General features: G+C 59.0%; 1 protein-coding gene and 1 long non-coding RNA gene across 3 annotated transcripts; one reads left to right on the plus strand and one right to left on the minus strand.

The window, feature by feature from the left end:
* Positions 1-22,830: 22,830 nt before the first annotated feature.
* SORCS2 (sortilin related VPS10 domain containing receptor 2) lies at positions 22,831-483,988 on the plus strand. Of its 2 annotated transcripts, none has more exons than XM_019453778.2 (27): positions 22,831-23,406; positions 210,895-210,962; positions 307,824-307,923; positions 399,224-399,388; positions 411,242-411,315; positions 415,362-415,426; positions 419,551-419,669; positions 423,005-423,094; positions 430,550-430,729; positions 433,833-433,979; positions 441,115-441,217; positions 445,036-445,112; positions 450,416-450,507; positions 451,400-451,507; positions 456,158-456,278; positions 457,235-457,368; positions 458,102-458,230; positions 460,810-460,981; positions 466,240-466,426; positions 466,732-466,865; positions 467,788-467,911; positions 469,138-469,250; positions 470,228-470,353; positions 472,930-473,029; positions 473,642-473,744; positions 478,661-478,806; positions 481,534-483,988. In XM_019453778.2, the coding sequence occupies exons 1-27, from the start codon at positions 22,912-22,914 to the stop codon at positions 481,596-481,598; spliced, it is 3,537 nt and encodes a 1,178-aa protein (XP_019309323.2). In that variant the 5' UTR covers positions 22,831-22,911; the 3' UTR covers positions 481,599-483,988. The 2 variants fall into 2 exon arrangements, with proteins under 2 accessions (XP_019309323.2, XP_019309324.2); XM_019453779.2 differs by having other exon boundaries at positions 22,832-23,406; positions 478,661-478,764.
* Positions 366,722-367,503, minus strand: LOC109269718 (uncharacterized). The gene is made up of 2 exons (XR_002081233.2): positions 367,295-367,503; positions 366,722-367,139 (listed from the first exon to the last, which is right to left on the minus strand). It is a non-coding gene; the product is annotated as an uncharacterized LOC109269718 (long non-coding RNA).
* Positions 483,989-488,725: the final 4,737 nt, after the last annotated feature.

Here is a 488,725-nt window from a genome sequence, read left to right on the forward strand (position 1 = left end):
TCTTTTTTCTTTTTTAAGTTTATTTATTTATTTTCAGAGGGGGGGGGGGGGAGAGAGAGAGGCAGAGAGGGGGACAGAGAGAATCCCAAGCAGACTCGGGGCTGTCGGTGCAGAGCCCGTGCAGGGCCCGAACCCACAAACTGTGAGTTCATGACCTGAGCCAAAACTGAGAGTCAGATGCTCAACTGACTGAGCCACCCAGGCACCCCTAACTTAATCGCCTCTTGAAAGACCCTACCTGCAAACACAGTCACATTCTGCGATATTGAGGGTGAGGGCTTGAACATGTGAATTTGGGGGGGGGCACAACTCAGCCCATAAACTCTTTAAGTTGTAGTTCATGCAGCCGTAAAAGGACAGTTAGAATGCCATCGGTGTCCTAAGGGGTGTCCCAAGGACCGCGTGCAATCCTTTAACTTCTGAGCGTCCAAGAAAGGGCATCTTCTGAGTGTGCAGACCAGATGCATTTGCCACTCTCCGACCCCTTCTCTGCCCTTCCCCACCCTGCTCCGGCCCCGGAGGGCTGACCTCTGTGGACCTGCTCCCCCAGGCTGGCCTCAGACTTGCTGCCGGGCTCAGCCAGTGGGAGGTGCCCGCAGGAGACTGGAGGGTGGCCGAGAGAGGCCAGGGTACTTCTCCTTCACTCTTCCCTGCCTGGCCTTGGTTCTGGAAGGGGCTGTGCCCTCCTCTTTGGGTCACAGATCCTGTCCGGGGGCCCCTCCCTCAGCTGTGAAGTCCGTTTCCTGCTTTTGACCCTGGAGGACAACACCTTCTGTTGTATGTTCCTCAGACACAGCCCAGGCTTGTGCAATAGCCCTTTCCTCGAAGCCCATTGTTCCCCTCTGAGTAAGGCTCCCATGCACCTCGTGGATCCTTCTCGAATGCCCGTGATTCTGGAATGCCCCTATGCCCAGCTTAGAGAGGAGGTATTTAGGGAACGTTCCCTGAATCGAATTCGTGATTTTCAAAGAGCCCAAAGCCCTTGGACTAAAGCATTTTAAAAATGCAAAGTTATATGATTATTCATATATTATTCATCCAGGGAGTCTTGGAATTTCTGTAGGCATAAGCTGCCTGGCTTTCTGGGGCCTGGTTGGTTTTCCGTAATGAAAGCGAATGCCCTTTCGTGTCCCGGCCTGAGGTTTCTTTCCCTGGGTTTTCTGTATCACCGCACTGAATGAGGAGGGCGGGGCAGAAGCTGCCAGAGGATAAGGAGGCCGAGAAGCCCAGGGGAAGGCGGTGAGTCCAGGTGTGACCCCCCCAGGGGGTTGCGGTGGGGGTGAGCGTGGTGACCCCTTGGAGAGGAGAGGCACCAGCTCGTAATTCAAACGGGAAAGGCACAGAACCCCCCGCCAATCCACCTGCAGAGTGGCCCCCCGCGTATGCTTTCCAAAGGGGCAATAGGGCCAGGGCCCCCTCTGTCTCAAGGCCCCACAGTGACCCCCTTTGCCTGGGGAATAAGGTCTGAGGCCTTCAGATCCGTGTCCCGGCTCAGCCCTCCAGCTCACCGCCTCCGTGCTCCTCGCCTGCCCACCGTGCGGCAGGCCCCTCCCCGAGTTATTTGTGGCTTGCACCCTCGCCCAGGCTGTGCTCTCCGCCCGGGATGCTGTCGCCTGCAGTCGAAAGCCTCTCAAGATGAAGAAGAATGTCCGGGGTGAAAACGAAGACAAGCTGACTCCTTTGTGAATGACCGGGAGCTTCTGCAGGGAAGGCGCTGGTCCCAGAACAACGGGAGACGCCCGGCTCTTTCTGGCTGTGGGCCCACCGCCCTCTTCCCACTGACCCGGTGGCCCCCACAGTGGTCCTGGGTGGGAATCTCTGGCTTTAAGTCAAGCAGACGTGGGGCCCAGTCCCGGCCCTGCCCCTTGCTAGCCGTGGGGCTCTGGGCAGTCCCTCAGTCTATTCATCTGGGAAATGGGGAAAGGATGCTCGTCGCACAAGGCTGAAGGAGGTGACTCATGGAAAGAGCTGGCCCGCGGGTGGGCCACAGGACTCACTCCAGAAACGGCCCTGGCTGTGATTTTAGGGCTGGTGTTCAGGGCTGGGGCTCCGCTGGGATACCTGTGTTGAGGCGGGTCTGGGGTGGGACCTGTTGCACAGAGTTGTGATGGTAGGGTTCTTGGACTGGAGGCCGGGCTGCGAGCGAATGACCACCTGGCATGAATTTCCGGCTCCTCGGGCCTCCCCAGATTCGGGGACAGTCTGTCGCCAGAGCCTGTGATGGGGCTGGGCTTGCGGGTGGCGAGCAGGGAGCCCCACGCTGAGTCTGTTCTGTGCTGGGTGCCCGGACACGGCGGCGTAGCCTCCGCCCCTGACAGCTTGCCATCCAGTGGCGGAAGCTGATGTGCTCACGGACAGTGACAACATGGAGTGAGGGGGGCCCGTGGGAGGACGGGGATCGCCACCCTCCTGAGGATGTGGGTGGTCAGGGCAGGCTCCTTGGAGGAGGTGACGGTGAACCAGCTTCAACTGAACAGCGGAGTGGGAAGGAGGTGGCAGGGCAGAGGGGCCCGGGAGCGTAGACTGAGTCACCTACAGACTCGGGCAGGTGGTGCGGAGTGCCGGGAGAAGGGCGGCGGGAACCTCGGGCACCTTGGTGGAAGTGGCCCCGGGGGGTGGGGGGGGGGGCCGAGGCTGAGGCCGCGGTGTCACCGCAGGCCCCCGAAGCCATCCCTCCAGGCTGAGCAAAGCCCACACTCAAACTTGAAAGAAGGGGGGTGTCAGCTGGGGACACCATAACGAAGCAACACAGACAGCGGCGTGGGGGGGGGGGGCGGGTGTGGATTAAAGAGCAGAGCTTCAGGCTGGGAAGTCCCAGGTCACCGGGTCACAGCTGCAGGGGCCTAGGAGCGTTCTTCGTCCTGGCTTTGCAGGCAGCCGCCTCCTTGCTGTGACCTCACGCGGCAGAGACAGGAGCATGCTCTCTTAGAGGGTGCAGATCCCGTCCTGGGGGCCCCCTCTCATGACCTCAGGACCCCATCACTTCCTAAAGGCCCCGCCTCCAAAGACCACCACACTGGCGGGTAGGGCTTCCGCATTTGAACTTGGGGAGACGGAACCCAGTTCCTGACAGAGGGAAAGACCTGACTCCCGGCCCCTTTCTCTCTTCTCAGGGCACCGCGAACCCCACTGTCTCGTGTGTTTGAAATCTGCTGATTTTACCAAACGTGATCAGACGCTGGGGAACGACTCCTGTCCCCGCCCAACCCTCCTCTCCCCCCCTTCGCCCCCCCCACCCCGTCACCCTGCTGGCCTCCAGCCCAGTTAAGGGGAATGTCCACCGCAGAAGGCCCAGTGCTTCAGAGAGGATAAAACACCCTCTAAATGCACATTATTGTTATTTTTATTACAGGCATCAGAGCAAAACCACCAGTTTAAAAGAGCTAATTTAGTTAGGTCAGGCATAAGTGCTACTCGAGTTGAAAACTCATTCTCCTTTGCGGTATTTTCTTTTGGGTATAAATCAAGAGAAGGGCTCTAAAAATATTTTTAGTACGAGTGGCGTTCAATCATCTGGTCAGTCACCTCTCAGCATACTTACCGACGGGGACCTCCGTGTGATTCCCCCGACGGGCCTGCCCACAGGCCCGCCTTCCTCCCTCCACTCAAACCGTATCTGATTTCACCGGTTCCAAAAGGGAGCGGAGAACCCCACGACTGTGCAGCGCGGGGGAGGGGCTCCACTGCAGACCCACGCTGTGTGGACCTGGGGAGAGCTCTCCTGGTTACGTGGGGTGGGGGGGCTCCCGTGGGGTGGGGGGACTCCCCTCTCCACTCGCCTGTGCCTCCCCAGAACGGCCCTCCCTCCCCCCCACCCCACCCCCCAGTGGACACACAACCCAAGTCCTCGTGTGAAAGTTAAATATTCCCGGGAGGCCAAACGCCGTGTACCAGGACTGGCACACGGGCCACTCGGCCGCTGGCCCCGCCTGAGCCCGGGGTGGACGTTCCTAATCCATCAGGCTCGGCACCCGCTAAGCCTGCTCTCCGGCGGGGGGCCCAGGCAGACGCCCCCACGACCAGAGTCAGCCCGTGGGTGGGGACCGGCAGCCACCCCCACCTGAACCCCCGGTGGGGAAGAAGACCAGGACCAGGGAGAGGAAGGTGATGGATGTAACCCACGACGTGTACAAAATTAAATAAACTGTGGCAAAATGCACATCACGTCAAAATTGCCACCTTAACCGGTTTTAAGCTTCCAGTTCAGTAGCATTAAGTACATTTACGTCGTGCAACTGTCACCCCGCTCATCTCCAGATCTCTTTTCGTCTTGCAGAACGGCAGCCCTGTCCCCATGAAATAGCCATCGCCCCATTCCCCCCGCTCCCCAGCCCAGCCCCCGGCATCGGCCCCTCGACTTTCTGTGTCTGAGTTTGACAACTCTGGACTCCTCGTGTCCCTGGACTCGTGGGGTTTGGCTGCCTTTTGTGCCTGGCTTATTTCACCGAGCACCGTGTCCTCCGGGTCCGGCCATGTCCTAGTGTGGTCAGAATTTCTGTCCTTTTTTTTTTTTCCTAAATTTTTGTTTGTTTATTTTTGAGACAGAGAGAGAGAGACAGAGCGTGAGCAGGCGAGGGGCAGAGAGAGAGTGAGACACAGAATCTGAAACAGGCTCCAGGCTCTGAGCTGTCAGCACAGAGCCCGACGCGGGGCTCGAACTCACGGACCGCGAGATCGTGACCTGAGCCGAAGTCGGACGCTTAACCGACTCAGCCACCCGGGCACCCCAGAATTTCTGTCCTTTTCAAGACAGAGTAGTATTCCATCGTGTGGAATTTCCACATTTCGCTTGTCCGTCCGTCCCTCGATGGCCGCTCGGTCCGTTATGCTTCTGCACTTCAGCTGTGCTCCCTGAAGAGCCCCCCACGTCGCACTCAGTCCCACAACAGCCTATTGGGTGGGTGTCAGGAGTAACAGTACTTGGGTTTTGAGGCCATTGAGCGGTCCGGGATCCAGAAATGCACGATTCCGGACTTGCCAAGCCCTCTCCTCCTCTCGGGGCTCCTGAGGGCGCCATACCCACTTTATTGCCGTGGCATGGATGCCCAGCACTGGGATGTGGGGCTCTTGTCAACGCTGGGGTATTGCCTGCACCTCAGAGTCTACGCCCCTGTGGGTCCTTCTTACTCTCGAGTCCAAGTCTTGGGGAAAATGGATCTGGGGAAACCAAGTCACAGGCCATTTGCCCACGCACCGCCTGGACAGCACAAGCCACAGGCAGATTTGCACGGCTTTTGATGTCCCGGGCTCACCTGTCCACGTGGCCCAGTCGCCTGCCTGTACCCTGACTAACTGGTGGCTAAGAAGGGGCTGGAGAGAGGTGAGTTTCCCCTCCACAGTGGGCACCGCAGGGAGTGTGAGACCCATCGTTGAGACACTGGGATAGAGGTTCTGAGATGTTCAGTGCCTCCTTCAAAGCCGCCTGGCGAAGAAGAGATTGGTCAGCGTTCGAATCTTTCTGTTCTGAGCGTGGACAGCTGTCCCTGACGCAGAGCTGCGGGGGGGGGCGGGAGGGTGGCCGGAGGAGGGAGGGAGGGAGTCCTGGCAGAGGGGACCGGGCTCCAGGAAGTTAGGGGAGAGCAAGGAGCGAGGGGTGGCCGGGTGGGGAGGTGAAGGTGGCTGTGTATTACCAGGCGTGGCCACACGGGAGGGAGACAGGAGGCCCGAGAGAGAGACTCGAGGTCGAAAGCAGAGGTCAGAGATAGATGGGAAACGGGTTCCCTGCCAGAGCTCTCAGAAGGGCCTCCCCGCCAGCCCCTCGGTCTGGACTTCTGGCCCCTACAAGTGAGAGAGAATGTTCTACGCCTCTGGTTTGTGGGGCTTTGTGGTGCGGCCCTGGGATCTAGGGCAGCTGACCATGTACACTGTGGTCCCTCACCACTGCCGTCCTGTCTGAATGCGGGGCCCCCGTCACTTGTCAGGCGCGTGTTGGCTGGTGACCCTCTGATGGCGGGACTCTTCCCGAGTCCGGCAAGCATGAGGTAGACAGAGAGCGGGGGAAGCCGTCCCTCCCGGCAAAGGGGCAGAGTTTCTTGACATTTAGCAGGTGGAACCATCGAGGCCTGAGGGGCCTGACAAGATGCCGGGGAGGAACAGGGAATTGGCAAGGTGAGCACAAGGCAGGCTCCCCAAGAGGTGATCAGACGAGGTGCAGAAAGGACCCACCGTGGTGGTTCTATCGTATTAGCCAGGGTTTCTGCCCCCGCAGCAAGAAAGAGCGCGTTCCCCTCCCAAAGCCCCCTTGTGTCACCACTGTTTCCAAGTCCTTTCCCACCCTGTCCCCACTACTTTCCAGGACCTTTGGCTTCTGGATTGAATCCCAGGGGACTGACTCATTCTCCTTGAGAGCCTCTTGCTCTAAACATGGCGAGACACTTGCCATGAAGAAGGGCAGAGAGAGTCCGCAGATCGCTGGGGCGACCTCAGAGTTTCTAGAAAAGATGAAACCAGTCCTCGCTGGGACAGCTCTGAGCGCGTCAGGGAGGGGCTCCGGATGACGAATCCGACAGGCAAGGGGGTCTGGACTCCACCACGCCTCTGGTTTATCTGGAAGGGGCCAGCCCTGTGCTGGTGCAGTAAATGGGGTGTGGACGCTGGGTGAGTTTTCTGTGGCTGCCATTTCAAGTGACCACAAGCCGGGTGGCTTAGAGAAACAGGAAGTTATGGAGGCCAGGAGCCCAAGATCAGGGGCTGGCTCCTTCCGGAGGCTCTGAAGGGGCAACGTGTCCGGGCGTCTCTCCCAGCTTCTGGGGGTTTCTGGCAATGCGTGGTTTTCCGCGAAGTGGGCACTCTTACCGCCGTGCCCATCTTAGCGACGAGGACACTGAGGCTCCAGGACGTTGAGTGTGGTTCAGAGCACATGTTGACTTTTCCGGAAACCATCACCTTTTTCTTCCCCAGAGTGGCCGTGCCACCGGACGTTCCCACAGCGGTGTGGGCAGTTCTGGCTCTTTGTCCCTTCCATCTGTCCTTTGTTGTGGACACTTGAGTGGGCCCATAGCAGTCTGTCACTGTGGCTCTGATTTGCATCTCCCCGGTGACCAAAGGTGTTGCACAGCCTTTCACGCGCTCGATGGCCACTTGTCCACCTTCTTTTGGTGGAAGGTCTGGTTCAATCCTTTGGCCCATTTTTTAATTGCTCTTTTCTACCCCAGTCTTTCTCTTTTTTTTTTAAGAAAAAGTTTTAAATGTTTATTTATTTATTGAAAGAGAGAGAGAGAGAGAGAGAGAGAGAGAGAGAGAGAGAGAATCCCAACAGGCTCCATGCTACCAGCATAGACCCCCATGCAGGGCTCAAACTCACGAACTGTGAGATTATCACCTGAGCAGAAATCAAGAGTCAGTCCCTTAACTGACTAAGCCACCCAGGGGCCCTCCAACTCTTCTTCTTAACTTTTAAGAGTTGTTTATATATTCTGATCTCTTTCCTTCACCCCATTGAATTGTCTTGGTGCCTCGTCAACAACCAATTACCCTTGACCGTAAGACTTTGTTTCTGGACTTTTCATTCTGTTCCATTGGCCTATACGTCTGTCTTTCCATGAAGGCCTCACCATCTGGATTACTGAAGCTTAGCCGTAAGTCGAGATCGGGTGGTGTATGTCTTCCAACTTTGTTCTTCTTTTAAAACGTTGTTTTGGCAATTCTGGGTCTTTGGCGTTTCCGTATAAAATTCAGGATCCGCTGGCAAATTTCTACAAAAAAGCCCGATGAGATTTTGGTAAGGATCGCATTCACCTTGTAGATCGATTTGTGGAGAAGGGTCACCTTGACAGTATTGCGTCTTGCAATCCACAAACAGGGAATGTTCCTGCATTCATTTACATCATCTTTAATTTCCTGTGGCCACGTTGGTAGACTTCAGTGTAGGTCTTGTACCTCTTCTGTTAAATTTCTTTTTTTTCATTAAAAAAATTTTAAGGTTTATTTTTGAGAGAGAGAGAGACAGAGTACAAGCTGGGGAGGGACAGAGAGACAGGGAGACACGGAATCGAAGCAGGCTCCAGGCTCCGAGCCGTCAGCACAGACAGAGCCCGATGCGAGGCTCAGTCTCTGTGAACCGTGAGGTTATGACCTGAGCCGAAGTTGGACGCTCAACCAACTGAGCCACCCAGGCGCCCCTGGTAAATTGATTTCTAAGCGTTTTACTCTTTCCAATGCTATTGTGAATGGAATTATGATCTTAATGTCATTTTTAGATTTTTGTTGCTAGTATATAGAAATATAATTGATTTTTCGTATATTGATCTTACATCGTGCAGCCCTGCTAAACTTGTTTACCAGTTCCAATAGTGTTTTTGAGCATCTCTGGGGATTTTCTACGTAAAGGATCGTGCCATCTGTGACTAAACATAGTCTGATGTCTTCATTTTGAATTTTATTTTAACGTTTATTTTTCAGAGAGAGCACCAACGAGCGAGGGGCAGAGAGAGAGACACCCGAAGCGGCTCCAGGCTCCAGGCTGTCAGCACAGAGCCTGATGTGGGGCTGGAACCCACGAACTGTGAGATTATGACCTGAGCCACGATGCTAGGAATGCTAGGATTTCTAGGAATGTCTCGGTATTCCTTTACAATCTTAAAGTTGCGGATGATTGGTGATGATGCTGCCTTTTTCATGCTTGATTTCAGTAATTTCTGTTTCTCTGGTGCTTTTTCTGTCTAGCTAAAAGCTTGTCAAATTACTTTTTTAAAGAACCAGCTTTTTGGTTTCATCGATTTCCGCTGTTGCTTTTCTGTCTTCTATCTCGCTAACGTGTGGGCTCATCTTTCTTATTTGCTTTCTTCAGCTTGCTTTGGGCTTAGTGTACTCTTCCTCTTCTGGCTTCTTTGGTTGGAAGCACAGATTATTCAAGACCATTCTTTTTTCTGACTTAGGCGTTCGAAGTTCTCAGCTTCCCGCTAAGCGCTGTGGCAGCTGCATGACACGCGTTTTCATACGTGGTGGGGACTCTCATCTGCTTTGAAATATTCTCTAGTTCTCTTGTGATTTCTTCTTGACCCCTTGAGTGACTTACAAGCGTGTGGCACGACTTTAAAATATTTTGGGTTTTCACAGGTCTTTCTGTGGTTACTATCTAATTGAATTCCGTCGTGGTCAGAGATCGTGCTGTTTGTGAATTCAGTCTTTCTACATTTATCGAGGCTCGTTTTATGGCCTGGCCCACGCCGTGTCCTGGAGAGTGGTCCACACGTGCTTGGAAGGAAGGCATGTCCCGAAATCACCAGGTCCCTTACCCCGTGTGGTCAGTAATGTCCTCCCGTCTCCTGCATCTTTGGGGATTTGAAAAAATCACCAGTCTTGTTCTAGAAGTCGTCAGGAGTGGCGTGTCTACGGCTTCTGATGCTGTTGTTGAATTGTCCAGTTCTCCTTTTAATTCTGTTGGTTTTTGCTTTTCTTGTGTTTTGGCTCTGTTATGAGGAGTGTGTGCGTTTGTAAGTTTTATATTTGCCCCATGTGTTGACGCCCTTATCATTGGGCAATGGTCCTCTTTGCCTCTGGGAATAGTTCCTGTCTTAACACTTGCTTCGTTTGATACCAAGGTGGTTTCTCCTGGCTCTCCCATGGCGATCGTTTTCGCAGGGTGTCCTTTGTTCCATGCTGTTACTTCCAACCTGCTCGCGTCTCTGAATCGGAGATTTGTCTCTTGTAGATGGTGTGTTTTCACATCTTACTTGCCCCGTCTGCCCATTTCTTCCTTTTGATCCGAGTGCTTAGACTATTCACATTTAATGACAAGTTGAATTAGATAAATTACTTTACCTTAATTAAATTAAAACTTCGTTTACGGGATATTGGCATTTTCCATTGTACTGTTTTCCCCATGTCTCCTGAATTTTTACTGTTGTTTTGTCTGGTCCTTCTGTTCCCTTTTACTGCTTTCCTTTGTGTTAATAAATGTTTTTAGTGGCCCCTTGTAATCCCCCCTTTTTAAAAGACGTATACTGGGAATTATTTTCTTAGTGGTTATTCTAGGGACTGCAAAAATGCATTTTCGCTTATTTAAATCCACCTCAGATTACCACTAGCTTCCTTTGTTGGGGGGGAGGGGCAGAGGGAAAAGAGAGAGAAGGAAAGAGAGAGAGAGAGAGAGAGAATCTTGAGAATCTCAAGCAGGCTCCGTGCTCGGCGCAGAGCCCGAGGTGGGGCTCGATCTCAAGACTGTGAGATCATGACCCGAGCCAAAATCAAGAGTTGGATGCTTAACCAACTGAGCCACCCAGGTGCCCCTTGACTGCTTATGTCTTTTGGAGAATTGAAAATATAAGGAAAATGTATTTATAGAGTATTTTATTATTTTTTTTTTTATTAAAAAATTTTTTTTTAACGTTTATTTATTTTTGAGACAGAGACAAAGCATGAACGGGGGAGGGTCAGAGAGAAGGAGACACAGAATTTGAAACAGGCTCCAGGCTCTGAGCTGTCAGCACAGAGCCCGACGCGGGGCTCGAACTCACGGACCGTGAGATCATGACCTGAGCCGAAGTCGGCGGCTTAACGGACTGAGCCACCCAGGCGCCCCTAGAGTATTTTATATTAACGCTCATAGTTACCATTTCTGCTTTATTTCTTCTTGTGGGTTTAAGTTGTCGTCTGGTGCCAGTTGCTTTCAGCCTAATGGAGTTCCTTTAGTATTTCTCACAAGACAGGTTTGCTATCGATAAATTATCAATCTTTGTTTATCTGGGAATGTCTTTATTTCACCTTCAGTTTTGGAGGATAGTTTTGCTGGATATAGAGTTTTTAATTTGCCGTTTTTATCCATTTAGCACTTCGAACATGTCATTCCACTACCTTCTGGTTTGTTTTTTTCCTGATGAAAAGCTACCTGTTAATATGTTGCTCCTTGGTACACGAAGAGTTGGTTTTCTCTGGCTTCTTTCATGATTTCCTCTTTGTCTTTCTATGGTTTGATTATGATGTTTGTAGGCGTATATCTCTTTGTATTTAACCTACTTGGGACTTTTTGAGTTTCTTGGATATTTAGGTTAAAGATTTTCATCGATCTGGAAACATTTTGGCCAAAGTTTTTTTTTGCTTTTTTTAAATATATATTCATTTTTGAGAGACAGAGTGTGAGTGGGGGAGGGGCAGAGAGAGAGGGAGACACAGAATCGGAAGCAGGCTCCGGGCTCCGAGCTGTCAGCACAGAGCCCAAAGTGGGGCTGGAACTCACGGACCATGAGATCATGAGCTGAGCCGAAGTCGGACGCTTAACCGACTGAGCCACCCAGGCGCCCCTCAAGTTTTTTATTTAGCCCCTTTCTATCTCTCTTTCAGGACTCACATCACGCATATCGTGTTTGATGTTATTCTTCACACCTTTGAGGCTCTGTTCATTTTTGTTCAATCATTTTTTTTCTCTCTGTTCTTGATATTGGATAATTTACATTACTCTGTCTTCAAGTTCATGGATTCTTCTGCCATGTCAAGTCTGCAACTGAGCCTCTCCAGGGAACTTTCCTCATGATTGCATTCTTTAACTCCAGACTTTCCATTTGATACATTATTTCTTTTCCATTTTTGTTGATTTATTATTGTCATACTTTCCTTTAATTCTTTGACTATACATATACATATATATACACTATATATATATCAGCTGCTTTGAAGTCTTTCACTATCAAGTCCAACTTCTAGGGATCTCTGGAGACTGAAGACTGCTCTTTTTTTGTCCTTGACTCTAGGTAATATTCTCCTGTTTCTTTGCATTTCTCACTTTTTCTGGTTGTTAAAAACTGGACATTTTAGGGGCGCCTGAGTAGTTCATTCGGTTAAGCGTCTGACTTCGTCTTGGGTCACGATCTCACACTTCGTGAGTTTGAGCCCCTTGTTGGGCTCTCTGCTGTCAGTACAGAACCCGCTTCAGATCCTGTGTCCTCCTCTCTCTTTTCCCCTTCCCCTCTTGAGGTCTCTCTCTTGAAAATAAATAAAAAATAAATAAACCTTTTTTATTTTTATTTTTTTAATTTTTTTTAACGTTTATTTATTTTTGAGACAGAGAGAGACAGAGCATGAACAGGGGAGGGGCAGAGAGAGACGGAGACACAGAATCCGAAACAGGCTCCAGGCTCTGAGCTGTCAGCACAGAGCTTGACGTGGGGCTCGAACCCACGGACCGTGAGATCATGACCTGAGCTGGAGTCGGAAGCTCAACCGACTGAGCCCCCCAGGTGCCCCTGTTGTTGTTGTTTTTAAATTTATAACCTTTGAACCCGTGTCTGCCTCACTTAGAGATCGGCCAGTATTTGATCAGAAGTATCCTCAAACACCATGAGTTAGTAAACCTTCTATCCTCGATCAAAGACCTTTGTGTGGGCAGAGGAGCACGTTCAAAATCTAGGCATTTTCAGGTCTGCCTGGCTTTTGCTTTTCACTGGGCTGTTCATACTTCCTTTGTCCACACACGTGGCCTTAGGGTCAGTCAGAAGTCTGTGGCTGGCTTGGGCCCTTCCCAGGGGCACACAGCCTCAGCCATTCTGTACGGCCTCCGGGCCAGTCGTTTCCACTGTCGCTGCTGGTAGGCGTGGATGCCACCCATTGCTCCAAACTGAGCGAGTCCCTTTACCCCTGGCACTGCAGCTGCTGTGCCCATGGCCACCCCTCCCCGCAGAGCCTTGGCCTTCCCAGCTGGGAGGGTGCTAAGGGACGAGCCTGGGGCCTGCGTGGTGCAGACGCTCATGGTTCCTACCTGAAGTGCAGCAGTCTTCAAGGACGGACACTGCTTCAAGGATGGACACTGCTTAGATGGTTGCCTGTTCTTGGATGATTTCCAGCATGTGGAAATGGCTGTTTTCGTCAAATTGCGCGGTTTTATAATTGACTTTTGGGAGGAGCATTTGCCAACCTCTTCACCTGGCTACAAGTCGAAGTTCTGCCTCCCTGGAGTGCACTTGTGACTGGAAATGTGGGGCAGAGCTGAGGGTGGTCAGAGGGCAGGGTCGGAGGTAGGGGAGAAGTCGCCGTGAGGATGTGAAGGTTGGTTGGGATGGACGAGATTCATTTAGCCGAGGAGGAAAATGGCGGTGCCCATGGGGAAAGGGATTTTCCCAAGTTCTTGAAGCTCAGTCAGTGGAAAGCTGACACTGGAACCTGGCCCTCCTGACTCCCAACTCAGTGCTCTTTCCCTCCTGCCAAATTGCTTCAGTGGTTGTCATTTAGAAGTCTGAATCCCTAGGAGTTTTCAATGTGACAGATCCATCCATCTCCCTCCCTCCCTCCCTCCCTCCCTCCCTCCCTCCTTTCCTTCCTTCCTTCCTTCCTTCCTTCCTTCCTTCCTTCCTTCCGCCCTTCCTTCCTTCTGCCCTTCCTTTGGTCCATGCATCCATCCATTCATCTATCATCCATCCATCTTCCTTCCTTCCTTCCTTCCTTCCTTCCTTCCTTCCTTCCTTCTTTCTGTCCTTCCTTTGGTCCATCCATCTATCCATCCATCCATCATCCATCCATCCATCATCCATCCATTTTCCTTCCTTCCTTCCTTCCTTCCTTCCTTCCTTCCTTCCTTCCTTCATTCCTTCTTTCCTTCCTTTGGTCCATCCATCCCTCCTCCCATCCATCCATCATCCATCCATTCATCCATCATCCATCTATCTTCCTTCCTTGCTTCCTTCCTTCCTTCCTTCCTTCCTTCCATTCTTCTGTCCTTCCTTTGGTCCATCCATCCATCCATCCATCCTCTTCCTTCCTTCCTTTCTCCCTCCCTCCCTCCCTCCATCCTTCCCTCCCTTCCATCCATCCATCCATCCGTCCAATATTTATTAAGTGCTTACTGTGTGCCCAGCACTGTGCTGTGCTGTGAGGATAAGTAGAGAACAAGAACTGACATGACCCCAGTGTCACGATCCTCATAGTCTCAGAGTGGCGGCACTAGCCTCAGGAAAGGACCTTGCAAGATCCATTTTGAAGAAATATCCCACACTTCTCTGTTAGTCTTAATTAAGGCAGTTCCCCTTTCCAGGGAAAACAATGAGTTTTAATTAACTTCCAAGCTGAAACCCTTCAAACCGTGATTTCAACCAAGTATAATTTGTGGAAAATTTTTATTTATGGAAAAGTTTTAAGTGTGTAAAGCATTTAAATAAAAAAAATCAATTGTCATATTCAATAGTTTGGTAGCAAAAAATTTCATTTCTGGAATGAATCTCAAAGGCAAGCTTACTGTGAGTTCTCTTTCAAAATATTTAGTGAAGTGGATGGCTCTAAAAACAACTCCTCTAGACGAATGTATGACCCTGAAGCCCTTGGCCTGACACAGAGGGAATGTGGCGGAATGTGGTGGAAACAGCACGGCTTAAGACCCTTGCCAGCTGCTTGCGGCTGCCTGTGTGATTCCAAGGAGCCATATGGGAACTGAAAAATTCAGGAAAGAATCTGGATGCTTTGTCCACACAACAAATAATTGGATATTTGGAAATGAGATTTTGGGCTGTATCTTGAGTCTTCCTCTGGGAATTCCTAAATACAACCCCAGAGGGATTCATGGAATTTTTAAAATCTCGTCTTTCTCTCGTCCTCCTCTATTTTTTCCCCTTGGGTGATCTCATTCGATAGTCATGTCCAAATCTTGTCTCCAGCCCTGATCCTCTCCCAGGCACCATTTCCAAAGGCCTCTAGAGCCTTCCTGCCAGCGTGCCAGTGATGAGGAGGGCTCACCAAATGTCCCTGGGCTCCTGCGTTTGCCAGCCTCCCTACAGGAAGTTCAGGCCATGAACCCGGGCTCTGGCCGATGGGATGTGAGTGATAGTGGGGTGACCTCCAGGTCCGACCCCAGGAAATGTTCTGTGTGTTCTCCGGCTCTCTCTTCTGCCACAGGGACCTTGCAGGCTAGAGGTTCCAGAGGGCGGAGATAGAAGTCGGAAAGGAGGCGCCTGACCTGCATCAGACTTTGTGAATGAATGCAGTGCCCCTTTCTTGGGTTTCCCCACCGAGATTCGGGGTTCGTTTATCACGGCAGCCCAGCCTAGCCTCGCTTGGCTGATAGTTCCAGGATGTTCCACAGGCACCCTGGAGACAACGTGTCCAGAGTTGAGCAGCCATCTTCCAATTTGTTCCCTAACTATGGAGTGACATCAATGTTCTCCCAGACGCCTCTGAGTCTCTTTGGATTCCGTGTGTCGCCTCGCACGGGAGGGGCCCGCCTGCGTTTCCTCCTCCCCACCGCGTCTGCTCACAACCTGCCGTCTCTCACCTGGTCCCACACCATGACCTCCGCTGGCCCGGTCTCTCTCCCGAGCTCCGGCTCTCAGGAGCTGCCAGCATCGCCATTCTGAAACACAAATCTGATCATGCCGTTCCTTCTCTTCAAAGCCCTGGAAGGGTCTCTGTCACCTTGGAAGAAGGCACCAGCCTGGCTTCCCCCCCAAGTCTTATAGTCCGTCCTGCATGGCCAGGCCGCTTGTCCCTCCCCGTGTGCACCGTGCACCTTGGTCTTTTGTCCCTTGCAGATGCTGCAGTCTGTTTTACTTCGTCTGGGTCCCAGCTCGTCATTGAACACCCGCCCAAATGTATTTTTCTCTTCGCCAGCACCTCAGGCAGAAATTCTCCCTTCTTCCTTCCGCCGTCCTCAGCACATCATTCCAGAGTAGCCTGTGTTCTTGGGTGTTATGCAGGCAAAGCGGGAGGGAAGGACCGCAGGGTCAAAAAGTTGGGGGGGAGGGAAACGGAATTAGTCAAAACCGAACGTTGTTAAATGCAAATGGCACGTGACTCTGAGAGGCGTGACCAGCCACACATCGCAAACGGCACGTGAGCATCTGGGGGGCACCTCGTGGGGCTCACGTCCTGGGGAAGTTGTCATGTTATCTATGCCCTCGCGTCACAGATGGGGAGACTGAGGCCCAGAGCACGCAGCTGGCGGGTGGCCAGGCTGACGGTGGAAGAACAGGACTGCAGGCGGTGGGGGTGTGTGCTTGCGGGGGGCGGGGGGGCTGGGCAGCTGGCAGAGGACCGCGCCTCCCGTCAGGCCACCTGCCTGCCAGCGCCTGCTGCTCCCGGCCCTTGCCCTGCGAATGCAGACACACTGCGCCCCGGGGTGGGGGCACTTGGGGGACTGGGAGGGTCTTCCCTAGGGATAGTCCACACTGCGCCCCAGCCAGGGCACTTGGGGGCCTGGGGGGGGACTTCACCAGGGACAGTCCACACTGCGCCCCGGCTGGAGGACACTTGGGGGACTGGGAGGGACTTCACGGGGGACGGTCCATACTGCGCCCTGGCCGGGGGGCACTTGGGGGACTGGGAGCATCTTCCCTAGGGAGGGTCCACGCTGTGCCCTGGCCAGAGCACTTGGGGGACTGGGGGGGACTTCCCCAGGGACGGCCATGGACCATCACCGCATCGATGGGTGAGGCGTGGTCATGCAGATGGACCTCCTGTGGGTTGTCTGTCACTGTCCCACGTGAAGACCTTCTTCCTGCAACAAGAGAAGAAAATAGCCACCGCCGTCCAGATGCTCTTCTGAGCGTCCTACAGACACTCCTTCACCTGCACGACAACCTGTTCACAGGTGCCACGGCCGTTCTCAGTGACCCCGAGGAGACTGAGGCTCAGAGTGAAAGCAGTGACTTCTGCAGCGACCCGCAGGGCCGGGACCGGAGTTCAGGCCCCGGCCTCGCTCGCGGCCACCACCGTGAGCTCCTCTCGCCCCACCAAGCACTCACCACACTCTGGCGGGTGCTTTCCAGCACCGCCTCTGAGGCGGGCACTGTTGACGGCCCTGCAGCCGCTTCTGAAACGTGACCAGCAGCGCCCTGTGCTGGAGATCGCCACTCTCTAGCTGTGCGCTCCAGGGCAGTTCACTTAGCCTCTCTGGGCCTCAGATGCCTTGCTTGTAAAGTCGGGATAACGGTGCCCCCAAAACACTGGGCGCATGGGAGGCCCCTCGTATGGTGCGTGTGGGGGACAGGGGGCGGCAAGGGCCAATCTGAGAAGTGGGCCCCCAGAGCGGCTGCAAGCCTCCTTCCCTTCCTTTTGTCCCTTCCCGCATTTCCTGGCCTCCTACTGGGCCCGGGCCTGTGCACTTGGCTTCAGGGGAAAGACTCCTGGCCTCTGCCCTCTTTCCCAGCTCCTAGGAATCCCAAGGGTGCTTTCTGGCTGGTTGTGCGTTTCCTCCGCAGGCCAGCCCTCCTCTCCTCTACCCTGCCCGCCAGAATGACCACAGTGGGCTCTTGCCCCTACAGACTGATGGGGAAACCCCTCTTCCCTGGGCGCCCGGGGGCCACTTTCTGGGGCCTTCCCTGGTGCCTGTTAGATGATGAGGTACCGTCCCGCTATGGGGAGCTGAGGGCGTACTTTTAAGCCACACTGCAACCCAGTAAGCAGGGGTGGCCCCTGCACTGGTCGGAGCTGGTCGCCGCCCCACTCTCCGTCCCCATGGTGCTTTATGCATTCACACGGAGAGCTGGGGAGCAGTGCGGCTCGGGGCCAGCCCCACGCCTGTGCCTGCGTGCCACGTGCCCTCTGGGAGCCTCGGTCTCACTGGATGTCAGTGGACTTGATAATCGTCCCAGCCCCATCCCGGCTCCACAGGGTTGGGGGGATCCGTGCACGTGGAGGCCAAGGAGGAGGGGCCCGGCAGACAGGACGGCGCCCCAGGCCTCCCCCACTCATGTGGGGCGTGGGGAAACACAGGTTCTTTAGTCACATGCCTGGGGTCACGGCCCGCCCCCACCCCTTGCTGCTTGTGGAAGCCTGGTGCTCAGCAAACACTTGATCAACGGAAGAAGGAGACACGCCTGTCGCACTGCGGTATCTATGCGTCTATGAGAAAGAGGAGCCCGGATGGCTGGAAACGGTTGTCACCCTGGTCTCTGCCGGGCTCTGGCCTCCTGCTTGCTTGGCTTCTCACACACCAGGGGTTTGGCTGGCCCACAGCGGTGGCGCCCCTGGGCAAAGAGATCCCTGCCTCCACCAAGAGGCACCCACAACCACCACCCCAGCTGCCCAAAGAACTGCCAGCTCACCCCCCGCCGCCCCCGCCCCCGTCTCCCTTCTCTGTTGGGATTGGAGCAGCCAGATCCCTGTCTCCCTGTGGGGCCTTTCCTTCCTTCTCCATCTGGACTCGTTTCCCTTCAATCTCCGGGTCAGACTTCTGTTCCTGGCCTGAGTTAAAGTCCCGTCCAGGCGTCCTTGACAACTTGATAATGGGATGGCTGTGCTCGATCTTTCTCCTGAAAGCCCTCACCTCAACCCCTTGTCATTTGCTGAAAGTCATTAGGAGACGTTTCTGCAAGGCACCGCAGCTCCCCCCAAATGTGGCTGCTCCCCTCCCCACCCCCCAACTCCCCACCCTGCGGCTTATTTCTGCCCCCCTGCCCCTGGCAGCTCCCCCCTCCACCTGGAAGCCCTCCCTTCCTCACCTGGCATCTTCCCCCCACCCCTGCAGCTTCCTCTCCTCACCTGGCAGCTTCCCCCCTCCCCGCCCAAGCAGGTGCAGACTTCTTAGTTTTGCTGGAGGCCAGGCCAGGGGCGGCTGGGACCACAGCGCAGGGGAGGGGCTCCCCTCTGTAGAACCTGGCACCCCAACAGCCTGTCTCCTCAGTCTCCTTCCTGCTGGGTCCCCAAGTGTCCCCAAGAGCATTGCTCACGGGTTCTTGGACCGTCTCTGAAAAGGCCCGTGCGGGTAGTTGCCCAAGCTGAGCTCTGTCGCATTTATAAAGATAAATTAAAATACTATCACTAGAGACCTTCAATAATTAAAAAAAAAAACCTGAGCCTTTTAATGAGTAAGTGGTCTGATTGAAACTTGGAGAGAAGTCTTTCTGGTCCTTTTTGAAGGGGACACATTGCAATGGCGGGAGGAATCAGTCTGGATCTTGAAGCTGAAGGGTTTGGACGGGGGCTCAGTGGGGCCCCCACTCACCTCTCAGGAAAAGCACCGTCTAGTGGGTCCAGCCATGTGCCAGGCATCTGGCGTCTGTTTTTTCATGAATCCTCTACCCACTCAGGTCAAGAGATCGTTGGCGTTTGTCTAAAGTTCCCCCAGGTGATTCCCACGTGGAGCCCAGGCCTTGAACCGCTGGGTCAGCACGGTGGCTCTCAAACTTGGGGGACGTGTCAGAACCAGCAGGGGACACATTAGAACACAGATCCCTCGGCCCCATCCCAGTTTCCGGTTCGGTGGGTCTGGGGTGGGGCCTGGGAATCGGCATCTGTAACCGGTTCCCAGTAATGCTGACGCGGCTGGTCCTGGGATGACACAGAGAACCAGGGGGTCGGGGTCGTGCTGGTGAGGCAACTACAGAAACAGAGAGGTGAGGCGTGCCACTTAGGACACCCCACTGGCACATGGGGACGTGGGCCTTGGAACCCTTCGGATAGATTGCTGAACCCCAGGTCGGGGAGAAGGGAACGCCCTCTATGTAGGCGCTATATAGGTACTAGGTAGACAGGAGGTTCAACGAGATCTTTCTTCTAGAACAATGCCCTGCCAGAGTAGGCCCAACAGCTTATAGTCTTGATTATGTTTGTTCCTGTTTCGTGAAGGATCGGTTGAAGACCAGCCTTCTTCCCTCGGCCCCCGGCGGCTCTTCCCCTTCCCGAGGGGGCCAAGCGGCCGTCTCTGAGGCACCCGCCTCCCCCCTCCCAGGAGCAGGGGCCGGGTGTGACCGGGTCCGGAGCCCAGTGCCCCGCGCGGAGCTGGGAACCAGGAGGCGGTGAGGGAGATGGCGAGGGCTGCTTCCCCGTCTCAGGACGTCTCAGGGTCTCAGGGTGTCTGGGTGTCTCAGGGTGACACGCGGTGCTTCCGTCGCCCTTCACGCCCACGCCGGCTGAGCGCACGTCCACCGCGGTGGCGCCGCAGACGCTGTCCCCGCCGTCTCCTGAGACTTCTCCCCGTCGGGATGTCAGACAGGGTGCCTGACTACAACCTGCCGCCCTTCCTTGCCGCCCGTCCCCATGTCTTTCTCCTGCACCGAAGCCCCCGGGGTCCCCGAGTGGGTCACTAACGAGGGTGAGCACAGGTCGAGCAGGTGCTGGGCGCGGGCTTTCCTCCATCCCCCGCAAGTCCCCTGCCGCCTTCCCCGGGCCCGGCCACCAAGGCCTCTCTGGACTCTGGACAGAGGCCTCCTAGGGAGCTAGCTTCCTGTACTGTCCTCACGGGGGGGACAGATGGCTCTGAAATGTCTCTGGTCTTACTCCCCTGCTTAAAAGCCCCCAGCGACTTGGTACCAGTCTGCGAATACAAATCAAGCCGGCTGCCTTCCTCCCTGAGCCTGGGCGGTGGCTCTCATGCTCCGCCCTGCCCCCCAGCTCTTCCCACCTTGCTGTGGTTGGCTCCTTCTCCGCTCAAAGTTCCCCGGCCCCTTAGTGACCCCTTCATCTCCGTGTGCTGACTGCCGCATTTTCTCCTGGGTACTTACTACTGTCTGAAAAGAACTTTCCGCGTTGGGACAGGGGCTCCTCACCAGCGCAGAGGTACTTGTCTGTCTCCGCCATCACTGTGTCCCCGTGTCCAGCAGTGTGCGTGAGCTGCGTGACCTTGGGGATTCCCACGTCTCTGAGCTTTGGATTCGGAGAAGGGGTGAATCAGTCCCGCTCTTTTGAAAGCGTTGCAGCCTTATCGGGGCAGAGTCAACCAGACGACTGTTCTGGAAAAAGCACCGGGGAGGCATCCGCCAGCCTGCCTGCATTTCAGGCCTGGGGCCTCCCCCCCACTTCCTCGAGGACTTTAACCAAGTCACCAATAACGTGGGCCTCAGTTTGAGCCCGGGTGGTGGTGCTGATGTGCCCCTGGCCGAGAGGCTTCGTCTGTGCCTACAAGTGGTTAATGTACCCGTGAACCTGGCACGCAGACCACAAGTTACGCGGGATGGGGGAAGGAAGGCTGCCCTGGGGCCAGAAAGCCGGGGCTGGAGTCTGGAGCCTGACACGCTCTGGCTTGGTGAACTTGGCAGTCACTGCCTGGAGTCTATTTCCTCAGCTGTGGAAAGGGGACCATCATACGTGCCCCACAGCCTGCTTCTGGGAATTATATACAATTACCTGCAATGTCGCCCCTTGTCCCCGAGAGCAGGTTCCTCCCCTTCCCCCACCCCCGCCCCGTCTTCTTCCCCAGGATGCACTGGGTCCCTGGGAAAGTGTCCAGCATGGAGTAGGTGCTGTCATTTGTCACAGTCAACTTTTCTTGGGGACAATGCTTAGGGGCTCTTCTACTAAAACAAGCAGACAGACAAGGGGAGAAGCTCAGAGCCTGTGCGGCCCCCGCCTTCACATTACGGCTGGGGAGGGGAGTGGAGACCAGGGTGTCGGGAAGGGCTCCCCGGGAACCGGCTAACCCGGGACACCACCCACCTCTTTTCTTGACTCCCGGCCACCGTCCGCAGCGTGCTTTGTTTGTAAGCCTCTTCCTAGGCCCCTGTTTGCCTGTCTCGCCTCCCTCAGCCCTGCACCGACCCCTTCTGCTCTTCCCTGCTCCCTGTGCGAGACCACATGTTCCCACAGCCGATGGCTCCTGCTTCCCGTCCCCACCCGGGGCCTGAGCCTGAGATTTAGAATCTGTCAGGTTGGGAATTTACACCATGGAGGGGAGGGCGAGGGCACATTCCAAGGGGGGAGACTTCTTAGACATCTGGCCCCCCCACCCCCAGCCTGGGCACAGACAGCGTGAGCCCCTGGGACGCTATCCGTTACTGGCTAGGACTTCCGCCTGGGGGGAAGACAGCAGAAGACAGTGCTGAGGGCTGCTGCTCTTGGAGGCTGGAGGGAACCTGCACCCCCTCTCTCTTCCCCAGGTGTTTGAGGCTTTGCTCCCCTGCCCCGTTAGGCTCCCTCTCTGTCTCCCTCGCTGTCTGTCTCTCCCCCGCTCTGGACCAAACAGACGCGCCTGGGAGGCGAGTGCGACAGAGACCCCTGAGGATTTTTCCCTGACGCAGAGGCCTCTGGGGGAGGGGTGGAGGCAGGCTGGCCCCTGGCCCCGCAGAGGCTGCAAAGCGGGCCTCGCCTCAGAGACTCTCCGGCACCCGGACTCCATATTTTCCTGAGGCCAAGTTGTATGTAGCACGTGGAGCGTACTCGAGGTGGGTACTCAGTCTGTCTACAGCAGCCCATGATCTTGGGCGGCGACTTCCTGTGTGCTGAGCCTCAGTTTCCCCACTCTTCGCTTCCGCCCGGCAGGCTCTGCCCTGGATGGGACCTCGCACCCCCCCACGCCCCCTCTAAGTGCTTCCACACCCCGGTGTCTGTCCTCATGTTCGGGGCTGCCCCCTTGGTGGCTCCTGGGCTTGGAGCACGGCCTTGCCCTGCCAGGATGTCCCAAAGCCTAAGGCACAGGCGTGGCTGCCCAGGAGTAGGTTGTGTCCCGGCGGCCACAGGGCCTTTGCAGTGCCTAGAAAGTCCCCTAGCTTCTGTCTACACTGTCGCCTCTTTAGAGGCCCCCGCAGAACACCGCACCACTTCCGCTCTGTCCTCGTTGTGGCTCTCTGTGACTTGGTCTGTCAAGGTGTTGGCACGGGTGAGGTCTGTCTCCCTCCGCGGACCACCGGCTCCAGGGCCTGGCGCCTGGCTGTTGTTCACCCCTGTGCCCCCCGGGGCCTGGAACCGTGGCTGGCCCAGAGTAGGCGCTCAGTAAGTTCAGGAAGGAAGGGAGGGAGGAAGGAAAGAGGGCAGAGAGGAGGGAAGGCGCAGGGAAGGGCCGAGGAAGGGAGGAAAGGGCTCTGGGGCTCGGCGCTCCCGGGACCTCTGCCCAGGCCCTTGAGCGGTTGGCGCTCGCTCGGCCGGCGCGGGGTCGGCCGGCAGGTGGCGGTGCGCCCTCGGCTGCGCGGGCGGCGGCGGAGCCGCGAGTCCCCTCCTCCCGCCGGCTCCCTCCCCTCGCCGGCTCCTTTCTCTGCGCTCTCGCTCGCGCTCCCCGGCGCCCTCCCGCTCTCCCGGCCGCGGTCTCCCTCGCCCGCGCCGCCCCGCCGCCGCCCCTCGGCGACCATGGCGCACCGGGGGTCCCCGCGCGCCCCGAAGGGCCCCGGCCCCGCTGCCCGAGCCCCGAGCCCCGGGGCCCCGCCGCCGCCGCCGCCGCCGCCGCCGCCGCCGCGTTCGCCGCGCTCGCGGCCGCTCCTGCTGCTGCTGCTGCTGCTGGCCGCCTGCGGGGCGGCGGGGCGCTCCCCCGAGCCCGGGCGCCTGGGTCCCCGCGCGGTGCTGACCCGGGCGCCGCCGAGCCCGCCCGCGGGGCGCGCGCCGCCGGGCGGCGGCGAGGACCGGCAGGCGCGCGGCGCGGAGCCCGGCGCCCCGGGGCTCGGTCCAGCGCCCGGTCCCGGCGAGGACGGCGCCCCCGCGGCGGGCCAGGGGCGCCGGGCGCGGGCGGCGCCCGTGGCCGGAGCGGCTTCTCGGGCGCAGGTCTCGCTCATCAGCACATCGTTCGTGCTCAAGGGGGACGCGACGCACAACCAGGCGATGGTGCACTGGACGGGCGAGAACAGCAGCGTAAGTGACCTCCGCGCGCCCCCCGCGGCCCCTGCCCCGGCCACCTCGGGGCCGCACTTCCGGACGGCCCCGGGGTCACCCCGGGCGTTCTTGGCGACTTGGGGACGCGAGTCACCTCCGCGGCGGCGCCCCTACTGGACTCTGGCCACCGGTTCCTTGGGGGGAGAGAGGTCCCCAGATAATGTGAGCGCCCCGCCTGACAGATTTCCAGGACCCGAGCCACCTCGGAGGCGCCCCTAGTAGCTTCCGGAGCCCAGGTTACGCGGGAGGGGGTGTCTCCGGAGGCTTCGGGGCGCTGGTCACCCCGGTCCTTTAGGACCACCTTAACTCGGTGTTGCGCCTCGACCGCTCTGACTCCACCCGGTCTGCTCAGCGTTGCGTTCTGGGATTTTGGCTGCGGGACCCTCTCCGCCCTGGTCTGTCCGGGACTTCGCTCGTGGTCTGTCCCGGAGCTCGCTCCAGGGGCTCCAGGGTTTCCCCGGTTAGCTCGGCGTCTGATTCTGGGACGGACGCCCTCCCCACCCCCTCCCCCCGCTCCGGATTCCACTAACGTGACCGGGGCTACATCTGGAAGCGCAGGGATCTGCGTACCCACGGAGTTGGGCGCCGCGCCGCGCTCGCCACCCGCGCCCGCAAACTCCCTGGCCTCCCTCCACCTTCCCTGCCGCTCTGGAAGTTGGGCTCCCCCGGCCTCGCCACATCTCTTAGGGTCCTCGGCGCCTACTTCCTCCAGCGCAGCGCTGTGGTTCCTACTCCTCCGGACCGCGGCCGGTCCTTGTTTTGTGTGTGTGTGTGTGTGTGTGTGTGTGTGTGTGTGTGTCGCCTGCGGGGGTGTGGGGATGCCCTCCTGTTCCTCCCTGCGGGCTGCCTTGGCCTCGCTTTTACCCTGGGCAGATGACCAATGGTCACGCATGGGTCACCTCCCAGCAGCCCTACTTGATCATCTCCAGTTTCGGAAGCGTGCAGGGAGGTGGCAGCTGTTGGCGGGGGAGGGGGGTGGCAACTGGTTGTGCGTGGGGTAGAGATGGGACTCCGCTGACTCCCCTCCATCGCTGTTCGCTCTGGTCGCCCCCAGTGGCTACCCCTCTCCAGCTCCTCTCCTTGACCGCTGCTGCTCTCCCAAGTTCTGGGGAGGCAGCTTTGGGCCAGGGCCCCTGCATGCTTTAGGAGTGGAGGGGTGGGGATCTGTGTGCTTCCCTACCCAGGAAGGGGGTGTATCAAGGGCTGGGGGCACTTCGACCCCCTGCTTTGCTGCACAGGCGAAGACACCTGGTCTCTAGGCTTGGGTCCTTTCTGCCACCTCCAATCAGACTAGAAGCTTTGGGGGGTGGTGGGGTGGGGGGGTGAGCTACTCTCTGGACACCAGCAGGGGGCGCTCAGGGTGCCGACTGAGTGGGGGTGGGGGGCAGGTGCTCCCCAGGAGGCCTTCCCTGTCTGAATCTTGACAGAGGGGTCACTGGTGAACAAACTTTGTCCCCTGTGCTGTATGCTGTAACTTAGGGACTGGCCACGAACCAACAGCACAAGGAGGGAGTGAGCGTCTAAGGTCATCCCGTGGAGCCAGACTCTCCCAGCCAAGCCCCCCACCCCGCCTGCTGAGGTGGTCGAACAAGCTGCCTGTTCCGTCCCTTGGTCATTTTCGCTTCATGGGGTGGGGGAGGGGGGGGTGGAAGAAGGGGGAGAGGGGCACTGAGAGGTGGAGACCAGCCTTCAAAGTGGGACCAGCACCCAGCCCACCCATGCCATCCGGACTGTAGAGCCAGAGGGCTCTTCCTTGGAGGGAGCGAGGAGGGAGCTTGGGTCAGTGGGGCTGCGGCACTGGGGCGGGGCTGGGGGGGGGCATCAGAGGAGCCCCCCCCGGGTTTGCTCCCTGCGGACAGTGGCTGAGTTGAGTGACTGCTTTGCAACTGCGTGGCTCGTATCCTGGCGGCTGGCAGGAGAATTCCTGGAGAGGGGACTTGGGATGGGGGGGGGGATCTGGCTTCTCTTTGGTGGGGGACAGGAGGTCCAGAACCAGACAGGAGCTTCGAAGGGTGCATCTCTCCTCTGGCCCCCTGGAAAGGGAAGGGCAGGGATAGATAGCGTGCAGAAAGCAGGGCAGAGCCTGGCACTCAGTGGACACTTCAGAGGCGGAAGCCAGAAGTATCTTATTCTGTCGAGTGTTGTTGACTGTGGGGTAGAGAGAGAAGGCGCTGGAATGTTGACCCAGGCATTTGGCACAAGTACCTTCTCACTCCTGCTTCGCGTCTCCCGCGCACCCATCCTCTGGAATAGGACGTTGAGGCAGACTGAGTTCTCCCCGAAAAAGCAGATCATCTTCTGGCTTGGGGGACGGGTGACGCCTTAAGAGTTTCGCCTTGTCTGGGGAGTGCTCAGGAGGGGAGTGAAGCTGCCTCCGGTACTAAATGAAGACGTTTTTCTAATTGTTCCTTTCTCAGCGCTCAGTGCACGCTGCACGCGTGGCCTTGTCTTCTGGGCGCACGAGGGTCTGGGGAACGTGCTCTGCTGGCAGCTGTGGGGCCAAAGGTTTTAGCCGGGATGCCGTGCTTGGTTTTAGCTCTGCTTGAAGGCTCCACCTTTTAGGGCTACGGGAGGGAAGACACTAACTTGAGGCCAATTTGCTGAGTGGAGCCTTTCAAAACATTTTATTTCACTTCATTTGTCCGCGTGGTGAGACCCAAGCAAGTGCATTTTGCAGATGTGGCCCACCTGAGCAGAGAACGTGTTTTCAAAATTAAAAAAAAAAAAAACAAACAAACCACAGAAACGCATTTGCTGAGAGGGCGAGACTTTTGGAAATAGTGTTTTAGAGCATCTGCAAGAAGGAGTCACAGGATGCAAGAGACCAGCCCTCGGTCGCTGAGCACTGGGAACATGTGTGCGTTTTCCTTCCCACGGCCTGATTTCTTCCTGCTCCCATGGAGATAGATAGGGAAGCAGACTTGCTTGGGAGTTCAAACACTGCCTTTCTGTCTGTTGAGCTGCAGAAACAAACTGTTATGTGTGAAATTAATCTTTCCTTGAAACCACTGGGCATCACCTTTGAGGGATCCAGGATGGGCTTTGCACACATGCTTCCGGGTGTCGCTTCCCTGGAGCTGCCCTCAGAGGCGGAGGTGCGATTTGAAGGTGCAAATCGCGTGCTTACGTTGCTTATTTTAAGCCTGGCTCACCTGCGTGCCTTCCCTCACTGCCCTTGAACTTCCGCTTTGATGCATTAATTCCCTTGAACGTGAGCTTCCTGCAACCAGATCTGGGTTGTTCAGGGGTGTCACGTTTACGAGCCCATCAGCAACTCCCTCCCTCCCCTTCCGTCCCCCTCTCGTTTTTCCACATTTGCTCCATGCTGCGTCTACAGGGCTGGGGATGTCGAGGGGAGTCGTGTGCAAAGGTAATTCTGAACCCATTATCCACCTTCTCTGTTCCAGAGTCTTGAGGAACCTGGTATATGTGTGTATTTGACACCCCGAGAGCCAGGGCTCCAAATCAGACAAATGGAGCTTTCGGGGGCGTGAATTGGGCCGTGACAACTTGCCAGATGTCAAGTTCCTTGAGGGCAGGTGTGTTACATGCTAGGGTTCCCGTATCAAAGCACCACAGACCGGGCGGCTTAAATGACCGAAGTGTATCTCCTCACAGACTGGGAGGCTGGGAGGCTGGGAGGCTGGGATCCAGGCGTGGACAGGTTGGCCTCCTCTCAGGTCTCCCTCCGGGGCATGTAGATGGCCCTCTTCTCCCTGTGTCCTCACATGGCTGTCCCTCTGTGTCTGTGTCCTGATCTCCTCTTCTTATAAGGACCCCGGTCAGGTTGGACTAGGGCCTGCCCTAGGGACCTCATTTTAACTTGATTTTAACCTTTTTAAAGACCCTGTCTGCAAATGCTGTTATATTCAGAGGTATTGGGGGTCAGGACTTTTCTCATATGCATTTTTTGGAAGGGACACAGTTCAGCTCATAGCAGCAGGGAAGGGGCCCCCCTCACCTTTCATTCTCTGACCTTAATGCAGTGGAGCTCAGAGTGGTACAGTGGGAGAGAAGGGCGGGACATCAAAGCTAGACTATAAGGGACGAGTACCATCTTCCCTGGTGGGGAAATCAGGGGAGGCTGCATGGAGGAGGTGGTGTCAGAGCGGGCCTAAAGAATGAGTAGGGGAAGCACAGGGGAGATGGAGAAGAACCTTCCAGCGGGGAGGAACAGCGTGGGCAAGCTCTGGGAGGTGGGAATTTAAAGGTGTGCGTGTGTTGTGAGGAGAGACCGTGAATGCGTTGTGCGGGGAGACAAAGCAGAGGGAAGAAGTTTGGAAAAACAAAGTCGACGTCCGCTCCTAGTGGACCGGACCATGAGGCTGGAGAGCCCAACGTGGCAGGGCGGGGTGGTGGTTTTTGCTTTGTAAGGTTAACAGCTTTTGTTTAGAAAGGCCGAAAAGATTGTATGCTAATTGGAACAGCTAGGCTGTACAAGAGATGACTTGAAAATTCCCTTTTGATATCCCCCAAGAGCTGGATTCTACCATATACGCTTTGTTCTGTCTACAGAGCTCTGACCTCAGACGGAATCAGGCAGAATTATGGCTCAGCCTCCCTCCCATCGTGGCTGGGCTGCAGACAAGAGCCCGGCCCTCCGGGCAGACAAGCCGGTTGCCGGTGGCGGTGCCCAGGGAAGGTCGAAGCTGTGGGTGATCCAAGTTCCCTCCACAGGGTGCCCCCCACTCCTGCCTTCTCTCCTCTCGGGCGTCCGCGTGCTTTCCTTGTGTAGAGACGGGGCCGGTCCGGTTCATCACGCAGACGGCGGTGGCGATCGACGTGCAGGCCTCAGAGCTGCCGGCCTGGGTTTGTAGCTGGCCAGATCCTTCCTGGCTCGGAGACCTTGGGCAGACCGGCTGCCCTGGGCCTCGCCGTCTTGGGGCTGGGGTGTGAAGGCTCGCGGCCTGCCGTGCAGGTGGGTAATCCCCGCGCTGTTTGCACAAGAGCCAGGCCCCCAGCAGGCGCTCAGGAAACGAGGTCAGGGTCCCGTCTGGGTTTCCGCAGCCTGCCGATGGGGCTGCTGAGGGGCCTCGGAGGTGAGGCCTCTGGAGGGAGGCTCTCCGAGGAGGCCGCTGCGATACTGAGGCCTGGGCCGGACCCCGGAGGGGCGGTGGGAGAGAACTGCCCGTGAGAGAGGTTTCCAGCTGGGGACGGACGGGACATGGGTGCCCCCTGCTCCGTTGACGTCCCGGCTCCTGGCCGGCCTCCGGCGCACAGACACCATAAAGGCCTCCTCGTGCAGCACTTGTGGTTCTTGGACGAACGGGTCCAAGTCCCGAGACAAAGCTGACGTGTAGCCTCGTATCCGATGGCTGTGGTTTCGTGCTGACGGCTCCATTGCGTTCTTGGAGGTGAGTTTGGTGGCCCCAGGGCACAGGGTCTTACGGTCGAGTCTGCTGAACGTTCCATGTGATGCTTTGGAATTGCAGGCCACCACAGTGCGGGCCTCCCGGCGTTTCGGGGTGGAGACTGGATTGGAGAGAGGGTTCTGGCTCACGGGGGAGCTGGGCTGTGGCTGGTCAGCGTGTCGATGGTGGGCATCTGCCCTGATGAAGTACTTCTCTGTCGTGGCAGCCATCACCAAGGGTGACCAGCGGCCACCTAGGGAGAGGCCGAGGCAGACCGAGGTCAAGGGACACGGTGACCCGTGCTGAATGCCTGTCACGTTTGCTGTCAGGATGAGAGCTGTACAAACCCGTCAGGGACCGTGGGCCTGGTGTCTGGGCTGAGAACAAGGAGAGAGGGAGGGAAGCCTGTGTTAGGACAGGTGACGGTAAACCGAGATATAGGCACGGGGTAAGCAGAGTCTATGCATCCGTAGGGAGACACCCGCCCTTTGCCCGGGGTGGCCCAGGGGGACCTAGGGTCTTCTGCCTTCTTGCTGTGTGGGGAGAGACCCCATGAGTTTGAGAGCCCCAGGTGAAAAGAGGCTTCATATTAGCCCTTAAATCAGCTGCTTTCTCTAGACAGTTACGGGATACAGTGAGGGGCAAGGTCAAACACGGCCCCCTGTCCTGGTGAGATGTCTGGTCTGGATGGGAATTCATCGCAGGGCATCCTGGCGCCGTGAAAACCTGCTCTGAGGAGGTCAGGGAGGACTTCCTGGAGGAGGTGGTAGTGAGGTGGCTCTGAAGGACCAGCAGAGTCACTGTCACCTGGGCTGAGGTGGAGAGTGAGAGGGTGGGAATACGGAGGCCCAAGGAGAGGCACGGGGGCCTGAGAAGCCCGGAACACTAGGACGCAGAGAGGACATCCGTCAGTCAAGCAGCCTGGCTTGAAGGCAGAAAAACAGCCCCATTAATAAAGTTCCCGAACCCGGTGCACAAATCCACTCGTACTTTAATAAAGTGGCTATTTAATTTGTAGTTGCGCGAGGGTTCCCGAGAGTATTTTAAAGAGGTCGTAAATTAACTCCCCCCTTCCGCACGTCCCTTCAGAGAAGCACACCGCCCGGCGCGCAGGCCTTGTGAAGGGCTGCTGTTGCTTTTAATTTTTATTTATTATATTTGTCGGAGGCAGGCTGAGACCCCGGAGGACGTCGCCAGGGAGCGCGGGGTTGGAGCGGTTGGAAGACGGGCTTGGGTAATATCGAACACCCCCGTGCCTCCTTCCATCTCGGAGGACCCTGACGAAGAGATTGAAAATGGCCTCGTGTTTGGGGGCGCCCTCTCTTTCCCTCTTCAGCCTCCAAAGACCTCGCTATTTATAGATTCCTACCAACGGCTTATTTCAGCCACCCCCCCGCCCAGCGCCCGGCGATCGTGTGGGTGCTTCGAGGAGCACACAGGGACGCTGACGACCCGAGACGCCCGGCTGCCCACTGTTCCTGCTGCCTTCCCCGTGTTCAGAAGCCCCGGGGAACAGGGGAGCCCGGTTCCTGAGGCCGGGCCGGCCCGGTTGGCCGGGTTGGCCACTGCGTTTGAGGGGTTGAAGGCTTATGCGCAGAACCGTTCGCAGCCCGCTCTTGCTGTGGGAATCTGTGAAAGCTGGGGTTCCGTGCATAGAAGCCATCTGGCGTACCCCCAAGTATGACATGCTGCCTTGCACGCTGACACTTTCCCGGACCCGTGGGCCGCCCGGTCCCAGCGCCGCGGAAGTGGATGGGGGGGAGGTTGGGGTTGCCCTGTGCTGGCTGGTCCCCGGCAGGTGGGCACAGGTGCACGCGGGCCCTGACCTGCTCTGGCTTCTGCAGGGGACTCTGAGGCTTGTGTTCAACCTCTGATACGCGCCCGCAGAGGGCGGCAGCAAAGTCTTTTTTTTTTTTTTTTTTAATTTTTTTTTAAACGTTTATTTATTTTTGAGAGAAAGAGAGCGCGAGGGGGAGAGGGACAGAGCAAGAGGGACACACAGAATCGGAAGCAGGCTCCAGGCTCTGAGCTGTCGGTACAGAGCCCGACGTGGGGCTCGAACTCATGAATCGTGAGGTCCTGACCTGAGCTGAAGTCGGACGCTCAACCGATGCAGCCACCCAGGCGCCCCATGCAGCAAAGTCTTTTTAACCGAAGCCGTGTGGCTCGGGGCCACGCCACACAACGTGGCTTGTGCCCATCATTTTTATCCTGATTAAGTTCCGTTTGCGGTCTTAAAAAATTAATACAGGTACTTGAATGTGAGCTTTCACAGGAGGACCGAAGGAAAAAGGAAAAGTCAGATGATGCTCTTGGGAGGTAGAAAAGTTCCATCTCATTTTGCATTTCTGTAGCAGTCGGTTACTGTATTTGCACAGAAAATTACAATCTTTTAATTAGTTTCTTCTCACACCACCTCGAAGATCTTAAAATAACACCCCTCTCCTTCCTCAGTAATTTTCTTGCAAACGCAGATAATTTCCCGCAATGTTGAGCTCGCCTTGTCTTCGACAGGGCACGTCTCTCGCACGGTGCCATTTCCTGATGCTCGGAGATAAATTAAGTTCAAATTAAAGTAAGAAAAGAGCCAGGCCGAGTGTGGCTGCTCCTATTCAGATCAATTTTAATTCAGAAAGGGTTCTTTATGAGGCTTCTGCGCCGTGGATCTATTTTCCGAAGCGTCAAGACGCGGAGATAGTTATCTCGGCGGCCTGGGCCGGGAGCCGGCGTTCGTGGGCTGGGGGCAGCTGGAAGCTCCTCCTTTCTGATGTCACTTGATCTCGTAAAAACAATTCCTCGTCATTTACAGAGCGCTCCTGACGAGTAATAATGAAAGTTAATAAGCTCGGTCCCCATTTATTACGCCCGTTACCGTACCGGATGCCTCGCAGGCGTTACCCCTGGAAACGGTCCCGCAAGGTCCACACGGTGACGACGTTCACTCTACGGGTAAGAAACGTGAGGTTCACGGCAGCGTGGGTTGTCCGAAGCCACAGGGCTGACATGGGGTCCTCGTTGGGATTTGACTTCTTTTACTCTTAAGCCTGAGTGTTTTTTAATGTACAGCAAGAAGTGTTTTCCTTTGTCTTTTATTGCTAGTTTGGAATTGTGATGAATACAAGCAACGTAAAATCCATCCAACTCCGGAACTTGTCCGTCAAATGCAAACTCTGTCCCGTTGTTACACACTACGTCCCAGGGGCTCCTGGGTGGCTCAGTCGGTTAAGCATCCGCCTTCGGCTCAGGTTACGATCTCAGGTCCGTGAGTTCGAGCCCCGCGTCGGGCTCTGTGCTGACGGCTCGGAGCCTGGCGCCTGCTTCGGGTTCTGTGTCTCCCTCTCTCTCTGCCCCTCCCCCACTCGCACTCTGCCTCCCTCTCTCAAAAATAAGTAAACATTAAAAAAAATTAAACACGAACTCCCCGTGTCCCCTGCCCCCCAGCCCTGGCTCCCATCCACCATTCTCCTTTCTGTCTCTATGAGTTTGACTTCTCTGGGGACCTCGTGTAAGTGGAATTATACGTAAGGCTCCTTTTGTGACGGGCTTATTTCACTGAGCACAGTGTCCTTGAGGTTCGTCCGCGTGGTAGCAGGTGTCAGAATGCCTTTCCTTTTTAAGGCTGAGTAATGTTCTGTTGTCTGGATGGACCATGTCTTCTTTACTGACCCGTCCGTCCACGGACACTTGAGATGTTCCTCTCGTGGCTGTTGTGGATCCTGCCGCTGTGAACATGGGTGAACAGATACCTGCTTGCACTTCCTTTGGGCGTGTGTCCGGAAGCAGGATTGCTGAGTCATGTGGGAATCCCATGTTGATTTTCCGGTTGAGCCTGAGGTCTCGGCTACCGCAGAAATTGCTCTCGCGTCTGCCTTGAGTTTGGCCGGCTTGCCAGTTAGTGGCAGGGTCGCAGTCCCCAAAGAAATCCACCGCCCGTGGTTTTGCAGGAGAAATACCGACAGCGTCAGAGGCGACCCCGCGTGGAGAGAGGACCCGGCGGTGAGACGGTGTGAGGGCACGCCTTTTGTTTCTGTTTCCTTCCGATAATCCCGGGTTCTGCCGGTGACCCAAGGGAGGGGTGGTTGCTCAGAGCCCGGGAAACCCAGGTCTGCCCGAGTTGCCAAGTCAGAAGGAGGCTGGTTGGTCTGATGCCCGGCCGAGGGTGGGAGAGAGGCCGTCCGGGGAGACGCGGGGCAGGGGCGGCCGCATTTCCTCCGGCTGGCAGCGTGTGCATTTCAAGTTCAAGCTCGTTTCCCTTCCTCCCTGCTTTTAGGGGCTTTTCCCTATTGACTGCCTCATTGACCAGTTAAGTAATTCAATTTTGCCTCTGTAAAAAATAAAGCACTCCATAAAAAATCTCATGTTTTTCTCATTTTATTCCTGTCAATACCACTTAACCCCATCCAGGCTTATTTTCTCATTTATCCTTTGACCGTCGAATGGGGCCTCTGGGTGTTTGAATCCCGTAACACTTCTTCCTCTGTGATTCGAGGTGCAACCCCCCCCCCCAGACGCACCCTGAGAGGTCTCCTGGCCCCAGGGACCGTCCCAACCCGCCATGGGGGTTCCTAGCTCTCTCTGTGCCGTGGGCTCGCCCACCCCAAGTCCAGAGAAGCCCATGGAACTTTGTCAGGATGTCGTTTTTTATAATGAGCGTAAGAGAAAACATACGGGACTAAAAGGAAACCGATTCTGTGGCAATAGAGTTATCAAAATACTGAAACGAAATACTTTACTGACACATCGACAGGAGCCAGCGGAAGGCAGAGACTCGTATGCGTGTAGAAATAACGGTAATGCGAGGTGGGACGTGGCCCGTGGGAAGAGAGGGGACAGACGGACCCCACGGGCGTGATTTCTCTTCCCTGTCGCCCCCACACCTCAGCCCCTGCTCCCCGTGCACTGTGTCCCCTAGGCTCCCCTCCTTGGCCCCGCAGGCCTCCCAGTGGGGGCTTTCGTCTGCCTGATCTCTGCTGTCCCCCAGAGCCTGGTGCCTAGTAGGTGCTCAGTAGGCAGTAAGTAGGTGTTCAGTAAGAGGTGTGCCTACATTTCCCTGGACGCCCGCTCAAGTGCAGCACAGCAAAGCCTAGCAGTATTCGTGCAACATGCGGGTAGGATAGGAGGTGGCCGTTGGTCCTGAAGGGCTGCAGAGCTTCCAGCCCCACCTCCCTGTCCGCTGGGGGTCTGGGAAGGCCCAGAGCATTGCCCCCCTGTCGCTTGCACGGCCGGAGAATGACCGAGCGAGCCCTCCCTGTCCAGCCTGCTCTTTGAAGCAACTGCAGAGCGGGGAGGGTCATGTTGGTTCCCCGGAGAGATGGAGAGATCTCCTGCCAGAGACCAGAGCCATCCAGAAGCTTCTGACTCGTGGTGGTGGCTGTGCGGCCAGGCCACAGCACCGCCACCGCTCTGGCCTTTGCCCTTTGCCCTTCGACCGGGAGTCAGAGCACTCAGCGGTGAGAAAACACCTGTTCCAAAATGAAGCTGGGGCTCTTCGATAGCTCGCCCGTTTCCAGCCTCATTTCACTTACAGGAGACACCTACCCCCCTCCCCCCTCCCCCCCTCCCCCCTGCCCCCGCCCCCACCCCCGCCCCCGCCCCGAGATGGCTTGCTGAGCTTTCAGACAAAGACAGACCACTGGGTGGGCTGAGCACTGCCACCAGCGAGGCCGTCCCAGAGGGGTGGCACCGGCTCGTGAGGAAGCGTCCTTCTCAGGGTCCCGCAGGGTCTGGTCATCTGCCGGCAGCCCCATGCCCAGCGGCCCCTCAGGGTGGCCTCCTGGAGGAGTGGCCTCTGTCCACGTCACCCTCCTTCTGCATCGTGGCTCACCTTCAAGAAGGTGCCGTCTTTGGGGGCCGACTGGGGTGCCATCAACCCCACCCTTACGATGGGGCCTGGGCCGGGGAGGAGGGTCCGCCGGCCTCTCTGGGCCTCGGTGTCCTTGTCCCCACAGGGGCTGCCGGGAGCCGCCCCTGCCCTGGGGCGCAGGAGGAGAGCCGGAGTGCAGGCTGGAGGGCCACGTCCCCACGCCTGGTCCCGTGGCCCCGGAGCCCACTGAGCCGCCAGCTCCCCAGCCGGCAGCCTGCGGGGGTTTGCGCGGCTTCGATTCCCTGGACGGGGAGTACAGCACAGCAAAGCCCAGCGGTGTTCACGCTACACTCGGCTCCGAGCATCTGCGCAGCAGATGAGAGAGTATTTCTTGACGACGGCCGGTTTTTCACCAGTTTCGTGATGTGAATTATTGCCTGGAATGCTCGCCTCTTCAGATCAAGGCTTCCTGTCCATCCCGCCCCGGGCGGCCAGAGGCCTGGGCGGCACAAGGAAATCCGAAACCCGCTGGTCTAGCTGAAGGGAGCCTCGGGCCCCCTTCCCTAAGATGCCTTTGCCTCCCGTCCCCGTCCTGGCCGGCCCTGGACAGTCCCCAGCATCCTCTGGGGCACAGCCGAAGCCAGAAGGAGGAGCCCCGGACACCGAGGCGGCCTTGTCCCTGTCTGCCTGGCCCGGCCGCCTCTCTCCTCTGGGGTGTGGAGAAGGGGGATCTGCCACAGTCTGGTGCTGGCCACCTTGGCCTCTGAGCTGAGGGGGAAGGGGGTGCCGGGGGCCGTCCGCGCCGCGTGTTGAGAAGGAAGCAAATTGCCCTCAGCACTCCAGGCCATAGGAGAGTCCTGCCTTCTGGGACATTTGCAGATGGCCTCTCAGGGAGTTAGGGTCAGGGCAGGGCCTTGGCAGGCCGGGGCTGGAGGCACGGCTGGTCTTCTGCCTTCTCCCCCCTTCTCTCCCCTGCAGACACATTTTCTGGGCCCCCTCCCCGTGTGCCAGGCTTTGTTCTAGGCTTACAGGACCAGAGAAGCAGAAACCCCCTGCCCAGCCTGGCTCTCAGCCTCACAGGGGCACACGGGCAAGGATGCCAGCCATGGGAATATGGCGGCTGGGGGAGGGCGGCTGGGGGGAGCGGTGCAGTGGCTCCGGGGATGGGTGCACTCACATCCTGTGAGTACCCAGAGGCCCCCACCCCGGGATAAGGCTCTCTAGCCGTTGCCATGTGCCCGCCCACCCTGCTCACTTTGCACCCAGGCTGCCACTCTCCTGACCCAGCCGTCAGAGGCTGGCCGCTGGCCTCCAGGCTCGCTGGCCTCCCGGCACGCTGCCCAGGCTGGGTGAGGCACCTGTCACTTGCCAGGGGCAGGAGCCCCACCTGTTGAGAGCCTGTGGCTCTCACAGGGCCCTCGAGTGCGTTATTCCTCCTGAGTCCCCGCGGCCCAAGAGGTTTGTCATCTCTGCGTCCTTCTGGGGCCCAGCAAGACCCGGGGGCTGGGCTTGATCTCAAGCCAGCATCCTTGGAAGTTTTGTGGGGATGAATCACCTCGTCCCCCTGCTCATCGGCGGCCTCTCTCTAGTCCCATAGATGAGCTTGCGGCCAAGCCCCGGGCTGGGGTCTTGTGAGCACGGGGAGGCTCTGAGAGGCTGGGCGGCTGTGTGGACCCACCTGCCCTGCCTGCCCAGGCTTGGGAAGGGCAGGGTGGGGGTGGGCCTACCTGCCCCCACCCCCCGCCTTCCCTCCAACTCCGACGGCCTGGCCCCCACCTGCCCCATGGCCCCCACCTGCCCGAACACACTCAGGCCCTCTTCAGGCCATGGCCCTCCCCTGGGGTGTCCCCTCCGCCCTGCTGCCTCCTGGCCGAGTGACCCCGGCCGGCTGCTCACCTCACGGAATTTTGTCTTTCTCATCCTTAAGCGGTGATGAGGCTGTCCCTGACCTTGTTGTGGGCAGAGGGTCAGCACACGGAAAGGGCTGGGCTGGGTGCTGTCACCGACTTCTGCTCAGGGTGCCCCTCCTCACCCCTGCCACACTGCCCCATCCTTCAGGGACACGTTCCCTCACCCTGCACCTCACTGGCCTCCTTCTCCAGGGCTTCTAACCCCTTCCCAGCTCCGGGCTTGGCTGGGCCACCCTGGGGTGTTGTCTGGGGTGCAGGGGGTGTCTGCTGAGCCTGGGCAGAGCAGCGGGCCAGAGGCCGCCCTAGAGAGAGTGGGGTCAGCTGTGAGCCCGGCTCGCGGGGCTGAGACAGGCCCCGGGCTCGGCCCAGGTCGGCTGTATGTTTGGAGCCGTGGAGCCCCCCGAGAGTGGTGGCCGAGCCTCACCCCCGGCTGGCATGTGAGCACGGATGCGTGAGTTTGGGATCATTTCCAGTCTGGGATTCGCTGGATTCCTAAGCTCACCGCGATGCCAAAGCCGGCAGACTTTGTTTCCAGCGTGAGGGGAGGAAGGCAGAGTGCCAGGACGACCCCCCGCTCGTCTCCGAATCTGAGAGTTTTACTGACACCCGTGGGGCTCGGCCTGAATTTGTACTTCCCGTACAGGGCGTTTGGGAGAGCGGTTTTGGAATGGTTGATTCGCTGCTTCAACAGCAAGGAACTGAGAGCCTGTCCAGGCGGTACCTGTGCCAGGTGGGTGGGGTGAGGTGGCCGAACGAAGCCTGGTCTCTGCCCAGAGAGGGGGACAGATGACGACCTGGGGACACAGCCTGGTCCCTGCCCAGTGAGGGGGACAGATGATGACCCGGGGACACAGCCTGGTCCCTGCCCAGTGAGGGGGACAGATGATGACCCGGGGACACAGCCTGGTCCCTTCCCACAGAGGGGGACAGATGACCTGGGGACACGGCATAGTCCCTGCCCAGAGAAGGGGACAGATGATGACCTGGGGACACAGCCTGGTCCCTGCCCAGTGAGGGGGACAGATGATGACCCGGGGCCACAGCCTGGTCCCTGCCCACAGAGGGGGACAGATGACCTGGGGACACAGCATAGTCCCTGCCCAGAGAAGGGGACAGATGATGACCCAGGGCCATAGCCTGGCCCCTTCCCACAGAGGGGGACAGATGACCTGGGGACACAGCATAGTCCCTGCCCAGAGAAGGGGACAGATGATGACCCGGGGACACAGCCTGGTCCCTGCCCAGTGAGGGGGACAGATGATGATCCGGGGACACAGCCTGGTCCCTTCCCACAGAGGGGGACAGATGACCTGGGGACACAGCATAGTCCCTGCCCAGAGAAGGGGACAGATGACGACCTGGGGACACAGTCTGGTCCCTGCCCAGTGAGGGGGACAGATGATGACCTGGGGACACAGCCTGGTCCCTGCCCAGTGAGGGGGACAGATGATGACCCGGGGACACAGCCTGGTCCCTTCCCACAGAGGGGGACAGATGACCTGGGGACACAGCATAGTCCCTGCCCAGAGAAGGGGACAGATGACAACCTGGGGACAACAGCTTGGTCCCTGCCCAGTGAGGGGGACAGATGACGACCCGGGGACACAGCCTGGTTCCTGCCCAATGAGGGGGACAGATGATGACCCGGGGACACAGCCTGGTCCCTTCCCACAGAGGGGGACAGATGACCTGGGGACACAGCATAGTCCCTGCCCAGAGAAGGGGACAGATGACGACCTGGGGACACAGCCTGGTCCCTGCCCAGTGAGGGGGACAGATGATGACCCGGGGCCACAGCCTGGTCCCTGCCCAGTGAGAGGGACAGATGACCTGGGGACACAGTCCCTGTTCAGTGAGGGGGGCAGATGGTGAGCTGGGGACACAGGGCAGGAACGGGTGGGAGGGATGCATGGTGAGGGGGTCCCTAAGTGGGGAGGGGGAAGCAAGGGCACGTGTGAGTCGGTGGTGAGGGAGGGTGTCCTGGAGGAGGTGGCATTTCCCCGGAGGTCTGTTGGGGTACTGCAGGGCTGCGTGTGGCAGGGGGTGCTCGGGGAGAGCTCCCCAGCTGGCCCGTCTTCCTGGGTGCTTATCCAGTGACTTCTCCGTAGCCGGGGACTCCTGTCCTGCTCTGGACCTCGAAGGGGTGCCCGGGAAGGTGGCTCTAGTGCTCGGGGCTGCCTGTCCTCTCCTAGGCGAGTCCCCCTGTTAGACGGGGGGACACGGTGCCTGCCTCGTCATACTGTCACGGCTCTGTGTTGAGACACTTCGAGCAAACGCTGGTCGCCAGGCCTGGCACCCAGGGCCCGTCTATTCCAGGAAGGGGGCCCTAGGACCCGCCGCCTGCTGACCACGTCGGCATTTTGGGGCACCGGGTGGGGGGGTGTGGTCAGCCCTCTGCCAACACCTCGGTGCCCGCAGGACTCTCCTGGGAGCTCCTGTCTCTCCCGCAGGCCCGGAAGTTTGCAGCAGGGCTGAGTCGGGGCCGCAGACTCACCTGTGCGGGAAATTTCTCGGGTCTGCGTTTTTTTTTCTCCAGCGAGTAAATTCTGGGTTGCCTCGTACTGCACGGAGCAAACCTTTCCTCCGAGTCTCCCCACCTGGAGAAATCTTGGAGAGCTTCCCAGAGGTGGCAGTGGGGAAAGGAGAGGAGGGAGGGAGGGCATCTGGGTGGCTTGGGAATGGGAGGAAGAGCCTAGAAGCCTGTAGGCGCTGCCAGGTCAGTCACTTCCCCAGGCTGTTGTGGCGCCTACTTAAAGGCGTGGATCTGTGGGTCGTCGTCGTCTTGAAAGTCCCACCCACCGGGCCATTGAGAAGGAGGCGGTGCGACGGGGTGGAGGGGCGAGGTGAGTGGCTAAGACTCTGTTGGCTAATCCTGAGTCCCTTCCTTGCACCTGGAAGAAAGGATAATGGCACGTCTCTTTCATGGTTCAAGTGGATGGTGAAGGGCGTCTGTTTCCGCATAATTCTGTCAAGCACGTTCCCGGTCTTCTGTGTGCGGAGGCCTGAATCTCCATGGCTTCCCCGCCTGGAGGTCCTGTCCCCGCCTCCCCCCTACCTCCGAGGAGGAGGTCGAAGGCAGAGCGGGGGGTCGGGGGGGGGGGCAGGGTGCGGGGACCCAGGGGCGACAGCGTTCAGGTCTTTGCCTGCTACCCCTTGGCCGCCCAGGGGCTTCTTCTCTTCCTGGCCCCTGCTGGGACGGACCGTCCACACCACGTGGTCCCCCCTGACTGTTCCGGCCGACTGGTCAGAACTTCCCGCTTAGCTTTCAGTTTCTGTGAGTGTTCGTGTTCCTGCTTCCGGTCTTTCCCCGTGGCTCCCATGATGCTGTGCACGGAAGGGCGTGTGTTAGGCAGGATTCTTGATTCCAAGTCCTAGTAACCTGACTCCAAGAAGCTTAAGTGAAAAAGGAGACTCGTAGGCTCACGGGAAGCCCAGGGTGCTGACTTCTGGCTCCAGGGGCCCTAACGCCCACACCAGGCACGGTTCCTCCGTCTCCGGGTCTGCCTCTGGGCTCTGCTTCCCCGTGTGGTCGCCTCCTTCTCCGACAGCCCACTCGGGTCGTGGCTCTGTGGGAGACCGAGGCTGCCGGCGCTTACCGGGGCCCTCGTGCCCGCCCTGCACCCCTCACCCCGGCCAGAGGGCTGAAATGCTGAGTGCCAGGCCCAGACCCCGAGCCCAACCCTCGACCCACACAGCCTGAGACTCAGGGGGCGCAGTTCTGGGTGGGACCCTACAGAGGGCAGGTGGGGAAGCTCTGGAAGGGGCCGAGCTGCAGCCTTGGGTCTCGACTGGCTTTGTCGGCAGAGGGCCCTCCTCCCACCTCGGGAGAACACCCGGCGTCGTGAATGATGTCCCCAGCCCCCAAAGCCGGGACTCCTAGAGGGGTCTGTTCTGGGCAGTGCGATGTCCACCGGAAAAGGTGACAGAGCTGTCTCCGTTCACATGGGCAAGGCTGAGACAGCCTCCCTCACCTCGCTTTTTATGGTTTACTGTCTGCTGAAGCCCCAAGCCTGGCCGGCCAAGGCCGCTGAGCCCTGCCTGGGGCCATGTCCACTCCACAGAGCTCATGAGTGAAAGAGGCCCCCCACTGCCTCTGACCCGTGGCCTGTGACAATCCTGTGTGGGATGCGTCATCGGGCACAATGCCCGCCCCGTGGATTCACTGTGGCGAGGCCGGTGGCCGGAGCTTTGCGGTGACAGGTCGTGGGGTGAGATGCCAGGGGAGGTGGACATCACCCAGCAGAGGCCTTAGAGCCCTGGACCCGAGCCACAGGACGGCCTGAGCAGGGCTGGAGGCGGCCGCGCCTGATGGTGACGTGGGCTGAACGCAGTCAGGGAAATGGGGTCCGAACAGCACGGTTGTCCTGGCCTGGGGACAGAGGCTCCAGTGGTCTTGTCCGTTAGCGGTGATCTCCGTCTTTCAGGGCCTTTGGGTGTGCCACCAGAGTCTCATCCCAGAGGAGTCAAGAGCCACTGAGTGAAATCACCTAATGCGGGTGTTGAGAGGAATCTTCGAGCCTGGCGGCCCCATTTTGCAGATGGATCAACCGAGGCCTGGGGAGGTTGAGCAGTTGGAACAGACTCCAGAGCTGTGAGCGGCAGAGCGGGGTCTGCGTACTCTCAGGCCTGCGCCCTTTCCGGATGGAGACCCCCGAGAGCCTGGGGCCTCTGACCCTGGGAAAGGCTGTGTGACGCCCGAGCCAGCCCTGGCTGTGATCTCAGGAGTTGGGGTGGCTGGCGCGGGCTTCTGGGGCTCTTATTTCACATTCCTACCCAAGCTGGGAAGTTCCGTCTAGGGAGCGAGCCGGGGGCCGCCCGCGCTCCTGTTCCCTCTTGGGAGTTGGCTGCCTGTCTTTGTTTTGGGGTCTCCAGCCCTGGGTGTCTGGAAGCAGCCGCAGGGGAAGGTGAGTCACAGATGGTCTCCTCTGGTCTTCGGAGAAGGGAGCCAGCCCCTGCTCACGGCTCCTCTGCCAAGAAGACAGCTGTCGGGTGGAAAGGCTCTTGTGTGGACTCATTCATTCATTCGTTCACGTGGGCACCTACTGTGAGCGGAATCTTGCCGAGGAGGAGTCCTGGGATAGACTCGCAGGGTCTCAGCATTTCCAGGGTGCTTGGGATCCCTCCAGGGATGGGAGGCTCACCCCTTGCTGAGACAGCACATTCCAGGGTGTCTGGTCGCTGCTGAGAGTGGCTGAGGTCAGCACCGCGCTGGGGTCGCAGTAAGAAGACGATGCTGCCCCAGGCGGAGCGGGTTGTCTGGCGGATGTGAGGACGGCTGCCTTTGCTGCTTGGGTTTCTGGGCTGCGAGTCTGTTCTGCTCCGAGAGTGGGGAGGGGTGAGGTCCTGCTGAGGGGCCAGGCTTTGCCTGCACTTGATGGCAGACAGTGGAAAGCAGGGGTGAGGGAGGCTTCGGCCACGCAGGGGAAACCACCCCGCCCAGGACGGGTCTGTCTGGCGGCTGGTGGTGGGTCGGGGACAGAGGGCCGGGGTCTATGGCTGGGGCCCTTTGCTCAAGGCCATGTCTCTTGTGGCTGCTGTATTCTCTGAACACAGGTGTATTCTCTTATGGTTCTCGGGGTCACAAGTCCAAGGTCAGTGTCACCGGGCTGCAGGTAGGGTGTCAGCAGGGCTGGTTCCTTCTGGAGGCTCCACGCGGGGAGGGGATCTGATCCCTTGGGTTTCTCAGCTTCTGGAGGTGCCCACACTCCTTGGCTGGTGGCCTCTTCCTTGCGTCCCATGGCCTCTGCTCTGTGGTCAAATCTCCATGACTCTGACTGTGTCTGGTGTTCTTTGGTGCATGGCCACCCTCTCTCCCCCCGCACTGAGCTCTGCTTCGGTCACACGGCCCTCCGGGTCACACCTCCTTCTGCCTCCCTCTCATAGGACCTGGAATTCTACAGGCCCATCCCGATCATCCAGGACAACCTCCCAACGCAAGGTTCTCAGCAGCACCTGCCAAGTCCCTTGTAAGATAACATGTGCACAGTTTCTGGGTTCAGGGGCATCTTTTGGGGCTGGTGTTAGCTGCCACTGCCCTCCTCTCCCATGGGCCTCCCCTGGCCCTTATGCGGCAGACCTGGCCAGCTGTTCTCAGGTCCCCCCCTCCCCGTCCGTCTCTGGCTTTTGCACCTGGAACCGTCTCTACCTGGCCTGGAACCTCCCAGCGCGGCCTCCTAACCGCGGGCCTCCCCTGCTTTGGCCCCACCATGATGTGCATGATATTCTGCCCTTCATCATCTTCCCAGGACACCCGCCCTGGGGCCCAGAGGACCCCGCAGCCTTGCTCACACCGTGGCCCTCAGGTACAGCGAGTGTCTGTGAACGTCTGTGGAACAGACGGGTGAATGGAGGCGTCTATACTTGAGTCGCACATAAATGAGGGGAAAGCTCTTTTTCAAGCACATCTAACCAGGTTGCCTGATGCTGGGCCTCTGGGCCCATCCTTCTGTCTGTAGACCCGTTTGGGGGGTGCCATGCGGCTGAGTCTGCGTGCTTTTACTTAAGACAAAGGTTTTTATTTCACTTGGAGGCAAAGTTTGGCCGACTTCGAACGATACGAAATCAGTAAATGTCTACTGAGCAGGTGCAAATGGAAGGTGGCTCCCCAGGGTGGGGAGGGGAGGGGAGGGGGAGGGGAGGGGAGGGGAGCTCTGCACACCCCTGAGAAAATGGCCCAGGGCCTGTGGCTTCTGCTCACAGGTGACCTGTTACTTAGTTGTGCATGTGCACGTGTGACAGCATAAATGAACGAGAAGGAAGAGTGCCCAACAGTTGTATCCTGTGCAAGGAAAGAAGCCATGAGGGAGGGTTGTTGTTGTTGGGGGGGGGGCTTCTGCCTGCAGGAGCCTGAAGGACGTAGGCAGGGCTCACAGGGGATGCGGGGGGGGCGGGGGGCCAGGCTTTTCGATGGTCACAGGTTTTACGATGGTGAGGCTTGAGGGATTTGGGGAGGGCTGAGGGCCCTGCAGAGGGGACAGCTAAGCTGAGCTGGGGTCGTGGTGAACAGGGTCCCCGGCCTGCCCGTCCCGCTGGTTAGCTGAGTGATGTCGGGCGGACCGTGGCATCTCTTGGAGGCCTGGCCTCCCCACCTGCACGTGTGCGAATGGCGGGCACGGCCGAGCCCCTGGGCCCCCAGGAGGGCCCCCCAGGAGCAGAAGTCATCTTTGCAGGTTTGTGAGCCGTACGACTTGGCTGAGGCAGGAGGTCGGATTAAACAATTAAGGAAATCTGAACAAGGAGATCCCCGGCTTCTAACGGTGCCTGGCGGGTTCACCTCCCGTTCGGCCCTGCCTCGCCTCCTATTTGCACTCCGTAAATGGATTCTAATAGCTTTCTTCTCCTCCCTCCCTGCAAGAATGGCCTTGGTAGCCAGAAAGGAAATTAGTTTCAGGGCGAAGCCTATTTTTACCGTGGTGGAGCCCAAACTGTTAATTACCTAGAAATCACATGAGGATTTTTAGCCTGAAAAAGTTTTTTTCCTTGGGTTCAACTTTTCGTGGATATTAATTATAGACATCGGTTTCAGCCCACTGAAATAATTCCTCTCTCAAGAGATTGAAGACTTTTAAAATGCTGTCCCTTGTTAAACATAACGCGTATTCTTTCTACTATTTTGCTGCTCGGTGCGTGGGATGGAAATATGAGATTGGGGAATTTAAAAACGATTTCATACCTTGTCCGTATTTAACTAAAGGTTGATTCCAGACTCTGTGTGTGTTTCCAAATCTCTGAACCCAGCGGGGACACGATGGTAAAGGTCGAGAAGGCAACCCTTTAATCGTGTGAATATTAATCCTGATAGAAATGTCACGGCTCCTCTCTGATGCAGAATGCGTCTGCCCGTGTTTGAGTCCGTGAAACGCCATCTGGGGCCTCGCAGTGCACGTGGGGAGACACGTCCCAGGCAGGCCGAGACGCTGGTGTCCCTTCAGATCGATGTTCTGGAAATACCTACTCGGTGTCTACGTTCCGGCCGTTAAGACTTCGCACAAGCAGCACCCCCACCCCCCGCCACCGCCATTCCAGAGTGGGCCACGGGCCACAGGCCAAGCCACACAACCTCCAAAAAGCCCTTCCCAAGCCCAGCCCTTCCCGGGAAGGGACTGGAAGGGACTGATTTCGGCAAGGGGTGGGCTGCTGTCCGGCTCAGGAGGAGAGGGCCCAGCGGAGCCCCCCCCAGTCTGGGGCGTCCCTGTGGAGACACTCGAGTCATGTGCTCCTATGGCCTTCCCGGAGCCCGGACGCTGCTCTGTTTTCGGGCTCCTTCCCAAGCGCACGTTTGGATGCTGTGGGAAGTGATTTAGGGGGTGGGTTGGCGTGAAATTTCCGACAAATCGTTTCAGCACACTGCACATTTAATTTCTTTTATGTTTCCAAGTTGCTGTAGAAAGTAAATGATTAATTAAGCAGCACCCACACAGTTTTTTTTTAAAAAAAGGAATGATTTTTCAAAACGGAGTAATGCCCCAGTGATTTGTCAGACAGAGAGAGAGAGAGAGAGAGAGAGGAAGGGAGAGAGAAGAAGGCTTTAATAAGCAGAATGCTGTTCAATAAATCATAATTACTTACGTGGGCAAATGCGTCAGCTCGATGGGGGCGCCCACTTATGTGTCTGATCACACTTTTTCTTTCACGCCGCAGAGCTGGGTGCACCCCTGGGGTCGACCAGATGTCTGCAGGCCCTTATGGGCACATATTACCACCTTTTTGGTTTCCTCTGAGCTGCTGAACTGATATCCTTCAAGAATTACGCCCAGACTTTGTGTATCTCAGACCCTCCTGGGGGAGCTTGGTAGGAAGGCAGGCTGGAACCTACCTCGGGTGTCCTGGGTGGGGGTTAGCGGGGTGGGCCTGGCATTACTGCCTTCATGGAGCGTATACTTTAGCAGGAGAGAGGGACACAACGCCTGAAAAAAACAGCTAAGTCAATTCAGACAGTGCTAAGTGCTACGGAGAACCTCAAACAAGGAATGACCTACAGGTGATGGGGGTTGGGGGCAGGTCAGGGATGCTTGAGCAAATTGCCAGGCAAGACCTCGGGGAGGCATTGCGGGTCTGAGCCGGGAATGAGTGTGACACGTGTGCGGGACAGAAGGGAGGGCAGTGCCACGTGACCCAGCCACGTCCCTCCTGCGATGTGCGCACCCCAGGGAAAGGAATACCTCTGTCCCCCCACACCCTTGCACGCCCCGATGTCTGTGGCAGCGTTATTCGTAATTTCCCAAAGTGCAGCAACCCCGATGCCTGATCAGCCAGTGAATGGAGAAGCAGCACGGCTCACGTCCACACAGAGGAATACTGTTGGGTCATAAAAAGGAAGGAGTCGCTCACACACGCCGCCACATGGATGGGCGTTGAGACCGTGGCGCTCACGGAGAGCCAGACACAAAGACCGTGTGTGTTCTGATTCAGGACGGAACCCATGCTCGTTTTTGACCTTGCAAGAAGAAAGGTCTAAGAAAAAAGAAAACCACCGTTACCAATAACCCCCTATTTCGGAGGTAAGCGTCTAGCCTTCTGGCCATTCCCTTCCCGTGTTGCTTCTGCGTGAGGACGAGAACCGTGCTTTGGAGTTCGGGGCTCTCGGTGCAACTAACATTAAGTGGCAAGCGTTGTCCTACGTCGGTGAAAGTCCTTTAAGATTTAGAGGTGACTGGGGGCGTCTGGGTGGCTCAGTTGGTTGCACGTCCGATTTCGGCTCAGGTCGTGATCTCACGGTTCGTGAGTTCGAGCCCCGCGTCGGGCTCTGTGCTGACGGCTCAGAGCCTGGAGCCCGTTTCAGAGCCTCTGCCTCAGCCCCCACTCTCTGCCCCTGCCCGCTTGCTCTCTCTGTCTCTGCCTCTGTCTCTCTCAAAAATAAACATTAAAGAAAGAAACTAGGGGTGACTGTACCATCATTTACCATTTTCCAATCGTACCCCTGGAAGGATGCTCATTTTTTACTATAAATGATTACATTTTCACGCATTAACCAAATCGGTGCCCTCTGATGTAACTCTGTCCGTGTATCTGATGGTTTTCTAGGACAAATTTGCTGAGAGGGAGCCACCAGGTCAAAAGTCAGGAACCTCCAACATACTAGTTATGTGGATGTCTTCCAGAAAGATCCACCGTGCACCCCAGAACCACAGCATGCCTAGCGTGTGATTAAGTGATAAGTACAGGCATTACGTGGGCCCTTCCCAGGAAGGGCTGGGCTTGGAAGGTCTTTCTGGAGGATGTGTGCGTGGCCCGCGGCCCGCTCTGGAATGCTGGCGGGGGGGGGGGGGGGGGGCGGATCGTGCAAAGTCCCAGTGGCTGGAAAGCAGGCAGACGCTTTGTCTGGGGGAGGTGGGGGGAGCTGAGTGGTCCCCCCAGGGGATGGGCGGAGCGGGGAACCTCACAGGGGCACGGCCTGCAGACTCCTGCCTCTGGCTCCTGGGGCCTCGATCTGCACGGCTTCCGGGTGTGGGTGAAGCTGTTGGGGCTGTGGCCTGCGTGTGTTAGAGGCCATCCTGCAGGGAACGAAGCCCGGAGAGGCTTCTGTGATCTCACAGCGGCTGTGGTGGCCTTCCTCCTGCCCGCATCCTTGCCAGGGTTTTGCTGAAAGGTTAAAACAGAAATGCAGGAGTCTCTGCTTAACTAAGGCTGTTATTGCTTGCCCAGCTGAGCCTTCACGCTGTTTTGTCTGGTGTTTGGAAGCTTTCTGAGTGTCGTGGTCAGCGGGGCCACGGGGCTGACTCAGGAGCGACTTGGACTTCAGGGGCCGGGGTTCCAGGCCCCCCCGCCTCCCCCTAAACAGGCACAGGCTCGGGCAGGCGTCGTCATGCCAGTGTCCTGGGGCGACCGTGGTTCCGTGGGACCCGAGGCTTCCCCTGGGTGGGCCCCTGGTTTCCGTGGACAACTCAACTCGGTTTGGCAGCAGGGAAGAGGCGGGCGGGAGCGCGGGACCCCTGCTCCCGCCCCCCGTAGCTGCGTGCCTGCCCGTGGGGGAGCAGGGACGCGGTGGCCGCCTGGCAGGCGGGCTGGGCTGCCGGGTGTGAGACTCCGGGTGTGGCCTCTGGTGGGACGGGCCCTTCGACCCCGGGCTGCGGCTCGAAAGGCTTGTTACAGCGAAGGTTTAGCTGATCCTCCCTGGAGGGTCTTTGGGCAGGGAGGAGAGGATCCCACCAGAGGGGGGCCGGAAAGCGGGGTGTCCGCAGGTGGAGGGACGTGGGGCGTCCCGAGGCGGAGCGGGGTTCTCCTCGTCCACCCCCAGCACACAAGCACCCAGCGCTTTGTGGCCGCAGGCCTGGGCTAGGGCTCCACGAACTCATTGGGTCCCGAGGCAGGTATACTGTTCTCACCCAGTTTGCAGATGGAAGAGCCGAGGCACAGAGAGGTTAAGTAACTTGCAGCAGGCCACACAGCTCGGTGGCCAGCCCCGGAATTTGACCGCGGCCACCTCACTCTGGAGTCACGTTCTTTTTTTCTTAATTAATTTTTTTAATGATTTTTTAAAAGTAGAATTTATCGCCCAGTTAGCTGACATAGAGTATGCAGTGTGCCCTTGGCCTCGAGAGTAGATTCCCATGACTCATCACTTACATACACCACCCAGTGGTCATCCCAAGTGCCCTCCTCGACGCCCATCACCCATTTTCTCCTCCCCGCCTCCGCCATCAGCCCCCCCCCGTCCGTTCTCCGCATTTACGAGTCCATGGGACTCAGTTCTTAAGCCGCATGTGTGGCGGGGAACTTCCCCGGGCCTCTGCTTTCTCATCTGTTCAATGGGATTACTGATGCCTGCGAGCACAGAGTGGGAACCCGAGGGCTGTTTGATCTCGTTATTCATCGTTTCAGCAGATTAGGACAGCCGTGCAAAGAGAGTGTGGATGCCGCAGGAGGTGGGACCCCCTGGGCTGGTGGGGAGGGCTGGGAGGGGGTTGGGGGGGCCCAGGTACCGCCAGCAGGAAGCTGATTCAGCCCCACCTGCTGGGAGGCCGGAAGTTCCTGCGAAGCCAGGCTGTGGCCAGATGGTTCCTCACCTTGAACCCTGGGGGTTCAGCCCCAGGGGCGGCCCCGGGAGCCTGGCTGGGAAGGCGGGTCTGCCGATGTCTAATCTCCTCTACATCTGCCTCCTTGAGCCTCGAGCGTGAAGGCAAGTGCACCATTAAGGCCGCAAACAGGAACACGCAATCAGCTTTACTATTTTGTGGTGAGTGGGGTGGGGTGTGAGGAGGGAAGCTGGCCTGAGAATCCTTACTTTCTGGTCTTTGGCTTTGATCCATTTCCCCCCGCTCACACTTGGTGATTGATCGTGGTGGTCCTGGCTGGGGGAGGCAGACGGGTGAAATCGGGGCGGGGGGACTGGGGATCGTCCCCTCCACCCCCACTTCCCCTTCAGGACGGTCCTGAGGCTCCGATCCCGTCCCGCAACCTGAGGGGGCCAGATGGGCAGATCCCAGGGCCCTGAGCTTCTTTACGTGTTGATTTCATCAGTGGCATCTGTATCTCGGGCAAGACGTTTGATCTCTTTGCTTTGAGGTTTCCTCTGAATGATGGTAAGGAGACCAGTCTTCCCTCCACCTTATGGGGAATGGTGTTTGAGTGCTACATTCCTTAAAATGATTCAAAGAGAAGGAGGCAGGGAGAGAAGGAGAATATGATCCAATTGTACGAAATACGTTGGCAGACTCTTGTTTATCCTCTGAAACCCTACTAAAATTATTGCCTCCTCCGTGAAGCCTTTCCTGATTGCCCCAGCCAGAGTTGCTCATACTGACTGCTCACACTGGTGCTTTGCTGCAGACACATTTTCATCACGGGTCGGCCCCACCCACCTGCGTCTAGCCTGTCAGGCTTGGGGACGCTGGACGGTGGGACCCAGGTGTCTTCATTTTCGTGTGCCCCACACCTGACGCTGCTCTCAGCCCAGAATGGGCCGTGACCACGGTCTGCTGAATTGGAAGGAGACAGGGTGTATGTTGCATTGTCTCCTTGAACCTCTTTCTGCTTGTTCTTGGATGTGGCCCGGCCAGCATGGGAGTCATCTGGGGTCGGGGGAGGGACCTTGCATGTGCTGGGTCTGGTCCCGGGAGGGGGCAGAGACGGGGCGCACCGCCATCTGTGGTGGTCCAGGACAGTGGGGCTTCTCCCGTGTTCCTTGCCCGTGGGCCTGTCCCAGCCCCTCCAGGCACGGTGGCCTCAGCGTTGGGAACACAGCCTTAGGGGTCTCGCCGGGTCATTCATACCAACAATCCGTCAGAAGCCTGTCCAGATTTAAGGGGAGGGGACCTAGGCCATCTAGCGGGATGATTTGGGGCCGTGTTTGAAAATCTCCACGGTGAGGGTCGCCGGGGGTGACTCAGCGGGTTAAGCGTCCCGACTTCAGCTCAGGTCGTGATGTTACAGCTCGTGAGTTCGAGCCCCGCGTCGGGCTCTGTGCTGATGGTAGGAGCCTGCTTGGGATTCTCTCTCTCCCTGCCTCTCTGCTCCTTCCTCTCTCTCTCAAAATACACCATAAAAATAAATATTAAAAAATTAAAATAAAAACTCCACTTGGTTCTCGATTTCTCTAGAAAACCTCACTTTTGGAGGTGTCTTGACAGGCAAGTGGGCCACTGGAGAGCAGGGGGGGTAGAGGACACTGTCACCCCCTGCAGACGTGCTGTGGCTGGGTGCCCCTCTTGGCGGTATGGCCGCAGGTGTGGGACTTCCCGGTAGCTCCCCCCGCCACCCCTCCCCCCCCCCGCTGCTCCTGCCCCTGTCACTTTCTTCTCTGTCCCGACTCTTTTCCCGGGGCCTCTGCAGCTGACAGAACCCCGCCCGTGTCCCCATGCAGAGGGCCTTAACTACCCTTTTGTCGCCGTGGGCTCTTGTCTCGTCTTCCAGAACCTGCTGGTGCAGGGATTTGCCCAAGCTCCTGGAGGGACCCATGGACTCTGTGGGTAGGGTGAGTGGGGAGGGTGTGATAGCTTCATTTTCTCTTTTTCTGGGGCCCCAGTCCTGCAGGGAAACAGGGTGACAGGGGGCATTGGAGACAGCCAGGAGGGGGAGAGGAGGGGTGATGTTTATTAGTTTGCTGGGGCAGCTGTAACCCAGTGCCACTGTCTGGGGCCTTCCACCCGCCATGCATTCCCTCCTGGGCCTGGAGGACGGAAGTCTGGGATCCCGGTGTGGGCAGAGGCCTCCTTCTGTGGTGCGTAGATGGCTGTCTTCTCCCCGTGTCCTCACGTGGTCATCCCTGTGTGTGTCCGTGTCCTCTTGCTATGGGACACCGGTCAGATCGGATAAGGACCCACATGTGTGACCTCATGTACCTTAATTACCACTTTAAAGGCCCCGTCTCCAAATACAGTCATGTTCTGAGGGGCTGGGGGTCAGGGCTCCAACACGTGAATTTAGGGGGGACACGCTTAGCCACCAGCTGGGTGCAGGTGCTGTGGGGAGCCCCTGACTCGGAGCCCAGTGGCAGCCCAGAACCAGCTCAGACTCTCTATCATGTACTGGTTCTGTAACTGGGGCCCGTGGCTTGCACTTTCCCTTCTCTCATCTTTAGGGTGGGGTGACAGTCCCCACTGCACAGGGCTGTCACCAGAGTTCTCGACATTGAAAACACTGCCCTGCTTAGTGCCAGGGGTCATGACGACCACCAGAACAAGGGAGGGTCCTGTGGCCCCTGCACACACTCAGCAGGCTGCTAGTTCCCCTCGTGGACACTGCTGGTCAGGTCAGGGCTGGAACGACCCGCGCCTGCAGTCCAGGCTGCCTGCCCTTGGCCCCTGAGTGGGCTCTGAGGTGAGGCCTGCCCCTCGCTGTGGCCTTGTCCGTGACAGAGCTCCTTAGGCCCTGTGGCTCCCATAGTTTTGTCCCTTTTGACTTCTAGACCCGTGCTGGCTCTGCCTGTAGGATGCCCCTTCTGCTTTCTGGGCATCGGGGGTGTTTTGTGCTGCTCAGAGCCTCTCCTCCCAGGATGGCCCTGTTTTCTTGCACTGCTTTCTTTCTCCAGAATATGTTCTCCTTCTCCTTATTCTCACACAGCAAAATCCTTCCCACCCTGCAGTGCCTGACTCCCTAAAGATTTCCCTGACACCTGGCTGAAGTGATGTGTTAGCTGCCCCTCCTCCCCCCCCCAGCCCCCGTCTTGGAACCAGAAGGGCCTCAAGGTATCCACCCTCTTACCCAAGTGGCTCTAGAGCCTTTCTAGAAAGACAGCTGCCATCTTGTTAGACTTGGCCTTTCTGGGGCGCCTGGGTGGCTCAGTCGGTAGAGCATCTGTCTGACTCTTGATTTCAGCCCAGGTCATGATCCCAGGGTCGTGGGATTGAGCCCCATGTCAGGCTCTATGCTGAACATGGAGCCTGTCTGGGACTCTCTCTCTCTCTTTCCCTCTGCTCCTCCTCCCTGTTCTCTCTCTCTTTCTAAAAAAAAGAAAAGCAAAAAAGAATTGGCCTTTCTTCCCAGAGAAGGTCCCTGGTGAGGAAGGTCACCACCTCCCAGCATTGATGTCTGTAAGTTCCTTTTCTCATAACTTGCTCAGAGTTCCTCCTGTCATAATCCAAACCAAGCCTTACTTGGCTCATCTTCAGGGCACAGAGGGCAGCTGGTCACTCGAGGGCTGAGAAATGTACTAAGAGCTTCTGCGAAGGCTGCAAGCATTAAATTTACATGATGTTCTCATGCTCAAGTGTGTGATGACTTAGGGCAGGAACATGTCATCATGCTCGTGTAGGAAGGAAACAGACACCTGCTTCATTTGTCTAGTCCTCTATCCACCTACCTACCTGTCCTCCCTCCCTCCATCTATCCAACATCTATCCATCTGTCCATCCATCACTCCATCCACCCACCCATCCATCTATCTATCCACCCACCCACCGTCCATCCATCCATCCATCCATCCATCCATCCACTCATCCATCCATCCACCCACCCACCCATCTATCATCCATGCATCCTCTATCCAAAATCCATCCATCCATCCATCCATCCACTCATCCATCCATCCATCCATCCATCATTCATCCATCCATCCTCTATCCACAATCCATCCATCCTTCCATCCACCCATCCATCCCTCCATCCACCCACCCATCCATCTATCTATCCGACCACCATCCATCCATTCATCCCTCCATCCATCACCCCTCCATGTACCCATCCACCCACCCACTCATCCATCCATCCACTCACCCATCCACTCATCCACCCACCCATCCATCATCCATCCATTCATCCTCTATTCAACATCTATCCATGCATTCATCCAATATCGGTCCATCTAACCATTTGTCCTTCTGTCCATCCATCATCCACCTGTTTATCGATCCATCTATCCATCCCTCTGTCATTCATCCATCCATTCATGCATCCATCCATCTATTGTCCTATCTGTCCATCTGTTCTCATGTTCCTTCATTCATACATCCACCCACTTCTCTGTTCACTCAGGAAACATTTATGGAACCCCTGTACTGTATTGTGCACTGGGGATATCCAGGTGCCCAGGACGGCCTAATGAAGGAGAGAGGCCCAAAGTGACCATGCAGGTAGTGAATCATCTTGCAAAAGTGGCCAGCCAGCATCTGGAGGGACACAGAAGACGGAGAGCTTCATTCCCTCTAGTGGGAGAGGATCTGAAGGCTTCATAGTGGAGGTGGCCTTTCCACCTTCAGGGTGGGCATGACTCCCATAGTCTGGGTCGTCAGCAGAGAAGGTGCTGCAGGCCGAGGGCACGGCATGGGCGACGTGTGGTGCCCTGGGGATGGGGAGAGACCCAGGCAGGCGGAGCGTGGGCACGCAGGGCTCTTGGGGTGGGGCGTGATGCCGGAGAGGGGCTTGGACTGGATCACGGGCAGCCGAGGCACGTGGGGCTGGTTTTATGCAGCCCCACTATTCACAGGGTCTGGCTCAGCCAGCTCTGTTAGACATGAGGACGTTTGGCCCTTCCGGACCCTGACCAGACCCCGGGATTGGCAGGCGGCTTACATCTGGGAAGCCGTGATTCGGGCGGCCTTTGGAGGGGGCGGCGGGAGGGATCACCGTCCCGCCCGGCCCCGGAGCACAGTGCGGAGAGGGGTGTCCCGGCGGAGGCTGCGGAGGTCCGAGCCAGCGCGCTGCCCGTTCCGGGTGAGATCCTCTGCGGGTGCCGTCCAGGCCCCCTGGGGCCCTGCGGCCTGGCGCCCTGGCCCCCGAGAGCCCTGCTCAGTGAGCCGGGCGTGGCGTGCCGGCTTCATTATGTCACTCCCCGCGGCAGCCCGGGATGGAGGATTTTTTCTTTTCATCATCTCTACAGCCCCCCGGGGTTCTGGTCCCGAGCTCTTAATTTGCTTCCCTGCCAAGCCTCGTGGTCCGTGACCTTTAGACTCCCGCTCAGCTCCGACATTTCAATCCGAGCCCTCGGCGGCTGGGGCTTTGCATAATGGGGGTGGGGGGCCCTGCCCACGCCAGCTGCTGCCATTTCGGTGGCAGGCCCCACGCCGAGCCGAAGCCGGCCCTTCCTTCATCCTGCCGGGGGGTCGCTGCGGGCCCCCCCCCCCATCTGTAGGCAGGGACTCAGCTCAATCCCACTTAATGGAGGACTGTCAGCACCAGTGGGGGTGGGGGCTGGGCGTCGGGGGCAGGCCCGGGCAAGGCTGTCAACGTCTCTGCCCCTGGGGAGCGTTGGGTCCCACGGGGACACGGCTGTGTGGCCATGGCAGGACCCGGTGGGGGCGGAGGGGGGGGGGTTGCTGCGGCGGTAAGCGCCAGGTCGGTTCATCCGCGCGACGACGCCGTGGGATCGGCACTACCGTTGTGGTCAGCTGTGTGCGCGTGGGGAAACCGAGGTCCTGGGGGGGTAGATCTCGCCCGAGGCTCCCCGTCCGGAGAGCAGCAAGGCTGGGATCTGATCCCTGGCGGAGATGAACAGGCCAGAGATAGGTGTGGTCCCAGCCCCCCCGCCCCCCGAGGTGAGGGGAGACTCCCCCGGCGCCCTCAGGAGACGGTGCACCCCAGGCAGCAGGAACAGCACGGAGAAGGTCTGGAATGTGCCGGAACGGGGAGCGGTCGGCCTGGAGAGCTGGAGGGAGGGGCCCAGAGAAGACTCCGGTGCTGTGAACCCAGGGTGGGGTGCATGGGAGCCCCTCATCGGGAAGACGAGAGGTGTGCTTGGGTAACCAGGCCCCCGAGGGCTCAGCTTCCGAGGAGGGCGGCGGTGAGCCCTTGGCCGAGCCCCCAGACCATCGGGTCCATGCTGGCTGCTCGAGTGGCTGTTGTGAGGCCAGGTGCTGGTTGGGGGCAGGCAGGGAGAGACTGTGCCCCTTGGGGTCCGTCAGGGCCATATTCGTGAGCGCTCAGCGGGCAGAGCCCCTTGGATTTGCTGCCAAGGTGAGAGACCCCCTCCTGTCCGGATCCCGAGGGCAGATTCTCAAGGCAGGTGGGCCCCGAGCCGTCGTGTGGCCCTGCCGGGGGTTGACGCGGGAGCCCCTGTGACACATCTCCTGTGAGTGTTGCCAAGCCCCGAAAGAGCAGGCACCGTTCCAGGCGCTGTAGCGGTAAAGCAGGGGCCGAAATACGTGGAATCCCTTCTCCCGACATCCTAGTGGAGAAGAGGCTTGCCGTACTCGCACAGATGGGCGAACGTCCCTGTGCACGTTCAGCCACATCCACCTGTGGGACTCTGTGCAGTGGGTGGGGAAGGAGGGAGTGTCTGGAGACGGAGGTGGCTGACACTTTAGGGCAGTGGCCAGAGGACAGAGGTGGCTCTTGAGAAGCCCTGTGAGGGAATCGGGGGACCGAGCCACGTGAGCATCTGGGGCCCAGCAGCCCAGGCAGGAAGCAAGGGCAAAGGCCCTGAGGCAGGAGTGTGTCAGTGTGGGCAAGGCCCAGCAGAGTCTGTTGGTAGGAGAGGAGGCCGGGAGGCGGTGGGGTGGAGGGCCAGAAGTGGGCGAGGGGGCATCCGTGTCCTCAGCTGGCCACCGGAGGCGTGTTTCACGTGGTCTCACGTTCCCCCGGAGTGAGAGGCAGCGGTGTTTTCTGTGTTTTCTAGCCGGAGTCCCCAGGTCTGGGGACAATGGGCCGGTTCCCCTGGGGCGAGCCGGCCGGGCTCTGGTTCTGCCGTCGGCGGCTGTCCCCTCGGTCGTGGTGGCTATTTTTAGTCATTGGTGCAGGCGTGGGAGGAGTTGGGGCCTCGAGTCCAGCCGAGAACGGAAACAGAATGTGAAGTTTCTGACAGGCGGCAGGTAACGTGGGCCGTTTTCATTTTCTTCTGTAGGAAATCCAACGTTAACAACATTGATCGCAATAAAAATAGATGGTCTTTTCAGAATCCGGTGAAAGCTTGTCATCCAGGGGTTCCTGCTTAAAACAGTTTTTATCTTGGTATCGGAGAAAGTCCGCGTCCTTCCGCTGGCTTTCCGGCCACGTGTACAGAACTCTCCTTCAGAAGGGACACCGCCTCTCTTTTCTTTTTTTTTAAATGTTTTTATGGTTTATTTATTTTGAGAGAGAGTGAGTGGAGGAGGGGCAGAGAGGGAGAGAGAGAGGGAGAGGGAGAATCCCAAGCAGGCTCTACACTGTCCGTGCAGAGCCAGCCCCGCACTGGTCTTGAACTCACGAACCGTGAGATCGCGGCCTGAGCTGAAACTGACAGTCGGATGCTCCACTGACCGAGCCACCCTAGAAGGGGGCATCTGCTGACCCTCAGGCATCAGCAGCGACCCTGGTCATCCTCAGAGAGGACCCCACCCATGTCTGTCTCAACAGGGTTGCCTCATGGGAGCAGCTGGTGTGAACCCCACCCCCCCCACCCCGCGTCCGACTCTGGCATTTTGATAATTGTCTCTTTTACGTATTCAATGATTTATTCAGCCTTTGGTTTCAGCACCGGCTCCACGTCCTGGAGACTTCAGTCCTGTGTCTCGTTCTCTCCGAGCCTCTGTTGTCCCGTCTGTAAAGTGGGGATGGGAACGCCTGGCCGGGGGCTGCTGCCTGCTGAGCACCCTGTCTCTCTCTTGCCAGCTCCTCCGAAAGAGCATCGTTTCCGAAAGAAAATGCACGTCACGTTCTAGATGACAGACATTCAACGAGTTCACATCAGATCCCGCGTTAAGAAAGCTCTTTGGCACCCGAAGAGCGCTGGGTCCGAGGGAGGGGGCTTTGTCCCCTTATTCCTCTATGTGCTGCCTTGTGAACGTTTCGTAGAGCTGTGTTTCGCTCAGATTCGTGCCACGATCCATCTGAAATGTGATTTTTTTTTTTTTTTGGTCTCTTTTACTTCTAAATTAGAGGACAAACAAGTAAAAGAGCAGGACGCCAGAACGTTCAGAAGTTTTAAGGATGCCAATGGATCGCGGACTGAGGGTGTCGTTGAATGTCTGTCATCTAGAACGTGACGTGCATTTTCTTTCGGAAACGATGCTCTTTCGGAGGAGCTGGCAAGAGAGAGACAGGGTGCGTTTTAACTCGTGGTGGGAGCGAGGAGGCTATGTTTGCAGAGGCAGAAGGAAATGACTGTAATATGACTTTCAATGAGCCAGATGCGCTCAAAAGAATAAACAACGATTTTATCAATTTTGGAAGCTGGTGCTTGAGGAAAAAATCCAGATTTAATTAGAGGAGGCCATGGCGGTAGAAGGGGGCTTTGCGAGGGGTCTGAAGGGGACGCCTGGGTACCACAGAAGGCTTTAGGTGTTACCAGTGCTGTTTTTTGCTGCAGATAAGACCATATCCGGCCTGAGTCCATCCTGTTTAAAAACGTAGGTCTGGGGGCGCCTGGGTGGCTCTGCCGGTTAGGTGTCGACTTCAGCTCAGGCCACACTCTCACGGTTCGTGGGTTTGAGCCCCGTGCTGGGCTCTGTGCTGACAGCTCAGAGCCTGGATTCTGCTTCAAATTCTGTGTCCGCCCCTCTCTCTCATGCTCGTGCTCTGTCTCTGTCTCTCTCTCTCTGAAAAATAAATAAACATTAAAAAATTAAAACAGCGTAGGTCTGTGGCCTGTGCCGCTGTTAGATTCCTCAGGCCCTTGGGTAGGGAGATGGCTGGGCTTGGAGAGGCGTCAGGTCAGAAGCCCTTCTACTGGGCACTGAGGGGCGCTGTCGGCACGGAACAGCTTGGCCGCTCTTGGGAGTGAGGGGGACTGTGTGTGCGTGGGGGTGGGCGTGAGCACGCACAGGGGTGGGGGTGGCGGAAGCTGGGCCTGGAACGGTCTCCGGGAGGAGCGCGCATTGTCGCGTTTGTGTGAAGGAGCGTGGGATCACGAGTGTGGGGTCTGCGTTCGAATCCAGCTCCTCCTCTGCTGGAGACCAGCTTGGTGCTCGCCTCTCCCCTGGCCCTGGGTGCACCGCCTCCCTGGGTTGCAGCCGAGCACCCCACGTCCGTCCTGGCTGTGTGGCCGCGTTTCCTTCTCCCCCCCCCGCACAGGCTCTCGCTGCGTATCCCGGGAGGCACCTGCCACGGCAGCTCCTGGTTCTTGGAACCTCACACACACATCGCCGTGTTGGGCTCACCGCGGGGCCGGGACACAATTCTCTGCCTTCGTCTGGAGGATTCTTTTTGACATCCTCTCTACTTTGGCGGCCCTTTCCCTTGCTTATCGGAGAGTCTCTTGACCTCCCGTCCCTCCTTTCCTCCTTCCCACTCTGGCCTCTACTGTCCGGGGTGGGGGGGGGGGGCATTTCTTCGTGCTCCACTTGCTGTGGTCAGTGAAGGGGACCCTACTCATCGTCACCTCAGGGCCCAGCATGGACACCCTGGTAGTTCCCGGGCCGCTCAGGGCACGGAGGCCAGTGACACGGGACCGGGGCAGGGCTGTGGCCTCCAGATGCCCCGGCCTCCTTTTCGCGGCAGGAGCCCTCCACCCATCACGGGCTGCCCCCTGGTGACTGGCATAGACCAGCACTTCTCCTTCTGTGTCTCTCCTGATTGTTTTCCCGGAGGGCTTCGGTTTCTCATTTTGAATCTTCCTGACCTCCGTGCCCTTCTCCAAATACGAGTCGGCCGCAGGCTGCTGTCCCCCTGCGGGATGTCCTTAGTGACTTTCTTGGTCGTAGCTTCTGACTCCGAGCGTGGGATCTGGTTCAGGGACTTAAAGGGGACAAATTTGGCCATATGCAGGGCCGTCCAGGAGCAGGACCCGGCCTGACCCATCTGTGGGCAAGACCTGAACTTGGTACCAGGTTGCGCCCTCTGCGTGCCCCGTCCTTCCTGTGAAGTAGAAAGCAGAGGTTCTGGATGAGGAATCCTCAAAAGACCGCTTTGGCCTTTTGGATGTTAGCAAAGGGAATAAAAAAGAAAAGAAGCAGCTCTTTGATTTCTTTGTCTTTGAAGGTAAAAGCCTAAGAATTTGTCAGAGATGGTTAACGGCCCGATGCTCCCTTAATCCGCCTCGTTGGACTGCTTTGGGAAGACAGACGCTCTTTCTTGGGTCATTGGGCCCAAGGGCCGCCATATTGGTTGCCTCACCTGTGGGCAGGATGCACGTCGAGAAAGGAGCCTGGTCTCCTCGCTGTGGGAGTGGGTTCTGACTTTAGCTCCAGCCCCTCCAGGGTGTGGGGCCTGGACAGGTGGGCCGTGACAAGGATCCCAGTGCCGTAGGGTTGTTGCGGGCAGTGCAGGAGGGGGACGTCACGGTGAGCTCGAGGTAAAGCCAAGAGCAAAGCACTGGGTGTGCAGACTGAGTGTATTTAGGTATGTCCATGCATTGTCGTTCTTGGCGGGACGGTAGGCTTCTGGGTCCCTGGCCCTGGGCCCTGGGCCCCAGCACTGGGGCCCCAACAGCAGCACTAACACTTCACCTGCTCTGGAGGGGCCGTTCCTTCTAATCGGGTTTTACTTCTGCAAAAATGTTTTACCAGCAAATTACCGTGAGGAGCCCTGCCTGGGGATTCATAATTTGTTTCATGCCCAACGCGACGCCATCCAGGGTATCAGCTGCAATGAAAGATATACTCTAATTTGCTGGGGAGCACAGAGGCTGGAGTGATGGTAATTAGAAGCGATTATCTGCTCCTGATTCTGCCAGATCACTGCTCCCTTCCTGGTTCTCGAGGTCAGAGCGGAGCGGCGGTCGGAAGCACCGAGCCCTGCCCTCGCTCTGTCCTGCTGCTTTTTCTGGGGCTGGACCACGGTGCGTGACGAAGGCCCTGCCCTTTGAAGCGGCCTTCCCTTCTCAGCCTGGGTCCTGTTAGAATCCTGAAGCCATGACTGATAGACTTCTCCTGCCGAGGCAGGGAGGATGGTCAGGATAGTGACCGTGTGCGGCCCTGTGGACAGTGGCCGGCAGACTGACCTCGGTTGGGGTCGCCGGGTAAAATACAGGATGCTTGGCGAAATGTTAATGTCAAGTAAACAACGAATGCTTTTTTATAATCTAAGTGTGGCCCAGGTAACACTTAGGATATACTTATACATCACTCTTGATATAACACTTGGGATATACTTATACTAAAGATTATCTGCTGTGTATTTGAACTTCACATTCAAGTGTTGCCTGGGACATACTTCTTCCGAGAGACGATCCGAGTCATCTGTTGTTTATCTGAAATCCAACAGTGGGTCTGTGGTCTCATTTGCTAAGTCTGTAGCCTGGGACCGTGGCTCCTTGTATAACGGCCCCACGTCTCCTCTCTCCTTTGATGTGATGGGGGCGACAGTTCTGGCTGTGTTTACTACTTACTGTGGCTGGAACCAGTGGGGCAGAGTGACCCCTCATGGGCCTCTAAGTGCCCACCCTTGCCGTCCCTTGCCCTTTGCTCGTCAGCCTCAAAGATCATTCTAGAGGTCCTGCCGTGAGGCAGGTGGGGGGGCCCGTGGGAGCTTGGCTGGTGGGCCGAGAGCACCCACTTTTGTAAGGTTCTAGCTTCTCCCCTCTGTCCAGGCCTTGCCGTTCTCCATGTCCCCCCGGGACCCTGGTCGGCACTGTGGAGAAGGTACCAGACAGTGGCCGGGGAGGCAGGCTCAGGATGTCGTCTGGTCTACCGCGAACTCTCTGAGTGGTCCTGGGCCAGGCCACGTTCACACTCACTTTCCTCACCTTGACATGGGAGCGAGGGGCTGGGCCCTGTACCGGTCACGCTCTCGGTGTTGCAGTCAACACACGTTTTGCGAGCCTGTGTTGTACATCAGACACCGTGACGGCTCTGGGACCACGGCGGTGACCACCCAGACACCTCCTTCCCTGCCTTTGCTGGCGTGAGAGGTCTGATCAGAGGAGGCGATTTGCCAGAGAGTCTGAAAGTCACAGCCCTTGGTGCTGCCTCCTACTGTTTCCTCACTTGCTCTGGCTTTATTTTGTCCTCTGTTCGTCACTGGGATGCACCCGTCTGAATGCTCCAGGGCGCCTTGCCTAGAGTGCCGTGAGGGGCGGAGAGGTGGATGGAGGTCTTTCTGAGTGTGTGGGCCACATCGGTTATTTTGGGATGCTCACCCTTGGCTGTTTGGTCCTTCAGTTGACAGAAGCCAAGCATCTTCTCCGTGCCAGGTGACGGGCACGCAAACATGGCCAGAGACTCTCCGGCTGTAGCCCAGTGCAGCTTAACAGCAGAGGCACGAGGGGAGGACTGCCACTTCGGTCAATGAGGAGGTTACCTATTGGGGATGTCTCTCTCGGTGGCTATATCTCCTGCTGGGCTTTAGCCTCCTAGACCCGCCTGGCCGCCATATTGGTTCAGCCAGGCTCTCCGCCCACCCTCTATGGGGAGCCAGACCCGCCTGGCCGCCATATTGGTTCAGCTAGGCTCTCCGCCCACCCTCTATGGGGAGCCAGACCCGCTTGGCCGCCATATTGGTTCAGCTAGGCTCTCTGCCCACCCTCTATGGGGAGCCAGAGTCAGGCTTGTCCTTGCAGAAGTGGCTGAATGAGGGCTGTCTGGATGCTCTGCTCTGGAACCTTGGAGGCTCCATTGCCTTCTGAATCAACCCCTGAATCTTCAGCTCATCGTGCATTGTCCTGACCCGCTGGCCCCGGTCTGGCTTTCCTCTCCACCCCAGCCAGCCAATTGGGCTTCCCCATCCTTTGCTGTCTCTCCCGGGATGAATTTCGCCCCCTCCACCCTGATTTCTAAAGCCTCCTCCTACTTCAAGACCCAGTGCAAATGTCTACTCTTGTGAAAGGCTTTCCCTGGCCACCCAGACGCAATGCCTCCCCCTCCCCACACCAGATGCCACTTGTTTTTTCCCCCCAGAATGTCAGGTGACACTTGGTGGACCTGGTCCCAGACTTAGCTGTGAATGTGTCTGTGTGCCCAGCCGATTGTCACCCCCACATCCCGGTGCCTGGAAAGTATTGGCCGGATGGGATGCTCCCAGGGAGCCCAGGAGCAGGTGGGCTGCAGTCCATGCTGGTGGTTCTGGAGGGCTGTCTCTGGGGTTCCCAACCTTGAATTTGGAGCTCTGGGCATGCTCCCTAGGGATTTTCTCTCATGTGGGAGGGGGCCTGGAATCAGCCTGCCAGGCACCCCCCCCCCCCCCCGACTTGCTCACCCTCCTGCACAAGTTCTGGAGAATTGCACTCTTGGCCATCACATAGAATGTTCTGATCTCACCAGCACTCAGGCTGCTCCCTGAGCTGTAGAAATTGGCAGAAGCCAGATTTTGGATGTAGGTCTTGGATTTGGGCGAAGGTGGGGGCAGGAGGAAGGAAACCCCAGCCGTCCTCCCCACTTGCTAGGTCTACCTGGGGGAGTAGGGTCCAGAGAAAGGGTCTCCGAGACCATCCCCCTCCGTCCCCCCCCCCCCCCCCCGAGGTTTGGTGGCTCCCTAGGATGACTCACGGGCCTGGGCACGTAGTCCTGTTCTGGATTTACTGCAGGGAAGGCCACAACGCAAAGGGAAGAGGTGCGTGGGGTGGAGTCTGGAGAAAGGCAGCTGTGGGTTCCCAGGGTCATCTCCTGGAGTGGCCACATCTGGTTATAACACCGCGTGAAATGCCCCCCAGGAAAGCCCACTGAGACTTGGTGTCCCAGGCATTTGCTGGGGGCTGGCCACGTGGGTCCCTTCTGCCCGGAACTTTCCAAAACTTCAGACTCCCAGGAGGAAGGTGGGTGCCAGCACAGAGCACACTGTCTGCGCACAGAGCTGAGGCCCCGTGAGCCGCTCTTATCAGTTCGGGTGGTGGGAACCCTCTGGACATCCAAGTTCACAGATGCCATCTGGCAGGGGGGGCCTCAGTAAGGACAGCGGGAAGCCTGCTGCGTTCGCACCCCCCAGAGTAGCAGGCCCAGGCCTCCCACATGCTCCCCCCTCTTCTGACTCACTCCCCTTTCACGGGCGCACAGGAAGCGGACTGTGTGATGATGGGCTTCTGGGGGCTGGGGTGGACCCGGTGGGCCGGGAGGAAAACACTCATCTTTCTTCGGGGTTGATTCGTCACCTCCCTGCCCTGCTGGCTCACCTCTGGCCTCTCTGCCTCTATCCCTGACCGGCTCCTGCCTTTCCCGCACAGAACAGAAGGGAGGGTTCCCGTTTTCGAAGCACCTGGGAAGAGGGCGGCTGTGCCAGGAATGAGGGACGCCGTCCTCCCACCTCCTCCCCCCACATCGCCCCCACCCCGGGCACCTGGCCTCCCCCACCTCCCGCCAGCTCCCCGCCGGAGCCCGCGAGGCCCCAGCTTGGCTGAAACCCCAGCACCGCCGCAGAGGAGCAAGTCTGGGGGGAATGAGTGTTTTTCTAAGCCCAGGCGCTAACCCACACCGTGATTCATCTCCAAGATCATTCTCGAGATGCGTGCGTGAAGACTGGACGCGGCCGCCTGGTCCCTCCCTGCCGCCGGCCCGTCTGCCTCAACACCACGCTGTTCCTCTCGGGGCTGCTGACATTCCACACTTGGCACGCCGTCCTGGCCGTTCTCCCCTGCCCCCGGCGGGCCGCCTGCTGCTGCATGTTGAGCGCAGGGTGCCCGGCAGGCCTCCCAAGGCCCTTTTCAGGCCCCTGCGTTCTCGGAGCGGGGGAGAAAGGCATGACGCAGGCCTCGGCACCGTATCCCTGGTTCTGAGCACCCAGGGCCCCAGCGAGCCCCCCGCCCGGGACTGTGGGCCCCGGGAAGGCCCGCCCACTCCCGCTCGGCCCCCTCCAAACCCTTGCTGAGACAATTAGGGGAGATCCTTGTTAGGCAATTAGGAGATGCACTCGCAGCCCAAACGGGCCCCTCCGGCCGATTTTGTTCTGCCGAGCGGAAGGTTTCCGGAATGTTGGTGGGGGAACCCGTGTGCCTTAATATGCAAGTCAGCAGGCCCGGGGACACACCGAGCCCAGCCAGTGAGAAGTGGCTCCTTCTTGGCCAACTGGGTGGGAAGTGGGGGAGGGGAGGAGGCAGCCGCGGGAGCCCAAGATGGCTATTGCCCTGGGCCCCAGGGAACTCAGGCTCCAGCCGGTGTGGACAGGGATGCAGGGGGGCCCCGGAGCATGCAAAGAGGTGTGGACGGTGGGAATCAGGGCAGGAGGCTGGACCTGACCCCCTCCCTCTGGAATTCTGCAGGAGCCTGGAATCACGTCTCTTCTGGCCCCTTAGGACGCGGTAATAAGCATACTAAGGGGGCCTGGCGCTCCTCCAGCACCCGATCGGGGACTGAGGTGAGATTTTGGGTGTAGAGCCATCACGATCTCTGTCTGATTTCGTTTCCCTCTGAAATAACTCAGGCTTTGGACTCAGAAAGACCTGGATTCAGCTGGGGCTCTCCCCCCGTGCGGGGCCTCGGTTTACCCCCCCGAGCCTCTGTTTCTCCATCTGGAAAGCGGGAACGGTGTCAGCAGCTCCCCTCAGTTGTGGTGAGGGTTTCGCACGCGCGCAGCGTGCCTGAGCGCCTGGCTGCAAGCAGCGGGGGCCGCTGTTGTGGTGGTGATGGGCGGTATCCCCCCCGACGCCGTGCCCAGAGCAGGTGGGACGCAAGTGCTCGGAGGTGCCGGGCTGGCCTGAGCGGCTGACCCTGTGCTGGGTGGCGACGGATGTCCTAGCCAGGGCGGGGGGAGGGGGCCCGGGTCAGGACCCCTCGACTTTACAGATGCGGAAACGGATGCTCGGAGACAGCGAGTCCCCTGTCACGGTCGGTCACAGCGGCTCCCGGTGCCGAGGGCTAAGGGAGGTGATGCTCGCGGTGGGGCTGGCGGCGTTCGGCACCCAGAGCGTGCGCCCGGCAGGTAGTCGATAAACAATGAGCCGACTGTTAGTAGTGGTTATTGCCACCGCGGCTGTGTGACAGCGTCCCGCTTTCGCTGTCGCGGATGATGTGTACAGAGCCGCTTAGTTCAGATCCCCGAAAGGCACTTACTCGGAGGCCGCACAGACTTTCCCATCCGAAACTGGGCGAAGGGTGGCCCAGAATGTTCTCTTCTTGCCTTTCGGAAACCATTCGCAACCCCTGTCGGTTCAACAGGAACCAGCGGCCTGTGTGTGGCCTGCACGTGGGCTCCAGCATTTTCCGGGCACAGGAGGGTGTGGGATAGCGGTCTCACGGGTGGGAGGGTCCGGGCGCCAGCCTGTGGGGTCGAGAGAGGCCTGGGAGCTGTGTGGAGGCCAGAGGACCGGCTCTGAGCCAGGCAGCCGTGTGGGGGCGCATGGAAGGTGCCGGGGAGGAGGCCCCGGGGCCCCGGGGCCAGGCCTGGGGCTGGGATTCTGCTTGGAAGCGACCCATCTTTGAGATGGGGAATCCCTTAGGGCCCCCTAGGAGCTCAGGGAATTTTGGGGTGACCTCACCGTCTGCCTGCAGCCCACAGCCCCTGTGGGCTCCCAAGCCCTCCTTTCTGAGGGTGTCCTCAAATCCCAGAGAGTGGTGAGCCCCCGGCTTCCTGCGATGGCGTCTCCCATGGATGTTTTCCTTCAGTTGCCATGGAGGACGCATCCAAAGACCACTGGGTTACACATTTGGCAGCAAAAAAAGATGAGGCTCAGGCTTTCTCTGCCTCTGGGGGAGCCCTGGAGCTTGGTGGGCCGAGCGATCCGAGGCGGGTGGCCTGGAGAGGGTGCTGTCTCTGGAGGGCGTCCAGTCTGCTCTAGAAATCCGCGACTCATTCTGGAAGTCGGGGGGCCGGAGCAGTGCCCACTGAGCTCCCCGGCACAAGGCCCAACCATATATGGAACCTGTTACAGGGACCTGGGAGACTATAATCGAGGAGGATAATGAGTTCAAGAGACTCTGATGTGTTTTTGAGAGGACCAGTGGGGTAGCAGGAAGTGGACCAGACGCCTCTGCATCATGGGCTGGTCGGCCTAGCCCTGAGTCCCTGATGCCCGGCAGGGGCTGGTCAGCCTGGTCCTGAGTCCCTGATGCCCGGCAGGGGCTGGTCAGCCTGGCCCCAAGTCCCTGATGCCCGGCATGGGGCTGGTCAGCCTGGTCCGAGTCCCTGATGCCCGGCATGGGCTGGTCAGCCTGGCCCCGAATCCCTGGTGCCTGGCATGGGCTGGTCAGCCTGGCCCCGAGTCCCTGGTGCCCGGCATGGGCTGGTCAGCCTGGCCCCGAGTCCCCGGTGCCCGGCAGGGGCTGGTCAGCCTGGCCCTGAGTCCCTGATGCCCGGCATGGGCTGGTCAGCCTGGCCCCGAGTCCCTGGTGCCCAGCATGGGGCTGGTCAGCCTGGTCCCGAGTCCCTGATGCCCGGCATGGGCTGGTCAGCCTGGCCCCGAGTCCCTGATGCCCGGCATGGGCTGGTCAGCCTGGCCCCGAGTCCCTGGTGCCCGGCATGGGCTGGTCAGCCTGGCCCCGAGTCCCCGGTGCCCGGCAGGGGCTGGTCAGCCTGGCCCCGAGTCCCCGGTGCCCGGCATGGGCTGGTCAGCCTGGCCTCGAGTCCCCGATGCCCAGCAAGGGCTGGTCAGCCTGGCCCCGAGTCCCTGGTGCCCGGCATGGGCTGGTCAGCCTGGTCCCGAGTCCCTGATGCCCACCAGGGCTGGGGAAGATGCTGAGCAAAGGCTCAGAGCCCAGCCTTGACCTCAGGCCCTGCTGTTCCCTCCCAGGTGTAGTTGAGCCTCTTGGCCTTGACCAAGACCAAGGACCTCCCTGAGACATTCCTGGCAAGCCACTGGGGGCTCAAAGGGGTGCGGGGGGCTTCAAGTTCCTCATTATAAACCCACTCTTTTTTTTAACAAGGACTTTGGAAAGTCACCTGGGAAACGTGCTCTGATTCCCACTTGTAAGCTCAGCACAGGCCCGTAAACATTGACGTAACATCTCATCTAGTCCTCGGGCTGCTCCGGGAGAAGAGATGCCCCCCACTTACCGACGGAGAGGCTGAGACGCTAAGAGGTGAGGCCCCAAGTCAGGGTCACACAGTCCAGATTACATGGACGTCAGGAAGGGCTGGGGCAACCACAGAGGCCTTCCTGAGATCCCGAGGTGCACGGTACAAAGACCCTGCTCTGCTGGGACATGCGTCCCGGTGCGGTATTACCACAAACACCAGAGGGTCAGAGGACGCTTACCTGGTACTTTCCTCTGTGCCAAGTGCGAATCTAGGAACAACAGAAGCATGGGCTCATTTATTATCATAGCAGCTTAAATCAACAGGAACTGGTACTGTGCCCATTTTACAGATGTGGAAACCGAGGCCCACTTGCTTAAACTTGCAAATGGTAAGTGGTAGAGCCAGGACTTGAACTCAGGACATGATCAGGGCGTCTTCCCTGGCCTGGAAGATGTGTAGAGGATACAGAGGGACCTCCCTATCCCCTGAGCGATAAGTGCAAAGTGAAACCACCCAGCAGCACATTAGGGAGAAAGGCGCTTCGGCCAGCTGCAGTGGCCCTGTGGCCTCCTGGTTCCCCGGCTCCTGAAGGACTGGAGCCCTCGCCCATGAGATGCTGGCAGGGGCCAGGCGGGTGATGAGACTCAGTGATGGGCTCGAGAGGAGGGGAGGGGCCAAACTGGACAGAACAGGCCCTGCCTGAAGATTTTAAACCCAAATGTAACACGTTAAGACCTTGTATTGGCCAAACATAAGCCAGCGGTGGGTCCAATTTGGCCTGTGGGCCCCAGTTTGTGACCTCTGACTACTGGGGAGACCCGTGTCCCTGGGCGACCCCCCCCCCCCCCAGGGCCCTGGGCCTGTTAAAGGCAGGACACTGAGGCCCAGTTTGGCCACAGTCAGCCTTGCTTCCGGTCTGCCCCCAGGGATCCTCAGTATCAGGGTTCCAGAAGAGTCCAGCGATGCCACAGAGAGAGAGGCCACCCTCAGGGTCCGAGAGACCAGGGTTCGAGTCCTGCTGCATCTGGGACTCCCGCTTTGTCCGGCAGAGGGGGTGACGGCCACAGTGGATGGTGCGTGTGCGTGCTCTGAGAAGTGCAGTGTTCTGCCTTCGTGCTGTGTGACCCGGGAGGTGGACGCACCTCCCGACGGCCGGCGGGCAGGCACCTGCCCAGAGGGGCCGGGTGGCGGCGTCCCTGTCCCGTGTCACGGAGGAGGGAGGCGAGCCCTGATGGAGTTAGGGGACTCCCCTAGAGGTGGTGTTAAGCCGAGGCCCAGGGCGCCGACCCCAGCCTGACTTTTCTAGACGCGGGCTGGGAGGCTCCAGCGGGCGGATGGAACGTGGACCTCGGACCTCGCGGCCGACACGCACGTTACCTCCTGCCTGGCTCTGTCAGTCAGGGTTTGTGCCGAATCCCTGGGGTCGACAACGACTCCCCGAAACTCCAGTTTTAGGGTTCCACACCGTGTAGTCTGAGTCCTGGGCGAATCCAGATAGCAGCCACAGCCGTGCGGAAAATGCCGAGATAACGTGCCGGAAGGTTCCGCAGCCAGAGTCCCCGGTGCCCCAGCACACGCACGCACCGGGATCTGTGTTCCAGGCTCCTGGCCACATCAGTTCAGGAAATCCCCACCCCTTCCTGTCCTCTCACCTGCATTCTTGTGTCCAGTCCCTAGATTTCAGGGTCCAGTGGTCAGAGGTCACGGGTAGCACCCTGCTCTTTTCTGCTCCTCTCTGCTCCTCTAAGTACTTCTGGGTCCCTCTGGGGTGTCATTAGAAAGTGAGTCCGCGGGCTCCATCAGTGGCCTGATGCCAAGGTGTTGGTGCCTGGGGACAGGGCTGTGCACACGCGGGCCAGGGGTCCTCAGGGCAGGGGGGGCACCCTGCCTCCCTCTGAGAGATGTGGTGCCACCCCGTGCCTCCAGCGTGGGCGTGTGGGGCTTGCACACTGAGCGCCCCCAAGGCCACCACAGTGGGCATCTGGCATTCCTTCCACCTCCTACCCCACCGTCCCCGCAGGCAGGACCCCCCACCCCCCCAGGCTCTGCCCTCTTGCTCCAGGGAGCCTGCTCTGGTCGCCCCCGTCCCTGCCTTCTCCACGGGACGCGGAGCCACGTAGCCGGCGCCCAGGACGCGTGTGCCGAGCAAACCCTGGCAAGAACCTTGCTCCGAAAGCCGGGGATGTCCGGCGAGGGGGGCGGCGTGCCCGCCCCGCCCCCAGTTCGGTTCGCACTTCTCTTGAAGGCGCCGGGCCAGCGGGGTTCAGCCGTGGGGGGCTGTGTGGCCTGGACGTGGAAGCATGAAGGCTTCCTCCTGCCGGTCTCTCCCCACGGAGCCCGCGGTGGCTGAGTAAGAATTACGCTCCGTAAGCAGACTTCTCCGTCTCCAGTGCTTTTTGCGTTTACGGGGAGCTTTAATGTTTCTGGGTAATGAAATCCATGATCTGATTTTCAGTGGAATACTTAGGAAAGAAAATTATGGTAATGAATAAACAATGCGGTATTTGCACCGCGACGATCCTTTAAAATGCGATGAGAACCATTCCACCCACGAAGCCCTGGGGTTGTTTGGCCGGCCCTAAACGGCGGCGTAGAAAGGAACGAGGAAGCCAGTTTGTTAGTCTTCATGGAGATGCTTCCTATCTGTTTTCCGTGGGGGATTTGGGGCGTGAGCAGAGAGAGTGTCGGGGGCCGGCGAGGCCGCCGTCTCTCTGTGCGGACAGACAAGTCAAGGCCCGGAGGCCCGGGCTCCAGGTCCGGGCCGAGGACTGGCCTTGCCCCCTACGGCCGGCCAGGGGTCACAGCCAGCGTTCCTCCTCTGCTGGGCCTCGGGGTCCTCATCTTAAACTTGGAGGTGCCCGTGATGTCAGCGGGGACCCCCCCCCCGGACTGCCGAGGGGTCGAGGACGGCGGCCTGAGAGAGTGCCTCGTATGCGCTGTTGACGGCTCTTATTCTCGGAACTAGAACCTGCCTATTCCAGGGGGACGCGATTGCATCCTGTATCCACGGGCCCCCACCCCAGTCACCCAAAAAGTGAACTGCTCAGTCCCTGTGCCACATGAAGAGGCCTCGTAAGGAAGGGGGAGCCCGTGCAGGGGTGTCGGGAGACCTGGCTACTGAGCCCCAGCTTCCGTGTAGTTGGGGGCCACGGGCTCGGGGAGAGGCGCCCCCAGGCCCGGGCTCCAACGCCAGCTCTCTGTCAGTGGCTGCAGGGTCCTGAGCCTCCCCGAGCCCAGGAGGCTGTGTGTAAGTGGGGGCGACGCTGGGACCGCACCGGCCGCGGTAGGGCTGGACGGGAGGCAGTGCGTGGAAGAGTCTCTGCCGGTTGGGGAGCACCCCACACGGTCCGTTGAGCTTGCAGCCCGAGCCTCATCCGGGTGACATACAGGCCAGTGGGGCTCTGCAGACTTCACAGTCCCAGCAGCAGATGTTGTGGCCCAGCTGTGGGACTTTGTGCAAGTTACCTGACCCCTCTGGGCCTTCAGTTCCACGCCCGTGCAAAAGGGGTGACCTTTCCTCAGCGATTTCGCGTGACAATGAAAGACGGCACTCCAGGGTGCCAGGCAGGCAGGTGGCATCTCGTAAGTGGTGGCCACGATCAGCGTCGCTAGCTGTGTGGCCCCGGGCGGACACCTGGCTTGTCCCGTCCTGTTTTCTCATCTAGCAGAGGACAGGACTCGACCAGTTGACTTTCAGAGGCCCCCGCCCTTTATTTAATTTGATTCCTCTTTCCGGGCAGATAATTCTTCCGTGATATTTATAACATTCGAAGCCTTACGCTTCAGTCAGAGTTTGGCCAAACCACCTCGTCCCCTGCAGAGACGGCGGAAGTGACAGGGATGGAGAGTCTCCCTGGCGGCCAGCGTCAGGCCAGGCCGTGGAGTGGCGGGGTTGGGAGGGGGAGGCCCTGAGGGCCGCGTCTCCACCGGGGGCTGGAGGCTTGACGGCCCCTCTTCCCCGACTTCTTGGGTCCCTTGGGTTTTGCTGGCAGTCGCGTTGGGAGCGGGGTGTGGGAGGAGGGGGTTTATTAGGATATTGCCGCAGCGACGAGCGGTCCGAGGCTTAGGGGCTTGAAGCTTAGAGCATCGCTCACGGACGTGCGGGTTCCCGCTTGCCTGCAGTCAGAGGGTGCTGGGGCCGGAGTCGTCCCAAGGCTCGGCTGGGCTGGACGTCGGGGACGATGGCTTCTCGCCTCCCGGGCCGGACCGGCTGGACGGGCGTGGGGCTGACCGGTGCCTCGCCCTCTGCGTGCGGTGCGAGCTCCCTCCCCGCACGGCGGTCTCAAGGGCAAGCGTTCTAGAACACCAACAGTGGAAGCCGCCGGCCTTCTGAGACCTGGACCAGACGCCAGCACGGGGTCACGTCCGCCGTGCCCCCTGGTCAGAGAAGTCACAGACCGGCCCGGGTTCAGAGGAGGGCACAGAACTGCCGCCTCTTGACGGGAGGGACGTGAGTCCGTGGTCATCCCTGATACCCTTCAGCCAGCGTTTGTGAAAGCTGACCGTGTCCCAGAGGCTCCTGCAAGGGCTCTTCAGCTCCTCGAAGCCTCAAGGGATCCTGGGAGACAGGTGCTGCTACGTTCCCATTTTACGGGTGAGGAGGTGAAGGTGGGGAGGGGAAGTGTCTTGCTCAGGGCCTCGCAGGGAGCGGGTGGGGGGATCCGGATTCGAACCCAGGACCCCCTTCCCGCTGCAGTGAGATGCGTGTAAACGACAACAGCAAGATTCTGGAGCCTTCAGATCCCTCCTCTCCGGTAAGAGCTGCATTAATCACCTGACAGGTCTCCTGCACGTCCCCGAGCAGGGCCCCCGTGCGCAGGGCGGCCCTCGGCAGGCTCAGGCAAGAACGCGTCTTATATAAGAAAGGGGGTGAAGGTCTGTTCTAACCCAGCAATTATCCCATCACCTGGGCCTCCCTGACTTTGAAGGTTTCTTTTCTGTAGGCTGCTCCATCCGTAATTAAAAAAACCCCACAGATCCTCTTTAATGGGAACCACGCTGGTTCTTCTGGTGTCGTTTCAAGGAAGCCGGCTGATTCCAGAGACATTTTGTTGTGAGTGTTAATGAAAACAACACGCATTTTTGCGGGTTTCCATAGAGACTTCCCAAGATTTATGTCCCCGAGACATATCTTTGGAACCCGTGGAATAATTATCTTCCAAATGTCCCCTGATATTTTGCAGGTGTCCCCGGCCGGGAGGCAGATGTTGGGGATATTTGTGTATGAAATACAGACAGAATGGAAGCAGCCGGCCCGAGGTCTTTCATGTATTTGAGGGGTGTGTGGTGTCAGGGCATATACAGAGGCAAGGCCAAGAAACATCTGGGCACGGTGTCGTCGCATCCGTAGTTGGGCTGTTTCGAAGTTGACGTCTGTCTGGCAAGAACACGGTTTCCTTTTGCTCGGCCTCCTAATAAGAGAAGTTCAGGCTTTCCCCGAGGGCAAAAAGAACGGGGCCTTTTAATGTGGACTTGTTGCCCGAACCGGCATGGCACCGGGGCAGGCTGGCTGCTTGGCTGAGAGCCGGCCGCCGCAGGTGGTGCGGAATACTGGTGAGGAGGCTGGAGCAGGGTCGCACAGGGTCCTTGTTCCTGCTCGGTCACCGAAAGGCTAAGTGACGGGGGGGGGGGGGAGACAGAGCTCTTTACGCCCCAGTTTCTTCATTTGTGAAATGGGTACATTAGGGGAATATCCTATCATTTTCAGATGACAGAAGTCCAGTTGGAACTAGCATAAGAAAAAAAAAGGTACGTGTGATTTTATACGATGGAAGATTACAGGGATAGAACTCCAGCTTCAGGCGTGGCTTGATCCAGGGGCTCAAACAATGTGTTCTGAACTCTGTCCTTTTCTCTTGCTCTGTCTCTGGGCTCTGCTAAGTGCAGGAATTTGTTCTGTGAAGAGTCATCCTAAAATTTTCCTAGGGAATTGAATCAACTAGTGTTGTTGTTGTTGTTGTTGTTGTTGTTTTTATTTTTATTTTTATTTAAAAAAAATTTTTTTTAACGTTTATTTATTTTTGGGACAGAGAGAGACAGAGCATGAACGGGGGAGGGGCAGAAAGAGAGGGAGACACAGAATCGGAAACAGGCTCCAGGCTCTGAGCCATCAGCCCAGAGCCCGACGTGGGGCTCGAACTCACGGACCGCGAGATCGTGACCTGAGCCGAAGTCGGACGCTTAACCGACTGAGCCACCCAGGCGCCCCGTTGTTGTTTTTTTTTTAAAGAAGCGTGCACACCTATATTAACAGCATAGAGGGTGGGTTGGGGGACAAGGACTTTGCCTTGTCCAGTTGCTGGTGTATAGAAGGCCTCCCCTGAGTCATAACGTGCTGTTCGCAGGACCAGGGGTGAGCACGAGACCGTGGGGAAGAAAGTTGTGGACCAAGACGACCAGCAGGCTGAGCCTGACTCTGGCATGTTCACAATTTCTACGACTCCGGGGGGGAGTCCTCCCTTGCCTCAGCCTCAGTGTTTTCTTCTGTAACTGAGCAGAAGAGTATCTGTTCTCCACACCTGAGTAGAACAGTGTCTCTTGGTGCCTGGGTAGGTAGGTGTGAGCATCTGAAGAATCACGGGCTGGCGTCTGCAGTGTGGCAGGTGCTCCCGCAGTGGACCACTGTCCCTGACCTTTGTGTCCTTGGCGGCTCTCTTGGGCCCTTCGGCATCATTTTCCAGCTGCCTCTTGTTCGGCTGATTGGAATTCGGTTCAGCCCCTTGCTGTGAGAATCGTTGTCCGGTGATGGTTTAACTGGTGAGGAGTGTATTTGTCCCACACCAGGAGATGTCGGGGGTGGGGGGTGGGCAGCCAGTGCTGGTGTGACATCTTCTGGCCCAGGCTCCTTCTGCCTTCCTGCTCTGCTGTCCTCGATGTGTGGCGTCATCCTTCATTTGCAAGGTGGCTGCCATACCGCCAGACATCACATCTGTATTCCAGGTAGGAAGGAGGGGATCGAGAGGTGAGGAACAAAAGGGAGCCTTCAGAGAGCCTAGTGGTTTTTTTGTTTTTGTTTTTTTTTTTTGAAGCTATCCGAGAATCCCCACCAAGGACTTTTGCCTATGTCTCACTGGTCAGAACTGGCTCACCAGAAATGACCACCTCTCGAGCCACGGAGTCTGGGAAGATGGGTATTTCGGCTGAGCACATTGCTTCCCAGCACAGGATCGGGTTAGACTGGCAAGGAGGTCGGGGAGAGTGGGTACTGAGTAGCCCACATTCTGGGGGCAGAGAATGTGTTTATCAAACCTGTTCTGCAGGCCAGGTGCTGCCTAAGCGTATCATGCTGATCTTCCCGCCGGTGTGGACGGAAAAGGGGCAGGAGAGGCCTCGGGTCACCCCCACAACCTCTCCTGCCCCCACAACACTGTCCTGGGCAGTGCACCCCCCTTCCCTGACTCGAGACTGCCTTTCGGAGCTGAGACCCTTGCCCCTGTGGAGGGTGTGGGCACTGGGGCCGCAGGGAGGGCCAGCCGGCTGGCGTCGATGGGCCCCTGGCAGGTGGAAGTCTCTGTGGTAGGCCCTACAGGGATGTGGCCGTGATGCCCCTCACGTCGTGAGACATTTGGGCCTCAGTTTCCCATGTGTGCAACGGGAAAGGTTTGGGGGGCGGGTGTGCAGATTAGCCTGTTGCCAAGCCTCCGAGGCCCCCGAGGCCGTGCGTGCCCGGGCTCCGGGCCTGGGCTCCGGTCGTGAGCCCGGTATAAGCCCCCCCTAAGCCTGAACGCATCCGGGAAGGTCCCCCCTGGCTGCTTCCGCAGCCAGCCGCTGATGAGGAGGGCAAGGACCGGGTGGGGGGCACGCGCCCCCTGGGGACCCGTTTCCCTGAGCTGACAGACGGCACGGCCAGCCTGGTTCTCGAGCACGGCGGGGCCTGTGAGGCCGAGAACGTTGTCCCCCTCACTGTTGTCTGTGACCCAGCTGGTGGCCGGGTGGCGGAGCGGAACCGGGGGCAGGCGCAGGGCGAGCCTTCCTCGCCGGGGGCCCCCAAGTTCCCTTGAGGATTCCCTCTCGAGGTTCTGCACACAGTGTCGGGGCCCAGGGGCGCGGCGAGGCCCAGCGGTGAGCTTTAGGAACCCAGGCCTGCAGAGCACCTGGTGTGATGGGCTGTTCGTGTCCCGACCCGCCACCCGTCCGAGGTCACAACTTGTCAGTGTCCCGGAGTTCTTGAGAAAACAGCACCGATAATTGGGCCGGTGACCAAACATACACCCAGAAGAATACACTTGTCGTAATTGTTTCCGGTGGTGAAACTGACCCCCCAGGGGATACGCTCTGATGCAGCCCGGAGGTGGGGGGGGGGGGCTCTCTGTGCGGGGAACACGCCTGGGGCGCTGCTGGTCCTCGGCAGCTGGGACAGCTTTGTTCTTTTAGGTAAAATTGTGTTTCTGTGCGTGTCAGAGTGTGTGAGAGTGTGCGTGAGTGAGTTGAATGTGTACCCCGAGCCCTGCAAGCAGAGGGTTCCTTGGGATGAGAATCCCGCCAGCTGCTCTTTGTCAAACGGGATCCTTGCTCACGCACGTGTGGGGGTTGTGTCCTGTGGCCCCTTTGAGATATTCAGGGTCCACTGGCCACTAAAGGCCCTGAGAAGTCCTGTAAAGAAACTGCTTATTTCAACTGAACGCTCTGTCTCCTGTGAGGGCAGGACCCTTCCTGTCACCCCTGGTCCATCCTCGTGGAACCGTGCTGAGAAGTGCTGTCACGGTACCTGCTCGGGTCTGCGGGTATTTGCTGACACCCCCCTCCCCCCCCCCCCCCCCCCCCCCCAGTGCCCGGAACCATGTCTGGTCCTGGAAAGGCACAACCAGGGCCGCACAGAGCCCTTGGGCCCTGGCGAGCTGCTGCTGGGGTCTGGCAGAGTGGAGGGGTGCGGGGCCTCGAGCCCCATCACGGGGCCTCCTCTGTTTTGGGATGGAGGTGGGGAGGGAGCGGGAAAGCTTGCCAGGCCGTGGTTCTCAAAGTGGGGTTGGCATCACCTGGGAATGTGCTGTGAATTCGTTTGAGAGGTGCTGGGCCTGTTTGAGAACCGCTCTGGGGGAGGTGGGGGTGGGTCAGGTGGGGCGGCTGGGGGTGGGGGTTTGGGGGGGGGGGCCAGGTGAGGCCTGAGGCCACAGGTCCGGAGGGACAAGGGCCTTCCAGGCAGAGGGCACTGCTCGGCAAAGGCCCTGAGGTAGGAAACGGTGGGCAAAGGATCTGGGAGACAGGAGGCACGCTGGAAGGCCTGGGGGGCAGGGCGGGGACCAAGGGCGCTGTGGCTCGGGGTGCAGGCACCTGTGGAAGCACGCCCCACTGGGTCTGGGTCAGGAGGGCATTCGTCACCCCCCCTTCCTTTGGAAAATAGTCCTCCCTTGGGGGAGCTTTTTCACTGAACAAGTATTGCTTTTAGAATGAAAACACCAATAAAATTGATTTTTACTTTTGAAAAAGCAAACTCCAGGGCTCTAAATATTTCCCTCAGTGTCTCTGTTGCCAGAAACCCCTCTTTCTCTGTCAGCTCCCATGTTCGTGAAGTGCAGAGACCGCACAGCATGCCGGCCGGACCGGGACACTTCTGAGAAAGGACGGGGTGCGGGGGGTGGGGGATTCATGATCGCACCGACGACAGGCACAAACGGGGGTCCCTGCAGGAACGGATGGCTCTGCTCCCACTAAACCCCAACTAGATAAGTCTTCTAAGCTTCATGATAGACACGAACCGCCAGCCAGCCTGCTGCTTCCAGGGGGGCAACCCAAAGTAGTTATACGGCATTTCAGTCTGCAATTTTGGAGACAGCGGAACGGAAAATCCCCCCCAGCAGATCCTGGGCCATTTTTATCCGTTTCCCAGATGGAGCCTCGATAGGGGGTGGCTGGGCCCACTTTCGCGCCAGCATTCGGGCCGAAGATCCCAGTGTGGGCCCCCTGTGCTGCCTGCACTCAGCCAGCTGGGCTCAGACCCCTGTGGCTGGGTTTTTTCCGAGCCCCAGAGGCACCTGGAAGACTGAGGGGGTCCTGACTCTAATTAAGCATTCAAACAGCAAAGCCCACGACCTTCCTGCTCTGTGAGCTTTCCCCAGCTACTCTCATTGCCCCCCCCCCCCCCAAATCCTACTGCCTGCCCCGGGGGACCCTGCCTACAGGCGAGCCGCAGACGTGTGGGCCTTGGGCGGCGGAGGGACTGCTCTGGGGGTGAGGGCCCTGGGGCTCCATCCCGAACCTGTGGCCCTGTGTGCTGCCCCCTGGAACTGGTACGTTCCATTGGCACAGGCAGTGGCCCTGGGCTGTCCAGTCCTCCCCAGCGGTCTGGAGCACGTTCCAGAGCTGGCCGGACGAGCTACGGAGGGGAGGACCCTTTGCCTGCAGGAGCTCCGGACCTTGGGGCTCGCAAAGACCACCTTTCCTGAATTCCTTTATTCCCTGGATGTGTGCTGAGCCCCCACTGAGCGCTGGAGGCTGAGGAAACCGGGGGAAGCAGGAGCGAGTTGCCATTTGGTGGGGACTCGGGGTGAGGACACCACCAGCTCCCTCCCAGATGACGTGACAGGTGCCACAGCAGGGCGTGGACAGGGGGGCAGGGACAGTTGGGGTCAGAGGGCATGGACAGTGCTGGGCTATGGCTGAGGGCCATGATGTCCAACTTCTTTCTTTTTTAATGTTTATTATTGAGAGAGAGAGAGAGAGAGAGAGAATGCGAGTAGGGGAGGGACACACACACACACACACACACACACACAGAATCCCCAGCAGGCTCCAAGCTGTCAGCACAGAGCCCAACATGGGGCTCGAACTCACGAACCACAACATTGTGACCTGAGCCGAAGTCAGATGCTCAACCGACTGAGCCTCCCAGGTGCCCCGGGGTCCGATTTCTTCCCCAGGTGGCTCAGCCGCTGTGCGTTGTTCTGTCCTCGTCAGGAGTGACTCGGGGTCACTGGTGTGGGCGCGGTGGGTTGATACTCGGTCAAGCTGGTCATCCTGAGGGACTCAGCTCATAAACACCCAGACCAGGGACGAGGCAAACCTACATAGGAGAATCCCCAGTGATGTATGTAGACGCTTCTCCTTGTCCAAGGAGGGGGGTCCCCAGTCGTCCCCAGTCGTCAGGTGGGTGCCTGACCTCTCCACTAAGAGCGCAGTGCGGACGGCAGGGAGGGGGCCTTGTGGTGGGGAAGCCCGGCAAACCCGGCCGTGGCCGGGGGGTCAAGGTCAGCATCCCAGTGACGGCGGGTGCCCTTGACGGGACGCGAGGAGAGGGCACTCCACCACCCCGGTCTTCCTCCCGGGGACCCGCGATCCCCGTGTAAGCACGGGAGACGATCAGACGAGTCCCGGCCGAGGGACCTCGCACACAACCCCTGGCCGGGACTCCTCGCAGAAATAGTCACAACATGGCAAGTCTGAGAAACCGTCCCAGCCCCGAGGAGCCGGGAGACGGGCGGACAAAATGTCATGTGATGTCCTGGGCGGGCTCCTGGGCAGGGAGGGGACATTAGGGGAAGTCGTGGAGATCAAACCAAGTGTGGGCTTTCGTGAATATTAAGGTGTCTGTCTTGCTTTATTAGTGGTGATGAATACACCCTGGGGTGTAAGATGTTAATGGGACACTGGGGTGGGGTGTATGGGAATTTCCCAGCTGTCTTTGCAACGTTCCTGTGAATTTAAAACTGTGCTAACATAAACGGTTTGTATAAGGCAAGACACCCAGATCAATCCCTTCCATGCTTGGTCCGAGGGCAAAGCCAAGCCCCCTCCACATCAGAGTCCCTCACATCCCCACCAGAGAACTCCCCCCCACCCCCCCCACCCCCCCCACCCCCCCCCGGCCAAAGGATGGCCGCACGATTCGAACTTGGCCTTTGAGAATGGAAATGTAGTCCTGGCAGATGTCCCCTCCCTATCTCTTTCCTCTGTTCCCCCTTCCTCCTCCTTCTCTCTCCCTCCTCCTCTCCCCTTCTTCCTCTCTCTCCCTTTCCTCCTCTGTCCCTCCTCCATTCCTCTCCCCCTCTCCCTTCTTCCCTTCCCCCTTCTCTTTTCTTCCTCTTCCGTCCTTCCTCCTCTCCCCCCTCCTCCCTCCTCCCCTTCCCCTTCTCTCTCCCCCCTCCTCCCTCCCTCCCCCTCCTCCTCTTCCTTCCCTTCTCTCTCCCTCCTCTCTCCTCTCCTCCTTCTCTCCCTCCCCTTCCTCCTCTCCTCCTCTTTCCCTCCTCTCCCCCTCCTCCTCTCCCCCTCCCTCCCCCTCCTTCTCTTCCTCCCCTTCTCTCTCCCTCCTCCCTCTTCTCCCACTCCTCCCTCCCTTCCTCCCCACCTCCTCTTCCTCCCCTTCTCTCTCCCTCCTCTCTCCTCTCTTCCTCCTTCTCTCCCCCTCCCCCTTTCCCCCTCCCCCTCTCCTCCTCTTCTCTCCTTCTCCCCCTCCTCCTCTCCATCCCCCTCTCCCTTCCCCTCTCCCTCTCCCTTCCCCTCCTCCTCTCCCCCTCCTCCCTGCCTTTCCCTCTGTCCCCCAGAAGACAGACACACGTCCCCCTTCCACCTACATCAGGGAGGGGGTTCTCGATCGCGGGTGGTTTTCGGCCATTGCGCGGGGTGGAGTGCTTCTGGCATCCAGTGTGCGGAGGCCAGGGGTGCCCCTGAATATCTGACCGTGCCCCCCCACAACAAGGAACTCTCCACGTCGAAATGTGAGTAGCGCGAAAGCTGAGGATTGTTGCTCTAGAAGCATATGCCACGCTGGCGGACGCCTGGTCCTGGCTGGGAACCGCCAGCAATGGCATCTTCCTAGCAGACTTCTTTCTGCCTCGCTTGGGATTACAAGAGGCTGGGGGGCAAGATACTGTTGATGGCTAACACCCCTTGATAATGTGGGCCAGGCCTTATGGCAAACAGACTCGCTTCGTCCTCGCACCATCTCAGTGGGGGCAGGTGCCATCATATATGCCCGTGGGCACAGATGGGGGAAACCGAGGCACAGAGAGGCTAAGTAACTTGCCTCAAGTCACACAGCGAGCAAGTGGCCGAGCTGAGTTTTGAACCCCATCTGGTTCCGAGGCCATGTTATGTCCAGGGGGCCAGTCGGCCCTCCGTGTGGTGGGCACCGGGGCCTCCGGGTCGGGCAGCTGCTTCCTCCCAGGGCTCTGCACCTGCAGCTGGGCAGGGGAATCAGGAAGAGCCCTGCCTGTGCTGCGTCCTCACCTAGGGGATCCTGGTCAGCCTCGCTTGGTGCTAGTCCCTGACGGGTGCCCACACGTCACCCTGCCACTCAGCATTCCCTGGCAGAGCGTGGGCACCCGCCCCGGCCACTCATTCTGGCGTTCCGCACACCTGGGTGTCGTGGGTGCCACGGAGACAGCTGGGTCTGTCACCCGTCTCACGGTGTCGCCATTAATTTATGGCTCTGGGGCGTTTGCTGGTGATTTGAGAAGTTCGGTGGGAATTTCTCAGTCCTTCTGGAACAGAGCGGGTTTTGGTATTCTAGCATCTGGGGCCTGTGGGGCGGAGTGGGGCTGGGTATTACGAAATGTGCACATCATTGGCCGCGGTCCTTCCAGGCCTGGGGGCCCGGCAGGCGGCCAGAGGACAAGAGAGGTGCGTTCATGTAAAGGAGTGAGCTCCCTGTTCCCTCACACATGGCAGTAGCCTAGCCCATGGACGGATCCGGAGGTCAGGCCCGCGTGCCCCGGGCCTGGAGTCCCCACCAGCAGGAACCTTGAGTGAAAGAGCGGGGAGGCAGCTGGGTGGCTCAGCACTGTCCAGAGAGCGGCCCTTTGAGTCAGGGAGGCCTGTGTTGGTGTCCTGCCCTCACTGACAGTGAGGGAGTGTGTCCTCGGACAAGTCTCTTAGCCCCCTGCCCCTCCCCCCATCCCAATCTTCGGGTCTGTCACCTGCCCCAGGAGGTGATAATAAGGGCTGGATACGCTGGGGGCTCCTGGGAGGTTTTGGTCATCTCTGCTTTATGTGAGTCACTGTCCCTGCCTGCCCACCCCGGACCCTCTGGCCCTCCTCCGCCCTGCTCCATGCCCTGGAGGGGGCTACGCTTGCTTTCCTGGGCCCCCGCTTCTGGCCCGCGGAGCAGGGAGAAGATGGGGCATTGGTCCTGCGCTGCCCGTCCCTGGAGCCCTCTTGCCCCTGGTGCCCCGCCCAGGCCCGTCCGTCCTCCAGGCTGATCCCTTGGTCCCTGGGAGGTGCTCCAGGAGCCTCGGGGCATCTGAGGAGGCGTTCGTATGCGTCCCTGTCCCACCACTTCTGGAGTGCTCCCGGCGGTCCTCTCCTGCAGTCTTCATGCCCCCTTGGGCTTTATAGTCTCTTCCCCATTTTGCAGACGGGGACCCACGACTCAGGAACAGCCAGCTTCTGAATCATTGAGGATGGGGCAGAGATTTGCTCCCGGGTGGAGATGACTCCCAAACCTGCGTGGTCACCGTTGTGCTACCCAGCCTGTCGGGTGGGACAAGGGTTTCCCTGAGGGCCCGGCTGGGGCTGATGGGGGTTGAGGGGTGTTTGGAGGAAAAGCAGAAGACCCCCATCTGTGCTCATTGCTGCTGCCTCCTAGCCCCCTCCCGCCCCTCCCCAAGAGTTGGGGAGAGGGGTCACCTCTCTGGTTGCCCCAGGACCTCCCAGCTGGCCGCCCCACGGCAGCTTGGCTTTCTTCCTCTGTACGGCTGCTCTGGGAGGGCTGTGTGAGCTCTGTCACACACGGGTCATGGAGGTGCCTCCCTCCGTCCCGGCCCTCCTCTCTGAGGCTCCAGGCCCCACTTCCCAGAGTTATAAGGAACCGATTGCCTTGACTGATCCGTCAGTGGACTGACTGATGGGCTGGTGTAGCAGTCACTCAGCAAACCTTCCACTTGCACCCTGAGGGCTGACAGGTGGAGTTCTACCTCTCTGGGTCCCGAGGTCCACTTCTGTGAAAAGGATCAGAGATCCTGCCCCTGGGGTGAGGGTGGAAGGAGCAAGGGTAGGAAACTATGTCACCCATGCCTGCTTGACTTTCACCACTGTGTCCCAGCCCAGCGGGTTTTCCGCAGGTGTTTGTGGAATGAGTGGATGGGTGGGTGGATGGATGGATGGATGGGTGGGTGGATAGATAGATGGATGGGTGGATAGATGGGTGGATGGATGGGTGGGTGGTTGGATGGATGGATGGGTAGATGGATGGGTGGGTGGGTGGGTGGATGGATGGATGGGTGGATGGATGAATGGGTGGGTGGATGGATGGATGGGTGGATGGATGAATGGGTGGGTAGATAGATGGATGGATGGGTGGATGGATGAATGGGTGGGTGGATGGATGGATGGGTGGATGGATGAATGGGTGGGTAGATAGATGGATGGGTGGGTGGATGGATGAATGGATGGATGGATGAGTAGGTAGATGGATGGATGAGTGGGTGGATAGATCGATGGAGGGGTAGATGGATGGGTGGATGGATGGTGGATGGATGGATGGTGGATGGATGGATGAGTGGGTGATGGATGGATGTGTGGGTGGGTAGATGGATGTATAGATGGATGGATGGGTAGGTGGATAGATCTATAGAGAGGTAGATGGATGGGTGGACAGACGGATGGATAGAAGGGTGGGTGGACAGATGGATGGATGGATGGATGGATGGACGGATGGATGGATCGGTGAGTGGGTGGATGGATGGATAAGTGGGTGGCTGGGTGCTAGGCTGATGACCACCCAGAATGCTCATGGGCTGTTCTAGAGGCAATGCACCAATATGGCAACCCCAAACCAGACAGAAAAGCACTCTGACCCCGAAGAGAGGTACGGAGAGGGAGAATCAGGAGGGTTTAGGGGAGGTCACTCCCGCTCAGAGGGAGGAGACAGGGTGGTGGAGAGAGTGGGGCCAGGCAGAGGAGGTGGCATTTCAGCAGGGCCTTGAAGCCTTGACGTGTGTGGAACTGCCCTTCCTGCCGAGGCGATGACAGAGCAAGTGTGGGGTGGGGGTTGGGGGAAGTGACAGGTGGCTTGGTTTGGCCGTGGTGTGTGCAGTGGACAGGTGGCTAGAGCAGGAACTGGGGCTGTGCAAGGTTGGAGCAGAGCAGGGCACTAGACCAGGTGACATCTGCGAGCCTGTGCCTGGCTGGGCTCCCGTGTCCGGGCATGCAGTGGGAATAGGGGCACCGGGTGTCAGGCCCCAGAGTCCCTGTGTATTAGGACAGGCTGCTCACCTGGCAAAAAGCTCAAGGTGTAACAGACCTTGCCCCAGAATTCCTTTTGCGTCTCCTCAACCGGGCCGTGGGCTTCTCACCTCTGCCCTTGACACGGCCTCCAGGAAGCCTCCCTGGGTCAGGCCCCACCTGTGCGCTTCCACAGCCCCTGTCTCTCTGCCTCCCTCCCCCATCCCAGCCCCGCTCACAGCGGGGTCACTGTGAGTGTGGTCACTGCCCCTGAGCTTGTCCGGCACCCCTCACACCAGGAATGCCAGGGAGGAGGCCGTGGGGTTGGCAGTGTCCCGGCCAGGCCGGCCCTGACGGGGCTCCCTTGCTTGATCCAGAGCACGACCTTCGCAACGGAGGAGCCCTGGGCTGACTGTTCATTTCTGTGCCCTTTCGAGGGTTTACCAGGATTTATGAGCGTGGGCACTTCCCACCCTCCGGAGAGGCTGGCCTCACGTGTGATGTCCCCCAACCCCGAGCTCACGTCAGCCGTGTGCTGCCCAGACGTGCCCCCAGGGCCCGGGAGGGCCTCCTGGCTTGGCCCTGCCATTGGTGCCTTCCTCCTCGGAGAGCTCGCGTTGTGCTTGGAATCGGCCAGCGCTGACCGCTCGCCCGGCATTGGTTGTGGCCCACGCAGAAAGGAGAGGCCATCAAGAGGTGGGTCCCTGGTGATTTCCAGCTCCAGCCATATTCCCTAAGCCGAGATCCGGGGAGCAGTGGGTCTGGAGTCTCCTAACCGGTGGTGTTCCGGGTTGGGGAAGGGAAGAGGAGAGGCTGGAGGGGTGTCTCGTAGCTTCAGCTTGCCTGGCAGCATTGAAAGGCTCTGACAAGTCCTGTAGTAAAGAAACTGATTAACAGAGTGTTCCCAAACTTATTTGGTCATGGAACTCTGCTTTTGTTCGTGTGTTTACCTTGGGGCACCTATTAACATCTGTCAGCACCGTATTTGGGTAAAGGCAACTTCCAGAAGAGCGGCCTAACGTCCCTTCATTGCCCATGGCCCTCCCCATGGCACCGTGACAGGTGCTGGGACCAGCTGGGGGTTCTCTTACATTCCGTCACCTTATAATTTCACATAATTGGCAAATGTGACCCGCTGTGTTGTCTAACATTACATTTTCAAGGCGGGCATTTGGTCCGGCCCTTGAAGGCCGTGGGTGCTGGCATTTCCCACGCAGACGACTTCAAGTGGAATTTGGAGGTTCCTAAGACGGGAGGAGCTGAGTCCCAGCGCAGCTCGGACGGGGCTCTGTGGGGGCCGTGATGTACCACACCTCGCTCTGGCCCAGGCAGACCGTGTGCTTCATCCGTAAATGCGCCACGTGTCCGCCACGGCCGCCACAGCCAAGGCGCGAGATTATATTTATTGAATGCAAATCGCGCCAGAAAAATTTATTTCCCTGTCTTGCTGTTCTCCCTCCTTTCCCCACATCCCAGATTCATGAAACATATGGACGTTCTCTTTAAACAATCCCTCAAAAGCTCTGACTTGCAAATTACTTCCTTGAGTGATCAGCTGTATATATTCTGCATTTAATAAATTCAGCTATTAAGGAAGGAGCCATTGATTATTCAATTACAGCGGATCAGGAATCAGACTCCTCAGCAAACTGCCCGAGACGCTGGGTTGGGAAATCATGAAGGGAAGAAAACACCCATTGAACCTGCCTTTATAGCAGCCTTCCCGGTGGTGACAGACAGAGCAGAGGCCGTGTCCGAGCCAGCGTCCCCCGCGGACGCGGCCCTGCGCCAGTCCTGACATCGTAACGAAATTGATGAACCAGCCAACCAAGGTCCTTTTCATTTGATTTGTGTGGCTTGAAGGATTTGCATTATGTATGAGAGGCAATTTGCATTCCAGTCCAGGAAAAAAAAACCCACAAACAATATTGATAAATACATTTTATGTGTATACAAAATAGATGCGAGCGAGAGATATAGGTGTCCCGGGAGTGGAGGTGTGTGTGAGGGAATTAGCTTTATAAAAATGGTGTTAATGCAGCGGGAAGGTGGTATCGAAGAGCCCCGGGAGAGATGTGGGATCAGACCATACCTTCCCCTCTGCACCCAGCCCGTCTGTGTCCTGCATTCGGGGCGCAGCTCCGGGCCGCCTCCTCCAAGAAGCACTCTTCCTTTTGAGACCTCTGTTCATCTTTGCCAAGAGTGAAAGATGCTGACACTTCTTCCTCCCTCCCTCCATCCTTCCTTCCCCCCCTCCCTCCCTCCCTCCTTTCCTTCCCTCCCTCCCTCCTTTCCTCCTTCCTTCCTTCCTTCCTTCCTTCCTTCCTTCCTTCCTTCCTTCCCTCTTTTCCTTTCTTCCTCTCTCCTTCCTTCCTTCCTTCCTTCCTTCCTTCCTTCCTTCCTTCCCTCCTTTCCTTTCTTCCTCTCTCCCTCCCTCCGTCCCTCTAGGGCTGGATGAAGGGCCTCATGGTCAAGATGCCCCTGGATGTGGATACAGGACGTTCGCAGAGCCTGTCCGGCCTCGTCCTTTCTCGTTCGCACTGCTGACCAGGGATGCCAGGGGGGCGGCAGGCACTTCCTTCGTGTACTTGTGTGCTCATTCATTCCTGAGGACCCGGGATGTGGCAGGCCGCATGTAGGCTCCTTGGGGAAGCCGGGTCATGGGGGAGGCCGGGGTAAAGGGGCTCGGTGGAGGCTGTCGGACCTGGAGGAGGGCCAGTGAGCCCTCTGCCCAGAAGGGAGGTGCTGGGCATGACCTTCAAGACCACACTGCTTTGCGAGTAGGTGGAAAGATGGGGGACGCTCTGGCTCCCCGTGCTGCCCGTGCCCTGAGGCTCCCCGGTGCCCAGATCGATGCCCTTCTGCCCATCTGGGAAGTGAGGGGCTTGGATGAGTGGCCCCCGCCATGTGCCGGTCCAGGGGCGTGGGTGTGAGAGTTTGCAGGTGGGGGGTGTACGAGCCCCTGGGACTGTCCCCTGTCCCCCTCTGTCTTCACCTCTGGTCCTTGGCTGTGTCTTGTGCTGACACCTGCACAGATGGCTTCCTGGGAAGTGGGCACACTGTGTGTTTACAGAGGGCGCGGGGGCACAGTTCTCGTGTGACACGCTTGGTCCAGGGTGTTGATCTCCTCCCGTGTCGGAAGGGTGGCTGGAGGCTCCCGGCACGCGGACATCCGGGGTGGGGAGCAGGCTGGGGGCAGGGGCAGTAGGACCCCTTCCCCGCACGGCAAGCTGGCCTCGGGAGGCTGGCCGCTTTCTGCAACTTTCTTCCCTTCAGCGCCCCCGGGGTGCGGCCCGCCAGGCCCTGTTGCCTGCTGGGACAAGAGGCCCCGGGACCACAGGGGGAGCCCGACCTCCTGGCGCTGGCCACTCCGGGGTCCGCTTCCGTCTTGCTCTCCCACGCCAGGGTCCCGCCTGATTCGCCCCTTCCTCAGATGCTCAGCCTGCTGTGGCTCTCTGCAGCATCCCTGCCCCTGGGTCCCTGTCCCCGCCCCTGGGGCTCCCGCAACAAATGCCAACGCAGGGCCGAGCACGGTGGACGTTCACTATCAGGCTGGAGCCCGGAGAGGGAACCAGGGGTGGCGGGGGTGCGTGCTCCCTCTGATGCTGCAGGGGAGGGTCCTCCTTGCCTCCCCCAGCTCCTGGCGCTCAGGCACTCTGGGCTTGTGGCCGCACTGCCCTAACCAGTGCCTCCGACTCTGTGTGACCTTCCTCAGTCTTCTCCTCTGTGCGTCTCTTATGAGGACATTGTTCTGGATCTGGTGGGGGTGGGGTCCAGCCGGGGCATCCAGGGTGACCTCACCTTGAGACGCTTAATCATTTCTGCAGGCGCTCTTTGCAAATGAGGCGACCTTGCAGGGTCTGGGTACTAGGACTTTTGTTGTTTTGGGGGCCACTCACTCATCTGGGGGCCTCGCTGCCTCCCCTGGGGGTGGGGCTGGTTCTACTCTATCTTTGCACTTCCCCAGTTCAGCCCAGGACGGGGGCCCAGGCTGCTGTCGTGGAAACAGAGCCCTCCTTACCCTCGCCCCCACTCCCTGCCACACGGCCTGGTGCGGGGGACCCAGCCTGTGTGTCACTCCTTTGCCGGAACCAGGGGGGGCCGGGGCGGAGGAGGAGCTGGGGGCCTGGCCTTGGGGGGGGCTGGCTCTCGGTTCCTCAGTGGGAGTCGGGGAGGGCTCTGGGCCCCTCGGCCGAAGCGTCTGAGGGCCTTCCTGTCCGAGGTCTGGCTTCGATTCTGGGACCAGCTGTGAATGAACCGGGAGACAGAGGCATCCCTCCTCCTACCCCGTCCTTCTTACAAGAACCCTTTGTCCCCCACCCTGGCCGCCCTGTGCTCTGAGCTGTCTCAGTATCCTCGCACATCCTCCCCTGGGGTGCGTCTAGAGATGACGCGGAAACACGATTCCTGCTCCGAACGTGAGGCCCTCCGTCTTCTCTCCTTCGGCGGCAGCCCGACTGCGGGCCTTCTCTCATTCGCTCCGTTAACACTCAGATGCCGCCTCCCCCAGGAGGCCTCCCCTGATGGCCCCGGGGGCCCTGGGAACACCCCCTCCCGCCCTGTGCGTGGGGTCTCAGTGAGGCCCTGGCCTGTGCCTCGGCTCGTGCCCTACCGTCTCGCTGGAGCCAGGCTGCCCGTCCCCGAGTCCCAGCTTGACGGCTTGTGGTGGGGGCATCAGCCCAGGTCGTGACGTGCCCCCCGCCCCCGCCCCGAGCCTCCGTTCCCTCCTGCAGACACTGTGGCCAGCTGGGAGGCAGAGGCGTGGCAGGCCCGTCCATGCAGGGAGAGCTGGTGAGCGAGGGCGGGGGTCCTGCAGCCCCCATGAAGCACCAAGCGATTTCTTAACCCGTGGGTGACAGGAGGGCCGGAACAAGTACCTCCCTCCTAATTGTTTTTTTTAAAATGTTTATTTGTTTTGAGAGAGAGAGAGAGAGAGGATCCCAAGCAGGCTCCATGCTGCCAGCACAGAGCGTGACGTGGGGCTCGGTCTCATGAACCGTGAGATCGTGACCTGAGCTGAAATCAGGAGTCGGATGCCCAATGGGCTGAGCCACCCAGACGCACCCTCCCCCTCCCCGCCCTGCCCGGAACCCTTTAAATTTCCTTATTCTTCCGGTATTATTTCTCGGGGAGGAGGCTTTACCTTGTTCCAATAGATAGCTTCTGTTTGCCTGTCGGTCACACCCCTCCCGCACCGCCGTCGGGCATTGGAGTCAGGCGTTCCCGTCAGTGGCAACAGCATCTCTGGGGGCCCGTGTCAGGCACCCCCTTGCTGCCCATCCGTGAGGCCGTGCGGCCCATGAGGCCCCCTGCTGTCCTTGGGGTCTCCCTGATGGCATGCGCCTGGTGACCTGGCTGCCAGGGAAGGACGCTGAAGGAGCATGAAGGAGGGGCCAGCCCAGTCTGGGTGTTGGGGAAGAATCAAGGAGGACTTCCGGGAGGAGGTGATGCTGGGGCTGTATGTTAAAACCTGTGCAGCAGGTAGCAAGCCGGTGGGCATCCCAGAGAGGCGGGGGGGGGGGGTCAGTCAGCGTGAGGAAGGGCCTGTAGGAGACCACAGCCTGGGGTGTGGGGGTGGGAGGTCATTGCTGAGATGAAGGCCAGCTGGGGAAGAGAGGCGGAAGAGGCTGGTAGCTCTGGGTAGTTAGGATGCGGGGGGGGGGGGGGGGGGGGGGGTGGGGGCGTCAGTGAGCTGGAGGGAAGGAAGAGGTGGCAGGACTGACTCTGGGGCTCCAGGAGGGGCGAGTGCAGTGCCAGGGGGACGAGGAGGCCTGGCCTGGCAGGAGGCTGGGAGTGGGTGGAGGGGAGGTGGGGGTGTGGCCAGGTGGGCGGTCAGGTCCAGAAGCTCCGGCAGACGATTCGGCATCGGCCTCTGCTAGGCCCTGGGCAGGCCCGGTGAGAGCCCCCAAGCCCACTGGCCCCGTGGAGCTGGGCAAAGCCCGGGTGATACCAGGGTGCTGGCAGCATCGTTCTCTGAAGAAGATCCTCAGTCGGTGACACAGACAAGTAGCCGGTAGCACTGGGAGATTTGGGGATTCTGCAAGGGGCCTGGAGTCCCTTGGGTGTGTGTGTGGGGGGGGGGGGGGGCGGGGAGTAGCTGCCCAGTGTTGACAAGGGCCCGTGGCACGCCAGCCTGCTGGGCATTGTAGGTTGGAGGGTGGCCCCTCCGGTGAGATGGGTCCACACTAACCCCTGGTACCTACGAACGTGAGCTTCTTTGGAAAGAGGGTCTTTGCAGAAGTGCTGAGTTAAGGGTTTCGGGATGAGGTCCTCCTGGATTTAGAGGGGCCCCGAATCCCGTGGCCGGTGTTCTCACGTGAGGTAGGAGGGAGATCTGGGACACCGACCCGCAGAGGGGGAAGGCCAGGTGAGGGTGAGCAGAGACGGGAGGGGTGCGTCCAGATGCCAAGAAACACCAGGGTGGCCGGGAGCCCCCAGAAGCGGACAGGGGCCTGGAACGGAGCCTCCCTCAGAGCCTCCAGAAGGACCCAGCCCTGCCCACACCTGGATTTCAGCCCCATGATACTGATTTCAGACTTCCGGCCTCCAGATCTGTGAGGAAAAGCAATGTTGTTCTAAGCCACCCAGTTTGTAGTAATTTGTATGGCAGCCACAGGAAACTAATATAGTGTGGATTTTATTTACAAAAGTTTTTTTTATGCTTATTTATTGTCGAGAGAGAGAAAGAGCACGTGAGCAAAGAAGGGGCAGAGAGAGAGAGGGAGACGCAGAATCCGAAGCAGGCTCTGAGCTGTCAGCACAGAGCCCGATGCGGGACTGGAACCCATGAACAATGAGGTCACGATCGGAGCCGAAGTCGGACGCTCAGCGGACTGAGCCACCCAGGAGCCCCTGTAATGTGGATTTTAAATCTCGGTCTCACCCAGGGACATCTGTGGTGCTCAGGGTTCCACCTGCAAATGGCGAGGCAGGCTGCGCGGGTGCTGGAGAGCACTGGCGTGGGCGGGAGCTCAACGAACCCACCCTCTTCCAGAAATAACCCCGGCTCCTGGCGCGTTCACCTCGAGGTGAGCTGAGCGGGTTCACTCCAGACTCCCGCGGGGAGGATGATGAGAAGCTACCTGTCCAGGCCCTCCGTCCTCACCGCGTGAGGCCACAGGACTACCGTGAGGGCCTGGCGTCCCGTCCTTCCTCCCTGCGGCTGGAGCTCGGTGGTCCTACCCCCTGTACTCGCAGCCCACCCCCCCCCCCCCCCAGCCTTGCGAAGTCGGATGTTTTCAGAGTCACATCCAGGGACTAATTCTCGCTGCTCAGAGAACTGAGAACGGCTCAGAACGCTTAGCCTAAAATTACCATGTGCCTTTCCACTAAAAAAAGATGCTTCGGAGATGTGGCAGTCCCCCTGAAAGCCGCTGTCGCGGAGGTGAAGACAGCAGAGAGTTCGTTTTCCTTTCGTGAAGCGTGGCTCTAGACGTCGGACGGGTAGGAGGAAACCTCAGGACTGAAAGGACATCAAGACTGTGCTGCGGGTTAGAGCCACGTACCCCGCCGGGGCCTGAAGGGCGTGCTTGGAGACCCGGCCCCTCGGCACCGACGCTCCCAGCTCGGCTGGCCTTTCTGGGGGCACGGGGACCAAGGCCTGTTCACAGTAATGATATCCTCTCCGGCATCCATTCATTCATTCATTCATTCATTCATGCCTGTGCCCCACACGGTGCTACGCACGGGGCAGGCACATGGGAGAGTTAAGCAGCGTTCTTGCCGAGGGAACTTGGCGTTTTGCACGACGACCACAAGCCAAACCCCTGCAGAGAGGGAAGGGTCTGGGTGGGCGAGGATGCAGAGGGGGGCCAGGGAGGGCGATGGGCTCCGCGTGTTTGCTGAGGAGTCGTGACCTTCCCTAGAGGCGACGGGAGGTCTCTGGGGAGTCGAGCACGCGGGACACCTGTGTGGCACGCATGCGTGAGCAGGTGCGTGCCTGGGGACACGTGGAGGGGGCTGGGGGAGGGCGGGCGCCTTGATGATTTACCAGCGCACCTCCCCTCCCTTTTGTTAACCGTGAAGCCCCATTTCTTGTCGCCAGGGCGAGTCCACTCTAAAGGACTCTGCGCGTCACCGTGAGATAATATTGAAAGCCTGCGGGTGAGTAGGTCTGGAAGGGGAGAGGCAGGGACGCCAGCGGTAAAAGGAGGTGTGGTCTTCGCCTTGCTGTTCGTAACAATTTCAGACCCGGTATTTCCCCCCCCAGAAACTCTCTTAGGTGTGTTCCACGTGGCCTCATCATTTGTTCACCACTAAGGAATGTCATTGATTTTAAGCCATACTCCAATTTCGAAGATGTTAGAACATTGAAAAAAAAAAAAAATCACAGGTCTTAGAATCAGTGAGCTATGGTGATAATGGGATGGGCAGATTTATGCGATAGCGTGCCAGTTTCTTTTCGTAAATGCAGTCAAATCTCCGTTCTGGAGAACCAAAGCAAACAGGCCGGGACGTGCCGTAAATCACTCAGCGTGTGTGCAAGCAGGCGTCTTCCTCCGGCGAAACCTCCCGGCGCATTCCAGACAGCCGTCCTGGGAAGCGTCTCCCGGGGAGGAGCTGGGCAGCCCCCCAGTGGGAAGTGGGGCTCGGGGGTTTTCCGGGGCACGGGCAGTCGAGGATGCAGCGATACCACCCGCGGCCAAGCAGCCTGTAACAGTCGCGGGCAGATCCTGTGCCTCGGGGCGTAAGCGTGACCGAACCCCCGTGGAGGCGGGAAGGAATGTTTGCTCAGTAGATGCCTGCAGAAGTTTCCAGAGCCATGAGGTTCCGCCTTCCTCTGCGGGCCCAGGCTCTCCGGGGTTGCAGAGTGCAGGGGTGGAGGGGCGCCACGCGGAGCAGAGCCGCGGGGGGAGGGGGGAGGCAGCGGGCTCCCATCCGGGGGGTGCGGGACGAGCCGCGTTCCTGGCGTGCCTCGATGGCTTTTAGGAGCCGAGCTTTCGGGGGTGGAGAGGGGACAGGTTTCAAGCAGCGTCTGGGTAGCAGCTCCTCACGTCCTCCCCCAGCATCCCTTCGGGGCATTTAGGAAGACACACACCAGACGGAGACACGCGAGGCCGGAAACAAAGAGGAATCGACGACGTTGCCGGGTCGGAGCTGTGGCCTGTCCGTGAAAGGCCGGCAGGTGGATGGAGGGAGGAAGAATCGGGGCCCTCGGTCTGCTGCAGGCAGGGAGCCCAACTCCTTTTCTGCCCTGCCCTCCCCTCCCCTGCCTCAGCGACCCACATGGAGACCCAGCTGAGCCCCCCGTCCCTGCCCACTTTCCCCCATGTGGGTTTGGTTCCCCCAGAAACACCCCCGAGACAAGGATCGGAACGTGTGTCGCTTGTTTTCGGGAATGAGAATCTTGAGGAGGGCCGCATCCGCGGTGCGCACTGCCAGGCTGGGCCCTGTGGGCGCCTGGGGCTCGGTCCCTCTGGGGACCCCGGGGGGGGGGGGCAGCGTGGGACGCGCCTCTGAGACTCCAGTGTGTCCAGTAAGCAGCCTGCAGCGGGTGGGGTGATGCTGGGGGGCACCAGCGGGACGCCTTGTGCTCAGCCCCGTGTCTCGGCCTCTCTACCGAGAGGCGAGCCAAGGCTCCGGTACTGACCCTCACACTCTGCTGACGCCTTGGTGACCTGACAGGGCAGTCGGGTCCCCACCTGGCCTCCTGGCCTCTCCCCTTCCCCGCCTGTGAAATGGGAAGACTAAACGCGGTGTTGACCCTGACCGTGCTCTGTGGAGAGGAGAGGGCTTCCCGTAAATGGCGGGGTCAGCAGAGACCCCTCCCTCCCCCCACCCCTGCAGGGTCCTGCAGGGAAGAGCCAGGACCGCATGCGTGGTAGAGGGGCAAAGCCAGGGGCTCTGAGAAACTCAGAAGCCGCCCGGCGAGACCCCGGGGCTGGGGGTGGTGGAGTCCTCCCGCTAAACTGTGCTCTCTGGCACCTGGCTGAGAGTAAGGCTGCCCCTGGTTCATTCAGGTTTGCTTCAGGGGCCGGACAGGCCGCGGGTGGCCATGCGTCAAAGGGCTGACAACGTGCACATCTTGGGACAGGCCCCAGCTCTGTCACTGGAAAGCTGTCGGGCTTTGGGCACGGCCCCAGCCGTTCTGAACCTCGGTGCCCTGCCTGCGGAGGGAGCCTGGGCACAGAGGCTCCTTCCCAGGCTGTTTGGGAAGGTAGGACGCGTTGAGTGCCCCCGGGCGCTCGGTCACAAGTGGGCTCGGTGCCTGGGGAGGGGAGCAGAGGGAGCGCCCCGTCTACGCTGCCTGGCCAACCACGGACCGCTCCCAGGCAGCGCAGAGCCCCCCGCCCTCACACCCCACGTTTTCACGTCCTGCACCCCAAGCTTCCGACAAAAGTCACTCTTCCTCTGCTGCCCCTTGACATTCTTCCCTCCGCGACCTTCCGCCCCCCTCCCCTCCCTTCCTGGCGCCCACTTTCTGCCCAGTCGGCCTTCTTTGTTTTTTTTTTTTTTTAAATATTTTTAAAATCATTTCTAATGTTCATTTATTTCTGAGAGAGGGAGAGACAGAGTGCCAGCAGGGGAGGGGCAGGGAGAGAGGGAGACACAGAATCAGAAGCGGGCTCCAGGCCCTGAGCTGTTAGCACAGAGCCCGACGAGGGGCTCGAACTCACACACAATGAGATGGTGACCTGAGCTGAAGTCTTTCTTTTCTCTTCCCCTTCCTTCCTTCCTTCCTTCCTTCCTTCCTTCCTTCCTTCCTTCCTTCCTTCCTTCCTTCCTTTTCTTTCTTTCTTTCTTCTTTCTTTCTTTCTTTCTTTCTTTCTTTCTTTCTTTCTCTTCCCTCCCTCCTTTCTTTTGTTCTTTTCTTTTTTCTTCTTTTCTTTTTCTTTCTCTTTGTTCCTTCCCTTCCTCCTTTTCTTTCTTTGTTTCTTTGTTTCTTTCTTTCTTTCTCTTTCTTTCTTTCTTTCTTCCTCTTCCCTCCCTTTCTTTCTTTCGTTCTTTCTTTTCTTTTTTCTTCTTTTCTTTTTCTTTCTCTTTGTTCCTTCCCTTCCTCCTTTTCTTTCTTTGTTTCTTTGTTTCTTTGTTTCTTTGTTTCTTTCTTTCTTTCTCTTCCCTCCCTCCTTTCTTTCTTTCCTTTTTTCTTCTTTTCTTTTTCTTTCTCTTTCTCTTTTTTCCTTCCCTTCCTCCTTTTCTTTATTTCTTTGTTTCTTTGTTTCTTTCTTTGTTTCTTTTTCTTTCTTCCTTCCTTCCTTCCTTCCTTCCTTCCTTCCTCTTCCCTCCCTCCTTTCTTTCTTTTCTTTTCTCTTCTTTTTCTTTCTTTCCTTTTCTTTCTTCCTTCTCCCCTACTTTTCTTTCTTTCTTTCTTTCCCTCTTTCTTTCTTCCTTTTTCTTTCTTTCTTTCTTTTTTTCTGTCTCTTTGTTTCTTTCTTTCTTTCTCTTCCCTCCCTCCTTTCTTTCTTTATTTCTTTTCTTTTTTCTTCCTCTTTCTTCCTTCCCTCCCTTTCTTTCTTTCTTTCTTTCTTTCTTTCTTTCTTTCTTTCTTGTCTCTTCCTTCCCTCCTTTCTTTCTTCCCTTCTTTTTTCTTTTCTTTCTTTCTTTCTTTCCTCCTTTCTTTCTTTCTTTTTCTTCCCTCCCTCCTTTGTTTCTTTCTTTCTTTGCTTCTTTCTTTCTTTTCTTTTCTCTTCTTTTTCTTTCTTCCTTCCCTCCCTCCTTTTCTTTCTTTTTTCTTTCTTCCTCTTTCTTTCTTTCTTTCTTTCTTTCTTTCTTTCTTTCTTTCTTTCTTTCTCTTCCCTCCCTCATTTCTTTCTTTTCTTTTTTCTTCTTTTCTTTTTCTTTCTCTTTCTTCCTTCCCTCCGTCCTTTTCTTTCTTTGTTTCTTTGTTTCTTTCTTTGTTTCTTTGTTTGTTTCTTTCTTTCTCTTTCTCTTCCCTCCCTCCTTTCTTTCATTCTTTCTTTTCTTTATTCTTCTTTTCTTTTTCTTTCTCTTTCTTCCTTCCCTTCCTCCTTCCCTTCCTCCTTTCTTTCTTTCTTTCTTTCTTTCTTTCTTTCTTTCTTACTTTCTTTCTTTCTCTTTCTTCATTCCTTCCTTCCTTTCTTTCTTTTTTTTCTCTTCCTATGATTTTTGATGAGAGTTTTTCCAAAATGTGTCCTGCGATTTTCTGGGAGTCACAGGGGCATCTTTGTTGGCTGCCAAGTTGTCCTGCCATCCCTCATCTGTAATGGGGGGATCAGGGGCTCAGTCTGTGGGCCGTGGTGAGCATTAGGGGGGCAGTGGAGCCTGGCGTCCAGCAGGTGCCCTGGAAACAGATCACCGCGGATAGGATGCTCGTGTTTCTCTGTGGCTCAGGTCCTCGTGAAGGAGGCTGGGAACGTCACGACGACGGATTCTGCAGATGGGTCGGATCGAAGGGCACTTTCAGGTCAAATGAATCCAAACAGAGCCGAGCAGTGAGTTCATCAGCAGTCGTGTACCGAACAGCTAGCTTGTGTTAGGCTCGCTGGTGGGGTCACCCGGCTCTGCTCTGCGAGGCTGTCGGGGTGACTGGCCTGGGTGGAGAGGCTCCTTTATGGATGTTCTGGAAGCCTCGATTGCTGAACTTACTGGTGTTGTGAGCAAAGTGTGGATCAATGGGCTCCGAGTGAGCGGCCGAAGAGGTTCTCCCGTGATGCAGGGGCGTCGGCTTTGGTGTGGATGTGGTGGCATCTCCACGACATACAGGGGGCTTCTCCTGTCCGGTCTCGTTTATTCACTCGCTCGTCAGACTTGCATCGGGCACCCCAATACAAGAACGCAAGAGCCAGAGCACCCGCACAGGTGCACAAAGCACGGTTTGGAGAGCGCGAGGTCAGGCGAGGGTGCGTTCGCTCTTCCCACGTGACGGAGGGAGTTTCTGCCGTGAACCGAGCATGTGCTGAGCAGCGACTCCTCCAGCTGCTGTCACGCCCCAGAGGCAGGCCCCACTGTGCCGGGCCGGGGGAGAACTTTCCGGAGTGCGGCTGAGACGTCCTAGGGCACGGGAACGTCTGCCGCTGCCATCCCTGGCTTCGAGGTGCAGAAGGGTGGAAGGCTCTGGAACACGGAAGGCCCGGGCCCTCTCGTGCTGCCTGGCCGGTGGACGCGGGCGAGGGTGAGCCCTTAGCTCCGCTCGGTGCCAAGAGTCTTTGCGACCCCCGGAAGGGGGTGTACGTTCTGTCACTCTCCGTCCCCCGAACTGGTCGCGTCTGACTCCGTCTTCCTCCAAGCCGTCTGCTGCGCGCCAGCCCCTTCGCCCTGACGTGGACGAGGCCTCTGCGTCTGGGGAGGCCTTCTTTCCTGGAGACACATCGGGACTCAGACGGGCCTGGTCCTCACCCACAGAACTTGCTCTGCACCCACGTGGCTTCCTCAAACCCCTTCCCTGCTTGGAACCTCCGAGCCCCCTGACTGCCGGATGGAGTCCGGGCTCCTGGATGTGGCTGAGAAGGTGCCCCAAAGGCTGGTCTCGCCGTCCACGTCCCCTCGGGACTTTCTCTCCGGCACCACCGGCGGAGAGGAGCTTCCGTCCGCGGTGTGCCGGACATCGTCGTAAGCGTCGATGTGTGTGGATGCGTTTAATTTTTAGAGCAGCCCGGAGGGGAAACTGAGGCACAGAGAGGTGAAATATCCTTCCACAGGCCACCCCACTGGCGAGCGGTGGGACCGGGCTTGGAAGGGAAGCCCCGCGTCTCTGTGTCCCACGGCCACTGGGCTGCATTTGCCCAGACTGGAGCGGCCACCGCCCAGCACCCGCTTTGGGCCTTTAAACACCTCATTTGTGCTAACGGCTTCTGCCCAGACCCGGCTCAGCTGGCGTCTCTTTGTGGAAGTTGTCTCTGTCCCCCGAGGCCTGGCCGTGTGTGGGGTGGGCAGGGGTGGGTCAGTGGTCGGTGTGTGGGCCGGGGGAGACCTTCCTTTGCTGCCCAAAGCTCAGCTCTGATTTGGCTGCCCTGAGAAAGGAGACGGGACAGGAGACTCGGGGAAGGAGAGGCAGAGAAGGTGGTGAGGGTGGGGGGGGGGGCTACACTTGCTCGTACATGCAGACGTTCTGTGCCGGAGGAGAAGCTTTAGAGCCAGAGGTTTCCGTGTCCTGGTACTTATGTGGGCACAGCCCTGCCTGGCGGATAGACACATTCTAAACAAAGAAGGCGAGGAAAATAGTCCCCAAAGGTGACCAGGAGCCCCAGGAGCGCGTGGAGCTTTAGGGACCTGAAATGCCCTTTGGGCTTTGGAATTTCTGGGGTGCACCGAGCCCTCATGATCTGCCCACGGAAATTTGATTTGCTTGCAGGTTGGGGGAGAGGTGGTGAGATTGAATCTGCAGGAGTCTGTGTTCCAGACTCTGCTCCCTCCAGCTCCCGGCTCAGAGCTTCTGGAAAGAAAACTGTCCCCTCGCCACTCCCCACAGGCAGCCTGCTGACCACCCCGGGTGCTGGGCCTGGCCTGCTGGCCGCTCTCTGATGCCCTCGGCCTCCTGGGGCCGGTGAATCAATCCTGTCCTGAAGGAGCCTGTTCTCTGAGATTCCTCTCTCCGGAGAGGTTTGTTCTTTGATCTACGGGGCTCTCTGGAAGAGTCTGGGGGGCCTGAGCACCCACCCAGCCCCGAGAGTCTAGCACCGCCCCTATTTTGGGGATGAGGACACTGAGGCCAGGAGACTGATTTAAACTGCTTTGCCCAAGGTCACCAGGAAGCAAGTGTTAAGGGCAGGACATGACTGCAGGCAGCCATTGTGCCCCACCGCACCCGCAGGGCCCCATAGCTGCTCTAGAAACTTCCATGAACTTATGGAGCACTTTAGGAGTCTGCCTTCACGCCCTAGGTCGTTTTCATTCGCACTGGGGCCTCTGGGAGGGTCACAGAGACCCTCAGTCAGGGTCGTTCAGCTTGAAGGTGGCAGGTGGCCTTGTCCGGCTCACGGCCCCGCTCTGTCCCCTGCAGACTTAGGGCCCTCACGCTCCTTGGCCCCCCGGCAGAGGCACCAGCTACCCACACGGTGGCTCGGACTAGCGTCTCGGTGGGGATCGCGGCCGGCCTGGCTCCTGAAGAGGTGCAGACGTGCCATCCTCTGGGCCGGGCTGCAGCTGCACGGCCCGTCCTGGGAAGCTCGCCACCGGGGTGGTTCGGTCCCCTGCAGGGTGTGCGGAAGAGGTGGGGCCGGCTCCCGCCGGGCGCTCTGGGCGGGCAGCCTGGCCAGGCCTCTCCCGGGTGCGCGGCGCCTTCCCCCGCACCCCGGCTGCCTCCGCAGCAGCCCTCCCTCCCCGAGCAGCCCGGAGTCTAAGTGCTTTGCCAATACCGGTGTTTATCTGGTTGGGAATTAATTCCCTGAGCACGACGGGGTCTTCATAATCACAAACTTCTCAGGCAGCACGCTGGCTTTGCTTCTATTTTTAGAGAGAGAGGGGGGTGGCCGCTCGCCAGGAAGGCGATTTCCAAGGGGCGCCAGCCACCCAGGGTCCGCCGGGCCCTCCCTTCCCGCGGGCCGCGTCCGTCTGCTGGATAATGTTTTCAGCAGGGCAAGGTCTGGCTTGATGTTCGAGGTTCCCGGATACATCTGTGTCGTGGATTCACCGCCACCCCCCCGCCACCCCCTTCCACGGGCAGCATCGGTGGCCCGGCGGGCAGGCCGCGTTCGCGTTCCCGGGGCAGCTGTCCTCACCGGGGACGGACGAGAGCACACAGATCAGTCTGGCGTTTGCTCTGCCTCCAAAGTCTCCCTCTTTTCAAACAAAATAGATCAGTCGGGATGCCGCCACGGAGAAAGGACAGCCCTCTGGCTGGCTGACGTGCAAGGGGCTCTAACAGGAATTGCCTGCTCTCAAGAACCACGGAAAGGCTTGAACAGCAGGCTGAAGCTTGGGTTTCCAAGGTGAAGGTTCTAGAACACGCCCCCCCCCCCCCTCCCCCCAGTTGGCTGCGAGCAAGCCGAGGCCTGGGCCACATCCCTCAGTCCACGGTCGGTCCATTCGGCCACTACCCGGAATGGATCGAACACAGTTCGCTGGCTTAATCTCCAAACTCACTTCACCCGAGTGGCTCCGTCCCAAACCAAGGCAGCCAGTTCAAGGGCACCGTCCCCTGCATCGTCAAGGGGCGAGGAGGCAATCGGCTCCGTACGGCACGGGAGGCGTGGGTGTTAGCTGTCCAGCCCCGCATCACAGGGAGACGCACGGAAGGGAGGGCAGAAGGGATGTTGAGGGAGCCCGTGTCTGTGGATACGGACAAAGAGAGTGTTCTGTGCTCTGAAAACCCTGTTGTGGTAACATCTGTATTTATGGTTAATGTAGAAACTCAACATAAAGCTTTGGTTTAAAAGTCTATTTCTGGGTGGCTCAGCTGGTTAAGCAACTGACTTTGACTCAGGTCACGATCTCATCGGCTCAGGTCATGATCTCGTGGTTCATGGGTTCGAGACCTGAGTCGGGCTCCGTGCTGACCTGCTTCCGATTCTGTGTCTCCCTCTCTCTGCTCCTCCCCTGCTCGTGCTCTGTCTCTGTCTCTCAAAAAATAAATAAATGTTAAAAAAAATTTTTTTTCTTAAATCTATTTCTGAGTCCCTGTCCCCACCCGATTAGTACGCCGTGTTGCGTTTTTGTAACCTTCAGCTCGAGGGTTTAATCACCGTGGTGACGTCTGCACGCCCGGATGTCCTTAACCTACACACAGCTCAGTCCTTTCTTTCTGAAAACTGGCTGGACTCAGGTCTGCTGCAGCCGCTGGCACCTTTGCAGCATTTATGTGCTGTGAGGTTGTGGGTCTGGAATTCAGGCTCTTGCCTCCGTGTTGGGGGTGTCTCACTTTCCCTAGGGGTGCAGGTGTCAAACCTCAGTTAAAGGGCGAAGACGGTGTGCTGGCCACGCCTTCCGCTGCAGTGTAATCGCGGGCACCTACAGGAGAATAGGAACTTGCTGTGCACGGGGACATTTTCTAATTTCTGTGCCCCTTTAGGAAGAGGGAGTGTGACACTGGGCTCTCAAGTAGTGAAAACACATCCTTCAAAATGACTGGTCTCTGGAAGTGAGCACGGGGGACTGGACCAGAGCGGCTTTTGGAAAATTCCAGGGTTCTGGAACTGTGGTTGGCATTCCCAGAGTTAATCTCAAAGAGTGACATCTTTCTTTTTTTTTTTTTAAGTTTATTTATTTTGAGAGAGAGAGAGAGAGAGAGAGAGAGAGAGTGTGTGTGTGCGTGCACGCACATGAGCAGGGGAGGGGCAGAGAGAGAGAGAGAGGAGAGAGAGAATCCCAAGCAGGCTCCATGCTGTCAGTACAGAGCCTGATGCGGGGCTTTAACCTGTGAACCGTGAGATCATGACCTGAGCTGAGATCAAGAGTCAAATACTTAACCAACTGAGCCACCCAGGGGCACCAGAAAGAGTGACTTTATTCTCTTATTATTTATTTATTATTATTTTTAATGTCCAATTATTTTTGAGAGAGAGAGACAGAGACAGAGACAGAGACAGAGCGAGACAGAGCATGAACGGGGGATGGGCAGAGAGGGAGACACAGAATCCGAAGCGGGCTCCAGGTTCCGAGCTGTCAGCACAGAGCCCGACGCGGGGCTCGAACCCACGGACCGTGAGATCGTGACCTGAGCCGAAGTCCAGAGTGTGTGTGTGTGTGTGTGTGTGTGTGTGGAAACTGCTGGCCATTCTGGGAGGGCCAGTGTTGGGTGTGATGGTGGGACCTGCCTGGATGGGGCAGTGCGTGTGGAAGCATCTTGGAGCGTGTTGGGGGCACAGGGGCCATGATCCAGTCCCACCTGATTCAGTTACCAGCTGGATGCCTCGGCGTCCCCTTCTGGAACACGCAGAGATGACAGGTGCCCGCTGCCCGCCATTGTGGGAGGAGTGAATGATTTAGCCCAAATACAGCGCTCAGCCCGGCACCTGGTGCGTGCACTGGGCGTCGTAAATTCATTAACCTCTAAATAGTCCAGGCCCTTTTCTCCCACGTGTCAAAGAGCCCCGTGCAAGAGCCTAATTAGTTCAGCGTTAGTGGAACCGCCTGCCCCCCGGGCCCGTGCGGAATGTCTCCGAAGTCCCCACACGGCCCTGAAAAGGAGACACGCGGCGACAGCCAGCGGAGAGTGACCGGCCGCCGTCGGAGCCCCACGCGCCGCCCAGAACTCTTCCTGCTTGTGCGTCAGGCTGACGGGATCGGAGCGTGGGGGGTCCCTCTCCTGCCAGCCGGGGCCCTGCTCCTGAGCAGGACTGCTGTTTTGGTGGCAAAGCATTATGTCTTCGGGGGGGGGGGGGGCGTGCCAGCCTGTCTCTGCTGGTCAGCCGAGTGCCGGGGACATGTTTGCAAACCTCTCTGATTGCTCTGTGGCTCCTTGTTTGGCGTTCGGGCATCGCTGATCTCGAAGGTCTGAACCCGCCAGCTGCTCCCCCACCGCGGGAAGCGTCGTCCCTCCCTCCTGCCTTGTCCCTCTTCCCCTCGGCCTCCTGGCTGCCCGTGGGTCTGGTTGTCTTGCTCTCCTTCTAGAGCAAATAAGCACCCCCTCCCTGCCACCGACACGCGGGCTTGTTTCACGCCTGGAGAATTCGGAGCCCCCGCCAAGCCACCTGCACGGGCGGGCCAGTGGCCGGGCCTCGGCGATGGTGACGGCAGCAGCGGGTCCCTGGCAGGTTATTCTGCTGGGAAGGATCCTGTGGGCTCCTCTGCCCTCTGCCCGCTCGTCCAGCTCTGCCGGCCTCCGTCCTCCAGCATGCTAATCGGGAGGACTCAGGTGGGGGTGCTGTCTGCTCCTGGGGGTGGGGACTTGGTTCCTTCTTACTCCCTTACCTCCCAGAAGTCAAGGCAGAGGAGCCCCATCCTGGGGGACCCGAGACTTGGAGGCCGGCACCTGCTGCAGGCTGCATGGAACCTTCTAGAACCCCAGGCCCTGATGGCGCCTCCTTGCTCGGTACAGGGACAGCTGGCCGTGCCCAGGAGCTCCTGTCGGGAGGGGAACCCTCCTTTGCTCCACACTCGTTCTCATCGGAGTCTGGTCTCACTGCTCAGTCCCCCACATCATTCAGCACCCTCTTGCCCGGCCACCTTCATGGCTCCGTGCCCGGGCCGGGCGGACGGCCCACAGATGGAGGGCGATGTTGCAGACGGGGCCATGAGATCACCGAAGGTTGCTACCGCATCCATCTCTGGCCTGGGAGGCCTCTGGCTGCCAGTGCATGTTTAAATGTCAACGTAGAGTTATTCAAGCCCTTTCTAGAGGGCTTAGAGCTTTGCCAGCACTATGGACACGTATATGAAACAGAGTCTCCCCCTCCACCCCTTTAAAAAGTAGATCCTACTCCAGGGTGCACCTGGGGGGCTCAGTCGGTTAAGCCTCCACCTTCGGCTCAGGTCACGATCTCGCGTTTCATGAGTTCGAGCCCCGCGTCGGGCGCTGTGCTGACAGCTCGGAGCCTGGAGCCCGCTTCGGATGCTGTGTCTCCCTCTCCCTCTGCCGCTCCCCTGCTTGCTGTCTCTGTCTCTCCGAAAAATAAATGAAAATGAAAAAAAAAAAAAAAAGTAGATCCCGCTGTGGTATTTGGGGGAAAATATACAAGTTTGGACGCATAAGCCCATGTAATACCTTGTTAATTCTGAATGCTAAGAGCTCGGTCTACTGTTTTGCTTAATGAGGATGTGGCTTTGCGTAACAGGGATCACCGAGGCAGCCGGAGTCTGTGAATCTGTTCTCAGCTCCCCCGCTAATTACGAGGCGAGCCCGGGCACGAGCTGGCGGTTAAGAGCAGCGGTGCCCATCCGGGCGCGGTGCCGGTGACGTCGGTGGCCTCAGGCCCCCCGGTCGGAGGTGTTTTGGTCCCCGGTAGACAGATGAGGAAACCAGGCAGAGAGGGAGAAAACACCATCACTGGCAGGCTCGTCCCGCAGCAGGTGGCGGTCTGGGGTCACACCCAGGTGGGTGTGCGCTGAGTGATCGATGAGACAAGGTCCTCGCACCTCTGGACTTCGTGGTCTGGAGGGGGAGATGGTAACGGGCGAGAACACGTGTGATATGACGTAAGGCAGCTGTGGGTCATAAGGAGTCTGAGCACAGATGCTCGATGAGCGGCTTGGGGAGGAAGGCAGTGGAGACGCCTCTGTTCTGGGTTAGCCGTAGAGGGGAGTGGAGAGTGGCCATTAGCTGGAAGGGGCAGGACAGTATGGCTGGCACCGATTTCTCACTGAATGGCCTTGGGGGCAAGCTCGACGTGTCATTTCATCTCGCGGTGGGGAGGGAGGGACAGGTTTTGACACAGAGCTGGAAGGACTGAATGCAGAATCTGAGGTCCCGAGAGCGCCACGCCTCGTGAGCTCACGCAGCGTGTTCGTGGCAGCGATGGTTTTCGAACCCAGGTCTTCTGGTCCCCGGCTGTGTTGGCTGAGGGGGCTGCTGTGACCCATCACCCCGAACTCGGTGGCTTAAAACAACAAAAGTGGATTCTCCCACAGACTGGAGGCCAGGGTCCAAAATCAAGGTGTGGGCAGGGCCGCCTTCCTTCCGGAGGCTTCCAGGGAGGGTGCTTCTGCCCTCTTCCAGCACCTGGCGCTCCCGGGCCCGTGGCCACCTTTTCCATGTGCCCTCTGTCCCCTCCGCTGTGTCTCTTACGAGATCCTTGTTGTCGGGTTTAGGGCCCACCTGGATGATCCAGGATAATCTCACCTCGACATCCTTAACATCTAACATCCAAGACGTTAAAAAAAAAATTTTTTTTTAATGTTTATTTTTGACAGGGAGAGACAGATGGACAGAGTGTGAGCAGGGGAGGGGCAGAGAGAGAGGGAGACGCAGAATCCCAAGCGGGTTCCAGGCTCCGAGCTGTCAGCACACAGCCTGACTTGGGGCTCGAACCCACGAACCGCAAGATCATGACCTGAACTGAAGTCGGACGCTCAACCGACTGAGCCCCCCAGGAGCCCGAACACGAAAGATGTTGTGTCCAAATACGGTCATGCTGCAGGGCCTGGTGTTTGATGCGGACGTCTCTTTCGGGGGCCACCACTCGGCCACCACACCATCGCACCAGCTCACACACCCTGCAGGGGCTCCACGGAGGGCCTGGCGGGGGGAGGGAGCCGTCCCTCCCTTTCTGGTGCTTTCTGTGTGCTTTGCAGCCAACACTCCGGGTCCTGACAGCCGGCCAAGTGGGGGGAGGGGTGAAGCGCCTGCCGGTTGGTGGAGGTAGGGGTGGGGCTGGGGGTGAGGGAGTATCACCCGGGGCCCTCCGTCCCTCCTTCCTCCTGGGAGGCCAGGCCTCCAGCAGACCCTTCCGGACTCAAATCCCTTTTTCGTTTGGTCTGGCTCAGGGCTGCCGAGTCCCAAGGGGACTGGGAGCATGTGGGCCACTGGCTGTTAAAGCGAAGCTGAGAACAAATTAAAGATTCTCCCGCTGAGGTGGTGAATTGCTCAGACGTGCAGCACAGCCCCGATTTAGGAGCGTGGGGGCTGTGGGTGGCACTTCCAGGACCCAGGGCTGGGGGTCCCGGTGCTGGGACAGGCCCCACGGGGAGCCAGCTGCCCCCCCCTCCCCCCACCGTCCCCACCCATCCTCCTGGCACCCCTCCTGGGTGGGTTTTACCGTCCTTCCATCCTCCGGCCCCTCCCCCACCAGGTGAGCTCGTAAACAGTCTCCCGATGTGACCGGCTGGGCCACTCAGACCCTCAGTCTTGTCTGTGGAGTGGGCCAGCATCCCCCTGCCTCCCGGCGGTGGGGAGGCAGGGGGACTCCGCAGGAGAGAGCAGGCCCGTGTGTGCAGCGGAAACAGCCTGTGCCAGAGGCCGGGCACAAGGGGGGGCAGCCCACCCCCTCGGGCCCGGCCAGCAAGGGGGGCCCAGCGGAGGAAGGGGCTGCCGGAGAAAAGATTCATCCTGGAGAACAACCCGAGAGGCCTGACGTTTGGGCTGTGCCGTCTGCCTTTCGTCCCGAGGGCCTGCGCGTCTGGGCTGGACCAAGGGTGGCAGGCGGGCCTGGCCTGGAGCTGGGTCAGGTGCCAGGGCCGGACGGGGGCGTGGCCGCCTGTTGGTCCCAGGCCAGCCCCGCGTTTGACTGGTGGAGGACTCGGGCCCCGAGAGGGGCTCACTCACCGGTGCACAGCTCCCAGACTTGGGACTCATACTCAGTCTCTTGCCTTCGGCCTGGCACACACCCACGGGCCTCAGCTGACCAGAGCAGAGCAGGCCTGGGCAGGGCAGGTGATCATTTAGGCGGGCTGGGAGGGGCCTCGGGTCCCAGGCCGCAGACGCTTGGGTGTTGCTTTTTAGGCTTCTGGAGCCATGCAAGGCTGTGAGGGCAGAATATTCTGGACGAGCTTGGGGAGGTGAACTTGGAGGCTGGGAGCAGGTCCACTGAGGAAAGCCTGGTCCATTGGGGTGCAGGGAGAGGAGTTTGGGGCCTCCGGAGGAGGCGAGCCCTTCTTGCTGGAGGCAGCTGTGGCTCAGCCCGAGAGCCACCTCTTCTGGGAAGCCTTCCCTTCTGTCCTCTGGGTCCTCGGCTGCCTGTGCTGCCGTGCTGGGTCTCAGCGTGGACTTCACCTGCACACATTTCCTGGCTGGAAGATGGTGATTGGGGGTGGGGGGGGGGGTGGGGGCACACTGTCCACGGACAGGTGGGGAGACATGAGCCTTTCCTCCTTCAGGAGAAAACAGTGGTACAGGAGCCCCAAATTCACGTCCACTTGGCATTTAGCTCATGCAGACTGCTTTCTGCCAGCCTCTGGAGAGAACGTCAGATTTTGCAGGTGTAGAGTTCATGCGATAGATTATTTGTCCTTTTTTTTTTTATTTTTTTAAGAAAGACAGTACAATATACTAGTATTGACTGTCTTTAATTTGACACTTGACTGAGAGGGGGAAAAAAGCAGCTTCTTAGGAATTCGGGAGTATCGATCCCGTGTTGCAGGAAGAGGTCGGTATGCGGTCTTCCTGTCTTCAGGAATAAAACAGCGAAGGACACAGTAGATTTATTTACGGGGGTTTTCGCTTTGACGGTGAGGCCGCCTCTTCTGCTGTGTTTGAGACCGGTTTTGGAGGCAGGGGTTTAAACTGGCTGTGGGAAAGCCCGACCAGATCCCCCTCCTGAGCCTTTCCTGGCGGCTTTGTTCAGCTGCTCTGGACGTGGAGAGGAGGAGAGGAGGCTGGGGGCTCGCTGACCCAGCGCAGGGAGGCGGGGGGCCTTTATAAAAACCAATTCATGCCGTTCGGCTCCACCTGATGATTTCAGACAGCGGTCCCTGGGGTTCTGATGTGGTGCTTAAAAATTCACAAGAGCAGTAGATTAATTAACGAGTTAATCCGCGGAAAAGCTCGATGAATCAGCCGGCATCGTCGCCCACGTTCCCCAGATGAGCACCTGAAGGGAGAGGCCACTGGGCCGTGAGAACTTGAACCTTCTGCCTCCAGCCCCGGGAGGCGCCCCCTCCACGGCGAGCGGGAGGGGGGGGGGGTCTGCCCTCATTGCCCCTCACTGTGGCCCCTCCCTGGAGAGACTCCTTTTGTTCTGGAGACATCGGGGGCAGAGGAGGTGAGGGGCCGTCCTGTTCGGCTGGGGCTGCTGTGACAGAACATCACACACCGGGTGGCTTACAATACGGACGCGCGCTTCTGACAGCGAGGGGGCGGGAAGTCCAAGATCAAGGTGCCAGCAGAGGGTCTTCCTGACCCGCAGACACTTTTCCGTGTGGTCTCATGGCAGACAGAGATCTCGCTTCTTATAAAGGTCCAGCCCTACTGGTCCAGCCCCCCGGCCCCCGCACTGACTTCTCTCAACCTTAATAGCTTTGTACAGTCACATTGGGGGTTAGGGCTTCCACACGTGAATTTTGGGGAGATACACAGTTCAGTCTGTCGCAGAGTTGTTGTCAGCATGGACCCTTCTTGCTGAAGGCAGCTGCTGCCCAGCCCAAGGGTCGCCTCCTCCAGGAAGCTTTCCCTTTTCCCCTCGGGTTCCAGGGAGCCCTGTGCTGCCCTGAGTAATGGACAATTAGACTTTTGCCCTCTGGGCTCGGCACTAAGGTTAGACTTTATGGAGGGGCTAACAATGGGAAAACACCATCCATCCAGTGTGGGAGACAAACCAGCGTCTTCCACCCAGGGAACCAGATGCGGTTTGGGGAGTATTTCTGGAGATTTGGGGCGGTTTCAGGATCAGCAATCCAACTGACCTGATTCTGCAATGCTCTGGACACCCGTGAGGTTCCGTCCGTTCTGGTCTTTGCTGATGCGGGCCTCTGCCTGGAACACACATCCTCTCGTCTCTTTGGCCTGCTTCCCCTTGGGATTTGGCCTGGTGTTTCCTCCTCCAGGAAGCCTTCCAAGTGTGCAGCTTGCAGCCCATCTAGCTGTCTTCGGTGCCCTGCAGACGAGGCCTGGCCCTCCTCCCCGCTGTTGTTCAGTGCCTACCGCTGAGAGGGTGCTCGGTAAATATTTGTTGAGAACGAAGTGTGCCCCCCACACCTGGAACAGTGCCGGATGCCTAGTGGGCACTCAATACATGTTTGATGAATTGAATTCATTGAAGTCAGCAACGCAGATCAGCAGCAGCTGCCAAAAAGACTGAGCCGCAGTTAATAAAGCCCTCCCAGACCTGGGACATTAGTAAAATATCACGATTTATGTAAAGCTTTTCATTATAACTCTGCGGGGAGTTTCCTCCAGCATTAGCATTTTTCAGAGTCTGTTATCAGCAGCACTTCAAGGATAAAAGCTGTGAGCTGCAGAAGGCAGGTGCGGAGAACAAACACAGGCTATTTGTACGTCCCGAATAGAGATGGAAATCGGGGCACGGCCTGTCCTGCCCAGATGCGGGGCCTGCTGTGCTCCCCCCTGCAAAGGGCTTAAGTTACCGTATTCCTCACCCTGACTGCGACGGGGAAGGGACAAGAGCCCTCTTCCAGTTGCTGGGAAAGCAGCCTTTGGAGTGGGCGGCTGGGCTCCTGGGAGCGTAGCGGGGGGGGAGGGCAGCGCACAGGGGTGGGGGAGAGCTGGGCAGCTGATGGCCGACCCCGGGGGGGCGGGCCGGTCGACGCCGTGGTGGCCCAGCATGGTGACCCGGGTCGTCTGGATTTGGTGGGAATTACCGGGGAGCCCAGCTGTCCCGGGGAGTGAGATTAGCACGACCACAGACCTGCAGACCCAGGGCGTGAGCTGGAACACTTACCCCCTCCCCAGAATGCCCCCCTCCCGTGACTGAACACTTAGGAAAATGTCTATAGTTTCCTGCCGTCGTGATAACCGTAGCTGCTCGCTGTGGAAAAGCCGTGAGGTCCGGCCTCAGGGAGAAGCAGGTGGCCGTCCTCTGGGCCCAATACGAGGCCACCGCCGTGGACACCTTGGCCTTTCCCTCCCTTCCAGGCCTTTCCGGTTTGGGGGTGTGGGATGGGGCGTGTCACATTCTGCTGACAAAGGACTTTTGGCCAGGCTGGAGCGGTCCCGCCCCGATTGCTCGTTCCCGGCGTGGCGCGGGGCTCGCGGCGACAGCCCTCGATGTGCGAATGCTGGCGTCTCCGGGCCACAAGCTGTGCCAGCGTCGCGGACAGCGCGGGGAGGCTCTGCTGTCTCCAACCTGGATCCTACTCCCGACCGTATCGTCCGTTCCCCCACCCAGATGGCGGGGCAAGGCTGGCCAGGCATACCGCGGGACTAGCCTCTCTGAGCCTCAGTTTCCCCACGCGTGCGGCAGAGGTCATAGTGTCTGCGTGGCAAAGCTGTTGTGAGGACACGGATGCTAGCTGCCGTCACAAACACGCCTCGCTGTGTCGAGACAGCGACCACGCACGTGGCTGTCGGGGGGGGTGGGGAGTGACCGTGACCTCTCCCGTCGTGCGCTCTGCTGCCTCGCGGCCGTCACCTCAGCCGTTTGGACGGGAGGGAAGGAGCCCCTGTCCCAGGAGCCCCTGTCCCCAGGTGTCCCACTCTCACCTGGGGCGCTCAGGGCTGCGGGCTGTCACCTGACCCTGCCAGGGCTCGCACGCCCCCCGTCACCGCCTGCGTGGCTCGTTTCTCACCGCCGGGATTTCTTCCGGCCTCTTCTCCACACCGGCCGGCAGAGTCCTCCCTTCATTTCCTCCGATCTGTGTGACCTCTGACCCCCCTTCCTGTTCTCCTGTCTCTGGGGGGCAGAGGGGCCAGGGCCGGAGAGCAAGACTCAGTTTCCTCACTGTGCGAGGGGGCGTCGAGCAGCACTCACCCCGTGGGTCAGTGGGCTCTCCTCACTAGGACTTCTCCGTGGCTGCCTGCTTGGCCGGCCCCCCTGTGCCCACTTCCTGGGGCCGCAGGCTCCTGGGGGCAGGATGTGTCCTCCTGGGACCACTGAGGTCCCCGAGTGCTGTGCGTGTGCCGACTTGTTAGCATCACTGACAGCTGGGAGGCCCGGAAGGGTCTGCTGGCTCCGACACCCATTGCCCAGATGGGGAAGTTGAGGCCCGGAAGGGAGAAGGATGTGCTGAGAACCACGGTGACTCGGTGGGAGGATGGAGACCTGAGCCCAGGTCTGTGGCCCCCCAGCCTGTGTTCCTTCCATGTTCCATGCATGTCTGTGTGTGTGAGCATGTCTCCCTGAGGGAAAGTCGAGGCCTGCTCTGAGCCCGGCGGTGCCGAGGAGATGATAAGGAAGGTGTAGCCTGCTTGGCAGGGGACACTGGCATTAAGGATCTAATTTCATGCTTAGTGACTTAATTATACCAACAGTGAGCCCTGCTCACTGTTACTGGGAGAGCAGTACTGGGAGGTACCGGTACTGGGAGAGCATTTCACCTGCCGGCCGAGGACAGCCTCTCTGAGCCCAGGTCCCAGGGCCGGACAGGAGACGGCCCATTGAAGGTTGGAGGAGTGTTCCAGACAGACGGGCAGCATGTGCAAAGGTCCTGAGGTGCGAGCGAGCATGGCTGTTGAAGGCAGAGGCTCTGGAACACATAGCAGGGCATATGCCCAGACGGGGCAGGAGAAGGGACAGGCAGAGCACGAGGCCCCCATAGCCGGTGAGAGGGTTTTGAGCGGAAACAGAGGAAGACAGGAGAGGGCGTATGATCAGCCTTGCTTCTCATAAGACCCCCCCTGGCTGCCAGATGCAGGACCGGTAAATTGGAACCTGAGAGGGGGCTAGAGCCCTGTGCGTGAGGCGGCCGCTACTGTCCGGCCAGTGCTGGGGCTGGGGCCAGGCTGGGGGCCCGGGGTTGGGGGACATGTGGGCGGGGCAGAGAATCCCTGGGACCGACGAAGGAGGAGGCTTCCAGAGCAACTCCTGTTTCTGGCTGAATGCCGGGTACGTAGTGGCGCCCTTCCTGGGAGAGAAACGCCGGGTGGGGTCGAGGGCCTGGGATCCTAGGGACCCAGGCCAGCATCTCTCCTGGGGGGCCGTGGAGGCTCCCCCATGTGAGCGAGCGTGCTCGGTGAGCTGAGCCCAGGACCCGCGTCCCCAACCCCGTCACACGCCCTTGCACGTGACTCTCCCCAGAGCCCAGAGAATTCTGCGTTGAGTTCCGACTTTATAGTCTCGCTCGGGAGCCGCTGCTCGGGGAGGAAGGCCACGCGGGTTTTCGGAGGCCTCGTGCCCAGAGGGGGCCAGGCCACCTGACCTTACATGCTTCCGCAGGGCCGAGGGAAGGGGCGGGAGGCGGGAGGGGGGCAGCGCTCGCCACTTTGCCTGTGGTCGGTCACACCAGCACCTGGGAGCCCGGGGCCAAGAAGAATCCAGAGGGCCAGATATGAGGCCTCGGCGACAGGCAGGCTCACTGGGCCTGGCAGGGGCCCATGTGTCTCCCGGATGTGCAGAAGCGTCAGTCCACGGTCCTCCGTACTTCCTCTGTTAACATCCCCAGCAGCCAGTGAAAGGAGAGGCCTGAGGGCCGCTAGCCGTGACGGGAGGTGTTTGGGATGTCGGTGACATGTGTCTGTTGCCAGCTGAGTCCTCAGGGCTGCCTGGGCTTGTTGGGGCGGGGGGCAGACGGGGGTCCTGGGTGGGTGGTCTCCCGTTCTTCCTGGAGAAGGGGTCCTGTTGCCGTCGAGGAAGACGAGGTTGGTGAAGGGCCCGTGCCCGGCCGTGAAGTTTGGCAACGTGCTGAATTATTATTATTTTTTTTCCAGAAGACACTTATTAATTAAAAAAGAAAAACTAAAGTGTGCTCATTGGAAAATACAGAAGAGCAGAAAGCAGGATTGCCATGGTCAGGGCAGGGGATAATCCCTGTCTGGGGATCTTTGGTGAATTTCCCTTAGGTCTTTCTTCTGCTTAGGAGTCTGTGACCTTGAAAAGGGTGGGTGAGATTCTCCTGACCACACGCAGTTGTGTCTGGATGTATTTCTTACGTAGTGTTTCGTCACACACATTTTCATGTTCTCCCACAGCCCTCAGACATACTGGTTTTTTGTTTTTTGTTTTTTAATTTTAGGGAGAGGGGACGGGAGAGAGAGAGCATACGTGAGTAGGGGAGAGGGGCAGAGAGAGGGGGGAGAGAGAATCCCAAGCAGGCTCCACACTCAGCACAGAGCCCGACTCAGAGCTCGATCCCACGACCCTGGGATCACGACCTGAGCCGAAATCAAGAGTCGGATGCTCAGCCAACTGAGCCGCCCAGGTGTCCCTGGTACATGCTTTTTTTTTTTTTTTTTAAATATTTATTTTTGAGAGAGACAGAGACAGAATGCGAGTGGGTTAGGGGCAGAGAGAGAGAGGGACACACAGAATCAGAAGCAGGCTCCGGGCTCTGAGCTGTCAGCACAGAGCCCAACGCGGGGCTCGAACTCACAGACCGTGAGACCGTGGCCTGAGCCGAAGCCGGACGTTCAACCGACTGAGCCCCCCAGGGGCCCCTACATGCTCTTTTTAATAGTGGCCTAAACTGCCACCGAGCAGATGTTCCAAAATTTATTCCACTGCTCCTTTGCAGTTGGTTATTTTCAGTTCTTCATGAGCTGTTTTTGGAGTTTAGGATTCTTCCCTTAGGAGGGAGCCTCTCATCAAGGGGGTGAACATGTTTTTGGGTCTGTGCAACGCTGACCTCTTGCTTTCGGGGTCTCTGCTGGGGTAACAGGTGCCTCACGTGAGCGGTCGGAAGGGGTTCCACGGCGGTGTGGGTCAGCGAGTGGTGCTCCCGAAGGCCGCCCGCGATTGCTTTCTTTGGCGGAGAAGGACGGGCAGGGCACCCCTGCGCTGGCTCGTCTCCAACAGGTGTCTCCCACGGAGTGCCGTGGGTACTTTCTGGTCAGGTCTCACGGGGCTGAGCCTTCTCCAGGAGGTCACATGTGGCACAGCCCGGCCCACTGGGACCTTTACTTCCTTCCAAAGGCGTTCTGCGTATCTTCATTATTCCTGCTAATTTACCATTTTGTTTTTGTTCATGCTTTCTGGAACTCTCCAGGGCCCTGGTGCAGAGTTCTGCCTTCCCATCAGGCTCGTCAGGCCCGAGCCAAATGCACGCGGCGGTTGAGGGAGGTTCGCTGGGGTTAATTTAAATTTTCACCAACCGAGAAGTTCTGAGCGTGACACACAGGGACGTCAGCGCGTCACTGGTACGTGACAGCTAAGATCCCGTGCAGCGGGGGCGGGGGGGGGGGGGGGGCTGGTCTGGATGCCAGCACATGAGCCAAGGACTGAGGGGGCAGCTGTGGGGTGGGGGTTTCTTGCAGAGGCTGCGGTCTCTGTGGATGTGGGGCAGTGACAAGTCCAAGAACTGGCCTGGGGTGTCCCCTGGGGCGTCAGGACAGGGGCTGGGAGGCGAAGGGGTGGAGGGTCTTTCCATCCCAGAGCTGGGAGGGGGGTTAGGACCAGAGTTTGACAGCCCTGAATGCCAGGTCGGGGGGTGGGATTTTGTCCTCTGGGTGCCAGAGAGCCGTCCACGGTTTCTGGGCAGAGGGGTCTCGGAAGTCACCTGCGGGTGTCAAAGGCCATCTGGCCTGATTGAATTTCATTCCTCAGACGCTCATTAAAAAAAAAAAAAAAATCAACCGTCACCCTGTTTTCTCTGTTACTTATCCTCTAAAATCACTTGGATTCTTTGGGCTTTCTGGCTGCCTGGACTCTGGACGAGTGAAGTTGTTTTGGCTTTTGATCGTGAGCCGCCCGGGAGGGACCACGCTGCTTGCGCAGAAGCCTGGGCAGGGCGGGGCACTGGGTCTCCCACCCCCCAGCCCCCCAGGTCGGAGACCCCGGATGTACCACCGAGGCTCTGGGGGGCGGGGGGGCGGATGAAGACCTGCGGATCATCAGCTTGGCCTCGGACAGCGCGCAGGGAGCGGCTTTGCTGGTGGCCCGTCCGCCACCCTCGGCCAGCGTGGGGTGGGGGTGGGGGTGGGGGGCTCCTGCTTGCTCCCCCCTCCTCTCTCTCCTTTCCCCTCCTGCTGCTTCCTCCACGTCCAACCCCTCCTCCTCCTCCTCCTCCTCCTCCTCCTCCTCCGGGTCCTCGCCTCTCTCTCCCCCTCCCCCCCGTGCCCCTCCCCCTCTCCCCCTCCCCTCCTGCTCTGCCTCCCCCTCCCCCCCCCCCCCCCCCCCCCCCCCCCCGCCCCCTTCCCCTCCGGAGACTCCATTATGGCCACCCACACAATGAGGCGATTGTGAAGGCAGCCCCAGTGCAGCTCAGGAACATGGCGGAGGCCTGATTTCCATGAATAATCAGACTCCCAGCCAGGTCCGCTGCGGGCGGCAACCTGAGCCGGGGCGGCTGGCCGGGCGGTTGACTCTGGGGCTTTGTCTGAGGATGAATAGCCCCTGGCTGGGCGCCACGTCGCCTTGGCAGTGGGGGTGGGGCGGTCGGGGGCCAGAGGCCCAGCCGCGGGGGGCGGTGGGTGGCCCTTGGCGGGCATCTGTGGGTGTCCTCGAGTCAGGGGCTGCGGGCTCTGGCCATGCGCACGGGGACACCCGGAGAGCAGCCGTGTTACCTGCCTCCGGACGGGACGCTGCGGTCGCCCTGGTTTATTATTGTGGCTGTGGGACGTGGCACCCCCTTCCCCCCATTCAGATGAACACTACCCGGGACGGAGCCTCAGTTTCCTCGCCTGTCAAATGGGCCTCCTCGCGCCTCCCCAACTGGGTTGTGGTGGGACAGGCTGGGATGACGGTACAGGGTGCCCAGCACACAGCGGGTGCTGTGTCAGGACCAAGGCCAAGATGACCCGCCCTCTGTGGCCAGCACAGTTCCCAGCTTGCAAATGGAGAAATGAGTCCCGGGGTGGGGGTCCCTGAGGTCGGTCTGAGCCCCAGGGGGATGGCACCTGCGGGGGAATTGGAACCCAGCACCCAGCCCTGCGGCTGCAGCGACACCTGCTGGCTGACCCCGTTGCCCGGCCTTCCGGGGGCGGGGTGTTCCCTCCCATGTGCCCCCATCCCCCTGGCCCCCCCCCCCCCACGGGGAAAGCCCTGCCCACCCCCTGCTCTCAGGGTCTGTAGGGGCCAGCAGCCTCTGTTCTCCTGGGGCAGACACTATTTCTGTCTCTCGATGGTGTCAGTGGGGAGCCTGTGGGCAGGGAGCACAGTGCGTTAGTGGGGATTTATGAGCCATGATCGGGCTCCCCGGTAGCCTCTTCTTCAAAGACCCTGAGGTGGGAGACCCTGGAACCCAGAGCGGCCCCCTCTCCGCACTGAGGAGTGTGGACCTTGGGCAGATGACTGAATTTCTCTGAGTCTCAGTTTGCCCACCTGTCAAATGGGAATCAGTATCACAGCCACTTGACTGTGGGAGGGGTGGACGAGTTAGTATCTATAAACACTAGGCCAGGGCAGGCCCCCTCCTGCAGGCCAGTGCGGAAAACAGCTAACTTTCTAGAAGGACAGCCTTCTGTGTGCCCGTGGTGGCCTTGGTAGCCCGTCTGTCAGAGACAGGCTTTCGCCTCTCGGCCCCCGCTGGGTAAGTCCACATGCCTGGCCTCGCGGCCCCGGTGCCCGGGACCAGCTGGGTGGCCACTCCCTAGCCAGACGTCTGTGTCTTCGACCTCTGGATTCATTCACAGGTGCAGATGACCATCCAGGGTGCCCCTGCTCCACTCTTTTCTGCTGGCCTCCCCTGCTCTGGTCAGCTGGTCTGCTGCCCTGGGGGGGCCGTCTCCACCTCCTTGGATGCCTGTGTGGGCCCCCCCTCTGGGCTTCTGGAGTTTCTCATACATGCATCCTGGAGGGCGGAGGCCCTGAGCCGCCAGGCATCCCCAGTGCCTGTCATGCTGAGTGCCATGTGGCACCCACCGGCCGTGAGAGCCATCGGGGAATGGCCCCCCAAGCCGGGCTGGAAGCAGAAGCCAGGCCGTCCTCGGCCCCTGTCCTGTCATCAGGCTGCAGCCCAGCTCCCTGCATGAATGGCACTTTTGTGTTTGCCCTGCCGGGCCAGCCCCTCCCCGGGATCTGCCGGGTGGGAACCCTGGCTCCAGAATGTTCAGCCTGGCCCTGCGCCTGCTGCCCCCCTCGGCCCCCAACCAGCGGCCCTGGGGCCCCCCCGGGCAGGTCACTGCCTCGGGCTGGGTGTTGGGTGGGAATCCTATTACATGGTTCAAGGTCTCTTCCTCCCTGGCGTTCACAGGCATTTTCCTAGGCCCATGTCTGAGGCTCCCGGAAGGTTAGGCTCTGTGGTGAGGCCCAGTGACGGAAGAGACACCGTGGAAGGGGAGTGGACATATCCAGCGTGACCGTAAGAGCACAGCCCGCCCCAGACTTAGGCCCAGGCTGAGGACCCCTAATGCTACTTGGGGGCCCTGCCCTAGCCCCACACTTCAGAGGACCCAGCTCTGGCTTTCCTTCGCCCATGGCCTGCCTTGAGGCCCAGAGAGTCTGTGGGCCCAAGGGAATGAACCCCCCCCCCGGAGCTGGCGCCCTACAGCCCACCACCCCCCCCCAACCCAGGCCACATTCTGGATACTGGGACCCTGTAATTCTGTGCCCAGATGTCTTGAGCTTGCTTCCTGGGCCTGAGGAATCTCCTCTCCTGGTCTGCCCTCCCACAGAGAGCCGTATGGCCGGCGTGTGCCCCCCCGAAGCTGGAGGGCTGGCAACCGGAGGGGAATGGACCTTGGATGAGCACAGCGGCACCCACACACGCATGCGTGCAGGGGCTCTCGGGGGCCAGGATGGGCCTGTGCCAGGAAGGGGCAGTTTGGGGACATTCCAAATTCAAGCCCTGGGCTCGGCCCGTGCTGGCGGAGACTTTAGGGGGGGCCCCGGCAGGGATGAGCCAGGAAGGGTGGAGGGGGTGTTCACGGGAGGCAAGAGGGTTAGGCTGGTCTCTTTCGGGGTCTCCATCTGGCTTCTTGGGTGATGCCTTGCTTGAAATTGTGGGCGATGACACAGATTTTTCTGGGGAGGCCGGCCAGAGCCTTCCCCGGGTTCCTGATGGATCAGTGGCCTGGCCAGGAGGCCACCCTGGCAGTTGTGGAGCTGGGTTCTTAGTGGCGGGTATTTCTCAGGGCCATCGGTGGCCACGAAGGCCGTAGGTCACTCGGTCCCGCGGTGGACGGCGACGGCCGGGGTTGATCTCCAGCCTCGGCGTCCGCACTGCCCGTATCACAGACAAGGAGGAAGGGGGAGGGAGGCCAGCTCACTGGAGCGACAGGGAACAGGGGCCATGTCGTCATTAACCACAGATGCAGCTGGGGCCAGATGCAAAGCTTTGTGAGCTGGAGATGCCCAGGCCCTGACCCTGGCCTCCCCACGCCGTTCGGACCCGTGCCCTGCATCCGGAGCCCTGCTGTGGAGACTCCGGAGGAACCAGTCTGGATCCAGTTGCTGAAGCCTGCCTCTCTTCACGCAGTTTATCCGCCTCTGGGAAGGGCCTCGTGGGAAGACTGTCGAAAGTGGCCCACGCCGCAGGGTGGTGCAGTTGTGGGATCAGAGTGGCGTCAGCGGGAGACCTCACAAGAGGGGCACCCTGGCCCCCGCCGGCCCCTCCGGGCCCCCCCGGCTCCCCGGCCGGGCACATATGGTGGTGAGGCGTGCAGGGGAGGTGGGCAGACGAGAGAAGAGAGAGGGGGAATCAGCAGGGCCGTGGGAATTCACTCTCTGGCGGTTTGCGAAGTGGGCGGCCTGGCCCAGGGTTGGGGGGCTGCTGGGAGGCTGGTGAGCGGGGGCCAGGCTGTGCCCTAATGAGGCATCGTGGCTGCTAACCAGGCGTGGCCTGCAGAACGGCAGCCGGGGGGCCCCGGGCCCCAATCAGCTGGGTGCTGCTGTCTCCCCTTGAGCCGGCTCTCCCTCTCTGCAATGCTAAGTGCCTCTTGGTATGGATTGAGCGGCCCGAATAAATCTCTCTGAGACCATCTGGTCTGGAGCATCAAAGAACAGCTGGAGATAACTTTTTTCCCTTCTTTTTAAAACAGGGCAAAAGCACCCACACGTCTGTCTATGAAGTGAGCGCATGTTAGATCCTGGAGAATTTTCTACCCGGTTGATTTTTTGTTTTTTTTTCTTCTTAAAGGTATAAGGGAAGGGAACTGAGAGTCTTGGTTCTGAAAGGCTGTGCCTTCTCCTGGCTGTCTTAGCATCTGAGGCCAGGAGGGACAGGATGCGTGGGCCAGGCTCCCACCCCTCCCTGCAGCACTCGCGTCCTCCCCCGGCCCATTTCTGCAGCCCGGAGCTCCAGGCACACGCATCTCTGAGCTCTCCAGGGTCCCGTCCCGCTGTCCAGCCAGGTGCACAAGCCAGAGTGCTGGCGTTGACCTCGACTTGTCCTCCTCCCAGAGTCCCCAGACACCAGCCCTGCCTGACTTGGCCGCCCTCTGAGCTGGAAGGGAAGGGGTCCGACGGAACTGGCCGTTCTCGCTGGGGCTGAGAAGACAGCTAGAAGCTGGCAGAATCAGGACAAGATAGATCCACGTGCCCTCCACTGGGCCCGTGGACTGAGACCCGGGAGGGGCGCTGCCCTGCCCTTCGAGCCACTGATAAGCTGGTCGAGTAGCAGCTGAGTGGACTCTTGTGGTGAGTGGACAGTGAGGGCGTAGTCACTGCCCGGAGAGCTTCCTGGAGGAGGGGGCCCAGGAGTGGGAGCCCTGGAGGGAGGACAGGGTCCTCCTCAAGGAATATGGCAGGAAGCCTTCTGGGTGGAAAGTGGGGGCGCCTTTCCTGGGGACCCAGCAGAGTCTGAGAGCTGGGGGCTAGGATTTACAGCATGGGGAGAGAGAAAGGGGTTTCTGTGAGTCTGCTGCCCCCGGGCATGGAGAGAAGGGCTTCCTCGCTTCCTTCCTGTCTCTTAGCGTCACTTTCCCTTAAACCCTGCTGAGATCCTCCTGGAAGTGAGGCCCCCGCCTCTGACTCCTGAGAACGAAGTCATTTCCGTGGCAGCGTCTCAGTGCCGACGCGGGCCCTGTTCTAGCTGCTGCACCCATGTTAACTCTGACCTCTTGAGTGGGTGCTGGCACCACGCCTGTTGAGGGGTGAGGACCCGGGGCACAAAGAAGGGAGCTAACTTGCCAGCCTTTGAATCCAGGTGGGCCAGCATCCATGCCCGAGGGGACCCTCCCTGGCCCACCCCCTGCCAGCTTCCTTGCTGCCTCCCGCACGGACCTGGCATGCGGCCTCCACCCACTCACGGGGAAGAGCCTCGCACTGGTCCCTCTGGCCACCACCCCCCCCCCCCCCGTCACACCTCTTCCGCCCCCCGGCGTGGCTTCCGCAAGATCTCATTGCCTGAACCCGCTGTGCTCCTGTGTGCCTCAGTGCCTTTGCACAAGTGGCTCCCTCTGTCCAGATGTCCTTCTCAGGCAACATGCTCCCCACCTCCCCGGTGGAGCCGGCCCCTCCTCTCTCTGCAGGACTCATTTTGGCATCGCCTTCCTGGGGAACCTTCCCTGGCTGGTGCCACCCTGGCTGGTATGGTCCCTCTGCTTTTCCCTCTGCCCAGCCCCGTGTCCTTCTGTCTCAGGGGCAGGCATGGTCTGGTTCGCCTCTGGGCATAGCCCAGAGCTGGGCATCCCCTGTCCTCTTGCTCACCTCATTCATTCATCCCACAGATGTTTGTTTAGCACCGACTCCGTGGTGGGCATGGAAAATACAGCAGGGGTCAGAACGGAGAGACCGGGCCCTAGCGGAGCTCAGAGTCCGGTGGGGAGTCAGGGAGCAAGTGCCAAGTACACATCTTCGGTCCACACTCGCGGGGCGTGAGCACTGCCCCCTGCAGAGACAGGACTACTGAGAATCCTGCGTGAACTCGTGAATGAGTGAACTCGTGAAGGGGCCTTGGCTCAGTATCACTCCGCATTCTCGTTCTCCGTAGCTGGTCTTTAGCTTCGAGAGGCCTGGGTCTGGGACTTGGGGGGCTATGCTGTCACCTGAGATGCCGGGGCTGGCGGGAGCCCCCTCAGCCGCCTCCACTGCCCATTCTGAGCGTTGGGGGCCTCACAGCCCCAGAGGAGAGCGTGTTTCCTGAAACCACCGTAATCAGGGGAAGATACGCGGTTCTTAGCTGGGCTGGTCTCCCAGATGGTTTGTCACCGTGCACGTGTTTCGGGATCGTGTTCTCGCTGATCTGGAAGGATGTGGTTAACGCCTAGGATCGTTTTTCCTGCCGACTCTTTCTCGGACAAACCCAGTAGACAGCTCCGTGTAGGTGGCTGTGAGACCTGTCCTCTCCTTCCATCACTGCCCCCTCCCCCTCCCCTGCGGTGGCTTCTGTGACCCATTTCAGACAGCGGGTGGGCAGGCCAACCATGTACGCCTGCGGCCCATCTTTCGCGGCTCAGCACTTAATGACACGGTTTTGTTTACTGTTTCTTGCCTCTGGTCTCATCTCCATGGCACCACTGCAGGTAACGTCCCGTATGCCCAGTATTTATGGGGCAGGCTTACGAGGATGCGTCTGGGGGCCAGTCATGGTCTCACTACCCCCTTTCCCTGCCTCCTCTCCTATTACAGCTCACTCCAGCACACAGACCTCCTTGCCTACCACGCCCCTACCCCAGGGCCTTTGCACTTACCATTTCACAAAATGTCTGCTCTCTACCACCCCCTCCCGGCTGTGCACCGCTGTCACTTCTCAGCAAGGTTCCCCTGACCATCTTACTTAAAATTGCAACCCAGGCCCACCCCACACGCTCTCCGCGCCTACTTGGTTTTATTTTTCTCCAGGCCATTTACCAAAGTAGGTTATGTATTCTAGCTACTTATTTGTTTACTGCCGGCCTCCCTGAGTCAGTGTAAGCAAGCTCGTTTGCCCTTTTTATCCCCAGCTTCTAGAACAGTATCTGGCACGTAGTAGGCAATCAATAAATATGCATTGTGTGTGTGACTGTATGTGTGCGTGTCTGCTTGTATCCTTTTAAACACTAGAATCAGGATGTTGAATAGCATTTTATTGTGCCAGTAAACATAAGAATATCATCTGACGAGCACGTCAGAGGTTCCCCAATCGTGCCTTAATAGGTTAGGTTTGTGAGCCCCTCCCCCACCCCACCAAGCAGCGACTTCCCCTTTAGGCCTGTGGTCCAGGGTCTCTGAGAGCCTGGGGCGCCAGGTCCATGATGGAATGTTAATGTCGCGGACGGCAGGCAGGCAGGCACTCCGGGCTGCTTCTGCATGTGGGCAAAACAGAGCTCAGACAGGGTAATAAAAAGCAAATCTAATTTGATGTTTCAGAATTAGTGCCCCCGGAGGACCTTTTCAAAAAAAAGGAGCAGGCACGGGGTCAGGGGGAAGACGGTCACAGTCCCCAGGGACACACAATATCCCAATCGATGAGGCGTTCCCAACTTCATTAAGTACCTTACGGCACCTTTTTAATTGTGTCGGGAACTCGGGCTTCAGGGAGTCATTAATAGGTCGTATCTGTCGGCGATGAGGACGCCTCGTAGGGGCACTTCTTTCGTGTGGCTTCCGGTTCCGTCTCGTCCAAGAGGAAGGCCACATCTCCCCACGTGTCTTCCGTGGCCTCACTTCCTCTGCACGGCTTCCCGGTTCTTGAAATGCGGTAGGCGTGAATTGGTGACCAGAATGCGAGCGGATTCTGTGGGCCACTTCTCCTCTTTATCTGTTGTTGGTTTTTTTATTTTTTATTTTTACTTATGTTTGAGAGAGGACGAGGGAGACACAGAATCGGAAGCAGGCTCCAGGCTGTGAGCTGTCAGCACAGAGCCCGACGCGGGGCTCGAACTCACGGACCGCGAGATCATGACCCGAGCCGGAGTTGGACGCTCAGCCGACTGAGCCCCCCAGGGGCCCATTTTGTTTTGTTTTGTTTGTTTTGTTTTAAATCTAAGCTGGGGTAATCTCCACTGCCAAGTTTAACGAGACTTTATTAAGGAAGAGTTCAACTCCGTGTCTGGGGTGGCCCCAGTGCCCTACAAACTCTTCCGGGAACCGAGGGTCTCTTGTCCTGATGTCTGAGTATCTGTTCAGCCCGTGAGTCTCCCGCCACCTGCTCTGTTTCCTCTGGCCGTGGACGGACGGGGCCCACGCGAAGATAGGGCTCGGCCATCGTGTGCTGAGTCACGGATGAAGGAAAGCCCCGTCTCAGACCAGCCAGAGTGCTGGGCACAGACCTCAGACAGGCCTCTGTCCGGCTGCCGCGGAGCTTAGCATCTAGGCGGGTGACGGTGGCGTTTGCTGTGTTTGCTCAGAGTGTCCTGAGGGGAGGAGGCCAGAGGCAGGAGGGCGAGGGAGGGCCCTGCAGCTGGGCCGGTCCTGCCCCCGCCTGGGTTCACGGGTGCCCTCAGGACTCTAGGAGGTCGTTGTGGTTGTCAGGCTCAGTTTACGGATGGAAAACCAATGATCAGTTTCTTTTCCAAGGCTTCAATCAATCAATCAATCAATCAATCCCCATATACGTATTAGGCACCTACTGTATGCCAGGCATGGTCCCCGGGCTGGAGATAGATTGCGGCCAAGAGCGGGACACCCCAGCTTGACTTCCTTTCCTGTTAGGAGCCCGGCAGGTCCCGCTGTCCACCTTCCCTCTGCTCCCTCCTGCATCGGCTCACAAGCAGCTACTTGGGACCTGTTTCGGGGGCCCCGGGTGGGAGAACGGGCGGAGAAGGGGTGGGAGATGGGTGGGTGGCCGGGTGGCCTTCCTCTCTCCCATCCAGCCAGCGTGCTGGTTGAGCAGACCCGTCTCGGGCTGGCTTGCAACATGGCGTCACTGCTGCCCTCCGGGACGGTGGAATTGGTGACACAGCGGGAGCGTCCCGTGCAGGCCGGTCCCCTCTCGGCCTGCTTGTCTTCTTCCAAGAGCCTGGCCTTGGGCAGCGTAGAGAGTGTGAGCCTGGGAGGAAGCAGGGACAGGGGTAAGGGCAGGGCAGGGCAGGACACGGCCTGGATGCAGGGGACAGCCCTCAGCAGAGGACTCCAGCTGCAAAACCCACAGGACCTCTGCTTAAAGGAGAAGCACGGTGAAGCAGAATGTTACAAACTTCTGCAGTCAGAACGCAGCTTCCTGCCGGGGCCCTGGGGCTCCTGCCCCTGGGGGTGCTCCTGGCCGGGATCAGGGCGCCCCGCGGGGGCAGCAGGCAGGTGCTCCTTTACTCACAATAACCCACTCCTCTTTCTTGGTCCCATTCCCACTTTGATCTTTTTTTTCCGCTCAGCACACCCTTCTGATGGAATACAGTCCTGCTCAGGAGGGATGCTTGGCCAGTTCTGAAAATAGACACGGGGCCAGTCTTCACACGCGGGGCTCAGCTGCCTGGGGCTCTGGCTTCCTGCTTCCTGCTTCCCTTCCTGTGGTCCCTGCAGTCACACAGCAGGGGGTGGACCAGGAGGAGGGCTGCAATTTGTTAGGGAAAGCGGTCACTGCGCCCCGCGCCTCAGGGACTTAGCAGGAGACAGCTCCCTTCCTGTTCCTGTGAATGGCTGGTGTTCCGTGGCTTCCGCACGTGGTTCGGGGCCCCAGGTGCCACCTACCCGCAGGTCCTGGGGTCCTTCTCACTGCCATGTGGTGGATGCCGGAAGTGAGGTGTGCAGAAGCGTGCAAAGGCGTCCATGGGCTGAGCCCTTCCGGAGCAGGTGGCCCGGTGGTGAGGCGACCCTGAGGGAGAGTGCTGGAAGCAGGGGAAGGGGAGAGGAGGGCAGGAAGGGTGGCCTCAGGGAGTAGGGATGTGCTATGACCGCTGTGTTCATTTCTGGAGATGATATGGTTGGAGCCAGGCAGGTTCACAACAGAAGGGCCTGATGGGGGCATCTGTCACTGTCATTTCGGAACACTCAAGGAGGGGCGCTTGGGTGACTCAGTGGGTTGAGCATCTGACTCTTAATTTTGGCCCAAGTCATGAGCCCGGGGTTGTGGGATCGAGCCCCGTGTCGAGCTCCACTCTGAACGTGGAACCTGCTTAAGATTCTTTCTCTCCCTCTCCCCCTTACCCCACTCTGTAAAATTGAAAAAAAAAAGGGGGGGGGGGCGGCTGGGTGGCTCAGTCAGTTAAGAGTCTGACTTCAGCTCAGGTCATGATCTTGTGGTTCGTGGGTTCGAGCCCCACGTCGGGCTCTGTGCTGACAGCTCAGAAGCTGGAGCCTGCTTCAGATTCTGTGTCTTCCTCTCTCTCTGCCCCTCCCCTGCTTGTGCTCGCTTGTGCTCTCTCTCTCAAAAATAAACATTAAAAAAAAAAAATTAAGGAACTTTCCAAGGACTGAGGCTCCCAGCCCTCAGGAGGGGGCTCCCAGGGGCTGGGGGCTGTGTGTGAGTCACCTTGAGTTCCCAAAGGCTCGTGCTGGGGAAGGTGGCTAAGACATGTTCTGTGCTGGCCTGGGCCAGGCCGGGGTCATTCCTGCAGGGGGTCTCTGCTTGGTGTAATATGTCCTGCTGCTCGGAGGCCCGCTGGTGGCCCTGACCCTTGAGGGCTGAGGGCACGCCGGCAAGCAGCAAGTGCCCACGGGCAGGAGAACTTGTAGGGGACCCTGGAGGTGGCGGGGGGCCTGGGCTGGGGGACCTGCCGGCACAGGAGTCAGACCTTTGACACAGAAGGGGAGGTGTCCTCAGCCTGCACCTCCTGGGAGATCAGAGCTGTTTCGGTGCCTGGGAGAATGTGAAGCTTCACACCGTCCACTGGCTCTCTTGAGGCCCAGTTCTTGGGGGACCTCCTGTGTTTGGGGGGTTTGGAGGCGGGTGAGGCTCCGTGCCTGAGCCCAGATGCCCAGGAAGGGGCAGAGAGGCCAGGCCTGGCCAAGTCCCAGGCCGTGTCAACCCTGCAGCCCCCTTCCCTCCTCTCCCCTGCCCTCCCCAAACCACTTTCAGAGCCAGACAAAGGCAGCCCTGTGCCCGAGAAGGACACTCGCAGGCCCCGCCTGGGAGGGGATTCCGGAAGATTCCATGCATGACTCTTCTCCTTCACTTCTAGGCAGCCTGGACGTTGTTTTTTGTTTTGTTTTGTTTTTTTTTTTGTTTTTTTCCGTAACTAATTCATCCAGAAAAGAAGAAGGCAGCTACTTGGATGTGCACAACTGCCTGTCCATTCTCCCAGACGACTCCTGTGCTAAGCCCAGGGGGCAGTGCTGTCTTGTGTGACAGATGCCGAATCGGAGGCCTGGGGGCCAAGGGCCTGCCCCGGCCCCGCCGGGCTGAGCCTGTCTGGGCCTCGCACCGCCGGGCTTTCCCCTCCTCTTTCCCCCAGCGCCGGCTGTCCCTGTTTGCGCGTCTTCCTTGGAGGGAGCGGCCGAGGGAGGGTGCTGACAGCTGTTCTGGAAACCGCAGGCGAGGAGAACGGCGTCAGCGGGGGGCCGCAGGGGCAGGGGGAAGTGTGCACCGTGTGGGCGTGCCCGCGTGTGCACCACGTACTGGGGAGAGGGCTGTGCCTTTTTTCTTTATCCACGGCCATCTCCGGGTCCCCTCTGGCCCCTCTGGTCATGCAGCTGGTGCAGTTAGGGTTCAAGCAAGTCGGGGGGTCCGGGTCCCCTCTGGTCTCTCTCACGCACCTCCGCTCAGGCCTCTTCCTGGACTCTGGCCCTGCCTGCCCGCCTGCTCGGAGTCCTCAGGGGCTCAGTGCTCCCCACCCCAGGTTAGAGGCGAGCACTGGGGACCCCCCCGGCCCCACCTCACCTCTCCCCTTCTCTGTGCCGGCCTCAGGCTCTGTCTGGGTGTTTCCCCTGCGGTCAGCAATTCCTGCTCATTTCTAGGGGGCACCACGGGCAGCTGGGGGCCCTTCTGCCCCACACACGTGGGGTTCGCGAGGCCGAGCCCCGTGCGCCTGCGGGTGTGGAAGCCAAAGCCAGGGGCGGGCCTGGGCTCTCTGCATGCTGTGCACCAGGCTGACCCTCGTGGGAGCCCACTGTGTTCTTGGGTTGCCAGCACGACGTCAGTCTAGCCTGTTCCCTGGGACACTGGTGAGTTGCGGCCCCTGGTGAAGCCTCCCTCGCTCTACCGCCCTCCTCCGCCTGACCCCCGCACGCTGGATTGTGCGTGTCTGGGTCGAGCACCCTGCCAGCCCGGGGGGCCCTTGATGGCATGGATCGCCGTCGCCCGGTAGGGTCTAGAGCACCGTGTGTGTGCGCTTTGGTGCACGGCCACGGCCTGCCTCGGACTGTGGGTGCTTATCTCCTGCGTGCGAACGTGGAAGCAGTCCCAGAGAGGTCAAGTGACTTGTCTCAGGTCACACAGCAAACTGGAGGCGTGTGGGTGATGGACTTCAGGGCTCATTTCCTAGCAACAGGGGACTTGGATTCAGGGTGCTTTCTGTGCACCTGAATGCCACACGGCAGCTTCGACCCTCCTGGCAGCCACAGGTCCGGCATCTTCCTGGTACGATGCTCTGGACGGAAGCCAGCTTGGACTTCACACTGACTCCAGGGAGCGGAGACGTGGGGCTCTTTTTCTGAAGCATTTGAAACCGGGGCGTGAACCGAGTCTCCCGCATGGGCACGTGGCCTCGGCCTGCTGCTAAGTGACTTTGAGATATTTACGTCTTTCTAAAGTTTCTCTGGGATGGGGCTGCAAGGCAATAGGAATTATTCTGTCCACTCACCGGTTACGATGCGCCTTCTCTCCTCTGGGCTCTGGGCTGGGCTCCCGGGGAGGCAGAGAACCAGCCGCTTGCGTGGCTCCATGGAGGGGAGAGGGGCGGAGGCTGGGAGAGATTACCCGCGAGCGCTGCCTGGGTCCACGGCTTGCTGGGCGCCAGGCAGGCAGCTGTGGTGCTGCCTTATGTCCTCTGTGGAGCGGCCCTGCAAGCCGGGGATGTCCCCTCCCGAGGGCAGAGGAGGGACCGGCGCTCTGGGGCGGTGGCTGAGTTGACCAAGATCACAGAACTAAGAAATGGTGGGATTCGAATTCAGAACGTATGGATTTTCCACCCTATGAAGCTGGGAAGGCTCCTTAGAGAAGGTGGAGGGAGTGGGGATTTGGGGAACTCAGGGCTGGGGAGAATGGCATTGGAGGAGCAGGGGGCCACAGGGGTGACAGCGGGAGGCCAGGGGCCAGAGGGATGGGGGGGGTGGGGGGGTGGGGGGGGGAGGGCATGCACAGCTAACAGCTCTCCGGCCCCGCCCCTGGCCGGCCTCAGCTTAGCAGTGTGCCTGGAGTGTCACATTTAATCTCCACGACTCACGGGAGTCGGTGCTGTCTCATCCCCATCTTAGAGACGAGGAAACTGAGTCACAGAGAGGTGAAATCAGTCGTCCGAGGTCACAGACTAAGCGACGGACTGAGCTTTGAACCTGGCCTCCTGGAGGAGGTGGGGGTCTGCTTGGCTGAGGCAGGGGCCCTGGCCCCCTTCTAGGGCCGGGTTCCTGTTCCTGCTGCCAGGACATGTGGCAGGTCCCGGGGGAAGGCACTCCCTTCCAGGCCTTCGCTGCCCATCACCGACAGACGACACGTGGGTCCTGAGGCTTGCAGTTCCCTGAGGGGACTTCAGGGGCCACCGACACTGGGTTCGAATTTCAGTTTAGTGGTTTGAGTAAATGCTAATGAACACATATGCGCACGGGCTGCCTGGTTTGTGTGGGGACCGCGTAAGCGCTCCTCCCTGCTGCCATTGGGGTGCGGGTCTGAGCCCCTGTGAATGTGTTGCTCTGCAAAGAGAGTGGAGATTCCAGGCCTGTGTGGGGCTCTCGGAGCGGCTTCCCCCCCGGAGCAGGATTTCTCCCAAATATGGAGGCAGCCCTGGGGCGGGGGTGCTGCAGGCGGGCTCAGAGATGCACGTGCGTTGGGGCAACCATCTCGGTTGGCTTGAAAAACGGAATTTACTCCGTAAACTTGCATGCCAACCAGGCACAGCTTCTGCCCGATCTTGCAAGTTAGCTTTTGCAAAAGGTTTCATTCTAGGAGTGGTTTGGGAACCATCGGACTAGGACCCTGGTTGGACTGGAGCGGAGTCTGATTCCAGAAACGCAGAGATGTGGCCCGTGGGACCCCTGGACCTCCTGCAAGTTCACACCAGGTCAGGGGCAGAGGGGGCAGACACAGCCGGTGGGGGGGAGGGCCGGGGGAGGGCTCCTCCACGGCCTCGACCTTTGACATGAGTTTGCCCTGCCTGATCTGGGAAGATCTCAGGCTGCAAAGACGGACTTTTAACGGGAGGCTTGGCAACGTACAGAGAGAGGTGAACCGTTCCTCTGAATCTTTAATGCTGGGCAGTGTATCCTTCAGTAAACTGCTCAGCACGAGCTGGGGCCACACGCCAGCCTTAGGCCGCTGGAAACAGGCTTTATTGAGGTATAACTGACTTGCCATTAATTGTACATATTTAAAGGGTACCGTCTGCTAAGTTTTGACCGACGTGAGTCCCCGAGAAACCGTCACCAGAAGGGAGAGCACACTTATCCCCCCACTCCTTCCTGTGTCCCCTTGAGGCCCCTTCCCCCCCAGCCCCCCACACGCTGCCCAGGTGGTCGCGGCTGTTGTCACTGTAGAGCCGAGATTTTCCTTGACTTTTATGGAAGTGACATCGCACAGCATGTTCTCTGTCGTCTGCACTCTTACCCGGCAGAGGGTGTTGAGATGAACCCGTGTTGTCACGTGTCGATCAACAGTTTGGTCCTTTAAACATTTTTCAATGTTTATTTTTAAGAGAGAGAGAGAGAGGAGAGAACGAGCGGGGATGGGGCAGAGAGAGAGGGAGACACAGAATCCGAAGCAGGCTCCAGGCTCCGAGCCGTCGGCACAGAGCCTGACGTGGGGCTCGAACCCACGAACCGGGAGATCGTGACCCGAGCCAAAGTCGGACGCTTAACCGACGGAGCCCCCCAGGCGCCCCTCATGTTTGACTTTTGAAAACACGGCCAGACTGTACCTTTTGACACTTTCACCAACAGTGAAAACAAATCCCGCTCCCTGCTCCTCGCCAGCACTTGGTGTGGTCTGTCTCTTTAATTCTAGCCGTTTGGACAGGTGTGTGTTGGTACCTCACAGTGGTTTGGGTTTGCGTTTCTCTGGTGACCCCTGACGTCCCACATCTCTTTATGCTGATTTGCTGTCTCTAAATCTGTCTTCTTTGGGGAAGTGTCTATTAGAATCCTTTGTCCATTTTTTTTAAGTCGTTGCTTTTGTGATTGTTATTGGGTTGTGGGAGCTCTTTATATATGCAGGACCATACTCGTTTTTATGATTTGCACGTGTTTTCTCCTGGTCTGCCGCCTGCCGTTTGATTCTCTTCAGCGTCTTTTGAGGAGGAGAAGGATTTAATTCTGATGGGGTGCAATTTGTCAGTTTTCTCTTTTATGCGTTGTACTTTTTGGTGGCATAGCTAAGAAATCCTGTCCTCACGCTCCCATTCTGAACAGTACTCCGTGGGTTACCTGACAAATTCCCACTCTGGCCTGTGGACTTGGGGCCCACACCACCTGAGCTGGGGTGCCCACGAGGATTTTCCCTGGGATGTGTAAGGATGACCCCTCAAACACCCTTCGCCCTTCTCTCCTCTGGTCCCTAAGTCCTTTCTTCTCCTGCCTCCTTCTTTTCACTTCTGTGCTTGCCTCAGCTGTTAGCAAGACCCTGGCTTTCTTTCTTGGGTGTTAAGGTCCCCAGCATGGGGGGCCACCATGCCTGGAGCTCGTGCTCTCGTCTGTGCTATGATGGAGGGTGTTTGTGGAGAGGGTTATGAGGAGAGGGTCCCCATCTGTCAAGAAGCCCCTCCCCTGCCCGTCACTGCTGCAGCCCTTGGCCTGGTGGATGGGGTGCACCCAAGAAGAACTTGCTGGAATTGGGCTTACGTGTCTGGGGTAAAGGGGCTCCCGAATTTACCCCAAAGCCCTGTATCTGTTTGAGGGACTCCGGGGGGCTACGGAAGGGCCGGCCAGAGGCCTCGGCTTGGATCCCACGTGACCCCACGGAGCTGGCCCGGCTGTGGTGGTGAGGTGCACCTCGAGAATGACAGATTGAGCTGCTTCCTCCCCAGCCGGGTGCCTCCCCTCCAGATGTTCCGGAAAGTTCCAGATGCCCTGGGCGGACGTGGATGCCACCGAGAGGCGCCAGCTCTCCGTCTGAGCCTGTACGACCTCCGGAAAGGCAGCCTTTGGAGCTGAGCTCTGGGAGGGAACAGACGGAAAATCTTTGTGGGGAGTTCGTCAAGCATGACTGAAATGAGCTCAGCGGCCACGGAGATGCTTCTGTTTTCCACACGAGCAGTCCAAAACTGGAGCAGGGCTGTCTCTGCCCCCCTTGCCGGGAAGTGAAGGCATAGCGTTTGTGCAGGGGCTCAAGGCGTAGGGGGAGAGGCAGCACGGGTTTGGAGTCGGCCTGAATGGGGGTGAACGGCGTTCCCCCCAGATTCGTGTCCACCTGGAACCTGTGTATGTGACCTCATTTAGAAATAGGGCCTCCTAGACGTAATCTAGTTAATAGGAGGTCATGCTGGTCAGGGTGGCCCTAATCCAGTGATGGTGTCCTTCCACAAAAGAGGGGGATTTGGACACAGACACAGGGTAGAGGCCACACGAGGACGGAGGAAGAGGGAGGACTGGCCGCCAGCCCGGGGACACCCAGAGCCCCAGGAGCTGGAAGAGGTGGGAAGGAGCCCGTCCCCGCGAACACCTTGATCTGGGACTTCTGGCCTCCAGACTGGGAGAGAAGAAGTTTCAGTTGCTGTAAGCCCACAGTTCGCGGTGTTCGGGCCCGAGAGCTGCGGGAAAGGGATACAGTGCCTGAAGCCAGGCTTGCGACAGCCGCTTCTTGGCTGCACATGCCCCAGCCAGGTGGCTTTACGTTTCTGAGCCACAGTTTCCAGAAACTGAGATCACGATATGAAGACCGTGCAGATACTCTAAGGATCACATGAGCTAACACAGGCAGGGCATGGAGTGGGTGCTCAGCCCACGCAGGGTGCCCCCTGCGTCTGTGGGGGTGACGACTGTCCCACTGAACAGTTATCTGTGGAACAGACACCCTCCTGGGCACCAGGCACTCTGGGCTGCCTGGAGGCCCCACGGGGCAGAGTCAGAGCCCCTGCTTGGCTATCGGCCTCAGTCCGAAGCCCCTGGCCTCCTGAGCTGGCCCCTCTGCAGGTCAGAAGCCCCTTTTCTGTAAGGCGAAGTGTGTTCAGTGTCATCGGCATCATGAGACCCCCAGCACCCGTGGACGGTCCCCAGTGTCCAGGCCTCTGGGCTGAACCATGGTCACGGTCGGCTGAGCAGTCGGTGCCCGGCACAGCTGGGCCCGGGGGCTGCCGACCAGGCCTCGTCAACGGGATGCGCGGCTGGGCGGAGGCAACCGGGGCTCCAGGGGCCTTGGGGCCACCTCCCAGGGAGCTGTGGTGGCCAGGCCACTCTATTTGTGGATCCCTGCCGAGCACAGGGCCTGGACTGTGGGAGGACAGGACGGTCAATTTCCCGAAAGCAAAAGAGCTTCGTTGGTGACGGATTAAATTTCCAGTGCACCCATCCAGCACCAGTGTGTGGAAAGACAGTGGGGTATAAAGGTGACAGATTCAGATAAATATAGCAGGGGGGCACGATCTGGGTCGCCCGTGCCGAGACATCATTCATTCAGGTGTTAGAAGGATCTTCGGGCACCTCCTGTGTGCCAGGCCCGGGGGTACAAAGACGGAGAAGACACAGCCATTCTTTTTGTCTTTTTAAACATGAAATTTATTGTCAGATTGGTTTCCATACAACACCCAGTGCTCATCCCAACAGGTGCCTCAATGCCCGTCACCCACTTTCCCCTCCCCCCCACCCCCCATCAACCCTCAGTTTATTCTCAGTTTTTAAGAGTCTCTTATGGTTTGCCTCCCTCCCTCTCTTTTTTTTTTTTCCTTCCCCTCCCCCACGGTCTTCTGTTCAGTTTCTCAGGATCCACACAAGAGTGAAAACATATGGTGTCAAGACAGTCATTCTTCAGGGAGGAAACAGGCCCTGTAGTGGGAGGTACAGACGCCAGGCTGCCTGGTTAGTGTTGCCCGAGGGGTGTGTCGGGGGAAGCAGACAGAAGAGCGGACGCCCTGGGTGCACCTGCTGGGGAGGGTGGGGAGAGGGGCTCCTAGGCCGGGGGGACAGTGAGGTTAAGACAGAGAGGAAAGGGAAGGAGGTGAGGGGTGAAGACAGACCAAAAGACCGCTGTGGCCCAAGCCCCGGGTCACGGAAGGGCAGCAGACAGAACCGGCCTGGACTTGGCCTCTCTTCTGGAAACACGCGTGCTCTTCTCGTCCGTTTGTTTGGAGCAGCCTCACCACCGTCTTTGCCGCCGCTAGTCTCCCCTGACGTTCTCGCCGTCCTGCAACAACGTTGCCAAGGTGGGAAGGTGGGTCTGAGATGTCACTCCTTTGCTCCAAAGCCTTCAGTGGCTTCCCAGAGTCTGGGGTGTCCCTCCTGAGCCCCTGAGCTCCCCAGAAGTTGCCCCCGTGCCGTTCCCTTAGCCCTGATCCCCTTGTCTTCCTCTTCTAGCCGGCAAACCCCAGCAGGTGTTTCCCACCGGGGTCCAGCAGTGTCTTCTCCGTGGGATGTCCTCCCCCCACCTAGCTGGGTCCTCCCTGCGTCCCCAGGGATGAGTCCACACAGCTCTCCACACACAAATCACTGAGGCCAGCTGTGGGTCTCTGACTTGTCACCGGCCCCCCCCCCCCAAATTCACGTTTGATGAATCTTGGTGAATGACGCCCTAGCCCCCACCGCGATGGCATGAAAAGGCAGGGCCTCCAGGAGGCGCTCAGGTCATGAGGGTGGAACCCCGCGAACGGGATTAGCGCCCTCGTACAAGAGGCCCCAGAGAGCCCACACCCCGCCACTGCGGGAGGAGGCAGCCGGAGGAGGGCCACCCACGAGGAATCAGACCCTCACTGGATGCTGAATCTGCCGGCTCCTTGATGGTGGACTTTGCCTCCGGGACTGTGAGACACAAGTGCTTGTAGTGTGAGCCCCAGTGGTGGCGTTTCTGCAGAGATGGCTCCACTGGACTAGGACACCCCCTTGAGAGCAGGACGGCAGCGTCCTCACCTCCTCCGGAGCCCACCCAGCATGCACTCAATGAAGGAAGGAGCGACATTTGGGAGACACATGGGTAGCAGCTGGGGTTTTATCCAGGAAGATTCCAGAATCTAATGTGGAAGCCAGAAACCTCAGAGCCCCCATCCTTCCCCGGTGAGGCTGGCCCTCTTGTGTCACAGTGACTTTTTTTTTCTTTCTTTCTTTCTCTCTCTCTCTCTCTTTTTTTTTTTTGCCTGGAGTCGGATAGATGCCTTCATACAGCCACTGCGGGGTGATGGGCTGACGGCTGCTGAGCCAGCCTGTGGGGTGAGGGGAGGCACCAGGCATGTCCCCTCCCTCCAGCATCCCTGGAGAATTGTGGATTTTCTTCATGCATCTTGACTGATCGTTAAGAAATATTAAGTGGAGAGCGGGGTCCCCAGGATCTTGTAAATGGACTTTGTGCCACACAGGGGCAGGTGCGAAGGCCAAGTGTGTGGGCTCCTGCCCCGGTCTTACCATTACCCTTTGTCTCCTTATTCCTCTCCTGCCCCTGATGTAGAAGGTCAGGGCTTCCAGCCAGCTGCCTGGGCTCGATCCCGGTCTCTGCCGACCCCTGGCTGTGTGACCCTGGGCGGGTCAATCTTCCCATCTGTGACCACGACCAGATAGTTTCCGGGGTTACTGAGATCACGCGTGCCGGGCGTCTGGTATGCAGTGGGTGCTGAAGACATACTTGTTTCTATTTTCCTTCACGTTACCACATTCTGGGCTCTGGCCAAAGGGTCATGCAGCATGAACTGAGTCAGTGAAGGCAGGAAGTACTGACTGCCCGCCTGCTCAGGGTCGGGCCGGTGCTGGTGCTGCGGCCGGAGAGGGGGGACATGCTGGCTCTTGACCTGCAGGAGCTCGTGGTCTGGGGAGGGAGCCAGATGCAGTGGGTGAATCCAAGGTGGCACATCGATTGCCTCTCTCCCACCCGGTCACTTTGCTCGTGCCCTCCTTCCTTCCAGGAGGACCCTTCCCTAGCTGTCCCATTCACAGGTCAGTCCAAATGCTGCCTTTCCTTCTTTCCATGGAGCCTTTCCTTCTCTACAGTGGAAGGGACTCTCTCTCACTTCTGAAGGCCCTTCCCCTCCTTTAGACCCACAGCTGCTTCTGTCCTCTGCTCTGGTCATTCATGTTCACAGCTTCTGTACTCGACAACTTACTGCAGGCTTTGTGTCTTCACCTCACTGTCTTCCCCAGCACTGAGGAGGGGTGGAGGGGTCCTGTCCATCCATTCATTCATCTGTCCATCTTCCCATCTATCCATCACTTCATCCTTCCTTCCACCCATCCTTCCATCTACTCATCCATCCACCCATCTGCCCATCCATCCATCCATCTGCCCATCCCCTACCCACCCATCCATCCATCCATCCATCCGCCCATCCCCTACCCACCCATCCATCCATCCATCCATCCGCCCATCCCCTACCCACCCATCTATCCATAACTTTATCCATCCTTCCTTCCACCCATCCTTCCATCTACTCATCCATCCACCCATCTGCCCATCCATCCATCCATCCATCTGCCCATCCCCTACCCACCCATCCATCCGTCCATCCATCCGCCCATCCCCTACCCACCCATCTATCCATAACTTTATCCATCCTTCCTTCCACCCATCCTTCCATCTACTCATCCATCCACCCATCTGCCCATCCATCCATCCATCCATCTGCCCATCCCCTACCCACCCATCCATCCATCCATCCATCCGCCCATCCCCTACCCACTCATCTATCCATAACTTTATCCATCCTTGTTTCCATCCATTCTTCCATCATCCACCCATCTGTCCATCCAGCCATCATCTATCCTTCTACTCTTTCATCCATCCTTCCTTCCATCAGTCATCCTTCCATCCCTCCGTCCTCCCTTCCTCCTTTCCTTCATTCTTGCACCCACCGAAACAATAAATATGTATCGAGTATCTCCAGTGTTAAGCATGTGAAAAAGACACAGAAGTGTTCGTTGGGTCGGCTCTTGTTGCTTGCTGAGCACCTACTCTATGCCGGTGTAGCTGCAGCCCTGAGCACACCATGCCTGGGGTAAATGTGCGACTATAAACTAATGGCTTAGGACCGTGCCTAGTAACTGCCCTGGAAGGATTGGCCTGACTGGTTCTTGCAACGTGACCCTGGACAAGGTGTCCAACCTTCCTAAGTTTTTACATGGATCAAATGAGATCAGGAATACAAAGTGCTTAGCTTACAAAATGTTAACTCTTGTATTTAGCTATCGAGGATGACGGGGTGAATTATGGGAGAGCACAGAATATTCTGTTCGTACAAGAAATAAATGGGAACCAAGAGGCAGTGCTCTTGTAGGGTTTCCAGCCATTCATTCCAAACACGTTAGTGGAAGTCCCATCGCCTCCGTGGGGGGGGGGATCACAGCTGAGTAAGAGAGGCACCCACCTCCTGCAGTAGAGGGGCAGGACCCCAGAGGCCCCTGAGCGTCCCCTCCCACCACCTGCCAGACTCCTGAGGCTTTGGATGAGGGCATTTGGATAGCTCAGGCTTGCTTTTTCATCACCAGAACCGACGCCCCCCGAAGTACACAGACTTCCACGAGCCCTTCAGGAGAGCCCCCAGGAGTCGGGAGGTTGCACGGAGACCCCTTGTCACTCTCCCCACGCAGCCACCGATTCACAGACCCTTAGGGCCACCAGAGCAAAGCTTCGGGGATCCCCAGTGCCCTGTGGGAAGCAATGTTTACAGATCGACTTGCTCATTCGACAAATATCAACGCACTTACTATGTGCCTGGCCCGGTGCTGGGGACCGGGGACCCGGAAATGACAGCCGCTTGGGGCAGTCGTAACGTACAGCGTGCCCGGTGCGTGGGGGCTGGAGGAGGGGCCTCTGAAGTGAGGTCACAGGGATGAGTGAGGAGTTGGCGGGGGCCGGGCTGGCACAGCACACGGGTCTCACGCTTGGGGGTGCGGAGAGCGGAACGCTGGGAATGCTGGCTGGGCGAGCTCACACAGCTGGTGTCTGCGCAGGCGCAGGCCCTGGTCCCCGCCTGGGTGGGGCTGGCGCGGGGGGCGTGGCCGCAGCGCGTCCACACAGGCCCGTTCCTCTGCCCCAGCCGGGTTGTCACTTCTTCCTCGGGGGCACGGCAGCGTCCCTGCGGCCCCCTCTGCGTCAGCCCTCATCTTCCCCTGCGCGGGGTGCCTCTTTGGGGCTGTCTCCCAGACACACGGTAGGGGCGGTGCATGATCACCCCCGTTTTCCAGGGCCGAGGGTTAGGACTTCCGGGAAGGCAGGGGTGGGGGGCGGGGGGCTCAACTCTCCTGTTTGTCTTAAGCCTGCTGGAAGGTAGTGTCTTGCAGGTTCCCCGGGTGCCGTGTTGTGAGGGCGAGGCGGGGCTCTCAGAAGTCGTGGGACCACCCACGCCACCCACCCGCCACGGTTCAGCCGATTAAACGGATGTACAGAAACTCGGGGCATATACGGGCTGAGTGGTGACCCCCCCAGACCATTTGTGGGAGCCCTGAGCCCAGTTCCTCCCAATGTGGTCTTATGTGACCATCAGGTCTTCACGGAGGTCATTAAGATAACATGAAGCCGTTTGGGTGGCCCTGATCCAGTCTGGCCGGCGTCCGTAGGAGAGGAGGAGAGCAGGACACACACAGGCGGCGTGGGGACACAGGGAGGGGGCAAACGTCTTCAAGCCAAGCAGGGAGGCCTGAGGGAACCAGCTCCCCGCTCACACCTGGGTCTTGGGCTTTGGGACCCCAGAGTCAGGAGACAGTCCACGTCTGTTGTTGAAGCCCCGGGTCTGTGACACTTTGTTGTAGCATCGGGGCCCCTCCAGGCCAGGCTCTCACGTGACTCCTGGGCCAGAACAGCAGTTTACCTGTGACCAAAGTGGGACCTGGCAGGGGCAGCTCCCTAACTCTGCCCCGGCCTGTCTTCTAGGATCTTTAGCATGGTTCTCTCCTTTCTCCACGGGAGAAACCGAGGCTCAGAAAGGTTGAGTCACTTGCCCAAGGCTACCCAGCCAGTGAGCAGGGGAGCCTAGACTGGAGCCCACTGTCCCAGGCTCCAGCCTGCCGCCCGCCACCCCACGCCCACTCCTGAGTCCACGATGGCCTGGACGATCAGGCTGGACACTGCCGGGAGGGCGGGACCTCCTTTGGGTGGGTCTGGAGCCTTTCCTCCCCTTCTCATGTGCCATCATGAGAACGTGGGTAAGGAGAGGGAGGGCCCTGGCACCTGGTTGGAGCCCGGACGGTGCAGGTGGGCGCTCCCTGAGTGCAGGAGAGCCGTCTCGGCTTCAGGACAGCTTCTGGTGCCCTGTAAATGCCATAGATGGATTCACACGCCTTTGCCTCGTGGAGGGTGGAGGCCCCGGGGGCCTGGCGGAGATGGGGTTCTCCGCCACACCTGATCTGCCCACCGACCCAGAACGAGCTGTCTGGCTGGCATCAGCCTGGCGGGAGCCTCTCCTCCTGGCCCGGCGGGGAGGGGCCGTTATTTCTAAGTTTGCAAGCACGCAAGACTGCACGCGGCTCGCCTGTCTGGGGTAATTGACTCCGGAGGTGCTACTGCTCAGGATGAAAGGTCATGGCCATCTAGCATGACTCGCGCCGTCCTGCGGCTTCTCTCCTGTCTCAGCCCTTACGGGAAATTAACCCTCGTGTCCCTGTCGCAGTCTTCAATGTTTTAGGGCCTTGGGCGTCAAGTATTTGGAATTTTTGTGTCTGCACAAAGCTCGGAAGCCCAGGTTGGCATAAATGCCCAATCAGTGAATCCAAATACAGAAGTTGGAAGACCAGCCATTTATTCAGCAAGTATGTGTGGGACGCCTGCTACGTGCCAGACTCTGCTCGGCTCTGGGCACGCAGCGGGCGGTTAATCGGGAAAACCCAGCCCTCCCGGAGCTGATATTCTGGGAGTGGGGAGGCAGGCAGTCAGCAGACAAGCATCATAAATATACAGTTTGTTGCATAAGTGCCTAAGAGGGAGACTCTGGAAGGAGTGGGGTGGACAGGCAGGGCAGGGCATGAGGGCAGGTGGGGACAGGAAGTGGATGGCCAGGCAGTGGGTCATGAGCCTAGGGGTCAGGAAGGCGTTCAGGTAGTTTTGTGTGCTAACGCTCTTCCTTCCTACCCCCTTCACTCTGCAGGCAGCTCCCCACGTTGCACACAGGACAGAACATCCCCGAGATGGCCTGCCATGCATGCTGGGTCCCCAGCTGGAGTGGCAGAGGCAGGATTCAAACCCAGATCTCTGGGGCCCTGTCCAGCTCCCTTTCTCTTGTCCCAGAGCTGCCAGGAGCTGGGATGGGGAGCATCTCCCACAAGCACATTGTGTCAGACCTGGCTCTGGTCTCACGGGCAGGCCGACTCTCCCTCCATGGCCTGCCTCCCAAGGCTCTGACCCCAGGGGTGGGGGCGGGTTTCATGGTGTAGTCCTTGCTTGGGGTTTAAGGTTTCTAGGGTTCTGAGCATGTACGTAGGAGCCCGGTGGTCTTGGTGAAGGCAGCACAGAGCCCTATGTCAGGATTTTGGAGCCCGGGGTTCACTTTCTGCTCCCACGGTTGGCCCACTGGGTGTGAAGGGTAAGGTCACCTCGCACCCACCATGCTGCCCCCTCCCTTCCTTGGTCTTATTTGTGGAGCTGGGTGTCGGCCAGGAGAGAAGGTGCTGGTTGAGCTGGCCTTGAAGTGTACATAAAAGGGGAGAAGGCTGGTGGGGTGGCATGCTGAGTGGAAGAAAGTTTTGACGAAGGCTCGGGGGCAGGAACAATGGATACGGGTTCAGAGCCGTGTCCAGACTGGTGTGAAGGATACGGGAGGACAGAGGCTGGTGCCAGGCTAGATTTGATAGCAGCAGGAACCATAACCACATTCACTGAGCACCTACTATGTGCCACACACTGGCTGTTCATTTTGGTTATACAGTTTTGTGTTTGTTTTTTGTTTTTGGGTCCTTAGGCGATCCTGACAGTAGGTGCTGTCTACATGTTACAGATAGGGAAACTGAGGCTAAGGGAGGTAGGTCACTGAGGGCCATCCGGCCACCCAGTATGCGGCTGAGATTCTGTACTGTCGTCATCTGGTCCCAAGGTGCTGGTGCTAAATGGGGCTGTTTGGTGTATGGCCTTCAATGGGAGCAAGGCATTGCTGGTGCTGGAGGCTCAGTGGGGAAGCCCAGCCTGCCCTCAGGGGCTCACAGACCCCACATTTCAGGGTCTAGGGCTTGGCCTTGGCTCCTCTGAATGCACGCTGGGGAGTCAGACATGCCTGGAAGGACCTAGTTCTCCCTCTGACTGCCAGGTCGGCTCCGACAACTCCTCTTGTCTTTTCAGTGCCTGGTTCGGTCTATAAAATGTTGATGGAATCTTCCCTTTAGGCTGCGAGGAGACAAGATGAGCCATTAGTTCAGTAACTGGTGCGTAATTGGTACTTACTCAGTGGGTGTGATTATTAAACTGTTTCTTACAGAGCCCCTCATCCATGGCCTGACTGTTCTTTTTTCCCTCCAGGTTTATTCAGATAGAATTTACATTCCGTACAGGGAACCCTTTGAGGTGTGCAGTGCTATGAATTTCAACACACATCTGGTCATAGCACCACTGCCATCAGGACCTAGAATAATCTATGGTCCCCCAAATTCCCTCGTGTCCCCTTGGCAGCCAGCCTTCTTCGTTCCTGCAGCCCCTGACAACGACTGGTTTTGTCTCTATACTGCTGCCTCTTCCAGAAGGCCTTGTAAGTGACTACACGATTATAGGTATGATGACAGTCTGTAACCTTTCGAGTCTGGCTTTTCTCACTTAGCACAAAGCACTTGAAATTTATCCGCATTGTAGCTCTTATCGGTTGTTTGTTTTGTGGCTGGGTGGTGTTCCATTGTGTGGGTGGACCACGGTCTGCGCTTTCTCATACACCGTCTGGGTTATGTTGTTGTTCTTTTCAATGTGTCTTGTAATTTTTGATTGATTACTAGACATTGTGTGAAGCCTGGCGGTAAATAGTATTACGCCTGGAAACAGGCTGTCCTCTTTTATCAGGCTGCTAGTGTGGAGTGTTTAGTCCTCCTATGAATTGAGCTGGGTTTGGGTTTTATTGTTGGAAGATCAAATTAGACCCCTGACTTGTCTTACCTGGCTCACATGGCATTTTCCAGCATTGAAAAGGCATGAAGTTTAATATAAAAATCTGCATTCTAGCTTCTTTTGAAAAATCAAACTTTTGGTAACCCTGGTCTTATGTTGCCACCTTCCAGCATTCATCTTGCAGGACTAGTGGCTACCCTGCCTCCAGTTGGCAGGGGGGAGGGGGTATTCTCTCCACTTGGCTGCAGGCCCCGTACTCCCTAAAGCTTCACCCCTACCGTGCTTCTCCTTAACGTTATCTTCCTGGTTCTTACAGATGGTTGACTTTGTGGAGTCAGATACTGAGTGATCTGTTCTTAAAATGATAGGGAAATATGAGGTGCCTGGGTGGCTCAGTCGGTTGAGTGTCCGACTTCGGCTCAGGTCATGATCTCACAGTTTGTGAGTTCGAGCCCCCCGTCGGGCTCTGTGCTGACAGCTCAGAGCCTGGATCCTGCTTCGGATTCTGTGTCTCCCTCTCTGTCTGCTCCTTCCCCACTTGCACTCTCTCTCTCTCTCTCTCTCTCTCTCACACACACACACACACACACACACACACACACACACACACTCTTCTCCCCAAAACAAACAAACATTAAAAAAATAGGGAAATATATGTGTTACTTCAAAGAGGATTTCTACCCCCAATGGTTAAAACTGGAGATTTTTAGGAAACTCCCTCCAGGGAGCACTCCTTTCCATACTAGTGGTGGCTAGAGGAAGATCTCACCTTTCGTGATTCTTCTTGGGCTTGTGTGGTATGTAGCACAGGGGCTCCTGTGCCCTGTGCCATCCAGAGCTGTGGTTTTAGGGGTGGACGCTGGACCCCCCTAGAAGAGAGAGCTTTTTACTGATGCCTGGAAACAATGAACACGGAGAAGCCCAGCTTTTTCACCTCCACCTGGGGCGTGTGATATCACCTGCTGGGAAGATTCCCATTTGACAGTTTATTTAGAGGACGCGGCTTTCCGAGTCTGCTGCCAGATGGCCGGGGCGGTGGCTGACGCTCGCCAGACGGCTACTCACCAGGGATTTAGAAACGCAAACACATCTGCACGTTTGGATGAGCCGCTGTTTCCGGATGGAAGGGCAGGGCCTCGTGACTCTTTGATGATGTTGGCCAGAGTTACCCTGAGCACCGTGGAGATGGGGCCCCTGTGTCACCGTCACGTGCCCACAGAAGGCTGGAGAAGGTCGGGTTGGGATGGCCAGCATGAGCACCCCATCCCGGGTGGCGCTGACGTCCCCTAGCTCAGTTTACCTAATCACTTAAAGAAAGTGCCTGGTACGTAGCGTTCTTGCATAATGGTGAACAAAGCAAAGTCCTGTGTTCACGGGGCCGACACTGCAACACGGGAAGGGGACAATAAAGAAGTAGATAAGTCTGTCAACCGGGTAATTTCAGACGGCCGCAAGTGCCCCAGAGCGGGAGGACCAGAGCCAGGAGGTACAGGGGAAGAACATTCCAGGCCAGGCAGGGGGAACGTGTCTGTCCAGGGCCAGGGTGAGCCCGAACGTGAGGAGGGTTCTATGGGGTCTCGTGTGGGAGTGGTGAAAATTGACGGACGTTTCACACGGCCGCCCTTTTGACCTTTATTTGCTCTCGGTGAAAATGACAAAGCAGTTGGGGCCCCTTGGCCCCTTCCTCGTGAGTTTCCCCCAAGAAACAGGACGTTTCCTCCCTGAGCCGTGGGGCACGAAGTGTCTATGCCATCAGACAGGCCGGGCGCCGAGCGGGCTGTGCGGTGCGGAGGGGGCGGGATCCGATGGCCAGGGCCCTGCGACCTGACACTTGTCCTCACGGGCAGAGACAGATATGAGTGCACAGGCTTAGGAGCGGGAGCAGAGGGGACAGTGAGGGTGGAGGGGGTACTGGGCACTGGCGGGCCGCAGGGCAGCCCAGGAGGGGGACGCGGGGAGCAGAGAAGGTGCTGGGCCCTGCGGAGGGTGAGGCCGTACAGGGGGCTTTGCGAGGCGAGCCCGCGAGGCTGGGCCTTTTATAACTGGCCACAACGGGGAGGAACTCTGACCGCATCGTTTGTCTGCCTAAAGCGTGGCTCTCTGTTGCTTACGGAATAAAGCCCGTGTTCGGTGGAGCGGCCCGGCCCGGCCAGCCCTCTGCCGCTCCCTGTCGTGCCGTCCCTGTGCCCCATCACACCCTCCTGCCCTTGGCCCCGGCTCACGCTGTTCCCTGTGGATGAGACGTGTTCCCTTCCCTCCCTCTTTCTGCCCAGCTGCTCCCGACTCCGTGCGGCCCTGCCCCTGCCCCTGCCCCTGCCCTCCTCACTCTCTCGGTCTGTGTCTGTGATGTGCCAGGCTCCCCACTGCGCCCTGGGCTTCTCTGGGGAAGAAGGCCCGTGTCCGGTTCACCTCAAGCTTTGCCAGGGTGCGGAGCTGTGCCCACGAGGCCCCCCGCTGCACAAACGTCGCCGAATGACTAATGTGCGGAAGAAGCTGGAAATGCAGGAGGGGCAGGGGTGCCCCGAGAGAGGCAGTGACTCCCCCCTGCTGCTTGTCCAGCCCCTCAAAAGTCACAGGGGCTCCCCACGTCCTCCACCGAGCATGGAACCTTGCAGACCATCTGGATTCAGACGCGGGAGGTGCCGTTCTGACTTTCAAATAAGGTATGGAAAGGAGGGGCTGGAATCCCGGAACCCAGGGTGCCCTCTGCAGAGAGCACCCCGGGCTTGGAGAGGGTTGGCCAGCTGCAGCCTGGTGCCTGCCTCCCACCCCCACTCCACCCTAAGGCCAAGGGTTTAGCTGCTCCTGAAATCTTCCATATCCTTGAGGAGCCCCCTCCTTTTTTTTTTTTTCATAATGTTCTGGTATTTCTAGTTCCCATAACTGTGCATTTGCCAGGCATTGTAACAGGTAGGAAAAGTCTATAAATTTTGCATTATTACACAGTTGTCACTTAGCAGTGATGTCGAATGTTGTTTGCATGTTCGTAACTGCCTCGTTCCACAAATGGCTTTAGGGGATTTAAAGTATGTATTTTTATACTTAACTAAAATAACTAATCGTTGAGGGAATTAATATGAAGGGCACTTCATGGTAAGAAGAGAATAAAGCTACATGTAAGATGACCATCCTAGCAGCCAAAGTGAAAAGGGAAACTGGATTAGGTACAACAGTCCTGGGCCCAGAGATGAATCAAGGTGGCAGTTCAAGGGAGTCACAGATTTCTTTAGGTGCAGGGACTGAGTGAAATGTAGCCTGTGGGCCTCCTGAAGGCAGCTTGGTACAGAATTGCACTGCTGGCCTAAGGGATTAAGATATAGTCCTTGACTTTGAGGAGGCTGGGTCAGATTCCCACCTGCGTGGCCCTGCAGCTGATGGCAGGTGAGCTGGGCTGAGTGTCGGGGAGGCCCGGCGGGTCTGGGGGCAGCTGCTTGTAGGGGTGGCCGTGCCCAGCTCCACGGAAGAGAAACAGGGCTGGTAAGAGCTCAGTGTCGGGTTGAGGGGCCGGATGGCGTCCCGGTAGCCGTGAGAAGGCGTGTTGCCAGTGTCCCTCCTGGTGTCCATCCCGGTCTGCTTCTTCCAGGTTCGTGTTCTCTCTGAGTTCCATTCTGGTGTCACCATCTCAAAGATAGGAGCACAGCCCTGTTCTCATGGGAGCCCGGGGGGCAATGTTTCTAAAGCTCGAGGAGACGGGAAAGCGTCTTGTAGCCTAGGTTGTTGTTGGAAGGGCTGCACTCTTGACATAGGTATACACCACAACCCTGTGTGTGTGTGGGGGGGGGGGGGACAGGGACCGACCCTGTGTGCCACGTGCTCTGCCGAGGTCCCGTCATCTCAGGCTCACCCCCTCCTGGTGTGCAGTATCTCCCGCAGGAATCTCCTGTTTTATGGACATGTACCCCGAGCTCAGAGAGGTGGGCACCCGGACCCCACAGCCAGCTGGTGGCGGGGCTGGGATTCAAACCCAGGCAGTCTGGCTCTAAAGCCCATTCTCTTTCCACTAAGCCAGGCTGCCTCGGCAGAGTCCCCGGCAAGATGGCTTTGGGTTTTGCTCCGCTCCCTCTCCCACCCGGGTGTCTCTGCAGTGATGGCCTATCACGTGGGTGGTCGGGGTGAAGCAGGTGGCTGCGGGGAGCTGAGGCAGGGCTGCAGAGCGGGGAGGGATTCAGAAGTACTGGGGCCTCATGGGGGGGCGGTGAGAAGGGCTGAAAACCCCTCCCACAGGCATATGGCAGGAGCCCCCAGGCTCCGGTGTTGGGGGGGGGGGTGCTGGCGGGGTGGGGACGGGAGGGCTGACGGCCTCCGCCACCAGCCCGCCCAGCTGTCAGGCGAGGATGTCCGCTCAGAGCCGCAGGGCAAGCCCGTGACAAGTGGGATCTCGAATCCTCTCTCCTCCCTCCCCCCTCCCTCTGCGAGCCCTCCGGGTGGGGCTGGCGTTGGCTGCACTTACACAGGAGCAGGCCCAGGGTGGGGACCGGGCAGGGGCCCTCCTACCTGGGCCCCTCCCTCAGTCGGGGGCCAGTAGAGGCACTGGGTGGGGAGGGGTGTGGGGCGGGGGTGAGATGGGGGTAGCAGGCCCTTCACGTGTGGCTGCAGCACCTACTAGCGGGCAGCCCATTTCGCCTCCACGGGCCTCAGTGTGTCCAGCTGTAAAATGGGACTTGTGGCTGGTCCTCGCGAGGTTTAAATGAGATGATGTGGGCGAAGACCTCCTGGTGGTACCCGGCGCCCAGGAAGTGAAAGAACAGACGAATGAGTGAATGAATCAGCGAGCGAGCGAGAGCACGAACGAAAGGAAGAGAGCAGGCAGGAGGGAATTGCTGGAGGAAGAAGGCTGGTTATCCGTATCTCGGAGAGGAGACATCCAGGGGATCCTGGTGGCCTCACAAATCTGTAGGACTCCCAAGGGGCCTCTGCCGGGCGCCCCGAAAGTGGAGGTGGGGCTGGGGGACAGCTGCATTGAGCAAGGATTTCAGCCTTCACTGTATGGCTGTGGGCCAGGCTTTCCTGCAGAGGGTGTGCTCCCCGTCCCTGGGGGCGTGCAGACAGTTCTGGAAGGCCACTTGGCAGGGCTTTTTCAGGCACCTTCCTCCTCCGGTTGGGGGACCAGACGGTCATAGATGGTGTGACTGCGGAGTTCCCTCCCAGCCTGAACTCTGGGCTTCCCCCCAGGCCTCCCCTGCTCCTCTGGTACAGAGATGTGGATGGGCCACTCATCATTTTGCAAGCAGCCACTGAGCAGCTACTGCCTGACAGGTGCTACCTTCAGAGGGCTTACCGTGGGGGTGGGGGGGGAGGGGGAGGCCGGAGCCCCTGAGTAGAGGGCGTGAGAGTGACAGGGAGTGCTTCTCAGAGGGGGTGTTCTTTGACAGCCAAGTGGATTTCATGGGATGGGGAAGCAGGGAAGGGTGTTCTGGATAGAGGGCTCAGCACTGGCAGAGGCTCAGAGGCAGGTGATGACGGGCTGTTCTGGAGCTTTTGGAGCAGAGTTTGAATCATAAGATGAACAGTGGGGGCTGGAAGGCCCAGGAATGTCAGGGTCAGGTTAGGAGGACGTAAGACAAGGGGCTCTTGTCCTGCAGGCCGTGGCGTCCGTCACAGGGGTCTTGAGCAGGGGGGTATCGGGGTCAGTTCCACAGAATGCTTCTTGAGCAGACCCTGGGCAGAGACACCCCCCCCCCCCGTCTCAGCTTCCTCACTTGCCGTGGGGACATCGGGGGACCCCGTTGTCATGAGGCTGCAGGCCCAGAGTTGATGGCCCTTGATTTTCCTTCCCCTCCCCAGGCCTGAGTGTGAAACACCACTGCCCAAATGGCTGCATAGACCGACCCTGTGCAGCCTTTTCTGTCAGGCTGAACCCCAGCGTCTTTGTCCAGGTCCGTTTGGAGCTGCGGTCAGCCCCCTGAGGGGCACCGAGGCTCAGAGGGGCCCTCCCGGCCCAGCCCTACGGGCCCCGGCTCTGACACACGTGCAGGTGGATGTGGATGATGTCGACACTCTGCCTCTGGTGAAGGGGGTAGTGGGGGGCTGAGGAACGGGGTGCAGGCGCCTTGCCGGGCCCTGGGGCTCCCGGAACTTTGTGTCCAGCACTCGAGGCTTCAGAGTCAGGTGCCCACAGTCGCTCCTGTGTCCCTGTCCCTTTGGTCACCACTGCCCCTTCCCTGGGTCTGAGTGAGGTGTCAGACCTTTGCCAGACACGACTGGCCCCAGGTTGAGAGTCTATATGCTCTGAGTGGCCGGGTTTGGGGCTCCCAGGGCACACGTTCGGCCCCAAACACAGACTCACGCTTCTTAGCACACGGCATCCGCCTTCTGGACCCGGGGGTCCAGCTACATAGTGCGTGTGAGCTTGTGACCTCTGGAGCTGAAAGCTGGACGGGAACCCTGGGGCCATCATCCCGTCCCCTCCACTTGGGCTTTACAAGTAAAGACACTGAGGCACATGCAGGAAAAAGAGGGAGGCCCCCGAATGCATGCTGTCTCTTCTATTCCTAGAAACCCTGGAGGGAGGGATTGTTCTCCCAGTCCACGGGGGAGGGGACTGGGGTCCAGGGCCCCTCGGCTGTGGGGACCCCTGGCCGTCACCCTCCGCGCCCCTCTGCCTGAGCCCAGCCCCACTCATTTTTCTCCACCAGGCGCTTCTCAGCGCTTCGCTGTTGTGGCTGCACAGGAGCCAGAAGCCTGCAGTGGTGACAGTCTGCTGTCCCTGTCACCCTCCAAGCTCAGGACGGGAGGGGGGCTGAAGTGCCGTCCCACTAGGCCTGGCCAGAGGCCAGCCGTGTTTCCGCGGGCCCAGTGTCCGGCTGCAGGAAGTGCTGTCCACGGAGGTAGAGGGGCAGGGCGCTGGGGGGCAGGGAGGGGCTGGCGCGGGGCCAGCACCCCCTCGCTCTGAAGGGCCCCATTGATAGGTGGGTGGCGGGCAGTCAGGATGCGGTGGCCTTCCTGCTGTCCCCCGGCCCCCGTGGTCCAGGGGCCTGCGGGCCTCCGCGCTGCCCGCAGCTGCTTGGCAAGGGTTCCGTCACCACGACATGGGGCCAGCAGTCCCCTGTCCCTGTTCTGACCTGGCCCACTGGAGAGCTGGCGGGCCTGCGGGGTTTCCTAGGGCTGTGTCTCCAGGCGCCACGGCCGGGCGCTTACGCCAGCACAATTCCTTCTTCCGCAGGTGCAGAGGCCGGAAGTCGGGGGCGCAGGTGTTCTAGCCTGGGTTCCCTCTGCGGCTCTGGGAGAGAACCTGCCTTGTCTCCGCGCTTCCGGTGGTTCCTGGCCACGCTCGGTGTGCGTTGTCTTGTGACTTCATCAAGGCTTTCTTCCCGGCGTGTCCCTGTGCCCAAACCCCCTCTCCTTCCTTTTCCGAGATGCCTGTCATTGGATGAGGGGCCCCCCAAATCCGTGGGGCCTCATCGTACCTCGATTACACGTACAAAGCCCCTTTTTCCAAATAAGGGCACGTTCTGAGGTTCTGGGTGCACAGGAGTCGTGGGGGATGCTGGTCAGCTGACTCCAGGTAGCACCCCTCATCAGCACCCTGGCCCGGGCCCAGCTGCTCCTGTGGCCCCCGGATCGTCTCCTCCACATCTCTGTCCGTGCATTCCTCCTGGGGTGCCCTCTCTCCCAGGTTGGCCCCTCACGACCCTTCCTGCCCTTCAAGGCTCGGCCTCAATGTGGCTTTCTCCACGAAGCCTCCTTCCTTTCCCAGGCACCCCGAGGGCCCTGCCCATTGGGCTTGTCTCCCTCTGGCTCCTTCTTCTCTCCATCCTCAGAGGTGGGGCGTCCACTCTGTGCCGGGCATCAGGGTAGGCTTTTGACATAGGCTCACCACCGAATCCTCTTGGCCACCCTAGGAGGCAGGTGTGTGATCATTCCCATTCTACAGATGAAGAGACCGAGGCTCTGAGAGGTTAAATTGCTTTCCCCGTGGGGTCGAGGCTTGGATTCATTTGGGTCCCTTCAGTGAGTGATCCTCCTGGGCTGACAAGGACTGGTCCTGGGCAAGAGTCTGGATTTGGCTTTTTTGAGCACCTTATGCGCTCTGCATTAGGGACCTAGCAGGACCTAGAGGTACTTCCCATCTCTGTGGGCCCTTCCAGCCTGAGAATGAGCGTTCTGTGTCCAGCAGCCCTGCTCACCAGGCACACCGGTCAGCTCAGGGCAGGGCCCCAGGTGGCCCCACATGGACCACCCTGGGCCAACAGCGGTGGTCAGCTGGGGCGTGTTCTCCCCAAGTCAGAGGCTTGGAACTCTTCTGGGCTTGTGTCCCGGCTCTGGGAAGGAACTGGGCACTCCTTCCAAGGCTTGTGGCTCAGAGCCCTTCCGGGCAGGGGCACCACGTCAAACGCTGCCACTGAATAGAGGTTTTGAGAGACCCACAGAAGTCCTCCGTGGGCAGGGCCTGGGTTCTGAGGGCAGTCTGTCTACCTGTCCATGCAGGGAGAGTGGAGTTAACACTCGGCTTAGCTGGGAGACCCGCTTGGGCCCGCAGCTTGTGGGAGCCCCGGCGGCTTTAGGCAGAGCCAGATGTTGAAAGGAAAGTGCTCGGGCCGCGGAGGACAGCTCCCTCCGGCTCCGTGAGCCTTGGGAGGGACCCTCAGTATCTGCACTGCCGATCACACATGCAGCTGAGGGGGTCACCCGAGTCCCTGGACCCAGGACCCCTGCCCTGAACAGCAGCCATCGGGGCTCAGCCTGTGGGAGAGCCCAGTTCACACCAGGCCTGCTTTAGCGAAAACCTTCCAGCCAATTCTCCTGCCAAACTCGTTTCTGGAGAGGAGCGTGACGTTTCCTGTTTCTGCTCTAACAAAGGGCCGAGAGGGTAGTGGCTGAAAACAGCACGAATCTGTTCTCCTGCGGTTAGTTCTGGAGGCCGGAGTCTGACATGAGTCTAACGGGTCTGGACCCGAGTGGTTGCAGGACTGGCTCCTTCTTTCCTGGCCTTTTCCAGCTTCTGGAGTGTCTGTGTTCCTTTGCTCCTGAACCTGCTTCCTGTCACACGTGCTGTCCCCCCGCGCCCCCACTCCCCTGCCCTCCGTACACAAACCTCCCTCTGCCTGACGTTGTTGGGACACCTGTGGCTGGCTCAGCGCCCACCTGATAACCCCGGACAGCCCCCCTCCCCCACGGCAAGATGCTCCCCCCGAGGCCGTCCGCACACTTTGCTTTTGCGACATTAAGGCTACACGTTGGCACTTTGGGGGTTGATGTGGCTATCTTTTGGGGGACACGAGTCAGCTGACCACAAGGAGCCTCTTGGCCATTTCCAGGTCGGGGCGGCTGTACGGGCGTCCGTGTTCTCCCCCGGGGGACAGGACGTGGGTTAGCCCTTTCCACTTGGTGTGGCGCACCCCCCTCCCCCCTCTGAATTTAGAAATTTGGAAATAGAACGTAGAATTTGGATACGAAGAGAGGCCGCCGACCGCCTTCTGTGCGCCACACCGCCTGGGGCCTCCCCCCTGCCCTGAGACAGATTTCACGTTGACCATATTATGGAGGAACTGAGACTCAGAAGGAAGGAAGGTTCCAGAGGCCTCCTGGCAAGTCCCTGGCATGCTGGGGTGCTTGCCCAGACCCTCCCAAGGTTCTCCCGCCACGTTTATGCCAAGGCCCAAGAGACTCCGTGCTTACTGTGGTCCAGCAGGGGCAGGGGGAGGGCAGGAGGAGGCCAGGGGAGGAGGGGGCCCCTCACCCCCCCGGGAGCGCTCTGGGTTCCCTTCTCCTTGTTCTGGAAACTGCCGGGGGTCAGCGTGGGACTCGTGTGACACGAGCCCTATCACGCTCTCTGGGCCTTGGGTTCGAAGGTTCTCCGGGCAGGACAGGAGTGGGCCGGGGTCTTATTCTTCGAGGCCCAGGGATGGAGGGGTGGTGCTGGGTCCTGGCTGCTCAGAGCTGCAGTTAGGAATGTCCCCTGGGTCCCAGGCTGCCCGTTGGCATCTGCAGTGTGTGCCTTTGTGAAGCTGGGGAGTGACAGGATCCACAGGAGAGGGAGGTGGGGGCTGGGGCTCTTGAGAGACCCTGGTAGAGGCCACCGTCCAAACCCAGGTGGGAGGACGGGGCTTGGGAGCAAGTCCAGGATTGGTTTAAAAATCAAGCAGGGCGTGGGAGGGGAGGGCCCACCTTTAAGATCCTCTGAAGCAGCGCTTTGCAGATCTTGATACGCCCACGGCCCCCTGGGACCTTGTTAAAATGCAGGGTCTGATTTAGTGGACCCTGGTGAAGTCAAGACTATTCCTAACAAGCTCCCAGGAGACCAGCGAAGCGGACCAATGAGCTCTGTGAGGGGAAGGCAGAGGGGTCAAGGGCGTGCGTCCTTCACTTCACTGGAGTGAACCTCCAGACCCCTGCTGGGCGGGTGTCAGGAGCCCCGTGTGACAGATGGGGACACTGAGGCTCCAGGAGGGGAATGATTGGGCAAGATCTCACAGGAAGGGTGGGGGCTGGGACGCAGACCCGTCTCCAGCATCCACCCTGCCACCGGGCCGTCCTGAGGGTCACTGCTGCCCCAGGTGGACAGCCAGTCTCCTTCCTGGGGAGGGGGAGCTGGGGGGATGTGGCCTCCTTGTGAACGAACATGCACAGGCTAATCATGGCTCAGAAGGAGAGAGAGGCGAGCTCGTGCTTAATGAGCACCTACTAGGCTCCAGGCACCTGTTTTGCCCCATCCATCCTTGTTACGGGGACAGCACCTTTCTCTGGCTCCGTCAGTACTCGGCACACAGCAGGTTCTCAGGAAAGACCTGTCATGCTGATCTGGGGGGCATCTCGCAGCCAGGCCCCGGGTGACCAGAGTGCCCGCTGGACGTGGCCCCAGCCCTGGCGACTCGGTCCGGACGTTTCAGCAGCTCCCCACGAAGCAGCACCTTATGGGCGCCCGCCGGCCCCCGCGACGGTGTCTGTTTTCCGAGTGGAATGCTGTTGTCCACGCGGAGAGGGTCACGGCCAGCTGTCTCGCTCAACCTGCCTCCGCCTGGACTCAAGCGGGGCGCCGAGGAGCCTCGAGAAGCTGGCTTCCCACCTGCCCTCTGGCCCGGGCCTGGGAGGCGCAATCTGTGATCCAGTAGTGGAACGTGGCTTTGGGCCCCTCGAGGGCAGACTGCCACCCACAAAAGGTCTAGACAGACAGTGGGGAGAGCCCGCTGGGAGGAAGGATTGAAAGCTCAGCCCACTTGTGGGGCCCGAGCGGAGGGAGGCAGGTGGAGGAGTCGTACCGGGGGTGGGGCTGGCACCGCTAGGGCAACACGCGGTCACAGACACGGCCCCTCCCCCTCCTGGTTGCCCGCGGACTCAGAACTTCTGCCCCCTGGGCTGGAGCGACTGGAATATCGGAGTCCCCCTCCCCTTTCTGCTTGTCCTTCTGACCCCCAAGGAGATCACCCAGCCTGCGAGCTGCCCGCGGGCCCCTCTCCAGTTACCCGTTCGGTTGCTGAAGGTGTTAAATGAGTTCCTGTTGTGCGACACCCGCTCTCCTGAGTTGCCAGGCCTCCAAAAGCAGGCTGGTGCCCCAGCCCAGGGTGGGACGTCCTCCTCTGCGCCGTTGTGGGGGCCGCTGGGACCCGTGTCTGGGTGGGAGGCTCTCCCGGGACTGGCACGTGGTAGGGGCTGAGCCTGGAGACCTCTTGCTCTGGCCTCTGCGTTCAACATGGGGACACTGAGGCTCAGAGGGGGGCCGGGGCCCCACGGGCCCCCACCCTGCCCGGGGACGGACCAGGCCCCTGACCGTGTGCCCACGCTTTCCTGAGACCCGGATTCAGTCCTCCCTCCCGCCTCAGCCCGCGTCCTGCGGCCCAGGCTTCCCCACAGATGGCTCCGTGCCCGCTATTTCGGACCATCTGAAAGCAATAAGGAAGCAGCTTATGGATGAAATGCCTTCAACATGAAGTTGTGTCTTGCGGTCAGTGTTTCTTGCTGTCAAAACATTTCTCCTTGCTGCGCTGGGCTGGGGGAAGGGCCGAGGAGACCCCGTTTCCCCACTAGACACTCACAGAGGGGCCAGCTCCACACCTCAGGAGGGGACACGGCAGGACTGATCCTTGCTTCCCTGTCCCCCATATCTCTGCCCCTTTGCTCTGGCCTCCACACAGCCAGGAGCGTCCTAAAACCACAGGTGACGGGACATGGTCCAGCTCCAGCACCTTCTGTGGCTCCCTACTATCTTTGGACTGAGGTTTGAGACCCGCCCCCCCCCCCCCCCATTACCTTATTCCTATCACTCCCCACCCCTAGAGCCTGACCAGGCCGAGGCATCCAGGGCACAAAATTTAAGCAGGTCCTCACTTGGATGGCTCCTGAGAGTGAAGCTGTCCTTAAATGTTGTGTCCAAGCTGTCTTGCTCTCCACGTACCAGACCCAGCCCTGCTCCCCCGACAACCCTGTGGCAGCCACTCGGGGTTCCGCTCATGCTCAGCCTTGCTCTGCGCTGTATGCTGGCTCCTTCACCTGGAACCCCTTCCTTCCCTTTCCCTTGGCCAACTGTGACTCCTGCTCCTAATTCACCAGATTCCACCAGACTCTCATCACACTCTGACTTCCTTGTTTGGTGTCTGTCAAATGCTCAAGGCTGTGAGATCCGTGAGGGCCTGGGATGTCGTGTTTGTTGTGTCCTTGGGCCTAGCACAGGGCTTGGCACACAGTTCGTGTTCAAGAAACATTTGTTGATGAATGGATAGGTATGTGGTGGATGGAAGGATGGGTGGGTTCATGGATGGATGGGTGGTTGGGTGAGTGGATGGGTGGATGGATGGATGGATGGATGAATGACAGATGGGTGGGTGAATGGATGGGTGGATGGATGGATGGATGGATGGGTCGATGAGTGGGGTGGGTGAATGGGTGGTGAGTGGGTGGATGACGGATGGATGGATGGATGGAAGGATGGGTCAGTGAATGGATGGGTGGGTGGTGAATGGGTGGGTGGGTGGATGGATGGATGGGTCAATGAGTGGGGTGGATGAATGGGTGGTGAGTGGGTGGATGACGGATGGATGGATAGATGGATGGATGGATGGATGGATGGATGAGTGGATGGGTGTATGTATGTATGTATGTATGTATGTATGGTTGGGTGAATGGATGGGTTGGTGGTGAATGGATGGGTAGATGGATGGATGGATGGATGGGTCAATGAGTGGGGTGGGTGAATGGGTGGTGAGTGGGTGGATGACGGATGGATGGATAGATGAATGGATGGATGAGTGGATGGGTGTATGTATGTATGTATGGTTGGGTGAATGGATGGGTGGATGGATGGATGGGTGGATGAATGACAGATGGGTGGGTGAATGGATGGGTGGATGGATGGATGGAAGGATGGGTCAGTGAATGGATGGGTGGGTGGTGAATGGATGGGTGGATGGATGGATGGATGGGTCGATGAGTGGGGTGGGTGAATGGGTGGTGAGTGGGTGGGTGATGGATGGATGGATAGATGAATGGATGGATGATTGGATGGGTGTATGTATGTATGTATGGTTGGGTGAATGGATGGGTGGGTGGTGAATGGATGGGTGGATGGATGGATGGGTGGATGAATGACAGATGGGTGGGTGAATGGATGGGTGGATGGATGGATGGATGGGTCGATGGATGGATGGGTCGATGAGTGGGGTGGGTGAATGGGTGGTGAGTGGGTGGATGACGGATGTGATGGAGTGGGTGGATGGATAGATGAATGGATGGTGAGTGGATGGGTGTATGTATGTATGTATTGTTGGGTGAATGGATGGGTGGGTGGTGAATGGATGGGTGGATGGATGGATGGATGGATGAATGACAGATGGGTGGGTGAATGGATGGGTGGATGGATGGATGGATGGGTTGATGAGTAGGGTGGGTGAATGGGTGGTGAGTGGGTGGATGACGGATGGATGGATGGATGGATGGATGGAAGGATGGGTCAGTGAATGGATGGGTGGGTGGTGAATGGGTGGGTGGATGGATGGATGGATGGGTCAATGAGTGGGGTGGGTGAATGGGTGGTGAGTGGGTGGATGACGGATGGATGGATGGATGGATGGGTGTATGTATGTATGGTTGGGTGAATGGATGGGTGGATGGATGGATGGGTGGATGAATGACAGATGGGTGGGTGAATGGATGGGTGGATGGATGGATGGAAGGATGGGTCAGTGAATGGATGGGTGGGTGGTGAATGGATGGGTGGATGGATGGATGGGTTGATGAGTAGGGTGGGTGAATGGGTGGTGAGTGGATGGATGACAGATGGATGGATGGATGGAAGGATGGGTCGGTGAATGGATGGAAAGAAGAAGGATGGATGGATGGGCGGGTGGATGGATGGATGGTAGATGGGTGAGTGGGTGGCAGTCTCATGGCTGAACCTTTATTTGGGGGTAATCTGAAGCCCTCAGCAGATGCACAGGAGTCCTGGGCTCAGCCAGGACCTTGGGGATTTTTGCAGGAGGGCCACGTGGCCTAGGGCCACAGTAAGGGGTTCAGAGCTGAGATATGCCCAAGGCCCTGGGGACACAGAGTGGAGTTGGACGTGTGCCTGCCATCTTGGAGTTCACCGTCTGTTGCGGGAGACGAGGCAGGGACAGACCCACTATGATCGGGCAGCCATGGTGGCACAGACAGAGCGCCCCGGGGCACACGGCGGGAGGGACTTGTTCTTCAGGGTGCTCCGAGGAAGGCTTCACGGAAGAGGTGACGTTTGAGCAGGCTTTGTAGGATGAGTGGGCTTTGGCCGGTGCGGCTGGCGGGGCTGGGAATTCCTGGCAGAGAGAATAACATGGGTCAGAGCATCAGGCATTTTCGGGGAACAGAGAGAAGTGCTCTGTGGCTGGAGGCTAGGAGCGGGGGGTGCTGGGCGAGGGAAGTAAGGCTCAGGAGGTAGCCTGAGGTGCAATCTGCCAGGCCAGGGGCTTTGCACGTGATGGGGCGGCAGCGGGAGCCTCGTGGAGGGTTTTCCACGGAAAGGCACCCACGCCTCTTGGGCTCTGATCCTGCAGCACCCCGCCTGGGGCTGGCAGGAGGTGCCAAGGTCGGGTCCAAGTTCCTGCTCGAAATTCCAAAATTCCTGGAAATTCTTGTGCAGGCCCCCCTCCCCCGCATCTCCGTGCTCTGGAGTTCTGCCCCCGGAAGTCCCAACAGTCGTCTTTGTACGGATCTCCACTTAGCGTGGGAGAGAAAAAGAAAGAAACGTGTTTTTATTCTGCACCTTCCCTGGGGAGGGACGGGAATTTAAGGAGGGGGATGCTTTGATAACCTAAACGTTTTGTAGAAAACCAGAGCACGTGAGGGAAATTCCTCCTCCAGGCCCGCTCAGACCCCAACCTGCCCAGAGCTGCCCTCCCTGGGCCTCCCGGGGCCTCCCTCCTGTTCTCACATGTCTGTCGTCTTCCGCACATGGGAGGCTGGCGGTTCTGGACAGCAACTGTGTCTTTCCCCTGAGGCGGGCAGAGGCGGAGTTTCCAGAACTGTCGATCAGCGACCATCCGCCTGAGCACAGCAGTCCCTGTGGCTCCTTAGTCCTGCCTGGACTCTGGGCTGAGGCAGGGGGGTTCCCAGCAGGGTGGGCGTGGGCGGAGCGTCTTGTCTGCTGCCAGGGGGGTGCCGGGTCTGGGGTAGGGGCTCAGGATGAGGGAGGGGGTGGGGGTGGGGCCCTGGCGGCCTCGGGGACCTGGCTCGCGTCTCAGCTCTGCCCCCTGCTGGCCGGGCTGGCGGTGCGCCTGGCTGCCTCATTTGTAAGGCAGGGCCTGTGAGGCTCGGGTAACTGGTGAGGTGAGTTTCCCACGGGGCTGGGCGGTGGGTCCACGTTTCAGCCCCAGGTCTCAGAGGGGTGACAGTCGTCTGCTCGTGTCCCAATCTGTGCTGTAATCTCGGAGTGGACAGCAAGCCTCTGAAGCTCAAAAGTCCTCCAGGTCTGAAGAGGATGCCGCTCACCCTCCCCGCCCCCCCTCCCCCCTGCCCAGGAAGAGACTACAACAGCTTGAGACCCCACCCTGCTTTTTGTGAATTCCCTGCTCTGTTGACAGAAGAGAGGTGACAGTGCACCCTGCAGGGAGTTCAGTGACCCTCACTGGCACTGACGCGGTGGGGGGGGTTCTCCCCCGGGGGTTAAGCCCGCCTCCCAGTACCTGCTGTTCTCCCACCGAAGGATCCCCTCATTCTTGCGGTCCATCAGCCTAGGGTGGGAATGGGTTGCAGGGCCTTGTCCCGGGCTGGGAAGATCCAGACCAGCAGGTGGATAAAGGGCTCTTGTCCCCGAGGTTGGGGTTTCTCGGCTGTGGCACTTCCTCCTGGATCTTTGGGGAAGGCCAAGAGCAGCTCCAGCCAGCCATGCCCCAGGGCCGTTCCGAAACCCGAGGTGTGTGGCAAGTTCCAGAGCTCCGCGGAACTTTGCACTTTGGGCTCAGGGTTGAGCTGGCCGAGCCAGAAAAGGCATGGGGTTGGGGACAGAAGGCCCTGGACACTGGACTCATTGCCAGGCTCCCCTGAACCCCGTGTTTCCCTTTGAGAAACGGGAATCATCGCTCTTAACGACGTAGCACAGTAACGAGGATTTATTGAGATGATATGTGTCAGGGGGCTGGGCATACAGTAGGAGTGTGATAAGTACTCATGGCTAAGAAGAGGGGACTGGTTTAGTCTGACCAGATACAGTTCTACATATTGGAGCCCGTGTCAGGCCTTCCCTCCCAGCCTGAAGACATCCCACCTTAGAGTCTCAGGGCGCTGGGGACAGAGGGACTTTAGAGCTAATGAACTCATTCACTCCTGCATTCATTCACTCATGAGAATGTATTAAATGTGTGCTCTGTGCTGGACCTGTGGGAAGGGCCGGCCACACCATCCGGGAGGATAATTGGTGGTCTGAACCGAGTTGGGAGGGGGTGTTCTAGGCAGCAGGAATTGCCAGTGCAAAGGCCCTGTGGCAGGAGGGAACCTGGCTCTTTGGAGGACTCAGCAGGAGGTCAGGCAGCTGGCCAGTGGGGATGGGGCTTTGGAGACAGCGACGGGGCCAGCTTTGCACCCTGGCTGCGACGTGGAGGATGGAACTCTGTGTCTCCACGGCGAGCACGCCCAGTCCCGGCCAAGCCTGGCAGGCTTTCTGCCAAGGTGGGAAAGCAGATAGAGGATGAGGGATGCCGGTGCCGTCAGCCAGCACGTGTGCTGACGTCCACGTCCCCGAGCAGGGTCTGTGGCCGCCTGTGAGCTGGCCTCGCAGCCTCCCCCCCCGTCCTCCCCTCCGGTCACCCTGGGCTCCTCTGCGTGTCCAGAGCAGCCGTATCTGCATTTGTGCTAATGCCGCTCCCCTGCCGGAAACACCTTTCCTTCCCCTATAAGGTCAGGGTTCACTTCCTGAGCCCACTGCCCACTTGTGGGATCATGTTTTTGGGGTCCCTGCAGGTGTCCTGCCGCTGTCTGTGCCTTCCCATCACCTTGTAATTGGGTCCCTGCTGGGTTTTGAGTCACTAGCTATAGCACAGGGCCTGGCACGTGGCAGGGACACTGTATGTGTAGAAGGAAGGAAGGAAGGAAGGAAGGAAGGAAGGAAGGAAGGAAGGATGGAAGGAAGGGAGGAAGGAAGGAAAGGAGGAAGGAAGGAAGGAAGGAAGAGGAAGGAAGGAAGGAAGGAAGGAAGGAAGGAAGAGGAAGGAAAGAAGGAAGGAAGGAAAGACAGAAAGAAGGAAGAAAGGAAGGGAGGAAGGAAGGAAGGAAGGAAAGAAAGAAAGAAGGAAGGAAGGAAGGAAGGAAAGAAGGAAGGAAGGAAAGAAGGAAGGAAGGAAGGAAAGAAGGCAGGAAGGAAAGAAAGAAGGCAGGAAGGAAAGAAGGAAGGGAGGAAGGAAGGAAAGAAAGAAGGAAGGAAGGAAGGAAAGAAGAAGGGAAGGAAGGAAGGAAAGAAGGAGGGAAGGAAGGAAGGAAGGAAGGAAAGAAGGAAGGAAGGAAAGAAGGAAGGAAGGAAAGAAGGAAGGAAGGAAAGAAAGAAGGCAGGAAGGAAGGAAAGAAGAAAGGAAGGAAGGAAAGAAGGAGGGAAGGAAGGAAGGAAAGGAGGAAGGGAGGGAGGAAGGGAGGAAGGAAGGAAGGAAGAAAGGAAAAAAGGAAGGAAGGAAAGAAGGAAGGAAGGAAGGAGGGAAGGAAAGAAGGAAGGAAGGAGGGAAGGAAAGAAGGAAGGAAGGGCCCGCTGGGCTGTCTAACCTGTGCTCCACAGAACTCACGGACTAAGGTTGTCTGTTCCAAGTCTGTCTGTACTGGTGGGGAAACTGAGGCCAGGTCACCTGCAGGAGCCAGGTGGGGCCAGATGGGAGGCTCTGGAGCTCCTGGTCCCCGCCCCCCCCCCTCCCCCCCGCAGTCCCCCTCCCTCAGTTAGCACATAAAATGTTAATGACCTCATTTATTCTTTAAAAATTAATTTTGAAATATTGTATGTGCCGCCTCCATCACAGTTGGAAGCCATTTAATTAATCCCGAGTGGCAGGACGCCAGCCGGCTGCTGTAATTGGTCACCACTCCTCTGGCCCGCTCGGCCCGTCTGGGGCCGCTTCTCCGGGCCGGGAAGGCTCCTGTGAGCAGAACGAGAAGCGGGGGGGGGCACCCCCTCCGAAGCCGTGTGGCTCGTGCGGGACCCCGCAGCCGGTACCGCGCTGGGAGCTGTGTGTGTCCACCGTAAACGCGCCCGGTCCCGGCCAAGCCCGGCGGGCTTTCTGCAGGGTGGGGTCCGCCAGGGGCACCTGCCGCCCCCCCCCCCCCCCCCCCGGCCAGCCCCTCGTCCCGTCTGGAAGTTCATGGAGCGGCACGTTTACCTTTGGTGAATTGGATGCGTCGGGCACGGCCCTGGGGGGCTTCGGTCACTTGCTGCGGCCTGGATGTGGGCCGCGGGCCGCGTGGGGCCGGGGGCTGGAGGCGGGTTCCAGCCACTGGGGAGCAAACCCAGCCCCCCTGCTCACGCCCGCGCCGCCTGGTCTCTGCGGATGTCCTCTCCGAGAAGCGGCATCCCGTGGGTGGGGAGGCGTCGGGGAAGCTGTCACGTGACCCAGGAACGCCGACCGACCCTGGACCAGAGCGTGGCCGGAGTGTGTCCGTGTAACAAAGCACCACAGATGGGGCGGTTCACACAACAGACAGCCGCCGCCTCATGGGTCTGGAGGCAGAAGCCCAAGGTCAGTGTCTCGGCAGGGCTGGTTCCCTCTGGGGCTGTGAGGGCGGACCTGTCACCGGCCTGTCCCCGAGCGGCAACCTTGGTGTCCCTTGGCTCGTAGAGGCGTCACACCATCTCTGCCCCCGTCTGCACCTGGCGTTGCCCTGCGTGTTTGTCTCCAAGGTCCCCCCGTTCACGAGGACGCCAGTTACGTTGGCCTCACTTGAACCTGATTAACCTTGGTAAGACCTCGTCTCACATTCTGTGGGACCAGGGGCTGGGGGTCTGATAGGAGACCTGTTAGGATTTCACTCCTATTTGTCGGGGGGACACAGCGGAACCCCTAACGGGGAGAAATCGAGAACGAGCTCAGACATCTCCATTTGCAAGTCTGGGGGTTGGGAAGTCTTGAGGTGAACATCTCCCAAAGCCCAGGGGTCTAGAGCAGAGCGTCTCAGGGAGGCCCCACCCCGAGCCGAGGCCGAGCACCAGCCAGTGATCACCGGGCTCTGTGCCTGCTTCTCACCGCGACTTGCCAGAGAGGGAGGGTTATGCCCGTTCTCCAGAGAACACAGTCTGCATTCCAACCCGGCCGTCAGTGTGGACGGCAGTGGGTAACAAGATGGGGGGCGGGGAAGCAGGGCAGGGCCACGGAGCAGTGGCTGGAGACAGACCAGGGTGGCCAGGAGAGGACAGGAGGCGCCCCGTGTGCGAGGCCAGCACAGGGCCGGGGGACCCACTGGGCTGCCTGCTGGGCTGGCCACTTACCAAGGGCCCTTTGCACAGGCCCTGGGTGCCATGCCGGGCCTGCCGGGCCTGTGAGACGGGTTTCCGTACGTTCCCTGGACAAATGTGGAAACTAAGGCTGGGGCAAGCCGGTCTGCAATGCCCAAGGCCTCCTCGTTGGCGAGAGCGCAAGCCGGCCTCCGACCCAGCCCCGCACGGCACGGCCTCCCGTGCGGTGTGACGGTGCGGCCCGGCGTCCGCGCAGCTGGGGGAGGCTGGGCTGCGGTTGAGGGCGTTTGTGTGGGACCGAGCGCTTCTCAGGAGGCAAGATGGGCAGACAGGGACGGTCGCCGAGCCGGGCGGAGCTTCGGTGTCTCCTGGGGTTGGTGACAGAACCCGGATTGCGGTGCATCTGCACAGAAACATACGGGCTTCCTCCTCGGGACGTGTCTCCTACGTGGCTTTCGTGAATCTGCTCGGTCTCACCGGGGGCCTCCTTGTGTGCTGCTGGGCCCGAAGGCAAACTCTTTCCGAAGAAACGGGTCTGACTCTTCTCCTGCGGCCTTGTTCTCGGGCACGTGGCACCTTTCCCTCCAGCGCTGTGGGTGCGAACTCCCCGAGCCTGTCCATCCAACTCGGAGCCAGTAGGGGGGCCAGAAGCCAGACGAGAAAAGGTGACTGTGGCGATCGACAGGACACGTGTGGTCCCGGGCATCCAGCCATATACCCCCTTCCCGTCCGGAGCTCGGGGCCAGTGGAGAACTAGGACACAGGAGGCAAACAGGACATCAGCTGACGGCTTTATGATTGGTGAAGGTGATTGGGACGATGTGGTTTGAGGTCGGCGGCCGAGAGGAGTTGGTCCTCCCTCACTCCCGAACCCTGTCCCCCGCGGAGCTGGCCAATCGCTACCTTCATCCCTACGGTATGGTCAGAGCAGCTGGAACAAACCTTGCCTGCAGTCCATAGCCATGAACAACAAAGGAACTGGGAGGAGCGAGGAGGGAGTTTCCCACTTCTCAGAAAGGGAAGTAATGCGCAGCTCGGGAGGCTGGCCTTGTCGACTGTTGGGTTGAGTCCCTGGCTCCTGGCCCTGTGTGCGGCCCGTGCAAAGGAAATGTTCGCTGGATGGAGACACGTCAGCGGCATGGCGTTGACCCCTGGGAACGTTTGTGGGAAGCCGGTGAATTCTTCCACATAGACTGCTTTGTTCTGGCCTCTGGACCTTTGCACAGGTGGTCCTTCTCCTGGAGTGTCCTTCCCCCTCTCTGTGTACGAGGCACCTCCTCCAGGAAGTCTTCCTGATCCTGCAGATTAGAAGTGACTCTCCCTGCCCTGAACTCCCACAGCATTTTGCCCTTCTTCTCATGGTGGCTATTTGTGGACCTGTTTTGTCTTTCCAGCTGGGTTCCGAGCTTCCTGGAGGTAGAGTTCATTTTTCTGCCCACTTGACCATTCTGCAAGAGGGCCTGGCATACAGCTGGTGCTCAGTATATGCATGCTGGTTGAATGGATGGCCATTCTCTGACGTTGGAGCAACAGGGCTCGATCGTGAGCCAGCCCTGTTCCCTGCGCTCCCGGAGAGGGCCAAGCGCTTCCCACGCACGACGCGGTTAACCTTACTGCGCCGCACTTCACATAAAGTACGGTTGACCGTTTTGAAGGGGACGATTCGGTGGCATTTGGTGCGTTCACAGTGTTGGGCAACCACTACCTGTCTCTAGTTCCAAAACATTCCCATCTCCCCAGAAGGAAACCTGTACTCATTAAGCAACCACTCCCCGATCCCCCTTGCTGTGGATTGAATTGTGTCCTCCCCACCCCCCAAATCCCTGCGTTGAAGCCCTAACCGCCAGCGGAAGGGTATTTGGGGGGTGGGGCCTTTGGCAATGGTGAGGTTTGGATGAGGTCTTTGGGTGGGACCCCCATGATGGCATCAGTGCCCTCATCAGAAGAGGAAAGAGACACCAGAGCCCTTCGTCCCAGAGCCCAACAACCACGGGGCAGCTGTCTCCAGAATCAGCCCGTTCTGGGCATTTCATGTGCGTGGGGTCCTACGTGTGTCCGTCTGTGCCCGGCCTTTCCTTGGCCTCGTGTGTTCGGGGGTCACCCTGTTGTGCGTGTCCGTGCGTCCTGCCTCGCCCTGGCGGAGTCCCCTTCCGCTGCGCGGACAGAGAGCACGAGGTTTATCCGTTCATCTGTTGATGGACATTTGGGTTGTTCCCGCCTTTCGGCACCTGTGGTGGAGGTTTTTTCGTTAAACGAACTCGGAGGGGTTTGGTGGCTTGTCCCAGGTCAGCAGCTGAGCTGGGGCCGGTCTCCTCTGTGTGACTGCGGGCAGCGTCATCCACTGGGGGCTCTCAGGCCTGGTCATCAGCGGGCTCGCTGGCCTTTGTTGGCTCCTGCTGTATACCCACCCCGCCCCGGGCATGATGGGGCATGTGGCTTCTGCCCTCGGGTGTTGGGTCCCGTGGAGGGTGAAGCCCCAAGGAGGGGAGGGGGACACACTGGCCGGAGGGGTGGGTGCTGGAAGTCTTTGGGAAAGTACTGCCCTCCCTCTCGCGGGGGTGGCTGGGGGTCCGCGCAACCGTGAGGAAGCTTCCCACGCTCCTCACGCGGAGGGCACGTCTTTCGCCGCCAGCCTCCCTGATGACTCTTGGGGAAGGAGCGTGCTGGGTTCACGGTCTGTAAGGCGGGCGCGTGCGTCCTTCACGTTTGGAGCTGGGCCCAGCAGGCCTGACGGGGAGCCTGTGTGGGGGGCGTCCCCGGTCACACGCACGATGGCTCAGCCTCCCCGAAAGTGAGAGGCCGGCCCAGCTCTTCCCAGGTGAGCCTGGGACCCAGGGCGGGCCTGGGAGCGGCGGCGACGTGTGTCGGTGCGGCTTCTGACCCCGCGAAGCTCAGCGAGGCTCCGGGGACAAGTCTTCGGCCAGGGCGAAGGTCCCCACCCCTCCCACGTGGCCTCAGGACAGAAGCCCAGAGCCCACTGGCTCCAACACCACCCCTCTCTTTGGAAGGAGCTGCTTTCAGGGCTGGAAAGTCATTTTCAAACTGAGAAACAAAGGATCCACGGAGGGGTCTCCTGGGTGTCCTGGCCCCTCTGACACGGGCCCCCCGGCTCGGGTCTGGGCAGCCGAACCCCGAGAGCAGCTGGGTAGAGATTCCCCGCACGGCCCAACTGTGAGGGGCAGGGCCTGGGCCGGCAGTGTGGCCGTGCAGGGAAAACGGCCAGAAGGTGCTGAGCGGCCTAGGGACATCTGCTCAGACTACCAGTCCTGCTGGCGGGCGCCTGGCCTCCCCTGGTCCTCACACAGGCTCTCTCAGTGTCCCTGCACATGGTCCCCAAGCAGCGGGAGCGGGGGTGAGATTCCCTTCTGTGGGGCCTGCAAGGACCTGAGCTGGGGCAGAGCTGGGATCCTGGGGCTCAGGAGGGACAGGGAAGGAAAGGGCAAGGAGGTCTCCATCCAGCTGGTCTGGAGGGGCTCCTCTGTCCATGGATTGTGTGCCCGGCCAGCCTTGTGCTGGGAGCAGAGGGCTCACTGCTCTCATGGGGCCGATGGCAGGCCGACGCCCTGGGCCGCTCTCTCCTGTCCCACTGTCCGTGGAAGGCTTCCTCGGGGTCGTGGACCGAGGGGCTTCTCCCTCGCCACAGGCCCCTCCCATCCCTGTTCCATGCCCCTAAGCATCTTCCACTGATTTTTAATACTTTCTCAGGCTTGGGCACGGGCAGGGCCACCCCAGGTGGGCCAAAGCACTGTGACCCAAAGCTTTTGCTCTAGGTGACCCGACCTCGAGGGACTACTTCCTGATCCCCTGTCGGGGCTGCCCATGGGGTGCAGATGGGGCCCTGAGCTCTGGGGGCCCCACGTTTGCTTTCATCGTTGCTGCTGCCGCCGCCTTGACTTTCTCACCCTTTTTGAACCAGGAGCCCTGATTCATTTTGCGTTTGGCCTCACACATCCTGTAGCCGGCCCTTGATCCATCCAGCGGGGAGGAGCGACTTCCGTTTCTTCTATCGTCCTCCAGCAAACGAGAGTTGAGAGGCAGTGTGGGGGGGCCCATGTAGAGGGGCCACCTTTCGGCCACGAGGTGCCCCGCTTCCCACAGGGGAAGGCGGGGCCTGCTCCCTTGGGATTCCTGAGCCGAGCACCCAGGGCGGGCCGTGCGAGACTATTCTCGGCCCCCCTTGCCCAGACGCCTCCCTTCGGGGTTTCTGAGGCCAGGGTAACGAAGCGTGCCCCGTAGAGTCTCCCGAACACTCGTCTGCCTTGAAGAATGGTCCGAGCGGGGTAATTGGCCGCTGACGTGGGCAGTAATTGTGATGGTCGTTAACCCTCAGAGCTGTGAGCAGGGAGACCCCTGCTAATTTGGTATCTCCGGTTGTAAATTGCAGTCGCCAAGGCGGAGAGAAGAGGCAGTTACCTTGAAGCCACGGGCACCTGCTTCCTGGGTGCCTGCCAAGGTCTCTGCTCAGCTCGGGGCGGATGCCAAGGACAAGTGTGCGAAAGGGAAGGTGGGCCTGGGGACAGAATGCTGTCCTCCGAGGCCCTTCCGGCCACATGCCCGTGCCCTTAGGACACCGTGACACTGAAGCTGAGGAAGCCCAAAGTGGGACCCGGGCTCACGCAGCTAATACGACAGTGCCAGGCGTGGACCGTGTCTGATGGTTCCATTGCAGACATGCTCAGGTGTGATAGGAGCTTAGCGGACTGGCTGACGGCGGCCCCGAGGGATCCAGGAGACCCACGGCTCCTGAGTGAGGGGCGGGCCGGCGGATGCCGCAGGAGGGCACTTTGGGACTTTGCAGCAGGGTGCAGAGGGACTTTGTGCTCAGCTGAGTGACGCTAGACAAAGCAGGTGCCACGTCTCAGCCTTAGCCTCTGCCTATGTCAGGTAGACGTGGTGGTCCCAACAGCGGGCAGGGGTAATGCCACACGGCCTGCATAGCCCTGTGTCTGGCAGATGAAGGGTGTCGGTGAGGGTTTCCTTCTCGACTCCTTGCTTCTTCTGCACGAGGACTTGACCTGCATAAGTGACGGGCGGCAAAGCACAGTGATTGAGGGCTCAGGTTCCAGTGTCAAAGCCCAGCGCGGCCATTTCCATCTGGGTGACCCTAGGTACGTTTCTTAAGCTGACTGCCTCAATTTCCCCATCTGGAAAATAGGGCTGATACCTGTAGTACTTGTCTCATCAGGGCATCTGGAGGATTCCGTGAGCTGACACACAGCGTGGAGTAAGTATCCAGTGAGGGCTGCTCTCCGCTTACAAAGCACCTGCCTTATCACACCCGTGTCCCACAAGGGGTAGACAGGTCTCCCTGGGGGGATGCTGAGGTTTCCAGGTTCAGTGGAAGGCCCAAGGCCCACAGCAGGGAGGTGGCCGTGCCAGGATCCTCTTAGTGGCCCTCCATAGCGTATATGGGCATGATGTGTCTTTCCCAGGTGGTGATGGATGTAGCAAGGCCCCAGGACAGACACCCGCAGTGTTCATTTCCCTGGGCCTGTGAGTAGAGTGTTGGGGGCGGCGCGGTTTGGACGTGGGGTCCTGACACCCCCTGCCCTGCCCTGTCCACGCACATAAAGACGGCTGCTCTGGTCTACGGTCGTGTGGATTTCACCACACGCCTGGGATCTGAGGTCTCAGGGGGCCCCCCGTGCTGAGTCCTAAGTCATCGGGTCCTCAGAGCAGATGTTGAGCATCCTCCAGGAGACACAGGATGAGGAGAGCCACAGGCCCACCCCCCCCGGGGAGGGGGGTTGCTTATCCCGTGGAACATTCTAGAAATGGAGGAAAACTGAGCAACCTGCTCAGCATCTCTGGGCTTTTACCACACAGTAGCTGGAAGGAGGAGGGTCAGCATGCTATTCTGGGGCAGCAGGCAAGGAGATGTTGGCCGAGACAGGTGCTCCTTGCCCCTCAATGGGCAGGAGGTGGGGGGACGTGTGAAGTGAGGGCAGAAATGTGCCTTTGAATAGCGAGTTTTCCAGACCAGGTCGCAGGTAAGGAGGAGGCACCACGCTGTATGGGAAGTTGGGTGAACAGGTTTGGGTTTGGAAATGAGGCCAAAATGGCCAAGCTAACAAACCCCCTTCCACATACGCCTGGATCTCCCCCCCGCCACCCCAACATCCTGACTCATCATTTATCCTCATGAACTGATTCAGGATTCCTATCATGAGATGCCCAGTGGAATTGGAGGGGGGGCAGGATTCTGGGGCAGGGGTTGGAGGGTTTGGAAGCTGTGCCTTCCAGCTCTGGGGCCACCCAGACCCCCCAACCCCCTGACACTGGACACTGTGGGAGGCGGACAGCATGCGGCCCCCCTTCTCAGGGCCCTCCAAGCGACTCTCAGCTCGTGGGGACCTGGGGAGGTCCCGCTTGCTCTCCTTCGTGTCTCTGGCAGGGAGAGTGTGCTGTGCCCTGTGACTTGCCTTCGGGGATTTGAATGGATTTGGTGGGGATGGGCGGGGATTTTGTCCTGTGATAAAAATGTCACTCATACCATGTGGGAGCTTGATTTTCAGGGGAAAATCTTGTCCCAAAGAGCAGAGTCTGTGGTATTTATTTCTGCTTGGCGTCTGTTTTGAAAACTTCACGACGTGTGGTGCAGGAAAGATTGAGTCGTGGGGCACTCGTGAGACCCATAGAAAGTCTAGAGAGCGTAGATCGGATATGACGTCAGGACAGCAGAGCCTTAACATACTCTCTGTTATGTTTGTTGGAAGGCACTGACTGAGCTTTGCCAGTGATCCCGTCAGTTTACGGCAGCCCCCAGTGACCGATGGCGATGTGGGGGTCTCCCTGCTGTCCCTCCAGTGCTGTCCAGGATGATTTGATGGAACACCTGGGTGCTGCTCCAGCAGTGCTGTATGGCCTTAGCAAGTCCAAGTCTCAGGGTCCCCTCTGTGAGATGTGATGACCCTGAAAACCTCTGACCATGGTGTTTGTTTTCTGCTTAAAACCTTCAAGTGGTAGCTTGTTGCTCTACACGTGGAGCCCCAGCACACTGGCAGAGCATAAGATCGTTGGTGACCCTCACGCAGCGGCAGAATCAACATTCCCCCGGCCCCATGCCCGAATTTCTGGAGTGCCTCCTTATCCCCATCCTCTTGTCCCTGGGCTTTCACTGTGGTTGGTCCCTCTGCCCGGAATACTTTCTTTCTCCTTCTTCCTTCAGCTCTGTCCTGCTATCTTTTTCTTGGCCAACTCTTTCTCTTTGTTCAAGGCCAGTCTAGCTAAAGGTTTATCATTTCTTTTTCTCAAAGAACCACTTTCTGATTTAATTGATTTTTCTCTATTGTTTTTCTGGCCTCTATTTTATTTATTTCTGCTCTGATCCTTATTATTTCCTTCCTTCGAGTTACTTTGGGTTTGATATGCTCTTCTTTTTCTAGCTTCTTGAGGTGGGGCTTAGATGATTTTAGGTTTTCCTTCCTTTCTAATAAAAGCATTTAGAGCTATAAATTTCTCTCTTCCACTGCATTAGCTGCATCCCATATATTATGATATGTTGTGTTTCCTTTTCATTCAGTTCATGTCCCTTTCTGATTTCCCTTGTGATTTCTTTCTTTGATCCATAGGTTATTTAGAAATGCACTATTTTTCAAATATTTGAGAATTTTCCAAATGTCTCTCTGTTGTGATCTCTAAGTTAGTTCTGTTGTGGAACATATTTTGTATGATTTCAACCCTATTATACTTGTTGAGACTTATTTTAAAGCCTAGCATGTGATCTATCCTGGAGAATGTTCCTTGTGCCCTGAAAAACAATGTGTTTTCTGTTGCTGTTAGGTGGAGGGCTCTATCAATGTCAGTTAGGTCAAGTTGGTTGATAATGCCACTCAGGTCATCTGTGTCCTTAACTGATCTTCTGTATAGTTTTTCCAACCCTTATTGAGAGTGGGACATTGAAATCTCCCAACTGTAATTGTTGAATTGTCTTTTCTACTCAATTTTGTCAGTTTTGCTTTATGTATTTTGGGGCTGTGTTGTTAGGTGCATATACGTTTGTGCCTGTTATATCTTCCAGAAGGATTGACTCTCCTTCTCTTCCCTCAGCCTCACTTCAATGTCCCTTCTCCAGGGAGGTCTTCCCAGATCTCAGATGGCATTAGTTTCCCTTGTCATGGGTTCCTGTGACTTCTTGTATTTTTCCCATCATAACATTTATCAAACTAGATTATAACTGCTTGAAAGTTCTATAAGAACAGGGATCATGTCAAACCTACTCAGCTCATCACACCCAGCACCTAACACAGAGCTTGCACAGAGTAGTAGGTGCTCTGCAAATATTTGTTGGCTGAATGAATAAGATCCTGTGAGGAATATTAGATTAATATTGCATGTCATGCAGCACTGTCTTTACGTATAAACATTGGGAAAAAATTTAGTGACTGTGGACAGCAATGACCCAGCCCAGCTAGGTGCTGCATAAATGCTTCTTGAATAGAATTGAGTTAGGATAAGACTTTGACCTGAGGGAAATGTCCTGACAGCTCCTCCACGTCTCTCCCTGTTTGGGACCACTCAAGATCACCTGTCTGACGTGGGGCATGTGCCCCAATTTCCCCCACTCTTTGGATTTGATTCGGAATTGGCTTATCTGTTGGTGTTGTCCATCCGATTCTTCACATGTGGTGTCCTTGGCAACCCTGGATCCATTTCTGGTGGATTTCCCTTGTGCCAGACCTCGTGCCAGCTCTTGGGGATGGGATTGCGAATACGAATAAAAAGCACCTACTATGTGCCGGGCATTCTACTGGACCATCTGTATACCTGTTTCAAACTCACGACAATCCAGTGAGGTTCCCAAACCCCTTTGCAGATGAGGAACTCAGGGCCCAGGGAGGTTCAGCATTTTGCCCAAGGCCGCACAGTACATTAGAGCAGAGCTGAAAAGTTCATCTGAGTGGTTCCAAATCCCATGTTTATTTCCACCCCTCCCTTTTCCTCTGAGAGATGAGGAATGTCTCTTGGACTCTGTGGGTATTTGTGGACACTTTCCTCCCAGATCAAAGCGCCATGTGTTTAAACCACAGCATCTAAAATGGAGAAGGAAAAATTATGCAGTAACTACACTTTAAGGCAAATTAACCTTGATAAGATCTTTCATGTCATGTATTAGACGATTTTCCCTTAGTAATGCATTAAAACTGTCAAACCTGATATGATCGCACAATTAATGAGATTACACACGATGTAAATTTCAATTCATTATTACAGTGTCTGTGCTAATAGGCTTGCGATCAACACCCGGAAACCATGCTAGTTCAAAAGGACAACTTTTTGTGAATCCTGTGAAATGAACAGGCAGAGGCAGCCACAGACCCGACAACTGACATGCGGATGGTTTCTGCAGCTGGCTAACGATTTACTCAGATTAAGCCGCGGAGATGGAGTTCATTGACTCTAGAGTCCTTTGTACGGGGCCAAGGAGCCCGAGTTGCTGGCGCGAATTGAGCCACCGTGTGGACGCCTTCCCGGTGCTCCTGGGGGCTTCCTGGGCAAATTACTCACCCTTAAGTGCCCGTCCTCCAGGCACCTCATTCTTCCAGGGCCGCTGGCTTTCTCGCAGGCATCGGGAAGCTGGACTTCATTCAGAGAAAGCAAATTGTGGGAGGAAGCCTTCCGTGAACGTGAGGAATAATAACAGCAACTCGTATTTCCTGCGTTCCTGTGACACGTCAGGCACTGTTACTAGATGCCCGTCATGCGTTCATTTATTCAGCTCTCCCGACAGCCTGGCTTCCGCCACCAACCCCCACTTTGCAGGAGGGGATGCTGAGGTTTCCAGATGCTGGGCAACTGGGCCAACGCCACACGGGCTAGCGGGGGTCGGATTTCAGTCCCCTGTTTTTACCGGTTGTCTCCTCTGCCTTTTTGCCTCGAGAAGGGGAGCTCTCATCCTACGAGGGGCCTCACGTTGTGGGAAAACCCATTTGGGGTCTCCTTGGTTCTAGACGGACGACGGGGAGACACTGCCTCCCTTACGCGCAGGACTCCAAAGGGGGAGCCCGGTTTCTTGGATGCTGCCTCACGTGCCAGGTCCCCAGCCGGGTGCTGGAAACACAGTCCATGCCGGGCCCTCGTCGCAAGCTTTCCGGGTGGCGGGGGCGCGAGGAGGCTGAGGCCAGGGTCGGGGCAGCTGGGCGGAGATGCTGGGATCTGGGATCCAGCCTGCTCCCTCTAATGCTCTGATGCTCCCACCGTGCTGAGAGCCACCCTGCCCCGGCGACAGTGCCTCGGCATTTACCCTTTTAACGCCTCCGATGGGGCCTCTGCAAACCCACAGCGAGTCCCTCTGCTCTCCCCACACGCATTTTATAAACACCCCATCATTTCCTTGGATGCCCTGGCGGCGTCTCCCGCGTCCGTCCCTCCTTGCCTCGTGAGCATGTCCTCTGCCCTTGCTTCGTCCGGGGCTCTGGGCTGGGCTCGGGGGCTGTGGCCTCGCTGGGGAGGGGAGGGGAGGGAGGGCAGCGAAGACTGTGGATGTGCAGGACTGAGGTGTGGAGGGTGTGGTAGCGACGGGACAGGAGCAGACCCTGCGGGTCCAGGAGGGGCCTGGCCGGGGGGCAGGCCAGGCTTCATGATGCCGGAGGAGGGAGCTGGCCCCTGAGTGGACAGCAGGGTTCTGAGTCGAGGCGTCGGGCTTCCTGGGGACAGCAGCTGGTTCCCTGTGGCTGGGCGAGGCCGGGGACTGATTCCATCGACCTGGTGGCAGGAGGACGTAGCAGAGGAGCATTCAGGTGGGATTCAGAAGGCAGGCTCTTGTCCCAGCTGAATAGGCCCCAGACCGACCAGATGGACGTGAGGGTCACTCCAAGGGCGGCTCCTGAAACACGTCTGCATGTGGGTCCGGCCTTTGGGTGGCGTTCCCCGGTGGTCCTCGTACGTGGGCCGCGGCTGGCAGGTTGGACTTGCCCTGGTGGTTCCTTCAACCCCCTGAGCGAGCGTCGCTCTGAGGTCCGCAGCAGTGCGCTGCCTGGATGTGTGGACGCTGACCTCCTGCTCCCCGGCGTGCCCCGTCCTGGGACAACTTCAGTCCCCCCTGCGGGGCCTGGGACTCGACTCTACATTGGGCCCCGACCGGCACCAAGAAATATTAAAAAAACGGGGTGGTGAGCGCCTGAACCAGGAACGGTGCCTCGTACTGGCGAAAGTGCAAGGAGAAGGGTCTTTTCCTGCCGCGTCGTAGACCGACAGGGTCTGTCTTGTTGTAAGAAGTGCACTTGCTCTGCGACTGAAGAATCCCATTCCGAGGGAATTTCCCGGAAGCCAGCGGATCATCCGCAGCCCGGAAGACACCTCCTTGAAGGTGTTGGGGCTGTGTTGTTTACAGGGCAGCCATTAGGGGACACGCCTGCCCCACGGGGCTGTTGCCGGGCCAACCAGGTGACTTCTCATTACCATCGAGATTCAGTAATTTAAAGCGATCAACTTGAAGAAGTTGATCTTTACAGCTTCTGTCCCTTGTGCCGCTCTGAATGCCAGGGCCCACGGACGCACATTTCCCTTGCCGTGGTGTCTGGGGTGTGGCCGGGAGCACTGACGGGGGCACTGGGGGCAGCGGCTCTGGGGCCACTGTGATCAGAGTGTGTGTGTCCAAGGCATTGACAAGTCGGGGTGCTGTCTCACTGAGCTCACGGTCGCCTGTGGCCTGCTCAGCACGTGACCCGGCAATCAGCCGGGCGTCCTGGGTTATCATCGGGTCAGTCATGCCCGCTGTGGGCTGCTGTCCCCATCCCCTCGCCCTTGCCCGCCTCCCCCCCACACACACACACGCACACGGCCGGCACCTTCCCCCTCCCCGCTTCCTTTCGTCTCTGTGCTGTCCGCCCTCCATCATGTGTGCGGCTCTGTTTCCTCCGTCCTTCCTGTCCATCTGTCTGTCTCCCTCCTCATTCTCTCTCTCTTCTTTCCTTTGGCCTCCAGCTTATCTTGTTAAGTGGGTCCTAGACAATAGTTCTCTCGGCCAGGCCCTTGCTGAGTGAGCTTCTGTGGGGCCACAGAAGAAGGGACAGTTCACACTCCTCTGTGGTGTCACAGAGTTCCCTGGGCATCCTTCTACCTGCTCACCTTCCGTCTGTCTTCTCTCCTTTCCTCTCTCCCACCCCCCCATCCACCCATCACCCCCCCCCCCACTCATACCCCCATCCATCCATCCAGGCATCCACTCTCCCACCCAGGCACCCACCCACCCAGCCACCCACCCAGCCACACGCCGAGCGTTTACTGAGCCTGCCCCGTGCGAGGTGCTGGGTGCACAGTGATGGACAAGTCAGGTGACGTCGGTTGCTCCTTCTTCTTGGCTGTTTGAACTCTCTGAACTGTGAAATGTTTTGCGCAGCTCTGTCTCCCTCACCAGGCTCTGAATGCTCCCGGGGCCTGGGCTGGGTCCTGTTTACGTCTTTGTCCCCAGAACGGGGCACAGAAGCTCCAGGCGTAGCGCAGGGCTTGGACGGATGCTAGTTTGTTTGAAGGAACGAAGCAATGATCTGGTCCAGCTGCTCGGTTTTGCAAGTGGGGACGTGAATGTGGGATGTCGTGGGCCTTCACCGGGGCCTCAGAGCAGGTTTCGGGTGGGGCCGGGGCTCACCCTAGCCCCCCGAGCCCGATTCTGGTGCTTTCTCTGCACGCCGCTGTCTCTTGTATTGTGAGCTGGGGAGGGGGTGTGCTGGGAGGACCGTTTGCTTGGGCCTAGTCTCGGGGGAGAAAGCCAGGGGGCTGGGCTGCCCGCAGGTGTCTGGCGGGCTCTGGTGGGGGGAGGGTGGTGAGCAGGAGGCTGCGTGAGCATTCGTGAGGCTGGGACAGGTGAGCCCCCAGGACTCAACACCTGCCCCAGCCCGAGTGTCGGGAAGGCCAGCCTGAGGGATCTGTCGACAGGGCCGGGACGGACAGCCTCGCGGGCCACGGATTCTGCATGTTTCGCAGATAGAACTTCGGTGAAGTGCCAGCCTTTGTCATCCGGGGGTAGGCACAGGGCTGATCACCCTGTAGGCTGAACCTTGTAACCATGGTTCCCAGGTGGCTTCCAACCACCTGGGCAGAGGCAGGGACAGAATCCCCGTGTGACGTCCTTTTCCAGATTGGGAGACTGAGGCTCGGGGAGGCAGGGTCTCTGGCTCCAACGCGTGTGTCGAAAGCTGTGCCTCTCTGATTCTTGAGTTCTTTACCGGCTCCTGTGGAGCGACGGCTCCTGGGATGAGAGCCCTCGTCAGCAGTGGGGTGCAGGGGGCGGGGCCACCGTGCTAGGTGGGAGCGGGGAGCGAGGGGCCCAGAGGGTGGTGGCCAAGGTGGTCATCTGGGTCATTGGAGCAGGGAAGTTCCCGCAGGTGCATTGGAGGGGGGGTGTGGGGGAGTGCCCGGGGTGACCGCCAGCTCATGGCGTCTCATGGCAGGTGCTGGCCACACAGGGGCCGGGACTCAAGGGGGCTGCCTGGGTTTCCCCAGAGGGAGCTCTGCCCGTAGTGTGATCCGAGGAGGGCCGGGTAAATCCACCCGGAGCCGCGGGTGTAGATGCCTGCGCTCAGGATCCGGAGGGGCCTGGAGGGGAGCGTGTGCCTTGGGTTCTGTCATGACCGTTGTTGTCCCGCACGAGACCCTGCCCAGTAAATCATGCAGGGTTCTGGTGCTGGCTCCTCTCCAGGATCCCTGTCTGGGTGCCACCCTGAGACTTCCTCACTCTGACCCGATCGTGCTATGGGCCCTGCGGGCTGGCTGGGGGCTGCGGGCAGGAAGTGGGCTTACTGTTTGCTCTGCTTTGGGCAGTTAAAGTCCGGCCCCCTCTGTCGTTTTAACAGAACTTTGGGTAATGAATTTTTTTTATTAGCACAGAGGCCCAGTGGCTGGTGAGGTTCTTCTTGGGGAGGCCTAGCGATTTCAAAGATCCGTCTCGAAAACCCAGAGAAGCCGATCACAGTGGTGCGGAAGCACCCGCTCTCCCTGCTGTGCACACGGGTCTTACTGGAACCGTGGCCCTCTCCGTCCACTTCTAGAATGTACGGCTTCGAGCCTCCAGCTGAAAACACGGTTCCAGGCACTGGCTTTGCGTCCCATTAGTGGCATGAGTTGAGGCCCCTTGTTCTGTTTTACTCTCTGCATAGGCCCTGCCCTGTGACACTGCGATGACCTCGGGCCAAGCCCTGATCCTGCACGGCCTGTCCTGTGTCCAGAGCTCCTCAGGCACCAGAGGACAAAAGCTTGCCTGCCTCCTAGCCCAGGCTGCAGTGGGCAGACAGGACAGGGCCGGACAGCAGAGCGAGAGAGCTCAGCCGCCCCCGGGGCGAGGGGAGGCGGCCAGAGGCCACACGCGTGTCTTGATTGGAGGGCAAACCTTAGCCATCTCGCCCGTGATAAAGCAAGACCTGATTTCTATTCACGTAGCCTCCGCAGGGGCACCGGGGGCATTTTTACAAACGGAGCAGGGAGGAAACAGGCACCGATCAAATAAGAAAGTGGGCCTAACATGGGTTGAGAATGGAGTGAGCTGGTGGGTGAAGGACCTCGGTACGGGGGCGGGGGGGGGCAGACACGGCTGGGCAGCCAGGGTGGGGGCGGGGCGGGTCCTCACACAGCCGGCTGCACCGGGGGCCGGCCTGGGAAATCTCAGCTCCAGAGGAGGCGGAGACGGGATTTGACCTCGTGAGTTGGCCCGGCACCGATCCGCTCTGTTCCGATCCGCTCTGTTCATGTGATCGGGCTGGTTTCGGGCACATCTTTGATTTCGTACGATGTGATGCGGCTTTTATCGATGCTCTGCTTACCCAAACCTCATCTTGTGTTTCCAAACAATATCAAGTGATTAGAAAAACACAAACACAACCCACACTTTACTGACAACGCTCAATCTGTTCTGTTTATCGGTCCAGCTAACGATGTTTTTATTTGTTGGTGTAATTCTGGAATTGGGAAGGGACCCTGGGCTCATTTGGAGAAACCAGGAGCCAGCCCCACAAGGCCCTCCTCGCTCCCCCCCCTCCTCTCCAGACCCATCTTCCAGTGAAGCCCTTCGTGCCCCTCTGGCTTGTGGTGTCCCCAGCCCTCCCTCGGCCTCAGGACGCATCCCTCGGGCTGAGAGCAGCCTCGGAACATCTTTGGACAAATACCTCTGCTCCACAATCCGTGTCAGCCCGAGGAGGTTCACTGCTATAACAAAAATGCCACCCAACTTCATGACTCAGCACTATAAATGCTTATTTTTTTGCTCATGCGGCAGCCAAACTAGGTGGTTCTGGAGGTGGGGCTGTGGGCTGTGACCTGGGGGCCCCGGGCTCCCGTGCCTTGTGGCCCTGCCCTTTCCCCTGGCCGTGGGGTCCTTCATTTCCCCTGCGTGGGTGGGAAGGGGGGAGCACAGGCGTGTGGAGGTTTGAAACGAGGGAGCGAAGCATCAAAGGGATAGCAGCTATGAGACCAGGGCCGTGCCCTCGTGCATGGAGCACTTCATGGAGCACGTCAGGGCTCAACTTCACTCCAAGGGGGTTGGAAATGTGGTCTTGTTGTCAGTCCGGGGGAAAAGGAAATGGCCTGTGGTGAATACCTTGTATTTCTTTGCTGCCAGCCAGTTCTTGCCTGGTGAAGGCGGGGGGTGGATCAAGAAATCCCGGGGTTTGGGGGCTCCCTGCAAACCTGTGGCCCTTGGGGCTGCTCACCCACCAGGGAGCCCTCCTTTTCTCGGCTCTATTTTCCCCCGTGGCTTATCACCATCTGACACAGGACATACTGCTTCTTTATTTGGTTTGTTTTCTTTCAGGCCCCGTTCGCAGTCGGCTCCAGCTGCTCTAACAAAATATCACACAGACCTGGGGCTTAGGCAACAGACATTGATTTCTTGCAGTTCTGGAGGCGGGAGGGCTGAAAGGAGACCGTAGGGATGGAGAAAGCAAGCGGGGGAGGAACGGAGAGACAGGTAGAGAGAGGGAATCCCAAGCAGGCTCCCTCCCGTCAGCGCAGAGCCCGATGTGGGGCTCGAACTCACAAACCGTGAGATGGGGACCTGAGCCCGATGTGGGGCTCAAACTCACAAACCGCGAGATCAGGACCTGAGCCGAAAACCAAGAGTTGGATGTTTAACCGGCTGAGCCACCCGGGCGCCCCTCCCTTCCTCTTCTTAGAAGGACACGAATCCCATCATGGGGGCCCCGCCTTCATGACCTCATCCCCCCGCCCCCCAGAGGCCCCACCTCCTGCGCTCTCACATTGTAGGTTAGGGCTTCAAGATAGGAATTTTAGGGGGACACAAACATCTGGTCCGTGGCAGCCCCTTCTCTGCACCCTGTAATGAAAAATCCACAAGGGGCGGGATCGCGTGGTTCAGAGCTACGTTGTCGGGGCCTGATGTGGCTCCTGTCGCATAGTGGTCCCTCGCGAATATTTGCTGAATAAATGAATGAACCCGTGAAAGGACAATCCCAGCATTTCCGAAGGTGCCTCCGGTCTCGTCCTGCTGATTGGCCCAGGTTCATTTACCCCAGGATCTGGCTGGAGCCGCGGCTGGTGCAGAGGTCACTGCCGAGCGCCCTCTGTCCGCGACCTCGCGCGTTCGCCTGTGAGCACCGCGTGGGTGCTCCCGGCCGGCCGTGTGTCTCTGCCTGCCTGCCTGCCCCTGGGACTCCTTGAGCACCCCTGGGAAGGCGCCCCCTCAAACCTGCTTCAGGGCTCATCCTTTGCTGTTTTCTTTGAAGAACCTGATTAAAAACGGTAAAATATGACTGTATTGGCATGACTATCGGTTCCTAATCCCAGCTGTGAAAATGTGGATTGTCTGGGGAGGGGAGAGAGCAGATAACAGACTCACACATCCCGGAAGCTTGTCTCAAACTTGGGCTGAGAGCTGTTGGCTGTGAGGGCCCTGGGCTGGTATTAGAGCCAGCTGGCTCCAGCCGCGCCCTGGGGGTGGGACACTGGCTGAGGACTGAGTTTGAGGAGGTGCTAATTACACACCTAAGGTGCTAATAATCTCTAATCTCAACAGTGCTAATTGAGCGATAATTTCGTCCCCTGCAAGGTGACTTAGCCGTTCAGAGATTGCGTGAGACAGCACGGCTCTGTTGGGGGAAAATGGAAATAAAAATTCTTTCTTGGTTCGGGAGGAGGGGTTTAATTTTGGCTTTTGGCTCTGGCCACTCAGCTCCAGGCCCGGCTGGGGGACGGGGCGGATTCCTCTTTGAAATCCCAGCCCCTGTGGGCCCTCTCCCGGGCACACGCTTCCTTTGTGGGTGGGGTGGGGGGCTCTGTGTTCACTGCTTTCTGCAAGCAGCGGCTTCAGGTGAAGACTAGCCAGCGGCATGCGGTTCCTCCGGTTGGGGATCATTTCCAGGCGGGCCTCTTGGGATTCTGTGCACTTACACACAAGCCTCCTTCTGTGCGAGGGAGCCCTGTGGCCCAGTGTGAGCTCACGTTCCCAAGGACGGGCGTGAGCAGGCTCGGGTTCCCTGGGCAGGTCAGAGAGAAGATACAACATGTACACTGACTGGTGTGCGATGTGTTCTCTTAGGAAGGGCCCCCCAGAGACGAAGTTTTCTTTAATGCTTATTATTTTGAGAGAGAGAGAGAGAGAGAGAGAGAGAGAGAGAGTATGAGCGGGGGAGGGGCAGCGAGAGAGGGAGACACAGAATCCAAAGCGGGTTCCAGGCTCCGAGCTGTCAGCACAGAGCCCGATGCGGGGCTCAAACCCACGAACCGTGAGATCATGGCCTGAGCCGACGTCGGTTGCTCGACCGACTGAGCCCCCCAGGAGCCCCGAAAGCACTTTTGCACCCGCTCCCATCGCCCCCTGTGCAGTGACGCTATGGCCACATGAAGTCACATTCTGAGGTTCACGGGAGGAGGTCAGGACTTCCACATGGGTTTCGACCCATCACAGTCACCAACATTTAAAAAGTGCCGGATACTCTTGGACCCTCGTGAAATCCTGGAAGTCCCAGCCACGCCGGGCACCATCACAGACCCATGCGATGCATCCCCGTCGGTGACCTCTGGGCACCGGCTGAAGACGCACAGGGTCTGGGGTCCGACAGATCTGGGTTCAGATCCTAGCCAACCCACGTCACAGCCGGCTGACCTCCAGCACGTCACAGAACCTTCTGGAGGCTCCTTGCTGCATCCCTGGAGGTCCCATACCCCTCACCCGTGGGGGTGGGGTCACAGGAGCTGGCGCTGGGGGCGCATGGAGGTCGTGTGCGCAACGTTGTGTCACTGATGACAACAGCCCCGTGCCCCTGGCTGGGCATGGAGAACTGGGGAGCCAGGCTCAGGCTCAGTGCATCCCATGGAAAAGGTCCCTTTTGCAAATGCACATGTTGGAGCCTCCCCGCCCCGCCCCCCCCGAGATATTTTATCTGACAGTTGCTGGCACCACAAACGCCAGGCTCTGCAATGCCAGGTAATTTATTTTTAGGAAAAACCGCTCAGGAAGTATGCTCAGGAACGCCGCTGTTTGTTTAATTGGCTTTGTGTACACGCAGGGGCCACGGATCTAAAAATACCCGGGCTGAGCCCCTCGTCTATGCTCCCGCATCCGAAGGACCCATCGAGCTTCTAAAGCCCTGGGCTGGAGATCCCAACAGCTGCCGGAAAATGCATTCCGTCGTTGACCTTTGCCGGCTGCTGTTAGAGCATCGTTCTGTGCGAGTGAATTTATTTTTCCACTGAATGTATTCCATTTGATGGCTGCAGGCATTAATGTAGCTGGGATTAAAATCAGGTCAACAGCACTGAGAATAAATAGCACTTTAACCTGAAGAATACAGATAGGCTGCAGAGGGACCAGCCTCGGCCGAGAGGCAGCTCTTCGGAGGTCAAGGTGGTGTCCCCAAGGGACAGCACTGTAGGAGACGATGGAGGACAGGCAGGGAGGGTCTGCTGATGTCGATAGCGCTGGGGAAGGAGCCAGAACAAGCACAACCACAGCCGAGCACGAGCAACGGTAGCTGTCGTCCTGAGAGCTACGGCGGCCGGCGTACGACGACGACCGCGGGCGTGATTTTGTAACTAATGCCCCAGGAGGTGGTTAGTTATCTTTTCAATATTCTTACCACTGGATATTGAATACCACTGACCTGCCTCCTGTTTGCTTGGCAGAATACAGAGCATTATTTTCTCTGCATCGTCATGTGATTTCCACTTTGCAGATGAGGGAACAGGCTCAGAGAGGTGAGGTGACCTGGCCCGAGTTTCACAGCAGGACAGCAGCGGGAGAAGGATTCGAGGCCTTTCTCCCGGGTGGTCCTGTGCCCCGCGCCCCCCGCCCCCCCGTGAGGCTGTCCATCCCAGGGTGGCTCCCCCTCCTCCCTGCAGAGACACCTGCGTCCTTCCCCCCAGGACCGCGTGCAGGCTTGCTGGCCTTGGCCGCCCCTCCCTGGCTGCTTTCATCCTCCCCCTCCCCTGCACCCTCCCCCCCACACACCTGCACAGGGCAAGCCCAGCCCCCAAGGGTCCCCAGGTGCGGTCCCACCAGGCCTATTCCCTTCCTTCCGGATGCCCCAGGGACTGGCCTCTCAGACTGGCTGATGACTGACCGGTTCTCACATCCACGACAAGGCCGTGACATCGTGCCTTGGCCCTTGGCTGGCGTGGGGACCGGTCCGTAGCATCGTGTAGAGCTATAGCTCCAGCCTGCCTGCAGGGGAGGAGCCCCCGAGGGCCCTCTGATGGCGGGCACAGGCCCTCTGCATCCTCCCGAGACCCGACGGACGGCCCATGGGGACAGCGTGGCGGGGCCTGTGACATGAAGAGCTGTCCCACACCCAGAGGGCCGCATGTCTCCAGTGGGTGTGGGCCACCATGTAGGAGAGACTCAGCAGTCTCTGGTTGCTCAGGGGACCACGTGCAGGGAGGGACTCCTGCAGGGGCGCCATTGGGTGGAAGGTGTCAGACAGTGGGACACCGAGATGTATCACGCCTGACGTGTCCAGCAACACTAGAGGCAAAGCTTCTCCAGGCTCGATATGTTAGGGCTGGGGGCAGCCGCCCTGGGTGGCCGTCAGGACTGGACCAGACCGTGCTGTCTGAAACCTCACAGCAAGCCCGTGTCTCATGAACCATTTGTGGGTCAGAAAAATAGCTAACAGAGAAGAGATTAAAAATCTTCCAGGGCCAAGGGACGCCTGGGGGGCTCAGTCGGTTAATTGTCTGATTCTTGGTTTTGGTTCAGGTCATGATCTCACGGTTCGTGGGTCTGAGCCCCATGCTCAGCTCTGCGCTGATAGTGTGGAGCCTGCTTGGGGTTCTCTCTCTCTCTCTCTCTCTCTCTCTCTCTTCCCCTCCCCAGCTCTCTTTCTCTCTCTCAAAATAGATAAATAAACATTAAGAAGATTCCAGGGCCTAGAATACGCCAGTCTCTGTCCTAGGTGATTTTGCTGTCTCCTTGTGAAGTTGGGGAATTTGAGGCTCAGAGACGTTAAGTGGTTTCCCCAAGGTCACCCAGCTACTAAGCGATGGACGGATGAGTGAGCCAGTGAACTAGGGGACGGAGCTGGGGTGAGAGCTCAGGCGTGTGTGGCTTCAGCCGCCCCGCCTGCTGAGTCACTTACACCGTGTTCGTTTGGGGTCCTGCCTCGGACCGCGGAGTGGCAGATACAGGGTCCTCTGGGCCACGTGGCCAGGAATCCACAGTGAATACTTGGTTTCATGGATTTTTCTGGAACGCTCGTGTTGTGCAAGGTGCCCCACGGCAGACAAAGATGCAGAGACGTGAAGACAGATCTGTGCCTCTGTGGCCACGGCTCAGGCCGCGAGCAGGTTCTGTGGATGTGGTTCCAAGGGCATCTGATGCCACGGACCCTGACGGCCGCTCAGCCCGTGGTCCCCTGACTCGCTTCAGAGGGCATGGTATATTCTTGGAGCCGTATTGGCGCCCACTGATTATCTCTTGAACAGCTCCAGAGCTCTGTTATTATTTTTGTTCTTTCTGGATTCAGATGTTTCCTCTTTGTTTTAAGAAACGGGGACAGACGTTTACCCCTCTCCGGGCTTTAGCGGCCCCCCAAACTCCCCGGAAGGGTGTGACCTAGCCCCTAAAACCAGCCAGAACCAGTAAGACGCCCCAGAGCACTTGATTTGGGACCGAGAGCCCCAAGACTCAGTTTCCCCGTCTGTGACGCGGGTCCAACATCACCTACCTCGGGGTGGACGGGGGAGCCTTCCGTGAGCCTGGGCAAGTGGCGGCTTACAGATGCGCGTCTCTCTCTTCCTGACGTGGCTCACCGTGGCTCCTCTATCTGTCATGGCATCGGGGTGCGTCCTGTGTCCTCCTGACTCCTTGCTTCCTGCCCCCTCTTCTGCTGGAAGGCCTTGGTGCCAGGCCGACCGAGTTGGGGCACCAGGGGGCCCTGCTTGTTCCTTGTCCTCTCAGGGGCCCTTCTTCTTGCCCTCCGGGATGTTAGACATCCTCTAGCTTGGAGACAGTGCACAGATCGTGGCCCCGTCCCGGTTTCTGTTTTCGCGTCCCCTCTCGGGTGGTCCCAGCCGGGCGATCCCTGCACGCCTTGCAGCCCGGAGCTCTCGGGAAGGCCTCCTCCCTTCCTCCTTCGAGATTTTGTCGGACCCTTCAAGGGGCCCCAGCCTGTCCCGCTCTGCCCCCCACGTTGGCCGTCAGCGGCCCCCTTATTTTAGTGGACGCCGTACGTAACGTGCAGGTGAGCTCGTGGTGCCTGATGGCGCCACGTGGATGCCACGCGGATTCGAGAAACGACGACGGCCCGCGCGTTTCCTCACGGGGGTGCTGTCAACGCCATGACTTTGCCAACGGGCCCGCGACTCTGATGGCCGCTTCCTGTGGCCTCTTGCCAAGAAGCGGGAGGCAGGGCGGTGGGGTCTGATCTGGACTGAGCGGCCTCGCCCGCCGACGGCCGTCGCCCAAATTAGCAGCGCCTCCTCGGGCGCACGGTGGCAGCCGGGCCGGGCGCAGCCGTGGGCAGAGCCAGGATCGCGGCCCGACGGTCGTCGCCGCTCAGCCCGCCCGCCTCTCTCATTACGATCCCGGGGAGCCAGTGATTATGAATAACATTTGTTTATAAAGGAAAAAATAGAAGCTGCTTGCCTCGTTCGGAAACAAGAGGAGAGGCCCCCGCGTGGAGGCGGGGGGTGATGGGGGGCCGGGGGGGCCGGGCCGCTGCAGGCAGCTGTGGGGCTCGTGTTAAACTGACCTTCCCACGATGGCTGGGGAAGAAAAGAGGAGCAGGGTGAATGCTAACGACTGCAGACTTTGGTTTGATGCTCCTGCCAACACAGACTCCAGCAACAGCCCCCCCACCACGCCCCCGGCACCCAGAGGTGCTCCCAGAGGGGCAGGCAGGAGCACCGCCGGCCGGAGGGAAGGGCAGGGAAGGGGGAGTCGAGTCTCCACGGGAGCCGCCGGTGGCTGGGGGTGGGTGTGCGTCAGGGCCCTTTGTTGGGGGCACCTGAGTGGGTGGCGGTCCGGCCGGGGACATCCGCTGCCCTCATGGGTTCCTTCGTGGGAGCGGTGGTCAGCGGCCTTTGAGATGGTGTTGAGGCCCAGCCCCACGTCTCCAAAAAGGATCCCAGACGGAGCCCTGAGGTAGGAAACGGACGAGCAGCGTCCCTTTGGTTGGCGGGTGCTGAGAGACGCTGCCCCCGCCACGGCCCGCCCACCCAGGCGCGCGTTGCTCGGTGCGGAGCCCCTGGCCTCCCCGGGCGGTGACGGGAAACCCCTGAGCGCCCACTACTGACCTGCAGCCGGCCCTCGCTGATGGTAACGGACGGCACGGGTGCTCTTTCTTCAGGGTCCCCCAGGAGAGAGGACCCGTCACCTTCTGTGCCCAGTGTCAGGTACATTCACGGCCGCCCCCGAGTCGGCCTCGCTTGGCAGGGACCAGAGGTGCCGATGCCCGGTCTGCCCCACCCCTGCTCGGAGCTGCCGGCCCGCCGTGGCCTCTGTAGGTACAAGAAGTGGGCTCTGTCCCTTGTCCTGATGACGCTCGTCATCACAGCCACACACGGCTGTGCGGGGGGCAGGTGCAGAGGGATGGGCCTGGGGGGGCTGCTCTGAGCGTCCCTGTACCCCGTCCTCCTGGGCGTCTTCTGTCCCCTGATGTGGAAGGAAAGGCGGGAGCCTTCCTTGTGTTCTTTCTCTCCTTCACGTCCTCCCCTCCCCTCTTCTCCCCTCCCCTCGCCTTCCCCTCCTCTCCCCTCCCCTCTTCTCCCTCCCCTTCCTCCCCTCCATCCCCTCCCCTCCCTTTCCTACTCTCCCCTCCTCTTCCTTCCCTTTCCCACTCTTCCCCTCCCCTCCTCTCCTTCCCTCCTCTTCCCCCCTCTTCTTCCCCTCCCCCCTCACCATTCCCTCCCCTCCTTTACCTCCCCTCCCTCCCCTCTCCTCTCCCTTCCCTCCCCTCCCCTCCTCTTCCTCCCCTCCCTTCCTCTGTCTCCTCTCCCTCCTGTCTCCTCTCCCTCCCTCCTTCCTCTCCTTCCCTTCCCCTCCCTCCCTCCCCTCTCCTCCTCTCCTCTCCCTCCCCTCCCCCTCCTCTCCCTCTCTCCCCTTCCCCCTCCTCTTCCTCCCCACCCTCCTCTTCTTCCTTTCTTCCCCTCCCCTCCCCTCCCTCCCTCCCCTCTCCTCCTCTCCTCTCCCTCCCCTCCCCCTCCTCTCCCTCTCTCCCCTTCTCCCTCCTCTTCCTCCCCACCCTCCTCTTCTTCCTTTCCTCCCCTCCCCTCCCCTCCCTTCCTCCCTCCCCTCCCTGTCTCTGAGACCAGGTCCATGCCCCTTACCCAGGCATCCGCACGGGTTGCCACCATGAATGGGCTGTGTTTCTTGCCCACCTCCTTGGAGAAGGCCAGCTCCTCGGGGGCAGGGAGCTATTTGTTTCCTGCTGTGTCCCCAACACCATCCTCGGGATTTTGTTCTTGGATGAAAACATTGCTTTACTCCTTCATTTCTTCTCCCAGCATTTACTGGCCACGGTTGGGCAGCCACTCAGCTGACGAAACCATGGCCCAGGCCATTGGGAGATGAGGGGAGGACCTAGCTTGAGTTCGTGGGCAGGTCAGTGGCAGGGCCTGACCCGGCTAGAGGGACTTGAGTCACAGAGGCAGTCTTTCAGGGACGGGTGTGACTTGTGCCTCGAGATTCCTAAACCGGCCGCCCCAGAAGCAGGTACCAGCCCTTTCCTAGCAGCAGCAGGTGTGAGGAGGGCCCCAGGGTCTCCGTGGGGTACAGGCTCCCCATGGGGGACCGTGTGGCACTACCTAGCAACGACACTACCACCTCAGGCCGCATTAACAGAAGTATAGGGTCCACGCAACGGAGGTGATAGTCTGTCGTGCTTTGCAGCGGCCCAGCTGCACCTTGAATACTGTTCAGGTGAGGTCACACTTTAAGAGGGGCGTCCATAATCCTCAGTATGTCCAGAGCACCGTGGCCAGAATGCAGAAGTGGCAGATCGACCGTCAAGCACAGCGCTGTGGTGCAGAGCGATGGACTCTGACAGGCTTGAGTGTCTGCTCTGCCACTTGCTAGCTGTGCGACCTCGTACAAGTTCCTGAACGTCTCTGAGCCTCAAGTCCCTCCTCTGGGAGGTGGGAGCACCTGTGCTGCCTGGTTGTCGGGAGCATTAAATACTGACCTTTGTTGGGGCGTCTGTCCCAGTGACAGCGGACAGGGTGTGTGTCCTCGGAGCTGGCCCAGCTCCCCGTGGCTCAGGCAGAGCAGCTGTGAGCCACCAGCCCGGGGTCCCCCGCAGCTCTGACACTCACTAGGAAATTGCTCATTAAGGGGCCCTGAGAGCCCGCATTGAATTCACGCGGTTTATTTTTACATAAATTTGGGGGAGTGGGAAAACAAAAAGAGACGATTTGAAAAGAGCATTCTCCAGGCATAATGCAGGCTTTGGCAGGGGCCCAAACCTGACCCCAAATCCCAGCTCCAGGGTGCAAGCCGCTCAGAGACGCCCCCCACCCCCCCCCCCCCCCCCCCACCTGCCGCCTGCCCACAAAGCCCTGGCTGGATGTTCAGCTCTGCTCTGAATGGCTGAGCCGCCTTTGGCCCTAAATCCTGCTCTCTGGGCTGCACGAAGGCTTTAGGACTTGGAGAGCGGCTTAAATACCACCGGAGCCCTCTTTCTACAAAGGGCTTGTGCGCTGGAGCCCTGGCCCTGCCCACCCCGATTCCGTGTCCCCTGCCCCACGTCGGGGGGGGGGAGGGGGCCCTTTCCACAAGCTGGGGCCGAGCTTTCAGGCTCACCTCCGGGGCTCGGTCCCGCTCGCACCCCCGGGTGCAGCCCCTGGGAAGGCGGCCCCCTCTCGAGGACCCCCTGGTTCCTGATGGGCCAAGCCATGTCCCCCAGGTGGTTTGAAACACGTGACTCTGGTCTCCTGGAGGCAGCTTGGGAGGGTGAAACTGGCCGAGTGCATGACGAAATGCAGTCCTTAGGTAAGTGCCCACCGCGAGCTGTGTGTCCCGAGTCTGCGTCCATCGGTTCACAGATGGGGAAACTGAGGCACAGAGCGCACAGCGTTTGTTTACTGAACCAAGAGGCTTGACAAGGAGGAGGCGGGGTCTGCCTCCAACGCCTTTCTAGATGTTCTGGGGATGGAGAGCTCGGGTAGAGTGACAGGGACCCGAAAGTTGGGCTCAGTGGGGGGCTTTGAGAGACAGGGGCCCCCCCGTGCTTCTCTTCCTCAGCCCCTGGGCTGCCTGCCCTCTGCCCCCAGGTCTGGTTTGCTTTGCGGTTTCTGCCCCCAAGGAACAGATCTGTCCTTGTGGCTCTTAGCAGCTCACCTGCAGCCTCCGGCCGACGTGCGCGCCCAGGGCAGCCCCCAGCTCCTCACACACGTCAGCGTTCACACACTTTGCGGGCATTTGCACATGCTGTTCCCGGATAGGAGTCCGGCACTGTCGCCCCCTTCCCGTGTTTCTGGCCCCTCCGCTCTGGAAGGCAAGGAGGCACGGGAGCTGTGTGACCTTGGGTAAGTTAACCCCCCTCTCTGAACCTCAGTTTCCTCATCTGTGAAGTTGGGCTAATCGTGGCAATACCGGTAACCCGCAGAAGCGCTGGGGTCACGTGAGGAGAGCCTCAGCTCGCCCGGCGTGAGCAGCGGCAGCCCAGATGTTCTGCTCACGTGGGAAGTGTCTTGTCCCCGGCCTGTGCCAGTTCCCAGGACGTTCAGGTGGGACCTCCTTTCCGATCATCCCCTCAACCCCCGGGAAAGGGCCGGGGAACACGTTGGCCACGAGGGGCCCGGCTTCTAATCCCGGAGCTGGGCTGGGAGCCCCTGACCGCCAGACAGAGCTGTGTTCACAGCACCTGAAGGGCCCGGAAACGCTCAGGATTTCGGCAGGGTTTTTCCTTGTGTTTCGATGTCCGAGCCTGGGCAGAGCAGGAGGGGTGTTGGGCCCCTGAGTTACCTGCCCTGTGTGTGCAGGCTGGCACTGTGTGAGGAGGAGAAGGCAGAGGACAGGCCCGTCCATCCGGGACCTTTGTCGTGAGGATTCTCGACACTTAATTGTAACAAAGCTGAGAATACAATGAACAACTCCAGTGGAACTATTTAAAATTAGGGTCCTTGGCAGTTTGGCTGACAAATGTATTATTGAAAAATTACACATTGGGGCGCCTGGGTGGCTCAGTCGGTTAAGCATCTGACTTCAGGTCAGGTCATGATCTCATGGTTCATGGGTTCGAGCCCTGTGTCCAGCTCTATGCTGACAGCTTGGAGCCTGGAGCTGCTTCCGATTCTGTGTCTCCCTCTCTCTCTGCCCCTCCCCTGCTCGCACTCTGTCTCTCTCTCTCTCTCTCTCTCTCTCAAAAATAAATGAACGTTGAAAAATAAAAAAAAAAAAAAAAAAAGAAAAATTACACATCAACACTAGCAAACGTTTCCAATAGGCAGTCGCATGGCTGTGGCCCTTCTGGCTGAAACCCTCGGGTTGTGCCTTTTCTGCCCTGGGCTCTTCACGCAGGTGAGTCCCTGCCTGGCACTCACTGGCCTGTCACTTTCCTGCTTATCGTCTTGTGCTTTGTTCTTTCTTCCGGGCCCACCTGCGGGGCACGGACCACCCCCCCCAACCCCCCCGGAGGGCACGGACCCCACCGTGTCTCCTAAGCAGCTTCGGCCGTTGCTTCGAGCCTCCAGGAACCTGTACTGGACGCTGGTCGGACCCCACAGGCCTCCCCTGGCCTCCTGGCACAGATACGATCCTGTCTTTCTTCCTCCTGGCTCTGCGGGCTCCTGGAGGGCAGGGACCAGGTTTCTCCAGCACAAGTAGGAGCTGGGTGTTTGCTTGTGCAGACTCAGGGCACGGGGGCTATTTGTCTGGGGGGCCACAGTGCCCCCTCGGACTCTTCATTGCATTTCTAGGGAGGTTTGCAGAGGGTTCCCACATGCATACCAACCGCAGATTCTGAGGGTGCAGGGGCCCCCATCCCGGGTTTGGAGAGGCCGTCTGTTCCCACCCGGAATCTGAGGCCGTGCAGGTCCCATCCCAGCGGGCCACCTGTGTCCTCCCCAGTGCTCCCCAGTGTCCTCCTTGAGAACCTCAGGACACTTCCCTGGTTTCCATGGCGATGTCAGTTTCCCATTCTGACTGCTCTTCAGAGGGATTATAAATTCATTATTTCATACTTAGGTCTTGCACTCTGCCTTCTGCTTCCTGATTCCGGAGTCTTGATAGGACTCGATTCATTTATGATCTGATGGGGAAGAAATGAATCGAGTTGGTGCCTGGTTATTTCCTTCTCCCGGGGCCGAGGATTGCCGTGCTCAGAGAGGAGCCGGCGCCCCCTGAGAGGCCGGCGTCGGTGACCTGGAATTCCCGTGGTGCCTCACGGGCTCTGCAGCTGTAGATTTGAGTCACCTGTGGATGAACGGAGCCGCTCGGACGATCACCTGCCCACAGACACCCCCCTCCGCCGGGGCCATGGGAAGTGCATGGGTGCCGTCAGCTTGCTGTGGGTCCTCGTCCCGGCCCGTCAGTCGGTAGCTGCCCGTCAGTGTCTGAGCCTCCGTTTCCTCATCTTTCAAATAAGTCTACTTTGCAGAGCTTCAGAGAAGGCTGGCGGCTGAGCAGGAGAGCCCAGCACAGGGATGGACGTAAAAGCACGTTACGTATGACAGCTGCTGAGTGAGCCGTCACCCGTCTTTCTTTTAAGAAGCCATCCTGCGCCCTAGCCGGCGGGGGTGGGGGGAGGTTCCCCACCTTGGCCGTTGCTGACTTTTTGGACCAGATCGTTCTGCTGTTGTCACCTTGTGGGGGCCAGCCGGTGCACCGCAGGGCGTTTACCAGCCCCTGGACCTCTTCCCGCTAGATGCCGGGTAGTGGCGATCAAAAAACAATCCCCAGACGTTGCCAGATGCCTCCTGTTTGAGAACCGCTGCCACCCCCGGCCTCTGGGGCCCGCCCGGGAGAATGTCTGCGCCGTATCCGCCCCCGGTGCCCTTCTGGCTTCTCCTGTTGATTTTCCGTCCTGCGTTCCTGCCACACGTGCCTCTCGGTGACAATCGGTGCGTGCTGTCATTTCCCCAGGGAAGAGGAAGGTCGGCGCGCTGTCCTTGTGTGGATGCGCGTTTACGTTTCTCTTGAACGGATGCCTGGGAGTGGGATACGCTGGGTCTTATGATAGTGGAAGTTCCGCTTTTGAGCAAAATGGCATCCCTCCCGCGAAGGCGCCAGGCTCCCGGTGGTTCCACGTCCTTGCCAACACTTGGGATTGTCAGCTTTAAAATTTTAGCCGTTCACATAAGAGGGTGGCCGTGTCTCTTTGCGATTTAATTTGCATTTCCCTAAAAACTAACGACATCGAGCATCTTTTCATGTGTTTCTTTGCCGTCCATATCTTCTCTTTGGTAAAGTGAATGTTCAACGTTTTTGGCTATTTTTTATTGCCTCGTTTCTCTTTGTATTATCAAGTTGCTGGAGCCCTTTTTTTAAAAAAAATTTTTTTTTAACATTTATTTATTTTTGAGACAGAGAGAGACAGAGCATGAACGAGGGAGGGGCAGAGAGAGAGGGAGACACAGAATTGGAAACAGGCTCCAGGCTCCGACCCGTCAGCCCAGAGCCCGACGTGGGGCTCGAACTCACGGACCGCGAGATCGTGACCTGAGCTGAAGTCGGACGCCTAACCGACTGAGCCACCCAGGCGCCCCTCTGGAGCCCTTTTTATGGGCCGGATTCAAATTCTTTGTGGGACGTGTAATTTGCAAACATTTTCTTCTAGTCCATGATTTGCCTTTTCCATTTATTACCAGGGTCATTCGGGTGTAAGTTGTTAATATTTGTGAAGTCCATTTTATCTATCTAGGTATCTATCCATCTATCTATCTATATTTTTAGGGTCTGTTCTTTTATGTCTTATCTAAGAATCTTTGGCCAAAAGTCACAGAGATTTTGTTTTCCGTTTTATTCAAGAACTGTTATAGATTTAGGGTTTGCATTTAGGTCCGGGATCCATTTTGAGCTGACTTTTGTCTATGGTGTGAGGTAAGGGTTGAGGTTTGTTTTGTTTTTTGTGTCTTTGCAAATGTCCTATTGGTTTAGCACCATTTGTCGAAAACACCATAACGATTCGTTTTCAAGGAGCAGAAAGAGGTCAGGGGGAGTTTCTGGGGAGAAGGCTGGGGTTGGAGTTGGCTCATTAAGACGGGTGGTGGGAGAGAGCGGGCGGGGAGAGAGCAGAGGATAGTGAGCTCTCACCGGCTCCAGGTCTGAATGCGGCAGGCTCGTGGCGCCCAGATCCTTGCATTGCAATACCAACCGGTTGCCATGTAGGCAGTAGCAGTGGGGTGCCTCCCAGAGCCCCGGGCGTGGGTTTCCAGACGAAGCGGCTTGACCCGCCCGCTTTCTACTGCTGTCTTCACACCATCCGGCCAAACTCCCTTCTGCCCCTGCAGAGCCCAGGGCCCACTGAGGCCACGGCCGCCATCTTGGTGGCTGTCAAGGGCCGAGGCCCCTCTACTCACTGAGAAGCCCACGCATTTGCAGGAAGTACTCGGAGGTGGCCCCTGTAGCTCAGTGACACGTCCCCGATGGGGACACAGGCTGAAGTCCTGCGGTGTCACCCCGACTCTGCAGCCACTTTGCGCCCCTGCCTGCAACTCTGCCTGGGTGACAGTACACAAGGGTGGGGAAAGGGCTTGAACTGGGAAAACCCACCCAGGGCTCACCTTTACGGCGAGGACTCCTGTGTTCGCCTGGGATTTTGTGGCCGATCAGTTGACAAATCCCCAGTCTGGACTGGGAACGGGGTGGTCCTCAAAAAGACACGTCTGGCTAAATGCACCCGTCCTTAGGGCTCCCGGAATAGTGATGAGGAAAGGGAATGTGCTGGGTAATTTGTGGAGCGTGAGAGGAGTCGGGGCCCACGAGGCTGCCTTGTCCAGCTCGGGCTTCCATGAATCCCCTGCAACACCCCAACCAGCTCATCCCCCGCTGCTTGCTCACCCCTAGTGACGGGGAGCTCACTACTGTGATTAAGGGGAAACTCAGCTTCAGATGGAATGTCTGTGCCTTTTCTAACTCCCGAGTCAAGTGTGGGATGCAGACTTATCAAATAAGCGTATAGGGCATATATATCAGTGTCTTCCTAAGGTGATAAATGGAAAATTCCAGGAGCACCAAGGCCAGTTCTGTGAGCTATTATCCTGGGGTGTGAAAACCGTCACGTTCTTACCTCCTACGTGGGGCCTTGCGCCCTCATGGAACCGTCAGGAGGGCACTGCCGAGGGGTTTCCCAAGCGGGGGCTTGGCCGGGCCGGCCAGCGGGAATCCTTGCCTCAAACGTGTCCTGTTGTTATGACCTGTAATGGTGAGCATGAGTGGGAGGCCCGCCCCCGCGACCTGGGTTTGCCGGGAGGAGCGTCTCTGTTCAGGCCGGGCCGCGCAGAACCAGACCAGGCCAGCCTCGTGGGGCTGGGAACAGTGGCCAGACCAGAAGCGAGAACAAAACCCACACACCAGGTAGCTTGTGCCATGCCGTAATGGACCCCCACCCGCCCAAGAACCCTCAGGAATAACGGCGAGAATCACAGGGTGTCTGCAGGGGGTTGGGCAGGAACAAACGTGTCTGGTTCGTGTCGCTAGACCTGGCCCTTCCGCTGTCTCGTGCAAGCCCGTCTCCCATCTTTGTCCGCCAATCAACTGTGCACGAGTTACGGGACTTCCCTGAGCCTCGGCTGGAGGATGTAACTGTCCCTAATCACAGGCTTGTTCTGGAGATCAAACCAGGCGAATGCTTCTAACTTAGAAAGTTCTGGATCAGCGCTGGGATGTAAACACCTAAGCCGGGTGATTACGAGATGCAGCACAAGAAGACACGGGGCACGTAGTAGGAGTGCGGTCGAGGACGGCTAGCTGAGTGTCTGCACGCCTTAAAGCCCATCTGGACGGAGCTCTGACTGCGTGCAGCTGGAACACACATGACCTCTTTTGTCGTAGAATTTCCCCCCGAGCTTGTAAACATAAAACATTCGTGTTACAGAAAACTCAACCAGCGTGCCGAAGAGGAAAGAAAACAGCCTGTACGGCCTGTTTTTACATTCAGACAGTTTCTGTCTGGTTGGTTTCCTGCACACGTGTCTGTGTGTCTGTGATCTGTCCGTGTCTGTGCGGGTTCATACGTGCACATGTGTGTATACACTTTTTCACAGTTACAACAGAAGAGTCGACGGGAACCATTCAAGTTAGTGTGTCAGGTATCTGCTGCTTTACCCGTGGGATGCTGGCCCGACCCCGGGCCGGGGTACGAGTGTGGGCGTGACTCATGGTTGTTGGCCTCAAAAACTCTGTACTCTCGGGGCGCCTGGGTGGCTCAGCCGGTTGAGCGTCCGACTTCGGCTCAGGTCATGATCTCGCGGTCCGTGGGTTCGAGCCCCGCGTCGGGCTCTGTGCTGACAAGCTCGGAGCCCGGAGCCTGCTTCGGATTCTGCGTCTCCCTCTCTCGCTGCGCCTCCCCCGCTCATGCTCTGTCTCTCTCTCTCTCTCTCAGAAATAAACACTAAAAAATTGAAAAAAAAAAAAAACCTCTGTGGTCTCATGGAAGAAATAAATACACGTAGATTTTCAGTGTCATCTGGGGGGAGGACCTGCTGTATGTAGAATTTCAAATGTTTTTTTCATGTAATACTGTGTCGTGAGTATTTTCCCAGATCATCGTTTGTCTTCCCCCCCCCAGTGCTTTGTGTTTCCTGATTGACGTAGATGGTTTCGCTACAGTTTATGCAAACATTCGCCCAACAGGCATCGCTTTCCCGGCTTGTTATTAGAAGTAAACAGCGCCGAGATGAGCTCTGAAGGTTGACAAGCAGATGTGTTAGCCCAGCCCCAGAACCGGGGACAGAGACGTGGGGGGGGAGGGTGACAGGTCAGGCCATCTGCCAAGGGTCTGATTCTGGAGGAAAGGGGGACGGCTGTGGTCTCAGCTGGATCTGGACAGGCGTTGATCACGCCGGCGTCCCATCTGAAAGCCGGGGCCACGTCGTGATGCGTGTTGAAACAGTTCTGCCAAATTTGCTCCATCATTAACTTTCAATCGCTGTTAATTTTGGACAGCGCTCTTAATTCACGTTTTTTGTCTTTGTCACGTTGATAGAGACGGGGCTGTTTTCAGCCTGACGCGACGGCCGCGGGGCGCTCCTTCACCCAGGACGGCAGGATGCCCTCCGCCACAGCTGGTAATGAAATGCCAAGTGTGTGATTGGGCTAAATTGGCGAGGGGAGTTTACATGTGGAGCCGGCGTTGACAGGTCTGTTTCAGAGCAAGTTGCTCCGGTGAAGGGAGCATCCTGTCTGATGTACTGAGGGTGCAGTTCAGCCATCTGCTTGGGTACCAGCAAAAATCACTCCCATCCTGGTCCTTTGGAGCGACTCGCTCCTTTGGAGCGACTTCACCCTGGGGAGAGCTTCCGTACGGAGATTTCAAAAACGGAGATCTTGTTATTTTGTCTCCAGGAATCCAACCCTCCCGCCATCTCCTTCTCTCCAACGAGGGACAGATGGGCCCCCGTTTTCAGGATGAAGGATAGATACATTTTTTCTCCTCTGCTTTAAGCTATGATTTCTTAGGCCAGCATGAAATATTCGGGGCAGTCAGGGTCATGTTTATTTATTACAGGTGTATTTGCATCAAATACAAATGCGCAAAGATGGGGACTCTTCGTGGCCATGAAAGTGGAACCAATTTGGTTGATGAGAGTAACCTTGAAGAAAACTAGCCCCTCTGTTAAAATTTACGCAGGCACTTCCCTCCCGGCCAATGTTTGTCATTGCAGGGCTCCGCTGGGATAATTTAAAGCACCTTATGGGGTGCCCCCCTCCCTACCGCCAGGAGAACACCTGTGTGCCAGGCTTTGCCCATGTCATTGCCAAGTTGCTGTCGGTCCCACGGCCCACTCAGATGGTCCCTGGCGGCTGGCAATTAACCCGGGTCTGTCTGACCCAAGCGCGGGCTTGTTCTGTGACGATCTCAGAGGATGGGTCGTATATCTCGTCTTGCCCCGTTGTTCACCATGGATACAGATGAATTCTTGTTTTTTTTTTCTAATGTCGATTTATTTATTTTGAGGTGGGGGAGGGGCAGAGAGAGGGAGACAGAGAGTCCCATGCAGGCTCTGTGCTGTCAGTGAGGAGCCAGACACGGGGCTCGATCCCATGAACCATGAGATGATGAGCCAAAATCAAGAGTTGGGCACTCCACTGACCGAGCCAGCCGGCTGCCCCTGCTTCTTGGGATCTTTAACTGCCTTTGGGTGAGACAGGCAGCAAAGGGGAGCCTCTTGGCCGACCCCCCCGCAATTCTCCAGCAGCGCACACAGCCTGTCTTTGACCTGGTGCAATCGGTGTGTGAGGCACACACATTTAAACAGAAGAATTCTCTTGCCCCCTGGACCCCGGCCGAGGATGCCACCCCTGGACCCCGTGCCTGGAGGCGGGTGGGGGCCGAGGATGCCAGGTTGGAGGAGGAGATCCAAGAACGGGCAGCTTTCCACATGGACTAGCTGTAAAAATAAGGATTCTTCCAGAAATTGCCCATGGGCTACGGTTTACCCCTTGCTTTACTGGTTTGGACAAGGTCAGCGGGAGCTGGGTGACGTGACCTTGGGCGGGGGAAGGGCCGTCAGCTTGCTGCTGAGTCTGCAGGGTGGCCACGGGGGGCAACACAGGCTGTGTGGTCCCACCAGGCAGAGCTGGGACGGACTCAGGGAGCCAGGGTCGGCTACACACGCGGGGGGCTTTGGAAGGTGAGGCTGAACCCCCCAGACCCTGAGGCCTTTTGGACTCTTTCTAAGCAGCCGTGAGGGACTCCTGGGAATATGTCGCTTTGTCAGATTCACAAGAAGATCTCCAGGAAGTCCCCCCCCTCCCCCCCCCGATGGTGGTGTGGTTGGAAAACACGGTGACGGCAGCCGCAGAAATCTGCTTTTTAGAAATCGCCAAATGTTATTTTTAAAGCGCCTTTCTGAAAGTGCTTCATTCAGACGTTCACAGCACGGCTGTGATGACTGGCCTCTTTCCGGGCCGGGTCCCGCCGCCCGCCGGGGACAGGCACACCTGTCACAGGTCCCCAAAGATGGCTCCCAATGGCCACTTCCAGAAGAGGCGCCAGCCTCCGAGAATGCTCAGGGAAGCGGTTTCTGGAGATGTCGCCGGGAGAACCCCCTCCAGGGCACAGTCTTCCCAAGGCGGCCGCAGTCACGGCTGCTTCTGTGTCGGAAAGCCCAGATCAGGGCCTGCGGAGGCCACGGTCACCGATCTCAAAGATGACTTAACACTTGCCTGGGATCCAGGGCTTAACCCAAGCCCCACGTAAGCCTGGCTCTATTTGAGGACAATTGCTGCCCATGTATATGGATCTTGGCTGTGAGCCCCGTGGCTTTTTGGCTTTATAGAAATAGCATCCACAGGGAGGGGCTGGGCTTTCGTCGTCGGCTGGGTTTTGTACAGAAGCTGGAGTTGCCGAGACCTCTCGACAATCCCACTGATGCTTCTGATCGTGTTGGAGTTGCATTTGTGAGGTAGTGAGCTCCCTGTCACTGGATTCCTGGGTTGTTGTTGGGGGGTGGGAAGGAAGCTGAGGTGGGGTGTTCTGCATTCAGAGCAGCTGGATGTTTTCCAAAGTGTGGCACTTCTGCTCCTAGGGAGGGGCCAGGACAGGAGCGGCCAGTGACCGTAGGGGCCCGGAGGGGCCAGGACAGGAGCGGCCGGTGACCCCAGGGGCCCGGAGGGGCCAGGACAGGAGCGGCCGGTGACCCCAGGGGCCCCGAGGGGCCAGGACAGGAGCGGCCGGTGACCCCAGGGGCCCCGAGGGGCCAGGACAGGAGCGGCCGGTGACCCCAGGGGCCCGGAGGGCTGCCGATGTTGTTTCCATCTTCTTCCACGCTGACAATAAGGACAGCAGCCTGACCGGTGGTGAGCATGCCTCTGACATGCTCTGTGGGTCCCTTTAACAAAGCGAGGGCAGGCCCCAGGCCCTCGGCTCACCGGTCTTAGGCAGACCGCGTGTGTGCGGCAGGAGAGAATGAACTGCTTTCCTCCTGCTGCCCCTCGTGCGACTTCGGGGTAAGTGATGCCCGCTTTCCGTTTGTGGAAACCATGCGAAGTTTCCTGTTTAAGTAAAGGAAGCGAATTGATTTAGGAAAACAGTATCGTAGCCTCTTGATGGGCGATTCTGGCGCAGATGCTGCAGTGGGGCCCAGAGCGATGGACGCCGCGTTTCTCGAGCTGTTTGGCTGCTGGCCTGACAGTGGTTCCTGGCCCTGTTTGGACAGGATGACCGTGGACCTGGGAGCCCTGCGGAGAGGGTCTGACACGGGTCTTCTGGACAGACACACGGAGCGCCCGGCTGGGACATGAGTCCCCAGGCGAGCAGGCTGTGCCCAAGGCTGCGTGGCGTCGGAGGCCAGCCTTTCCTAGGAGGTGACATCGAGGGCTCCCCCATGGCAGCTGCACTTAAAAGAGCCCTTCTGCAGAAAGCCCTTTCTCAAAGCCACCCTGCTTCCTCTCCCCCTCCTCCCCCTCCCTCTCCTCCCCCTCCCCCCCTCCCCCCCTCCCCTCCTCCCCCTCCCCTCCTCCCCTCTTCCCTCTCTTCCCCCTCCCCCCTCTCCTCCCCCTCCCCTCCTCCCCCCTCCTCCTTCTCTCCCTCTTCCACTTCCTCCCCCCCTCTCCTCCCCCTCCCCCCTCTTCTCCCCCTCTCCTCCTCCCTCTCCTCCCTCTCCTCCCTCTCCTCCTCCTCCCCCCTCCTCCTTCTCTCCCTCCTTTCTCCCTCCTCCTCCTCCTCTCTTCCTCCTCCTCTTCCCCTTTCCCCTTCTCTCCCCCCTCCCCCCTCTCCTCTCCTCTCTCCTCCTCCCCCCTCCTCCCCCCTCCTTCCCCCTCCTCCTCCCTCCTCTCCTCCTCCCCCCTTCTCCTCCTCCCCCCTTCTCCTCCTCCCCCTCCCCTCTTTCTTCCCCTCCCTCTTCTCCCCCTCCCCCTCCTCTCCTTCTCTCCTTCTTCCACTTCCTCCCCCTCCCCTCCCCCTCCTCCCCCTTCCCCTCCCCCTCCCCCCTCTCCTCCCCCTCTCCTCCTCCCTCTCCTCCCTCTCCTCCTCCTCCCCCCTCCTCCTTCTCTCCCTCCTTTCTCCCTCCTCCTCCTCCTCTCTTTCTCTTCCTCTTCCCCTTTCCCCTTCTCTCCCCCCTCCCCCCCTCCTCTCCTACCCCTCTTCCTCTCCCTTCTCCTCTCCTCTCTCCTCCTCCCCCCTCCTTCCCCCTCCTCCGCCCTCCTCTCCTCCTCCCCCCTTCTCCTCCCCCTCCCCTCTTTCTTCCCCTCCCTCTTCTCCCCCCCTCCTCTCCTTCTCTCCTTCTTCCACTTCCTCCCCCTCCTCCCCCTTCCCCTCCCCCTCCCCTCCCTCTCCTCCCCCTCCCCTCCTCCTCCCCTTGCCTCTCCTCCCCCTCCCTCCCCTCCCCTCCTCCTCCCCCTCCCTTACCCTTCCCCCTCCCCTCCCCACCTCCTCCCCCGCCCTTTCCCCTCCCCCTCCTCCCCCTCCCCTCCTCCTCCCCCTCCCCCTGCCTCTCCTCCCTCTCTCCCTCTCCTCCCCCTCCCCTCCTCCCCCTCCTCCTCCTTCTCTCCCTCTTCCACTTCCTCCCCCTCCCTCTCCTCCTCCCCCTCCCCCTCCCTCTCCTCCTCCCCCCTCTCCTCCTCCCTCTTCTTCTCATCCTCCTTCCTCTGTCCCAGAACAGCAGACACATCTACTTCCAAGCCTCCCCGGATGTCCCTTGGGAGGGTCAGGGTCATTCCTGCCCTCCTCTGCAGTGACAGCCTGACTCCAGTGCACAAATTCTGGCCTGTGGCCTGAGGACCTCCTGTGCACGAGGTGCTGGGGAGGCGGGTGCCCAGCCCTCGTGTTCCAGGGAGCTTGGGCGCCGAGGAGACAGACCCCGACTGTGAGTCATCGGAGGAGGCAAGATGCGACGTGGTCGGCGGTGATGATGGGGACGGGCCCCCTCCGCCGCACCAGCCCCTCCCCACGGCAGACACGTGGGTGCCAGGCCCCCAGCTGGCCCTGGAGGGGTCTCTGGGGGGAAAGCAGCAGGTGGATGAGGAGTCAGGGTTACAGGGAAGAACGTGGCCCCAGCTAGGGGTCGCCGAGTCATGGGGAGGGGCTGATGTAGGAGGGGCTCTGAGTCCTCCGGGGGCCCCCGGGGGCAGGCGGTGTCACTCGTGGGGTCGGGGGAGGAATTTCAGGGCAAGGAGTGGGGTGAGCCGGGTAGGGGGGTGGGGGGTGGGGGGTGGGGGCCGAGGTCCCCAGGTCTTGACGGCCAGTGAGGGCGCCTGGTGGGGCAGGAGACACCGTGGTGCTGGTGCCTGGGGGTGGGCTTATGCTCCTCACACGTCTGAAGTTGTAAAGTCAGTTCCCAAGCGCCGTCTCCGTCCTGAATCCAGGTTGAATGGCCTAGAGAGGCCCAGAGACCGGACCCCTCTGGAGAGGACCCAAGCCTGGCAGTCCCACCGGGATGAGCTTGACCTGCATCTCCCCCTGCCCTGCCGGGGGAATGGGAACGGCTTATTGGCCCCACAGACCGGTTGGGGCCCAGGCTGGTCTGTAAACCCTGAGGTGGGGTGGAAAAGTCTGCCAATGTGCCTATACGTTTGCGGGTTTCCTGGGATTCTTCACAGGGTCTGCACCAGGGGACGTGTCAGGGTGCCGGGTGCGGGAGGGGTATCGTGATCCATCTGCGTGGGAGAACGGCGGGTAAGGGGGGACTTGGGGGGCCAGGCCGCAGGTCAGGCGAGCAGGGGCGAGCACGGCCGGTCTGAGGGAGGGGAGGAGGCGGGCTGGTGGGGAGGCCGCGAGGCCGCGTCTCCTGCAGACTCAGGGCTCCGTGCCAGGGCCCCCGGGACGTGTAGGCACCCGCAAAAATGTTTTAATTTCCTTTAAAGTCAGAAGAAGAAAAGGCAAGTTTTTAGGTCAAGGAAACGTTTTGATATAGAATACGGATCCATTCTTCTTTATACCAACGCAGCCATAAAATATAACTGTTAATATTTTTTTATGGAGGAAGTGGCCCATGAAATGCCGAAGCGCCTCAGGCCCCCACAAGCCATTTTGCACCCCAGATGGCTGAGAGGGGCGGGCTCCAGAAACAGGGACCGGGTTTCCTTGCCGGTCTCTCCCACCAGCTTTCTCGGGGAGATAAATTAGTCTTTGCAGAGCTCAGATGGGCCCCAAGTGGCCGCTCTCCAAGCTGGTAACTGGCCCAGCAGGCCCCCTGCTTTCCTGAGACAGGCCTTTGGGGGCGACCGGCCTCCCTGCTCCCCTTAAAGCCAAGCGGCATTTTGGGGGGGCTGCTGTGGCCCAGATCTCGGCGTTCCCAGGCGGATGAGGTCAAGGGCTCCCCTCCTACCCCCCACTTCCTTTGTTCCAGGCACCTCTGTTCTGACGTGACCGCATCATTTCCAAGGAGAAATTCTTGGAAGGATCGAACATATGGTTCTCCGGCTGGGGACTGGCGGGGAGGAGGGGCCGAGCGTTGGAGCCCTGCCTGGGGAGGGATTTCTGTTTTAAAACCAGGACCAGCAGTTTCCGCCCACCTCCAGAGACACCCCGGGCACTTTCTATGTTGAGAGAAGATGTACCAACATCGCCGCGTTTCCGATGACATTTTATCGCCACAAACAGTCCGCCAGGTAGAAACGCAAGAGCGTTGTTTCCGAACGGCAACGGCAGAAGTGAGCGAACGAACGAACGATACGAACGAATGAGTGCCTAAGAACCTTGTCATTTTATCAGTCGTTTTCTCTACAGCGACCTAGAAGGGAGCGATAGGGGAGATTAAAATCCAATCGGGTTGTTAGAAATAGAGAGTAAATAGTATTTTCAAAGGACGGCGGGCTGGGAAAGTGTACCAAGACCCATCTATTAACATACACATCATCCTTAAATGGCTTAGATGTAAAATGCCACTTTCCACCGATCAGCAACGTTCTCCATTTATTTTCTGCTGACTGATTTTGATTTATAGGGGCCCTTTCGAAGCTTACGTCTCAACTCCTTTTTTTAAACATTAGGTTTGGTGCCTGTGCGAGGTGCCTGATGGATGGGGGCGCTGGGCTGTCACTTGTCTGAGTTGGCACAGCCAGGGCGGGACCCAGTGCTTTCTGAGGCAGCGGCCCCGCTGCCCCTGGGGGCCTCCCCATCCCTCCTTCCATCTGGGCGGCAGAAGGGCACCTAACTGTGGAGTCAGGTGGACCCCCGGTGGAGACCCCAGCCCTACCAGTTCCCGGCTGTGTCACCTCGGGCAGGCTGAGCCTCGGTGTCCTCATCTGGAGAATGGGCACGTGCCTGTCTTAGCACCTCACAGCTCTGGAGACTGGAAGTCCTGGAGTGAGGTGCCACAGGCTGGCTCCCTGTGAGGGAGAATGGTCCCCTCAATGGCCTCTGAGGCCGCATTCACAGGTACCAGGGGTTCGGGCTTCAGCCCCTTTTGGGGAGCTGCGATTTGACCCACGGCAAAGACGAAGACAGGCGGTGTCCCCGTGGAGGCAGAGCGGAGGAGAGCGGCGGGGTCGGGAGCCCGAGGGGTGGACTCTGAGGTGCTCCCGGAAGCCGGCTTGGCCGTGTAGCAGGGCGGGGACCGGGGAGGACATCTCAGGCAGAATCTGCCCCAGGCCTCTTGCCCGGCTTCTGGCAGTCCTCGGCGTTCATGGACTCGGAGACACGTGACCCGGTCTCGTCTCCATCTTCCTTTGGCCCCCTCCCCCTGTACCACCCTCTCCTCACTGTGGGGACACTTGTCACTGGGTGTAGGACCGCTCCAGGATGAGCTCAGCTTGAGGTTTAATTTCATCTTCAAAGGCGCCTTTCCCAAATAAGGTCACATTCATTCTGAGGTTCCAGGTGGACCAACTTTGGGGGACAGCATTCACCTCACCACATCCAGGGGCTGTGGGGACCCGAGGGGGGCACCAGCCTTCACCGGAGGCGGGCAGAGGGTTCCGGAAGTCTCCCCAGACAGGCGTGCCTGAGGCGAATCCCTCTAGGAGGGAGGATGTGCCCGATGAGAGGAGGACGGGGGAGGCCAATGGTGTCCCGGGAACAGCAAGCTGCAGTGCGAGTGGAGGGACAGCGGGGTCAAGGGGTGCAGAGTGGGCGGGGCCTTTCCAAGGTGCGCGGCTGTCCATCATGCCCGATCGAGCCCCGCGTCCACATATGTGTCTGCTCCTTCCTTCTCCGAACCCTGCCCGCTCCTGGGAGTCGGTCAGTGTGTGCCGTGATTCCGAGTCCTTATGAATAAGTCACTTGGCTGGACGAAGGCTCTCGGAGGAGTGGTGACATACGGCCAGGCCGAGGGCTCAAATTAGAACCGCAGAGCATCCCGGGCCAAGCAGGATGGATGGTCGGTCGCAGCGAGCGCACAGCAGGGGAGGGGTGCCGCAGACTGGCCCCGGGGCGGGACCCGCCAAGGCCAAGGACAGCCCACCGGCTTTGAGTATGCCGGCTGTCTGCCGGCTGTGAGGGGAGGCGGCCGTGGGCACCTCTGGAGGCCAGAGCCGGGGCGGGGGTCTGGCTCCCGGGATGCAGCCCCACGCTGTGTCGTACTAAACTGGGGTGCACAGGGTGAAGGTCTTTCTGCGCCCCCCCCCCCAACCCCGGCCAGTTCCCTGAGGCACACCGGCCCTGCCACATCTGAGCTCCGTGACCTGAGGCAGATAACTCCCTCCGTGTGCCTCCGCGTTCCTCATCTGCAAAATGGGGATGGGATGGCTCAGGGACCAGGGCTGTTGGGAGGCTTACACGACACAATGTCTGGAAGGCTCGTGGCGCAGGCCCAGGACAGAGTGACGCACGGTGCTCCTGCCCCGGCCTGTGGATTCTGGGGGCCAGGACTTGGCCTCAAAGCCACACCTGCCAGGGGAGGCCGAGGCCAGCTGGGCGAAGGGATGGGGCTTTGGCGACATGCCTCTGTGGACGTCTCTAGCTCAGCTGCTCTGGGCACCAATTGTCCCACCAGCGTGCACACCACAGGAACCAAGAGAATGCCCCCGACCCATCTGGGGACACCGCACCTTACTGGCCGGCCTCTCCCAGGGAGAAAGGGCCGTGGCCCCTAGGGGGGCAGGGTCACGGGTTCAAGGCTGTGGTTCTCGTGAGATGTTCCTTCTTACTTCCCACGACCTCTTTGGGTTCTTACATCCCAGCCCATTTCTGGTCCCCACGACCTGGGGACACCCGGGCAGGGCCTCCTGTCACATGGGGGGGGGGGCTCCAGGGCCATGGCGGTCCCGGCAGAACAGCCCGATGGGGGTCACGGCTCTGTGGGAGAAAGGGGTCCTACTAGGGCCCGGGGGGACCCGGAGCGTGACACGGCATCACTCAGGGCGGCCAGGCCTGTTTGTCTCCAGCCAACGGCCTCAGCCTGGCCGTCACCCGAGTCGTGGAGGAGGGACAGGACAGTCATTTGTCAGGCCCTCCTCAGCGTCAGGCAGGGTGCCAGGCCCTTTGAGCACATTAGCATAGTTTATGATCCTTGCCTCTCGGGGATGTGCGGCCGTTATCCGCCGGCGTTGCAGACAAGGAGGTGACGCTAGCCCAAGGGGGGGGGACGTCACACGGTGTGTGGGGGTTCACACTCACGCTGAGCCAGCTCCAAGGTCGTGCGCCTTCCCCTGCCATTCTGGGGCCTCGTTCTGGTGCTGGGCCCAGGGGCGCAGCGGGTGGTGAGGGGAAGGGGCCCGGCCCCAAAGTCGTAACGCGTGAGCTCATGCCTGCTGCAGGGAAAGTGTGTGTAATCAGATGCTGGCAGCTTAGCCCGGGGAAATCCTGGAAGGCTTTCTGGAGGAGGTGGCATCTAGGCTGACCCGGTAAGGAGGACCCCCGAGGGGTGGACAGGTGCGTCTGGGGTCCTGAGTCCGTAGGTTGAACAAGCTTCTCGGGACACGGGTACCCACAGCGGCATCTCACCTAGGCGGCCTCCCACCGCGTTTCTCACGTGCGTGTCTCATGAGCGCTCCCAAACCGCGACCCTAACCCTGAGCGGCGCGCTCACCACGGACCCATCGAACTCGTGTCCTCTCCAGCCCTGGAAGCCTGCGTCATCAATCCCTGCGTCATCGATGAGGAAACCGAGGCGCCCAGAGATTAAGCCGACTGGCTGCACAGCTCATGTGCCGCAGAGCCGAGATTCAGACAAGGCCCTCCAGACTCCCGGCACATAGTCGTCCCTCGCGAAGTCCTCCAGGCTCTGTGGAGGGGCCTGGGGAGGGGGGCCGGGGCGCCGCACCAGGAGGAGGGGTCTGGCAAGCGGCGGGAGCCAGGCTCTGTGCCCTGCACAAGACGCTGATGGGGGAAATGCCTCATGCTAGCAGCAAATTTGACACGGACTTGCTTGGCCCACTTGGGCGTGAGAACCTTCCAGGAGCTCCCGGGGCCTGTGGGGAATCCCGCCAGCTTAGAGAATGACGGAGGCTCCTCTAGTCCATAGCGGAGAGGGGGTGAGGCTCCCGGGTGGGTGGCAGGAGTGAATGAGGCTGGGCCGCCGGCCTGCCCTTCGTGTCTGCAGGATGGCACCGGGACGGACCAAGGCCTGGCCCTTGGAGGGCCCGCACCTGCCACGTGGCTTTCTGAGCCCAGCAGGTTTCCTCCCCCTCCCCCGGGGGGTCTCTGTCAGAGAGACGCAGGATTCCTCTCCCAGGTAGATAAATGCAGAATCAGTTCCTTAACTGGAATAGATTTCTTTGTAGAGGAGGCCTCTTGGGCAAAGGTGCCCACAGCTGAGCCCCGCTGCCCTCCCGGGGGGCCGGGGAAGTGGGGTGTGGACCAGCCGCCGCCTGCTGCTTGAAGGGAAGGCCGGCATTGTGGGTCCGCGGGGAGTCCCCTCCTCTTTGGTTCAGGGGTGCTGACCCCTCCCTTTGGTTCACACGAAGTGACACGGGGCTGCCCTGCGCGTGGCTCCTTCTACCGAGCGCGCCGCGCCCTCTGCGGCTCGCCAGGCCTCTCGAGTCCAGCCGTGTGGTGTTCCCGAGGGTGGCTGGGCTGCAGGCTGTGTATGCGGCCTGTTGCCGGACGAGCTGGTTAATTTCCGGTCTCGGGCTGTTACCGCGTCGCAGGACAGAACTTGGGGCATCCATCACCCCGTACACACAAGGACGTCGATAGACTAGCTCCCCAGGAGTGGGAAGGCCAGGCCAAGGGGTCGGCGGGCTGTGGTTTTGTCACTGGTCATGCGTTAGCTTCACCGAGGGTGTGTCCTTTATGCCGCCACCGGCCGCGTGTCCCGGGTCCTGGAAACAGGCTCCTTTGTGAGCCAGCTCTGCCTACCCCGGACTGGCATCCTTCCAAATGCAGGTGGAGACTGACCCCAGGGCCCATCGTGGCTTGTCTGGTGGGAGGTCTCCATCCTGAAGATGTGACCCCAGGGTCATCCCTGCTGTTGGCTGCGATCTCTCCCGTAGGACAGATGAGGACACTGGGGCTCAGGGCCCGAGACTCAAGGCCCGCAGGCCTCACGCCAAGGCCAGCCAGCAAGCTGCCATCTCACAGACGTGCCCTGGCCAGGCCGCCCCGGGGGCCTCCAGGAGGGACTCTGCCAGCACCGATTTGCATGGGAGGGAGGTCATCCCGATGTCCCTCACCCTGTCTCACTGCTGGCTGTAAATTGGCCTCCTTGTCCAGCGTGGGATGTTTGCGTGACTGACGAGCCTGTGCTGAGAGTCACGACCTCTCGGTAGGACCAGATCACGGACCTCATTCCGTTAAAATTTCTTTAAATGTTTATTTCTGAGGGAGAGAGAGAGACAGAGAGAGACAGAGCACGAGCAGGGGAGGGGCAGAGAGAGACACAGAATCCGAAGCAGGCTCCAGGCTCTGAGCTGTCGGCACAGAGCCCGATGCGGGGCCTGAACTCACGGACGGCGAGATCATGACCTGAGCTGAAGTTGGTGCTCAACCGACTGAGCCCCCCCAGGAGCCCCATCCTCATTCCATTTAAGTAGGCTGTGCCCTGTCCCTCTGGACCCAGGGGGGCGTCCCCTGAGAACAGGTGCAGCCACAGAGCTCTTTTCCTTGCAGAGGACAAACTGGTCAAGTTCCCAAGTCCCTGTGACTGTTCGGGTGGTTTTTCTTTTCAGTAATGGAATAGAAGTGATCCCCCCCCCCCCCCCCACCAGTGACTTTGGTAATCAGCCCCTTCCCCTGGCACGGGGACTTTTCCCTCGCTTTTTTAGACGAGCGAGCGGAGATTCCAGGGAACAGAGGGTTCGCCCAAGCAGGGGGCGTGACCACCCTCAGGGCTGGTGAGTCCGCAGCCGGGAGGCCTCTCCTGCTGGGGCCTCTCTGAGAATCTTGTCCCTATTGGACGGGGATGTAAGCTGTGTGGCTGGACCGGCCCCCACAAGGGCACACTCAGGAGGGTGCCTTGGCACACAGCTCAGGACAGGAGCGTCCCTTGGCGTGTGTGGGTGTATGTCCCAGCCTCTCCTGAGGTTGTACGCGAAGATCCCTGCATAGCCTTCTACCCTTTCTGCGTGTGAACACGCGTTCCTAGACCGTGAAACACGCCTTCGTGGTTCTCTCTGGAGCATCCTGGAGGCCTGCGTGCAGGGGGAATGCCATCATCTGGTGGGATCAGGGGACAGCGGTGCCTGTGGCTGCTGGGACCCTGGCGGCTTCCTCTCTGTGGACCCTCACGCCTGCCGTATGGAGCAAAACAGACTGTTCGTTGGATGAATACTTGAAGTCACCACAAAACATCTTACCCTCTGCCTTCTTTCCCGACCTCCCTTTTCTCTAACACTTGAGGCCTCGTTTGTTCTCTGTGTTCCCACATCGAAGGGCTAGCTGTCTGCTGTTGCAGCCATTGTTTTGTCTCTTGGTTCCTCAGTTTGTTCATCTGTGTGATGGGCACAGTTGGCACATGCCGAGAGGCCCTGACCTCCTTCCTGGCCTCAGCATCTCTCCCGCCAGGAGGCAGTGCGTCGTGGTGCAGAGAGCCGGGAGTGGCATTCTGCAGGTGCCCCCGGTCTGGAGCCTTCCTCTCTCTGGGCCTCAGTCCTCGGTGGGCTTCTAAACCCACGTGTTCTGGTGTTGTGCGATGATACAATGTTGTACACGTTCCCGCGTCAACTTTTGCACCTGTGAAAGTGGACAGGTGGGGTGGGAACGGGGAGAGCCACACCAGGAGTCGTTCCTGGCTTTTTGGAGCCAGTTAGCCACCGATTCATTCACTGGGAAGTTATTTATCAGACTGTCACTATGTGCTGGCACTTGGCTAGGCTCGGGAGAAGGTGCTGATAGAGGTGGCCTTGGTTCCTGCCCTCCTGGAGCCCACAGCCTCTGGGGAAGGTTTCGGGGGGGGGGTGGCTTTAGGAATGAGCAGAAGGGAGGCAGAGCAGAGGGGCGGGAGGAAGGCAGAGGTGCAGGAACCAGCATGTACAAAGGCCCTGGGGTGACTGAAATTCACGGTGGTGAGTGTGTGCCTGAGGGTGGAGTGTGTTTGTTGTTGGTTAACAGCTGCATGAGGATGGAGAGAATGGGGCCCTCTTGCGTGCTAGAAGGAAATTCAGCTTCTGATGGGGGTGAGCGGATAGGGACCCGGGGATCCGCCAGTGCGGTTTCTGAAACGTCGACGTTAAAAACACGGATTCTGAGTCAGCAGGTCTGGGGTGGGGCCTCACCCAGGTTCTGCGTTTCCAGGGACTCGTGCGAAGTGTGCACGGCTGATCCCAGGCCCCACTGTGAGCAGCGAGAACCTCGACTCACCGTGCCATGGGCCGGCCCTGTCCCGACTGGCCTGGGGGACATCAGTGGGCAGGGGCACCTTCTGGGGCCTCGCAGGCCTGACCCTCACGGGCCACCTCTGCATTTTTCCCTTTTTCTGATGGGAAGTTCATTTCTGAGTTGGCAGCTGGTGCTGAATTCTTGCTGCTGTGTGTGTGTGTGTGTGTGTGTGTGTGTGTGTGCGCGCGCGCGCGCGATTGATTGACTCCTGAATTGTGCTGCGTATTTGTTATTTTTTGGGGATTATCCTTGAGCCTTTGGAAGGCACACAGATATAAGGCTGCTTCAAAATCCTTTCCCACTGGCTCCTTGAAAGGCTTGGGACCTCCAGCCGGAGGTGATCTGCGTGCTTCTGGTCCCGAGATGCCCGTGGGAGGTGACAGTGCTGAGCGCCGTGGGTTCTGGGTGCGGGGAGGGTTCCGCGAAACCCACGCGGGCCGGGCGGCAGTTCAGGAGGCTCCCCAGTCCGCGGGCCACCCTCGGGAAGGGCTCGTGTCTGTGCTCGTCACTGCACTGCCCGTGGGGCCCGGCTGCGTGCCGACCGCGGGAAGAGGCCTAGCGTTCTGCGGGTCCCTCCAGGGCGTCCTGTCGGCCCCACTATTGTGACTCACACCCCAGGAAACAGAAAGAGCTGACCTAGAAACGTGCCAGTGGCCGCTCAGGGAGAGAGGGCCTCGCCCCCGGGCCTCTGTGCTCTGATTTCAGGCATAGGCTCGCGTGGATGGGCATCGCCCCCTCCCCCGGCAGCCTTGTGGGGTCATACCCCAATCCGCTCCATTTCACAGAGGAGGAGACAGAGGCTCAGAGGGCCGGGGTCGTCCCGATGCCGCCACACCCTCCTCGTTTGGTTTCATTCCATCCGAGAAGCGTGCCAGCCGTGCGGGGGCACCTGATGAAAGACGATGTGAACGGCGCGGCGAGCACATTTGCAGCTGGCGGTGTTCGTTTTGGTGCTGCGGGCCTCCGTGCGCCCTGGGCGCCGAGACCTCCCCGAGCCAGCCTCGGCCACAGTGGCGGACCCCTGATGCCACTTCAGGGTCCTCGGCTGGTGGCTCCAACCGCAGGGCTGTTTCCACAAGCCCCTCTCGGGAGCTTTGAGGTACAGACCCAGCGCCTCATTTCTAAGTGGATTTTGTAGGCTCACTGGGGGACAGAAGGGCATGTCGGGCGTCCTGGGGGCAGAGACTCACTATCTGGGTCTTGAATTGGCTTGTGGCCTGGGCAGGAGGCAGGCTGCTCGGGGCCCGGGTGGGGGCTCCACTGCCCACGTGAGGGTCTCTGCACGGACTGAGTGTGGACGTCACAGTTTCTTTTCCTTCCTGGGGACAGAGCCCTCGGCTGCCCCTCAGTGGAGGAGCAGGCTGGTGAGGCCACCGCTCCCGTCCCTGGAATAGTGCCCGGGGCCAGTGGGAGCTGGCCCTGGGCCCTGGCTGGGGATCTCTGGGGACCAGGCCTATCCCTGCTGGACCCCCCTTCCCTTCTCTGAATCTGTTTCTCCATTTCTGAAGGCAGGCATTGGAAGCTGTCCCAGGTTCCCATGGGTTCCGGCATTAAATCTGCTGCCTCCTTCTAGCCCCCACCTTGGCCTGGCTTCCTGTCTCCCTGACTCGGGAGACGGGGATCATCATCTCGGTGGAACTGGGGGTCAGGCAGATACTCTCTTTCCAGCACCTCGAGGGGCTGGAGGGGGATTCAAACTTGGGGACGTCAGAGGGGTGGGCATCTGCCTCAGGCCCAGCTCCGCTGTTCACGGGGTCCAATGCGTAGCGAAAACACGCCCCTCGTTGAAACTTCTTTAAGAATTTCAAGGCAGTGACAGCACAGCATGAAACCAAGCGCAGGTCTTTCTGAATGGGGGGCCCTGGGGGGCTGCTTGGGTCGCACGACATCCCACTGGCCCTGGCTGCCCAGTTGGGGCCACCTCGTGGGCACCGTCACTGGGACGGGGGCGGGCTCACCCCACCGGGGGTCCCGAGCTTGTCCCTTGAGGGTTGGATGGCTGTCGCTGGGGGCCTCCAGAACGGGCCATGTTCTGCACCCTTGGGTGGCGTTTCCTGGGTCAGGAGAGGGTGGCCAGGCAGTGGGCTCGGGAGGGAACCCTAGGCAGCAGGGACTTGTGGGCGGTGACAGTGGCCCGAAGGACCGATTCGGTGTCCTCTCCGGATCTGCTTCTGGGAAGGAGTATTTATTCATTTACTCTCTGACTTGTTCCTTCATTCACTCAACAAATACTGTGAGCTTTCGTTCTGTGCTGAGTCCTGGGAGTTCAGGGTGGAGCCAAGTGGACCACGTCCCTTCCGTGGTGGAACCTACAGCCAGCAGCGTCGAGGACAGGCAGGTCTGGGAAGCCCAGAGAGCTTGGCTTCTCTCAGCGGGGTCACGGCTGGCTAGACCTGGGTGACAGTGTATCTGGAGAGTCAGGGGGAAGCCCGCCTACCTCCAGGGCCGGGGGGGCCAGGAGTGAAAAGAGGAGACACAGGGTGACCTAGGACCTGCGGGGTCTGTCCTTCTTTGGGCAGGGGTGGCTCTCAATCCTCGTCGGGGCATTTCTGACTGTCCGGAAGGAGTCGTGCGGGCGGGGGGGCTCCGGCAACCTCGGGGCGGGAGGAGACCGTTGGCGAAGGCTGGGACGCAGAAGCCCCAGTGCCCTTCCAGATTCGTCTCCCGCCCAGATCAATGGTTCCTGGCATATTTCATTTCCAAAGCTGTTAGCTGGGACCCCCCAGAAGGGCGTGCCATACTTTTCAGTTCTTTGAAATGACTTTCAAAAAGTAATGAAAACGTGGGGCCCTTGTTCAAGCACGTGTGAGAATCGCGGGACAGTATCAGGAGAGCGGACGGTGCAGACCCAACCTCAGCCCGGCGGTTCAGAACCTGCTGGGGTGCTGGGTGCTGTATGCTTTCCCGCAGCGTTTAAGCTCGCTCTGTTTTCTTTTTTTTCCTTTTTGATTAAATTTTTTAATGTTTGTTTATTTTTGAGAGAAAGAGAGAGAGAGAGAGAGAGTGTGAGCAGGGGAGGGGCAGAGAGAGAGGGAGACACAGAATCGGAAGCAGGTTCCAAGCTCTGAGCGGTCAGCACAGAGCCAGACGCGGGGCTCGAACTCGTGAACCGTGAGATCATGACCTGAGCTGAGGTCGGATGCTTAACCAACTGAGCCACCTGGGTCTCCCTTTTTTTTCCTTTTTTAAAAGTTTATTTGTTTATTTTGAGAGAGAGAAAGAGAATCCCAAGCACTGTCAGTGCAGAGCCTGACGTGGGGCTCGAACCACAAACCCGTGAGATCATGACCTGAGCAGAAATCAAGAGTAGGACACCCAATCGACCGAGCCACCCGGGCACCCCTAGGCTCTCTCTGTTTCAGTTCCTTCGCCTGCAGGTGGGGATAATGACAGGAGCTGCACGTGGGTCCCGGGCGTAAAGAGGGTCGATGTGCACGAGCCGAGTCAACCCGCTGCCCAGGGGACAAGCGGATGCCAGCGAGTGTGGGCCAGAGCGTGGCTGCTGGCTCTGGCACCCTCACCCCCACGGAGGGAGCTGGGGGTCTCCTCCTCGTTGTAGGGCGGGGGGCTGAGGTCCACCGGGGCTCAGAGGGGCTGACCCCAAAGCAGAGGCCGCCTTCCGCTGCCCGCCGCAGAGAGAGGGGTGCCTGCCGGGCTCCCCCAGGGCTGACCCCTCTTGGGTGGCTCCTTGTCTCAGCGCCGGGCAAGGATGGCCCCCAGCCCTGGCCTCCGGAGCCCAAACGTCCCGTGGGTTAAGGTGGTGCCAGCAGAAAGATTCTGTCCGTCGCACGAAGGGTAGACGGTGTGTGCTCTTGATGGCAGAGGGGGGCCAGAGCAGGGGAGGAGACCCTCACCCAGGGCCCTCGCCTCCCCTGGCTTCATTGCCTTAGTCGTGTTAGACAGCAGGTGCCATGCCCAGTGCTGGGACATAAAACGAGACACAGTCCCCTCCCCCGAAGGGCTCATCGTCCAATGTTCGAAAGAGACCCCGTGAGCCGTGCTGGAGGGGAGAGCGCAGGGTCTGGGAGGGTGTGGGGGGCACTGAACCAGAGGAGGGGTCTGGGAGACACCCAAGGTGTCAGGAGTGGGGGCGGGAAGAAGGTCGCAGCATGAGGAACAGCTCGTGCAGAGGTCCGGTGGGGCTGGCGCTCAGAACGAAGGGGGTGGGTGTGAGTGGAGACACCCATCCAGGAGGGGTCCGAACGCCGTGCTGGGGGGTGAGCTCCCCACCCTCCGAGGTGTGTGGGCAGAGCTCAGCTAGCTGGGGCTTGATGAGGATGTTGGCTTAAGGATTTCACCCTGGATGGGCTGGATGAAGCAGACTTTGAGGTCCCTTCCAGCTGTCACGCTCTGGCTCCTCGAAATCCCCTCCGGGAGCAGCGAGGCTATAAAATATAAATCAATAGGTTAAAAATACGCTTGTCTCCTGCTTGTCCAGGCCCTGTCACTCTGCCCGCCTCCCCGGGTCTTCAGAGGATTCCCGCTCGTCTCCGGCAGCCCGAGCGCCTGGCAGGGGAGGGTGGCTTTGTTCCTGAGCGAGAGGCGGGGCCGTCGCGCCCCCGCTGCCGAGGCCTCCGGTCTTCGTTTGATCATTGCTGCCTCCAGAATGCGCGCCGTCCCGTCCCGGCTGGCACCCCCTCCTCGTATCTTCCCTGCTTTCATCGTCGGGCAGGGGAAGCTCAGCCAGACGGTGTCTGGGGCAGCCGCGTCCCCAACACAGAGGAGGCCGTGCGGGGCGGGAAGGAACCAAACCCGGAGCCGGCCAGTGTGGTGACCCCAGATTAACCGGGCTAACGGCTCTGCTGGGAGCCAGTGTGTGGGGGGGTGTCCCCGGGGTCCCCCCCCCGGTTCCCATGGCAACCGGGAGCAGCTAATAGAGACTGGCAGCGAGCGAAATGAAAGGTGATGTGTGGGAAAATGCACTGGCCAGCGAAGTTGCTGGGGACAGGGCGCTTTTCCCGCCAGGCAGGCCAATCCTCACTTCCTTTCTGTGGTGGTCCACCCGTCCGTGCGTCTGGAGGAAATTTCGGGTGCTTCTGAGCACGTTTATTTTTGTTATTACCTAACAGTTCCCTTTTCTGCACGGGGCTGAGGGGACACGGTCTCGTCGGGGGGGGCCCCACGTGCGTGATGACAGTTGAGGGGCCGTGAAGCAGCGTGTGCCCCGTCGATGATGTGCCGGCCGCCTGCCGCCTCGGCCGCCCTCGTGCGCCTTCCCCAGCCCTCTGCTGGTTCCAGCATCATCCAGCCAGCACTGGCAGGAGAGGGGCAGAGGCCCCAGCTTCCGGGGCCTGCCCGTGTGTTGGGGCGGCCCCAGCAGGCGTTCTCAAAGGCCCTGGTGGGGACGAGGCCCCATCTCCTGAAGCCTTGTCAAACGCGTCCTCTGCCCGGCACTCTGGGACACTAGCTCGGCTGACCCTCTGACCATGGTTTGAGATTGTCTGGGGCCGAGTTTGAAGTTTTCCCGCTGAGGGGCGCCTGGGTGGCTCAGTCGGTTAGGCATCTGACTTCGGCTCAGGTCACGATCTCCCGGCTTGTGGGTTCGGGCCCTGTGCCTGCTTCGGATTCTGTGTCTTCTCTCTCTCTGCCCCTCCTCCACTTATGCCCCATCTCTCTCTCCCCGTCTCAAAAAGCAACAAACACTAAAACAATTTTTAAGAATTTTTCCTGCTGAGTGCCAGCTACCTGGTGGCCCTGGCAGGATGGGGATGGTCCCCAAGTCACTCTGAGGACGGAGGGAGGTTGGGAGGTTTCAGGGCGGACACCGGCCTCGTGTGCAGGGTGGCTGGGGCCTCCCGGGGAAGCCGACAGAAAGACCCGGGCCCCTGATGTGTACTGGGTCAGGGAACGTCCCCACATCCCTCTTTCAGAACCTCGAAACTGGCTGATTTCTGCCTTTGTCTTTCTGTTGCCACCACAGGTGATCTTGATCCTGACGAAGTATTACCACGCCGACATGGGGAAGGTTCTGGAAAGTTCTCTGTGGCGGTAAGTCAAGCCGAGGGCGGGCCTCTCTCCTTGTGCACCTGCACTACTCCCGAGACTGAGGGCTGAGATCCAGACGCCCAGCTGGAGCAGCCCTGTGAGTTGGCGGCCTCGCAACTTCTCTTCGGCTACAAAATGCACGTAGGACACGGTGGAAAGCGACGGCAGGTTTCGGCAGTGGGCACAAACAGCCCCGGAGAAAAGACGGCCCTTTAGAAAGCTCCTTCGCTCTCTTTTCTTTCGGGTTCTCCTCTCCCCCTCCCCCTCCCCCTGCCTTTCTTCCTCCCCGAGGAAGAGGGTCTGCATTTTGAATTCAGGTCAGTGCACACATTCCCTCCGCTCACGCCCTGAACTTCAGACGAGGCTCCTGGAGTCCACCGAGAATGCCGATTATCCTCATTGTACAGACGTTTTTCTTTCTTCCTGGCTCAGCCGACGAGCTTGGTAAATAAATAACCCAGTGGCGACGGGGGATATCTCTTTCTGTGTGAGATGTGAATTCAGTCCAAGAACATTAAGCGGCCCCTTTGATGTTTTAAACGAGGTGGGAGAGAAGGAGGTTTTGGAGAAATCATTTCGGTTACTATCATCTTCAATATTTACACCTGCTCACCCAGGGAGGGGGAAGGGAGGCTCCCGGGCGGCTGGGGCCGTCGTCTCAAAAGCTGTCCTCGGGCCACGATTGTGTTTCCTCCTCGCGCTGCTCGCCACTCCCACGTTCCCTGGGTGTGTTGGACCGGTTTGTTTTTCAAGGTGTGTTTCTCAAGTACCAATTAATTCATTCTTTCTATTTGAAATCCGTAAAAAAAAACACCTCTGCCCGCTCATCAGGACTCCTGTATGTGTGCAGCCCCCTTGAGTTGATTTATTTTTGGCTTTTGGCTTTGCTTCTGGGGCAGAGGCTTGATGATTCATTCTGTTGGTTCTTGTTGGGGGATTTCCGTGATGCTCTGGGAAGGTGTTGAAATGGTACCTCCAGCTGGGTCCTTTCCTTCTTGTATAAGGAATGGGGGCGTCTTGGGGCAGCCGGGTTGGTCACCGGCGGTGCTGATGGGACCAAGCCTGGGGTGCAAGCAAACCACTCGTACTGCTCTGCGTTTTTCTTACCCCTCCAGCCAGAGAGCCTTTCCTAGCCGGCTCCTCCCGGCCGTGGATTCGCGGGTTCACCCTGCAGACCGCCCCCCCCCCCCGCCCAGCCCGCCCCCCAGTCCTTCTGTCGGCCTCAGGGAGAGGGGTCAGCATCCTACAAAGAGGACAGCTGGTTTCCTGCCACGCTCCCCCTCGTCATTTCGTCTTGTGCCTTGAAGCAGCTCACCCCCGAGGAGAGGTCCGAGGCTTGCTTTCAAAAGTCCCGCTCAGTGTGGCGGGGAGGCAGCTCGGCATTTGGGATGAGAGTGGACCATGGCGTGAGCGCTAAAGCTTCCGCCACCTCTCACTGTGGCCCTCTGAGGGTTTCAGGGCGAGGCCCTGGGACGGGCTGGCCCATGGAGGGCGTTGTCTCTTGCTAGGTGGATGGTCCAAGGAGGTCCCCCCGGGGCTGCAGAGTGAACAGGGGCACTTGGCTCTTCTCTTGCCTTGAATTCTGGGCAGCATCCCATAGTAGCCACCTCGCTGGCCCCAAATGCCGCACACCAGCCGCGTCCTGACAGGCGGGCAGGCTCTCCCTGCACGGGCCGCACTCGCTGACCATCCGGAATGCCCGGTTTCCCTCGCTCCCTCCAGCATCTCCGTGGGCTGCGCTCGGAAACGGGAGGTCATAAATGTTGCTGGAACAGTCCTTCCCGGTGCCATCTGTGCCCACAGGACAGAGCTGTGGGGTATACGTAGGGCTTGCTGCCCACCCTTATGGGGGACACGGTGGGGACGGGTGGATCTGGGTCACCCCGTGGCACGGGGGCCGGGAATTTTTGCTGAAGGGCTCCAGACTCCCAATTCTTCAGACGTGGCTACAGCAGCCGAGAGGGAGGCCAACCACCCACCTCAGGGCTGCTCCAGCGGGGGGGCTCTGTCCGCTCTGTCTCCGCCTGGGAGAGCATGAGGGCCCGGCGAGGTGACACGAAAGGTCCCCAGAACGGTACACGGTCTCGATTTAGTTTTTCTCCGAAGCAGATCAACAGACCAATTCTCCATGTTCTTTCTCATCACTGTCTCTGCGCAGGCATTTCCTCTCCTTTATTAAAAATACACGCAAAGGCGTTCGTCATGTCAGGAAGGATCACCCCTGCCCCACCCATTACTTCCGGCGTGGAGCCATTATATCCTCTGTGTATCTTTCTCTCGCGGACGTATTTATATAGTCAGACGTGGAAGAAAGTTCTGCGTTCTCCTTTCTTCACGCATCTGTTTCCAGTTTCTCGAGGTTGGACCGCGTCCGCGTCAGCGCTTCCTGTGGCCGCGGACTAGCCCTTGGTAGGTTCGTTCTGACACGGGGCCACGCTGCTGCTGTAAAAAAAATATAGGCGTGTGGTTGTCCTTCGCCTTCTGCTCTCTGGGCAGAAGCCCGGGGGGTAACGACCGAGCCGGAGAGTGAGCGGATGGCCGGCCGGCCCACTGCAGGCCCCCGAGCGGGCGGCACTCTGGCCCGCACCGTCTAGGCCCCAGCGGCCGCTCCCGTTTGAGTCCCTTTGGTTCCCGGGGAGCGTGAGCAGCGTCTGTGTTCGACTGCCAATCACGTTTTCCTCGTGCGAGCATTTTCAGCCCACGTCCCCTCTATCTTGGCACTCGCGTGAGTGTCTTTAGAAGTGGAAAGGTTGCCACTGGTCTTGCGTGGGGATGCCACCCCGCCTCCGTCTGCTGGTCAAGGCCCACGTGGATGGGGGCTGACAGAGCCCTGCGGATTAGCGACTCACTCGGTGGGCGCGCCCTGAGCCTCCCCAGGGTTCTCCTGTGCGGTCCCCGTGAATCCATTTTTAAGGACAGGTATGGTATTTACATTCTGGAAATGGCTCTCTGAAATGTGAACCGAGTGCATTTTCAATTGTCCTGCATTTCAGGGGCCCCCTGTCACCCCGTCCGGTCTTCAGGGTGGGGCCGTGCCCTCCACTCTGGGGAAGGGGCACCGGGAGGGAGCGAGGCTGCCCCCCACCCTCCAGAGAGCCTCCAGTTGGCTTCAGAGCCGGTCCTGTGCGGGCACCTCCCATCCTGGGTTCCCAGGGCTGATGGCAACAGGAGGAACACACTCACCCAGACCAGCCTGCCTGACGCTTGCCCGATGTCCAGTCTGTGCGAATGTCCTGGGGCTGCTGGAACGAAGGACAAAAAGTAGGGACTTTAAAGGAACAGGAATTTGCTCTCTCATGGCCCTGGGGGCTAGAGTCTGAGATCAAGGTGTGGGTGGGGCCGGGCTCCCCCAGGATCCTTCACGCCTCTTCCAGCTCCTGGGGTGGGGGTGGGGGGACATGCCAGTCCCTGCCCCCAGCTTTGGCTTCAGACGGCCTGTTCTTTGTGTGTCCACCCTGTGTGTGTGCCTTATGAGGACACTTATTGTTGCATTCAGGGCCCACCCAGGTGATCCGGGGTGATCTCATCCCTGGAGCTCTGACTTAGTGACATCCACAACCACCCCTTTTCCAAGTAAGGCCGTGCACAGACTCTGGAGGTAGGTCGTGGACACATCTGCTTGGCTGTGTCGTTCAGCTCACTGCACGGTCCTCACCCCTGGGCTGCACTGCCCGGATCTGACTTCCTAAATGGCTCTTGCCCCTGTCGCCCCCTCTCCATCCTCACCTGTGTTCCCTTGCTGCCTCTTCATCCATGGTGGGGTCCTGTAGCCCCTTCCCAGCTCCTCCCCAGCTGCCCCTCACCGCCCCTCCAAGCCTCGCCCCTGCAAGGCCCCAGGGATTTGAGATGCACACACGCCCACAGTCTTGCCCTACTCCCTTGTCCCCTGGTGGCCTCCCAAGACTGATACCTGTGCATCCTTCCCTCCTTGTCCAGGTGTAGGGGTGGGGGATCCAGTGGGCAGAGCCAGAGGCTGTGGGGGCAAGTATAGAAGAGCGTGGGCACGCACGGTCCCTCTGAGAGTTGATGTGAGACTTGTATCTACCCCACGGGGGGGCCATAGCGGTTGCGAGGTAAAGATAAAGAGCGTTTGGAATTAAGATGGACAAGATCTGTAAATGCTCCTGTGCCCCCACACCCTGCCTGCAGGAGGATGTCGCCTGGTTCTTCCCCTGGTTCAGGGCTGTCCCTCCAGGTTCCCAGGGGCAACCCTTCAGGGGGTTCCCAGGACACTGCGTTATCCATTGGAAAATTGAGACCACTCCCAGGCAAAGGGACGAACGGGCACCCCTGATACAGATCGGAGGCAAAGTCCCCAGCTGGTGCTGCCCAGGCCCCCGCGGCCTGGAGCTGGGGACCCTCAACTGTCTGCTTGATCGGCCCCGTTCCCCACAGGAAGCCTTTGAGACACTGTTCTCCTAGGTGCCCCTCCGCCCACGACTGTATTTCTGTTGAAGTTCAATGTGACCTGCGCCTTGTACATAAAAACTAAGATCCTTCGCACCCTTCGAGAACCAGTGTTTGCCCCTTGAGGGCAATTTTGTCCCTGGTTGAGAATCCACATCCTGAAGAAGAGCCTCGGCCTGTGCCCGACCTGGGCCCGCATGTGGCCTGGTCTGGGCTACGGCAGGCGCGGCTCCGGTGTCCAGCCTGGGCTGGGTCTTGGGAGGCCCATTTGGTGTCACCACCGCTGAATCCCAAACGGCCGGTGAGGCTCGGCTGCCTCACAAACGCCGTCAGGAAGGTAACTGCAAGCCATCGAGGTTTGAGCCACATGCAAATAGTAGAAAGTGGGTCCTCGGTGGGAGGAGGTATGTAAGGGTCCCTTGGAAATCTCTTCAAAACTACTGCCACTCGGGCCATGCCTTGGAAGATGCAGACTCAGTGTGGAGACCCTCCCCCCCAGGAGCCCCCCCCAGGTGAGAGCAGACCCAGGAGGGGTCTTTCCAGCATCGCCTTTCTGGCTTCAACGGTCACTCGGGTCTCCCGGTCTGCATTTCTAACAGGTGGCCACATGCTGCCATCGGGGCTGGTCCAGAGACCACACTTGGAGGAGCCAGGGGGTCGGCTGCTTAGAGTGAGGCTCAGCTTCCTGCTGTGGCTTCCCCAGGGACCTGGATAAAAGCCACGGCACCGGGTCCTACCCCACTCCGCAGCCCAGCCCCTCTTGCCGCTCAGTATCCAGCCGGCCTGCTGCCTGAGCCTCCACCATGCCCAGCTTGGTCCCTGTAAGGGGGCTGTGCCTGTTGGGGCTGCCTGCCTGGAATGCGCTCGGCATTGACCCTCAGGTACTGGCCCCTGTGGACACTTAGTCTCAGTATAAACCTCTTTTCTTCAAAGAGGCCACCCCACCTCTCAGTGTAAGTAGCCCCCAGGCATTCTTTATTGTATCTCTCCTTGAGTGTGGGAGTTCTTTGGTATGGTTTATCCCCCTTTGCCCCACCCAGAACATGCACTTATTGGGGATGGAGACCAGTCAGGTCCACCTTGGTGATCACTGGATGCCCAGAACCCATCACAGATCTGCCACAGGCTGGACATTGGATGGATGTATGTATGGATGGATGGGTGGACACATGGATGGATGGATGGACACAAGATGGACGGATGGATGGATGGACACATGATGGATGGATGGATGGACACATGATGGGTGGATGGATGGATAGATGGGCACATGATGGACGGATGGATGGACACATGATGGATGGATGGATGGGCACATGATGGGTGGATGGATGGATGGACACATGATGGGTGGATGGATGGATGGACACATGGATGGATGGATGGACACAAGATGGACGGATGGATGGATGGACACATGATGGATGGATGGACACATGGATGATGGATGGGTGGACACATGATGGGTGGATGGATGGATAGATGGGCACATGATGGACGGATGGATGGACACATGATGGATGGATGGATGGATGGACACATGGATGGATGGATGGACACATGGATGATGGATGGGTGGACACATGATGGGTGGATGGATGGATGGACACATGATGGGTGGATGGATGGATGGACACATGATGGGTGGATGGATGGATAGATGGACACATGATGGATGGATGGATGGACACATGGATGGATGGATGGGTGGACACATGATGGGTGGATGGATGGATAGATGGACACATGATGGATGGATGGATGGACACATGGATGGATGGATGGATACATGATGGACGGATGGATGGACACATGATGGATGGATGGGTGGACACATCATGGGTGGATGGATGGATAGATGGACACATGATGGATGGATGGATGGACACATGATGGGTGGATGGATGGACACATGATGGATGGATGGATGGATGGATGGACACATGGATGGATGATGGATGGGTGGACACATGATGGGTGGATGGATGGACACATGATGGGAGGATGGATGGATGGACACATGATGGGTGGATGGATGGACACGTGATGGGAGGATGGATGGATGGACACATGATGGGTGGATGGATGGACACATGATGGGTGGATGGATGGATAGATGGACACATGATGGATGGATGGATGGACACATGGATGGATGGATGGATGGACACATGGATGGATGGATGGATACATGATGGACGGATGGATGGACACATGGATGGATGGATGGATACATGATGAACGGATGGATGGACACATGATGGATGGATGGATGGATGGACACATGGATGGATGGATGGATGGACACATGATGGGTGGATGGATGGATAGATGGACACATGGATGGATGGATGGACACATGGATGGATGGATGGGTGGACACATGATGGGTGGATGGATGGATGGACACATGGATGGATGGATGGATGGACACATGATGGGTGGATGGATGGACACATGATGGGTGGATGGATGGACACATGGATGGATGGATAGATGGACACATGATGGATGGATGGATGGACACATGATGGGTGGATGGATGGATGGACACATGGATGGATGATGGATGGGTGGACACATGATGGGTGGATGGATGGATGGATGGACACATGATGGGTGGATGGATGGATGGACACATGGATGGATGGATGGGTGGACACATGATGGGGTGGATGGATGGACACATGATGGCTGGTTGGATGGATGGATGGACACATGACGGATGGACGGGTGGATGGATGGATGGCGACATGGTTCTTAGGAGATGCTCACGTGACCTAGAAAACCCTTTACACCTATGAGGCCGTCCTAGGGGATGGGGTGGGGGACAGGAACACAGAGTTGGCTCTGATGCTGTCAAGTGGAGCACGAGGGGACTGGGGGCATCCCCACGCTGGGGAGAAAGTGGACCTCGGCCCACCTTTCCCCACCCCACCTCTCTGCTGGGACTGCCTGCATCCTCCCACTGAGCATGGCAGCCTCAGTCCTGTAGCCCACTTGACGTCGTGCCTGTGCCATCACTGAGCCGGTATGAGAGCCACACCAGCCCTACCTTTCCCCTGGCACATATGACCTTGGGCAGGACCTTCCACAGGGGAAACCTCGGGAATACTGGGGGTGGGCGTGGGTCTCAGGTCTTCTCCCAGAGTGCCTTGCTGGCATCCCCTCCCTTTTGTGGGGTGATTCTCTTCCTCCTATCTTGAATTTAATCATGAAATCTTTAATGTATACATGAATTGTAGAACGTATTGGGTACCGTGTGTCAGAGACAGTCTAATCTAGTGCTCACCAAATAATCCAAGCGTTTCCTTCCTTCCCTAGCCTCCCTTGTAGTTATTTTGGGGTCATCTGATTAAGTTTGGGGGCCAGTGGCTGGTGAGCCACTGAAATTTAGGGCTTTAGCTGTTATCATAACAGAGCCTAGGGTAGCCCAAGACCAATTCCCTGGCTGTAATAGATGTTAATTTTTTCCTGTCTGGGATTTCTCCTCTTCAAGAAATGTCCTGTTACAGGGGCGCCTGGGTGGTTCCGTCGGTTAAGCGTCCGACTTCGGCTCAGGTCATGATCTCACAGTTTGTGAGTTTGAGCCCCGCGTCGGGCTCTGTGCTGATGGCTCAGAGCCTGGAGCCTGCTTCCGATTCTGTGTCTCCCTCTCTCTCTGCCCCTCCCCTGCTCATGCTCTCCCTCTCTCTCTCTCTGTCTCTCTCAAAAATGAATAAACATTTAAAAAATTTTTTTAAAAATGGGTAGAAGTGGAGTCATTTCATCTTCTGTAATTTGATTTGTGCTCCCACCTCGGTTTTGGTGATTTCTGCACGTGGCACGTATCATCTGGTTGACTTATGTGTCCCCTGTCGTGGGAGCACGAGGAGTTTTATCCCCTGCATTTTGTGATTCCCACCAGGGCTGCAGCGAGCGCCCACACGTGAGTCTCCAGCTTCCTTCTTCTCTCCCTGTTGCCAGCCTGTCTGCGGAGTGACGCCCGCGTCTCTGAGTTGTCAGACTTCGTATGTCTGTACTCGAGCAGATGTGAGAGTGGAGCCCCCTCTTGTTTTATTTCGCAGTTCTGTGGATTCCTCGTGAGGTCGAACATACTTTCCTTTGTTTGTTGACTATTCACGTTTCCTCCCCTGGGATTTACCTGCCTGTGTCTTCTATCTCATTCTTTTGGGTTGCTCGACTTTTTCTTAAACGCTGCCTCTCCACTGCCAATAGCCCAGGTCCTCTCGAGGACCCTCGATTTTAAGATGCGCGTCCTCTGAGTGCGTCTTCGGCTCCCGCCTGGTGCTGTTCGTTCTTTCCCAACAGCTTCTAAGAGTGTTTCCTCTTAATAATGTTTCTCTTTGCCATGTTATTTTGTGTGCAAGTCTTAAAAGGGTACTTCTGTGGGATGGTGTATTAGTCAGCTATGGTGACAATCATGCTGTGGAATGAGTCACCCCAAACTCGGTGATGTGTACCATGCACTTATGCTCACACCCCCTGGGTTGACTGGTCTGGCTTCCTTGGACGGGGCATGAGGCTGGAGAGCGTGGCCTGGGCCACCTGCATTTGTTCTGGAACCCAAGCTGAGGGGGCAGAGGCCATCGGGCCGGGTTCTTCCCAGGCACCACCCTGCGGCTCAAGAACCAAGCCAACCCCACAAGCACACTTAAAGCTTCTGCTTCCGTCACGTTTGCTTGAGTTCCGTTGACCAAAGCAACTCGCGGGGTCCAACCCGACACCAACAGGGGACGGGAGAGGAGCAAAGTCAGGGTTTGCTGATTGACAGTTGGAAGTGTCACACAGGTCGTACGTGTTTCCAGAAAATACATGTTTTGTGGTCATAGAAGTCTGGTGAACATTCCGAGGTTGAAAATCACCCGCGTTTCTTTGCAGTAGGACTTTGGGAGTCCCTGCCATGCCAACTCACATCACACATCTCCCCGAAAAGCTTGCGTGGCATTTCTCTATCTCCTCTGAGCCCGTGATCTTTTGTTTTGATTTTATGTAAATGTTATCTCATTTTAAATTAAAATTAAGTTAGTTTTCATTTTATTTCCCTTCTACGTTTTAATATTTACATATTCTCTTATTTTTGTTCTGCTGAGCATTTCTCGGGATGGGTTTTCCTTGGAACAAACCTTGGGAAACTCTGCTTTATAGAGTTTGTATTCTGGGAGAGCTGGTATTTGAGATTTTCAGATCACTTCTGTACCCATCATGTTACTGTGTTATTTCCACCATTCTATTTAAAATCAGATTTGACTCCGTGGCCCTCTGGCGTCTCCCTCTCCATTTTTAATGCACAGACTTTTCACGTTCTGTGTTGTGAATGCAGGGCCTCAGGAGTTTGAGCAGTGAACCCCAGCCACCCAAGGACCTCTTGACATGCACTGGTACAAAGCATCATCAAGGTCCTTCCCTGCAGAGGTGGATAATGGCCAGGCCTGGGGACGTCCACGTGGCTCCACCGTCCCAGGGTCGGGTGGACAGAGACTGTGTGCAGTGCGCTTCCTGAGCTGACGGCGGCCCCCTGGGGCCCTGAGTGTCAGGGCCAACAAAGACCAGCTGCGCTGATAGTCCTTCTAGGTGGGTGGTGCCGAGGGCTTATAGCCACGGTCTGCAGTGGGAAAATTATAAAGAGAGGAAGTGCTTTGCCCCTTGGCGGCCTGGAAAGAGTGGGGATTTTAGAGAGACCGTCTTAGACATCGATGGGCTTTACCTGTAGGCTAATCGCGGGCCAGAGCTCTGTGTGGTCTGTGTCCCTGCAGAGATCATGCTCTGAGTTCGGGGGCCGAGACGTCCCTGCCTCGCATCCTCTCCTGTGTAATCCGAGCAGAAGATTGTGGCCGTGCCGACGTCCCAGGCTGTTCTGATGAGGACGGCAGCTAATCCCTGTGGACGCTTGGCACTTGGTGGGTGCCAGGCCTGCTTCCTTCCTCCCCGGGGGACTTTCCGTCCCTCCCTGGCCGGCCTCTCTCCGTGTGTGCTCCACGTGTGTGCTCCGTGTGTGGAGGTCTGAGTTTGATTTAATCAAGACCCAGAGCAGATAGGGATCAAGACAGGCGCTGACTTGATTTGAATCAACAGTTTGATGAGGTCAGCTCTTAGGCCTCGAGGTGCCTGTAAAATACTCTGGAATAAGATCTGGGTGGCTGAAAGGTCAAGCACTTTTGAGGCAATCCCTCAGTGTCCCCAGCCCCCAAGCGTCTTCTCCCTCCCTCTGCCCTCACTCAGGTCCTGGCTCCCCTGTCCCACACACCCTGAGGACACCTCCCAGCTGGTGGTGACTGTCTTCTCTGCCTGTGGCACATCCCTCCTCCTTCCCTGGCCTGCCTTAGGCTCTTCCCTTGCTTCCTCCCTCTCTTCCCACCATCTGTCCCTCACCATCCATCCCCTTCTTTTTGTCTATCCTCCATCCATTAATCTATCCATCCCCTGCATATCCACTCCCTCCCCCCAAACTCCCAACACCCATCCGTCCATCCATCCCCCCATGTATCTATCTCTTGTCTACCCACCAACCCCCCAACACCCACCCATCCATCCTTCCTTCCATCTACCCATCTATCCATCCATCCATCCACCCATCCATCCATCTATCCATCCACCCATCTATCACCCACCAATCCCTCTCTCCATCCATCCACCATCCATCCACCATCCACCCACCCATCCATCCATCCATCCATCCGTCTATCCATCCATCCACCATCCATCCATCCATTCATCCATCCACCCTTCCATCCATCACCCATCCATCACCCATCCATCACCCATCCATCCACCATCCATCCATCCATCCATCCATCCTGTACCCCCCATGTATCCATCCCATGTCTACTAATCCCCTGTCCTCACATCCAACCATCCAGGCTCTGGGTTTGAGTAAGGCATGGTCAATGACCCCCAAGTCTCACAGTGGAGTGAAGGGACCAGACAGGCAAACACCTGGGGTCGTGGTGTGTAATCTGCACTGTGATGAAGCTGAGAGAACCGGGGAAGCGTGAGACGCCCACACTCAGGTGAGCGGAGGGAGTTGGTGGTCAAGGAGGACTTTCTGGAGAAGGATCCCGTCCTCGGGCACCACCATGGTGTCCCTTTTCTCCCAGGACGGCTCTCCCTACAAGGTGCCTCCCGTGTTGGCGAGGCCACTGAGTTCTCACGTATGGTCCTCCTCCCCATCCCCCTGAGTGCTATCACTCCTGCACAACGCCTACCAGCAGTCCCTCTGCAACCAGAGGCTGCGTTGGGGAAACACAGAGGTGGCCTTTGGCAGGCGACAGGAACATTCTGGTCTTTTCCAGACTAGTCTGGCTTCCTGGGTGGGGCCTGCCCTGGCCTCAGGGCATCCCTGGCCTCCCATCCCGGCTCACCCACACAGCTCTTGTTCCCCTGCTTTCCTCCCTCCCTTCCTCTCCTGTATCCCACTCCTCTGACTCCATTCCTGCCGGCTGGAGAGGCCAGGGAAAAAGCAGATGTGAGAGAAAGAACCCAGGTCCCCAGCTTCTTTGGGAAGGCCCTGCAGCGACTGCCCCCGGCAGAGGATTTGTTCTGAGTGGGGCTCTCCCAGCAGAAGTGACGGAGGGCCAGGCCGCGTAAGCCACCCTGCACGTTAGTACAAGCCCACAGCGCGGCTTCCGGTCCCTGTGACCCTCTCAGGTGTGATTTTGAGAAATGGGGGGACAGGTGCTCAGTGGGGAAGGACAGCCTGTGAATTTTGGGTCCTGATCTGATTCCTCGGGTCTGCATTTAGCCAAGGGCCGTCTCTTTGGCCCTCAGGACACTTGCGGATTCTCCCTTTAGAGCCCCCTCTGCCCCCATTGCCGCCCCGCCTGGCCTCCCTGGGGGCAGCCCCCCTCAAGGCCTCCGCCCTGCTTCCCCGGCCCTGTCCCTCTGTGCTCAGGTGTCCCATCCCGGCTAGGCCAGGTGCCTCCGCTGGGCTCTCCCAGACCCTCTCCCGCAGCCTGCTGCCCACCTCCTCTTGGGATCAGGGCTCCTGTGTCCCCCTTTGCCGGGCAGAAACTCTGGCACAGACACAGGCCCCGGGGGGTCACTGAGCAAGATCACCGCCCACGGAGCTCTGCTCGTGGGTTCCGTGGCAGCCGCTTCACGTTCCCTCAAACAGGAGGCCGTGTGATGCCACCATCTTGATGAAGATGTTGCTAAATTCCTCCCCAGAAAATTCTCGCTAAAAAAAAAAAAATCGTATTTAAAAAAAATTATAATATGTGATTCTCATAGAAACTTTGGAAGTTCTAAAATAGGTGAGGCATAAAATCCATCCCCTGTCCACCCACCTTATGAGATCATGGCTGTTAACGTTCGAGATGAGGGTTCTCACTAGTCTTGTCCAGATGCAAATACGTACGTGTTCTATACATTTGAGATCCCACTTTAATATTATGTATTAAACATTTCCCTATGCTCCTGCATATTTTCAAAACTGCTGTTCTTAGTAGCAGCATAATAAACTCTCAGCTGAAGGAGGTACCATTTATTTAACCAAATCCTCGTTTTCAGACCTCTGTGTCGTTTCCGGTTGCCCCAAAGGTACAGATGTGAAGCAGGCTGCCGTGACAGGCCTTGTCTGTGTGTTATTCCCGCATCTCTGGTGACGTCCGTGGGATCAGTTCTTAAGGTCAGGCCTCCTTTCGTGCATGTAGGACTACAGGGGGTCGGGACCTCGACGCCCGTTTGAGCGTGTGCTGGTTTGTCTCTGAGGCCGTCCTACTGGGACAGGGGAGAGACCAAAGTGCCGTGGAGGCAAGAGGAAATGACAGAAACATCAGGAGGGCCGCCTGCTGTCCCGGCGCGAATGCTCCTGCAGGTGAGGCAAGTCACAAGGTGCACTGTTGTCCTCCAGACCCCCACGCGTGGGCGGAGGCCTCTGACCTTGACCACCCCCAGCCCCGACACTTCCCGGGTGCTTCTCGAGGCCCTGCAACAGTGCCAGGCACTGTTCTAGGCCTCAAGCACTCGGAGTGAATGGGACACAGACATCGGCTGTCCGGGACCTCACCGACCACGGCGTGTGAAAGCGCTGTGAGGCGTGGCTGAGCCTCAGGGGATGTGGGCTTGTGGGACATGCTGAGGCCTTGGGAAAGGGTTCTGAAGGATGAATAGGAGCTCACCATGCTGCAAAGGGAAGGTGAAGGGGGTGGGAAGGAGGGTAGTAGGGATGGCAGGGAACGATGTAGAGGCTGGGAAATGCCCAGGGCGGGGCAGAGCCCCCCAGTCAGTGGCTGAGGCTGGTGCACAGCATACATCCATCGTCTTTCGCTGCTGCAACAAAGTATCATAAACGTAGCGGCTTTAAACAACACAGATTTATTGCCATAGAGTTCTGGAGGGCGGAGGTCCGATATGGGTCCCGCTGGCTAAAATCAAGCATTCGCTTCCTGAGACTTTAGGGGAGAATGTTTATCCTGGGCTTTTGCGGCCTCTAGAGGCCACCGGCGTGCCTTGGCTCGCGGCCCCTCCTCTGTCCTCACTGCCGGCAGCATAGCCTCTCTCTGGCCCGTCTTTTGTTTTGCCGTCCCTTTCCCTGACCGTAGCCTGGACGGGGGTCCCACGTTTTAAGGAGCCATGTAATTAGATGGGGTTCGCTGGGAGAATCCGAGACGATGTCCCCGTCCCGAAGCTCTCGATTAGTCACATCAGCACAGTCGGTTTTGCCGGTAAAGTAGTGTTTGCTCAAGCTCTGGGCTCTGGGATCCGGGCGTGTCTGGGGGGTCCATTATTCTACTGCCCACACAGGACACCAGGGATGGTGGCCCTCAGATTTTCTCGGTGTCTCTGCTCAGTTGAAAGCCTGACTGGGGCATCCTGGTGAACGTAAGATAGTAAGACACATTTCCCCATAATTAAATTCTGGAAACGTTTCTCGAGCATCCTCTTTGTACCAGCACTTTGCCAGGTCTTAGGCTGGCCACGAACGAGACACCAGCCTTGTTAGGGAGGAAACGACCGACGGGGGAACCAACATCTGCTGAGGAAGCCACAGGAGAGGGCAGCTGGGCGTTTCAGAGGAGGTGATATCTGAGCTGGGCTTTGAAGGCTGAATAGGAGTTTTCTAGGCAGACAGGCGGGAAAGGCATTCTAGACAGGGGAAACATTACCTGCAGAAACACAGAGGCGTGAACCAGCCTGGTGGGGGGAATCCCAAGATGTTAGGAGTGGCTAACCTGTGGGGGTGTTCGGAGGACTGTGGGAGACTAGGTTGGTGAGCCCAGTGAGGTTGAACCGAGGAGCCCTGTGTGCCTGACCAAGAGGCTCCGATTCTGTCCTCTAGGCAGTGGGGAGCTGTGCATGGGGTTGTGGATTAGATCGAGCTCATGGCTGCAGAATTGGCGGGGACGGTGGGAAGGCAATCACGTGGTTTGGGGAGGCCAGCTGGCAGAGTGGAAAATGCAGAAGGAGAAGTTGTATGTGACAGGACCTTGGCACCCCAAAGCCTCATCCCTCCGTGCCCTCCAGGACCCCGTTGAGGGCAGAGTCCCAGCTCCTGGGAGGGACGGAGTCTCACACGGCCACAGAGCGTTCCATTCTTTCCCCCACTCGGATCCTATGCTCCTTCCCCCTCCCCCCTGCCTTTCCCTGTGGTCTATAGAAGAACACAGATGGACCCCCTGCCCTTTGCATTAAAATCACGCTCTGTCCTGGAGATTTATTGCATTTTAATAAAACTCCCTGAGTGGGAAACATATGAGAAAACTATCTTTGTTTTCTATTATGTAATAAACCTCGCTCGAATGTGCTTTGAAGGATGGAGTCATAAACCCGTTTACGGGGCGAACAGCATCCAGGGAATGTGCTGGGGGCCGCGTGGCATCCAGGGGGTTCTCCGCTTCTGCTGTTGATTAGCCGGTGCCAGGGACACTCAGTCCATTTCTCTGAGCCCTGTTTTCCTCACCCACAAGGAAGGAGCTGCAGGATAGAGCACAATTCTCTTCCTAAAGTTTGCTGAGCTCCGAAGACGTAGCTGTTTCCATTTTGCCACGCACGTTACTTTGTTGGGAGGTAGGCACTAATGTTTGTTATATTTGGGAGAATTATGGGCACCCTAATTCTGGATGTCCCAGCTCTGCCATTCATGAACAACCCTAGGCCAGTCACTCGCCATGTCTGAACCGGTCTGCCCATCTATAAAATGGGTCTGTTTCCTCCCAGAGCTGTGCTGAGGAGGGTGGCCGTTACTGGAGCAGGGGAGGGGGGGGAGGAGCGCCTTGCTGCAGTCCTAGAGGATTCAGAGAGGGGAGGACGTCTTCTGGTTCAATGGGGAGTGAGCCGGAGGAGGGCGGCCCCTGAGCCAGACTGGGGTGACAGGGGATCAGCAGAGGTGCCCCAGGGCAGGTGGGAGAGGACGAAGGGAGCAGCCTCTGAAGGGCTCTGGTGCTCAGCACATCTTCAGCCGATACTGCAGGAACGTGCAGGGATAAGCATGTGGATGATGGAAAGGACCCTGGAAGAAGCTGGTGTCACATAATCGGACATGAGTTGGTGCCGTCGGCCGGAACCCTGGTCACTCTGAAACATTGTCACTCCTCCCTGCTGTCCCCTCCCTCCTGTCCCCTGCCTCCTTCCCTCTCTTCAATCAAGTTTTTCTGAGCACTTAGCACATCCTGGATATGCCCCTCGGCTCTGGGGACTCAGTGGAATGAGAGAGATACGACCTCTGCTCTCACGGGGCTCCTGTCCTGGCGGGGAGGCAGACCAGGGCCAGGTGATGCCATAAGGCGACACAGGAGCTGTCCCCAAGAAGGAAGTGTCTGAGAGTGCTCAGGGAGGGAGCAAAGCTGAGTGAGGGGTTAGCCCCGGCCTTCCTGGAGGAAGTGGCATATGCATCATGATTGAGTGTTCAGGGTGAACCCACGTTGATGAGCAGGGGGAGTGTTTCAGACAGAGTGGTGATCCATGCCAAGCCCCGAAAAGGGGAGAGAGTGGGGAGAATTTGAGAAGTGGGACTGGGGGGACACTGAGTGCAGGGTAGGGCGTGGAGGGAGGCAGGGAGGTGGAGGCCCGTAGGCCATTATCTCCATTCTATCAGGAACCTTCTAAAACGGAGGTCATGTCTCAAAGAAGTCTAGCTTAGAAATTTGGGGAGCTGGAAACCATACCCTCTACAGGATGAACCAATGAAGGAACAGGGGTGGTGTATATCAGTTAGCTTTCACTGTGTAACAAACATCCCCAACATCAGTGGCTTCAAACGACACCCATTCGTTTAGTTTACGATTCTGTGGCTCAATGATACGGGCTGGACTCAGATGGGCTCCTCTGTTCTTGGCTGCACTCACTCGTGTGTCTGTAGTTAGCGGCTGGTTCTAGGTGACTTGCTTCTGGGGCTTGGCTGGCTGTCCTGGAGGCCGCTTGTCTGTCAATCTGCAGCAGGCTAGCCCTGGCTTGCACGCATGGAAGCAGGACAGAGATTTGCGAAAGAGTGGACATACACAGGCCTGGGAATCGCAGAACATCACTTCTGCACATTCTGTGGCCCAAAGGAAGTCACGAGACCAGCCTCCATGCAGGGGTGAGGGAAGTCACTCTGCCTCTTGATGGGGGGGCCTTTGCAAAGAGGCGTGGCTACAGGGAGGGGGCCACTGTGGCCATTTTTGGCAACAGGGGGCTCAGTCTGGAGCAGAGGAGGTTGAGGGAGGGCTTGAAGGCTGTTTGCAGACTGCCAGGCGCCGCCCTAGGGCTCAGGAAGGAGGCGACGCTGCAGGGTCCGGACCTAGGATCTCTCCGGGACTCCACAGGGAGGGCCTTCCCACGGTGGGGTCCCTCGTGGGGACTCCGCGGCCACAGACACCGGGGTAGCTGCAAAGACCGTGTGGGCCTTGCTGGGGAGGCGGAGCGAGGGCCCCGGCGCTAGACAGGACGGTGTGGCTTTTGAAGACGCAGCGGTGGCTGTTGGGAGGGGGCGGCTTCGGGGGGACTCAGGGGCCGTGTGGCCCTCGGCCTCTTCTCAGGCCCTGTCAGTAGCAGCCGCCAGCCCGAGCCCATGTGGCGTGAGCGATGGCGCTGAGCCACCCGCCATCCGCCGCAGGAGGAGCCGGCAGCCGTCGGGGGCTCGGGCTGGTGGTCACCTTCGCTCCTGTTAGGTTCCGCTCTTGTCCTCGTGCACGGAGCCCCGGGTCGCGTTCCCGGTTCTTTTGTGCGGCTTGTGGACCCTGCGTCCTTCCCCTGCCTCCATGGTAGGTATTTGAATTCACAATTCTGCCTGGGACCCCGTGCAGGCTGCTGGCTGAGGGTGCATGGTGGGCGGGGGGGGGTGGGGGATGGGGGCTGGGCTCTGCTGTGTCAGAGGGAGCGGCCCCTGTCGCCACCCCGCCCTGTGGTGCCACATCACGCACGTCCCCAAAGACCCCCCCAGCTCCCTCGTCACTTCTTGTCTTCTCCTAAAGACAGCATGACAGGTGGCTGAGAGCACAGGCTTTTCAGAGCCATGAGGAGCCCTCCCTGGCTCCGTCTTATTAGCTGTGTGGCTCCGGGAAAGTCACTCCCCCTCTCTGAGCTCAGGTTATTACCCTCGGCATCTGTCAGATGGGGATAACGGTGTTGCCGGGTGGGAGGAAGTATACAACCCGCACCTGGCTTACCGGAAGCGTCAGGGAATGGGACCGCATCACCGTCACCACCCTTCTCAGGCAGCACAGCTGCCCTCGGGGCCGGCACTGGGGGCTGGGGTCACTGAATTTGGTCTGACGCCCTTTGTGCAGCAAGTGTGGTCTCTAGGCCACACGCCAGCGCCTTTCTCCACCGGGCACCGGGGACAGCTGAGTGACTGTGCCACGGGCCTGGCCCTGGAGGGGCCGGGGGCTCTGTCACCATCTCCTGTCCCCACCCGGGTGACGGTCGGTGCTGCCATTGCCCCTACCTGGATGCCACGCCAGACTCCGATTCGCCAGGGGTCAGCTCAGCACCTCGTCCTCAGCCACCATCCTGACGACCTGGTGTCGTGCAACCCCGCCCATGAGATGTAATTTTCCCCGTGCTACTTTCTCTGCGTCGCATTTTTCCTAACCTCTCGCGATGTCCATGCATCGTTTGTAATGCTGTTATTTTAATCAAGTTTTCCTTCCCAAGCCTCGGTACCGTTTCTTCATTTGGGGTGTGTCTGTGCACCCCACTAGGCACGGGCCGGAAGGATCGTGTCCTCGTCTGGGGACTCGTTCTGGCCCCAAGGCCTAGAACGGTGCCTGGCACACAGGAGGTCTGCCCGTGGAGTTGGGGGCAGAGGCTGGACATTCTGTCTGGCTGGTCTGTGAGCTGCTCCGGGGCTGGGGTGGGGGTGGGGGGGACAGGTCCGTTTCCTGCCTGGGACCAGTGCCCAGTCTTCAGGCAGGGTCATGGCTAGGGAGACCCAAGCTGCCTTCTCAGGGGCGTGAGGCTTTCTTTAGCGTCTTAGATTCTGGGGCTTTAGGGACGGTGGTGTGCTGGCAAACGGTAACAGCCGGCACCTCAAGAGAATCTCCCGAATGTGTAGTTCTTACCAATGTCCGTGGTGTAAATTCTCCCACGGTGGCCAGCTTCAAGCTAGAGAGGAGTTTGGAGGACGTGTGCATCATGGGCTCTAGCTAGCCGGTAGGAGCCGGCGTGAGCTGGTGTGCACCTGCGTGAGCCAGTGGGAGCAGGTCTGACCTCGTGAACGAGCGTGAGCTTGTGTGAGCTGGTGACAGCCCATCGTGGTTCAGGAAGATTCCCAAGCCCTCCAGGCTTCTGGAACTGGGGTCTGGGACCAGCTGGCTGAGAGGATGCTCCCAGCCAAGCAGAGCGGTCTGGAGGTCGCCAGCTTTTCCCGGCGTGAAGACGCGCCACGCGCTGGGCACGGGTGGCCGCTGGTCCCCTGCCCCTCACTTTCTTCCTGGCCATTTGCGAGGAGGAGATGGTGGGGCCTGAGGTGTCAGAGAGCCCTCTGTTCCTCTTCCAAGCACTAGGCGATGGTCACAGCCCCCTTCGCGAACCCTCTGAAGCAGGAGCACGGGGCGGAAGCCCGGAGAGCCCGGGAGATACAGGCCCGAGCACTGGGGACATCTGATGTGCCTGCTCTCCTGGCCGCACTGTCTCTGCCCAGTGTGGACGCTGAGCTTTGCCTCTTGGCTGCGAACTCCGGGTCGACGCAGCCCTCCGAGTCAGGTGGGTCCTGGGAGGCTCGGAAAGATGCTCGAGCCTTGTCCAGAGTGGCCCGGCATGTTGGTGGCACCCCCTCGTGGTGGCAGGAATTTGTCCCTGCAGGGCTGGCTTTTCCCAGGGGTGCTCAGCAGGACCAGGACGAGGGACCACTGCTTTGCGGTCACTATGGGGCAGGGGGCCACGGGAGGGGCTTTGAGCCTACAGGTCCTGGCAGGTCTGCTCGGCACCCCGTCACACAGCAGGCCTCCACTTGCCCTGGGAAGGTCACCCGGCCGGGCCGGAGGGTGTGGGAGCCAGCCCTGAAGTCGGGGTAGGGGGACCTCAGACCCCCCGGTGGCCGCTCTAACCACCTCCTGCTGGGCCAGGCTCTCCGTCCTGGGAGCCGCCAGGGGCACCGGACCCCTCCTGGGTGCGGGGTCAGCGGGAGGGTGGGACAGACCCTGGTGGGCTGAGCTGGGGGAGCCTGGGGGCCGCGTGGGCAGGTGGAGGTGGAGGCCTCCTCGGGCCGGATTCCGGAGGCCGTGCGCGACCGTCTCCCGCTCCCTGCACGTTCCCGGGTGTGGGATTCTTCCACACTGAAGTTGCCCGCAGCCGCACGGTGACGCGAGAGCCTCGTGTTTCCAGTTCAGTGGATGCCCCCAAGCCCTGTCCCTTGCCGGCCGTGGAGTCCCACAGGACAGGCCCCAGTGGCCATTTGCTGCCACAAAACGTGCAGGAAAGCCCCTTGCCGGAGGCGCTGGTGACATTTAAATGAGAAGCCGGCCCAACGCACCCTCCACTTTCTGCTGGTGGTTTAGTCACCGATCCCTCCCAGGGACTAAGATGGGGACTGTCCCACTGCATTGGGAGCTGAATGCAGAGGGAGTCCAGTGCCCCCCGGGCTTGGGGGAGGAGACAGGAGGCCTGCAGAGATCACGTGCTGGGAGCCTGCCGTCAGGCCTAACCTCCGGGCGTGCTTTGTTTGGCCAGAGGGGACTTGAGGGTGGTGTTCCTGAGCTGCCAGCATCGACGAATTTTGGGATCTCCCAGCAGCAACCTGGGGTTCTGAGCCTGGGAGAAAGGAGGGGGCAGGGAGGCAGAGGGCTGTGATGTCCCAGGGCCACCGTGCTGGCCAGTGGGAGGGCCCAGGTTCCATCGTTGTGCACGACCCCCGGACCCTGGGTTGTTGGCACTGGGCCCCCATCTAGCCCAGCCTCTTCTGGTTACGGAGGGAAACAGGTGCACGGGAGAGGCGGTCCAGTGCTGCAGTCGAGCCTGGGGCCCCCGCCTCCAGAGGCAGGCCCCTGGCTCTTCCCCCGCGGGACTCGGGAGCAGCAAGCATGCTTTTGTCCTGCTGCACCTTGCTACCCATCACGGGTCCTTCCGGAAGCATCACACGTCGGATTCTCCCATGGCTGCTGCGTTCGGCTGCGACCCGACGGGACAGTCAGGGAGCTGGAGTTGTGTGCCAGGGCCTGTGTTTGTCTTGGGAAGAAATCCCTGTGCCGGGGGCCTGCTCCACCCGAGACAACTTTCCCACAGTCAGCGACCACATACTTGGATCCTGGGGCTGGCTGGTGGCCCCGAGCCAGGCGGAGAAGCCCTGGTGGCTACGCTGGCCCGCCCAGCCGGGGGTGTGCGTCCAGCTCTGGAAGCAGCCTTCCCGGCACACAGCGCTCAGCCGAGGGCGGCTCTTGGGGGCCCGTCATTAAGCACCACGGTTTCAAAGGCTGTAGATGGCACTTTTGGAGGGAAAACTCAGCGCTGCTTCAGACAGAGGGGGGAAGATGCCCTCTCTCCCTTTCTTTCTTCCCCACCACCCCCCGTGCCCGTGCCTATCAGACTCCCCCAGTGAGCCTCCTCACTGGGTTGGACGAAGCAGGCGGGTGCTTATGGGGGATCGGCCAGTTGGCTCTTTTTGGCCACTCTGGTGAACTCGGGCTCTCAAGGGCTCCCTCTGGGTGGTGGGCCTTGGGCCAAGTTTCCAGGGTTCTCTGAGCTACAGGAAGCTGCAGGTGGTCAGCGGAGGGAGGGGGTTGGTGTTCTCCAATCGATAGGATAACACAGGTATTCTGCACTTGAATGTGCCTAGCACAGGGGCAAGCTCCGACATGGTTACTACGCTTGATCCTTGGACAGATCCCACGGGAGGAGGGACCTTTATTATCCCCGTTATATGCAAGGGGAACCGAGACTCAGAGTTATTAAGTAACTTACCCAGGATCACACAGCTGTGAGTGGCAAAGCCTGATTCAAGTGGACCTGTGTGCAAAGCCTATGCTTTCGGATCTCCTACATGGTTCCCAAGACTCTGTTCCAGAAAGGTCCCATCGTGTGGAGTCCGGCTTGGCCCCTGTTAGTAACAGTGGGGGTCTTGATGGATCTGGGGTGTTTCAGAGCAATGGGGTGATGAGGGCCGCCTTCCGGGGGGGCATGGAAGCCGGGCCGTGCAGACAAGGAGGCCGCAGTGGTGGCAGCAGGTGGGAAGGGGCCGTTTCTGGGCCTGATGTGATGGGTTCAATGATTAGCTGACCCTGGCTGCCTCCAGGACAGCTCCTCTGTGCTAGAGCCTGGGTTTGGGGACTTCTGGATGTCCCGAGGGGAATTCTGGCACCGCTTGAGTCTCGAGGGTGGTGATAGCTGGTTGTATCGGTGTGGGGTGCACACAGCACTGTCTCGGGGGCCTCTTGCTGAGGGAAGAGCGAAGCCTTATACAGGGCGGGCTCAGGCCCCTGCACGTCTCTGAATGATCGAACGTGGCTGGCCGCTTCCCCCCGCCCCGACCCGTTGTACTGCAGCCAGACCCTAAGTGTAATCTAAGCTGGGGCTCAGGGCTTCAGGCAAGACGCTGTCCCCGTCTGGGCCGCAGAGGTCTGGCACGTCCTGAGCCTGCTGGGCTGGGCGTCTCCTGCCTCCCTTCCTCACCAGTGTTTGATGCCCGGCTGGGAGTGAAGCAGAAAGAACCATCCTGGCCCTCTGGCCCCCAGGATGCGCCTGCCTCTGCGGGGTCAGGATGGGCCAGAGTGCCTGAGTGGGGACAGCAGTGGGGTGAGGGGGGTCCCAGCTCCTGGGACGTGCCTGTGACTCAGGAGCGGGCGTGATTCTGCCTTGGACGGCTGACCGCCATGGTGGGGAAGGGTCCAGAGGCACCTGCCCGGGCTCTGCTTGCCTGGCTGTTTGGGGACGCGGCAGATGCCTTGCACACCCAGGCCCAGGCCAGCCGTGAGCTGTGGGTGCTCAGACGCAGCCCATCGGGCCGTGGCTTTGCCCAGGCCAGGAGGCTCCTCGTTTGCACACCATGCCAGGGAAGGCAGTTGGAATGAAGCAGATCCAATTTGCTTTCGTTTATGGAGGAACGGAGGGTCCATATTTTATACCTGGGAGGTCTGGCCACCTCCACTCCGCCGAGCCAGCGGCTCCCCGATGCCCTCCCCTCTCCGCAGCCTCGTGGCCAGGGGCCCCTGCCACTCTCCCAGGGCCTCGGTTCCGGCAGCCAGCCAGCGCACCTGGCCCAGCTTCCCGATCTGAAAGGCACTTGGGGAGGGAAGCACTGGGAAACAGCAGCAGAGTGGTTAAGACGCTCACCCAGGGAAAGCTGGTTAATCAGCCACATCAGACCGAGAAATCACAGTGCGTCTTAAGAGGAAGATTCGCAAAAATGAAGCAGAGCCGTGGAAACGTACTTTAAGAGGCAGGCTTGAAACGCAGAAAGAGAGAAGTCGAAAGGGAGAGGACTTTTAAAGGCCCCTCACTGATGGTGTGCATACTGAGCTGTCCCCTCCACACGAGGTCTTGAACCCTGTTGAGGACCCCAGGAGGTAGGGATCATCCTGTTTAGAATGGAGAAAATGAGGCAGAGGCCACGGAGCAGTGGAGTCAGGGCCTGAGCTCTGGCCTCTTGGGTGCAGGAGGTGAGAAGGTCAGGAGCACAGGCCCTGGGACCCGCTCCTGCCTGCCCTGGACTCCTGGTCCATTGCCTGCCAGCTGTGTGACCTTGGGCCGATTACTGAACCTCTCTGGCCTCTGTTTGTACCTCTAGGAAATGGAATAATAACGATCCCTGCCTCATGGTGGTCATGGTGGGTAAGGAGTGATGCCAAGCAGAGCTCTTGGGACAGTGCCTGATGGGGTGGGTAGAAAGTGGCCACTGTCCTTGTTGCCGGGGCATGCTGTACTCAGGTGTGGTGGGGAGGCTTTTCTTGGCTTCCTTCCCAGAATAAGGGAGCTTATTTGAATTTCACGCTTGGAGGTGAAAGAGAAAGGGAAGAAGGAAAGACTGGACCGTGTGGGCCTCTCACGCGCCTTCTCTGGGCCCACGCCGCACGTGTTCCCGCTAAGGGGAGGTGGCTGTCCGCTGTCACTGCTCTTCTGCATTTTCCAGGAGAGCCCCCAAATTGTAGGAATTACGTCTTTGCAAAAGAGGGGGCACCCCGGGTGTATTGACATCTGCTTCAAAGCGTCTGCCCGTATATCGCTTCTGTGCTGAGTCTCAAATGGGAAGCATCCAAACCCGTTTCTTCCCCCAAACCCTTCTCGCCCCAGCTGGGATGGGAAAGCCTGAGGGTCACCATCTGTAGGTGTCCCTCTAACTTACGGTGACATCTGGAGGGGCACCCAGCACCCACCGGCAGGGGCATGGGTGTCCACCCGGGGCAGTCCCCGGGGAAGCCTTCTCGCACGTCCCAGCAGACCAGAGGCGGGTGGTGCCCAGTGTTCTTGGGGTGGGGCACTTGGCAACACAGGCATACCTCATTTTGTGCAGTTTGCAAATGCTGCACCAGGCTAAGCATGCCTGTCTCCCTAGGGCGATGGCTAGGGCTCCAGTGTGGCCTCTTGGAAAAGAGAACCCACTCAGGTCGCTGCAAACCCAGGTCTGGACGCTCCTCTTGTTCCAGGGGATTCATCTGAAGGTGCCTGCTGGGCCTCGCCCAGCCGGGCCTCGTATGAAACACACACACGCGTGTGTCCCACAAATGTTCGAACACCTGCTGCGCGCCAGCCCCGTGCCAGGCCCCGGACATAGCAGGGACCGTGTCCCATCGCTGTCCCCAGGGGGCTCGTGGTACCAGGGAGGCCCCAGTGACAACGCAGCGGGAGAAGAAACCACAGCAGGCTCCCGGATCATACTGAGAGCATCAGGGAGGGCTTCCCGTGGGAGGGGACCTCTGGGTGAGGCCAGAAGGAGGGCAGGAGTTACAGCAGCTCGTGGACCGGGACTTCCACGAGAATGAAAACACAGCAAACAGCATTTGGAGAATGCTTTGGGTTTATTCAAGACTTGCACAGCTAGATTCCTCTGGGGCCCCCTGAGCTGGGCTTGGCTGGTCCCAGCAGACCGATGGGGCTCTGCGGGGGAAGAGGCTCATGGACATCTCCTGGAATTGTCTTAATGCCCCCAGGAGGCAGGTGTGGTCACCCTTATTGTACAGATGAAAAAGCTGAGGCTCTGGCCGACGAGCTGCGGCACGACCCCCGGCAGCCGCACCACACCCCTGCGCTATCACACTTTGCTCTCATTAGGACAAGGCTTCCCCTCTGCCTGTTAGCAGGGTGGCTGAGAGTCTGGGGTGCAGGGAGAAGGTCCTTGCAGCGGGCAGAGGCCTCGGGAGGACTGAAGCCCGGCCACCTCTCGGAGATGCGGTCGAAGCCCAGCCTCCTCCCCAGGGAGGTTACAGACACTCTTCACGTGCATCCTTGCGGCCACCCCTGGGGACCCCAGGTCGAGAAACCCTGGCCTGTGAGTGATGGGGACTGTAGATGGCACCAGTCCCCTGCGCCCAATATGTCCGACAAGAGGCACAGGCCCCTGCCCGTGATGGCCGGCTCTTTGTCCTCGCCCCTGCTCACTGCACCCAGGACCCCACCTGGTTCGCAGCTGGGGTGCTCACCAGTGAGGCGGGAGGGGCACCAGAGGCCACTGCCATCGGCAGGCGCCAACATCGAGGGATCCAGACACCCAGGCTCAGCACGCTTGTCTTCCTGGCAGCAATGTCGCGGTGACGGAGGCCGGGCCGGCGGGCTGGGGTAGGGTAGCACACACGGAGACACCGGCGAGGGCAAAGCCACCCGGTGTGGTTAAGACCTAGCTCTGCGGGGTCAGAATCTCAGTTCTGCTCCTTCCCAGCCAGAGCCTCGGTTTTCCCGTCTGCGAAATGGGGGTGGGGGCAGCGCCCACCTCGCAGGGTCCCTGTGCGCCGCAAGGAGATAGGGCCCCCCCCCCCCCGGTGAGCTCTAGAGGGCACGGACCCCCGCGGGTCACGGTTGTGTGGCCACACCCCACGGGGCGACACATCAGGGCTGATGCCTGGCTCTTGCCCCAGACGCTCAGGCCCGCGGCCCACTGGTCAGGGCCCGGAAGCTAGGTCTTAGTGGTGTGGCAGGCACAAAACATCCCGCACGGGGTCCCAGGGTCCATCGTGTCCGTGAGGCTGTTGCCAAGCAGTGGCTTGCACTCGGTGACAACGTTCCAGGAAGTGTCCCCGGGGAGATCAGAGGCCGGATATCACAGCAGCTCCCGAAGACGGACAGGACGCTGTCTGCGGTCCCACGGGTCTTCCGGCTGCCTCGGGGAACGAGCCCTGTCCACGTCAGCCACGCGAGCCGGTGGCTGGGTCCCTTCAGCCCGTCCCAGAAGGCTGTCCTCCCACAGATCTGCGACGGCGTGGCCAGTGTCAGTGTTTGGTCAGTGGGGGAGAGGAACTGGAGGATGTAGTTTTTGCAGAGATGGGCCCTGGGGACCCTCGGGGACTCGCATGCTCCTCTGGGGCCACCTCTGCCAAGCTGGACAGGGTGGACCCGGCAGTGCCCGCCCAGGAGCCCGGTGACCAGACGGATGCTGCCCTGGCATAGGGGCCCATGGGAATCGGCAGAGGCCAGAAGCCGAGGGGCCGCCCCTTTGGAGACGCTGTCCTCAGAGGGTGGCGGCTGGGTGGCCGGGGGCTCCAGCCGTGGCTGGCAGTGGGTAAGTGCGCTATGCAGGTGTCTGGGGCCCCGCGCAGATGCTCCCGAGCCGTGGGCACCCACCAGCCTTGCCTGTGGCTGCGGACTTCTAGCTGGAAAGCCCCTCACGGGTCCTGTGCCCCAAAGCCGGGACCTCCGTCTCCCCCCAAAGCCGGGACCTCCGTCTCCGAGGCATGGAATTCAGCCCGTCGCTGGCATCAGCTCCCGCCTCCAGGCGCAGGGGGCGGGGCAGGGACTTGGCGGTGGGCTTGCTCTGGACGGTTCTCAGGCAGCGCTCCACGGCCCCGCACCTCCAGGCGAGCGTGCACAGGCGTCTTGAGTCGGCTTCAGGGCCAGCCTGTCTTTGGCCTGATTTCCACCCACTCACCACCCCTGCTGGGTCCTCCCCGGGCTGGGTGGGCCAGGGGCCCCTCGCGTGGCACCCTCAGATGTTGGGGCTCGGAGCGCGAGAGGGGAGCAGTCTGTGCCCCCGGGACTGGAGCAGCCTCAGTGGGGGGTGCGGAAAGGGCTCTAGACGCTGGGCTCTGTCTGGGGCTGGACTTCGCCCGCAAAGGTGGGGCTGGGCGTGTGGGTGCCCCTGTCTACACGGCCGGGGGTGGGCGGGTGTCGGTTATCGCAACCCGCTTCTTGTGTACCTTCTCTTCATTTGAGGCATCACCTAATGCTAGCAGAGCGCACCCCCCGCCGCCCCAGTCCTAGGGGCACGGGGCTGGGGAACAGAAGGCCTTGCCGGAGGTGTGAACGGCCTGTCACAGCCGAGCCCCGGCTCGTCCCCACGTTGCCACCTTGCTCTCCTTCCACGAACGTCGCACTTCCCGGAGGCCTAGAACATTCTCCTCGTCTTTGCACGCCTAGGGCTAATGAAATAGCGAATTTGTTGTTGTTGTTTTAAGTATTCAGAAGCCTTTTGTTTGGACTTACTAATTTGTACATTGTCGTTGAAACAGTTTGCGTATTTAGTAAAAGGCACAAATTTCAAGTGTTCGGTGCGGTGAAGATCCGCAAAGCCGTCAGTGCCCAGACCCCTTCCCAGCTGCCGTCGGTGCACCTTCCGGTCACCCGTGCCCCGCCCGGAGCCCCTACCCGCCGATTTTGCGTCTGGCTTCTTTGCTGCCCTGCTGCGTCTGACATCCGTCCCCACTGCTCTGTGGACTTGTGGGTCGCTGTCCCATTTCCTTGCAGGATTCCATCGGGTGAATACACAAGTTCTTTATCCGTTCTGCCCTCCATGGACGTTTGCATCATGTCCGGTTTGGGGCCCGCAGGGACAGACATTACTCTGCAGACGCAGACGCCCCCCCCCCACGCCCCCCCCCCCCCCCCCCCCATCTCTGCTGGGTTTATCGAGGAGCAGGACTTTACAGGGTCAGCGTGCAGATGTCGCATAGGTACCGACTGTTTGCCAGAGTGGTCGTTTCAGTCCCCACAGCCCTCGGCAACATTTGAGTTCTGGTTGCCTCGCATGTCTTGGTGGGGGTGGGGGGGGGTGGGGGAGAGGAGTAATGTTTTCTTTTGATATAATGTTAAACTTAGGGTTGCAAAAATAGTGCAGGGAGCCCCCTCTGCCCTTTCCACTTAGAAGCCTGTGCGTGTTTGCTTCTTGGTCCCCTCTGCTCTCCTCTGTCTGTCCGTCCACCCGCACACTCAATACTTACAGATGGTTTTTTGCTAGCGGGTTGGGAGTACGTTGGCAACATTGTGTCCCTTTCCACCGAGTTTCCTGAGGACAAGCACGCAGTCTGGGCTAATCACAGCGCGTGTGTCTACATCAAGAACTTCAGCCATCCTGCAGCTCCAGCCCGCAGCCTGTGTTTCAACTTCACGGCAGCCCCAGGCTGCTCTGGGTCCAGATCCCACTTCCCAGACCCGGCTCCGGTCCAGTCCGGGACACGCTGTAGGCACACAGCTCCCCCCACCGCCTTCCTCAGTCTGTTGTTGACAGTGGAGTGCGGGCGCATGTTCTCACCCTGCGTCGGCCTGGGGTTGCTCGTACTGACATTTGTGGAGTGGTTTCGGCAGGAATATCACTGGGGAGCCCTGTGTCCCCAGTGCCTCTATCAGGAGGCGTGGGGCGGGCCAGCCCAGTGTTCCCGGTCTCGGTGACTTTCTGGCAGACCCCGGCAAAGTGGCTGTCTCCTGTGATTAGTAAATAATCTGTAGAAAGGTACTTTGAGAACAGGTAAATGTTCTGATGTCATCAAGTGGTAACCGATTCCTTGGAGCATCTGCTGAGGGCTGGCCCACCCTCTTCTTTCTGAACGTGTCGGTGGGCATTCTTCAGTGGAAAAGAGCTTTTCCTTCCCTCCCTCCCTCTCTCTTCTCCCTTTCTCCCTTTCTTTCATGAATGTGGGCTCAGGAGTCGTTTTTATTTTATCTACCGGGTCGTAATACACTACCGTGTGTCAGTTGTTTTCGTGCCTGAGTTACTCCGGATGTAATCGGCAGGAGCCCCTGTGAGCTGGCCTCGTGTCTCTTGGACCTGTGCCCGTCCCTCCTGGAACACGTCCATGCTTTCTGGTACAGGATTGGTTCCAGGCTCCTCCTCTGTGTCCCTCGAACCAGCCCTGGGTCAGCCTGCTCTCCAAGGGGAATGGTGCTTAGAAACAAAGCCCAGACCCGAGATGTGTCTGTTGTTACCGTGCTGTCATGACTTCTGCACCATCTTGGTGAGGCAGCACAGGGAAAACCTTATCTCTTAACATTTACAAAAAATTGTTTTTGGAGAGAATGCGAGTGGGGGAGGGGGCAGAGGGAGAAAGAGAGACTCTTAAGCGGGCTTCACGTTGGAGCTCAATCCCACAACCCTGGATCATGACCTGAGCCGAATCAAGAGTCAGACACTCAACCGACTGAGCCCCCAGGCGCCCCAAACCTTACCTCTTACTGACAGGGGGAAAGGAAGCAGGAGGGAGGAGAAGGATGTATACATATGGACACAGAGAAGCAGATGTTCACAGATATAGAAGCAAACACGTATATATGTATACACACATATGTGGGTGTCATAGTCCGACATCCATCCATCCCCGTCTTTGTAAGAGTCAGTTGGTGCTGATGCTTCCAACATGTTGGAGTGCCGTCAGATATCTCCCCTTTCCGTATTTATGACTCTCCTGCTCGACAGGGAGGAGCCTAGCTTCCGTTATCCTAGATGTATTTACTCATTTGCTCAGCCCCAAAATACGAAAGGAGTAGTTTCAGAAATGCTGACTCGTACCACTGTGAAAAGCAAAACCCGCCGACTAGACTTCTGTCTTTGTGTATATTTCTCTTGATTCTACTGGGATAAAATTTACACATGCGCAATACACACATTTTAGGTGCAGTTCAGTGGATGTTGGCAAATACGCCCACCGTGTACACCACGCCCCATGATGATGCGGAACATCCCCGAACTTCTTCCTAATTTTGCTCTTCACCCAGAGCAGACGCCTTTCGGAGTGTCTTTGCCATAGCCTCAGGTCACCTGTTTTGAACCTGATGTGACGGGGACCCAGCCGCCTGCTTTCACGCACCCGTGTGAGATCTGTCCCTGCTCTCTCTGTAGCTGTCCTGTGCCGTCCCTGCTGGGCCGTGTTCCATTGTGCGACTGTCCCACGATCCATCTTTCCCCTGTGGGCTGGCAATGGACAGTTTGCACTTTGGTGTTGTTCAGATATCACTGCTCTGTCCATTCTGGCGACGTCGTAGGGTGGACAGCATGTGTGTTTTTGTGGGTGGGCAGCTGGGGGAGGGATTGCTGGGGCATGGACCCTGACCCTAACTCTGAACCTAGCTCTGACCTTGACCCTACTCTGACACTGACCCTGACTATGACCCTGACCCTAGCTCTGACCCTAGCTCTGACCGTGACCCTACTCTGACAATGACCCTGACTGTGACCCTGACCCTAGCTCTGACCGTGACCCTGACCCTACCTCTGACCCTGATGCTAGCTCTGACTCTGACCCTGACACACCTCTGACCCTGACCCTAGTTAAGACCCTACCTATGACCCTGACCCTAGCTCTGACCCTGACCCACCTCTGACCCTGACCCTAGCTCTGACCCTAGCTCTGACCCTGACCCTAGCTCTGACTCTGACCCTGACCCTACCTCTGACCTACCCTACCTCTGACCCTGACCCCAACTCTGACCCTAGCTCTGACTGTGACCCTAACTCTGACCCTGACCCTGACTATGACCCTGACCCACCTCTGACCAGACCCTAGCTCTGACCCTACCTCTGACCCTGACCTTAGCTCTGACCCTCCCTCTGACCCTGACCCTACCTCTGACCCTACCCTACCTCTGACCCTGACCCTAACTCTGACCCTAGCTCTGACTGTGACCCTAACTCTGACCCTGACCCTGACTATGACACTGACCCTCCCTCTGACCCTGACCCTAACTCTGACCCTACCCTAGCTCTGACTGTGACCCTAGCTCTGACCCTGACCCTAACTCTGACCCTAGCTCTGACTGTGACCCTAACTCTGACCCTGACCCTACCTCTGACCCTGACCCTACCTCTGACCCTGACCCTAGCTCTGACTCTGACCCTGACCCTACCTCTGACCCTACCCTACCTCTGACCCTGACCCTAACTCTGACCCTAGCTCTGACTGTGACCCTAACTCTGACCCTGACCCTGACTATGACCCTGACCCTCCCTCTGACCCTGACCCTAACTCTGACCCTACCCTAGCTCTGACTGTGACCCTAGCTCTGACCCTGACCCTAACTCTGACCCTAGCTCTGACTGTGACCCTAACTCTGACCCTGACCCTACCTCTGACCCTGACCCTACCTCTGACCCTGACCCTAGCTCTGACTCTGACCCTGACCCTACCTCTGACCCTACCCTACCTCTGACCCTGACCCTAACTCTGACCCTAGCTCTGACTGTGACCCTAACTCTGACCCTGACCCTGACTATGACCCTGACCCTACCTCTGACCCTACCCTAGCTCTGACCCTGACCCTAGCTCTGACTCTGACCCTGACCCTAACTCTGACCCTGACCTAGCTCTGTTCCTAGCTCTGACCCTGACCCTGACCCTGACCCTTCCACAGTGTTCATGCCTGACATTCCCTCAGCCCTACTCCTGGGGCTGCCTCTTTCTCCTCTCTGTCCTTCTTCTGGGTGATGCTCCTGTCGCCTGCCCAGGACCCATCGGAGTCGCCTGGCTGTGTTGGATTCACCCAGCTGCTCATTTCACACCTATTTTTGTGGTCCCTGCTGTGAGCTGGGCTCAGCAGGGAAGAAGACAGACAAGGAGTGGGTGTTTTGTTACAGACCGTGAATGAGTAAATACCAAGTCACCATTCTAATGCCAGGGGAAGATGAGTCTGTGGAGTGAGAGAAGGCAGGCTAAGGCCTACCTCGGGGTGGGGAGGGGGCGCTCGGGCAGCTGAGAGAACTGCATGCCCCTCTGGGAAGGTGACGTGAGAGCCCTTGGATAAAGTGGGTGCCCGGGGGGGAGCACAGGGCAGCACAGCAGGGGTAAAGGTCCTGTGGTGAGAGTGTCCCGCCATCCGTGCAGCGGTGAGGCCAGGGAGGTGGGAGCCCCTCGAGGGTGTGCGGCTGAATAGCCTTCTTGAGCCACAGGGACCCTCAGAGGAGCTGTTGCTGCTTCTGTGAAGGTGGGTGCTGGCTTTTCCCAAGTAGAGTCGCTGTGTGGTCTGAGAGAGAGAGAGAGAGAGAGAGAGAGAGAGGCAGAGAGGGAACCCCGGGGAGGTGCCTGGGTGGGGCAGCCTGAGGTGGGCCAGGACTTCCTTGGGGGAGTCCCCCCACCCCCAGCCTGCCGGGGAGCCCCGGGGCTGAACCCGGCCGCGGCCAGGCCTGGGGCCTGCAGCACAGAGGCCCGGTGTGCTCGTCAGAGCCGCCCGTGAGTGGAGGCGGCCAGGGAATGTAGGCCTGAAAACACGGCAATCAGAGCGAGCATCTGGGGTCCTCCGGGCTCTGCAGCGGGGGGGTGGTGGCAGGCCAGGACACAGACCCGGCTCCTGCCACCTGCCAGAAGGACGATGGTCAAAAAGCTGTGATTGTGGAACTATTTAAACTGGGGGACAGTGCAACTGATCCCTAGACACCCTGGGAGATTAGACCGAGGTTGTCGTTTGGCATATGCGTTCGCGATTTTTGAAAGAAGCGAACTGTTACAGATACAGCGGAGGCACCTCCTGCACCCTCCCCGCCCCGCCCCTCCCTGCCATGCTGTCGGTCCTCACACTGACGAATCCCATTCTCCCCCGTGTTCGCGTGGTCTCGGCACGTCTGTCTGTGTCCACAAACCGTGGACTTTTATTTATTTTTAAAGATTTTTTTTAATGTTTATTTTTGAGAGAGAGAGAGAGAGAGTGGGGGGAGGGGGCAGGGGGAGAGGCAGACACAGGATCGGAAGCGGGCTCCAGGCTCTGAGCCGTCAGCACAGAACCCGACGCGGGGCTCAAACTCACGAACCACGAGATCATGACCTGAGCCGAAGGCGGATGCTTAACCGACTGAGCCACCCAGGCGCCCCTCGTGTGCTTTAAATCTACGCGAACGGTGCCGCGAAGGCACTCTTCCCCGCTGTGTTGTGTTTATGGAGTGAATCCCTAGTGACAGGTGCGACTCCACTGTACGAATGACCCACAGTGCCGGAGGGGCACTTTGTGTCCTGCCCCCCCCACCTTTTTGCTATTATAGCCTGTCCCACAGCCTACGTCCCTGTGACGTCGCCCGGTGCTCGCGGTCCAGTGAACGGGTGTGCCTCTGGCGAGCCCCCCGCCTCCCCCCGGAGTCGGAACAGCGGCTGGGATCTGGGACTATGTCCCGAGTCACTAGGTGTGGCCAGCGTGTGCCCCAGGGCCCCGAGCCAGCCAGGCACGCACAGGAGCGGACTTCGAGTTCGCGTGCTCGAAGGGAGGTTTCGCCTGCCTGCCTTCCGCCCGTGCCTCCCTCCCCTCCTGCCCTCCTCCCCTCCCTCCTTCCCCCTCCCAGGCACCTTTGCAGTAGCACAGGGTGGAATCCGAGCCCACTGGGCACACGCACGTGCTGGCAATGCCACCTACTTGTGGGTGACCTGGGGTGAGTCACTGCCCGGCGCTGTGCCTGATCCCTGCCTGTAAGATGGGTGATGATTCCCAGCTGGCAGGGGTCCTGCGGCCCGGAGTTTGGCTCCAGGGGTGACGCGTGAGGCACGGGGTTCGGCGAGTGCTCCGTGCCGTCATTTCTTCACACGTTGAATCTATTCCTGGAGCCGCTGGTGGTCACGGGGGCGGGCTCTGTGCTGGGCCTGCTGGAGCCTCCCCGACATCCTCCTCCTCCTCCTCCTCCTCCTCCTCCTCCTCCTCCTCCTCCTCCACGTCCCCTTCCTCAGCTGGCCCCGTGGTCAGGCTTCGTGGGGGTGACTCTGGGTCGCCTCCTGCGGTCTTTGGCCTGGGAAAATCGCTCCAGTTTTCCAGGAATCCAGCGGCCTCCTCCCACGGGCCTTCGCCAGCCAGACGTCCCCCCACACCCGGGGGTCTCCACGGGAGCCACCCCCTCTCCCCCAGGAGTCAGTTGGTTGGAAAGGAACCTGGGGCCGGGCACAAGGGATGGGCAGGAGCTGGGGAAACGTCTGGAAATTCTTGATCCTTAACACTAGTAAATAAATACCGTTCACTTTCCCCCTCCCCCTTTAAATAGCCCAAAGAATGGGGCTCACGGGACACAGGGTGGGTACATTTTCCGTTCGTGGTGTTGCAGGGTCTCTAGTGACGGATGTGGACAGAGCCCGCAGTGTGTGTGAGATCTGGGCTTCGGCTCCTGTGACGTCAGGCCTCTCTCCCCCTCCCCGGGCCTCAGTTTCCTCATGTGTGTCTGGGGGGATTTGATGGGAGGGTCTTCTCTGACTCAGGAGGAAAGTCTTCCTGGAGATACTGGGTCCCCCAGTGACACATGAGCGGATGTCACCCTCTGCCCACGGCTGAGGCGGGGCCCGCCGGTGTGGTGCAGGCAGACATGGTCCCTGTGGTTTCTCTCCCTCCCAAGGTCATCAGCCACCGCGTACGTGAGTGATGAGTGATCGGGGGGAGTCAGCGTGGGTGTGAGTGACCAAAGTGTCCTGCCGCTCAGACCCGGGTCTTCAGCAGAAGGGGGGGGCCCGGCCCGGCAGCCGGGGAGGCCCCCCGCAAACCAGCTGGGAGCCTTGACGTCCAGCCACTGCCTGCGCTGGCCTCAGTTTCCCTCCGAGGCATAGGGGAGTAGTTGCCAGGTCTCGTCCCCTCTACCTCTGGCAGGTGTCCACAGGGCATGCTGTGTGCTGGCCCAGGGCAGGGTGTTGGGAACCCCCAGCTTGCAGTCCTGCCTGTCTCCCACCCTGAGCGCAAGCCGGTGAGGGCACCCAGCCCCCAGCACCCCCGGCACCCTCCACGGGTGGCTTAGGGCTGCGGGCACACAGATTGGCACGCGCTCCGAGGTCTGGACGGGTGAAAGGCACTCGAGGCCGCTGGTGGGCGTGGGCCGGGTTAGGAGGGGTCTGGAGTGGCATCGCAGAGAGCCGGGGTCTTTGTCTCCGGGGCAGTGAGGGCCGTGGGAGGCGCTGGGAGCAGGGGTGTGCGGGCCGGCCTTGTGGGTCCCGGAGCCCAGGCTGCACAGGCAGTGAGTGAGGCCCAGCAGGGACCCCAGATGGTGGTGAGGCCCCAGCGCAGGCCATGGAGATAGGGAGGCAGCACACAGCACCTTGGGCTGTGGGCGGCCTGGGCGTGTGCACTCTGCCTGTCACGGGAGGGCCTGTCTGTCACCCGGCCCCCCGAAGGCCCTGCTGGGGGTACGGAGTCTGGGTGGGGTGTACTTGTGCCTGCGGCAGCCAGAGAGATGGAAATGGAACAGAGAGCGTGAGAGAGAGAGAGGACAGAATTGGGGGCCCCCTAAGAGCCCCGTGCTTGTGAGTCCCCCCCACGGAGCAGGCGAGGGCCCCCGCCGGTCCTGGCAGCCCTCACCCCGTGTGGCCTCCAGAGAACCCCGAGCCCTTAGACCTTCTGCCTCTCCGGCTGGACAGGGGGGTGGCTGGGAGAAAACAGACTTCTCCCCTAGTGTCCACGTGGGCACCGGCACGGCTGGCCTCATGGCACGTCCGCCGAGCAAAGCCGTGATCCCGCCTCACAGGCGAGGCCGCCAGATCTGGAGCCAGCGTGCCTCCGGGCTTGGGGTTATTTACCTCTCGGTCGACGGGGGGCGCTGACCACCCTCTCTGCTCCTGCCCTCCTCTCTGAACAAGCCGGTGGGCTTGGGTCAAGGTCCTGCGTCCCTCTGTGCCTCGCTTCGGTCTTCTGTAAATGGGCCCTCGGAACTGCTCTCCCAGGGCCGGGGTCAGGTCGGCCAGCCTGGCCGGTTTCGATTTTGTGTTTGGCTTAAACCAGTTCTTCTCATGGTCACGGTTGTCAGGGTCCTAGGAATTGGGACACGGGGGTGTTTTCCCAGGAGTGCAGGCTCCCAAGGGGCAGCAACGGGTCGGCACTGAGGTGCACGAAACTTAAAAGGACCCGCCCCCCCCGCCCCCCCGCCCCGTGCATAAAAAGCTTGCCAGAGCTGGGGGCATCTTGCCCTCTTGCCAGGGCCCCCACTTGGATACCTAGGTGGCCTTATCTGCAGATAGGCCGTCAGTCTGGGTTTCCCCTCTGCCCAGGCCCCTGACTCCTCCCTCAGATTGGTATGCATGGCCCCCCCTTTTACTCTCCCCAAGGAGCCAGCAGCATGACAGCAAGGACTGAAGGGTGGGGACATTAACCAGAGGTGGACCCATTCTTCCCCAGAGGCCTGAGAACATTCCAGGCCTGGAGGTGGGGGTAGAGGCAGGGCATCAGGGAGGGAAGAGTCCCAGGTCCCAGAGATACCCAAGTGGGGGAGCGCAGATGGTGTGGGGGCCGTTGGGGGTCCCTCCCTCCTTAGGAGAGAAGAGGTTCACCAGGCAGCAGTGAGAAGGCCCTGCCACCAAATGCTGTGTGACCTCCCGTAGGTGACTCAGCCTCTCTGAGCCTCCCATCCCTCAAGTTGGAGGAGCCTGTGGAGGGAGCTGCTTGCAAGGCACTGCCCGCTCTGACACTGTGCTCCACTGTCCTCCTCCTCTCCTCTCCCGCAGGGACCGTGGTGCCAGCATAGAGCCCCCCCCTCCCCTCCCTTCCCCTCCGTCTCCTGCTCGACTCTGACCCTTGCACCCACCCCTCCTCCCCTGCATCGTGGCCTCGGCCTAGCCGAGACCCTGGGACACCGCAGCGCCTTCCTCCCGGCGGACAAGGAAGGGGGCCTCTGAAGTGCTTGGGTGAGCGCCTACCTGGTCCTTCTCAGTTGACCCCAGGACTTTAGTTTTGGGGTTCCCTCCCGCATCTTTTCCACACCCAGCACCGCTGAGCCTCGGCTCCTGCGTTGCCTCCCTCCGGAAGGTTCTTCCGCGCCCCCCTCCTCTCTGCCTGTCAAGGGCTAAAATGTGTTTCCTGGCTCGGCCCAAACAGGGGCCCCGACCCGTGCGGTTTCTGACCCCATCGCTGAACCCCTGCCGGCTGCTTGTGCACGTGCTGGACCCCTGAACCGCACACTGAGGTCCTCGAGGGCAGGGGCAATGCCATGGCCGTCTCTTTATTCCCAGTGCCTACCGGGTGGATTCCCTGCTCTGTGCCTCAGTTTCCACTGCTGCAAAATGGGCGAACTGCAGGACCCATCTCATAGGATTGCCTGAGAGGCGGCTGGCACGTGTCTGGGCTTGGACACCTAACTGTCAGGTGCTAATTCCCTGCGGCTGCCGTAACAGCACATGGGCCGCGTGGCACGGATGCCGATTGTCCCACATTCAGGAGGCTGGGGGTCCAAGACCAAGGTGTCGGCAGGATGCGTGCCTTCAGAGGCCTCTCTCCTTGGCATGTGGACGGCTGTCCTTCCCCGTGTCCCTCTGTGTCCCTCTGTGTGTGTCTGTGTGCCAGTCTCTTCTTAGAAGGACACGGGTCACAGTGGATCGGGGCCCCCAGCCACCTCATTCACCTGTAGTTACAAGCACATGTGAGGTGCTGGGGTTGAGGCTTCAGCATCTGGATCTCGGGGGAACACAGTTCGGCCCGTAACAGGTGCTCACTGATACCGGTGAGGTGAACGAACGAACGAACGAATGAACGGACGAATGAATGGCGTCAGGCAAATGAGGCGCTTCCTTTCCGCTCAGCACACGCCTTCGGGGTCCTAGGAGGTGCTCTGAAGCCTTCAGTGCTGCTGAGAGCGGGTTCACACGCTCCACTTCTGTGGAACCTTCCAGTATATACGCGCTCTCCTATCCGTCTCCGGTTTGCGCCCCCTGCCGTCTTTGATGAGAACCACGCCCTTGGGAGCCCGCCGTGCGATTCCGGGGGCTTTTCTCAGAGCCTTCCCCCGAACCAGGCTCCTTTGGAAGTGAGCCTCTTCTCCTGTCCTTCCGATGCTCGTTGATTCATTCAACAAACATCTGCGGTGGGTGTGCTGTGTGCCTGCACTGTGCTGGGCCTCAGAAACAAGTAAGATACACGGTTATCATGCCCATTTCACAGAAGGGGAAGCTGAGGCTCAGAGAGGCTCCCTCGCTTGTGCAGGAAGGTGGAAGGAAAGGGCTCTCTCGGCTGAGCCTGCCCTCTGTCCTCCCTTCCACCCGCCCGGGCGGGGGGAGGGGGTGTGCCCTCCCCGGGGCTCCCACAGCTGGGTGGGTGGTGCCACCAGTCTGGATCCTACTTGTTTTGGGGGGCCTGCCTTCCCCCTCACCCGGTGGGTCCAATAAGTCTCGGGCCCCCAGATGGGGTGAGGCACAGCCCGAGCGCTCTAGGGTACTCAGTGCACCGAGTTCTCCTCTGCGGGGACGCCCCTGGCAGCAAGAGCAGATCCCAGGCCGCGCCCGGCAGCCGTGAAGCCCCCATGCGCACGCCTGAGGCCCCGACATTTGGGCGCCAGCCCCATCTTGGGGGCTCCCCGCTGGTGGGAAAGCGGCCTGAGTGTGCGGCATGGAGTAACCCATAACGGGGGTGACATGATAGCCTTTTCCCCTTTGGCTTGACCAAGCGCCGTTGGCCCCGGCACCCAGAGCCCCTTTGCGGCAGCCTGGACAGCTCGGGCCACGCTTCCGCGTCGCTGGGGACAACTGCCACTTTGTCCGCGTTGGCTGCGGAGCCGCGAAGTCGAGATTGGGCAAGATGAGCGTCTGCAGGTGGGAGTTTGGCGGGAAATGTAAGAGGACTCGGCTGGATGTTCAGATCTGGGGAGTCACCCGATGTGTCCCCCGGTCGTGGCCCAGCCTGGTGAGGCATTTTGACATCTGCGGCCGCGACCCGAGGGCTGGGTGCGCATTTGGCGCACACGCGGAATCTGTTATTCGAATTCTTTATGGCACCGCATTTGAGAAAAGGCGCCGCGTGTCTGTTAGGGGTTTTGTCCCCCACCCCCTCCACTTTTCCACATTCTTCTCCCTTTGCGCCACCTCCCGCAGAGGGTGTCAGAAACGCCCAGGCTGAAGGCCCCGCTGCGGTTTGCCGGAATTTTCCTCCAGATGCCCTGTCTGAGATGTTGAAAGAAAAGAGGGCAGGTGCGGTCAGGCCTGAGGAAGCGGTTCCCTCAGGGGTGCGGCCCTCTCCCCACATCAACTTATTCCCCATTCCCTGGTCCTCCCTGAAGGCGGTCGTTCTCCGCCTTTGTTCCCAACTGAGGCAGGGCTCGCTCGGTGTCTGCAGGAAGGACCCCAGCCCGAGAACCACAGCCTGCCCCGCGCCCCTCTTCTCTGCCCCGCACCTGACCCTCTCCTCCCCACGGGGCCTCGCCCACCAGCCACGGTGGCCGGCCTGGCCTGGCCACACCAACGCTTGTCCGCTCGCCAGTGAGGAAGTGTGTGTTGACTCGTGCTCTGGGCGGCAGGTAGAAACCCGGGCTCAAAACAGCGTGAGAGGGTGTGCACCGTAGCTCTAATGTTTCCGCACCGGAGGTCACGTTGACCACCCGTTGGTGGGAGGGCAGACCCGGTAATGAGATGCCGCTGCTCAGTCTCTTCTGGGGCCCACGGTCCTCCCCCCGCGACAGAGTCAAAGTTGCCGGCCTCTGACCCCTGCTCACCTGCCCAAGCTCCCACGACCCCAGACGTGCCCCACGGAGCCCCACCCAGACCTGTGCCTGGATCTGCATGGTGGCCAGACCCTCCGGGGATTCCGGACCCCTCACGGCGTGGTCCTGGGGCCCCTCCTCACCTGCCCCGGCCTGGCAACCCTGTCCTCACCCCTGCTGGTCAGCCCTGGCCGGGTTGTGCATCCGGTCCCACAGTTTGCCCTTCCGAGTCCCCTCCGATTGCCACCCAGGCGTCTCTGGAAGCTTCCCTGATGGATGGCCACCCGCTCGCGCAGGGGTCACCCTTCTCAAGCCCCCTGCACTTGCTCTGCTGGCCGGGCGGTTGTCCCCCTGCTCCGGGGGGCTCCGTGACAGCAAGACCGTTATGCTCCAGCCGGGAGCTGAGTGACCACAGCAAATGCGCCGTGATGATAATGCCCAGCGTTCGGGAGCGCTTCCTACCTGCTGGGCCCTGGGCTGGCCCCTGATGCCCAAGCTCTCATCCGGTCCCCTCGACCCCCCTGCTGTTAGAGCCGCATCTGCCGGCTGAGGGATGTGCTCAAGGCCACGGCCCTGGTAATCCGCAGAGGGGAAACCCACCCTCGGAGACCCTGACTGGGTCCCAGGCACTTCACCATGGCCCGCTGAGCCAGCCGCGTGCCCAGGTGCCCTGACAAAGCACCTCTGCTCTCTCATCGTGGCTTTTCGCTGTCTGGTGTTCGGAGATCCGGGTCTGAGTGTGGCAAGGCGTTGGAGCGTCCCAGCCTGGGGGGAGCCCGCTGCTTGTCTGCACGGTGGCGGTGGCCTGGGAAGGGGTGACCAGACCACCGCAGGTCCTGAGTTCACGGAGGCCACGCCAGGCCCCCAAGACAAGGAGGCGATGTCCCCACTGCTCCGTTTCCTGCCCTTCCTGCTTGGGCCCGGGGACCAGTAATCCTGAGAGTTCACTGGGGGCTTAGAAGTTTCTTCCAGTGTATTTGATCTCTGTTCCTCGCCCCCCTTCCTTGGGAGTCGGGCACAGGTGTCACTGTGTGACCTCTGCGGGAGGCACCGCATTGGTCAGTGCGGACCCTGGGCTTCAGATCAGACATCTGGGTTCAAACACGGCCTCAGCTGTGCACGAGCCAAGGATTTCCCGCTCGGGTCTGGACCGCGGTTTCTTCTGGCTGAGCACAGGGACCGTCGCTGCACCGGAGTGCATTGTGGACTCGTGGGTGGGGGTGTGTGGAGGTCCCTGGAGGTTGGGGACAGTGTGTTCCCTGGTCGGCACTGCAACAGGCTCTCTGCTTCTCCTCACACGGCAGTCCTTACTCCGAGGGGCTTACACCCCGTCGTAAGCCATGTGGGATTGTAACCCATCCTTACACCCTCCCGTCGTGTGGGCGAGGACGCTGAGTAGGGGGTGTGGTCAGTGACATCTGAGTCCAGGGGGAGCAACAGCCAGCAGAGGGGGGCTCGAGGGAGCCGTGGGCTGGCTTCGGTTGGCCCGTCCCAGGGTCCCCCTTCTCCCTCAGCCTTCCATTTGCCCTGCCCGGGAGGAAGGAGGGGCTGGAGTAAGCCTGGGGGACGGAGGCCCATGACCATCTGTCCTCCGTGTTCCTGAGCCTCTCGTGGGTGTCCAGTTGGGGGAGGGGGTGGTTGCCTCCTGGCCCCTCGGGATGAGCGAGGGTCACCTGCGTGTTCTGTCCACACTGTGAAGTGCAGAGAAGTCAGTGGCCTGGCCCCCACCCGCCCCTGCCGGGTGGGACACCGTTACCTTTCCCCTCGTGAGACCGCCTCATTGTCTCCCCACTGAACGGTGCCCTAGACTCTTCTAGACTTTTCCTGTGGGCGTCGGGCCGGAGGCGTGAGCTGTACCTCCCTGTGGTTGCCATCTGCACCTCCTTGATCGTGAGAGATGTCGAGCGCGTTTTCACCTGTCCCTTGGCCATCTGTATGTTCTCTTCGGGGAGATGTCTATTCAAGTCTTTGGCCCAGTTTTGGACGGAGCGTTTTTGTTATTCTGTTGCTGGGGCACCACACTTCATAGTTTATGAAAGGCCATCTGTATCGTCAGCTTCTCTGTGCGGGAGACAGGGGTGGGGGCTCTGGTCCCCCGTGCACAGGTGAGGGCAGCGAGCGGGGACGAAGCACCCGGCTTGGGGTCACGCATCTGGGTAAGTGGCGGGGGCCCTGAGCCCGGTGCGCCTTCCTCACACGCGCCGCGCCTGGGCTCGCCCTGCCCCGCCGAGTGGGAGCCGACAGGGGTTGGCCCTGTGTCCTCTTTCGGAGGGAGGGGACGTCACCCGGCACAGAAGGCTGAGGGGCGAGCAGGTCAGGGGTTTACCTGGTCCTTGCAGGTTGGCTGGCTGGACTGCCACCAGCAACAGATGCGGCTTCATTTACCCAGGGGTCCCACGTGCACAGGAGACCAGCTAAAAAGAGGAGCACGCTCACGCTCTGGAAACGTTTGTGTCGGTGGGCTCGAAATCGTGGCCCCTGCCTTCCAGGTGCTCGTGGCCCCACCGTAGCGGCCGCACCCACTGTCAGCACGTGAGCGGCTGTGGTCTGTCTCCGGAGTGGCCTTCTCCAGGGGCGGAGCTCAGACCTCAGGACCAGTTCCGGGTCTGGCACAGAGAAGGTGTAAATGAAAGCCCGGAGGCCTACTGGGGGTGGTGCCCACTCTGCGTGGCTCACAGAAGGTACCCGGTGAGGAGCTGCGGGCTGCTTGTGCGGATGCTCCCTGGGGGCTGGGCCGTCTTGTAACTTCTCTTCTTATGACAGTCCTACCAGGGCCGGTTCGTGGTCCTTCTCCTCACTGTACAGGCGAGGAAACGGGGTCCCCGACAGTGTGTCACCCAGGGAGCGTGGGGCAGAGGCGGGGCGCCGGGCGGGTGAGCCTGGCCCCGAAGCCCAGCTCTGGCCACCAGGCTGGGGAGCCTTCCTGAATGGAGAGTGGAGGAATGAATGGGGCCTCTGTTGCATTGAGTCCCACGTTCATGGTGCTGGCTTGTCATCTGTTCACAAAGAGGAAACGGGGCCCTGATGTCAAGAGACGTGGTTTTGAATCCTACACATAGTCGGGCTGTTTGGCTCGGGCGGGGGCGGGGAGGGGCGCCGTTCCCTTGGCTTCCCTGGCGCTCAGCTCGACCAAGTTCGCAAAGGGGGTTTTAAAAGAAGACACCAGCGCATAGTGGGTGCTTCACAAATGTTTCCTTCCCGGAGTGGAGGCGTGTTTATCTGTTCCATCACCCTGGATGGCGGGTGGGGGGGGGGGGGGAGGCTGGCTGGAGGGCCTCTGGGGACAAAGTGGCTCCTCATGAAAGGCCTTGCTTGCTGTTCTCTACGTCCCATTAAAACAACAGACACTGGAGGGTGGCGAAGCAGTTTGTTGTTGAACTCTGGGAAAAAAACCAGATGAGTGATTTGTGCCGATTGGATTTGGAAATCGTGGGGAGGAGAGTTGAGCCGATCTGGGGCGACGGTGGCGGGGTGCTCGCGCCCTGCGCTGGAGCACAGAGCAGCGCATACAAATGGCCCGATTAACTTTGCAGCGGGAGCCCTTCCCAGCGTGCGGTACGGATGCGCGGCAGGCTGGCCTGAAGCCGGTTTCCCGGTCGTCACCCTGGGAGCCTCGGCGTGGAGGCCGGTGATTTCAAACGGGCAACACGGAGCGCCCACGCGGGCCGGCCCTGGGTACGGAACCGAGGAGCGGCGAGAGTGGCTCATCCACTCGGCTTTGGGAAGCAACTGTGAGCCACGGTATTCATTCCTTCAATCACTCGCTGCGGAAGCATGCGTCGGGCCTCTACTCTGGGCCAGGGGTGGGCGGATGGCTGGGGATGCGACAGCCCGACGATCGGAGGGGCCAGAGACCCACACAGCTGCACTGTCCTGCGAAAGCCTCGTGTGGGGATCCGGCTCGCGGAAGCTGCCCAACCAAGCGGTGGGCCGCTAAGGGGCTGGGGTGCGGGGGTGGGGGGCGGAGTCAGAGAAGGGTCCCTGGGCGTGGGACAGGTGGGTGCTTTCATACTCGTCCTTGAAGGATGCATAGACGTTCACTGGTGGGGAGGGCACCTGAGTGGCTTAGTCGGTTAAGCATCTGACTCTTGGTTTCCGCTCAAGTCAGGATCTCCCGGCTCGTGGGTTCGAGCCCCACATAAAGCTCTGAGCTAACAGTGTGGAGCCTGCTTAGGATTCTCTCTCAATCGCGCTCTCTGCCCCTCTCCCACCTACCCTCTCTCTCTTTCAAAATAAATAAGTAAAACTTAAAAAGTCCACTGGGGGAAAGGGCAGTAGGACAGGGCACAGCCCGAGCTCAGGGGCACCCTGAGGGGCTGTGTCCTTTTCAGGGAAACGGATGCAGCACGTGGGCACAGAGTCGGCCGGACGGGTTAGGGGGGAGAAAGAAGTCGAAGGCAGCTGTGAGAGGCCTCGAATGCCGCGCTGACTAGCTCTGGCAGGTGCCGAAGGCAAGGGGAGCCGTGGAAGGGATTTACGCAGAGGAGCGCCACGGTCAAATGTATCATCTAGGGAGGCATGTGGTACATCGGGAAGGGATAATTTTGGGGTCGGTGTTTGTACCCATTCAGCAGTGGTGGGGGCGGGACCGGGGGACCCCCACTCTGGGAACCCCAAGAAACATGTACTGTGACCGTTCCCATTGAGATCAGTGAGACGTGAGACACCAGCCGAGAGCCCAGCCTAAATTTCCTCTGTGCTCGGACTTTCCGGAGCCCCAGCACTGTCAGATGTGTGTGGGGCCACACCCCAGGAGCGGGGTCTGCCCCAGAGGGAGGAGGGGGGCCCAAGGAACGTGAACGGGGAAGGGGACAGGTTGGCAGCTGGGCCCCCCCCGTCTAAAGGCTGCTGGGCCTGGCTGGCTCCCTTCCACTTCGGGCTGAGGTCCAGGAGCCCTCCGGGGCTTGGCCCTGGGCTCTGGGGGTCCTGGCCAGGTTACTTAACCTCACACTAAAGGGACAAGCAGTTCCCCCTCGCAGGACTTTGGAAGGTGAAATGAGGCTAGTTACTAACTTTTGCAGGGAGGCCAAGCATCCCTGTGCTGAAGTCAGGGGGAGAGAACGGGTCGTCCGTGGAGCCCGGGGGTAGGGGAGTGGCGGGCGGCCGGCGAGTCAGAGGCCCTTCTGCTCAGCAGACATTTAGCCCCCAAGAGTCCCCGAGGCATAAATATTTAATCTGAGTGGATACGATTTTCCTTTGCGCTGCTAACACTCTTTTTCTTTTTAATTTAGCAGAACGCTACAACTCCTGGAGGTTTCTCTACAATGTAAAGTGTGCCGCATTCTGGCTTGATTCAGGAGCCCCGCGGGGCCCGGGGGTCACCTTGGAGGGGGAGGCGGGGACAGGATCCGCAGCGTGGCCGGGGTGAGGCCTCTTCTCATTTCTGCTGATTTTGTTGTTTACGGGGACCCGTCTGCCATCTCCACGGGGTTGTGTTAGAGACATGCCTTCACTACTTTTGCCGTTGTTCTTTTCCCTCCCTTATGAACACACACAGTCATTCTAGAAAATGTAGAAAAAAGGGAATAATCCCACTCGCAGGGCTCCATGCCTTCTTCTGAGCAAGGCACTTTTAAGCAGGATTGAGGTATACTTTCTGTAGACGGAAGCAGCAATCGGGTCAGGTAGAAAACTTATGTATTCAGTGGTCTCAGGTCCACATCACGGGAACCGTGGAAGGAAGGTTCTAGAATCGCTGCCATTTTGCAGATGGGGAGACTGAGGTGACACACCCACCACCCATTTCCAGACGCTGAATGGTGTGGGTAAGATCCCCCTGGCCGTCGGGGGGGTGACAGCTTGGAGGGGTGAGGGTAGCAGCGAAGGGTTTTGCAGGAGGCCGTTACCATAGATCACGATGAGCTCCGCGAGGCCTGGATGGGGACCAGGGGACGGGAGGCGGGGGAGATTCGTGACCTGTTTAGGAGGCAGAACCAGGGGGTGACCAACCCGTTAGCTATGGGGTGAGGGAGGAGGAGACTCCAGGGGAACTTCCGGTTCCAGGTCTGGGTGATTCTTGACCCGTGGCCCGGGGTCGGGGCTGTGCTGCGGGGTCCTGGGAGGGCAGACACGGCTGCCCGATCTCTGTGTGCAGTGTGCCGGGACAGGTGTCTGGCGGGGAAGGACACAGGGGCCTCTCCCTTTTGAGGTTCACGAGGCTTGTGTGTGAGCGCGTCAGTGGCTCCCGGCAGGCGCGTGGGACGGTGTCTGGAGGGCTGGTGCGGAGGCGTGGCTTACTCCGCCCCCACGTGGAGGCCCCGCCCCTGGCCCCCCGGGCTCCTGTCCCGCCGCCTGGCGGCTGTAGGTCTCCCGGCCACAGCAGGTCACACGAAGTCCTCAGTGTCTGGGAGGCGGTCTGGGCATCGACCGGGCCTCTGAGCTGCTGTTAGAAGCCGCCAAACGTGGCCAAGCGACGTGTCACGTCATCCACGGCCCCCTGCATCGCCACCTTTGTCCACACGAGCCCCGGCCGGGGATGGTGGAATTTTCCCCGAGGCCTCCAGTCGGATGAGGTCTCCTTTCTCTCTCGGGACCCTGGGTAAGGAGACCATGGTACCCTGGCTGCTGCGACCCTGGAGGATGGCCATCCTTCTGCCTTCCTGGGCAACTCCTCACCCTTGGTGCTCAAGCCCAGGGGCCCCCATCACTAGAGAGGGCGACAGGTTGTCTGAGGGGCTGGCTCTTCCCTCCTGGCTGTCCTCTGACATGTAGGAGTTTGGGTCTAGACATTGTGTCTACCTTCCCCTTCCTATTAAAAGCACCAAGTCTAATGACAGGCAGACTTGCATTGGAATCTCCATGTCACCATCTGGTGGCTGTGTGGTCTTGGGCACGTTGTTTAACCTCTCTGAGCTACAATGTGCTCTTTGGCAAATAAGGAAAGTAAACTTCAGTTCTCTAAAGGGGAGCAGAGATCAGTAACACTCATAAAGCTCTTAGCACAGAGTTTGATCGTGAATGTCAGACGTGGCAATGATGTTGATGGTGATGACAACGAAGGTCATAGAAGGACTGAAAATACAGAGACAGAGATCATATGATTAATCTCCTGGACAACTATTATTTCTCCAAGAAATTCGGTGCTCTGAGAGCCCATGGGTGGCTTGGTGGAGACCCTGATTCTAAGCTGTGTGGTTCTTTTTTCTTCCTTTGTGCTCCCTGGATGACTGAGAGCGGGAGGTGACAGATCGGAACCTCCAAACAGAGCCTTGTTTATCCAGAAAGATCGTGCCCTGACAATACCTATTGAATCTGTCTCTCTCTTCCAACCACTAAGTGCTTCCAGGTCTCTACTGGACTGGTCCCCAGTCCTGGTGGCTCATGGGTCTCCTGGGGTGCTGTGAAAATCATGAGCTGGGACCCCATGCCCAGAGACTCTGATTAAATTGGATTACAGTGGGGCCCCTGTGTCTATTTAAAAGCTCCCCGGGCAACTCCAATCTGCAGCCAAGGCTGAGAACCCTGCAAGTGAGTTCATTCTTTCTCATTACAGGGCTGTTTAAAAACAATCTCCCACCTGGCATCTCATGGGAAAGTGAGATGAGTGGCACAGTCAGAATCTGTCATCAGAAAGAGGGAGGCAGCTATTCTCAGACACTGGGTTCTCCCATCCGGCCATATTGAAAAGAAGAAAGAGGAGGTCAGAGGTCACAAAGGAGGGAGAGAAGTGTGCTGAAGTCATGGGACCAGGGAGTCTAGTCTTGCCAGGCAGGTTCATGGTCAGGGAAGAAACATTCCTTCTGCCCCTTGAGCCTTAGCTCCTCTTTTCCCCCAATGAGTGAATGGGGCTCAGATTAGCTAAGACACCTTCTCAGGGTCACACAGCAAGTTACTGTATCTATCCATCGACCTGTGCACTCATCCATCCACCCATCCACCATCTATTCTCCTTCCCCTATCCATCCATCCTTTCCTTCATCTATCCCCCCACCTACCCACCCCCCCCATCCACCCACTTTCCATCCCAGCCTTGTTATAGGAGAAGAAAACAAAGAAGAAAAGGTCTAGTATGGGTAGAAGACACCTGTATTCTAGCCCCCTTAGGGCATCCTACTTGTTGGCACTTGTGCCCTATCCTGGCCCCTGGACTGGGTGCTGTTGGGGCTTAAGGGGAGTCTAAAGGCATAGACCTTAAGGGGCTTATAGCTGTGGCCGGGAAAGGGCAGACATCAGTTGATGGGCATAGAGTGGTTGTGACCAGGGCTGCCAGTTAGATGCAGAACAGGAGGCATCCAGGCAGGGAGCCAGGGCAGAGAGTGAGGCCAGGAGCACACAGCCTGTGGGAGAGCAGCTCGCCAGTCAGGGCTGTGTGGCTCTGGGCAGGAGCTCAACCTCTCTGGGCCATCGTGAGGCTGCAGAAGATCCGTCGCGGGGGAATTCAGAGCCGATGTGATTATTGTAGGCCCTGATTAAATGGCAGTTGAATATTTTTAAGCCATTCTGCCCGTGTGGGTCTCAGAGGTCACCACTGGGAGGCAACATTTGAGTTCAGTCTTGATAGGTTTGCAGGAAGGGGATCCCGGGTGGAAGGAACAGCGTGAGCGTGAGTGAGAAGGCAGGAGCACTGGGGGCCGTCCTGAGTCCTGAGAACAGTGAGAACAGGAGGGCAGGTGGGGTGAGCCTGGACAGGCACATTGGCCCTCTGTGGGGTGGGGGGCTGGCTGCTGGGGGAGGTTGGCTGTGCCCTGGGGCCGAGGGGAGCCATAGGCTGCTTCAGAAGAGCGATCCTGGGAGCTGTGGTCATGGTCTGGAGACTATGATCGGGGACCCCCAGGGGAGCCTGAGGCTGGGGAGGAGCCATGGAAGGACTGTCAGGACCGGGCACGTGGGCACAAAGCCCCCGCCCGTGGACCTCATGTGCCCTGTGGGAGACAGACAAGCCGATATGCCAAGAGGGACTGAAGGCTGATCCAGGTGGCCCCTGCTTTGTTCCCAGAGCCCACGACAGAGCGCGGCCCATCCTGGGGTCTCGGAAAACACGTAGCGTGTGAAGACATGCGATGTCAGAAGGAGGAGTGCTAGGAAGCGGGTGGCGGAAGCCAGGGGTCACCAAGGTGCTGTTGGAGGCGGTGCGGGGAGCCCTCTTCCCGGAGGCACCTCATGAGCCGAGCCCTACTGAGGGCGGATGCCGGGCCCGGAGGGAGCAAAGGGGAGAGACTTCCAGGCAGAAAAACAGCTGCGGCAAAGGCTGGAGACCTGGGGGCATCATTTTGTGGCCCCCGGCTGGGGCCCCCAGGGCAGATGAGCCCAGAAGAGAAAGGCCCGCCTCCGTGGCGAGTCCGATCGGCCTCCTTTTCCGCCCCCCCCCCCCCACTCACGCCCTGCACCTGCTGGTTGTCTTGGGGATTCACAGAACAAGTGCAGGTTCTCCAGAGCAATCCAGCACCTTCTCCCTTCATGAGGAGAGAGCCTCTGTGCTCCCCTGTGAGTATCTTTCCGATGAAACCCCCCCACACTGTCGGGGCTCCATTACAAATTCATAAGTAACACCTTCGGGCCCACGGCTGCCGTCTGGGCCCCAGTGTGTTGTGAATGGCGCTTGTGAATGACGGGAGGTGGGCTGGCTCCTGGGGAGGCTCGCTGGCTGCGTGCACCCCACCATCACACAGCAAGCTGGCTGGGAACCGCGGGCAGGGACAGACGGACAGGGTCCCCTCCGCTGCATTCGGCTCCCGGCAGAAGGCTGTCCCGGAGAGGTGGGCGTGTGTGGACCAGGCAGGTCCTTGGTGCCAGTCACCTGGGTTGCAGCCCATCCTTCCTCTGGGTCTAGAGACGCGTCTTGCTTCTCGGGTGACGTTTGTGAACTGAGCCATTCCGCGTGCCCAGGCAGGATGGCCCCTGATGGGTGGCCTTTGCTGACGTTGCTTAAGCTGGGCCAGGGCCAGGTGATCACAGCTCCGTCCCGCCCTGAGCCTGGAGCCTCGAGGCTGGGGCATCCGTTCAAGGGTCCTTGTCCCCTAGTATCTTCGAAGTGTGGCTTCCTCATCTGTGGAGCTGGGGTGGGTGTGGGTGGCTGTGACACCAGCGTGTAGCCTGGGCACACAGGGATGCTCCGGAAGCTTGCCCTCCGCCCCGGGGGCCGCCCTGTGCTGGCTGCTGCAGGCACAGAGACAGACTCATGGGTGGCGCTGGGACAGAGGGAAGGGCCCGGGGCTGGTGGCGAGACCTCCCTCGCCTGCTGGGTGGGGGAAGGTTCAGGGAGGGCGCTGGGAGGTGGTGGTGGTGGCCGGGTTGGAATTTGCTGGGTGGGGAAGGGGAGAGGAGCAGGGGGACCGAGCTCAGTGGTCTCCCCATCCTGAGGGGGAGGAGGGGCCGTGGAGCCTCCAGAGAGCCCACAACTGGCTGGGGGAGAGGCAGCATGAGGCAGGCCAGATGGAGAAAGATCTAGAACGTGGATGCCGAGCTCAGTTGCTTGTTGGTTGTCCTCCAGGAGGGGCCTGTGAGGAAGGCTGAGGGGAGGGGCAGAGATGCTGTCCCCCCCCCGTCCCTACCCCCCCTCCCCCCCACCACACACACACACAGCTCCTTCTTGCACACCACATTCGACAGAAGGACACCGAGCCCAGCCTGGATGCCGGGCGCTGCATGGAGAGGGTGCGGCCTCATTGCCCTGTCGGCCCCATTAAGAAGGCCTCCCTGGGGCGCCTTGGGTGGCTCAGTAGGTTGAGCACCCGACTTCGGCTCAGGTCATGATCTCACCGTTCGTGAGTTCAGGCCCCGCGTCGGGCTCTGTGCCGACAGCTCGGAGCCTGGAGCCTGCTTGGGATTCTGTGTCTCCCTCTCTCTGCTCCTTCCCTGCTCACATGCTGTCTCTCTCTCAAAAATAAATAAAGATTAAAATCTTAAAAACAAAAGAAGGCCTCTCTGACTAGTCGTGGGGACGGGGCTTCCTCAGGCCTCCAGTTGACATCCCGCCAGGAGGCTCCCACACTCTGGAACCTGACTGAAGGGGGTGGGGCGGGGAGATGAACTGAAGCAAACTTCATCAGCTCAGACTGTGAACAGGAACCCACACCCGAGTGGGGCCAGAGTGTTAACGAGAAAAACTATCCTCGAGACCAGTGTTGTCCGTTCTGTATTTTGCTTCGTCGGTTCCTTTCGCAGAACTGGCCCGAGCCCCTGGCGTGTGTGGCTTTGTAAGCCGGACGCGGCAGAATTTGCTAGACTGAGACCTTGAGGCTCACGATGCTGGCCGGCCTTTGTTCTGGACTTTGATTATTCTTCGATATCAAAGTATCAAAAAGAGGAACGTCGTTAGGAGCGCGAGTGCTACTGAGTAAACGTGGAAACGGCTCTCAGAACAAACGTCCTGCCCGTAAAACATCAGCACGTAGGCGTGCGCTAACTGGAACGCGAGGGAAGGGTCAGCAGTCTACAGCCTGGGGTGACGTTCACGTGCTGGAGGTGCCGAGATGCAAGGGGAACTGTGTCCCCAAGCAGCCCAGAGGCCAGTGGGGTGACTGACAAAGAGAAAGGGACCATATGTCCAATGCAGGACGGATATGTCAGGGAGGTACGTGGCGGGGAGAGCTTGCCTCAGCCTGGGATAGCTCCAGAAAACGGCCAACCCACGGGGTCAGGTGGGACTAGAGTGACAGGTGCTCCAGGCAGAGGCAGCAGCAGATGCAAAGCTTTAGGGGATGCCATGGAACTTTCTAGAAGCTTGGTAGGTGGAAATCGTAGCGTCACAGGATAGGAAACCCAATGGGATGAGGCTGGAAACCCAAGATAGGATCAGGCCACAAAGGGCCCTAAATGCCCACACACATGCTCACACACATACCTGCCCCCTGCGTAGACGGTGGGGCTGAGGTTCAGGGTGTGGCCCAGGCCTTTGGAAAATAGCTTGGCCATAACCCTTCTCATGCCGCTCGGACAGAAAGTCAGGCAAGGGCCCGACATCTGAAATCCCTCATCGGAACGACGCTCTGGATCCTTGGGCCTGGGAACCACCACTGTCCTGGTGTCCTTGTCCCTCCCTGATCCTGGTGTTTGCCTGTCATCTGTGTTCCTTACTGGAAGCACAGGTCTTTGTCAAAGAGCCCGCTCTGAAAGTCTGTCTTAGATCTGAGTCAGGGGAATACACTGCTGAGCTCTCTTGGTGCCCCCAAATTCCCTAAGATGCCACGAAAATGTCCCTTTTTAGCCACCCAGAACCCAGGGACATAGCTGGGGCTCCGACACCCCGGCCCTGAGGCCTTGCCACTATCAGTGACCGTGACAGAGTAGAAACGACCCTCAGGGTCCCCTCCGGGCCCTGGGCAGGGGTTTCAGCTGGCCGGGTCTGAGGCACGACTCGTATTTGGGTACAAGTCTCGGGTGTGGGTACGAGATGCGGCCTCAGGATGAGACGGCTCTGGAGCTCGGAGAGAGCCCAAGGCCTTCAGAGTGAGGCTCCCTGGGACCCGTGTCCCTCTTTCTGGGCTGTGAGAGCCCCATCCCCAGCCACACAGTTTTTCATACCGCGTAGTGAGGGTGCGGTGAGTGGGATTAGCAAACAGAAAGAAACGGTTACACACTCAGGGATGCTGGGCGCCTGGTGGCTCCGTCGATCAAGCGTCTGACTCTTGATTCCAGGTCGGGTCATGATCTCGCAGTTCACGGGCTTGGGCCCCACGTCTGGCTCTGTGCTGACAGTGCGGAACCTGCCTGGGATTCCCTCTCTCCCTCTCTCTGCCCCTCCCCTGCTTGCTCTCGCTCTCCCTCTCTCTCTCTCAAAATAAATAAAAGTAAACTTTTCAAGACAACAACAAACGCCCTCAGGAATGGCTTCCTCTTGGTGCCTGCGCCCCCTCCCTCGGTTCCGTTTGACTTACTCCCCCTCCTTGAAGTGTGTGTTGAAACGTCCCCTCTCGGGGGGGCCTTCCGGGTCCCCCTCTTCATCCCAGCCCCCGCTGCCTCAGGGCCCATAACCCTTAGGCCTTTCTTCTCCGTGGCACCGGCCGCCTTCTGAACCCTGGAGTCTCGTCGTGTCCGATGCGCATCACCCGTCTCTCCCGGTGAGAGCACAGGGCCGGGCCCCCGGCAGGCCGCCGTCGGGGCCTCTCCGTGCATGGGGGTGTCCGGGTCTGTCCCGGTCACCGCTGCACCCCAGCGCTTTGCTCGGGGCTTCCCGATTGTGGGTGCCTGATAAGTGTGTGGTTAATGAACGGGAGTGCCCTCGTGGAGCACGTGGGCTCCGTGGGCCCCGCTCCCCACGATCGCGGGATAGGGGACGGAACGGGCGCGAGGCACGTGCCAGGGGAGGCACAAGGCAGCGGCAGCCCCATCCCACGTCCAACCCAGATGCTCCCCAGCTGGGACACCAAGCTCTGAGGCCATGTGCATGGCCGGTGTCTTCTCTTCTCATCAGCTGAAGCAGGGCGATGACCCATTTGGCAGGAGGGTATGCTGACAGAATGGGACGGCGTGTGACCAGTGCCGACGCTGGGGCCTAGCAGGGTGGCATTCAGAAACGCGTGGCCGTTGTCACGCTTGTGATTCCACTGGTGATCCAGCCGTGGGGAAGGCACTGACCGTGCCAGTGTGGCTGGCTTCCCACCTGCCCCTGGATCAGAAGACCAACTCGCGGCCCCGGAGGCTCGGGCTGACCCTCTGAGCCTTTGTCAGGTCGGGCATTCGGATCGTGAGCGGCCAAAGTCCCCTGCCCCCGCTGGACCCCAGTTCCCATGTTCCGTTAATGGAGGCATTGTTGTTTCTGGGTAGACAGGTGCTTCGTGGGGCTCTTTGGAAGAAGAACTGAAAAGACAGAGGCCCCAGTGGTGGGGTGAGAGGTGCTAATGTCCTGGGGGGCTGCTCCAGCTTCTGCTTCCTGTCCCTTTTCTCTGCCATCCAGGGGGCCCACCGCCCTCCCCCGTGAACAGCCCCTAAGATGCTTTTCTGTGTGTTCCTGCCCGAGGAAATCCTGTGAGCCAAGCCTGAGCCCCACAGCCCCAGCCTCTTTACCCCCCACGCCCCCACATGAACTTCCCTAAGGACGTCTGTGGCAGGAAAAGCACACCCTGGAACTAAGACCACAGCCCTCGTTGACCTGCACACAGTTCATTCACACAGGGCTCTTCGTTGCAGGGGGGCCTCCCCCCCATGCCCCCGGGGGCCTCACAGCATGGCAGGGGAGCTGAGGGCACAAGCATGGCCACCAGCAGGGGTGCGCTCTGTCCTGGGAGGGAGCAGGTGGGGCGGTGGGTGGGGTTCTGTGAGTGGTGCCTTGAGGGACCCTAGGGGGAGGTCAGGAAGGGCTGGGGCAGCAGGGAAGGTCTGCTGGGAGATCTGGGGGTCATCAGAGTCAGGGGCAGAGGGGAGGTCTGGAGGGCCCGGGGCTGGGGGCCTGGGAGAGGCAGCCCGTCATCCCAGCCTGCATGGTCACGACCTGCCCACGAGCTCGCTGGAGAGGCATTCTGACTCCAGGTTTCAATATTTGGAAGTTAACTTTGGGCCACAGCTCAGGGGATTTTCTGCAACCTTAGGGAGGGTCCTTCTGAGCCCCAGTAGTTGGGTAATTGCTGTGGGGACACTTAAGCCTTTGTGGGAGAGTAGGGTGGAGGCCTTGCGGGGAGACCCAGGGAGTATTAGAGGCCGTCCAAAAAAAGAAGGGTCTGCGTGATAAAGACAGCGTGTCAGCCACAGGCCACAGGTGACAGGTGTCATTCAGCCACACGAGAGAGGGGTCTCGTTGGATTCCTCCTGTGTCCCCTTCCTCAGTCGCCAGCCGCCATTCAGACCTCCTTCCCTGCTAAGAATGCACTTTGCTTGTTGTACTGGGGTGAATGACCAGCATCCCCCCAGATTCACACCCACACAACATCTCTGAAATGGGACCGTATTTGCAAATGGGTGTCTACAGATGTAATTCAGATGAGGTGGGCTCCACTCCAGCGACCCTTGTCCTTGTTAAGAGGAGGAGGGTCACAGAGGGGACGGAGAGGAAGAGGCCAGGTGACAATGCAGGCGGATTGGACCCATGAGTCTACAAACCAGGGAGCACCCAGAAGCTGGAAGAGGTGGCAAGGACCCCCCCCTGGACCCCTCCCCTGGACCCTACCTGGACGCCCCCTGGACCCTCCTCCCTGGACCCTCCTCCCTGGGCCCTCCCTGGACCCTCCTCCCTGGACCCTCCTCCCTGGGCCCTCCCTGGACCCTCCTCCCTGGACCCTCCTCCCTGGGCCCTACCTGGACCCTCCTCCCTGGACCCTCCTCCCTGGACCCTCCCTGGACACTCCTCCCTGGACCCTCCTCCCTGGGCCCTCCTCCCTGGGCCCTCCCTGGACACTCCTCCCTGGAAACTCCTCCCTGGACCCTCCCTGGGCCCCCTGACCTGGACCCCCCCCCCCCCAGACCCTCCCCTGGACACTCCTTGGACCCTCCTCCCTGAACCCTCCTCCCTGGACCCTCCTCCCTGGACCCTCCTTGGACCCTCCACGGACCCTCCTCCCTGATTCCTCTCTGGGCCCCCAACCTGGACCCCCCTGGACCCTCCCCAGACCCTCCCCTGAACCTTCCTCCCTGGACCCTCCCTGGGCCCCCCGACCTGGACCCCCCCCCCCAGACCCTCCCCTGGACACTCCTTGGACCCTCCTCCCTGAACCCTCCTCCCTGGACCCTCCTTGGACCCTCCTTGGACCCTCCTCGGACCCTCCCCGGACCCTCCTCCCTGGACCCTCCTTGGACCCTCCACGGACCCTCCTCCCTGGATCCTCCTTGGACCCTCCCTGGACCCTCCTCCCTGGACCCTCCCCTGGATCCTCCCTGGGCCCCCTGACCTAGACCACCCCCCAGACCCTCCCTGGACCCTCCTTGGACCCTCCTCCCTGAACCCTCCTCCCTGGACCCCCCTGGACCCTCCCCGGACCCTCCCCTGAACCCTCCTCCCTGGACGCTCCTTGGACCCTCCCTGGACCCTCCCCTGGATCCTCCCTGGGCCCCCTGACATAGACCACCCCCCCGACCCTCCCCTGGACCCTCCCTGGACCCTCCTCTCTGAACCCTCCTCCCTGGACCCTCCACTTCTGGAAACTCAGCCTCCTCCTGCGGTGGGCCAGTGAGCCAAGACCGTCCCCCGGTGCCAGGCCCCCGATCCAGGTGTGAGGGCGGACAGTGAGGCTGTGGGACAGTGACACCCGCTCCCCATCGGCCCCCACAACCCCGTCATTGTCGGGAAGCCATGGCGTTGGCCCGCTGAGAATTTGCACAGTGCACCTTCGTGGGCGCTGGGACGGGGCCGCCTGCAAGTGGCTTATAGGGTCACAGGGTCGCAGGGTCACAGTCACGTCATGTGGTGAGCGCCGTACCACCCTCCTGGCAGTCCAGCCGGCACCCTGCCTCTGTGAGGGCGTCTCAGACATGGGTCGGCTTGCTTGGAACCCAGTGTTTGATATCCTTGGGGACTGGGTCTGATCTGCATCACGTCGAGTAAAAGACACCCATCGCCTTGGCCGTGTAAGCCTATCACACGGTGCCTGGGCAGGGGGGGTTAGTGGAGGGGCAGCTGGTAAACTACCACCAGGGGTGAAGCAGATTCGGGGGGAGGGGGGCGGTGGGCAGGGAGGTGCCCCCCAAACCAGTGCTCCGCCCTGGGCACAGACCTTCCCGGGAAAGGTGTGCCGGACCCAGGCTGTGGGCTTTGGGCCTTGCCTTCTCTTCCTCCCCCGGCTGCTTTCCCGGAGTCCTGGGGGTTGGCGGCTGAGGCAGTGATTATATTAGCTAATTCAGAGCCAGCCCGGGGATAACAAAACACAGTTATCCGTGTGGGCAGGAGCACACAGAGTAATTTCATTTAGTTCAGACGACACTTTTGGGGCTCCCCCCACATTCCAGGGCCTCTGAGGCCTGGAAACCCTGACACGGACAAGAGACTTACCCTCTGCTCCCCAGGGGTCCACAGCCTACTGAGGGGATGTTGAGAAATCATGCAGTGTCGCTGTGCTTGATGGTAAGATGTAGGACAGATGGAATAACAATGGCTATTGTCTGGGCTCACGTGCTAGGGAGCCTCAGAGAGAGCCGCGTGGAGGAAGCGACATTTGAGAAGGGTTTTGGAGGATGTGTAGGAGTTCTCCGGGCCAACACAGAAGCTACGGTCTTTGGAGACAGGAGCCAAAACGTGGGCAAGGACGAGGAGTCTAGGAATATGGGGCCAGTGGGTGTTGACGCTGTCGGTCTGTTGTTTGGGTAGGAGCTGAGGCCTGAAAGTCAGGTTCAGGTCATGTTAGGAGAGACCTGCATTCCAGGCTAGGGAGCTGGAGTTGATCCTGGTGTGGAGGGAGAGTGTTCGAGCTGGGAGCACAGGGGTGGTCAGGTGGGCAGCCCCAGCTGGCGGGGTGGAAGGGTGTGGGCATCAGGGGCTCAGGGAGGGGGCAGCGGTTCAGCTAAGGGGCACTGAGATCTGGGCCAAGGAGGGGAGGGTGTGAGAGAGAGCCCTGGGCTCGTGGGTGCTCATCCCTGCGGAGCGAGGGGGGAAGGAGCCCCGAGTGGCCTTGCCTGTCCTGGCACGGGGGCCCAGGGGAGGGACCACGTGGAATCACGTGACAAGCAGGACGGACGCCTAGAATGCCGAGGACCGGGGGTCGGGAGGCAGGCAGACCCACCCCCGCCCTGAGGTCCTGGCCACACCAGAATGACGCCTTCCCGACCCGCACCCCTCCCGTCTCTCTCTCCTGCGCGCGGCTGGGAAGCGTTGGGGAGCACGCAGAGCCCAGTGTGAATCACGCAGCCGGGCTGGTGTCCTAGTTTGCAACTCTGCAGGTTTCAACACGGGAGCTGCCACAGGTTGGCTGAAGCAAGATGAGGTTCGTTATGGGACGTCAGGCGTGCTCCTGAACCCCAAGAGTGGAAAGTCCTGCGGGGCGAGCTTGGGTCCCTGGGCTGGACCTGTCTCCCCTCTCCCCCTCGCCCCCCTCTCCCCCTCCCTGTGGGCACAGACTCCTCTGAGAGGCCTGCCTGACACCTGCGTGCACGCCCACGGTGTTTCCTGGCGCTCAGCACCCCCACCCCTCCACAGGCTGCCTCCGGGCCTCGGTCTCCAGGGATCCACGCGACTTTGGAGCGCCTGCGTCGGCCCCGTCCAGGGCCGGGAGGCTGCCCCCTCTGCTTCTCCGTCACAGTGGCACTGGGGCTGGGCTTCAGCTCTGCCACTTCACCCTCTGTCCCTCCCGGCCCAGCCAGAAGCCCCCGCCGACTTGAGCCCTGTGTCCCCGGCCTGGGGCTGCCCTAAACGTTAGCACAAACTGGGGGGCTTAAAACAGCTCATTCCGTGTGTCCCAGTCTGGAGGCCAGAAGTCAGAAATCGAGGGGTTTCAGGCCACGCCCCCTCCTGAGGCCCCAGCAGGGCTCCTTCCTGGTTTCTTGCAGCTTCCGGGGCCCCAGGCGCCCCTGGCCTTGCTCCCCTGGCCCTCTGTCGCTGCTCTGCCGTCGCACGGCCTTCTCCCCGTGTCTGCCAGTGTCCCCTCTTTTGTCTCTTACAAGGACAATTGTCTCGGGATCCGAGGCCCACGGACGATGCGGGATGCTCTTGTCCACAGATGCTTCACTTCCGTCTGCCAAGACCTTTTCCCCAGATAGTTTGCACTCGTAGGTTCCCGGGATTCGGATGTGGACACGCCCTTCAGAGGGTCACTATGTAACCCGCTACAAACCCCAAAGGAAGGGGCTGGGTGGCAGGTACCCGGCACACCCCAGTCTCCCGCTTCCCCGAGGGCCCGCCTGGAGGGCACAAACCCCTCCGTGAGCCCGGCCGTGCCCCACCCCTGGTCCCCGCACCACCTCTCCCTGCAGCAGCCGCAGAAGCTTCTCTGGAGAACAGCTTGAGGCTCTCTCTTCGTGGCCGGCCTCTCCCCTGTGTTCCGGTGCTCGCTCAGTCACCAGAAAGACCTTCAGCTGTGGGCCCAGCTGTCCCCACCTCACGGGGGAAGGGGCGGGGCCTCGCCGGGACCCACAGCGGGGAGCCACAGGGCACAGTCTGGAGCCTGGGACCCCTGCCCGTCCCCACCGCCCCCCAGTCCAGGCTGCCCTGAGAATCCCCTCCAGCATCAGCGCCCGAGTGGTGCTTGTTGGATACGCTCTAAATTTTGCACGGAGAACTATGGAAACGAAGCTGTTAACGTTCTCTCTCGTTGCCTGTGCTGGGAACACCAAGCTGTAGTCAGCCGGCCGCTGGGCTGCCCGCTGCCGGGGATTACCGGCCCGCTGGCACACTGCGTGCTAATGCAGGCTTCCTCTGGACTCCCACGGCGAGCAGGACCGGTGCCCGGGGCCACCTGGGAGGGGGCTCAGCACCACCCCCAGGCGTGCACGTGGCCTGGCCATCCGCCTCTTTGTGTCTCTTTCTCTCAATTAAGCCCCAGCAGCTACAGCACCGGGGTTGGGCCGTGGGCTCTCCGCACCTTAATTAGGGGTCATAGCGAAAGGTATTATTTCCCAGGCTTGCCGCGATTCTATTAAAATTTCTCTTTGTAGACATCAGGCACAGCCCGATTCCAGCCAGGGACAAAGGAGAAAGAAATCCAGGGCAGGGCGGCTCTCTCATCAGCAAGCGGAGTGCTTCCTTCCCGTGGCTGCCTCTGGTGGTTTAGCGCAAGGACAGTCCGCGGGTCTGGCATTTAAGATGATTCAGATCTTCCGGTTCTTGGACTCTGTGTTCTGAGATCAAGACGGTCCCCGCAGCCCACGGTGTGGTGATTGGCCACCGACGCAGGAGGGGCCGGGGGGGCCGTGTGTGGGCCGGCCGCCCTCTGCAGCTGAGAGTCCGGTTTGCCGTCCCCCAGGGAGTGTCTGCGGTCCCCAGAGCTCACCAGGACCCTCAGTGGTACCACAGCTCTGTGGTCTTTGAGAGGGCTCCCACCGCTGGCAAAGGCAGGGATCCGAAGTGGGTCATGGGGTCCTGAGTGGGGCCCGCGGCCAGCTTCGGCCTCATAGTTTGAGGAATCGGGCCAGAAGAAGGAGCAGGTGTCCTCCTGGGTCCTGCTTTGTGCCCCGCCCTGCCCCCTATGGTGTAGAAGCCCCCCACCCCCCCCCCCCCACCTGCATGGACCCCCAGCCCTACTCAGGTTACATTCCTTGCCCCCTGGAGACCCTCCACCCAGTGTTCCCAGAAACCCCTTCCTCTACACAGCACTTTGCCAGACTTCCCGGCCCCGGTCCCCACGGGTGAGCCCCTGCGACTCACCAGGACAGGAACGGCTCCTTCCTTTACAGATGAGGAAACCGAGGCTCGGCTCACCTAGTCGACTCCACTGGCCCCCCCCTTCCGTGACCCTGGGGTGGGGGTGGGGGGCGCTTTCCCAGGGTCGCCTCATTAACATAACAAAAGACACTTCAGGGATTTCTGGGGATTTTGGAGCTCTGTGCCAGAAATGGGACAAAACCCAAATGTCCATCCTTTTTTAACATAAATCACAGTATCACATTCGTTTATAAAGCTGCTTCATAAATGAGCACAGAATTCGATGCCGAAAGCTTCCTGTGCGGATCAGCCCGCCTTGTGTCCCCTGATGCGGCTCCTTTCAGTGCTCCTACACTTTTTACTGGTCCCTTCAGCAACCGTCTCGGGCACCCTGGCTGCCATCCGGGGCTGGGGGCACCTCCGGGGACTGACGGTCCAGCTGGAGACACGGATGCGAACCAGATAAGCGCAGACAGTGAGAGGGAGCCCCCGCCTCCTGAAACGTTGGAGCCGGGAGCGCTTTTTCTGGATCCCTCTCTGTTCCTGACTCTCTCCCGCAGCTGTCGGGGAGGGCGGCCCGGGCGGGTTGCCCGGGGTCACCTCTGAGCGCCTCCCTGAATTCCCTGCGCCCTCTCTCACGCTGCCACCCTCCATGGACTTCGTGACTTCTGCCTGCGGAATCCCAACTGCCTTCTCGAAACCACTAACTGCTCCCCGCCTCGCCTCCAGGGGGCTTGGCAGGCGAGCATTGCTGCTGTCCAGGCAGTGTTATGGGTTTGAAATGTCTCAAAAGTGTGTTGAATCCTTTCTCAAAACAGCACCTTCCCCTTGGTGATAAATAATCCACACAATGTGTCGCTGGCCTCCTGGATCACAGAGATGTCCTGTGGTTGATGCTGGTGTTTTATTTTTATTTTTTAACTTCTTTTCTTTTCTTTAGTTTTTTATTGTTTATCTATTTTGAGAAGATATATAGAGGAAGCAGGGGAGGGCAGAGAGAGAGGGAGAGAGAATCCCAAGCAGGCTCTGTGCTGTCAGTGTGCAGAACCTGACTCGGGGCTTGAACCCACGAACCCTAAGATCGTGACCTGAGACTAAGTCAAGGGTTGGATGTTTAAATGACTAGGCCACCCAGATGCCCCGATGTTGGTGCTTTAGATGATCCCCAGCCGGTATTCCAGGCCAACAAGGTGATAGGAAGTGTGTTATTTCAGGTTTGAAAATGTCGTCTGTGTATGAAAATCTAGGTCTCTGAATTAAAAATAAATGCACAGAATTTGGGGGAACCCTCCATTCCTTTCTTTTTATGTTTATTTTTTGAGAGAGAGAGAGAGCGAGGGAGGGGTAGAGAGAGAGGGAGACAGAATCCAAAGCAGGCTCCAGGCTCCGAGCTGTCAACACAGAGCCTGATGCGGGGCTCGAACTAACCAACTGCGATGTGAGATGGTGACCTGAGCCCAAGTCAGATGCTTAACCCACTGAGCCCCCCCCCCCAGCGCCCGTGACCCCTCCATTTCCGATGTCCCAGACATAAGTGTTCTGGAAAACACAAATGCCTGCTCAAACCCCAGTCAAGCACCTTCTTCATCGGGCAAACGCTTGTGAGTTAATGGTTCCTGTTTTCGGGGTGCTCGGGAAGGGGTTCTGGGGCTCTGGGAAGGGCCGGCCGCTGGGTGAGTCGACGGCACAGGCAGTGTTGTGAGGGGTTTCAAGTGGAGGGGAGGGGTGAGCTGTGGCCGGGAAGGGCTGCCCTCCAGCAGTGAACTCTGCGGGAAGATCCGGGGGCCTCCACACTGGGTTATTGATTTTCCTTCTGGGCTCTTCTCTTCGTGGACTCTTTGCCTCCTGACTGCGTGGGGACCCAGACTCTGCTCGGGGCCGGGTGGGGCCCCAAGAATGCGTCCCTCTGGTCAGCATGGCAGAGCCAGCCCCGTGTAGGCATGAGGCTTCTCTCAGCTCTCCTTGTGGGACCGGCAGAGCCCAGGGCTGCCCCCCAAGGGGGCCACGGAGCTCGCTCACAGGAACACTCCCCACGTTGGGCTTTTAAACGGGCTGTGTTGGTGGCTCAGGATCGCCACGGTTGGGGGGACCAGCCTCAGAGGCCACGGCAGCTGGGAGAACCCGGCTCGGAGCCTGGCTTCCTTCCGTACCCAGTGCGCCCCGCCTCGGTCAGGGGATCCAGTGACATGGGGACAGGTTGCTGGCCTTGTTCTCACCAGCGTCCCCACTGCCCATCCTGCCTCTTCAGTCCATCCTGACCATGCTGCTGTTCTGACCCGGAACGCTCTCACTGGTTTCCCTTGGCCCTCCTGGGGGTATAAACCAGATCCTTCCCTGCAAGCTCGCTAGCCATTTCCTTCCTCTCTCCCCCCCAATTCTGAGTTCTCCCCACTCTGAACCTCCTTGAAATCCTCTGAGCACACGGCACTTGCCTTCCCTTCCAGGCTTTGGCACATGCTGTTCCCTGCATCCTCTTACTTGAGTAACTTGTACTCATGCTCCAGTCTTCTGTGTAGATACTGCATTCCCCAGAGGCTCTCTGTGGCCCCGGGGGGCCCTGAAGCTGCGTTGGGGTGGGGCACCCTCACCTCTGCTCTCATGGCAGTTCTGCACGGGGTCACAGAGCTTCCTGCACTGTGGCCATCCCCAGGTCCCTAAGCGAGCACGCCCCACCCCCACCCCGAGGGCAGGTGCCACAGCTATACTTCTCACGCTGGCATCCCAGATACCACAGCACAGGGCATGGCATACAGCAGGTGCTCATTGCATGCTCGCCGGCTGGATAATGCAGAGGGACCACCCTGATTAAGATCCATCTGCGTTGGACTCTTCCCGATGCTGTGTGACCGTGGGCACATCGCACCCTCTCTGAGCCTCCATGCTCACATCTGTAAAAGGAGGGGGATGACAGTAAGAGCTGGTGTCTGTTAAACATTTATTAAGCCCGCAGGCCGCATGCTCCCTCCTCTGAGCCCTTCTACACAGCACACATCAGCTCTCACAACCCCCGTTTCAGGCGACCCTATTGCCATTATCCTGTTTGCCCGTGAGGGCGGGGTGACCTGGGGAGGCAGGGCTGGCTCGGGGTTCCCGAAGGTCAGGGGCAGCTCCTTCGTGGTGGGCAGGCCCAGAGCGGGGACCGCCCAGGACTTCTGAGCGTGGCGCTCCGGGCCACCTATGGCGAGCGTGGGGTCCCCTGCCTCCCTTAGCCTTCCGGCCTCCGTGGAAACAGCTGCACGTGGCAGGGAATCGGGCTGTCAGAGGGGGGCCCGGGGGGGGGGGCCCCGGGCCCTGCTTTCTGCTAGCCCTGCCCCGGGTGCCTCTGGGTGTGTAAAACCGTAACTCCTGAGTCCTTCCTTGCCTCTAACCCAGGGAGGCTGGTCCCTCCCAAGTACGCCTGAAGGAAATGGCCGAAAAAGTACCTGGAAGGTTCTCCAGCTGGAAGATAAAGAGGTGAGACAGGATAAAGCTCTGATAAGGTGGCCTGATGAACCCCTCCCTGCACTCCAGGCCTGAGGTGGGGCCCTGAGCTGCACTTGGGGGGTGTCGTGTGCTCCCGGAGAGAGCCTTCCCAGGCAGGTGGGTGGGGCGCACACGGACAGTGTTTGGGGAGTGGACACAAGCACAGAAGACGTTACTGCCCCGTCGGGTGAGTCTGGCCAAGCAGCTTCTTTAAAAAAAAAACTTTTTTTTTTTATCCTTTTCATAGTGACACATGCCCCTTGTGTGCAATTTAAATAGTACCCTCCAAAAAGCGTAACGTGCACTCCCACGTGTTTACCTCCGGTCCCCACCAACATGCGTACGTCTGTGTCCCCATGCACAGGTGTGCGCACGAGTTATTTCTGTAGCTGGGATCCTCTGCCATCCAGCTGGACTTTCGAATCCTTTTTCTTTAGTGGCTCTGCTTTCCGTGCGATGACAGGCCTCCCCGACCCCACTCGGAGCGGCCCGTCCCGTGAACCTGCCCAGCTAGTTCCCCGTCCCGATGTTTCACATTGGGGTTGTTTCCATTTTCTTGCTCCTTTCGACTATCCTACGGTGAGCCCTTCGTGTCAGCGGCTGTCAGAACGACACAGACCGGAAGGTAAAGCGACGGGCAGTTCTTTACTCACTGTTCTGGGGGCTGGACGTCCAAGGTCAGGGTGCCGTCCAAGGTCACGGTGCCGTCCGGTGGGTTCTGGTGAGGGCCCTCCTCCTGGCTTGCAGACGGCCACCCCCTGGCCGTGCGCTCACGTGGCCAAGAGAGGGGAAGGGGAAGCAAGCTTTCCGGTGTCTCTTCATGTAAGGCCACCGATGCCAGTGAGGGGTCCCACCCTCGTGCTCTCCTCTAACCCTATCACCTCCCAAAGGCCCCACCTCCTAACCTTCAGTCACCCCGGGGGTCAGGGTTATAGCGTGCGAACTTGAGGGGACACAAGTGTTCGGTGCATAGCAATGGACAGCTTCGCACCATGGGCCTCGCTGTTCTTTTCGGGACGGTTTCCTTAGGCTGCATCTATCTGAGTGCACTGGCCACTGAAGGGACCTACTTCGGCAGCACGGCGTGGAGGCCTTGGGCCCGGGGCTCTGGGGTCCAGCTCATCCCCTTTCATGTTGAGGTGAAGGCCAACTGTGCTTTGCGGGTGCCGCTGAATGCAGCCCGGGTCCCCGGGTTTGGGTTTGCTCAGAGGCAGGTAGAGGAGAGCAGTGGTTAATACAGGGTTTGCTGCTGGGCTCCTGGGCTGTGCCGGGCTGGGCTGGGCTGGGCAGGAAGGGGTGAGGAAAGAGACAGAGCCAGACCCATTGGTCTTGAAATGGAGGCTGGCGTGGGCTCTTGCATCGGAAGCCCAGCCTCAGCACCATGACCTTGCTTGCCCCGGATGAGGCTCTGGACCAGGCAGAGCCTGCTGGGACTCTCCTCAGACTTGCTTCGATCCAGGCCCCAAAGCTTCTCGGGACCAGCTTCGAGTAGAGAGCAACGATATGACCCCATGTCTCACTTCTGCGAGACTCAGTTTTGTCATCTCTAAAATGGGCGCTTTGGCAGCTCTCCCACTTTCTCTGGGCCTCAGTTTCCTCATCCGTTAAATGGGAACAGCCACCCTCACCCAGACGGCTGTTGTGAGGTCCAGGGTTCTGAACTGGGCGCTGCCCCGATTTGCTGGGCTGCCCCGGGGAAAGCGTCCAGGCCAGGAGCGGCCCTGAGCACTGGCCACGAGCTCTCCTGTGGGGCCCCTCGTGGTGAGACAAGAGGCCAGGCTTAGTTCTGGAGAATCTGGGAGCCTAGGTGGGTGGCCGTCCGCGGGTGGGGGGTGGGGGTGGTGGGGAACTGACCCAGAGCACCTGACCTTGCAGAGCGCCGTGGACCCGTGTAACCTCGTGCTCAGCCAGGACAAGAGCCGGGCTAGGGCCTACGTTAAAGAAGGGTCAGTGGGGGTGGGGCTTGAGGTGGGAGAGAGGAGCCACGGGGGCTGGTTGGTGCCCTTCTGGCTCAGGGCTTTGCGACTTTCTGGGCACCTTCTTGTTCACCGCGCGTTTCATGTCTGTCCTTTTCTGTGTCCTTAGCACCTGCCTGGGCCCGGCCGCACCAGGTGTCGGGGACATTGCGTGAGTGAGGGAGGAAACAGGGACCCGCGGATGGAGGGAGGCGTCAGGTGCGGCCACAGAGGGAGCGGGCCCAGACTCCGAGGGGCTTGTGGGGTATGGTCAGAGCCGAAGTCCCAGAGTGAGTGGACAGGGGAGGGAATTTGGAGCTTTCCGGAGAGTGTTCTGGAAGGTTCCTCTGGTGCCTTTCCGTTGTCATTGCAGGAAGAGAAGGGGGGGCAGAAGCAACGGGGTCCACTTTGTGCTGACATCGCTACTCCTCCGTGTATGCTCACGTCACGGAACACTCCAGGGTGCTGCCGAGAATGTCCACCCTGTTGCTCGGATGAAGGACCTGAAGAGAAGGAGACAAGGGCCTGGGCTGCCGGGGAGCAGGGGAGGGAGGGTCCCCACCTGGGTCTGACTCCAAGGCCTCTTCCCATCACACCACCCGACCCCCAGGCACTGGAACTTTCTGGAAAGCTCCTGGGGCCCTCAACCCCTTCCCTGAACCCCCCACTCAGGGCAACGAGCCAGTGATACTCTGCATGGAAGCTGTAAAATTAGCAACTTGAATTCAGTTGTCAGGAAATCGGTTGAGGGCAAAATGTGTTTTCAGGGGATTAGTTTTCTCATAAACCAGCATGATAAAAATAAAGAAAAAGGCCAAGTTGTGGGGCGCAAGGACGTTTTCTAAATTTGTAACAGGGATCCATTATTCATGGGCCACGTTTGAAGAGGCCGCAGCTCCAGAAGGGAGCGAGGCGTGAGTGGAAGGGGCCACAGGGGAGCCGCACCTGCTGACCAGGGGTGGGGACACAGCTCAGCTCCATTGGGGGGGGCCGGAGCTACCTCTCCACACTACGCCAGGCTCTACAGTATGGTTTGTATGATGCCTGCCCACAGTAGGAGGGCAAAATTACAGTGTGGTTTGTACGACGGCTGCACACAGTAGGAGGGCAAAATTACAGTGTGGTTTGTACGACGGCTGCACACAGTAGGAGGGCAAAATTACAGTGTGGTTTGTACGGCATCTGCACACAGCAGGAGGGCAAAATGAAACCGGGCTGGGGTGCTTATCGTCCTATGTGGGACCTGGTTTACTCTAAACAGCAATGCTGTGAGTGGATATTGGCCATTCTGCAGAAGAAGACACTGAGGGTCAGAGTGGTGAAGAGAGATAGGAGGGCTGTATGGCTGGTTTCAGTGGCAGAGGCCTCGGGCTTGAGGGCCCCACACCCCACTGTCTTCCCCCTCCCCCACCGTCTCCACCTGTGCCCTTTTCCTTTGGTCTGTGGGTACGTTAAGGAATGGAGATAAGGCAATGAAGGAAGGCCCGCTGTGTGCCTCGCACCAGGCCCGAGCCCTTCCCACGGCCCTCTGGGGTAGCTATTACTGTCAGACGAGGAGACAGAGGCTCACCAGGCTCCGACCTTTGCCCGGGCAACGCCCCGAGTGAAGGACAAGGCCGTCCTGTGTCCTCAGCAGCTCCGACCCCTCGGAGACCCATCGCCTGGCTGGGTCCCAGCCAAGGGTCGTAAAAGTCCTAGCTCCAAAGAACCCCGTAGCTGGGATTTCTCCACTGGTGGTGATCATCGTCTCTGCCATATGTGAGCACCTGCTCTGTGCTGGGCCCTCACTGGGGAGCTTCCTTGACCCCCCTGCACAGATGGGGAAACTGAGGAAGCGACTTGCCCAGGTCATGGCCTAGTGGGGCAGCCGGGTCCAAGACCCCATCCCACGTTCTTCCCGGAAAATGTATTGCTGTGAAATGCAGAAACGAGGGCCGCCAGGGACTTTGCGAAAAGGGCAGGTGAGTGTGCAGGGGAGGGGCAGTTTTAAGGAGGGATTTTCCGCTGGGCTTCATCTTCCGTGGTTCCACCCGGCTGCGGTTCGGGCCCCTCTGTCCCCACTTCAGATGGCTGCACTTCCGCTGGGTGGGGGCAGGTGCATGTGTCTGGGGTCACGGACGTGGAGGCCGGGGGCTCCCTGCCAGCTCTCCCATGCCGACCAGGTGTCCTGTCCCCTGCCGGGCTCTGTGAGTCAGTGCCGCGGACGTGCTTGTGCTTCCTGATGAAATTGGGGGCCACGGAGCAGCGGTCCCACCCCTCCCCTGCCAGCAGACGGAGCTGCGGGGGACCTGCCTCTCTTCCCACCTAACGGTGGCCGGTGGCCGGGACGGAGCCTTGCCCCCAGGGGACCCGGGCCTGAGGGGGGCGGTGGTGCACAGAGCGCCGGCTGCCCGGCTGGTTTCTGAGCCTCCTTCCCTCGTCTCGAAAAGGAGGAGAGTGGCCTCCACGGTCACCGTGGGCAGGAAATGCCGTAACGTGGACAGAGTGTGGTGTCTGGGACGCAGCGGGGCCTGAGTTCACATTGCGCTCCCCGCCTTGATCAACCCAGAGCAGCCGCAGGAGCTGGGAGCGGGGACGCGCTCAGACCCCGGGCCTTGCCCTGCGGCATCCCTGGAGTACAGCATGGCAACCTGGGTGCCGGGGTGAGGCCTGAGAGGCCTCCCTGCCCCAGCCTCCGGGGGCGCTGTGTCACCTCAGGGACCCCGCAGGGCCGAGCCCCTTGGACGCAGCCCTGACTCCTCCTGACCACTCTTGCCCGCACCCCACCTCCCTGCTTTTCTGCAGAGGCCTCCTGGGATCACCTTGCAAGGAAGCTTCCCACTCCCTCCTCGTCCGCTTCTGGGGACCCCGCCTCGGACTGGTGGGAGGCACGTCCGGGGGATCCCTAGGAAGGAAGGACATCCGGGCCACGCGGGGGTCCTTGCTTGTCTCAGTAGGTAACTCAGGAAAGACCCAGGTGATGGGGGGCAGCGATGGAGAAGAGGGGGGAGGACCCCACCACCTCCCACGTACCACTAAGGGCCTCTGTTGAGGCTGGGGCAGAAGTGACCTGGGGCAGCCTGGGCGGAAGGAAACCCTACAGCAAACCCTCAGGGCCCATCTGGCCCCACTCGTGCCGTTGGCCTGGGGCTTTGGTCTTGCCCTGAACTCGGTCAGCTTAGTCTAGAGCCCACCCTCTTCCCCGTGCACTCAGCAGGGAGCCCCGCCTCCTCCAGGAGACCGTGGGGGTCCTTCCCTCCGGACCACCCACTGCTCCAGACTTCGCAGGTGCCACCTGGTCTCACGCAGTGTCCCCACCAGGGTTCCCGCAGCCTGACCCTGACGCCTCACAGGCCCGACACGGCACGGGGCACCTTTGCCGGGCTCCGTCCTGATTCCTTAGTTACTGTTCCCCTTCATCGTCCTGGTCTTAGTCTTTCCTGGGGGATAAAAGGAGCAACGCCTCCGCGACGACGTGATGGTCATTTGTGACCATCTGGTTCCCTCCAAGCTGGTAGCCCTGTCTGCTGAAGGAGGCGACGCTGAGAGCACCCAGGGAGCGAGGTTTGCAGGCGGCATGCTGCGTGGTGAAGGCACCGGGCTGGCCCTGGTGGCCAGGCTGAAAATGAGCCGCTTTGCTGCCCCAAGAACACACCCAGGGCAGGAGCGTTCTCCACACCCACCTAGAGTGGGGGACAAAGACCCTTCTTACAACATCCCGGTGCCTGGAGACGGAAGGAATCGGGAAGCGTATCTTCCCTTCTTCCTCTCTCTTAACATACGTCCCGACAAGGGAGAGCCTCCCCTGCTAAGACACAATTAAGTTTCTCAAATTAATTATGCACCTGACAGCAGGGTTAGTGATTTTCTTAATTTCCACTGTAATTACACTGTGGGAACAGTCACCCCTGATCTCCCTGGAAGGAGGCGTGGGCCCCAGCAGTGAGCACGGTGCCTGAGGAGCCTGAAATCAGATTCCCAGTTGTGGACCCAAGACGGATGTGTGGCCCAAGTCACTGAGCATGTCCTCGCTCCGTCCCTCGTGGTCCCATCTCACAGGCAGAGCCATCAGAAGTGAGGGGACGGCCTCTAGGCGGTCTCTGGCCCTTGAGCTCTGCGTGTCCATCAAAACACACGATGTGTGTGCAGCTCGAACCAGGGGGTCTTACCAGGGAAAAAGTTTTGGGAGGCCGAAGCCAGGCCTTGCGGGGCTCGGCAACGGTACCCAATGCCTCTGTCTGGGATCGACTTCTCCCAGGTGGGGACCAGGATTCCGTGGTCGCAGTGGGCCCCGTGGGGGCTGATCGCTCTGAACCCTGGGCTGCGACCTGTGTTCTCAGAGGGATAGTTTGTGTGGGTGCGAAGGAAGGCCATCACAAGGCGGGGACGGGGATATTCAGGAGCGTGACCAGAAAGGCCGCGGCTGTTTATTACAAGGACCCATCCTGCTGCTGTCCTTTCCCGGCCCCCACGGTCACCTCGCCCCTCCCAACGACTGCCACCTACCTACAGCCTGTCTCTCCTCTGGCCCGTGACCGCTTCAGGACCAGGAGTCCTTGTGACGCACCGAGAGCGGAGGCCGCGTGCCCAAGGCCACGGGGCTGGGAGAGGCACAGCTGGAATCGAAAGTGGGGTCCTGTTCTCTCGGGCTCCGTATGACCTTTGCACTCAGCCACCGCTGGCAGGAGACAGCGGCCGGCCTTTCCCTCCGAGGCGTGCCCGTGGATACGCTTCCCTGAGGCCTCAGCAGCTGGGGGAGAAAAGAATATTGTAAGACCACGAGGGGGTCGGTGACCCGTGGCAAGTGTGACCTATTTCGATGCCGCCTCGTTGTTTGGAAGAATCTGGCGGCTCCTTCGCCTCTCAGAGCCTTTACTGGGCAGGCACCGCCCTCTTCCCCGGTTCACAGCCCAGCCGAAGGGGTCCAGGCACCAGTGCATCCTGTCCTTTGGATCACAGGCCCGCGTCTCCGTAGGAGCCCGGGCTCTTCAGAGGGGCTGGGAGATCAAAAGTAACAGCAAAATAGTATGTATGACATGTGGTGTGTGTGTCATGTTTTCAGAAGCCCCAGTAGGAAGGTTATTAATTCGTAGAGGGAAAATCCAAACGCAGAATGGGAAAAAACACTGCCCATTCGGGTTACCACCCGTATTGGTGGCCGTGGGGTTCCTGGCCGTTTACACAGAGTGGCAAGACCATCTATGTAGAAATGAGGTGATAGGGTTTTTTTGTACAAAATTTATTATCTCCTGGAAATATCAAATCAGCGGGAACCTGACTCAAATCTAGTCAGTGCAGGTACCTCAGCCCAACCACATGCGGGAGAGATGGACATAGAGGCGGTCGAGGGCAGGGGTAGGTGGGGGCGGGGGGACATGGAGACGGCGGGGGAGGCAGGGGTACGGTGGGGGCGGGGGACGTGGAGACGGGGGGGGGGGGGGGGGAAGAGGGCAGGGGTACGGTGGGGGCGGGGGGACATGGAGACGGCGGGGGAGGCAGGGGTACGGTGGGGGTGGGGGGACGTGAGACGAAGGGGGGGGAGAGGGCAGGGGTACGGTGGGGGCGGGGGGACGTGGAGATGTGGGGGGAGGCAGGGGTACGGGGGGGGGGTGGGGGGAGCCGGGGGGGGGGCAGGGGGAGCGGGGGGGAGGGCGGGGGGAACGGGGGGGGGGGTGCAGGGGTACAATGGGGGCAGGAGGGCGCAGTGGGGGTGGAGGGACCTGTGAGGGTGGGGTAGCAGTACGGTGGGGGCAGGGGTACATGGAGACGGTAGGGGGCAGGAGTACAGTGGGAGTGGGGAGGGCAGGGGTATGGTGGGGGCAGGGGTACATGGAGACGGTGGGGGAGGCAGGGGTACGGTGGGGGCGGGGGGACGTGGAGACGGGGGGGGGGAAGAGGGCAGGGGTACGGTGGGGGCGGGGGGACGTAGAGACGAGGGGGGGGAAGAGGGCAGGGGTACGGTGGGGGCGGGGGGATGTGGAGACAGAGGGGGGGAAGAGGGCAGGGGTACGGTGGGGGCGGGGGGACGTGCAGACGGGGCGGGGGGGAAGAAGGCAGGGGTACGGTGGGGGCGGGGGGACATGGAGACGGGGAGGGGGGAAGAGGGCAGGGGTACGGTGGGGGCGGGGGCGTAGTGGGGGGGCAGGGGTATGGTGGGGGCGGGGGGACATGGAGACGGGGGGGGGCGGAGGCAGGGGCACAGGGGGGCGGGGGGAGCGGGGGGGGGGAGGGCGGGGGGAGCGGGGGGGGGGTGCAGGGGTACAATGGGGGCAGGAGGACGCAGTGGGGGTGGAGGGAGCTGTGGGGGTGGGGTAGCAGTACGGTGGGGGCGGGGGGACATGGAGACGGTAGGGGGCAGGAGTACAGTGGGAGTGGGGGGGGCAGGGGTATGGTGGGGGCGGGGGGGACATGGAGAAAGCCGGGGGAGGCGGGGGGGGGCGTATGATGGGGGCAGGGGGACATGGCGGCGGCTGCGGGCGGGTGCAGTGCGGGGTGCGTGACACATAGATGCACCTGTCCCTGCCTGAACCTTGGCAGGTGGCGGCAGGCGCAGACTGAGTTACAGGGACAGACGGAGGCGGACGAGCACTGCGGACGCAGGCACCGTGGGGGAGGGACGTGGGGGTGGAGGGAGGTACAGATACAGATAGAAAAGACCTGTGTTCCGTGGTGGCGACCCCAGGCCCAGCCCAGGCCCAGAATGGATGTTCACATGCGGTGCCTGGGACTCTCCCTGGCTCCCGGATCCCCCGTTGCAGTGTTTCTCTTTTTAAACTTCTCTGAGAACCACGGGCTGGAGGCATCGGAAGGAGGTGGTTCCGAGGCCCCTGGCGCCTTCTGGGGCCCTGAAGAGAAAGACCTCCCTTTGCCAGCCGTCCCCCGTCTGACTCTGCCGGGGGGACCTGTCCCCAGGCCGGGCAGCAGGAGGACTTGGGGATATGCTGCGTCTCTACCTCTGGCCTCGAAGCCTCCAGGCCGCACCCCGGGCCCTGCTAGGTGGTCTCACTGCTCTGCAGGCGCAGGGGTGAGGGTGGGCGGCATTCCAGTGCACCTGTCAGGGCACAGCCTAAGGTCGGCCTGCGGCTCAGCCACCAGGAGGGGGCTGGCAATGCCACGTGGGGGCTCCTGGCTCCTGCTTGAGGCGCTTTCTATCTGCACGTGCCATTGAAACGCGTGCTCGGGCATTCGTCCTTGAACATGACTCAAACCCACATACCTTTGCTGGAAGGACCTAGACCGTTTTCAGGCGGACTTGGCACTCGGCTCAGCGCTTCTCCAGCCCCCCGACCTTGCTGGGGCGCAGAGCAGAAGGCGCGGAGATGTGTTCGGTGTCTGCTGGGTGATGCCCGGCTCCTTTGATGGTATCCGTTCCAGAACCCTTCTGTACCCTTCGTTTTATAAACTGGGAAGCCAGACTCGGGGTGGGGGGTCAGAAACTGCTGGCATCATTCAGTTAATAAGTGGCCCTGTTGGGATTTGAGCCCACGTCCACCTGACCGCTGGCCCCGGGGCTGGCGACCTGGGCCCTGCACTCCGCAGGGGTCAGTGCTTGCCCAACGATGTCCCATTAACCATCTTGAGACCCTGAGTAAGTTCCGAACAAGGGGTCGGCATTTTCGTTTTGCCCTGGGCCCCGAACCCATGATGTTTCTGTCACGATTTGCCACCTCCTTACTCTGGTCTGGCTAAGACCCGACTGCCAGGGGCTGTGAGAGACCAGTGCTGAGAAGGGATGCACAGGGGCCGTCTGGTGGCCGTGGCAGTGCCTCCCATAGATCTACTGTGCACAGCTCCTTCTAGAAGTGGACAAATTCCACCCCAGAGACCATCAAAGGACTGAACTCCCAGGCCCTCCCCTGTAAAGCCGAGTAAATCAGGTTCAAAAAGATGGAAATCTGGAATGAAGGAAGGCACCAGAATCAGACTGTGAGTCCCACGGCAGAAACAGGATGAATCAAATGTGCTGAGAAAGGCTAATACCGTGGAATCTTTGAGGCGAGGGATTGATGGTCAGGTTTCCTTTCGTTGTGATCTACCCAATTTAAAGATAAGGCATGACAGCCCCCGTGGGAAGTGCTACTTTATTTTAAAAGGGTGTTGACGTGGCCTGTAGGTGATCCAATGTGTCACCAGGGGGTGGTCCTCAAGGGAAAAAGGAGGTGAGACCTGTCATGTGTCTCTCACCTGTTGGGTGCCAGGCACTGGGCCGCCTGGGGCCTGTCTGCTGAAGGTCTCGCTGAGTTGTCTCATCAGCCCCAAGAGACGGGCCTTGCCATCCCCATGTGCCCATGAGGTCAGCTGGGTCCACCCGGCACAGGAAGGGCCCTGCTGGACCCCGGCCTAGCCTCTTTGTTTCAGGAGGTCCCCCTCTGTGGATCAGACCCCGTAGGCACCCCTGGCCTAGACCCTCCCCTGCCACCTGGGGCTGGTCCCCGAAGTCAGCCCCTGGCCCCAGTGGACTCCCGGGCCTGCTGATGTCCTCTCACATCTGTCACCTGGGCTCACCTAGTGCCAGAGTCAACCTCCATGGACCGTGGGACACCCCGACTCCGCTGAGCCTCTATTTCCCCATCTGTGAAATAGGGAGAATGGCCCCTCACTCGCATGTTTGTGGTGAGGGTGCCGGGCGAAGTCAACGGCTGTGCGGCGGCCTGCTCTCCAGGCAAGCATTCACCGGGGCTGGAGAGGCTTCTGGAAGCCAGCAGGGCGGTGGGACAGCCCAGGCTCTGCACTGCCGATGGCCACTGCCCAAATGCCGGGAAACAGCGTGTGGGAAATGGAGGCCTAAATATGGCACCAGTGGGGGCTGTTGCCTTTGGTAGGCACGCGGCATCCAGTTCCATACGGCATGGTTGTATTGGTCCCACTGGGGGAGAATTAGCTCCTGCTCCCAACGGTGGTGGATTTGTGTTTCTCTGCTTAGAAGTTTCCAGTAGCTGCAGACAGAATTGCCTTCTCTATATCCATCCATCCATCCATCCATCCATCCATCCATCCATCATCCTCATGCATCAGCTAATGCTACTGAGGCCTTACTCCATTATGGCAAGATGAACAGTGGGAGGAATCCGGGATCTGGCTGTGTGGCCCCGGGCTGGTCGTTTGTCCTCCTTGAGCCACCCTGCTTCTGTCTCTCAAGGGGGAGTCCTTATTTCTGACCTCGTTGGGGTTCTTGGGAGGCATGAATTACATTTATAAATTGTGCGAAGTGTGCATTGAGTAGGAGCCCGGTAAACTTTGCCTGAGACTTGATGTGGTCAGGGAGGGCTTCCTGGAGGCAGCAGAGCCTGAAACAGACCTTAGCCGGATAAATAGACGCTCATTCCCCAACGCACAGTTACAAACCAAACACAGGAAACAGAGCAGTCTAGGTAAGTGTTGTAAACCTCAGACTGTATTGACCTACATGTGTAAAGAGTTGAGGAATATTTTCTCCAAGAGTAGTTAGTTTTTACTGGATTCGTCGAGCCAGTGAATGAACCAGCATCTAATAGTCAAAAGAACGCCCGTGGGGACACTGGGGTGGCTCAGTCAGTTAAGCGTCCGACTCGATTTCGGGTCAGGTCACGAGGTGACACCGAGCCCCGTGTTGGGCTCTGTGTTGATAGCATGGAGCCTGCTTGGGATTCTCTCTGTTCCCCTCTCTGTTCCCTCTCTCTCTTCCCTCCCTGTTCCCCCACCCCCAGCTCTCTTCTCTTTCAAAGTAAACAAATGAACTTTTAAAAAAAGAAAGAATCCCCCATAGTAATTGGCACGAGGTCCCGACTGCTAGAATGAAGTGTGTTTTTCTGAGCATTTTTGCTTTAATCAAGGTTTGTGGCATTTCGGAGCCAACGGTGATTGAACCGGAGACTTAGATGCTTTACTGTATAAAAATGAAGGGGGATTAAAATTCTCTTAAACTTCTGTAAGGAGAGCTGCTCAGGAATAGGGAAATTTTCTGAAAATAGAAAAAAGGAATCAAAGGAAATTTGTTTAGAAACGCTTAAAACTTACCGCGACGCTGCTGTCCTCGGAAATAGTCCTGTCAATGAGGCGGCGGGCGCCCTGGAGTTAGACCCCAGCCGACACACCCACGCGCACAGAGATCACACAATTAACAGCGAGAAAGTGGGGAAAAGAAGCCGTTGGCCGATCACTTGGTACTTTCGGTGGAAAACAGAAAGGTTACGCCCTGTCTTTGGTGCGGGACCGGGGGAGAATATGACATCGGGTCTCTGGGCTGAAGCCTTGTGCCAAAATAAATGTTAGGTATGTCGAGGAAATAGAAGTGAATGAAACCCAAATATAGTAAGAAAAGTCGGGAGGATGTACACAGTCATTTCAGCCAGACAGGAAACCCAGAATTTGGAAGAGAAAGCGTAGACACATTTGACGTATGAAACATAACTGCGCGTAAGGCGAAAACGCTATAAGCCAAAACCAACAGATAGAAGGGACTGACGAGGAACGCCACACGTCTGACGAAGGCAGGATTAATACGCAGTAACTGTCGCCGGTGTGTTTCTGGAAAGCTCTTGTACGTTGGGGGCAGCAGGATGTGAAAAGCTGGGGAGGTGGGTGGGTGTTCCCAGAAGAGCAGAGCCCTGTACCTGTGAACAGGTGAGAAGATGCTCAGCCCCCGAGGACCCAGGACAGAGAGAGCCCCGGGAAAGGGAGCAGGTGCGGCTGGAGGAGGGCCAGCTGGCCTGTCCCCCGAGGGAAGTGGACACGGAACCTTCTCGGCCCTCGCTGCTGGCTCCCCCGCGGCAGGATTCAGGGTTCCACCCACGGGATGTTTTACAGCCTGATTGTGACCACAACAAGCCGGGCAACTGGGGGCAAAGCGGATGCCTGTAGACAGGGCACCTTGGGCACGTGAACCCACACCAGGGACGCTTGGGCAGTGGCGAGAGGGACGCCGTCTGTCAACCTGGAGCGGTTTCCATGTCGTATTATTTTAAAAATTCAATTTATTTGAACAAAATGAAACAAGATAAAACAGTTCACCCATTTCTCCTACACCCTCAGCCTTGGGTTACCTCCCTCCCTTCCTCATTCCCTTTCTCCCTCCCTCCCTCCCTCCCTCTTTCCTTCCCTCCTTCCCTCACTCCCTTCCTCCTTCCCTTTCTCCCTCCCTCCTTCCCTCACTCCCTTTCCTCCTCCCTCCATTTCCTCCTCCCTCCCTTCCTTCCTTCCTCCCTCCCTCCTTCCCTCCCTCCTTCCCTCCCTCCTTCCCTCCCTCCCTTCCTCCTTCTCTTTCTCCCTCCCTCCCTTCCTCCTTCTCTTTCTCCCTCCCTCCCTCCCTTCCTCCCTCCCTCCTTCCTTCCTCCCTCCTTCCCTCCCTCCCTTCCTCCCTCCTTCCCTCCCTCCCTTCCTCCTTCCCTCCCTCCCTTTCTCCCTCCTTTCTTCCCTCCCTCCATTCCTTCCTTCCTCCCTCCCTCCCTCCTTCCCTCCCACCCTTCTTCCTTCCCTTTCTCCCTCCCTCCATCCCTCCCTCCTTCCTTCCTTTTTTCCTTCCTTCCTTCCTTCCTTCCTTCCTTCCTTCCTTCCTTCCTTCCTCCTTCCTTCCTTCTTCCCTCCTCCCTCCATCCCTCTCTCCTTCCTTCCTTTGTCTTTCCTTCCTTCCTTCCTTCCTTCCTTCCTCCCTCCCTCTTTCCTTCCTTCCTCCTTCCTTGCTCCCTCCCTCTCTCCCTCCCTCCCTTCCTTCCCTCCCTCCCTTCCTTCCCTCCCTCCCTCCTTCCTCCTTCCTTCCCTCCTTCTTCCTCCCTCCCTCCCTCCCTCCCTCCTTCCTTCCTTCCTTTTGGTGTCATGTTCAAAACAATCATTGCCAAGAATATGTCAAGGAGCCTACCGACCATGTTTTCTGTCAGGAGTTTTATGGTGTCAGGTGTTACATTCAAGTCTTTAATTGATTTTTAGTTGGCTTTTTGCATGGTGTGAGAGTGGTCCGGTTTTATAACAGCCTGTGGCTGTCCGGTTTTCCCTGCACCATGGATCAAAGAGACTGTCCTCTCCCCAGTGTATATTCCTGCCTCCTTGGTTGTAAACTGACTGACCATACATGCATGGGCTTATTCCTGGGCTCATTCTGTTCCATGGACCGATGTGTCTGTTTTTGTGCTGATGCCATATTGTTTTAATTAGTGTAGCTTTGTAATATAGATCAAAATCAGGGAGCGTGATGCCTCCGGCTTTGTTCTTTGTCAAGTTCGCTTTGGCTATGCGGGGTCTTTTGTGTTTGCTCACAAATTTTAAGACTGTTTGTTCTATTTCCGTGAAGTGTGTCATTGGAATGTGGCTAGGGATTGCATTGAATCCATAGATTGCTTTGGGTAACATGGACATTTCAACAATATTAATTCTTCCAGGCAGTCAGCATGGAATCTCTTTCCATGCATTTGTGTCTTCCTCAATTTGTTTATTAATGTCTTGCAGTTTTTAATACACAGGTCTTTCCATCTCGTTGGTTAAATTTATTCCTACCCATTTTCTTCTTTTGGACACAATTGTAAATGGGATTATTTTCTTAATTTCTTTGATAGTTCCTTATAAGTGATAGAAACGCAACAGATTTTTGGGTGTCAATTTCATATCCTCCTGCAGCTTTACTGAATTCTTTTATTGGTTTTAACAGGTTTTTTTTTGATGCAGTATTTAGGGTTTTCTATATATATCATGTTCTCTGTGGACAGCAAAAGGTTTATTTCTTCTTTTCCAACCTGGATGCCTTTTATTTGTTTATCTGGCCTAATTGCTATGGCTACGATTTCTAATAATACTAAGTTGAAAAACAGTGTTGAGACTGGGCATTCTTGTCTTGTCCCTGATCTTAGAGGAAAAGCTTTCAGCGTTTCACCACGGGGGATGGTGTTAGCTGTGGGCTTGTCCTGTGTGGCCTTTGTTACGTTGAGGAACCTTCCTTCTACACCCACTTTGTTGAGATACATTGGATTAAGTGAGAAAAGCAAGATGGAGGGTAAGAAATAATACCTTGCTTAATATGAAACAAAACAAACCAACAGGAAAAATAAGACTACTGTGCAGAGGTCTCTGTGTGTGTGTGCGTGTACGTGAGCTCAGAGAACAGTCTGAAGGCATTCTCGCTGCGATGTCTGGTTGGGGGTGGGTTGTCTGGATGTGGATGGAGGGAAGCTTTGGAGGTCAGGAGGGGCGACTGAATTTTGTGAAACTTGTAGAAAGGGAGCAGGGAGGGGGAGGGAGGGGCGCATAAGGGGAGTCACCATCGCCCCTCACCGACGCGCCTACAAGAGTGAGAACGTCAGGGCGGTGGGATTTCACACTCTTTACGCTTCCTTTGCTGTATATGTACCCGTCGCTCGGGTTTCTCCGGCACACAAGTGTGATTTATATAATAAAACAACAAAGCTATTTTCATTGCATGAAAAAATGGGCTGTCCTGTGCAGCTGAGTTCTGAGGAGAGGCCCAAAGGATTGAATTTAAACCCAATACTGATTAAAAAAAAAAGGACAGAGAACATTGTAGAAAGAAGACAACATTGACAAGGAAGAAAGGGCTGACATCAGTTGGGCTGGCGAGAAGTGAGTCATTGGGAAGCTGTGTCCTGGGGAAGAGACTCGTGTGGGCGGTAAAGGACCCAGGGGCTGCGGTGAGCACACTGAACCCGTACGATAACACGTTGTTGGTCACTGCTCTTGTCTTTGGAGACAACAGATGTCAAAGCCCAGCCAGGAAGTCAGCACGGCGCAGCGATGGGTGAGGCCGAGGGGCCCTCCCAGGCACCCTGATCCCAGGGATGAGGACTTCAGGGCCTCACTGCCACCTCTAGAGCCAAGGGGTGAAGGGATTGGTGGCTTTCCTGCAGCTCGGGGTCCAGGCCCCCCAGCAGGAGCCGGGGTCGGGGTGGGCCTGCTGGATAGGAGCTGGAGCCTGGGAGACGACTCGGTTTCTGGAGACAGGACAGGAAGCAGAAGGGAGAGGGAGAAGTACCCCGGCTTCTCCCCCACCCTCTCTCTCTCTCTCTCTCTCTCTCTCCCTCCTCCAGCCCCCACGGAGCCTGCCACAGCAGAGCCCAGCAGGACATCGGATGGCCTGGGACAGGCGGCCTGTGGGGTCCGGCTCCCATGGCTCAGAGCAGAGTAGGGGGCAGGGGACGGGTGTGGGGGGGGGGGTGGGGGCGGGAGACTGGCTGGCAGGGCAGGGAAAACATTTTCAAGTGCATTCTTACTGCACAATCGGGAGGACCTTGAGAGACCCTGAGGGCTTCCTGCCGTACCCATTTCCCAGGTGGGAAGAGGGAAACTACAAAGACCTGGGGTGACGGACAGTTGGGTGGCTAGGTTAAGTGTCCGACTTCAGCTCAGGTCAGGATCTCACGGATCGTGGGTTCGAGCCCCGCGTCGGGCTCTGTGCTGACGGCTGGGAGCCCGGAGCCTGCTTCGGATTCTGTGTCTCCCTCTGTCTCTGTCCCTCCCCCGCTCACGCTCGGTCTCTCACTGTCTGTCAAAAGGAAATAAATGTTGACAAAAATTAAAACAAATTTATATTAAAAAAAAAAGACCTGGGGTGAGCCCCAGGAAGAAGGGGGGGTTGGGGAGGCCTGGTCGAGGACCGGCATCGTGGGGAGGCCAGGGAAGCCACGCCTGCCTTCCTGACGGTGGCCCCACTGGGCGCCAGAGAGAAAGTTCTACGTGGTTCTATGCGGTCCTGTGCGGCTCCTTGCCTGATGGGTGTGGCCCAGGGGACAGGCTTTGTCCCAGGAAGAGGGCCCAGCCCTGGGAGCCGAGCTGCCCTCCCGAACCACCGCTTCGGGGACTGTGAAATCACGGCTCTCTCTAAATGTTCCTTTCTTTCTTTCTTTTTTTTTTTTTTAATTGCCATGACTAGCATAATCCCAGTTTATCTTCTCTCTCACCCTTGACGGTGAATTTAATTTAATAGGCTGTGGCAGTGCTGCCTGTGATCTTTAAATGCGGTGTTTATTTGCCTTATTAGCGTGGGCACGCGGTTTGAAGCGAGCGCACAGATGTCTCGCAATGTGGGGCTTCCGCCAGCGGCTGGATGGCTTCGCGGCCTTGCCGTGGCCACAGCCCCAGACTGAGACGGATGTGGACAAAAGGGCCTTCTGTTCCCCTGCAGCCACAGTGTGGGAATGTCAGGGGAGCCTGAACTGATGGAAGGAGGCCGAGGCCGTCCCTACTGAACGTTCCCGAGTCCCGTCTGGGAGGGTCCTGCTTGAGGCCCCGAGACAGGACAGCTGCCCCTGCCCTCCCCAGCTGTCAGCAGCTCGTGAGTGTGTGCGGCATCCTCCTGCTGCCTTCTCCCAGGAAGGCCCCTGGCCCTGCCAGTCACCAAGTTGGCCAGACCGGCTGAAGTGGAGAGCTGAGCTTCCTAGCTTCATGATAACGGTCCGATTCCAGATCGCTGGAAGCCAGTAGCCCTGAGCGGGGAAGCTGGGGAGGAGCCGCGTTCTGTTCTATAAACATCCTGCCCAGGAAAGGCAGCTTGGGTGTCCTACCTCAGGGCCTTTGCATGTGCTGTTCTTGTTTCTGGACACCCACATGGACTGACTCCCCAGTGTGTTTCAGTCTCTGTTCAAATGTCACCTCACTGGGAGAGCATCCTGACCGCTCTGCCTGAAATAGCAGCGTCCCTGCCCCCACCCCCATTTTGCTCTTTATTCTGTGATTCATTGCACTCCCTGACAATATACGTTTCTTCTACTCATTTATCATCTGACTGTCCCTCCACGGCATCAGCTCCCTGGATCAGGAGCCCTGGCATCTGGTTACCCACCAGGAAGGGGCGAAGCCAGAACCAGGTCCCCTCCTTTCCCTGTGGCCCAGGACGGATGGCCACACCCTGTCCCCAGAACTTTCTATCATGGGTCATCTACTCTTGAGATGATCTCAGGAGAAAGGGAATGGGGAAGGTGGGAGGGGGTGGATGAAGGACAGTTTAGCTCACACAGAAAATCAGACACGTGGAGAGAGACAGACGGACCCAAGAGAGACCGTTCAGAGCTGCCACTGGACGGACTCTCAGAGACTTAGGTGAAGAAAGGACACGCGCACAGACACCAACACAGAAAGGGACAGAGACAGAATTAGAGGTGCATAAAGAGAGCCGGAGGTCCGCGCCCAGAGGGACAGAGGGTAACCGTGGCTGCAGGCGCCCACAGAGGCCTGCCGGTGCCCCCGGGGGCTGGGCCAAAGCCCGAACGGCCCGTTTCTTCGTGTTGTTGCAAAGTTGAGCCCTCCTTCATTCCGTCCGGAACTCCGGCGTTAGCTGTCGGCCGCACCCCCGGATGCCCAGACGCAGAAAATCCAGACAAGTTTGGCTTGGCCCGGTTCCAGCTGAGAATCTGTCCTCAGGAAGAATACCCCTCAGTGGGGAGGGAAACGGATGCTGACATCACCCTGGGGCCCGAACGGTTCACGTTCACCATTAGCAGGTCCTTGCAAGGTGGCGGTTGTTGTGGGAACACACACAGGGTCCTCCCGTGGAGGATTCGTTTACATGCTTCCTGTGAAGGACAGCACGGTGACATCCTGGTGTTTTTAAAAATAGAAGTTGAGTCACATTCTGGAATCAACCCAGTAGCGGGCCCTGGGATCCAGGAGACGTGATGGCAGGCACCGGCAGGGCAGTTGAGAGGGCGTCCGAAAGGCTCAGTCAGTCACTCATCAAACGTCCCCTGTGCTCCCGGTGCTGGAGCCTCCCCGAAGCATCACTGTTACCCCATCTCAGCGCCCAGCCCGGGGCCAGACACAGAGCAGGTGCCCAGGAATGTGCGACATATGGGTTGGACGGAAAGAAGGAAGAATGGATGGACGGATGGATGGACAGACGGGTGGGCGGTGGACAGAAATAGGGTTGGATGGATGGATGGACAGAGACTCGTCGAGGGAAGTGGGTGGGAAGGGCCCCTAGAGGCCTGGGGGGAGGGGTCAACCAGAACCAAGCCCAGAATACCACAAGGTGCCCCTCACTGGTCTAGAGTGGGGATCCACAGGATCGGACCCCACCTTTGCCGGTATCTTCGTACCTGCCCCCCTGGCTTTCCAAGGGCAGGACCTCCCCTCCCCCTCCCCCATCCCCGCCGCGCCCCCCTCAGGCCCGTGGTCGCTGGCCTCTTCCTCGCTCCCACGGAGGAGAAGACCCCGTCCTCTACCGACGGGCACTCACGCGGGTGTGGCTGTCCTTCTGGGAGCCCCACTGGAAGTGTGGGACCCCACATCTCTGCAAGGCCAGAACCCCGGCTTGGGGGTGGAGTCGTTTTTCCAACACGGGAGCTGTCCCACCGAGGGCTCTCCGGCCCCTGCAGGGGCTGCAGGCGAGGCGAGGCGAGGCGAGGCGAGGCGAGAGGGTGTGGGAGAGTCCCCTGGCACCGCCCCTGGGCCCAGAAGCCACGCCGAGGACCAGAACCAGGCTTCCCGTGCAGACAGACCGGGGAGGTCGCGGGCTGTGGGATCTATAGACCTGGGCCCACCTGCCCCTTCACCTCCTTGCTGGGCGCTTCTCAGCAAGTCACTGGACCTCTCTGAGCCTTGGCTTCCCAGTGTCTGATATGGGATCCTGTTTTCCCGGTGGGGAGCACAAGTTGGAAAAATAGGACCCGTGCTAGAGGCCGTAGTTACGTGACTTGTAAAAATGCTTCTGCCGCAGACGTGGGGGAGCCCGGTCGCAGCCACCAGGCCAGCGACCGGCAGGACCCCCCGCCCCCACTGGGATGGCGGAACCGCCCCCAGGAGGGGGAACACGGCTTCACGTGGCCGGGAGTTCGGGGAGCCAGGACACGTGCGTCCCCGGGGCCGGTTCGAGGCAGGAACCGGCAGCACTGTGTGCCTGGGACGCTGTGACCCAGGGGAGGGGGAGGCAGGCCCTGCCTGTGGGATGGGGACCGCCACACGCTCCCGAGGAGAGGATCGCGGCAGCGCCCCCAGCCCGCCTCCCCCGGCCCCTCGGACCTGCGGTGGGAGCAGTCCGTTCTGCGAGCCCACTAACTGGTGTGCCGCCTCGGGGACACATGACTGTCCCCTGCTTAAAGGCATCTCGTCACTATTTAGCCCTCTAACGGGAGTCTTGAGCATTGGAGAGTATATCCTGCCAACTTCCACTTGCTTCGGTTTTCCCGCCCGGAGAGCAAGGTGCACGAAGTTATTGCGGGGAGCCCGTGGGGTGCAGGCAGGGCGACGGCCCGAACCCAGAGACCGCATCAGGAAGGTGGGGCTGCGGGCGGCGCCTTGCCACGTGTTTGCTGTTGTCGGTGCCGTTGCAGAAACGGTTTGGGCCTCGCTGGGTCATTTCGTGACCAGACTTTCACCGACTGTCTGCTTGGGCGGGGGGCACAAGGGTGGGGGCCGCGTCTTGCCGCGTCCACGGTGCTGCAGGGGTTGGGGCACAGCCCAGGGTGCTGCACAGGGCGTGGGGAGGGGAGGACTTTCAGAAGGCACAGGGCACAAGGGGGCTTTCCTTAGGAAACTTGACCCTGGCCCTCACCTGGCACAGAAGTGCAGGGGAGTTGCCAGAGGTGGGGTCTTCAGGGCGGGGAGCTCCCTTCAGGGGTGCAGCTCCCCTCTTCCCAGGAGCTGATGTTCTCGATGGGAAGCCACACGGTAAATTGACAAAATACGTGTACGACATCAGGGAGCACTGATGCTGCGGCTGGAAGTCAGGCTAAGGGGCAGAGAGCTAGGCGTGGGTGGCCCAGGACGCCCTCCTCGGCGATGGATATTTGAACAGAGCCTGGGATGCAGTGGGGAGTCAGTCCCTGTCTGCATCTGGGAAGGAGAACAGCACGTGCAAAGGCCCAGAGACGGGCTCCACGCGCAGGCCACATTGCCTGGGCCACCAGGACAGTGCTGAGCTCTTCAAGCAATGACACGTGACGACACCTAGGAAGTACTGACAAGCAGGGGAGCTCGGGTGCCAGGGCTTTTACGGAGGTTGGCCATGTAGCCCCGTGGCCGTCTCCAGCCCCTCCAGAAGTAAAGCCATACTGCCTGACCCAAGACCCCGACCGTAATCAGATCGTTAGCACGCGCTGGCTGGCTGGCCGGAGGCCTCGGGCTGGCAAAGCCACCCTTCCCAGGCGGGACCTTCCAGGGGCCAGTCAAGGGCCTAACGTTTCTCCGGAGGGTGCGGACAACCCAGACCCACTGGGCCAACCTCGCACAGCCACCGAGCCCCTTCGGCTTCGCGGAGGGGAAGGAGGAGGGAGGCGGTCGGGGCGCTCCGGGCCAGACGCCGTGCTGGGATGCTCACTCGTGTCTGTCATTTCGGTTAGCGCTTGGATGACCCTGGGTGGGAGGCGTGTCCCCACTGTACAGAAGGGACAGCTGAGGTCTAGAAGGCGAGCGAGCAGCTCAAGGTCAAGCCACGGGTGGTTTCAGCCTGTAACCATGCCCCCTCCACCTGACCAGGCGGCAGACTTGGAATAATGCTGTAGGCGTGGGGGCGTCTCGTAGGAGGTGGGCTGGGCACAGCTGTGGCCCTCGTTGGGGCTTGCCGCCCGCTTGGCCTAGAAGGGGCTCTGGAGGGGGCCGGAGAGCTCCCCGGGGGTCCGCCGCGGACCCTCGGAGAGCCAAGGCCTCGGCCCCCGGCCCGCTCTCTCCTGGGGGCGCCTGGTGCGGTGGGCTGGCGGGGTTGACCAGGTGGCCACGGAGCTGCCTCCGCCGTAAGCTGGAAGAAGGGGTGTGGCTGTCCGTCTGTCCTGCCGGCTCCCCATGGGTACAGACAGACGCGGCTGCTGCTGCAAAGGGCCCGCATCCTGTAGGCGTGAGCCTTTATGTACCGTTTTCAGTCTCCTGATGAGTTTCCAAGACGTCTTCGGCATTTGCATGGTATGAGGGGTTTGGTTCCGTTTCATTTTCTAGGTTGGAGGAGGGAGAAGGGGTCGTGACCTCTGCCCTCCAGCGGGCTGCCTGGGACAGTCTGGAGTCTCCCGGACAGAAAAGCTCTGCTCGGGGCCAGGAGATCTCAGTCAAAGTGGCTCCCTGGGCCCTTCGGCCGCTGTGTGACTTTGAGGAAGTGACTGCCCTTCTCTGGGCCGGTGTCCTTTTCATGGCAGAGGTGGGGGTGGGGGGGGTGGGGGGGGTTGCCGAGAGGCCTCAGGGCCCGCTTGGCTCCCACAGTGAGGTCAAGTGCCGAGAGCCCGCGTAGGGCCAGCAGCGTGTGGGTGAGGCCTGGGTGGTTGGTTGGTCCGTGCACTCACTCGGCCGCATTCACTGGCCCCTGCTTCACGCAGGCCTCGGGCGAGGGGCTGGCCGGAGAGCGGGTCGGACAGTGCTGGCCTCTGCGGGGCTCTCAGGGGCGTCATGGGAAGTCCATCACGGTGGGGGCAGGTGTCCCCGGCAGCCGTCGGCGTGCGGACGAGGAGACCGCGTGGCGGGGCGGGAGGCCGGCAGGCGACGTACACCTTCACCTCTTGAGGCTCTGCCCTGAGTTCACCTTGGCTCTCTTCCCAGCCCTGCCTCCCCCCTGTGCGGACAGCGGGCTGACACACCCCTCCCCGTGTGCCGTCCTCGGCCTTCCCCCTGGTCCGCTGCTGTCGGGGACTCTGCGTTCATCCCGAGGGTGTGGGGACCCAGTGGGGGTCGCCCGGAGGGAGACTCGCGTCGTTTGGGGGGGAGACGAAACTCGCTCCGGTTGGAGAACGGGGGCCTCTGGCCAGCACCCTCCGCAGGCGTGATCAGCTGGAGAACACGGCTGATGTGGGCCCGGAGAGCTTCCTGCCGGCTGGGAGGCCCGTCCCCGGGTGCACGTGACGCTGCCAGGCCCCCCCCAGGAGCCCCAGAATGTGGAAGAGGCTGCTTCCGGAAGGGACGGGAGACGCCCCTCCCTAGCCCTTGCCCTCGAGGAGACAATTCCCGATTCACAGGAAGCGTCGGTCTTCTCCAGCGGGTCCCGGCTCCCCCTGAGCCCTGCTCGCTGCTGGAGTTGCGAGTTGGAGATGCCTCTCTCGTCTTGCACCACCCTTGGCTGCTGGCGAGGACTGGGGGCCGCGTGGGGTGGCACAGAGCTCACGGGCTGGGGGCTGGGCCAGGCTCTGCGGCCACACTCAGCTCCTCTGTTCCTTCCGTGCTCTACGTCTCGTCTCCTCCTCGTCCTTACCTCGTGGGGGTGTTACCGGCCCTTCCTTACCTCGTGGGGGTGCTACCCGCCCTTCCTTACCTCGTGGGGTGCTACCCGCCCTTCCTTACCGCGTGGGGGTGCTACCCGCCCTTTCTTACCTCGTAGGTGTGCTACCCGCCCTTCCTCACCTCGTAGGGGTGCTACCTGCCCTTCCTTACCTCGTGGGGGTGCTACCCGCCCTTCCTCACCTCGTAGGGGTGCTACCTGCCCTTCCTTACCTCATGGGGGTGCTACCCGCCCTTCCTTACCGCATGGGGGTGCTACCCACCCTTCCTTACCGCGTGGGGGTGCTACCCGCCCTTCCTTACCGTGTGGGGGTGCTACCCGCCCTTCCTTACCGCGTGGGGGTGCTACCCGCCCTTCCTCACCTCGTAGGGGTGCTACCCACCCTCCCGTACCTCGTAGGTGTGCTACCCGCCCTTCCTTACCGCGTGGGGGTGCTACCCGCCCTTCCTCACCTCGTAGGGGTGCTACCTGCCCTTCCTTACCTCGTGGGGGTGCTACCCACCCTTCCTTACTGCATGGGGGTGCTACCCGCCCTTCCTTACCGCGTGGGGGTGCTACCCGCCCTTCCTCACCTCGTAGGGGTGCTACCTGCCCTTCCTTACCTCGTACGGGTGCTACCCGCCCTTCCTTACCTCGTGGGGGTGCTACCCACCCTTCCTTACCTCGTACGGGTGCTACCCGCCCTTCCTTACCTCGTGGGGGTGCTACCCAGCCTTCCTTACCTCGTAGGGGTGCTACCCGCCCTTCCTTACCTCGTGGGGGTGCTACCCAGCCTTCCTTACCTCGTAGGGGTGCTACCCGCCCTTCCTCACCTCGTAGGGGTGCTACCTGCCCTTCCTTACCTCGTGGGGGTGCTACCCGCCCTTCCTCACCTCGTAGGGGTGCTACCTGCCCTTCCTTACCTCATGGGGGTGCTACCCGCCCTTCCTTACCGCATGGGGGTGCTACCCGCCCTTCCTTACCGCGTGGGGGTGCTACCCGCCCTTCCTTACCGTGTGGGGGTGCTACCCGCCCTTCCTTACCACGTGGGGGTGCTACCCGCCCTTCCTCACCTCGTAGGGGTGCTACCCACCCTCCCGTACCTCGTAGGTGTGCTACCCGCCCTTCCTTACCGCGTGGGGGTGCTACCCGCCCTTCCTCACCTCGTAGGGGTGCTACCTGCCCTTCCTTACCTCGTGGGGGTGCTACCCGCCCTTCCTTACTGCATGGGGGTGCTACCCGCCCTTCCTTACCACGTGGGGGTGCTACCCGCCCTTCCTCACCTCGTAGGGGTGCTACCTGCCCTTCCTTACCTCGTACGGGTGCTACCCGCCCTTCCTTACCTCGTGGGGGTGCTACCCACCCTTCCTTACCTCGTACGGGTGCTACCCGCCCTTCCTTACCTCGTGGGGGTGCTACCCAGCCTTCCTTACCTCGTAGGGGTGCTACCCGCCCTTCCTTACCTCGTGGGGGTGCTACCCATCCTTCCTCGTACAGGTGCTACCCACCCTTCCTCACCTCGTGGGGGTGCTACCCACCCTTCCTTACCATGTAGGGGTGCTACCCGCCCTTCCTTACCTTGTAGGGGTGCTACCCATCCTTCCTTACCTTGTAGGGGTGTTGGGAGGACTGTAAAGTGAGCTGTTATGTGCAAAGCATTTGGTTCTCATGGGGCTTGACATGTGGGGGAATGATGAGTTATTGTCACCATTGCTATTATCTCATCTGATAACACAGACAACTTCAGTCTCACATAGAGACGGATTGTCCGAGGTCCAAAATCGGACAAGGGTGGAGGCCCAGAGAGGGGTCTTCAGGGACCCAGTCTGGAAACGGATGTCTGTTGGCCCCTGGGTTCAGCTATTCAGTTTTGCCATCGAATCAGCCTTCGTTTACATTCCAGGAACTTTTTGCCATGAAAATTTGTTTTTCACCCCGATATCCCCAGTTTCACGACTTACAAAACTCCTTGGCGTTCACTGAAATGGAGAGTGTTGTGTCTATTTCTTACTTCATTTCTGTACTTTGTATTAAAATATTCCTCGTAGCATTCAGAAATGGAATTTGCTTCCAGATCGCCCGGATCTCATCCGCTAATGCTTAATGTGTCATTCAGGCTGCCTGTGGCACACACTGGGTGTACTCACCAGTCATTCAAAAACTCAATGTAGAGGCGTCAGATTCTATAATCGGATGGGTTGGCATAGAAAAGTGTTGTCATTCTGTGCCAGGACCCCCTAAGAATAAGTGAGGACCCTCATTTTTAAGATATTGAGCCGTATGATGTTCTCAGATCCAAAAACACATTTTTTAAGAGCCACAGAAGCTCAGAACTTCACAGAGGAGCCCCGCTCTTGGGATGTAACCCTGGGGAACAATCCAGCAGAGGTTAAAGTAATGAAGATGTTGTTTATGAAGGGCGGAAGGGCTGGGGACGGCAGTACACGGGGAACAAGTGCATTTCCAAAGTGCACAGCACAGGGCATCACTCAGTGCTTGTAGAAATGCCTAACGTAGGTTCAGGCTAATGAAAGACCCATCGGCAATGCCACGTGGCCTGGATGGAAATGCCACACGGCCAACAGAAATGCCAACCATCTCGTGCTAAAATCAGGACGGATGTCGTGTGCATGCTGAAATTGAGATACTATAAATATAATCACACGTGGACAAGGGCTGGACGGGCATGGAGGGATGAAGGGGCCCAGTCGATGGTTGAAGCAGAATCTTCTTTTCTTTTTTTGTGTGTTTATTTATTTTTGAGAGAGAAAGAGAGAGAGAGAGAAAACACGAGGGAGCGGAGGTGCAACAGAGAGAGGGAGACACAGAATGTGAAGCAGGCTCCAGGCTCCGAGCGGTCAGCACAGAGCCCGACACTGGGCTCGAACCCACCAACCGTAAGATCGTTTCCTGAGCCGAAGTCGGATGCTTAACCGATGGAGCCACCCAGGCGCCCCAGATTGTCCTCTTATCTTTAAATGATTCCAAGAAGAGTGGAGGATGTGTGGGCCTATCAAGAAGGAAATGTTACTGTAAGTGGATTGGTGAACTTCTGGAATTTTCCAAAGGGTACACTCAGGTCAGAAGGGTAGCCTAACCTGGCCCAGCCCCAGAGCCAAGCCCGGACCTCTGACGTAGCAGCTCGCGCAAGCCCCGCCGTGCTGGGGCTTTCTCACCGCGGCCCCACCGCCCCTGTTCCAGGACAAGGCGGCTGCTGGCTGGACGGCTCCTCGGGGCCACATTGTCTGTTCTGTAGCAACGTCTTTCCATGGTGTTGTGCGTCTTATTCTGTTTGGGTGTTTTCTGTCTGAAATGACAGTTTTGGACCTCAGAGGGGCTTGGCCCGCTCCCAAATCTGCCGGTTCCCTGGGGGAGTGCATGCATCAGTGTGCTTCACCCTGGGCACTGGCAGGAAGGGCTGCTTGGGCAGGGCTGCTCCTGGCCAGTGACTACCCTGTCCCGTTCATACGAGGTGCTCGTGTGGCAGTTCCGACAAAATGCACAGCGACCCACGCTGCCCACCTCCCCCAGCCCCTGCACACGCCCACCAGGTCATGACTATCGGACCGTCACCTCCCCCCGGGCATAAACCCAGCCAGGCCCCTCCAGTGCCCCACCGGAAACAACCTTCTCAATTAACCCTGAAGACGCGGCGATGTCCTGTCTGGTCCGCGAGCCACACCTGGGGTCAGCTACAGCGGTGGCCTCTGCCTGCACCTGTGACACTTCCGGGCAATTGACACCTCCCATCCCTGCACCTGCAGCCACGGACGGCCCCGCCTTCTCCCAGCCTGCGGCCTGGGCTAGGCCGGCTCGCTCACCCGCCTCGGCCTTCGGACATGTGCCCAGCTGAGGGCTTGCAGAACGGCTGCAAAAGCAGGAATGTGTGCCGGGTGAGCCCCGCCTGTGGGACACGTCCAGGGACACGGGCCTCATTTAGCCCGATGGCCATAACCCACTTCTAAAGAGTGCCCCCTCCTCCGCTGGGAAAAGAGCTATTGCAAAGGTCCCGCCTTGTGCCGCGTTAAAACCTCCAGAAATAGGGGCGCCTGGGTGGCTCAGGCGGTTAAGTGTCTGACTGTTGATGTCGGCTCAGATCATATCACAGTTTGTGGGTTCAAGTCTCACATCAGGCTCTGTGCTGGTGGCACAGAGCCTGCTTTTGGGACTCTCTCTCTCTCTCTCTCTGTTTCTGTCCTTCCCCCACTCATGCTCTCTCTCTCTCTCTGAAAATAAATAAACTTTAAAAGGAAAAAAAACCCTCCAGAAATAAAGCCAGGCAGACCCATGGTGTCCCCTATGTCCCCTTCCTTTCTACAGAGCAGGAAGGAGGTACAAGGTGTGGGCGTCATTTAGAGCTCGAGTCACATAGAGCCTGTAGCTTTGTCCTCTCTGAGCCCCGGCGGATGACTTCACCTCTTGGTATCTCATGTTTCTCGTTTGCACACCGAGAGCCACTGGCTGGGATGTGATTAGATGAGCTGAGCCCCCGAGTGTCTTCACCCTGGGGGCGCAGGTGGCCCATCCTGGATGGGGACTGCAGAGCGTTATTGGTGCTTCCCCTGGACTCCGCTGTGTGAGGCTGTGGGCCTCGGCCACGCTGTCACCTCTGCTCCTTCCTCGCCTCTGCACGGAGCACCCAGCTCCCCCAGCCGGCGCTCGGGGCCGACGGCCAGCCCCCACTCCCCCTTATCGGGTGCCTCTTCCTCCTCCTTCCCCTTTCAGATTCTCTGAGAGGCCTCCCGGACCCCACAGGCACACTTACAGGCTTCTGTGAGAGCACACACACATACCTCCTCAGAGCTCCGTGCAGGCTTCTGGCACCTTCTCTGGCTCCATGGGATCTGTTAGCCCCTTTGCCGCAGGTCTGTGAGGAGGTCCTGAGGGGGACGGCATGCGGGAGGATGGGCCCGGCCCGCGGGGCAGTGCCTGGGGACCCAGTGCTGTGGCATCATTTCGAGGTCTGAGCGGCTGGTACAGAGCATCTCCTGGAGGCACGGCCAGCTGCCCAAGATCCCTGCCCGTCCGCTTCTGTGCACCGTGCCCAGCACAGAGCTTGCACGTAATAGGTGCGTGGGAGACGTTTGTCGAAAGGACCTCGTGAACTGAGGGCGTTCACTCACATCAGGATTTTTAAGGATAACGCAGGGACTCACTGGAAAGGATGGGTCCCCTTTATGGCGTGACGAACAGCGGTGGCCAGGAGCCAGCTTGAGCAGAAGCGTTGCGCGAGCTGTCCCGCGGGGTCATCGGCTCCCGGGCCCTGCACCAACTCCCATCCCTGAGGTGTTGGTAGAGCGGCGGGGGCAGCGTCTGGGAGCGGGCCTTGCCCGGCCCAGCTTCATTCCGGAAAGATCCGCCGGCGAACGTCACAACCCCTGCCGCCTGTGGGCACACGGCATCCTCGGTGCCGCGGCAGGCGGCTGGGAACCACGAGGGGACGCGCTGGTTGGGGGACAAGCTTGGAGGACAGGCTCGGAGAGGCGGGCTCTGGCCCCATGCGGCCATGGGACCCTGCTCGCTGTGAGTTCAGACGCAGAGAATCTCAAGCCCCCTCCTGCCCGCCTCCCTCTTGGCCGGCTGGGAATACGGCCCGGGCTGATGCACAGCGGGCTCGAGTTAATGCTGCTGTGAAAACCCGCGGGCAACAGAGGTGCAGCTTCCTGGGTGGGACGGGCTGCGGTCCGTGTCCAACTGCCCGCATGTTGGAGAGCGTTGGCCGCCAGGCTCTGCAAGGGAAATGGAGTCAGAAGGTCCAGCCGCGTGGAGTGGGTTCCGTGCCCCGTGAACACCTCCAGGGACATCACTCAGTGGACAGCCTGGGTTTCCTGTAGTTACTGTGTGGTTAAGTGCTAAGCGATCCTTTCATACTCTCTGAGCCTCGGTTTTCCCATCTGTAAAATGGGAAGGCATGCTCCCGTTCGAATGGTCTTCCTGTGTCAGTTGAGTCCGTGTGTCCGCCCAGAACCTGGCATCCAGTGCGTGTTGAGCGTGTGGTTTCACTGGACGCCCCCTCCCCCAGGCCCTTCTGTCAGAGGGGCCCTGCTCTTCAGATCCCACCAGCGGCCATGGCGAACAAGGGTGCTCCCCGCCCTACCATGCTGTGCTCCCCCTGGGGCCAGGGCTGTTTTCTTCCTCAGCTCACCCCCCTAGCAGGGCCCCGCCTCCCCAGTTCACATGCAGAATCTCGAGCCACATCCTGGATTTTTCCTGGATGACTTGACCAGCCCTGGAAGTGCCCCCCTTATTGCCATGATTCTCTTCCGCTGATCCTGTGTCCGTGTATGAGACCCGGCAGCAAATCGAAGCCCGCCAGGGGTCCCGTGAGCTGTCAGTGCCGAGAACCAGACCGGCCCCTGGGTGCAGCCGGCTCAGAGTCCGTTCCTTCCCTTCGCCCAGTCACAGACGCCGTGCACAGCCGGAATCCGACCAAAGCTCAGAACCGCTTCAGCTGCGAGATCGTACCCCTGACGCCCAGGGGGAGAGCCCGTGAAGGACGCCTCTGCACCCCTATAAGACTCTGGACACGTCCCTTTCCTAGCTGGGCCTCAGTTTCCCCAGGTATAAAGTGCAGATGGTAATTCTGACCGTCTGGACCGGCGACAGGGGTCTTCTCGGGATGCCCTGCCACCTGACCGGTGCAGAACGAGAGCCAGTCCCCAGCACCCGTGCAGCTCCAGCAACATAGGCCCGCTAGGGGGGGTGGGGAGCCGGCATACAGGGAACCCCGGAGCGGCCGACCGGGCAGAGCATCCGCTGCTGGGATCCACGTGAAGCAAGTTTTTACATCAGAGCAACTTAACCCAGCGACCAGCAGCGGCCCTGCCCTCCCTGCATGGCCAGCGTTTCCGGGCAGATCAAGGCCTGGCCCCCGGACACTCTTTCTTCCTTACAAGGGAGACGCTCCAGGTTGGCGCCCCGGAGCCCTCGAACGCCGAACCACACATTAGCAGCGCGTCCTGCTTGATGGGAACGTGGAGGCAGGAGAGGATGTCTGCGCTCTCACGACGGCGACTGGCGGGCATTGGGGTGCGCCTGCGCAAATCAGCCGTCAGCACGTACGCACAGCATCGTGGTCATTAGAGAACACAGCTGGGTCCACACACAAGTGCACCCTCCACCAGGGGGAGGTCCGCAGGGACCCCACGGCCATGACCCTGAGCCTGCCTCCAGCTCGCCTTCCTCACCTCTCTCATCTCACGCAGGTGTCTCTGCCACTGTGTCATCAGCCCGTTACAGACCCGCATCGGTCATTCAAAGATAAAGAAACCGCCTCTCACGGAGACCAGGCCTCGCCCAAGGCCGTGCCCCTGCAGGGGCCCCCGCCACGAAGGCGGGCCCCACCTTTCGCACCTGCCGTGGCCTTCCGGGGGGAGACGGGTGGGAGACAGGGGCTCGTCTGCACCACGGGGAGGGGTGGGAGCCGAACATACGTCCCTGCCAATGAAATAATTATAGAGGATGAAAATGGCTCAATTAAATTATTTTTTAAAAAGTGACTATGTACAAACACTCAGCAATTAAGCAGCCGATTTGCAAAGAGCGACTTTCCAACCGCGCCTGCTTGCCTGCCCTGTTCTGTCTGCCCGGTTTCACAGCCTGGGTTTTTATTTTTAATTTGAATAAATGCAGATGGGAATAATCAGGCTCCGCATTCCCAGATGCTCTTGAGGAGGACTTGGAGGGGGTGGGGGTGCGGAGTGCGGAGGAAGGTCACCCTGGGGGCGGGCCTGGCACGGAGGGGTTCAGGGGTCGTGGGGGCAGCTGAGAAAAGGGCCCGTGGGGGTGGAGCCACTGAGGGCCGGTGCCCGTGCTGGGACGTGATCACATCTAATCCCCACGTTTCCCTGGGAAACCCTTGCTGCCCAGAGAAGGCAACCTGCTCACCAGAGGTCACACGGCCTCCAGCTCTGACACCAGAGCACCTCCACAGGAATCCAGTAAGCATTTATTGAGCACTAGCTGTATGCCTGGGGGTGTGGATTCTTGGATGACCCTGGTGACCGCTGTCCTCACTGACCGTGTAATCTGCACCGACTTCAGGAGGAGGCCACATTAGGTTCACAGTTGGTCAGAGGTCCCAGCTTCTGGCCTGCCCCCACTGACCAGCTGGGCACTGAGACAAGTCATCTTCTATTTCCCAGACTTACCCACGGCAATGAATTCCCTTCTCTCCCCCTGCGTACGTGGGGGCCTGGCAAGAGACAGGCCCCGTGCACAGTAGGAGAGCTGGGGTCCGATGTGGGCCAGACGCTGCTCAGGCTGTCTCCTGCTGGCCTCGGCTGTGTGTCTGTGTGTCCGTGTGTCCAAATTCCCCTCTTCTTATGACACCAACCCTTGGATCTGGACCCGCCCTCCTCCAGTTTGACCTCAACATAATTACATCTGCAAAGGCCTGGTTTGCAAATCAGGTCGCATTCACAGATTCTGGGGGGACGTGAATTTTGGGGGGACATTACTCAGCCGGCTACAAATGGCTTTCCCCCAGCCAGGCGCAAAGCACTCTCTTCCTTCCTGCCTGCCTCTGCCCCAAATCACCGTGTCCGAGGGGCCTTCCCTGCCCCTCTGAGACCGCAGTCCCACTGACCCCCCATTCCCGCCCGGATCACACCGGCTGCTGCTATGTTTCCTGTTTAGCACCCCCTCCCCTTGCCGCACTAGACCCCCTCCCCCCGCAGCCCACACCGGCAGGTGCCCTGGGGCTAGCAGGGGTCAGCAGGCTCCTGTGACCTGGGTGGGGACGGGGAGGAGTCTGGATCCCGGGGAGGCAGCTGGGCGGAGGCAGGTGTGTGTCGGGGATGGAGGGAAGGGGTGGGTGGATGGCAAGGTTTCTGGGAGGCAGAACCAATGGGCAGGTCTTAGACCCAGCTTGCTGGGAGGAGAGCAGAGGGGTCATGAGGCTCAGAGGCTTCCATGAATCCAGCTTGGAAACACGGCGTTTGGTTTCTGTGGAGACTGGCATTTCCTGGGTCTCTGGATCAATCCTCTGCTACTGGGGCCCTGGCTCCCTGCTTCCCAAAGCAAAGCAATTCTCTGATTTTTTGAGAGTAAGTGCATCTCTGATCACCCCTCCAGCAGGGCCTCCCCGGGGAGGCCAAGGGCAGGGAGGGGCTCAGCCGATCCTCTCCTGGCTGCCCCTTGGAGGGGACTGGCCCCCACCAGCCTCCCCTGGGAGTCAGGAGGCAGCGATTGCTCTCTGCCCTGGTCTGGGAAGGACCTTGTGACCCTGAGGCCTGTGCGCCTCCAGCTCACAGCCGGGCCTGCTTCACAATCACAGCACGTTTTTTTGTTTTGTTTTTTGTTTTAACATTTATTTATTTCTGAGAGACAGAGAGCAGGCAGGGGAGGGGCAGAAAGAGAGGGAGACCCAGAATCCCAAGCAGGCTTCAGGCCCTGAGCTGTCAGCACAGAACCCGACACGGGGCTCGAACTCACAGACCGCGAGATCATGACCTGAGCTGAAGTCGGATGCTCAACCGACTGAGCCCCCCCAGGCGCCCCCCCCGCCAGCACGTTTTAATGGGGTTTCAGGGTCACGGAGATTTTAAGCTTCGACATGGAATCAATTCCACATCCTGATGTGTCAGTTGCTTCCAAGCAACAGATGTGAAATTGTCCTGGTGACCTCTCCCCGTCTCTCCGCGGTGGGGAGCCACATTCTCCCCTGCACCTGTCACTCCACAGATAGGACAGTGGGCGCACAGGCGAGGAGGGCCCGGCCCGCGGTTGAGCTGGTCCCCCGCGTGGAGCCAGTGGTGGTTCTGGTGCTCGCCGGCCGGTGCAGGGCTTGGCTTGGGGCCTGGTTTCCAGCAGCTCCCGGAGCCCGGGCACCGCCTGCTGTCACCCACAGTCTCCGGGCTGTGTGGTCAGTGGGGGTGGCGGTGGGGAGAGGGTGTGGCTCCCCGGAGGAGCCCGGGGTGCAAAGAGGGAAACGGAGGAGCAGACGGGCTCCTGTGAGGCCTCAGCACACGGCGAGGAACGTTCCGCAGAGCCAACAGGAAGCCAGCTGTGAGTGGCACAGGCCAGCCTGCACATCCTGAGTCGGCCACCTGTCAGCCAAGTGACTTCAGGCGGGAACTGACCCACTCTGAGCCTCCTCCTCGTCCTGGGGGCATCTGCAAGACAGACACAGTGACCTAGTCTTGTTTGTTTTAAGTTTATTTATTTTGAGAGAGACAGAGACAGAGCAAGTCGGGGAGGGGCAGAGAGCGAGGGAGAGAGAATCTGTTAGCGCACGGCCCGACGCGGACCTCGGATTCACGAACTGTGAGGTCAGGACCTGAGCCGAAACCAACGGTTGGACACTCAACCGACAGAGCCACCCAGGCGCCCCCACAGTGACCTAGTCTTTAAGGGTTTTCGAGGGATCAAAAGGACAGAAGGACCCAGAGCTGTCGGGCACGTGAGGGGCCCTTCGGGGAGACACGCGTGTAGCAAGCGGGCTAAGATAGACTTAGGGTCGGGGCAGATCACTGCGGAAGTCCAAGGAGGAGGTGTCCCGTGGGGAGTCTGGCTGGCATTCACCGACTCCCCGCCCAGCTCCCAGACCTGAGCGCGTGCTCGGCGACCCTGCGGGAGCCCAGTCTCCTCCCTTGTCACCTGCGGCATCCTGCTCCGGGGGAGGGGTTGTCTTGGGGCGCTGCGCCCACGCGGGCTGGATAAACCTGCAGCTGGAGGGACACCTCGCTGACACCTGTCTGTCGTCCTGTCCCCCCAGGTCCTCGGACTTCGGGACGTCCTACACCAAGCTCACCCTGCAGCCCGGTGTCACCACGGTCATCGACAACTTCTACATTTGCCCCACGAACAAGAGAAAGGTAAGAGGACACCGGGACGGCTGCCCGGTCGGCACAGCCGGGCTCCCGGCCACCGCGTGCGACGGGACCGCCTCTCCCACGACACCCTTTCCGGTTCCTCGGTGATCCATTCGGACGGCTGTGTCTAAAGGGCCAGCTGGGACTTGGCAGAAAGGCTTGGGCACCTGTGTGGATGTGTCTGCCTTCTCCCTGCTCTGCAGACAGCGTCCGTCCGGGGGTGGTGGGCCCTGGGGAGCCGGGAAAGAATCTCTCCGTGGTGTGGGGTCGTCGGAAGGCAGTGGTGAGCAGTCCCCCTCCTCTGCCGGTTGTTTGGTTTATTTGGTTTTGACTGGGCTCCGGTCTGTCATCTGAGATGCACTTTCTGGTTTTCTTGGTCTGAGAGTGTCTCCTGCCCGCCCCCCGCCCGGCTGTGGAACGGGGACACCCCGCCAGGTTCTGTGACAGGACCCATTTGCACACCTGTGCCTGCTTTGTGGCCACGTCAGGGCCCCAGAACGAGGTCGGAGGACGCTCCGGGGCAGAGAGGCCCTATGTGCTTGACCGCTTCCCAAGAAGCAGCTGAGTGTCACTGAAAGGGACTCAGTTGGACAGACGGGGCTCCTCACGGGAAAGGGGAATCGTGACAGCGGGGATTAGAACCCAGAGCCCCGTGGTTGTTCAGCGTGAGGCTGACCCATGGGCGCTGACGGTTGCTCTGGTGACTTTCAAGGAGAGGTCAGAGCAGCACAGAGCCCGGGAAATCCTCTGTCACCAGCCAGGAGGGTCCTAGGTACCCAGGAAGGTGCCAGGGCCGGCCCGCGGGCGGTGCCCGCCTTTGGAAATGAAAAGAGCAGAAGCAGTGAGGGAAGGCCGGAGCTGGGTTTCTGAGGCCATGAGGTCAGGGAGGCCTTTACGGGGAGGCCGGGCAGGACAGCTCTGCTCCTGCACAAGGCAGCCTGGGACATGGCTCCTCAGAGCCTCAATTTCCTGGCCCGTAAAGGGGGTGGACGGGAAGGTTAGCGAGATGACTCACGTAGCAGTGGACGTACAGTGAGGGGGCTTCTGGGTTGGGCAGGGCCTTCGGGGCAGGCCGGAGGTGACACGGGCTCGTGGAGCACTGGTCAGTGCTCTGATCGGGCGAGACTTCTCTGCAGGCAGCACAGGGACAGGGAAGCAGCAGGGGGACGGCTGTGTCTTTAACACAGACAAGACCCCCTGGCTGCACGGGTCGTCTGAGGATTTGCATGTTTAGCCTGGAAATGCCGGTGGGGGTGGAAGGTAGGGTCTGGGGGTGGGCGGGCTGTGGTGGCCCAGGGGCTCAGCCGACATTACCCACGTGGAATGAATGCCACAGCCAGCAGCAGGTCCCCCTGAATGAATGATGCCCACAGCTGCCCTGCACCTGCACCTCCCCACTGCACCTGCTCTGGGCCTGCGTGTGAGGAGCCCGGGCTCCTCCCTGGGCTTGCTCTCATCACCCTGCGTTTGCAGGGGAGCCTGGGGGATGGTGCCTGGGCTGGACTCAGTCCAGCTCTGCCACATCCCCCAGTGAGGGGACCTCAGGGAGGGCTGAGCCCAGGTGTCTCGGCTGTGAATGGAGGCAGCAATCGAGGAGATATCTGACTGTTCGCAATTGCCACCGTGGGGGGGAGGGGCTGCACAATGGCTCCCAAAGGTGTCCCCTCCCCGGGGCTGTGACTGTCACCTTACATGGCAAAAGAGACTTCACAGATGTGGTTAAGGATTTTGAGAGGTTGTCCCGATTCTCCTGGTGGGAGAATGTAATCACAGGGCCCGCATCAGAGTCAGAGAAGATATGGGGACACAGGCAGAGGCTGGGGCTAGAGCAGGGGCACCTTCTCTTCTAGAGAGGCCGGAAAAGGCCGGGAAAGCCTTCTCCCCCTGGAGCCTCCAGACAGGAGCACAGCCAGGTGACAGCTGGGTTTTGCCTTTTCTCCCTCCGAACTGTGAGGGGATAAATTTCTGTTGTTTTAAGCTGCTCAGTTGTGGTAACTTGTTACGGCACCATAGGGACTCACACAGGGTCGTTTTGAGGGTGGACTGGAGGGGGGGCCGGGGCGTCACCCTGCCCCCCACATCCACTCTGGATGGAATCAGCCTCCCCAGCCCCCTTCGCGTGGCCCCCAAGGGAAGCCCATGCCCCCCGCCTTCGAAAGCATGGACCCTGCTTCCTGCTGGACCTCGGACAGAGAAGCCAAATCGAGGTCCAGGCTTACAGAGTGCTCCGGCCTCTGTCCCCGCTCTGATACCTGTAGACATACCCCACATACCTCAGGACTGAGCTGACCCCCACTGTGGCCAGGCTGAAGGGGCTGACGGGCCCACTGAGGCATGCACTAGCTGCTTCAAAAGACCCCGAGACCCACGGGACGGGCGTCCGCCTTGGAGGCGGGCAGGGACAGCAGAGAGGGCTGGGCAGGAGGGCGGCCTGGGGGTCGGTCGGCTCCTCTCCTTCTCCTGCTGGAGAGTCGCGGCTGGGCCCGCCCACAGCCCACCAGCCCCAGGACCTTGCCCAAGTTCTGAACCGCCTGGTTCCCCGGTTTCTCCTCGGCGGAATGGGGGTAAAAGCAGTGTCTACACAGTATGGTTGATGGGATGAAATGAGGTGCTGTTTGCCAAGTGCTCAGAACAGGGCTTGGCTTAAGCAAAGTCCACACAAGCGTCCCAGGACCATTGTTCCTTAGTAAGTCTCTTACCAACCACCTGAGACTGTGAGGGTAGGAGCTGGTTCTGGGGTGACGGATACTCCCATGGGGTGGCAGTGGTCAGCTGTGTCTATCAGGGAGCAAGGCCTGGCCTGGGGGGTGAGGGCCCTGTCGGTGTCTGTGATAGGTGTCAGGAGAGGGGCACTGCTTTCTCAGGCTTGCCCACACCTCTTTGCATGGAGGGAACAAGGCAGCCCGAGTCTCCGGGTCTAGAAAATGAAATGTCAGGGTGTCTGGGTGGCTCAGTCTGTTGGGCGTCCGACTTGGGCTCAGGTCACGATCTCGTGGTTCGTGGGTTCGAGGCCCGCGTCGGGCTCTGTGCTGACCGCTCGGAGCCTGGAGCCTGCTTCGGATTCTGTGTCTCCCTCTCTCTCTGCCCCTCCCCTGCTCATCCTCTGTCTCTCTCTGTCTCAAAAATAAATAAAACATTAAAAAAAAATTTAGAAAATGAAATGCCAGGGGGCGCCTGGGTGGCTCAGTCTGTTAAGCATCCGACTTCGGCTCAGGTCATGATCTCATGGTTCATGGGTTCGAGCCCTGAGTTATGCTGACAGTGCAGAGCCTGTGTCAGATGCTCTGTACCCCCCCCACCCCCCGCCGCACCTCCCCTCTGCTCACTCTCTCCTTCAAAATAAATAAACATTTAAAAACGATGAAATGCCAGCGTCTCTGCCTGAAGAGGTGGGACTGGCACTGGGTGGGGCCGGGGACAGATCCCGCTCTCTGGGAGGGCACGACCCACTGGAGGCTCCAGGTGACCGTGGGTCTGGGAGGCAGGGAGCCAGGGGCCCGTGCTCTGGGCCACAGGCAGTTATTTCCACTGTCCCTGCCTCAGTTTCCTCATCTGTCAAGTAGGCTCGTAACAGGGGAACGAGGATTACATGAGTCGATACATACGAACGACTTAGATCGGGGCCTGGGACACGGTGGTGCTGTGTCCCCAGAGCCGCCCCTGCAGGAGAGGGCCCTCCGTGGGGCTCAGTTTGACTTGCGTTTGAATATGTGAGAAGCGGAAAAGCCACAGTCACGGCTACAGCAGAAACTGATGTGAGGTCATACCAGGAAGGAGTGGGGAGGCGAGGGTTCCCGGCAAAGGTAGAGGGAAAGATGGGGAGGGCCTCGGGCTGGTCTTCAGGCTTCCGAAGGAGACTCGTAGGGAACCGAGGGCAGCCTGTACAGGCCGCTTTGTGGACACCGTATTTTATTCACCTCAATCCCAAGTAGGCACAGCCCTGAACACTCAGCCGTATCAGGAGATGTGGATGCGGGGGTCGGGCCTCGGGCTGGGGCGGTGCCCTTCCTGGAAAGAGATTTCTCCTGCGTATAAAGCAAACTTCCTTCTGTCTCTGCATTACTCGTCCCTTCATTCGTGGCTTCTTGATTCTGCGGCCACACCTGGGTGATCACTCCCGGTGCGCCGGGCCCTGGGCCAGAACCAGATGTCGGCCACACCCGTTTATGTGTGGGGAGGGGGGCACGACTTGGGGCTTCACATCGTCACCTCCACTATCCCGACGAGAAAATGGGCTCGGGGAGGCTGGGAGACTCATCCAAGTTCATCCTGCCGGCAGGCGGCAGAGTATTCCCCTTTCACTGATGCAACGAAGGTACCGAGTGTCTCTCTGTGCCCGGGTCGTCTAGACGCTCTGGGACGCTCGGTCGTACCCTGAGCTCCCCAGGCACCCTGCAGGATGTTCTGGACTCCTGTGCCCTCCTCCCAGGGGGAGAATGGCAGCTGGGGAAGGAGACCCCGTCTCCGCTTGGTTCATCCGGTGCCTCAGCTGGGATCCCAAGCTCCCTCCCGACACCAGCGCCCATCCACTCGACAGATGTGGGTCGAGGCCCTACTGTGCGCCAGGCCATGCGCTCGCTACCGGGGAGAGAGGACCTTTTGTCCTTCCCATCTTGTAGGCAACAAATCCACATTACATGCCTACTGTGCGCTGGGGGCCCCTTGCTGGACACGGGGGGTGCAGAGGTGAACTGGACAGACAACACTAACCTTCTAGAACCTTGAGGGTCTAGTAGACGGCTGAGGCACAACCTCTCATGCTGTGTTTTGTTGGGAGGAACAGAAAGGGGGCTAAAGTCAGCCTCCCGCGGAGAGAGGATTTGTCCTCCAGTGAGTCTGGTCTGGGAGAAAGTCTGGCCCTTCTTTGTAGGGCCTCCTGCCTCTCCTGTTAGGGTAATGGATAGACTTTGCAGGAAGATGTGAATACTATTAGGAGTGCATTTAGCAACAATTACAGGCCAAGCGGCACTTTATAGCTTCTTAAGAGACCACTTTGCAACCTGTCTCACAAAATAAATTCCCTTTTAGTTTTGTCTTGCCTGCAGTAAAACCAGAGCTCCCTGGCCTTGCTGCCCACGGGTAGGACCTTGTACCACTGTCACGGCAATGACCTGAGGCTCTGCACCCCCCACCCAGTCCACAAACATCCCCTGTGGGCCTTCCCTACTGTCTGCAATCCCCACCTTAGTTCTGGATAGCTGTGTATTTCTAACTTGGCCACAGAACACCACGGCCGTGGGCCGAAGATATCAAGACATGGCCTGTGGGAGCTGGTTGGGGCGTGGGATTGCTTTCAAGTGTCGTGGCTTATATTAAAGATTCACCTGAATGTTCATTGTATTCCATGATACATGAGCGTTGGTTTGAAAACTGAAATGACACACATGCCCACTTTCCATGAAAAGCCTTTGTCGACCTGATGACCCAGGACAATGCTCCCAGGTGAAGCACCAGGACCCCTGACCCAGCCACCACCATGTGCCCCCGTCCCCACTGGGCACACGGTCTCTGATTTGAGAAGCGAGTATTGATCCCCATCAGTAAGTACATCTGTGTGTCCGACCTGCTCCCTCACCTGAGACGTTTCGAGGGACGGCCATGTGCCAAGATTTCAATCAGGATAGAAAAATGGAGCAAAACAAAATCTTGTTGTCAAGAAGCTCGAGTGTCTCAGAGTGGAAGCAATCCACTCGGTGGGGGCAGTGCTGGTGGTGATAAAGAACACCGAGTTCCGAGGAGCCTCACGGGTCAGCTTTGGTTTAAGGAGCTTCACGTGTGTTCTCTTGAATCTTTGCGACAGCTCAGCCAGGGAAGGATCTGTGCAGGGAGGCCAGGGCCAGACAGGTCCGAGGTCCCCCATACCTGCCACCCAGCAGGGGGGACCCGACTCAGGATTTGCCCCCAGACCCAGGCGACCCTTTCTACTTTCCACAGCCCAAGCCACCTCTGAGCCCCTGCGTATGGAACAGCCAGTCCTCGGGGCCAACAAGGTGGCCCTCCAGTGGGAGGGAAACGTAAGGGAGGGGGCGCGGGCCTGGGAGCCGAGTCCAACCCTGGATGCCCTTCAGCCAAGGCTCTCTGGACTCAGAGCTCTCACCAGGAAAGACAGGGCCACCTGCCTCTGGCCCTTGTGCCCCACTTGGTGCACCTGCGTGCTGTGGCCGAGGTGAGGCCCAGTCTCCTACAGCCTGTGCCTTGTCTGCTTCCTCGGGCAGTCACAGTGTGTGAAAGGACAAAAGTCACCCCTTGTCTCTGGGGGTCTTTTCTGGTGTACCTGTACCGGTCAGCCTTTCTTGCTTCCGTCTCAGATTTGGCTCCAGGAGCTCTCTTGCTGCCTCTGTCTCCCTCTCTGCCTCTGTCCTCCACTCAGCTCCCCCGCCTGCTACCCTGTCAACCTACCAGGTCTCTAGCCCTGAGCCCCAACCAGTGTGGAGGCCCCGCCCTCTAGAGTAGAGGCCCCGCCCCTCCCTGAAGTGGAGGCCCCGCCCCTCTCTGGAGTGGAGGCCCCGCCCCTCCCTGGTGTGGAGGCCCGCCCCTCTCTGGAGTGGAGGCCCCGCCCCTCCCTGGTGTGGAGGCCCGCCCCTCCCTGGAGTGGAGGCCCCGCCCCTCCCTGGAGTGGAGGCCCCGCCCCTCCCTGGTGTGGAGTCCCACCCCTCTCTAGAGTGGAGGTCCTGCCCCTCCCTGGAGTGGAGGCCCCGCCTCTCTCTGGAGTGGAGGCCCCGCCCCTCCCTGGTGTGGAGACCCCGCCACTCCCAGGTGTGGAAGCCCCTCCCTGATGTGGAAGTCCTGCCACCACTCCCTCCACTACTGACCTCTTGGCCCACACCTGCCTTGTTTCCTCATTTGGGGCCTTCTAGAGGGAGCTGAGGTTAGCCCAGGTCCCATGGACATGGCCACTGCAAACCCTCTTCGATGCTCAGAAAGCACCTTGGCCAGTGACCTCTGGCCAATCAGGTGCAGGTTGGAGAGCAGCGGCCCCACATCAGTCTTGCTGCGGGGTCCCCGGATGCCGTGTCCAGGGTCTGGGGAAGCCCGGAATCTGTTTCCATGTTTGAAAGTGTTCCCAGCAGCCAGGGGTTATTGTTTGTTTGTTTTGGCCAGCCAGCTGCCTGTTCCCAGGCCCCAGCGGTGTGGAAGAATGTCAGGAGAGAGGGGCCGGGCACAGAGTGGGGAGACCCAGGCTGTGACGGGTTAGGATCCCAGTATCCCCCCCCACCGCCCACCTCTCTGAGGTGTGACACAGGATTTTAACATTGACCACCTCATGCAGCCGGGTTGGGGGGGTGAGGTGAGATGACGTGTGACTCAGCCTGGCCCGCGTGTTGGCATTAGAGAGCCCCTGCCCCGCTGGTCCAGGGCCAACGCCTGTGACATACAGGACACAGTGCCTGGCCCACAACTGGGACCCTGAAAGGACCCAATCTGCCCATTGGGCTCCTCTCCCTGGATGTGCCACGGGGCGTAGACCCATTCTTTGTGTGAATCTGACACCTGTGGGGTATCATCAGGTGAGAGATGGTGAGTCCGAGCCTGGGTGGGCAGAGATATGGTGGCAGGGGGCAGGGACAGGGTCAGAAGACCTTTTGTGGGTAGCTGGTGCCCCCAGCCTTCTGGTATGAGCGGCGCGTGGGTGGGGTGCCATTGCCTGGGATGAGGGGCCCTGGGGAGGTGGCTGACCTGGGGGGTGGGGCGTGAAGGGCCCGGGATGGGACACCCCATGTACCCCACCCTGGGGAGACACCCAGGAGTCCCCCGGTGTGGCCACGAGGCAGTGGTCAGGGCTGGCAGGACAGGAGAGCCCTGTGTTCCTGAGATTCCCTGGGGTGGGCTCTCAGAAGGCACTCCCCCACAGCCTGGGACGGGCCTCCCTGTCCTCCTTCCCATTCTGGAGCTCTGGGTCAGCCTCGGCTCGCAAGAGGAGGCAGATGGGGCAGGGTATTGATCCCCAGTGTCCCCAGCTCTCTTAGAATGAAGCCGGGGCCCCTGGAACACCTCTGCTGTCCCTAGGCCTCACCCCTCCCTTGGCTCAGCACTCAGGGTGGGCCTGACCCTCTGTTACTCGCGAGGCGCGGGAGCCCCTGCCTGGCGGGAAGATCGGCCAGACAGCGGAGCCCTGCCAGGGACTGGGAGGCGGGCACGGGGCTAAATGGGCCTTTTTCCCCCAATCACCGATGCTCTCCATTCCCCGTGAGAACCAGGCATCCTCTCCTGTCCAGAAGAAAAATGGCTCAATTGGGCCTATTGATGTACGGAGGCTTTTGTCTCAGAAATGGAGTGGATCCTGTGACAGTTCGGCTAATGCGTGGCAAATGACTCTCTCTTACAGCCCATAGCTCGTTGCGGGAGAGGGGAGACAGAGGGGGCTAGCTTCGCAGAAAGCTGGTCTCCTGGGCCTCGGGCCTGGGGAACTGAGCGACGCAGAGGGCGAGAGACCCTGTCCTTTGAAGACAGTGTGCAGACCACACCCCAGAGATCACAGCCGGGAGCCAGGGTGTTGCCTCACATGCAGAGGGGCCTGTGCAGACGTGTGTGGAGAACGTGGACCCCAGAGCTGTCCCTGAGCACTCGGTGGGCCCGGCGTAGCCACAGCGGTCTTGTAAGAGGGAGGCGGGAGGAGTGGGGGGCGTGGGTGGGAGAGGGAGGGAGGAAGGCCGGAAGATACCCCGCTGCCGGCTGTGCCCGTGGAAGGCGCCGGGGGCCGGGGAGGCAGGTGGCCTCGAGACGAAACCACAAGGGACGGATTGTCCCCCAGAACCTTCAGCCCGGCCAGCACCTTGACTGTAGCTCAGTGAGACTGATTTTGGACTCAGACCTCGGAACTAGGAGAAGAGGCAAGCGCGCTGTTTTTTGCCCCCACGGCCAGAAAAACACAGGGGGTGCAGGGCTTCTCTGGCGAACGGAGGGGGCTCTGCGGTGTCCGAGTCTGGACAGAGGACAGTGGGGCGGGCGTGTGCTGGCCGCAGCCGGGTGCCACAGGTGTCCTGGTCCCACAGGTGAGCTGCCTGTGGCTCAGAGACGTGATGTAGCTCCCAGGGTCTGGGTGGTGCAGGAGGCGCGGCCGGGCTGGGCCCCCAGGCAGACGAGGGTTTCTACCCACCCTGCTGCCCTAGCTCTTTGGAGGGTTCGGAGAAAACACGGTGAGACTCAGGGAGGCCCCCGAAACTCCTTTGTATGTATATTTTTAGCATTGGTTTATGCCCGAACTCTGGCGGTTGTATTCTTTAATTTAAAAAGGTGCTGGGGTGCCTGGGTGGCTCAGTTGGTTAAGCATCCAACTCTCGAGTTTGGCTCAGGTCGCGATCCTGGAGTCGTGGGATCAAGCCCTGTGTCGGGCTCCACCATGAGTGTGGAACCTGCTTAAGAGTCTCTCTCCCTCTGCCCCCTCCCCCACACATGTACACACTCTCTCTCTCTCTCTCTCAAATTAAAAACAATAAATAAAAAAGGTGCTGGCCGTGCCCTGTCCTTCCCTCCCATACAAATACCCTGGCATCCAGGAATTTGGCAAGTCCTATGGCTCATCCAAGGGGCATGGCCGTACCAGGAGAAATCGTCAGATACCAGGGAGGCCACAAGTCAAGGGACCGTGTTGTCTCCTGTACTCACCTGGGTCAGTGGGGAGGCTGGACAGGCCCACCCTTGTGTCTCAGGCAGATCATGAACTTGCCCTTGTGAAGGCAGGAATCTTGATGGGTAGTTGCAACGGGACTGTCCGCCCAGGGGGATTGGATATTGTGTAAGAGGGAAATAAAGGGGGGGTGGGTGCTGACTGACTGCGCACCCATCACCACACGGGGAAGCAAAACGTCCACGTGTCCGAGCGCCTTTGTCCATCTGTCGACGGGACAGCGGGGGTGGTGGTGAATCAGAGACAGGTTTGGGAGGTCCAGGGGTCCTAGTTCAAACCCAGCTCTCCGGTTTACTAGCCGGCGTGTCCCTGAGCCTGTGGTGTGACCTCTCTGGGCCTTTTGCTCCCCTCTGTGAACCGTGGCGGATGGTAGGAGGCTTGGGTGCTCGGGGGCTGTGTTGGTGCTCACGCACTGCGGTGGGCTGAATAGCGCGGGGCCTCCGTGTCCTGAGCCCCGGAACCTGTGCGTGTTACCAGCACAGATGGGAGGAAGTTAGGGATCCTGAGATGGAGAGCTTCTCCTGGGCTATCCCGTGTGATCCCAGGGCTCCTTAAAAGAGGGAGGTGGGAGGGTCCGAGGGAGAGAAAAGTCGAAGTTGTTGCACCGCCCGCTCTGGAGACAGAGGAGGGGCCACCAGCCAAGGAAGGCAGGCACCTCTAGGAGCTGGAAAACACAGGGGACAGATTCTCCCCTGGAGCTTCTGGAAGGAACCAGCCCAGCCTACACTTTGATTTTAGACTCGTGAGATTCATTGCAGACTCCGACGTCCAGGACTGCAAGATAGCAGTCCTGGATTTTGGTTTGATTTTTTTGTTTTTTAATTTTTTTTAATGTTTATTTTTGAGAGAGAGAGAGAATGAGAGTGAACAGGGGAGGGGCAGAGAGAGAGGGAGACACAGAATCCGAAACAGGCTCCAGGCCTGGAAGTGCCCCAGCACTTCTGAGACTTCAGGGCACCGTGGTGGGGAGAGGGACCTTGCAGCAGGGTCCCAGCCAATGTCACCACCCCCCCCCCCCCCCCGCCGCTTCTCCCGAGGAGGCTTTGAGGGTCTGCAGAGAAGCAAAGACCACAGACCTGAGACCCCCCCCCCCCAACCCCAGAGTTGGGGCGTTGATGAACCATCAGGAGGTCTGAGCCTTTGCTACCCTCCCTGCTGCTCAGAGTCTCTGGGCGCCTCCTTTTTTCATTCATTCGTTCACTCATTCATTCATTCGTTTTTCTGGCCGCTTCCTTTTGCAGCCTGGCGGGGCCCGTGTGCCTGCCTGGCGGACCACGAGAAGTCTGGCCTGCGCCTCCTAGGCTGCAGGCGGTCCTCGCTTGTCCAGGCCGAGGTGCTGGTGCCACAAGAGGCCCGGCCGGGGCCACCCGGTGGGGACGCGGCTGCAGGCTGGGTGTCAGCCTGTTGTTTCCACCCAGGACCACAAGCCCGCGTGCCGCCCCTCTTCTGCGTGGAGCATCTTCTAGTAAGTTGTGGTTCTTGGGTTGCCCTAACAGATGACTACCGGCAACGTGGCCTCTCTTTCCGGCCACTTGGTTCCTGGAAGTTGTGGTCACCCCCACTGATTGCTTTCTGCCTGCCTTGCCAAGAAACCCTGGACGAGCGCCCAAGAAATGTGATTGCCGTTCTTAAGGGAAAGTGGCTCGGATATCGCTGCTCTGGGTCATTGGGCACAGACTCGTGCTCTCCCCACCCTTCTTTGTAATAAGTTGGGGTTCTCTGGCCGGATCTCCACGGGGCCTGTCCCTCCTGGCTGGTTTGGCAGGTGCACAGAAGCCCCCCTCTGGTGTGGCATTCACCCCTTGGTGCTAGCCATAGAAATAAGACCCTTGGAGGGTCCTGCCATCACAAGGCTCCAAGTCCAGAAGGGGAGACAGACGAGAAGAACCGGGTGGTCCTGACACAGGGATGTCACACGTGCTGGGCCCGCGGGGTGGCGGCACGCAGAGAGGCCCCTGCCCACGGAACACGGTGGCAAGGAGCCCTCCGAGTGGGGACAGCGCCCACAGGTGGTGTCTCAGGCCTCACGACCCGGCTGGGTGGGCTTGCCCTCGTGACCTCAGTGTCAGGTGTGGCTTCCCAGCCCCCTCGCCCAGCCCTTCGCCTTCTGTCCGGGGGGCGGTGAACGCAGGCAGCCTGGAAGCCGAGCTTTTCATCCGATGACTTTTATGTCATTTTCAAAAAACTGATGGGCGCCTCCTGGCCGGGTCCCGGTTTGCAAAAGGAGGCTGTGATTAGGGATGTGAATAAATTGTAATACACAGATAATACCGGCATGTAATTACCTGGGTATAAGAGAATAATTACACGGGTAATTATGCTCTGTAATTGTGAGAGTTGCCCGCTTCACAACCCGTGCCGTTCCTAACGGTGACAGGCGCGGCCCATAAACAGATACCTAAGGACAGGGCCACGATCCGAATTCTAATTGTCATGTAATTAGAGAGCAATTAAATAGTTATTTGTCCCATAGAAATCAGCCATTCCGTGTCCTCCACAGTCCTGCCACACTTTTAATAAAACGTGGCCATCTCCCTCACTAGGAAGGGCGTAAACACCTTCTCTCCCCGAGAGCGAGGGCCCACTTGAGAGGGGGCTGGTGGCGCCCTGAGGGTCCTCTGCAGCTTTGCCTCTTGGGTTTCTGACCTCAGAGTTGACCCGGTTTTCCGTGCCATTGCTTGGAAGATGAAGATTCCCAGGACGGTGTCTCTGGGCCACGGGGGCACCGGCATTTTTCCGGAGCCACAGGCGGTTCCTGTGCTGGGACCCAGACAGCGAGGGCCGCGGGGCAGGGCTCCCCTGTGGGACCCGTCGGTGTCAGCCCCTGCCCCCAAGGCTCCCAGGATTCCCTGTGACAACGGAGCAAAGATAAGCTGCCAGAGGCCGAGCCCATGCCGGGAAGGGAGACTTCCCGCTGGGTCGGGGGCTCGTGAGACAGCAGCCCTGCCTCCCCCGAGGGGCTGGGAAGACTGTCCATGAAATACCCAGTGGGGTGGGCATCTCCGTGAAGGCATCCTGTTCCCAGGGGCAGCAAACTGACTTTTCTCCCCACTCCAGCCACTCCAAATGCCTAGTCCCTACAGCCCATAGGGCGGGGACACAGGTGTGCGGTCCCCCAGCAGTGGGTGAAGGAAGGAGGCGAGGAGGAAGGAGAGGATAGCGATGGAATACAGCTCCCTGAGAGGACAGGGGAAGCAGCAGGGGGCTGGTGGGGCCCAGCACAGGTGCAAGACCCCAGAAGTGTCGGCGACAGGGCCGAAAGCCACCGTGGAAGCCGGAGAGGGCAGAACCGCGGGGGGAGTGCATCCGCGGGGTGAGGGTGAACCTGGGACGTTCTCACAGACGGGGTGGGTGAGAAGGAAGGTGCCGGCCGGAGACAGAGGGAGCCAGCCCGCCCGAGAGCCCGGGCGATTCCAGATCAGAACCGGGGGCGGCCGAGCCACAGCCAGTGTCAAAACGGGTCCCGCTCACCAGATGGCAGAGGGGCCCTCCGGAAGCCGAACTCACATTCTGGATTTTCTTTCTTTACTCGTGATGGGAAAAGGAGCTAGTGATATATCTCAGAAAAGAAAAACTATCTGTAAAGGGAGAAGAGTCAGGCCAGTACAGACGTGTTTTCAGTATCACATTTCGAAATAATAAAGGAGACTTTGGGGTCTGCACACAAGTGTGGGGAAGATAGGATCTCGGAGTTTTACATCCAACGCGGCTGCCGTTTGTTGTTTCCAGGAACGTGGGAGGATCTTCAGAAAGCAGAATGTCCTAATCTATATGGCCAGGTACCTGTCTTGAAAGGACAATGCCTTGAAAAGGTGTTGTGGCAGCAGAGAAATGGATTTTGCTCGGTGCTGGGGAGGCAGATAAGGTCTGGCACAGAAGCTGATGGGGAGGACTGGGGACAGGCGTGTCCCAGATGCAGCTTACGTAGGGGTTGTTGTTGAAAAATGGATGGAAACCAAATGCACGGGACAAAACTAACTCTTTGGAAAGGAAAACTCACCTCGAAATGTTGGTTACTGTGAATATAAAGACTATGATGTTGAGAGACAGGGCGGAGGCGGATGAAGCTGGGGAAGAAGCTTCTGGACTCCTCTCTACACATAGAGGGAAGTCCAAAGACAGCACTTTGTTCCTTGTTGGAAAAATATAAGTCAAAGAGCATTTTAAGGAAACTTTGGATGACCTTTCGTTCAATCCCGTTCGGTTCATTCCTGTGCACTGGAGCCATGCGGCCAAACACACAAGCACACGAAACAGCAAGGAAGTTTCTAGAACAGGATGACAAGTATTAGACACAAACCACTCATGACCGTAGAGTAGAGGTCCACTTCTTGCCCTTGATGTCCTGAGGGGAACACTCGACGTCCTGGAGAGGAAGGAACAGGGCAGTGGGCACCTGACCCACCCGGTCCCACCCCGTCTCCAAGAGTAGTTTTCCTAGGCGGTGACTCTGGTGCTAAATACGTCATTTAAGGTTCCAGGTCCCAAGGTAAATTTAGCAAACACCTTTGAAGTGGTTAGAGGTAGAATACTTAGAGAATGTGGACGTGGGAAGGTGAAAGTGTCTGCCTGGTCCTCAGGGCACTTTTTTACATAAACAGAATCATTAAATGTTATGGAGACGTATTTAAGGAGATGCCAGTAAATGCAGAACGTACTGTGTTAATGGGCGAGTGAGGAAGTCAACGTGGCAGAGAAGTCCATTCTTTTCAAATGGGTCTACAGACAATGCAGTTCTCTACCTTCAACACCAGTAGGATTGGGGCTGTTTTGTTTCGGTTTGAACTTGATGCGCTGATTTGAAAATTCGTATCAAAGAGCAAGGACGAAAAATACTGAAGAACGGGTTGGGTGCTTTGCTTTACCAGAAACACAGCAAGAATTATTACGCTGATCGGCATACTTGGCCAAGACAGACTGACCAGCGGACCCAAATCAAGTTGCCCGGAGACAGACCCAGATGCATGCGGGGACTTCAGGCACGGCTGGTCGCTGGGAAGGGGAGGGACCATTTTAAATGGCACCAGGGCAACTGGTGACTCCCTTGAAGATAAATGAGCCTGAACCCCTGTCCCCCACCGCGTAGCGTTCTATTCCCGGTGGGTTAAACACTTACGTGTGAAAGGCAAAGCCACACAACTTTTAGGAGACAAAGCCGGAAAATAGTTTTATGACCTCGTCATAAGGAAGGATTTCTTCAACAAGGCAGAGATCAAATTTTGACGAGAAGGAAGAACAGCTTGACTGCTTATACGTGGCTTGTGGATTCCCCAGGGCACTTTGGACACCTGGCAGAGACACAAAGATTTTAAGTTAAATGCTGATGTAGGGACTTGCAGAGACTCGTGGAAACCCGGAGGAGGGACATGTCGCTGAGAGAAACACTGCCGGCTGAGCTGGCCGCGCAGAGGAAAGCAGGAAGGACGGGCGGTTAGGGCAGGGGTGCCCGAGAAAGCACGGCGACATAAACGTACTGGTGTGAGGGTGTGGGGGACAGGTGTGGGGGACAGGTGCGAGGGACACGAGCTGGGATTTCGGGGAGCTGTGGCATGAGGCTCAGGTGAAAATGCACGGAAGTCGTCACCGCCCTTGCCTGCCTGGAACCCTCCGCTCAGATGGCGGTTCCCTTGGCGAAGCACTCCGGGAAGCGGGGAGAGGCTCCGTCCAGGTGGGCGTCCTTGTTGGGCCTCTCCAGGAAGCCTGAGTTCGGATCTCATACACGCAGGTGACCTCCAAGGACCTCTCTGGGGTAAACATCCCCGTGTATGAAAGTGATGGTAATTGCATGAGACGGATCCTTCCAGAACCTGTGGCTGCGTGAGGAGGTCGCTATTAAACGGTCTCGCTTTAATGGCCGCTTGCCCAAGGAGTGGTTGGGTGCAGTCGAAATTGTCTGCGAGTGACTTAGCACGGCCAGCATGCCGATGACACTTCCTGGCGGGGGCCGCTCCCAAGGTGACCCAGCACGACTCCTGCACACTTCCGCGAGCCGCACGGTCAAGTGGGGAAGGAGGGTCCGCAGCACAGTCTGTCCAGCAGGGCCCGGGCCGATCTCCCCCCGGCATCGACATTTGGGGAGCAGCACCCAGTTTCCTCTCACCCGAGCAACTGTTTAGTGTTGGAGATAGAGAGGGGGGCGAAACAGATGCCATCCACGCTCCCGGTCCCCTGAGGGAACATGCCACCACACCAAACAGATTGGGCAGAGGAAACGCACCAGGCGTTAGGGGAATGTGTAGCTTTACCAGTCACTCCGGGAGAGGGTCGTGGGACATTTTCTCCGCAAAGGTGGCACTCTGGCCTAAGTCTGAAAGTCTGAGTCGCATAGGTGAAAGAGTGGGGAGGAGACAGCAGGTGCAAAGGTCCAGGGGCCGGAGACGCTTGTGCGGAAAGCCAGCGTGGTGGCAGGCAGCTGAGGCAGAGCCCAGGTGGGGAATATGCAAAAGAAATAGATGAGAAAGAGTGTCATTCGCAGGGGGGCTGGGCCAGGGGTCCTGGAAACAGCTCGTGTATTACACACCCCACTAACAGCTTAACGTTTGACTCCCGAGGGGTATGGGAAGCGAGCTAGCAGAGGGGTTCCGACAGAGGATGAACACTGGGGTTGTATTTCACAAGGTCTACATGGTGAGGTGGGAGGGGATCCAGCCGGGGGCCCCCTGCCGTCCAGGTGAGGGGTGACAGAGGTCTGCCCTGTGATGGTTGGCCTTCAGGAACGGGGAGGAAGAATGGGGCTCTCCCCCTGGAGGGGGAGGCGATGCGGGCAGAGTGGGTTTGTGGGACGGAGCGCCGTGAGGCATCCCGGTGGGGCTCAGGCTTGTGGACCTGTGAGTGAGGGGCTCAGACGAGGGGCTGGGCCGCGCCCACTCCTGCCGCACTTGTGAGCTAGAACCTGGGCACAGAGGACTTCTGGCTGAGGGCACGTGGAAGCAGGAAGAGAAGGTGTGCAAATGTCACAAACTAGGGCCGTTGCCACAAGGCAAATGCTTCCCCTGGGGACACAGAGGAGGGGGCAGTTTAATCCGCCTTGTCTGTGCGGGGAAGGGATTGGGTAAGAGGCTTCTCAGGTGAGGGCCCCAGGTAATGCATGGGGAGGGCGAAGGAAGGATCGGTGGAAGGCGGACCAGAAGGAAAGGTGCTCGGCAGCCCCTGGGGGCGATGCTCTGTGTGGGTCTGGCTCAGCATGGCGGGGGGGGGGGGGGGGGGGGGGGGGGGGGGGGGGACCCACAAGCGGATAAGAACCGTCTGGCACGGATTTCCCAATTGTTTACAAGTAAATCGTGCTTCCAAAGGACTCCCAGGGACTTAAAACTGTATGTTAACCTTCTCACTTATATCCTTACAGCCGTTCATTCATTCGGGCCAACCAGCCAACCAATCGGTAACTAATTGATCACCTTTGCTAGAAAGTGCCCGGGGCCGTTCTCTCTTCCTCCCTCTCACAATGATCTCAGGCTCGTCGCCCCTTTGCAGGGGTGGAGGAGGAGGGGTGGGGTGAGGCGCACAGTGTTCCTGTCTCTGAGCCTCAATGACTTCATCTGCAAATTGGGGCCGGTGACACTGTTCTGGCTTCTGGCTCTCGTGGGATCCAGATGACGAAAGAGTAGCAAAGGCTGTGAACGCTTCTTTGGGCTTTACAGGCCGTGCGAGGGCTCGTTCTCTTGATCACACTTATTAAGTAGATGGAGATTAATCAGCAAGTGTGGAGACTATGAGTCGGATTAACTGCTCTGGGCTAGATTCTGTTATCGGACGGATAATCACCTGTTCATCCGATGAATACTTACCAAGCGCTTTTCCTGGGTCAAGAACCTTGAAGAGGGGTCCGTTCTCCTACGTATGAGCCACTGAAAGCGGTGTGCTTTCCAGATGCTGCTGAGAAACACACACGGGGTCCCTCAGATGCTCTGAGGGGGTGGGGCAGCCTGTGTGAGGCACCCCCACCCCCCGCGATAACCTCGCTGGGAACACGGAGGCTGGAATCCAGGTAAAGACCAGCCACCGTCCGCCCCGTCCTGAGCTCTAACCGCTTTGTATACATTAGCACGTTTCACGGCACGGCACCCATTTTGCAGATGAGGAAAATGAGGCTCAGAGGGGTGGAGGGACTTTCCTGTAGACGCGGGAAAGCATGAGCAATGGAGCTGGGGTCCGGCCAGATCGGCTCCACAGCAAAGCCAAGCGTCGGAGGCCTCCCGAGTATGGATACGCCCGGGAGCGTGAAGTCACGCAGCCCGGCTCCGGAATATGCCGTCCTTGCATCCGCCCGTGCGGAGTGGGTGCTGGCGAAGGACGGCGCCTGCCTACCACCTCCCCAGGGCCGTCTTGGACGCTGTGATCCCTCCTTTGTCAGCCGGCCAAGCGACAGGAACCCTGAAACGGGAGACGGACAGACGAGCAAGAGCATTCGGGAACCAGATGTCTTTGCGCCAGGCTTTCTCCACGGTGACATCGTGGACATTCGGGGCTGGGTAGTTCTGTGGTGTGGGGAGGGGGCTCTCCTGTGCACTGGAGGCTGCATCCCTGGCTTCTGCACTCTGGGTGCCAGCAGCACCCCGCCCCCGCAGTCGTGACTTCCAACGATGTGTCCAAACATGGCCAGTGCCCGTGGGAGCCAGGCCACCCCCAGTCAGAACCAGTGTTTTAGGCTGAGGAAGCCCCAGGTGAGTGAACAGGAGAAGGAGCCTGAGAGCCACAGGGAGGTCCCAGCTCCCCCGGCCTGGCGCCGTGACCCTGGGCATTTGACAGTGCTGTGAGGGCACGGGCTAACCTAAGGGCAGTGCCCAGCCTGTGGCCGCTGTCCACCCTGCCGGCTGGCACTCATGCTGGGCAGCTACGGGTCTTGCCTGGGAGGCCGGCTTGCACGCCCGCTCGGATTCCCCTGCCAAATGATGCCTGTCCTGGGGCCTCTGGCTTCCCCCTGGAGCCCACCCCCTGAGGTCCCTGTGCGGGCTGTGCCGGCCCCTCCCCATGGCCTAATCCCAAGGGCCTTTTCCCTGCTCCTCCAAACCACCCTCCTGCAGCCTTGACCCACTAAATGTCGCTCCTCCTCAGCTCCCGATGTCAGTTATCCTGGCCGCTCTACATCTGAGCCCCGGATCCCTCTGTCTTTCGCTCTTCCGGTAACACTGAAGGCAAAGGGGTCTCTGGGGTGTCCTGCCCTCGGCCCTCACTCTCCCAGGCAGAGGCTCCCTCTGTCTGGAGGGGCCTCCCCCCTTCTCCTCTGCGCTGCCCTTCAAGCCCGGCTCGCAGGACATTCTCCAGGAGGGCTTGTGGTCCCGGTGCCCACACAGTGCCCCAGGCTCCCACGGTCTTTGTAGAGGCCTCCTCCCGCAGCCCCATGAACCCCACACAGACCCGGCCAGGCCCGGTTCATCCCTGGCTCCGGCGAGATAGCCAGGACCTGGCCAGGCCGTGTGGAGCTGGATTAAAGTGAGGGAGGCTGTGGACGGTCTGGAGGACACCCTGTGCCACCGTAGGGACCAGCGGGTGACGTGGGCACCTGGAGGGGACAGACAGAGGGCAGCCACGCCCAGAAGTTGCTGGAGCCCTCGCAGCTGAGGAACCACGCAGGACTTCGTGGAGGCCAGGCCCTGGGGGTGGGGGTGGGGTGGGGGCGGGCACTCTTGGACAGGCGGGGGCCCCGAGGATAGGGTCAGCAGAGGCCTGGATTGGACGACCCCCACCTGCGCCGGGCGCTCTGATCCCTGAGCAGCTCCTCTGGCTGGGGCTGAGGGGCCACAGAGAGCGGCTCCGTACGAGGGTCCTGAGTTCGTGCCTGCTGTGTGGTCTCGGGTACCTCCTGTCCGTCCTGTGCCTCAGTCTCCTCGCCTATCACATGCGGATGACGCGAGTCCCCTCCCTTCAGGCGGCCACGGGAGACGGACGGGCTGCCCCGCAAGGGCTTAGCCCAGCAGCTTGTACCCAGTGCCCTCTCACAAGCGTCCGTCGCCGTCTGTGATCAGGGCGTATGGCCCGTGGCCGTGCCGCAGCGTCCCAGAGGGCTACGGGGGTGGGGCTTCGTTCCCGGCCATCCTGTCTGGGAACAGGTACGAGACTGACCGGAAGGGTCCTTTAGATGTATGTCGGGGACGTGCCCGCTGAGCCGAGGGCAGGGAGGCTGCTTCCGAGGCCGGACTTGCGGGGACACGGAATAGTCTGACAGGTGCTCCCATCCTTGTAGCTTTGAGCGGGAAAGATGCTGGCCACCCAGCCACCAGCATGGCTTGTAATTACCCGCATTGATCTGCTTGTGCTGTTTCACTCATCCCTATCCACAGCGGCCGGGGTGGGGAGCCTCAGGCAGACGGTCCCGGCTTTGGCGGTCTCTATTTATCCACCTTGTGTAAGGAGCCGCGAAGAACATGCCATTATTAACGGAATGGAGGTGGAGACAGTGAGGCATCGATTTTCACCTGGAAGGTGATTTCTGGGGAATTCTTTGGCTGGAGGCAGGGTGGTGGGTGGGAAGAAAGAAGACCGCCTCTGCTGGCTGTCTCCCCTCCCTGGTGGCCTGGCCGGGTGGCTCCAGCCTCCCACCTTTCGGCCGTGCTTTCCCAGTGCCCCCTAGGGAAGAGTGATGGACAGAACACAGGGGCAGGGCTCTCCCGCACTTGCAGCCAAGTGCAAACGACACTGAGGACCCATGGCGGGGGTGAGGGAGCTCTGGGCACGCGTGGCCTGGCCGCCACGACCGCTGTGCCCCCAAGACCAACCCCCGTCACCAGCCCCCGTCGTCTTCCGTGCCGCCCGCGCCTGCTGCCGAGGGGAGAAGTGTTTGCACGTTTCATTCTTCTCCGGCGCTGGGTCCTTTTACGACTGGATAATGAGGCCATTAGCATGTTGGTAATCTCTGAGAGTTGGACCGTTTTTCCCTACCCACGGAGGCTGGTGTGGGCGAAAATGCTGCTTTGATAGTCGGAGAAATTGAGGTTTGCCGTGCAAGACGCAAGTGGAGAATTCTAGTTGGTGGCTTCGGAAAGCAAGACGGAGTTGGCGTCGGGGGGTGGTAATGAACGGGCGGCGGCCGGCGGGGGGACGGTCCCTACACTTGAACACGGACTCTTTCTACCTCTTGCCTTCTCCCCTGCTGCCCCCATGAGCAGTGGAATGTCAGCTTGTCCCCAAAGCCCCCCGATTGCCTTGGGCAGCTCCAGCTGCATCCCCACCCCCGGCCCTGGCCCAGGCGTCTCCCAAAGTAACAGCTCGTGTCCACTAACACCTCCTCTGGGCGCCCATGGCAGCTCCTCCTTGTGGGGGCCTGGGTCAGAGTGGGGGCCTCATGCCACTTTGTGCAAACCCTCCCCGGTTTGATGTGGTCACATAGGGCCACGGGGGCCCGGAGCTGGCGCGCCACGTGGGTCCGAGGCCAGGCGGGAACCCAGGGCTAGAACCACTCACACGGACCCCTTGAAATTCGGTTCATTCATTCATTCACTCCTTCACGCAACAACTGTTCCTCCGGGACTTAACTGATCCGCACGAGGCACTCTGGGGGGTACTGGTGGCTTAGCCCCTGCCCCATGGAGTGACAACCTAGCGTGGGAGCAGGCACCGAGTGAATGATCACCGATTAATTAGAGTTAACTATCGATTCTGGTCGATCGTCACTAACTATTAACGGTGCTTGGTCACCCCTGATGGTGTTGGGGAGGAGGTCAGGTGTCCGAAATCAGGCGCGCTCTCTTCCTCAAGGCTCCAGCAGGAGAGTCTCCCTGCCTCTTCCAGCTCCTGGCGGGGTCAGCAAACCCTGGCTTGTGGCCACGTCTCTCCAGTCCCTGCCTCTGACATCGCACAGCTTCTCTGCGTGTGTCTGTGTCCACGTTCGCCTGTTCCTGTAAGGACACAGCCAGCCGGTGGAGTGGAGCCACCCTACTCCATTGTGACCACATCTTAACCAGTCCCGTTGCAAAGACCGGATCTCCAAATAAGATCACGTGCTCAGGATGCAGAAAAGACGTGAACATTAGGGGGCGCTATTTGACCCAATACACAACTTTAGAAATGTGAAAAGAATTCTTAGTTCCCCAGCCAGAATGGGCCATAGGCGAGATCCATCCAGCAAACGGCAGTTTGCCAACTCTGGTCTAGAGTAACAGGACGCCGTGGGTGGGTGCCCTTCCTTCTGCATTGGTGGAGGGTGGGGGGGGTGAGGGATGAGACTACAGGGTGGGGAGGAGAGAGAGGGGAGCCCACGCAGGGCAGGTTTGGACGCCCAGGGCTCCTTCTCATCCCTCTTTTCAGGGATTATGCAAACAGTGGCTGAGTCAGGGCCTGCCCTTAGGGAATGTAGCAGTCAACACCATGGACAACAGTCCCTAGTGGAGTCTTCCTCCTTATTTCCATTTTCTCAACAAGGACAGGCAGTCTCAGGGGGGGGAAGTGACCTGCCTGGGGCAATTCTGCTACAACAGCAGGTACGGGAGGTGGCCCCCCATCCTGTCCCTCGTTGTGTCTACCCTGCACCGGCTCCCCACTGGCCAGAATGTCTCCCTGCTCTCAGGCTGAGCAAAGTCTTTTGGGGAATTATTTTCTCTGCAACTTGGGTCCTTCCCTTCCGGTTAGATGGACATCACTGCCGACTGAGAGGAGAAGCACGCCCCCCAGAACTCCGGGTTGGAAGGGAGACAGACACCATCTGCCTCCCGTTACATACTCCCACTGACGGGAGACTCACCACCTAGAATGCAGAGCTTGGCTGGGGGGCTCGGTACCACAAGGTCTAGTTTACGCAGAGCACATGTGTTCCCTGTCCCCACATGAGCGCAGACCCATAAACAGTGCTGTCTACCCGTGGGCACTTTCGTGTTCCAGGCTCCAGAACGGTCCAGCCATTTACGTAACTGTGGCAATACGAGAGCCTGGTTGTTTTATGACAATCGCTAAGCAACGCAAGTGGGAACCATTTGGCTAAAGTATAAACAACCGAACTCCAGTGAAATGGTACTTGTTAGAAATTCCTTTATGAAACATAAAGTGTCAGGTTAATTTATTTGATAACGTGTTTCTCTCTTGCTTTTTTTTCCGCGTGCTTTCGCATGAAGGTAGCCTGCCAGGGGACAATGCAGGGAGGATGCTTCTTGGCGGGGAACGAGACCCCGTTGTCCCCCTGCGCCTCTGAGACCTCGGCGGCCAGGCTGTGGCCGGGTGCGGTGTGGGCCGTGGGGCAGCCCACAGCCGGCCTCCGCCTCTGCCCTTCGAATGTCTGGCTGCGGCCCGGACACTGCCAAGTCCCACGGCCGAGGCCGTGTGCCCATCTACGAAACGGAGATCATTCTGTCTCCTTCCCTGGGTGGCCCGAGGCTGAGAGGAGAGGAGACCGTGAAAACTCACACGGTGTGGTTCCTTAAACAGTCGGTGCTCAGCAAACGCTTTCCTTAAGGCCTCTCGGTTTTGTGTTAGTGGGTTATTAGCTTTTGAGCGGTGGGAACGATGACTTTTTGCGTTGCTGTGCCTGGGGGATACAGGGCCGTCCCCAGCATGCGGGAGGCTTTCGGTAAATACCGGGCGAGTGAATGGACGCATCCTTCATCAGAGCGTTGGGGGAGCACCAGGCCGTCGGCACCACAGCCTTCCGAAGCGCTCACACCAGCTCCCTGCTGCATCTCGGGCCGGCACGGGCAGGAGCCGGGGAGGTGAGCGCGGCTGGCCGGCCGTGTCCTCCCCGGGAGGTCCCAGCCCCTCTGTTACCTCCCTGCCTCTGAGCTGACAGCCAGGTGCCACGCGCAGAGCCCTCGCTGGGGTCCTCCTGGAGAGGCGTGCCCGCAATTCCGTGGCCCGGCGCTGCTCCCGGTCGGTGCCACATCCCACATCTCCTGGCCTCCCCGTGACATCGTGTCCCCGCCGTGCAGAGGAGGAAGCCGAGGCTCAGAGAGGCGAGGCTCACCCAAGGGGACTCAGCGGGACCCTGGAGGCCAGACGCGAAAAGGCCTTGTTGGTCACCTCGACACGTGGGGACGCCCCAGAACGGCCGCTCCGTGAGCCCTCTACTGGGTCACAAAGCAGGGGGGCCGGAGGCGTTGTGTTCATGCAAGGCTCGGAGAAGGAAACCCCAGACAGGAGTGGGGAAGGCCCGCTGGGCAGAGCCACGCGGGGAGTGTGAGAGAGAAGGAGCAGGTGTGGGACCGCAGGGCGAGAGGGAGCTGCGTGTTCACGGACCGTCGTGTGCAGGGGGAAGCTTTCCAGCCACGTCACCCACGGAGACCAGCCCCCTCTGCCCGGCTCCCGCCCCAACAGGTGGTCCTACTGAGCCCCGCTGGGCCTCTGGCCCCCTCCCTCTGCCTGGCCCCGTGCCGCTGGGCAAGGTCTCGGGGACCCGGGGCCCTGTTACCATCAACCCCGTTTCGAGACAGAATCTCCCGGCTCATCTCTTCCTTGAGCCCGAGGTGGCTCACCCTTCCAGCAAAGGCCCCTTTTTCGGTTCCCAGGTCCTGCCCCGTCTTTCTCATCCAGCTCCCCTGGGGGGCGGGGTATACTCTCTATGGGGGCAGGGTCACCTCCTGCTTCCGTCCTCTGCTGGCAGTGGCTCCCTCAGCTCCCAGCCCCTGCCATGCAGGAGATGCCAGAGTAGCCTCATTCCCTGGGCCCCTGCGGAGAGGAGAGGGGCTGTTCTTGGCCAGGGCTGGACGGCAGGGATGGAGGGGGGAGGTGAATCAGGGAGACGATGCCTGGGCCTCCTCTGTTTTCTCTTCCTGCCCTCGAGTTGGACGCTGGCTCTGGGAGTCTTTCTCTGGGCTCCCTGCTGGTCACCAGGAGATGTCCAACACCAGCCCCGGGGCTCCCCCATCACCTCCTCCAGGAAGCCTCTCTCTGCAGCCTGCTGTGGGGCTGCCCTCCAGGATTCTGTCCCTCGAGGAGGGTGTCGTCCGGCCCCAGGGGAGGTGGGCTGGAGGGTCTTAAATGCACCACCAGACAAGGGGTCAAGCATTTCTTGTGTCCCCGTCGTGCTGTCTTCCGCAGCACCCGCCCCTGCCTCACTGCCTGCCCATGGCAGAGCTCAAGGGACAGGCGGGAGGTGGAGGGGACTGAAAGGGACAGGCGGGAGATGGAAGAGGTCGGGGGAGGGCAGGAGAAAAGGAAGGCGGCGGACCTGGCCGGTGGCTTCCCGTAGAAACCTGTCCTGGGGTCCTGGGGCTTCTGTCATAAACCGCCACCAACCAGAAATCGATCCTGCCGGGCTCCCTCTGGAGCTGTAGAGCAGGGACCTTCCCCGCGTCCCCCCCAGCTTCTGCACCGCGCTGCCGTGCTGGCACTTACTGGCTTATAGAAACACCCCCCAATTCTGCCTTGGTCCTCACACGGTCTTCTCCCTGTGCGCACGCGTCCGGATGTCCCCTTTTCATAAGGACACCTGTCCTGTGGGATCAGGGCCCACCCTGATGGCCTCCTTTCCACCTGATCCCCTCTGCAAAGATACCCCCCCCCCCATAAGGTCTGGCTCTGAGGTAGTAGGTTCAGGGCCGCGTGTGAATTTGGGCACATTGCTCATGCTGTCGTGGGTCCTGGGTGGTGGCTCTGACTTCACATCTGAGGACACCGGACTTCGGGGAGACGAGAAGGCTGGTCCGAGTGCGGGGGGGGGGGGGGGGGGCGGGGGAGGGCATCGGCGGAGGTGTGAACCCGCCTCTACCCTGCCTTAATCTGCCTGGCCCCAGGAAGCTCTTTGTGGAGGGGAACCCTCCACAGTTACTGTTACAGCAAGTATTGCAAATGTTGGATTCTAGAAAAAAAAAAAAAAAAAAGAAGCAAATGGTCCCAATAGTTAAGAGAAAATACCCAACTTCCGGGCAGTTGTCCAGCTTGTTCTGGGTCCCGACATCGATAGGCTCGTGTGTCCCTGCATTCAATCACGGGGGCTGGCCTTCCGGAAGGCAAGAGGCAGAGCACCGGCCCGCTTTGGCAATGAATTCCCTCCCCACCTCCGATGCCCCTCCTCCTGTCCCTGGGACGGCGTCAGCTCGGAGGGAGGGAGAGCCGGGCCGCCGGACATCTCCGGATTCTACACCCTTGTGGGGACGCACACTTGCTCAGGTGCGTTTGTTTCCTCTGACTGAGGGTCGATGAGACATGATTTTAAAAATAAATAGCTCGTCTGGGAAGAAAAGCGTTTTAAAGCAGCTTCCTGGACTACCCCGGATGGGAAATGCCACCGTCCTCCCGGGCTGATGGGCAGGGGGGAGGCTCGCCCCGCCCTCGGGGTACAGGCTGTGGGCCCCATCTCATCAGAAGACGGTGGTGGCCGTGGAGAGGACAGCGTTGGCGCAATGGTGGTGAGCGTGATGGTCCATTCAACACACCGCAGGTCATTTCTCCCTCGGGAAGTTCGAGGACTCGCCTCGGTCTCCAGGGAGGCACCTGGCTCCTTGCTCCTTTGGTCAGGAGGTGACGTGCCCACTCTCGCTCAGTCACAGAGCTGCAGCTGGTCACGTGGCCCACGGTGCCTGGAGGGAGACCGGGAGACGGAGGCACACGTGGGCGTTGGGCGAGAGCTAACTTCCCTGCCACCCGGCGAGGAAGTCCCAGAGCTTCGATCTGGACGTGGAGCCCCTGACGTCAACACTCGCATCTATTTCTCAGCTGTACTGCTTCCTAGAGTTTGCAACTTCACAACGGTTTTGGATTTACGGAGCAATTGTAAAGACGGGCCCTGGACGCCTCCCACCCAGCTTCCCCTGTTATTAATTTGGAATATTTGTCACAGATAAGGAACCGGTACAGACGCGTTCTTAGTCACTAAACTCTATTCTGTACCCAGACTTCCTCGGCTTTTCCCTAACGCCCACCTTCCGTTCCGGGGCCCCCTCCAGGACACCCCGTGACAGCTGGTGGTCCTGTCTCCCTAGGCTCCCCTAGAATGGGGCGGTTCTCAGACGTTCTGGCTGTTGGTGACCTTGATGTGTGTGAAGAGTGCCGGTCAGGTGTTTCTAGAATGTTCCTCAGGATTCGTCTGATGTTTTTCCTGTGGTTAGACTGAGGTCATGGCTTTGGGGGAGGGAGACCACAGAGGTGAGGCGTCCTTCTCATCACGTCATCTCGGGAGGACGTGCTGTGAACGTGACCCGTCACCGTGACGTTGACCGCGGTCCCCTGGCCAAGGTGGTGTTTCCCAGGGTTCTCGACTGTGAAGTTACTTTTTATTCCCCTTTCCCATACTGTGCTGTCTGGCAAGAAGTCGTTCGGGCATCCCCCACCTCAGGGAGACGGGAGCTGTGCCCCCCCCCTTCCTTGAGGGCAGGATGTCCATAAATTATTTGCAATTCTTCTTCACGAGCGATTTGTGCCGTCTCCTCCATTTAGTTGTTTGTTCAGCCGTTTATTGATGTGAGGACGGACGCATGACTATTTATTTTATCCTTTGGGTTACATTCCAATACTTTCCGCTTTGGCCACTCGGAGCTCTTTCGGTTGGATCTTGTCCCAGGGACACGCTCCCGTCACTGTGGTTTGTATTTTCTTTTTAGCACTTCCTCACTTTCTGGTGTCACAAGATGCTCTGGGCTCACCGTCTGCATTCCCCGCCCGGTTCCAGAATCAGCTGCTTCCCCCAAGAGCCTTGGTTCCTCTGTGAAAGACCAAGAGCAAAGGCCAAGATGGGGGTGGCAGGGAGTACCGTGACCTCCACACCAGCGCAGGCGCCCAGCTCACGGTGTCCCGGGCGTCTCACCCAGGGGCACGGGTTCCTGGGGCATGGCCCACCCGGACCCAAACGAACGAAACGAAACAATATCCGAAAGGTCTATTTAGGGGCGCCCGGGGGGCTCGGTCGGTTGAGCGTCCGACTTCGGCTCAGGTCGTGATCTCACGATTTGTGGGTTCGAGCCCCGCGTCGGGGTCGGTGCTGACGGCTCGGAGCCTGGAACCTGCTTCGGGGTCTGTCTCCCTCTCTCCCTCTGCCCCTCCCCCGCCCATCCGCTCTCTAAAATAAATAAATAGACATTAAAAAAAATTAACTGTGAACAACCCGAGGTGGAAATTTGTGCGGAATTCAGAACCTGTTGAACATCACCGTGTTCTCCTTGGGGAAAAAAGAATTCCATCGAGTGCCTCAGCTCACGATGGCACCCTGGGGTGCCCTGGCCCACAGTCTGGGAACCGTGGCACTCTGCAGTCGGTGGGGGAGATTCTGCCAGAGTGGCTGGTGTCGTTCATCTGTGCCCATAGGGGTGAAAGCTGTGGGGCTTCTCCTGGGGGGGAGGGTTCCACAAAGCCCACCTGCCCCCGCCTCCAGGGGGAGGGGGACCAGAGCACTCTCTTCCCCATCAGACCCCCTCTCGGAAGGCGACGTTACCGCCCACCCATCCGGTCACCTGAGCTGCCAGGCTTGACCTCGGCTGGACACCCCCCGTCTCTGCCCTCAGAGCCCCCTGCCCCAGGGTGGCTGTCAGGCTGGGAACCTCCTCCTGCTGGGTGTGCGGCCGGAGCTTAGAGAACCCATGTTGTACGGTTCCGTTTCACAAAAGTATTTTTATCTTCTACCGTCCATCCCTGCCCACGTTACCCGTGTGCATGTGGTATTCTATCTAGCACGCGTGGACGCGTGTGATAGATATATCGCCCCATTTGTAAAATGCGTGTGTCCTACATACACAAAAACATGAAGCTCCTTATTTTGTGGAGATCTTAAAGGTTCTTCAAGGGCATTCGGACTTCCTCAAGCCCTCCCCCTGCCCCCCCCCCCCCGCCGGGTGGGGGGACAAAGGACTCCCCTCTCTGCCCCCAGGCCATGGAGGGGTGGGGAACAGGTGATACAGGAGGGAGAGGGTCTTGAAACCCGCGAGGCATCCTGAAACTGCTCTGGGCCCCGGGAAACCGTCCTTTCCGAGCCACTGGATGGATGCGGCCCCTCCGGAGCCTCCCGCTCCCCACTGACGGATGGCAGCTTTTAAAGACAACGGGGACCATCTGTTAGCGGAACGAAGCGCTTTGTCTGCAGGCCCGCTGGGCAGGGACAAGGCCAAACAGCCTGTTTCTGCTGCTGCAGAAGATGAGACCAGGGGCCCCCAAATCCAGCCCTGGCTTTCAATGCTAATTGCCTGCTCTGAAGTGTTATTGATAAGGGTGGCCGGAGGGAGCAGCTCATCCATTATTTGTGGTTGTGACGTCCGCGGAGGGGACGGCAGTTAACAGATGAGAGAGCAGTCTGCCTTCTGTGGAGCCCCAATTTATGGGCCCATGAAGCAGGGGCCGGTGGAGCCCAGGGACAGGCAGTCTGTCTCCACCGTGCGCGGAAGCCCTGGACCGTCTCCCGGTGCCACGGGTGTTCTCTGAGACCCGAGCCCTCAACCACCCGCCGCTCAGGTTGCCACAGGGCCCAACTCATCACCAGTCAGTGACATGAGCGTCCCCTCCCCTGACACCCACCCCCCTGTGCAGGCCGGGACGCACCGCCTGGAAGACAGGGGGCCCTTCCACGTCCCCCACATTCCACTGCCCTGTGGGTCAGCCACCCCTTCCTGAGGCCCCAGGGATGAGGGGGTTGGGATGGCAAGCTGGGACCTCGACTCGCAAAGTGCTTTCTTGGCACAGACTTATTAGCCCCTCCCTCCATGCCAGGCTGCACCGGCCGTGCTTTGGCCCCAAACCTCTCGGACCCCAGCTTTCTTCCAGGAGGTTTTCATGCATGTTGGAAGCCACACTCCAGCCTTCAAATATGGGCAGGGGGGTGGGGCATGGCTCAGGGATCCGAAACAAAATTCCTGACAGGTATTATATCCGGAGAAGACAATGCAGTGAGTTCATCCGCAATGTGGTTGTGCCGGCTGGGAGGAGGGGCAGTGTCCCCGGCTCCTGGCCACCCCTTTTTCATCCCGAGTCAGCCCAGAGAGATCTCAGAGGCGAGGCCAGGCCCTGCTCTCCGTGGAAATCCGCTAGCAGCTTTAATGAGAACCCGGCCACCCCGTCCCCATCTCCTCGGCTGGAGCATCCTGTATTTATTAAAACAACACATCTGGTTATCCAGCCCCCCAGCCCCAGACGCCCCTTGACATCAGGGTTTGTTCAAGAAGCTGATACAATGGCAAGGAGCCTTTGCAGCATTTCCTTGTTTGGTTTCTCGGCAAATGCTCTCCTTGCATTGCCTCTGGGTCTCAGGCTGCGGGCTGTGGACCCAGAGGGGCCCGGACACAGCCCCCGCTTCAGGAGAGGCAGACAAGAGAAGAGGTCTTTGCTGGCCGGACAAGCCTCGAAAGACAGCCTGTAAGCTGGACTGTGAAGGAGGAGACTTGCTTCTCCGAGGAGGAGGAGGCTGGGTGGGGACTAGGGGAGGGCATCCCTGGAGGCCAGCCCGGCAGAGGTGGGAAGCCGTGTGGCAGGTCCCGGGAGGAGGCTGGGCCGGAGCCTCCGCTCATCCCTGTGTTTGCTGATTGCAGCCAGGCCTGTGCCGGCAGCTGGGCTCGGCCCCGAGACAGGTGAGGAGGGAGACGCGGGTCCATCAGTGGGTCTGGTGTGATCCGGGAGGGGAGAAGGAGGTGACAGGGAATGGGCGGTCCATGTGAGTAAGGGGGGGGGGGGGCTGGGAAGGGAAGGAGCCCTCATTGCCGGGGCTCTGTGCCAGTGGGACACATCATGAGGAAAATGGCCCGTGAGGCCAGCTGCTTCAAAGCCTCGGCCCCAGTGAATGTCGCAGCATGAAATTATGATTAAATTTCTGTTTACAATGGCGATTATCATTGGTCCTGGAAAGGGACAGATGCGTCCTGTTAACAAGACCAGCTAGTGGGCTTCCTGGCCCCCACCGAGCCCAGCGTGGTCATGGAGTCTGCACCCAATTGCTCTTTGCGGAGAGAAGGCTTCCGGGCCCGCTCACTCGGTGCCCCAGGCGGTGCACGGGCACCAGCAGGGGGGACACGGAGGTGTGCACCTCACATGGTGACGTGTCACAGGGTGGAAACGTTGCGATGTTCCCCGCTGCCCCCACAACCAGCCTCAAGCCCCTTGGCCTCAGAGCCTCATTCTCCCCCGCCCCCCACCCCCATCCCCATCCTCGGAACTCAGGCCTCTGCTCTACAGCTGGCCTTGACCTGCCGGGCCTGCACAGGGGCCAGGAGCCCTGTCCCATCCCCTTTCTTAGCTCCTCCTCATGCATTCTGGTCTCCTCTCAGAACCAGCTGCCTCCTCCAGGCAGCCTTCTGGGCCTGACCAGCATGCAGGGCCCTACATGCTCTCATGGGCCACCATGGCGCTCTATCTCTTGATGGGTCAGTAAGACTGTCTTCTGTGTCCTCCTCCAGCCCGTTGGCTCCCCAAGAGCAGGGTCTGTGCTGGTCTGGATCATGTTTGGTCCCCAGAGCTTGCCCTAAGTGGCCCCATACGTGACTGTCTGGTGACTGCAGCCTGGATGGGTGGAGGCAGAGGGGATGGGGCATCCTCCCTCACAGCTGGCAGTGAGAAGGGCAGCGGTCCCTCCATCGGGGGACAGCTGAGCGGTGTTTCCCCCGGAGCAGAGCAGGGGTGCACATCCGCGTCTCCCGCCGAACATCAAGTTCACCGAAAGGTATTGCATTTTTCATATTTTTAACAAATGGGCTAAAAACACATATGGAACCCCTTTAGAAGATTTAAAAGGTTTTTTTAAATGTTTATTTATTTTTGAGGGAGAGAGAGACAGAGAGCAAGCAGGGGAGAGGCAGAGAGAGAGGGAGACACAGAATGGAAGCAGGCTCCAGGCTCCGAGCTGTCAGCTCAGAGCCCGATGTGGGCTCGCACTCACAAAGGGTGAGCTCATGACCTGAGCCGAAGTCGGACGCTTAACCCACGGAGCCACCCGGGTGCCCCTAGAAGATTTTAAAACAAGCTAGAAGTTTTTATATTCCAGAATTAAAGTTCTGCACATTTGAGAGATCTCGTAAGTGACCCATGTGCCATAACACTGGAAATATCACCAAACATCCATTGTTGGGGTACTGCCTCCAGAATCGACTTCACTTGGGAAAGGAGGGATTTCCTCACTTATTATTAGAGCAGCTCTTGATCGGAAGGGACGAGTTGTATGTGTTGACTCTTTTCGAAAACAAGCCGAGTAGCATACATGTGACAACAGCCTGCCTCCAGTTCCCATTTGGAACTTGTGTCTTTCGGGAGAAGAGAAATTCATAATTCATGTTCAAGTTCAACAGCTCTTGAAAGCACCTTGCCTCTGAGACACTCGCGGCTCACCCATCAGCAGGTTCTCAAGATCTCGGTGGCCACGCCCCCTCCCATTAGAGAAGTTTCTTCTTGAAGGGTGTTGTCTTTCTAAAGGCAACTGCTCCAGGGACACCCCTTGGCCGGTGAATGTCAGCAGGTCACAGTGGCAAGACCTTGGCCACTGCAGGTGCCGTGTCCATCTAGCCAGTAAGTAGGTGAAGGCAGTTTGCTCCCTTTTCAGAGCGAATAGCTCCTGCTCAGCTTTGAGGAATTTAAGGGACAAAGGGAACCTCACGCAGAGCATCCACAGGAGGTTCCAAGTCGGGTCCCCTGCCAGGCTGCAGACTCTTGGCCTCTTCATGGTAACACACACATAGAATGGATTTCAAACTGCTGTTCTGGCCCCCGAGGCGTCCCGCCTGCCTCCTGGCTGTTCCTGGGAAGCACCAGCCTTGCTCCCACTGCCCCAGCCTGTCTTCCCAGGTCACTCTGTCCCAGAGATCCCCCAGGCCTCCCTCCATGGCCAAGCTGTCCAAAATGGCACACCTCCTCTCCCCCAAGACTTCTCTTTTCCTTTGCTTCCTTTTCTTCAAAGCACCTGTCGCTTTGGGAAATCAGCTTACTTGTGTGTGAGCCCCATGGGGCAGGCTCTGTCCTGTGTCTGCGCCCCCCTTCTCCCCAAGGTGACCTTGATGACCTGCTTCACCATCGAAGACATGGGGTGAGACGAGGGCCCCTCCCTGGGAAGGACAGCGCGAGCTTGCTGTGTTTAGAGCCAAATGCACATCTTCGCTTAGAGAGCGGGGAGTGGTTTGTATTTGAGTCTTTAAGAGTGAGATGCAGGTCTGCTCTCCTCCACCCTGCAGTTGGTCCTCTGAGAGTTCTTCTGGTTTCTGACACATGCATGTTACACAGAATGCTGGGCAGGCAGCAGATGGGGCTGTGCTTATTAGAGAGGGACAGGGAAGGGGGAGGGAGGGAAGCAGGCCCCTCACCGAGGAAGCTGAGTGAGCCTTCTCCCCCAGGGCAGGACCCTTAAAGGTCAGCCCACATCGGCAGCGGAACACATAGCTTCCTTGACTGAATCCATGGAGATGTCCCTGCTGGTGTTGGCTGTCCTCAGCGAGGTCTTGAGTGAATCCTAAAAGGCTTTCACGTCAGCTGGCTCATCTCATCTGAACACCACCCCCTTCTCCAGTGGAGAAACCACCACCTACTGACCTGACTGTGGGTGGCTCCTTTCCTGCCTTCGGTCTCCTGCCTTGCCCATTCCAGAAGCTTCAGTTCCTGTGGTCTGACTTTCAAGTGAAGGTGGCAGTAACACAAAAGATGAGGGTTCTCCATTGTGACATCACACAGTAAGCGTGCTGGGGCTGGTGGCAGGAGACCATAGCGGGGGTGACCGCGGGAAAGAGGACCAGGAGAGACGGAGACCATAGGAGAGGGCAATGGCCCCTGAAGTCTGCCATAGTCACCCTCTTGTGAAATGAAGTGTCTGTGAGAAGATCCTCATGCAGCTTTCCCCATAAGTTCTAGGCTGGCTCAGTCTATAGAAATAGCATGTAAACACATACATAATGTCAAGTTTCCTAAAAGCCACGCCCAAATATACATATATTTAAATGTTTATTTATTTTTGAGAGGGAGGGAGAGAGAGAGAGAGAGCATGCACGTGAGCAGGGGAGGGATGGGGCGGGAGTGGGACAGAGCCTCTGAAGCAGGCTCTGCACTGACAGCAATGAGCCTGATGTGGGGCTCGAACTCACGAGCTGGGAGATCATGACCTGAGCTGAAGTTGGGTGCTTAACCGACTGAGCCACCCAGGCGCCCCTCAACAGTATATTTTATTTAATGCAATATTACGTTGTGGGGGAGGAAACATTTTCCTCTGTCATTCCGATTCTTGCATCTGGTCTAAGAATTAAATTGACATGAGACAGATCAACAGAAGAAAATCAAATTTAACTTCATACGTTCGGGAACCTTACACACATAAGAGGCTCCAAGACAGAAAGGTAAAATAAGGTATCTTTGCCATCCTGAGCTAAGGAGTAGGATGGGGGCCTGGGGCTGCAAAGGGGAGGAGGGAGATTCACAGGGCGGTAAGGGGCAGGTGTCTGGTCATTCGATGTTTGCCCTGCCACACAGACGGGTCCCTCAGATATATTTATCTCTGTAATAACTCTCATGCTGGGAAAAAGCCTCAATTTAGATTCTTCTAGGTAGTTAAGAGAGGGGCAAAATGTTTCTTGTGAGCCCACAGGGTCTCGATTGCCTTCAGCTCAAAATAGTCCATGTGCTAAAGAAGTACGTTTGGGGGAGACTTGCTCTGAACCCCTTCAGCTGAGCCTTTGGGACGTTTAAAGAAGTTTCATGGTCCAGAAGCTGAGTTGGTAGATTAATGCTTACCTTGTTAACCAGCCTCAGTCCTGAGAATAGGGCAGGTCAGTCAAGCTGATGTGACTAATTTTAGGAAACGGCTTTGCAGGTGGGCTCCCAAAGTGAGGCCTATATTGTACGGTCAGGCAATTAATAAGAGGTATTCCTACGGAAACCAAAGAAAAACACGGGTTAATGGAATAAGTTCCAAACCCAGTATCTTGAGCGCTGCCAGTGGGATTTCTGGACGCCAGGCTCAAAGCATCCCCAGATGGAGGGAGGGCAGGCGGTGGCCATCTGGTGATTTTCATGGTTTGCGGTTTGAATATTCCTGGTGGTCCTTCTCAGTGGCTCACGCACAACACGCCTGAAGGTTGTCTAAACACGTCTGTTACAGCGATTCTGGTCAAGTTTACATCAGGCCACCTCGCTGCAGTTTGCAGGGCCTCGGGGAAGAGGGCAGTTCTCATGATTCCAACTCAAAGGGATGGGAGAGGATTGGAAGTGTTAGTTTGGAGAGTCATAGGAAGTTGTCTGAGGAAATCAGAAGAATTCAGGATCTAGTCCAGTTTATAGGCAAATAGCAAACCCACAGAGACCATTCCTCAGAACCAGGATCCTCTAGTATCCAAAACGGTATGTTATTGAGACAGTTTTTCTCTCTAAAATCGCCCTCGTTTCCACCAAAGATAACCAAATGAAGATGAATTTGTGTGCAAAGTAAGCCTGGTTTGAAACAAACTTGGCCTGATGATTGGCCTAAGTGCAGCAAGAATGGTGATCGACCACACAGGCTCTTTTTAAATCTGTTTTGCTGGAACTTTTCATAAGGAATCTTCAGACTGAACATTGAACAGCCTCCAGAGGAACCAAATTGTGGCCTTGCACCCAGTGTACTTTGGGGATTAAAGCTCATTGACTTAATTAAAGTAATTCCTGTCTTCGCCAGTCCTGAGCATGCCTGAAATCCCTTTCCAAAGATTCCTTTTCCACAAGACTTGTACAACCGTTTTACATTCAAACTTGGTTCTGTCTTTTCCCTTTTTAAATAACCAGATTCACTTTAGGACAGAATTACTTTCTTTTGCCTCAACCACAGCAAAATGCATTTTTATTCCTCCTACCTTTTCCTACCAGAAACACACATCCCATTCTCTGCACACGGAGATGTTTCCCTTTCGATTTCTGGTGGTTTAAATTCTTCTTTAGCAATGAACGTTTCTGTATTTTCTCTTATTTGGGATCGATCTGGATATTCAATGGATTTAACTTATCATAAACTTAAGAGCAAAATTCGAAGTTTCAGGTGACCAAAAAGATTTGGGGAAACTTTTAGAAATTTGCCTAAAGATTTTTTTTTATCTTATGTGTGTCTATTCGACATACTCATTCGCAACAGGTTTGTTTTGATCACTCATGAAAATTTTATAAAGTGTTAAAGAGCTAACCAGTAGCCTTCAGTTGTCTTTCTTGCTGGCAGGTCCTGTAACAGACATGACAAGAGCTTATCTTACTCTGAATAAAGCTGAATAGCATAAAAGGATTGTATTTAATGCCAAGGACTCTAAAGGCATGCCTGTTTCATTACATCAACACACTCCAAGTAGGTTTTATTTATTAAAGATTAATCCTAGATCACATGAACTTGGAGAACATTTGGGTTCATTTTCTATGATTTCTGAGAGCTTTAGAACAGCCAAGCCGTATAAGATCATGTCCCAAACCAACTCTGTAGAGTTCTTTTACAAATTAAATTTGGTAGTGCAACCCAGAAGTAGGAAACTCTCACACACCCACAACACATGGGTTGACGTACATGAACAGGTGCAGAGATCTTGTGCTTTCTAATGTATGTGCATAAGTTGTGTTCATTTGCCCAGTTTCCAAAGACTTCCTCTTTCCCTCTGTCTGTCTCTGTCTCTCTTTTCTGATGAGAAATCTCTCCCTAAAGTTTGTTTTTCAATTTTGTAAATGTTTGTTTATTTATTTATTTGAGAGAGAGAGAGAGAGAGAGAGAGCGAGAGCAGGGGAGAGGCAGAGAGAGGGAGAGACATAATCCAAAGCAGGCACCAAGCTCTGAGCTATCAGCACAGAGCCAGACGTGGGGCTCAAACTCACAAACCGTGAGACCATGACCTGAGCCGAAGTCAGACACTTAACCAACTGAACCACCCAGGCACCCCATAAAGTCTGTTTTCCAAAGAATGGCTCCTAGGTGCTAGAGAAGATGTGAGTAGAAAATCCCTATCACAAAGGCACAGAGAAAGTAGCTAAGTTTCTCCAAGAAGGGCTTTGGATTCCCAAGGACAATACTTTTAAGTCTCTTGGGATAAGGAGGGAGGGTTTGAGGATTGATAAAAAGGGCAGGTTAAAGGTCTTTGAATTATTTATGAGGCTGTACTTTTAGCTTTGCTAAGATTTATAAGATAAGGACAGTTGCCTTCAATCCATTAAGGAATCCCTTAGTTACAAGCTTAAATGACATCGTGGGTTGATCTCCCCACCCAATTATCTTCAATTTGCTTCTTTTCCTTCTGGGTACATAGCTCTAATTTTAACTTGGGGGAGAAAGCCTTAAAAAAAATTCCTATCAGGTTCTGAATATCAGCTTCTAATCTAGCCAACTTTTTTTTTTTTTTTTAAGTTTATTTATTTTTGGGACAGAGAGAGACAGAGCATGAATGGGGGAGGGTCAGAGAGAGAAGGAGACACAGAATCTGAAACGGGCTCCAGGCTCCGAGCTGTCAGCACAGAGCCCGACGCGGGCTCGAATTCACGGACCGCAAGATCATGACCTGAGCCGAAGTCGGCCGCTCAACCGACTGAGCCACCCAGGCGCCCTAGCCAACTTTTAACTACAGAGCTACTTAAAAAAATATATTCTAAATATCCTGCCCGTTTTCAGCTGGGACAAACAATAAATATTCTGGCAGTGTTAAGTAACCCCTCCCTCCCCCTTGGGCATAGGAGGGGTCCCCAAAGAGAGACCTTCCCAAGGATGCCACCTTCCCAAGATCCAGAGTCATTCCCAAAGGTAGCCAAAAGAAAGAGCCAGCAACCTGCATGTCCAAGGCAGGCAGAGACCAAGCCACGTTCTCAGGATGCAAAGTGAGACCATCAGGAAGGCAATAGCTGTCCCTGGAAAAGGAAGGATCGGTAACCATTGGGTCTAGATTTGGAAAAGAAGGGGCGTCGTGAAATTTTATTTTCCTCTTCTGTCAGCTCCTGGGCATTGTCTGGTCATGTGTAAGAAAGCCTAAGGGAAATTCTGGTCATGTATTTCCTCTGGAGGGAGGAAGATGGTCTTTCTCAGTCTTCTCTAAATTTGGTAGAACCTCCTGCAAAGATCTGCTGCTGTCCAGGGGAAATGTACTCTTTCATTGGGGATCTAGGATATATCTGCAAAGGACATTGCATAGGAAGGCCAGAAATTGGTGGAGCCTGATGACAGAGCCCAGCACTGTGAGCCCTCCTGCCTGTCCCCATGTTTCCCCTAAGCCCCTTCCTGGCTTTCAGCATGTACAGGAGTAACCCATGTGGGCTAGGCCTGGAGGCTAGGCTGCAGAGCTCTCTGTAAATCTTGTAAGAAAAAAAAAAAAAAAAAAAAGGAAACCGAAACAGGCATATGGGGCCGGGTATGGGTAGGGGAATTTATGTTGAATTTCATTTTTGTTCAAAGTCTAATTTCTGTCCTTTCATCGTGTTAAGGGAGTCCCTCAGGGTAGTCATTATATTTCCTTGTGTCCTCTTTTTAATTTGGTCTCTCTACAGGTGCCAATAAATGGTTTAAGACGAGAGCTCTCTAATCTTTTTTTCTTCTCTCAAATACGGCCAATTGAGAGGATCTGTCGTCTGGTCATTGATGAGTGGGATCTGTCAATAGTGATTCAAATCAATAAGCCTTTTCGTGGAATGACCCGGAGGTAACCTTCCAGGCTTAGAATATATCTTTACCATGGATGCAGGTGGTGTCCGTGTAGTGGGTGCAGATGATACAGCCCCCATGACCCAAAAAGTTCCTTCCCAAAAATCAGTCTTAGGAAGCAAAGGACTTTGTTGCATAGGTGGTAAGGTGGCTGTGGTCTCCGATGAAAATGTGATGCCTCCAGTCACAGATCTGCTAATCTGTGGCACCGGGCAGGTGCTCCCGGGATAGGATTTTTCCAGCACTGACAGTGAAGGTTAAAGACAACAACAGCTTTTTATGGACCAGGATCTCTTATGACAAACTCCCCTGAGAGCTGGCCCAGTCGGACGAAGACCGTCAGATCCACGGCCCGTTTGGGCTGCCCATTAGATGTGTGCCAGTACACATCCTCTGGCTGGCAGACCAGAGACACTATCCTCACTGGCCGAAAAGCCGAGCTCTCAGGGCATAGAACAACAGAGCAGACAGAAATAATGGCCATTTCTGGGGGGGAAAGGATGGATAAGAACTGTGAGTACTCAGACCAAATACCAGAGTCACTAAGCCCCAGGAGCTAGTTCCATCAATATTTTCCGCTACTCTAAATTTTGAAAAGGATAAAAAGGACCCTCCCCATGCTGCTTCCTCTGGACTCTGCAGGTAGAGACCCAGGAGACCCAGGAGACCCAGTAGTTCTTACCTTTACCAGCTGTCAGAGGTCCAGGCTGTTTTTACTGCAGCAGCTTCCGGGTGAGTGGCCCCCAGCACGCCAGGGCTCCAGGCTGGCTGTAGGGGAGGAAAAAATTTACTCAACCCTTCAAAGGTTCTTCCAGCTGGTCTAAGAATTAAGTTGACATGAGACAGATTAACAGAAAAAAAATCAAATTTAATTTTATACATTCGGGAACCCCTCACACATGAGAGGCTCCAAGACAGAAAGGTAAAATAAGGTATCTGTGCCATCCTGAGCTAAGGAGTAGGATGGGGGCCTGGGGCTGCAAAGGGGAGGAGGGCGATTCACAGGGCGGTAAGGGGCAGGTGTCTGGTCATTCGATGTTTGCCCTGCCACACAGACGGGTCCCTCAGATATATTTATCTCTGTAATAACTCTCATGCTGGGAAAAAGCCTCAATTTAGATTCTTCTAGGTAGTTAAGAGAGGGGCAAAATGTTTCTTGTGAGCCCACAGGGTCTCGATTGCCTTCAGCTCAAAATAGTCTGCATGCTAAAGAGGCACGTTTGGGGGAGACTTGCTCTGAACTCCTTCAGTGTCGACAAATAATTGAAGTAAAATTGCCAGTGAGATCCTTTACACTCTACTCTCATACCAAATCTCTGAAATCCAGTTTAAATTTGGGTCTCACAGCACATCTCAATTTCTAAGCCACTAAAATATCATTGGAAGTATTTGATCGATGTTTAGAGTGCATGAAATTTACAGTTGGGAGAGTGGATGACCCACATGCCCAAGTTGTTCCAAAGATGCTTAAGTTTTCCAATATGCGAATTAAGTGGTCTTTACAATGAAAATGAACTTAATTATAATTAAGTTAAATTAAAAATGTGGCTCCTCAGTCTCTCTGGTGCATTTCAGGTGCTCAGCTAGCCACTGCCAGATTGGATGGCGCACTTCTCGCTCCTTGGATGTCCAAGGCCTCAGAATTAACCCGAGTGTTTACGCGTAGTAATTGGGAAGGTGAATCCATGCCGCCCTTGTTTTTCCTTTTCTTTGCGGAGTCAAGCAGGAGTCCGCGTTTGACCAGGGAGGTGTTTAGGGAGGGGATGAGGAATAAATTATTTGATGTCTCTGTTGCTGTTCAGTAATTTGACAAATGAATGATCCGAGTTCATTATTAAGAAATTAGTTTTTTGAAAAGCTCCATTGGTTCGTGAATTGATGAAGTGAAGACAGTCACATTTCTGGGTTGAGGGGGGAGTCACATCTCAATGAACAAACACGATTTTAATGACTGGTGCACAGCTGTGTGTCAGGATGTGGCAAGTTGAAAGGACGGAGGTGAACTCCGGCGTCAGAATATTCTCTCTAGAAAGCAGAATTGATGGTACCAGAGAACTCCACACCAGCGGCCTCCCCCTTCTGCCCAAAGCCACCCGCTCAGCCAAAATGCTGTCGTGGCAAAGAGAAACCTCGTTTCCTGGCCCCGTGGGTCGTGGGGAGGATTTGGTTGCCTACACACAGTAATAAGCCAGGAGGGATCTATTAGTGAGTAATTTCATTCTAAAAATATGAGCCTACTTCCAGTAATCATTTTTTAAAGACCTTTTTAAGAGACAACGAATATTAGCATCTCCTCGTATTTAGCAAAAGAAGGCAGTAGGAAAGAGCCAATCAGATAAGAACGGCCGTTGAGTGCCTACTGGGTGCCGAGCGCTGTGTCAGTGAGGAAGGGCTGTGCTCCCCTTGTGGGTGTCTGACCTCGGAGGTGACATTTCTGCTGGGCGTTGAGGGATAAATAGGAGTTGGCTGGAAAAAGATCCAAAAACTTATGTTTCAAGAGCTGTTATCTAGGAAGCAGTGACCGAAGGCACATCTGCAAGGCATGGAGGTGGAGGGTGGAGAGAAAGCGCAGAATCTGGAAAATGGAGCTACTGTCAGAAAGGGAGGTCCCAGAACATCAAGGCAAGGCGTTGAGACCGTTGTGGACGGCTGGAGGATGCAGAGTCAAGAGGCTCTGGGGGCTGGGCAGGGGGTGTGGGCACACAGAGCTGGCCCAGGTGTGGCGCGGGCCGGGACTGTGCCAGGGGAGCGGGTGCCCACCTGAGAGCCCGCAGCTACGCAGCTCTGGTTGTGGATGGGGCTCATCGCACCCGTCTTCCGAGAGCTGTGGGGACTCGTATGAAATTTCACCCATGTGCTCTTCTGGCAGCCCGTTTGCCTTGTCTGTTGGAGTCCAGCGAGGAGAGGCTGAGGCAGGGGCCGGTGGAGTTGGCTTTCTGCCCCGGAGAGACCCCAGCCGCTGTGGCAAGCAGACTAAGTCGAGGACGTGAACTTCAGCTGGTGGGAGATCTTGGTTTGTCCAGAGCGGGAAAGGGAAAGAGGAGGCGACAGGGTACCTCAAAGATGGCGCCTTCCAATTTCTTCCACCTTTCTGGTGGGCAGACAGGTGAGGTCAAGTGGTCAGACCAGGTAAGGGCTAAAGCATTAAAGCACTTTGAAAAGGACTATGATCTGAAGTATTTTCAGAGTTTTTCTACTAAACTGCCAGGAGCTCGTGTCTGCCCTTGTGAATCACAACCAAAGTATCCACGATGACTCCTTCCAGTCAATTTGTCCTGCTAAAGCCTGAGCCAGTTGACGAGTTTTCTTAGTTTTGATTATATGCTCAGGGAGGGTTTAGTTCCTGTACCTCTGAAGTGTGTCTAAGGTCCAACAAAGCTGACAAAGAGCGCTGGACCCCTCAGAAGCCACCTGGGTCCCAGCTCCGTGACTGATGACGTTGGACAAGGCATGTAAGCTCTCTGGGACTCAGTTTCGCCATCTGTAAAATGGAACAATCAGAATATCTGGTCTCCAGGTTTCCCCAGTCCTGGAATCCTACTCGATTTTATGCTTTCTGTGAAATGTTGGTGAGTTAGCCCCGACATCTCTGCTTCCTGGATACGAGCCCACCTCACCCCTGAGTTAACTCCTTGCGGATTCTGAAGTCTGGCTGCGGGCGGATATCAGGGCTCTTTGAGACTGACGGGTTTCTGTTCCAGCCACATGTAAGTCTCTGTGTCTCTCCCACGGTGCAACGAGTGAATGAATGAATGAATGACTCCATGGTTGTGATTTCAGTTCTTATGAAGCCTGAACGTGTCCACATGTCCCCTTCCCAGCTGCCCTGAATGCAAACCCACTGGTACCCCAGGGGTGCCCCTGGGCCCCAGACTGTATCACGTGTGTTCGCGCTCCCCCAGTGAGGAGCTTCCCTTTATCTTTCTTTACTTTTCCCACGCACGAGTGATGATGTATGGATGTCTTTATTGTTCACTTGCATTATGATTTTTAAAAAATTGTTATAATAGTGGCCATACACCAAGTGCATAGAAAACTCCACACGCTTTGGCTGGGCCGCCTCCACACCCACAGGCATACACGTATGTAATTTCACGACGTCCTCACGACACCTGGGAGTGGGCGTTCTTAGCCCCATGGGATAGCGGGGGAAGCTGAGACCCAGGGAACCCATTTTGCCCACATAACTTATCTGTGGAGGAGCCAGAATTAGAACACTGGTCTTGATTCTTTTGGGCTCCCCAGGCTGCCCTCTTAGATCCCACTGTCTTTTAGGATGGCCTCAAGTATTCCCGAGATCCCCGGGACCAGTAAGATACGGACCATGCTTCTCAATACGTCTTCTACATCATGTTGGATCTCAACAGAATGCACTTTTTTTTTTTTTAACGTTTATTTATTTTTGGGACAGAGAGAGACAGAGCATGAACGGGGGAGGGGCAGAGAGAGAGAGAGACACAGAATCGGAAGCAGGCTCCAGGCTCCGAGCCGTCAGCCCAGAGCCCGACTCGGGGCTCAAACTCACGGACCGCGAGATTGTGACCTGAGCTGAAGTTGGATGCTTAACCGACTGAGCCACCCAGGCGCCCCCAGAATGCACTTTTTTAAAAAGTTTATTTATTTATTTACTTTGAGAGAGAGTGCACATGTACAAGCTCATGTGTGCATGCGTGGGGGAGGGGCAGAGAGAGAGAAAAAGAGAGAATCCCAAGTGAGGGAGGGGCAGGGAGAGAGAATTCCAAGTGGGGGAGAGGCAGAGAGAGAGGGAGAGAGAGAGAGAATCCCAAGTGGGGGAGGGGCACTGTCAGCGCAGAGCCTGATGCAGGGCTTGAAGTCAGGAGCCGTGAGATCATGACCTGAGCCGAAATCAAGAGTCGGACGCTTAACCGCCTGATCCCCCCAGGGGCCCCTCAGTAGGACACACTTTGATGAGCACCTGGTCTGCCCTGGGCTTGTGTAAGCACTGAGTATGCAGAGGTGAGTGAGGCCTGTCTTGGGGAGCTCGCCTTCTAGTGGAGGAGACAAACCGATGGATGTCTGGGATTCCCAGAACCCAGAGACACAAAGTGCCGGGAGATTGTGGATAAAGATCTCTTCTACCTGTAAGGATCCAGGAGGGTTTCCTGGGAGAGAAGCAGCTATGCTAATAGTTAAGAGCTGGGTGCGATTTGTTCGTGGGAGGGCAGACTGGCGTGAGTCCAGACAGAGCGAAGAGGGTGAGCAGAGGCAAGGAGGAGGGACCATGCGATCAGATGTGTGTGCTTACGAAGGTACGTAAATGGGTGTTTGGTTAAACCGGTTCACCCGGCTGGCTGTGCAGTCAAAGCCCAGGCTTAATGCAAAGCCTTCCAATTCATGGCACATTAACTTGTCATTTTCTATACAAATAGACAAGCAATACTTTTTTTAGCTGGTAGAAATTGCTTTGCATAATAACCTACTTCTTTACAAAATTATTTCTTGATGTTTAAAATTTTTCCCCTAGGAAGTCTCAGGGAGGAACTGACACTCTTTGCTGTCTACCTGTTTGGGAGCTATTTCGGGCAACAGCAGATGCTCCCACATAACAGTGGGGCTCGGGGAGATGTGGGAAGGGTTGGGACCATGTCTGGAGCAGAGAGCCAAGCATGCCAAGGGTAGGAATCCTAGATCCTGAGTAGGAAGAACTTCCTGAATTGTACAGAAGTTAGAGATGCGTGGGCCAGAATGCCAATCTCGATTTTAGGAGGTGCAGAATGATGGGAGACCACTCCCAAGTTACAGTAATAACTATATGTTGGGTTGTACCCAAATATTTCCAGCTAGACCTGAGAATTGAACCCAGATCTGTCTGACACAAAAGCCTTTTGGCTTTCATATATACTTAACTTTAAAAAAAAGTTACAAGGAGAATTTTTTTAATGTTTATCTTTTTTTTGAGAGAGAGGGAGAGAGAGAGAGAAGGGGAGGGGCAGAAAGAGAGGGAGAGAGAGAGAATCCCAAGCAGGCTCTGCACTGTCACCACAGAGCCCGATGTGGGGCTCAAACCCACGAACCGTGAGATCATGACCTGAACTGAAACCAAGAGTTGGACACTTAACCGACTGAGCCACCTAAGTGCCCCAAGAAGAATTATTTAAGGGAAAAAGGAAAAAGACACTTAACAAACAACATACAGAAAAATAGCAAATTCTGATACAAATTTTATGAAGCATGTGAAAAAAGATGTTCAGCCTCTTAATGAAAAGCAAACCGAACAACCAGGTACCTCTCTTGCTTCTTACATGGGCCAAAAACTGAGATAGCAACAAGAATCCAGTTCGACAAGGGTCCGAGGAAATAGGAATTCTGGCAGCGTGGGCTGCTGTTCACCTGATGGTGTATGTTACTGTAACTTTGTTAGAACAAGTCAGGGCAGACCCTGTCCTAAAGAAACAAGGCGTTTGTCATCTTCTTGGCTGGTGTGACATCTGAGGTAGAGGAGAACCAGTTTTGAAGATACAGGAACCTGCCTGATAGTAGCTGGACCTGGTCGTTTTGTGACCCCCAAAACGCCCCAGGACGGGAGCCCCCATGCAAACCAGGACCTTGGCTGCCCTGAGCGCTGTCCGTGGTGCTGACCCAGATGAGCCTCTCTGGCCACTCGGTCGGTGCCCTTGGGAGCTCCAGCCTGGCCTTCCTGTGCCCACTATGGACTCCTGCTGCCAGAGTCCTGCCCAGAACCCGAGTCCTGGATTCCACCTCTATGGTAATGCTTGCTAACTACAGAGAGCCCAAACACTGAAAAATAGTGCTACCTGTATATCCACCATCTAGAGACGGTCTCTTGTAATGTCCTGATGTATTTCCTTGTCTTTTTTCTATGCATTTTTCTTACATAGTTGAGATACTTTTATACTCTTAATTTGCATCGCTGAAGTATTCTCCCACATTATTAAGAATGCGTTGTGAACATTTTGATGGCTTCAAATAGTCTGCAATTCAGTTAATGGTAATGTAGCCATTTTTGTACTTAGCTACCATTTATTGGGGACGTATATGTTCGTAGCATAATATTAAGGTATTCCAGACATTAATTCTCCTGTGCAAAAGGACTTTGAGATGAGAGTGCTCTCATCTCCAACTTTGCAGATGTTGAAACGGAAGTTCAGAGAGGCTAAGTAAACTGCCCAAGATCACACAGCTCAGTAAGGGCCAGAGATGGTTTTGAATGCATGGGTGTCTGATGACAAAGGTCATGAACTTGCCATTGCACCACACTGCCTCCTGCAGCTTTTACACACAGTGTTTAAATAAACCGTGTATCTATCACAGTTGACGTACCCATCACCAGGGAGTTGGACATCTAGCTGGCTTTTAGAAGCCATTGTCAAAAAGAAATTTGTTACAAATGAAAGGATCACAGAAGCCTGAGACTGGGGGACCCTCAGGCAATGTGGATGCCTTCCAGCCCCCCTCCGTGAGCATGCCTCATCCAGCAGGAGAATGTGCAGCCTCTACTCGAATGCCCCCATGCACTGAAAACCCACTACCTGGGCCAGGAAGTTCTATTAACAATGACAGCCATGGTTTGAGCCAAAATGCAGTCGAAGTGGCCCAGCAGATCACTGCCACCTTCATCCCACCTCACCCCCACCCCCCCAATGGCAGGTCCCCATCCACTCTGGGCTCATTGTTGAGCGTGGATGGGCTGTGGCTCCAGGACCTGTCACTTAGCAGGTGCTCGATACATGTTTTTTGACATGAGGATGATTGGCTGCAGGTTCCTGGGGACCTTGGCAAACTTACCAAGTCTGGCAGTTCCCACAGAGGGCTCTGCCCAGATCAGCCCTGGGCACAACTTCCTTTGCGGGAAGGTACAGGGCTGGCAGAAAGGGCCAGCACACCTGCTCCTCACCATTTCGACCCCACCTTAGATCCTTCCTTTTCCCATGACGCGAGGGGTGCCTCCAGAGAGTGTGCCTTGGAGAGAGGACAGGCATCATGGGTGGCTTGCTCCGGATGAGACCCTGAGGGTCACGCATCCCAATGCCCCTCTGTTCTCCGAGACTCAGTCTGCCCAGGTCACCTAACCACGCAATGACCAAGTGGGGCTACAACCCAGGCCTCATCCCCAGGTCAGGTCTCTTTGCACCCAGAAGCGCCAATGGGGTTGATGTCACTTTCAGCCTCGGCACAGCACCGAGAGCCTGCGCTCTGGGGCTGGAGGGCCTGGATTCAGTCTCTGCTGTTCTGTGTCTCCTGTGTAGCCCTTACCCTCATTGTCTTAGTCTCTTCATCCGTAAAATAGGATTCAGAAGACCTGTTCCAGAGGCTAGACGCTCAGGACTGAGATAGTGTCTGTGGACGTGGTTTGCAGACTCTGACCCGGCAAAGTGCTGTGTTAACAGCAGCATCTCTGGCTTCACCCCACATGCCACCTCCTAACATCGTGTCCGTCATGTAGCCGGTGTGCCATAAATGCTGGTCGAATCAGCTGTTGTTGCTAACAGTAGCCAATAAGTGTCACTGATAAGAAGGAATGTGAATTCCTGGTTGCCAATGACAAGAGAATGGGCAAGAATGAGAATGCTGGGGGTGCCTGGTGCAGGCTCGGAGGGGACACAGATAAAACGGAGACTTAGGGACCCTGGAGGCATGGTCTCCAGTCGCTGCAGCCGCGTCTGTGTCCAGCAGGGCTCGTGCTTTGGGAGCTGAGACACAGTATGGAGAACACAGGGCTTCTGTGCCATAGCGAGCTAAAGGAGATACTTAACGGGCAGTTGGTCCTAGAAAGGAGCTCAGACGATCGCTGGTGCCCCTCTCATCTTACAGGAGGCAAAACTGAGATCTGGAAGTCATAAGGGACGTGCTCAAGGTTGTACAGAGACAGAAATGGGGACAGTTCAGGTTCTTCCGTGTGACAGGTCGGTCCCCCTGCCAGTCCCGTGACACAGAATGTGGCCGCCTCCACAGTAGATCCAAAAGGAGCCAAGGCGGTCGTGCCCTTGCCTCCTCTGCCCAACCCCAGGAAGAAACCAAAGTGGCCTCGGCTACGGGGAGTAAATCTGAGTCTGGGTAGGTTCGCAGGCAGGGTATCAAGGGCATCATGATTCTGCAGCCCGCAACAGACTGTGTGAGATTTCCAAAGTGGGATAAACGTTGCCATTACCCAGTTGAACTGAGAAAATCGATGTCATTAGCCTAATTATGTGGGCTCTGTTTATAGATGCTGATGCTAGGCACTAGGGGATGTCAAAATAAGGACAGCACGTTGCAAAACATGAAGGGAGGTGGCGGTAAATATCCTGTTGTGAACGTTGGTGCCAGTGGGTTGCTCGGCATGCCCACACCGCCAGGGAGGCGATGAGAGCATCATGGCCTGATATGTAACAGGCCCTCCAAATGCTTTGTGGGGTGGATGAGAAGGAGAGAGGGAAGCAGGAAAGGCAAGATCTGAGACAATCGTATAAAACTGAAGCATGTAACGTCCCCGTCGGGCCGTGTTTTCTTGAGCAGGAAACAGACGCAATGGGAGTGAAGGCTCTTGGTCTCCCCCCAAAACGCCTCCTGATGTGGGGGCATGGGCTCCCCTAGGGAAAACGACACTTGGCCGAATTGTCACCTCTCATGTGGTCTGCATTTCTGCCGGGCACCTCAAAGCCACCGGACTTCTAGGGGAGGGTCCGGGCCAGCGCGAGGGAGGGGAGACTGCTGTCACAGCAGCCAGAGGAGGAACATCATCCTGGCCCCCCTCCCAGCTCCCGGAGACAAAGGGGGCCCTCCCTTCTGCTTCGGGTACTTGTTCGTTTCTCCTGGCTCCCGTCTGCTGCCGTCCTGGGGCTGCTGACCTCCAGAGTCAGCAGCAGGAACGTCAGTGGACCGGGTCCTACGTGTCCTCCCTCCTCCGGGTATCATAGACACAATTCATGGACTGCGGGCATTAAATTACTACTCTCGTATCCGAGGTCTCTGGGCTCGTGCTCAGTGTTTACAATCACATCTGCTGCGGTTGTAGCCTCCTGCACGCCCGGCCTCTTGCCGCCGTTGGATATGCTTCTGTCCCACTCTTGCTTAGTGGTCACAATTCTTCACTCACTTGGCTGGGATACATCCTCAAAGGCTGGTCTTGAGCACGAGGGTGAGGGTAATACAGTGAAAGCTTCTGTAGCAGAAATGGGGACAGAGTCCGGTTTTTCTGGCCGGGGGTGTTGGCCTTGCATTCATGAATTATTATTATTTTTTTAATGTTTATCTATTTTTGAGACGGAGAGAGAGCAGGGGAGGAGCAGAGAGAGAGGGAGCGACAGAAGTTCCAAAGCGGGCTCTGTACCGACGGCAGCGAGCCCGACACGGGGCTCGAGCTCACGAACCGTGAGATCGTGACCTGAGCCTGAGTCGGACACTCAACCGACGGAGCCACCCAGGAGCCCCTGGGATCATTTTCTGACTCCCCCACGGTCGGATCGCACCCTGACCGTATCCAGAATTTCTGAGCCACCCTCTTTCTTCTCAAACTGATGGGAGGCGATGCTCTGTTTGCCTAATATTTAGCATCAGGGAGGTGCCTTCTGCCAGTCAGGTTGTTGGTCCCTTCTGCCTGATTTTCTCTCTCCTTGTCGGTAGACATCTGCACCAGGCGGGGCCGACGGCCGGCGTCCTCTCAGGGACTCCGTGTGGGGCGTGCTGGGCTGCTTCTGTGCAGATTTCATTCTGTGCTTCTGATCATCGCTCTGTCGCACTTGTGCCCCCTCCTTGGGAACATCTAGCCGTTTTGAGGCTAGGTCCCTGTGCTCTCATCTCCGAGGCCACTCACTCTTCTTCCCCCTCCTGTGAATTCTACTTATTGGTCGTCTTCTGCTACCTGCTGGGAAAGCTCCAGAGGGATTTCTGCCATATCCCCGATTCCTTCTCTGTGTGCAACCTCTGCCTCTCACATCTCTTTCTCTCGGGACGCCCGTGTCCTCTCACATCCTCGTGAGAGTGCCGGCGACAGGTTTCCTTACGTTTTCTTCAGGTTTCGGGGCTAAGTCCTTTTCAGAGAGAGCACCTTTCTCTGAGTCCTGAGGGTGATGTTCCTTTCAGCTCGGCTGCTGTGCCCATTCATGGCACCATGCAGGTTTTTTCTTCTAGTTTTCTGTGTGCCCGTGTTGGACAAAGAGGAGCATCACCCAGAGCAGAAGGAGGGAGGGGTGGGTCTTCATAGCCCTGACGCCCTGCCCTCCTCATGGCCCTGGCAGGATGGTCTCTGCATTTAGTGCGGTCACGTCGTGTCGGCCAGACCGTCTCCTTGATGAGGCCCTCCAGCTCCGGTCTCAGAGAAGTCAGGACAAGTCACACACCCAGCACGCCCTGCCCCTCGGGTGCCATCCGCCCCTGCCAGGCTGCAGTGGTCGCTTACCAGACCCCCCAGCCCCTGTCACATGTTCACGGGGAGCTTTTGTCCCTGATTGGGAAAGGCTGATGCGACCCATGGGACCCGTGGGCTGGACGGGGCTCTAGCGCAGGAGGCGGGGGCAGGGTCTGGACAGAGCACTTCGTGCAGGCGGGATCAGGGCGGTCAGAGCTCTGGCGAGGCCTCTGGTGGGCAGCCTGGGGCAGGAGCGGGCACACAGAAGCTGCTGGAACAGGGGGAAGCCGACTCCCTGCCGTCGGAAGTGGGAGAACCCAGGCGGGGAGGGCTACGGACGCTCTGGGGACAATGGGCGTCTTGGTGGGAGGCTCCCACCATATGAAACCTGCCCACGTTGGCTCCAGGCCTGCCCCGGGATGTGAAGGTGAAGGAAAATAATCCAATCAGGCCTGCTTGTCCTCAAGGACAAAATCCTCTGAATCCGAAAACGTCTTCGAGTGTTCTGAGGCCCGTGCGCGCCCAGGCTCTGAAAACCACCCCGGGAGCTGGGCAGGGCAAGGCCGGGCGTCCTCTGGTCCCCGTTTCTCCATGAAGGGACAGAGGCTCAGAGACAGTCACAGCTAAGTAAGTGGCTAACCAGGGGCTCAAAGCCAAGGGCGTCCCCTTCTCAGTTCCTGTTCTTCTCCCTGCGATAAAAGGAGGGAAAATCAGATCAGCCTCTCTCCTGTTTCCCTCCCTGTGCTTATTGTGTTGTGCCTTTCTGGATAATTGCAGGCAATTAGAAAGTCCCCAGGCCCTTCCTCACACACAACGTCCTCTCCCCATCACAGGGAAGACTGTGGAAACGAGCCATAAAGCTGATTTGCGTGCCAGAATTACTCAAAATGCAACAGTTGGCCCCCTTTCTGCAGACTTCTGCTGTTCTCCACAGTGAGGGCCCTGCATCGCAGCCACGTGGCCTCGCATGAACCCACCGCTGTGTGGCCTTGGGCAGGTCACTTCGCCTCTCTGTGCCTGTTTCCGCATCTGTGAGATGAGAAGGACGTTCCCACCTCCCAGGGCTGTGGCGGGGACTAAATCAGCTAATGCTGCGGAACGAAGCTGGAGCTTCTCCCAGGCCAAAACCGGTAGTGTTATCCGGGGAATCCCTCCTCACAACCTGATGTAAGGGTGGACCCCCACCGCCCGCACACACACAGTAGGGCCTCCTTCACAGCCCCACGGCCCCCTGTCCTTCTCGCAGTGGAAGATCTGTAGTGTGCGCCCCACCCCACCCCTCTGCTGGCTCTTCTGCTAATGTCCCCAAAGCCGGCCAGAGCATCCTCGGAGCTAAAATAACCCGAACGGCAAGTGAAACTCAGCAGGGCCATTTCGGCCCTTGGAGACCAGAGGTGCTCAGCAAGAGGTGCTCATAGAGTCGGACTCTCCTCCTTCCCCCAGATGGTGGAGGGACAGGAGATCCGACCAAGGGCAGGCGAGTGAGCGGCTTGCCTGGGGTCCCCAGCACGGACTCGAGGTCCCTTTTTCAGCCTGTTCGGCAGACCCAGGCCCACGCTGACTGCCCCCTCCTGCTCCTGCTCCTGGTAAAATGGCCTCTCAGGCTTCTCCACCCCGGGGGCTGGGGCTCGGGTTTGTCAGAACAGAGGGGAGGGACTGACGGACTCCGGCGGGGGGGGGGGGCTCCTCTCCTCCCCGGCCGCCTTGCCGACCACCCCTCCTTCCTGCCTCCAACCCCTCCGGACCCACCACGCCCGCTCCTCAGCCTCCAGCCCTCCCCCACCCCCCAGGTGACCGTGGCCAGCACTTTGTTCCCTCCCTCCTTTGTAGGTCACCCTGTGGGTGATGAAGCAGCCTGCGTCCTGCGCAGGCAGAGAGGGCGTGGGCAGCGGGGACTCCCGCACGGGACGGCTTTTGTCAGGCTCTGATCGCAAAGCCGCCACGGCGCTAAACACAGGCCGTGTTAAATGGTTTGCAGCGCGTCCACATGAGGGCAATGTCTTCCAACGCTTAACGGGGTGATTTCAAAGACTGTTCAGACGGCAGGAACAAACTCGCGTGACTAACTGACCGCCGAACCTGCTCTCCTAATTTTCGAAAAGCAAACTGTGTGAATGCATCGCATTTTTAGCTGCGTCTTCGCCTTCTTCCTCTACCGTCCCTAACTGCCACGTATTTCTTCTGCTCGGAAAGCAAGGCTAGACTTAGGTCACCGTCATCGCCCCACGCGGTAGCCTTTTGGGTACAAGGGAGGAGACAATTCGCATAACATAAAATAAAACGTCTTAAAGTGAACAATGCAGTGACACGTAGCACATTCCGTGTTGGGACCCCCCACCTCTGTTCCGTGCCAGAACATTCTCATCTCCCCAGAGGAGCCCGCGCCCACGAGCCACCCCTCCCAGCCCGCCTCCCGCCAGCTTGGCCGCCTTCTGGATCCTTCCTCTCTGTGGATCTGCCTGTGGAATCTCTGTGTCTGGCTTCCTCACCCACCTTGGAGTATGTGTTTTCAATCCTCTGAGGATATATACCTTAGAAATATGTTATTCTCAAGAACCTGAACACCCTTCCTGGAGGCAAGGAAGGAAGGTCAGTGTGATACGGGGCCTCTGGGACGGATGCCAGTCCCTAGGCCCGGCTCTGAGCACCTACAGGAACGTGTTCAGTCCTCGGGACGGCCCTGCAAGGCAGGGACCCTTGTTATCTCTGTCACAAGATGAGGACACCGAGGCCCAGGGATGTCAACTAACTCTCCCCACCTCGGTCAGCCAGTAAATGGCAGACACAGACTTACGGGGCGTCTGTCTGCAATCGAGGGCAGACGCGTGCGGGTCGAGGAGCAGAGCCCGGCTGGAAATTAAGAACAACCTTGGCAGCCGCCGACGTTCAGAGATGGGCACGGCTGTCCCGGGTGGGAGTGAACTCCCGTCCTGAGGGGTGTGCAAACAGAGGCAGCAACCCCTCGGTAGAACATCAGTGAAATGAGTCTGGTCTTGCTTAGATGGTGAACCGGGAGCCCTGCAGCCCTCAGGTGCGGGGTTTCCAGATCTTGGGGCCGGTCTGTGTTAGAAGAGGCGGCAGGTTGACGGGTTTCAGGTCATTTTTGGGCCACAGCCTTGTTGCCACCCGCTCAGCAGCTCTGCGACCCCAGGCTAAGCTTGGGTCTCCCCCCACCCCCGGCACCGCCATGGCCGGTCGGTTTGTCATTTACCCCCCGAGTGAACGTGTCAGCCCCGACCTGGGGGTGCAGTGACGAGACAGACAGGAGCCCGCACTTAGGACTTCTCCTTCTGTTGGGGTATCATGGTCAGGATTAGACATGAGGCTGACAAGCGGTCAGGTGTTTGGTCGATGGGGCTGATTAGGGCCCAGGCGGTTGAGCGTGGGGTTTCCATAGAGACCCATTCTGCCTGGAGTCACCTCTACGAGGGCCCCACGCTGGTGCTCACGGCTGGTGCTCGTGGTGGGAGGACAGGACAGGACAGGGTGAGATGCAGGCTGGGCTCTGAGGCGTTTGTCTGCCTCCCATCACTGTCGCTGCGCCTCCCTTCCTGCCGAGGGAGGGGCCTGTCCCCCGAACTGGCTTCGTGGAGCAGGGCTGGCCTGTGCTGAGGGAGTGCTGTCTCCCTGCCAGCAGGACTAGCTCCGGGCCTGTGCGGGGATGTTTTTTTTTTAAAGAATCAATTTGTCACCTCAGTAGCAACAACAACGTACAGATGGATCGCCTCTCCATAACAATAGAACACTTTATCGGCCTTTAAAACCAATTTCTTTAACTGTAAACAGTGGCTCTGCAGGACTTGTCAGAGCCCCTGGGGACAGAGTTTCTCTGTCAGTCTGACAGCTCCCAGCATCCTTTGTCCTCTGTCCCAGGGTCCCCAGGGAGGGGGCGGAACAGGCATTCCAGTGGGACTGCCACCCAGCTGTGTCTCCCTGAGGAAGAAAATGGCTTGTTGGTGAAAACATCTCCTGTGGCCCCAACACGCTTTCTTCTCTTTCAGCAGCCGACCCGTCACGCTGGCGCTGGCTTCGAGCCGAGAAATGTCTGGGGTGAAGCTGGCCTTGGGTTTCTTTAGGCCGATTGAACGTGCTGAACCACCTCTGGGTTGTTTTACTATAACTATTATTATTATTATTGGAAGGAAAGGATATATTTTAACTTAGACTCTGAGTGTGTGGAAATCTCTCCGTGTCTCCTGGGTTGTTGGGCTCAGAGCCTGGGGTCGGCTGCCCATTTGAGGAGCACCCGAGGAACCAGCTTTCCAGGGAATTCAGGGTCAATTTGGTGCAAAGGGAGCTCCAGCCGGAAACCCAGTTGGGAATCTGCCGACGACACTGAGAATGAGGCTTCGTCTGTGGATTTGCACGGGCCTGCCTTGTGCGCAGACTCACGACCGTCGTCGGGGCGGACAAGTCCCTGTGAAGGCATTTCATCTCCCATCTTGGAAAACTGGGGTCCGATGTGCCTTCAGTGACAAGCTAGCCTGGGGTCTGGCCCTGGAGGAGGAGGGAGCGGGCACAGAGACTGACACGTGTTGGTTCGTTCATTCATTCGTTCGCTCATTCACTCGCCGTGCAGTGTGGTGAACGCTCAGACAGCAGCGTGGCCAGGACTTTGGCGTTTTGGCTTCTTTGTTCTGCTGTTTATTTTTCTCTCCAAGCACGGAGGAGATGACAGCTGACTCAGCCCAGGTTGGGACACTTCACCGAGGACGTGGAAATTGAGTTGGTCTTCCAGAGGCTGTTAGCAATTCAGAACAACGTGGATAAGCATTGTGGGCCTGGGGAACAGCATGTGCAAAGACACAGAGGGCTAAGCGTGTGGCCTGTTTGGGAGATGGCGAGACTCTTGGTGCACCTGGTGCGTGACGGGGGGGACAGAACCGTCCGGCAGGTTAGGTGGGATTGTAGCCCCCTCCCCCGCCCCGCCACCGCACGCATTCCATCCGGGGGGCCAGTGAGGAGGCCACTGTAGTGGCGGGGGTGAAATACAACCTGGAAAGTGAGGACGGAGAGGGTAGTGCTGGAGGCTGTTGTATGGGTGATGACAGCCGCGGTGGCCATGTTGGTAGTAACGGGGGACTGTCATGGGCACGCACCCTTGCCATAAGCATGCTTCTCAGCACCTTGCAGGCAGTAATACTCAGTGACCTATGTCTTAGGAACTACTATACCCCCCTTTCTACAGATGAGGAAACTGAGGCCCAGAGAGGCTAAAGTGAGGTCACACAGCTTGGAAATGGCAGAGTGAGATGTGAACTCGGACCGTCTAGATTCATCTGATACCTAGACCCCCACAACCGTGAAGATTCGGCCGATCCGTTTGTGAGCCAGGAGGAGGGATGGTGTCACTGCAGGGGACACGGAGGAACAGGGTAGGGGAGCATTTATGCAAGAAAGCGCGAGTGACAGTGGTCACCGCTGTCTCCAGGGTCATGTCTTCAGCATCAGCGGAAAAAGGGAAAGAAACGTGTTATCGGGGCGTGCGTCCCACGCCCGGGGAGTCAGCCTCGCTTATTAAGAAAAAAAACATTACACCGAAAACATGACCTTCTCGGGCGATTTGTCCCAACATTAAATAATGACTAATTTGAATTTAAATATGTGGCAGAAAATTATGCTCGGATCCCTTCTTCTGGAAAGGGTTCGGGCTGATTGCTGAACAAAGTCATGCATATTCATAGCTGTGCTTTAATCTTGCCAGTTGGATTCTCTGTGTTATTTGCTAACTTGGACGGAGAGGCCTGGTGGAAATTCAGGGCAGGGAGGTGTGAATCAGGGACGTGAGCAAAAGTTACTGCAGGCCAAGGAAAAGCACTGGCCCCGGAGTCCGGGGCCTGCCTTCCCCGCTCAGCTTGGCGTTCGGCTTCATATTTGTATGCGGTGTGTAGGGCCCCTCGTGGGAGGCTCACAGCCTCTCAGAGCGGTCCAGGCGCTAAGCCCAGGGCCTGCACACAGGCTACCCGACGTGGCAGAAGGATAATCCCCGGTGATCCCCGTGGCCCAGCCCAATCCACGTGGGTCCCAAAAAGCAGACACTGTTTCCAGGCTTTGGTTAGAGGGAGCCTGAGTGCGGGAGAACGGCAGAGCTGTGCAACTTGGCTGGCTCTTGAGGTGGAGGAGGGGCCCGAGTGCAACCTGGTTCATTAAACGGGGACTCCTGGGCCCAGGGGCCCGCTGCGGGGCTGACCCTCGCCCCCTCTTAGGCTCTCGCCTGCAGAACCCTCTGGAAGTCTGGCTCTTGAGGATTAAAGGTGACACCGGGTGGGGTTACCTCTGGAGAAAACGCATCCCCACCCCGCGGGGCTCTCTGAAGCAGCCTTGTGGCCCCGATGGATGCCTAGGGAGGCCTCGGAGCCAGTGCGGGGGCACTGGGGGGCCCCCACTGCAGGGAGGGAATGGGCCCTGTTCTTCCTCGGCCTGCCTATTTATCTGGGGCCTATATGAGCTGCGATTTCACATCTCCGTGCTTGTGTGTCAGCCTCTGGGGCACATCTGAGGCTCCTCAAAGGATTATATGGGGCCATTTCAGAAAAGCCCAGCAGGCCGTGGGTAAGGAAAAAAAAAAAACCCTTTAAACTGGCAAAGCAACCAGGACGCCGGCCTGGCTTTCCAGCCCTGCGAGCAGCCTGGAGCTTTTTCCCTTCAACGTTTCAAAAGATCACCCTCTGGTTTAGGCCACTCCACAAAGCCCCTTTCATTTCCTCCAGGGCTCTGCTGTTTACAGCGGCCCTGCGTGTTCATTATTTTGGGGGGCTTTACCAACAGGCCGCTTTCATCAGGCCGTGGCCGCTCTCATTAGTATTAAAAAAAAAAAAAAAAAGGCACAGGCTCTCCTGGAATTCGCTGGTATATTTGGAGCCACGCAGGCCTGTTCCGCAGCTGGCTTACCAGCCCTGTGACCCTGGCAGTGAGCTGAGTCTCCCCCAGCCTGGGTGTCTGAGTTCTCTGAGCAGGAGAAGGCAGGCGATGGTGCTTACCCGCACCCAGGTGCCCTTTCCCTGCGGCTCCGAGGGCGAAGGCACTCCCCGCCCCGTTACACCCAGGCGCTGCCCCGTGGGAGAGGAAGCGACCCTGAGAAGCTTCCCTGTCCCCACCGTCTCAACGGCCGGGAAAGCCAAGCCTTGCAGAGCGCGAAGGCCCCGTGGGCCTGGATCCCGGGGGGCCGGGTGGAGCCGAGCCTTCGTCGGCCCGCCGCGGACACACAGCATGCGCGAGACGGGGTCCGCCGACGTGTCCGGGTGCTGGGGCCGCAGCTGAACTTGCCCAAGACCCAGCGTACCCTTCCTAGAATATACCCCCTAGTTCGTAACATTGTGAGGATTTGTTGAGTGAATGAACGAGTGAGTGAAGGAATGAATGACGTAGACCAGCAAACGAAACGTCTGGCTCCTGGTAGGCATTCGGTAAATGCTAGTCCAAAGCCAATGCCAGCGAGGGGCCGCCCTGGTTACCTGACGGCCCCAGGCAGAGAGTGGACAGCAAGACCGGACGCGGGCAGCGACCGGCAGATGCTGTCATTGCCAATCAGTAGCAGAGCGCCGGAGCTGGGCAGTTGTGACTCCTCGTGCGGAAACCGCCCAATTTCGAGTGAGTGACAGTGTCGTTATGGCGAGACAGACCCCCGTGTTCCCCTGTGCCTCCCGGGAGCCTGCACAGAACACAGGGCCGCTCGGGGCTCCCTGCTCGTAAACCAGAGCGCTCCTGTTGCGGGAACGAAATGGGCATTTATTGAAATCCTTCCCCGGGCGCCTGGGCGGCTCAGTCGGTTGGGCGGCCAGCTCTTGATTTCGGCTCGGGTCACGATCTCACGGTTTGTGGGACTGAGCCCCACATCGGGCTCTGCACTGACAGCACGGTGCCGGCCGGGGATCCTCTCTCCCTCTCTCTCTGCGTCTCCCTGGCTTGCTCTTGCGTGGTGCTCTCTGTCTCTTAAAAAAAAACAAAATAAGGGTGCTTGTCGACCTTGGTGGCTGTCGTACGTGTTTGCCTCCTGATGCGCTGTCTGAACGTGGCCCTGAGCGGGAAGTGACAGGAATGCATTTTCAGAAATCACAGAATGAAGGAGGCCCGCCCCTCCTTCTGCCCGGGTGCCCTGGCCGGGTGGCTGGCCCAAGGAAGGCAGACTTCTTGGTCGACCTGAGGGCCCCAGGCCAGGCTTTCTCCCCTCACACGCTTCTGCCCTGCCCGCTTCCAGGGTGGGCTCTGGGGCGGGCGAGAGATCAGAGATCAGCGATCAGCAGGGTGGGATGGAACTGACTCCTGCCTGGGACAGCACGCTGGGCCCTCCTCTTAGAGGCTGTGTGACGGGGCAGGCTCCTCTCCCTCCTTCTCCTCTCCCCCCTCCCCCCCCCCCCAGGTTTGGCAATTTGCTATAACGACTCACAGAACTGGAAGAGCCAGCTTCACTTACCAGCTCATTATATACAGAATACAACTCAGGCTCCAGCCCCTCTCCCCTCCGGAGATCAGGGTGTGGGGCCTCCCAGCCTTGGCCTTTCTGACCACCGGCCCCATCCTGAAGCCCCGGGGCCCCCAGCCCCCAGTCCTCCCAGTAGCACACAAAAGACCTTCCTATCCCTCTGGAGATTTCAGGGGTTTTAGTGGCCGTGTGCCAGGAACAAGGGGCAAGGACCAGACGGGCCGCTTCCTACAATCCACATTACATGATCGTCCTTGCCCTAAGGCCTGACACTTGCCAAGTGCCCAGTCCCGATTTGCTGCCACGATTCTGTGACACCCTCTCTGGTGGTCGTTGTACACGGCTGACATGTGATTCTGTTCATTGTAGCGTTCATGTGCTCGAGGGCGTTTATTCAACACCTACTAGGTGCCAGCTGTTACCTGGCTCTTACAAGATGGGGCAGCCAGCCCGTCCCCGCCCTTACAGGGGTCACAGCCTGGCATCTACGCCCCCCGGGCCTGTGGGGGAGCCTGGACCCACCCCGCAGCTGCCCCCTCCCCGTCACATGGTATGGTGCAGAAACCGGGCCAGTTATTCAGTAAGGTCGGATGATTGCAAATAGGGTTTTCATTGGCCTGAGGCAGCATTCCCGCTCGCAAACGTGACCCGGCAACACGCTGGATTTTTCGGGGGGGGGGGGCTACTGCTCTTGGCAGACACAAAACAAATCCACTTGGGATTAAGCAGAAATAGGATTATTAAAGAGTGGGCTTGTAGCCTCGCACAGACGTGCACAGACGTGATTGCTTGCTGCTTGGGAAGGGGATTCGCGAGGGTTCCGGTGGGAGCGGCCCCGCCAGCTTGGTTGGCGAGGCGGACGCCCGTTACCGTCTCTCCGGGAGGAGCGCGGTCTTCCGGCTGCTGTGCAGACAGCCTGCTTGCGACCCGGGTCGCTTTTTATAGAGACTCGCCAGACCCGTGTGTCACACGCCGTCTGCAGAGTGCCCTCCCGGTGCCAAGACTCAGCTCTCTGACTCGGGGAAAATGCCGTTTAATTAGCCAGCTCAAAAAGACACGCAATTATGAGGGAAATTGGGCTGGAAGAACCTGTTTTTTTCAGATTTTTCTCTCCTTCTGTGCCGAAACCCATTCCTCCGCTCCAAGACCAGCTTGTTAATTTTTTAATGTAATTTTAAGTGGATGTTCTAGGAGGAATGCGCGTTCTTCTGGAAATTGGCTGAGCGCCGCGTGCTTGCCTCAGCACCTCACGGCTCACTGGGGATGGCAGTGTCCCCATCGGGGTCTCTCAGGCTCCAGTGGCATTTGCTGAGCGCCCGCCGGGCCCGGCGCTGGGCCAGGGTCTTGGCCGTCCACTCCCACGCGGCCCAGCTTTCCAGGAACCTGCCTGATGCTGCTGGAGCACCTCCGTGGCACAATCTGCCTCCGTTGAGCCCTTTCGGTGAAGGAGAGGCTGAACGAGGGCTCCCTTGGGCTGGGGCAGGGGAGGTCCTGTTCTCAGAAGCTACCCTGGAAGGGGACCCCTGCCTCCACCCTCCTGGAAGGGCCCTCACCGTCGCGGTCCCCCTCCCTCAGTCTACCAGGAGCCACCTGCAGTCATGCACCACCCCAGGCGGCTGAGCGGACGGGCGCGGGCAGCCAGCACGTGGTGGAGTGTAGGGACTCCCCCGCCAAGTGAAGAGACCCCCCTAGGCCACCATATTCAGGTGGTGAGGGGCTCACGGGACACCCTGCGGATTTTAGGAGAGTAGGGGCTCAGCTCTTTGACTCTAGAAAATCCCCGCAGGGAAGCCCAGGGAGGCTCGCGTCCCATGGAGCACTGTTGCCCTGTGCCTGGGACTGACTCCTGTGTCAGATGGAGAGTGAGTCAGGGCTGGGGAAGGAGACGCTTGATTTGAAGATGACTGCGGGGGTGGGGAGGCTATTGCAATAAGAGAGGGGCTGTTACAACAGAGGTGGGGGGGGACCATGACAACAGAAGAGGGGCTGTTGTAGCAGAGGAGGAGCCATAACCATAGGGGGAGGAGTCGTTAGAGCAGGAAAGGGGCTGTAACAATTGGGGAGGGGCTATTGCTATGGGAGGGGCTACCACAATGGGGGAGGGGCTATTACAACAGGGGAGGAGCTATTACTATGGGCGGGGCTATTAGGGGGAGAGGCTATGAATATAGAGGCGGGGTTATTACAAAAGAGGCGGGGCTATGAATATGGGGGAGGGGCTATTACGGGGAGAGGCTATGAATATAGAGGCGGGGTTATTACAAAAGGGGCGGGGCTATGAATATGTGGGAGGGGCTATTACGGAGAGAGGCTATGAATATAGAGGAGGGGCTATTACAACAGGGGCGGGGCTATGAATATGGGAGGGGCTATTACGGGGAGAGGCTATGAATATAGAGGAGGGGCTATTACAACAGGGGCAGGGCTATTAATATGGGGGAGGGGCTATTGCACGGGGAGGACTTGTTACAACAGGGGAGAGGCTGTCATATCAGGAAGAGGTTAATTCAGTGTAAGATCTGGAGCGTCTCAAAGGTAAGGGGAAAGGTGTTTCCTTTAGGGAGGAGCACACAGGGTGCAGGGCTGGATGGGTCATGAGCAGGGGGCATCTGGTTTGTGCCCGCTGGTCCTCAGGAGGGCTGTGCAGGGGGCTCTTGCCCACCGCGGGGCTGGGCACAGTTGGGCCTGTTGCGGGGTGGGGAGGCCCGACTGAAATCGGTCCGGCTCACTGCCGGCATTTTGTCCAGCCGTCCGTGTGGTCCAGTTTGGCTAATCTTTTCTGGACAGAGAATGGGAACCTGGGGGTCCGTGTCTGGGCTGACGCAAGTTAACAGGGGCACGGGCACAGCTTGTCTAAGTTCACAGGGCAGGGACGTCGTGCCGTAGCTCTTTGCTGGAGCACAGGGTGGGGTACTTAACCTCTGGAGTTTCGGAGAGCACGGGGCTCAGGTGAAGTCCCACACTGTCTACTCAGAGCAGGTCACGGCCACCACTGTCCTGACTCGGATCAAGAAGTTTCCACGGGGTCCACTGGGAGAGCTGTGTGTTCCCCCCGGAGGCCACGCAGTGTGGGCTCCACCTTGCTCATCCACGCCCCTGGTGCAGTGCTGAGCGGCTGTGCAGGGGGCTCCTAAGGGGCTCACCCTGCAGCCAGCCTGGCGGGACCCCAGTAGGGGCACCGCATAGAGGCTTCCTCTGCATCCGCAGCTCCCGGATCAATCTGGGGACTGATCAGCTCTCCACACTCTGTTGCGACCGTGTCTCAGGTGGGGTTGAACCAGGCCCGGTGCACCCCAGGTGAGCCGAAGATATGGGGTGCCAGATAGGCATGCCGGGGAGCCCTGCTACATATGGCAAGGCACACAGGCCGGCTGTTGGCGGGGTGGGAAGCACGTGGTAGAAGGCAAGAGGCGGCCCAAATGCCGATACCCCTGGCTTCTGCTTTTCTGGCACCAAAACATGTTTCCTGCCAAGCTTGCTTAAGCTTTCTTCACGAAAACCTTGTGCGATGGTTTCTTCCACTCTACGCGATATTCTTAAACTTCTCAGAAGCCATGTGTGGAAGCCACCACAGGTCCGCCCAGACCACGACTGCCTTGGGAGCGGACGGTGGCTGCGTCCTCCCCAAGCCAAGTTAATGTCAAGCTGCACTAGGTCCCACGGCTACGGTCGTTGCCATGGCCCGTGGAGCCCCTGTGACGTGGGGGCCCGAGGGCTTATCGGTTTTGACGGGCACGGCATCGGTGCCCTTGCAGGCTGTGAGACTGAAGCCAGGGTCCTCCGGGAAGACAGCAGAGCAATGCTCAGGGCTCCGCAGAGACCGGGAGCCTGGCTCACCCGGGTCCTGGCAGCTCTTGAGTCTCTGAGCAGGACTGTCGGCTCCCTCGGGGCGGGGGGGGGGGGGGGAGGGGGGGCAGCAGGGAGAATCCGAGCATGGCACTGCCCTCACCCAGCATCTCAACACCCCGCCCTGTCGTGGGAGATGGGTCTAAAAGAGGTGCTGTGAGTCCCCAGGGAGACAGGTGTGCTGCTGCAGCCTCCAGGTGGAGAATTGGATAACCCTAGACCCCACACTAAGCACCAAAGGCCATGGATCCCGTTGCCCCCCCTTGCTGCTCCCTCCGGACTGCCCCCGCCCCCCCAGATCGCACACATCTCCTCTGTTCACCCTTCTGTTTGGTACCTCTCCCTGTGGTCGTGGTAGAGCCTGGGAGCAGAGCATCCCTGGGGAGAGACGAGAGAGGGCGTAGGCAGGGCGTAAAGGGAGTGGGGGCTTCGCTCTAGAGCTTAGCCGGCAATCTGAGAACCACGGCGAGAGGTGGGTGAGGTTTCCTGAATGTTTAAATGTAGGAGGGGTTTTGTGTGACCTTTCTTTAATGCGGTCCTAACTTGATTGCCTGGGGTACCGGCTTCCAGTTGCTGTCATGACAAATTAGTACGAAGTTGGTGGCTTAGAACAACAGAAATCTGTTCTCTTACAGTTCGGGGGTCAGCAGCCTGAAATGGGTTTCACTGGGCTGAAATCGGGGTGTCTGTGGGGCTGGACCCCTCACGGAGGCTCTTGGGGAGAACGTGCCTTGGCCTGTGGCCCCTTCTCCATCTGCGCGATGAGCAGTAAAACACCCTCAGCCTAGCCGTCTGACTCGGACCTGTGTTTGCATTACCACGCCTCCTTGTTTGCATCGCCACGCCCCCTTGTTTGCATTGCCACGCCTCCTCTGCATGCATCACCACGCCCCCTTGTTTGCATCGTCACGCCTCCTTTGCATGCATCGCCACGCCTCCTTTGCCTGCATCGCCACGCCCCCTTGTTTGCATTGTCACGCCTCCCTTGTTTGCATCGCCACGCCTCCCTCCCACACTCTGACCTTCACGCCTCCCTCTTGCAAGGACCCTGTGATTGCATGATGCCCACCGGATAATCCAGGATAATTTCTCATCCCAAGATCTTTAATTAATCACATTTGCAAAGCCCCTTTGGCCATCTAGCGTAAGATATTCACAGGGACTGAGGATTAGGGCATGGACATCTTTGTGGGGCGTCTGGGGTGCGGGTGGGGCATTATTCTGCCAGCTACACAGGTGAACGTGGCCTGCCTGAGTCCGTAGAAACCGGCTTTTTGACATAGTGTGTGGTGTATTATCCTGAACATCCCCCAAGCACCGAAGAAAATGTGTGTTCCTCGGTTCTCTATTGGCAAGAACGCCCCAGGTATATCCTTGGATGGAGCTTGGTAATACCGTAGTTCAAATCTTCTATCTTGTAACGGATTTTTGTCTGCTTACTGTTGTCTAGAGAAGTGTATTCAGATTTCTACACCGAATGCAGCTTTGTGACTTTTTGGCTTGAGGTTCTATCGACCTTTGGTTTGTTTACCGTAGGGCTTTATTCCATTACAAGATTAAAACTTTACATATTGTTGGGGCACCTGGGTGGCTCAGTCGGTTGAGCGTCCGACTTCGGCTCAGGTCATGATCTCGCGGTCTGTGAGTTCGAGCCCCGCATCGGGCTCTGTGCTGGCAGCTCAGAGCCTGGAGCCTGCTTTCGATTCTGTGTGTCTCTCTCTCTCTGCCCCTCCCCTGTTCATGCTCTGTCTCTCTCTCTGTCAAAAATAAATAAACATTAAAAAAAAATTAAAAAAAAAACTTTACATATTGTTATATCTTTCTTGTAAATTGAATCTTTTATCATTGAATTAGCGAATTTTCATCCATCTGGCAATGATTTTGCCTGTGTGTGTGTGTGTGTGTGTGTGTGTGTGTGTACTTTTCACCTAGTCCCAGGAGCAAGATAAAAATAGGCAGGTTTCTGTCTACACTGTGGATTTATCTCCAGTTCTCACACCAAACATGGAGCTCTCTGGCCCCAGCTTCAGGCTGAGGGCTTCCTGTTAAACTCCCTCTCTTGGCTTTGTCCCCTGACCCCCAGCCCTCATGCAGTCATCAAGACAGAGAGCCAAGATCTCCTGTTAGAAAAGGGTCCATTTCATCCATGAATCACATAAAAAACCCAAGCCAGAGTGGCTTAGCTAAGACAGAAGCTTATTAGCTTGTTTCTTTCTTATGACCAACAAGTCAGGTGGTCAGTGCAGGGCTGAGGGTCTTCTTTATGTTTCACTCTGCGTGGCTTCTGTTCCCAGGCGTCCTCACAGTCCAGAATGGCTGCCACAACACCGGGCATTGTGCACATAGTCCAGTTCTTGAAAAGGATAAAAGGTGTGGAGAGCGGCATGCTGTCATTTGAAGGAAACTTCCCGTGTTATTGTTTCTGTGGCAAGGATTTCAACGTTGTTTAGTCTGCCCTCTTGCCAGTGAAACGGAGTCTGCCCAGGTGGACAATTCTGGATGATTTGTTATTTCACATCTGCCTCTGTTCTCCCGTTCAGTTGTATTCCTTGTGCATTTGGCAAGCACATGTGCTTCTTGGTGGGGTCCTGGTGGGGTCCAGGTCAGGGGAGGGGCGGGGAGGGGGACTCAGCTGGGTCGCATGGGTGGCGAGGCGGCTGCTAGCAGATCAGGCCGTGGAACCACCTGGAAAGCCTACCAGGAACAACCCTCGGGGAGAGGTCTCGGTGTGGACGGTCTGGGGGCCGGTACCAGCAAGACTCAGGTGCAGAAAGAACACACGAGGGGCACCCGGGCTGGGGAGTGGGGTGCCCCGGGGCCAGAGACGGGGAGCTCTGGCGAGAAGTGGTGGTCGGGCCTGGCCGTGTGAGTGGGGTGCGGGGCTCGCCTCCTCCCAGGCTGCCGAACTCAGGCCCGCACACCGCCGTTCCGGCCACCGCCCCCTCTCGTAACAATTTACTCTTCACAGCTGGGCTTCAGCATATAGGTAGAAAGATCTGACGACTCAGGTGTGCGGCAGGAGTTAGACCAGCGAGGGTCCCCCTCACATCACAGACCCCGCTGCTCTTTATGACCCCGCTGGAGAAGAGGCTCGGGTCCTTTCAGCCAGGGGCGAGACCCGTTCAAGCCCGTGTGACCGTGGATTGCATTTTTTAACTATTTATTAAACGATCGTCTCTGTGGCCTGGAGACGCCGGGGCTTGTAATCCAAGCGTTAAGAGGGTTCCCTGGCGTTCTGGCATCTCGTTCTGACTCTTTGCTCGCGGCTTTTCGCTGGGACTGGTTGCTTCCCAGACCTGCAAGGTTCGTTTGCCCCGGGGGAATTTTCCAGCGCGCCTCTTCCCGGCGGCAGAGTTCTAAGAAGGTGGAGCCTCTGCACCTTCTCCAGGACGGGGAGATGGGTTCTTTAGCCTCGGATCTCTCCTCGGGTCCTGCTGGACGGGCCGCATCTGGGCCCCCACCCCCCACCCTGCCTTCTGCAGGGGGGTGTCATAGCCCATGGCGGTGTCCACTAGGAAGGCGAGGACAGAGCTGTTGGTGATGACCCCAAGTGTAGCATTCGCTGGCACACGGTGGGTGTCTTCAGTCACACTGTCCGTTAAAGGTTAGGGGGGGCCCTGGGGCTGCTGGGGATCCCTTGACTGCATTACCGAACAGACGGGGTGCGGCCGGAGCCGTCTCTGCCCTTTGGCCCCTCGTGAATCCTACACTCCCTACTGAGTCTTCCCTTGAATGAGTGTTGAGCTCAGAGCCCAAGACCCGCAAGACCAGAATCAACCTTCCTGCCACTTGGTCACCAACAGAAAGCTGTGCTGACAGCTCTGACCTTTGTATTTTATTTTATTTTTTTATTTAAAAAAAATCTTTTTTAACGTTTATTCATGTTTGAGAGACAGAGTGAGAGTGGGGGAGGGGCGGAGACGGAGGGAGACACAGAATCCGAAGCAGGCTCCGGGCTCTGAGTCAGCACACAGCCTGATGCGGGGCTCGAACCCGCCAACCCGTGAGATCATGACCCGAGCTGAAGTCAGGCACCCAACTACTGAGCCACCCGGGGGGCCCCTGACCTTTGGTATTTAAAATTTTTTTAAATATGTATTTTTGAGAGAGAGACAGATGCAAGCGGGGGAGGGGCAGATGGAGAGGGAGACAGAATCGGAAGTTGGCTCCAGGCTCTGAGCTGTCAGCACAGAGCCCGACGTGGGGCTCGAACTCACAAACCCATGAAATCACGACCCGAGCCAAAGCCGGACGCCTAACCAACTGAGCCACCCAGGTGCCCCCTGACCTTCGGTATTTTAATTGACTGTATAGTGTTACTGCAGATGGACGCTTAGGAAGACGTGTGTTGCCAACCTCAAAACCGATCTGTGTTTCTGGTATCATTATGTGGCTTCTGTTGACTTTTCAATAGTGGAAAGAAAACTTCTGTCCAGCACTTAAACATTTGGATTTGAGGCAGCTAACTCCTTGTGCGTGTCCATGGGGACGTGCTCTGATCTGGAGGCAGGTGTCTCGTGGGGAGGTGGAGAGGTCACTTGGGGGAATTCTGTCCCCCCCTCCCTGCTCAGCCCATGTCACTGTCCTCCCTAAGGCACCCCTCCACCCTCCTGCCCCTCCGGCCTTGGTACTGAGCATTTCCTGGACACCTGGCATTACAGAAGCCACCCTGTGTCATCCTTAACGACAGTTCCTTGTGCCAAGAATTCATATCCCCGTCACACAGACAGAATTGGGGCTTGAAGAAGGAAGTGACTTTCCCCCAAAGAACCACATCACAGGTGGATGTGAGATTTCAACAAAGTCTCTTTGGCTCTGCTCGGGGCCACCCTGTGTCACCAGGATTTTGGAGCAGGCAGGATTTCAAGGCAATGTAGGTCCCCATGTGCAATTAGGGGTCAAGGCTCGAGCCCGCCCGCTTCTGGGTGCAGACAGAGACGACAGGGTGGGAGCCTTGCCCCCTTGGCCAGAAAACCCAGCCCCTAACCCACCCTCTAGATGTCAGCCCTGATCCAGGACCAGATCTGACCACATCTCCACCCTGCCGCAAGCCCAGGGGCCCTGGCCTTTCTCAGCCTCCCCTTTGGCTCCACACTTGGTCAGGAGCTGGCCTTTGAGGCCCCCCAGTGGCCTCTCCCAGGACAATCTGCATTTTATATGAAGGTGGGTCCTTCCTACGTTGGGGTGTGAAATTGTCCTTTCTCCTGTGAATTGGTGGTTAAGGATAGTAGTTTTCTTTTAACAACATCCCTTGGAAAAATAAAAGGCTAGTGAGCCCCCCTTATATTCTTGTAAACTGTGATGGTTGGCCCGTGGAGGCTGGAAGCCTGGGCACGGGGTCCCTCTAGCCCTGCGCGTGCCACGACCTGCCCCGTGCACCTTCACGCTGGCAGGCCCCCAGTCACGCCTGCCTGCCCACCTGCCCTCTCCCCGACCCTCCTGGCGAGGTCCCAGCCTTCCACATTGAACTCAGCTGTCATCACATCCAGAAAGCCCTTCTGATGGTGCCCCGTGGACTCAGATCCCGCTCCTCCGGGCTCTACCCCACAACCCCTGTGGCTGCTTCTCCAACCACATCCTTGCCCCACTTTGTCATCAAGGGCTTCTGTGTTTTTAAATATTTATTTTGAGAGAGAGAGAGAGAGAGAGTGTGTGTGTGTGTGTGTGTGTGTGAGAGAGAGAGAGAGAGAGAGAGCAAGCAGGGGAGGGGCAGGGGGAGAGGGACAGAGAATCCCAAGCAGGCTCTGTGCTCAGTGCAGAGCCCAACGCGGGTCTCAAACTCACAAACCGTGAGATCGTGACCTGAGCCGAAATCAAGACTCCGACGCTTAACCGACTGAGCCCCCCAGGCGCCCCAATCAAGCAAGGGCTTTTCTTCTTCTATACGCTGAGCTTCTGGAGGGCAGGGAGCATGTCCTGCTGTGTGTCCTCGGCCCAGGGCAGCATGTACGTGACCGGAATGGAGGCGTCAGGGCCAGAGTAGCTGTGGGGTTGGGCATGGGCTCCAGAGCGGTCAGGTCGCCGCCCCGTCCACTCAGGACAAGCTTGGGGACGTAGATGGGGTGAGCTGGCTTGAGGGGCTCTGCCGGGCACCCTCATGGTGACCATGTCTCTTACACATCGCTGGTCACGCCCCCCACCGGCCTGTGTGGACAGACGCCGTCGGCTCGAAGACAAGCACCGTCTGTCTCCGACTTTGTATTTTATTTTTGGCTAATGCAACTTGGCATTTTATTTTCTCTCATTACTTGCAGTTGCGCTCGAGGCGAAAGCTCCAGTAAATCTGTGACCGTCATCATCCTCGGGCCTGGTTTTCAATCCGAGGCTGATGATTAGCCCACTCTTGCCCTCTCCCTAGACTGCCTCCTCGGGGCCCCCGGACTAATTATGGCAAGGTGCGCTGACCAAAGTTCTGTGTCGGGACTTCTCTGGAAATCTTGCAGGCCCTGAAAGTACACAACATCGAACGTGTTCAGAGGATGCGGTTAGCTGTGTCGGTGGGGATTATGGGAGAAGGGGACCTTAGAGGGCACGCATTCTCCCCCACCCCGCCGCCTCAGCCCCGCGTGTGTGTGTGTGTGTGTGCGTGTGTGTGTGTGGTTTCTCAGAGGTCTTGGGGTGAAGGGGGGGTGGCTCAGGCCTGGGAGGGGGGAGGGCGTGGAGACAGGACGGGGCAGCTCTCCCAGGTGGGGGTGAGATGCCCCTCCTCCTGCACATCCCTAGGGCCCCCGAGCCATGTCTTCACCGTCTCCCTGCTGCCCTGCCCGCCCCCACCCTGTCCGGCCAGTGTGGGGGCAGGGGAGCGGCTGGCCTCTCCCCATCTCCCCAGCCCCTGTGCCTGCAACAGGTGCACACGGGCGGGGAGGAGGCTGTCGTCCGCAGCCCGCGGGCCCTCCCGAGACCCAGGCCTGCGGTGCTGTCCTCTCCCCCTTCCTGCGAGTCCCTGCAGGACCCGGACCCCCCGCCCCTCCCCCCGCCACCGCCTCAACCTCAGCTCTCCATCAAGGGCCCGGTGTGCTGGAAGAAAGTGCTATCAGCAATAACCCTTCACATCGCTACAGCGATTTCCAATTTGCCGTGGACTTCCACATCCATTATACCGTTTAATCCCGCCCCACGGGTAGCCGCCAGGACGAGGGAGATAATACAAGCTAAGGTCTGGTACAGGGCCTGCCCCACCGTAGGCACCTGCAAAAAAAGACAGCTGTAACTCTAGGGGTGGGGAGAGGGAGGGGAGGCAGGGGGAAGAGGCAGGAGGACAAGCATGGGCAAGGGGAGGAGGGGGAGCGGGGAGCTGTTCTCCCAGCTGGACTAGGACAGGGGCCAGCAGCACGGGCTCTCAGGCCAGTGCTCCCTGTACCCGAAGGCAAGGCCCTTCCTCCCGCCCCTCCCTCCCAGAGAGGAGCCATGGGTTCTGTCAACCAGGAGGGCAGGTCCCAGGGCCAGCCGGGCCTGCAGATGGTGGGGCCACTGCACTTGGAAGGGGAGTCTAGCATTCTGGGCAGAGGGAGTGCTTGTCAAATGAATGAACAAGCATTGGGGATCCCAGGCTTGGCCAGCTTCCTGAAAAATAGATCTTTATTCCACTTGATGGAGGAAAATGTATTAATTGATGCCCCATCTCTGCACACACACAAAAATGCAAGGGGACCTCTTAGGCGACCTGAATAACCCAAAGAATAAGACAGAACAGCGAGGATTGAGGACAAAGGGAGGCAGTGGACAGCTGCTCCATGGGGCTCCTGAGTCCAGTAATCTCATGCTGTCCCTTAGAGGCCACATGTTCCCACTCAAGGAAGGTGGGAAGTCATGTCCTCCAACAAAGGGGCAGTGCAGCCCCGATGCCTCCATAACTCTGAGGGTACCCAAGGAGCACATGCATCCCACATAATTTCATAGGAAGGGCCCTCAGGAAAACTGCTTGTGGAAATATTCCAGGCACTGGACAATAGGAGTCCCTCCAATTCCATACCCGTTCCTTGATTTCCTGGCACAAGCTCCTACTCAGCACGCAGACGTGAGGCCCTGAATGCTGGGTCTGGACTCTGCCATCCTGAAACTTGAAATTCACCCATCTACTCAACCATCCATCCCTCTCTCCATCCACCCTCCATTACCTGCCAATCCATCACTCACCAGTCCATCCATCCACCCATCCATCCATTCATCCATCCATCCACCATCCATCCATCCATCTATCCATCCATCAATCCATTCACACATCCATCCATCCATCCATCCATCCATCCACCATCCATCCACCATCCACCCACCCATCCAGGCATCCATCCATACATCCATGTACCCATCCATCCATCCATCCATCCACCCCTCTATCACCCACCGGTCCCTCTCTCTATCCATCCACCACCCTCCAATCCATCACTCACCAATACATCCACCCATCCATCCATCTATCCATCCACCCATCTATCACCCACCAATCCCTCTCTCCATCCATCCATCCATCCACCCATCCATCCATCCATCCATCCACCCATCCATCCATCCATTCATCCATCCACCATCCATCCATCCATCCATCCATCCATCCATCAATCCATTCACACATCCATCCATCCATCCATCCACCATCCATCCACCATCCACCCAACCATCCAGGCATCCATCCCTACATCCATGTACCCATCCATCCATCACCCATCCACCCACCCTTCCATCCATCCATCACTTGCCAATCCATCACCCACCAGTCCATCCATCCATCCATCTGTCACCCATCCATCCATCCATCCATCCACCCCTCTATCACCCACCGGTCCCTCTCTCTATCCATCCACCATCCACCCATCCATTCATCCATCACCCTCCAATCCATCACTCACCAATACATCCACCCATCCATCCACCTATCCATCCACCCATCTATCACCCACCAATCCCTCTCTCCATCCATCCATCCATCCACCCACCCATCCATCCATCCATCCACCATCCATCCATCCACCATCCATCCACCATCCACCCACCCATCCAGGCATCCATCACTTGCCAATCCATCACCCACCAGTCCATCCATCCATCCATCTGTCACCCATCCATCCATCTATCCATCCACCCCTCTATCACCCACCAGTCCCTCTCTCTATCCATTCACCATCCATCCACCATCCACCCATCCATTCATCCATCACCCTCCAATCCATCACTCACCAATACATCCACCCATCCATCCATCTATCCATCCACCCATCTATCACCCACCAATCCCTCTCTCCATCCATCCATCCATCCATCCACCCATCCATCCATCCATCCATCCACCCATCCATCCATCCACCCATCCATCCATCCATCCATCCATCCATTCACCCTCCCCACTGAACACTGATTTATCAGAGATTAATCTGACAGTGCTGTAGGTTCTGGGGATACAGCACTGAGAAAGAGACGCAGCGGCTTAAAATCAGGGCCAGCACACACACAAATTGGGCGGGCTTTGCACTGCACAAGGACACTTTGCTGAGGGTGAATCGAGCTAAAATTTACTTGCCAGGCTATGAGCTCTGACGTGGGCTGCCTTGGCCTGGAGGAAGGGGAATCTTTTTCCTGGTATAAAGGGGCCAACATTCCTTAAGGCACTTTCCCTGGGGGCTACTTCTACCTTTTTTAAATGTGCATAAAGTCCTTGGTCAGGCAACAGCAGCCCTATTGCATCCTGGGCAATCTCAGAGGGAGGGTGTTATATCCCTGCCCCACTCCTGACATACCAGTCAAGTGTCCCTGTGCCTTGATGTTGCTTTTCCAGCACCTGAGATAACTTTGTCCCAAAATAACGTTCCCCAATGAACTCATTCATCCTTCAAGGACACCTCCTCCAGGAAGCTCTCCTTAACTACCCTTGGGAGGCTCAGTGTCTCCTCTGAGCTGCCACAGATCCCCAAAATTACCCGCATCAGGTGCTTACCACTCATTGTAGGCGATGAAGGGCCACTCCTGACCTCAGGGCTGGCCAGAGGTGACCAGCAGGCCTGTATCATCCACCCCTGTGGCTCAAGTCCTTCACAAGGTTGCCAGATTGAGCACACACACACAAAAGACAGTTAAATTTAAATTTCACATAAGCCACGAATTATTTTTAGTATATCACAAATATCGCACACATACAGAAAAATGCACAACATGGGGGAAATACCTATACTAAAAGGTTACTTGTTTATCATAAATTCAAATGTAAGCAGGCATCCCGTGTTTTCTGTCAGCCTTCCCTTCAGCTGGACCCCAGCTTCCAGGAGCAGGTCTCCAAAGTGAGGTCAGGTGTGCTGGGTGACCCCAGGGTCACTGCCCCACCACAACAGCCCCAACCAGAGAACAGCCTTCATCCAGAGGCTTCCTTCACTCTCTCCGTCCAGGCTGGTTGGGATGTCTCTTCTGAAAGTCCCCATGCGTGCCTACCTGCACACACACACATGCACACACACACGCACACACAGCCTGAGCCCCTGGCTGTCCCTCCATCGTAGCCGGGCTGCCCTCCGCATCATCAGTCACCCACCACCCCATGAACCCCAACAAGGCTCCTGCCTGGGCCAGGTTCTAAGGAAGCCCCATTTCCGCGGGTTGGACAGGTCCCACTAGGCCAAAAAAATGAGTTCAAGAAAGTAGCCTCAGCCCTGGATAGATTTTTTTTTCTGCTTAATTATAAAATCCATTGCAATAGAAATCACAAAACAGAACAACTTGGCTATTATAGGGACACTGCTTTATACTCATAACTTAAAGAGCTTGTTTTAAAAACGGACTGTAAAACCACTTAATTACTTGGTTTTAAAGCCAGCCATGTGGAAATTATGTTCCCTCGGTGTCCGTTTTGGAGGTGATTTCTGGCAAAGAGAACTCCACAGTGGCTCATTTTGTGCCAAGCTCCCCGGGGCTGCCTTGCATGTACGCAGCCCTGTGTGCTCCCTAAACTGTTCTCATGGCCTTTGTGAGCCTCGCAGGGTCCCAGCAGTTAGACAGCTGGTCACCCCTAAAGGTGATGAGCCCAGGGTCCAGCAATAGGGTCCTTGTGGTGCCTGCCAGGCAGCTCCTAAGAGAGGCCAGGACCAAGTTCTGAATATTTTGACTACAAATCTTACAGTCTTTCCACCATACCTACCTGCCATCCATCTATCCAACCACCCAGCCGTGCCATTTATCTGTTTATTTACCTATCTGTTGGTTGCCTCATACACACATACACCTGCCCACCCATCCATATATCCATTCATATCTACATATATACACACATCCATCCATCCATCCATCCATCCATCCATCCATCCATCCATCCTCCCATCCACCCATCTATCCATCTACCTATTTGCCCATATGCCCATCTATCCATACATCCACCTCTCTATCTACCTGTCAACCCATTCATCCATCCATCCATCCATCACCCATCCATCCATCCATCCATCCATCCACCCATCCATCCACTCATCCATCCATCCATCCATCTACCCATCCATCCATCCACCCACCAATCCATCCATCCACCCTTCCATCTATCCATCCATCCATCCATCCACCCATCCATCCATCCATCCATCCATCACCCATCCATCCATCCTCCCATCCACCCATCTATCCATCTACCCATTTGCCTATATGCCCATCTATCCATACATCCACCTCTCTATCTACCTGTCAACCCATTCATCCATCCATCCATCCATCACCCATCCATCCATCCATCCACCCATCCATCCATCCATCCATCCATCCATCCCCCATCCATCCATCCATCCTTCCATCCATCCATTATCTATCCTTCCATCCATCATCTATCCTTCCATTCAACAGGCCCTTATACAGCTCCTCATATGCTGAGTTTCTGGGCAAGCATTGGGCTGGGGTGGGAATAGAATAGATTCCCTGACCTCAAGTTGTTCACAGCCCAATTAGATCACAAACCACTCTCCTATGGCGGAATAAGTTCAAAGTGAAGATGTGTGTAAACTTCAATGGGACTGCGATGGGGGATTGGTCACCATAATGGAACAGGAAGCATTTCATGGAAGAGGGGACATTTGGGTTGGCCTTTGAAGGATGTATAGGTGTTGACCATGTGTAAGAGGAAAGGGTATTCTAAGCAACACCTCCAGTTCTGAAGTTCAAGATCAAGAACCTTGAGCTCAAAATCTGGCTCCACCCTCCCGGGCTGTGTTTCTGGGGATGAGTCTATCTTTTGAGCTCAGTTTCCTCACCTGTAAAGGGGAGAGAATCGTTTTTACTCTGTGCCTCCCACTGACCGTCTGTTCTGCCTCACCTTCTTAGCTCAGACTTCCGCTTCAGGGTTCACAGCCGAGGAGGTGGGATGTTCACCAATTCCTCCAGTTTCCCCCTCTCTGGATGACCCTACCCAGTCCCACGGTGTCACATACCACGGACACCCACAAGTTAACCTGCCAACCCTGCTGTCCCCCTGACTCCACACTCAGGTCTCCTGCTGTCCCCACGACACCTGGATGTCATGACTAAGGGGCATCCCAGACATATCATGCTGCACTCAGAACTCTCCAGAGGAAGGTAACACCCCAGGCAGGCTGAAAGCCTGGAGGTCACTCTTGACCTCACATCAAGTTCTGAGCCGCTGTGTCCCAAACAAACCACCCTCGTGCCCGGTCAGCAACCTGGTGTGAGCCACTCCCCGTCCTAATGCCCTCCCAGCAGGCACTCCTCTTAAAATAGCCCAGAAGCCTTCTGGCCAGCAACACCACACTTGGACTGGCCACCTCTTCAGTCCCTGCTCAGGGACGGGAGGGAAAGTCTCCTATGGGGAGGGTCTCCCGTCCTGGCATCAGTGTTAGGTGGCCAGGGGTCCTGGCTCGGCCCCCTGGGGCCTGTGGACCATAGAGAGCTGGCTCTCCCTCCTTGGATGTCAGTGTCCCGGACAGTAAAGTAAGGCATTTGGACTAGATGGCGTCCCTCCCTGTGCACCAGCCACCGAGTCTGCGGGTTCCCTGCCCACTGTCCTAAGGGGGTCAAGAGACTCCACCAAGAACAAGGTTCGGGCTGACACTCACCCCTCAGAATGCACTGGTGTTAGGGGCTGCTTTGAGGAACGTACTTGTGTGTGTGTGTGTGTGTGTGTGTGTGTGTAAGCATGCCCGCACATGTGCTGATGTATGTGTGCATCCGTGCATACGTATGTGTGATTTAAAGCACGTCCACATGTTGCACCAATAAAAAGTGATCTTGGCCCGATTTTGTCAGCCCTTCCCCCACCACCGCAGACACGCAAGCATCTGTATGAGTCTTTCGCCGGCTCCTGCCCCTCTTCTTCCTCTTCTGTGTCCTGGGCTGGGGACCACTGGGCATTTCTCAACCGTGGCACTTCTTTTGCTGCTAAAAGTTTTGATCCTGCTAGAGAAGAACAATACAGGATCACTTGCTTTCCCAGATCAGCCCCCCTCCCACAACATCACTATTTATTATTTTCCCTGGTCTTAAAAATATGAGACAAATGGCCTGGGCTTTTGCTGAGAACAGAGTTTGCCTTTCTTATGTGACATGGCTCCTGGTGTGGCTGCTAGTCTCCAATGCTTTCTGAGCCTTTTATGCAGCCAGGTTTTCATAGCGGGTCCTCATCCACTCCCACAGCATGCACTAGGGAGTCCTACCTGCCACGTGCCAGACCCTGGGGACACAGAGTGGCCGAGACAGCCAGAGCCCCTGCTCTTTGGGAGCTCCCCACTGGGGAGATGTCTGCTTTGAGAAAAGGAAGCGGCCTTACGTCAGGTTTCTCAGAAGCAGAGCCTGAGGCAGGGATTTGGTGCAGCTGATGGGCTGAGGGTAAACACTCAGGAGGAACCCGAGGGAAGAAGCAGCTGAGGAAGGACGTGCTCTCAGGCAGAGTCAGACGTAGGCCTGATCTGCGGCAAATTCAGGAGCACAAACCAGAGTTGCCCCTTTGAGGCAAGGAGACCAGCCTTCCCACCCCCTCCTCACCGAGCACTGTCTATGGACCACCAGGGGAGGGTATAATTTCCCAGATGAGAGTCTCCTGTCAGCCGAGGGCAATTTTCTGGGGAAGGGGCCAGCTGGGAGATATTGGTGGCCGACACCCACAGTATACGGGGCTGGTACACCCCACAGTGTCAGCCATGAGGCAAAAGCATCCTCAAGGCAGGCCTTTGTCACAAGTGCTCGATGCTGCTGACAAAGCCGGGCTTGTCTTAGTGTCTGTAGGTTGGCCTGCTGATTGGAGCACCAGGAGTTATTTGCCATTTTCTTGCCAATTAGAAACTGACGTGCTGGCCTGGGGGGTTGGTAAGTGGAAGGACCAGGACTGAGGGTCCCACGGCAGGGCCCCTTTCCCACTGCTCCGTTGCGGTCTCCCACCTGAGCAGGCAGGCCAGTGTCCCCGGCTCTCCTGCTCCTTGGGCAGGAGGACTGCCCCGCGGGAGATTCCAGACCACCCTGAGTGGCCCACCTCCAGCCGTCCCTCTCCTGTCTGCCTGTCTGCCCCGCTCCCCATGGTGAATTCACCACCAAGAGGCAGTCCACAGAGGGGAGGTGGCAGGCGGCAGGCCATGAATAGCACAGGCACCCAGATCTGGGTCCCATCCAGCTCTGGCTGTGTCAGGAGGGGGCTCCCATGTCCCCCGTCAGCCTCAGGCACCCACACCTCCTCTAGCAGGTGGGGTTCTGTGTGCCTTGGGCAGCGTGGCCAGGCCTGGAGGGGATTTGGACGGTCTGCCCAGCTCAGAACCGGCCCATAGGCTGACTTGGTCCACGGGAGCATCAGGAGTGGAGGGAATTTCTCTTCAGGTCTCCAGAGCCTTCTTTTGACGTTCTTGCTCCAAAATGCAGGGTGTGTGTGTGTGTGTGTGTGTGTGTGTGTGTTGGGGGGATGGTGACTGGACAACATCAAAGGTGGTGAAATATGTTTTTTAACATCAAACCCTTTTGCCAAACAAAATCTTATACAGAAACCCAATCAATACATCAAATCAGAGAAGGGCTGCTTGGCTGGGGGCCTAGAGCCTCCCCATCACCCGCTCGGCCTCCTCTGAGCTGACAGACCTCTGGCCGAGGTGGTGACCTCTCAGGAAAGTTGGGGTAACAACGGAAGAGCCTCTCGGGAAGGGCCAGTGAGCGAACACGCACAAGGCACTCAGAGCAGCGTCTGCCCGGGGTGAGCGCCCCCCCTTCCCATCCTGTTACTGTTAGTGTTGCGTTTGCTGCGTTTGCTGTTGTCAGCAGCACGACCGGTGTCATTGCCATGATGACTGCCCGGCCTGGTGGGTTCTGCACAAACCCCACTGTCACACCTGCACACCATCACAGCGACCTGTGAGTCATCAATCAGTCAGTCAGTGACTCGGGGACGGTGTGGGATTTTCATGGCATCCTGGTCCAAGTAGGGCCCAGAAAGACCCACGTCCTGCCCCAGGGTGCAGCCTCTCACCCAGCTTGGCTCCCAGGAGGGGGCCTGCCTACAGAGCAGCCGTCAAGGAGAGCCAGGGATCACGGCCCTCGTCACCAGGCTGCCGGGACCTCCTCCTGCCACTCTACCTGAGGCTTGGTAGAAGTGAGAGACCAGAGCGGGGAGCCAGGAGGGTGGATGGTGTCCCCCTCCTTCTCAAATGGTGGGGTCTAGCCTCCCAGGACCACGGAACTGGTTCAAGGTCACACTGCTGTGTGCGCATGGCCAGAATTCAGCGTATGTCTGCCCGATTCCAAAGCCCGTTTTTCTGTGCCTTGGAGGGCTGAGCTTTTTTACAAAGAGAAGCACTCACGTGGTCAGTGAGGTAGGGAGCCCCCCCCCATCACTGGAGGCATCCAAGCAGAGGGGCAGGGACACGGTTGTAGCAATCCAGCATCAGAAAGTTGTGCTGGTCTGGCCGGCACCCCAGCCACCGGAGGCTCTGAAATGGCCTGCCACCTATTTGGGGCCGCCCCTGTGTCCTGAGTGACAGGAAGAGGCTGGACCCGCCCGGCTCCTCCTTCTCGCCCCCCACCTCCTCTGATCTGTGCCTGTGGGAGGGCGTGTGGCCAGCCTCCACCTTGAGCGCTGTGGTTGGGGGGTCCCGGCAGCCTGCATGCCAGGAGCTTATTCATACTGCTCCATCTGGAAACACCGGCCCAGATGGTTCTCCCCGGAAGCCAGAGCCTCGGTTCACATCGGTCTCCGCACGACCGCTGAGACCCCTCGGGAATTCTCCAGAGCTGTCTCCCCAAGAACGTTAATTAAATCGTCATCCACTTGTGGTGGAACAGTGACAAGGAATGGACAAAGGAGAGTACTCCCCTCTCCCATTATCGCTGTGTGTTTGTTCAGTTCACCTACCGCTCGGGAGGCTGTTCTGACCCCAGGGCCACTCCCTGACCCTAAGGAGTAGGAGCCACACGACTCACTGCTGACTGATGGCACATGACTAAGAGGACAGAAAGAAGGGATGGAGAATGGCACCATCCCTCCCCGGGGACACCTGTCCCCGACCTCTGATGATCCGTGGTACCCGGGGACACCAGCCCCCCACCTTTGATGATCAGTGATGCCCAGGGACATCAATGCCCACCTTTGATGATCAGTGGTACCTGGGGACACCAGAGCCCACCCTTGACAATTGATGCCACTACCAGTGGCCCGTGGCTTCCCTGCACTGTCTTCTCTGGTCCTCTCCTCACCCTCCTGCTCACTCCTGTGTCCTCAGGCTCTTCCCCAGCAGCGGGAGGCACTGGGTCCATTTGGTTCACTGCTTTCATCTCAATGCTGCAGGTGAGAGCCAGAGACCCTCAGACTCAGGGTTGCCTCACCCACTGGGCACCCAGTCCTGCCACTGTCACCTTCTTTACACCGCCTGCAGCCCTCTCCCTGCCTCTGCGGCCTCCTCATCCTCCCACTGCACCTGACCTGTCTCACTGTTTCTTTGGTCTTGCCAATGCCCTCCTAGACACCCCCCCCATTGTTGAATGGTTGGACCTCCCTTGGAGTTCATGGTCTTGCCAATGCCCTCCTAGACAGTGCCCCCGTTGTTGAATGGTTGGGCCCCCTTGGAGTTCATGGTCTTGCAATGCCCTCCTAGACACTCCCCCATTGTTGAATGGTTGGGCCCCCTTGAAGTTCATGGTCTTGCCAATGCCCTCCTAGACACCCCCCCCCCATTGTGGAATGGTTGGGCCCCCTTGGAGTTCATGGTCTTGCCAATGCCCTCCTAGAGAGCCCCCCATTATGGAATGGTTGGGCCCCCTTGGAGTTCATAAATGCCCCTTTATGTGCTTTTTCAGTCGTGTCACCACTGTGGTGACTGTGGGCTCCATCAAGCCAAGGGCAATGAGGCTGCCCTCGCTCTGTCCCTGGCATGAGCTGACATTGGTCCCGTGGGCGCCTGAGTAAACAGTGGTGGGAAGGGCACTCTGTGCCCCTTGCCCATCTCTGCAGGTGCGAGGAAGAGCCTGGGTGGAGCCTGGCTCCAGCTGCCCACCCAGGGAGGGTTACTGCCCTCCGTGTGGCACACTTGCTTCATCCATCAGCAGGGAGGAAAGCAGGTAACTACCTCACTGGAGGGTTGTCGAACTACATGTAACACATTCAGTGTCGTGCCTGGCATACAGTAAATGCTCAATAAATGTTATGTACACTCATCTTATGAACAGTGCTGTCACCTACTCTGCATGACACGAAGCGTCTCATTCAGGTGAGCCATGATTCAAGGTGACACCAGCTCCAAGACCTTGATGGGTCTCATCCCGGTGGGGATTCAGGTTCCTCACCCGGAGGAAGCCTTTCAGCTCTGCGTTTACCTGATTCTGTGACCACAGAACCTCAGCAGTCCTGACACCGATGACCGTGGCCTCGGCCTTCCCCTCACCTCAAGGGAAGGGGATGACAGTGGCTTCTAGTTGATGCTGTGACATTTCCATCAACTCGACCAGCAGTGGCAAGGATATCTTGGTGTCTGTTCCCAAACGTTTGGAGAGCAAGCCTTGAGAGATCCCACAGTTATTTCCAAAAGCCGGACGCTGCCCGAGTCACTGCTGAAAAGGCATAGCAGGTACTGACATACGTTCTCTCGCTCCCTACCGTTCAGTGAGGGGGCAGATAGATACACAAATTGCTCGCAGATCTAATCGTACACGGTTAATACAGCCGTCCTGATAAAAGACAGTCTTCCAGAACACAGTCACTCTGGAGAATTAGCCGTCCGCCACCCTCCGCCCAAGCAAGCAGGCTTTTAGCTTTGTCTGAAGACAATCTTCAGACAACCAAACAAAACACAATTAAACCGTTTTCACTCCAAAACCTCAGCGTAAGCCCCTTTAGAGAACAGAGATCATCAATAATGACGGGGGAGGGGCGGCGGGGGACCTCTCATTTCACGATGCTACGGACAAGTGTATTAATAAATCAAGGCTGTAAAATATTGGTGATGAGCTATTTTTTATGGCCTGAAATATGTTTGCCTTATCTGGTTACTATCGAGCAGACACAAGATATTCTGAGTCAGCCTCTGGCCGAAGGGAAAAGGTTTGCCTCTCCATTAAATTTGCAAATGTTCTTGGGGATGTTTCCTGGCATTTGAGTGATTGTCAGGTCAGTAATTAAAACCGAACCAGCCCTTGCCTGAAAACCCATTGCATGATTGTGTTTGCGTGGACGTTTTACCAAATCGTGTTGGATGCCTGTCAGTTCAAGTCTTGACTCAGAGGCAGGACGAGGCAGTTAGCGTCAGGCAGAGCTGGGCCAATGCCACGGCTCTCAGCCTCCGTGGGCCCGCACGGGTCAGTGTCCCCTCCACGCTGCTGGGTTTTGTCCGTAGAACAGAGAAAAAACATCTCCCACCTCGTCGCTGTTGTGACCAAAACATGGGAACCCTTGTGCCAGCACCTAGCGCAGGGCCAGGCACATGGCAGGTTCTCAGTGAATGCGATTTCCTTCTTATGGTCCACCCCTGCATCTCAGGTCTATGCAGACACAAGATGGGGAGCCATGAGCCACTGGTACCCACACCAAGGAGGGTGGGTTCAGTGATGATTGCAGTAGGTGACTAAAACGTGCACCGGACTCAACGTGTACAACGTTCCCCTCCTCATGAGCACTTACATCCACTTGGCAGAGGGTGGTCAATGGATTCATGGATGGAGGATGAATGGGTCGAAGAGGGAGGAGTGGGGGGAAATTTGGATAGTTGGCTAGGTTGGTGGTAGAGGGATGGCTAGATGGATGGGTGGATGGACAGATGGTGGAAGGAGAGAGCAAGGGAGGGTGGAAGGAAGGAAAGAAGGAAGGAAGAAGGAAGGAAGGAAAGAATGAAGTAAATAAGGAAGGAGGAAGGAAAGAAGGAAGGAAGGAAGAAGGAAAAAAGGGAGGAGGAAGGAAGGAAGGAAAGAAGGGAGGAAGGAAGGAAGGAAGAAGGGAGGAGGAAGGAAGGAAGGAAAGAAGGGAGGAAGGAAGGGAGGAGGAAGGAAGGAAGGAAAGAAGGAAGGAAGGAGGAAGGAAGGAAGGAAGGAAGGAAGGAAGGAAGGAAGGAAGGAGGAGGAAGGAAGGAAAGAAAAAAGGAAGGAAGGACAGAAGGAAGGAAGGAAAGAAGGGAGGGAGGGAGGGAGGGAGGAAGGAAGGAACATTGGTTGCCTAGAAAGATGGATGGATGAGGGATGGATGAATGAATGGATGGATGGAAGGAAGGAAAGATGAAAAGAGAGAAGGAAATACAGTTGAATTAAAAATATTAATAACTGGGGGCGCCTGGGTGGCTCAGTCGGTTAAGCGTCCGACTTCAGCTCAGGTCACGATCTCACGGTCCGTGAGTTCGAGCCCCGCGTCGGGCTCTGGGCTGATGGCTCAGAGCCTGGAGCCTGCTTCCGATTCTGTGTCTCCCTCTCTCTCTGCCCCTCCCCGTTCATGCTCTGTCTCTCTCTGTCTCAAAAATAAATAAACGTTAAAAAAAATTCAAAAAATAAAAAAACATTAATAACTGTACATAGATGATCTAGAAATCTTCATTTTTTAAAATTTTCTTCCTGTCTTATCTACTCAGTAGAGAACCGAATGTACATTTTTTGTTAAATGTTTATTTACTTTTGAGAGAGAGACAGAGAGAGAGAGACAGAGCACGAGCAAGGGAGAGGCAGAGAGAGAGGGAGACACAGAATCCCAAACAGGCTCCAGGGTCTGAGCCGTCAGCACAGGGCCCGACGCGGGGCTCGAACCCACGGACCGCGAGATCGTGACCTGAGCCGAAGCCGGTCGCTTACCCAACAGAGTCACCCAGGCGCCCCGTACATTCTTATTCTTCTTCCCAAGCAAATTCCTGTCTTCACAAAAGGATGCTATTTATCGTTTTCTCTGACGATGCAGTGAGCACATACCCATCTTAAAACGTCCTGGCCCATCCTGCAGGTATGGGCTCAGCGCCTCTCCCGTGGCAGGAGTGCATTACAGGCTGAGGATGGGACCAGAAACACACTCTAAAGAAAGAAAAACACCCAGAGTCCCGTCAGCTGGAACTGAACAGTGTTTTTAGCCTTCTGGACTGTTTTATTCATCCTCTCTGTATGTGCATGCAGAGACAAGCGTGTCTTTCTGTGCACGCACGCGTGGAAGGCTGGGAGCCACATAGACGTGCTTCCACACCTGTTTCTGCACACCGGGGGTCACTGGCCGCTGTGACCCCCGGTTCATCTTGTCACAGTACTTCCTGAGCTCCGAAACATCACCTGCCTCCTCCGCTGGGATGCGAGGCCCCCGGGAGGGGGGCTCCGTCCTTCCTGTGTGACTTTGTCTCCTGCACACTTAACAGGCCGCAGTGCTCAGAAAACGGGCCTCGACTGAATCAGTGAAGGCCGAATAGGGATGTGCCATGTGTGCCTCCCCCCACCCCCTCGGTGGCTCGGGGCGTATTTCTCTGGACGCTTCTCCTCCAGACGTTCTTACAAATTCCCTGCACTGAGTGCAGGGCAGGTGGGGGGTGGGCATCCCGCCCAGAATAGGACAGCCCACAGACACAGCCGCTCACCCCCTGCCTTGGTCTGCCCAGCCTGCCGCGAACCCCCAAGAAGCGTGTGTGGACTCGAGCGCCAGGGGGAGCCTCGCCATTTTCCACATTTCTTTCAGGAGCTGTGTTGAGAACGAATGTCAGGACGTCTCTCGATCTTAGTTCTGCCCCAGTTTATAGTTTGCCAAGAAACTTTATTAATATTTTAAGATTTTATTTTAGACAGCGTGTGCACGTGAGCAGGGGAGAGGGTCAGAGAGACAGAGAGAGAGAATCCCAAGCAGAGCCCGACGCAGGGCTCGATCTCCGGACCCTGGGAGATCCCCCCTCCCCCAGAGCTTCCCCCCCAGGCCTCAGCCTTCACTGCAGTCGATGAGAAGACAGCCAAGGGTGTCTGGCAAAGTCGGGGGCATTCTAAAGCTGAGGGTGAGGCTGCCGCGGGCGTTTGGGGGATGGGAGGCCGTCTGGGATGGCTGGACCTCGGGTCATGCGACCGTGAGGTCCACAGGGCGAGGTCATGGGGCAGTGTCGTGAATGCCGCACTCAGGAGCACGGGCAGAGGAGACCCTGAAGGGTCCCCAGCAGCGACGCGATCGTGCAGGCTTGCGTTTCCATTAATTCACATCACCCGTGGCTTTTCCAATAACGTCTCTCTCTGGTTTAAGAAAGCACAAAAAAAAACGAGGAGCGCTTATATTTTTCCCACGGAACCGAGAGATGGCCGGCCCACCGCGCAGTGGTGCTCCCGTGACCTCTTCTGTGCTCGTGGCCACCCGAACCGAAAGCGTCGTGTGGAGTGATCGCTCTGGGGGGGGGGGGCGCTGAGTGTGCGGTCAGTGTCCCAGCAGGATGCGTGCAACCACAAGAGTGAGGCGCGGGGCGGGGAGTTATGTTCCTCCTCGGGAGTCACACGGGCGTGTAGAAGGTGCTCCCACAGCTTCTAATATAAGGCCCGAGGACTCAGCCGTACCTATTTGTCTCTGCTTCCTGCCTCTCCTGGAGTCCAAGCCAAGTGCTCTGTGTCCCCCAGCTGGGCACAGCTGTCCGGCCAGGAATAGACTGGGCGATGGGCGATTTTAAATAGATGACCGCAGGTGACACGGATTCCGGGGACTGGGGCGGGGACCCTTTTAGCCATACGCTTGGGAAAGGGCAGGCTAAAATAAAAAATCCTCTCCCTGTTGGAGTTCTGAATGGAAACCAGAGATCTGTTGCACACTCAACACGGAGCTGTAGCAGAGGCAAGAAATAGTTTCTGGATGCTGTTTGTTTCCTTTTATAACTCGGAGCACTGAGAGCTGTGATTTGCGAGAGCCTTGCTGTGAGGCAGGCTGGGGCGCTGGCACCACCTTTTGGAGGAGATGGGCCGGAAACCCTGCCCTGGGAAGCGGTGGGCCGGGGAAGGCGACTTGGCCTTGGAGGCCTGAGCAGGGCAGGGCGGGGCCACACGCGGTTCCCACCGGGGGCGGGGCCACACGCGGTTCCCATCGGGGGGCGGGGCAGGCCAGCAGGTGCGAGCAGGAGGTGAGCCAGGCAGGCTGGGAGGCACAGGCTCGGGGCGAAGGGTCCCCGGAGGGCGTCTTCAGGCCCCGGTTCAGGCGGGTCTCCTGACCTGGCGGGGGGGGGGGGGGGGGGGGGCGGGGGGGGGGGGCGGGGGGGGGCGGGGGGCGGGGGGAGAAGAAAAGGATGAAGAGGAACCGAAAGCCCCCCTCCCCTCCCTGCCTCACCCTGCCTCTTCACATGGCCAGAAATCCATCCCCCCAGCCCTGGACCGACCTGCAGACTTCTGGAAGCCACTCCTGATAGCCCCTGAAGGCGGGAGGTGTCTCTAGACCCTCCCAAGTCCACCGGGACGGGAGCCCCAGTGTCTGTTGCTACTTCCTGGGCAGGTGCAGTCATGTCACTGGCCAGGATGTGTGCCACTGGTGCAGATGGGGAATGTAGGGAGAAAGGACGACGCTGGCCGGCAGTGGGACCTCCACAGGGCACTTGGCCTCTCTGGCCGTGCCCTTGCTCCTGCCCCAGCCCCAGGGGTCATTCCTCCAGGGCACCCTCTCTGCCCTCTGCCCACGTCTGTCCTGGGATCTCACGGTGCAGGGGGCTATAGGCTTCCTGTCCTTGTCACCGCCATCTGTGACCTGCCCCCACAACGTGACCCTGACTCAGGATGGTGCTTGGTGAACTTGTTTAAAAAAAAAAAACAAACCACCGCCATAATAAACCCCGTTATCCCGTACGGCCTGCTTCCGGCACGTTCAGCGTGCCGGCTGTGCCCCAGGGACCCTCTTTTCTGATCGTTTCTGCAGTGGGATTCCTGTCTTCATCTTATAGAGGAAGACACTGCAGCTCAGAGAGGTGAAGCAGCTTTCCCAGGGCTGCACATTTCAGGGGGGCAACCAAGGCGTGAAGCCCAGCTCCGTGTGCCTCCAGGGTCTGCTCTACCCCCCAGACCCCCAGGCTCGCGTTGTGGGCTCGCTGCATTCCTGGGGCCGGCTTCCGTGTTCTCTCCACGCCCGGAGAAGCATCAGAGAGCGGCATCTCAGAGGCTGAGGGTGGGGCGTGAGCGACAGTACCCCGGGGACGGGGCCTGATGCAGGCTGGTGTGTCATCGTCAGTGGGTGGGGAGCAGCGGCAGGGTGGGCCAGCGCACCGAGGGGCACGCGGCCAGTGGGCTCAGAGCTGACGACCAGCAGGAGCTACTGTGCAAAGCAGGCCTCCACCCGGAGGGGGCTTGGGGCTCACCAGGGACGTTGAGGAAATGCAGTCTGGTCCAGCAGGTCCGGGTAGGGCCGAGACTCTGCACTCCTAGCAGACTCCAGTGATGCGGGGGCTACGGGTCCCAGAGTTTATCAGTTGGATAGTTTTGGGGTGATGGGGGCAGGCTCCCGGTGTGCATGTAACCTGGGCCATCACAGGACCTAGGGCTTGGTTTCTCACCTGCATCTGTCTTAAAATTCCTTTTTTTAAAAAATATTAATTTATTTATATTTGAGAGAGAGTGGAGGGGGAGAGAGAGAGGGAGAGGGAGAGAGAGGGAAAGCATTATCAGGGGAGGGACAGAGAGAGAGAGAGAGGGAGAGAGAATCCCAAGCAGGCTCTACATGGGACTCAATCTCAGGAACTGTGAGATCATAACCTGAGCCGAAACCAAGACTCCGATACTCAACAGACTGAGCCACCCAGGAGCCCCGAAATTCTTAATTCTTTTTGAACAAGGAGCCTCCATTTGCACGTTGCCTGGGCCCCGCAAAATTATGCCGCCCGTCCCGGGACCCATGCTCAAATGGGCCGGCCGCCAGTCTGATGAGGCTGTCCCATATTTCTCTCTAACGTGTGGCCTCAGATTTTGAAATACCCAGCCTCGTGGGCCCCCAGAACCTAGAGCAGGTACCATATGCTTCCCCAGAATAGAAAGCAGTAAAAATACACCATTGAAAATAGTCTGGTTCCCAATTCGGAAGCGCAATTTGCCAGCCTCCACGCTGCACGATGCTAATTGATTTGTTTTCTTTGCTCCAGTGATCCTCTCCTTGTCAGCACTTTTTCTTCCCCCATCTTTCCTGGCTTACTTGTCCCACTCTGAGGCTGAAAATAGCGCCCGATCCAGATTGCTGGGCCCCCGGCCAGAACTGCTTCCTCCGTTTCTTTTCTCCACCTTGGTGCCGCCACAGGCAGGGCTGTGATGGAGGGGTGGGCCGTACCCAGAGCCCTAACTCGTGCGGGGATAGCGCCAACCCCCGCTCACTGGGAACATGGCACCCACTCAGTGCCAGGCCCTGTGCTCTGGGCTGGAGGTGGAACAGTGGCAATGACACAGGCCCAGACCGAATGGAAAGATGGACTCCCAGAGAGAAGGACGCTAGGAATGCTGGGCTGTGGAGCAAATAAATGCACAAGACGCTGCAGGAAGGGGCAGAGGAGGGATTGGAGTAACTCTGTTGGAGGATATGTATCATGGAAGGCTTCCCGGAGGAGGTGATGTTTGAAATGAGCCTCCGCGGATGAGGAGGTGTTTGACAAGTGAGAGGGAATGTGTCCTATCATACAACCAGGCTAACCTCATGCTGGGGGCACCTGCAAAGCAGGGACACCAAACTTAAATGAGAAATATTCAGCTTTGTTGAGTTGCCCAGAACCAGGGGCTCAGGAATTTTCAAAGGAGCTGTTTTAATGTTATCACTTGTGGATTCATTTTGAAGTTGTCAAGTCTGATTCTGAATTATCAGGGTTGAGGTTGGGGTTGTCGTGATCCCACTGTGAAGGCACATCTGGGTATCCCCTCCTCCAGGAAGCCCTCCCTTTTGCCCTGTACCTGGATGCTACATTCTCCCGGCTCTGCTGCCACAAAGCCCTGTGCATACCTAAATCTTTGCCTGGTTCTGCAGTTTTAACAACTGCGGAAGAAAGAATGAATGGATGAATGAACGAACGTACGAACGAGACTTCATTGATGTGCGAAGCTTTGAAAAATGGAAGGAAATAAGTGAATGAGAATTTTTATGATGTCGGGTCTCCAGGCTTCTTCAATATCCCTAGGAATGTTTTCCTCCTGAAGGAGGAAAGCAAACAGCTCCTTGGGAGCCACAAATTGAGACGGACTTATGCATTCACACACGCTTTCCGCATCCATCAGGCATGGGTAGCTGACAGCACCTTGTCAAGCCTGTGCTACACGTTAACAGTACAAGATAGGAGTTAAGTCACTCTCCCTAAGCTCAAGGATCTCGACCTACTGGGGGAGGTAAACAAGCAAACAGTCGCCTTGTAAGAACATTTAGAAATGATCGTCACGAGAAAGCACTTCAGTGAGTGGAAGTTGGGCTTCCCTGGCCCCGTGGGAGCCAGGCGTGTGGGTCGCTGCCCTGGGGTGGGGCACAGAGTGTGGCCCGCGATTTGGGCGGATGCTGAAATGAGCCGGGCCGTCTCCACGAAGAGGGTGAGAGATCTGGGTGATTTGTTTCTCTCCTCCTAAGCATCCCGGGAGGCCAGGGGCAGCTCAGAACCTTTAGAAGTAGAAGCAGGCTGTTTTCTGGCAAGAAAGGCCCAGGAGCCAAGAAGAGCTCCCAATAGCCAGAGCTGGAGCCTTTGGGCAACAAAATAACAGAACCGCATTGAATTACAACTCAGAGTCTGACATAAATATTCATGAGCTCATAGTGATGTAAATAGATGCTTGAATAAGCAAATGGGGGAGAAGAGACCAGTCTCCCAGCAGAAGAATTCACCAGAATGCACATAACTCGAGTCTCTGCCTTCAAAGAGGGAGCGGCCCTCCCCCCGGCAGATGTGGGCTGTGCCTGGGGACATCCTCCAAAGGGACAGCGTGGACACGGCGAGAAAGTGAGTTCCAGTCTCCAGTGACCACACGGCCAGCGAGGCCAGCACCGCGGCCACGGGCCCCCTCGAGGGCGTGCACTCTGGACCCGCTGCCTTCGGGATGGTCCTCACCTCTGTGCCCTTCCTCCCAGACACCTGTAACCCCAGTGACACCACGAGGAAAGCGCACACAAGCTGAAATCTAAGAGGCAACCGGCACAGTACCCGAACTCCTCGAAACCGTCAAGGTCATGAAAAACCAGGAGACAGTCTGAGAAAGTCAGGGCCCAGAGGAACTCCGGGAGACGTGAGGACTGAATGTCGCGTCGGGTCCCGGATGGCGTCCTAGACTGGGGAAAGCCATTCGTGGGGACACTGGTGGGACGCAGTGTGGCATTCAGAGGGTACATGTATATGCTGATGCTGATTCCTTAGCTGTGACGAATGTCTGATGCTGATGCGAGATATCCCAACAGAGGAAACCGGGCGGGGCCGTGACGGGACCTTCTGTACTATCTTTGCAACTTTTCTGTAAATGTAACACGATCCTACACTAAAAATTTTATTTAAAATAAGAAAATAAAGCCCTTTTAACTCCACCACTTAAAACCAACCACTGTCAGGGTCTCCTGTATTTCTTTCAGTTCATTTTTTTAAAAATATTTTTAATATTTATTTACCTTTGAGAGAGAGAGAGAGAGAGACAGAGCACGAGCAGGGTAGGGACAGAGAGAGAGAGGGAGACGCAGAATCGGAAGCAGGCTCCAGGCTCTGAGCTGTCAGCACAGAGCCTGACACGGGGCTCGAGCTCACGGACCGCGAGATCATGACCTGAGCCGAGGTCGGATGCTTAGCGGACTGAGCCACCCGGGCGGCCCTTGTTTTCGTGTTTAAGATTCCACCTGTAAGTGAGGTCACGCAGTATCTGTCTTTCTCTGACTCACCTCCCTTAGACGGCGCCCCCAAGATCCGTGCATGTCGTCCCGTTTCCTTACGGCTGGGCAATAACACCTCCGTTCCAATTTCTGTACCCCAACACGACCACACTTACCGTGGACAGAATCGTAACACGCCGTCTTGCCCGTGTGAAATCCATAGGAATTGTACTTGCTCCTGAGTCTGTTCTCTGCTCCTTTCCACGGGGGTCTAAGCCCCCTTGTCATGAAACGTTTCCCGGAACCAGTTTACATGACGCCGGCTCCCCAGCCGCTCCCAGCCCCTCCGCTTCTCCTGCGCAGAAACCACACCAGGAGGGACACCTCCGACCCCGTCCTCCCCCACCTTCCAGGAGCACAGCCTCTGAGGGACCAGGCTCCGGGAGTGCCCTGCCCTCCTCCTTCAGACCCTCCGTTTGCTGGGGTGGGGCGGGGGGAGGGCGCCGTGGCCCAGGAGACCTGTTAACATATTAGCAGAGCTCCTCGGGGTTCCCCTGCAAAGGGCACACTGGATTCTCATTTGTAGAGACATTTATGCCCGCGTGTTTCATCATCTTCTAGAGGGATGCTGGGTGTGGGAAGGCCACACGAAGGGGGCTCAGCGCCCCACATCCTCCCCCCGGGAAAGCCGGGCTCATCTGGGCCAGGCTAGTCCCACCCCCTGCCAGCACGGCACCCCGCTCTGTGCCTCAGTTTCCCCATCAGCCAAGCAGACGTGAGAACTGCCCCTTGGAGCTCTCATGAGGACGGTCTGGTCACACCTGTGTTAGACTTGCATTGCAGACTGGCCCGGTGCCAGGGGCCGATTATCTGTCCCATTTTACAGACAAGGAGAATGAGGCAGAGGAGGGTAAGTCAGCTTGCTTGAGGTCACAGAGGCATGGGATTGGAACTGGGCTGTCTGTGGTTGAGTGTGCCCCCAGCCCCCTACTCCACCAGCACGCGGTGTCTGTCCATTCACTCATTCATTCGTTCACGAGGGTGTGGAGTTCACAGGCCCTGCAGGGGTGGGGGCGGGGAGGGGGGCAGCAGTGGACTCCACAGGCCTGAACAGCGGGCAAGAGCTTACCTCCAGGAAGGGTGGTGAGCTTTTGATGGGCCAATACCGGGTCCCCTGCAGCCTTGAAGCAGGGGACTCTGCCGGGCCCAGGGGTGGGGGGGAAACAGAGGGGGCAGGTGGGGTGACTGCGGGTGGGTGGACCGCCCTGGCCATGGCCAGGGTACAAGCAGGAGGCAGCGAGGGAGGCTGGTCCAGGAGGGGCCCCGCCACGGAGCTCGCAGTCTCCTTGGGGCTCTGAGGAGCCCAGAAGTTTCCGTGAGGCCTGAGGGTAGGAAAACCCTCAGCTTCTCCGTGGGGACTGGACCTACCAGAAGAGGGTGGGCTCATCCACACTGCGGGGGGCTGACCACGTAGCCTGGGGGGCCACCCGCTCCCAGGGCCAGGTGCCCGCATCACCTTCCCAGCCCCCCAGCTGGCCGATGCCCTCTGGCCTGGGGGAGGGGCGGCGCGGAGGGAAGCCTCTCCCTGTGCCCCTTTTCTCTGTCTCTGAGGGTTCCTGTGGACCCCTGAGTGTAGGCGGCAGGTCCGACCTGTTCTCACCCGGGGCTGGCCTTTCCTAACCTTCCCGTAAGACGTGGGACACCCCACAGGAGGGTTTATACCTGTGCACTTACCTGAGCAGAAAAGTGGGCAAGTCCGGAAAGGGCCCCACAGGCCGGCTTCCAAAACAGGATGCGCCCCTTGGGGCTGTGGCTTTCCCGACCCTCCAGGCGGAGCTGAGAACGGCCCTGTGGGACCCCCACCCACAGCGGCCACCTGCAGAGGGGATGCGCCTGATGGCATGGTCTGCTCCGTGGGTCACTCGTCTGTCGCTTCCAGGCCTGAGGTGCTTAACTCGATCATGTCTGTGAAGAGCCTGTCCTCAGTGAGGGTTAGGCTGGCACATCCTCCCGGGGGATGCCATTCGACCCGCTGCGGCGCCCTCTAATTAGGGCCTCACGGAATTTGCCAGGAGGCCACCCCTCCAGGCCCGTCTCCCCTTGGCCACCTCACCTCCGAGGTCCGCTCCCCGGCGCACGCTGTCCCGGGCCACGCCCGACCCGGTCCCGCTCTGTGCCTCTGTAGACAGCCCTGTGCCAGCCTCTCCCCGCACCTGCTTTGTCTCCTCGGGGCACCGGTCAGCCTGGGAACGGTACTTCCCGCGCGACGGGTGACGTGTTGGCTCGTCTTTTGCTGCCCCCACAGAACGGATCATTTACCGTGGAAACCCCCGGCTCACTGTCGGGGCCTCACCGTCCCCACGACACCCGCCCGGCACCCCGGGCTGGGGAACAGCTGCTGAGCAGGTGAACAAACGAGCGGATGAGTGACGGGTCAGCACGAATGGGCAAGGGCTGGCCACCGGCTGCTTCCCGCCCTGCCCTCCGCGGTGTGCAGCGGGGAGGCCTCACGTCTTCCCGGCTTTGTGTTTCAGGTCGTCCTGGTGAGCTCCTCACTCAGCGACAGGGACCAGAGCCTGTTCCTTAGCACGGACGAGGGGGCCACCTTCCAGAAGCAGCTCATCCCCTTCTCCGTGGAAACTCTGATTTTTCACCCCAAGGAGGAGGACAAGGTTTTGGCCTACAGCAAGGAGAGCACGGTGAGCAGGCCGGGGCTGGAGCGTGGGTGGTGTCGTGGCCAAGTGCAGCCGTCCCCCCGAGGTCTGGGTGGTCTGGATGCCCCCGCGCTCGGCCGCCTTGCGTGGGAACCAAGTGCGCTCAGCACAGGTAAGTGTGTGAGACAGGATGGAAAAGCAGTAGGTGATTATTAGGGTTGTTCCTCTCTGCCTCCCCTCTGTGTGTACCAGCCCTAAGGCTTCTTCCATTTCTAGAACATTCCACACACCCTCCCATGCTGGGCCTTTCCAGGTCTTTCTGCCAGCCTGGGATGCATGTCCCCTTTCACTAGGAAAGTGGGGCATCCTTCAGATCCCGTCTCTGTGTCCTCTCCTCCGGGGGCTGTGTCACCAGGGCCCCACAGGGACCCAAGGGCACCTTCCCGGGGCAATCGAGGGGAATGTGGCGGAGGGCTCTTTCCAGGCCCAGGGGGTAGGAGAGACTCAGGGCAGGTGCCAGGAAGGATCAGTCCCCACCCCAGGTCCCGAGGGCTGGGGGCGAGGTGCCACAGGAGAGGGCGAGAGTGGTGGAGGAAGGAAAGGAGCCCTAGAGTAGCAAAGGCCAGTACTGGCTTCTGGCAGGGCTGTAGCTAATGACCACAGACTTGATGGCTTACAAAAGCAGGAGTGTGGCCTCCCACAGTCCTGGAGACCAGAAGTCCAAAGTCAGTTTCACTGGGCCATAGTCAAGGTGTCTGCAGGGCCTTGTTCCCTCTGGAGGCTCTGGGGGGAACCTGGCCTTTTCCAGCTTCTGGCATTCGGTGGCTTGTGAAGGAACCACTCATCTTCAAAGGCAGTATCTTCCTCTCTCTATCTGCTGTGTTTTCGGAGACAGAGAGAGAGAAATCTGAGAAATGTGAGAAATCTCCCTCTGCCCCCCCCCCGCCCCTCCCCAAGTAATGCAGGAGAATCTTCCCATCTAAAGATCTTCACTGAATCACATCTGCCAAGTCCTTCTTTGCGCTATAGGGTCACAGGTGTGGGGATTTTTCAGCCTGTCATTGTGCAAGTGAGGCCCCCAGAGTCTCTGGCAGGTGCCCAGGAGGAGGCCAGGCCCGGGACCGGGAACTCAGCCAGGGTGAGGCTGGACAGTGGACACCACACAGGCCACAGCCCCCAGGGCAGAGAAGTGCGGAGAAGGGCAGAACATAGTCTGGAGGCAAATGGGAGTGGAGCTGTCCATTCCAGAACCTTGCTCTGCGACCCCCAGGCCTGCTTGGGCCCCCTTGCTCCACACGCCTCCAGGCGCCAGTGCACCTCTTTCTCAGGGCTCATGGCAGTGTGCCTGTGTATCTGTGATATTATTTGATTACTGTCTGGGTAAAGCTCCTCGAGGGCAGAGACTGTCCCTAGTTTTTCCACCATTTTGTCTCAAGTTTCTGGCTGACAACATTGATTGGATGGATGGATGTTGAAATGCAGATGGATGGACGGGTGGGTGGGTGATGGGTGGGGTTGGGGGACATTGATGGTGGAGGTAGATGGATGGATGGATGGATGGATGGGTGATGGATGGGGCTGGGGGACATTGATGGAGGTGGATGGATGGAGGGCTGGGTGGGTGATGGGTGGGGTTGGGGGACATTGATGGTGGAGGTAGATGGATGGATGGATGGATAGGTGATGGGTGGGGTGTGGGACATTGATGGAGGTGGATGGATGGAGGGCTGGCTGGGTGATGGATGGGGCTGGGGGACATTGATGGAGGTGGATGGATGGAGGGATGGGTGGGTGCTGGGTGGGGTTGGGGGACATTGATGGTGGAGGTAGATGGATGGATGGATGGATGGGTGTTGGGTGGGGCTGGGGGACATTGATGGAGGTGGATGGATGGAGGGATGGGCGAGTGCTGGGTGGGGTTGGGGGACATTGATGGTGGAGGTAGATGGATGGATGGATGGATGGATGGATGGGTGATGATGGATGGGGCTGGGGGACATTGATGGAGGTGGATGGATGGAGGGCTGGGTGGGTGATGGGTGGGGTTGGGGGACATTGATGGTGGAGGTAGATGGATGGATGGATGGATGGATGGGTGATGGGTGGGGCTGGGGGATATGATGGTGGAGGTAGATGGATGGATGGATGGATGGATGGATGATGGGTGGGGCTGGGGGACATTGATGGTGGAGGTAGATGGATGGATGGATAGATGGATGGATGGATGGATAGATGGGTGATGGGTGGGGCTGAGGGACATTGATGGAGATGGATGGGTGGATGGGTGGGTGGGTGATGGGTGGGGCTGGGGGACATTGATGGTGGAGGTAGATGGATGGATGGATGGATGGATGGGTGATGATGGATGGGGCTGGGGGACATTGATGGAGGTGGATGGATGGAGGGCTGGGTGGGTGATGGGTGGGTTGGGGGACATTGATGGTGGAGGTAGATGGATGGATGGATGGATGGATGGGTGATGGGTGGGGCTGGGGGATATGATGGTGGAGGTAGATGGATGGATGGATGGATGGATGGATGGATGATGGGTGGGGCTGGGGGACATTGATGGTGGAGGTAGATGGATGGATGGGTAGATGGATGGATGGATGGATAGATGGGTGATGGGTGGGGCTGAGGGACATTGATGGAGATGGATGGGTGGATGGGTGGGTGGGTGATGGGTGGGGCTGGGGGACATTGATGGTGGAGGTAGATGGATGGATGGATGGATGGATGGATGATGATGGATGGGGCTGGGGGACATTGATGGAGGTGGATGGATGGAGGGCTGGGTGGGTGATGGGTGGGGTTGGGGGACATTGATGGTGGAGGTAGATGGATGGATGGATGGATGGATGGATGGGTGATGGGTGGGGCTGGGGGATATGATGGTGGAGGTAGATGGATGGATGGATGGATGGATGGATGGATGGATGATGGGTGGGGCTGGGGGACATTGATGGTGGAGGTAGATGGATGGATGGATAGATGGATGGATGGATGGATAGATGGGTGATGGGTGGGGCTGAGGGACATTGATGGAGATGGATGGGTGGATGGGTGGGTGGGTGATGGGTGGGGCTGGGGGACATTGATGGTGGAGGTAGATGGATGGATGGATGGATGGATGGATGGGTGATAGATGGGGCTGGGGGACATTGATGGAGGTGGATGGATGGAGGGCTGGGTGGGTGATGGGTGGGGTTGGGGGACATTGATGGTGGAGGTAGATGGATGGATGGATGGATGGATGGGTGATGGGTGGGGCTGAGGGACATTGATGGAGATGGATGGGTGGATGGGTGGGTGGGTGATGAGTGGGGTTGGGGGACATTGATGGTGGAGGTAGATGGATGGATGGATGGATGGGTGATGGATGAGGTGTGGGACATTGATGGAGGTGGATGGATGGATGGGTGGGTGGGTGGGTGATGGGTGGGGCTGGGGGACATTGATGGAGGTGGATGGATGGGTAGATGGGTGGGTGGGTGATGAGTGGGGTTGGGGGACATTGATGGTGGAGATGGATGGATGGATGGATGGGTGATGGGTGGGGTGTGGGACATGGATGGAAGTGGATGGATGGATGGATGGGTGGGTGGGTGATGGATGGAGTTGGGGGACATTGATGGAGGTGGATGGATGGAGGGCTGGGTGGGTGATGGGTGGGGCTGGGGGACATTGATGGAGGCGGATGGATGGGTAGATGGGTGGGTGGGTGATGGGTGGGGTTGGGGGTGATTGATGGTGGAGGTGGGTGGATAGATGGACGGGTGCCCGTTGGTTGGATCAATCAGTGAGTGAATGATGGATTTTTTTCCATTAAGGATCACCCAGGTCAAGGGCCTCCAAATGGGAGACTTCTGGCTGGTCTGGGCCATGGCTCTCTACAGGACCATGGCCTCCTGGCCGAGGTCCGGTCCTCACGTACTGGCATCCCCGAATTCCCTGGCCTCATGGGCTGTGTCTTGCTCCCGGCACCCTCCTTCAGGCCAGCGTGTGCTTCTGGGTATTAATAGCATTACTTAGCCCTCCATGTAATTAGACTAAAGCACAATCACGGAGACTTACTTTCCTGCAGAAATTGACTGCATGGCAATTGCTCTTTAATTTATGGTGCCCTGAAAAATTAATGGAGCTGAAATCTTGGTTATTTTCCTTGGTTCTTTTCTGCAACTCTAAGGAAAGAAAAGGGAGACAAAAAATGGCTTAGCTGTGGTTATAAAAGGAATGAGGAATCTGAGGAAATTAATAACAATGACAATAGGGCCTTGGGCTCTTTTTTTTCAAGGTTTTTATGGTTTTCAAAGCCCTCTGACTTCTAAGAAGCAGGATGGCGTGGCAGAACAACACTGGCTCTTGATTCCGACAGCCCTGGGGTATCAGGCATCGACCGGTGCTGTGCTGAGTAACATGTAGCCCCAAACCTCATTGGCTCCCAGCGACAAGCATTCTTCACCTGTTCCCGGGACTGGGAGCTGGCTAGGGTTCTGCCAGGCTCTGCTGGGATTGGCTAGACATGCTCCTGGCTGATGGTAGGGTTCGGGTCTCTGGACATCTCTAATTCGGGGACCTGAGGTCACCTGGGGACATGCCGTTCTCATGGTGGAAGGCAGAGGCCCCGGGGCAGGGGGGGGGTGGGAAACCTCCGCGGTAGCGTTAACGTATCTGCTTTCACCTGGAATATGTCACCTCCCCACACACCATTGGCCAAAGCAGGTCACGTGCCAAAGTCAGCGTCCGCAGGGCTGGGCGCTGGTGTTCCGTTCTCGAGGACTTGCAGACAGAGACACAGCCAGACGCTCCTTCCAGTGTCCTCCCTTCACCTTCCCTCCCAGGCGCCTGCCGCTTCCTCCAGCACTAGCTGTCCTCCACCCTCTGACTGCCCTGCCCCGCTGCCTTCACCCCCCCCCCCTTCACCAGGACATTGTGACTTGGGGCGGTCTAGGGCCACCTCATCTGGAGCCTAGACGGCCTTGTAGGTGAGAGCCTGATGCAGTGGTTTTCCTCTCAAGCCTCAACCACCTGCACTGGGGGCCTGGGATCAAAGGCTGTGAGGGCCAGGCAGCCCCTTCCCAAACTGACTTTCCTGGTTCCCTGTGCTGGTCTCTGGGACCTGCTTGCGGGCACAGCCCGGGACACTCACCTCTAACACGTGACAGACCCACTGTTATGTTTCATTCTGCTCCCCATCAAGAACCTCCTGTTTCCCAGCACCGTGAGAAATGAATCTGAGCCTGGGACTGCCTTCTAGAACCTTAGTGGGGAAGAAAAGACACCTTAGACCATCAATCAGGGAAGCCTTCCTAGCGGAGGGGTTCTGAAGAGACGTGTAGGGAACGGATCGCAAGGTACATTTACGTTTAATACAACTTCAAAACCGCAGAGATGACTGCAACGACCACCCGCAATCCTCTGGCCACAGAGAACCGGGTTTGCATTTATCCGCGCTGAAGCGGAGGGCAGTCAAGGCAGCGGGGGGAGGGGCGGGCGGGGGGGCCCCCAGCTACGGGAGGGTCAGCAGACGAGCCTTCCTGCAGGGCTCCAGGCTCCAACATCCCACGTCCTCCCTGACCTCAGGTTTCAGAATTGGGTGGAAATCGGGCTTCTCTGAGTAACAGAACGATTTCGTAAGTGGTGAGAATCTTACACGTCGGTGTGTGTCCGATCCCTTGTGTCCGACGGGGCTCAGGGCAGGATATTTTAAGCAGAAGAAGGAACTGGGTGCTCTCTAAACTGTTGGTGGGGGGCATGGGGGTCCAGGCTGGACCCCCAGGGGTCTTCCTGGGAGCCACAGAGCTATCCATCTGGGGGGGGGGCCTCTGCCTCACATGTCAGGAAGCCGGGGTGGGGGGACCAGGAGCCCCACGGGACTTACCAAGGTCGAGGACACACAGCTGATGTGGAGACCCACGCATCTGAAATCGTCACTGCTGCGGCACGGCTGCCTCGCGACCTTCGCAGAGCCAGTGACAGACCGTGGAAGGCAGGACCGGCTGCGGGCTCCACCACAGCCGCCCTCCCCACCCCCCGCAGCTGAGGACAGATGCGACCTCGCCGGCCAGCAGGCGTGGCCCTAGGTGGCAAGACAGCGCCCCCGTGCCACGTTCACCCTCCAAATGTCCCACGGGTGCGCCTGTGCCCCAGAACTCTAGCTGCAAGGGATGCTGAGCGATGTTGGAGTCCCACTCTGCGGCCTGTGTGCCGCGAGGCGCCCCGCGGCGAGGGAGGGAGGGAGGCTGGGCACCTTCCACCGCGCTCAACCCACCGCTGAGAGCCGGGCGGTGATCAGAGGGCAGCCCTCTAACGACCGTGTGAGACCGACGGGCACGCATTTCTGCAGTGGCCTTCCCCTGACCTCGTCCGGCTCGCCTGCCTTCACCTCTCCCCTGCCCTGACTCTCTTGCACATCATGTTCATGTCAGGGCAGCGGATGCGTTCTGGTAAGCCACCTCGGCTCCCTTCTTGGCCGAGTGACCTGGAGCAAATCAGCCCTTCCACGGGGACACCACCGTGCAGGATTTACTGCACAAGCGGGATGTCCCTGGTGCGGTCGTTCTTGATTTACTGGCGTCTGTCTTTTATTAAGCGGCGGTGTTCTGTTTCTGCGGCCGTTGATGGCGCGTCCTCAACCCCTTCCCACGAGAGCAAATTGAACGGGCTCCGTCACGTCCTGGGGCAGGCGTCATAAACGCCGGTGCGTCCGCGGGGATAGCGGTGATAATGCCATCCGCTAATGCAGAGGTTTGCTGACCAGGCTCCCGGACGTTGATGGCCGCCCACCGTCTGAGGGTAGGGGCAGTTCTCTCCCGGTTTGTCGCTGGGGAAATTGAGACATGAGGTGGGGGCCCCGGCCTGGTCGCTCAGATGGGCCAGGGAAGGGACCAGAGGTGGCCTGTCATCCCTCCCGGGGGACCCCTCAGCCACTGGGGTATCACACTCAGGCCCACGAGACGGAAACTTCTACTGGAAGCAAGCACTGCCTGACCTGGAGCGGCTTCCCTGCCTCTTTGGGCTTCACCTCCGTCATCAGCAAAGGAATCTTACGTTCCTGGGGACGAACGCTCTCCAAAAAGCCCTTTTTCTAAAATATTAAGGTGACAATTTCATAGCACGGACCCTAGAGCAGGCATCGGCAGACGATGGCCTGGCACCTGTTTTTGTAAATAAAGTCTTTTGGGAACACAGGCAACCTGTTCGTCTACATGTCCTCTCTGGCTGCTTTCCTGTCCCAAAGGCAGCGATGAGTAGCTACAACAGAGGCCACACAGCCTGAAAAGCCAGAGGTATTTTCTGGAAACGTTCCAGAAAAGTTTGGCAGCCCCTGCGGGGATGAGTCCCGGGCGCGGCGCAGGGGGAGAGGTGGGCGAGGCAGGGTATGTGCCAGCGAGCTGCACACGCTCTAGCAGAGAAGCAGGAAGTAACGCGGCCGCGTTTCAGAGGCCAGGAGTTCTCTTAGCAAGTGCGAGGCTGGGGATCCGGAGAAGCTTCCGCAGATGCGGCAGGGAGGACCCCAGAGGTCAAGGGGGTCGAAAGTGGCTTCCCTGACGGGCTGGGTTGTGTCCTCGCCCAAATCTGTATGCGGAAGTCCTCACCCCCGCCCCCCAGATGGGGCCTTGTTTGGAGACAGGACTTTTAAAGGGATATTTAAGTTAAAATAGGCCGTCTGGGTGGGACCTAATACAATATGGCAGGTGTCCTGATAAGGACAGGGCAGCAGGACACAGATGGGCACAGGGGGACGACCGCGTGAGGACACAGGGAGAAGAGGGAGGCCTCAGAGGGAACCAAGGAGCTTCCCACCTGGGTCTTGGACTCCCGGCCTCCAGGGCTGAGAGGGAATGAAGCTTTGCTGTGTAGACCCCCGTCTGTGGTTGTTCTGGGGGCCCTCCCATCCCAGGACGCTCGCAGGCGCGTCCTCCTCAAAGAGCAAAATCTCGCGGCCTTGGATGTTTTCTTCAAGCCGGTGACGGCAGAGGAGGGCGCTTCACAGAGAAAACTCCCACGTGTGTTAAGAAAGGGGACAACGGTGGCTCTAATCACGGGGCTCACAAGCTGTGAGTCACAGGAGGCTGTGCTTGAGACTCAGGCAGGGACGGCCGTCCTCAGGTGGGGCATCTCCCAGGATGCTGAGGTTCGGGGAGAGTATTTGCGAGGAGAGAGCGTTTGCACTGAGGCGGGATCCCCTGGGTGTTTTTTCTGTAGCTGCGGGGGTGGTGGAAGGATCCAGAAGAGGGGGCTTGAATCTGTGGCCTCAGAGGTAGGGCGTCTGCTGGAAGCCAGGGGCAAGGAGGCCCCAGGTGGAGGTGGAAAGGGACTGGGGGGCGTGGGAAGGTTCTGGATGGAGATGATTGGAAGTGCCAGGGTCCCCGGTGCCAGGTGGGTGACAGCACAAGGGGCACCCCACCCCCAGAGTGGGGTGTCCAGTAAAGGCCAGTTCTCTCTGGGTCCTGGGCCCTGAGCCCTGACGCAGTCTCCTCCACTTAATGGACTGGGTTCTGAGCCTGCTTCTGCAGTCCCAGGGCCTCTGAACAAGTGACCTTGGCCAAAACCCTGACCGAGAGGTGACTTTCGACTGAGTCTTGAACACTGACTGGGGGAAGGAAGGGCATTCCAGCCAGAGGGAACAGCAGGCACGGATGCTCAGAGGACCCCATGGGACACATCAGCACCACAGTCGTGCGTGGGTGTGACAGGGCTGTGGGGTGTATAGGGGCATGTATGGGCAGGGACAACAGCTAGAGGGAGGCCGGGCAGCCCAGGGGCCCTGAGTGCCCGTACAAGGAGTGTGGGCTTTATCCCAGGGCGTGGCATCCCCTGGGAGGTCTGATGCAGGAGGGTGATGTGGTCAGCTGTGTGTCCCGGAAAGACCCCAGTGGCTGTGTCACAGAGCAGGGGCAGGATGGGGGGGCTGAGGGCTGCAGGGAGGACGCCCGCAGGAAGCCACGGAGGTGGCTCAGCGGGGCCACGGGGTGGAGGGGGTGCAGGAGTGCAGCAGCCATGAGTCGGGGGGGGAGGAGACTAGCACACACGTGGCAACGGGTCGGTGAGGACGGGGCCGGGGTCCCGGCCTCGGCAGCTGGCGGGGGATTGACACTAGGCACGGCCGGATGGACTTGCGACCGTGCCGCAGGTCAGGACGGCACCGGGCTTATGCTTGAAAAACCCCAGTTCCCCTTTGAAGATTCCACAAAGCCTTCTTTCGTGAACAGCAGTTGTAACACCAGTGGCCTCACTTACGCTTCGTGACTTAGGGCCCTGATGGGGACAGGCTGGTTCAGACGGGGAGCACGTGGCACAGAACGTGTTGGGCCAGCCCTGAAAGCCAGCAGATGTGGGCTCCAGCTCCAGCCGCCGTTAGCATGGCGTTTTAGACCCATTTTACAGACGGAGACACTGGGGCCGCTGTACCAGAGGTCCAGGGGCTGGCTTGAGCCTTCCTTCGTTTTGAGGGCTGGCCGTGACATTGCTCTGCTTAACTGACTTATTCTGGACACGTCTTGAGTACAGAGGAGTGAAGGAAGGGGCGTTCAAATCACAGAGAATTCAAACCCGGCTTCTGCCCGCGACCAACCCCGGGCAAATCTCTCACGTGGCCTCGGCTGCCATTTTCGAGCTATAAAACAGGTTCATAAAAGCATCTGATTCACAGGGATGCCCTGGGACGGGCCGAGACAGGACGTGCCCGGCACACACGCGTGCAGCAGGCCCTCGACGGCAGCCTGAGATCATCCCCACGTGACGCTGATGGGACACGTGGAGCACATAATTAGTGGCACTGCTTTGCGACAGGGCCCAGCGTGATCCCACACGTCCCTGTAAGGCAGGGCTCTGGATCCCCATTTTAGAAAGCAGGGAACCGAGGCTTAGGAAGCTTTGGGGCGTCACACAACTGTGTACTGTGGAGTCTATCGGGAACCACCTGGTTACTGGACCCCACGACCTCCCAAGTCACAGACTCCCCCCTGCAAAATGTTGCAGCTGCGGGCGTCATTTTATAGATGGGGAAACTGAGGCACGGAGGTGACACGGTGGCACAACTGAGAGGCAGGGTTCGGGGGAACCAGGTCTCCGCCCCTGAAGCACAGCGTGCCCCATCAGCCAGGGAGTGACGATAACAATGCCCCCTCCCAGGCCTGCCTTTGCGACACAACGCTTTGCTCGTGTGTGTGCCACGTAGGATTTCCGTGTCTGTCCTGCTTCACGGGTGCAGAGATCCCTTGAAAGCCTCCCGGCCCGGGGCGCCTGGGGGGCTCAATCAGCTCTGCGCCCAACTTCTGCTCAGGTCATGATCTCACGGCTCGTGGGTCGGGCTCTGTGCCGACAGCTCGGAGCCTGGAACCTGCTTCGGATTCTGTGTCTCCCTCTCCCTGCCCCTGCCCTGCTCGTGCTCTCTCTCTCTCTCTCTCTCTCTCTCGAAAATAAACATTAGAAACAAATAAAAAAATACAAAACCCTCCCGCCCCACCCCCCTCTCAGGAATGGCACGGGTGCTTTAGCGTTCCCATGAACCCGACCCACCCACAGGGGAGGCTGGCAAAGAAAACTTGGAAAAATCACAAATGAAAGACCCACTGGGACCTTCACTGTAGCTGCGTCCCAGCTCTGTGTTAGCGTTTATTCTCACCCCAGAGCCAGGAATGCAGCTGGCGAGGGGCAGAGCTGGCAGGAGAAAGGGGGAAGGGACAGACAGGACCTGCCCCCCCCCCCCCACCACCACCACCCGCCGCCCTGCCCGGCGCCTCGTCTTACCAGCCGGGGCCTGGTGGGCTCTGTACCCTGCAGGGGCCGGTACAACATGAGAAATGTTTCAAACTCAGGACGAGCCCTCCTCCCTTCTGCATCTTTCTCACGCTGGCACGGTGGGTTTAGGGAACTGAGCCGTAGTGGACACACGATGTTACGTCAGCTTCTCGTGTGCAACATAGGGATCCCACGACGCTCTCCGTGTTAGGCTGTGCCCCCCAGTGGCTGCCACCTGTCGCCAGGTGCACATCCCATTGAGCATTCCCTCTCCTGTGCCTTTCTTCCCCCAGGTGGTTGTCAGAGGGGAGGGGGGCGGGAAGGCGGGCTGTCAAGGTGCTTTTCATGAGCGATTTGCCATCACTCTGCGCTGTGCCCGGGGGGGGGACACAGAGCGAGTGCGGACCCTCCCGGGCTCCCGGGGCTCTGCCTTAGGACTCGGCACACACGGGGGGGACCCTGACCCGGACCCTCCCCAGCCCAGGCTCAGGCCTCCCAGGTCCTGTCCCAGGAGGCGGCAGGAGGCAGGGCCTCGCAGGAGCCGGGGCTCTGAGCTCCCCCATGAGCTCACTGTTTCATCGTGCTTCTCTTACAAAACTCAGATTCGAAGATACGTATATTAGGAAGTTCAAGTTGGTGACCGCATAGCGTTAAGCCCAAGCGCAGGGCCCTTCTGAGCATGGGCCCTGTGTCCCTGGCGTGGCCGCAGACCCCAGGCGGCCTGCACAGAGGGGACCACCGCTGTTCCCGCCCGCACGGACCCCCTTCACACCGCGTGCCCTTTGCAGACCCTGCCCCCTTCTTCCCAAACCGCCCTGGGTCCCGGCCTCCCGCTCCTGTGGCATGTTGCCAGGTCCCTCCCGGCCAGCGACGCTCAGGTGCGCCTCCCCTGGGACGGCTGCCTGGCCGGTGTCTCTTGGTTCCTACCAGCTGCACAGGGGCTGAGACGGCCTCTTCACGGAGCCCCTGTGCCTGACCCTCGGCCTCCGGAGCTCGGTCTGGGCCCCCACGTGAGCACAGGGCCTGCCCGGGCTGGATGGGCCTCCCGATCCCCACGGGGCATCCGCGGTCCAGGGCAGAGGGCCCCCGGCCCGGAAGAGGCTCATCCCTCACAGTATGACCGGACTTGTGTTTCTCTTCTCTGCCCTGAAGCTCTACGTGTCATCTGACCTGGGGAAGAAGTGGACGTTGCTGCGGGAGCGAGTGACCAAAGACCACGTGTTCTGGTGAGAGCCCCCCACCTGCGACCGGTGCTCCCCTTGCCTCCCCAAGCCCCCGGCTCGGGGCTCCCCGCCTTCTCCTGCCTCTGACCCCAGCCATGACCTCCTCCTCCAGGGGGACCTCCGGGGTGCTCTTTCTGCCCTGCTGGGGCCTGTGGGACGTGGCGGAGAGTCTGGGCCTGCTCCCCTCAGGTCACCCGTGCGCCCCTCCCCACCTCCCCTCCCGCTCCCCTCCCCACGGGTCCCCCCTCCCCACCTCCCCTCCTGCTCCCCTCCTCACTGGTCCCCCCTCCCCACCACCCCTGTCTCCCCTCCCCTCCCCCACTCTTCCCTCCCTACCTCCCCTCCCTCTCCCCTCCCCACCACCCCATCTCCCCTCCCATCCCCACCTCCCTCTCTCCTCTGCCCTCCCCACCAACCCCCTCCCTTCTTCTCTGCCCCCTCGTCTCTCCTCCCCACCGGCTCCCCCTACTCTACCCTCCCCCTCCCCACCTCCCTTCCCCCCACACGACTGCCCCCCCTTTCCCCTCCTCACCACCCCTCCCCCCACACTCCTGCCCCAGGTCCTAACTCAGCCCCTGACTAACTGCCCCCCTCCAGTGCAGCCTCCCTGGCCTGCCTGGGCCCTGCTCTCCCGCCCTGCCTGATGTCAGGTGCTGGGGCTCCCCTCCCACACTGGTGTTGTCTCTTGGGGCCCCGCTCAGCAATCGGTCTGAGCAGCGTTCTCGTCTCATGTTCTAGTCTCGTTGCACTGATGCCAGTCTGTGGAGCGAGTGAGGCCCACGGGGGACAAGCCCCTGCTGGCGGGGCGGGGCGGCGGCCGAGGGAGTGGCCGTGAGAGCGCTGGCCCCGGGCCCCATTTCCTGCCCACCAGCCGCGGCCGTGACCCATTCTCCTGCCTAAACCGCCTCTGGAGATGTGCCGTTGCACGCGTGTTCTTCCGACCGATTTGCTGTTTCTTGCACCTGTACGTGTGCACACACTCCTATCCTTTCCCTTTCTTACCTCGTGTGTACGACAAGCCATTGGACAGGCCTCCTCCTGGGCCACAGTCCTGTGTCCCCAGCAGAGAAGCACCGTGGAAACAGCCCTCCACCCCCTTCCTCCGCGTCTGCCTGTCTTCATGCGAATCACAGCAAGGAGCTAGTTTCCTGACTTGTGGCCAAAAGGCCCGCGTCTCTAACTCTGGGTTATTGCCGGCTGGTATGTGTGCCTTCTACTGGCGGGAGAGGTCACGGCTCCCGCCACACGGCATCCCGCGGTGCCTTCCTGGGAAGCCTGAGGCCACATCAAGCACCGGCCTTGTCACTGGTGGGAACTGTTGGCCCCAGGGGCTCCCAGGGGGTGGGGAGGGGCAAGGAGGCAGGATCTCCCGCAGGAGGGCCTGGGAAGTCTGCAGGATGGCGGGGCGCTGGCCCGCCATCTGTCCCAGGCCAGGCCGGGGGGCACAGCGAGATCTCTCGGGACGGGGAGGGAAACGTGCCCGCGGTAAATTAGCGCTAACTCAAACAGGGTATTATCTCGGACAAATCAAATCATTTCTCCCACAAGTTCCTCAAATTGCTCTGAGCCGTTATGTGTGAGAGATAATCGGGCCAGACGCTTGGCCTCTGGGGCCCAGGAACCTTTCCCGGATTGTGGTGACAGGCGGAAGCCCCCCCTCTTGTAAGCAGAGAAGAATGCTGTTTTGCCAGCATTTCTAAGACGCGCTTTGTCCTCGAACCGACAGCGGGACGGCCGACGCCCGCCTTCCGTCTGAGGCTGGGACCCCTTCGTGCTTTGGGAGGCTACCCGGCGGGCGAGCTCATCAGCTTGGCCATGGGGCCCCCGGCAGGCACAGCCCAGGGGTGGGAGGCCCGCTGCGTCCTGCGCCCACCGTGGGCACCTGTGTGTTGCCCTCCCCGTGGCCTCCGTGGCCGCGGAGCGACGTCATAGCAGCCACATTGTGGACTTGCCACGTTGTGGATGCTGACCATCTACCGGGTACCAGACCGAATGCGCCATCGTGTCAAGTGAGAACACAGACCCTGACTGTCTTGCCCTCACGTGACACAGGGGGAAACTGAGGCCCGGAGAGGCTAGGGCGCGTGTCCTAGACCACGTTGCCGGCAAGGAGCCCTCCGCCTGCGGCCAGTGGCCGTGCCGTTAGCCGCTGTGCTTCGTGGACTTCCCATGCCTGCTTCTCTGCTCAGGCCCGAGTTGACTCACAAAGTCTCAGCCTTCCTCTTCCGCCAGCTCGGCACCTGCCCGGGGGGTGGGACAGGCGGCAGGGCCTCTGTGGTGGAGGGAGGCAGAAGGGAGAAGACAGCCCTTCCCGCCACGGGCCTGGTGTGGCGCCTGTGAGGGTTTACAGGAACCGTCTGTGTCCGTAGGACGTCCCGTGACGTCCGTAGGAGTGCAGACCAACCCCCCCCCCCCCCCGCCGTGTCCCCGAGGTATTTCTCCATACGCCTGCCTGCCCCTGGGTCATCTCACATGGCTGCTGTTTCTAGGCAGCGGACCAAAGACCTTCCCACATACCAGTCTTGGGGACCTCAACAAACAGGGTTGGCCCTCCCTGCAGGGAGCCAGGCTGTGTCTGAGGTGACGTGCATGCAGCCTCGCGTGGTCGCCAGAACCCGTGACCAAGGGGTTCTGGGCAGGGACCTCAACCCACTGGGCCCTTGCCTGGTCCAGGGCCTGGGGCTTGGGGATGGGGTGCTCCAATGGGAGAGCCAGGGGGCACGGGAGGGTGGTGGGGGTGCCGCTCAGTGGAGAAGGCAGGTGAGTGAGTGGAACTCACAGACTGAGTAGGAGAGTGAGTCAGTGCGGGGGTGAGCTGGTGAGTGAATGAGTGAGTGAGCGACTCAATTAGTGATGGAGTGAGTGAATGAATGAGTGAATGAGTATGTAAGGGAATGAATGAGGGAGGGAATGAATGAATGAGGGAGGGAGACAGTGAGGAGTGAGTAAATGAGTGAGTGAGGGAATGAATGAATGAATGAATAAGTGAGTGAATGAATGAAGGAGGGAGGATACGAATCAGTGAGTGAGTGAATGAGGGAGGGAGGGGGTGAATGAAGGAGGGAGGGAGGGAGGGCGTGGATGAGCTCGTATCATTACCGCACTTCGCAGGTGCAGGGCTGTAAGGCTAAAATCCCAGCTGCCCGGCTGAGGGCCTGAGGACCTGTCAGTGCCCCTGGAAAAAGGAACGGTGTCACTTTACTCAGAAAAGAGAGAGAAATGTTGGGCAGGAGACCTTGGTCCTCCGAGCTCACAAGTGGTCTGTGCACAAAAGCCTAAAGCAAACCTCACCTTGAAATAGTTTTTAGGGGCACAGTGACGGATGCTAGAGCCCATGGTTTGCAACATCAGTGGACTGCAGGGGACGCCCCGCTGGCTTGTGCCACGGAGCCTCTGTGGACTCTCCCTGTGCACCTGGGGACCCCTGGACCCTGGAGCTGGGAGGCAGGCTGGGAACTGGAAGGGACCAGCTTGCGGGGGGGGGGGGGGGGGTGGGCGTGGCGCTCACCAGCGCTGCGGAAGGGGCTGCCGGAGACCCAGTGCTCCTTCCACGGAGGACAGCTCGGTGGCCCAGAGGGGGCCACAGGGACGGCAGCCTGCTGGGCGGAGCGGCCGCGGGAAGGGACTCCCTGTGCTGACTCTCACTTTGCTCACTGGGAAAGGTGAGTGTCCACGAGAGGGGTCGTTCTGGCGGCTGGATTTTTAATAGTCGTATTGGCCCGGACGCTGCCGCTCCCAAGGCCTGCCCAGCCTCCTACGGGGGTTTTGATCATCAAAACAAAACAAAACAAAACAAAACAACAAAGATACAAGGAACGTGAGCGTCTTTGGTAAAGGAGAGTCTGCTACGAAGAGTTCTTGAAAAAGGAGGATGCCTAGCGAACCGTGGGTTCTGGCTCCCTCGCCAGGAGCAGGGGGAGGACCACAGAGCAAGCGTGGCCCCAGCCCCCGGGGCCACGTGGCTACCTGGGGTTCAGGGATTGACGCAGGCACCGCGAGAGGGGCTTGGGGTCCCCATTCCCAGCGCCAACCCCACCGCTCTCTTCCAGGGCCGTGTCTGGCGTGGACACCGACCCCGACCTGGTCCACATGGAAACCCAGGACCTCGGAGGAGGTAAGTCGGGGCCGGGGGGGGGGGGGGGTGGGGGGGATGTGCCTGCACCAGGTGTGTGCCCTGGCGTCCTCACCCCTGCTCCGGGCCAGGCCCAACGTGCCCTGCTCGGTTCCTCGGCTGGCCCTGCACAGCCGACCTCGAGATGTTATGATGTGGTGTAACTTTAAGTGTGCTTGTTTTCCAGCTGGGGATAAATTGAAGCCACGCACTCTGCTCCAGTGGGGAAGTCTATTAAGAGGGTGATTGGTTCCGGCCTCTGAGCACTGAGTGTTTCCCGCTCACTCTGCGCGCCCCCTCTGGCGTTGCTGAGTGCTGAGGCCAGGTGGGGGCTTCCCATGACGTCCCCGTTTAGTGGGGCAGGGGCCTGGCCGCCCCGGCCCAGCCGGCTTCATGCCAGAGGGCGCCCGGGGGGCCTTGCATGCTCTGGGAACGGTCCTCCGTGCTCCTGAGGGAGGAGCACTGGCCGTAGAACTATGGAAGATTCTAGAACCATGGGGTATTCTGGAACATCAGCGCCAAGAGGACCTTTATTCAACACGTACTTGAGTCCCCTGTGGGTCAGGCCGGTGCTGACCCTGCTGGGGACACAGAGGTGAACAAGCCACAGCCCTGCCCTTTGCCTGGTTGGGGACAGCACAGAAGCTGTCCACGTTGTACCAGCCGTGGGGCCCGAGCAACAAGGAGGGGAGGAGAGCGGAGGGGGTGCCGCCCCGGTGCCTGTCGCTGCTCCCACCACATTCCCCTGGGCGCTGGGGCCCTTGAGTCTCCCTCCTGCCCGGTTTCCCTTGGAGTGGGGACCTCGCAGGTTCACGTGTACCAGACGCGGGAGCTGGCGAGGGCCACGCAGTGGAGCTCCCTGGGGGGGACACACGGCGGGGGAGTGGCGGGCGGGGGGCAGATTCAGAGCCGGGCCACAGAGAGTCCCGGCTGAGAACAGAAGCACTGATGTCCGCTCCCAGGCCCGCCATGTGCCAGCGGCATGACCCCCGGGACGTTCCCTCTCCTCCCCGCTCCTCGGTGACCTCGTCTGTGAAATGGGTCAGTGCCCGTGTGGGGGCTCAGTGCGGGGGACGTCATGAAGCGAGCGCCTGGTAGGATGTGGACGGAAGCCGCTGCTGAGTCCCTTAACCTCTTCCGAACCCTCAGCTCTTTCCTGGATCGGGGTCAGGCTTCCCCAGAACAAAGCTCAGAGGGGTTCGCGGCCTGCCCACACGCACAAGGTCACAGGCTCCCACCATGCTCCACCCCCAAATCCGAAAACACCCCGGGCCTCGCTTAGGGTGACACGGGGACTGACCCGCCACGGGGGGTGGTGGTGACCCGCCACATGGAGATGATTTCCCACGACCTGCCCTCCCAGGGGAGAGGGAGAACCCTTGGCCCAGCAGCCACACCACTGGCTCCCCAGAACTGGTGTAGCACCTGAGTGGCGTCCCCCCCACTGAAGACCACGTGTGTGTCCCCCCCGCCCCCACCTGACCCCTGGCACCCACGGCCCCAGCCTCCGAGCCCCATTAGAGTCCAGTCTAGCCAAGCTCGGGTGGCATGGCACCCGGACCTCCTGGTCCCCTCCCTGAGTCGTCACCCACCCTGTCTGAACTAGGGGGTCACTCCCCAGGCTCACCTTGCCAGCTGGCCCCGCCCCTACCAGGGGGTCACTTCCCAGGTTCGCCTTGCCAGCTGGCCCCGCCCTACCAGGGGGTCACTCCCCAGGTTCGCCTTGCCAGCTGGCCCCGCCCCTACCAGGGGGATCACTACCCCAGGTTCGCCTTGCCAGCTGGCCCCGCCCCTACCAGGGGGTCACTCCCCAGGCTCGCCTTGCCAGCTGGCCCCGCCCCTACCAGGGGGTCACTCCCCAGGTTTCGGCCTTGCCAGCTGGCCCCCGCCCCTACCAGGGGGTCACTCCCCAGGTTCGCCTTGCCAGCTGGCCCCGCCCCTACCAGGGGGTCACTCCCCAGGTTCGCCTTGTCAGCTGGCCCCGCCCCTACCAGGGGGTCACTCCCCAGGCTCGCCTTGTCAGCTGGCCCCGCCCCCTACCAGGGGGTCACTCCCCTGGCTCGCCTTGCCAGCTGGCCCCGCCCCTACCAGGGGGTCACTCCCCAGGTTCGCCTTGTCAGCTGGCCCCGCCCCTACCAGGGGGTCACTCCCCAGGCTCGCCTTGCCAGCTGGCCCCGCCCCTACCAGGGGGTCACTCCCCAGGCTCGCCTTGCCAGCTGGCCCCGCCCCTACCAGGGGGTCACTCCCCAGGTTCGCCTTGTCAGCTGGGCCCCCGCCCCTACCAGGGGGTCACTCCCCCAGGCTCGCCTTGCCAGCTGGCCCCGCCCCTACCAGGGGGTCACTCCCAGGCTCGCCTTGCCAGCTGGCCCCGCCCCTACCAGGGGGTCACTCCCCAGGCTCACCTTGCCAGCTGGCCCCGCCCCTGCTGGCCCCGCCCCTACTGGGAGCACTCGACCACATTTCTCCATCCTTGGGGTTCTTACTGTCCTTGGACCACCTTCCCTGCCGGCCACCTTCTCGGGGCCTGGGCTGCCGTCACAGCTCTGTGGGGACCGGGTGGGTCTGATTGATTCGCCTCTGTGTCCCCAGCGGATCTGCCGAGTGAATAAGCACATGGTCAAATGCCAGCGGCCAGGGCAGCTGCAGGGCCACTGTGAGTGAGTGGGTGTGCGAGTGGGTGAGGGGGTTAGGGTGTGAGCCCGGTGAACGGGGGTGTGAGCTGGGTGGTGACTTCGAGTCAGACCCGGGTGAGTGTTCCCACCGCCTGTCCAGCAGGCGAGGTCCAGGATAGGAAATCCAGTGCCGCCCGCAGGGAGCGACCAGCCGTTTGGCGGGGACGTGGACGGGATTCAGGAGCGGGTGGGCAGTGGCACAGCCGTGGCTGACTGTGGGTCCCCCGTGTGCCGCTGTCTCCCTGGGCCCCCACCCACTCTTGGAGGCTGGCATTAATCCTCACCTCTGCTGGAGCACAGCAACTATAACCGAGTTCACCTCGCTGCTGAGGCGGGCGTGGGGTCTTCCTGGCCCCGAGCCGGCCCCTCGCCCTGTCCACGCTGTCCAGCCACCAGGGCCGTGGCAGGATGTGCCCCAAAGGCGCTGATGACCCGGAACGCCCTCGTGGGCTCCAGTTTGGTGTCCGCGGTTTAAACCCTGCTCCTGCCCCGCGAGTTGGAACAAAGAGCGCCTCCGGCATAGCCTCGGGCCCCCCTGCACCACTTCGCGGGACCCCCAAACCCTGGGAAAACAGGATGCGGAATAAAAACAGCAGCTGCCTGGCAAAGCAGCTGCCTGGCAAAGCGTGTGTTCGATTTTGCCTGACTGTAAGCGTTTGCGAAGGGAGGAAAGCGTTCGCCTGAGGTTAGGGGAAGAAAGGACACTTGAGTCCCACCCACACACACCCCTGTTTAGGTAGGGGAGGCTTCGGGGGGCAGGAGGGGGCTGGTGCCACGATGGGCGCTGTGGGTGCCCACCGTGGCCCCGTGCTGCCCTTCTGTGGGTGAGTGCATCTGCCCAGCGCAGGCCCCTGGGCTGGGGCTCTCTGTCTGGGTCAGTCTGAGGTCCTTCTCCCAGTGAGACAGAAGCAGGCTAGGACACTTAAGTTGGGGGTGTGCTATGGCATGAAGCAGTGAGCAGAAGGTGGGCACTCACCTGCCCGCACGACTTTAGCCCGGGGTCACCGGACATTCCCCGTCAGGGGTCAGCTCGGCCGCCCTCGGGTTTTCTGCCATTGTGCCAGGAAAGCGTCTGTAGACGACCCCCCAGAGGAGCAGGCGTGGCTCGTCCCTTACGAGAAGCTGGCGGCGGGCCGGGTGGCCCAGCTTTAGACACGTTCCCCAACCTCCCTCTCTGCCTCAGTTTCCTCCTCCGTAAGATGGGGCCACGGCAGCACAGTCTGGAGGATGCAAAGCGTGCCGGGCGTAAGGGGCCACCCCTCAGCGGCAGGTGCAGCCACAGGACGGGCCCCCTGAGACTCAGACCCGCAAGCCAAACCCGCGGCCGTGCTATCCGACGGAGCCAAGAACGGGTCGGCGTTGCATCGCGTCTGAGGCTGTGTCCGACGCGTCCTTCGGCAAGAGTCTGGGAGTCTGAGGTTTCCTGCGCCGAGTGCTGGCTCTTATCTCCCGCAGGGTTTCGCTACGTCACCTGCCAGATCCACAACTGCTCCGATAAGACGCTGACGGCTTTGTTCCCAGGCCCCATTGACCACAGTTCTCTGACCGTGCAGGACGACTACATCTTCTTTAAGGTAAGGCTGCTGCTGGGCCTCTGCCAACGGGCAGCAGGTGGCGTGGAGTGTCAGCCACGCTGGGGGAGATACAGTCGCTCGGACGGGAGGCGAGAAAAGGGCTCTTTTCCCTCCAAGGCTACTTCATTCGCCGTGTGCTGCTGGCACCCCCCACCAGGGCCCCACAAAACCACAGCCTTGAGGCAGGGATGCTGCTCCCTGCCCCTCCCCGCCTCTGCCCGTCAGCAACCTCCCATGGCTCAGGGGCCCCGAGCCCAAGCCCAGTTTGCTCCCGTTGGTTTCACTGACTTTGGGACTGATAGGGGCTGTCTGGTCATTGCCCCTACACGTGGGTTCTCAGGTCACGGTTGGGACCACCCTTAAGAACCATGTGGTCTGACCATTCAGAAACTCCAGTGAATAACCGATCATACTGCTTCTTGATTCCTTCTCCTGATGAGGAGCTCACTCCTTCAAAACCAGCCTGTCCCCCTCCTGGATAGCTCAGATCTTTAGAAAGTTCATTCTGGCACAAAGCGTTGGCTTTACTCTCATCTGGTAGCCCCTGTCCTGCCCCCTGGGACCCCACGAGATAAATGCCAAGGCTCCCTCCGCACTCAGCCTCCTCTTTGCCCTGTCTCGGGGCCGTTTCATCACCGCAGCTGCCTCGTCCACACAAGGACACAGGGGCTTGCTGCGCACGAGCGTATGGAGAAATCTGATCTGTAAGGAGCGGGGCTCAACCAGGCCACATGGAAGGTGGGAGAAGAAGCAGTCCCCGCTCACCATAGTCGGGGCACCTGCTCATCCCTGGGGTTTGCTCTGCCTGAGCTCGGACGGGACTGCAGCTGGGGCTTGGTCTCCATTCCTCACGGTCATGGTGGCCTGGTCTGACCAGTGACCGGTGACACTGTCGATGTGGGACAGGGGCACGCCCTGCCCCATGAGCACCGGCGGCCCCCAGCACCTGCTCAGGCCATCAGGGACCACAGACGTCCATCTGCCTCCTGTCCTGTCCTGTCCTGCTCTGGTTCCCATCTTTCTCCAAAGCTGCTCAGAAAAGCTGTCTTAACCCCCAACTTGGAGGTTGCGGGGACGCTGCTCCCCTGCAAACTGATCTTGGGCGGGTTTGAGCTAGTCCTGCCTCCCCTGCTCTACTCTCTTCCCTGCCTTCTTGGTCCTCAGAGGACCCGGCAGATGCCTGGTGGCCCCTCCCACCAGCCCTCACCACCAACAAAGTGTGTGATGAACCTGAAAGTCCGCTTCCCGGGTCCCCCCTGGAGGTGCTGAGCGGCTCTTGGTGCTGGTTCCTTTGCAGGGGACACACAGGTGGGGGTCCGAACCTAATGGTGCCACGGCTGGCTTTGGGAAGAGCCATCATTCCACCTCTCAGCCTCTACTTGCTGACCCATAAAATGGGCGTGGCAGGTCCTGGACGCCTGGAGGCCTGGGCGGATGCCAGCTGCGTTCACGTGGGGAGAGGGCCTGCTGGATGTGGCCAGTGACCCGCTATTTGGGGAAGAAACGCTGTGGCACCCGGGGGGCGGGGGGCAGACTCCTGTATGAAGGATGAGGCTGTGTTTAGTGCGTTCTGTTCCCTGGGTTAAAAGTCGCATTCACATCTCAGGGACACTGGCGGTTCTGCCCGCCCCACAAGCCCCCTCCCCCCCGTGGCCGGTGGATGAGGAAGGTCACCATGTTTGCAGGCCTCCTTCTTTCTGCACCGGGGCCCCAGAAGACCCCGCTGTCTTCACCACCAGCTCCTGGCGGGAATGGGCCTGGCCCGCCCTGGCTGGCTGAGCATCTGCCCACAGGGCTCCCCAGTGAACCTGAACTTCTCGAGGCCAAGAGGGCTGCCAAGCCCGGCCCTGCCTTCTGCTCCATCGGGGGAGCTCAGCGGCTGGCAGACGGGGCTCTGAGAAGGGGCACCGACCTCTCTCAGCCACTCTCTCCACAGTCCTCCCCCACCTGCTAAGCAGGTCTGTCTCTGGGCTGCTTGGCTCTTCTTTCTGAGGAAGCAGAGTGCTATCTCCTCCTCCAGGAAGTCTGCCTGGCCTCTCCCACCCCAGGGCACTCTCTCTCTGAGCTCCCAGGACCCCCACGCGTCCCCCATCCCAATACTCCCTGCTCCGGGGGCCCTGAGGGCCAGACCACCACAGACCGCACAGTCCCTTGCCCTCAGGATAGAATTGTCTAGAGAAATCTCTTCATCCTTGTAGTCATAATGCTTTGCACATTGTGAGCCTGTTATAGTTTGTTGATTAGTAATAATAATTCCAGTAACTCTCTGAGTCCTCCTGGGGCCTTGGGGCCGCCCCACATGCTTCCCAGACCCTGTTCCCCATGACTGCCCCATCGCGTAGTTTCTGATACTGTCCTCCTCATTTATAGCGGGGAAACCGAGGCTCAAAAAAACTCTCCCAAGGCCACCTGGTTTACAGATGGCGGGGCTGGCATTCGAGCCCGGCCAGTGACGCATAGTGGCCGATGCCCCTGAGCAGTGACCCGCATTGCCACGTACATACACCTGCACACACACACACACACACATGCACACACACACAACTCGTGCTCACTCAGGCATAGAAGACACTCCCCCACGTGCATGCACAGGTGAACACACCGGGGGGGTCACACGTTCACACTCAGACACGTGCATGGGTGCACACCCACAGGCACGCACGTACGGTGAGACGTAGATGTCACCCATCGTCCCCCCGGCCACCGCCCTCTGCCCTCGTCCGGCGGCTGCCCCCCTGCCCCTCTCCCCCCCCACCCCCCAACTCTTCTCCTTGCCCCATCCCCTACAGAGCCTCTCCTTTCCTGGCTCTCCTGTCGTCTCCCACGGAAGACAACTCACTATCTCTGTGCCTCGGTTTTCTCATCTTCGAGACAGAATCGAGCACAGTGTGCGAGCGGCCTCAGCGAGCGTTGCCCCCTGTTCCGCGGCTCATGCCTCGCGCTTCGCTGGTCGTCTTTCGTGGCTTGAGCTCGCCTTTGGCCAGTCTCGTCCTCCCCCCGGTGGCCCTCCGCGCACCCTCCCGAAGAGGAGTTCTGGGGCAGAGAACCCCTTCCACCTTCCGTCGCTTGGATATAGGGAAACGGGTGCTGGGAGAGCGTGGGGACAGAGGTTGGCTCTCACAGACGGAGGTGGAGAAGACGTCCCAGAGGGTGGACGTTGGGTGTCGGGCTTTGAAGGATGAGGACGAGTCTTTCCATCTCGCTCAGAGCAGGTGTGAGCAAAGTAACGGGGCGTTCTCGCCAGCCGACGCGCGATTTAGAGCGTCCCACTCGTCCGCTTGTGGCCCGGCTTGACTGCAACGGCTCCCTGGGTTTGTCTTCTTCCGTCCCGTTAGGCCACCGCAACGAACCGGACCAAATACTACGTCTCTTACCGTCGCAACGAGTTTGTCCTGATGAAGCTTCCGAAGTACGCGCTGCCACAGGTAAGAGGGGTCCCCCGCGCCCGGCCCCGTGGCCAGGTCCCAGCCCGCGCTGCCCCGTCTGCCAGTGCGGCTGTGCCTCCTGCAGCCACTCTCCCCGCACGCTGTCCGCTCCGGCCTCACGTGTGCCCAGCTCCATCCGGTCTTAGGGCCTCCTTCCGACCTCGGGGAGCTGGGGATCCCCCACACCCATCTCCTCCTTTCATCTGGGGTTTCTGTCCTACTCACCTCTGCATTCCAGCCGCCTGGTATGGCTATGGGTGCTCAATTAATGCCACTTCCTTCCCCTTTGCTGGGCAGGCGGGGGGGGTGGGGTGGGGGCGGCCTAGACCCTGCCCCCCCAGCCCTGCCTCAGGGCCAGACTCCACCATGCCCCCCCCCCCCCCCCCCCGCCGCTGGTGGTATTCCCATCCCATTTCAAATCTCTGGTTGACATTCAGAGAGGCTCAGTAACCTGTCTGAGGTCACACAGCTAGTAAGAAACCGAAGCTGGTCTCAACCCAGGTCCCTGTGAGTCTGAGACCAGCCTCATGCCACATCTCCCTCCAGAGGACGTCGGATGGCCCGCTTCGCACACCTCTATCCTCGGTGCTTATAATTTAGAAGCGCAGACTGCAGCAGCCGTTCTCCCACACGTATTTATTGAGCATCAGGCATAAGCTGGGATCTGATGCTACAGCTGTGGAACAGATACCCCAGTGCCTGCTCTCGTGGGGTTTTCAGAGAGGAAACAGGCAAATGTCCAACATAGTTGCAGGCTGTGCTCTGCACTGTGAGGGAGGGAGAGGCAGAGACAGAGGGTGAGGAAGTGGGGGGACTTCCCTGAGGGGACATTTCCTCTGAAGTCTAAAGGTCTTGGGAAAGCGGCACAGGTGGAGGGCTGGGCTTGTGCAAAGGCCCTGGGGCAGGAGGGAGCCTGGCGGTAAGGCAGAGGACGGTGAGGAGACGAGATCTTGGCTCTGGGGGCTGTGCATTGCTGTAAAGTCCTCCGCACCTGTGCTGTGCTGCACTGGGCACCAGAACACCTCTCCTGAGCCGTGAATGAGAAAAATATATGTTTTTTTTTTAAGCTATAAGAAAACTTTTTAAAACTTCTTGATAAAAGAAAAGGGGGAAGTGGAAAAGAAAAGAAAGAGCGAAAAGGAGCAAGTTGCGTAGATTAACTCCAGGCTTGGCTGAGTCCGTAAATGAAAAGCTAATGGTTTCATTAAGGGCAGATGGGTTGGTTGGTGTCGTCCCTGGGGAGTGAGGGGGCCTTTTCAGCTTCTGAGGCTCTTCCTCCCTCCTTTCCCCGGGATTGCAGCAGCATCAGAAGCCCCTTGTGTCCTGGCCCTGTGCCCTGGAGTTGGGGAGGGGGACACCAGGCAAGGAGGGGTTAGGTGGATGCCCGGCCTCTCCCTGCTCCCCTGTGACACTGGGACTGTGGGCGGTTTCTGACCCTCTCCGGGGGTGGGGGGTGGCTGGACCAGCAGCCAGGCCACGTCTGAAGGAGTTCTCAGCCTACGCCACAAGTCATGACCTCCGTGACCTTGAGCTCTGGCCGCGCCTCCTGGACCTCGGAGTCCTTGCCTGCCCGGGGAGGGGGTGGGGGTGATGAAGCACGTGTTTCTCAAAGTCGTCGGTGGGGTTTGTAGGAAGCACAACCTCGTGTCCCCCTGCAGGACCTTAAGGGTAACGTTACCTGCTAGCTTCCTTCTTCCCCATTTCTGTGGGAAAAGGGGGCCGTCGGAAAGAATCGCGAGGCTGTGATGGGAGACACGGCCCTCGCATCCCAAGTGGGCGGCAGAAATGTGACACGTACATGCCCCCGTGCGATCGGTTTCAAGGGGAGACCAGGCGCCCGTTCGCATCGTGGCTTTTGCACGGGCACTGACTACGCTGTCTCGGGGCCGTGCCCGGGACCCGGTGACAGGCGGTTGAGGATGATGGGTGAACTGGGTTGCCCTCAGGGAGCACTCCCTGCCCCCCTGGCGCCCCGCGGGGTCAAGACCTCGTATCATCTTGGAGCACTTTGCCCAGACAGACAGCAAGGCTGTTTCCTCTTCAGCAAATTCAGGGGCGCAGCCAGACCCCAGGGTTTCCCACCAACAATCTGTAGAACCGGCCAGTGGAATTTCCTAATCAGATTGTGTTGTTTCATGATGCATTTGTAACTCCTGTCTGTTTCCTCCCCTCAAACCAACTCCGTTTCCCCCCCTTTAATTGCTGTAGAAACATCAGGAAGACAATAGAAATTAGAGCAGAGAGGAGGCTCCCCCCCCCCCCCCCGGTTACCCGGCCCCTGTGCCAGTCCCCCTTCCCCCGTCCCCGCCCCCCATCCCTGTCCCCCATCCTGTCCCCTTCCCCCATCCCCATCCTGTCCACCTGGCCCCTGTTTGGTTCTTCTTACAGTCCTTGGCCACATGCCCCAGTGACTTTCGCGTAGCTGAATCAGAGCAGGCATTCTGTGTACAGCCGACGTGATAACATGAAAATTTTCCCGGGATGGGGCCGGAGACCCACTGGCAGTGACTGGAGAGCTGCCCGTGGAGGAGACAGCACCTCGTTTAAGCCAGATTTCTGTGGTTGGGCCCCTGGTCGTTTCCAGCAAGGCTGCAATGCTTACCTATTGTGCCTGCGGGTGTGCCTTTATCTTCTCAAGTTCAAGTCTAAGAAGAACTTCTAGACAACGGATTTAAATATTTGTGCAGCTGGGCTGCTTCCTAAAAGGTTCCACCTTGCCACCGGCAAAGTCAGAATAGACCGGTTTCAACAGAGCTCGGCCAGATTTTTTGTGTCGTGTCCCTTCTTTCCACATCCCTTGTACTTTAAAGGGCGTGACTGGTACCCTCGCGACTCTCCTCTCACCTGCCTGCGAAACTACAAAAGACGACCAGGCTTGATTAGGTTTGCCAGCACCCTTGGCTTGAATTATTTACTTGTAATGATTAAAAAAAAAAAAAAATACCACCTTCCTTAACAGAAAAAATAAATAGACAAAGGCTGTAAACAGACAAGAGGAGAGAAATCCAAAAGACCATCAGTTACGTGCAAGCTTTCATAAGCATAAAGCAAATGCAAATTTACTTCCAAGTAAAATAGCCTTTTATTTGTAATAACCTTTATAAAATAAAATGGAAGCATGAAGCGTAAGAACGAAGGCCACGGGGGCTGGGGGAGGGGCCGGAAGCACCAGCCCTGTGTCTTCTCACTTGGGCGACGGTGGCTCCTGGGGCGTCTCGTGGTGCAGCTGCGTTGGAACTCTGGGGTCTGTTCGGAGGCTTGCAGCGTCCAGGCGACCGTGTGGATAGTGAATCCAGGCTCATTTCTGCAATTTTAGCTCTTCCGTGATAGCGGCCACCCCACCCCGCCCGCCGCAGCCTCGTGGCAGGAGACAGGGCTCGCGTGAGCAGCGTGGACACTGGGAGCCACGATGGCCATGGGGACCCCGTTCTCCCAATCCTGGGGGTCTGTGCCAGGAGTTGATGGCTGCTTCTCATCACGGAGCCGCAGCATCCTGGCGGGAAGCCGTCACTGCAGCCAGCAGCGGGCCAGAGCCTGCTTCCAGCCCCCACCCTCTTCTGTGTCCCCTCTTGTCCCCTTTTGGGAGCAGAGATTTAGGGACTACGACACTCACAAGCAACCACACGTCTGTTGGAGTTTAGAAAAGTCACCGGGCACGCCCCAGGGGAATGGCTCAGCCTCACAAAAGATGTGAGAAGAACTTAACTTTTTAGCTCCGATGGATCCCTGCTACAGAAACAGAAAACCAAACGCAAGGAAGGGAGAGAATCTGGTTTCCAGAGTTAGCACAGTATTAATTTCCAGTGTCCAGTTTTCAACAACAACAAATTGCAAGGCATAAAAAACGTACGATCTGAGCAAAGGAGAGAGACAGAAGCTGTCCCTGAGAATACCAGTTGGCAAACCTACCAGACAAAGACTTTAATACAATCGTCCCAAAGACGCTCAAAGAGAGGGAAACCACGAAGCGGGTCAAGGAAACAATGTAAAAATGAGCAAAATAGAAATAACCAAGAAATAGAAAACATGAAAAGGAACCAAAAATAAATTCCGTGGCTAGGAGGGACAACATTGGGAATGCAAAATTCACGAGGCGGCTTGGAGGGAGGTTTGAACAGACAGAAGGAAGACTCCCAGGTAGGACTGTTGACGTTACGGAGCCTGAGGGACAGGGAGGAAGAGGGGTTGAGGAAAGGCACACCAGTGGGACAGCAGCAAGTGGCCAACGTATGTGTGTGGTGTCCCAGAAGGACAGGGGACCGAGAGGGGGCAGGGAAGCCGTTTAAAGAAACACTACAGACATATATGCTGTTTCTACCTTCTGGCCTCCCCATTCCCTGTTTCCACGACAGTCTTGCCTCTTTGTCCCTCAAGGTAACAGGTGTATAACTCGTAGAGACTTCTCAGTATCCATTCTTCCCCCGAGCCTCTGCTTTAACAACCCCCCACTTTTCTGGCACAAGACCACATTTCCCAGCTCCCCTTGCAGCGAACACGTGGTCACGTCTCTAACGTCTGGCCGCCACATACGGAAGTGGGGTTGCCGTGGGAGACTTCTCAGAGCCCCCCTCGAAAGGCAAGCCTCTGTCTCCCTCTTTCCTTCCTCCTTCCTGCTGCTCGCACATCAGCATGATGGCCGCAACTCTGACCATCATCGTGAACCATGAGGACGAGGGCCATGTCGTGGGACAGCGGGATGATGACCCAGGAGTCGTCGCTGTCCCTGGTGACATGTTAGAACTTCCATACCAGACCGTGCACCTGGAGACTTTTTTACATGGGGGAGGAAGGAGCTAGCTTGTTTGAACCAACTTTTCTTTCGTAGTTCCTGTCACGTGCAACCAAATCTAATTCTACCTGGTAACAAATATTGGCGACTTTGGTATTTCCTTCCACGTCTCTCTCCAGGCCGTACAAATACAGAGACAGACACATCTACATGTATCTACAAATACGTCTACAGACATGTGTACATAGATCTGATTGGTTTTCGCGTCCTTTTTTTGAAAATGGAGTCAACACATGTCTCTGGCTTCTAACTTTTCTTTTCAGAGATAGAATAACATAAATCCAGATGTGAGGAAACACTGTATGTTTTTTTTTTTTTATCTCTTCTCTCTGGTCTTTTGTCATAGTCTCTAATCAGCAAAGATTTTTTTAAAAGACCATTCTGAATATCGGCATGCATGGCGTGAAATGAGCATCCTTTTAGCCAGGCCGGTGGGGAAGGAATTCGTATAAACTCTCAGACCGTCATGGAACATGTGTAAGAGCTTTAAAAACGTTCCTACTCTCCAATGCAACAATTTCCCCTTAGAAATTATGTTCAGGATGTGATCCGAGAGGCGGAGACCTATGTCTAGGGATGTTCACGACTGTCCTGCACGTAATGTTGGAGACGCCAATGGCTCGCCAGTGGGGAAGTGCTTCGGTGAAAGCACGCCCACAATGATGATAATATGCCGTCATCAAAAAGTGTGTGTGCTTAATTCGAATGACGGAGGGAAATCTCCCCGTATAAGGTGAAAGAGAGAGCTGCACGCTGTACGTGGGAAGAAAAACATATGAATCACACATGGGAAAAGGCCCGAAAGTGAACGTTTTTATTTTTGTTTAAAAATTTTTGTAAATGTTTATTTTTGAGAGAGAGACTGACGGAGTGTGAGCCAGGAAGGGGCAGAGAGAGGGAGACTCAGAATCTGAAGCGGGCCCCGGGCTCCGAGCTGTCAGCACAGAGCCCGACGCGGGACTCGAACTCACAAACTGCGAGATCGTGACCCGAGCCGAAGTCGGACGCTCAACCGACTGAGCCCCCCAGGCGCCCCAAAGTGAACATTTTTAAATGGTGGGATCAGGTCTCTCTAGGGACGGCATCGCTGGCAACTTCTGGCCACTTCCTGCGTTTTTCTTTGTTTCCCTGATCATAGTAAGCATTCCCCCAATGCGCTTACCCAGGTGCAGAGGAGACGAGGTTGGGATTAATGCCACAGCAGATGTCGGTCACTTACCACGTGATCGCCACCGGCACCGCCTGAGCACCTTCCCCACTGGGGCGGCGGATTTGCAAACCCCGTGGACACGGTGCAGCTCGGCCTGTGGCCGCGAGCCGACAGATAGGGGAAGGGAGGCAGGAGACGGGAGCAGTGGTCCACGTGCTAGTAGTGCCGGGTCCTGCGTGTGTCCGTCCCTGTGCCCCGCCACGCTACTGTCCCGTGTCATGGGCGCTCCCTGCCTGGTGACGAGCTTCTTGGTTCCAGTCATTTCCGCGTGTTAGATTTCCGGTGTAGACAAAGGGCCCCAGCTCACGCTGCCGGGGACCTCCCGATGCTTCACAGCGCTGCCTCCCCTTTCTGCAAAGCCCCTTCTCGGGGGCTGCGCGGGGAGGGCAGGCAGGGGGCCATCAGCCCTGCGTCCGACCCGGGCGGCCAGATCTTGCCTCTCACTGGAGGCCACGTCCCGTGGACGAACAGGGACTCCGTCCGTTCTTAGAGAAACCAGCTTCCTCTGTCTATGCCGGCCCTGATAGCAGATGAGAAGGCGTAGAGAGACGTGTACCCCCAAACTGGGCGGGGGCGGAGGGGTCGGCCTCGCCTCTGCAGGAGCTGGCTGGCCTCACCCGGCCTCATCCGCCCGTCGGCAGAGCTGGGCAGCCGCACTGCCAGCAGGGTAATGAAAGTCAGAGTGGTAGAAGGGAAGCGACGGCACCCGCCGGGGAGTACAAGCTTGTTATGGCTTTGAAATGGCCCTTTTCACGGGGCTGCCACGCAGGACTGGGCGCTGGCCGGGAGAGAAAAGAAAAGCGGAGCCAAGGGTGGCCCTGGGTCCCTTTTTCTTCCTTTTTTACTTCAGTGGGTTTTGTTTTGCTTCTGAATTGTAAAACCTGGAGCTGAGCCTCGAGAGGACTGGGGAGTGACTTAACCCAGTCCTCCCACCGCTGGGGGGAGTGTTCCCGAGGGCAGAGCCCGCCCGTGGCTCCCCGCTGAGCCCGAGTGCCTGGACCAGCACCTTGTGGTCCTTAGGAACGGCGCTTATGAACACGTGCTGAGTGAAGGAACCAACGGATGACTGGTCCGACCCTCGGGATGGGCCTGGGGGAGGGGAGGCCCATCCCCTGCCTCGCAGAGGTGACCCCTCGGGGTGCTTCCTGACGTCTGGGGGTGCACGGCGTGCATGGCGGGGAGAGACGGGCAGATAGCCCCCTGTGGGCATCCCTCCCACGAGCCAGTCCGGAGGGCTGGAACGTCACCCCCATTTTGCAGGTGGGAAGACGGAGACCCGGGGGCTGACCAAGGTCACAGAGCTGAGGGCAGCGGCAGGTTGGAGGCCTAGGTTGGCACGGCTCCCAGAGAGCCATGCCCGGCACCCCAGGCCTGCCCGGTCCCTCGAGGCTTCACTCCCCCACACCCACCTCCCCTCTGCACCGCTGACCTGCGCTCTCCCCCGCCGCGTCCCCAGGATCTGCAGATCATCAGCACGGACGAGAGCCAGGTGTTTGTGGCGGTTCAGGAGTGGCACCAGACCGACACCTACAACCTGTACCAGTCGGACACGCGCGGCGTGCACTACTCGCTGGTCCTGGAGGACGTGCGCAGCTCCCGGCGGGCCGAGGACAGCGTGCTCATCGACATCCTCGAGGTGGGCGCCAGGGCGGGACCCGGGGGCGCCTGGGGCCCTCGGCCGGGTGGTAGGTGTCACCCGTCCTCGCTCCCTCCCCTCGCCTCCCCTCCCCTCGCCTCGCCTCGCCTCCTCTCCCCTCCTCTTCCCTCCCCTCCCCTCCCCTCCCCTCCCCTTGCCTCCTCTCCCCTCCTCTTCCCTCCCCTCCCCTCCTCTCCCCTCCCCTCCCCTCCTCTTCCCTCCCCTCCCCTCCCCTCCCCTCCCCTCGCCTAGCCTCCTCTCCCCTCCCCTCCCCTTCTCTTCCCTCCCCTCCCCTCCCCTCTTTTCCCTCCCCTCCCCTCCCCTCCCGTCTCCTCCACTCTTCTTCCCTCCTCTCTCCTACCTTCCCCTCCAACTCCCCTCCCTCCTCTCCTCTCCACTTCCTTCCCCTCCTCTCCCCTCCCCTTCTCTCCCCCCTCTCCTCTCCACTTCTCTCCCCTTCCCTCCCCTTCCCTTCCCTCCTCTCCCCTTCTCTCCTCTCCCCTCCCCTCCTCTCCACTCCGCCCCCCTCCCCCTCTCTTCTCCCCTCCCCTCCCCTCCTCTCATCTCCCCTCCTCTCCCCTCCCCTCTCTTCCTCTCCCCTTCCCCTCCCCCTCTCCTCTCCCTTTCCCCTCCCCCCTCCTCTCCCCTTCCCCTCTCCTCTCCCCTCCCCTCCCTCCCCTCATCTCCCCTCCCCTCTTTTTCCCTCCTACTCCCACCCCATCGCTAATGCTCTATCTCAGGTCTGCAGATATATCTGCAAAGTATAAAGCACCAGATATTTGAGGCTTCGCAGGCCAGGAAGATGCTACGTAGGTGCTTTTAGAGCAGGAGACAGACTTACTCTTTCTGATGAAATTAAAAATCCAAAAATGGGGTATGACTTCTTTGTAATACAGGTCTACTAACAGAGAAGAAGGATGCTTTGGGGAGGGATATTTTGCTGATTGGGGAACAGCGTTCACGGTTCTCGTCACGGACGCAATCGCAGGCTGCCATCTGTAAAGCCATTCCCCGCGTGCGTCCATGCAGGGCGGGGTTTGGCCCGAGGGACAGAGCCTGGGACTCCTGCTCCGTCTCAGCCCCCGAGCGTCCCTGCCTCCCTGCCTCTCCCCCTGTGCACTCCCTGGGGTCTCTCCTCAGCTGTCTCCCCCTGCACTTGCTGTCCCCTGACACCGAGGCCGATCGGAGGCTCTGAGCGGGGGCTCCTGGCTCCCACGCGGGGGGCCTCAACCCTGCACTATCTCATTCTGTGCCTGGATGCCACAGACGTCAGTCATGCTGTTCCCGGCCTGGACGGCCTCTCACGGCCGGTCCCCTCCTCTGCTCTAGTCCACACCGGAGCTGGGCAGGGGGCCACTCAGCCCATTTCCAGGTCAGGAGCCCAAAGCTCAGAGAAGGTCAGCGACCTGCCCGCACAGACCCGGGAATCAGCAAGGAATCCGGAACCAGCCCGGGCCTGTCCACCCCACGCTTGGCCCCAAACTCCTAGCGAGCACGCCCTTGCTCTGTCTTTCACCTTCTCGCTCTCCCTCCTTTCCTTGCCCTCGGGGAGCCCCCGCCCGTGAGAAAGTGCCCCAGTTACAATAACTGCTGGACGGTGGGCCTGCCAGGCCTGCAGGGCTGAGGGCGTCCCTGCTGCGAGCCAGCGAGCCAGCGGGAGCCTGGGGCAGGCAGTGGGGTTTCTCGGCCTGGGAAGCGGCCTCCCAGAGAGACCCAAGGCTCAGCATTCACCTCTGAGCTGTTAGCAAGCAGCACGGAACCATTTTCCCCGAGAAAGTAATGACTGTAATCATTCGTCAGGGTTCCCATCCCCGCTAGAGGACTCAGAGGAACACAACCCCAGGCCCACTGCTGTTTGCTAGAAGCTACTTGCAGGAGCCCCCCCACCCCCCACAGAGCCTCCAGGGAGGCCGCTGGGCTCCCCCCAGACCCGGTTCTGCAAGGCGTCTTCACAGCTGCTGCACATCCCAGCCGGCTGGGGGAGAGGGCACGAGTGACGGTGGCAGGGGGAGGGCGACCAGGGCCAGGGGGCCGCAGACAGGGGCACACTCCACGGCCTGTCCCATCCCAAGGTGTCTCTGTGCTGGGCTAGGAACGGGGTTCAGGGGATCCCAGTCTTGTCCCTGTCCCTGAGGAGCCCTGCCCATAGTTGGGGGGGCAGCCATTGTAGTGGGCTGAATGGGGACCCCAAAACTATATGGCCATGTCAGTCCCCGGAACGTGTGACCGAGACCCCATCTAGAAAAGGGGTCTTTGCGGCTGTCATTGAGTGAAGGCCCTTGACATGAGACCACACTGGATTGTCCAGCTGGGCCCCAGATCCGGTGACGAATGTCCTTTGGGGACAGAAGAGGAGATACGGGCCCAGAAAGGCAACAACGTGAAGACAGGGGAGAGGTTGAAGAGATGTGGACACAAGCCCGGGGCACTGGGAGCCACCAGAAGCTGGAAGGGACTAGGGAGGGTCCTCCCCTGGAGGCTCTGGAGGGAGCGCACCCCTCCCACACCTCGGTTTTGGGCTTCCGGCTTCCAGACAGTGGGGGAACAGATTTCTGCTAGGTTAAGCCCCCCTGTTTGTGGTGCGTCCTTACAGCCACCCCGGGAGTGAGTCGTTCCCGGAAGCGGGCACAGGTGTGAACACATCGTTTTTGGGAGCCGGTGCCGGTCTGCTCAGACCCAGCCTGGGGCGGGCCCGGCCCGTCCCTGCCATCTGCCATCTCGGGGACGTGAGGTTTCCATGCTGTTTACTGCTGGGCATTCTCGTGGAGACCAGCGGGATAGGACAGAGAGATTCCTGAATGAAGCGAGCCAGCGCTGGCCAGGTCCGCGTGCGATCTGCCCTCAGGGTGTTGTGGGAGGCCTCTGCACGCAGCACTGGGCCTCCGGGAGGCAGAGAGATGGCACCGTGCGCGGGAGAAGGGGCTGTGGTCCGCACGCCCTGGGCCCCCCTCACCTCCGGAGCGTGCCCGGTCAGCCTCGGCTCTGGGTGAGAAGTGAGGCCCCGCGGGCAGAGCTCTCGGCGAGAGGCTGGCTCACGGTGGACGCTCTGTTGTCAGAGGGCTCCGGGCAGGTGTTCATGACTTTCCTTGTTTTGCTGTCCCAGGTCCGAGGGGTGAAAGGAGTCTTCCTGGCAAACCAAAAAACCAATGGGAAGGTGGTGACACTTATAACCTACAACAAGGGCCGCGACTGGGACCGCTTGAGGCCACCCAGCACGGACATGAACGGAAAACCAACCAACTGTGAGCCTGTGAGTCCCTCTCCCGTCCCACACCCTCCCCGGGGTGGGCACAAGTCGTCCCTGAAGGGGCCCTGGGCGTCCCGGGGAGGGCCCCGTCTGAGAGACGGGAACCACGGGCTTCTCTGGGCGTCGCAGAGAGGGGCCAGGGGAGCCCCTTGCTTTACTGGAGGCTTAGCTGGAGGTCAGAGAGGGAAGATGCATCAGTCAGCACTTAGCGCCACACGGCTGCGTAACAAGCGGCCAGTGACAATCCTGCATTCTTCAGCTCCCGGCTGGGCTCAGCCACGCGCTCTGTGCACCTTGGCAGGGCCCCGTCACAAATGTGGGGTTGGTTGATTTCAGGGCTGGTCTGCTCCCTGTATCTGGCCTCCTCCTCCCGGGACCGGCCCCGGCACACTCTCATGGCCATGGCTGAGGTTCAGGAAAGTGAGCAGACACCTGCTGAGTAGACGGGCCGGCACGTAGGACCGGGGAGCGCACCCCCGGTGGGGGTGGGCCGGGGCCACAGCACAGATGTCGTGAGCTCCAGGCCGGTCCTGCTATCCCAGGGGTGCCCGTCCCGTGAATACCAGTGGAGGCCGTCCCGCTTGGCCACCGGGAGATGCGGGCAGCACACAGGCCCGTGTCTGTGAGGCTGGACAGATGCTGTGCTACGGGGGCCTGGCCTGAGAGACGGGCTGCTCGGCGCCCCGCAGACTTGCCTCTCCTCGCTCCCTGGGGAGCTCACCACCGCCACCCGCACCCGGGCCTTCCCCAGCGGGGGAGTGGGGGGCGGTCTGGAGTTCGAGCAGCACAGGGCTGCAGCCTCCGGCCAGGTGCCTCTGTCAGTCGGTGCCTCTGTTGAAAAAGGAAACAAGATGATAAAAATCGGTGCCTGGGCCTCGTGGGGAGGACGAGAGAGAACAATGCACGGTCTCTGGTGGGGAACAGGCTGGAGAGGCAGAGCACATCCCGTCCTTTCCGGACTGCCCCCCTTCCCACGCCGTCCTGTAGCCTGGAATGCCTTCTTCCTTTTCTTCGTCCAGCAAACTCCTATTGACACTTGAAAACCCTGCCCGGATACTCCCTCCACTGAGAAGCCTCCACTGGGCACACTTGCTCCTCTGTCTTCCACTGGCCCTGACTGTAGGTCCTTTGCAGGTAGGGACTGCGCTCTGGGGGTGCCCGAGCCCTTCTGTAGCTCTGTTCTCTCTGCACAGAAAGAATGACAGTGTCTATTTGACAAGGATATTCTTTCAACAAAGATAAACGGGTACCTACTATGTGTAAGGTGCATTTCTGGTGTTTGATGATTATTTTTTTAAAGAGAGAGAGAGAGCATAAGCAGGGGAGAGGAGCAGAGGTGCAGAGAGAGAGAGAGAGAAAGACAGAGAAAGAGAGAAGGAATCTTAAGAAGGCTCCGTATTCAGCACAGAGCCCCCAGCACTGCAGGGCTCTATCCCATGACCCTGGGATCATGACCTGATCCCAGCTCAATCAAACCGACTGAGCTCAACCAATCAAACTGATTGAGCTCAATCAAACCGACTGAGCCACCCTGGCGCCCCTGTTCTGGGTGTTTAGAAGACGTCAACACCCCAAACACATCCTGTCCACATCTCTGCAGGGCCTCTGAATATGGTAGGCCCCCCGCCCCACCGGCCATGGTGTGGACACAGCCCAGGCAGAATCGGTTCCTTCCTCTACCTGGGGACGCTGACTCCCGAGGTCCCCCGGGGCAGCAGCCTCAGCCTGGCGGGGACGCCCCGTGAGCCCAGGCCTGGGCTGCCCTTCACCTCCTGCCCTCAGCCCCCGACGACGCCCTCCCCGCTGGTACGGGAGCAGAATAGCCCCCGGGACCCGTGTGGAAGACGCATTCCCTGCCGCTTGTGCAAACCCTTCTGAGACAGGATTGCCGTGAAGGACTCATTTCTGTGTTGTCATCATCAGCAGAGTTAAGCCATATTAATCCGTCAGAGCAAGCTTTTGCCAAGAACAGAGTCTCGTCTGCGGCCGCGCAGCGCGGCCAGGAGATCACCTTCGTGAGATGTGTGAACAGAGGCATGAGAAACAGCCGTAACCGTATCGCCCAGAAATAGCAGTAATCGGGCATTTTCCCTGACAATCTTAGCGTAGATGCCGTGAAAGAGTCATCATAGGGACCCTGATTTGTCCTAACTCTGGGTCACTAGCCCTCCCCCCCACCCCCACCCCGGGGCCATCCCAGGGCTCCGCGGGGAAGGTTTCCCTGCCGGGACGGGGACGCCTTACGCAGAGGGATGGCACGATCAGATCTGTTTCCGGAGAACGCCTATTTGGAGGAGTTTTGAATCTGTTCACACCTTAATTCAGAATGAAAGCCCAGTAGGTTTGCAGCCCTTCTCAGACCTGGGGCTGAGTCACGAAAGGCGCTGAGAATGGGGAGCCGGGGGTCCCCGTGGGCCTCCCTGCGTGGCCCGCCTCACACCCACCCAAGCCCCCGCGGGCACCCGGGCCCACCTCCCCCAGGACGGGACATTCAGCAGAACGGGACTCCTGTGACCGCAGCCTCCCCTTGGAGTCTCCCGCCCCGGCCCCTCTCTGACCTCAGGGTGTCTGAGCGCCCCGGGGTCGGCCCCCCACGGTTCTGTCTCGCCCCGCCCACCCAGCCCTCCATCAACTCAGTCCAGACGTGGCCGGAGGGCTGTTGTAAGGCCTTGTCTCCAGCTGTCGAACCCCAGCAGAGCCCCCCCCCACACACAGCAGCTCCAGGACCGGCTGAAAGACATTCGTCAGCAGGCCCTCCACGGCTCCGAAGGGGACCCCAGCTCTGCCTGCACCTGCCAGCATCCTGTGGGCCACAGCTGACCGCACGGAACCCCGAGGAGTGTCCCCCTTTAGGCCCAGACAAGTACCCAGCATCCAGGGTAGTCCACTGGCGGGCGGGGGGGAGAGGCAGCCGGCTTCTCCGAGACGGTGCCTCTGCCGTCGTGCTCTGCTCCCTGTGCGTGGTGATTTTGTGTGCACAGTGCCTCGGGGGACGTGGGCAGGCCTGGTGGCAGCCCGGGGAGGCCCTCCTGGCCCACCGGGGAACCTCGGGCTACTTCCCCTTCTCTGCCAGTCCCTGGTGAGGCTCCTTTTTCTTCTTCTTTTTTTTTTAATTTAATTTTATTAGTAGTATTATTATTTCTTTTTACGTTACATCCCAGTTAGCATATAGTGCAACGATGATTTCAGGAGCAGAACCCAACGATTCATCCCCTACGTATGACACCCAGTGCCCATCCCCACAAGTGCCCTCTTCGGTGCCCCTCGCACATTGAGCCCCTCCCCCTCCCCCAACCCCTCCCGTAACCCTCAGTTTGTTCTCCATGTTTATGAGTCTCTTCTGTTTTGTCCCCCTCCCTGTTTTTAGATTATTTTTGCTTCCCTTCCCTTATGTTCATCTGTTTTGTCTCTTAAAGTCCTCATGAGTGAAGTCATATGATTTTTGTCTTTCTCTGACTAATTTCACTGAGCATAATACCCTCCAGTTCCATGCACGTAGTTGCAAATGGCAAGATTTCATCCTTTTTCATTGCCAAGTAATACTCTGTTGTATATGTATACTACATCTTCTTTATCCATTCATCCATCGATGGACATTTGGGCTCTTTCCAGACTTTGCTTATTGTCGACAGTGCTGCTCTAAACATGGGGGTGCCTGTGTCCCTTCGAAACGGCACACCTGTATCCCTTGGATAAATGCCTAGTAGGGCAATTGCTGGGTCGTCGGGTAGTTCTATTTTTAGTTTTTTGAGGAGCCTCCGTACTGTTTTCCAGAGCGGCTGCACCAGCTTGCATTCCCACCAGCAGTGCAAGAGATCCTCTCTCTCCGCATCCTTGCCAACATCTGTCGTTGCCTGAGTTGTTCATGTTAGCCGTTCTGACAGGTGCGAGGTGGTATCTCAGTGTGGTTTTGATTTGTCCTTCCCTGATGATGAGTGACGTTGGAAACACCTTTTTCTTCTGACTTAGAACTCTCTTCTCCCCCTGGGAGCCGCCCTGCCTGCAGACGTCGCAGGAACGTCCCTGCCCCGTGTGTCTGGTCACCAGATGGGGAGGGGGAGAGAACTGAGTGGTCTCACCATACCCCCTCACCAGTCTGCTCTTCAGGCACAAGGAGTCAGGGGGAAACCCGAACTGGGAAAGTCTTAGCACACTGGTGTGAGGGGGGCGGGTTCGTCCGTTCGACCCAGCCCCCGCGCTCCTGGACGGCACCGGGCTCTCCTCTTCTGACTCTGACTCGCGCTCACCTTCAGCGCGGGCCCCCGGGGTCTCCGTCGGGAGGGACGCCAGCACCAGATCCGCTACCAAAGTGGACTTCTGCAGAGGGGAGGGGCCCGCGCTCAACTCGTCACCTTTCTCTTTTTTCTTTTTTACAGCTTTGGGGACAAATAACTCACACACCATACGGTTCACCCACTTAAAGTACACGGGTCAGGGGTTTTCTGTCTACTCACAGAGACGTGCGGCCGTCACCACAGCCCGTTCTAGAGCAATGTCGCCCCAGAGAGGACCCGGTCCCCCACCCCTCGCCCCCCAGCCCAAGCCCAGCCCCCGTCCGCCACTGGTCTGCTTCCCGTCTCCATAGACCCCCTGGCCTGGGCATCTCACACGAATGATCACGCTGCCTGTGGCACAGCTCACACGTCTTTAAGGGCCCAGCAAAGACGAGGGAGCCTGGTCCCAACTGGACCGGGCCCTGGGGCTGCCACCTGGTGCCGCCTGACCCGGGTCGGCGTTTCACTTTTAACTTAGGATAATCTAAAATGTGCTCAGTCCGTGGCCAGAAGAAAGTGCCCCAAAACATACAAGGATGAGACGAAGCATCTCAGACAGAGGTCAGCAGGTGGGGTGATGTATCCCCGATTAGCGGTGTCTAAATTAGAATTTGGATCCCTGAGTGCACAGTTCCGCGGTATTTCTAAACCGGAGATTTTTCTAGGAAATAAAGAAGGCCAAAGAAACGATTACTTTTCTTATAAGTAAGCAATTAAGCAAAACCTTGTCCAGGGGGAGAGCTGGACCCCGACGTTCTCTCCAAAAGCTGTGCTGTGTTAATCCAGTAATCCTGTGAAGGAGAGAAACGGAGACTCAGAGACACTGGGCACTTTTTCCAGAGTCACACAGCTTTCAGGGGGTACGAGGACTCAAAACCCAGCCCCTCCTATGGTCCCACATATTCTGGGTCTGTGGAATGCCCAAACTGGGGACTCCAGGAAGGTTGCCGCCCGAGTCTTTAACCCAAGAACCCATTTGAGGTCTGGTGTGTGACGGGAGCTCTGGTGGCCCTCCTCCTCCGTCTCCTGTGTGTCAAGGTCGGCTCAGCCAACTAGACCCCAGACCCTATCACCTCTCAGCCTTCGAGAGGGATGAGAGAGGAAACTGATGTCGGAGGCCTCTGTGCAGGCAACCCCTGGTGCGTGGCTAAGTCACTGCCCGTTGCAGCCTCTGGCGCCCTGGAGGGTGTTGTCCTGTGGCTCTGTATTCTGTCATGGGGCTGCCAGAGGGCTGTGGGCGAGAGTGCGGCCTTGAGCCTCTGTGGCCTGGGGAGACTCAGGGAGGCCACAGTCCACGGAGCACATCCTTCTCAGCTCGTCTGTTCTCCCCGGACCCCCAGTCCCGCCCAGGGGTGAGCTGGGGTGCAGGCGGCCAGGAGACAGGAGAGGGTAAGGGGTCTGTTCCTGCTCCTCCTTCTGGGAGGCTCCTGGCTCAGTGACCCGGGGAGACAATGCAGGCTCAGAGTGTGGACACTGGATCCAAGCAGCCTGGGTCGTCGCCCCAGCTCCACCACTGCCCTTGGGTGTGTTGCTTAAATGCTCTCTGCCTCAGTTTCCCCACTGGTGAAATGGGGATGGGAGTGGGGGATGTGGAGAGTGTCAGTGACCCACACCTCACGTGGTGCTAAGCTCGGTGCTGGCAACAGAGGCAGCTGTCAGCCGATGGGAGTTGCCACTGAAATGATTATTACAACGGGTTTTCCTGCCCCTCTAGCCAGGGCACCCCCCAGGGCCGCCCTCAGGGTGCCCACTGATGCTTGCCAGTGGGCTCTTCACAGAAGGCACAGGGCTGAGGGTGTGTTACAGCCATTATCTGGTGCCTGGGCTACTGTGGATGGATGGATGGATGGATAGATGGATGGTGGTGGATGGACAGATGAATGGATGGATGGGTGGATGGATGGATGTGGGTGGGGATAGATGGATGGATGGATGGATGGATGGATGGTGGATGATGGACAGATGGACAGATGATGGATGGATGGATGGATGGATGGTGGATGGGTGGATGGGTGGATGGATGAAGGGATGGATGGATGGATGGATGGATGTGGGTGGGGATGGATGGATGGGTGGCTGGATGGATAGATAGTGGATGGACGGATGGGTGGATGGATGGATGGACAGATGGATAGATGGATGGAGGATAGATGGATGGATGGATAGATGGATGGAGGATGGATGGATGGATGGATAGATAGATGCTGGATGGACAGATGAATGAATGGATGGGTGAATGGATGGATGTGGGTGGGGATGGATGGATGGTAGGTGATGGACAGATGGACAGATGATGGATGGATGGATGAATGGATGGATGGTGGATGGGTGTTTGGATAGATGGATGGATGGATGTGGGTGGGGATGGATGGATGGATGGGTGGATGGATAGATGAATGGATGGATGGATGGGTAGATGGATGGGTGGACAGATGGATAGATGGATGGAGGATGGATGGATGGACGGATGGATAGATGGTGGATGGACAGATGGATGGATGGATAGATGGATGGAGGATGGATGGATGGATGGATGGATGTGGCCATGGGCTGAGCAGGCTCCAGGAGTCACATTCCATGACCTGGCACCACACGTGGGAATGCCCACTGCATGCTGGGAGTGCTCTTGTGCTGGGAGAACCCTCCCCTGGAGAAGCCTGACTGGCTTCATCCACAAACCGGGTCAACCCGGACCTGCTGGTCTCCACCCCCTGATCAGCCTCAGAGCCTCCTTCCTGCCTTCCATCCCCTCCTCTGAGGTGCTCCTGGCCCTGCCTTCCCACCTGATAAGCCTCAATCCTACCTTTCCTCGGAACACTTCTCCCACCCAAGTGCTGACTTTGGCTCCCTTCCCTCCCTTGCAGCCGGACTGCCACCTCCACCTGCACCTGCGATGGGCAGACAACCCCTACGTGTCGGGCACCGTGCACACCAAAGACACTGCCCCGGGCCTCATCATGGGCGCAGGTAGGAGGAGCCATCACTGCCTGAGGGATGCTCTCAAGGGTAGAACTGGATGGCCATGGGCCTGGGTCCTTGGTGTGACTGTTGGGGGCAGGGGGCAGTGTCTCCAGGAAGCTCATCAATCATGGCACAGCCCAGGGGGTGAACGCGTGGCCCACAGTGGGCACGAGATACGTACTGCTGTGTGGGAAAATGGATGGATGGATGGATGGCCAACTGAAGGATGGGATGGGTGAGCCATGGGGGATGGGTGAATGAATAGGTGGATGGAGGAAAGAGTGGACAGTTAGATGGCCAGATAGGACTGATCACAGAATGGTGAGTGGATCAACAGAAGGATGGATGGATGCATGCGTGGATGGGAGGATGGATGGATGGATGGATAAATGGATGGATGGATAAATGGATGGATGGATAAATGGATGGATGGATGGATGGATAAATGGATGGATGGATGGATGGATAAATGGATGGATGGATGGATGGATGGATGGATGGATGGATGGATAAATGGATGGATGGATGGATGGATGGATGGATGGATGGATAAATGGATGGATGGATGGATGGATGGATGGATGGATGGATGGATGGATAGGAGAATGATTTGTGTCATGGCTGACACGTATTGATCCCTGAAGAAGGTTCTAGTTTAGTCGGGGAGAGAGACACATGCAAGTAACATGAGGAAAAAAATCAAAGCGTAGACTGGGCACGTGCCTGTCTACACCCGTAAACCAGAGCCTCCTTTGGGGATGTGTACAAGTACACTGATAGAACAAGGCCTAAAATAAGGATTATTTGAGTTCTTTCAAAATGGAAAGCATGTGTTGCGAACGTGTATTGCCAGGTAGTGGCTGGCATCATATTTTCCTTGTAATGTGCAGGGTTATGTGCCCTCCGGCACCCAGTGCTGGGACAGCCCTGCCTGCTCCCGCTGGCTCCCATGGGGGTGGGAGCCCTGGGAACCACTGATAGGAAGGAAGGGAAAACGAGGGAATGTTCTTCATGCTGGCAGTTGTCCTGGACAGGCCTTTCCTCCACCCAGGCACTGAGCTCTTAACCGCTGCACCAGCCCTGAGAGGTCACTCCCCACCCCCTCCTCCCAGGAAGCTCCAGGTTGCTGGGTGTCACTCAGGAAGCCAACCCAGGCTCCTTACGAGGGGAAGCCCCCAGGGCACTCCTGCCTCCCAGCCCCTCAAAAGCACTGTCCTGATTGGCTGAATCCCCAAATTCTTGACCAAAATACAAAAGGCACAATTTTAAATGTATCTGTGGCTCAAAGGCCTCAAAAACCCGTAATGAGCTTCCTGGCTGCCCAAGAAAGCAGTGAGGATCTGGAGGTGTGTCACCGGGAACCAACCGGCCACGCCCGAGGAGGGTGGCCCAAGGCAGCCTCCCTCCCTCCTGACCTCCCTGCCTCTCTCTTAGTCACATCCCTGGACCTCAGTTTCCCCACCTGTAAAATGAGGGCACCGCCTCCGGGATTCTGCAGGCCCTTCTGCACTGACAGCCTGGGGACACATTCCGTGAATGTCCCTTTATCTGTCCCCGGTGTCTGTTAGGTGACTGGCAGCCTGAAAGCTCTGGTAGATGGAGCATGGAGAGCAGACAGCGTCCCTTGAAAGACAGACATGTGCACAGCTGAAATTACAGACCGGGGTTCGCCTGCTGAGTAGTGCTGACACGACCACATTCACCGCGGCTCCGCGTGCGATGCGTGCGTCCCAGCACGCCTGTTGGCATCTGGAATGCAGCGGAGATAATACCCCCGTCATCCCGCTCATCTGTCTAGCTGGCTCGTTTCACTCATTCCGTGGCCATTTCTCAGCACCGTTCGTTTGCCAGACGGGGGAGGACACGGGGTTCGGCACCTGCCCCTCTGCCCCTCCCTCATCGTGCCCCTTCCCGCCTCCACGCTGCCGACCGGGCGTCCCCTCCACCTGGCACGGCCTTTCCTCTTCCCTTGGGCCGAGCACATGTGTCTCTCCGGGCACAGCTCGGGGGTCACTGCCTTCAGGAGTCTCCTCCTGATGGCCTTCCTTCCCGGGTCCATCAGCCGTCCCCTGTCTGCTCTTACAATCCCTCGGGCTTCCAGATATCCTGGCTCAGCCTGTGGTTGCAGGGCATGCTTCTTCCCCTGCTGGATTGAGAGCTCTCTGGGAGCAGGGGCCATGGGTGATTCATCTCGGACCTCCCTCAGCTCTGCACAAGGCTCGACAGACAGCAGGTGGCCAGAAATGCTGTTGAATAAGTGCAGAAATGGAAGAGTGAGTGGAATTGGTGAAGGAGAGAAATGCGAGGATGGAGGGATGAAGGATGAGTGAATGGACAGGTGGATGATGGACAGACGGGTGGATGGATGATGGATGGACGGATGGACAGACAGGATGATGGATGGATGGGTGGAGGGATGGATGGATGATGGACAGATGATGGATGGATGGATGGATGATAGACGGATGGACAGGTGATGGATGGATGGATGGATCAATCAGTTGATTGATCAATGATGGATAGATGGACAGATGGATGGATGACGGACAGATGGATGGATGATGGATGGACGGATGGTTGGACGGATGCATTGGTGCTTGGTTGGACCTCAGGAAAGATAGCAAGCAAACAACCCCTCACCACTCTGGTTGGGACTCACTTTCACTCATCTGGAGACAATCGATTCCCTTTGGAATTTTCCACTGACATCTGTACTTGACTCTGGATGAGATAGTCCCGAGAGTGCCCCGTAAATAATGCTGCAAATTGAGAGTGACGTATGAGTCACCCAGGGCAAGGGCCTCTGGGGCTCCAGGCAGGAGTCCAAAAGGGCTTCAGCATCACCTCAGGTCCCCATCGTCTTGGGGGCTGTCACCCCTGGTCCCTGCCAAGACCACAGGGGCAGAGCGGAGGCCTGCCAGCTCCAGCTCATTGGAAAATCTGCTCATTCCAGCCCTTCCCAGGGGACTGTCTGGGGCAGGCTGGGCTCAGCCCAGAGGCCACCATGACCTTCCTGGATACTGTTCCCTCCATGGGAGCCCATTTGGACCATTTCCTCATCTGTAAGCTGGGGTTGGCGTGGACACTGAGCGGGGCGTCTTCCCACTGTGGCACCACCCCAGGATTCAGTCCGAGCCTGTAGAGGGCCTTGAGGGTGGTGGCCCATCAGCCAGTCTGGCACTGGGCTCACGTGAACCACGGCCAAGGGGGACCTCCTGGCGGCCCAGTCGGTTTGGTGGCCCCTTCTCACCACCCTGCAAACGTCCACTCGACAGATGTTTAATGAGCACCTCCCCTGTGCCTACCGTGCCTCTCACCTGTACTGCCCCACGCTGCCGGACTTCTGGTCGCCCCCGCAGCCAGCCCCCCGAGGGGCTGTCTCCAGATGCAAACCCAGCTGTGCCCTGCCCCAGCTCAAAGCCGGTCGGGGGCCACCCCGACCCCATGCCGGCCCAGCTGGAGCACGTCCTTTTCGCCAGTCCCTGATCAGCAGCCCACATGTATTCTTGTACACTCGATCCCTTGGACGCCTCGAGTGCCTGCGTCCCGCCTGCACCCGGGGCCCTGGCGGAGCCGCGAGGCTGGCTGGCTTTGGGCAAAGCGAATCCTTTACTGCACAGACTGGGACCCAGGGCCCAAGCATAGAGCTTCCACAGACGGGTCAGTGTAGAGAGAGTACAGAGAGGGGCACACCCGCGGGTGGCTTTGGGTGTGAGAGAGGCAGACCCGGGGCACACGTAACTCTCGCGGGGGGCTGTGTCTGGGCACAGACCTTGGTAAGGCTGGCTGACCCCCAGGGCGACCTTGCCCCTGTTCCGGACCAGGTAACCTGGGCTCGCAGCTGGTGGAGTATAAGGAGGAGATGTACATCACGTCCGACTGTGGGCACACCTGGCGGCAGGTAAGGATGCGGAGGCCTGGCACATTCCGCCCCCATTCCACGGAGACGCCTCCCCCCGCCCCCCCGCCGAGTCTGGGCTGGTGGGGGGGGCTGGGAGGCGTCCAGGGGTGATGGTTCGAGGCAGCAGTAATGCAGGAAATGGTGGAACCTGCCAGGGCTCCCCTGTGCCCTCGTGCAGGGCCTACCTGAAGCTGACATCCCCAGCCTGGAGAGCTGAGACGGCGAGGGCGGGCGGGCTGCTGGTCCCGGGGGCTCCGGGCAGGGGCAGTGCAGCCACGAGGCCCAGTGCAGGGCCGGGGCTCCGGCCCGGGAGAGGCCTGTGTGCCTCTACACCAGCTGTTTGCTTCCCGCACAAAAGGCCTCACCGGGTCCACCCGCCTCCACGGAGTGACTGTCCCTACATTACCCTCCCAGACCGTGTCCGAAGCTCTGTTTCAGGGCAGGGTTTGCCTGCCTGAGGCCCCTCTGGCGGCCCCTCCCCCAGGTAACACTCGGGACAAATGCTTTACTCCCCAAGGTACCCAGTTTACCTAGAGCCTTAGTGCAAGGCCCTGACATTTTTCAGAATATGCAAGAAACAAGGAATTTTGAAAAGGGCAAAAGAGACTTAGTTATAGTGTTTCTATTTCACCAAAACTAGTGAAAGATGCCCAAACTTTCTTAAAGGTCACCTTCCGTCCATTTATTACAGAAACATGCACCCCGTTCGGGTGAAACAGACAAGGTGCTCAAATTTCATAGAAACTGACTGCAAGACATTCATGGTGGCCACTGTCGTTCAGCAACGGGCTGAGACTCCACACTTGGGAATGCGGGAATCGGACGGGAGACTGTTGATTCTGGTGCAGCGGCGGGGGTGGGGGGGGGCGCGGGAAGCGGGGGCAGGAGGGGTCGTCTGGCCTCGGCGGGGTGCGGGGGGGGGCGCCCACGTGTGCGGAGGAGGAGAGACCCTCTGGGCTTGGAGTTCGCGGTGGGGGTGGGAGGCGGCGGGGGACGGGCTGTGACAGTCACAGAGGGCACTGCTCAGCTCAGGCACGTGGTCAAGGATGTAATAAGATGTGTCTGGGAAGAGGACTCTCGGAATATGAATTACAAGTGACGGCGTGTACAGCTGCTTAATGGACATAACCTTTTAAAAACACAAGTTCCCGAGGATGGTAGAAAAGCAAAACGAGGACCAGAAGACGTCCAAAGAGGGCCCTCCGAGTCTGGGGTGTGGGGACGCAGGGGAGATGGGGACCAGAGACCGCCTGCCCCTCCCCCCGCCCCCCCAGCCCTGCTGCCTGGGGGCTGGTCGAGGCACGGAGAACCATAGCTCCGGGAGCTCCAAAACCCTGCGACCCCACTGGGGAGGGCTGGACCCTGGAGCCCCCTCTCGCGGAGTCCCAGGCTGATGGGAATGGAGACGCGCTGGGGGTCCCTTGCGATAGCTGGGAGGCGCCCCCTCTTGGGGGTGGGGGGGCGCGGGGAATGTCGTCCAGGGAGGAGCCGCTGGCTGGGTGTGCACACGCATCGGCGGGTGGGCCCGCGAGTGCCTCCCGCTCTGGGACAGTCAGGCTCTGAGGACCCGCCCGTGATGGTTTCGTGGCACCACACGCTGCCGCTCCACGGCCTTATCCCCCGGGAGAGAAGTGAATTCGGCCCCCAGTGGAGCAGGAATGAGGGTTCCGGCCGCGCGGGCAGAGGCCTCTGCAAGTTCAAAGCATCAGGAGCAGCGCCTTGGGGGAGACAGATGCGCTTGGCGTGGGACTGGCAGCTCAGGGGTCCCCACGCGGCGAGGAGGCTGGCTTCTCCTTGCATATTCCCCGGGACGGGGAGCTCACTCTCTCCTGGAGGAGGAGCCTGGCTGCTTGGGAATTCATTTTCCTGGGCTGGGCCTCTGCCCCTCTGGTCCGTCGCCCCCCCAGCACCCCCGGGAAGCTGCGAAAGGGAAACGTGTTGTCATCGCCCTGCTCGTAAGCCTCCCGACTAAGCCTCCGGTGCCTCGCCGCCGTCTGCAGGAGGAAGTCCCGCCCGCTGCTGACACGTGTGCCCTCACTGCCCAGCCCGGCTCAGGGGCCTCTGCCCCCCGGACGCGCTGCTCTCTCGAACCTCCTGCACACCCCCCACAATGCCCCGGCCCCTCTCGGATTAGCCCAAGCAACACTCACACTGCCACCTGCACCCGGGAGCGCCCGCTGACTCAGACCTGCACCGGATGCGTCCAGAAACCTCGCCCGGGACCCACCCCTGCGGTGGCAGAACGCGGGCTGAGTACCGAGTGAGAGGGCGTCTGAGTGGGTGTCACTGTGACGGTGACCTGCCTCCTTGGGGTCTCTCCCCGGGCCCAGACTGTCATCCCTACCCCTGGACCCCAGCGCCCAAACAGAGGAGACCCGGAACACTGGATCTGCTGGATGAGTGAACAGTTGGGGTGGAAAAGTATGGATGTTTCTTCCGCACGGTATCCTAAAATCCGCAGACCGTCCCCTCCCTCATCCAGGAAACTCTACCTCTGTTAATGTGGCCTCCAGCAGCACACTTATCCCAAGCACCGTTAAGATTGAGGACCCCAGGTGCACCCACTCCTCTGACCCCTGCGGGTGGGGGGGGGCTGTGAGTCCAGGGAGGGTGCCCGGCAGGGGCGTGTCCGCGGGGCACCCAAGTTAGTGCTGTGAGCCCCCACTGCAGCCTGCAGCCTCGTTGCACACAAAACACAGCCTGTCCTCCCACTGCGGGTGTCCCGCTCATGGAGACAGGAGGCCGTGGACTGAGTCAAGGTGGGCGCTGGGTCCGAGAGCCGGGGTCTACCCTGGATTCGCCAGACAAGCCACCGGGTGTCTCTGAACCTCTGGCCCCTCTTTGGAAGATGGGAAGATAACCTCTGAGCGTGGTTGCCACTAACGGGACCCTGGATGCACAGCAGGGGCCACCGTGGCCACCACCCCGCGCCCGTCCTCATCCCCCTCCCCCACGCCACCTGCACACGTGTTTAAAAACTAGTTCATAGACACCCAGCCCCCTCTCCGGGCTCTCCTGGAAAAGCTGGCCCACGTTTCGGCAGGGCGCTTGGAGCCGGCCCCCGCCTGGCCCGCCTCGCTCGTGCAAGGTGCCCACCGGCGTCCTAGAGGCCCCTGATGGGTGGCAACCGTCCCCGGCAGGGAGGGGCTCACCCACGCTTGGCCCTGTAGGTTCCCCTTCTCTGGGTCATTTTGCCTGGCCTGACATCCTCCGGCTGCAGACATGAAGTAGGGGAGAGAGCGCGGGCTCTGGGGTTCATCTGCTGACTTCCCACCATTTCTTACACGGGGCCTTTCTTCTTTATTCAAGCCGGAGTGTTTCCTAGAGAACTCCTATGAGCAATGGGAAACACCGGCAGGACTGTGGAGAAGGTGAAAATATCTGGGGAAGGGTTTCGTAGACCAGGGGGACAGCACGTGCAAAGGGCCTGTGGTGTGTTCAGGGAAAGGCACCCAGGGTGGCTGATGTGTGGGGGCAGGAGGACGTAGGCAGGGGCATCTCCTGCAGAGGCCTGGAGGCCATGAAAGGGTTTGGGTGGGATTCTGAAGGCCGTGGCGGGCCACTGGAAGGTTCTGGTAAAATTTTACATTCCTGACGTGAGGGGCATCTTCTCTGCATCCTCCCCACCGCGTCCTGCCGGGTCTGGGAAAATCCAGCCTTCACGTGAGGAAAGACTCAAGTTGGAGGGGCGGGAAGAAGGTGCCGTCCGATGTTCTTTGGGCGGTTCCCCCGTTCCTACGCGCTCATTTGTCCTAGAACGTTCCCTCTCCGAGTCAGGGAGTTTTCCGGGTCTGTCTGCCCAGGCCAGAGCAGGTGCAGCCGCGGGACCGAGGGGCCCGCTGAGCCCGGCCTGTTCCGGCCTCACCGGGCACTGAGTGGGTCGTATCACCGCCGGCTCGGCCCTGCCCTCCCTGGCTCACGAGAAGCGTCCCCAGGCCCCAAGCTGCCCGTGCGGGCGGGAGGCGTGGCCAGCCCCCTCGCCAAGGGCTCACTGAGACCCTGGGCAGCTGGCACGGAGGAGCGGGCTGGCCCAGGTGAGGGGCTGGGGAGGGGTGGGGGGTCCCGGCTCTTTCCCGACTCCCCCCGAGTTCCCTGCGCTCCCGCCACAGAACCACAGGTCCTGACGGCCGACGGGGTGGGAGGTGAGTGGGCTCCGTGAGGGGGCCGCTTCTGGGAGAGGTGCAGGGTGAGCGACGGGACAGGGGATGCCGGGGGGGGTCCAGACCCTTGCTCGCCGTTTGGATCCTGTGCTCACAGAAGATCTAGCGCAGGCCCTTTGCGACCTGGCCTGACCCACCTGCCTGCTGTGAGGTCCTGGCATGCACCGCCCCACCCCAGGCCTCAGCTTCCTCATCTGCGAAATGGGACCCGATCCCAGGGCCACCGGGGTTATCTCCCCCTGTGTGAACCCTGTCCAGGGCGCCAGGCCTTTTGTCACCTGAAGACGTAGCGGCCACTCATTCATTCATTCACTCTCTTACTCACTCATTCATTCATTCATTCGGTCATCCATCCCCCACACAAGCTCCGCCCCCAGCTCTGAGCTGAGCCCCAAGGACCACAAAGATGACTCAGAGGCAGGCCCTGCCTGGGCCAAGCTCCCTGGCTGGAGGAGACAATGACAAATAGTGTAGTTGGTGCTGAGGCTGTGGGCCCAGAGGCACTCCCCACCCGGCCTGGCTTCAGGGAGGGCTTCCTGGAGGAGGCAGCATTTGAGCTGAGTCTTTTTAAAAAAATGTTTTTTCTTTAATGTTTTATTTATTTTTGAGAGAGAGACAGACAGAGAGAATGAGCAGGGGAGGGGCAGAGACAGAGGGAGACACAGAATCCGAACCAGGCTCCAGGCTCTGAGCTGTCAGCACGGAGCCCGATGCGGGGCTCGAACTCACAGAGCTGTGAGATCATGACCGGAGCCGAAGTCGGACGTTCAACCGACTGAGCCACCCAGGAGTCCCTTGAGCTGAGCCTTAATGTCAAATTGGGGTTTACTTGTCCTAAACGCTCTGCTGACTTCCGTGATTTCTTTCCCGACGTCACGCGTCCCCGTACAGGTGCGTGAGCTTTCCCCGCAGAGGGCCGGCTTCCTGCGCGTTTATCTGCAACTTAATCTCTCGCGTCACTCGTCTAGAAACTGCCACGCTCGTTCGTTCAGGCCATGCGCACTGAGTCTGGGGGGTGCCGGAGAGCATGGGTGGGGGCCCGGGGGACACGGGGAGCCCTGGGCCAGCTTCCTGGGGCTGCGTGAGGACACCTCTGCCCCCAGAGAGTGACCCACCCTCAGAGCGTGGCCTGCCTCTCTGCAGGTGTTCGAGGAGGAGCACCACGTCCTCTACCTGGACCACGGCGGCGTGATCGCAGCCATCAAGGACACCTCCATCCCCTTGAAGATCCTCAAGTAATGCCATGGGGGCCCAGCTCGGGGAGGGGGCATTGCAGGGTGGGTGGGGTTCCTCCAGCTGGGAGCTGCCCCCGGCTGCGCCTGGGGACACAAAGAAACAGGGAATGGCAGCACAGTAGGGTCCGCATTGGGGGGGGAGGTGGTCGGGGCAGAGGAAGACTTGGGGCTGTGGGCCCGGAGGAGGCCCCCATCCCGGCCTGGGGGAGCAAGGAGGGCTTCCCAGAGGAGGTGACTTTCAAGCAGCAACAAGAGTTAGTCCCGTGGAGGAGGCAGGGCCAGGCAAGGAAGCCGGCAGCGTGTGTCCAGGTGAGAACAGGTTTGGATGGGCTTCTGACATCTAAGGGGCAGTTGTGGGGAAAGGAGGGCAGGCGTGAACTCTGGACTCGGAGGGCAGAGAAGGCAGAGCCGGGGGAGCTGCTCGGAAGCCAGTATCACTTTAGTCTGAAAAGCAGTTTTCTGCGTTGCAAGCCGGTGGCACCGTGATATGATGAGTTGGGAGGCAGCACGCCCCTGTCCCTGGCCTGGCAACGCCTGGGCTGGGCTCAGGCACCGGGGGTGGGGGTGGGGGCTGACCTGGACGCTCCAAGCCCAGACGACTGCAATCCAGGGGCTGAAAAGCAGCTGCAGCGTCCCCAGAAGTCACGCCCAGAACGCCTCAGCTGTGCTGTTACTAAGGAGATGCGGGTGCTGCTTGGGGCCGGCGGGCGGCTGCTGTGCCCCCGGGGAGGGGTGCAGGTGCGGCCCGGACCTCTTCTCCCAGCCCCCTCGGCTGGGCAGCACTGGCCCCCCCGGGCTGGGGCAGGGCTGGATCCAGCAGGGCAGCTGGGCCTGGCCCCAGGGAGTGCTCCCGCCCGCCTGCCTGCGGTGGTGACGCCCCTTCTCCTGGCAGGTTCAGTGTGGACGAGGGCCTCACCTGGAGCACGCACAACTTCACCAGCACCTCCGTGTTTGTGGACGGGCTCCTGAGCGAGCCGGGGGACGAGACGCTGGTCATGACGTGAGTGCCCACGGCAGGGGGCGGGCAGGTCCCAGCCGACCCCCAGGGGGACCTTGCTGCTCCGAGGCGCGTTCAACACCGGCCTCCCCACCCCCTCCCTGGCCTCCTCAGCCCATGTCCACCCTCACACCTGCCTCCTTGTCTCTTACTGTCCACGGTTCCTGTCATCCCGGGGGACGTCCACCACCTGCCCAGGATCGCCTGGCCGGTGAGGCTTTGAAGCCAGTCAAGGGCCAATTCTGGGCCACCTGCCCCAGGCTGCCTCTGGAGCTACCCTCCTCCTCCCCCTCCTCCCCCTTCCTCCTCCCCTTCTTGTCCCTCCTCCTCCCCCTCCTCCCCCTTCCTCCTCCCCTTCTTGTCCCTCCTCCTCCCCCTCCTCCCCCTTCCTCTTCCCCCTCTTGTCCCTCTTCCACCCCTCCTCCCCCTCCTCCCCACTTCCTCCTCCACTCCTCCTCCCCCTCCTCCCCCTCCTCCTCCCCCCTTTCTCCTCCTCCTCCCCCCTTTCTCCTCCTCCTCCCCCTTCCTCCTCCCCCTTCCTCCTTCCCCTCTTGTCCCTCCTCCTCCCCCTCTTGTCCCTCCTCCACCCCTCCTCCCCCCTTCCTCCTCCTCCCCCTCCCTCCTCCCCCTCCCTCCTGCCCCTCCTCCCCTTCCTCCTCCCCCTCTTGTCCCTCCTCCTCCCCCTTCCTCCTCCCCCTCTTGTCCCTCCTCCTCCCCCTTCCTCCTTCCCCTCTTGTCCCTCCTCCTCCCCCTTTGTCCCTCCTCCACCCCTCCTCCCCCCTTCCTCCTCCTCCTCCACCCCTCCTCCTCCTCCTCCTTCTTCTTCCTTCCCTCCTCCCCTTCCTCCTCCCCCTCCTCCTTCTTCTTCCTTCCCTTCTCCTCCCCCTCCTCCCCTTCCTCCTCCACCTCCTCCTTCTTATTCCTCCCCTTCTCCTCCCCCTCCTACCTCCCCCTTCCACCTCCCCTCTTGTCCCTCCTCCACCCCTCCTCCCCCCTTCTGCTCCTCCTCCCCTTCCTCTTGCCCCTCTTATCCCTCCTCCTCCCCCTCTTGTCCCTCCTCCACCCCTCCTCCCTTCTCCTCCCCTTCCTCCTCCCCCTTCTCCCCTCTTCCTCCTCCCCCACTTGTCCCTCCTCCCCTTCCTCTTCCTCCCCCTCCTCCTTCTCCCCCTCCCCCTCCTCCTCTCCTCCATCATCATTATCATGAACTCATGGCACCTGGAAGGGCTCAGAGGCACGCTGTGCAGAGTTGACCTGACGCCCAGATGGGCCCATGCGGGGCAGGGCCAGGCCGGGGCCCGGGTCAGGCGGGGCCTTGAGGCCACAGGGAGAGCTCACCCCACTCCGGGCCAAACGCTGCACTAGGGACCGTGATCCCTGTTGGGATCTGAGAGGCTGGGCCTGAAACAGTTGCCCGGGGCCTGACTGCTCCCACCCAGACACCGGGGAAAGTGGGGTCGGGCCCTGGAAGGCTCCTTCCTGGCCAGTCTGACCTCCCGGGGGCTCGTTCAGGCAGAGCTGACCCACAGGCCGGGCCAGGGCCTGACACACTGCATTTCTACCAGCTGCCTCCTTCCTACGTGTGCCTGGCCGCACTTGGGGCGACACAGCAGGGCTCTGTGCCCTCTTCTTGCCTTGTATTGATGACGCCTGTACTGGGGAGACCGAGGGTCCCCAAAATGCACGCCTACCCAACACCTGTGACTTTCTTTGGACATGGGGTCTTGGCAGATGTGATCGGCTGGGACGAGGTCACGGTGCAGTAGTCGGGGGGCGGGGGGGCCCTAACCCCACGACCTTATGGGGGGGAGGGAGGCCGACAGACACGCAGGGAGAGCGTGACCGGGAGGTGGAGACTGGAGGCCACAACCCCAGGACTGCCAGGCCGGAAGAGGCAGGAAGGACCCTCCCCCAGAGTCTGTGGCGGAGCCCCACCCTGCAGACACCAAAACTTCCCACTTATGGCTTCCAGGCTTCGTTGTTCGCGGCCCTCGTTCGTGGAAGCTGGTTAGGGCCCCGCATGCTTCCCTGCTTGGCTCGGGGCCGGGGCGCCTGGGCCGTGAGCACCAGTCTCTGCGGTCAGCCTCCCTAGCTCTTGCCTCTTTCTCCCCAGTGGGCTCCCCAAGGCGGGGCAGGGGACAGGGACAGGCAGGGGAAGGGACAGCGCCTCCCCCCGCTGACCAGGCCCACCTGGCTCCACACCACAGAGGCCACGTAGGCCAGCCCTCCCGTGGTCTGCAACGTGCCGCCCGCTGTCCCCGGGCGCCGAGGACCCCGAGGACCCCCGGAGCTGGTGGTCCACTGGGCAGACCAAACAGAAGAGTGGCACACGTCCTCACCGGTGGGACGGAGGCTGGCTTACCAGGGCCAGCCGGGGGTGGGGGTGGGGAAGGGCCGCACAGGGCTCCAGCTGCGTCTTGGGCGTTTGGGAGCAGCTGACCTTGAACTGGGACGGGATGGCTAAGTCACGGGCTGGAGGACGAGCCGTGGGCTGAGCAGGAGCAGTGCCTTCCCACGTCGTGATCGGGACCGGCCCTGCCCTGGCTCCAGCATTCCTGGAGCAGACAGGCCCGGCCAGGACAGCGCCCGGCGGCCTGACCCCTCCCCTGCCCGCTCAGCCCGCGGTGGCCGTGCGCCCCGTGGCAGGCACGGATTTACCGCCTGGGAGCGATGCCCCGGCTGGACTCCCTGGAAGCGTCTGGTTAGTTAATTAACAGCTCACACTCCCGTCTGCCCTCCCAGCTCACGGTGGGGCCCCCACGCTGCCGCGACCTCATCGGCTCTCCCCCTGGCTGCGACGGGCCGGGCACTCACGCTTCTGAACACCCCAGAGAGGCCCGTGCAGATGAGCCCCCAGCCTCAGGCCTAAGCTGGCGGGAAGTTGCCCGGAAAGCACACTGCCGCCCGCCCCACCCAGGCCTGCCGGGCTGTCCGGTCCCTTCGTTAGTGGGAGGTTCTCCCTTAAAGAGATTATCTCCCTACTGAGACTGTTTAAGTAACCCGCCAGGCAGGCTTTGTTTGGGAGACAGGAGACCAGGGGACTGACCGCAGGGGAAGGTCAAGGCCGGGACAGAGGGAGGCTCAGGGACCTCGAACACCAGAGGAGGCCCCTGAACCAGCCTGGAGAGGCGGGAGTTTCATCCGTAAGACGAAGATAATAGTTGTCTACTTCGTGGGACTGTTTTGGGGAGCAGAGAAATCGCTGCGTGTGCCGGCACCCTGCACAAACCATTGCTAACCTACCATCACTCCTGAAAAGGCCAGGGCCGCCGTCCCCGTTTTAAAGCCAAGGAGGATGGGGTACAGAGGGAGTGAACCTGCCCAAGGTCACAGACGTAGGAAACGGGGCACGAACCCAGGCCTGGATCAGAGCCGCCCTGTGAAAGCAAAAGCCTTCTTCAAATATCAGCCTCGGACATTCAGGAGCCAGCCATCATGGGCCCAAGAAAACACTCCCACACATTTCTCCTCTGCCATTCTGGAGTGGGATCAGCATCCTTTCAGATCACGATTGACCTTCCCCAAGTATCTGGTCCCTGTCAGCATGCATGGAAGGGGACTGAGTCCAACAGGGCGTATCACCTCCCCCACCCGGGTGCTCGACCTCTGGTAATACGTCCCAAATGCTGCAGGCTGGACTAGAGAAGGATCAAGGACGTGCAGGCTGGGCCCCCTCCTCTGTGGTGGCATTTGGAGCCCAAGTGTGGGGTATCACAGGGAAGCCCCTGAAATAGCAGCCTTTGCAAAGACGGAGGGATTTGGGTACACAGTGGGTACTCAGCAGATGACTCCTGAGTGCTGACGGAGAGGAAATGGCCCAAAAGGGCTGGGTGACCTTGGGCAAGCTACTCAACCTCTCTGCGCCTCAGTCTCCCTTTCTGGAAAATAGCCGTGAACTCCTCTCACGAGGCTGTGGCGAGGATTAGACCAGACAGCATATATGGAGCCCCAGCACATCACGGGTGCCCCGTGAAGGTCTGGCCTCCGGAGAGCACCCAGGGTGCTCCACTGCCCCGCTTCCTCCGCTCGCCAAGGCTGGGGCCACGTGGTGGGCGGGAGAGGAGCACAAGGCTGAGGTCCTTCCCATCCTGCCGCTGTGAGTCGGCGTGCCGACTCCTTACTCCGGATTGCCGGCAGTGCCTGGAAAAACAGCCTGTGGCCCGGTTCGGTAGAGCCGGGGTCTGGGGCGCAGACCACCCCCCCCCCCCCGCCCCCTGCACGGTGAGGCTGACGGAGGCGGGAAACGCACCGCCACAGCCACCTGACCTCCCGTCATTCTGCAGCACACAAGCAAGGACCGTGGGAGGCTATGGAAGGGCCCGGGGGCTGCTGGGAGCCGGGGCTCCTGTCACTGCACCCACTTCCTGGGTTATTGGCGGGGGGGGGGGGGGACGTGTGGGATGACCCCCACGCGTGCAATCCGGGAGCCACCGACGATGCAGGATGATGGTGGGGATACCAAGGCCAGGACCACATGCCTGCAGCCGGCTGGGCGCGGTGCTGGTGGGGGGCGGGGGTCCGGGACTCTGGCCCCCGGGATGGCTCAGCCAGGGCCGGGAGGTGTCGCCGAGGCCCGCAGCGGAGGTGGCTGGCACCCCGAGTCGGGACGGGCCGGCTCGGGTGATTTCCCTCCCTTCCCTCCTCCTCCCTCCGCAGCGTCTTCGGCCACATCAGCTTCCGCTCAGACTGGGAGCTCGTCAAGGTGGACTTTCGGCCCTCGTTCTCCAGGCAGTGCGGTGAGGAAGACTACGGCTCCTGGCACCTCAGCGACCTGAAGGTGGGCCGGGGCGCAGGCGGGGAGGGCCCCCTCTGCCTGGCCATCCCCCCCCCGCCGGCACGGCCCCAGGAACCTGACCTGCCGGACGGCTTCCCAGAACCCCGGCGGCCCCGGACGTCCAGTCCTTCTGCCGGGTTCTCCGGCCGCCTCGTGGGGCCCGGGCTGCTCCGGGCTTGGGTCTGCAGCCGGGCTCAGGGGACCGCAGGCCCCGACCCCACCGCGGAGCCCGTGCGCTTGGGATCCGGGAGCCGTCGTAAGATGGGAGGGCAACACAGTGCCTGCATCGTGTATTACCCAATGCCCCACTGGGGCATGGGGCAGCCCCACCCCATAATCTCAAGCACGCAAATGTTTCTAGAACAAATAATGGGACAGTCGCACTAAGTGAAATAAATGAGGGCTGGAAACGGCCCCTGCAGCCCAGACCAGGTTGTGCTGCCCGAGGCGTGACGGGGAAGCTCGGGGTTTCAGCATGGGCGGCTCTCGCACCTGCCACGTCACCCTGCCCGTCGCAGGGAGGGGGCGGCGCCTGTTGGGAGGACGGGCTGAGGACTGGCTGTGTGTCCACCTGTGCCCTGAGGGCCGTGGCTCCTCCCAGCTCCTGCACCGGGCGTGCACCACGAGGGCCGGGGGCAGGGGACACGGAGAAACTCAACAGACGCCTGCTCTCCTGGTCTCCAGCCGCCCTGTGACCCCAGGGGGAGCTTGTACGCTGTGGGGGCTCAGTGGATGCTTGTGGGTTGGGATGGGAGGGAGGCTGCCCCAGCTTGACCTCAGCCACGCCACTTGCTCTTCCGGGCCTCGGTTTCCCCATCTGTGAAAGGGGACACTGCCTTGGTGGCCGCCTGGGGGTTGAGAATCAGCTATTTTCGGGGAAGGACAAGATCAGCAGCCCCAGACAACGGAGAGCGGTCGACCCTTCTCGGCCAGCTCCTTACGCCGCGCTCCCGCTGCAGGGTGACCGCTGCATCATGGGCCAGCAGAGAAGTTTCCGGAAGAGAAAGCCCACGTCCTGGTGCGTCAAGGGGAAGAGCTTCACGTCTGCACTGGAGGCCCGGGTGTGCCGGTGCCGGGAGTCAGACTTCCTCTGGTGAGGACCGCACCCGACACGGGCCTCTCAGGCGTCCTAGGCAGCTTCACGCGGTGGCAGCCACCGCCACCCAGCGCGGGTCTGAGTCACGCTCCTCCTGCTGCCTTATTCTGTGCGTTAGAGCCAAGACTCAGTCCAGCGGCGTCACGGAAGGGCGTTAAAGAACTCACGGGCACGCGTGCACAACTACGCCGGGGCCCGCTCACAGGTGGGAGGGGATGCCAGGAATAGGGGAGGGCATCCCGGGGGCGAGCGGCGCCCACCCAGCCCTTCTCCGACTTCCAGAGTCTGGTTCACAAAGCTTCTGGCCCATCATCTGCCTCCCTGGCCGTCCTTACCCCTTGCCCTCCAGCTCCCCCTTGCGCGCTGGCCACCTGGCCTTGTACCTCCCTGCACCAGCACTGAAGGGGCCCCCTGCGTGGTGCCCCTCCCCTCCCTTTCCCTGCCTGTCCACTGCTCTGCCGCTCTTTCTTTGAGATTCAGTGCACCTCCTCCAGGCAGCCCTCCGGGACACCCACGCTGGGCTCAGTGTTCTCTTATGAGTTCCCAGAATCCCCTCTGCATCCCTTCTCACCTGGAACGTAACTGTTTTCAGGCTGGACAGGGCTGTATGGACTTGCCTGTGTGTCCCCACAAATGGGTGCATAGCAGGCCCTTGCTGTGAGGTCCCCACCCCCAAACTGGCTCCCGTCCCCTCCCGGGCCTGCCTCCTGACTGCTGTTCTCTCCTCCAGCGACTACGGATTTGAGCGCTCTCCCTCCTCGGGGTCTGATGCCAACAAGTGTTTTGCCAACTTCTGGTTTAACCCCCTGTCCCCGCCAGATGACTGTGTTCTGGGCCAGACCTACACCAGCAGCCTCGGGTGAGTGTGGCCCAGGACTCTCCGTGTCGCTCCCCGGGGCAGAGCCACAGAAAGAGAGGTCGGCTGAGGCTGTCCTATTTGCTGGGCTCCCGAGACTTCAACCCGGGCACCAACCCCGCAGGGTGTCCAATCTGAGCCCACGTGGGGCAGCATCAGGGAGAGAGTGTGCTTTGAGCTGGCCCAGAACTGAGAAGAGAAGTGACAGGCACGTGAAACGACAGACCCGCAGGTTGGGAGGCCCCGAGACACTCTGTTTCCCTTTGAGGAAGTCGTGAGCGGGAAGAGAACCTCAGGGGACTTAATAGAAAATCCCCGTTAGGACCCTTGGGGGAGGGGGAGGGACAGGACAGCACTTGAGGAAGCAGGACTGGAAGTTGCAAGCTTTGGCCTCAGTGGCATAAACTCCACCATCTGTCCATCCGTCCAGCCATGTACCCATCATCCCTCCACCCACCCATCCATCCATCCTTCCATCCTTCTGTCCAGCCATGTACCCATCATCCCTCCACCCATCTATCCATCCATCCTTCCGTCCAGCCATGTACCCATCATCCCTCCACCCACCTATCCATCCGTCCTTCCATCCTTCTGTCCAGCCATGTACCCATCATCCCTCCACCCATCTATCCATCCATCCTTCTGTCCAGCCATGTACCCATCATCCCTCCACCCATCTATCCATCCATCCTTCCGTCCAGCCACGTACCCATCATCCCTCCACCCATGTATCCATCCATCCTTCCGTCCAGCCACGTACCCATCATCCCTCCACCCACCTATCCATCCGTCCTTCTATCCTTCCGTCCAGCCATGTACCCATCATCCCTCCACCCACCTATCCATCTGTCCTTCCATCCTTCTGTCCAGCCATGTACCCATCATCCCTCCACCCATCTATCCATCCATCCTTCCGTCCAGCCATGTACCCATCATCCCTCCACCCACCCATCCATCCGTCCTTCCATCCTTCCGTCCAACCATGTACCCATCATCCCTCCACCCACCTATCCATCCATCCTTCCGTCCAGCCATGTACCCATCATCCCTCCACCCACCTATCCATCCGTCCTTCCATCCTTCTGTCCAGCCATGTACCCATCATCCCTCCACCCATCTATCCATCCATCCTTCCGTCCAGCCATGTACCCATCATCCCTCCACCCACCTATCCATCCGTCCTTCCATCCTTCTGTCCAGCCATGTACCCATCATCCCTCCACCCATCTATCCATCCATCCTTCCGTCCAGCCATGTACCCATCATCCCTCCACCCACCTATCCATCCGTCCTTCCATCCTTCTGTCCAGCCATGTACCCATCATCCCTCCACCCATCTATCCATCCATCCTTCTGTCCAGCCATGTACCCATCATCCCTCCACCCATCTATCCATCCATCCTTCCGTCCAGCCATGTACCCATCATCCCTCCACCCAGCTATCCATCCATCCTTCCGTCCAGCCACGTACCCATCATCCCTCCACCCACCTATCCATCCGTCCTTCCATCCTTCCATCCTTCCCCCGTCCATTCACCTGTCCATATCCCTTCCTTCCCTCCCCCCAGCAGTGCCAGCCTCTCTGGTGCACCCACTAGGGTTTGGCAAGCAGAGACTCCTGTCTGAAGGGTCAGCGCCAGGTCCCACATCAAGGGTGAAGGGTTGCACTCTGGGCAGTAAGGTGCTGGGTGTGGGTAGATCTTAGAGTGTAGTTTCTTCTAAATTACTCCAGTGTGTTTTGCATGATAAACCTCTGAATGTGTACTCAGTGGCTGAGCTGTGGGGGCAGGAGGGGCCACCAGACCCAGGGGGGTGGGCATATCCAGGCACTTTGCCAATGATGCTAGTTTTAGGGGCCCCGAGTCCGGGTGTGGCCTGAGGGAGTTTCACAGTCAGCAAGTCAGATGATGCCACCCCTGCCGTGGTTTGCCCGGGGTCTCCTAAAAGGTTTACCAGAGCCCATGGGTCTCTGCCCCCCCAACTCCTTTCCAGCCTCCTCCCAGCCCCGCTCCCCACTCTGGCTCCAACCACCTACCACAGGACCTTTGCCCCTGCTGGTCTCGCTGCCCAGATGCCCTTCCCTCTCCTGCTTACCCTCCTGATTTCAGCTGAAAGCCTCTCTCTCAGGGACCCACTCCCAGAGCTTGCCAGTGGTGATTTAACCGCGATGCGGGAGGCGATCTGTCTCCCCCACTTGGCAAGGGCCGGGCCGTGGGAAGGGAACCCTTCTGCAGCAGATGCATGGGGCGAAGGAGCGGGGGCGTCCGGTGGCCCGATTCTCAGCAAGGCCCCAGTCGCACCCTCGGCCACAGCGAGAGCAGGTGCTAGGGTCGTGGGAAGCACCGTGACCAGACACGGAAGCAGCCAGCGAGGGAGGCAGGCCCTGGTCACCCCACCCTGAGCCTGGCTTCTCAGCTCCCACCCGGGGCAGCGATGACAGGGGTTAGCGGTGGCTCTCGGTGGGGCCGGGAGGAGGCCGCCAGAGGAGCCACGGCTCGCCACCAGCCAGTCCCCGCCGGGCTGTGGGGCCCGTGCCCTCCCCCGCCGGGCCGCCCGGACCCTGACCCTCCCTCCGGCCGCAGGTACCGCAAGGTGGTGTCCAATGTGTGTGAGGGCGGCGTGGACCCGCGGCAGAGCCCGGCGCCGCTGCAGTGCCCGCTCACGCCGCCCCGGGGCCTGCGGGTCAGCATCCGCGGCGACGCGGTGGCCGTGCGGCCGGGAGAGGACGTCCTGTTCGTGGTGCGGCAGGAGCAGGTGAGCCGCGCGCTGTCCCCGCAGAGGGCAGCTTCCGCCAGGCGAGCAGGGGGCGGGCGGGCGGGCGTGCGTGGGCGTCCCCTCTGCCTCCAGCCGGTTTTTTCCAAGCCGGGGAGCCGAGTGGACCGGAAGTCCCTTCCCGGGCCCAGTCCAGCGTCGAAAGGATGAATCCCCTCCACGACCCCCAGGGGGCGGTGGAGGAGGGTATGGGGGAGGGGTCTCCGTGCCGCGGGCACAGTGGCGGGGACACTTCCGTGCACGGCCCCGTGTGCGCCTTACTGGACTCTTGCTTCCGAGATTTATTCGCTCCTGTGGGCAGCAGTTTTTTTAAGTTTGTTTTGAGAGAGAGTAAGCAGGGGAGGGGCAGAGGGAGAGGGAGAGAGTCCCAAGCAGGTTCCCCGCTGCCAGCACAGAGCCCGACGCAGGGCTCGAACCCACAAACTGCCAGATCATCACCTGAGCCAAATCCCAGAGTCAGATGTGTAACCTTGCTGAGCCACCCAGGCGCCCCTGGACAGCAAGTTTTGAAACCTCTAGTGATATTGATTTAGTTCATCTGAAATCTTAAGAAACGCAGGAAGTTAAACAAAATTATTATTTATAATCCCGGAACCAGAGATTAAGCCTAGAGGTAGATGATGGATGATAAACAGATATAGATTTAAATTTATATAATATATACACATATGTAAATTCCCTCCCAGTCTCCTACTTTATTTTTTTTTCTTTAGTACAAGTGTTATGCATTCTTCTGATTTTTTTCCATTTTGTTAATTTTTATTTACTTTTGAGAGAGAGACAGGGCGGGAGCGGGGAGGGGCTGAGAGAGGGAGACACAGAATCCCAAGCAGGCTCCAGGCTCTGAGCTGCCAGCACAGAGCCCGACATGGGACTCGAACCCACAAACTAGGAGATCATGATCTGAGCTGAAGTCAGATGCTTAACTGACTGAACCACCCAGGCGCCCCTGTATTCTGATTTTAAAAAGAATTTATGCTCATTGTAGAACATTTGAAAAAACACCTAAAATGTCAAGAATATAAATATCACCAAAACTCCTGTTGCCCCCAAGGTAACAACTGTTAAGTTTTGTATTGTCTTCTGGCCTTTTGAAAATAATATATAGCATGCTTAATTCTTGCGATTAGACAGGTAACAAACTCACTGTAGAACATTCAAAACCAGAAATCACAAAGACTTACCAACATGCAGGACATTCCGAACAACAGGAAAGCACGGAGGACAAGCCTGTTCCCCCTGGAGGGAGGCCACCCCAGGAGCCCAAGCCGCCTGTCCACACCACTCCGTTGGGCGTTGGGATCTCTGGTGAACAGATACGTTAGATGAAGCAAGTTCAGCTTTATAACTGTTCGTGCTTTATTAACACACGCCCTCCACAATACGGTGCCAGGGTGGGGTCCGTGAGGGTGACAGAGGTCCTTGGTGTTGGAAACCAGTAACTCTGGTCTCATACAAACAGGGAAACTGAGGCCAGAGGACACAGAGCTGTATGTGTGAGTGCCCATGTGCCCAGGCTCACGGGTGCACAGTCACCTGATTTGTAGATCGGGGAACCCTGGCTCAGAGAGGTGCGGTGACTCGCCCGAAGCCACACGGTGACGAGTGACAGAGCTGGCACTGGGTCCCAGGCCAGGGGGCTCTGCATGGACAGCATCTGGTCTGTGGCCCCCAGACCTGGGCCGGGCCTGGGGACCCCGTGTCCCGCCTGTTTCCAGTCCCTGTGTTGACGGGCCTGGCCCTGAGATTCACACTTGGGGCCCCGGGGGGTGGCCCCGGGGTGGGGAGCGGGCATCTGTCAGGGCAGCATCTTGGCGTGGCAGGAGGATGGTGTCCCCTCCCCAGGTGGGGTCCCTGGACCCTCAGAGGGGACCCACCTGCTGCCTAAGTCCCAGCACAGCCGTCCGGGAAAAATGGCCATCTGCTGCCCCCTAGAGCCTCAGTCTCACAGCTTTGTCACATGGGTGGATTCTCGGGACAGGACGAGCCTGTGAGCCCCACTGCACCAGTGTCCCAACCCCGAGGGCTAGGGTGGCTGGAGGTGAGGGGGGTGACCAGAAGGTGCTCCTGTAAGAGAGGCCTCTCTGTGCACACCCCCGTCCGGAAGAGGCCGCGGGGGGAAGCCTGGGAGCTCGGGTCGCGGTGGACACGCTCCCGCACGTGCACACATGCACGGTGTAACACTCACACGTCTCACGCAGACACACTTACACACTGACACGCACAAGTCACACCCGGCCATCCTCGTGCAGGGGCCGAGCTGCGGGTGGAAACAGCTCCATCTGGGGCGGGGGCCAAGTTCCACACGTAAGAATTAGAAACAAGGGCTGATGGAGGGAGGACCCGGAAACAGACCCGCTCGGAAATGCACAGCTGATTGTGCCACAGGCGGAGAAACATCCCCGCGGAGGGGAGGACGGTCCCCGGCCGATGAACCGCCGGTAAAAACGAGCCCCGGCCAGAACCTCACAGCCGGTACCAGATCAACTCAGGACGGACCGCAGAGGTCAACGGAAGCCGGAAAACTGCAAATCCTTTCGGAAGAGGCTGGAAAGCGTCCAGACCTAGGGCTGGGCCACGTGTAGGCGGAGCGGACGCGGAAAGCACCTTCCGCGAACGAAACCGGGCACATCGGCCGTGGGCGGGAGGCAACGCTCTTGCTCCGTGAAAGACCCTGTAAAGAAAACGAGAAGTACGTTCCGGGGAAAATAGTCACACAGCTCACATCCGGCCCGGGCTGGTACCGGGAAGAAAACGACACCGCGGTTGGAAAACCGGCGGAGGTCCTTTCGTCACGACGCACCTGCGAGAGTGGCAGCGTCAGGGCTGGCGGGGACGCGGGCAAACGGGACCCCTCACACGTGGCCTCGGCGGAAGGGGGCGGTGATGGGACCAGAGCCGCGGACAGCGGTCTGGCAGTTTCTGACGGAGCAGAACAAGCCGCCACCACGTGACTCAGCAAGTGCCCCCCCCCCTGCCCCCCCCGGGCGTCTGTCCCCGGGACGCGCAGACTCGTGTTCACGCAGAGCCCGCCCACGGGAGTCCCGGCGGCCTGACCGCACGGGAGCCGGAAACCGGAAACGCCCAGGTGTCCTCCAGGGGGCGTCTGGTCGAACAGTGGTGCGGCCACGGCGTGGAACACGACTCCCCGGTGACAGGGAGCAGGTCACTGACACACGTCACCACCTGGGTGAGTCTCCAGAGAATTACACTGAGAAAAGCCAATCCCAGGGACTCCGTGCGGCCTGACTCCCTTTATAGGACCTTCTGGAAAGGACAAGATTGCAGAGACGGGGGACAGATGAGTGGCCACCAGGGAGCGGGTGGGGCGGTGCTGCTGCTGGTGGTGCCCGTGGTGGCTGGCTGGCTCTGCACCCCGGCTGCGACCGTGTCTGTGTCCCGGGTGTGAGATTGTGGTTCCAGCGGGTGTTGGCCCTGGGCGTGTGGCACGGGGCACACAGGGTCTGTGCGGGTCCTTTCGCTGCGTGGGAACTGGGGGCTGCCTCCGAACCCACGGTCCCCTCTTCCTAACATGCTCAGCAGCACACAGACAAAAGCAGGCGCACAGGAGAGACAGCAGGTGCAGGGGGCGGGGTTACGGCGGCCTGGCTCCTCTCTGTCCTTGTGTTTCCTATTTGCCGGCATTGAGGCTGGACTCCTTTCCGATCAGGGGGAAAGACGGCAAGTCCTCTTAACCGAGTAAAATGTTTGAGTAGTTCAATGTGCATCAGTCAGCCTGGCGGGTGGCCCACGGGCAGGAACGCGGGGTCCCAAGGCGGGATGCAGCGCCCCACACCCCTCGAAGCCACAGGCCGGGTCCAGTCCAAGGCGCGCCTGGCTTGCAGGCTGCGGGCACAGAGGCCAAGGTGGGCTGGAGACCCCGCTCCCCTCGTCCCCGTGAGGCCGCCTGTCCACGGGGAGCACTGAACGGTGAGCCGGCCTGACCCTCCAGGTTCCAGCCCAGCATGTGAGGACAATAGAACAGAACAGCATGTGAGTCCCCGGGCCGTTGTCACAAGTGACCATGTGCTGCAAATGTAAGACAGCACATGCCTCGCTCTCAGTTTTGGAGGCTAGAAGTCTGATTTAAGGTGTTAGCAGAGCCTGGCTCCCGCCGGAGACTCCGGGGAGGGATTCTTCCCTGTCTCGTCACTTTCTTGGGTGCCGGTGTCCCTTGGCTCATGACTGAGTCCCTGCAATCTCTGCCCTGTCACCACACGATGTCTCTTCTGTGTCCCCAAACCCCCGCCTCTTCTTGAAAAGACACGGCCACTGGATGGGGCCCGTCCTACCCCAGCATGACCTCATCTTAATGGCTTCTGCAAAGACCCTGTTTCCAAATAAGGCCAAGCTCTGAGTTCCGAGGAGGGGGGGGGAGGGGACGTGGACTTGAGGGGGTGGATGCTGTTCAAGCCAGTAACTGTATTTGTGGAGAAAGTGAAACAAAAGGAATTTACGTGAAAGGTCTCTAAGTTTAAGGGCTTGGCCGTAAAATGAGAGGCTCGTACACGGCCAGTGCTAATCCTGTGTCGTTCTTGGTCACCGGGACAAGGTTTTCAGGGTGTTCCTGCAGGGAAGGGGAGGCAGGCAGGGGAAGGAGGGGAGTGGGCATGAGACGGAACGCAAGAACGCTTTCTCGCTATGAGCTGGAGAAAATCAGGGTTTTTTCCGCTGGATTTCCCGTGCCTTGGTAAGGAAGCTGTGGTTCTGTGGGGACTGGCACCCCCAGTCCCGAGCGGAGACCGTCAGACGACCCCCAGCGGCTCAAACACCGGGAAGGGACAGCAGGTGCAGGGAGCCCCGCGCTGCACGGACCCTGTGCGTCCGAGCGGCATGCTTGCCCCACGGAGAACAGGATCAAAGAAACACCCCAGAACCGCGGCGCTCGGCATCAGAGAAGGGAAAACGTTTCCCGATTTTGCAGACAGGATCCTGCAGACAGGATCTTTCTGGCCGTTGCCCTGAGATCCATCCGGCCCCTGGCTCAGGCCTCAGTGGGTGTCCCTGGCCCGCCGGGCCCGCCGCCCTGCTCCCACGCTCCTGCGTCTCTGCAGCTCCGGGCCGTGCCTGCCCTCCTCAGCCGGAACGCCAGGCCGGAGGTCCCCGGGGCAGGCAGGTGCCTGGGGGCCCGGGCCCACGGCGTGTGAGGAAAGGAGCGAGGGAAGGAATGAGTAAAGGACCCGCTGCTGGCCCGTCCGTGTTACGGCCGCCCCTGAGTGGCCTGGTGGTCTCTCCCGCAGGGTGATGTCCTGACCACCAAGTACCAGGTGGACCTCGGGGATGGCTTCAAGGCCATGTACGTGAACCTCACGTCGACCGAGGAGCCCATCCGGCACCGCTACGAGAGCCCCGGCGTCTACCGCGTGTCTGTCCGGGCGGAGAACGTGGCGGGGCACGACGAGGCGGTGCTCTTTGTCCAGGTCAACTGTAAGTCCGTCGCCCCTTTGAGGCCAAGAGTCCCTCCCCGGGGCAGAGGGCCCCGGGTCCTGGGGGGAATGCAGGGAGACCCTCGGGCCTGCTCTAGGACCCCAGTCCTCAGGCTGGCAGGCCGAGGGGCAGGGAGACGGGCAGGCTGGGCTCAGGTCCACACCCCGGGTGCTCCGTGCCACGGTGGGTTTGGTGATGAAGCTGGTGGAAGTGACGAAGGTGATGGTGACAGTGCCCAGTAGGCAGCCTCTGAAATGCCAGTGCCCTGACGCCGTCTAACCCCGGCCTTTCCCCGGGCCCCGCAGCCCCCCTGCAGGCCCTGCACCTCGAAGTGCTTCCTGTCGTCGGCCTCAACCAGGAGGTGAACCTCACGGCCGTGCTGCTGCCCCTGAACCCCAACCTCACCGTCTTCTACTGGTGGATCGGCCACAGCCTGCAGGTGCGCTGGCCCCGGGACCCACAGGCTGGCACCTGGGTGACAGTGGGGCCGGGCAGTGCCCCGGGGCCTGGGCAGAAGGACACAGGGTATGACATGAGGTGGGCACACACCAGCCTTTCTTCCCGAGCACCTGCTCGTGTTTGGCTGTGTCTAAGTGTGGCGGACGCAGGATTAAGTGGACCAGACACTGCCTTTTCCTGGGGAGAGAGGTGTGAACACGACAGGTGACCCGAGTTGTGATACGCATCACAGGAAGGGGGCAGGTGAGGTGTTGCGAGCTCCAGAAGATCAGGCCGTTTCTAGTCTGGGCTTTGGGTGTGGTCAGGGAAGGCTTCATGGAGGAGGGGGTCACGGGGGCCGGACCTGATCTCAGAAGCCTTCCCCAGAGCCCTGGGTTGTACCCTGTAAGCAGCGGGGAGCCACAGACAGTCGCCGGTAGGAGGGCTGGAGGGTCTCTGCGGGCAGGGCTGCCCACCTTAGCCGGGGAGCCCTCGAGACCTCAAGAGGGGTGTCCTTCCCTCATTCAGTAAGCTTAGCCCTGCACCCCAGGCAGAAAGACCCCAACAGCACTGAAGGCCCAGAACCAGAAGCCGGGCGGGAGGAGCCGTAGGCCCCAGATCACGTTTCCCTGGAATGGGGGGTGGGGTTGAGGAGGGCGCCCAGCTCCGGGTTCAAATCCCAACTCCGCTACTCCCAGCCCAGCCCTGTGAGCAGGTCTGGAAGGAAGGGGCCACTGGGAGACTGGGTCCAGGCTGCCCTGACTTAGAGCTGGTGCCTCTGGGGGGGCCCTCCCCGTGTCCCCCCCTTGCTGCCCCCATGCCCCGACCGGAGCGGGAAAGAGTGAACGTTCTGGGTGAGGCCCTGGGCAGCGGGCGGGCTCTCCCGCATGGACCTGCCCTGACCGTGCTCGTGGTCCCCGCAGCCCTTGCTCTCCCTGGAGAACTCTGTGACCACGCGGTTTGCAGACACGGGGGACGTGCGTGTGACTGTGCAGGCCGCCTGCGGAAACTCGGTGCTGCAGGACTCCAAGGTGGTCCGCGTGCTGGGTGAGCCCCCTCCCCAGGGACGGGAGGCACGTCTCGTCCTTCTCGGGAGCGCTGGGTTTGTGTGGCATCTGGTCATGCAGGGCAGCGCAGGCTAGGGAGAGGAGCGGGTGAACACAGCTCTGACGCTCCCCAGCTTCCCTGGCCTCAGTTTCCCCATCTGTAAAATGAACACAGACGAGTCTTTGTGTCCGGTGGCCCTCATGGGCCTCACACGGCACAGAAAGAGGACGTGGCCGAGTGACCGACTTGTCGGGGTCACCGGGTCTGCCAGCCTCCCAGCAGCCTGACCTCTCCTGCCCCCTTGTCACATGATTGTAGCTTAAAGTAAGAGGACCCCTAACATAGCCTTTCCTGAGACTCCCATTCTGGATCCCACTCACTGGGGGCCCCAAGTCCCTCATGGGAGACATTTACAATAGGAGATTAATCCTAAAAATGGAAGAGAGCCCCCCTCCCAGGGTGCTATTGCCCTTGTCATCACACTGATAAAACCTCTTTTTGCTTACGAGCAGCCTCTCCTATGGACAGCAGCCATCACTTAAATATTTAGTGGGCCTGCCTTTGGCTGTCCCTCCATTCGCAAACACATGTGCACAGGGTCCTGAGCCCAGGGCTTTGAAATAGTCACTGCCTCCCCTGCCGTAAGCTGCTGGGTTCCCAGGTCACAAAGCGCTTGTCCCTTGGGCCGCATAGCCCCAACAAAGCCTCCTTCCTCCATGGGGCTCAGGAGGAACCTGGAGAGACTACAGCGAGCTCCTCTCACAACCACCTGCACGGGGCTCCAGAGTGGGCCTCTGGGTTGGGGACCCTGGCAAATGGGAGAGAAAGAGAAGGTGGCACCTCTGCCCTCAAGGGACTCTTACTCTGGTGGGGAGACCAGTGCCCTTGAAGTCCATGGATCCCTGGGGGAAGGGAGCCCGACCTCATGGGGTGTAGCCATCCTTGTGAGTGAATGGGGCAGAGCTCATAGGGCAGGCTTGGCGCGTGCCGGGCCCTCCCTCCCCGGTGGGCACAGGGGTTTTAATGTTCGTTATTAGGTGCCAGTCAGTGAGGTGGGCCCTGCCCCGGGCAGTGGCTGGCGCAGGAAGGACTCTTGTTTTCCAAAGCGGCCCACGGGATCTGAAGCCAGGGCAGTCCTGGGCCATCCAGGGTGCATGGCCTCCTGCCGGAGGGCGGAGCCTTGCTGCCCAGGACTGACCAGCTCGCCCGTTTCTGCCACTTTTCAGACCAATTTCAGGTAGTGCCTCTGCGGTTTTCCACGGATCTGGATGTGCACAACCCCAACACCCCTGAGTGGAGAGAGGACGTCGGCCTGGTGGTGACCCGGCTGCTCTCCAAGGTGCCCCCAGCCCACCACCTCGGGGCCTCCCCAGCACCTGCGGGCGCCTCGGAGGGGCGGGGCCCCAGAGCACCCAGGGAGGGGTGGGGCGGGGCGGGTGGAGCTGCCCTCAGTCCCGGCGACCCGGTCTTCAGGCTGTCTGCCCGGTGCTCCGGGGACAGCTAGGGCCCGCTGCCCTGGCTCTGCGGGACAGGCGGCTGGAGCGCCAGCTCACCGGGGAGGGGCAGGCCGACGTCCTCCATGCACATCGAGTGAGCACCAGCTGTTTGCACAGGACACAGTCACTGTCCTCTGATGGCCCAGAAGCTCCTTAGTATGATATTCATTTATTCACGGAGTTTCTGTTCTGGGCCGGATACTGGAGCCAGAGAGAATCCATGCGATTGCTGCCCCCGGGGAGCCCACAGACAGCAGACCGAGGCGGCGCCCCAGGGTGGGCCTAGGCCACTCAGGGCCCTTGGTCCCTCAGTGAAGGAAAGACCAGCCCCCCACAGTCATCCAAGGCTGTCACGGGCTGAGGCCCACTCTGGCCGTGCCTGTCCTCAACCAGTTAATAATGCTGGTGATACTGGCCTGGGTGTTGAAGGCTGAATAGGAGTTTGCCAGATAGAAGTGCACGGAGTGGGATTTTCAGGAGGCAGAGGGACCCGTGGAGGCTGAGCTTTGTGGGTTGGAGGAACTATTTGGTCAGGAGCCCTGATGCCTGGGAGGAGCTTGGCCAGAGAGGGCTCTGCTCACCCTCAGTGTGAAGAATGATCTGGAGGTAGCAGGCCTGGCCTGGGGGAGGCCACTGTCAGGGGGCTACCGGGCTCGGGGGCCATCCCTGTGGGGCGCGAGGCTCAGGACTAGCTCGAAGGACAGGTGGCCAGGACTTGGACAGAGCAAGAGGAGAGAGAGGGTGTTCCTGGGGGCCCCAGAGCATGGCAGGGGACAGAGAAGACAGGCGGCTCAGGGGGGGCTTGTCCGTGTCCCTGCAGGAGACCAGCGTCCCCGAGGAGCTGCTGGTGACCGTTGTAAAGCCGGGGCTGCCCACCGTGGCCGACCTGAACGTGCTCCTGCCCCCTCCCGGGCCCGCGAGGAAGAGGAATCTCACAAGTGACAAGGTATCTCCTGAGGCCGCTGGACCCAGGTTCTCCCTGCACCGCCAAGGGTTTGGTGGCCTAGTGCCCAGGGTTTGGTGGTAAGTCACAGCAAGCACAGAGTCTCGGGGGCTCTTTGTCACGTAGAGGCCCACCAGTCACTCACCAGTGTCACTCACCAGATCACCAGTGATCTCACCAATCACTGCCTGACGCAGGTGGCCGGCTCTCCTCCCTCCGTGGCCGCACCCCTGGGACTCTGGTGGCCTCCAAGGTCACTGTGTTGGGGAATGGCGGGGCACAAGGGCACTGGGGTGGGACCACCCGCGGGGGGGACATTCCGGTGGCCGGAGCTGGTCACACTGGCCCGAGCACCCAGGGTGTGGGTCTCGGGACAGAGTGGAAATCAGGGCCCATCCACTTAGCCAATGTCCTCACTGCATGGGACAGCTTCCAGAGAATAGCCCTCATCTGGGCAGACAGAAGACCTGCCGTGTCGCGGGCACAGGATGGGGACCCAGGGATAAATCGAAGCCACCGGGATGCCCTGGGGTGGCTGTAACGCTTCCCCAAACAGACCGAAACTCGGGTGGAGGAGGAGAGCGGAAGGTGGACCCGGGGCACTGCAAGCACAGCCCTGTGCCGAGCCGACCAGCAGGTCCCCAGAAGGTTAGGCAGGGTCAGCGTCGGGCACGGCCCCCGAGGCGCGTGCGCAGAACTGGAAATGCTCGTCCACGCGCACAGGCACACAGGTGTTCACAGCGGCCCCAGAGTGGCCACGAGCCAGACGTCCACACAACGGAGTCTTAGGCAGCCGTCAAAAGGGATGCGGGTCTGACACCTGCTGCCACTGGGATGGGCCCGGCAGACGGGACGCGCAGGGGAAGCGGCCGGTCACCGAGGCCGCCTGCTGGATGCCTGCGTTGATGGAAATGTCCGGAAGGGGCAGGCGCGCAGAGGCGGAAAGCAGGCTCCGGCTGCCAGAGGCTAGGGAGGTGCGGGGGGTGCAGACGGCTGGCAGGCACGGGTTTCCTTTGGGGATGATGAGAATGTTCTGGAGTCAGACAGCGGTGATAGCTACATGACCGTAAGTACCCTAAAAAGTGCCGATTTGTACGCTTGAAGAAAGCAAATGTTATCTCAAGAAAAAAAAAGAATCAGAAGCCCCACCCCCCTCTGGACTGGTCGTGAGACAGATGCCCCTGGAGGCCGTCTGGAAAGACTGACCAGCGCTGAGCGGGGCACAGCACAGCCCTGTGGGCGGCTGATAGCGTCTCATTTTACAGACGAGGGAAGTGGGGCTCGGCGGGGGGCACCGTCAGGACCACGGAGAGGACAGGGAGCCCCATGTCACTGTGGCTGCTCCACACCACTCCCATGCTGCCTCCTGGTTAGACGTGACCGTCGGGGCCTGGCCCACAGCGTTTCCCAAAGGGCATCCGCATCGGCACCTGAGGGCTCCCCGGCCTGCCAAGCCCCCGGCCCCTGCCGTGTCTCTGGGGGGTGGGACAGCAGAGGGTTGAGAGTGACTGTACCCATTTCTCAGACAGGTAGCTAACCACAGGGGCTCCGCACAGCTTGGGGAAGGCGCGGCGGGCCTCGGGGACCTCCCTCACTCGGGCCTACAGCACCCCCCGCCCACCCCGGCCCTCGAGGTGGAGAGCAGATGGGCAGATTCTGCAGGATTCAGATGTGGGCGCTCAGGAGAGATTTGGAAGGAGATGGGGAGGGACACGGGGGAACTGTCACCCCCCTTGTCCTGAGCTGAGGGTAAACCGTGTGCCTGAGGATGGTGAAAAATCCTAGGGACCCATCACGGTCACTGACCACACGGCATCCGTCTGGCCCTTGCCGTGTGCCGGGCACGGGGCCGGAGGCATTGACCCTTGCAGCACAGTCCCAGACGCAGACCCCGCATTCCCAGGGAACACCGGGTGCCAAGCTGCTGTTCGTGGAGGCCAGTTTGGCCCCCAGAATGTCCCACCCAAGGCACCCTGGGCAGGGGAGCCCCAGGGACCACCATCCTGTGGGAGGCCCCCTTCCCCAGCACCTGTACACCCACCTGTGCAGAGGAATGACACCTGGGCAGCCACATGGGGCAGCTGGTCCCCTTCTGAACACCAGGAAAACTCCCCCTCATTTTCCAAGAGGCCAGCCGCCCCCCACCCTGTGATCCAGCAACATCACCTCCTGGGGTTGCTCTCCGTCAGGGGTGCGGTCACTCCCTGGCCCAGGTCACCTGTCCTGTCCCCATCTTGTTCTCGTCTTGGTCTTCCTCCTCTGGGAAGCCCTCCCTGACCACTGCCAGGTCTCGGGGCCTCCTGAGCACCCCTGGGCTCCCCAACTTTACCACACTCTGTGGTCCCAACGAGAACGAGAGTGGTCAGGCCCCAGCTCGGTCACCTTCGTGCCCCTCTGTAGGTTCTCAGCGCAAGCTGGCAAGTATTCCCATTTTACAGATGAGGAAACTGAGGCCCAAAGAAGCTGAGTGCCCCCCCAACCCTGCAGCTCTGGAGGGTCAGAGCAGATGTCTGCCCAGCTCTCCCGCTCCCTCCGGTGGCTTCCGGAGGACCCTCTCACTCTCCTCCTCTTGCTTTCAGAGACTCCTGGCCATCCAGCAGGTGCTGAAGGCACAGAAGATCAGCTTCCTCCTGCGAGGTGGGGTCCGGATCCTGGTGACCATGAGGGACACAGACACAGGTGAGAAGCAGGGGGCTTCCTTTGGCCTGGCCCGTGCTCGCCCCTGCAGGATCAAGGGGGTGTGCAACCCCCTCAGGCGACACTATTACTCCAGGCACTGGGGGCAGAGGACCCCCCAGTCACCCACCAGCTCCTCCTGGCTGGACAGTTGCCTCCAATTACAACCCAAGGCGGGGGGGTGGTCAGACCCAAGGGCCTTGCTCTGTCCGCAGATGCGGCACATACAGCCCTGGCTTTAACGGACATGGACATTTAGGGTCCCCGCCCCCACCATGGGACCATCCTCTCCGGTCACGCGTGTGTCCTTTCCTGTCTGGGAAAGAATCTTTGCAGAAGTGAGAGCTTCCCTCTGCCCTGTAGAGACACGGGGCCCATCGCGACACGTGGCAGGTTGACCTCACACCAGCAATTCGGTCCACGTTCCAGAAGGAGGGGCCGGGGCCCTCGCGCACACAGCAGGAGCCCGGCGGGGGCCGTGGGGCCGGGGTTGCCCCGACGCCTGCCCACGCCGCTCAGCCACACCGGGAGCACCTGCCGGACCACGTCTTCCAGCCGAGGAGGCCGGGGCGGGAGACGGTGGGGCCCCACTGAGCACCACTGCTCTCCTTGCAGATTCTCAGAGGCTGGGAGGCGGTGGCGGCTACTGGGCCGTGGCGGTCCTCGTGGTCATCGGACTCTTCGCGGTGGGCGTGTTCATCCTCTACAAGTTCAAAAGGCAAGGCCACCCCGCCGGCCGCTCTGGCAGGTCGGGCGTGAGGTCGGGCATCGGGCAGCGGCTTTCCGGCAGGATCCTCGATGGGCTGCGGCGGGGAGGGCGGGAGGCCAGACGGGCTCCAGGTTCCGAACGGCCGCGGTCCCGGGAGGCGGGGAGGCGGCCAGCGGCTCACAGCCCCACGACCATCGTCCACCCCCACCTCCTGTCTGCCGACATCCCAGCCTTATCTCACGTGGAGGGAGGCCCCGCCCATTTCACAGATGAGGAGATCCAGGCTCAGAGAGGTCATGTAGTGTGCCCAGGGCCACACAGCTGGTGAACAGAGGAGGGGGATCTGAGCCGGGCTGGCCCAGACTTCCTCCCACACTCACCATCCCTGCCCCCAGCGCCCCAGCGAGGAGAGGGCGGGAGCTGGCGGGGGGCTCTGCTGAGGCCAGGAGGGGTTGCAAGCATAGTATGCAGTCCTCAGTGGGGGCTGCGGGGACTCTCGTCCCCTCTGGGCCTGCTCCTCGTCTGTAAAATGGGTTTAATAACCCACCGTGCTGGGGCTCCAGGCCGCCCTGGAGGGGCTGGTGAAGCTGAACTTCCCCGGATCCTGGACCTGAGAATGAGCAAAATGAACCAGACGTGTCACCAGACTCATTCTTCAAAAGGCGGCTTCGAGTAGTGACCTCACTGCTTCTCCTGTCTTGATGGCTCAGGTCCAGCGGCCTCAGGGTCGCCCTTCGGGACAGTCCAAGACATGCTGACCCTTCCCTTCGTGCTCCTGTGAGGCCAAGGGTCCCTCCTCCAACCCCATCTTTCCCCCAGGCCCTGGGCCCCACTCCCCCGTCTCCAGACCCCTCCCAGCTCCTTTGGTCGGTCTTTTAAGTGGTGACCATATGTGCACCCCACTCCTCTGTGTGGGTCCCCAGCTTTATTGTTCCAACCGAACAGTCCCAACTGTTTGTCAGTCCCAACCGAGTGGGCGGCCTGAGGCGCTCTGAGAGTGTGTAACAGGGACCTGAGCTGGTCTGGAGAATCTGGGAGGACTTGCCTAAGGAGGGGATTTCTGAGTGGGGATCCTGAAGGATAAGTAGGAACTTGCTGAGCAGAGAGGCTAGAACAGGAGCCAGGCTGTGGCCTTTCTTGGTGTCTAGGCTTGTAGAGGCCCTGGTTTCTGGTGGACAGGTCCATCTGGGTGTCCCCCCCGCTGGCACCTCAAGTTCAAATCAAACTCGAGATCCTTGCCCCAGAAAGCCTCTCTTGGACGAAGGACACAACCCTCTGCCGGGTGCCGGGGTCAGGAACCCCACCTCCTCCCTGTCTGCTCCCTCCCCTCAGCCTGGGTGACATGGCCTGACACCCACAGCCACTCTGAAAGTGGGATGTGTCACGGCTAGGAAGTGGCCTCTGAGACCAGGATTTCTGGGGCCAAAGGCAGGGCCCCTCCCCGCCCCAAACACGGTCAGGCTAAAGCAGGTGCCGGCAAAGCCCCAGGGAATGTAACTCCAGGCCCTCCCCCGGGCCGGGACAGAGGGGCCCCTTGCTGGCCAAGGCCCCTCCTGGGCCCCCCTGAGCAGTCTTCAGGTGCGTGACAGATGCACTTGGCACCTTAAGAGGCAGGTCACACACCCCTTGCCTCCATGGTGTGATCTTGGGCCAGGTGGAGAGCTGCTGACTGTATCCTGATTGAGGCGGGGGTCCCGTGGTTTCCAAGAGTGTTCTCAGCCTCAAAGCTCTGCCATCTTCCCCTCCCGATGCCAGATGTCCGATGTCTGTGGTGCTGGCCCCAGGCCCACAGTACACACGGGTACCAGGCTGATCCCCGAGGCTCAGCCAGGAGGGGGCCTGATGTTTACCTGGAGGCACACAGGGCTGCCTCCCAGTCCCCCCCCCCCCAGATAAAGGGCATCCCTGCTCTCCCCACACACACCGTTCTCACTGTCCCATGCTGTTTCAAGTCTGCAACACTTCAGTTCCCCCAGAGACGGGCCACAGAGGTGTGGCCATGCCAGGTAGAACTCGCTCAGAGCCTCGACTTCCAGATCTGTGGAATAGGCACGCTGGTTCTCCCAAGGGTGTGAAGAGCGGGTGTCCTGCCAGGCCCCCTCTGCTGCACACATGTGGGGTGGGGGCCCGGTGTCCTGTGTATTTGCAGAGATTAAAGGAAGAAGCAGAGACTTCCAGCCACGTCTGGGTCTCCATCCTGGAGCAAACTTCACCCTGAGTGCAAGGCCCTGTCCAGACTGCAGGGCGGCCCAGCACTGAGGCAGGGGCCATTCTCCTGGGCTTCCCCTCGGGGCCTGCCTCGGCTTCCTCATTTATGAATGAGGACTGAGAAGGAAGGGGGTGGGGAAAGGGGAGGAGGAAAAGAAGAGAAGGAGAGGAGAGGAGGGGAGGGGAAGAGGGGGAGAAAGAGGGGAGAAGGGGGAGGAGGGGGAGGGGCAGCCCTTGCAGGTGTGTTCCTGTGTGCCCTTCTCTGGTCCCCAGGCAGTTAGCTGAGATGCCCCACCCCACGAAGGGAGGCTGGAGCCTGGGGGGAGTGGGGGGGGGGTGGGGATGAGTGTCAGGCTGCAGGGGGGGTGGGGGGATGAGTGTCAGGCTGCAGGGGGGGTGGGGGGATGAGTGTCAGGCTGCAGGGGGGGTGGGGGGATGAGTGTCAGGCTGCAGGGGGGGTGGGGGGATGAGTGTCAGGCTGCAGGGGGGGTGGGGGATGAGTGTCAGGCTGCAGGGGTGGGGGGATGAGTGTCAGGCTGCAGGGGGTGGGGGGATGAGTGTCAGGCTGCAGGGGTGGGGGGATGAGTGTCAGGCTGCAGGGGGCTGGGGGGATGAGTGTCAGGCTGCAGGGGTGGGGGGATGAGTGTCAGGCTGCAGGGGGGTGGGGGGATGAGTGTCAGGCTGCAGGGGGGGTGGGGGGATGAGTGTCAGGCTGCAGGGGGTGGGGGGATGAGTGTCAGGCTGCAGGGGGTGGGGGGATGAGTGTCAGGCTGCAGGGGGTGGGGGGATGAGTGTCAGGCTGCAGGGGGTGGGGGGATGAGTGTCAGGCTACAGGGGTGGGGGGATGAGTGTCAGGCTGCAGGGGGTGGGGGGATGAGTGTCAGGCTACAGGGGTGGGGGGATGAGTGTCAGGCTACAGGGGTGGGGGGATGAGTGTCAGGCTGCAGGGGGTTGGGGGGATGAGTGTCAGGCTGCAGGGGGGGTGGGGGGATGAGTGTCAGGCTGCAGGGGGGGTGGGGGGATGAGTGTCAGGCTGCAGGGGGGGTGGGGGGATGAGTGTCAGGCTGCAGGGGGGTGGGGGGATGAGTGTCAGGCTGCAGGGGGGGTGGAGGATGAGTGTCAGGCTGCAGGGGGGTGGGGGGATGAGTGTCAGGCTGCAGGGGGGGTGGAGGATGAGTGTCAGGCTGCAGGGATGGCAGGTGAGGCACCTCTCTGAGCCGGAGCTGTGCCAGAGGCCAGCGGCTGGGCACATCCCCACCCCTTTCTTTCCCCTTGGACGTCAGCACGGATGCGAGGGGTCGTTTGGACTTTGTCCAGGGCAGGGTTGGTGGGTCAAGGCCATGGAAGGGACAGAATTCCGGCCTCCTGAACTGTGTTCCTCAGACGGCCCTGAGGGCCAGAGAGCAGCTCCACAAACAGCTGCAGATGATTGCACCCGGAGGAGGGGGATGGGAGGAGGCGGAAGGGGAGGACCCGAGTGGGCCCAGAAGGTGCCCCAAACAGGGGGGAGGAAGGGAGTGCCGGTCCGCTGCCCGGCACCCTGAGGACTGTTCCCGAACTGATCACGAGCCCGGGGTTGCCTTGGAAACAGTAGAGCACGGTTAGGGGGCGGGTGTCCCCTCCCGGAGCGCCAGGCCCTGCAGGGAAGGCGAGACCGACTGGTGCCAGGCAGCAGAGAAATGCCTCTCGGGTCCTGAGGCCCGAGGGTCCGGCCCGGCCTGTGGGGGTCCGGGGAGCTGGCTCCGTTCCCGGCGGCGTAGCAGTCAGCGTGGGCCGGGCTCAGCTGCCGTAACAAGCAGCCCCACTGCTCGGGGCTCACAGCCGCCAGAGGCCGACTCCTCACTCGGGCTGTCCCCTGGGGCTGGGAGGGGCTGGCCTCGCGTAGTGGCTCCGGGGCAGGGCCATTTCGAGAAGCCGGAGGCACAGCAGAGGGAAGAGAGTTCTGGAGGGACCAAGCCATCCCGCAAGTGTTTCAGCCTGGAGGTGACGCGTGCCGCCTTTATCCGCCCTCGGTGGGCAGAACTGGCCACGTGGTCTGGCCCAGCCCAGAGGCCTGAAGGTCACCTGCCCTCCGGTTGTCCCTGAAGAACGGGCAGGGCTTGGGGAGCGGCGTCCCAGAAAGCCTGCTCTTCCCGGGGGGACGGCGGGCTCTTGCCCGGTTTCGCTCAGGCTAACGAGGTATCGAACACGAAGGAGGCTGGCCCGGAGGGGGGCCCAGCTGAGGCAGAGGGGGCTGTGCCCACGGTCTCCTCTCCCTCCGGCCCCGGAGGCACAGGAAATCGAGACAGCACAGTCCTGGGACCCCGGCAGGACTCAGCAGGTGCCTCTCAGAGCCAGGTCGGCATCCCGTGTGTCACGGGAAAGCGTGTCTCACCAACCCAGTCAGGGCCCAGGACGCTGGTCTCCCGGAGATGCCGGATGACTGGGAAACACAGGACAGTAAAATACCCCCTTCCTGCAATGTGATCTCAGTCTAGGTACCAGGGGAGACGGACCGCGAGCACCCGCGCCCCGGGGCAGAGGGAAATCCAGGGCGGCAGACCTCACGGGACGGAGGGCTTCCTGGAGGAGGTGGTTTGGAGCAGACATGGGGCAGGGGACGAGATCCAGGAGCACTGTCGGCACCACACGCGGGAGTGGTCTGGGGCGCAGCCGTCTGGGGGCTTCCGGGGGCCGATGGCCGGCGCGGCACCCCGAGCCCCACCTCTGCCCCACAGGAAACGCCCCGGCAGGACCGTGTATGCCCAGATGCACAATGAGAAGGAGCAAGAAATGACGAGCCCCGTGAGCCACAGCCAAGGCGTCCAGAGCGTCATCCAGGGTGAGGAATTTATAGATGATGATCTCGACTCACAGACTCTAGGTAACACCCGTCCCGAAAACCCACCTTCCCCCCCCCCCCCCCACTTCATGTGGGTCCCTGCCTGGCGGCCTCGGGCCACCAAGCACTCGGGACCCAGGGCCAGGCAGGCGGTGGCCCTCTGTCCCCTCCATCTGAGGAGGGGATGACCGGAGATTAAATCGGCGGCCTGGGGACAGCGGCCACCACATCTGGCAACGCCTGAGCGCCCCGTCCGGTGCCCCCTGGTGGTGGGGGGGCTGTTTGCGCGGGGAAGCTCTGCTCTCGGGGGTTGGTGGCCTCTCCCCAGGGGCCCCCAGTGCTCCCAGCTGTCCTGTTCTCCGGAAACGAGGATTGAGGATTTCGTGAGCCTCACGCACACGGACGTAACCACCTGTGCACCGCACTTTGCAGCTGACAAAGTGCTCTGGTCCCCGTGGTCTCACTGGCTCCTGACCGTGCCTGGCGGGGGGTCCCGTCACCCCCGGCCGCTCCCCCACACGCACACGGCGCACGGCCGTCGGCCCTCATGCTTCTCACCCACGTCCCCCAGGAGGGCAGTTCCTGTCTGTGCCCCGACTCTCGGTGGCCGGCCCCCACGTCCCCCAGGCCAGCAGCCGGAGCACAGCGGCACGGAGGACGCCCTGAGGGTGTCACTGTCACCACGGATTGTCAGTACTGCTGGTCCGTTCTCTCCCTCGCTGTGTCTGTCCTGCCCTCAGAGCTGGGACAGGCGGAAACCAGTGTGTCACTTGTTCGGGGGTCGAGGGGTGAAGTCATTCACGCAGGCGGCACAGAACCCACGTGGCTGACCTCGAATCCAAACCCAGGCCGGCCAGACCCCAGAGCCCGTGTCCTTCAGTTTCTCCCTAGAGCGGCCGGGGAGGCTACCCCACCTTTGTCCGTCCCCCAACCTCGGCAGGGTCCCCGCTGTGGGACGGCCAGTCATCTCCCCCATCTGTGCTCCCCGGGGGTGGTGCCTCCGCCCCCTCCTGGGACGTGGTGACAGCTCCGGGTCCTGAGCCCGGCCGGCCGGGCGGAGCGACCTCGGTGAGGCAGATGAAAAAGCTGAGATTCCGAGCGGTCACTTAGCTGAGAAAACCAAATTCCAGCCCGGCTCTGTGGCTTCCCCAGCCTGTGCCCTCCCCTCCCCCCACCACAGCCCCCAGGCTGGGGGTGCTCTCCTGTGCATCCTCAGGGACCCCTCCAAGGGGGCTCCCCTGCTAGGGGCTCCACGCTGCCTCCCACATAGCCCGCCCCCCCCCCTTCATGCAGGGGACCTCACAACCCGGTGTGACAGCGGCAGCTGCGGAGTCTGGGAGCCGACCGGGGGCTTCCCAAGCTCGGATGGAGGGCGTGGGTGTCCCGGGAAGACCCGAGCCCTGTTCCCGGCTCGTGGCGTGTGTTTACCGCCAAGGTCCTGAAGAACAATCCAGAGCATAAAACTAACAGGTTATTTTCAGGGAGCGCTTAGTATGCGCCAGGTGCATTTCCCCACGTAACCCCCAGGCGGTCCTCGAAGGGCGGCGCTGAGACGCTGTGACACATGACACGTGGCAAAACCAAGGCCACGAGGGGCCGGACCTCGATGAGGGTCTCACCCACCAGTCGGGCTGGTGAGCCCGGGGAGCCCCAGCCCGGCAGGTGCCGCAGAGCCGTCGGCCGCGCTCTCCCCGAGCACCGGACACAGGACGTGGGGGAAGGTGGCTCCCGCGAAATGCCAGGGCTGCCCCCTCTCCTCTCCCCCCGGGTGGGGCCTCCGTCTCGTGATGCAGCCCCCACGCTGAGCCCTCCCCCGTCCCCCCACAGAACCCTCCCCCCCGCCCACAGAATCCTCCCCCTTCAGAGCCCTACCACCTCCCGCCCACAAAACCCTCCCCTTCCACCCCCACACCTCCCCCTTCCCACCCCGCAGAGCCCTGCCATCCCCCCACAGAACCCTCCCCCCGCAAAGCCCTCCCCCTCCCCCCGCAGAACCCTTCCCCTCCCCAAACAGAACCCTCCCCCCCCCCGCAGAACCCTCCCCCCACAGAACCCTCCCCCTCCACAGAACCCTCCTCTCCCCCCCCCCGCAGAACCTTCCTCCCTCCTCCCCGCAGAACCTTCCTCCCCCCTCCCCCAAGAGCCCTCCCCCTCCCCCCGCAGAACCCTCCCGCCGGCTGAGCCCTCCCCCTCCCCCCACAGAGCCCTCCCCCTCCACAGAACCCTCCTCCCCCCCAGAACCTTCTCCCCCCTCCCCATAGAGCCCTCCCCCTCCCCCCCAGAACCCTCCCCCACTCCCGCAGAGCCCTCCCCCGTCCCCCACCCAGACCCGCGTTCTGACGTCACCGCGCCCCTTCTCTCTCCTGCCGCTCACGCCGCGCCCTGCAGCGCCCGCTGCCGGGAGGGGGCGCAGCCCCTCCCGCATCCCCCTGCTGCCGCACGCCGGCTGCCCTGTCGCAGGTCAGTGGGCGCGACGCGCGTGGCCTTGGCCTCGGCCTCCCCTCCCGAGGCCCGCCAGGGCCCGCCGCTCGGGACGGCACCGGGAGAGCCCACCCTGTCGCGCACCCAGGAGACGGAGAGACCCCCCCCCCCCACCCCCCCACTGCCCCGCACGGCGCTCAGGCACCACCCGCACGACTCCAGGAACCGCGGGACGCCCACCGCACGTCGGCCTCGTGGCGCTGCTGAGGCCACACGCCGGGGCCCGGCGCCCCCTGCGGCGGGGGCGGGGCGGGGGCGTGCTCACGGGCGGCCGTGTCCGTTTCCCAGGGAATCACTCCGGCGTGGTCCTGAGCATCAACTCCCGAGAGATGCACAGCTACCTGGTGAGCTGATGTCCCCCGAGGCCCGCGCCCCGGACACTCTCCTCTGCGCCGTCTCATCCCCGGAGGGCACCGGTGCTGGGACCCGCGTCCCCTCAGAGGCCTGCGGAAGCGCCACCTCGTCCAGCGACAGATGCCCCCTCTCCTCAGCTCACGCCCGCCCAGCCCACGAGACGCACGGGGGCCTGACCCCCGCCCCCCCTGGACACCAGGCGCACGGCGCCACCCCGCCGCCCCCGGCCCGACCGGGCACTTCTCTGTCCCCGGACCCCGCGTGGCTGCCCCGGCTGCGCCACACCCCGTGGCCCCAGCCCGAGGCCCGGCCGCCCTGGGGACGGGGAGGTGCGCCTGCCGGGGCCGCCGGTCACCCTGCACCGTGGGCCTCTGTCCCCGCACGGGGGGGGCCCCGGAGCCCCGCTTTCTTCTTCAATACCCCCCCCCCCAGGAGGGCGGCTCCTACCTGCATGGCCTCCCTCTGCGGGGGCCGCCCTGCAGAGTCCAGAAAGCCTGTGACCCAGACCCCACCCCTGCCCCGGGCCCTCCCAACACAGCCCTCCGTGCCTCCCGCCGTCCGCTTCTTTCTAAACTGCAGATAATGTAAATACCTCTTTAGGTAGCTGTTTGCGTTCTGGGGGTGGGGGGTTGTTCAACTTTCTACTCTGTGGTCAGGCAGTAGCCGTCTGGGTTGCTTCGTCAGAGCCCCCTTCTCGGGTCCCTTCTTTTAGTGCCGGGGTTCCTGAGAGACAGATGCTCTGAGGGCTTTGCCCCCGGAGCCCGGGCCTGCACTTCTGCAGCCGGCCAGCAGGTGGCACGCTCCCCGGGCTCCCCGCCCACCCGCTGGGGTCTCCTCCTCCCCCTGGGGCACCGCCTGGAGAGGCACCAAGGGCCCGGTGCCTCCTTACAGTTGGAGGAACCCGGGTAGGAGCCGGGGACCAGGAGAGGCTTCGGATGGCAGAACCGGAAGGGCCGTCCAGGAGCGTGCCCCTCATTTTGAAGTTGGGGAGATTGAGGCCCAGAGAGGGGTGACTTTCCCAAGGTCACACGGCAAGACAGCAGCAGAGGTGCCCCAGGGACTAGCCCTCCGCACCCCGGTGCAGTGAGTCCACTCACTCACAGACGCCTAGAATCAGGGACGCTAGCCTAAGTCTACACTTGTGAATATACAGGGGGGAGGTGTTCACCTTTTGCCTTGAACCCGGAAGTCAGTAGTCTCCTCCCTCCCCCCTTTCTCCCCCCTCCTCCTCTCCCCTCCCTCCCTCCTCCCCTCCTCTTCTCCCCCCCCTCCCTCCCCCCACTTTCCCCTCCCAGGCAGGGCTCAGGGTCTCCCCCTAGGCGATGGGGAACACCAGAGCTCAGGCTGGGAGCTCACTGGCTGCTGGTGAGTCCAGAATGAAGCCTGGGGGGCATTAACTCACTTCCCTTACAAAGGCCTGCAGGAGGGGAGACCCAGGGACAAACCCTCGCGCCCGCAATAGCCCCCAGCGCACAGGAGTCCCTCAGTGTTCGCGTGTCACAAATAGGGACTCTGAGGCCGCGAGGAGGAAGGGGTCACTGTGTGTCACACGCCAGGTGGGGAGTCCCTCTCCCCAGGCCGCCGCTCACCAGCTGGGGCTCCTGGGCCCCCTCCAGAGGTCACCCTGCAAGTTGTTCTTAAGACCCTCCTTGGGGAAGGGCTGGGGCCCAGAGACCGGGGACGCGTCGCTGGGGAGGTCGGCGTGGGATCCCCGGCTGGCACTCTCTGGACCTTTGCCACCCTCCCCCCCCAGCCTGTTGGCAGGCTTCAAAGACACCTTAGGGAGCCCTGTGTCCTGCCGTCCACCCCCACCCAGCCTGCCCCATGAGCATCAGACACACAGGGTCAGACACCTGTCGGCACCATCCAGAGCCAAGGTCACGGTCGGCATGAGTCCCCTGGACACAGTGCCCCTCCCCCACCCCCAGCTCACCAGTGCCTGCGGGTGACCTCCCCTTTGACCTTCCTTGACCCCTCAACTTCATTCTCTCTGCTGTTTGGGTTTTTTTCCCCCTTAGTCATTGGTGTTTCTCTCGTATTTTATGTTATTGTTTCTATTAAGAGTATTTGGAGTCTGTGGACCCAAGAGCCTGGGAATAAGGTGGCATCTGAGATAACCTTGCACTTCTCCATCCCCGCGGCCATACAGATCAACACGTAGGTCCGTGGCTCGTCTGCTTATACATCTGAGGCTCTAGGAGTCTGCCGTACAGGCACCTGGGGGTACGGTGTGGTCTGCGGTGGGCAGCTAACGCTCCATTCGACCGGGCCATGCCCACACTTGGCATATGCACATAACAAAGATGCGAAAAATCCTTTCTTATTTTTCCTTTTTAAAAATCAATAAATCACTTGTGATGCTTTTAACAGAGATTAAATGAATATAATCGGCTTTTGCCTTATTGTGAAGCGACTATTCAACACTGACATGAACACACACGCAGGCCGCTCGGACTGTGGTCTCCAGGCCCCTGGGAGTGGGACCAGGAGCGGTTCCTAACGCTGGGAGCAGGTGGCAAGGACGTTAACCTTCAGGGTCACTGGATCAGGAACACGCCACCTGCGAGGCAACAATCTTCCCCAGCAGCTCGTAAGGTCCTGGCATGCAGCTTTCAAGGCTAGCGGAAGGGCCCGGAAGCATCAGCCCATTTGCCAGATGAGGAGCGGAGGCCCCGGGAGGTTGAGGGCCAGGAGGCTGACAGTGCAACACAGCACAGTCCTGGGCCCGCTGTGTCTCTCTCTTTTTTTTAATTTTGTTAACATTCATTTTTGAGAGCTAGAGTGTGAGTGGGGGAGGGGCAGGAGAGAGGGAGACACGGAGTCCCAAGCAGGCTCCAGGTTCCGAGCGGGCAGCACAGAGCCCGACGCGGGGCTCGAACCCATGAGCCGCGAGATCGTGACCTGAGCCGAAGTCGGCCACTCAAACGGCCGAGGCCCCCAGACGCCCCAATCATCTCTTGATCTCGGAAGTGCCACCTGGCTTGTGTCTGAGGGGCCGGGAGGCCGGCCCCTGGCCAGTGCTCCGGCCGCGTGTCCACAGCTGCTTGGGACCTTCGGCCGTGAGCTCTTGTCGGGAAAACTCTTGCTTCCCTTCTCTCTCCCACGCCGAGCTTCCGTACAGGCCCCTGCACATTGGCCACATGCTCGCACCCCGTTTCCAGAAGGAGGCGAGCCTGAAGCCGTGTCCGGCCGACAGAGCATGGGGACAGGGGGGAGCCGGCAGCCCGACTCCCTGGCTTTGCCCCGGAGCAGGTGCCTCAAACACCGCGAGCTCGCACACACCGGCGTCGTGGGCGCTTGAAGGCAGGGCACCCTCTCCGCGGCCGTGGCCCTGGGATCGGGCTGCGGGCGCCGGGACGGGGTGGCCAGGGCAGTAGCTCGCCTGCTCAGCCGCCCACCCGGAGCTCGGTTCCCATGACACTGCCTGCTTGTGTGGTGGGGGAGGGGCCCCGGCAGCCGCACAGCCGCCCCTGCAGGTCCAGACGGGTCTTAGACGCGCAAACGCCCCGCGAGCCTCAGTTTGCCGCAACGATCGCCAGGCGCCATTGGTTCCCGCTGGCTGGCCGCGGGTGGCTCAAACGCCGGGCACGGTCCCCGCCTCTCCTGGGCCGCGACCCGTTGGCTCCCCGGGCGCCTCGCTGTTGGAACAAGCTGCCGCCCGTGAGGCTCGGTGGCTTTTGCAGCCCAGGGAGCTCAGACTTGCCAGTTCCAGGCGCTGAGTGTGCCGGCCCGGGCGCTGTCCTGACGCGTGCCCGTGACCCGCTGGCATCCCTGTAGCGTCATAATTAGTCACAGACGGTTCCCGGGCTCGGCAGACGGCCCTTCCTCGCTCGTTCTAGTATGCGCCCTGGCCCGGTGCTGGGAAAACACGATCATTCACTCACGCCGTGTGCGGCCGACACGACTGTGGCCCAGACGCTCAGCTGTGGTCACGATCCAACAGCGTCCTGGCTGAGGAGGCGGTGCCTGCCAGCACGGCGGTGACGAGGACAAGGTGACCGCAGCAATGACGACAGCTCCCATTGAGTCTCCGCCACGTGCCAAGTCCGCTGAGGCACTTTTCGTGCAGTTTCGCAAAGCCAGCCGCCAGCAGCAGCCCCATCCCACCGTCGAGGGCAGCAAGGCGCCCAGAAACCACGTCAGGTCCCCAGTGAGCATCCCTAGGAGCCGCCAGCCCCCCTGTGACCACACAGCTCCTGCCGAGGAGGTTGGTGGGTGAGGGCAGAGCACGGCCGGGGGAGGCGGCCGGGCGGAGGGCTTCCGGGCCGCGTGAGGACGAACGTGTCCAGGAAGTCACCAAAGGCGAGGCACTAAAGCCAGTGTATATAGTAATGTTTCTAGAATTTTCTTGGGACTCAGTGGAGAGGGGGGACAGCAGCTGTGTGCAAAGTGACGATGGGGGACGGCTTCCCGAAGAGGCGCGGATGGGAGCGAGCCAATGGAGGAGGGGAGAGGGACGGTGTGTCAGGAGAGAAGGGACCGCCTGTCTGCGGTCGTAGCTCAGGACCAGCGCCCAAGTGCGAGCAGCGGGCACCGGGCGGGAACAGGGAGGCACGGAAGCACCTGGGTTTAGAGCTTCTTTTCCAACTGCACTGGGTTTCCAGGGACAAACGAGGCAGGAAAAGGGGTCAGGGAAACAGGAGAAGGTGTGAAACTGTCGTCCGGGAGAGGGAGGAAGTGGATTCGCTGAGGAAGTTGGTAAAATTTCTAGCAGCGAGGAGGCTCCCCTGGCGATTTGAGTCACAGAGTCACGCGGAAAACTTCCGGCGTGGCTCCGTTTCTCCCAACCACTTTCCGCCGCTCAGGTGTTAGGGACATACGCATCATTGTCCTCGGGTCACAAAATGGCTGCAGTAGCTCCGGACTTGGCACCTTCATCTCATGAAGTCTAGAGGTGCTGATCAGGTCACATGGCCATCCCGGAGGGAACCCTTGCAGCTCACTGTGTTGGTCTTGAGCCACGTGCTCCCCTACCCTCACCCCCAGCCAGAGTCAGGGCCACTGTCTGCCCCTACACTGGGGACAAAGAGCAACCACAGAAGGCTGATGGTGAGGCAGAAGTAAACGCTCGTCTTGCAGCGTCAACACCACGATGTGGGATCAGAGGGGACCCTGCCTCAATCCTGGGGGTCATGGAAGGCAGCGGGGCGGCCGGGGCTCCTCCGCTCGTGAACCGGAAAACGCTGGGTCTGGAGGGCGCCCCTCCCTCAAGGCTAAGTACCTGGGACAGAAAGCAGGCACAGACGGGGGAGGGGCAGGTGGACAGCCCCCCAGCCTGTGGATGCAGAGAAAAGGCACATTTTCCGGATGAGCCTATAAAGGAAGCTGGAGGAAATTTTAGAAACCGCGTGCCTTGTGCCTGGATGGAACACGCAGGCAAATGTCCCTTCTTGGAAGCCGGACAGAAGGGGGCGGGCTGGGCGGGCGGGGGGCGTAGAGCAGGGCACACGAGCAGGTTCGTGTGCAAGATAATGCGGGTCAGAGCTGCAGCGAAGGGAGCGGCGACCCCTGAGGGGGCGGGGCGGGGATCTGAAAAATAAAGGCAGGGGGGACGGAGAGAGGAAGAGACCCGAAAGAGCCCCTGCGAGCGCTCTGGGGTCGGGGGGCTGTTGGTCCACACAGACTGAGCTGAAAAAGCCCAAGCGAGCAGATTCCGCACACGTTTCTGGGCTGGAAGGGCAAGGACGGGCATGTCCCAACCGGAACGGACGGAACGCTTGCAGGGGGGGCTGAGGCTCCCCCCTCGCGCGTGGCTCGCAGGCAGAAGGGCCGGGGGACCCGAGAGACGGGGGCTCGGCGTCGCCAAGGGTCCGGCCGCGGCTCGGCCCAGCTGGCTTTCATTTGTCAGGAACTTGGACGACGTCCGGGATCCGGGAACGTTCGAGGCCGCCGGTGCACGTGCCTTCCGAGAAAGAACAGCCCCGCTGTCGTGTCAGCCGAGGGGGCTCGACGGCGAGGGCTCCGACGGCAGGGGACCGGCGAGGGCGAAAGGGCCGTGGGAGCATCGATCACCTGAATAAACGCGGAGATGGAGCAGAGCGAGAAGTGAACGGTCCCCGCGCAAACCCGGCGGCTGCGGGACGAGATGCCGGCGACCCAGCGGGCTCCCGCGACCTCCGCTTTGGTCTAGCAACCCGGAGCGCCCCACGGATCGCCGAGCACCCCTGCCGTGTCCGTGCTCTGCTCTTCCGCTGTCTGCTGTCACTCGGCAGCGCGAAGGTCCCCCCCGGAAGGTCAAGGAGACGCTGAGGCGCCAGGCGCACCGGCCGGAGAGGCACCTGCCTGCTGACGCGGGGCGGCCGGGGGGCGAGACTTCCAGGAGAGCCCTGGGAGCCCTTTGCGGGGCTGCTGCAGACCGAGGTCGCTGTCGGGGATCTGCAGGAGGGTCCCCAGCATCTGGTCAGGCTCAGGACAGCCGCCCTCTTCGGGGCCAAAGGCCGAGATTTTCACGGCCCCCGCCTCCCTCTGTGGAATCTCTCACGCGAGGGTTAGGACCCGGCCGACACGGATCCGTCAGGACACGGAATTGGGGATTGGGCACATGCGTGTCTTGCCACGGGTCCCGGAGAACCTGGCGCTCTCTCCTCGGCCACCTCTATCGGCAGGACGCGGCGGGATGCCCGTGGCGTGGACGGGCCACCCCGGAGACGGAAACGGTGACCGGTTCACCCGTGCGGGTCTGGGAGGTGGCGAGGGCCCTAACTGTCACGGTGACTCAGTCCCCGGGTCACCCTAACCACCCGGTCGCGAGTGTACTTGTCTGGTTCCGTCCACGCACGCACTTCAGTCCTGGGGACACGGGGACCGAGGAGTCACAGCGCACACCCCCGCGGGCTCGGCCACCACGGTCACCGCTGAAACTGTGCTTCTCACCCCCCAGGCCAGGCCCGCGTGGCTCTGGAAGCTGCCAGCTGGCATCCAGACCCTGCAGCCGGGGTCCCGTGGTCCCCATGGAACTCGGGTACCCAGGCTCAGTGGAGACAGTCCCTATTCTCAGCCCTGACTTGCAAAACGCAGCCACCACCCCGCTTTTCCGGAATGTTCCCTGGACCCACCACCCTGTTCTGCGTCGACAGTGGATGGCGCATTCGCGATGATGGAGTCGCCCACGCGTCTGTCTCACTAG

Source organism: Panthera pardus, unplaced genomic scaffold (assembly GCF_024362965.1).
Source record: "Panthera pardus isolate Hobbes unplaced genomic scaffold, ASM2436296v1 HiC_scaffold_13, whole genome shotgun sequence".
Classification (NCBI taxonomy): Eukaryota; Metazoa; Chordata; class Mammalia; order Carnivora; family Felidae; genus Panthera; species Panthera pardus.

What these genes read in the sequence shown, in the direction of transcription:
- SORCS2 (XM_019453778.2), top strand. Translation starts at nt 22,912, where the DNA reads ATGGCGCACCGGGGGTCCCCGCGCGCCCCGAAGGGCCCCGGCCCCGCT. An exon ending in GCCCCACGAACAAGAGAAAG is followed by an intron (nt 307,924 to 399,223) that starts GTAAGAGGACAC and finishes TTTGTGTTTCAG; the next exon opens with GTCGTCCTGGTGAGCTCCTC. An exon ending in ACCAAAGACCACGTGTTCTG is followed by an intron (nt 411,316 to 415,361) that starts GTGAGAGCCCCC and finishes GCTCTCTTCCAG; the next exon opens with GGCCGTGTCTGGCGTGGACA.